The following is a 529,247-nucleotide window of genomic DNA, read 5'->3' as shown; positions in this document are numbered from 1 at the left end:
TTGTTTTCAAAATTATCTGGCGTAGTATGGACGTAGCCTCAGTCTGCACACCAGCCGATGTCTTTAACTTCAATTTACGCTTGCAGTTTACAATAAGAACTGGCTCTTGCTTGAATTAATATCTGCTATAATCACAAAGCTCCAGAATACTCCCTAGCATGCGCTCCTCTTGGCCCATGGACGGAAATCTGTCACAGGCAGGGCAAACTTTAAGGAGGATCTAATTAATTTGGCAGCAAAAATATGCTTTGCTTTGGATTCCTTCCCCGATTAGTAACCTATCATGTCCCTATGTGAATCTACGTCTGCACCATCATTCCTAATTGGCGATCTACAAGACTGAGAAGAGGTGGCAATAAAAGGTTCCAGAAATGTCATCACATCCTCTTGTTAGAAAAATTAGTTTCCTTGGTTTTAATCAGTCTTTAAAATGCAGCTTCATCATTTATGTGCTTGTTGCCTCCTTCCCTGCTGGCCCACTGCCGTCTAATCACATCCTTACCTTCACTCCTTTATTGGTTGATAACCAAAACTTAACAGTGGCCCTCAGTAGTTGCTCAGTGCACGGAGAAACCAGCAAGGTAACTTTTTTCAGGTTCACAGGCAACAGCTCACTTTCCATGCCATGACAGTGGATTGTCAAAATAATCTGATAGCAAGTCCCTCGGTCCCTTTGATCAATCTACAGAGTGTTTGGGGTGGTCTCTACTTTGAATGGCTCCAAGGGCCTCATCATGGTAGCAATTGTCATTTCAATCACTAGCCGACCAGTGAAAGAGCCCTGCTTATTTTATCCACTCCCAATCAGGCAGGGCTGGCTCATAGATGGCTACACTTCATGCAACATTATTCGGTTCATATTTTAGTAATTTTGTCTTGAAGATTGAACATTTACCCAAACATGTTAAATTACTTTGGAATAAAGGCTTGTTCTGGGAGGTAGATGATTAGTTCTATAGATCAGAATAGAAAGATAATGGGAAAATAGACAGGAAGGGATCCAAATTGTAGCAGAGACATCAAGTTCCACAACCGTGATGGCAATGCAGCTAGAGAGAGAAGACATTACACAGAGCACCTGAAGGCAGCCACTCCAGCCAGCGCTCCTGGCTGAGGTCCTTGCAGCATTCAAAATTGAGATCACCCCAAACCCTCCAGTGGGGAAGAAGGCAACAAGCACACAAATAATGAAGCTGGTTGAAATTGAAGAGACAAATGTACCCAAGAAGAGGATGTGAACAAAAATTTCTGAAATGTTATATTGCCATCTCTGCTTAGTCTTGTAGATCACCAGTTAGGGATGATAGTGCAGATGTACGTTCACATAGGGACATGATATGTTAGTAATTGGGGAAGGGATCCAAAGTAAAGGGCATTTTCACTGCCCTACTTAACGAGATCTTCCTTAAAGTTTGCCCTTCCTGTGACAGAATTATGTCAAGAGACCAAGAGTATCTTAGGGAGTATTCTGGAGTTATGTGAATATAGCAGATATTAATTCAAGCATGAACCAGTCTTCAGTTCTTATTGTAAATTGCAAACAGTAAATTGAAGTTAAAACACAGACTCTCCCACAGACTAAGAGATTGCATATGCATCAGTCAAAAGTTAAGAAAATGGTTTTTTTTTTGTTTTGTTTTAGTTAGAAGGGGTTCCTTTTTCCTTCTTTTTTTCCAAAAAAAAAGTTTTAATATTTTGTTTATTCTTATTATTATTGATATATTGTTTAGCTTTGTTAATCAGTTATTTGATAATTTAATTCTTATTGTACCTACTGACGTTGACTTGACTACTTTAATGTTTTTTGTTGATTTTCAATAATAATTAATTAAAAAGATTTTAAAATGAAAATGAAGAAAATGGGGTTGTGTTAATTACCCTGCAAAATCTAGGCAACTAGAGGTTTAAGTAATTTGTACCATTGTAAATAAGTTCAGGGAGACCCTCAGTTAGCAAAGGTATCTAAACATTCAGAGGTGTCTCCCACTGTAAATATGTAGCTCAAAGGAACTATTTCTCAACCCAAAGTATGAAAGGCAACAATTTCATTGTATTTGAATTACAGTGCCTTGAAAAAGTATTCAGCCTCCACACATCATTTTCGCATTTTACCGTCTCATTTTAGAAATTTAAAATATATTGAAGTTGGATTTTTGAGCTAATCTACAAAATACTGTGTATCATGTCCAATCAAAAGCAAGATTCCAAACTCTATCAACAATTTAGTAAATATTTAAAACCAAAATTGTGAGGCTCATAACGTATTCATCCCCTTTGAATTACTGCACTAACTTTTCTCAGGTGCAATACTGTATATTACCTTACCAACTCATCCAATTTGTTTTTGTTGAAGTTATAAGAATAAGTACCCCCTCTCTCTGTAAGGTCCAGCAGTATGGTAGATTTTCAACAGACCAAACCAAAGTGAAGACAAAAGAGAATTCAAGACAAGTCAGGGAAATGATAATAGAGAAAAGCAAATCTGGGGAAGGGTGCAAGACCATCTCAAAAGCACTGAATGAGCTCAGAGCAGCCCATGTGACAAAGTGGAGAAAAACAGAAACCACAGCCACACTGCCTGGGTCAGACCACCCCTCTGAACTTAATTGCTGGAGAAGAAAGGCACTTGTAATAGAGGCTGAGTGATTCTGAGTGAGCTGCAGAAGTCCATGGCTACAACTGGAGATAAAGTTCATGGAAGAGTGCCAAGGAAGAAGCCCTGGCTGAAAAAAGAATATTGTTGCCTATAAAGAATTTGCAAAGTATTACACAGAAAATACTGTAAAGACGTAGAAGAAGCTCTTGTGGTCAGATGAGACTAAACTGGAACTTTTTGGCCTCAACACTAAGTGGTGTGTGTAGCATAAATCTAATGCTGCGCATCAGCCTTGGCAGCAGCATCCCTACTGTAAATATCATGCAGTGGGGATGTTTTTCAACAGCAGGGTCAGGAGAACTGGTCAGGAATTATGGGAAGATAAATGCTGTTAAATACAGGGAGATCTGGATAAAAACCTGTGAGCCTCTTCCAGGAAGCTTAAATTGGGGAGGAAGTTCATCCTTCAAAGCTTACTGCCAGAGCAACCACTGTGTGTCTTCAATGAATAAAATTGATGTCCTTGAGTGGCAGTCAGAGTCCTGACCTTAACCTGATCCAACATCTCTGGCAAGACCTCAGGATTGCTATCTACCTCCACTCCCCAGCTAACATGGCACAGTCTGAGCAACTTTGCAAGGAAGAATGGGCAAATCTTTCTCTATCACATTATGCAAAGCTAAGAGACAAGAATACAAGACAACTGGCTGTAATAGCTGTGAGAGATTGTACTGAGCAAAGGTGATGAATACTTTTGAAATGGTGGCACTTCAGATTTAGAATTTTTTGTTTGTCATGCTTTACAATTTTTCCTGGTTTTGTGGGGTGGGGGTCTACTGTGAAAAAGTTGACCCATGTGATTCACAAATAAAATTCCTCAGTTAAATTGATCTAACCCCCTGCTTCTAATCGGGAAGGAGGTACAGAAGCCTTGATGCATGCATTAGCCATTCAAGAATAGCTTCTTCCCCCCGCCATCTGATTTCTAAATGGACGTTGAATTCACGAACACAACATCACTATTTGTTTTATTTCTGTTTTGGCACTACTTATTGTAATTTAACTATTCAATATACATATATATATATACTTATTGTAATTCAGTGTTTTTTATATTTATCATGTATTGCATTGTACTGCTGCCACAAAGTTAATAAATTTCAGGACACATGCGGGTGATATTAAACTTGATTATGATTCTGATCTCCAGTCCTAGCCAACATTTATTCCTCTATAAACATGTGAATAATTATTTGATTATGTTGCTGTTTCTGGGAACTTACTGTGTTCAAATTGGCAGCTGCATTCAACATTACAGTACTTGTCCCTCTGTAAAATATGTATAATTGGCTGGAAATTGCTATGGGATCTCCTGAAAGGGTCTGAAAAAGTGTTATATAAGAGCAAGATTTTTTAAACAGATCCAAATAACCAATTATATATATCAGGGTATGCTACATGAGCTACTTGGCTATAGCTAACATTACAGTTGATCCCAACCTTATCCCACCCTTCAAGCAACACACATCAAAGTTGCTGGTGAATGCAGCAGGCCTTACCCCACCCTGTTAAGGTTTATGTGGAATTGACAGGATTGAAAATCACAACTAATATTTCTCTTTTTAGTTTCAGACATGGAAGTAATTGTCACAACTCACTCATATCTGGACACATACCCAATGGAATGCAGTCCAGGAGTTGACGTAAGGATCTCCTTGCTTTTTTTTATCTCTCTTCTGGCAGATTTGTTGATTTATTAAGCATTAACAGACTCCTCTGCTTTTCCTATTGATTGTTTCAGAAAGCAGATACTATCAGTTTTAGTTAGTCTTTAACATCTGACCAGAAAGTTCTGTTTTTACAAGAAGATAAGCCACTTTCAATATTCCCTTGCTCAAAGAGAAAGGAATTGTGTCCCATCTTTCTACTGCAGAGTTATCAGTAATATTTCTCGCAACCTTCCAAAATCATTATTCTATCCTCCCCAAAATATTGTGCCAGGATAAAGTTTCAAGTACTTTGTGTGACCAGGAAAGTGAGTCAATGGAAAAAGAATTGAGTGAGATGTAGACTGTTGGCTCAGGGACCGCCCAGTTTACGCTGTTGCCCATGGTCACTATCCATTGTGTTTTGTTCAAATGACACATGTAAAACTTCAGCTGTACACCTTAGTCCTGCTGAACAGTTTAATAGAATTCCATCTTAGTATAAATGAACAGAAATCTGAGGCAGGGGGCAGCCTTTATGATGGAATCAGGATCAGAATTACTACTTATTGCCCCATTAAGTACTTACAAAGAACAATAGACTTCATGGCCTCAATCTGATTAGTAATCAGCAAGTCACTCATTGAGATTCATGTCAAGCTTTGTGCTTTCTACAAATAATCTAGTATGCAGAAGGAACACGCTGAAGCAATCGGCTTCAGTTTGGGCAGGTTAAACTAACTTCTGCCTCAAAAAGGCCATTTTGTTTGCATCAGAAAGGATGTGGCAGTATGACTGAGATATTTTGAATAACTGGCATTCAGTAACTGCCAAACACCATCACAGACTGATGTAATGAATGAAAGGCAGTTTAGCTCTCAGTGAGGTAAGCTTCCTGATCATGTGAGCCAATAAATGGGGCCGTTTTACTGTGAAAATCAGTAACCAATTGGGAGCACAGTCCTGTGATAACAGGGTGGAAATATCAAACTGATGGTATCTCATCCAAGATTACTTCAGTAAATGGTATAGACATCTTGGCATCATCTGTATTTAGGCCATCACAAATGACCCTGCTTTGTGAAAATGGCAACATATTTACGCTGTGTGATTACCAACTGATAACTGTTTTAGATTTACTTTGGAAAGACAGAGAAAGTTAGTCCTAGTGTGTGCTTATCAATACCATTTCCTCAATTCACATCAATAAAACTTCTCCCTCTCTTTTTGATACCCTTGGAAGACCGTGAACTCCAGTCATTCCTGTTCTGAAGACTACATACCATCCACGTGGGGCAGCACGGTTGTGTAGTGGTTAGGGCAATGTCTTACTGTGGCAACAATCGTCATTCGGGGTTCAAAGAGTTAGTATGCTCTTCCCGTCACTATATGGGTCTCCCCCCATATTCCAGAGATGAACGGGTTAGTGAGGGTTAGTAAGCTGCAGGCATGCCATATTGGTACCAGAAACATGGCGACACCTGCGGGCTGACCCCAGCACATCGAGTCAGTCCGTGTTGGTCGCCGACGCAAATGATGTGTTTCACTGTACGTGTCGATGTTTCAATTAACAATGTGACAAATTAAGCTAATCCTCTTGTTAACCTTCTATATAATATACACGGTGTGACACTATTTGAATGCTCTTAATTATCTTGGGATGACATGCGGTCATAAACAGCACTATAGAAATACATTGTTCTATTTCTTAAAAGTTAAACAGTTGAGGGAGGGGGCAGACTAGAAGGAACCTGTGAAGTCAATGGGAATAGTCATTGTCATAGTCATAGTCATAGTCATAATTTATTGATCCCGGGGGAAATTGGTTTTCGTTACAGTTGCACCATAAATAATTAAATAGTAATAAAACCATAAATAATTAAATAGTAATATGTAAATTATGCCAGGAAATGTCCAGGACCAGCCTATTGGCTCTGTGCTGTGAAGAGCTATAAGCTAAAAGGCAAGTTTGCCAAACGAGGCAGCAAAATATGGAGATTCCTCAGATTAATTTAATCTTTAAGGGGATGGATTATGAGCCTCACATTAAATAGACGTCCAAGCCAGAACATGAAAAAGTGGGAAACAAATATTAATCTAAATAAAAAATGAAGTAATTTATTTTACAACATACATCAAAGTTGCTGGTGAACGCAGCAGGCCAAGCAGCATCTATAGGAAGAGGTGCAGTCGACGTTTCTGACGAAGGGTCTCGGCCTGAAACGTCGACTGCGCCTCTTCCTATAGATGCTGCTTGGCCTGCTGCGTTCACCAGCAACTTTGATGTATGTTGCTTGAATTTCCAGCATCTGCAGAATTCCTGTTGTTTTAATTTATTTTACATATATTTTGTATAAATGTTTAAGTCTGACAGTCAACTTAACTATTATTGCCATAGAATAAATGTATTGACACTTCCTTTTCCAGATTGGTTACATTTCTCCACACTTTAAGGTCTTCCATAGCATTCTCTGCACTGTTAATCTCCCTTAAGAACACACTACCATTTGTAGAAGTTTCCAGGACCATGCCTATGCCATCAAACAGAACCAAGAGGTACAGAGAAGAGGTACACTAGGAGGCTATTACTTTTGGGTTACTGTGGTGTTGTCATTACAGATATTCAGGGATTTTGTGTATGTTGGTGATGACACCAACTAAATGTGGTGCCAAAGTTAGAGAAAAGCCATGATCTTATTGAATGCTGGAGCTTGAATAGCTTACACACACAAAATACTGGAGGAATTCAGCAGGACAGGCAGCATCTATGAAAAAGAATGCAGTTGACGATTCGGGCTGAGACCCTTCAGCAGAACTGGAGAAAAATAGATGAGGAGTGGAGTTAAAAGGTAGGGGAGGAGAGGGAGAAACACAAGGTGATCGGAGAAACCGGAAGGGGAATGGGGAATGGATGAAGTAAAGAGTTGGGAAGTTGATTGGTGAAAAAGATACAGGGCCGGAGAGGGAGGAATCTAATAGGAGAGGACAGAAGTCCGTGGAAGAAAGAAAAGAGGGAGGAGCACCAGAAGGAGACAATGGGCAGGCAAGGAGATAGGGTGAGAGAGGGAAATGGGAATGGGGAATGGTGAAGGAGAGGAGTGGGGAGGGCATTATTGGAAATTTGAGAAATCAATGTTCATGCCATCAGGTTGGAGGCTACCCAGATGGAATATAAGATGTTGTTCCTCCACCTGAGTGTGGTCTCATCACGACAGTAGAGGAGGCCATGTATTGACATATTAGAATGGGAATAGGAAGTAGAATTAAAATGGGTGGTCTCTGGGAGATGCCGCTTGTTCTGGCACACGAAGTGTAGGTGCCAGGTGAAGTGGTCTCCCAATCTACGACAGGTCTCACCGATATATACCAGGACCACACCAGGAGCACCGGACACTGAATGTGACCCCAACAGACACACGGGGCTCAATATTGAACCGAATGATTTTAGATGCTTTACTCTTCCTGCTTGTTTCTACACTGGCCAGTTGCACTGTGAGGTTTTCCACCTGTAATATGTACTTACTCTCCACAGATACTGCCTGATCTGCATTCTCTATTTAGTTTCAGGTCTCAGCAACACCTGCATCTTCTGTTTCACAGTTCTAGTCTGTTCCTTTATCTGTTTTCTCACTCTCCAGCCCTCCTCAATGAACAATCAAAGTTCAAAGTAAATTTATTATCAAAGTATATGTTGTATATGTCACCATATATAACCCTGAAAGTCAACCAGACATTTCCATAAACATTAGGATCACCTTAGCAATTCTGGCCTCACTCTATCAAGATATTCCATTTGTACTTCCTACCATTTAACACCCTCCCTGAAACTTAAAACTTTGTTTTCTAACTTCCCCAGTTCTGATGAAGAATATTCAACTTAGGTCGATCTCTCTGTTTCTCTTTGCGCAAATGCTGCCTGACCTACCAAGTTGGTATCCTTGGTGGACCATATGGACTTAAGGATGGTGTGGAAGGGAGGGGGCAATGATATAGATATGTATGCCATAAACACAAGAGATTCTGCAGTTGCTGGAAATCCAGAGCAACACCCACAAAATGCTGGAAGAACTCAACAAGTCAGACAGCATCTATGGAAATGAATAAACACTTGATGTTTCAGGCTGAGACCCTTCATCAGGATAGATACATACTCTATTTTCTTGGATAAAAACTACAGGAGCCCTAGTGATGATGATTTTCCCAACTCCCTGCCCCCATGCTTTAATTCAATCCCCTGCAGACTTTAATGCAAGAATATATCAGGTTATTTAGAATTGGGACCACAGATGAACTTCTCAATAAGAGAAGATGTAGGTGCACTCAACTCTTTAATGGATCTGCTGTTGCTTGTATTCCTCAGACAATGCACAGTCATGACAGCCTGATCTCCAAGCAACCATCCTGACACAGTGCTTAGGCTGAACAATGCAGGCATCTTTAATGCTGGAAATCATGGGATTAACTTTGCTCCTCTGGCAGTATGCAGAAAAGCAAAGAATGTGGTGGCAAGCTGCATTGTCACGGAAAAAAATTCATTTCAATTGATGAAATTTAGAGAGGCATTTTGACACTAAATAAAATCAAAGCATTTATTGTTAAACTACACCATAGATTTGTGGATAAAATTATGAAATCTGTGGCAGGCACAGGGGAGAGCCTCTGACTTGACTCAAACGTTACAGAGTCATACAACCCCTTGGCCCACTGCATCTATTCTGCCCTTGTTTTATCCATATTACAGTAATCCCATATCCCTTATTGCTTTGATCATCCAAGTACCTGTCAGTCAAAGTCAAAGTAAATTTGTTATCTAAGTACATCACCATATATTACCTCGAAATTCATTTTCTTGCAGGCATTCAAGAGACCTTTTAAAGGTTGTTACTGTTTACTGCCTCCATCATCTCCTTTGGCAGCTCATTCCACATACAATCCAGAATCAAATCTTTCAGTAAAAAATTATACCTCAGTTCGCCAGAAGCCCTAGAACTCCTCCATCTCTCTTTAAACCTATGTGCTCTAGTTTTAGACGGATCGACCATTGTAGACACACACTAGCTACTGTATCTACCCGAAGACTCTCATAATTTTATATATTTCTATCAGCCTCCTTCATTCCAAGGAAAAAAGGTCTAACTTATCCAATCTCTCCTGATACATCATCCCTCCATTCCAGGCAATACCCTTATGAATCTCTCCTACACACTCTCTAGCATAATCATGCCCTTTCTATAGTGTAGTTACCAGAAATACACGCAATACTCCAAGTACAGTATCTTGTACTACTGTAACATGATGTCAGTGCATTGGCCAGTGAAGGCAACAATACCATGTGCCTTCCTTATCACGCTGTCTACCTATATCCCCGTAGTTAGCCTTGTTCTTGTTAATATCCTCCTCGCCACCTCTTCAAGCAACTTAAATCAAGTTTGTGCGAGATGTGATTTTTGCATGCATGAACCCATGCTGACTCTCTCGAATCATTCCTTACCTTTCCAAATGCAAATCAGTCCTGTCTCTCAGAATCCCATGCAATATCTTTCCCAACGATGATTTAAGGCTCAGTGGCCTGTAGTACCCTGGCTAATTCCTGCTGTCCTTTAAATAAAAGCATAACATTAGCTGTCCTCCAGTTTTCTGGTACCTCACCTATGGCTAATGAAGATTTAAAAATCACTGTCAAGGCCCCAGCAATTTCTTCTCTTGAAGTCTTGTGGCATCCTAGGATACAGCTGCACAAGCACTCCACATTTATGTTTCACGACCTCAAACACCTCCTTTGTAAAACTGATTTGCTTCAGGATGTCAGTGGATTTATCCCCTGAACTTATTAGCTTCCATCTTCTTCTCAAAGTACTGAAGCATACTACTCGTTGGGGCATATTCTGGAGTTATGCAATATAGCTAATATTACTTTCAACATTTACCAGTCCTCAGATCTGAATGTGGACTGTAGATTGAATTTTAAATGCAGCTCAGAACAATGGTCTTGTATACACTGGAATTTAGAAGGATGAGAGGGGATCTGATTGAAACATATAAGATTATTAAGGGGTTGGACACGCTACAGGCAGGAAACAAGTTCCCGATGTTGGGGGAGTCCAGAACCAGAGGCCACAGTTTAAGAATAAGGGGTAGGCCATTTAGAACAGAGTTGAGGAAAAACTTTTTCACCCAGAGAGTTGTGGATCTGTGGAATGCTCTGCCTCAGAAGGCAGTGGAGGCCAATTCTCTGGATGCTTCAAAAAAGAGTTAGATAGAGCTCTTAAACATAGTGGAGTGAAGGGATATGGGGAGAAGGCAGGAACGGGGTACTGATTGTGGATGATCAGCCATGATCACAGTGAATGGCAGTGCTGGCTCGAAGGACCGAATGGCCTACTCCTGCACCTATTGTCAATTGTCTATTGTCTATAATAGCAGGTCACTTCTTCCAAAGAGCGTCTCTAGCATGATGCCTAGTTGTTGTGTGGAATAAAGACATTTGTATCACCAGTAAATCCTTATAGCTCGATATTGTTGTCCAAGGAAGACAGTCTAGTTTCCAGAATGCTTCAGAGTGACCCCTGTCCTTTATGATACTACAATACTTTCCCAACTAGGCGGAAAGAGAAATAAATATATTGGACTATCGAATCAATCCCACACATATGTAGATCTGCTCAGAGAAGGGTGACACAGGTTACAACAGGAAAACTATGGCGGCAATATTTTTGAAACAATGGGCCAACAGATCTTTGTTTATCAATGCAACAAGAGTAGCTGCCAACAATTGACTTTATTCATAATTCTAAAAAACATATACATACACAAAGGATAAATGAAAAAATGTACATTCATGGTTGCTACATTCAGTAGTGTAAACTCTTAACAATACACAAACAAAAGTAGCATCATTGACACTTACGCGGCAATACTACTTTCATTGCTTGAAGAGCTTCTCCACTCAGCTCTACTCCTCCACAGGTTGTAGCAGAAGGAGCCTAGATAGTGGTCCTTACAGAAAGAGCCTTAGCAATGGCTGCACCAAGCTTCAGTGCATCCCTCAGCAAATAATCCTGCAGCCCTTACAGGTATCTTGCTGTGGTGGAAGACCAACACGCTTTGTGCAGACCAAAGGGTGCCTTGGGTCTTGTTAACAGATCTGCTGATGAGGCGTTCTGTTGTATGGTTGGGACCATTTGCACAGGGAACAAAACCACAGAATCTATAGTGTCCCTGTCCCGCAGAGTCTGCAGTACATTCCGCACTGATTACTGACTGTTGGACTGTGGCCAAAGGTATTTACTTGGAAGAACTCTTCCACATGGGACAGGTAGTACAACAATGCCCAGCTGACTAGGGTGTTACACAGTAACGAGTCCAGGCCTAACTTCCACAACACCAGGGACAGGTAGAAACTCAGCACGTAGTGACAGTTGATACCCATATATTTCCTAATACAGCCACACCCAGTTATTGACAGAGAACACCATTTTCCTAGTTGTATTCTGGAGTTATATGAATATAGCAGATATTAATTCAAGCAAGAACTAGTCTTCAGCTCTTATTGTAAATTGCAAGCAATAAATTGAATTTAAAAGCACAGGCTGATCCACAAACTAAGGCTACGTCCACACTATGCCGGATCATTTTGAAAGCGCCGGTTTCGAGTAAAAACGACAGGCGTCCACACTAAGTATTTTTCAAAATAACTCTGTCCACATTAGATGGTTATTTGGGCGAATCTCCTCCACTGGGCATACGCATGACACACAGAAAACAAGCGAAGAGGAAACGGTATACTTGGTGCACGTTTGTCCAGTTACAGAGTAGAAAAACTTAAAAGGACTGGCTCTTGGCTCTCGCGCAGGAGGACTTAAAACTAAAAAAAAACAAATACTGGAGCGTATGGAGGCAACCAACAGGGAGTTCACGGACAGTATGACCCAGCTGACGACGAGCATTGAAAAACTGACTAACTCTGTTGCATTAATAAAGCACCTTGTTAAATGTATAAAATGCCTACATCAGTGTTATCTTGTATTTCCATACAATGTTACATTAGGCTGTTACACATCTATTGTCAGAGAAGTACTTGCATAAATAGGTAAACCACCTTCATACAAGCTAGGACAGAAAACAGGGCAAAGTGAGTATACTTATTTATTCAGTAAGCTATGGGTCAAAGTACTTGTTGAGTACATTTCTAACCCTTCTGGCTTCAGTCTCGTTGCCATCTGTTCTGAAATTGTTAGGTTATGTGGGGGGTTAGGTGGTTGCGTTCAAGAAAACAACGAAATTCTGCGCTGTGGCTATCTGTTCCAGCACGTCATGACAGCGTTTTTAAATAGTCAAAAAGCTCACTTTACAATCTAACTCTCACGCTGTTCACACCGACTGCGTGCTATAACAGCTTGCGCAGCTCCAAGCCGACGCTGAAAAAGCATTGTTGTTGTGGTGTTGTCAAGACAGTGATTTTAAATCTCTCCGGTTACCCCGTACACACTACAACGGATATTAGGCGTTTTCAGATTTGTTCACTCTGGAGATCGTTTCTGAAAATCTCCATTTTCGGGGGATGAAAACGCCGTTTCAGTGTGGACAGAAGGTCAGAACGAAGAGAGAAAGCTTCGTTTTCAAAATTATCCAGCGTAGTGTTGACATACTCTCAGAGGTCGCATATGCATCACCCAAACGTTAAAACAATGGGAATGTGGTAATTGCCCTGCATCAACTATGGGTTTAAGAAATTTGCACCTTTGAACATTGTGGACTTTGTGTAAACTCAGGGAAGTTTCCAATTAATTTGCCTCAGCAAAGATATTTGACATTCAGAGGTGTCTCCCACTGTAGATGTACAACTCAAAGGAAGTATTGTCAAACCAAAGTATTGAAGTGAGCGATGTCATTGTAACTAGGGAAACTGTACTGAATCACCTGCTGTTACCTTTGATCTTAGGGTATAAAAATGTGATGTACTTTTGGTCTTGTGAGACTTTACCATGTGTGTCTCCAGGAGAATGCCTGCTTGTTATAATGAAGACTTCTACATCAGCAGCTTCAGTGTCTCTCTGGTGACTTTATTCAGTCACAACATTTGGGGGCTCATCTGGGATTCGTTTGTGGTCCACTGTGTGGCCAGCGACTTAAGCTGTCTAAGGGGGTGAGAATTTTTAGGAGTAACACCCATGCTTAGATCTGTTCAGGTCAACAATGACGGGATCACAAAGCATCAAAGAACATGGCGAAGAGCTGAACTGGTAGATATAAAAGTGTGGTGTGTGTTTGTATAACCGACAAGCTATCAGATAGTTTGGTGAGACAGGGCCACCAATTCTGAACATAGAACATAGAATAGTACAGTACAGTACAGGCCCTTCGGCCCACGTTGTTGTGCCGACCCTCAAACCCTGCCTCATATATAACCTCCACCTTAAATTCCTCCATATACCTGTCTAGTAGTCTCTTAAATTTCACTAGTGTATCTGCCTCCACCACTGACTCAGGCAGGGTATTCCATGCATGAACCACTCTCTGAGTAAAAAATCTTACTCTAATATCACCTTTGAACTTCCCACCCCTTACCTTAAAGCCATGTCCCCTTGTATTGAGTAGTGGTGCCCTGGGGTAGAGGCGCTGGCTATCCACTCTACCTATTCCTCTTAATACCTTGTATACCTCTATCATGTCTCCTTTCATCCTCCTTCTCTCCAAAGAGTAAAGCCCTAGCTCCCTTAATCTCTGATCATAATGCATACTCTCTAAACCAGGCAGCATCCTGGTAAATCTCCTCTTTACCCTTTCCAATGCTTCCACATCCTTCCTATGGTGAGACGACCAGAACTGGACACAGTACTCCAAGTGTGGCCTAACCAGAGTTTTATAGAGCTGCATCATTACCTCGCGACTCTTAAACTCTATCCCTCAACTTATGAAAGCTAACACCCCATAAGCTTTCTTAACTACCCTATCCACCTGTGTGGCAACTTTCAGGGATCTGCGGACATGTACCTCGAGATCCCTCTGCTCCTCCACACTACCAAGTATCCTGCCATTCACTTTGTACTCTGACTTGGAGTTTGTCCTTCCGAAGTGTACCACCTCACACTTCTCCAGGTTGAACTCTATCTGCCACTTTTCAGCCCACTTCTGCAACTTATCAATGTCTCTCTGTAATCTTTGACAATCCTCTACACTATCTACAAAATCACCAACCTTTGTGTCATCTGCAAACTTGCCAACCCATCCTTCTACCCCCAGATCCAGGTCGTTAATAAAAATCACGGAGTAGGGCCATAGAGTCACTTTCGAGCCATTGACTGGAGTAGGGCCATAGTGTCACTTTAATTTCAATGTCCCAAGGTTAGGGATTAAGCACAGACAAGAACTGTTAAAGGTAATGCAGCTGCCTGTATATGTAGCAGCAACTGAAGTAAAGGCTCAGCAGAAAGGGGAGAGTAAGGAGCAGAAAGAGAATGAGTGTGAAGATCACAGGGCAAAGAGAGCAACAGGAGAACAAAATGACAGAAATTAAAAGTGTAGAGAAAAAAATTGAGGGATTTACCAATTTAGTAAAACCTTATGGAGATGTGAAGGGCCATTGCAGTCGGTTTAATGCTTTGAGGGACCGAGCAAAACAGCAACAACATATTGCTGATCGGAGATAGTCAGAGGGAGAGAAGATCATCTTCCCACAGATGGGTGACCAATTCATGGTGAGGGAGCTGCCTAAAAAAATGCAAGGTTCACTCCCAGGTGGATAGGTACTTCTGACAAATGACACCTGTGTTTGTGTGCAAACCCGGCAAGGCAGACAATGGAAACACTGGATTCGGGTTCAACTGTATGACTCACCTTCTAGTCACCCTCACAGGTAAAACAAGGGATCACGTCTACCTAGTAACAATGTTATTATGGAGATTCTAAGTGATGGACATCACCCTGCTGCTTCACATCTGACCACTCCTGGTGAAAACTGCATGCTAAGCGTAACGGTTAACTGCACTTTGTAACGAAGGCCGGTTCTGGGAGATAAATGATTCGTTGTAGAATAGAAAGATATAGGGGAAAATAGATGGGAAAGGATCTGAGTTACGGCAGAGACATCAAGTTCCACAACCTCGATGGCAAAGTGGACCAAGAAAGAGAGAAAAAATGCACATAGCATCTGAAGGGAACCACCCCAGCCTGAAATGGGAGTGAATACAAAAGAGCCAGGCCCTTTCAGTGTTCGGACCACTGATCAAAAGGACGGACCAGGAGTGGGTGCCACTGGGATAAGGAACTGGAGGCACACAAATAGAGACCACCCCAAACCCTCTTGCAGATTGATCAAAGGAACTGAGAGACTTATTGTCAGATTTTTCTGACAATCTTTTGTCACAGCATTGAATGTGAACTGTTACCATGCTAGTGCCCGCAGAATAACTGACAGCTACGGCTGAGTTTTAGCTATCAAATACTGATGGGGGGAAGATAAAGATGTGATTAAACTGTACTGGGCCAGCAGGGAAGGAAACAACAAGCACGCAAATGACAAAGCTGCATTTTAAAGTCAGTTGAAATTGAGAAGACAAAACTATCGAAGAAGAGGATGTGATCAAATTTCTGGAATGGTTTATTGCCATCTCTGTTTAGTCTTGTAGATAGGGATGATAGTGCAGATGGAGATGCACATAGGGTTTGACCTTCCTGAGACAGATTTCTGTCCAGGGGCCAAGAGGAGCATATATTCGGGAGTACTCTGGAGTTATATGCAGATATTAATTGAAGCAAGAACATCTTCAGTTCTTTTTGTAAATTACAAGCAGTAAATTGAAGTTAAAAGCACAGATTCTCCCGTAGACTCAGGCTACGTCCACACTGGACCGGATAAATCTGTAACCAAAGCTTTTTCTCTTCGTTTTGACCCTCCGTCCACACTGAAACGGCATTTTCCTCCCCCGAAAATGGAGCTTTTCAGAAACGCTCTCCAGAGTGAATAAATCTGAAAACGCCTAACAGCCGGTGTAGTGTGTACGGGGTAACCGGCTATTTTAAAAAACGCTGTCATGACGTGCCAGAACAGATGGTGGCGGCAGCGCGGCATTTCATTGTTTTCTTGAACACAACCTCCAACACCACAACAACAGTAGCGGACAGCTTCATGCATGTGTTGTTTACCTTATTGTCTACATTAATAGCTTGTTTGGAGTTAAACATAGCTATCTACCATGTACAGGCAGCATATCTATGTACAAAAGGGCGTTGTTTGTGCTCACAGTTGCTGTGCAATGGATCTGCACTACGTCAACGTCATTATCAACCGTACAAAGACCGGCAGTTTTGGAGACGACCCGGCCAAACCAAAGCGTGGTGGGAATGGAAATAGAATACCGCCTCCTCTTTGCTTGTTTTCTGTAGATGTGTCCTGCACATGCCCAGTAGGAGGAGATTCGCCCAAATACCCATTTTAATGTGGACGGAGGGATTTTCAAAAACGCCTGGTGTGGACGCCTATTGTTTTTACATGAAACCAGCGTTTTCAAAATTATCCGATCTAGTGTGGATGTAGCCTAAGAGATTGTGTATGCATCAGCCAAATGTTAAAACATTGGGGCCGTGTTAATTGCCATGCATCGACTATGGGTTTAAGGAAATTGCACCTTTGTAACATTGTAAACATAGTGTAAATTTAGGGAAGTTTGCAAATAGTTTGTCTCAGCAAAGATATTTGACATTCAGAGGTGTCTCCCACTGTAGATATACAATTCAAAGGAAGCATAGTCAAACCAAAGTTTTGAAGTAAGCGATGTCATTGTAACTAGTGAAATTGTACTGAATCACCTGCTGTTACCTTTGATCTTAGGGTATAAAAATGTGATGTACTTTGTGAGACTCTACCATGAGCATCACCAGGAGAATGACTGCTTAATATGATGAAGACTTGTACAGTTGAAGTCAGAAGTTTATATACATCTTAGCCAAATACATTTAAACTCAATTTTTCACAATTCCTGACATTTAATCCTAGAAAACATTCCCTGTGTTAGGTCAGTTAGGAACACTACTTTATTTTAAGAATGTGAAATGTCAGAGTATTAGTAGAGCGAATGATTTATTTCAGCTTTTATTTCTTTCATCACTTTCCCAGTGGGTCAGAAGTTTACATACTTTTTGTTAGTATTTGGTAGCATTGCCTTTAAATTGTTTAACTTGGGTCAAACGTTTTGGGTAGCCTTCCACAGGCTTCTCACAGTAAGTTGCTGGAATTTTGTTCCATTCCTCCAGACAGAACTGGTGTAACTGAGTCAGGTTTGTAGGCCTCCTTGCTCGCACACGCTTTTTCAGTTCTGCCCACAAATCTCCTATCGAATTGAGGTCAGGGCTTTGTGATGGCCACTCCGATACCTTGACTTTGTTGTCCTTAAGCAATTTTGCCACAACTTTGGAGGTATGCTTAGGGTCATTGTCCATTTGGAAGACCCATTTGCAACTGAGCTTTAACTTCCTGGCTGATGTCTTGAGATGTTGCTTCAATATATCTACATAATTTTCCTTCCTCATGATGCCATCTATTTTGTGAAGTGCACCAATCCCTCCTGCAGCAAAGCATCCTCACAACATGATGCTGTCACCCCCATGCTTCACGGTTGGGATGGTGTTCTTCGGCTTGCAAGTCTCACCCTTTTTCCTCCAAACATAATGATGGTTATTATGGCCAAACAGTTCAATTTTTGTTTCATCAGACCAGAGGACATTTCTCCAAAATGTAAGATCTTTGTCCCCATGTGCGCTTGCAAACTGTAGTCTGGCTTTTTTATGGCGGTTTTGGAGCAGTGGCTTCTTCCTTGCTGAGCAGCCTTTCAGGTTATGTCGATATAGGACTCATTTTACTGTGGATATAGGTACTTGTCTTCCTGCTTCCTCCAGCATCTTCACAAGGTACTTTGCTGTTGTTCTGGGATTGATTTGCACTTTTCGCGCCAAAGTACGTTCATCTCTAGGAGACAGAATGCGTCTCCTTCCTGAGCGGTATGACAGCTGCGTGGTCCCATGGTGTTTATACTTGCGTACTATTGTTTGTACAGATGAACGTTGTACCTTCAGGCGTTTGGAAATTACTCCCCAGGATGAAACAGACCTGACATCATTTTCTGACCTCAATCCAATAGAAAATTTGTGGGCAGAACTGAAAAAGCGTGTGCAAGCAAGGCGGCCTACAAACCTGACTCAGTTACACCAGTTCTGTCTGGAGGAATGGAACAAAATTCAGAAACTTACTATGAGAGGTTTGTGGAAGGCTATCCAAAATGTTTGACCAAAGTTAAACAATTTAAAGGCAATGCTACCAAATACTAACAAAGTGTATGCAAACTTCTGACCCACTGGGAAAGTGATGAAAGAAATAAAAAGCTGAAATAAATCATTCTCTCTACTATTATTCTGACATTTCACATTCTTAAAATAAAGTAGTGATCCTAACTGACCTAACACGGGGAACGTTTTCTAGAATTAAATGTCAGGAATTGTGAAAAACTGAGTTAAATGTATTTGGCTAAGGTGTATGTAAACTTCTGACTTTACTGTATATCACCAGCTTCAGTGGTCTCGGGTGACTTCATTCAATCACAACACAATCTGCTCCAGCCAATTCTTGTTACATGCCCTAGCATCTCTGTACCAGATCTCCAGCCCCTTCAGGTAGACAGACTTAACAGTGCATGTCATTTTACACAGTAAGATTCAGAGGGGCATAGATCAAAAACCAGTATCTTTTTCTGGGGTTGAAATGTCTAATACTGGAGGCATACATTCAAAGTGAGGGTGGGTAAGTTTAATGAAGGTATGCAGGGCAAGTTCATTACACAGAGGGTGGCTGGAATGGGTTGCCGGGGGTGGGAGTGGAGGCAAATACAGTAAAGGTGTATGTAAACAAACATGAAAAGAATGGAGGGATGTAGACACTGGGTAGGTAAAAGAGCCTAGGTGTTAGGTGTTTAATTACAATTGTGTGGGCATGTGGCCAAGTGGTTAAGGCATTGGACTAGCGACCTGAAGGTCGTGAGTTCGAGCCCCGGCCAAGGGAACGTGTTGTGTCTTTGAGCAAGCCACCTAATCACATATTGCTCTGTGACGATGCTGGTGCCAAGCTGTATGGGTTCTAATGCCCTTCCCTTGGACAACATCGGTCCTCGTGGAGAGGGGAGACTTGCAGCATGGGCAACTGCTGGTCTTCCATACAACCTTGCCCAGGCCTGCGCCCTGGAGAGTGAAGACTTTCCAGGCGCAGATCCACGGTCTTGCAAGACTAATGGATGCCTTTACTTAATTACAATTTAATTAGTTCAGTACAACATCATTACCTGAAGGGCCATGTACTGTGCTGTACAGTACTATTCAAAGTTCAAGGTTCAAAGTAAGTTAATTATCAAATTACATCCATGTCACCACATACAACCCTGAGATTCATTTTCTTGTGGGCAATCACAGTAAATACAGAAAACCTAATAGAATCAAATAAATGCCACACCCAACAGAGCGGACAGCAAGCAATGTGCAAAAAAACCCCTACAAACTGTAAAAGATGTAATAAACAATTGAACAAGTGAATAATAAATAAATAAACAAACAATAAATAAATGAACAGACAGGTAGATAGGTGAATAAATAAGCCAGCAAACAATAAATATCAAGAATGTGAGATGAAGGGACTTTGAAAGTGTTCAATGGGAACAGTTCAATGATGGGACAGGTGAGGTTATCCCCCTCTAGCTCACAATCCTGATGGTTGAGGGGTAATAACTGTTCTTGAATCTTGTGGTGTGGGCCCTGAGGTTCCTGTACCTTCTTTGTGATGGCAACAGCAAATAAAGAGTGTGTCCTGGGTGGTGGGGGTCCGTGATGATAGAGACTGGCTTCCTGTGACAGCACTCCATGTAGCTATGTTCAATGGTGGGGAGGGCTTTACCCATATTGGACTGGTCCATATCCACAGTTTTATAGGCTTTCCCATACAAGGACATTGGCATTCAATAGTTTATGCTCTATGTTTAATACATTCTTGGATTAGCCATCAGATGATTCAACATCTGTTAACATTCTATGTCCTGACCCAGCCTCTGAGCTGACAATGAAGCAGCAAACAAAAGATGATTCTGCCATGTTTCTGTATAGTTGCTGAAGTGCTGCCAATGCTTCAGGATGGCCTGGAGATTCTAAGAACAGTACTATCCCACAAAATCCTACCAAAGCAGTCCAGGAGGAAAATCATAGGAACATAAAAAGATATCTTTATTTCATTCCCTTTGAATACTTTTGGCTATTTTCCTCTGAAATTATGAACTGCAGAAAATTGGTCAACGTCCAGCTGAGAAGTGCAGCGTGTTTCCTGCTGCCGTGGGAAAACAATGTACGCGAGGATGGCTGTGTTGAATGACCAAAATCAGGACAGTGTAGGCGGTGAACTGCAAAGTGGGATGTCATGTGATGGAGCATGTCCAGTCAGACTTGGCAACCTTAAGCCTTTGGCAGATATGCAGCATGTTCTCACTGTCTTTTGTTTCTGTTAGTCCAAGACAGAATGTAGGAGGTTAGAGTTTCTGTGAGGGCTCTCCCAATTTGCTGTTTAAATTATTTCTTTCATTGTCATCTTCTCAAAATCGGCTGGAGATGGATAATAAATGAAACATAAATCCTATAAAATTAATATAAAAAATAAGGTGGGAAATCAGAACAGTCTCAAAAAATTCCAGTGAGAGTGCTTATGTTTCCTTGAATTATTGCTCAATAACACAGCATATATTAATCAACACAGAGGTTACACATGGAACCAAGTAAGTGTTATTATGTAGAATATTTGCTATCTTGAAAGATGTCAGAATAATTCCTGCCCTCTTTGGTGCTATACTATTGCAGCAAACACTTAAACTGTAATGACAAAGAGTGGCACATATTGTGCTTCACAAACTATTTGCGGACATCACATTACAGGTAACAAATATCAAAAGTATCTAACAAAGCCTTTGTCTGGATCCTGATTGCCTGACTCCCCCAAGCACAGAACACAAACTGTTCAAGTACACAAACCTTTAGTGAATAGTGTCCAATATGCTCACGCTGTGTGACGGAAGACTGATATTTGTTTTCTACAACAGACCAATAAAGTGCTTATTTTGTATAAATACTACTCTGAATAGAGTTTCCAAAATCCTATTGCCTGCATTCCCTGATGCATTATACTCAGAATAACACATTTAATTGGGTGAATAATTTATGTAGTGAGTGGATTGTAAATCGATCCAGCAACTAAAGATCCATCTATCTGTTACAAAATAACATTAAGGTCTTCCTCTTCCTGAAACAGTAGATGTGCTGCATTGAGCTATAAAAAGAAAATCCCATTTCTCATGGAAAACCTTGTGTTTATAGTGAGGGTGGACATTTCACATTCTTGTGTTTTTTGGCATAAGTAGGTTATTGTGGGTGGTTGGTCATTTTTCTTTCTATAACTTGGGGAGCTGGGTTAGAGCTGAGATTAGGAAGCACGATTTTGATTTTGTTTTATAAGAGTGATGATGACTTATTTAAAACCACTGTTCACACAGTTTGTTTTCTGAAGGTTATTTCATTCTGATTTTCTTCACCTAGCCTACTCTCTAGGAAGTCGCAGGATTTCACATATCAGCTGCCCTCTAAATCCTGTTGTCCTTGAGCAATGAAAGTCAACTTGGATTCCCACAGCCCACTGTGGTGCAATGACATTCACTTGAAATATGCACATCTGGGTTTTATAGGAGCTTAAGATAAGACAGGAACGCTGGCTCAATAGCTCCTGAGCACTATTTACTGAGACCATTTCACAGTAAGATATGCTAACTGCCTCGTTGGATGGAAATAAAATATATCTTGGTACTACTTGAAAACAGAAAATTCACTGGTTACTTTTCACCTAATACTCCAAACAAATGCTGCTTTGTGAAGCTCATTCTGTACAATCACCTATCACATGTGCACCTTCAAAAAATTCATGATTTTGAGAAGGCGCATATGTAACAAATGACTATACAGAATCACCCAACCACACCTTTTTATTCGGTCATCTTCCTCCTTCCTCCTCAGTCCTGAAGAAGGGTTTCAGCCCGAAACATCGACTTTTTATACATTTCCATGAATTGCTGCCTGAGCTGATGAGTTCCTCCAGCATTTTGTCTTCATTGCTTAGGACTTGCAGCATCTGCAGGAAACATCTTTGTTGTTCATTGTTTAATTGTCAGGCCAGTGAAATTGAACAGCAATGAATAGATTGAACAAGTTTAAGGTTGGAATTCAGGAGAACAAACACAAAAGTTCTATATGACAGTCTTCGGTTTTCCCTGTGTTTTATCCTTACAGAAGAAATAAGGTCTTAAAAATAACACAACTGAAGAACAGCTGAAATAAGATTTTAAAAATAGAGCATTCCTGATTATTTTTCACCTCTCAGAGTTGAAGCCTACATCCCTGTCATGAGAGGTGGAACTGGGTAAGGCTGGTCAACAGGGCTCTAGCGAACCTGTGTAGGCCAGGTACAATGGATTACAGAAACATTGATGTACTCCAACCATACCATTGATGGAGAATGGAGGTCATCAATGGCCTGTGCTCCATTGGGAGCTAAGGGCCCAAGAAGAAGAAGGGAAATAATCTATCTTTTCAACAATCTATCTAAATCTTTTGGGCATTTTTACTGTTCATCTGATGTAGCAATTTTAATGTTGTCCTCCCATCCCTGTTCTTCGCTGTTTCCTATAGCCTTGACTCTGACTGGGCTCCTTCATCTAAGTGAGTTTTTTGTCATGCGAGGACCTAAATGATGACTATCGAGAAGCTAACTCAGCCACATATGGAAAGTACCACACTATCCTCAAACACACAGCCAGTGTATCTCAATAGATACTATTCATCAGCAGATATTTTCTGGTCCCACCCTTTTCAACTTAATGCATGGTCACTGAAACCCCCCCCCCTCCCCCAGAATCAGGGCTTGGAAGCAGGTTTAACGGGGGTCCTTACATCAGCTGTTGTTACCAGGGGGCAGAGCGTGGTGAAGCTCCATACTAAAGATAAAAATGCTGAAGGGGATAAGATTTGCAAAGTTACTATGGTTACGGTTAGATAGGATGTAATTAATGGTTTTAATAGGAGTTATTTTTGTGTTATGGCAATGCTGGAAACCAAAGAGCTCAATGGTGCTTTTTTGTTATCAATGGGGTCAAGGATATTTGAAGGTTGGAATAGAGGTCCATTAACAATATTAGCTTAATCATGGGGGCAGCAGTTTGATGGGAATTAAATTGAAGGTGCAGCATATGGCTCTCATGGACAAGGACAGCGTAAAAGTGAGGAGTGACATCAATTAACTTTGGAAAGTATATCTAAAGAATGCCGAATATCCTCTTCCTTTCAGTCCAAACTGGCCAAATTTCAGGTGCAGCCAAGTTATTAATTTAACAATTTGCTTATATCCTCACCAAATAACACAATGACTTTGTGACTGACACTTGGAACTGATAAGGAGGCACTATCTACTTTGTGAAAGATGCTGATTAAAGCTTCTGGGCATTATCTGCAGGAACCAGGACATCTAAAAATAGGCACATTTCAAGCTGATAAAATTCCCCTTTTAATAAAAGGAGAGAGGACACCTATTTTTCTGCACAATTAATGGCCTGTTCATGAAATGGCATGAATGTGAGATTTCAGTGATAAGATCTGGGACCTGAATTCCACAGAGGCTCCGCTGATCTCCTGCTGTTACTCTGACAGAAGATCAGTGCACCCTGGGGGAACTTCATCTGTTCGTTAGCTGATTGCTAACTGGAGGAAACAGGGCAAATCACTTGTTTTTCATTAAAAATCTTCCAGAAGCTTTCAATAAATTGTATCTGCTTAAAAAGGATTTAATGGACATACTCAGCGTATATAGACCAGAACATGCTCACTACCTCAGCCTTACAGGAGAAAAATTCATTTTACAATACATAAAGAAACATAAAACAAATTATGTTTCTTTTCACTCTTTAGTAAAAGGTCTGTAATAAAATAAAGATTTGTTTGTTGTTGTTTTTGTCTCTGCTGTTGATCAGAATACACTTAACATTAAAATAATGTTCTTTGTTATTTGAGCTACTCTTGTTAAGGCTGATGGAAATGAAATATTGTATAGTAAGGTCTGAATATAAGTCAGCTCAGTGACAAGAAAAACCTACCCCATCAATCATGCCAAGTATGGTGTGGGAGATCCATCTGTCTTCCAGAGATCCAGCTATTCTATTGATACAAATCTCTTTTATGTCATCTAAAATAAATATTACTTTAACAATTGTGTTTGGGAATTTCAAATTCTATGAATGGATGATCACCTGATGAAATTGTGTCTTTGTCCTTTTTGTTTTGTGATACATTGAAAGGATTGTACAATTGTAGCTGGAATTCAATTGCTCCATACCTGAAGTAAAGCAAATCAGGGATTCTGGAAAGTAAACAGAAATATAAATTATAAAGAGTCAAAGCAAGGCCAGATTTTTGGTGGATGTTGTCTGTTGAGAAGTATCTTGTTGTTTTAGCATTAAAATGTTTTTACATAGACTGCTGTGATACAATACTAGACTAGTGACTTCAAGGTAATGAGTTCCAAAGTTCAAGGTAATAAATCTTGCCATTTACTGGTACCAAGAAATGGACCATGAAAATTTGCTAGCAAATTCCGAATGTTTTGCTGATGTCCTTTTGAAATCCAGCTTGCTAGTGAGCTCAGTTCAACAATGACACCATCTTCGGCTTCTCAATGTGCAGGCATTGGAGAGGGTTCAGAGAAGGTTCACAAGGATGATTCCGGGAATAAAAGGGTTATCATATGAGGAATGTTTGTAGGCTTTGGTCTGTACTTGCTGGAATTTAGATGGATGAGGCAGGGATTTCATTGAAACCTTTCGAATATTGAAAGGCCTAAACAGAGTAGACATGGAAAGGATGTTTCCTATGGTAGGGGAGTCTAGGACAAGAGGGCCCAGCCTCAGGATAGAGGGACGTCCATTCAAAACAGAGAGGCGCAGAAATTTCTTTAGCCAGAGGGTGACGAATTTGTGGAATTTATTACCACAGGCAGCTGTGGAGGCCAGGTCATTGGGTGTATTTAAGGCAGAGCTTGATAGGTTCTTGATAGGACATGGCATCAAAGGTTAGTGGGAGAAGGCCAAGCAGTGGGGCTGAAGAGGGAAAAAAAGGATCAGCCATGATTGAATGGTGGTGCTGACTCAATGGGCCAAATGGCCTAATTCTGCTTCTATGTCTTATGGTCGAATGACCTTATGGTCTTATGATGAGAAATGAATGCTATGCTGCAAGTGCCTCTTGTGCCATGTTCAAGAGGCAAAGAAGTGTACGGAGAAGGAATCTGGGGGTACTGAGAAGGGATTTATTCGGCCACTGATAAATTTCATTTACCCATATATTTTAATTCATAAAGAACACGAGGTAACTTTGTGGAACAATGTTCAAATCATAAAGATATCTAATGTAATTTCCCAAAGACAAAGCAGGGAATAAACCAACAATGTAAGTTAAAGTAAATGGTATACATCTTTCTTATATACATTACAATAACCGGAGTTGTAATTGTCTTTGATTACAAGTGGTCTACATGCTGGATCTTTATGTTTCTCCTTTTTGAAACATGAACTGCTTCATTTCCTTTCGAAGGGATTACATTGTGTATCATCTGATTGTTTCCTCAGATGGAGTGGTTGGCCACTCAGCCAGCTGGCTAGCTGCCTGCCAACCGATGATGTCAGCATCCTCCTGATCTTTCATGTTATACAATCCTAGCTCCTGGATCTTGAACCACAACTAATGATATCCCAGTGACATCAACCTGTCATCAAACTGAACTTCCGGCAAGACAAAGAAATCAAGCAAATTAAGAAGCGGTCCTGGTTTAAAGCAAAACGAGTTTGTTGGGTTTCATTAAACATACATTCAAGACAAGACTTGTTTAAGGTGCACATCTCTAGAAACACACACTCAGTGGCTGTTTTACTAGGTACCTCCTTTACCTAATAAAGTGGCTACTGCACGTGTATTCATGGTCTTCTCCTGATGCAGCCTATCAACTTCAAGGTTTGATGTGTTGTACATTTAGAGATGCGTTTTTGCCCACCACTGTTGTAACGTGTGTTAATTTGAGTTACTGTCACCTTCCTTTCTGTTTGAACCAGGCTGGCGATTCTCCTCTGACCTCTATTATTAACAAAGCACTTTCACCATAGAACTGCCGCTCGTTGGATTTTTTTTTGTTGCTTTTCACGTCATTTTCTGTAAACCCTAAAGACTTGTGTGTAAAATCCCAGGAGATCAGCATGCTCAAACCATCCCGTCTGGCTCCAACAATCACTCCACGGTCAAAGTCACTGAGTCATTTCTTCCCCTTGGTCTGAACAAGAACTGAACTTCTGGACCTCTTATTTGCATGGCTTTATGAGTTGCCGGCACCTGATTGGCTGATTAGATAGTTGCATTATCGAGCAGATATACAGATGGACCTAATAAAGAGGCCACTGAGTGATATATTCAAGAAATATAGCGATTAATGCGTTGGTTCTTGAAGAGCTCTCTGACCATTTTAAATCAAAAGAATGCATTATATTGACCATCTCAATAACCATTTCAATTATGGTTTTGTGAGCTCTGCTAAATATCATGGGAACCACACTGAGCCCTTGATTCACACACAGCAAACCAGGTAAGAATGGCAGATTTCCTTTCCTGAAGGGCATTATTGAATCAAACAGAGCTTTACGTCAAGCTGATGGCTTCATGACCACCATTAGCAAGATTAAGAGGACATGTTTCATTTCTAGATTGACTACATTTAAACTCCACAGCTGTAATGATGTGATTTAAACGAGGGCCTCTGAATTGCTAATCTGGTGGTTACCAGGGCAGTAAGATAACCACTGCAGGAAAATTCTGTAACAACATCATGGATGCGGTTATCAAAATGCTGCAAAATATCAATCTGTCCTGTGGATTAATGCAAATAAGAGTGATGATAGTTCCTGTTCTGTAGTTTGTTCCTGTAATACATAGCACTTATTTCTCTATGTGCTCTGAGAACAGCACAGAGAATGTTTTCATCAGATTTGAACAAACTATTTAGGCATTGTGTCATTTTGCATCTTATTGAACCAACCATGTAAACAATTTAATTTAAGCAGACTTTAGCAAATCACATCTCAGCCTGAATGTAGTGCCTAGGACGGGCTACATATCTTTCTGTGGATTTCACTGACTCACTTCAGACCACTATTTCAAAGGTTTCTCTCTGACTTAATCATTTTCTCATTTGCCATTAATGTTTTCCTAAGAGACTACTCCCCTTCTAGTCATTCATGATCTAGTCTATTTTGTCCTCTACCGCTGTGGCAGACTCTTCAGTTGAGTCTGCCATTTGTGATCCAATGCATGCAATTTTATTTTTTATATCTGAACCATTATACTACTTTACAGTCACAATTTGCATAAGATTCTCAGACTTGCTTTGGAATTGAATGCAGAAATATCATTTGTTTAAAAAGCTGTTAGTTTCCAAAGTCTTCATTTACTGTCAATTTACTTTAGTAAAGCTTGGGAGATGCTTAGTGGGATTCTGTTCTTTGAGGAAGATGGGATTCCCTCTTTCTGCCCACCTCATGGACATCGGTCTGCATGCTGCTTGCTGAGGTCCTTTAGCCATGTGAATTGTTTCCCCTGTGACACTGAATGCAGCCAGGAGACCCTTCTTTTTCAGAGAAGCTGATTGCCATTACTTGGCAATACAGAAGCCCAATTTTCTTCATTGCTGTCTATACTCTCAAACTAATTCAGTCAATGAATAGGTCAGGGACTGACAGCAACATCTGGGGTCATTTCAATGAGGTCTTAACAGGAGTTTAACTAAATTCTTGGGCCCTTATGCATGACGTGCTCAGTGACACCACAGAAGGATTGCTAACTGTTTTATATAGGATGGGGAATTGACTACTGTGTATGGTTGCCCCAGATCATTTTCCAAAAATATAAAGGTCAAGTCTTTCACTGATCCGGGCTACTCAACTCCAGGACAATAATCTAACAAAAGGGATGAATGGATTTTACAGAAATATCTCAGCATGGTCTTCCCAATGAGTGTTTCTAGGATCTTTCTAAGACAAAATGAGCCCTCCTGTAACAAACCTTTTCCCCTTCCATGTCTTGTCCACAACCACCCCAGTATTGTGTGTGTGTTGCCAGTATTTCTGAAATATTTTCTGAGCAATAAAAGCACTTGGCTTAATTAATCTTTCAGTCCTCTTAAGTAAAAGGAGAGACCAACTCATTGGTTTCATCTTTTGCAAATTAGCCTCAAGGGAAATGGCTGCAGTATTGTTTGACTTCAGTTAATAAATGGTTGCTTGCTTAAATACAAATGCTATCTGGGCAGTATGTTTGAGTGTAAATATAGTTCTAGGCCATCTTGTTTATATCAGGAAGGGCCGTGCCTCTTTATATGGTTATCATTGTTATTTGGTACCAGTTGAATCCAACCAGGAATTCCATTCTGTAAATTCACTCGTCTGTAAAATTTGCATATCAGTTCACCTCCAGGTACATCTCACCATGTTTGCTTAATCTTTTGTTAGAGAAACTGTTGTAGTACAGTTTTACTGGGCTCAAATAGCAGGTGTTTGGTTGGGTTTACAGAGAGTTCTTATCTCCGCACCCACAGGTTATCTCTCGGGCAAGCTGACATAAGACAGAGTGAACTATAAATGAGGATTTTTTTAATGTCAAAACTAAGTATTATTCATGATAAAACTATATAGAAGGGAAGAAACAGTGTGAAAGAAACTTCCATATTCATGGTCATTACATTCATTTTATAATGAAAAAGAAAAAAAACATAGCACCATGCCACTCATGCAACTCCCCGCAGAGGGTGAATAGTTCTTTTCATAGTTTTTTGCCCCTCTGTGAGCAGTAGCAGAAGGATCCGGATTTGATCCTTACCCATCAAGCTTCAATGTATCCCTCTGTAACTATTCCTGCAGTCTGCAGCATTCCCTTACCGACATCCCTCTGTGCTGGAAGACCAAGAAGTTTTGGGAGGAGAAAAGGGCTTCTTTCACCAAGTTGATGACCTTTCAGCAGCACTTGATGTCTGTCTCTATGCGCCCACGCCCAGGAACAGCCTATAGATCAGTGAGTTCTCTGCTATGCAGCTGCTGGGGTGAACCGGAACATGGAGCCTTGCATCCATCTCCACAACCTCTTTGTAAATCTACAGTCTGCAAAGAGCTGGGTGACTGTCTCTTCCCAGCTGTATCAGTCCTCGGGACAGTGTGTGTTGGGGTTGATTTGTCAGCTACACAGGAGGTCCACTTCCACTGCTGGGAATGAGGGCAATGCTGGACGTACTTTTGGCCCTGTTCTCTGGGGATTCATGCATCAAGCCCTTGCAGACTCACTCCATCTTTGATCCTAGACAAATCGGAAGATGTCCAAGGTGATTACCAAGGCAGAGAAGTGGGGACAGGCCACATCAAGTACAGCACCCCTGAGATCATATCACACCTGATAACAAAATTCTTTCCAGTTAATGACAGATAACATCATTTCAACAGACTCAGGTTTTGTTTTAACTTCTCCAGCCAATTCTTGCTACGCGTCTCACTCAGCCACTCCGTAGTAAGGCCCCCGGCACCTTCAGGTAATCGGATCTGACTGTGAAAGGCACCAGCTATCGGAGAACACAGTCTCACTCATCCTGCAGCTGACTTGGCCCCCAGTGCCAACTCAAAATGGTTGCAGATGCTGGTAGATCTATGATGGACCATGGACTGAGCAGAAGACAAGAAGTGTGCAGGTGACTTGTGGAAGTGGATCACACCACCACAACAGAAACGTTATCATGAGCAGGCCCATTTTGGCTTAACCAACCATTCAGTTCTGTTGAGCGAAATGACACAACACATCATAAAATTATCATTATTATCTTGTGAAAACTGCCCCTGGGTTAGTTGAGCTTCCTTTCTGATCAACTGCTATAAAGCAGAGGTTGTCTGAACAATCCCCTAGACGGCTGGCGCTCATAGTATCGAGGGAAAAAGAGGGAATGCATGGTAAACACTGGTTTTGTTTGCTGGAATCTATCATTTCCCATGTAAAAATAATCAAGCAAGTAACATCACAAGATTGGAGGAAGGATAAATAAGAGGACGGAGACGGGGCTGAAGAGGAGCACTTTGTGAACTTGGATCTGTAACTGTAGTTGAATTGTTGGAATTTCTACATGCTGAATTTGCAATGGATCCATGGGAGCACTGACTCTACTTGTACCACAGACATTTGGAAAGAACTGATATGCACGTTGCAATTGTGTAAATGTAAAGCGTTGCCGGTATACATTGAACACTGCGCTGATGAATACTGATAGCTTTAACTTTGATCACATTATTCCAGTTACAACTGTCACTATTAATTCTTCATCATTTTAAACTGTTATTATCAGTGCAAAACAATCACAGCTGTGATCTGAACAAGTTAAGTTTAGTTTCCAAATCAAGTCAGGACATATTTCGCCTGTGTAATGTTAATTAATTCAATCACAGGATGTGGGAATCACTGGCATTGCCCATCCCTACTTGCCCTAAGGGAGGCTCAAAGACTGAACTGCTGCATTCTTTGTGGTCAACTGTTTTACACAGTATTGTTAGGGAGATTGTTCCTAGATCTTCTCTGCGACCGACTGTGGTATCTCTCCATCTCAGGGGAATATCAGACTTGGAGGCGGTGATCTCTCCATGAGACTACTGCCTTGAAATAGAAATAGAAAAAGTCAGAAACACACAGATAATACCCTGGTAATGATGTTACTGCAAATTTGTAGGGTATTCCATATAATGGATTTTCTGTAGAAGCATTGTGTTCTGAAGGCAGTGTTTGGGTTACCGTTAAAGATAAGGAAAGCTTAGGAATGTTGTATCATCCAGTCAGGAGGGTGGAACTGGGAGGAGGTTATAGAAAATGCTGGGGGAGAGCATTTTGTGATGGATACTGAGGTGAAGTCTTTTTTGGCAGAAGGTGGAGAGAAACGGAGTTCAAGAGGACAGGCTGTAGGATTCAATCTGGTGGGGACATATGATCCGATGCAGCCCAAAGGGAATTTCTACCGGGAATCAGTGAATATGAGTTGGTGCAAAGAGTACAGCAGACACAAGGGCTTTTGGAAGATTTGAGCTCCACCTGTGCACATTTGTCTGTTAATTATAATGGAGCCTTTTGTTTTTTCCTCTCTTTCCTTCAATAACTCTTTGGTTAAGTTAACATTCATAAATATACTTTCTTTATAATTGTATGCAGTGTACAATCTGTTATTTCCTGTTGACAGGAATTTGCATAACACAATAAAGCACATAGTATTCACACAAATCGAGGTTTGGGTGGGTGAGACCTCACAAGTTTGGCAGGAACCAAGTCATATCTACCATAGACATATGGAGTCTGAGAAAGTTGGTTTCATTAACGCTGAGTCTGGTGGCTGTTAGCGAGGGGCTAACAAGTCACCCGGTAAAAAGGGGTTTCACGCAGAATTTTCCAGAATATTTTGCTTTTGTTTAATATTTTCAGCATCTGCTCTTTTTATTTTCATTGACTGCTAGCCTCGCTCTTCTCGAAAGTAGAGATATACTTGTCGTGTGTTTGAGCCATGGAGATGCATTTGGTGATGCTATGCATTAAAGCCACAGTGCAACAGTGCGGGAGAGAGTGAATGACTAAGGAGGTCAGCAGGGTGTTAGTCAAGAGCACTAGGCGGTCACAGCTGTGCTCCCTCGACATTGCCTGATTTGCAATCATCCTGGCAAAAGGAGAAACTTTCACCACACTTGACTCGTGCTTTCTGGTACAAAGCTTTGAGAAGTCAGGAAATGAGTCGCACATTAGCCTCGGATGTGCTTCAGGCAAATAATTCACAGGCAGTTGTGTAATCTGGGTTGTGGAGATGAGGAGATCTTTCCTCACATTCCTTTTTCTGTTATCCTTTGTAGATCCTTTCCCATTTCCTTTCTCCCACAGCTCTGCACCCTGCTGCTTTTTAGTGCAGAGGCCACAACTCAGTCTCTTATTCAGCCACAATGTTGCTCCCAACAACACTAATACAGCTTACTTTCTAATTTTTTGGCTTCAGCTCTACGCCAACCCAGAACTTGGCTTCTGCAACCCTGTTCTATTACATTCTTCAAGCAATAACGCAAATTTGGTTTCCAGATTCTTGGAATTTTATGGACACCAAACTGTTTCCAAACCAGACTGAACTTTAAGACTCAGCTGCTGTGTCTTTGTTCTGCTGCTCAGCTGCTTAAAGTTTAACATAACATAAATCAACTGACAGACTTTACCCCTCACTCTGTGCCCACATCCGCACAACTGGCTCTTCAGCTGGAGCCTCAGTCTGATCCCAAGAGAGATTTCTTCATTTTTGGTCTCTCCTGTATTTTTCAATTGCTCAGCATCTTATGCAGTCTTTACTACTGTTTTGTTCCATGAGGACAGCTCATAGAGTGCTCCTGGATTTCACAGTACTATGAATTATATCTTCACAAGTTTATGCTGCGATACTGTACCACACACTTCCTTCAACTCTCCCACAACACTCATCTCCGGAACAGGTTTATGTAAGGTCCATGCTACCTCCACCCTACCTGCATTGACCTTGTCATACCCTGGGACAGAGGCCATCAATTATTTTTTCACCATTAAATCAACATAAAGAGAATGGATGGATGGGATGGGGTTGATCCCAGGATCCTGATGAAGCTGAGGGAAGAAATCACAGCGGGTCTACCTGCATACAGGCAGAGACTAAAGAGCAAGGCTCCACTGATTAGGACAACAGAGTTGGTAGCGGGAGGTAAAGGAGTGGCTACGGGATAGCTTCAAGTAGGTGGACTGGGTTGTGTTCAAGGACTCATTTGTGGATCTGAAAGAATACGCCATGATTGTCATGGGATTTTTGTATTTGCATTGTTTGTTCTACTTTGCAGGTTGGTTGAATGCCCACTTGGTGTGATCTTTCACTGATTTGGTTATGGTTATTATTCTGTTATGGATTTATTGAGTATGCCTGCAAGAAAATGAATCTCAGGGATGTATATGGTGACAAATATGTACTTTGAAGATAAAGTGATTTTGAACTTTGAACATATATTTATAATAAGTATTGGTTTGTGTCAGAGAGCTGGAGAGCAGTCAGTGTTATCTTGATTATTAAAATAGGAGAAAGATCATATTCAAGTACTTAGGATTGGCTTTTGTTGAGACTTTAATGCTTATTAATCACTTCAAGAACACAATTAATTTCCTTATTAAGAACATAGTGCAGGGTAATAAAAAATGAAAATGTGTATGTTTGACTATTAATATAAGAACTAAATTTACAAATGATTACAAAAGTCAGCATTTGTGAATGGGAGACTGAATGGGTCATGGTAAGAGAAGTAATCAGAGTTTTCAAATGGGACAATTGTGTTTGATAAACTTCACGTAACTATTTAAGAAAGTAACAGATATGGCAGTGAAAGCAGTGGATATGGACTTTTAGAAGTCCTTTTGTAGTTACTAGTGAAGAGTAAAGTTGGGACTTGGAGGACAGAATCATACTAGACAATAAACTTTTTGGAAGAGAGGAAATGGAGAACAGCAATTAAGGGTACTTTCTCAACATGATTGAAAGGACTGAACGAAATATTTTGCTTTAGCCCTGGAGAATGTGAAATTAAAATCTGTAGCTAATTCCAAAATAGGAGGCAAAGTTATTTATTCAGATCAATACAAACCAGGGTCAATGACAAAATGGGCTGAAAATAAAGACTAACAATGGTGTGAAACATAGTAAATGACAAACGGATGGAGTTTGGGTGCAGTAGAAATACAAAGGCACCCCCTCTGGTTGTTAAGCTTCTTTAAAAATAGCTAACAAAAGTTAAGATTCAAGATTCAAGAATGTTTAATGCAATTTCCAGTACGCAAGTGTAAAGGAGAATGAAATGATTGTTACTCCGGATTTGATGCAGCAGAAAAAAACACAATAAGATAAAGAAGTCAATAATAAAAAAAACAAAATAAATGTGAATATATAAGACAGCTTATATACATAGGTTGATTGAATGCCCATGTAGTGACACTAGACACAGGAGTGTCTGTACATAAGGTGACTGACAAGAACTGATAAAGTAGTGGTGGGGGGGAGAGTGGGGTTGTGAAGAACTGCGTTAGAAGGTGGACATGCTGATCTGCCTCACTGTTTGGGGATGGTAACTGTTTTTGAGTCTGGTGGTCCTGGCGTAGGTGCTAAGTAGCCTCTTCCATGATGGGAGTGAGACTAACAGTCCATGAGCAGGGTGGGTTGGATCCTTCATGATGTTACTGTCTGTTTTCTGGTGCCTTTCTGTATATCGTCGTCGTCGTGGCTATCCCTCGAGGTTGAGGATGATGATCTTCATTCTGAAGAAGTGCCCCACAGAGCGAAGATGCCTGTGCGTGTATTTTTTTAACGTGTACTTGATGTTGCACTCCAAGAAGCACACAATACTTCACAAATCAGCCAACTGATTCCAATGGCATGGAAACCACGACGATTGGAGCTGATGGATTTGTTGCAGCTTTCATCCGCCTTCACAGTCATTGAGTTGGAAGTAACTTCATCCGCCTGTTCCACCATTGAGGTCTTGGTTGGATTGTTCTTTGTCAGGGACCTCACCCTCGACCTTACCGCCATGGATGACCCTACCAGGAGCATAGCTCCGGATGGCATTGCTCTCGAGATCACAGGACCACACAAGCCTCTCCACCACGACAAGGTGACAAGGTTTCTGTATATATGTCCTTGATGACAGGTAGGCTGGTGGCAGTGATGTATCGGGCAGCTTTGACTACCCAGTGTAGAGCCTTCTTGCGCATCTGGAGAAGGATGAGAGTATATTGCGTATGTACATAGTCCAGCTCCCTTCAGCCTCCCCAGAAAGTAGAGGCATTGTTGGGCTTTCCTGATTGTGTGGAATGTGTTCTGGGACCATGAGTGGTTCTGGGACATGTGCACTCCCAGGTGTTTGAAACTGCTCGCCGTTCTCACTGCTGTGCCACTGATGTAAAAAGAGGTGTGAGTGGTACGAGTTCTCCTGAGGTCGATAACCATCTCCCTTGTCTTGCTGATATTGAGGAGCAGGTCACTTGCTTGACACCAAGTCTCAAGCTATTCCGCCTTGACTCTGAGGCCATCTCATCATTGTTGGTGATGAGCCCCACCAGAGTTGTGTCATCGGCGAACTTGACAATGTGATTACTCTGGTGTCTGGTCATACAGGCACGTGTGAGCAGAGTGTACAGCAGTGGGCTCAGCACACCGACTATCTGAGGTCTGTTCATCAGTAAGTCCAACACCCAGTTTCACAGTGAGGTATTTAGACTGAGGATTAGAAGTTTGTTCACCAAAGTCTGAGGGACAAAAGTGTTGAATGCCCAAATGAACTCCAGAAACAGCATTCTGACATAAGTTTCCTTGTTTTCTAGTTGTGCCTGGGCCAGGTGGATGACATCCGTTGTGGGTGCATGGCATCTGTTGTAGAATGGTTCTGTTGCTAAGCATATTGGTGGAAGGCATAAAGCAAGTGGAGACACAACCTGGATGAGTGAAGTGTTGAAGATGTCCCTGAAGATATCAGTGAGCTGGTGTGCACACTCCTTGAGTGTTGTCTGGCTCGATTGATTATGGGGGTTGATCCTCTGCAGAGTCCTTCTCACGTCTGCTGCTGTTACACACAGTGGTTGCTCACCTGGGAATGGGTTAGTTTTTGCGGCCTGCAATGTGTTGCACACCTTGAAGTGTACATAAAAGCATAGTTAATAATGCCTTTGATCCCTGGCCACATATGCCAGGGTTTGTTTTATCAGACAGGTGTTCCTGAATTTTTTGTGCACAGGCAGTCTTTGCCTTCTTGATGGCTTGAACGTCTGCCAGTTAGTCCATTCAAAACAGTCCTGAAGCATAGGAGGTTGCTTCATTAGGCCATACAATGATGGTCCTCCTGTCTGGTTTCTCCATTTTTAGCAGCAGTTGGTATGCTGGGTTTAACATTATGGCGATGTGGTCAGAGAGGCCAAGATGATGGTGCATCTGTATAAATGTGGTCCAGTCTGTTTGTTCCCCTAGTAGCCATGGTGACGTGTTGGTGGAATTTGGGTAAAATGTCCTGCAAGTTAGCACGATACATGTTTTATAGAGGGCTAATGTTACTGTAAAGCTCTCTCAGTGCATCCTCGGCATTCATGCTCAGGGGATATAGACTGCAGTGATGAACATAGCAGTAAACTCCAGAAATATAAATAACAAAAGAAATGCTGATGCTTCATAAAACCTTATAGGATGTAACAAGTCAAAGAATCATGAGAATTATGGATTATCACATAGATAAAGAGGAGAAGATTATCTTTAATCACTACCAGTAGGCACAAGCAAGGGACAATTTACAGAAACCTATTAACCTATCCACCTGCAAGTAGAATCACAGAAGCACGCAGTAGAGATACAGACCTTTTTGACCTCACCTCATCCATGCCAACCATGATGCCTATCTACATTAATCCCATTTTCCCATAAGAAGCCTGCATCCCCTTACACTGTTCCTATCCAAATACCGTTTAAATGCTGTAATTGTATCTTCCTCCAGCATCTCTTCTGGCAGCTTATTTCAGATATTCACCTGGAAAAAACACCTACCGCTCAGGTCTCCATCTTTAACATTTGCCCTGGTAACCTGCTTCATTTTTCTGTTCACTGTCTATTGATTAGATTTATTTCAGTCCTGTGATATGATCGGATCATAATACAGCTTATTATCAAGAAATATGTTGTTTTGCAGCAGCAGCACAGTGCAATATATATAATATACTATAAATTATAATAAGGAATGTGTGTGTATATATATATATATATATATATAGTGTGTGTGTGTGTAATACAAAAAATAAGCAAAAAAGTGAGGTAGTGTTCATGAGTTCATTGTCCATTCAGAAATCTGATGGCAGGGAGGAAAAAGGAAAAAGCTGTTCCTATAACATTAAGTGTGTGTCTTCAGGCTCCTGTACCTCCTCTCTAATGGTAGTAATGAAAAGACGCATTCAGTACTCCAATCGGCTTTATAGTCTTGGAATACTGTGAGTACCATTGATGTTTTCTGCAAGTCAGATTCCAGTGGACAGCACAGCTCTATCATTGTTTCCCTGACAAAGAGAAGCCTGAAATACTATTGTTCTTGGATGCTCAGTCTTCAATTGCCCTGGCCTTTCCATGTGATTTTGTGGACTATGTTGGGTTTAAGCAGTTTACCTCTGATGACCCTGCTTTATACAAATAAACAGACAGCAGTCATTCAGTACCTGTGGTTAGAACAACTATGTTTAGGATATTCTGCAGTCAAGAATACAAGGGATTCGCATGGTTGGAGGATGAAAAAGTTAAAAATTTGAAACAAGATCTCAGTTGAGCTCAACCTACTTTACTCTCAATTTTGAAGGAGCTGGGACAAACAACAAGACATTTTGTGCTCCACTTTTACAGGATTTCTCCTTTTCATTAACATCACTCAGTTTTGTGGGAACAGGACTCAGCTGGCAGAAGAAACCAGAAAGGCTAAATACATTTCCATCACTGCTGGTGAAACGGGAGAAGTGTCTTTCCCCAATAGAACAAGGCACATCCTTTAAAACCCATGCCCCATGACCTCTACATTATCCTATCTAATCAGCATCGACCAGTCCTTACACATTTCATTGAACTACCTTCTTCAGCAGGGCTAGTTCCATTCCTGCAGCTCAGAGCAGAGTATCTCCACCTGGACATAAAAGAGAAGGTTATCATCTTTAGGGGAAATTGCACCACTCACTCACACCCCTCTTTACATTGGTGACACAGCTGTGGAAATGTAAGCAGTTCCAAATTTCTGAGAGTGCACATCTGGCATAACCTCCCAGAACACACTACACACAATCAAGAAAGCTCACCAATGCCTCCACTTTCTAAGGGGGCTGACTAGAGTTGGACTAAGCACATCAATACTCACGTCATTCTACGGTTCTGCACTAGAGAGGATCATAACAAGTTGCATCACTCCACTTCATTGAAATCTTCCCACAACTTTATGGACTCACTGTCAAGGGCCCTTCATTTCATGTTCTCGATATTGATTGCTTATTTATTTTTTAAAATTATTATTATGATTCTTTCTTTGGCATAGTTTGCGTCTTTTACACGCTGGTTGAACACCCAAATTGGTGTGGTCTTTCATTGATTGTATCATGGTTATTATTCTATTATGGATTAATTGAGTATGCCTGCAAGAAAATGAATACCAGGGTTGTATATGGTGACACATATGAACTTTGATAATAAATTAACTTTGAACTTTGCTGTGTAAACTGCACTACAGGTGGTCGAAACTGCCCAATGCATCACTGGCACCAGCCTACCCTCCACCAAGGACATATCTACAGAAAGGTGCCGGAAAAAGGACAGTAACCTCAGAACGATCTCCATGACCTTGCTCATGGGCTATTTGTCCCACTTCTTTGCCTAGCATCACTTTATGGACATACAGTCAATCTATGTATATAAGCTATCTTATATTTATATATATTGTGTTTTTTAAAATTATTGTTGCTTTACCTTTTTTTAATTTTTGTGCTGCATCGGATCCAGAGGAACAATTATTTCATTCCCCTTTATACTTGTGTATTGGAAATGATATTAAACAATCCTGAATCTTGAAGAAGTCGCACAAATTATTAAGATGTCAAGACAACAGCCATATACACTAGCATCCAACTGATCCTACGTGTCCATCTCCAGCACTATTTCCTGGTCTGCTATCAGCTGTGGCACCGTCACCTCCAGAAACATTAACGAATAGTCAAAAGGGAAGACTTGATGGGAGCGATCACAAAGCAGATGCTCATTGAATGAAAAAAAATCTCAAGAACCAAAGTAACGGGGAACAAGTTGCAGAGACAGAAGGAAATGAAAACTGCAAAGTACAACGACTGGTAAAGTAGAAATAAACTTTATGCAAGTGGCATAAACTTTCAGCAGCACGTTTTCTGGAGGGAGAAAACTGGACGATACTAAAACTGACCAAAACATGTGCACTCTGTGGAGCTAGGTGATGGTAAAGCACAAGGACATGTGGTCAGAGCCATGGGGGTCCTGGAGTTGGAGACCTGTCTATGTGTGTGGGTGGGTGGACATACTATGTTGGCGCCAGAATAGGTGGCAATAATTGCAAGCTGCCTACTCCCCTCCCCCCACCCCCGTACACCCTTAGTTGGTTGTTAATGTAAATGACACATTTCACTTTGTTTTGATGTACAGTACACAGGATAAATAAATGAATCTGAATCCCTGTATATCAATCTTTGCCTCTGCTATCTCCTCCCAGGTATCCTGTGACCATAAAGGACCCTACTCCCTCCCTATGTACTCCCTATGATAGCCCTATTCTAGTTCTGCCAAATCTTTCTCACACTTCCCATCATTGCTATCTCTAACTATCACAAAACATACCTGATGTTTGTCTGAACGCTCCTCTGGAACCAGTCCAATCCGACAGGTTCTGAGTCTGGTTTCTGGAAAGGGGAATCGCTCTAACAATCATTGAATGACACGAAGAGATCCAATTATCAATCCATGGTTGGATTCAGTCACTTGGAGGCAATTTTCAAAAGTAATTGGAAATTCAATGTTACTGTTATATTCACAGGAACTCTGTTTAGATCTAGAGTATTGGATATAAAAATATGTTGAAAAACAGAATGGGAAACAACATTCTATGAGAACAAAGAGAATGTTCACTGAAAGTCTATGCTTGACATACTTTCAGTACCTTAGACATGACATCATTACTCTGCATGTAAATGAATTAAAATAGCACAATCACCTTAAGCATGTACACTGTACAATTTCAAATCTCATGGTGTAATGTTGAAGTGTAATGTGTGTTAAAATACAGTACCACAGAATTTCTCTGTGGTAAAATAACTCCAGTATTTACTTCAATTTATTTGAATTCCGATACTGGATAAATTTAAATTAGACTTATATTTCAGGAGCAAAAAAAATTGTGGCATATCGTGGAATTTTTGAGACAAAATTTTAATTTAGTAATCTGACATTTTATCTGGCTCTATGTTTGAGGTAGCCTGTTGCTTTATACCATTCCTTCCGTTGTAATTGAAAAAATAATCTACGTTTCACATCACACCTTGGCATGATTCAGAATTATTGGACTGGGGGTATATGGAAACCTTTTGCAACACCAGCATATCAGTCAAAAACAGAGAAAGAAGTTAACACAGAAGCAATTTACAGGGCAGATATTGTACTGAGATTGACAGCATCTACAATATTATGCAATTATTTAAGATCTGTAATGAGTACTCATACAAAATAAAGTGAAAATATAAGAGTATTTACTTGATTGGAAAATCAAATTTAATAATTTGAAAGCGAACGGCAATTTATTTTCATCGCTTTTTACAAAGACTATCAAAATATCTCAGGACAAGTCCTTTCTTTTACAATGAGTTATTATCATTGGGAATGCTCTTTCTGAACAATTGGCGGATCTATATTAAATTGTATTAAAAAGTAGAATTGGGTATACATATGTGAAGGAAAAACCTGCACACTCTTGGGTAAACAGCAAGACTGTATCACCATTGGAGTGGCTTTTATAAAGCATTACGATGGACAGACCAGAACGTCGTCTCCGCGCCCCACTGCCCACGGGAGGACAGCAGTGAGGAGGAGTCTGTGACCCACCTCTTTGCACAGTCAGTTCGCAAAAAGGGTGTGGAGGAGGATGGACGGGCTAGTGTCACATTTCAACCCCAGCAGCTGCGTAACAGATGACTCTCTGATCTACGGGCTGTTCCAGGGGACGCACACGGAGACCAACATCCGGTGCTGCTGGCAGATCATCAACTCGGTGAAAGACGCTCTTTGGTCGGCCCGAAACTTGATGATCTACCAGCACATGGAGATGTCCGTGGCAGAATGCTGCAGACTGGCACATTCTCGGCTGCAGGAGTACGTGCTGAGGGACGCACTGAAACTCAGTGCAGCCACCGCAAGGGCTCAGTGGGGAAGGACCACGGTATAGGTTTCTTCACCCGCGGGAGTGGGAGGGGTCGGGTGGCGGGGAGTATACCCCTCAACAATGATGTGGTAAGGTGAACAACTGGAGTGCCATGTGAGTGGCCATAAGTATGGATATGTACTGACTATAATGGAAACGTATGTAAAGGATGGGAAATTATTGAATGGTTTATTGTATATAATTTTATTTTTGAATAAAGTATATTTTGAAATTTTAAAAAATTACGATGGACAGAATGGCCTTCTATTCCATACGAGGCAATGATCTCTCTCTCTCTCTCTCTCTCAAGGCTGTCAGAAGGTAGCACCGGAGTCCTGGATCTTCAGCAAGGTTTAATCGATGTGCTTTGTGGACTGGACTCTGTGGTTCACGTTATGATGTATTTCTGGTTTCTGATCACTCCTTTTTTTGTTACTATTTTGAGCAGTTTTGATTGGGGCAGATATGAACGACACAGCATTAGACTGAACTGAATACTCCTGGACTCTATGAATTTCTGCGTTGCTGTTTTATATTGTGTTTTTTGCTCTTTCTTTGCTGTTCGCACGATTTTTTTTTGCATGTAGTGGAGGTGGTTAATGCTTTTCTTTGAACCAGTTATATGGTTTTCTTTGTTTCAGGGCTGTCTGTGGGAAGCCAAATCTTAGGGTTGTATACTGCGTACATACCTTAATAATATATTTACTTTGTATCTTTGATCACGCAAAGACTGAAAATTCAGCAAGAACTACTTGACATCATTGATGGACCATATTCAGCCTAAAATGCTTTATTGAACTCTTGCGATATTTACCACAATCATTTCTGGTGGACTTCATACTCCATGTCTGCTCGTATTTCAATAACTGAGGACAAAGGGAAGATACAGAAGGCTCCTTGGTTTATTTCAAAATAGTGCTAAAAGATACCAGGAGTGTGATTCGGCATTCAAACCCGTTACTGGCCTAAAAAAACAGTATAAACTCCAGCCCAAAGATGTAATCTGAGATTGCCAAAATTTTCTCTGTATCCTAATGTTTTTTTGTTGCATGTAAGAACTTTGGCAGAGAGTTAAGAGTAACAAAAGCCATCCAGAGAATCTGTTTTCCTCATCAGATGCGGAGATTTTATCCAGAAATGCCTGAGAAAGAAAATATTGGTTTTTATTGATATATAAGAAAATAATAAACTGTTTACCATACTTAAAGTTTTAAAGCTTTATTTTTATTCTGTGCAGGTTATATTATATTATAGATTCATGAATATATCCATACTTCTCTCATGGTTTCTTTCTGACAAGTTAAATTCTCAGTCAGAATTAGGTTTATTATCCTGGCATGTGTCATGCAATTTGTTAACTTAGCAGCAGCTGTTCAATGCAATACATAATATAGAAGAATAAATAAATAAATTACAGTATATGTATATTGAGTAATTAAAAAATCATGGAAAAGCAGAAATAATCTATGTTAAAAAAGTGAGATTGTGTTCATGTCCATTTAGGAATTGGATGGCAGAGGGAAAGGAGCTGTTCCTGAATCATTGAGTGTGTGCCTTCAGGCTTCTGTACTTCCTACCTGATGGTAACAATGAGAAAAGAGCGTGCTCTGGGTGCTGGGGGTCCTTAATAATGGACGCTGCCTTCCTGAGATACCGCTCATTGAAGATTTCCTGGCTACTTTGTAGGCTGGTACCCAAGATGGAGCCAACTAAATTTACAACCCTCTGCAGCTTCTTTCGGACCTGTGCAGTAGCCCCTCCATACCAGGCAGCGATGCAGCCTGTCAGAATGCTCTCAACTGTACACCTATAGACGTTTTGGAGTGTTTCTGTTGACATACCAAAGCTCTTCAAACTCCTAATGAAGTATAGTTGCTGTCTTGTCTTCTTTATAGCTGCATTGATATGTTTGGACCAGGTTAGGTCCTCAGAGATCTTAACACCCAGGAATTCGAAACTGCTCACTCTCTCCACTTCTGATCCCTCTATAAAGATTAGTAGATGTTCCTTTGCCTTACCCTTCCTGAAGTTCACAATCAGCTCTCTTGTCTTACTGACGTTGAGTGCCAGGTTGTTGCTGCAACACCACTCCATTAGTTGGAATATCTCGCTCCTGTACATCCTCTCATCTCCACCTGAGATTTTACCAACAATGGTTGTATCATCAGCAAATTTATAGATGGCACTTGAGCTACGCCTAGCAACACAGTCATGGGTATAGCAGTGGCCTAAGCACAATTGTCTGAACTCATGTCAGATAGCCAAAAAATGAAAACATTTACTCTGGTGGATGGGTTGAATTTGATCCCACCTTTATATTTTATACTTTATTGTCGCCAAACAATTGATACTAGAGTATACAATCATCACAGCGATATTTGATTCTGCGCTTCACGCTACCTGGAGTACAAATCGATAGTAAATATTAAACATTTAAATTATAAATCATAAATAGAAAATAGAAAAGGGAAAGTAAGGTAGTGCAAAAAAACCGAGAGGCAGGTCCGGATATTTGGAGGGTACGGCCCAGATCCGGGTCAGGATCCGTTCAGCAGTCTTATCATAGTTGGAAAAAAGCTGTTTCCAAATCTGGCCGTACCTCTCAAGAAGTGAGACAATGTTGTGTAACCAGCTCTATTCGATTTTCTTTTAACAATGAAAGTTAGAAAGTTAACAACCCTTTTCTTCATTCCTTGCTGTTATATAGCTCTTTAGAGCTCTTAAGAATTCCACTAGCTTTTTGATGAATATTTCTTTCATTCAGAATGTTTCTTTCCATCAAGACAGATATCAGTAGATGTTCAAATATTACAGGATTCAAGCATCCAGGATTTGTGGAATAAGTTGAGGTAAACTATGAGTTCTTTTAGTTCTTCTATAACCTTATAGAAGAACGAAATGACCAACTCCTGCTTCACTTTCTTATGTCGTTAAATGTTTCTTGTAGCTTCTTTTCCTGTCAGTTTTGTATTTGTTGCAATTGCGTGGAATTTTACAATGATCTGTTTACCTCACAACTTAATCTCCCCTGGTGCATTGCTTGATCCCTGTACTGAACTACTCTTACTGGTATGTCTTGTTTTAATGGGCCTTGCAAACCAACAGCCTGATCAGTTGTGCTTATGGTTCATTACTTCAAGTGAAGGGAAAGTGTTTTAAGTAATGAAAACTTGGACTTAAAATTACTGGTATTATCAAACAGGCTGTCCTTTCCCTTTACTTCAAGCTGTTTCTCTGGTTAAAAAGAGCTCCTGAAAAGCCCCTAACAAAGACTTGGAGCACTAGCGCTGTGAATTTAAAAATACACTTTGTACAAAGGATTCAGTTACTTGACTAAGGAATGTCTGCAATGCTTTTGGAGCTGTTGTGCTTGAGTACACCAGGTTGTTTTGGTTGTGTGTCTTACAGCAACATACCAAGTTAGGGAGTAACTCCTACATCTTCACATTCTAGCTGCTGGCTATGAAACTGAAGTGTTGATTGAAAAGCAAAGTGTCTGCTAGTCATGTGTACATTCATTCACCTTTACAGCAGGATTTATTGTGGCTTGTCCTTCAGTTTCTGTTCTCTCTAGAAAATGCTGACTGTTTAGTTAGTCTGCAGAAACCTCAGCATTGTGCTGCCACAACAAGCAATGTCAAACTGAATTGAATACTCTGATGTATACTTACTCCTGTAACAAGCACTTCATAGCAATATGAAACAGGACCAACTCCTCACAATAAGGGAAATGGAGAACAACCTGGCCTGAGTGCTCACATACTCATCATGTGTATGTGAATGATATCATCATGAAAGATAACTTTGGTAGTAATTTTAATCCAAAATGAACAAGTCACTACTTATCTACTCAGTTCAAAAACCTCCAACCTCCCTCTCTATAACATTGCAGACTGCCACGCCTTCTCAGTTCAGCTGGTGCTGAAATCTTTGTCCATCTTTTGGTTACTCTTTCTCAAAACCATTTCCAACTCCATCAATCCTTTTAGCTGCACACCCTGGAATACTCTAAAGGAAATTGGAGATTGCTACCTCCCTCCTCTCTTTTAATAATCTATCTCTATCTTTAACACAACTGTAACCTTCGCCAGCATCCAGCTCATACATTTGGATATACATATACATTTCCTCTAATTTGCCTTGTGAAACTAATCCTGCATGCCTTCATTAAGGAAGTGCCATCACATAAATGCAAAAGCATAGAAGAGGCGTGAGGGGAAATCTTTGAATGTAGAGAGACCATTTACGTCCTGGAACGTAAGTAAGGGTGATGGAAATAGTGTTGGTTAGTGCTCAATCAAAGGGAATTGGACAGCCCTTCAATGGAAATACCTTTGCAGGATAAAGTGAAAGAGCAGGAGCCCAGGATGAAATGGAAAGCTCTGCAAGGAGCCACACTAGACTGAAGTAAACTGATTTGCAATCTTCATTCGCAAAAGGCAGCCAGAGTCCATGAAATTCCTTGCTTTTCTAGGCAATTCTCTCACGATTCTGTTAAGTGCCTTCAGTTATTTTTCCATTTTAATTGTGCTGCTTTTGAGATTTTGTGTTTATTTTCTTGTTCTGCTTTTTCCTTGTGCTTTGAGCAGTTCCACAATTCATTAGAATGCTTTGTCTTATATTCACTCAGTGACCACTTTATCAGATACACCTGATTAATGTAAATATCTAATCAACCAATCACACAGCAGCAACTCAATGCTTAAAAGCGTGGTGAAGAGATTCGGTTGTTGTTCAGACCAAACATCGGAATGGGGAAGAAATGTGATCAAAGTGACTTTGACTGTGGAATGATTGTTAGTGCTAGACAGAGTGGATTGAGTATCTGAGAAACTGATCTCCTTCCTGCAATTTTCACACACAACAGTCTCTATGGTACAAAAGACAAACAATAAAAAAACATCTAGTTCCCATCTAGTTCTATGGGAAAAAATACCTTGTTAATGAGAGAGGTCAGAGGAGAATGGCTAGACTGGTTCAAGCTGAATTGAGAGTGAGTTGCCTGGGACCCAAGGAAAACCTTAACAGCTACAGTAGCCATACTTTACACTCAGTGACCACTTTATTAGGTACAGGGGTGGAACTTGGTGTGGTTCAGTATTTCAGATAACCACATGTTACAACAGCAGTGTGCAGAAGAGCAACTCTGAATGCTCAGCACACAGAACCTTGCAGTGGTTGCTCGACAGCAGCAGAGACCACACCACGTTCCACGTTCCACTCTTGTACCTAATAAAGAGTCCACTGAGTGCAATGCATGACTACCGTAACTTACCATTTTTTTTACTGTTAACATGCTTTGTTCATTGACAAAATAGCTGACAAAGTTAGCCCCACCAGATATAATACACGACTCTCTTCAGTAAGTTTGGGAGAGTCATATGCTTTGTGACATGTAAACAACATGTTTGGGAGAATAAACACTAAAGTAATTCATTCAAATGGTAAATTTGGCATCTGATAGTCAAGAACACGTGAAATGCGTTTAATGAAGTATCTGTCAATGAAGGATAAGGGTTGCCATTTTGCAAAGAGTAGTACAAAATAACCTGCAGTGCTCTATTTAAATTTTCATTATGAAGAGTACATACTCCAGCAAATATTGAAAGCACATTCAGTGGTAGTGTGCTTGCACTGCTTAATGCAGTAATACTATTTTGTTTAATTTTTAAAAATATTTATGTCATCTCCATTCTTCTCCAGATCACATGCTACTCTGACTTAAGTGAGGTAGATTGTTGGATTTGATAGAAATAATACTCTGCATGACAGAAAAGAAAAGTATCAATAATACCTGATAATTGTGAAGAATTGTGTTTCATTACAGATGGCACAGTGTGCAGCAATTTGTCGATGTTCTTTCTTCTCCCTTCTGTTGGGAAGAAGATGTGAAAGTCTGAAAAGGGCTTCTATCCCAATGTTATAAGACTCTTGAATGGACCTTGTGTACGTTAAAGATAGAATCTTGACCTCAGGATTAACCTCATCGTGACCCTTGCACCTTACTCTCTACCTGCACACTCTCTGTAATTATAACATTATATTTTACATTCTGTTATTACTTTTCCCTTGTGCTACATTAAGTATGTTCTGAAACGACTTCTATGGATGGCATGCAAAACTAGGTTTTTCACTGTACCCTGGCTCCAAAGGTAGTCATAGCCGAAGGGTGGTAGTGGGGACAAGCTCCCACCGCTAAACAAATGCTCTTCATGGCGTGTGTCTCAGATAGCCTCTGACAACCAAGTCCAACTCCTGGCCTTCACGTGTGGCATAGTTCTTATGCCCGGCAGAGCTGTTCTCACTGACAGGAGAAGGGGCAAAGGCGGGCCACTGGCACCTTAAATCCAGTTGCTCCGATTGGGCTCCTTAACCACGGATGGTAGCTCATCCAGGAGAGGGAAAACTCCGATCCGTCAACTCATGGATACATCCTCTTATTTACCCCTTGATCATGACCCCACTAAGGAGCACCAGGCCATTGTCTCCCACACCATCACCAACTTTATCAGCTCAGGGGATCTCCCATCCACTGCTACAAACCTTATAGTTCCCACACCACGCACTTCCCATTTCTACCTCCTACCCAAGATCCACAAACCTGCCTGTCCTGGCCGACCTATTGTCTCAGCTTGCTCCTGCCCCACCGAACTCGTTTCTGCATACCTCGACACGGTTTTATCCCCCCTTGTTCAATCCCTTCCCACCTATATTCGTGACACTTCTCACGCTCTGAATCTTTGCAATGATTTTAAGTTCCCTGGCCCCCACCGCTTTACTTTCACCATGGATGTTCAGTCCCTATATACCTCCATCCCCCATCAGGAAGGTCTCAAAGCTCTGCACTTCTTTTTGGATTCCAGACCTAACCAGTCCCCCTCTACTACCACTCTCCTCCATCTAGCGGAATTTGTCCTTACTCTTAACAATTTCACCTTTGGCTCCTAGCTATGCCTGCCTTTTCGTTGGCTTTGTAGAATAATCCATGTTCCAAGCCTACACTGATATCTGTCCCCCTCTTTTCCTTTGCTACATCGACGACTGCATTGGCGCTGCTTCCTGCACGCATGCTGAGCTCATTGACTTTATTAACTTTGCCTCCTACTTTCACCCTGCCCTCAAGTTTTCCTGGTCCATTTCTGACACCTCCCTCCCCTTTCTTGATCTTTCTGTCTCTATCTCTGGAGACAGCTTATCTACAGATGTCTACTACAAGCCTATGGACTCTCACGGCTATCTAACTTCCCACCCTGTCTCTTGCAAAAATGCCATCCCCTTCTTGCAATTCCTCCGTCTCCGCCACATCTGCTCTCAGGATGAGGCTTTTAATTCCAAGATGTCTTCCTTTTTTTTAAAGAAAGAGGTTTCCCTTCCTCCACCATCAACTCTGTTCTCAAACGCATCTCTCCCATTTCACGCACATCTGCTCTCACCCCATCCTCCCGCCACCCCACTAGGAATAGGGTTCCCCTTGTCCTAACCTACCTCCAGGTCCAACATATAATTCTCTGTAACTTCCGCCACCTCCAACGGGATCGCACCACTAAGCACATCTTCCCCTGCCCCCCTCTGCTTTCTCCCTTGTCCATTCGTCCCCCCCAATCCCTCCCCACTGATCTCCCTCCTGGCACTTATCCTTGTAAGTGGAACAAGCGCTACACATGCCCTTACACTTCCTCCCTCACCACCATTCAGGGCCCCAGACAGTCCTTCCAGGTGAGGCGACACTTCACCTGTGAGTCGGCTGGGGTGATATACTGTGTCCGGTGCTCCCTATGCAGCCTTCTATATATTGGCGAGACCCGACGCAGACTGGGAGACCGTTTCGCTGAACACCTACACTCTGTCCGCCAGAGAAAGCAGGACCTCCCAGTGGCTATACATTTTAATTCCACATCCCATTCCCATTCTGACATTTCTATCCATGGCCTCCTCTACTGTAAAGATGAAGCCACACTCAGGTTGGAGGAACAGCACCTTATATTCCGTCTGGGTAGCCTCCAACCTGTTGGCATGAGTATTGACTTCTCTAACTTATGTTAATGCCCAACCTCCCCTTCAAATAAATTTTTTTTTTTATTTTTCCCCCCTTTCTTTCTCTCTCTCTCTTTTTTTCTCCCTCTGTCCCTCTCACTATAACTCCTTGCCTGCTCTCCACCTTCTGGGCTCCCCTCCCCCCTTCTCTTTCTCTCCAGGCTTCCCGTCCCATGATCCTCTCCCTTCTCTAGCTCTTGGCTCCATCCCTCCCCCTTCTGTCTTCTCCTATCATTTTGGATCTCCCCCTCCCCCTCCCACTTTCAAACCTCTCACTATCTCTTCCTTCAGTTAGTCCTGACGAAGGGTCCCGGCCTGAAACGTCGACTGTACCTCTTCCTATAGATGCTGCCTGGCCTGCTGCATTCACCAGCAATTTTTTTGTGTGTGTTGATTTCAAACCTCCGTTGCCTTGGGGCTATACCCACTCACGGGAGAGGCTTTGGGAGTAAACCCTGAGGAAAAATCCGGAGTTGGAGTTCCGAAGGCGGCTAACTGCTGTACCCAGCACCGGCACGGCAACTCCTGCGATGCTGCTGGCACCAAACTGTATCGACTTTCCTCGCTCCTTTGGACCTGTCATCAGCATGGGGGCGGGGGGGGGGGGGTCCCACTGCATGGGCAACAGACGGATCTCTATATCAACTCTGCCCTGGCTTGTGCCCTGGAGAGGCCACTCCAGTGACTACCAGAGGCACAGTACCCATGGTCAACCATGACCGACGGAGGCCATATCCAGTACGTTGCAATCATAAATCAATAACAATGTAAAATATTGAAAAAGGGGTCAAAGGACAGAGGTTACAGGGATATAAGGAAATAGAAAAGGAGAATGGGACTGATGATATTACTCATCAAGGAGACAGCATAAATCCAATGGGCTGAATAGCCACTTCCTGTATCATACTTAAAATGAATCAGAACACAGAACACTACAGCACAGTACAGGCCCTTCAGCCCACAATGTTGTGCTGACCCTTAAACCCCGCCTCCCATATAACCTCCCCACCTTAAATTCCTCCATTGCAATTTTTAAAAATCAGATTGCAATTTTTAAAATATGCTGAATGTGTACATCAAATCTCAAAAGTTCATCCATTAAAAGTTGCATAAATAATTTGACTGTTGTAAATTAGACAGTCATTTTATTGTAGGGTGGAGATATGTCTCTACCAAAGGAGGTGTAAGATGTTCCTTCCCTCTGCTAGCCTGCGGGTCACCCTTGGGCAAGGTGTAGACCCCCCCCCCCCAAACAGAGGTGATGACAAGCCATGGGAGCAGCTGGTGGGTGGTCATATGAGCAGCTGGTACATCTCACAAGTCCTAGTTATGCGACCGCTGATTCCGGGCAGACAGTCACCGAAGAGTATTGATAATGGCTGCCATCACCTGTCCTTAAGGACACTGCCCAGAAGAAGGCAGTGGCAGGCTGCTTCTGTATGAAAATTTGCCAAGAACTTTCATGGTCATAGAATGACCACAATCACATATCATATAACGCAGCACATATCATAAGAATGAGCATTTTCTGGGAACACCTTAAATTGTGTTCAGACATTTACCAGTTTTCGGAGATAGTATGGAAGAGGTCAAATGAAGTGTAGGCTTTCAGTTTTACTTGGCACTCATCCTCAGCACAATGTTCTCAATGAACCAAAGGCCATTAATCAAAACAACTAACTTATGAAATATGCTATACACAATATGATTAATTCAGATTTATGCATATTTCTGTACTGTAGTGACCGAATACTCCGGGGCATCTGATTTAAAGCATACATTACAGAGCCACCATTTACACGACATGCAAAAATCATACAGAAGTTGAACTGCAAATTGCTTGTGTTGCAATACTCTGCTCTAATCAAAAGCAAAATAGTGCTGTCACTTCCCCTCACATGAACATTTCCCCAGCCAAGAAAAAAACTGCTTGGGAAGAGCAGAACATAATGGGAGGATTGTGTTTCACAGGGTTTTGAGCTGGAGATGAATGAGGTCATGAACGACGACAATAGCACATTTTCTCAGTAACAGAGATCCAGCCTACTGGAAATCCAGTGACATGCAGGTGTATGTTGTAATAATACTGGTCAACTTTAAAACAAGAATGAAGTTCGGTTGAGTTATATATCACAGCACGAAAGATTCAAAATGTGCCAATCTGTTTCAAGTGCCAAAAGTAGCCTAAAGCAGTAAGGAAAGTTCAGGGTAAGGAAACATTCATTTAACAATCTCTGCTTAAGAGAAGCAACATTAAAAACTTTTCCACGCCTTAAGAGTACATTAGAACAACACTTGTGAATAAAAAGCAGCTTAAATAATAATCTTGTTATATCTTAATAATGTTTCTGCTTATGCGTTAAAGAGCTCCACAGGAACACTTCTAACACTTAAGCACATCTCAGCAGAATGGCATAGTTTGTAGTGCTGCCGCATCACAGCTCCAACAGCTCATGTTCAGACCTGACCTTCAGTACTGAATGTGCATGGAGTCTATCGATTCTCCCCGTGTCTGCGTGGGTTTTCACCCAGATCTCACAGATGTAGGGGGATAATAGGTTAATTGGTCCTTAGTGTGTTCATAAATAATGGAATAGAGTTATAGGATCTTACAGTATAGAAAGGGGCCCTTTGATCCATCTAGTCCATGCCACAACCATTTAATCTGCCAACTCCCATCTCCTGCACTGGGACTATAACACTCTACACCCCTTCCATCCATGTACCTATCCAAACTTGGCTTAAACGTTGAAATCGAGCTCATATGAACTACTTCTGCTGGCAGCTCACTCCACACTCTCACGACCCTCTGAGTGAAGAAGTTTCCCCTCATGTTCCCCTTGGACTTTCACCCCTTAACCCATGACGTCTGGTTGTAGTCCCACCCATCCTCCGTGGAAAAAGCCTGCTTGCATTTACCTAAACTATTCCCCTCATAATTCTGTAATCTGGAGAAAGGAGAGGAGGGCAATAGGGGTGATGGGAATACGCAGCAAAGAAAACCTAGATCAGAGTGGATGGCTGCTTGGGTGGTTGGTGTGGACTTGAAAGGCCCATTGTGTCTGTGTGGTTCTGAGTAATAATACAAGGATTTGGAAATATGGGTCTTAAATTACATTGACCCACAACCTGAGTTGTTCCAACAAATTAAGTGCTTATCATTCATCCAAGATAGACGAAAGTAAAAGATCTACCTTTGCACAGTGCTCTTCCCAGCCTCAGGGTATCTCTAATTGTTCTTGCATAAGCAGAGCATCTATAATTGTTTAAGAAGGAGAAATTACAGATATCTATCAGAGATTTATAATGAAGGACAAGACTTCATGGGAGTGATTGTCAGGATATGGAACCAGTAAGGAAATGGTATTAAAGGACAATAGAACCATATGTTATATTAAGCGGAGGATAAAGTTGACCATGAGAGGTGATCTTCACCCAGTGTCTTCCAGCCTACTGTTTTAGGTTGTTCGTTTCTTGAAATGAAATGAAATGAAATGAAAATGAAATGAAATACCTTAATAAATAAATAAATAAATAAATAAATAAAATCAAGTAACCAGCCAGTATAGGGAATGTCCAGCAGTACAAAAGCGTAACTCAGATACATGACAGCCATAAAACCAGTATTAAAGTAGCAAAATAACAATTTATGGATGATGCTTGATCGATTGGTTCAGGGCAATTAGCTATTTTTCAGTCTGGAAGTGCGGGCATAGAAAATCTTATAACGTCCGCCAGATGGAAGAAGTTCAAACAGATGATTGCATGGGGGTGTATTGTCCTTACAGATGCTGGTAGCTTTCCTTAGGCAACGAGAGCTGTAGGTGTCCTCCAGGGCTGGGAGTTGTGTCCCGATGATCTTCTGTGCGCTAGAGACGACCCGCTGAAGTGCTTTCCTATCAGCTGCTGTACAACTGAGATACCACACAGAGATGCAGTTTGTCAGAGATGAATAAAATTAAAGCTGGAACAGGTTAAGCTCACGACTCGAAGTGGGGAAAAACTAGGTGAGGACAGAAGGGAAGGTCAATGAGAGGGAAGAGTTAATGTCAAAAGGCATGACAAGCCAGGGCAAAAGGAGATGGCAAAGAGAACAAGCTGTCAGTTCAGTAGAGCTATGAGCTAGCAGCAGATTATCAATGACTGCTGCTCAGAACAAATGACAGCAGAGGCAATGACATGAAACCATTGACCTCAATATTGAGTCAGAAGGCTGTAAAATCCCTAATCGCATGGGTCCTTAAACTTCTACCCTTCTAAAGGCTTACTGTACTAATAAAAGGGTATAAACCAAGCCCAGATTAGAGACCATAAAGGAGGTCAGAGTCCGGGGTCAAGTATCAGCACTAGCCAGAGGCAAAGGCAAGTCCAGTTTATGGGGAAGATCAGAATGTTCGTACCTTAGGTGGAGGGAAGGGTTGAGTTGATAGATATTAGGTGGGAGTTGCTGAGGTAGGTAAACTCTATACCGTACTTAAATGGAAAGGCAGTTGCCTCCTGAATTTTCCCTCTCTTCGCCTTTATGTATATATGTTTCTACCAGTGTAGGAAGGTAAATCCTTAGGGTTAAATTTGAAATAGCTTTTTAATGTGAGGTGCACAGCTTCATTATAATAGTTAAATTATGTAAAAAAAAAGATAAGGTTTAATAGAGGGCATAAATGAAAAGAGGCACGGACAACAAAGGGATACATAGTTGCAGAAAGCAGAGGAGTAATTATGGAATTGCTTCAAGTCAATGAATTGGACACATTCAAGGACTCAGAGGACCTGAATGAATACACCATGGTTTTCAGGGACTTTATAAAGATAATTATGGACGTGTGTCCCCCCAAAATCATTGTGCCTTTCCCAATCAGAGGCCCTGGAAGAACCAAGAGATCTGCAGTCTGCCGAGGGCTGGACCAGTGGCATTCAGCTCTGGTGACCAAGGAAAGTACAAGTAGACAAGTTATGACCTCCAGAAGGACTTCTCACATACGAAGTAGCAATTCCAAACTGAACCTGAATCACAGAAGGATGCTCGACAGTTGTGACAGGGCTTCAGTGTTATCAACTCTTTATAAAGTAAATCCAAATGATGCATTTGACAACAACATTTCACTCCCAGTCGAGCTGAATGTCATTTATGTTCGCTTTGCTAAACAGCACACGGAGGCATCTTTATGAACTCCCACAGCACCTGATTTCATTCCTTGAGGCCAACATGAGAGCATCCTTCAAGAGGGTGAACCCAGTATAGTATATGGCTGAGTATTAAAGATCTGTGCTAATTGGGTCAAGTCAGGAACGTTCATATCATGACCTGGTTAATCCAAAAGGAGACCAATCCAGACACCATGCGCCAGACAAGAATGGCTGACTGTCTGGTGTGACAAGCTAAAAAAAAATTGAGTGGCTGGAATGTTTATTGACATCGTTAACCTCTTGCTTCAGTAGTCTGAGGCACCCTTCTGCTTCCAGCAGGTTTCAGTTATACCAGTGCCTGAGAAGAACGTAGTGACCTGGCTCAATGACCATCATCCAGTAGCACTTACATCCACTGTGATAAAATGTTTTGAGTGATTGGTTATGAAACGTATCAACTCCTGCCTGAGGACTGACTTGGATCTGCTCCAATTTGCCTCCCAGCTCAACAGGTCAACAGCAGATGCTGTTTCATTGGCTCTTCACAAGGCCCCGGAATATCTGGACAGTGAAAATACATTAATCGAGATGCTCTTCATTGACTGAAGCTCAGTATTCAACCCTATCACCCCTTCAAAACTGATCAATAGACTCCAAGACCTAGGTCTCTATACCTCCTTGTGCAACTGGATCCTCGATTGCCTCTCCTGCACACCCCAGCTAGTTTAGATTGGCAAGAACATCTCTGCCACAATGACCATCAGCACAGGAGCACCACAAGACAGTGTGCTTAGTCCCCTGCTCGACCTCACTGTGAAGGTAAGTACAGTTCCAATACCATGTCTAAGTTTGCTAATGACACCACTGATAATTGGCCGTATCAAAGGTGGTGATAAATCGGCACATAGGAGGAAGATTGAAAATCTGGTTGAATGGTGCCACAACAACAATCTCTCAACCAATAACAATAAAGTCAAAGAGCTGCTTATTAACTACAGGAGGAAAAACACAGATCCATGAGCCATATCCAATAGAAGATCAGAGGTGGAGAAATTCAGAAAGATGAATAAACTCTTCTCTGCCTTCCAGCTGAGTACAGGAAGCCTGAGAAGAGTTTATTCCTATACAACGGGAAAGCACTAGATCCTTTTCCAAATTTAGTAAGATTTACTTCCTTGGCATTATCATTTCAGAGGATGTGTCCTGGTCCCAACTCGCACATACCATTACAAAGAAGGCACAACAGCACCTCTACTTTCTTTGAAGTTTGCACTGATTTGACATATCATCTAAAACTTCGACGAACTTCTATAGATGCATAGTGGAGAGTATCCTGACTAGTTGCATCATTGTCGAGTATAGAAACATCAATGCCCATGAATGGAAAAGCCTTCAAAAAGTAGTAGATACAGCCCAGTCCATCACAAAAACAGCCCTCTACTCATCTACAAGGAGCGTTGCCACAAGCAAGCCACACTCTGACCATCAAGGAGCTCCCACCATCCAAGGCCATGCTCTCTTCTCACTGCTGCCATTGGGAAGGAGGCACAGCAGCCTATGGTCCCATACCACCAGGCTCAGCAACAATTATTACCTTCAACCATCGGCTCCTGAACTGGACTGCATAACTTCATTTACCTTAGCACCGCACTGATTTCACAACCTATGAAGTCACTTTCAAGGACTCTACAACTCATGTTCTCAGTATTATTCATTTCCTATTGATTATTATTGCTTCCTTAGGGTTTGTCATAGCCGGGGGAGGTAGTGGGGATAAGCTCCCTCCACTATTTAAATACTCAAATAGCCTCTGACAGCTAAGTCCGGCCTGGCCTCCACATATGGCTTAGCTACTAAGCCCAGTAGAACCATTTCTACTGACAGGAGAAGGGGCACAGGTGGGTTACTGGCACCTTAAGACCAGTCACTTTGGGTAGATGGGGCTTGAGAGTCATGGTTGGTAGCTCATCTACGAGAAGGAAAACTCTGATCTCAAACCTCTGCTGCCTTGTGGCTACATCCACTCCTGGGGAAGGCTTAGGAAGTAAACACCAAGGAAAAATCTTGAGCTGGAGTCCCTAATACAGTCCTACGTTGAGTTCAATGCTGACTGGCAACTGTATTGGCCTCTGCCAATCCTTTGAATTCACCAACTGTGTGATGAGACGGGGAGCCTGCGATGTGGGCAACAACTTGCTCTTCATATCGTACTGCCCTGGCTTGCACACTGTCGTGCGTATCACATAGACAACTAGGATTCAATGTCCATGGTCACTCCCAACAGAGGCCCCCAATGTTTTCTTTTTTGTGTTTGCACAGCTTTGTCTTCTTTTGCACGTTGGTTGTTTGTCATCATGTGTAGTTTTTCACTGGTTCTATTGCATTTCTTTGTTCCACTGTGCATGCCTGTAAGAAAATGAATCTCGGGATCATACGTGGTGACATATACATACCTTGAAAAAAATTTACTTTGAAATTTAAATGGATAAGTTGTCACCAAAGATTGTTTCAGTTATTTACACATCTTGCCTCCATTAAATCCGGAATTAATAGATTGTGATTAAAATCGAAACTTTTAACAAGCAAAACTAAAGGAAAACAAATTTTCCCTCCACTAACTTGATCTCGCTTCTCAGCGATATTGTCTGACATGGTGAGCACTTCCAACATTATTGGCTTTTATTAATCTATTTTGCAACAATCAATACTCCATCTTCAAGTTCCATAAACATTCATGTTTCCTAAATTCTGGACAGTTTTAGCTTCTGAACTCATTTTCTTAGGAAATGGTTATGGAGATAGAGAACAGGAAAAATTGACAATAAGTGACCAATGGTCTTTGTTCACAATCCAGCTGCTGGGATAGAAAACCATGTATCCAAGTTTGCCAGTGACATAAAAACAAGTGGAACTGTAATCGGTGTAAGCGAAAGAATGATTATAAACAGACACTGATACAGTAAATGAATAGGCAAAACTTTAGTAAATAGACTTCAAGTGAGAGATTAGTTATTGAGGAAAAACTGACCAGACCTGTGTATTTTCTAAACGATGAAAAGCTGGAAGCACTGAAATATAGTAAGACAGAAGCAGTAGTAGTCCACCTCTGCCATTCAGTACGATGTTGTTGGCCAGAAAATACTACAGTCTACAAATCAGTGAATTCGAATGAAACAGGGACAGTGGAAGCAGATAGGCCAATAGCTTTTGTTCTTGCCATGAGGGCTGCCATTTTATAAAAAGACTGTTTTTCTTTTTATGAGTTAGTTGCTTGGCTTGATCAGCGTTTTAAAGTCGATATCATGATGCCTCAAATAATCTGCTGAGCTAGGGATCATTTCTAAATAAGAAGTTATTTGTGAGGTGTTCTTTGGTTGGATACAACATGCTGTTTTTTGCCTGTTAGCGTCTGAATCCATTCTGTGTGATTCAAGCTGTTTGCTGATTGAGAACAAAGAGCCATAAATTACCAACAAAAAAAAATCTACTGAAGCTGGGAATCCAAGCAAAACACACAAAATGCTGGAGAAACTCAGCAGGCCAGGCAACATTTTCAGAAAAAAGTGCAATCAATGTTGAAGGCTCTCGGCCCGAAAATCGACTGTACTCTTTTCCCATAGATGCTGCCTGGCCTCCTGAGTTTTTCCAGCATTTTGTGTGTATGGTCATAAATTACCAATTGTCACTTGCTGTGAAGAGGGCAATAAATGGATTCTGGCCTGGAGCAGAGTTAATAAAAAGGTGTTAAAAGGTCAGACACATGACCTACAGCCAATGACACTGGAATGTAGCATTTGAACTGGTAAGGAATGAATATAAAAGCAGGGGCTTCAAGTTTACTGACGGCAGTAACTCTGTAGGAGAACCACTATCATGGGTGGGAGATGTCCCATAGACACATGGAGATTCGAAATGGGACTACAAGGAACATGTGGCCAGCAGCAGTAACCCCTGGTATTTAACTGGTATTATATTTTTTGTTCTTTGACTGTTCATGGAAGGTCAGGAAAACTTGGTTGGTGTGCACACAGGTATTTGGCTGTGTAAGTTTACGTGCACTGAGACAATAAAGGGTCTTGTCGGTACATTACAGATTCCCTCTGTGTCTCACTGATCATTATTACAAGGGATGATTCTTGTAACAATGTCACTACTACATCTCTTTCTCCCCATACCACTTGAAGCCCATATGTAGAGATCCATAGAGAGCTAAGAGATCATGTGTGTAGATCTTCAAATAAGCTTTGAAAGAGAACAAAAGGTTAATGGAATGCTGGTCTTTAGAATCTAAAGGTTGAGAATTGAATGGGGTGAAAGTAAAGCTACATATGCTGATAGACACTCATGGCATGGACGAATGGCCTCACTGGGTATTTTACCTCCCCGTTTCCACACTCGGCACAGATGCTGCTTCAGAGTCCCCAGGGGATTCGCAACACCCAATAAGTGGGCACTAACAATCCCAGTTTCTTGTCTCTTTTTTGAGGGGAAGGATGAGCATTAATTTTAAAGATGTAACCAAAACTTGCAAAATATAAACTGAGAAAGGAATTTCCTCAGTTGCTTTCAAACAATACAATTTTATGTCTTTAGAAATGGATGTTTGGAATGTTCTGTTCTATTAAATTCACTAAAGCAGCAAAGCACCAATATCTTTTATTTTACTTATTCATTTTAGGCACCTAGGCACTGCTGGCAAGCCAGCAATTATTGACAATTACTCCTGTCGAGTAGTAGAGAGCTGCTTTTTCTAACTGCTGTAGGATAGGGTGTTTCAGAATTTAGACTCAGCAAAGGGTATCAGATGTGTGTGAGTTGGAAGGGAACCTGAAGGTAATGGTACATCTATTGCTTTTGCCCTTCTTGTTGGCAAGAGCTGCAGCTTTTGGTGTTGTTGGGGTAGCTTTAGAGAGTAACCACAGTGCATTTTGTAGATGGTGCACACTGGAAACATGGTGAATTGCTGGTGGAGTGAGTTTTATGGTGGTGAATAGGGTATCAATCAAGCAGTTAACTTGTCCTGTATAAAGCTGCGTTAATTTGAGTTTTGGAACTACGTTCCCCTCAGCAAATGAAGAGTGTTCCAACAAATTCATGACTTGTGCATTGGAAATGGTCGAATGGCTTTGGAGGTAATTCACTCACCGCAGGATACAGAGCTTCTGACCTGACCCTTTAGCCATAATATCCAGCATGGCTGGCTTCTGTTCAATGGTAATCACCAGCATTTTCATGGTGGAATCTTGGCAATGGTAATACTATTGAATATCTTGATGAAAATCATCATTTTTGGTACCTTAATCTGCTTATGCATGAATATTATCTTCATTCTGTTGCATGTTGACACATGCTACATCGTTTGCTGAGGGGTTGTGACTACAACTGAGCAAGGTGCAATCATCAGAAACATCTCTACTTCCGACCCCAAGATTGAATGAAGGTCCATCAAATTTCAACCATTAAAATATAATAAATTCAAGGTACACAACACCATATACAGTCCTGAGATTCACTTTCTTGCAGGCTTGCACAGTAAATCCAAGAAATACAATACAATCAATGGAAGACTGCACCACAGCAGGACGGACAAACGAGTATGCAAAAAGGCAACAAATTATGCAAATACAAAATATTTTTAAAAAAGCAATAAATATCGACAGCATGAGATAAAGAGACCTTGAGAATGAGTCCATAGGTTGTGGAAACAGTTCAGTGATGGGGCAAGCGAAGTCAACAGCTCTGGTTCAAGAGCCTGATGGTTGGGTGAAGGGGTAATAACTATTCCTGGACCTGGTGGTGTAGGTCCTGAGGGCCCCGTACCTTCTTCCTCATGGCAGCAGCGAGAAGAGAGCATGGCCTGGGGGTGGGGTGGGGAGGTATGGGGGTCATCGATGATGGATGCTGCTTTCTTGTAACAGCACTCCATGTAGATGTGCTTAATGGTGAGGAAGACTTTACCTGTGAGGGATCAGACATATATAAATGGATATTTTAAAATATCAGCAATATTTTCTATATTGTGCTATCAGAAGCTTAATTCTGCACTGACATTTTATGAAGAAAATGCGTAAAATTTGGTTGTCATGTTCTGAATTTTTAATCTATGTTCGACAAAGGCAATACTATGAAAAAGAACAATTATTCTTTTGAGGAAGATAAATCCAACACCACTGTTTCCAGGCCACTGTCTTGCAAAACCAGAACCGACATATTCTCACTTGATAACCAAAACAAACCAGGGATGAATCAATACTTCACATTTCTCAGATCACGGACGTATGATGATCAGTCATCAATGATCAGTTAATCAGTTATCAAACCTCGCATTTTTACTTCTCAATTGAAAGGCACTTAAATGAAAACTTTTAATATCCATGTATTCAACATTACCTTCATCAGCATTAACTATTATCTCATTAAAAAATTCTATCAAACTAGTTAAGCACAACTTAATCTTAACAAACCCATGGTGGCCTGCCTTAATTAATCTATTTTTTTTCCATATGGCAATTAATCCTGTCCCAGATCAATGTTTCTAAAAGCTAACTTGCTGGCAGACATCCAAAATGATTTTAAAATCCACTAATTTTGAAAGATGTTCTTAATATTCTCTTTATGCCCTCAAAGCTTTATTTTTCATTGAAACTACCAGCTGACATGGTAACTACATATCTTGGGATTGTCATCTTTTCATTTGTTATCGTGTTATTTCACCACAGGCATTAGCTGTTTCATTTGATCTTTTGTCAAATGCTTTTAAATGCAGCCTTTACACTGCGTTGGCCCAAAGTCTAGTCCGGGAAAGCATGCATTTGTCTGGTTCTCCTACCTTGTATTTCAAGCTTCACATTTTTCTGATAATGATCATATCTAGATTTGCTTGTGTTGCTGCAATACCACCCCTATCCTGATTATCCGACTTATACTCCAGTTCTATGGCATACTATCTCTTAACTTCTAAGGTTGTGAGCAGAGGTCACTGATTTGTAGTGCTCCATGAGTACTGGTTAGAGCAGTAGCCACTGACCCTATGGTCAGCTTGCGCTGCACTTCTTGCCCATTTGACCTGTGGTTTGTTGGGTGGGGTCAGTACAATCCAAAGCTTGAGTTGCTCCAGGATCCATTCACTGCTCAAGAACTGTGATTCTCTCAAAGGCATAGTCAACACAACTGACAGCCATGATCACTAATGCACATCTCTGGCTGATAACACAATGGATAGCTGGACCCATCCATTTTCAGCGGTAACCCAATAACTTATCTCTCTTATATAACCCCCCACCTGCATAGGTGCCAGCACCATAAAGTCATAGAGCACTACAGCATAGATGCAGGATATTTGGCCCATCAAGTCCATGCCAAACAGTTATTTTGCCTAGTCCCATCAATCCACACATGGACTATAGCCTTTCACATCCCTCCTGTATACGTACCTATCCAAAGTTTTCTTAATTGTTGAAATCAAACCCGTATCTACCACTTCCTCAGCAGCCTGTTCCAGACTTGCACCACCCTCAGAGAAATTGTTCCCTCTCAGGTTGCCCTTAAATATTTCACCTTTAACCTTAACCTATGACCTCCAATTCTAGTTTCACCTGTTTACTTTAATGTTACTAAACTATTCAATCTTTCCCTATAACTCAGGTCCTCAAATCAGGTCCGCAACATCCTTATAAATTTTCTCCATAAAATTAACTCTATCTTAAGAATAAAATATTCAAGGCATTTCTGATACACAGCCAAACTTGCAACAGATTCCTTGCTGTAGTTATCGATATGAATGCTGCCTTGACAGTCTCAACTGAGAAGTGGCTTATGCTAAGCTGTTTTTAATCAGCTATGCAAATATACAATATATTTCATTCAACACATCCTATCCAACATGAGATGCCACCTCAGTGAGACTGCAGATACCTTTGCCCCTTTGCATTATATGAATGAGGTCCACTGTCTTTGCTACCTCAGCCATTTCTTCAAGGGCTTGCATGTCCCTGCAGTACACCCTATTATGTGGCTTTTGAAGTTTAGAGGCTTCCAGAACATCACTTGGAAGGCTTCCCAACTTTCTGATGCACATGGCTCACAGGCTTCACTCGTCCAGCATGCCTGTGACCACCTATTTCTTATCAAACCCACTTGTAACTTCAGTGTAACACAGTCACGGAGATGACAAAAACTTACACTACCAATTCCGTGGGCTTGTTTCCAGCCTGCCCCACAGAAGTGTTCCCCGAGTGAGACAGCTCCACAATCCTCACACCTTCTCCAATCTGCTGGCTATTCTGCACAGTCAATTAACATTAGGTCTAGTGTGTCCATTGGTGCCTGGATTTTCTCATTTCCTAGTCTGTAGACCGACTGGATTCATAAAGGTCTGGGAATTGTACCCGGATGCCGGAGTATTTATCCAGATGTTCACCAGCTGTTTCCTGGTAGCATGTGACAAACCTGAAAATCCCTGAAGCTGGATCTGTTCCTTTAAGGCTTTTGCTGTGTCCACATTAGACACATTATCTATAACATGCGGCACAAAACTCACCATTGTCACATGTGTATCCAGCCCTAGCATCAGCAACAATAATCACCTTCTTCATTTCACACATGGCTGTGCTTCTCTGTTCTGAGCCCTCCCCTGGGGCCTTGGTGATGTTATTTGTTCAGAGGAACATCTCTGTTTATTCCATCTGCGGGGTAAGTCACTGAGACCTCTCAAGCACACCAACACGTGCACCATGTCTATTGGCTGCCTATATGCATAACAACAGCGGAGGTTACTCAACCATCAGGTCCATGCTGGCTCCCAGAGATACCAGTAGTGCCAAACCCCCTCTCTTTACTTCCTTGTACCTTATTGTCTCTTGCAAATACCCATCAATGTCCCTTTGATTGTTTTCGCCATCGACCTCTACTAAGAGGTAACTTAGAGTAGCCAATGACCCTACCAGCAACATAATCACTGGCATGGTACTGTTCAGCATGCAGCAATACCACAAACTTGTTAGTGATTTAGTGTCCAATGGCTTCTTCCTGTTGCTACTCAGTTAGCAGGTAAAATGTATATAGCTACTAAACAAACATCCTTAATTTAAGGCAGTCAACAAACAACAGTGCCGATACAACTGAAACACCCCGGTTTCCTTGGCTGCGTAAGTCTATGGAAGACAACTTCCGGCCTGCCAAACTCGTGAGATTAAAGCGCACCTGATCCCACCCCAAACCTTGGTCTGTGTGGATGGGGTGTCATTTGCTACCCTGTTACAAATTAATGCCATGATATAACAGACAGTACACTGCATATGATTAACGGAATTATATTTATGGATTTTAACTGAAGGGTTAGATCTTAGATTATGAGGACACTCAGTCCTCATTTATTGTCTTTTAGAAATGCATGCATGCATTAAGAAACGATACAATGTTCCTCCAGAGTGATATCACAAAAAAAACAGGACAAACCAAAGACTAACACTGACAAGACCACATAATTATAACATATAGTTACAGCAGTGCAAAGCAATACAGTAATTTGATAAAGAGCAGACCATGGGCACGGTAAAAAAAATCTCAAAGCTGCATCGCGCCACCATCTTCTCCTCCTATAATAACAAAAAAGAGCCCATTCTAATTAAACAGCCAAATGTGCACAAGTTGGAGCTCATTTTGAACTTCTCTGTAACTCATGCACTGGGCCCTCAATCCACGTGAAAGCCCACACCACCTTCTGAACGTCATTCGCAATCCACCTCAATAAAGCGGGTCTCCCACCGATCATATACTACGACCTGTTCTCCCCAGCGTCTTATCTCTTCATCTACTCTCGAACAAAAGAAAAAACCTCAAGCCAAATCTTAGTGTCCCTCACCAAGAAAACCTTCCGCTAATTGGATGGCACACATTCCACATCATCCTTCATCTAGGGTGCATCACAACCTGGTATGGAAGTTGTCCTGTCCAAGACTGAAAGAAGCTGCAGAAGATCGTGAACATGGCGCAGCACATCACGTAAACCAACATTCTGTCCTTGGACTCACTTTACACAGCACGCTGTCAGAGCAGTGCTGTCAGGATAATCAAGGACACGACCCACCCAGCCAACACACTTTTCATCCCTCTTCCCTCCAGGAGAAGGCTCAGGAGCTTGAAAACTTGTACAGCCAGATTTGGGAACAGCTTCTTTCCATCTGTGATAAGACTGCTGAACGGATCCTGAACCGGATCTGGGCCATACCCTCCAAATATCTGGACCTGCTTCTTGGTCTTTTTAGCACTACCTTACTTTCCATTTTTCTATTTTCTATTTATGATTTATAATTTAAATTTTTAATATTTACTATTGATTTGTAATCCAGGGAGCAGGAAGCGCAAAATCAAGTATCGCTGTGATGATTGTACGTTCTAGTATCAATTGTTTGGCGACAATAAAGTATAAAGTATAAACAATAAACCCAAACACACTGAAAGCAGAACAGCGGCTCTTACAGAGCTGCTAAATGAAATACCTACAGCATTACCATAAAAATGTGAACCAGGGCATTACACACCAATGTACCAAAAATAATACACAGTATAAATAGCTCTTAAAATCTATTTAACTCACATTTACCTCAATAACACTCCTAGATACCACTGTTCTTCTATTGCTGGTCTTACTCTCATTCCCAAATTGCCATCTTTAGCTGCTCAAAATCCTAGGATTCGAGTTTCCCTCCTCTAACCACTCCACCCCTTCATCCCTCTATCTTCCTTTAAGGTGCACCTTAAAACCTCACACTCTTGATTATTTCACCCAACATTTGTGTTGGCACAGGAGAATGCTGATCTTGGAATCTGAAGCCAAAAAAAAAACCCAAGTTGCTGGAGGAACTAGTGGATCAGTGGAGGAAAAAGTCAATGTTGCAAGTCAGGACTCTTCATCTGGACTGAAAGTTAAAGACAAGATATCCAGTACAAGGTGGTAAGAGGGGACAGCTGGCAAGAGATAGATGGATCCAGCAGAGGAGAGGTGACAGGCAAATAGTGCCAAAAGCTGGGATGTAGCAAAGCTCTGCAGATGGCGAAAGCTGATAGGAAAGGAAGGTGGAGTGTGGAACCAAATCGGGGAGGCGAGGAGGGCAGATAGCAACAAAAATGCTGTGGGGTTTGTCATCAACAATTTTTATGATGTCCCTGTTAGGAACTTATTTTTACCATATTAAAGATACCATGTAAATGGACATTGTTGTAGCTGCTAGCTATTGCTGCTGTTGTTGTTAGGTAATAAAGGCTTAAAGACTTTGGAAAGTTGGAACCTCTTCTCCCCATGTGGCCACTTATCGTTAAATGACCACATCCTGTGTAATTCTGGCTGCAGTATTCCTAGATTCCTAATTACACTGCTTCAAACCACCCATATGCTTTGATAAACTCCTAATGCTGGGTCCAATATAGGCTGGCAGGTTGCTGTAAATAATTAATTAGGTTAAACCTTGGAAAACTAGGTTAAACCTACAGACATAAAGGTTTCTCAGCTGTTTTTGCTGCTTTAATGTCCATATTGCAAAATTCATCCTACTGTAAGGAATAACTTTAAATCTATACTACAAGAATAAGCATTCAGTCAAACTTACCTATAGTAATGCCAATGCTCCAGTTAAACCTTTTCTCACCCTTCCTGATCAAATCCCACTGTATCTTACTTCTTCCTTGCATTTACCTAACTTTCTCTTAAATACACCCTTGTTAGTGGCCTCAATAGTACGAGTTCAATATTTAACCACTCTCTCAGTTTCCTCTTAATTCCTTTTTAGAATGTATTTATATTTCTTTATGGCTCCAAATATTGGGAAGCATAAGACTATAAGACATAAGAGCAGAATTTCTGCATCTATGCAACCAATAATTTTAAAGACCTCTATTCCATCACACTTCGGCCCACTCTTCTTTAGTGGGAAGAGCACCAACCTATTTAGTCTCTCCTGAAAATTATAACCTTACAGTTGTGATATCATTCATGTATTTTTACTGCATATTCATCAGTGCCTCTACGTCCACTTTGTAACATAGAAGTCAGGCTATATGCACACTGCATAGTAAATAGCTTGGATTCCAGCAACTTACTGCTTAACTTTGACCTCAGAGTTCTATCCATGAGTGGAAAACTTTGGTATTTTTATGACCTACACTCTTTGTGGCTTCTCAAACAAGGCTGCTGTATTCAAAACCCAAAAGCAATCTTCTGCTCTGGGAAAAGGATTCTTTTAGTCCAGAGTAATTCCTTCAAAGATCTTTAGCAGCTGTTAAAGTGGAGGACTTACATCACTGTGACTGAATTTGAAGCCAATCACCATGAAAGGAAGTGTACCATAATATCCCAATCCTAAAACCAGACTTCTAAATGAAGGTCTCATGTTTGATTCTGTCTGTGGCCAAAAGCTTACATTTGTCTTATATGTGGTAAGTCCTGTTTGTCTACAGTCTCAGCAGAAATATTTTTATGTAAAATTGTTGTATGCTAGAAGTCATCCATATAAAAATCCTCTTGGGACAGCATAAAGATGATCTTAAAATAATTTTGTGATTGAAGTACCATATTTGGTCAAACTAATTTAACATCTCTGATAAAAATGACCTCACTATTGAATTTTTCTGACTAAGAAATCCTGAACTGAAACTGCAAATGTACAGTTCATATATTGGAACCTAACAGATTGTTGAGCCCATGATGATAGTCATTAAAATACATTGCCATATCAGTTACTGTGATTTAAAACTTTCTTGTCTTTCTCACACGTCAAAGTTGCTTGCCAATTACTCAGTCCAGTTCACAGACAGATATTTGGTAGAATTGTAAACACGAGGAATTCTGCAGATGCTGGAAATTCAAGCAACACACATCAAAGTTGCTGGTGAACGCAGCAGGCCAGGCAGCATCTCTAGGAAGAGGTAAAGTCGACGTTTCGGGCTGAGACCCTTCATCAGGACTAACTGAAAGAAGAGCTAGTAAGAGATATGAAAGTGGAAGGGGGAGGGATGGAGCCAAGAGCTGGACAGGTGATTGGCAAAAGGGATATGAGAGGATCATGGGACAGGAGGCCCAGGGAGAAAGAAAAGGGGGAGGGGGGGAAACCCAGACCCCTGTCCCTCTCAATATACCCCGTGCCCATCCTCTGGGTTTTCCCCCCTTCCTTTCTCCCTGGGCCTCCTCTCCCATGATCCTCTCATATCCCTTTTGCCAATCACCTGTCCAGCTCTTGGCTCCATCCCTCCTCTTCCTGTCTTCTCCTATCATTTCGGATCTCCCCCTTCCACTTTCATATCTCTTACTAGCTCTTCTTTCAGTTAGTCCTGACGAAGGGTCTCAGCCCGAAACGTCGACTGTACCTCTTCCTAGAGATGCTGCCTGGCCTGCTGCGTTCACCAGCAACCTTGATGTGTGTTGTTTGGTAGAATCGTGTTTTTCTGTGTACAGGCTGCTTTACTCATTTTTAAGGCTTCGGCACACGAGTCATTAAGGTATAAACCTCAGTACTACTAGTTTTTCCAACGATGCTGACAAGGGCAGTCAGATGCTCCGGCTTAACTTCCTCCTGACATTCTAGCTTTTTAATAAAGTGGTTTATTTCCTGGAGTTTATGGCACATATGTTGTTTGCTTGCGAGGGGCAGGGGTATCATTTCATATATTTGATAGGCATGCCCAGTTTTACGGGAGAAGGTGGGGTTCAATTCTTAGTGATGTAGAAGAGAATAGTCATCACTTCTTGAAATATAACAATGGGATGTGGCTTTATTCCTAGATGACAGCTGGTAATGTAATCACTACTTTGGCTGGGTGAATAGCAAAACATATGGATTCCAAAGCTGAATCCTGAGAGGAACTGCACACCTAACCTTCGACATTGTCCTTGAAAGCATGCAGAGGCGCGTTGGCAGGTTTACATCGACTCTTTGTTACTCAAAACCCACTATGAAAGAATGTGTTAAAGGTATATCTAAGAGCAACAAGCAAAACGTACAAACACCATTTATAATATTCCAATCAACAGTTGTTAATAAAATTATTTTATGGGCTCACAGTTACTGTAAGTCCTACAGACAATAACTTAAAGACATGACTGCGATAATTCAACTTCTTTATGGGCTTGGTGCCACAGTAACTTCAGTCTACCAGAAATCTGTGGTGATCTTCAAACATCAGAAACAGTTTATATTTTATCTTAAGTCACAAATCACTCTAGACCAATCAGTACTTCATTAATGCCACCAGTTTGGTTCAGCTGCTTTGGCTTCACACTCTTGACAAACCGCTTGAAGTACATTGTAGGAAAAGGGATCTGCTCAACTTACAGCATGAAACATCACGACAACATAATGCCTCAACTTCAACTGCTTCTTGTAAACAAATGTAAAACTGTTGCCCAACCAGTTTTTTTTTAAACAAAGTCTGCTCTGTTGTAATAAATCATGTCTGTGCCAATATCTGATAAAATACTTATGAAAAAGAAAAAGAATCCTTACTGTCTTTCCATTTACTGGTAATAACTCTAGTCCTTCTTTGCTGTGGTTGTTTTAAACAAGATTATACACTCATTATTGTCTGCAGTCATGTTCTGCATCACTGTTGCTGTGTCATTTCGAACTTTTCAGAAGCACATAGTGAATACAAACTAAAGTGAAACAAAAAAAAATTATAAAGTTTCTCCAGGTAAAAAACGGCTGAGGTACTGCATATTGCTTTAACCTACTGAAAACTGAAATTATATCTTAATTATATCTCCTAACTAAGGGAAGCTATTCAGAAAGATGCTTTAACAGAGAAAACCCAAATAAAATGTTGCATAACAACTGTGGATTCCATTGGTCAGGAAGAACCCATCTGGAAGTTTGCATGTTGTCTGGTCTTTCACTTAAAGGAAGAAAGTTATTGCCCATGAGAATACACAGGGTTGAGTAAGCAGGATGAGTTATGTGGAAAAACTTAATTCGTGCTGGTTTTCTTTGCTTAAGTAAAGATTTAAGGGGAACTTTCAAGATGGCTGGACTGATTTTAATTTGAAGCAGGAGTAAGTACAGGGTGGGGATTAGGGATCATTCCACACCCCTAATTTAGAGCATAGGTTTCAGGTGATATCAATTACTAGCCCTTGTTACTTCAAATCCAGAATGTCAATGCTAAAAAGTGGATGCAAAACTGACATGAGGGAGGGTAAGTGCGGGGAGGGGCAAAGGGAGCATACCTGTACCCACTGGCAAAGAAAACTGGAACAGTCTTATATAAAAGTTCAAAGTACATTTATCATCAAAGTTTGTATATTTTATACAACCTTGACATTTGACTCCTTACAGGCAGCCGCAGAACAAAGAAACCCAGTAGAACCCATTGAGAAAAGACCGTCAAACATCTAATGTGCAGGAAAAAAAATGAATCGTACAAACAATAATAAGAAAATCCTGAAATATGTTATGGCTCCTTCTGAGGAGCTATACAAACAAAGAACTGAACTTCAAATGGAACACAGTTTACTACTCTCGTCCTCGATTGTAAACCAATTAAAGAAAACAAGAAGTGATTTTTATGTTCACAGTGATAAAATTGGCAAGCTGCTGGCTAATCAATTGAAATCTAATTATGTTAAATCTCAAATCAATCAGATTTATAACCAAAATGATCGATTGATATTGGATCATGTGGGGATTAATCAAACCTTTTGTGATTTTTATTCTTCTTTATACCAATCAGAGTCTCCTCGAGATTCTAAATATATGAATGATTTTTTAGATAAGTTAGACTTCCCTCTGATTTCACAGGATATGTCTTCTTTATTAGATACTTCCATTACAATGGATGAGATTAAGAATGTTATTTTTTCTATGAATCTGGGGAAAGCTCCTGGCCCTGATGGGTTTACCGTTGAATTTTATAAATGTTTTGCTTCTTTATTGATTCCTTGGCTCTATAAGGTTTTTGAGGCTTCTTTGAAACTTGGTAAACTTCCGGAATCTTTTAATAGAGCATCAATTTCTTTAATACTAAAGAAGGATAAAGACCCTGCTCAATGTGCATCTTATAGACCAATATCTTTATTAAATGTTGATTCTAAAGTTTTTTCTAAGTTATTAGCAAATAGACTAGAAAAAGTACTTCCTTCTATTATTTCGGAAGACCAAACGGGTTTTATTAAAGGTCGTTACTCTTTTTATAATATTCGTACATTGTTAAATATCGTTTATACTCCCTCACAAAATGTTCCTGAGTGTGTTATTTCTTTAGATGCCGAGAAAGCTTTTGATAGAGTAGAATGGCCTTATTTATTTAAGGTGCTTGAAATGTTTAATTTTAGCTTGAAATTTATATCCTGGATTAAACTGTTATATTACTCCCCTGTAGCCTCGGTTCGTACTAACTCCTTAAACTCACCTTTTTTTCCTCTCTTTCGTGGTACTCGACAAGGCTGTCCTCTTAGTCCCCTATTATTTGATATTGCATTAGAACCTCTTGCAATTGCTATTCGAGAATCTTTAAATATTACTGGGATAACTCGGGGATTAAAGTCCCATAAATTATCACTCTATGCTGATGATTTACTTTTATATATTTCTAATCCTGAGAGATCCATTCCTGCTGTTTTAGAGTTATTAGCACAATTTGGTCTTTTCTCAGGTTATAAATTAAATCTTAGTAAGAGTGAACTTTTTCCGATTAATAAACATCTTCCCTTATATTATAAATTTCCATTTAAATTGATTAATAATTACTTTTCATATCTTGGGATTAAAATTACTTGTAAACATAAAGATTTATTTAAGACTAACTTTTTACCATTAATAGACCATATTACTCAACTTTCATCTAAATGGTTTCCCTTATATTTAACTTTGATTGGTCGTATTAATGCAGTTAAGATGTTTTTTTTGCCAAAATTTTTATATGTGTTTCAGGCATTACCAATTTTCGTTCCTAAATCTTTTTTTGATAAAGTTGACTCTAAAATTTCTTCATTTATTTGGCAGAACAAGAATCCGAGACTGGGTAAAATACATTTACAGAAAGCTAAGAGAGATGGAGGTTTAGCATTACCTAACTTTAGATTTTATTATTGGGCTATTAATATTCGACATATGAAATTTTGGTTACTTGACCGGGACATACTATTTATTCCTAAATGGGTAGCATTGGAATTACAATCTGTTCAGGGTTATACACTTGGTTCTATTTTAGGTTCCTCTCTTCCTTTTGATTCGAAACGTCTTAAGCAGGTCTCTAACCCGATAGTTAAATATGCTTTGCGCATTTGGTTTCAATTCAGAAAATTTTTTGATCTTAATCAATTCGGGTTAGCGATTCCTATTTTAGGTAACATATTTTTTCCTCCCTCTTTTACGGATCGCGCTTTTCAAACTTGGAAGACTAAGGGTATTTTACGGTTTTTGGATTTATTTTTAGATGGTTCCCTTATGTCTTTTGATCAATTATCTAATAAATATAACTTATCAAGAATACATTTTTTTAGATATTTACAAGTTAGAAATTTCCTAAGTACTATACTTACTTCCTTTCCAATGCTTCCTCCTATATATATTTTAGATTCGATAATTAACCTTAATCCATGTCAGAAAGGTGCATCGGCTATGATTTATAATATTATTATGAAACTTAGGAAAGCTCCATTTGATAAGATTAGGGTAGATTGGGAACAGGAATTGGGGCTTACCATTTCTGTGGATGATTGGGGGCAGATTTTACAATTAGTTAATACTTCCTCTATTTGTGCTAAACATTCCCTAATTCAATTTAAAGTGGTTCATAGAGCACATATGTCCAAAGATAAGTTAGCGCGTTTTTACTCGCATATTAATCCTTTCTGTGATAGATGTTCGGGGCAGATAGCCTCTTTAACTCATATGTTTTGGTCTTGCCCTACTTTGGAAACTTTTTGGAGAGATATTTTCAATATTATTTCTAAGGTATTAAATATAGATATCTCTCCTCACCCTATTACTGCTATCTTTGGACTACCTAAAATTTCTAGTAATCTTTCCCCTTCAGCCCGTAGAATGATTGCATTTCTTACTTTAATGGCGAAAAGATGTATTTTACAACATTGGAAAGAGCTTAATGCTCCAACTACCTTTTTTTGGTTTTCTCAGACGATTTTATGTTTGAATCTGGAGAAAATTAGAAGTAACCTTTATGATTCTTCATTTAAATTTGAACAGATTTGGGGACCTTTTATTCGATATTTTCATTTAATGTAATATTTACCCTTCTTGTTTTCTCTTCACTGTTTTAATGGAGGTCGGGATTGAGGACGTGATTTTAAGTTTAACTCTGTTTGGTTTCAAGTTAGCCCATTGCTTTGCTTTGCTTTTAGTTAGTTGCACGGTGGGTTTTTTTTTTGGGGTTTTTTTTTTCTTTTTTTCCATTGATATATATAAAATCTAGTATACTATTATGTTATCTTGGTTTCTTATGCTTAAATTACATTGTTTGTAGTATTTTCTTTTTGGTATTGTTATCTTTTGGAATTTTATTATACTTTAACATTGTATTAATGTTTATATGGCTTACCTTTTTTGTATACTTACTCAATAAAAAGATTTAAAAAGAAAGAATAATAAGAAAATCACATTCCGAACTGAATTTTTCGGAAGTGAGTCACGGACACAAAGACAGGCATCACTGCAGCTGATTCAGGAGCAGGACACAGCCTCTGTTCCGCACAGAGCCGAGTAAATGCCAGGGAGCAGCGAGCTGAACCAGCCCGTCCCTCGCCTCTGGCCCCGACACCCGTACCTTTTCAATCCGGCCTGGTGCATAAACCATCCAAACCTTGAGTCGTTCCTTGCTCTCGGACCTGGGCTGAATATGAATAAACTGTTAGCACTGGAAGTGGATTCTTGCACCAGGAGCCATAGTACAAAAGGCACACATAGCTTGATCATTCCATGAGAGCCATCACCAGCATTTAAGTTAGGTCTCCAGTTCTTTGTGATGGCAGACTTTTATGCGTCTTACTTTAGGAAGTGGAAATGATTGGTGTACAGTCATTCCTTGAGTAGGCTACAGAAGGTAGGTCAGTTAAAAATCACTCCCAAAATAGACCATTCTTCAATATCAAATCACACAACACTGATTTTCAATACTAGGGATACATGGTAAGAGTGATGAAGTAAGCAGATACCTTTGGGTGTCAATGAGGTAGCTAATTTTACAAGAAATTGTATGGGAGATTAGATTTGAAAATCATCTCCGATTGCTTGTAGAATGAGCCTCACAAGGCAGGGTGTAATAACCAGATGAAAACAAGGCCCGCTTTTAAAATACATGATATTTTAAAAGCTTAATAAACCAAAGTGATTTTATTTATGGTTTTCAAAGCAACCATCCTTATACCTGTTGCATTGTGTTAGTTCCAGAGTGTTGCAACTAATGAGCAACTTTCTACTGACAAACAACACCCAAACTTCACAGTCAGTACAAGGAACAGTTAGACTCTACCACTCAAAGCCAAATTCCAGAGATAAAGGAACAGATATTGATTTGCTTGTCACACATCAGCTTGTTGTTACTTTTTAAAGATCTATTTCATTGCATATTTTCCAGGCTATGGTAATTTTACATATAGTAAATGGACTATATTTATATCATAAGTGGTGAGATAAAAAAAGATGAGCTGTGATGAATTCATGAGTTAAAATATATTAAAGTTTCAAATATTACAGGCAGCACTAAAAATTACTTTTGGCTCCTCAGGCTCTTCATTCACAACCACAGAGGCTTAAGAGGTCTACATCATGGCACAAGTCCTGGGACACTTGGCAGGCATCCCTGCCACTAAAACTGGCCAACTTCCCAGCCTACGAAGGCAGTTCCCTCATTTCAACTTTATTGTCCCTGAAGAAGTTCTGTACTTCAGCCATAGCGGCTGAAACTGTAACACAGCTGGGATCTCCAACTCCCACAATGTCTCAGAAAGGACATAACTTCAGCCAGGTCAGTGCGCTCAGACCCAGATTAGCGACAGTCACTCTTTACGGAAGGACTGAGTTCATGCGACCACTCTCCTCGTATTGTACGTGGCCTATCAGCAGCATCAGCAGAGCTGTACCAAGAAAGATTTCTCACCGGTCGGCGGTGGTTATTTAAATAGAAAGCTTTGACAGCATTTGTCCATTGTACGTGGCCTATCAGTGGCTATAACCGGAGCACCAATCGTGAATTAGATAGCAGGGAGGGTTCGGGTATAAGAGGAGCGGTCATCAAATGAGCAGTCATCAACTGAGTGATCTGAGGCAGAGTGGTAGGGCTTTGGTGAGGTAAGTGGGTAAGTGGACTTCGTTTTTTTTCCTCTTTCCATTTTTGTTTAGCTGAATAAAGGGCATGTCTGTAGGGTTAGTACTTTGCTCTGGGTGTCAGAAATGGGAATCCTGGGAATCTTCTAGTCTCCCAGCTGGCCACATCTGCATCAGGTGCGCCGACATGCAGCTCCTGAGAGACCATGTTAGGGATCTGGAGGTGCAGCTCGATGACCTACAGCTTATAAGGGAAAGTGAGCAGGAGATAGCTAGGAGCTACAAGGAGTTAGTCACCCCTAGGCTGCAGGAGCTAGATAAGTGGGTGACTGTCAGGGAAGGGATGGTAAGAGCTCAGATAGTAGAGAGCACCCCTGTGGCCATCTCCCTCAGTAATCGTTATCTCATTTTGGATGCTGTTGAGGGAGGTGACCAGACAGAGGATCACCACGGCGATTGGGTCTCCAGCACTGAGCCTGGTTCCGTGGTGCAGAAGGGAGAGAAGATGATGAGGAATGTGGTGGTCATAGGGGATTCCATAGTCAGGGGAACAGACAGGAGGTTCTGTCAGCCTGATAGAGATACTTGCATGGTGTGTTGCCTCCCAGGTGCCAGGATACGGGATGGCTCGGATCAGGTGCAGAGTATTCTGAAGGGAGAGGGTGAACAGCCAGAAGTCTTAGTACACGTTGGTACCAATGACATTGGTAGAAAAAAGGAGGTGGTCCTGAAGAGAGAATTCAGGGAGTTGGGTAGGAAGCTGAAAAGCAGGACCTCCAGGGTAGTAATCTCAGGATTGCTATATGTCACGTGCTAACAAGCACAAGAATAGCATAATCAAGCATATTAATGCGTGGCTGAGAGACTGGTGTAGGGGACAGGGCTTCAGCTTCCTGGATCATTGGGGGAAAGTACAACCTGTACAAAAAGGACGGGTTACACCTGAACCCAAGAGGGTCCAATATCCTAGCAGGCAGGTTAAATAGAGCTGTTAGGGAGGGTTTAAACTAATTTGGCAAGGGGATGGGAACTGGAATGATAGGGCTGAGGAAGGGGAAAACACAAATAAATCAAAGATAGCGTGTAACAGAGATGAAAGAAAGGATAGGCAGGAGATAAGGCATTATTACAGCCAGTGGGATGAGTTACAGGGCAATAGAGGCATGGTGCAATTAAAACAGAAGGCAATACTAGACTGAAAGTGTTGTATTTGAATGCACACAGCATAAAAAATAAAATGGACAATCTTGAAATTCAGCTACAGATTTGCAAGTATGGCATTGTGGCCATCTCTGAAACTTGGCTAAAGGATGACTACCATTGGCAGTTGAATATCCAAGGATATACGGTGTATCGGAAAGACAGGTTAGTAAGCAGAGGGGGTGGTGTGGCCCTGAGTATAAGAAATAATATTAAATCATTAGAAAAGGATGACATAGGATTGGAAGGTGTAGAGCCTCTATGGGTTGAGTTAAGAAATGGTAAGGGTAAAAGGATCCTAATGGTAGTTGTATACAGGCCTCCAAACAGCAGCTGGGATGTGGATTACAAATTACAGCAAGAGATAGAAAAGGCGTGTCAGAAGGGCAATGTCATGATAATCATTGGGAATTTTAACAAAAGTGGATTGGGAAAACCAGGCCAGTACTGGACCTCAAGAGAGAAAATTTGTAGAATATCTAAGGGACGGCTTTTTAGAACAGCTTGTTGTTGAGCCCATTAGGGGATCGGCTGTGCTGGATTGGGTGTTGTGCAATGATCCAGAGGTGATAAGAGAGCTTATGGTTAAAGAACCCTTGGGGAATAGTGAACAGGAGAAAGTAAATTCCAATGTGTCGGTATTTCAGTGGAATAAAGGAAATTACAATGGCATGAGAAGGGAACTGGCCAAGGTTGGCTGGAAAGGGACACTAGTAGGAAGGACAGCAGAGCAGCAATGGCCGGAGTTTCTGTGAAAAATGAAGGAACTGCAAGACAGATATATTCCAAATAAAGAGAAATTTTTGAATGGAAGGAGGACACTACCATGGCTGACAAGTGAAGTCAGAGCCCAAGTAAAAGCAAAAGAGAGGGCATACAAGGAAGCCAAAGCTAGTGGGAAGATGGAGGATTGAGAAGCTTTTAAAAACTTGCAGCAGGAAACTAAGAAGGAAGGAAAAGGTGAATTATGAAAAGAAGGTGGCAACTAATATCAAAGAAGATACTAAAAGCTTTTTTTTAAGTATATGAAGGGTAAAAGAGTTGAGGGTAGATATAGGATCAATAGAAAATGATGCTGGAATGTAATGAGAGACACAGAGATGGCAGAGGAACTGAATGCGTATTGTGCATCGGTCTTCACAGTGGAAGACATCTGCAGTATACCGAACATTCAAGAGTGTCAGGGAAGTGAAGTATGTGCAGTGAAAATTATGACTGAGAAGGTGCTCAGGAAGCTTAATGGTCTGAGGGTGGATAAATCTCCTGGACCTGATGGAACCCACCCTCGGATTCTGAAGGAATTAGCTGGAGAGATTACAGAGGCATTAACAATGATCTTTCAAGAATCGATAGATTCTGGCATTGCACCGGATAACTGGAACATTGCAAATGTTACTCCGCTATTTAAGAAGGGTGGGAAGCAGCAGAAAGGAAACTATAGACCTGTTTGCCTGACATCAGTGGTTGGGAATTTGTTGGAATCGATTATTAGGGATGAGATTATGGAATACCTGGAGGCACATGACAAGTTAAACCACAGCCAGCATGGTTTCCTGAAAGTAAAATCTTGCCTGACTAACCTGCATTAGTAAGTATGCAGATGATACTAAGATAGGTGACATTGTGGATGAGGAGGTAGGTTTTCAAAGCTTGCACAGAGATTTAGGAAAGTTAGAAGAGTGGGCTGAAAGATGGCAGATGGAGTTTAATGCTGAAAAATGTGAGGTGCTACATTTTGGTAGGACTGATCAAAATAGGACATACATGGTAAACGGTAGGGCATTGAAGAATGCTGTAGAACAGAGGGATCTAGGAATAGCAACACACATCAAAGTTGCTGGTGAATGCAGCAGGCCAGGCAGCATCTGTAGGAAGAGGTGCAGTCGACGTTTCAGGCCGAGACCCTTCGTCAGGAAGAGTGAGTAAGGGATTTGAAAGTTGGAGGGGGAGGGGGAGATCCAAAATGATAGGAGAAGACAGGAGGGGGAGGGATAGAGCCAAGAGCTGGACAGGTGATAGGCAAAAGGGGATACGAGAGGATCATGGGACAGGAGGTCCGGGAAGAAAGACAAGGGGGGGGGGACCCAGAGGATGGGCAAGAGGTATATCCAGAGGGACAGAGGGAGAAAAAGGAGAGTGAGAGAAAGAATGTGTGCATAAAAATAAGTAACAGATGGGGTACGAGGGGGAGGTGGGGCCTTAGCGGAAGTTAGAGAAGTCGATGTTCATGCCATCAGGTTGGAGGCTACCCAGACGGAATATAAGGTGTTGTTCCTCCAACCTGAGTGTGGCTTCATCTTGACAGTAGAGGAGGCCGTGGATAGACATGTCAGAATGGGAATGGGATGTGGAATTAAAATGTGTGGCCACTGGGAGATCCTGCTTTCTCTGGCGGACAGAGCGTAGATGTTCCGCAAAGCGGTCTCCCAGTCTGCGTCGGGTCTCGCCAATATATAAAAGGCCACATCGGGAGCACCGGACGCAGTATATCACCCCAGTCGACTCACAGGTGAAGTGTTGCCTCACCTGGAAGGACTGTTTGGGGCCCTGAATGGTGGTAAGGTAGGAAGTGTAAGGGCATGTGTAGCACTTGTTCCGCTTACACGGATAAGTGCCAGGAGGGAGATCAGTGGGGAGGGATGGGGGGGACGAATGGACAAGGGAGTTACGTAGGGAGCGATCCCTGCGGAATACCGGGGGGGGGGGGGAGGGAAAGATGTGCTTAGTGGTGGGATCCCGTTGGAGGTGGTGGAAGTTACGGAGAATAATATGTTGGACCCGGAGGCTGGTGGGGTGGTAGGTGAGGACCAGGGGAACCTTATTCCTAGTGGGGTGGCGGGAGGATGGAGTGAGAGCAGATGTACGTGAAATGGGGGAGATGCGTTTAAGAGCAGGGTTGATAGTGGAGTTAGGGAAGCCCCTTTCTTTAAAAAAGGAAGACATCTCCCTCGTCCTAGAATGAAAAGCCTCATCCTGAGAGCAGATGCGGCAGAGACGGAGGAATTGCGAGAAGGGGATGGCGTTTTTGCAAGAGACAGGGTGAGAAGAGGAATAGTCCAGATCGCTGTGAGAGTCAGAAGGCTTATAGTAGACATCAGTGGATAAGCTGTCTCCAGAGACAGAGACAGAAAGATCTAGAAAGGGGAGGGAGGTGTCGGAAATGGACCAGGTAAACTTGAGGGCAGGGTGAAAGTCGGAGGCAAAGTTAATAAAGTCAACGAGTTCTGCATGCGTGCAGGAAGCAGCACCAATGCAGTCGTCGATGTAGCGAAGGAAAAGTGGGGGACAGATACCAGAATAGGCACGGAACATAGATTGTTCCACAAAGCCAACAAAAAGGCAGGTATAGCTAGGACCCATACGGGTGCCCATAGCTACACCTGTAGTTTGGAGGAAGTGGGAGGAGCCAAAGGAGAAATTATTAAGAGTAAGGACTAATTCTGCTAGAAGGAGCAGAGTGGTGGTAGAGGGGAACTGGTTAGGTCTGGAATCCAAAAAGAAGCGTAGAGCTTTGAGACCATCCTGATGGGGGATGGAAGTATATAAGGACTGGACATCCATGGTGAAAATAAAGCGGTGGGGGTCAGGGAACTTAAAATCATCGAAAAGTTTAAGAGTGTGAGAAGTGTCACGAACATAGATCGGAAGGGATTGAACAAGGGGTGATAAAACCGTGTCGAGGTATGCAGAAACGAGTTCGGTGGGGCAGAAGCAAGCTGAGACAATAGGTCGGCCAGGACAGGCAGGTTTGTGGATCTTGGGTAGGAGGTAGAAACGGGAAGTGCAGGGTGTGGGAACTATAAGGTTGGTAGCAGTGGATGGGAGATCCCCTGAGCAGATAAAGTCGGTGATGGTGTGGGAGACAATGGCCTGGTGCTCCTTAGTGGGGTCACGATCGAGGGGTAAATAAGAGGAGGTATCCGCGAGTTGTCGCTGTGCCTTGGCAAGGTAGAGGTCAGTACGCCAGACTACAACAGCACCCCCTTTATCAGCGGGTTTAATAATAAGGTTAGGATTAGTGCGGAGGGAGTGGAGAGCAGAGCGTTCCGAAGGAGTGAGGTTGGAATGGGGACAAAGTGCGGTGAAGTCGAGACGGTTGATGTCCCGTCGGCAATTAGCGATAAAGAGATCCAGAGCAGGCAGAAGACCAGAGCGGGGTGTCCATGAAGAAGAGGAGGGTTGAAGACGGGAGAAGGGGTCATCGGTGGGGGTGGAAGAGTCCTTGCCGAAGAAGTAGGCTCGGAGACGGAGACGGCGGAAGAAAAGTTCCGCATCATGGTGAACACGGAACTCACTGAGGTGTGGGCGAAGGGGGGCAAACGTGATCTAGGAATAATGGTGCATAGTTCCCTGAAGGCGGAATCTCACGTGGTAGGGTGGTGAAGAAAGCTTTTGGTATGCTGGCCTTTATTAATCAGAGCATTGAGTATAGGAGTTGGGATGTAATGTTGAAAATGTATAGGGCATTGGTAAGGCCAAATTTAGAGTACAAAGGAGGTTTACTAAAATGTTGCCTGGGTTTCATCTCCTAAGTTACAGAGAAAGGTTGAACAAGTTAGGTCTTTATTCTTTGGAGTGTAGAAGGTTGAGGGGGAACTTGATAGAGGTGTTTAAAATTATGAAGGGGATTGATAGAGTTGATGTGGATAGGCTTTTTCCATTGAGAGTGGGGAAGATTCAAACAAGAGGACATGAGTTGAGAGTTAAAGGGCAAAAGTTTAGGGGTAACATGAGGGGGAACTTCTTTACTCAGAGAGTGGTAGCTGTGTGGAACGAGCTTCCAGCAGAAGTGGCTGAGGCAGGTTTGATGTTGTCGTTTAAAGTTAAATTGGATAGATACATAGACAGGAAAGGAATGGAGGGTTATGGACTGAGTGCAGGTCGGTGGGACTAGGTGAGAGTAAGAGTTCAGCACAGACTAGAAGGGCCGAGGTGGCCTGTTTCCATGCTGTAATTGTTATATGGTTATATGGTTACATGGAATAAAGGGATCATATTCTGGCTGGTTGACGGTTACCAGTGGAGTTCCACAGGGGTCAGTGTTGGGACCTCTGCTTTTTATGATGTACGTCAATGATTTGGACTATGGGATTAATGGATTTGTGGCTTAATTTGTCGATGATACAAAGACAGGTGGAAGAGCTGGTAGTGTTGAGGAGACAGAGAGCCTGCAGCGAGACTTAGATAGCTTAGGGGAATGGGCAAAGAAGTGGCAAATGAGATACAATGTCGGAAAGTGTATGGTCATGTACTTTGGTGAAAGAAATAAATGGGCAGACTATTATTTAGATGGGGAGAGAATCCAAAATGCAGAGATGCAAAGGAACGTGAGAGTCCTTATGCAGGATACCCTATAGGTTAACCTCCAGGTTGAGTTGGTGGTGAAGAAGGTGAATGCAACGTTGACATTCATTTCTAGAGGCACATTATATAAGAGCAGGGATATGATGTTGAGGCTCTATAAGCCTCTTGTGAAACCATACTTGGAGTATTGTGTGCAGTTTTGGGCTCTTTATTTTAGAAAGGATATACCGACATTGGAGAGGGTTCAGAGAAGATTCACAAGAATGATTCCAGGAAAGAAAGGGTTACGATATGAGGAATGTCTGGCAGCTCTTGGGCTGTATTCCCTGGAGTTCAGGAGAATGAGGGGGGATCTCATAGAAATATTCCGAATGTTAAAAGGCCTGAACAGATTAGATATGGCAAAATTATTTCCCATGGTAGGGGAGTCTAGGACAAGAGGGCTAGATTTCAGGATTGAAGAACGTCCATTTGGACCAGAGATACGGAGAAATTACTTTAGTCGGTGAGTGGTAAATCTGTGGAACTAGTTGCCATGAGCAGCTGTGGAGGCCAAGTCATTGGGTGCATTTAAGGCAGAGATAGATAGGTTCTTGATTAGCCAGGGCATCAAAGAGTATGGGGAGAAGGTAGGGAAGTGGGGATGACTGAAAGAGTTGGATCAGCCCATGATTGAATGGCGGAGCAGACTCAATGGGCCGAATGGCCTACTTCTGCTCGTATATCTTATGGTCTTATGGTACGCTGACAGGAGGATGTTTCTGATATTCTGAGATTCATGTAATTATTGGACTGTACTTTATATTGATCTCCGTCAGTTTTTCAGTGTTTTCTTTCTTGTGGCTGATTGGCGGGTGGGTGATCTGTTAATTTTTTGTGTGTAAGTGGGGTGACTGGGGGTTTTGATACAACTGTCGCTGTTCTTTTCGGCGAGTGAGTGGGTCAGGAATTGTTATTATCGCATTTTTCCTGCGGGTGAGGGATCAGGGATTGTTATTATCACTTTTATTTCTGCAGGTGAGAGTGTCGGGGATTGTTATTGTTACAGTTTTTCTGCGGGGGAGGGATAAGGAATTGATGCCATAATTGCTGGTTTTATTCTGCAGGGAGAGGATGGGGGATTCTGGGGTCTCCGAGCTTTGTTTATTTTGTTTCTCGTGCCGTGGAGGGAATTTAAGTCTTTTTCTTTCATCAAGTCCCATGGTTTTTCTGTATTTCATGGTTATATGGAGAAGACAAATATCAGAGTTGTATTGTACTTGCATACTTTGACAATAAAATGAACCTTTGAATCTTTTAATTAGAATTACTGAGACCTTTTAAATCAAAGGGCCCCTGTTTCCATGATAGTGAAAATAATTATGCGTTCTTCCACCCGCCACACTGACACCAACGAAGGCAGAGGTGATGAGAATCTTTGACAGAGTGTAAATTGGCTTTTATTTTGGAATCCTTTGCATTAGATTCACCCCGCATGGAAACAAACGCCTTGAGCCTCCGAATTTGCACCATGCACCGGATATCCAATTACACCAACCACTCACCTCCACACTAACAGAAATTTACAGTGGCTGACACCTGCATGCCTTTAGAATGTTGGAGGATATCCACAAAGTTACAGTGAGCTTGTACAAATTCTACACGATGGAACGAGAGGTGAGGATTTGTCACTGGAGTTGAGGCAGTAGCTCTACTAACTGCATCAACAGACTGCTAACCATGCACTTCGATTCTTCTTCCTACGACCTCTGACATAATTTGAGGGAGCTGGACTTTATGCCTCTACAAAGCCATTGCAAGATCAGGAATATTCTACATTCACTTTTTTTCCTGTTCAAGCTGCAGCCACAAGTTAGCAAAAGAACAAGGATGTTCAGCTTTAATGCCTCCTTCCCCATCTGATGCAAGCTTGTCTCTGCATTACTAGATGCTAAAGATGCCAGTGGTGGGGCTCATGGTCCTACTGCCGCATAGCTGTCGCCACCTGGATTCAGTCCTGACCTCTGGTACAAGCTCTCCCTGTGACTGTGTGGCCTTCCTCCAGATGCTAAGGTTTTCTCCAACATTATGTGTAGGTGGTAGAACCTGGGGGAGCTGCGAGGAATGTGGGGAAATAAAACAGTGTTAGTGTAGGATTGTTTAAGTATGGGCTTAAATGCTAACTTGGACTCAGTGGCCAAACGATCTGTTTCAATGCTGTATGACAGTGATTCTAATACTATGATCTAGGATTTTATTTAACTTCAAACTCCAATTTATCTTGGTGGACAGGTTGGGCTCAGAGTCAGCCAGAGAAAGACTGAGATCATAACCCTTAACATAGAGCCTCCACCTCCCATTAAATCATGCGCCATCGACTTACCCCAGCACCGACAGATTCACTATCTGGCCCACATCATTTGGCAGGATGGTGGGACCAAGGATGGCATCCAGTGCAGACTCAAAGCTAGAAATGCCTTCAGATCAATGAGCAACACGTGGCGATCAACCAGATACAGGGTCCACACCAAGGTGAAGCTGTACCAGAGTCGTGCTCTGTCCACAATTCTGTATGGGTCAGAATGCTGGCACGTGACAGACAGCGACCTTGCCAAGCTGTTGTCTCCAGAAGATTCTCCATTTCCTGACAAAGAAAATCTCCAACCACGCTCTACTCTTTCCGTGTCATCAAGAGAACATGGCCACAATCATCGTGAGGATATGTTGGAGGTGGATTGGGCACGGGACAAGAAGAGAGGCCAACTCCATCATTAAGACAACACTTCATCGGACCACTGAAGGGCAGAGGAAACACAGGAGACCAAAGACAACTTGCGAAACCAAACACCAGCAACATAATGGGCAGTAGGAAAGTAAAACTCCAATTTGTCTACACATAAGAAATGTGCAATATTCTGTAAAAGCTAAAATCTGCAGGTTCTAGAGATTTGAAATCATGACAGAAGATACTCAATAGCAGATGAAACAGAGGGTGAACTGGTTGGGCCTGTACTCATTGAAGTATAGGCAAATGGACTCAGACGGCACGGAAACGGGCTCATGCTGTGTGGTATCTCTGACTGGGGGTCAGGGAAGAGAGTGGTGGGGGTGCCATAGTAGTATAGCAGTTAGCTTTGAAGTTATTACAACTCAGGGTGTTCTGGAGTTCAGAGTTCAATTTAGGCACTGTTCTGTAAAGGGTCTCTGCATGTCTTCCCTGTGGAATGCGTAGTGTACCAGGTAGATTCAATGGTCATTGTAAATTGTCCTGTGAATAGGTTAAGGTTAATCAGGGTTGATGGGGGTTGCTGGGGCGGCAAGGCATGAAGGGTCAGAAGGGCCTACTCTGTGCTGTATCGCTAAACAAATAAATAAATAAATGAGACACCCACACCCCTCTCTCTGAGGACGGAGAATCTTTGTAGTTTTCTAAGCCAGAGGGCCAATGGAGACATGGGAATTGAACATATTCAACGTGGAGTTTGACTGATAATTGAACTCCAAGGGACATAACGGGCATGGTGAGAGAGTGGCAGAATGATGTTGAGACCAAGAGTGGATTGGCCAAGAACTTAATTAATAGAGCAGGCTCAAGTGGTCAATTGCCCTAAAACTTCCACTGTCTCTGATATCTTTATGTTCTACTCGGGTAGCATCTGCAGGGAGAGAACCACAAATGTCATCAACTCAAAAGTTAACTCTGCTTCAAATCTGCCTGGCCTGCTCATTGTTATCAGCATTTTTCTGTTTTTGGTGCATTATATAACATAAGTTAATCTCCACAGCAGACAAATACAATATAGCATTAACAAATTAGAAATTATTTTAAAAAGAAGTTTACGCACTAAGTGTTTCAATCAGGATCAGTGTACGTGTGACTCACATCAGCAAGATATCAAAAAAAGACCAAATCAGAAGAGCCCAGACATGCACACCCTCTGGTAAATTACAGTCACTAATATCAATAGCAACAATGGCAGAAATGCTGAAAATGGCCACAGCATTCTCACTTTAGAGATAGACTGGTCAGGTCCTTATTCTTATGAGCTATCCAGCAATAAGATGGCCACCTATGGCCACATTTACTGACTATTGTGCTTATAAGAGAATGTGTGAATAATTGTCACATTGCAGAATGTCTAACACCTGTAAGAAAACATTGCACCCCAAAGAAATCAATATCTTCAAAAACATTTTTGAAGCCATTGATTCCTTTTTGAGGTGCAATGGTGGAAGATGGGCCAGAAGGGAGTGATTTTAATTTCAGAGTTGCTCAGTAATATTTGCCAATAAAATACTTAGCATACACAAAATAAATTTATTTTTCTTCCTTTATTCCAGATCAACGGGCAGCAAACTATTGAAACATTTCTCCTCAGGGAATTTTGCAGAACGTTCTGGATGTGACTCACTTTTATTACACTTAAACCCTTGTAGTGGTTTGCCACCAATCTATATTTAAATCGGAACAAAATGTCTTCTATGCAGAATGTGGTCACAACAAAATTTCATTGTAAGCATATTTGATGTGGCTATATGACATCAAACCATTCAGATAACAAGTGAAACAGAAATTAAAATTTATCTTGGTAAACATCAAAGTATTTTAACAGTCACCCAAAAGTGCCAATGAGAAAATACATAAATTATATTTCAACACCTTGCCTGTAACAGGATATTTATATACCACCAGTGTGCAAGTCAGGCATTGCACAGGAACTGAGGGTTTGATTTCTCTGAATATTCAAAATGTGCTTCAGAACATTATAACATATATGTTCAATTAGTAAGAGGATTCTCTATTTTATAGTTAATATAATGCACAATTATTTTCAATTAATTCCTTCTATTTGCTCTTGGAATGTGCGATACAAGATTGGTGGAGTTGTGGATAGCGTAGAAGACTGGCAAAGAATTCAGCAGGTTATAAATCAGTTACAGATATGGGCAGAGAAATGGCAGATGGAGTTTAACCCGAACAAATGTTAAGTGTTGCACCTTGGTAGGTCAAATGTAAAGAGACAGTGCACTGTTAAGAGCAGAGCAAGAGCAAGTGTTCATGAGCAGAGGGATCTAGGGGTCCAAGTTCATTGTTTCCCTGAAATTGCTAGACAGGTTCATAGGGTGGTTAAGAAAGCATATGGCATGTGTGCCTTTACTAGTGGAGGCACTGAATTAAAAAGTCAGGAAGTTATGTTGCAGCTTTATAAAATTCTAGTTAGGCCACATCTGGAGTATTGCCTGCAGTCTGGTTGCTCCACTATAAGAGGATGTTGAGGCTTTGGAAAAGGTGCAGGAGAGGTTTACCAGGATCCTGCCTGGATTAGAGGGCATGTGCTATAATGAGAGGTTGGACAAACTTGGGTTGTTTTCTCTGGTGTGGCAGAGGCTGAGGGGAGATCTGATGGAGATTTATAAGATTGTGAGAGGCATAGATGGAGTAGACAGACACTATCATTTTTCCCAGGGTTGAAATGTCTAATACCAAAGGGCATGCAATTAATGGGAAAGGGGGTAATTTCAAAGGAGATGTGAAGGGCAATTTCCTTTCTAAAAACACAGTGCGGTGGGTGCCTGGAATGTGCTGTCTGGAGTGGTGGTAGAGGCAGAAACATTAGAGACTGTAAAGAAAGTTGTTTAGATAGGCACATGAATACAAGGAAAATGGGGGGATATGGATATTGAGTAGGCAGATGGGATTAGTTGGGGTGGGTTGGCCATTTGTTAACTATTTTAATTGGACCAGCACCACATTGTGGGCCAAAAGACCTGTTCCTGTGTTGTATCATTCCATGTTCTAAGTGCTGGCATTGTTTTCCCTCTTTGTATACCCCATGGAATATGGAACTCTTGAGATGTGGGGATTTTGCTCTATTTGACCAATCGTTTCAATTTAGTTTTGATTGTAAAATAAAAATTCAATGGTTGAAATTACATAAGCCACCCTCCAATTCTCTTACCGACTCCAAACCAAATGGCAGCTGAAAGAGTGAAAGCTTCCACCATGTAAGTACATGTAAAGGTAAGCTCAGAGGGAACAATTTTAATTTTTGATGAAAGAGTAATCAAAGCCTGTTATACACATTGCCCAAGTGTGCTCTTTACTGGCCTGGTTACGAGATTGCAAGATCAGACAAATGTTTAATACACAATTTGATGGTGCCCTTTTAATTGTTCTCAACCATAAAATCATCTCCAATCTCACCAAGGAGGACAGGCAGGAATAAGTGGGAACTGCACTTAAATTAGTAAAATCTTGTTCAGTAGCACTGCCTACACAGACCATGAGCGTGAAATATGTGAAACATTTGATATCTCTGATACCTAAGTTTTCAAAGTCTTAATAAAAATAGCATTAGCAGGAACACAATCCTGTGTTAAGCCACTAATTAATACCACAGTAGGAAGCTAAATAGGTTAAACTTGGAGTATGCAAAAGCATGTATTTAAACCAGCTGGTTAATGAATAATAATTGATCTTGTCCTTTGTACTAGAAATACAAAGTAACTTTCGATTCAAGTACCATTCAAAATGCCAGAAGTTTTTTGCAAGTGGACAATTTGCAGCATCAATAATTGACAAAGAGGCTGACAAATAATTAGTAGATTGTTTTTCAGGCACTATATGTAAAGTTCATGAAATTCTGATGATGAAGTTGTCAAGTGATCCACTGAAGCAACAAAGTGAAACAAGATAGTGAAAAAAGGGGTTATTGTGGAGTTCAGGAAGTGGGCTGAAGAGTGGAAAATGGATTTCAATACAGTTAAGTGTGAGATGATGTGTTTTGGAAAGTCAAACCAGCATAGGTCTATACTTTCAATAGTAGGGCATTAAGGAGTGGAATGGAGCAGAGGGACTTCGGAGTATAAGGCGCACAGCTCCTTGAAAGTGGTGTCACAAGTAGTCAGGGTGGTGAAAAAGAGATTTGCATGCAAGTCTTCATCTGTCAGGATGTTAAGTATTGGTGCTGTGAATACAAGAGAAATTATGTTGCAATTGTACAAGTCGTTGATGAGTCTACCCCTGGAGTACTGTGTACAATTCTGGTTGCCCTGTTATAGAAAGGGTTTGGTTAAACTGGAAAGTGTGCACAAAAGATTGAGGATGTTGCCAGGACAGGAAACCGCTGTCTTCTTTATCACTACCTTCTATTTATAGCTACTGACACCATCCTTCCAACAGTTTAATGTACAACCTTGATGGTACATCTGATCCCAATGATCTTTGGACTATTTCAACACCAGTACTAATTTAAACAACTGTATCTCAATTCAGCTCATTAGTGGCTGGTTTCTCTCATTCCACACACTTTTCATTTGTGTCTTCTGATGAATGTTGGCTCCCCAGTTAACAATAGAGATAAAAAAATCCTGCATCAAATATCCTCTCTGCATCTCTGTAACTTCTCCAATCCTCTAACTCTCCAAAAATACTTCACTCCTTAAATTCTAGCCTTTGATTTCTGAAGATACACTGGTGACTGTCTTCAGAAGCCGAAATGCTAAGCTCTGTAACTCTCTCCATAATTTTTATTTCGCTCCTATATCTTAAGCACCCTCCTTTACTCTCTGTATACCCATGACTGTGTCGCCACCCACAGCTCCAATCTGCTAATTAAATTTGCTGACGATACTATATTGATTGGCCTAATCTCAAATAATAATGAGGCAGCCTGCAGAGAAGTCATCACCCTGACACAGTGGTGTCAAGAAAACAACCTCTCTCTCAATGTCGCAAAAACAAAGGAGCTGGTTGTGGACTACAGGAGGAATGGATATAGGTTAAACCCTATTGACATCAATAGATCTGGGGCTGAGAGGGTGAACAGCTTTAAGTTCCTTGGCATACACACCACTGAGGATCTCGTGGTCTATACATACTGGCTGTGTGGTGAAAAAGGCACAACAGCATCTCTTTCACCTCAGATGGCTGAAGGAGTTTGGTATAGGCCCCAAATCCTACGAAATTTCTACAGGGGCACAATTGAGAGCATCCTGACTGGCTGCATCACTGCCTGGTATGGGAACTGTACTTCCCTCAATCGCAGGACTCCGCAGAGAGTGGTGCAGACCGCTCAGCACATCTGTAGTTGTGAAATTCACACTATTCAGGACATTTACAAAGACAGGTGTGTAAAATGGACCCAAAGGATCATTGGGGTCCCGTGTCACCCCAACCACAAACAGTTCCAGCTGCTATCATCCAGGAAACGGTACCGCAGCATAAAAGCCAGGACGAACAGGCTCTGGGACATCTTATTCCACCAGGTCATCAGACTGATTAACTCATGCTGATACAATTGTATTTCTATGTTATATTGACTGTCCTGTTGTACATACTGTTCATTATAAATCACGATAAATTGCACATTTAGACAGTGCTGTAACATAAAGATTTTTACTCCTCATGTAAGGATGTAAGTAATAAAGTCAATTCAATTCAATTTGGTCCCATGTATCATAACTTCTATTGTCAATGATAACGATGATATTTTTAAAAATCACCTTTAACGTCATAAAACATTGGTGCCCATTTTTGTGTGAAGTGTTCTTGGAACAAATGTCTAGGAAAGCTTTGTGAGAGATTTCAGGAGTCACTGGAGAAAGATTAAAAACCAGAGAGATGTATGGGAGAGAATTCCATGCTTAAGGCCAAGGAGACTAAAGACAGAGCTGCTAAGCATGATTTAAGGATAAATGGGGATGGGCTACAGGAAGGAACTGGAGGAAGATCAAGTCCTAAGTTTGGAGGAGATTTCAATGATGGGTGAGGAAAGAACATGGAATGATTTATAAACAATTGGGGGTGGATGAGCAGAAATTTTTGCATTTTAGAATACAAGCAGCAGAGTGTTAACAACTTATTTATTGAAGAGCATGGGATGGAGGCAGTGACAGCACTGGGTTATACAGGTTAGGAGAAAACATCAACCTAAGTGAGAGATTCAGAGAGATGGACTAAGACAGGAGAACATTGGTGATCTTCTGCCCTGCTTCTATATGAGAGAGAGACACACTGTTTGTTTTTTTCACTTCAAAGTTTATATTGTCATTAACAAATTTAATATTTAGATAATACATTAAAATGTGAAACACATGAAGGTGTTTCACAAGTACATTACAAGATTTGGCAACAATTTTTGATTATTATTAAAACAAATGATCAACAAGGTTAAATATCAGGCTGTTGGAGGGATAGAATCAGGACTAAGAAATGGAGCTGATGAAGGCAATGGTTTAGCTGAAAGCAATTTCCATTCATCCTTTTCTGCATGTTAGACACGTGGCCTGACTGTGTGGAGGCAGTGAAGGCAGTCGAGAGAAATGGTGGAGGGCAAAAGCTTTATGTCACCTAGTGCTGGTTAGTGTTGAACAGGCATTAAAGTTAGTGAGCAACACCTCTTGTGAGCGTTGGAAGCAGGTAGGTGATGCTTGCTGCTGGGTCACAATATTGGGGTCAAAGTTTTATTCTAGGTCTTGAACATAAAACCAGCTGACATTCCATTGTAGTAACAAAGGAACACAGCAGGGTCATAGATCCTTTCAGTTATTAAACTAAGTGCCCTCTTAGTTAGGCATAAAGTGATCCTGTAGCAGTGTCAGGAGTAATAAAGAGGACTACTCCTATTCTCCTGGCTTCATTCTTCAATTCAAATATAGGAACAGTTTACTTCATGCCTATTTGCAACTTAACCACTACTTTTCCCTACATTTAAATACTTTTAAAGCAACTCACTGCTTCTGTAGCACTTTGGAGCATAAAAAATATAATATAGTAAGAACTACCTTTAAACTTCATGTTTGTGTTTTTCGAACAAAGCATCTGGGGTTTGGAAAATGGAAGCCTCTGGCTTAAGGTTTCAAAATTTGAAGATGTCTGAAGTTTGAAAACTAAAAATATATGATGCAAGGAAGGGAGTGGGAGGAAAAGAAACTAACCACGGTGCAGCCAAGGAGGAACTGAAGTAGAATCAGCCTATTATTTTGTAAAAAGTTGTGTAACAAGTCAAAATCTGACAAGCCACAGAAACTGCAATAGCCTGTTTCTAAAGGAACATGTAAAATGTGTTTTAAAAAAAAAGCTGGCATTGAACCCAGAGCACAGCCAAATGCTAAAGGTTAGCCAACAGCCTGCTGCTGCAATGTTTGTCCTTCAGTTCATGGAACACTGTCAATATCTTCTTTCAGTAATGTCGTGCTTGTTTGTGTTATGAAAAGTTTGTAACAAATTGTTCAATGTTAGTCTGGTTTTTCGGCTGCTAGACATATTACATTTTGAGACAATTTGCTGATGGGTTTCTGGAATGTTTATTCAAAATTTGGGACATTTACAGTTATGTTCTATTTTATACCTTATTTACATTTTACGATAGCAGAATGTTTTTTTATGCCGGGTGACAGATTTGTTTAGCAGAAAATTTAATACTTTTGCTATCATGACTTGTTATAAAGCTTAACAATCTATTCAACACCTTTAGATGAGGCCATATAAATGAATGTGATGCCATGAGAAATGGATCTCTCTGTGCGTGAATGAAGGGACTGCCCTTGTCATAACTTAGGTTGTTCCTCATGAACCGATAGCAGGAGGCCACTGTTTCACTGGCCTGTTCTCTAGCAGGCAAGGATTCTCTCAACTTTCCTTGCAAGGATAAACCTGGGATTTGGCAGTCTGCAAATATTTGCAGTCGGCTAAGAAGTGGGCCATAGAGAGGTGAGCGAAACATCTGATTTTAGGGTTTGCCATGCATCTGGATAGGATCTGCTGGATTTAAGACAGTGGGAAATTGGTGGTTATAAGATTATCAGAATAGGTTAGGCTTTTAGACGGGATCCTTGAAACTATCCAGTCATACTTGTTAAAACTTATATAGTTTTGGTTTCTGAAGTCTGTGCATAATTTTACAATAAATATAAAAACTTATTTAATCAGTACTAGAACTTAGTGAGTAAATTGTGTAGCAATTATTTATTCATTCAAAAAAGACATTCAGGAGGACCAACATACTGAAGATTGCCCATCCTTAACTGCCTCCTACTTCAGAGCACTGCTAATGGTTGGTGGATTTGAAATTACACAAAGGCTAGATATATTAATGAATTAGTTCTGAACTCATGTTTGCAGGAATCTTTCATCAAGAAAACATTTGATGAATGGTAAGCTTAGTCAGCTGTTAACTTTTCAAAATATTAGGGATGCTTCTGAATGCTTGACATTCACAAAAATAATAAAGAACATACAAAAACCATTAAAAATTAATGAAGCCATGAAAATTCCTCAATGTTTAATAAAAATATGTAAAGCACTTATTCGAAGTAATTAAGAATATTATTTGAATGAAATTCATGAAATGTGTCATTATTTAGTGTCATTAAAACCCATTTTAAAAAATAAATTGCCCAATCAATCACAAGCTACCTTTTGTTTAAGGTATTTGACAAGCCTTTCTGAACATTCTGCGTCATTTTTGGGGAACCACTAAAATACATTCTTGCACTCCTTGATCCCTCCCACTCCCCAACACAACCATTTATTTTTCATTTACATTCTGTCTCTTGGCAACGGTATTCATAGATTTGAAGTTCACTTGTACATTAACTATCTGCCAAGCCTAAACAATCACTATCTCAGCTCCTCTTACTTTTGAACATATTCAGCGTTGAATAGCTACATCAGCCTCTTTTTAAATATTGGACCCAGCTAGAAATTTTGCTCCTTTTTCCTTTGTAGCAAGTCCTCTCTACCTCATATCTGAGGTCAAACCCAGCTGTCTGTAACCTTGGCCTCCCACAGGCAGCAGAGCTTTCAATCTGGTCTCAACTCCTTCATCAGGGAATTCTACTTTCAACTTTGCTGAGTTAGTCAGCTACCAGTTGTGTCATATTCAGATGCAACTCTTTCAAATTCTTTAATGGTTAGCCTCTCATCTGTCACTGTCAAATTAAGTTCACTCAACATGCTATCGCTGAGAAAATCTTACTTACCTATTGTTATACAGACGATCAACAAATCAGATTTGAAATATTCAAAATATAGATCCTCACATTCAGATCCTCCATGTATGTGCCCGTCTCTAAGTCTATGACTTCTCCCCTCTGTAATCCTTCTACATTAGTCAAACCCTGGCACCGTGTACATCCTTTAGTCCTTTAACCTCACCCCTATTGACCGTGCTTTCAGCTGTCTAGGTCCTAAGCTCTAGAAATTCCAACTCCAAACTAATCTCACCACACTCTTCTCCTTTAAATTTACCTCTTACACCAAACTTTTGGTCCCCTTTGGCATTTTATCCATTTTGACTCCGGCAAAGAGACATTGACCATTCTTGTGATAAGGTATTTTCAAAGAAACATTGCAATAATGTCCTAAATACATCAAAAGAACAAAAGCCTTCTCAGAAATGCTGGTTGGGAGGGTATGCTCCATTTCATGTACTGGATTGAAACACTCTCAAAGTTAACTAGTTTGCACAGTACCAAGAGGAGCTTGCAATAAGTAATCTCTGTAGATTGCCAACAGAACTGCAATAGTTCATCACTGGATTAATGTAGATTTAGCAGGGAAATTTAAGTCTTCCACTGTGGTGAGCTGAGCCAAACTTCCTGCACCATTTATACCTTCGTACCACCTTTCTAAGTCACCCTCATCACCGCTCGGACTTGACTGAAAAATATTTGAGCTAATCTTTCATTCAAATTAATGCAAATTTCTTAATTTCCTGTTTGCCCTAGAATATGAAAGTAGATGCCATACTTAATTACACAATCAATTGGTAAACACAGTTCATGAATGAACACACAGTTATGTATTGTTCCACTATAGCACAATAAAATAGGAGAAAGTGGAGATCTCCTGGACCCATCAAACTTGATTCACCTTTCAAAATGATCACACTAATTTGTCGCAGGCCTCAACTCCTCTTCTGTGCCACTTCCCCATAGCCCTGAATTCCCCTTTCTTTCAAACACCCTTTCTAAACACCTCCAATGAGCTAATCGCTACAAAATTCCCTTGCAGAGAATTCAGATTTTCGCCAATCACTACTTAAAAAAAATCCCATTGTAAATCATCTCTCCAACAACCCTCCCCCCCATTTTAAATGTTCTTGCAATTATGTCTCCTACAGGAATGATACATGAAAGATTCATAACTCAAGAAAATTGATATATGCACAGAAACACAGAAAAAGAGTAAGAGGCTTATTAGACCATTAGACATAGAAACAAATTAGGCCATTCAGCCCATCGCGTCTGCTGTTATTTCATGATGGCTGATCATTTCCCTCTTAAGCCATTTTCATGCCTTCTCTCCATAACCTTTCACATCCTGACTAATCAAGAACACATATACCACCACCTTAAATGCACCCAGTGACCCCGCCTCCACAGCTACCAGAGGGTCGTAAATCTGTGGCAGTGAATTCCACAGATTTACCACCCTCTGTCTGAAGAATTTCCTCCTCATCTCTGTTCTAAATGGACGACCTTCTATTTTGAGGCTGTACCCTCTGGTCCTGGACTCCTCCACCAAAGGACACATTCTCTTCACTTCCACTCTATCCAAGCCGTTCAACATTTGACAGGTTTCAATGACATCCCCTCTCAGTCTTCTATATTCTAGCGAGTACAGACAGAGTCTTCAATTGCTGCTCATGTGATAACCCTTTCATTTCCCAGAATCATTCTTGTGAGCCTCCTCCAACCCGCTCCAATGTCAGCATATGGTTTCTTAAATAACGGGCTCAAAACTGCTCACAATACTCCAGCTGATGCCTCACCAGTGCCTTTAACCATCTCAGCATTCCATCTTTGCTTTTACATTCTCATCCTCTTGAAATGAATGCTAACATTGCATTGGCCTTCTACCGCCGATTTAACCTGCAAATGAACCATTAGGGAATCCTGCACAGGGACTCCCAAACCCCTTTGTATCTTGGATTTTTGAATTTTCTGCACCTTTAGAAAATAGTCTATAGTCTATGCTTTTATTCCTTCTGCGAAAGTGCATGACCTTACACTTCCCGACACTGTATTCCATCTGCCACCTCTCTGCCCATTCTCCTAATCTGTCTAATTATTATGTATTATCACAATTAGTTGCTGCAAGGAACAAATTGTTTTGATGCAATGTTAAAACTCCGGTAAGTTTCTTGTTAAGACATGCTTAAGTAACAATGCCATAGGCAACCTTAGCAGTGAATAGGCAGTGCCTGTGATGAAATATAACTGCTGGTTCATTTCTGCTCTGACTTTATCTGAAATGCACATAAACCTTTTTTCTGGTTTACATGTACAACTGATAAGATCAGCATCATTAAAATGTGCTGAAGCAAACTGTAAAATAATTTAGTCAAAATTTACACCTTGTACAGATTATACAAATCTTATAAAAATAACTGCAGCTAATTCAGAAATTGAAAATGAAATTCTACTTTTAATTATTTTGCAGAACCCAAGTGCAAAAAGGTACTGGAAAAATAATTCCCAACCCCATCAGCATTCACCCTCAACCTAACCTGTCACTTACTTTTGAAAAGCACTGACAACAGCACATCAGCCAGTGAGCTAAATGGAAGTGATGCAGGGTGCCTACCTGAACTCATGGCAGTCATCTGTACACCAAGCAACTCACTCGAAAACGAAGTCTGTTTTAAGACCAGAACCTGGCAAAAACTACTGTTAATTCTCCTTCTGTCCTCACGAGCAGGGGATACCACTTCATGATGGTTACCTTACACCAAATTGCAAATAGTTCAAGCAATTGGACTCGTCCCATATAAGCATAGTTTGAAAGCAGCAGCATAATTGATTTACATACTTCTTGCTGTAAGGTCATCAATTTTGAAGATTCTTTGAAGAATGCATCCAATTATTTCAGACTGCAAATTAAATAACCCAAAGAACATTTCACATTCAAATCAATTGCAAAGATTCAACAACACTATTGGAGTCAACTGAGTAGACAAGTCAACATCAACATTTTCCACTAAGCTAATTCACTTTTCATCTGAGGGCTATTTTTACATATAAGAGGCAAACTACCAGTACAGGAATGGTTCACTTACTTCATGTGTTAATACAGTGGCTTTCTGTGTTCACATACTTATATTTCCCAGATTCATCTTGGAAAGAATAGCTTCCCTTTCCCTACTGTGTGCACACCAATAATGCCAATCCTTCAATGTTCTGTGATTTTAAAAAAGATTGAAAGGCATCATAAGGAGTCCTCTTAACTCCATTACAAGTTCAACAGACACACTTTTTCCAAATTTCCCACATTTGCTCACTCTTCAAAGTCATGAGATGTGCAATTGCCTCTCAATATCATTTCCATTACTCTCACCCTGAGAATTAAAACTTCTCTTTGGTTGCAATGATGAAATCCAGAATGCATCTTGGAATTGAGCAGTCAGTTAACTGTACTATGAGTCCTAAGAGAACAGAAACCTTTGCAAACTAGCTGCAGTAAAGTGTCAAACAGAACGTTGTCAATGGAAGGAAAAGTAATAATTTCAGGCAGCCTGTTAAACCATATAAAGATCGCTGTTGCTAATACATGATGACAAAAGTTGTGCCAGGAATAATTCCACTAGACCGCAAAAACAAAGGTAAAACTTCTTTGGGCAGCTTCTAAACTCAGGGCTCTGTTCTTTGACTTTATATGAAAGCCTTGACTACTTCCCTATTCAAGCCCTTGATACAAAAAGCAAACAGACACCAGTTATGTTATTGAAGCCCCCACAGCATGTTTAATAAAGGCCTTTCTATTTTCTAGCACATCCTTCTCAAAAGCTCAGAAGAGCAGTCTTTTTGAGATCAGGTGTTCTTCCTCCCCATGAATTTACGATTTAATCTCATTCTCTTGCTGCTCATTCCCTCATTTTAGATCTTTAAACTACTATTTATTTATTTTAATAAATTACACTACACTTCTGTTACATCCTGTGACTAAAAATTTCACATTCTAATGACTATCTTTCCCCCATCGCACCCTCTAGTTCTTTGTGATAGTTCAAATTGTTTCCACGCTTTTAATGTTGACCACAGGAGGAAACAATCTAATATTATTTGAGCTGTTGCAACCTTCTGTACATCTCCATCAAATTAACCCAAAACTATCTGTTTCCTGGGAGAAAAGTCCTATTTTTAAAGTCTATTTTTATAACTGCAACTCCTCATTGAAAGTAATAATGTAGTGAGCACTTCACTACACGTTGTCCTTTTTTATCAGCAATTTGTATCATCAAATGCAGAATCTATTCATTGCCCAAGATGGCATACATATATTACAATAGTTCTTTATTCTGTATTTATTGCCTCCTGAAAGACAGGCACCAATTTTAACTATTGCATTGTAATCACATCTGCATGTGCTACATCTTCATCTTTTCCAGTTAATTTAAAATTGACAATTTGATGTGTAGTTCCTTTCCCAAGTTTAAAATGTGAAATCCACCATTTTATGCCTTTTTATACTGAATTACACTTGCTACCTCTCTTTCCACAGTGGCCCATATATACTTTACTGCAATCTTCTGCAGTTCTCTCCAAAATTTACCATATTTTTAGCATAATTTGCTTTCAGTTCTACAATAATTGGGTCCAGATCATCCATAGGCAGTTTTGTTAGTTTGTCAAAGGTAATAGTGCTGTTACTCTATCCACTCTTACCTCTTGTTGATTCTTTTAAAATCTTAAATAACTTTAGAGCTATTTCCCCAAACTATCACTAGCATTCCCAACTTAGATGATTTTATAATTCCATAAACAACTCTTGTAGAAACATCAGCAAAATAATTTAATTAGCATCTCCAAGTTCTTTCCTTTCCACTAAAAATCATGGCTCCATTATGCAAGTACTCTGGTTCAATCTTTGCCATCCATGCTTACAAATGCATCTATAAAAAGCTTTTATGATTGCTGTTATTTTAATCTATATTGACTTTTATTTGTAATCTTTATTTTGGTATGTTTTCCTGTATGATTGTATTAATTTAATTTTCATCTTCTAAATCATCAAATATTCCTCTTTTTAATTTCTGTCTTTTAGGAAGTTCAGATTTCAATAGTCATCCACTTTTGAAATGCATTCAATTTATGTTCTTTTCATTTTCTGTTTAAATGATTTTCAATTTGCTAATCTTCTTTCTGCTTAATCTAGGACAGTGCTCTCAATCCAGTTAAAAAGTATTTAATTTTGCAATCACATACTCATATGCTTGACTCCCTTTGAATAATCAGTTCTAGTATCCCATCTTAATAGATAACATTATCTGTTATTAATTTACTCCTCTCAATTTGCTTTAAAACCACATTATTTTGCATCAGTGTCATTGCATTATAGATATAATATTCTTGAAATTTGGGTACAAATTATCGTCTGGGTGGAGATAAGGTCGAGTGGATAACATGCAAATCGAATCTGATTTTATAATCTATAATCGCAAGTATAATTCCGTCTTTTATAAACTATTCATTTTTAATTAATCACCTTGAGGTTCTTTTCTGGAGATCACTTGTATTTATTTCATTATTTTTGTCTCGATTTTGAAATTGGCTAATTGAAACATTGTTTATTTATGGATTATTAATTATAAACATGAAATTATTAAAACCAATGAATCGGACCATACAGAGAGAGCCCAGTTTTGGAGCTGGAACTTGGGTAGAATATTTAAACTAGTACCTGTCTGTTGTCTTCTTTCTACAATATCCATGTAACTACATCTGTTTTTCAAATCACTTTCCACTAAAAATTACTCAATGGACCAACAGCCCTCCATTAATAATGAAGTAAAATTGACAATCCTTCACTGATTTACAAAATCCACTCAACAAAATGCTAGATGGCTTTTGAAAGCTTTATGCTACCCTCTACCCCACTGTGCAATGGTAACAGCTTTCCCAGCATCTCAAATTGTTTCTCATAATGCTAGTCATTCAACCCTGTTATCATCCTGACATGTTGGTTATACATATTGACATATCAAAAATGAGGCACCTGAAATCACAAACAGTGACTGGGTTATAGCCCAAATTATACTTCCTTTCAAAATTTTACTCCTGTACTTGACACCCTTTTGTACAAACACAGAATTTATTATGTCATGCTTTCTATCTTTTGCAAGAAAATAAGAACCCAGATACACATGCCTGTAAATTTCCACAAAGAATAGATGGTTCATACTAACTGCTTTGTTGATTGTTAACTTCTAATAATTACAGAACAAAGGTCTAATGTTCACTTCAAAGACACAAATAAATTAACTGTTACTGAGTTCTAGAGAAGTGATACTATTATTTTCATCCTGCTTTGGGTAGTTACACAACATTCTACAAATATTTAATGACCTTTGAATCATCTAGAAATTTTTCAGCAATAAACAGCATTGGGTCGCAAAAATCAAATGAGCTCTGGAAAAATGTACAAGAGGTTGAGAATCTGTTACCAAACAGGACAATGGTAACACACCCCAGTTTGCAATAAAACTAGCAGGCTAAGATTATGCACCTGGCCAAGAATGCACTGAAAAAATGTTGTGGAGACTACCAGGCAGGATGCCAGGTGAACAGCTCACAGAACAGATTAGCACAAGCATAGAAAAACTTTCCCTATCTGTCTCATGCTACAAGGTCAGATGCAGAAGAACAGATACAGATCATGAGATATACTCATTGCTCACCCAGTTCTAACTCAATGAATCAAAGCACTACGACAGGGTGAACTCATGAAACAAGAAAGTATGCCAAATTACTAATTATACCACAACTTAAGGAAATTGTGTCATTCATGTCTTGGCATTGGCTTAGATAAACTCCATTTCTGGTCTCACCACCTTTCATAACCTCCCACAGATTTCTGTCAATAAAGAAACTGTCATCAGTAAAGGTTTCCATTTAATAACCAGAGCATCACATGAAAAAAAAAACTGCTGCTTAAGGGAATAGGGCTGGTTTCTTTACCAGTATAGCCTATACGTGAGTGGCACACAGAGAATCAGGGAATGGAAGAAATCCATTAGATCATTGACTGTAAACTGACCTTTTTTTTTTAAAAGAAGAAATCCAGCTACTCCCAGTATTCCAGCCTCCCAGCAGAACCTTGTAAATAATTTCCTTTCTGTTTGTTATCCATTTCCCTCTTGAATGTTTCAACTGAGGATACATCCACGACCACTATTGCAGGTACATTCCAGATTGAACCACTTCCTTATGTTACTTTGGCTCCTTGCCTATTAGTTTCATCCAACATCTCTACTTCCTGACCCTTGTGCTGATGGGAACCAATTCTCTCTATCATTACGCCCTTCATAACTTCAAATACCTCTGTCAGACATCTGGAGAACAACCGCTGTCTCTACAGTTTGTCTACGTAATTATTATCCCTTATCCCTGAAATCATTGCTAAATCACAATTCCATGGATAGTTGAATGAGTGGATGATATCATGTAAAGGTTACATTTAATTTTAATTTTTTTATTGAGATGCAGTGCGGAATAGACCCTTCTGCAGCACTGCCCAAGTTAACCATAGCTTAATCTCTCTGGCCCTACATTCCTCCTTAGAACACCTGGAGAATAAAATATAAAGCTTAATCACGGGACAATTTACAGTGACCAATTAACCTATCAACTGATATGTCTTTGGACTATGGGGAGGAAAGCACAGCACCCAGAGGAAACCCATGCAGTCATGGGAGGAGGGTACCAACTCCTTACAGACAGCAATGGGAATTGAACTCGGGTTGCAGGTACTGTAAAGCATTGCACTACCATGCTGCCTCAAGGCAGGAAGGCTGAGAGGGGATTTTGAGGCACAGTCACCAAAGCCTTTACTTCCTCTTTGCAGTGAAGCAATATTGCAGCTATGGTTGAACCAGTATTTTATAAAGGTTCATCATGATTTCCTTAATCTTATACTCAATTTATCAAACCCAGGATGCCACGTGGTAATTTATAACTTCCCAGATTAGGGAAGCACGGTAGTGTAGCAGTGCCAGTGATCGGGGTTCAGTTTCTGCCGCTGTTTGTAAGGGAGTTTGTACTTTCTCCTCGGACCACGTGGGTTTCCTCCCACATTCCAAAGATGTACAGTTAGGGTTCATGGGTTGTGGGTATGCTATGTTGGCACTGGAAGTATGGCAACACTTGTGGGTTATCCCAGCACATCATTGAACTGTGTTGGTTATTGATGGAAATAATGCATTTTACTGCACATTTTGATGTACATACAGACATCCCACCTCTCCCAGAAGTTCTGGGAGTCTCCCGCATATTAATAGTGGCTCCCTGATGCTTGCAAATTATATACAATGTCACGGAAATCAATTTTCTTTTGAGAACAAGCGAGAGAAAGCAAGAGAGAGCGCGACAGTGACACGAGAGAGAGAGAGAGAGAGAGAGAGAGAGAGAGAGAGAGAAGAGAGAGAGAGCGCGAGAGAAGAGAGAGAGCGCGAGAGAAGAGAGAGAGCGACAGAGAGAGAGAGAGACAGCGCGCGAGAGAAAGTAAGCGAGAGCGCACCATGGGAGAGTGTTCCAAAAAAAGAAAATATAAAACGTACGTCACCGCAGACTACACTAAAGTGTACCCCTGCCTAATAGGGGTCAAAATAATGACAGTGTTGCTCGCTGCACTGTTTGCAACAGTGACTTTTCTATTGCTCGTGGTAGGTTAAGACTGTAAAGACATGTTGAGGTGAGTTTAACAGGTGTTAGTCATTCATTAGCATAGCCAACATTATTTAAACTAGCTGGCTAGCTGCTAAGGAGCTACTCTATTGAAGACATCCCACCTCTCCCGGAAGTTCCGGGAGTCTCCTGCAAATTGATGGTGCTACCTCCCTGAAATGAGTTTTTGCAGGGTGGGATGGCTGTACATGTGACAAATAAAGCTTATCCTTTCTCTTTAGATCTCTTAGTTACTGCACCTTTTTTTGAATTGTGTCTTCTTGTTTACCATTCCTCTTCTCATTCTCCCTACTAAGATGCATTGCTTCATATTTCTCAGCATTAAATCTTCATCTGTTTGCTGGCAACACATTTTACCAGTCTCCTTACACCACTATTGCTTCTACTATTTATCCTCCTCCTAGTTTTGTGTCTTGTAAAAATTTGGAGGTTATCCCTTATACACCCAAGTCATCTACACACATTATGATGACTTGAGACACACTTATCTTCACTTCAAAACAAAATTTCCATTGTTATTCTATGTTACTAATTGTCTGTCTAGGATGCTACACCTTTTAATTCCACTGACTTCAATCTTCAATGACAAATATGTACCTTTTTAGAAAGCTCTTTGGAACTCTATTTTTCTCATCATCTCTACCTTAATGTTCCTGCCATGCATAGTCACAAGCTGTAGCTAGTGACACAAGTCTAGTAATCAGTAAGGTCAGTGACACAATAAGAGCACCACAGTACTGTAGCAGTTAGTGCGATGCTATTACAGCTTGAGGTGTTGGAATTCGGAGTTCAATTCGGACGTGTGTGTCTCTCTGTTTTCCTCCGGGTGCTCCAGTTTCCTCCCACAGTCCAAAGACATACCAGTTAGCAGGTTAATTAGTCATTGCAAAAAATTGTCCCATGATTAAGCTTGGGTTAAATCAGTGGGTTGCTAGCTGGTGTGGCTCGAAAGGCTGGAAGGCCTGTTCAGCACTGTATCGTTAAAGGAAAAGGAAACAAAGAAAAGGCAGGGAAAGGAATACTCAGTTAAGCTGTAGTTACTTCAATGCTTGAGGTTTAACAGGGAAGGCAGACAAACCCAGAGCATGGATTGGCTGTTATAGACATAATAGAAACATGGCTGAGAGAAAGTCAAGACAGGCAGCTCAGTATTCCAGGACACAGCTGTGAGAGAAATGAAGAAAATGTGTAGACTTTATGATAAAGAATGATGGAATAGCAACATTTAGAGATGACATTCTTGGGAGAATCACCCAGTGAGGCCACATAGATAGAACTTAGAAACAAGAAGGGGAGGATCTCTCTAGGGGCTGTATTTATAGACCTCTCTCCCCACAGATCCTGCCTCCCACCCCTGCCAGTAAGTGAGAACTTGAGGAACAGGTGTGAAGAGAAATTGTATATAATTGTAAGAATAATTGGGTTGTATTAGTGAGGATTTAATTTCCACAGTATTGACTGGCCACCCAGAGTGTAAACGGCCTGGATGGGGTGCAATTTGTGAAATGTATTCAGGAAAGTTTCCAGAGTCAATATAAAGAAGGTCCTACATGAGAAGGTGCAACACTGGTCCTCTTCTTAGGGAACAAGGTAAGGCAAGTAACTGAAGTGGCAGTCAGGGAGCTCTTTGGCTCTAGTGACTTTAATTCTAATAGTTTTAAGATAGTGATGCAAAAGGACAGGTCCATAGGTTAGGGTTCTAAACTGGAGCAGGACTAATTCTGGGGAAATTAGACAAGATTAACCAGGTGGGCCTGTTTAAAAGGAAAGGAATGACTGGCAAGTGGGAGGCTTTTAAGAGTGCAACAGCAAGAGTCGAGGAAACACATGTTCCTGTTAGGGTGAAGGGTAAGCCTGGCAAGTTTGGAGAATCTTGGCTGACAAGACATATTGAAGCTCTGCTTAAGAAAAGGGAAGCATACAATGGGTTTAGGAGGTTGGGATTGAGCTATAAAAAAGATTAAGGAGGAAATCAAGAGAGCGAAGAGAGCATATGAGATGGATCTGGCAGTTAAGCTGAGGGAAAATCCCTAGTGGTTCTGTAGCTATATTAAGCAGCTACACTTTGAGGGTACTGTGTGCAGTTTTGGTCACCCTATTATAGGAATTACATGGTTAAACAGGAAAGCGTGCAGACAAGATTTGTGAGGGTGTTGCCAGGACTGAGTTCCAGGTTAGGTCTTTCTTCCTTTGACCAAAGGGGAACGAAGGGTGACTTGAGAGAAATGTTTAAAATTATGACAGGCATAGATTGGTGAACAGTAACAGTCTTTAACACACGGTAGAGGAGTCCAGAAATAGGGGGAATAGGTTTAGGGTGGGAGGGAAAAGATTTAAAAAGACCCTGAGGGGCCAATTTTCACTCAGAGCATGGTGAGTACATGGAACGAGCTGGCTGATGTGCTTGAGCCAGGCACAATAGTATCATTTAGTATCACTTGGACATCGGTGGAGCGCAAGTGGAACAGGTGAAAAAGCTTTAAGTTCCTCGGAGTCAATATCACAAATGACCTGACTTGGTCCAAACAAGCAGAGTCCACTGCCAAGAAGGCCCACCAGCACCTTTACTTCCTGAGGAAGCTAAGGAAATTTGGCCTGTCCCCTAAAACCCTCACTAATTTTTATAGATGCACCGTAGAAAGCATTCTTCTGGGGTGCATCACAACCTGGTATGGAAGTTGTCCTGTCAAAGACCGGAAGAAGCTGCAGAAGATCGCGAACACAGCCCAGCGCGTCATACAAACCAATGTTCCATCCATGGACTCACTTTACACCGCCCGCTGTCAGTGCAGTGCTGCCAGGATAATCAAGGACACGACCCACCCAGCCAACAGACTTTTCGTCCCTCTTCCCTCCGGGAGAAGGTTCAGGAGCTTGAAGACTCGTACGGCCAGATTTGGGAACAGCTTCTTTCCAACTGTGATAAGACTGCTGAACGGATCCTGACCCGGATCTGGGCCGTACCCTCCAAATATCCGGACCTGTCTCTCGTTTTTTTGGCACTACCTTACTTTCCCTTTTCTATTTATGATTTATAATTTAAATTTTTAATATTTACTATCCATTTGTACTCCAGGGAGCACGAAGAGCAGAATCAAATATCGCTCTGATGATTGTACACTCTAGTATCAATTGTTTGGCGACAATGAAGTATAAAGGTAAATAGAGAGGTGGGGCTTAGAGGGATATAGACCAAATGCAGAAAATTGGAACTAACTGGGTGGGCATGTGATCAGCATGGACTGATTACACAGAAGAGCCTTTTTCCATCTGTATTTCTCCAAGAATAATTTATAGTGTCCAATTAACCTACCAGAACATCTTTGGGATGTAGACAGAAAGTAGAATACACAAGGAAATGGTCATGGCCACAGCGAGAATGTGTACCAGAAGTCTGAATTGAATCATTTGGAGCTGAGGTAGCAATAACTCTTCCTGCATCACTGCGGATGCAGTCACTGTTCACCACACCAGAAGCCGATGGTACATACACCGAAATGAACAGTGAGGTTCAAATTCTGATCCTTCATATAAGCTTACAGCTGTTCAGAACAGGAATAAAACTGTTGCCTTAAAACTGGAAAATGATCGAGTGAACTGAATATGCTCAACATCTGTGTTACAAAATGTCTCATTTAGCGGTGATGGAAAAAATACAGCACTGTGGTAATCCCTGACTGTTTAGGATCCAAATAATTTCATGGAAAAGTAAATTTGTGAATGCATTGATTTAAATTAAAGTAAATATCCAAGACGGATTGACATTTCTTTGCTGAATTGTATTTATGTTTATCCTAAATGCACTCATGACAGATGTTTTTTTGGATCATTTCAGTTAGTGCACTGTTAAGTATTAAGTGTGGAAAGAACATCATTTTCAGGTTATCAACACCAAATAGCCATCACTTAAGACGTAATCCTGAATACTTCGTGGCAAACGCCAAAATATTCCCATATAACCACAGGAACAAAATCCTGACAAAGCCCTTGACTGAGCTCATTCAATGTTTCTGCTCCTTAGGAAAGCAAGACAGTTTTGAAATTCATGGTTTATATTGTAATTCACAGGCAGGGAATTAAGAGTGGTACCACTCTTGGTTTAAGCTGGCCAACAGTTAGGGGCAGGAAAACTGAGTGAAGCACATCATCTTAATTACTGATTAAATTTTTTTTCTCTCTGTGGGTCTGTGCATGTGAACCTCAAGTGGGGAAAAAAGTAGGCTGGAATGTGACGCTCCCCAACTTTCAGTGAACCATTTCTGACCAGGGTCAAGGCTAACGATGTACATTTATGAAGTATACTTACATAGTAAGACATCTGAAGACTTCTCAGGAGTGTATTCAGAATTTGGGATTAGTGGGTCATTTTCAAATTGGTAATCAGTAACAAGTTGGATGTCATAGGGATGAGTGCAGAGGCATGTGAGGTTATCCACTTTGGAAGGAAGAATGAATAGCAAATCTTTATCTAAACAAAGTAAAACTACAATATGTTGCAGTTTGAAAGGACCTGGGGAGGTCTTGTCTTTTAAACACAATAAACTGGCATACAATTTATAAGTAATTAGGCAGGTTAATGAAATGTTGGCCTTTATTGAAAAAGGTATGTTATTTTGATGCAATTTTGACGGAGTCGAGTGAGAATGCACTGGTTGATTGAGTTGTTGGCTGAAGAGGTTGCTCTATGAAGAAAGGTTGAACAGTTGGGCATATACTTATTGAAGTATTGAAAACTCAGATAATCATAATGAAACATAAAATTCTAATGGGATTAGAGAGAAGAATAAGATGGGGATACACAGAACCAGGAGAAACTTGGTTTCAGAATGCCCTCGGTTAACATTCATGTGAGGTGCTCGGATACACTTTGCTTACTTTAATTGTAGTTGGCAGTGGGCTTTGTCAATGACTATTGGCTGAATTTGATGATTATCCCTTCCCAGTGGGACTATATTCTCACCTGAGATCTATATGCACAGACTTACAGTAAAAGAAAATTATTAGATAACAATTCGGAGGAAGTGTCCCCACCACTTCTCCTGAATCACCCATTTAAGGTGTTTCTTCCATAAGATGGTTACGAATCATCACCTCTCTCTTCCAGCGGCTGTGGTGATGCACTGGTGACTGATATACAGTTATACTATGAGGGAAGCAGGAGAATACCACTAAGTGACAGAAACATGCATTTGGAACTACAAAGTTAAAATTAATGGAAAGAAAATGCTCACAGCTGGTTTTGGAGAGTAGCCTGAAATTTATGATTCTGTCCTCCAATTTTTCACCCATCAAAGTGCATGCACAGTAAATGGTGAAATGGGAAACCTCAACCGGTAAATCTCCAGATTCTGGAATGATTCCAAAGGATTGGATAATTGCAAATGTCACTCCACTCTTTAAGAAGGGAGGGAGGCATAAGTCTGGAAATTATAGGGGAGTTAGCCTGGCCCCAGTGGTTGGGAAGATGCTGGAGTCCAATTTAAGATTGAGGTTCCAGGGTATTTGAAGGCACTTAATAAAAAAAAGGCCGAAGTCAGTATGGTTTCTTTAAGGGGAAATCTGTTGGAATTTTTTTTGAGGAAATAACAACCAAGATAGTAGACAAAGGAGAGACAGCGGACATTGTTAACTTGGGATTTTCAGAAGGCCTTTGACAAGCTGTTGCATATGAGGCTGTTAAACAAGATAAGAGTCCGTGGTATTACAGGAAAGATACCAGCAGAGACAGAAGATTGACTGATGAGCAAAAAGTAGAATGGGAATAAAGGGAGCCTTTTCTGATTGGCTGATGGACAGCAGTGGTGTTCTCCAGGGGTTAATGTTGGATCTTCAAATTTTCATATTATATGTTAAAGACCTAGATGACAGAATCGATGGCCTCTTGGACGTTTGTGGACAATATAAAGATAGGTGGAGGGGCATGTGGTGTTGATAAAGTCTGAAGGAGGATTTGAACTGAATAGGAGAATGGGCAAAGAAGTGGCACATGGAATACAGTGTAAGGAAGTGTATGGTCATGCACTTTGGTAGAAGGAATAAAGGCATAGGCTATTTTGTAAATAGGGAGCGAATTCAAAAATTGGAGGTGCAAAGAGTCTTAGGAAACCTTGTGCAGGATTCCCTGAAGGTTAACTTGTAGATAGAGTCAGTAGTAAGGAAGGCAAATGCAATCACAAACCAGAGAAAATCTGCAGATGCTGGAATCCAAGCAACACACACAAAATGCTGGAGGAACTCAGCAGGCCAGGTAGCATCTACGGAAAAGAGTACAGTCGACATTTCGTGCCAAGGCATTTCAGCAGGACCACTGTCTCTTATCCGGGTTAGCAGCCTCATGTGCAACACCTTGTCAAAGGCCTTCTGAAAATCCAGGTTAACAACATCCACCATAGGTCAGAGTGCATTTGGAGTATTGTGAGCAGTTTTGGGCCCCATATCTAAACAAAGATGTGCTGAAATTAGAGAGGGTCTGGAGGTGACTCACAAGAATGATCTGGAGAAAGGGTTAATGTAGAAGGAGCACTTAATAGATGTGGGCCTATACTAGAGTTTAGAAGAATGATGTTATCACCAAGAAACCTACTGAATATATTAAGAGGCATTGATAGGGTGGATGTGCAGAGAATGTTTCCAATAGTGGGAGAGTTTAGGACCAGAGGGCATAGCCTCAGAATAGAAGGCTGTACTTTTCAAACAGAGATGAGCAGAAATTTCATTAGCCAGAGAGTGGAGAATCTGTGGGTATATTTAAAATGGAGGTTGACTGGCTCTTGATTATTAAGGATGGCAAAGGTTACAGGGAAAAGGCAGGAGGACAGGGTAAAGGGATAATAAATTTGCCATGATCAAAAGGCAGAGCAGACTTGATGGGCCAAATTCTGCTACTATACCTTGTAGTGTAAGTCTATACTATTCATAAATCATACAATATTTCTTCCCAAGCAGGAAAAACATACATTAAAATAAAACTTTGTAACTAATATCAATAATGACTGGTAGTTCTTATTTACATTTATACATTATCATTTCTCTGAACTGTCACAACACCTTTTGGATATTGAGCATAAAATTTAAAAAAATACTTTTTAAGCTACTGACAATGTTGTATTAGGATACATTATTTCTCACCTCTTTCTCCTTTCCAATTTCCTCTTTTTTTGTTTCCTCCCACAAATGTCAACATTTTGGCAGTCAGTGTGTCCATTGTCTTTCTCATCTGTTACGACATACATGGAAGCCTTTCCAGTCCAGTGGGTTCATGACTTTTTTTTTCCCTTACACACCCACCAACTCCTCTCTTATTCTTTTCCCACAAAGAGCAATTGTCAGTAGCTAATAACTATTCAGCTCATCCTTTGGGATATGGGAAGAGACGAGAGGACTCGTGGGTAAACCTACAGTCAAGAGATGTGTGAAGTCCACACCATCAGCAAGTCCAAGATCAACATCGAGCTCTGGGTCCCTGAAGCTATGAAGCAACACCGTTAACAGCTGAGCCTCTGTGCCATCTTTACATCACTAAGTAAACTCCTGACTTCCAGATGATCAGCTGGAGGCTGGTTGGACCACACAAAATTTACTCAGCAAAACAGGTCTACTTTCAACAAAAACTCAGGATAAACGTGCAATGAATTTGCCAACCAAATGCAAAGAATGAAAGATTGTTACATTCATATTATAAAATTGATTGAAGTCACTTACATAAGTTTAACCTCCAGGTGTGAAGGGTGATAGGTTCATCCAATATGGCATCTACATGAACAGGTAGAAGTTGCCATGATGTACACCACATCATTCTGTAAATCAGATACTTTGGATATTTTTCTAACTCCTCTTAGAACTCAAAGCAGAAGGGCCTAGAGAGAAAACAAATACTACAATTTCAGTGACTGCAGAGACTGGACAGCTATTTTACAAGGAACATATATGAATGACCAGTTAATACTTTTGAATTGGAAAGAGAAACAATTCCATTCTGTCACTAAAACTATAATAGATTTGAGAATAGAATGTTGGAAGATAATTGGCAAACTATTTACATTTAGGTGATGACAATATTATAAATGAATCTCAAAAACTGATGGAGATGTTGATTAAGTATTTTGCATCTTTGTTTATAAGGTAATATGCATAATAAGCAGCTACGACTGAAATGAGAGCCAGGACAACAAAATCGAACTAAGTAGTGCAGAACCAACAAAAAACAGCCTGACAAATCATTCAGATGAGATGGCTTAAAAAGCAGATTTTTTTTTTTTAAAAGGATGCATTGTGTAAACCCAAACTCTAATGCTCAAACTTTAATACTAATTCATGAACTGCTGCTCCAAACTGAAGAATTACACAATAGTTACATAGCTACTTAAGAATGATAGGAGAAGGAAAGCGAGGAATTAAAAATCAATTATGCATGACGTTTGTAGTAAAGAAATGACTGGAGTTCATAAGCACAGATGGAATAACAAAACCAAAAAATATTTCAAATTTTCAGATATTCAGTGAGCAAGGGGTGTTTTATAAGAGGTAGTATCTCTCTTTTAAATACTTTTTATTATGGTGATTAAAGTAACAGTCTGGGAATCATAATTGTTACTTATCAGGACGTTGAAACAGTTTTGTTTCATTGTGAAGATGCTCAAAATCTGAAATAACAACAGAATACCTTCATTTCCATGGAGAATTTAAAGGTAGTGTTAACTAAAATGACAGCAGATTGTTGACCCCATTAGGATATTAACCAAGTGCAGGTGTCAGGGAGAATAATGCACAGATGTTCAAAGTAGTTGTATTGTGTGTTCACTGCATTCATTAAAAAAAATTCAACTGATTTTATGGAAAGCCACATACCTATATGTGCTGATGCCCTGGTATTCTCAGTAATGTAGATAGAAAGAAGCATTAAATTAAAAGATATTTTAGAAAATTAAGTGAATGGATAAAGCCACGCTGCAAATGGATTTTGATGCTGCTATTTGTGCTTTAAAAAAGAATGGAGCTCTTTATATGCTAAAAAGCAGAAATAATGAAGGCCTTTGGTTACAGAACAATAAAATGTAACAGGCACACACAATAAAGACAAATAGTAATCTACCTTTAGCTTGGTGTTAAAGAGAGAGGAAGTTATGTTACTAACACATATTACCATGGAGTAGTGAGTAGTTCTTGGCAGAACACCTTACAAAGAGTATTTTTGGTCTTGGAGGGAATTCAGCATACATTTCAGCTAAATGGTACCTAAACTCAAAGGGCTGATTTATGGGGATACATTACACAACTATGAATTCTATTTTCTGGGATTTCAGGTACGAGTTACATGATCAAAGTTTTCACGGTATTAAGGAGAACAGATAGAAGTTGGTTAAGGAGACTGCGATTAAGGAACACATTTTAAAAATTGGAAACACGCTTTTTAGGAAATACGTTCACATGGAAAGAGTTGTAAAATTTTGGAACTCTTTTCTAGGAGTAGCAATTGATGCCAGATTAGCTGTTAAGTTTAGATCTGGAATACCTTCATGCTTGATATCTGAAGTAAAAAAGAACCCAAACAAGTTAGTGCTATTGAGTCACAAATCAGTCGTGCATGGAATAGTGGAACAGGAAACACCTATCTAACCTCTGAAGCTACTTTGATGTTCTATGCTCTAAATGAGGTCTAAATATTTTTTTGAATTCACAAAGATTACTGAAATGATGGAAGAGACAACAGATATTTAATTGATTTGGAAAATGAGTGCTGCTATTGTACTAAGGGACAGCTAATGTTACTTCTATATTTAATAAGGTTTTAAACAAATCCAGGAAACAATAGTTAGCTTAACGTTGGCAGGTGATTAAAAAAAATCACTTAATTCAACAATGGGATAGAGAACAATCCATACATCAAAAATATGAACACATTAGCATGGATCTTTATAAGGAAAGGTCATTTCATGATGAACTTTGATTTATTTGAACTAACAAAATATAGACAAGGTTAATATGCATCTATTAAGCATAGAATCTTAATAGATCTTTTCTAAAGTATTGAATAGTAGATCAAAGACTGAAGTCAGATGACATTGAAAGTAAACTTCTAATAAACTTTTTTTTTAATAGTAACTCACATTTGAAAAAGGGAAAAAGTGATGCTGGTACCACTGATCTTCACTAGTCATTTTCACTTGGCCCAGGGAATTCAAATTGTAGATTACATTATTGTAAGAGATAGTTAATAATGAAATAATCTGAAACAAAATGAAATACATTAAAATGTTTACAGAGTAAGTATATATAATACAAATAATTTATGTGTGTGATCTTGTTGAGTATGATAGGTCAGCCACTTGGACTTTTTTTTGTAAGGGCTAAATGAGGTAAAGGAGTCATCAATGGGTGCAGGTATGCAAGTCACTAAAAGCAACAACGTGCATTATTGAAGGTTATTAAAAAGTTCTGGGATTTATTAGTAGCATAGAAGTTAACATTCAACTTGAATACAATTTAACTTTAACTCTGATTTAATTCATGCCAGATTTGTACATACCCTTTTTGTCAAAACACAGTTCTGGTCTTCATAAGTCTAAAAAAACTACAGAAGGAAAAAAAAACCTAGAAGATGAAATCATAATTGAGAAGTAAAACTAAATAAGAGCTTGGAAGAAATTTCCTTAATGAAAGAATGTTGAGATGCAAGATAAGTCAGCACCAGAAGTGAACAAACTAAAAGTGCACAGATGCTGTTAAGTTGAAGCCAGATAAACACGAGGATAAAGACAAAGATGTGGAATGGGTTAATAGACGGGAGGTGCCTGACTGTACCATTTAATAACAATACAGCCTATGTAAATTCCATTTCCTGTTTATTAGTATTTGATCTAGCTATAAATCTTGAGCTGACTGTAAAACTATATTTATTTTCAGTTGATTGTATCTTTATAGGCCCTTTAAAGAACTGAGAATGACTCACATTCTGTTCACATTAAATGAGGCCTCTGGAAGTAAACACAACTTTCCTTAAGTTCTCCATAAAGGGCGAAGTATAGCTGAAGACACAGACGTTTTGTTTCAATTAAATTAGCCTGTTAAATAATAAACCTATACAACAACAAGTAAGTAATGATTAACATCAAGGTTAAATAAATTCACTTTTCAGATATTACATCCAGATAAACAACAGGTCAAACAACAGCTGTGGCAAACAAAAAATCTAAACCTAATCCCAAACCAAAACCTAACCTAACCCCTTCTGCGCATGATCAACATCTGGAATAAGGAGGACATAATAGTTTAATAATAATGCCCAATAACCTTACCTTTAATCTTCATTATTCTTCAAATACTGTTCAACTCCAGAGTGCAGACTGTTGTAAACCTCTTGACTAAAGGCAGCCAATAAACTCCACAAACTCCAACTTCCCTCTGCAGCTAAATCTCATCTTTGATTAAAGTGTGTTTACTTAATGAAACAATCTTAAAATTAGGTAAGAACATGCAATCACTTTAAACCTCATTGCTACTAATAACTGCGAAATTGTGGCAATGACATCATAAAAAGCAAGCCTGTTTTTAAAAAATTATCTTTTTAAATCATCTACATTAATTCAGTCAGAAAAAAAGATGCCACTCCAGAAAGTGATTATTACAGAGTTCTGACTCAGTTCAATTTGATATTTGTTCAACAGTGGAATTAACAGATAAATCATAAGTCCAAACAATTAAACACCACGATTTATTCCCCCCCGCCCCCCATGAAGCATAACGAATGCAATGTACTTTGTGTAAAAGAATCTCATTTCTACAAAAAAAAACCAGGAGAAATATTTTGTAGCCAGGTGGATAATTGGTGGGGGATTGAAATTGAATTATAGAATTTCGAACATACTGAGTTAATAAATGCTAATGGAATACAATAACTCTGGTATAAAAAGCACTATGGAGATGCTGTTCATGATAGGAGATATGGCCAGGGTTGACTTCCCCTCAATTGCTGTTAACAGAACAGAATTTGGATAATTGCCTTTGAAAATTTATGCATTTTTTTAAATTTACAGAATTTCTACAAGACTAAATCAATTGGATTTCTTTGCAAGACTGAGATAACAAAGGGCAAGTTCTCTTTTTCTGTGTTCTCCTTTCAATTGGCCCAAAAATCAGGACCCAATGATTTTATTAGTATTTAAGTAAGGTGCTTCAAATCACTCTGCCATCAGCTACTGTAAACACACCTCGTTTGAAATTTCCAAAGATTCTAAAATCTCCCAAATTGGCTCTCCGGCAAGTATCCTTTTAGAGAAAAAGGCCTACCTTGTGTACTTATTGTAGATGTCAATTTTTTTTATATATAAAACCTACACTTGATTAGTTTAAATGTCCCGTTTTTAAAAAAAAAATACCCTTAACTTATTCATCAAACTTTAAGTACCAAACCAAGGAAAGGGACTGTTATCTGCTACAGAGAAAACTTTTGCAATTCGGAGAAAATGCCGAAACATTACTCAAATGAAGAAAACTCAAAAGACAGACAGGCAGTTCTTGTGTGATACTACAAGACCTTTAGCTGCAAGAGTAATGCAAATAAGTGTCAGCTTTTTAAGTAGGCTTAAGAACACCAAGTGGCAAGAAAATCAGCTCAAAATTACAGATTTTATATGCTGTGTAGCCTAATTAGTTCATTGTAGTGTTTTCTGTAACTCCCAAGAATCTCAGATTTGCTTGAGGGTGAAGCGTACATTGAGCAGAAGATATTTATATCCTGATTTCCCAGCAGCTTTCATGGATTTGATTATTAAAAGTTTAGGGTCTAATGATGCGCATAAGATAGGCTATTGGTGACTGAGTGGCAGCACTTCACTGTTCCAAGTTCGGGTAATTAAGTGGCATCTGAAATGTCACAGTCAAATTGAAAACAATTGTTAACCATTTGCAAACAAAATGCTTTACTTGAAAAGAAACTGATCTGAGACCTTTGTTTGGTTTTCTAAGTATGCTCTTCGACATTCTGAAATCCATAAATCAGGCACATGACAATGTCCTCAAAATGCTTTTTCTTGTTTTTTTTTAAAAAAACACACAGAGCTTTGGCTCAGTGGTTACTATCGTTTACAAATAAAGGATTCCTCACGGTATGGTTGTTGACTTTCAGATGAAGTTCTTTCCCGTGGATGGCACTCAAAGAGAATGCAGGAGATAGGGTGGAAATTATAAATGGAGCTAGACATGGGCATATACGAGAAAGACTTCAGTGTCACATGAGAAAACATGTAGGACAATGATATGTTAATATGTTAGCTCCAATGGTCTAATCAAGAAACATTGAGAGATGATCACCTGGACTGAGGAGGGGGAGGTGGACCAGATTAGTTAACATTGATCAGGATTAATAAACACTGAAAAATCCAGACAGTACCAACCAGTACACTCTTGATGTTTAAAGTTGGATCTTTTCCTAAACTGTTCATTTCCCACTATCCTTGAACAGAAGAAAAAGTAAACTACTTGAGAGTATGAAAAGTTTGAATAAGAGAATGCCATTTACCAGATTGACATTTACTGTCTGCCCACAGGCTCTGCATATCTGATTTGCCCTGTGGCAAGTGAATAACTAGTTTAAAAGATAACAAGAGAAACTCTATAGAGAGAAATTATTATCAATTTACATTTAATGCTCCAAGTTCATCCAAGTATCCATTTATAGTTTCAAACAAAATGTTAAAGAACACAGTGTTCCTCCTAACTACTACTGTTATTTAGAAAACTGTGTTCCAAAATGATTACTCAAGTGGCTCTCAAGTCCTTGAAACCAACATACCTGGTTTCTGCCGTCACCTGCTAGCTTGTTCTCCTTCCCCTCCATCTTATTTCAGCTTCTGCCCCAGCCCCCTCCCCATCTTTTCAAGTACTGATGAAGGGTTTAGGCCTAAAACATTGCCTGTTTATTCTTCTCCATTGATATCTGACTCGCTGCGTTCCTCCAAACATTTTGTGTGTGTTTCTCAAGTTATTTGATCTCTTACACATCTGGAGAAGGATGCTTAAGTGAGAATACTGTTCTTGGACTACAATTCAGCAGTCAACACCATAATTACCTTCAGGCTCGACAAGAAGTTCAGAGACCTCAGCCTTCACTCTGCCTTGTGTAGTTGGATCCTAGACTTCCAGTCTGATGGCCAGCAGGAGGTAAGGGTGGGCTCCCTCACCTCTGCCCCTCAGGGCTGTGTACTAAGCCCCCTCCTTTACTCTCTGTATACCCATGACTGTGATGCCACCCACAGCTCCAATCTGCTAATTAAATTTGATGACACTACACTGATTGGCGCATTCTCAAATAATAATGAGGCAGCCAGCAGAGAAGTAGTCATCACCCTGACACAGTGGTGTCAAGAAAACAACCTCTCCCTCAATGTTGCAAAAACAAAGGACCTGGTTGTGAACTACAGGGGGAATGGAGACAGGCTAACCCCTATCAACATCAATGGATCTGAGGTCGCGAAGGTGAACAGATTTAAGTTCTCATATGGTCAGTACATACCAGCTGTGTGGTGAAAAAGGCAGAACAGCACCTTTCAGCTCAGACAGTTGAAGTTTGGTACAGGCCCCAAAATTCCAAGAGCTTTCTATAGGGGAACAATTGAGAGCACCCTGACTGGCTGCATCACTGCCTGGTATGGGAACTGTACTTCCCTCAACCACAGGACTCTGCAGAGTGCTGCATATAGCCTAACGCATCTACAGATGTGAACTTCCCACTATTCAGGACATTTACAAAGACAGGTGTATAAAAAGGGCCCGAAGGATCATAGGGCACTTGAGTTACCCCAACCACAAACTGTTCCAGCTGCTACCATCTGGGAAACGGTACTGCAGCATAAAAGCCAGGACCAACAGGCTCCAGGACAGCTTCTTCCACCAGGCCATCAGACTGATTAACTCATGCTGATGCAACTGTATTTCAAGTTATATTGACTACACTGTTGTACATATTATAAATTACTATAATTGCAATTAGACAGAGACGTAACGTAAAGATTTTTACTCATGTGTATGAAGGATGTAAGCAATAAAGTCAATTCAATTGGATGCAATGCCAAAAGTCTAAATATTTAATATTATAGTTATACAGCACAGAAACAGGCCCCTTGGCTTATGTCCATGCCAGACATCAAATACATATCTATGACGAAGTGCCTGCTGTTTGTCAAAAGCTCAAAAAAAGTCAGAATGAAATGTCAGATTTCATAAAATGGACTGGGTAGGAATGTCTGTGCAAAAAAACAACAATGAAGTCAATGCCACCAGCTCTTTTGCCAATTCTCCGGCCCATTTTCAGAATGGTCATAATAGATACTAGATAGAGCTTAAGAGAATTTTATAAAAAAGATGAAACATCTTAAAAGTAACAGAGTTTCAGTTCAGTTACAGCAAAGACTTGTGTCAATTAAATCAGAATATGAAAATAGGAAATGACCTGAATCTGCAGTGGAGAAACCACTGCAAACATTGACATGCTGCTGGAGAATCCTGTTCAAACTTGTGACAAGGATGTTTTTAACCCAGAAGAAACAAGATTTTCAATTAATTTTTAAACTCACTTTCTTTAATCACGTAACTCTGCATTTCTCAGCATTACAGAACTATAAACTGACATAAGGCATGATAATGACAATTCAATAAATAGACATTTCCCAAAATCATTCACTCTTGTAAGTCAGTCACGGGTCACAAAATGATATGGTTACCAATACACTGTTTCATTTTGTCCAATTTCCTTTTCAATACTTCACATTGTCTGTAAGCTATATTGTTTATGCCAAGGGTGTAAGTTACTGACAATGTTGCCTGCCATTAATGACCCACTGCTGAACTGAGTACCTTCTTAAGAGCCAACTAAGTTTATGAGTGAAATACAAAGACTAGACCTATCCAAAGATGTCAGATTTCTTCACTGAATGATATTAGAATGGTGGATTCCCTCCTCTGAGGGATATTAGTGAAGAGAATCCGTTTTGCAATAAGCCATATTCTTTGGTACCCATCATTGAGACTGCGTTTAAATGAATTACTTTATCTGAAATCCCACAAATGCAAGGGTAAGATTTGAAGCATTTGTGTCTCTGGATCAAAAGCTCCTTAAATTTGGTTGCTGATTCATTATACCACCATACCGCAAAATGGCTATATTTCTAGAATGACCTGAATTGACAGTGTCACACCTTACACCAGAAAAAGGCAATTTTAATTTGGAAAATGCTGAGGGAATAAAATGTAGCATTATATGTTGCATAATCATTGGACAATTTAGTGAAAAGTTAGTGAAAGTGCTGGATTGGGATCATGGTTAGAACAGTCTTTCTTCACAAACCCCATGTCTCAATGTCACTCCTGACCCCATAGGCCATAAGTGGCTCAGCCCTCAACATAGAAGCTAGAGCTGCTCTTCTTCAATCCATCAGGGCGCCTGAGCTGGTCTACACACGATCTTTACCGAAATCACTGATTATTCCCAACCTTCCTCAAACCCATCCCTCACTCCCATTCTTCTTATCAATACCATTGCCATTTATTTGCTTTCCTTCGTTCATCTGACCCTGGTCCTAATTTTTGAGGTGGAGCTCCTCCCCTCCCTCCATAAGAACCCTCATATCTGCCAACATCATTGCCTCAAGTTGACTCATTTTCCAGCAGGAAAGTCCACAGCTAAAACAGCTGAGGCAAAATCTGCAACAGAAATCTAATGCTCTAAGTTGGATGCAATAGAATTCAGGCCCAATGGGGTTTATCAGCAAAATATCAACATATATTAAATGCTGCCGTAAAGAAAAATATATACATAAATAGGTCAGAATATGAAATGCTGTCATTGAGCCCAAGGAAAAAAAAACTGAACTCCAGTGAATTAAAGTAATTAAAGATTCCCAATATGTAAAAACAAGATACTCTCAAAAGACCTTTGCAGGTGGAAAAAACTCAACATGTCTGCACTGGAAAACTCAAATGGAGAACAGAAGGGAGATGATTGTTGAAACTGTAACACTTCAAACAAAATAAAAATTCTACATGGGGATATGCATAAATAATGCCATTCCAAGCTACCTGATTTAGCAACAAATAATTCACTACACACCAATTGATTTCTTTTGTAAAAAGGTTATGAGAAAAATTCAGCATTTCCTGTTTTCTAATAATTTCACAGTATGTTCACAAGCCAAATTCAGACCAACATTCCAATCATTGTGTGACTGGATGACTGTACACCAGAGATTAGCTTAAACATTTGCAGTGCACACATACAGTAATTATTTCAAACATTGTTTCAAATTTCCAAAAATACCTTTAAAGTTCCCAATCTATGACACAAATGAACTGCGCATCTATACTCTGTGCTGTAATGCCATCTTGATAAATCATGAGTATATCTGTCTTGCCAATAATGCTCAATTTCATACTGTCGACATAGATAGTGTTCAAAACAGTCTGTTTCTGTGCTGTAAAGCATGTAATCACTCTGTCTGTTCTCTAGTTATATACTCAATTTATTCAGGAAAGAAAGAAGTCCACATCAAAACTTGTGCATGGTTCTTAAATAGGATATAATCAAATTACTGAATCTTCAAATATATAGTTTCAATTCATATTTATTGTGCTTCAATTTTTATTTAAAACTGATGGCATACTTACCATCTGCTAAGGTTAAATATAAGATCAGTACAGGAGGAGTACCATTAGTACATACAATATTTATTTACCAACACAAAGATAAGTTAATTATTCATCAGGTACTCCACAAATATTGTGGAACAGTATCATTAAAAAAAATACATATCGATCTATTCGGAACAAGCAATCCTCAAGAAGCAAGAAATCTCCATTAAAAGTAAAGGAAACAATTTGTGCAAAGATTTGTTTTGTCAACTTGGGTTTCTTTGACCATAAACATTCTTGAACCGGGGACATAGACAGAATAGGGAAGCAATGAAAGAGGAAGTGACAAGATAGATAAAACAGTTCTAAAAATAATTGGTACTCCCTGCCTGCGCATAACGTAGTACAAAAAAAAATTATATAGTCCAAGTTTGACAAAAAGGACAAACCTGTACTCATTGCAACTGTTGCTAAGGTGAATTTAAATTCTATCACACAGTTGTTAAGAGTAGCAAAACACATTTTTTTTTGTTTTTTTTAAACTTTCTTCTCCCCCCAATGTTTACATTTTAATGTACAGTATCATGCAATGGCACTTTTTTATATAAAACATTAAAACCTTACTGTAGTAGTCTGCCTGCAGTCAGTACACTAGGACTGCTTTTCTAGTTTCCCCTTCCCTCAGAAAACCTCATTCACAAACCAAATACAAAGATAAACAATGATTTGAAAACCTAATTTGCAATCCCTGTATTAAAGTTTATTATTTGTTTTAATTGTCCGTTGCTGCAATTCCACATACTCCCACCCTGTAATTCAATTGACAACTGCCACAATTTTACTGCAAAAAAGTAACGGAGTATTCTTTAAAAACCATTAGTGATCTTCATGGTTGTCTCTAATATAGCAGCTAATCACTGATAGGTTCCTTTTGAAGGGTCAACGATCATAAACAAGTTACTCAAGGTTAACAATTCCATTTTTGAAGTCAGGCTGATGGACTTGCAAGTCTTTTAATTGTGTCACACACATGCAAACTCCAGAAACAAGGCTTTGTTTGAAAATTGCTGGACCCATAATTCTTCTGCTACGAAGTTGAATCTTCCCTATTGTATTCCTTCAGTTCAGATTAGCTGCAGCACAATACAACAGAAACTATTTTATATTGACCCATGCAAGACTTTTCCTGCTTCACCTACAAAGCCATAACTAGGCCTCATCTCTCAGCCTCCATGGCAACATTAACCTTCTGTTCTGAGGTGGTTTGTTGGGACACTGCTGCTGGCCAGCCAGTATGTGGAGTGGGTGATGCTGGAGTCCACATGCCCTGCTGATTTGGAGGAGACATTGGCCAGCCTGAGTTGAAGTTTACAGGAGGAGGAGATGTTGCCATTGAGGCAATCGGACTGCTACTGTTGAAGCTTTCTGAAGCTTTCAGCCTTGAAAACATTGTAAGTGCATCTGGAAAATTAGGAGGTGTTGCAGGTGTATTAGCTGGAGTGCACATCTGTGAAAACACAAAACACAGAATCAACATACATCTCAATGAACTCAACTTTATCAGTATTGACTCACAACAATCTACCCAGACAAGGCTAAAATAATCACCCAAAACACTTCAAATTTTTGGTCACTGTATGCCCAAATTCAGTTGTGAAAAGTCCAAACAAGAACAGTTAGAAAGCAGCAGCAGGCAATTTGGCTTGTTGTGCAACTCATTAAGATTATGGGTAATGTTGAACCTCAAAAACTTTTCTGCATTCATCTCATATCCCTTATTGCTCCAGTTACATGGTCTCACCAAGACCTATTTCTGGAGGAAAGTGTAAAGGATATCAGGATAGAAAGGATGTTGTGTTGGAAACACTAGTACCAAAAATGAGTGGGTCACCTGAGGAAAGGTTGAACAGGCAAGGTTGAAGCTTAGAAAAGAGACAGCATACTGGAATTATACGTATCCTGAAGAACCTTGTCTCAAGATGGGTGTGCAGAAAATGCTTCTCCCCTTGTGGGACAATATAGAACTGGAGGTGCAAGGATGGTGTGCAGGAATGGCAGTTGGACACTTACTTAACAAAGAAGAGGAAATTTATGTTTTCTCATTTAAAACATTTAGAACATTTAAAAAGGTGAAAGTATAAACACTTTCAAAGGCAAAGGTAGATCTACTTGAGCAAGAGGGTGAAAGGTCACCACAGGAAACTAGGAATGAGGAGTGGAAGTTATCAAAAGATCGCACCTATGAACTACTCCTAGATCTAAACTTGTGTTTTACCAGTTGAGTACCCCTGATCTGAAATGATTCCGGCCAAAATTGTTTTGGATTTTGCAATATACTAGATGGACTGGGATCATCATCATTAACAGCTCTGAATTGAATTTATGTGCTAGGGGATAAGCAGTCTTTGTCTTGTACTTGTTCATCACACATATGTACTGATGCAGCTGTTCAGTGTGTTAAGATTTTCATCAGCGACGATCTTGGCAAATTCAATGAATTTCTCTGTTACTTCATGTTCAGCAGACTATCACCACAAATCATTAAAAAAATTAATGGTGCACCTTTTCTTATGTTTCTGCAACTAACCTGGTGAATCTTCACAATTACCTTCAATTTTCAGTTCATTTCAATAGATCTCCACTCTTTCAATACACGTTCATGATTTTTTTTCCCACTTTATGCAGCATTTTTCCATTTTCATTGACTTCTGTTCATTACATATGTGAGGTCACTTCTTAGAAATGTCTGTGGTGCTCAGAGACCTGCGCATCATCTAGGAACCCTCCCAGCGCCTTGTGGAACATTCCATATGTGACATGATGCCAGTACTCGAAAAAAAAAAATTGGATTTCGGAATTTCAGATAAGGGGTACTCAACCTATATATCTAAAACCCGTTCATCACTATTTTGAACATACTCAGTGACCAAGCTTCCACAGCCATCTTTAGCACAAATTTTGAAGGTTCACTCCTCTGGGTAGAAAGGTTTTGTTTTCCAATGCCGATCCCATATACTTGAGGCAACAACTAAGGGAATCCAGCCTTACATTTACCTCAAAATCAAGCTTCAATAAAAAAAAGTGTTTCACTGAAATCGCCTCCTCAATAACAGCCTCTCTCCTTCCTTTAAGTATATCTTGTTTTATGCAAGGAGACTGAACATTCCAGCTGTGGAGTCACAACAGCCTTGTATATCTGAAAGGGCTTTCTTTAATGTCATTCAAATCTTTTCAATCTCCTCACAGCTCACTCACCAGGTTTCGTGAATATGTTATACTTGTTTCTCCTTGTTCCATTGGAAATATAGATGGTGTACAATAGGAGGGGCCTAGAACCAATCTTTATGGCCAACTAGTCACAGCCTCCCAACATGAAATGAGGAATTTATTCCTATGTTTTCATGTCTCTTTTAACCAATTGTCAAGTGATGTCAGTATATTATTCAGAAACCCATTTTTGCCCAATTTTATTCTGCATTCATTCTATCAATTCTGTAAATCACAATCTCAAAAGTCTCAGATTTGTTAGTTAATTAACAAATCTTAAACTTTTGAGATTGTGATTTACAGTGTGATCTACTTAATAATAGTTTCAAGTTCATTCCCCTACTGCTGACACCAGGCCAAATATTTTGTAGCTCCCATTTTCCCTCTTCCAATATTAGGGAACCACTCTACCCCTTTTAAGAACATGTGAAAGATGACATCTAAATACCATCCATCACCTCTACACTAATGCTACACCAGAAATTAGTTAGACGTTATTTGTTATTGTTTAGAAAGAACAAACTGCCAAGGCCAAAACCAAAATGCCAGCTTAAATATAGATTAGTGAACAACAGCTAAAGAACTTTTGCTTAAACCAGAGGGGGAGAGCATGAGGCATGGTACATTTATTTTTGAGGGAGCAGAGGGGAGAAATGAGAGCATGGAATTGGAATATCCTCTTTACTGTATTGGATAGATTCAAGACTTGGTATGAATCTTGCCTGTATTTCACGTATTATTCTGCATCAAATACAAGAAATATCCCAAATTTGCAAAGAAGTCACAATTTCTGAGGAGTAGTCCCAAAAAACTTCCTGACAAGATGTCTACACTTTAAATATTAAGTAAAAATGACAATACAACTTTTACAAATGTATTTAGTTTCCAATTACAAAAGCCAAAATCTGACAAGGGAACTCAAGGCTGCATAAAAGCAAATGAGAGCACGTATAGTATCGTGAAAATTAATGGGAAGTTAGAGGATTGAGAAGCAACAGAAGGCAACTAAAAGAGGCACAAGGAGGCAAAAGATGAAATATGTAGGTAAGCTAGCCAATAATATAAAATATACCAAATGTTTTTCATATATAGGACCGTTGGAAGATGACCTGGAGAGGGAGCAATGGGGGACAAAGAAATGGCATACAAACTCAATAAGTAATTTGTGTCAGTTTTCACTGCAGATGATGCTAGCAGTATGCCAGAAATTTGAGAATGTCAGGGGTCAGAAGTGAGTTTAGTTGCTATTACTAAGGAGAAGGTGCTTGGGAAACTGAAATGTCTGAAGGTAGATAAGTCACCTGGACCAGAAGGACTATACCACAGGGTTCTGGGAGTGGTAGCTGGAGGTTCTGAAAGCATTAGTAAAGATCTTTCAAGAATCACTAGATTCTGGAGTGGTTCTGGAGGACTGCAAAATTGCAAATGTCACTCCACTCTTTAGGGGAGGGAGGCAGAAGAAAGGAAATTATAGGTCAGTTAGCCTGACTTCAGTGGTTGCAAAGATGCTGGAGTCTATTATTAAGGATGATATTTTGGGGTACTTGGAAGCACGTGATAAAATAGGCCAAAGTCAGCAGATTTAGTGAAGAGACTGGTAAGACCACACTTTCCGGTGGGCTACTGGTGACTAGTAGTGTTCCACAGGGATTGCTATTGGACTATTTCTCTTCACATTATATGTCAATGATTTGGATGACAAAATTAATAGCTTTGTGGCCAAATTTGCAGCAGATAGGCAGAAAGGCAGGTACTGTTGAGGAAGCAGGAAGCCTGCAGAGAATTTGGACAGATTGGAAGAGCGGACAAAGAAGTGGCAGATGGAATATAGGGTAGGGAAGTGCATGGTTCTGCACTTTGGTAAGTGGAATAAAGGCACAGGCTATTTTCCAAACGGAGAAAATTCAAAAAAAAAAATTGTTGGTGCAAAGGGTCTTGGGAATTCTTGTGCAACATTCTCTAATGGGTAACTTACAGGTTCCGAGAGGACTAGAATACAAGAGCAACGATATGATGCTGAGGCTTTATAAGGCATTGGTCAGAACACACATTGAGCATTGTGACACATATCAAAGTTGCTGGTGAACGCAGCAGGCCAGGCAGCATCTATAGGAAGAGGCGCAGTCGACGTTTCAGGCCGAGACCCTTCGTCAGGACTAACCTGACGAAGGGTCTCGGCCTGAAACGTCGACTGCGCCTCTTCCTATAGATGCTGCCTGGCCTGCTGCGTTCACCAGCAACTTTGATGTGTGTTGCTTGAATTTCCAGCATCTGCAGAATTCCTGTTGTTTGAGCATTGTGAGCAGTTTTGGTCCCCTAATCTGAGGAAAGACATCTTTGCCATAGAGGGAGTACAAAGAAGGTTCACCAGATTGATTCCTGGGATGGCAGGTCTTTCATATGAAGAAAGACTGGATGAACTGGGCTTGTACTCGTTGGAATTTAGAAGATTGAGGGGGGATCTGATTGAAACGTATAAGATCCTAAAGGGATTGGACAGGCTAGATGCGGGAAGATTGTTCCTGATGTTGGGGAGGTCTAGAACGAGGGGTCACAGTTTGAGGATAGAGGGGAAGCCTTTTAGGACCGAGGTTAGGAAAAACTTCTTCACACAGAGAGTGGTGAATCTGTGGAATTCTCTGCCACAGCAAACTGTTGAGGCCAGTTCATTAGCTATGTTTAAAAGGAAGTTAGATATGGCCCTTGTGGCTACAGGGGTCAGGGGGTATGGAGGGAAGGCTGGGTTCTGAGTTGGATGATCAGCCATGATCATAATAAATGGCGGTGCAGGCTCGAAGGGCCGAATGGCCTACTCCTGCACCTATTTTCTATGTTTCTATGTTTCTATGAAATAATGTGCTGGCATTGGAGAGAATCCAAAAGAGTTCACGAGAATGATTCCAGGAAAGAAAGGGTTAACATATTAGGAGCCTTTGAGGACTGTGGCCTGTACTCACTGGAGTTTAGATTGGGGGAGGGGGCAATCTCACTGAAACCTATATACAGTAGATGTTTCCTTTAGTGGGCAAGTCTAGGACCAGAGGGCACCACCTCAGAATAGGACGTCCATTTAAAACAATGATGAAGACAAATTTCTTTGGCCAGGCAGTAGTGAATCTATGGAATTCATTGCCAGATTACTGTGGAGGCCAAGTGATCGGGTAAAGTAGAGGATGATACTCTTGATTACTTAGGGTGTCAGAAATTACTGGGAGAATGGGGTTGAGAGAAATAATAAAGCAGTCATGATGGAATGGCAGGGCAGACTTGATGGATCAAATGGCCTACTTCAGCTCATATGTCTTATGATCAAAGATCCAAAACAGATTGTTTTATATGGATTTTCATTTTGAGGGATCATGAATAATCTAGTTCAGCTTCCTCCCTAGAAGCAAGTCTGGAATCAATCAATTCATTCCAAAAGGAAAAGAAATAAAGAGCATATGTTGGCTAAAGTGTGGGTTTTCTTTCTCCAGAACTCATGAGAGTCTCCAGTCACCCACAGTTATCCATTTCAGGTAATACTTGTGCCACTCAATGTAGTTTCCAAGATTATCTAAGTGTGTCCTAGCTATCGAAAACAACTCCAAACCAAAATTACTACTCCACAGGGTTCTCTTCAGCAATTATTCAACAATGGACAAGGCTACAAATTAATAGGTGCTCACTGATTATGTGGTGGCAGATGGGGAAGAGAAGTGCTGAGATAAGATGAGTTTTAAAAAAAACTGCTCTTGACAGCAAGGCAACATTTGGCGGGTATGGCATCTGTGTTCTAGTACAAGGGGATCACTGGGAACGAAGAGGAACATTCTCCAATGATAGGAGTAAAACCTAGTATAATTGAATACAGCTATGTTTTGTTTTTCCAGAGCCCTATCAACCCCAGATCATCACCAGTTTCTTAAAGCAATATTCTAGTCTCAAACAATATTAACGTCAAATACATTCCACTTGCTTAGGACCTTAACACCCACATAGCTCAACAGAACTAAGACAAAGTAAACAACTTAACTAGCACCGTACAGGTGCGGAATGCCTGTATATCCCTCTACAAATAATACTGTTGCAACTTCAGGTCTCAGAACACCTTCCAAACTTCACTCAAGACCAGCATTCTCAGTTACAATAAAATGGGCAAGGGCTCATTTGAGTGTTAGAAAATTTTCAGCTTGGTCCTCCCCTTCTGAAACCTGACTCTAGCAGGCAGCCTGTGGCAGGATGAATGTGGCAGATGTTGAATTACTTCAACACAAGTACACATATTCAGTATGCGCTAGTGGATGTGGAGGACTGGCTGGTGCAATGCAGGATTTTAAGAATTACACTTACCTGCAAGTACCCCAACAAAGTTTTGGTGGTAGTATGATATTGTCTTGATAGCAATGGCAGTTGCCCCCAGGATGAGGCCCAATTCCTTGCGTAAACAGAAGCTTGCACAGGGAATGATACCATCCCTTGTGTCCTGACATAGAAATTGTGTCAGGATTTCAAATGGTCAGATTTCAAGTGACAAAAACTTTTCAATAGCATTATTATTAGGCATTCGTTAGTCTTGTGAGACCATGGATTTGTGCCTTGGAAGGTTTTCAGGGCACAGGCCTGGGCAAGGTTGTATGGAAGACCGGCAGTTGCCTATGCTGCAAGTCTCCCCTCTCCATGCCACCGATGTTGTCCAAGGGAAGGGCACTAGGGCCAATACAGCTTGGCACCGGTGTCGTCGCAGAGCAATGTGTGGTTAAGTGCCTTGCTCAAGGACACAACATGCCGCCTCAGCTGAGGCTCAAACGAGTGACCTTCAGATCACTAGACCGACGCCTTAACCACTTGACCATGCGCCAACACAATAGCATAATACTGGACAATAAACAGCATCATGCAATTGATCTTTAAGGTGAATAAAATTTGCATTCTCAAAATTATTAGAATGATTAGAAACCCTGGATAGGGTGCATGACTTTCCTCAGAAGGGGAAATTTTTTTTAAACTTTATCCACCATTGGTCAACAGTACAGTTAACATTTGCTCCACATTCCTAAAAACTGAGAAGCAACACCAATTGTCCATTAAATTCATCTGTATGAATGATCTCTTGTAATACTAGGTGCTTAAAAACTGAGCCCAGATAAATGCGGGAAACTTCAAGAAATGAAAGAGCATTTACTACAGACAGCATGGCAGTATTGGGGGGGGGGGGAGATGGAGAGAGAGAAATGAACTTGTTTAAGATTGAAATGAATACAGAATACACCCTTGGCAAATTGCAATACAAGTGTTAATTCTCTTACCCTTGATAATTCTACTCCCCAATGAAACATCAGCTATGAAAATTTCTCCACATGCTATAAACATTTTTTTTTGCAATATAAGCTCTGCCTCAAAGAACTGCACCTGGGTTTTCTGATCATTAAAGACTTATTATGATCGTTCACAGGACCACACACACACTTCAGGTAATAAAGATGTGCCAAATATTATCAAAATAACTGCATTGTTTGTTTATCATTGACTCATTTTGTAGAGGTTCAATGGTATACAGTCTGTCCTCCTTACCCGTGAGGGATTAGTTCCGGGACCCCTCGCGGATACCAAAAAACGCGGATGCTCAAGTCCCTTATTCAACCTATCTCAATGCGGTGGACCTTAGGACCCAGCAGAACCCTAGACCTTATTTAACCTGTTTCAGTGCGGTGGACATTAGGACCCAGCAGCGGAGTTCTGAATCCACAGTGGTTCCGTTCACTGAAGTAATCACGATCACAATTGAAAATAAAGTGGAAATAATAAGGCGATCGGAAAGAGGTGAAACACCATCGGACATTGGAAAAGCATCAGGCTACAGTCGGTCAGCGATTGAAACAATTTTAAAGGATAAAGTGAGAAAAGCCCTGCCCCGATGAAAGCTACAATTATTACTAAGCAATGCAGTGGTTTAATTATTGGGTTTTGGGGTTTTGATCTTCCACATCAACTTGGCACGGATGGAGTGCGTGCTCGGGAGTGGTCTGTTCCTGTGTCCGGCGCTGAAAGATACCTTTCTTAAGTGTTTTATATGCATAGAAAGGTAAAATATATACTATATACTAAGACAAATGTTTGACTAACTGACTCTAAATAATACCGGATGTACCTGTCCCAACTTACTTAGTAAGACAACTTCAGTGTTTTTTTCGCTCCCGATCCACTATAACCTAAGCACATCCTCCCGCATACTTTAAATCATCTCTAGATTACTTACAATACCTAACACAATGTAAATGCAATGTAAAATAGTTGTTATACTGCATTGTTTAGGGAATAATGGTAAGGAAAAAAGTCTGTACATGCTAGAACAACAAGTTCTTTCCAGGTTTTCCAATTCAAATCAACTGTACAGTTGATTTCTAGGGCAGATAGTTGAACTAGATTAATTTAATCTGCACAAGAGTTACAATTATTACATCTTCAAAAGCTCTAGCAGAAATCCTACAAATGCCTCATAAATCTGAAATTAGTTTAATTTTGGTCTGTCTATTATGCATTGCTCAAGATATCTGAATGGCTGAATTTATCACAGTAAACTAAAACTTGATCAATAAACCTATTTTTATTGCCTCTGGATACAGATGGACTCTGGTTTCATGCAGCTAGAGATTAAATTCCTTCCAATTATACTGCTTTGAATTGTCAAAACATGCAGTAGTCCTTTAATGAGAACATAGTCCGTCACTACCAAAATTCAGGTGGTTGACATGATTTAACTTACAGGTTAAAATGAGTAGAGGCAAAAATATAATTAAGTCAAATGACACACATCCAAGAGTGCAATCACATTTAGAACTTCAGTGTGCCAATCATGATCTAATGTCCAAAAAATTTATAATTGGGGTAAAATGACCACCCACAATTCATGACTTAAAAATATTATCCAATTTTAAAACCAAAATCACCCGAGTAAAAGATGAAGAATAAATTGTTACAGTTCACAATGTTTTGTCTGAGATGATGATTATTACAAGCATTCTGGCTTCATGTATAATATAGATGAGCAACTGCATTGAACATTCAAACAAATTTGCAATCCTAACACATCTGTAACACTTTTGTTTGGTCTGAAAAATTCAAAACCATTTCCCACATCCAGCTCAAGTACAGTGCAGCATGTTCACCGCCAAATCTAACACCAGCCTAATAGGGCAAATCTAATCTCTTGTTGCTAAGGCAACAACTGGAAAACTGACTGCTATCTGGACATTGTACCTCTATTTACTTTATACAGAGAGTGTGATTTTAGTTTTACTAAGAGGTACTGATTAAAGCAGATACACAGTGATTGGTATTTTTTCTCTTTTTAATACCAACTTGGAACAGCTTTATAAAGTTTTATCGACATACAATACATATACTTCCTTCCCCTTTCTGACACAATGAAGACATTTGAAAATTTGATTCTGTTCTAGCTTTCAACATGCTTGGCATTCCTGCAAAAATCTGCATGGTTTCAGAACTGCCAGAATATCACGTTTTATAACCTTAGCAGTTTACAAAAGCTCTACCCTTAATATTATTGTTGAATTCGAGGTACAGTTTGGTGGAAATAAATTGTACTCCATCAATTTCTCCTAGTACCACTTGGAAAAAAACTGAATGAATACATTCTTACAACAGCCAACTTACATATACATTTCTCATCATCAACACTAAAGCCCCATGCTATGTGAGACACTTAAGATATAAGCTCAATAGAAAAGCCACATTGAAAGTGACTGTGGAAATTTAAATCTAAAATTTTACGGGGAACTACCACTGAATACCATTCCCAGATCATCTTACTGAACATCATGTGAAAAGAAAAATGTAGAAATCTTCAAAAAGTGTTAATATTTGCCTTGTTTCTCATGCTACAGATCAGCAACCAAATAAATGAAAACACTAATGTTAGAACCTAACAGCATTCTTTAAATTTCCAGGCTCACAGGCAAGTAGCTCAAGATGTACGATCACATCCAATTGCTTATATTGAATTAACTTTCTTAAAGGAATATTTAGTGAGAGAACTAGTGTAACTAGTTTTACAGCACTTGCCCACTCAATAATGAAGCATCAGCAAGAGGGGAGAAATTTGATTTCAAACAAACGATAATATCCAAGAACTAGGAAATTGGATGTTATAAACAAAAACCACCTATTTTAATTACATTTTCAACACTTCTATAAATTCAAACCACTTAGAAGACATCAACCACTTAAATAAGACACAGGAAAACACGTTTTTCCAATAACCAGCAATTATGAAATGATGTCTACTGATACTGTATCATTTAAGCTGAGAAAGGATGATATTTAACAGTGGAAAATAGTAATTGACAGAAGCCTCTCCCTTGCCATGAAACAATGACATTTGCTGAAAAATTACTTTGGTTGCTGGCAACACTTCAATATCATACCCAAAAGCCAAAATCAACGTGTTCATCTAGAAGGCAAGGACAAAATAATTCAAACAGGCATACAAATCATACAGCAACTACCAGCAAGAAAAAGGTAGCCCCGCACAGAAATTAACAATTGGAAGCTGCTTTATTCTATCCAGCCATAAGTCTCATGAAATTGGTACTCAGCATCAATCTGTAAAAGAGTTTGCAGATACTGCTGCAGGTTGGGTATATTATCAATTAAATTCATCTAAAAATTGTTATTGATGTATTAACAACACAAGGGTTCTTTTAAGGCTAAAGATTCTCTACCCAATTTATGTCACTCAACATTTCCAGCCATTAGAACAAAAGAATGGTGCAGCCTTATTTTGACAATTAGCAAATTAGGATTATTTTGAAAGATGTTCCAATTTTAATATATTCTCATGCTTTCTGAAGAATGATGGCAGGATCTTTAACAAAAGGTTACATTTAAAGTTTGATTAGCATGATAAATTGAAACAGATGAGTGTGTCTTCTTAAATGGCACCCAATAACTTTTCTAATGGCGAGTGACATGTCAAACAAACCGCTGAAGAGCTTTCTCTCCTAACATCTGGAACATAATTACAAATGGTCTGAATTCAATTTGGAAATTTGTTGTTCTGAATAATTAACTATATGAATAGCTGAATCAATAAAAGCACAGTCCTAGATGTAGACAGATTTTAAATGACAGGAAAATTTTAGACAGTTAAAGCAACCTTATGAAACAGTCACTGCGATATAACAATACTTTCAGGAATAAGGGCTCTGTTCCCGGAAACTGTCTATAAGCCAATTTCGCCCTAACTCAGGAAAAGTAGTCACATAACACGGACGTGCGATATGCACCAGCTGCTCACAAAACCATCCACCACCTACTCTTGTGACATCACGTGATCCTGAACGGAGAGTGAAGTAGGGGCTACACCTTGCCAAAAGGGTGACGTGCCGGCAAGTGGAGGGAAGCAACACCTTACACCTCCTTGGGAAGAGGCATATGTATGTCCACCCTACTACCTATAATGAATATTAATGAACACATCACTGTAGCTTGAAAAATGTTTTTAAAATGGGAGAATTTGTGCAGCAAAGGAAGGTCATTCATAACCAAGGAAACTCCTGTACTAATTTTTTGTATTTCACCAGGATTACTTGGCTTCCGTCTCATTATAACCTCAATCTAAATATACAAGGAAACCAAATTCTATAGCCAAGTTGAGGCATCAAGGTTTCCTATGGAAATTGGTATCAATGGAAAAATTCTTCAAGCTAGTTTCATTGTCAGCAGAACAATGTTGGAAGCCAAATATCATGCGCTTAGCATATTGATGCAAGTGTTACTAGGTTTGAGCATTTTTAGCCTGGTTTACAAATAATTTCCCCTCCATTGTTGTGCTGAGCGTGCAAAGTTTAAAGTAAATATATGTCATCATATACAACCCTGAGATTAATTTTCCTGTGGGCATGCTCAGCATATCTATAGAATAGTAGCTATAACAGGATCAATGAAAGATCAACCAGAGTGCAGAAGACAACAAACTGCAAATGTAAATATAAATAAATAGCAATAAACAGCGAGGACATGTGATAATGACATAAAGAGTCCTTGAAAATGGGATCGTTCATTGTGGAAAACATCTCAATAATGGGGCAAGTGAGTGCAGTTATCCCCTTTTAATAAAAAGGAGATGGTTGACGGTTAGTAACCGTTCTTGAACCTGGTGGTGCAAGTTCTGAGGCTCTGTACCTTCTACCTGATGGCAGCAGCAAGGAGAGAGTGTGGCCTAGTACTGTGGATTTCTAATGGTGATGCTACTTTCCCACAACAGCATTTCACATAAACATGCTGTGGCTAGAAGGGCTTTACCATAAATACTCAAAGTTTGTATTGATATGTTCAGTTCCAATCACAATTTCCTGGACAATTAAAACTCTGCTTGAACACAGAAAGACATAGATAACATTCAGAGAATGACTGATTAATAGTACAGTGGACTGATTAATTGGGGTAGCTGCTTATTTGGGAAAGCTGTTAAAGACCAAAAACTAATTGAGAAAATAGCCAGGATGCCCTTCATTTATTTGGGACACTATATTTGCGGCAAGAGACCGTTGCCCCATAGTTTCTAACTTGAGTCAGATGCATGCACTTGACTGGCTGTTAAGACACTACACTGTGCTTAGAATGATTTTCTTTTGAATCACGCCACTTGCACGTGCTTGTGTTCAGAAAGCAGTGATTTTTGTCACTGATAGTTAGCGAGAAATAAGCAGGACAATTCAGAATTGTTCTGCTCACTGCGGTTTCAAGCATTCAGGCATGGAGATGTCAGGTACAGCCAGGAAAGCAAATGAAACTATTTCACTACTTCAACAAGTTATGAACTACAAAAAGTCTGAAAGTGCTCCGGTTTCCTTCCACAATCCAAAGACCTACCAGGTAGGTTAACTGGTCATTGTAAATTGTCCTGTGATTAGGTTAGGGTAAATGAACAAACAAACAAAAGCCCAAAATATATATTGCCTTTTCCTGTGATTCAGATCTGCCATAACTTAACTACTCAAGGCATTGCTGAGCTAAAGAATAGAATGTGTGATGGATCAGGCGTTGGTGCAACTGACTTCCCACCAAGCTGCATTCAACAATCTGAGTTCAGGGTGCCCTGCAACTGTCCTGAGCCAAATATAGTTAGCTTTATGCAGCCATCTGGCATGGGACATTTACTTGCCAATTTGGATGGGAAATGGGTAAATGAATGAGTTATATCTTTTATTTGAATTAATTTGATGTTCTTTTAATTTAGATCACATAAATGAGTTTGTAACTCCAATAATTTTAATTTTTGAATATTGAAATATATTTCAGCTGTTTCCATAAGGTCTCTGATCATCACAATTTAGGAAGTGTTTAATTTTTTTAAACCTTCTATGACTGATGCAACTTTTAAAGATTGGGATAGACTGGGTATTAATGCTTTCAGGATCTATTTCTTGGAGGAAGTCTCTTTTCGTTTCAGCAGTTGACAACTAAATATAGTTTACCAAAAACCCATTTTTTTTCGATATTTACAAATTAAGAGACTTTTTGCGGTCTCAATTATACACATTTCCTAAAAGTCCTGATAAGAATTTATTAGATGTAAATTTTAATTTGAAACCCTTTCATAATGGATCAATATCTAATAGTTTATGGTATGTTGTTGGGAATGAGAAACGTTCCTTTAGACAAAATTTAAAATCTCTGGGAACAAGATTTACAGACTTCAATTTCTGAGGAAACTGAGAATGAAATTTTTAAATTGGTTAATACCTCATTGTTGTATGCCCGTCACTTCCTCCTATAATTTAAAGTGGTCCATATGACTAAAGACAAACTGTCTCGTTTTTATTTGGATATATCTCCCTATTGTGACAAATGTAACAATGGAGAGGCTTCATTAGTTCATATGTTCTGGACATGTCCGAGTCTTGAAAAATACTGGAAGGAAGTATTTCAAACTTTTTCTGTGCTTTTTAAAGTAAATTTTAAACCAAACCCTTTGACTGCCTTATTCAGTATTGTTGGAGGAAAAGATACTATCTTGGAGACACCTGATTTGCACATTTTGGCTTTTATTTCTCTTACAGCTAGGAGGGCATTGTTGCTTAGGTGGAAGGATGTTGCTCTGCCTACTCATGCTCAATGGTTAAGCGATGTTATGTCATGCTTAAATTTACAGAAGATTTGTTGTTCAATTTCTGAATCAAGACAAAACTTTTTAACATTGTGGGGACCTTTTCTGAATTACTTTCAAAATCTTTGATTTGTTATCAAGTACAGATGTTGGCTAATATGTTTTAGTATATGATAAGGATTTTTCTTTCCTTTTTCTTTCCCAAACAACCTTCTCGGTAGTGGGTTTAGATTTTTTTTTTGTATAATAATATTATTACTTTTCAATATTATGATTCAATTTAATTTACACAAATATGGGATAATTAAACTATTGTGATTCACATATATTGTATTTGAAATATGATATACATCTTGCTGTACTCTGTATTCTTTTTTGTAAGAAATCAATAAAAATATTGAAAAAAAGGAAGTGTTTAAGAAAAGTCTTTGACAATCAATCTGTTAAAAGTAGTAAAACAGTCGGTGGAGTAAGATCACAATATGCACCATTTGAGACTTTGTCTGTTTACAGACTTCTCCAGATCACAGAATGATTCCAATCATCAAGCAAAGTTCCTGGGAACCACACAATCACAGGTACAGCACTCAAGAAGAAACAGGAGTGGGAGTAGGCCAATCAGCTCAAGGATCTGTCTGCCATCATGCAATAAATTGGCTAATCCAATCTCAGCTATGTTTCTCCACGTTCTTGTTCTCTCCACATATCGCTCTACCACCCCATAGATCAAATATGTTACAATCACTACCTTTTATATACCGAATGACTTCACGTTCGTACCTCTTCAGCTTGAGAATCCTAAAGTCATAACCGTCAAAATAAATTCAGGCTCACTTCAATCTTAAAACAGGTAACCCCCTTATTCTGAAACTTTGTCCCTAGCACTGGATACTCAGCATTAGTGTCACCTTCAGAATCTTGTATGTCTCAGTAAGGTTTCTCATTCTTCTAAATTCCAAAGAGTATATGCCTAACCTTTCCCCATATATCATTGGTATCTCAGGAATCAACCCAGTGAACTTCTTTGCATTGCTTCCAGTGTAAACATATGATTAAATTGAGACAAAACTATATGAAACACTCAAGGTGGAATCTCATTCAGCACTCTTAAGTTGCATCAGAGCCCGTATATTCCAAGTCACCTATAATAGAGAGCAACATTCCACTAGTCTTCCTAATTACAGGCTTCCTAATTATATGCCAATCCTTTGTATTTCAATATACAAACGTAAATCCTTCTAAATTACAATGTTTTGATTTCTCATTTAATTTAGAAATCATAATTTACTTTTCTTATTCTTTTTTCCTTAGTGGGAAAACTTCATATTTTTTCACATTATATTCCACATGGAATATACTGTAAATACCAGCTAATACAACTAAGAGATCAAAGCTGGATATCCTATGGCAAGAACCTTACCTCCCTACACTCCAAAAACTTGACAGTGGTTACAAATTACAAGTCAGGAATGGCTAAATGAGTTGGCCCCAATAATACTTAAGAAGCAACAGCATGTGGATGAAAATGCTCAGTTGGAGGGCACAATATCTACCACAGAAAACAAACACCACTACTGTCATCAATGCTTAATGATTGCAGTGTGTTACATGCTCAAGGAGATCTGTTTTCTTGTGAGAATGACGTAATGGCCTTTTGGAGGTCACCTGATGTGATTTTCCTGCCAATGAGGTCACGTGATGACATGTGCCCCGTGACTATATAAGGGTCGACTCAGGTGACGCAATTGGGTTTTTGAGTTTGTAGATTTCCAGGTAGAACGTGTTGTGCCTCCGTTTCTGTTGCGTGTTTGTTTTCGTGACGCAGTTTCATTCTTAAAATGGAAGGTGCATTGTCTTACAAGATATTGTATTATTGGACTGGGAATTTGCGGCTGGAAGTGCCAATTTACTCAATTCCGACAGTTTTGAAGGAGAGTGAAGAATTCATCGAAGTGAAGGATCGAGAGAAGTCGGCATCGTTTGGCAGTTTAATAAAGAATCGACCTTATTAAGTCTTCGTTGGAGAGAACCTGCATCGAGATAACTCTTGCAAAAGGGCAATGAGTTCATGCAAAAAGGTGCTCTCTCTCTCTCTAAAGGAATTTATGGTCAGTCGATTTAAACGGTTTATTTTCAGCATCGGGAATCCTGTGGACAGAACCAGCAGTAAAGGTGCGTCTGTGAAGAAATCCTTCTCCAGAGAAGTCTCTCCCAATTGAATGTGCAAAACTGTTGGACTTTCGAAGTTATCACTTTAAGAACTGTATCTGACTGTATCGCTTTAAGAACTGTTTTCGCATTTAACGCTTTAAGAACCAGAGCCGAGGGTGGGGGGGGGGTGGAAAAGAGGAAGGAAGAAAAATTTTTAAAAAAAAGAACCAGAGCCAAGTGGAGTTGATGAACGGCTGCATACCTGTTAACCTCCGGTTAAAGTTTTCCTTTGTTTTCTTTTTCCTTATCGTTTATACCCGTTTAATAAATGTTTGGTTGTTTTTATATAACCTGTCTCGGTTAATATTCATTGTTGCCGGTTACATAACAAGTGTATTCAAGGTATTTTACAGCAACCAGCTGCTGAGTCTTCTAAAACCCACAATTTTCATTACCAATGATAAGGACAGCAGACAAGTGGCAATATTTTCCACGGTAAGTTCTCAACACCACATTCTATCCTTCTTTGTTCCTGGGTCAAAATGTTATAATTTCTTAACACAAAATACCAGTTAGCAAATTACCTCAACGATGCGTCATCAACGCAGCAAAACATTTAGTGGCTCTTTGCAAGATGAACTAAAATTTGACAGCCAGCTGATTAAAAGCACAACTATGTTCAAAAGTTATGCTCAAGAGCTGGGTTGCAAGAAGCTTCAAGGAAAATGATAAGTAGACTGGTACAGACAGAGGCCTTTAAAAGAAGGGAATTGAGAGTTTGAGATCTTGGCAGCTTTAAGCCAAAGATAACTAATGGTAGAATTATTCATTTAGGGATGATCACAAGGTCAGAATGAAGCAAAGAAGTTATCAAAGACTAGATCAGTTAAGATTACAAATACGAAGGTAGAACCTAAATGCTTCCAATGGAGATATTATGCATCATGCTTTTTTTTCCTCTCCAAATCAAAAATGCTCTTAGATAACTTTTTTTTTCAATAAAATGATGTATCTGGCACAGGACGTGGGGCAAGATGACCCTTTTATTTGCAATGTCAGAAACAAAGCAAAACAGTATCTTACCTAGATGTTGCAAATGTCTTTTCCTCCCCCCAATTATCTTGGTGGAAGCACACAGTTGTACTCCAGTTCCTAAAATACAATTCTAGACTTCCTCCTGTAGCAAATATACAAGATATCTGAATGCCGGGTAACAAATGAAGTCTCTTAAAAATAGAATTAGAATTTATCTTCTGCTACTTTCACAATAGACTGAACTTCATCTGCTGTATCTGCAATGAAAACAGTCAATTTACTGCGCTTCTTTCCAAATTCCACGTGGAATTTTTCTCAAGGATTGCCAGGAGGCCACATGCATTTCTGGTCTGAAGTAATCACATCAGTGTTTATTCCAGCATACCTTGGTGCTAGTCATGCACTTAGAATGATCCAGGCAAACAGGCAAAACTTCTAGCATAATGGCTTTCAGGTCCTCAACACACTGACTTCATGCTGATGACACAAATTAATCCACCAAGGTTCACATCTAAGACTAACTAAGAGATTGCACATGCTGGAACTGAAGCAAATACATCTGCTGGAACAACTCACCAGATCAACCAGATCATGGTCAAAACCCTGAATCAGGACTAGATTCTTCTGAAACACTGGTTAGAAACCTTAAACATTGTTAAGGAACCATATTTATGTTCACTTGGAAAAGCACAATCTGATACAGTCATCTACACTGCTGTTTGTCCAGGTTAGGGCATATGGGATTCAAGGTGCACTGGCAAACCAAGTCAAAAATTAGCTTGGTAATAGAAGACAGAGAGTAGTGGTGGGTGGGTCTTCTTTGACTGGAAGTCTGTAACCAAATGATACAACGTACGGATCAGTGCTGTGATCTTTGTTGTTATAAACATGAACATGATTTGGAACCAATCAGAAGGAGACTGATGAGCGAATTTGCTGGCAACACCAAAGCTGATTGTGATCATTGGATAGTCTACACAATCCAGACAAATATGAAGTAATTCACTTTGGGATACCAATAAGAACAGGACACATACAGCAAGCACAGGGACTTTGGGATGTAGCTACCCGAAAACCGGGATAAACATGAAAAGGGCAGTGATAAAGGCAAACATGAGGAAATCTGCAAATACGGGAAATTCAAGCAACACACATAGAAACATAGAAACATAGAAAATAGGTGCAGGAGTAGGCCATTCGGCCCTTCGAGCCTGCACCGCCATTTATTATGATCATGGCTGATCATCCAACTCAGAACCCAGCCTTCCCTCCATACCCCCTGACCCCTGTAGCCACAAGGGCCATATCTAACTTCCTTTTAAACATAGCTAATGAACAGTTCATCCAGTCTTTCTTCATATGAAAGACCTGCCATCCCAGGAATCAATCTGGTGAACCTTCTTTGTACTCCCTCTATGGCAAAGATGTCTTTCCTCAGATTAGGGGACCAAAACTGCACACAATACTCCAGGTGTGGTCTCACCAAGGCCTTGTACAACTGCAGTAGTACCTCCCTGCTCCTGTACTCGAATCCTCTCGCTATAAATGCCAGCATACCGTTCGCCTTTTTCACCGCCTGCTGTACCTGCATGCCCACTTTCAATGACTGGTGTATAATGACACCCAGGTCTCGTTGCACCTCCCCTTTTCCTAATCGGCCACCATTCAGATAATAATCTGTTTTCCTATTTTTGCCACCAAAGTGGATAACTTCACATTTATCCACATTAAATTGCATCTGCCATGAGTTTGCCCACTCACCCAACCTATCCAAGTCACCCTGCATCCTCTTAGCATCCTCCTCACTGCTAACACTGCCACCCAGCTTCGTGTCATCCGCAAACTTGGAGATGCTGCATTTAATTCCCTCATCCAAGTCATTAATATATATTGTAAACAACTGGGGTCCCAGCACTGAGCCTTGCGGTACCCCACTAGTCACCGCCTGCCATTCTGAAAAGGTCCCGTTTATTCCCACTCTTTGCTTCCTGTCTGCTAACCAATTCTCCACCCACACCAATACCTTACCCCCAATACCGTGTGCTTTAAGTTTGCACACTAATCTCCTATGTGGGACCTTGTCAAAAGCCTTTTGAAAATCCAAATATACCACATCCACTGGTTCTCCCCTATCCACTCTACTAGTTACATCCTCAAAAAATTCTATGAGATTCGTCAGACATGATTTTCCTTTCACAAATCCATGCTGACTTTGTCCGATCATTTCACCGCTTTCCAAATGTGCTGTTATCACATCCTTGATAACTGACTCCAGCAGTTTCCCCACCACCGACGTTAGGCTAACCGGCCTATAATTCCCCGGTTTCTCTCTCCCTCCTTTTTTAAAAAGTGGGGTTACATTAGCCACCCTCCAATCCTCATGAACTAGTCCAGAATCTAACGAGTTTTGAAAAATTATCACTAATGCATCCACTATTTCTTGGGCCACTTCCTTAAGCACTCTGGGATGCAGACCATCTGGCCCTGGGGATTTATCTGCCTTCAATCCCTTCAATTTACCTAACACCACTTCCCTACTAACATGTATTTCGCTCAGTTCCTCCATCTCACTGGACCCTCTGTCCCTTACTATTTCTGGAAGATTATTTATGTCCTCCTTAGTGAAGACAGAACCAAAGTAATTATTCAATTGGTCTGCCATGTCCTTGCTCCCCATAATCAATTCACCTGTTTCTGTTTGCAGGGGACCTACATTTGTCTTTATCAGTCTTTTCCTTTTTACATATCTATAAAAGCTTTTACAGTCCGTTTTTATGTTCTCTGCCAGTTTTCTCTCATAATCTTTTTTCCCCTTCCTAATTAAGCCCTTTGTCCTCCTCTGCTGAACTCTGAATTTCTCCCAGTCCTCAGGTGAGCCACTTTCTCTGGCTAATTTGTATGCTACTTCTTTGGAATTGATGCTATCCCTAATTTCTCTTGTCAGCCACGGGTGCACTACCTTCCTTGATTTATTCTTTTGCCAAACTGGGATGAACAATTGTTGTAGTTCATCCATGCAACCTTTAAATGCCTGCCATTGCATATCCACCGTCAATCCTTGAAGTGTCATTTGCCAGTCTATCTTAGCTAAAAGTTGCTGGTGAATGCAGCAGGCCAGGCAGCCTCTATAGGAAGAGGTACAGTCGACATTTAGGGCCGAGACCCTTCGTCAGGACTAACTGAAGGAAGAGCTAGTAAGAGATTTGAAAGTGGGAGGGGGAGGGGGAGAAGCAAAATGATAGGAGAAGACAGGAGGGGGAGGGATGGAGCCAAGAGCTGGACAGGTGATTTGCAAAGGGGATATGAGAGGATCATGGGACAGGAGGCCTAGGGAGAAAGAAAAGGGGGAGGGGGGAAACCCAGAGGATGGGCGAGGGGTATAGTGAGAGGGACAGAGGGAGAAAAAGAGTGAGAAAAAAAAAATGTATGTATATAAATAAATAACGGATGAGGTACAAGGGGGAGGTGGGAAATTAGCGGAAGTTTGAGAAGTCAATGTTCATGCCATCAGGTTGGAGGCTACCCAGACGGAATACAAGGTGTTGTTCCTCCAACATGACTGTGACTTCATCTTTACAGCAGAGGAGGCCGTGGATAGACATATCAGAATGGGAATGGGACGTGGAATTAAAATGTGTGGCCACTGGGAGATCCTCCTTTCTCTGGCAGACAGAGCATAGGTGTTCAGTGAAATGATCTCCCAGCCTGTGTCAGGTCTCGCCAATGTATAGAAGGCCACATCGGGAGCACCAGACACAGTATTATCACCCCAGCCAACTCACAGGTGAAGTGTCACCTCACCTGGAAGGACTGTCTGGGGCCCTGAATGGTGGTGAGGGAGGAACTGTAAGGGCATGTGTAGCACTTGTTCTGCTTACAAGGATAAGTGCCAGGAGGGAGATCGGTGGGGAGGGAAAGGCACTCAGCTTATTTCTCTTCATGCACTGAAACACCAAGTACAAGAGATGGAATGTTATGTTGCTGCTGGATGGATCATTGGACAGGCTGCACTTGAATTTTGGTCACAAACATAAAGATATGATATAATTAGAAAGACCGGAAAAGAGATTTAGCAGATTAAATAGACTGGATACATTCTCACTGAAATATAGAAGGAAAAGAATAACCTTACTAAGTTTACAAAATTTGGGGGGCATAGATAGCTTAATGTCTTTTTCTAGGGTAAGGGAGTTTATAACTGAACAGCATAGTTTTAAGGAAAATTGCAAGATATTTAAAGGAGAGTTGAGGCTGTTTACATGCTGTGGATGGTGGTTATATGCAGAGAGCAGTAGTAGAGGCAGATACAATTATGAAGTTTAAAAGGCATTTGGACAAATATTTAGAAATAGTAGAGGGGATACAGGCCTAATGCAGGCAAATGGGATTGGCATCAAGGAGCTGGACTGAATTGCTTATTTCCATGACAATAAACTTAGGAGGCACATCTACTGGTAAAAGGAAAAAATATCAGAACTTCCGAGGTAGTTTTACAGCCTTCAGTAAAATTTATTTCAACTCATTCTAGGATAGTTGTAAGGATGCTTATAAAGAAAAGCATTACTCAGAGGGACTGGGATTGTTTGGCATGCTATGTAGTCCACTGCTGTTTGGGCATGGCCTCTGTTATCGTCTTGGAAAGAATGAAGATGGTTTGTGCGATGCCCCATTTCAAGTAATTTCAGGACAAAGAATTCAAAGTGTTAAAATGGATATAATAATTTTAGTCAAATCGCAAAGAAGAGAAAATTGGAAATCCGAGCAACACACACACACAATGCTGGAGGAACTGAGCAGGCCAGGAAGCATCTATGGAAAAAAGTAGTCAACATTTAGGCCAAAACCCTTCAGCAGGACTGAGTTCTTTGAGTACTCTTATGTTTCTCTTCCTGCAAATCACATTCAAGGCACAAAATTGTCTTTGGGACCCTTGTATATATGGTCAGGTTATATGGACTGTCCATTACATTTGATTGATCAAGACTAGTCACAAACTCTGAATGCTGTTATTGGTCGCCTATCCTATTAACAGAATGGGAGGATTTTGCAGAGAACATTGGCAGTACTCCTCAAGTGAATTCAGATGAAAATTGCCTGAAATACAGAAGAGGGTGAGAAATCATTGTTGTTCAGTATACCATGAACTTAATGGCAGTTATCAGGTCTTGATTTTCATTTTCTATAGATTAACAGAGGGCCACACTGAAGCACTGAAAACAGTGATCAATTGCAGTTCATGGTGGCTGCTCCCAAAAGACAGGAAGTGAATTAGAGAGAATTAATATGGGTCTTGTTTAGTTTGTGTGGTATAGAAAGTGATCTATGTACTACAGAGAATTGCTTACTTTGTTCTGTGGGATGGGCTGTAGGTCATTGTACAGCAGAGGCAAGAGCAAGAGTCAGTCACCTATGACCAGGAGTTCAGCCTTCCAATGTATGCATACGTATACATATCGAAAAGGAGGAACTGAGTAAGTTTTAATGTTGGCTGCATGACAACCTTTCAAACAGATCCAGCACAAGAAAAGGAAAAACAGGTTATGCAATATTGTGCTCAAGTAAATGCCTTAGGGACAATGAGTGAACAAAAAGAAAAAAGCAACAAGGATGATGTGAGCTCGAAAGAGCAAGTTCTCCCACTCCACTTCCACACACTCTTAATGAATACTGTACTCATAACATATGTGAATGAATGTGGATTTTGCATTCTAAGCTCTTGCAACTATTGCTGTCTATTATCAATTGTCACTGTCAATGAAGGACAGGGCTGTGCTTGAAGTCAGAAATTAATGAACAACTATCATGAATTAACCTAATGCCAAATAAAACTTGTGGCTTTCAGACATGTGGCTGTGGAATTTCCAATTCTGCTTCTAAATAACCTACAAAACCATCAAATGTATTTTTTAAACTGTTTATAATGTTACAACCATTGTTTGTGGACCTTCTATTCTATACTTGCTATATAACCCAAGGGATAACTCTTCCCTCAACAATCTATTATTCTGGCAATATTTTCTTTAAGACACTATTTATCATACTGAATAAGTAACCCATGCTTTATTTTTGGTTTAAGTTATGAAGTACAGAAGAAAAAAAAAATGAATGCATCTACAAGCCTAACACATCTACTTGTGATTCTGGAGGTTATTCACCATCATATGTTGTCCTGTCTCTGTTATTCAGATATTCATTTCTGAGATACACGTATTACAAATTTGCACCCCTCCCCACCCTTTTCCTACATTGCCCCTTCCCTGCCAAATTTTCCATCCTGTTCTCCTTCCTATGTTCATCTTCAGCCTAAAGGAACATTTATGAAAAACAATCTTACTTAATTGAACCTTAGGTCAACAGAAGACTCAATCTCCACAAACAAAAACAATCACATGTTCATTCATAAAAATAGACTGGTGATTGAAATCAAATAGCACGTTGGATTAATTTTCCATAATCCACCATTCATTGCATAATCAATTTTTCTCACTCCAACATGCATTAATTTCTAGATCAAATAACATTCAGTGCACTATTTTGCATAAATCATTGTATTTTCTTCCAACTACTTTAGCACAACTGTTTTAAAATGTGAACCACCATGCCTGAATGGAACCCGATGTAGTCGCACCACATCCTGAATGAAATTTAACAACAAAAATGCAATGTTAGTTAACACTGTATATCCACAATGTACTATATTAGCCATTTCGATATTCAAGAGTAAAACAGATCCCTCAGCAGAACTGAACCCTATAGAATCATGCTCCTTGTACAGTAATCATTGCAACACCTTTTGAGAACAAAAACTGAAACTATATATAAAGAATTAATGGCAACCAATGACAACTGCTGACTGAAAATGCTCTTTTAAATCATGAAAATAATTTTTTCCAACCACACTAATTTTATTGTCTCCAAGCACCTCCCACCCCAGCCATTCTTAAACAAAGCCCCCATAAAAATTGATTACGTAGAATTGTTGCAATGATTTCAATGAGACACTGGTCTATTTTGCTTCATACTAATTCAAATGTAATTGCTTTCCTTGCACAATGTGCTTTCTGCCCATCAGTGTTGTTGGCATATTATTCCCCCAACTCCCAGAAATATTCAGCAGATTAAATTTGTATCTGGAGAGAGGAAATGGGCATCAGCAGACGCTGTATTTTACACTGAAATCAAGTTAAAAACATAAAGATATCTAATGTGCAAAGGACAAGTTACGCAAATAATAAAAAAGTACAGCCATTTCTACACATTTTACACAATGGACTTTTCCTTGAAAACTACTTCACTTTAACAAGTTTACCATATGGCAGATGAAACATGGAATAACATAAATCCAGTCAACATTTTGTGTGGAGTTAGGTGCTCTCAGCAAGGACCACAGTCAACTCAGTGGCCATGAGTAAAGATAATGCTTTTTAATATACATGAGCATTATGCAAGGTTAGTTTGTAGTGTGACTGTTCTTTCTCAGATAGCATTCAGTGTGCATTCAAGGTGCGTACACAGGGTTAACTACTTGATCAGAATATCAGAAGACTGTCATGTGTTTGATGAACTGCACACGAACAATCAATGTTTTCATAATATTAATGGGAAAAATGCACTATGCAGAATAAAAATTTTTGGAACAGTTACTATTACACACAAGTTATAAATTTGAATTGGCATTATAGTTCACATATTCAGTTTTATTCCTCAATTTCTGTATTTATTTTGGATGTCAGCTCAAGGAGAAAGGGACAACAGCCAAATTAAAGTTTAAAAAAAGACAAGAAAAAAATCCACAGGCTTTCTGCAATAATACACAACTTAAGAGAAAAATCAGTAAAGGAAAATTATTTCTGAACCTCCGTTACTCCAGTACATTGTTCAAACCCTTCTTACATGAGCAAAACATCAACAAAAATCTCAAAACATCTGGCTTTCTGTAAATAACACTACTTTGAATCTAGAAATGTCTTCATTGTTTATAGTAGCAGTTACTATCATGTGAGCTTGTCATTCCCCTTTAATTGTGATATATTCTGTCAATGAAAAGCAACTGTAAAATGCCGAGTTCTGCTTTATTCACTGAACTAAAATCTGAATGATGATCACATCACTCCTTTCATTTTGTCAGCATTGCAGTTAATCCATTAATGTCTCACTTCCAGCAATCTCAGCCTGGCCTGGCAGACAAGACAAGGTTGCTAGAGGTTTGGCTGGACTTGATGCAATTGAAACGACAACTCACATCTGGTTCTCGACTAAGCACAGATATCATTTCCAGACCTCTATTCATAGAAATCAAGGTTTTCAATGCAACAATTCAGTCATTTCTTAGTTCGTCTAGAGACATTTAAGTCATGGAGAATCTTGCAATTACTGCAAGCTTTTAAATTTGTTTCCCTTAACATTTCTTATTTAAGATTTTGAAATTGCATTGTACCAAAAGCATAACTACAAAAAAAGCATTAACGTTAATGCTTTTGACAATTATATATGTACCTGCTTTTATTATACAAAAATACAGCATTTCTATAAAGGAACACAAAATTCAATAACAGCACTTTATATAATGTTGAAAACGAACAGCTGAAATCACAAAGTCAATCAATGTTTCTTTTCATTCTAGGCTTCACAAGCCTAGAGAAACTTCACTATCAACATTGGCTGTTTCATAAGGAATCCATTTTATTTCAACTTCCTGTCAATGGAAAATGCCTATTTACATGGAGGACTGTGTTTGGGTGAACTGTGGCATGGGGGATGGGAGAAAAACCTACTGGCAGGAAATAAACAACACTCCGCGATCAGGAGGAAATCGAACTGAGCTGTTTCATCATTCATTTCCATCTTCTCACACTTTTACAAATTACTATAAATTCTTATTGGCAAACCATGTGGTTTCTCTCTGGCAAATTTACTACTGTTCTTTCAGATTGGCTTGGCTATTTTAATTCTTGCCTATTGAAAAGACGAACCGCCAAGGTATATTCTTGACATTCAAAATCTTCCAGGTTTCTCTTTCCACCATAAACGTATTCATAACTAAAATAAATAAAGAACTTTGAACTAACGTCAGTCTCAATACAACAAATAACGCCATAGGAAGTAGCTTGCCACATGTCTGCAGAAACGAATGTTTATGCTAACGTAGATGAGTTTAAAAATGGCTGCCAATACATAACCTTCCACTTTCTAAACAGTCTTCATCTCTAGATTTAAAGAACACCCTTCTAATTCGCCTTATGAACGTGTTTGATAGCATGCATAAAATTCAAAACAATTTATTCTACAACTAAAAAAATTAAATTTTTACAAATAGCGTAAAAATTAAGTGTATGCAAATTACATATTTGAAAACATTCGCACTAAAGTCTAACAAGTGACCATCGGCACATGATTAGACCAAACATACCATTGACCATTCACACGGTCCATGGCCCCTTTGGAAAAAAAATCGCGAGAAACGCGTCAACCACATGGAACGGTTAATTCAAAGGTATTAAAATATACATTTTGCACGTTGCAAAGTACGACACCTACAGAACATCCGAACAACAATATTTCTAAAAGGAATTCCAGGGCTGAACGTAGCGTGCGGAAACCATAACATTGCGATCACAACACACAGGATGACAAACTCTTCCACGCGTTTTTCATCGACCCCTTCTTAAGAGTATCAGAAAAAGGTTAGTTCCCCAAATTGAAAAGAAAGCGTATTTATTTCCACCTATTGATAAATAATATAAGGGAATGCGAGAAAAATAAACAAAAGGTGATCTTTAAAAAAAATGAGAATGTGAGGCTTCGGCTCTCGAAAACATTCCCACGCACCAACTGGCAGAGGGGATCGAGTGCGAGGTGGGATTAATGAAAGGTCGGACATGATGAGGCAGCAGCCGGGCGAGCCGGAGCCGCCGGGTTTGTGTTTATTTTCCTCTAGCGGCCTGATCCCAACATGGCGGCACCGGGGAGAGGGAGGGAGGGGAGCGGGCAGTGCCGGCCATCGTCCGAACCCGACCCTCGCCCACAGCCTAACCGACCAACACTTACCATCTGATGATGATGATTGTAGGGCACGTTGGCTTCTTGGAAGAAGGCGCTCAGGGCCGTCTTCGGGGAACCGGGGAGAGGGAGGGGGGAGGGGAAAGGAAAGGAAAGAAAAACGGTCAGCATCAACACACACACGCACAGAGTCGGAAATAATTCAGCAATCGAGGCCGGTTCTTCATCTCTTTACCTCGAACTGCCAGTGCGCTGCCTGCAGGAGCTGCTTCGCCTGATCCGCCGCACACCCTGCGGTCAGCACGAACTGATTTATCATCACTTGGTGTTTCAGCTCGTCCATATTAACGGACATGGTGGGAGCCAGCGACAGGGAGACGAAGTCCCTTCTGCTCTTCCCCCGCCTCACGCACTCTTGTAAATATTGCTAACCGACTGCGGAGACGGTCGGGGAGGGGGGGCGAGCCGGTAACTTTTCCTCGCCCGAGCCGCTGTGTGTTTGCCCTCCTGTTAATTATGTCGGTGGTTGTTTGTTTTTGCTCGCCAAGCTCTTACACTAACGTGCTCCGAGACACCAGCGGGTCCCAACACGAATACAAATATTTACGTAGCGTTCAGAGCCCGGGCCACGCCCCTCCCATGAATGGCAGGTGACGTCACAGCACGCCCGTCCATTGATTGACTGTTGACGCCACGGCGCCGGCGCTCGCGCTCCCAACGAATTCAGAGTGAGCGGGGGCGGGGGGTCAACAACGGCTGTACTTTCTTCCTCCCGGCGATCCTTGCCCGGGTTCGGCACGGGGATTATTTTCTCCCTTCGCCACCGCTTTCCTATCATTCACATTTAGAAATTATTATACTCAGGTGGCTTTCCCCTGGGGGAGAAGACGGCGCCTTTTCGAAGAGCCGGTTGAATGCTATGTTTTTGTTTTGAGGGGAAAACCAAGCGCCTTGGACGATGTTTCGCGACCACACTCGCCTCTGGTTGATTGATACGTTATGCAAATTACTCTGTGGGAAGGAGGGAAATGCCGAGGATTAAACCGACCGGCGTCCTACGACTCCCACAATACCACGCGGCCCTTGCGGCATTCCCTGTTTGCAATCGGATGACGTATATGATTGGCAGATCGAGGGAACCAATCCGGGTTTGAGCTGTTAGTATCTGACCTTATAAGGCAGCTTTAGCGTGCTGGGCTTTACCAACGAAGGTAAACACGGAGGCTGCACCAATGGCAGTGCGCCGGCGAGTTGACACGACACCGTGTTTTTATCACGTAGACACGTGATGCAATGCATGCGTTACTGTCTGGGGAGGATTGATGTTGACAGTTAGGGAGTGGTACTGTAACTACATGCACTGTTGTAATTGGACTGATTCTGTGCATGAGTCAACTTTCTCAAATTGATAAAATATCTTTTTTTTCTGTCAGAGAGCTCCCTTCATAACACGTGCTTAAAGCAAAATCTTCCGTTAGGAATTACCGCTTTTGTTCATACAGATTAGCTCATTGGTTTTACTCCTTGTCTCAGGAATTCAAACAGCTCAGCGTCCTCCGACTACTGACCTTTCTGCCTCATTTAGAAAATATATCATAGCTGCATTGGAATACGAAAGATACCTAAAGCATGCATAGGCATTTCTATCAAGTTTTTTAAATCCTTACGGGGAAAGTACGAGAAGGAGTTGGTGACTAGGCCTCTCAAACCTCTCTGACCAGTCATGAAAATAGGCTGGTCTATGCTAGCATCAACTCCTGTGCCTGATCCCATTAACCCTCACTTTTCATTTTTATGCAAAATATGTCTAATGTTCTGAACCTTGGTAACAGAGAATTACTGATTTTTTTCTCCATCTAGCTAGTCAAGCCCCCCTAAAGAGCTATGACTTGGACCTCAGTTAATATTCATCTTTTAATTTAATGTCTTTGATACGACAACTAGTTTTCCATCCATGCTAACACACTTCCTCCATTTCCGTAGATATTAATTTAAGCACCAGCCTCTTGTGCAGCATTTTGACAAATGTTTGGAAATCTAAACAGTCTAACTCTACAGGTTCCTCTCTAATCAACTCTTTTTGGCATGTACTCAAAAAATTCAAACAGTTTTGTCAAACTTGATTTACAATTTGTAAAACCATGTTAACAGGGTTTTATTATATTAATCTTTCCAAGATAACTATAAATACGAGATTCTGCAGATGCTGGAAAGCCAGAGCGACACATAAAGTGGTGAAGGAACTCATCAGGTCAGGCAGCACCAATGAGGAGAATAAACTGTTGATGTTGTGGGCTGAGACTTTGCATCACCTGCTGTGTTCCTCCAGCATTTTGTGTTGTTTCAAAATAATTATGTTTTTTTCCTTCTGTGATTCTCAAGTACATACTGTATATGTCACCATATACTACCCTGAGATTCATTTTCTAGCAGGCATTCACAGTAGAAAAAAGAAATACAATAGAATCAATGAAAAACTACACACAAAGACTGATAAAAACAACGTGCAAAAGAAGACAAACTGTACAAATACAAAAATAAATAATAATAAATAAATAAATAATACTGAGCACATGGGAAATAAAGTCCTTGAAAGTCTGTCCGTCAATTGTATAATCAGTTCAGAGTTGAAGTTATTCACACTGGTTCAGGAACCTGATGTTTGAAGGGTAATAACTGTTCCTGAAACTGGTGGTGTGTGACCTAAGGCTCCTGTACCTCCTTCCTGATGGCAGCAGTGAGAAGAGAGCATAGCTTGGATTATGGAGGTCCTTGACAATGAATAGAACTTTCCAGTGGCTGTGTTCTGTGTAGATCTGCTGAATGGCAGAGAATGGTACTCATCCTAAATCTAGCAAATTTTGAAAACTTTCAAACTTTGGGGTCCACTATCATTGCAGTTAGCTCCTTTACCATCCTTGGGCACAGATTATCACGTGCCAGTGGTTTTGGCCCAATGAGATTCTTTGATATTTTATCCCTCATAATTAGGATTTTTGCAAGTTTGAGCCCACCTGTTATCTAAGTGTGCTTGCAGGGTCATGTATGGTTGTTAGGACATATGCTGGAGTTGGGTATATAGCAAATATTAATTTCACCAGCAACCAATCTTCAGGCATGGACATGAATTGTAGATTGAATTTAAAATCCAGCCCTGAACAATATTTTTCCTGGAGCTGTGGACTGGAGTTGATTGCAAAACGTGATAGAGGTGTATAGGATGATGAGAGGCTTTGATCATGTGAATAGTCAGAGGCTTTTTCCCAGGGCTGAAATAGCTGCCACAAGAGGGCACAGGTTTAAGGTGCTTGGGAGTAGGTACAGAGGAGATGTCAGGGGTAAGTTTTTTTACACAGAGAGTGGTGAGTGCGTGGAATGGGCTGCTGGCAACGGTGGTGGAGGCGGATATGATAGGGTCTTTAAAGACTTTTGGATAGGTACATGGAGCTTAGACAAATAGAGGGCTATGGTAAGCCTAGTAATTTCTAAGGTGGGGACAAGTTCAGCACAACTGTGTGGGCCGAAGGGCCTGTATTGTGCCATAGGTTTTCTATGTTTCAAAACAGACAATGCTGATTAACATTCATTTTGGGTGTCTGGAGTGTGGGTGCAAAGAAGGAGGTGTGTGAAAACCATATGTAATTCAAAGGAAGCATTGTAGATACATTGGAATGACAGAATTGTTCTGCTGTTACCTTTGAACTTTAATATTAAAAAATGTCATGTGATATTGGGTCGAAAGGACTCCCCTCTAAGAGTTTCTCAATATGATGCCTGTTTCTCATTTTTGTTGAATAAAACACTTCCCTCTCCACTAGCTTCAGTGTCCCTCCTGTGACTTTGTTCATGTGACAACATTTGGGGGTTCGTCCAGGATACATTTATGACACATCGTTTGGCCAGTGATCTCAGCAGTTTAAGTGGGTGAGTATTTTTAAAATTAGCACTCACACTCAGGTCAGTGACCACAGGATCATGAAGTATCACAAAGATGGTGGACAGCTGAACTCATCAGTATAACAACAGTGTGGTGTCTGTGCACTTATGTAAGAGACTAGATATTTTGGTGTTAATTTGGTGAGACAGGGCCACCAGACGTGAAGGGTGGTTACTGACCATTTAGAACGCCAGTGGAGTATATGTACACTCATTCAGGGAACTGTACAGTTGCATTTGCAAGTGCGTTTATGTGTTTTAAGAATAAGTCTGTAACCTTGGAGTAACAATTTTTAATGCAAAGGAATACAACAGGGATTATGAGTTCAGACGCACAGAAGTGGCAGATTGCAGCATATATACTCTGGGGTTTTAAGTATGTAATGTTTAATTTTTATCCATCATTTATAGTTTGCATAGTGTGGGACATCCTGTACTTGGTGCCTTGTCCACTTCTTTATAGCTTTATCTCCAACTATGTTCAGGTATAGCTCATCCCACACAACAGCTCCCTTCTTCCCCAGTACTAATGCCAGTCTATCCATTTCTGAAACATCATGCTTTGAGGCACACATTTATTGTCACATTTTATTTAACCCTTACCAGTTGCATGTGGTTCAGAAATCATCAGCCTTGTGCCTCTGCTTTTCAATATTGCCCTGAGGTCCTCATAATCCCAGGGCAGATTTTTTTTCCTAGTCATACCCATGTTGTTGATGCCTATATTAACTGTGACAATTGGATCCTATCACTTCATCTCCAAGTTAGGAATGTATGTGCATTGAAGATGCAGGAACCTGATGGAGCACTGGCCTAAAATTGATTAATTTAATTTGAACCCAAGCCAGTGGAGGAAACCTCCTGCAGCTTGTGTGTTGCAAATCCAAAATGGAGAAAAAAAAACACAGGCTACATATACTATGAGGCATAGTCACATGATTTTCTTGGAAATAACTTGTAAAACAATCAATGTACAATTGCAACACACACACAAAATGCTGGAGGAACTCAGCAGGTCAGGCGGCAGCTATGGAAATAAATAAACAGTCAACGTTTCAGTCCGAGACCCTTCTTCAGGACTGAGAAATAACGAGAAGACGCCAGAATGAAAAGGTGGGAGGAGGGGATATTTATTTGACTAGCCCTCGCATATGCTTGTTTTAATTTTTTTTGAGTAATGTGCTGCTGAAAGTGTGAGTTCACAACATACGGAACCAGAACAAGCAGATAAAGCAACTTTTTATCTCGTTAACCAGTCAGATTAAAGATTACAAGCGCAGAAGAATAAGTCAGCCATTTTGACCCTCGAGCCCATTCTTGTAGTTGAACTCGAAGTGCCTCAACTCTGAAAGTCCATCAATCACAATTAACAATCACATGAATTGAAGTTTGTGCAAGAGAGATCTAAAACTCAACATCTTTCGTGTATAGCTCTGAAATAATTTTTAGGCCATCTTGTCTAGTCCAAGACTCCCAAACCAAAGAAGTGTAGGTTTTTCAAAAGCTTCTCTCCACCTACCTTATCATTTACCATTAGCATTTTGAAAATTTTGCTCAAATTACTACTTTACATATAAACACCTGGAGAACACAAGTCCAACTTGTGAAATATGTCCTCATAATTTAACACTTGTTGGCACCATTCTGTTAAATGTATGTGCATTTCCTTCAAGGTGACTATTTCCTTCATCAGCTATGTTGCCAAGATCTGCTGAAAGCAATCTCACTGCAGCTCTGTATGGCTGATGCATAAATTTTACCCCTTTGAATTCATCTTCCAAATAAAAAGAGCAACTTTAAAGAATTTTTAAAAATATTTCAAGTATTGCCAACTGAGGTTTTAATTGTCTATGTATTTGAACACTAAATCTCTTTGGGCTTCCAATGTTTCTAGTTTGGCTTTGTAAGCCTATTCATTGGCTAGTATAATTAAGGCACAGTTTGATAGATACTTGATTAGTCAGGGCATGAAGAGATATGGGGAGAAGGCAGGAGATTGGAGCTGATAGGAAAAATAGATCAGCCATGATGAAATGGCGACGTAGACTCGATGGACCAAATGGCCCAATTCTACTCTTTGTTCTTATGAATGGACAGGTATGCTTGATGGACTGAATGGTCAGCTTCTGCTTCTGATTCTCCTCTGATGAAGATCACATCAGACCGTGATGATGTTCGAAATGACTTATGTAATTTTTATCCATTACTGGGGTCAGCAACATGAACTGCTACACAAAGAGTTCAACTTTAAAGTGAGTTAGGGACTGGAATCAGCGATAAGTGCAAAGTGATGATGTTTTCTTCACTCATGTCAGTGTTTCAGCAAAAAGGAATCTGGGCTCAGCCATGACTGACAGCTGGGGAATGTTATCAAACAAAAACTAATTACAATATTCACAGAACACAGAACAGTACAGGCCCTTTTTGGCCCAGGATGTTGTGCCAATCTTTTAACCTACTCTGAGATCAATCTAACCTTTCCCTCCTACATAGCCTTGTATTTTTCTATCACATCGGTGCCAAGGAATTTCATAAATGACCCTAATGTGTCTGCCTTTAACACCACACCTAACAAAGTTTCCACACACCCACCACTTACTGAGTAAACAACTGACATCGCTCCCTATACTTTTTTCCAATCACCTTCAAGTTATGCCCCCTCATATTAGCCCTGGGAAAATGCACTCGATCTATGGCTCATCATCCTAGACACCTCTATTGAATCACCTCTCATCCTCCTTCACTTCAAAGAGAAAAGCCTTCGCTCATTCAAACTATCTTCATAAGACATACCAGGCAGTAAAAGGAAAGGAACGTTGCATCCAGAGTTTTTCCGGTTAGCAGACGATTTCCCTCCACGCCTCTCTGAGGTAGTGGGGAACCGCGTATGAGGCAAGTTACAGCAGTGGTTTGCCATTGCCTTCTGCCGGGTGAGTTTCCAAAGAGATCACCAATTCATAACCCAGCACGGATGGAAAGCGTGCAGGGGAGCCAGCTGGGTTTGAACTCGGGACCTGTCGTCCCAAAGTCTGACGCTGATGCCACTACGCCACCAGCCGGGTCAGTCCAGGCGGTATCTTGGTAAATCTGTGTCCTCTCTAAATGGGGAAGCACGGTAGCATAGTGGTCAGCACAAGGCTGTACAGTACAGACGACCCGGGTTCAATTCCCACCTCCGCCTGTAAGGAGTTTGTACATTCTCCCCATGACCTTGTGAGTTTCGTCCATGTGCTCTGGTTTCCTCCAACAGTCCAAAGACATACTGGATGGTAAGTTAATTGGTTATCGTAAATTGTCCTGTGATTAGGCTAGGATTAAATCAGGGATTACTGGGTGGTGCGACTCGAAGTGCTGGAAGGGCCTATTCTGCACTGCAGCTCAATAAATAAATAAATAATTTTGTTTTTGAAAGTGTGATTGACTTATGATTTGCCTCCATTTAAATTCCTCTGTGGCAATTTTGATATGTTAATGGTCTACTATAATTTTGTAATTTATTACATGTGCATATAGCAGATATTAACTCAAACCAGAATCAGGTTTCAGTTCTTATTGTAAATGTAAATAAGTTCAGGAAGTTTGCCATTTGGATTTTTTTTGTACGTTGTAAGAAGTAAATTGAAGTTACAAGCACAGGCTGCTCCACATGCTAAGGAACTGTATATGCATCAGCAATACATTAAGACAGTGGGATTGTGTAAATTGCCCTGGATCAATTTGGGGTTTCAGGAATTTGTGTAATTTCAGGGAAGCGTTCAGGTATTTGAACATTCAAAAGTTTCTCCCACTGTAGATATTCAATTCAAAGGAAGCATTGTCAACCGTTGAAGTACACAATGTCATTGTAGTTTAATAGTTCCATTTAATACCATAGAAATGAATGCAATATACATCCTGAAATTCTTGTTCTTCCCAGACATCCAAAAAACAAGAGGGCTCCAAAGAATGAGCGACTGTTAAAATGTTAGAATCCCAAAGCCCCCCTCCAACGCACAAGCAGCAGCACAACAACCCTCCCTCACCCCCACTCACTTCCACAAAAAAGCATCAGCACCCTCCACCCACAAACCAACAATAGCAAAGCCCCCAATAAAGACTGTGATCTGCAGTACAACAAAAACTAATTGTTCATCTGACAATTTGACATACTACAGGCACTCTTTCTCCCTAATAAAGGGAAAAAGAGGTGTTCTTTTTCACATACTGTGTCTGGTGCTCCCAGTGTGGCCTTCTATATGTTGGCCAGACCCGACGCAGACTGGGAGACTGTTTCGCTGAACACCTACGCTCTGTCCGCCAGAGAAAGCAGGATCTCCCAGTGGCCACACATTTTAATTCCACGTCCCATTCCCATTCTGATATGTCTATCCACAGCCTCCTCTACTGTAAAGATAAAGCCACACTCAGGTTGGAGGAACAACACCTTATATTCTGTCTGGGTAGCCTCCAACCGGATGGCATGAACATTGATTTCTCTAATTTCTTTTAATGCCCCTCCTCCCCTTCTTACCCTATCCCTTATTTATTTATTTATTTATCCCCCCCCCCTTCTTTTCTCTCCCTCTGTCCCTCTCACTACATCTTCCTCTGATGCTCCTCTCACCTTTCTTTCTCCCTAGGCCATGAGGATCCCTTCTCCAGCCTGGTATCCCTTTTGCCAATCAACTTTCCAGCTCATAGCTTCATCCCCCCCTCTCCTGTCTGCTCCATCTGAATGTTCAATTTAGCGCTGTGTTGCTCATTGACTGTAGGCTGCAGAATCAGTCTGCATTGAAATGCCACTGTCAAAATTGCGCAAAGTAGCGATAAAAAATAGGTGGAACCAGAAACCAGAAACACGTATAACATGAACTAAGAGTCCTCTAATAACTAGTCAATCCACAAACTGTGCCTATCAAACTTGGCCAAGACTCCTGCACCTTCCTGCGGCAGATGCAAGCGAGAGGGAGAGGGAGATCGGTCCAGTCAAGGGCAGCCAGATGGTACTGAACACCAGCTCGCTTTCAATCATTCTCTTTGATTCCACTCTTGCTTGGCAGTTTAATTGGTGGGTAAAGGAGCCAAACATGGGTTGTTCTCTGTAATTAGGCAGCATAATCCATTCTCAAACATGCCAAATTCTCTTGGTGACACCAAGCACCAGACTGCTCGGTCAGCCCAAGAACACATTATCAATTACAGGTTCCACTCGCACACAGATTTAGTAAAAGTATATTTAAAAGAAGAAGAAGTAGTTTCATGAACTGTCTGCAGGACGTCGCTGTTAGTTGCATTGGTCCCTGGCCCTATCATGAGCCATATGCTACCAATTTGAATATTTGAATACAATCTGGCACTCCTTATTCAGTCTTTCAGTTGATTTCCAAAACAGGTCCATAATTGGCTTTCAGTTTCATGAGCTTCACTTTTAACTCAGCATCTCTTGTTACAGAAATTATCAAATGTTTTCTGGATGTCCACATAAGTAACTTACATTACATTTCTCAGCCCACGGATTTAGTCATCTTCAAATAATTAAGTCAAATTTTTCAAAAAGGATACGTTGGCTCTTTTTGATCAGATGAATGATTCTATTGTATCCACACTTAAGGTCTCAGATAATTTTAATGCAATGTATGTTAGCAAATAGATTATACACTCAGGTAGATAAGAAGTCATGTCTCATTTTTGATATTACTAATAAGTTATGCTTTTTAAAAAATTGTTGAATTGCTATAATTATTGAATCCCTTACAATATTTACTCTGAGTCTATTCCTTTTCCATTCCAGTATCATGGTCAGTATTTCATTGCTCCAGGCAAAATTCTATCCTTGTCTTCACAGGAAATAAGTGCATCATATTGAACTATTAGTTTTATTAAAGATCAGCTTTATTTGTCACATCTACATCGAAATGCATCCTTTGTGTCACAAATGTGCTGGGAGCAGCACCAGCCTGCAATTGTTTCCATGCTTCTGGCACCAACATTGCATGCTCACAACTTACCCTAACCTGTATGTCTTTGGAATATTGGAGGAAACTGGGGCACCCGGAGGAAACCCATGCAGCCACGGGGAGAACGTACAAACTCCTCACAGAGAGCAGAGGAAATTGAACCCTGATTGCTGACAGCTGGCACTGTAAAGCGTCGTGCTAACCACTGTGCTACCAAGCCACTTTGTGTTCTGTCTACTAGATAGAGTGATTTTCTGTGACCTTTATCCCACATCTGACTCCATTCCAATGGATAGTAATCATTAGATAAACCAATGCCGTTCTAATCTGAAAACTCTCCACAAACTGTGGTTGATGCCTACAGCTCAATGCCCAGATTTTCCTTCCCCTCATTTGCATGTTGAAAATCTCCACCCTCGTTGCAAATAAATGACTGAGTCAGAAATATTCAAAGCAGAGACAGTTACTGCTTTCATGTTTGCTAAGGACAGCACTGCTTACAAATGGCCACAAAAAACAACCTGGACCTCTCCAGTAATTATTCCAGTAATACTTTTAGTCTTTTGTAAGACTGTCCTTATAGGCTTCTTTTATGAGATTAACAATACACGTGCATTAATGGTTGTAAATTAGAGTGGAATTTGATGTCATATAAGGTAAAAAAGGATAGCAACTACAGGAAAGTAAAATCTGATTAAGGCAAAACAAATAAAAAAGTGACACGTAGGTGAAATACCATATTTAAAAAATAGATACTTTTAGAGTTTCCAACATAAATTATTACCTGTAGGAACAAAACTTTAATTTATCCACACCTAATTGCATTACCATATCCATTTCATTGAAGACGTGATCAAATAAAGATTAGCCCTGAGCCACAATAGGAACAGTTTCTTATCATGGAAGATGTGATCCATTCTGGATGGAAGACTTAGAAAGACCAGAACTGGAGGCACATTGATATCTTGGAGATGGTTAAAAGTTATACCATGATCAGAAGGAGTCATGGCTCCATACACAAGAATTTTAAATCAAGGCATTGTTAAATTAAGGAACTAATAGGTCAGGGAACATATGGCTGGTTAATTAAAATGGTTTGGTAACAGTTAGAATGTATGCAACTGAGATTTGGATATAAAATTTCTGGGAGCAGTGAAGTCAAGGAGACTGATCAGATGGGTATGAAACAAAGAAGGCGTGTGAGCGCATCAGCAGAAAATGAGCCACGGCAGTTTTTTGTTCACTCAATACATAGTTATAACCAGGCTAAAATATTTTGGACTAACCCTTTATGGATAAAACTATGAACTTTGAAAGAATATTTTATAACCACCCTTAATAACTCAGCCATGTTTTCCTATCGGCAGCTGACAGGAGAATAGTTCAAAGTTCAAGTTTAATGTCAGAGAAATGTATACAATATACATCTGGAAATGCTTTTTTTTCGCAAATAGTTCAAAAGTTCCACTATCAAATATACAAAATTTGCATATATATTGAAAAGATGTCCGAAAACGTCCAGCAAGTCAACAGTGTCTGCGAATCGATTAAGGACATCAAACTAATTAATTTACTTTTTCAGTCTCCATATACTACTATCGCCTTGCTGAAAGCATTTTAATTCCATGATCATGTGATCTACCTAGCAACAAGCCAATTGTTCAAGCTCACTAACAATCGATGAGAAAATTACAGGATTGCATTAAAAAAGTCAAATAGGACACGCAGTTTAAAGTAAATCTACCGCCTATAAAAGCTTTATAGAGACAATAAACAGAACATTCCCTGAAGTCTCAACAAACAACACAGCGATTCACCGCCTCCACAACACTTGCGGCAGTGGAGGGAGGGTGACGGTGCATGCAGGGAAATATAGTCGTAATCATACAAATCAAGATAACAAACGAGTTACTTCAACATTCTGTGTCGGGCAACAAACTAAGACCAAAACTACACCTCCCAGAATGCATACGTGTGGCTACCACAACTTCCGGAAGGAAAAGTTTGCGACGGTTTTTTATGACCGAACGGAAAATGGTCAATTGTTGCTGTTTTCCTCCCTCCTCATGAAATATGCATTAGGTTAAGGGCACCCGGTGATTAACCGTTGGCCCTTCTATTGCCTTTGGTATTGGGTCAGTGGTTTTACTGCCTGAAGATCACGGTTGGGTTGGCGACGGACTGGGAGTTTTGATCGGAACCATTCGCTGTACCGCCAGGCTTCCAGGCCCTCACAGCTGCCTGCTGGTATCGCATTCTTCAGCCGCGGGAGCAACATGGGTTCGATGTTGAGTAGGAGAATCGCAGGGGTTGAAGATATAGATATTCAGGCCAACTCGGCTTACAGATACCCGCCGAAGTCTGGTAAGAGAGAGTGAATAGACCAGGGCTGCGTTCGGCCCTGGGTTACAATCCTCCCCATACCTGGGGGAGGATACCAGGTTTCAAATGGGAATCTATCCCGAAGAGACAATAGATGTATTTCACGTAACCTGGTTTACATGACATCTACGTGTATATTGTCAATTTCCACACTGAACACTGTTCGTGATTGGATTGTCATCCAGCTCTATTTTGTTCTTTGTCGGGAAGGGCTTTGCTAAAGTGGTATTGAATCCGGTGTATCTGGCAATAAGATAATATTTCTGTGACATTTCCTTTTCAATACATTTAAACAGGTCCATTTCAAACAATGCGATTTATATAATTCTCTAACTTTTTTTAAAAAAAGCACAGTTAATTATTCAAGTTGAATAATCTGCTAGACTATTGACAAGTTGAGTTTGAAAGCAAATGCTATTTTGTAATTTTTAAGTGAATTCATTGACATTGCAGGAGGCAATTGTGTTTCAGGTACACTTTTTTGACAAGTGAAAATCGAATAAATGCAGATGCTGGAAATTTGAAATACAGAAAATGTTAAGTTTTGTTTACTATTTCGGTATTGAAAGGATGACTAAATAGACGTTTTAATTTTTTTAAAGGGGCAAGTGGTGTTAATTTTAAAGTTAATAATTAAGTATTTTGTATAAATCATTTTATAGTAACATATTGGGGAATTACTGTATATTCACCCATAGTGCATCACTTTGGTAAACGTTATGATGACTGCTGTAAGAGATTATATTTTGATGAAGCAAGGCAAAATTAAAGCAAAATAACTGAATTTACGAGCATTTGATGTTGATCTTTTTAGAAATCACCATAGTAGAGGAAACCATTAAGACAGTATGAGTCTCCAGACATTAATCCAGTCAATCTATTCTTCACTCTCCCATATTCCTGAAAGTTTGTTTTCATCAATCACAAAAAAGTTATTTTCCAAATCTAAGATACTATCTGCTTCAGCCCATTGAAGTATTAATATATAGCTGACTCCTTCAGATTTGAATATTCCAATTGGCTACAGTTGCTGAAAAACTTTGACATCCTGTTATTTGTCAAATCTTGTTACAAAGAGATAGTATTGCTCTGGCACATCCTTTCCTCTGTTTGGTACCTTATCAACTCCTGCCACCATCATTTCATACACTTTCCTCCTGAAGTACTCTAATTCCAATGTCTTGGACATCATTTTTGTTCCTTTGTTAACAGCTGTACTATCAGTTGTTTCAGTCAGATGCGGTGACTGCGGAATGCTGTTGACTTTCAGCAACGAAGTGATGAGGTAAAGTCAGCAGTATGCATTGCATTTGATCTTTAAAAAGCGAGCCAATTTTGCTTAATTAATTTACTGTTCTCCCTTTGTGAGTCCCGGTGCTAAAGATGAGCGTTCTCATTTCTGAAGTTTATTTGACACATTGAATAATCATGGCCAATTGAAGTTCGGTGGTATTCTCCCTTTGTATCTAGTTGGCTTTCTTGGTTGGGAGTAGCCTGTCAAGCTGATGATATACCCCCAGAAGAAAAGTTTTTTTATGGGAATAATCCAAGGCATGATTTCCATGTTGCAAAAACTAGCAGAAGAAATGGATAATGGGTTGCTTAATGTGTTATTAAGTTGGAAAAAATAGTAATTTAGAAAAAATGATAAACAGAGACCCTGCAATGTAAAAGATCCCATTGCATTTTTCAAAGGCTGTATAGAAATTGTTGCATTTCGCATTTATGCTTCTTGCTGTGTGCAATTTGTATTTACTCTGGAACAGCAGCTGCACAGAAGAGCCATTTCAATATCTCTACATTGCTTTAGGCCGCCCTGTTTTGAGTAATGGTAAATAAATGGAAGAGTATCATCTTTGTGCAGATGAATAGAAGAATCAATATTGCTGTCTATTTGCAGGATATCTGCATTGTAGATTTGTGTATTCTCTACAAAATGATGCTAATGGAATTCAGATTTCATATTGTTTAATTGAGTATTTATGCAGTAATGGGACTTGCAAACCTTTCTCAGAGTTGCACTTAAATCTGATTTGTTTGATTCTGTAAAGAAAGCAACAAATTATAATGGAGTATCCAAACATTTAGTGATGAAGAATTGTGTCTGGGTGTGGAAATGATCACCAAGAGCTAGTAGTCAGTGAGAAAAGGAATCAATGAAACCATCATTTGGTTTTGTTCAGAACTGAAGAACAAAAATAAGGTTTGCGCTATACAGACAAAATGCTGGAAGAACTCAGCAGGCCAGGCAGCATCTATGGAAAAGAGTAAGCAGTTGATGTTTGGCGCCAAGACCCTTCATCGGACTGGAAAGAAAGAGGAGAAGTTGGAGGGAGGGGAGGAAGAAGTACAAGGTGGTAGGTGATAGGTGAAACTGGGAGGAGGGAAGGGGTGAAGTAAAGAGCTGGAAAGTTGATTGGTGAAAGAGGTGAAGGGCTGGAGAAGGGAAATCTGATAGGAGAGGGCAGAGAATCATGGGAGAAAGGGAAAGAGGAGGGGCACTGAAGGGAGGTGATGCGCAGATAGGGAGATGAGGTGAGAGAGGGAATCAGGAATTGTTTGCACTTAGGTTTTTGTTTGAAATGTGGCTGCTCGCCAGACACCACTCTTTTACTTCTGCCTTATGCTTGTAAGTTTTACTCCATCATCTATTGAAAAGCAAGAAAGTTAATAAATTTTGGAGCGCTCAGCAGGTCATTCTGCATCAGTGACCAGAGAAACATTAGAACTGAGAAGTTAGAAATAAAGTAAGTTGCAGGGAAGCTCTGGGTGGGGTGGAGAACAGGGAAAGTCAGGAAGGATGCAAGTGAGGAGAAACTGACAGCTGGCTGCTGGAGGATACTGAAAGATCACCTGTGATTAATAAGTTGTATGGAGGAGATTCAAATAAGGGGACACTAATGAAAATCTGAGGAGAGGGGAGAAAAAGAGACTGGAACTGTGAGATACGAACTTGAGGCAAATCAGTGCAAATGCTGAACTTCTGAAGTGAAGATGGTGTACACTGGAAATATTCAACACTTCTAGTAATATTTGTGCACAGTGAAACATGGGTAACATTGCATGATATTGACTTTTCATCAAGACTGACTAACTTGAGTCAAATTTGCTATGCAAAGTTGTAGAATTCATGTTAAGAACAAGGGGTTGTAGTGCACTCAGTTGACAGAAGGGTGCTGGACCATGAACTTGTTCAAGGCTTCGCTGGAGCAGCATTGGCAGAGGTCAGAGTGGGAGAAGGATGGAGAGTTAAGATGGCAAGTTCAGAATGAATGGAAGCATTTCTGCAAAGTGGTCACAAGATTTTTGTTTGGTTTTCAATTGCAGGGAAGATTGTATTATGAACAGCAAGATATAATGCATTCAGTTGGAAGAACTAACATTATTGCTGTTTCATTATTGGAGTAGTATTTTGGTCTGTGGGTAAAAGGGGAGGTGTTACATCTCTTGAAGTTGTATGCCATGAACTGGAAAATGTGTGGCGGTACAGATTGGAAGAGTGAACAATGAACAAACTTTGAAAATGTGGTTATTGGAGATATTGGTGATGATTAGATGATGTAATTGGTGTGGTTGAAGAGGCACATAAAGAGAACCCTATCCTTGATGGGGAAAGGAGGATGAAAGATCGGAGAAGGGAAATAGAACTGACTTGCTTCTGGCTTCATCAGCTGTGGTGGAGTAGAAAAGAGGTTGAGAAAAAATATAGTCTAGGAAGTAGTCATGTGGGAGATGTTGACAGGACAGATCTGATGTAGCTGAGGAATCTGGCAAGATTAATGGAATTATTATAGTAAACAAGTAGGAAATGTAGCCAAAATAGTTGTGGGACTACTGGTTGCATAAAGAATTCTAAGCTATGTTGATAATACTTACTTACACCATGCTTCCTATAAGACTTCCATTTCATTCTCTGAGCTTCTGAGATCCATTGAATTACGTAACATTTTTTAAGGCATACATATTCAACACTCATTGATCTTTCAATATTACCAAATATTTTCTAGTTGCTGCCACCCTGAATTTTGTGGGATCTTGTTGTGCATAACTTCAGCACTGATTTTCCTATGCTTTAACTGATTAGAAGTATATTGAACGGAACATAAATGTTGCTATGTAAGAGCATGCCTGTTTTTTGATGTCTCATTGTGTCCTTGGAACAGCCTGAGTACAATGCAGTCATTTTTGTTTCTTTTTTTTAAAAGGTTTGCATATTATTGATTGATTGCTGTTGAGAAGGTGATCATGGGTACACTTTAAAGTGTATGTGATGCATAACTGTTTGGCAGAAGTGGCAAGATTTTGATCTAGGGACAAGGGAATATGTCTTAAGTCAGGTTGGATTGTGACTTGAAGGAAACTTGGAAGAGAATGTATTTCTTGTTTTAATTGGGATTGCTGTGCTTCTACATAGTTCTGTCAGTGATGGAGATGGATTCTGATTAAATTGGTGGCTAGAGAACTAATAAAGTAGACTGTTCTGCTCTGGCTGTGAAATTTGAGGAACGTGAAGGCAAGGGAGAAGGTATACAAAAGGTTTGCTTGTGTGGTTTCAAGAATGAGGAATGTGTTACAAATTACGTCTGAAGAAGCTATCAAGATTTTCAGAACATGAAGCTAGGATTGTAATACATTGTGTGAAGATTATAAAATATTGAGCCTAAGAAACTGCTCAAATTGATGATAATTTAAAGTGATTAGCGAAGAACTAAAGACACACAAGAAATAATAATTTTGTGCAGCAAGCAATTAGCATCTGTAATACATCGTTTCTGAAGGATGATGGGAGCTAATTCAATTGTGGCTTTCAAAATGGAGCAGGATCAGTCCATGAAATAAAGAGATTAAGGGTAGAGGTTGGGAAGGTGAAATCAACTTCTGTTGTAGTACCCCAATATGGTCTCCAAGACTGATTGATTGCTTTCTTGCACTATTACCACTCTGTGATTCTCTGGTTTTGATATTCTTCAGGTTTGCTGCATTTAGACTTGGTCAGGGAAGTGCAGCGTGTTTCCTCACATAATTTGGGTTTTGTAGATGCTGAGAGGTAAGCTGAATATCCTTAAAGTGTTTAGATATGTCTGCCCCTTGTTAATTAATCCTTTACTTTCTGAAGTTAGGTGATAGCTTTCTAAAACCCACCTGGCTCAATATTTCAGAAAGTTTTCTGTTAAAAAATAGTTCTACGTCTGCCATAACACTGGTTCTGTTTTCTTCTGATGAATGTGCCATCCAGAATACTCTTTTACACTATAGGTTAGGGCAGGGGTTCCCAACCTTGGGTTCACAGACCTCTTGCGTGGTCCATGGCATAAAAAAGGTTGGAAACCACTGGGTTAAAGATTAATGGGATCTGGTCAGGATGTTCAACTTTTTTCCAAGGTGGTTTCAAGAACATCTTTTAACTTTCTTCTTTGTCAATCTGGCAATCTTCCCCTGAAGTTGCTACCATATTTCAGGAAGCACGGGAAAGTTCTCGAGCTAACGAAGAAAAGATTTGTAAGAATGGTCTAATGATGGAAGCTTTATCTTTGGCACTCGATTAGATGAAGTTGAGTGTTCTGCTTGGAACAAAAAATGTCATGAAGAGATTTGATATATATCAAAACTCAGTGTATGAGGAGAATTGGGCCTTTTGAAAAAGACTCGGTTGGGCATTTGAGGGATTTTTTTCTTTGGTCTTTGGGGCAAAGGATTGAATAAAATTTCTCTATGGGAATTAATGGACGAAATTGTTCTGATCTGACTACAATAGATCTGAAGTTCTAACCAGGTTTTTTTTACAGCTTTGTGTGGTTTAGTGTCAAATCTTGTTTAAAATTCCACTTGTGAAATGTCGTTAGACAGTTTTAATATCTTAAAAGTGCTACATAAATACATATTTTTGTGGCAATAGTGAAATGCCAGACATAATCTGTGGTCCCAGCATGAAAAATAAGTTGAAGGGCTAACCAATCCCTCTTCATTTTAAGATGTTGAATGCTGCCTTGGTCAATTGTACTGGAATCTTCCTTACCATGTTGAATTTTCTTTGATAATGGCTTAGTTAAAGACAGTATATATCTTTAATACAATCCTTTATTTTGAACTAATTTGAATCTTATTTGACTGGCTGGCCACTTGCATTTACTGAGTGTTTGTCTTTAGCTGGTAGCTTTACACCTATGACTGGCTAAGTACAGCTCCAACACCATATACAAGTTTCCTGATAACACCACTGTCATGGGCTGTATCAAAGGTGGTGATGAATCGGCGTACAGGAGGGAGATTGAAAATTTGACTGACTGGTTTAATAAAAGCAACCTCTCACTCAATGTCGATAAGACCAGGAGAGGGGAATCAGGTTCATGAGCCAATAATCATCGGAGAATCAGAGGTCAGTAACTTTAAATGGCTGGGTGTCACTATCTCAGAGGACCTGTCCTGGACCCATCATATGTATAATTGCAAAGAAAGCATGTCAGTGCCTCTACTGCCTCAGCAGTCTGCGGAGATTCGGCATGTCATCAAAAACCTTGGCAAGCTTCGATAGATGTATAGTGGAAAGTGTGCCGACTGACTGCTTCATGGCCTGGTAAATGGAACACCAATTCCTTTGAGTGGAAAATCCTACAACGATAGTGGATTCGGCTCAGTATGTCACGGGTCAAACCCACCCAACCATTGAACACATCAACGTGAAACGTTGCAGTAGAAGAGCAACGTATATCATCAAAGATCCTCACCACTTGGGCCATGCTCTTTTCTCACTGCTGCCATCAGGTAGAAGGTACAAGTGCCTCAGGACTCACGCCACAAGGTTCAAGAACAATTACTACCCCTCTTGAACAAAAGGGGATGACTACCATTCTATTTCTGGTGTTCCCACAAACTGGGGTCTCACTTTAATGCTCTTTTATCTTGTTATTTCTTGCTTGCTATTTATTGCTATTTACTTATACCTGCATTTGCATAGTTTGTTTTCCATTGATCCTGTTGCAGTTACTGTTCTATAGATTTGCCAGGTATGCACACAGAAAAAGAATCTCAGGGTTGTATATGGTGACATGTATGTACTCTGTTTGGACACTGCTATAATGAAGACTGGACAGTATATTTCTGAACTTGAGGGGAATCTGTTTGTGGTGGTATTCTCCAAGCACTTGCCAGGTTTTCCTTGCTTAGTAAAGATAAGTGTTTGGAAGATGAGTAATGGCAGTGTATTTTTAGATGGTATACGAGGGAACCACTGGTGTCCGTGTTTTAGGAAAGGAATCATTAGATCATAGATGAGGAACTAGACAAACAGGCCATCGGAAATAAATAATATATTTGCAATTCTTTGATATTTGCCTCGACTGAGGTTTAACCATTCATAAAAACCTAATATTTAGCTAACATTAGAAAGAATAAAGATTTGGGGATTATCTGTTGTGACTTTTAATGGAGTGAGATGAAAATTGAAATAATTTGTACAGGTGATCATAAGACAAAGGAGCAGAAGTCGGCCATTTGGCTCATCGGGCCTGCTCCGCCATTTTATCATGAGCTGATCCATTCTCCCATTTAGTCCCACTCCCCCGCCTTCTCACCAAAACCTTTGATGCCCTGGCTATGAAAATACCTATCAGTCTCTGCCTTAAATACACCCAATGACTTGGCCTCCACTGCTGCCCGTGGCAACAAATTCCATAGATTCACCACCCTCTGACTAAAAAAATTTCTTTGCATTTCTGTTCTGAATGGGCGCCCTTCAATCCTTAAGTCATGCCTTCTCATACTAGACTCCCCCATCATGGGAAATAACTTTGCCACATCTACTCTGTCCATGCCTTTCAACATTCGAAATGTTTCTATAAGGTCTCCCCTCATTCTTCAAAACTCCAAGGAATACAGTCCAAGAGCGGACAAGCGTTCCTCATATGTTAACCCTCTCATTCCCGGAATCATTCTAGTGAATCTTCTCTGTACCCTCTCCAACATCAGCACATCCTTTCTTAAATAAGGAGACCAAAACTGCCCACAGTAATCCAAGTGAGGTCTCACCAGCGCCTTATAGAGCCTCAACATCACATCCTTGCTCCTATACTCTATTCCTCTAGAAATCAATGCCAACATTGCATTCGCCTTCTTCACTACTGACTCAACCTGGAGGTTAACCTTAAAGGTATCCTGTACGAGGACTCCCAAGTCCCGTTGCATCTCAGAACTTTGAATTCTTTCCCCATTTAAATAATAGTCTGCCCGTTTATTACTTCTGCCAAAGCGCATAACCATACACTTTCCAACATTGTACTTCATTTGCCACTTCTCTGCCCATTCTTCCAATCTATTCAAGTCTCTCTGCAGACTGTCCGTTTCCTCAGCACTACCAGCCCCTCCACCTAATTTCGTATCGTCAGCAAACTTAGCCACAAAGCCATCTATTTCATAATCCAAATCGTTGATGTACAATGTAAAAAGAAGCGACCCCAACACGGATCCCTGTGGATCACCACTGGTAACCGGCAGCCAACCAGAATAGGATCCCTTTATTCCCACTCTCTGTTTCCTGCCAATCAGCCAATGCTCTATCCACGTATGTAACTTTCCCGTAATTCCATGGGCTCTTATCTTGTTAAGTAGCTGAAAATCCAAATATACAACATCCACTACATCTCCCTTGTCTAGCCTACTGGTAATTTCCTCAAAAAATTGTAATAGGCTTGTCAGGCAGGATTTTCCTTTAAGGAATCCATGCTGAGTTCTGCCCATCTTGTCATATGCCTCCAGGTACTCTGTAACCTCATCCTTGACAATCGACTCCAACAACTTCCCAACCACCGATGTCAAGCTAACAGGTCTATAATTTCCTTTTTGCTTCCTTGCCCCCTTGAATAGCAGAGTGACATTTGCAATGTATGTTCCAGTCCTCTGGAACCATGCCAGAATCTATCGACTTTTGAAAGATCATCGCTAATGCCTCCGCAATCTCCACAGCTACTTCCTTCAGAACACGTGGGTGCATTCCATCTGGTCCGGGAGAGTTATCTACCTTTAGACTATTCAGCTTCCTGAGTACTTTCTCTGTTGTAATTGTGACTACGCACACTTCTCTTCCCTGCCACCCTTGAGTGTCTGGTATACTGCTGTTGTCTTCCTCAGTGAAGACTGATGCAAAATACTCGTTCAGTTCCTCTGCCATCTCCTTATCTCCCATTACAATTTCTCCAGCATCATTTTCTATTTGTCCTATATCTACTGTCACGTGTCTTTTACTCTTTATATACTTGAAAAAGCTTTTAGTATCCTCTTTGATATTATTTGCTAACTTCCTTTCATAGTTAATCTTTTCCCTCTTAATGACGTTCTTAGTTTCCTTTTGTAAGGTTTTAAAAACTTCCCAATCCTCTCTCTTCTCACTAATTTTTGCTTCCTTGTATGCCCTCTCCTTTGCTTTAACTTTGGCTTTGACTTCTCTTGTCAACCACGGTTGCATCCTTTTTCCATTCAACAATTTCTTCTTTTTTGGAATATATCTGTCTTGCACCTTCCTCACTTCTCGCATAAACTCCAGCCACTGCTGCTCCGCTGTCTTTCCCGCCAGTGTCCCTTTCCAGTCAACTTTGGCCAGTTCCTCTGTCATGCCACTGTAATTTCCTTTACTCCACTGAAATATCAACAAATCTCGGCTTCTCTTTTTCAAATTTCACAGTGAACTCAATCATGTTATGATCACTGCCTCCTAAGGGTTCCTTCACCTAAATCTCTGTAATCACCCCCGGTTCATTACATAATACCCAATCCAGTACAGCCGATCCCCTAGTGGGCTCAACAACAAGCTGTTCGAAAAAGCCATCTCGCAGACATTCTACAAATTCTCTCTCTTGAGATCCAGTGCTGACCTGATTTTCCCAATCCACCCGCATGTTAAAATCCCCCACAATTATCGTAACACTGCCCTTCTGACAAGCCTTTCCTATTTCTGGTTGTAATTTGTAGTCCACATCCCTGCAGCTGTTTGGAGGCCTATAAATAACTGCCATCAGGGTCCTTTTACCCCTGCTATTTCTTAGCTCAACCCATAAAGATACTGCACCTTCTGATCCTATATCACCTCTTTCTAATGATTTAATATCAGTTCTTACCAATAAAGCCACGCCTCCCATTCTGCCTACCTTCCTATCCTTCCGATACACCACGTATCCTTGGACGTTCAGCTCCCAGAGACATGCATCCTTTAGCCACGTCTCAGTGATGGCCACTTTTCGTGATCCCCCACTTTTTGAACGTTCGATTTACGAAACCTCACTGTTACGAAAGACCTACATTAGTTACCTGTTTCACTAACAGAAGGTGTTTTCACTGTTATGAAAAAAGGCAGCACACGCCCTGAGCAGCCGCTCCTACCCCGGATCTGGAACTGCATTCTCGCCGGCGTTGCTTAAACATGTGCCTGTGAGCAGCCGTTTGCAAGATGAGTTCTAAGGTATCGGAAAAGCCTAAAAGAGCTCTTAAGGGTGTTACACTTAGCGTAAAACTAGACATAATTAAGCGTTTTGATTGTGGTGAACGAAGTAAGGACAAAGTGAGTTTGGCTTGTAGAAGTTGACAAAGATGATGTTGAAGAGGTTTTGGCATCCCATGACCAAGAACTGATAGATGAAGAGCTGATGCAATTGGAAGAGGAAAGGATAACATTTGAAACCGAATGCAGTAGCCAATGGATCAAAAGTGAAGTCGTCCAGGAACTGAACGTGAAGCAACTGCGTGAGATTTTCGCTGCAATGATAAAGTACGACTTTAATTTTGAAAGGGTATGTCGGTTTAGGGCATATTTGCAGGGTGGTTTGAGTGCTTACAAAGAACTGTATGATAGAAAAATGTGCGAGGCTAAGCAGTCAAGCAAGCCTTCCATATCATCCACAGCAGATGACAAACCTTGACCTTCGATATCGAGGCAGGCAGACATCAAAGAAGATGACCTGCCTGCTCTGATGGAAACAAACCACCCCAACCCCCGGGCCATGGAGAATGCAGCTGTAGCCGGGATGCACCCAGCACATCTTTAAGAAAAAAAGCTGAAATAAGCAAGCTAATTAATTAGGTGCAGCCCGGCACGTAAATGTCGGCCCAGATCAGAGGCGATTGCAGATTGCGTTGCCTCTGATCTGGGCAGACATTTACGTGCCAGGCGGCACCTAATTAATTAGCATGTTTATTTCGTTTTTTTTCTTAAAGATGTGCTGCGTTTATTCTGGCCACCGCTGTACCCCTGCATGCTTCGTGGATCGGTATCGGTCAGCGGCCTGGAGGGTGGGGGCCATTGCACCACCCCAACCTCTGACGACTCAGCCTAACATACCATCATCATTTTGCTCGGCACTGTCTTCCGGATTCCAGTAAGTGATACTACACTGTACGTACATTATTTCTACTTCATATAGGCTGTGTACTTCTATGCATTATTTGGTATGATTTGGCAACTTCATAGCTTAAAGGTTACTGGAGAGAGTGTTTCTGCTTAGAGCGCTTGTGTGAGATTTTCGCTGCAGAGAACAGTGCGGCAATGATTGTAGAGAAGTATTTCTATTTTATATACGCTGTGTATTTATCATATAATTCCTGCTTTTACTATATGTTACTGTTATTTCAGGTTTTATGTGTTATTTGGCATGATTTGGTAGGTTATTTTTGGGTCTGCGAACGTGCACAAATTTTTCCCATATAAATAAATGGTAATTGCTTCTTCGCTTTACGACATTCCGGCTTACGAACCGTTTCATAGGAACACTCTACCTTCGGATGGCGGGAGAAACCTGTACAATCATTTTCTAGTGTAATGATGTCTTCATGGTTCTTCAATCTTAATATAAATGTGTACACTGAAGTTTTCTCTTTCTCACTTCATGTAGAATGGGTAGAATTACCCAGCTCTATTAAAAGGTTACATAGAATGAGTTCAAAGCTGGTCTTTGCTGAATTATTAGTCTATATTCCATGAAAGCTCCTAATAGCCCTGCCATTAAATAGAGTCATTCTTATCCGAAGAGAGCATGTTGGTTATTTCCTCTGACAAATCTTTGTACTGGAGCTTTAATGACTTAGAATGAGCACCTCATTGGAATTTTTCAGATTTTAATTGCTGAAGTTTTTAAAGGTCAAAATATGCTCACCTAACCAATGCTTTGTGACTTGATGTAAAACTATCAAGAATGACTGGAAAGTCACCATGTCTGACTCAGAGATCCACACCATCTGGGGTTGTGCTGCTTCCATTGGGCAGGAGAAGCCTGAACATGCATACAGAACAGCTACTACTTCCCTTCAACCAATCAGCTCTTGGATGGCAATAGATTTTTAAAATTTTGGTTATGTTTTGTGTGAAAACATTGTGTATAATTAGATTAATTTGTTTTTCTTGTGAATGTTGCTTATATGGTGTGTGTGTGAGATATGCTGTAAGTAAGTTTTTCAATACACCTATTCATACATGTACGAAGTACATATTTGTCACTATATATAACCCTGAGATTCTTTTTCTTATGGGCATACATAGTAAATCCATAATATAATCAATGAAAAACTTGGGTGTTCAACCAGTGGCGAAAGTCAACAAATTGTGCAAATACAAAAATAAGTAAATAATAATAAACAATAAATATAGAGTGCATGAGGTGAAGAGTCCTTGAAAGTGGGTCCACAGGTTGTGGGAACGTTTCAATGATGGGTCAAGTGAATTAAGTGAAGTTATCTCCTCTGATTCAAGAGCCACGTTGAGGGGTAATAACTGCTTGAACCTAGTGATGTGAATCCTGAGGCCCCTGTACAACCTTTCCAATGACAGCAGTGAGAAGAGGGCATGTCCTCGGTGGTGGAAGTCCTTGATGATGGAGGCTGCTTTCCTCTGACAGCGCTTTGTGTAGATGGGCTGAGTGGTGGGAGGGCTTTACCTGTGAGGGACAGGGCTGTATCCACTACTTTTTGTAGGGTTTTCCATTCAGGGGTACTGGTGTTTCCATACCATGCAGTGATATAGCCAGTCACTTTTCATCTGTCGATGTTTGTCAAAGTTTTAGTTGTCTTTGCAAGCTCCTCAGGAGGTAGAGATGCTTTCTTTGTAATTGCCCCTACGTGCGGGGCCCAGGACATGTCCTACAAAATAATAACACTGAGGAATTTAAAGTTGCTCACCCTTTCACCCTCTCCACCTCTGATCCTCCAATAAGAACTGGTTCATGGACCTCTGATTTCCTCCTCCTGAAGTCAATAGTCAGCTCCTTGGTCTTGCTGACATTATGTAAGAGGTAGTTGTTATGGTACCACTCAGCCAGATTTTCAATCTCTCTCCTTTTCTACTGAATCATCACCACCTTTGATTTGACCTGTTACAGTGGGGTCATCAGTAAAATGGAATATGGCATTGGAGCTGTGTCTAGCCACACAATCATAAGTGTAAAGTGAGTAGAGCAGGGACGAAGCACACAACCTTTTCATGCACCTGTGCTGATGAAGATTGTGGAGGAGATGTTGTTACCAGTCTGAATTGACTGGGGTCTGCAAGAGAGGAAATTGATGATCCAATTGCACAAGGATGGATTGTGGCCAAGGTTTTGAAGCTTATTGATTAGTTTTGTGGAGATGGTGGTATTGAATGCTGAGCTACATTTGATAAGGAAAATCCTGATCTATGCAACACGCACAAATGCTCGACGACCTCAACAGCTCAGCCAGCATCTATGGAAAAGAGTAAACAGTCGACATTTCGGGCCTCATCAGGACTGGAGAAAAGAGTTGAGAAGTCAGAGTAAGAAGGTGGGCGAGGGGAAGAAGAAATACAAAGTAGTAGGTGGTGGATACTAATGAGACAGTACTCCAATGTGCCCATACAAAAAGATCTTTAATGAGAACATTAAATGAGAGGAAACTTAAATTCCTGGGCCATGTCATCAGAAAGGGAGAAATAGAATGCCTTACATTACAAGGCCGTATGCCTGGGAAACGCGGAGTTGCCACCATTTCAATTTCAATTCCACTTCCCACTCCCATTCTGAGATGTCAGTTCATGGCCTCCTGTACTGCCACAATGTAGCCACACTCAGTTTGGAGGAGCAACACCTTGTATTCTGTCTGGGTAGCCTCCAAACTGATGGCATGAACTTTGATTTCTCGAACTTCTAGTAATGCCCCCTATTCCCCATTCTCGTTTCCCTCTCCCTCTCTCACCTCATCTCCTTATACTGGCCCATCATCTCTCTCTGGTGCTCGTTCCCCTTCCCTTTCTTCCATGGTATTCTGTCCCCTCCTATTGGATTCCTCCTTCTACAGTCCTGTATCTCTTTCACAAATTGATATTCCAGCTCTTTCCTCTAGCTCTTTCCTTCACCCCTCCCTCTTTCCTGATTTGACCTATCACCTACTACCTTGTATTTCTTCCTCCTTCCCCCCCCCCCCCGCCGCCTTTCTCTGACTTCTCATCTTTTTTTCTCCAGTTCTGATGAAAGGCCTTGGCCCAAAACATCATCTGTTTATTCTTTTCCATAGATGCTGCCTGGCCTGCTGAGTTCCTTCAGCACTTTGTGTGTGTGTGTTGCTTGGATTTGCAGCATCTGCAGATTTTTCTCTTGTTCCTGATGTATGCATTGTTGCTGTCCAGGTGTTCCAGGGTTGAGTGAAGAGCCAATGAGATGGCAACTGCTGTGGACCTATCACTCCAGTGGCCAAACGAGAGTGGATCCAAGTCAATTCACAGGCAGGAGTTGATATATTTCATCACCAACCTCTAAAACATTTCATCTCTGTGGATGTAAGTGGCCAAAGCGAGAGGTTAAATAAAGGTCTCAGTAAACACTCCAGTCAATTGGTCAGCACAGGTCTTTAGTACTTTGGAAGGTACCCTGGCTGGGCTGTGTTGTTGCGTGAATGAAATCGCTGGAGAAAATCACCGGTAGATACAAAGCAGTTTCTTTATTTGACAAAACAAGGCGCAGCAGGCATCATACGAAGATGCTTTTGGTGGAAAGGTCTGCTGGCTCAATGTGGGGCTCGATATTTATGTGCTGAACACAAAAGACAATTCCATATCTACAAAGTATATACAATGCTTTCTTTTGAAACTGCATACAAACTTCACACCTTCTGATTCACATCCATCCCACAGGCGTCAGCATCGTCTGTGGACTGGGATTCACAGCTTTTAGGAATGCATTGTTCCACATTAAATCCACAATACATTTTCAAGGAATAAAAGGCGGCTAGCCAAAGCCATTTGCTAAATGTAAATGGCCTAAACCCAAAAATCACTCTAACAGGCTGTATGCTTTTCATGGGTCCACCATGTAGGGACGTACTCGTGTACAACTATTTTAATAAAGTATCTGACAACCATAGTGTATTCATTCAGATTCACAGATGACTTCTTGAACACTGCCTAGTCCACTGACTCAAAGCAATCCTATAGTCAGTCCTTTGCCTCCCACAACCACCCCTTTGTTGTCCTAATCTCTGGAGCTTTGATCTTCAGCCTCTGCCTGTATGCAGGTAGGGGAAGGACAGCCAAGTGACCAGATTTATTGAAATGCAGCCTAGGCATGGAATGGTAGGCATTCCTCATCTTAGTGTAACAGTGGTCTAGTGTGCTGGGACCTCTGGTGCTGTAGGTTATATGCTGATGGTAATTGGACAGGGTTTTCTTCAAACTAGCCTGGGTGAAGTCCCCGAATATGATTCGAAATGCATCTGGACTGACTTTTTCTTGTTTGGAGACTGCATCATACAGTATCTCAAGTGCTTGATTATAGACTACTGCTGGTGGTATGTAAACTACAGTCAGAATTATGGAGGAGAACTCCCTGAATAAGTAGAATGAACGGCATTTGACTGGAACACGAGTTTGACAAAACCGCCACATCAGATCACCATTGAGTGTCTATCGTGAAACACACACCTCCACCTTTTGCTTTTTCTAAATCAGCAGCTCGGTCTATCCTGTGAATCGAGAAGCCTTTGGGTCTGATTGCCATACCTGGTGTGCTGGGACTAAGCCAAGTCTCGTTTAAACATAGAACACAAAAATCTTTCATTGCGGCCTCTGCCATTGATCTTGCCGGCTCCAACACCTCAGGGCATATTCAAAACCCGGACTCCAGCGACGATCATGGACACCTTCAAAGTGATTGCGTAACCACCAACTGCGACTCCAGCCTTGAACTCCAGGCCGGGTCTTTATGTGCTGCTATTGTGACTCCCGTCTCCCCTTCCCCCACCAATACTCTGCAATTCCGTCTCCCTCAGATCCCACCGTCAACTCCTGGGCCCTCAGAGGCTCCATCTTCCTCTCACCCCAACCCTCCCCTCTCCACTGACACCTCCAGCCTCCCCCCTCCCCCCTCTGATCCCAGTTCTCATCCGTGCCGGGTCTTTACCATCCCCTCCGACCTTCAACTGTCGGAGGCAGAACACTGTGTCCTCAGTAAGAGCCTCACCTTTGTCCCCCTTCGCCCACACCTCAGTGAGTTCTGTGTTCACCATGATGTGGAACTCTTCTTTTGCTGTCTCCGTCTCCGAGCCTACTTCTTCGGCAAGGACTCTTCCACCCCCACCGATGACCCCTTCTCCCGTCTTCAACCCTCCTCTTCTTCATGGACACCCCGCTCTGGTCTTCTGCCTGCTCTGGATCTCTTTATCGCTAACTGCCGATGGGACATCAGCCGTCTCGACTTCACCGCACCTTGTTCCCATTCCAACCTCACTCCTTTGGAACGCTCTGCTCTCCACTCCCTCCACACTAATCCTAACCTTATTATTAAACCTGCCGATAAGGGGGGTGCTGTTGTAGTCTGATGTACTGACCTCTACCTTGCCGAGGCACAGCGACAACTCGCGGATACCTCCTCTTATTTACCCCTCGATTGAGACCCCACTAAGGAGCACCAGGCCATTGTCTCCCACACCATCACCGATTTTATCCACTCAGGGGATCTCCCATCCACTGCTACCAACCTTATAGTTCCCACACCTCGCACTTCCCGTTTCTACCTCCTACCCAAGATCCACAAACCTGCCTGCCCTGGCAGACCTATTGTCTCAGCTTGCTCCTGCCCCGCTGAACTCATTTCTGCATACCTCGACATGGTTTTATCCCCCCTTGTTCAATCCCTTCCTACCTATGTTCGTGACACTTCTCACACTCTTAAACTTTTTGATGATTTTAAGTTCCCTGGCCCCCACCGCTTTATTTTCACCATGGATGTCCAGTCCCTATATACTTCCATCCCCCATCAAGAAGGTTTCAAAGCTCTCCGCTTCTTTTTGGATTCCAGACCTAATCAGTTCCCCTCTACCACCACTCTGCTCCGTCTCGTGGAATTAGTCCTTACTCTTAATAATTTCTCCTTTGGGTCCTCCCACTTCCTCCAAACTAAAGGTGTAGCTATGGACACCCATATGGGTCCCAGTTATGTCTGCCTTTTTGTTGGCTTTGTGGAACAATCTATGTTCCAAACCTATTCTGGTATCTGTCCCCCACTTTTCCTTCGCTACATCGACGACTGCATTGGCGCTGCTTCCTGCACGCATGCTGAGCTCGTTGACTTTATTAACTTTGCCTCCTACTTTCACCCTGCCCTCAAGTTTACCTGGTCCATTTCTGACACCTCCCTCCCCTTTCTAGATCTTTCTGTCTCTGTCTCTGGAGACAGCTTATCCACTGATGTCTACTATAAGCCTTCTGACTCTCACAGCTATTTGGACTATTCCTCTTCTCACCCTGTCTCTTGCAAAAATGCCATCCCCTTCTTGCAATTCCTCTGTCTCCGCCGCATCTGCTCTCAGGATGAGGCTTTTCATTCCAGGACGAGGGAGATGTCCTCCTTTTTTAAAGAAAGGGGTTTCCCTTCCTCCACTATCAACTCTGCTCTAGGGTTCCCCTGGTCCTCACCTACCACCCCGCCAGCCTCCGGGTCCAACATATTATTCTCCGTAACTTCTGCCACCTCCAACGGGATCCCACCATTAAGCACATCTTTCCCTCCCCCCCACCCGCTTTCTGCAGGGATCACTCCCTACGCGACTCCCTTGTCCATTCGTCCCCCCCATCCCTCCCCACTGATCTCCCTCCTGGCACTTATCCTTGTAAGCGGAACAAGTGCTACACATGCCCTTACACTTCCTCCCTTACCACCATTCAGGGCCCCAGACAGTCCTTCCAGGTGAGGCGACACTTCACCTGTGGGTCGACTGGGGTGATATACTGCGTCCGGTGCTCCTGATGTGGCCTTCTATATATTGGCAAGACCTGACGCAGACTGAGAGACCGCTTTGCTGAACACCTACACTCTGTCCGCCAGAGAAAGCAGGATCTCCCAGTGGCCACACATTTTAATTCCACATCCCATTCCCATTCTGATATGTCTATCCACGGCCTCCTCTACGGTAAAGATGAAGCCACACCCAGGTTGGAGGAACAACACCTTGTGTTCTGTCTGGGTAGCCTCCAACCTGATGGCATGAACATCAACTTCTCTAACTTCCGCTAATGCCCCACCTCCCCCTCGTACCCCATCTGTTATTTATTTTTATACACACATTCTTTCTCTCACTCTCCTTTTTCTCCCTCTGTCCCTCTGACTATACCCCTTACCCATCCTCTGGGTTTTCACCCCCCCCCACTGTCTTTCTCCCCGGACCTCCTGTCCCATGATCCTCTCATACCCCCTTTGCCAATCACCTGTCCAGCTCTTGGCTCCATCCCTCCCCCTCCTGTCTTCTCTTATCATTTTGGATCTCCCCTTCCCCCTCCCACTTTCAAATCTCTTACTCACTCTTCCTTCAGTTAGTCCTGACGAAGGGTCTCGGCCTGAAACGTCGACTGTACCTCTTCCTAGAGATGCTGCCTGGCCTCCTGCATTCACCAGCAACTTTGATGTGTGTTGCAATCTTTCATTTCCCTCTGATACAGCAATCTTGACCTTAGGTCCTCAATTTGGTTTTCTAGCAACTGCACATTTGCTGTCAAGGTGCTGGGTAGAAGGGGTCTCATTGCTCTGTGTTTCTGCCTGGCTTGGAGTCTTCTCTCCCCCATCCCCAACCTCACTTTCAGCTCTGACAATTGAACCTTTGTTTACTTAGTGGTGTCTAACCTGCTTGCTTGCGAGTTAAGTTTGCTGAGTCCTTCATGAAGTCATGAAATCTGTAGATCTATAAGTCAATTTAAAAGTACATTGCTTAAAGGGAAATTATATGTTGCAGATTGCAGTGAGAGTAATTCAAAAGAGATAAGTTTAGAAGTATTGTACGTTCCCCGCAGAATGATGCCATGGTTCACTGGCACCATTTTGCTCTCACACTGTATTTGTGCATATGACAATTAACTAGACTTTGACTTTAACTTTCTTGTATGAGGAAGACGATGGGTGTTTTTCTTAGCAAGTGCCTCTAGATAGCAATCCAAAGTGAGAATTTCAAAATATTTATCCATTTAAGCTTGCGGAGTCTACTCATTGCATCTCCATTTCAATCTTTGCTTGTCGCAGGCTAAAGATTAGCACTACATGAGGCAGCGTGGTATTAGTTTGTGCATCACAAGGGAACTTTAAATTTTCAGGTTTGAATTTACAGTTTTCTGCTTAATTTTAATCTGTAGATTAGAAAGACAACATGGTTTGTGTTTTGCTGGGAATGGTATGATTGATCCATTGTTATTAAAAGTTGCAATAAATTGTCGGAATATGCAGCTATTAATCCACTGTAATGATATTCCATAATAAACTGAGGAGCTACTGATAGGAAAGCATGAAATGCATTTTCCTGAATGCTAAGTAGTTTATGCTTTCCTGGAATATGTGTTTAACTGACGAATTAACAGAAAATTGACTTGTAGGACTTTTTGTCACTTGTAATTCTGATTCTCCATGCCATAATGAATAAAATCTTGATACCTAATTTTTTTTGCGATGATACATAATAGCAATAATTTGTAATTTGTGCCTTTTTAACAAAAAATATGTTCCAATGCACTAAAGAATTTTTAATCACACATCAAGTCTGTCCAAAGGTGATATAATAAGGAAACACGAGAAAATCTGCAGATGCTGGAAATTCAAGCAACACACATCAAAGTTGCTGGTGAACACAGCAGGCCAGGCAGCATCTCTAGGAAGAGGTACAGTCGACGTTTTGGGCCTGACGAAGGGTCTCGGCCCGAAATGTCGACTGTACCTCTAGAGATGCTGCCTGGCCTGCTGCGTTCACCAGCAATTTTGATGTGATATAATAAGGTTGGATTATCAATAGTTTAGTCAACAAGATGGATTTGATGAAAGGTGTGAAAAGCTTGGTGGAGTTTTGTGACACTATCTCTTGGATCATACAAAAGGGGGCCATTGAGCTTAACCCCTCTGAAGGTGCAAAGGGCAGGCTTGCTGCACAAAATGTGGTGTAGCATGACGTTTGTACTGCATAGGCTGCAGTGCAAGGGAACAACGAGGGTTTGATAAAACATGGGATATGGATTTCTGATTTGATGCACACAGATTCAGACCTTGTTGATCAGTGTGTTGTCAGAAATTACAGATCAAAGGATGCTGGTGTAGGACAGGATAAGCATGCTGACATTTTGTTTCACTTTCCTCCCCCAAGGCTGTTCCACAACAATGTGACCAAAGGTTAGCGTCAGGAAGAAGAGCCAATCAAGAGAGTTTTGAATAATTATCTAGAGGTAACAGATAGATGTGGGTTTCAACTGCAGGCGAACCGTTTTGGAGGTTAAGTGAGGTGTATAAGAGATGGTGAGGAATTGGATTTGGAAATTAACCTGATCAGGGCTAGAAGGTGATAAGATTGCTCTTGAAGTATAGAGTTTGCAGTGGTGGCTGAATGATATTCCTAATATTGAGAAGAAAGAATATGTGATTTGTGTAAGACTATTTATTGGAAGAAAAGTTGGACAGCATTGAGGCAGGCAGTTGTTGAGAAATGGAGGTTGATTTGGGTGTTGATATTTTTAAGTGAATCTTACTCTATATCTGCAGACAGTGGCATTAGGGAGAGCTATGACTCGGTGAAAAAAAAGAAGGGTCTGAGGATAAGTTGTTGTGGAACAATCTTGGGGCAGGAAGGTAAACAAATAAGACTTAACTGACAATTGACTAACAGATTTGAATTGATCAAATGCAGTCAAAATGAGTGCGAGAACTAGAGTGATATAAATGTTTGATGTGATTATTTATCAAAGGCTGCAAAGAATAAGAATTGATATACCATGGTATCTATTCATCATATAGTTCTTCTGGTAATATCAAAATGGCTAGAGGCAAAGGAAAGGTAGACGTATAAATAGGCAGACACATTCAAATCCATCAATCTCAAGATATTGTGTGTAATATATCAACCCTCCCCTTACATTAACTTGGTCTATTTCTGACACCTTTTTTCCCTTTCTCGATCTCTCTTTTTCCATCACTGGAAACAACTGTTCACAGATACCGTTTATAAACCCACTGATTCCAACGGCTATCTTGATTATACCTCTTCCCACCCTGTCTCCTGTAGAAGTGCCATTCCCTTTTCTCATCTCCTTTGTTTCTGCCACATCTGTTCCCAGGATGAGGTATTCCTTTCCAGGACATCAGAGATACTCTCCTTCAAAGAATGGGAATTCTCTCCTCCACTATTGATGCTGCCCTCATCTGCATCTCCTCCATTTCCCAAATATCCACCCTCACCCCATCTTCCCGTCGCCTTGAAAGGGATAGAGTTCCTCTTGTCCTCAGCTACCACTGCATGAGCCTCCGCAACTCTTGCTATTTTCAATGGGACCCTTCCACCTTGGGGTAGGACTTAACACACCTTTACCTCCCCCCCCCCAACTATTGCAGGAATCACTCCCTCCTTGATTCCCTTGTTCATTTGTTCCTCTCCACTCATCTCCTTCCCGGCACATATCTCTGTAAGTGGCAGACATGCTACACCTGTCCATTCTCCTCTTCTCTCACATAAATTCAGAACTCATACAGTCCGTCCAGGTGAAGCAACACTTCACATGCAAATCTATTGGGGTCATCTACTGTATCTGATGCTCCTGTTGTGGTGTCCTCTACATTGGTGAGTCTCGAAGTAGATTAGGTGTCTGCTTTGTTGAGCACCTCAATTCCATCCGTAAAAAGAGGAATTTCCCATTGGCCAACCATTCCAATTGCTATCCTCATGCCTGTTCGGACATGTCAGTCCATGGCCTCCTCCACTGCCATGATGAGGCCACTCTGTTGGAAAAACAACACTTCACATTCTGTCTAGGTAGCCTCCAACCTGATGGCATGAACAACTTCTGTTTTTTTTCCCTCTCCTGCCCCTCCCCCTTCATTTCCCCACCCTGGCTTCTTACCTCTTCTCCTCACCTGCCTATCACCTTTGCACCTCCCCCAGTGCCCCTCTTCCTTCACATTCTCCCATGATACACTCTCCTCTACTATCAGATTCCTTGTTCACTATCCCTTTGCCCTTCGCCTTTTCCACTTATCACCTCCTAGCTTCTTACTTCATTCCTCCCCCCCCACTCACCTGATTTCACCCATCACCTTCAAGCTTGTTTCCTTGCACCCCCCCCCCCACCATCTTATTTTGGTTTCTTCCCCCTTCCTTTCCAATCCTGATGAATGGTCTTGGCCTAAAATGTAGACTATTTATTCATTTCAACAGATGCTGTCTGACTTGCTGATTTCCTCCAGCACTTTTTTGTGTGTGTAATTGTGGAATGTACTGGGTTGTCATTGGGCTTTCTCCTGTGTTCACACATTATGCCTTTTTGTCTTTGAAAATGGATAGTATTTCCATCTTTTTTGGTTTAAACCAAGCTGCTTTCAGTGTAGGCAAATTGACATTTGGGAATGTAATATTTTGAGCAAACAGAAATTTCTTTTCCGTTCAGAATCAGATTTATTATCATTGTCCTATATATTGTGAAATTTGTATTTCTTTGTGTGGGAGCAGTACAGTTGCTTTGAAATGCTAATAAACATAAAATCTGGGATTTAATGAGTGGTTTAAATCTTTCCACTAACAAGTTAGGAATGTTAGAGGTTTAATTATTACCATGGAAATTTTCATTAACTTGAAGAAACTTGAAGGAAACCAAACTGGTGGCAACTAGTTTAGAGGAAAAGGGAGGTGTTAAATTCTTTTAAACGTTATTTCTTAGCTTGTCCTTTCTATTTCAAACAAATCTCTGACCATTCACTGTGTTTAATTTGATATAAAATTGGACTGGGAAATTGGATGGAGAAACATGCTGGAGGTAATAATTTTACTTTTTTTAAAATAGTATTTTGGGACTAGAGTTAGCTTCTGTGGTACTTGAGGTGCTTAAAAAGGTTTGCCAGCCAAATCCCACAGGTGTTTTCCTATTGTAACCTTTTAAAACTCTTAATTTGGATTTTTCTTTTTGTGTTTTCTCCCTCTTCCTCACTGAAACAAGTATATTTTTGAGTTTTATTGAACTTGCATCCCACTCATTTCACTTTTTAAAAAATAAATGTTTTTTTCTTTGTTAAGTCTTTGTCTGCAGTAAGAGAGATTACATTGAACAACATTTTTAGCATATAAATAAATTCAGATTTCGTAATGTACACATTGTAAAATAACTTTCCCCATAGCTTATTGGATTATTGTATAATGATGGCACTCAAAGCATATAAGATCCCATAATCATTTGTTATTGTTTAAAGTCAGCTGTTTTGTCAGAGTGTAGCTTTGGATGAGGGTTGCACAAAAAGCTGGAGGTATTTAGCCCATCATGCGGCATCTGCAGTATGTAGGGAAATTACGGGTGACGTTGACTATCCACTGAGTTCCTCCAACTTTTTATATGTTGCTCCTGTTTCCAGAATCTATGGTCTCTCTTGTCTGATTCGCAGGGTGGAAGGAAGTGATGGTGATAGAATTTGGAAAATGACGTAACTGTCAGTCGGAAAGTGAAGTATATATCGTTTCTCAAGGTTTAATTTCTAGTTGGTTATTGTAAGCAAAATGCTGTTGATAAGCTTGAGTTTATCTAAAGTCTGTAGCCCACTTCCCAACCAGCAACAAGTCTTGTATGCTTACCCCACCACTGTGTTCATAACTCGCATTAGCTCCTGATCTGACATTCCATTAGTTTAAAATTCTCATCTTTTGTTTTCTAATGCCATTGCTTCCACATCCTCCTCCCTTCTGTGCACACACTACTCTGTACCGCACACATACTGCACCATTCTCTTTTAGTTCTTCAGCCTTGCAAGATAATTACAGTACTCCATGTTTGGTTTCCTGTGCACTCTTCATTTTAATCGTTACATCATTGGTGACTGTACTCTTCAACTGTCAACACTGAATTTTGTAATTATTGCCTGAAACCTTCTACCGCTCTCATTTTATAAAAATGTACTTAAGAATATATGTCTTGATTGAGCTCTTGCCATGTGTCCTAATATCAGCAAATGCCATTTGAAGTCCAATTTGGTTCATAAAGCTCCTGTGAAAAGGCTTCAAGTGTTATAACATATCAAAATCAAAGTGTATTCAGTAATTTAATGCCAATTTTCACCCTGCCTTCACTTTCATATGGTCCAGATTTGACTGTTCACTGTTGACATCGATTGACATCTCGGAATATGTTAGCAACTATTATCTATTATGAGCTGACCAATCCCCTCAGCTGTCTTAAATAAACTTTTCAACCTTCTTCTTGTAAGAACTCCATTTCATTATTTCACTTTCTCTATCATTTCTGCTCTTTCCAGCTCCTTGAAGAGATAATAGGATGTATTTGATTTTGAACAATTTGAATTTTCAGGGTTACATGGAATGAAGAGTTGTAAGATCAATAATGAAACTAATATTATTACAGTAACAGACTGCTTCATATCTACTAGTAGTTTTCTCCAGTGACTTCATTCTCGCAACATTAGGTTCATAGGTATGGTTTTGGGGACAGGAATGAGGGGGGAGTTGTAGGTTAGGGGCAGTAAATGAGGAGTCTGGGTAGAAGCCAGTGTTTGGAGTCCAGGTGGGACTGCTCTGTGGTCAAATGTCACCAATCCTGGAGGTCGGGTTGGCAGGTGCTGAGGAGACTAGAGATCCCCAAGTTGGTGTGTCCTTATCGGAGATCCATACAGGCGGAAATAATGAGGGCTGGTAACCGCCAAAGTCATCAGGATTGGAGGTCCATGCAAGTTGGAAATTGAGGCTTGAAGGTCAAACCTGTGAGTACTGAGTCAGTACTCAGATGTCGGCAAGTCCAGACCTCAAAGCAGAAGGTTGATGTCCAGAGCTTGGCGTGTCTGGAGTTAGAAAGCTGAAGGTTGAAGATCGAAGTCTGCAAGCTTGGAGGTAAATGCCCAAAGAAGACGTGAGAGCATGTGACTACTTCTTTCCCCCCCCCCCCCCCCCCCATATCACTGGGGTTGGTGGTCCATACTGTCTGGGAGTTGAGGCCCAAAAGTCAAATCCATGATTGGCAAGTACTGGGGTTTTGCCCCAGTTGTCAGTGATGTCTGAGAGTCTAGGGTCAAGGACTGGAGACCCGGAGGCAGCCTGTTCTGGGGTTGTTGGCATGCCTGTGTGTGTGAATGGGTGAGCTGACAAAAAAGGGGCTTGTTGTGCTGTTGTGGCCTTTATTGTGGTGTTGTGGCTGCTGCTTGTTTTGTTCTGCTCAACTTAGAGGGCATTTTATGTTAGCGGTAGCTTGTGCAGTAACACCAATGGCTAGCCCCCCAACTCATCCTTGGGTGTATTGGTTGTTAATGCAAATGCTGTATTTCACTGTACATGTCATACATCTGATTCAATGAATTGTGATTGAAGTACCAATTTATAGATCAGTGAGTGTGAAGTGAAAATTATTTACTGGAACTTGAACCCTACCAAACTAAAGTCAAATTTGCAATGAGCTATTTGTTATATAATGTACATCATGCTGTATAGTACCAGAGTTTTTAATACATTTGTGCTCTTGTTTAATATGCTACTCCACAAAAATACATTTTTGATAAACATGTTTTTAAGTGACTGAGATGGAATGAGCATGCCTTCTATAAATGATGGTATCTTTTCTTGAGTACACTGTTCAGATGGATATTGCAACTTCCAATGCAACTTTGCTTAAAAAGTCACACTGCAGGGAGGAGAATTTGAAATTCTAACGGCATTTACAAATTAATTTACAGTTGTTTCCTGGCAGTTTTTCAAACTTGTAGTAGTTCATTCATTGAATTGCAAGTTCTTTGGCAGAGTTTTACACTGAACCAATGAAGACCATAAAAATCCATTTGTGTTGAGCTTGAAACATTTCAAAAATCAAATGGGTGTTTAAAAATTTTACATCCAGAAGATTTGTTTAAGAACGTTGCATGAGATTGTTGCTGTCTACAGTTAAGTAAAATAATTAATATTCTACTTAAGTTGCAAGATGAACTTCAAAAGATCATGGCTGTGCTGCAGACAAGGCAAATAAAGTTGCAGGTCCATAAAACAGGCTTTTTATTCATAGTTGGAATTTGTAAGAGTCCGTAAGCTTTTGAAGAAGACGTGTAAGCTACTTAAAAGCTTTTTATACTCTTTTTAAAAATATTTTATCCCTGTTGTAGCTCTTATTGATAACTAGCTGCTGTTCTTCCTTGGTCATCAGCCATCACTTTTAATGAGAACAGGACAGGGATATGAGTAGAACGTGCTGATGGTCTAGGCATGAGGGTAGTTTCTTCCTGCTCACCTGCAGGCTGTGGATATATGATCTCAAAATTTGGCCTGTTTTGATCCCTGAACGGATTCAAGCAGCCTGTCAACTGTCCCCTTACAGGGCCAGGTTGACTCCCTGAGGTTAAGTAGGGCCTTGGTTATTGTTATTGTGAAGAGCAATTTGTATCTTCAGCTTTTAAATTTTTGTGAGTAGATGGTCTATGTAAATATCGTCAGTCCCCTGATTTTTGAAAGATGGAGTTGAGGATGTACTTGGTGGAATGCTGACATCACTGCATTGACTGGGTTGGTAGTCACAGCTTGAGTGTCTCCTTTGTCACACCTCTAATTGTAAAATATATGAACAGAGGCCTTAGTGTACAGCAATACCGCAGTCTTCCTTTGTGAAGCATTTTCTCTGACATGGTACATTGTTCAAAGCTGCAGTGGCCATGAGTAGTTCTAATACTGGCTCCTGAATCTTATCCCTCTGTTGTCACCTTCATTAAGTTATCACTCTTTAACTTGTTACCTCCATGACCACCTCCACCTTTCACTCAAGAATCCCAATCTTCAAATCCCATCGGTTTCCTTGATATTTCCACTTCCTAAACTCTCTCCCAATCCTTGAGTCTTCTCCTTCACCAAGTCGTATGTTGGCCAGAATTCTTATGATGGGTCAATTTGTCAGCACCAATAAAATGGCTGAATATGAGAGAAAAATAGGTAGTAGTAACACACCTTTATGTATGTCATTGGATTTGTGAGAAAAATGGGTTCACATTACAGAAACAACAGGAATTCTGCAGATGCTAGAAATTCAAGCAACACACATCAAAGTTGCTGGTGAACACAGCAGGCCAGGCAGTACTGATGAAGGGTCTCGGCCTGAAACGTTGACTGTACCTCTTCCTAGAGATGCTGCCTGGCCTGCTGCGTTCACCAGCAACTTTGATGCGTGTTGCTCACATTACAGAAAATCACTATATGAGCTGTTTTCGAGAATGCACCCCCTCTGTAATGCAGGAGTCATCTGTTTTAAGGAAAACTGGTGCTGTAATCCAGACAGAAATAATGATGGACTTGGTCATTGTCCCTGAATACCAATGTTAGTCCTTGAGTGGATGCAGAGAGATGATCTCACTGGTCCTTGTACCCACGAGTTAGATAGCTGGATTTGAATTGTGTTTTGGCCCCTAACCTCCAGCACTCATTCCCCACCTTTGCCTAAAAAGCCTTTGTGTACGGGTTGGGCCATAGGTATTCGTGGCTAGATTTATCATTCCACCATCTCCACAACCTCCTGCCACACGACCCCTTGGATTCCTGCCTGATTGGCTTTAAAAGAAGGTAAATCTGGAAGTAAACACAAAATAATTTGCAGATACTGTGATCAAAGCAACAATTTCAGTATGGAAGTGAGGCTTTTTCCTTTCATTAATGCTGACAAGTTGTTAATTTTTTTTAATAACCCTGACTTGGAGACGTTAAAAGATGCCGCCGGGATCCTGATCTAGGCCGACATCTACGTGCCGCGCGGCACCAAATTAATTAGCTTGTTTATTTTGGCTTTTTTCTAAAAGATGTGCTGGGTGCGTTCTGGTTACCGCTGCACCACTGCATTCTTCGCGGCAATGTATCGTTCTGCGGCCTGGAGGTTGGGGACCACTGGCTTAGATATCCCATTGGAGTTGATGGACATGAGGTGGAACTCCAGATTTGACCTGGCATGGACCTTAGTGAGGATTTTCTCACTATAATGTCTTGCCTTTGGTGACTCAGTAAGTCTTGACTTCTGCATTTGGCATTGTACGTGCCTAAGTCCACAAGTAACTGAGGTTACTCTCTATGCTGCAAGTTTCAGCTGCAAATGCAATGTCAGCATTCATTTTAAAAGGACTATATAAAAGTAAGGAAATAATGCTGAGACTTTTTAAGGCATTGGTCAGACCACTTTTGGGATTATTGTGGGCAGTTTTGGACCCCATATCTACAAAAGATTGTGTTGCTATTGGAGAGAGACCAGAGGAGGTTTATGTGAATGAGCACTAAAATAAAAGAGTTACTGTATGAGGAGCATTTGCTTGCTCTGGGCCTGTACACTCGTTGGAGTTTAGAAGAATGAGGGGGGAATCACAGTGAAAGGCCTTGAGAGGTTGAATATGGAGTGGATATTTCAAATATTGGGAATATCTGGTGTACCGTATAAGATCGATTATGAGAATGTGGCAGGTGCACCTGTGGCTGTTTAATAGTGCAGTGAATCAATGGAGCCGCCTTCATGCAGAGGGCTCTCCCTTTTTGTGTGGACCTTCATGCATGCATGTTTTCATCTTGGTGGGTGCAGTTTGTTGCTTCCTAGTGTGTACCGTTGATAATGTGACTTAGTAAAAATGTTTAATCATACCACTCCGTTGTGGTCCTTGCTCGGCACATACATAACGTATTGCGACAAGGATGAAAACAAGAATGGCCACCCGACTCTGAGCACCCAATCCATTTTGGGCGCGCCAACCCCTGGAACTTGGCTACAATGGAAGAAAACCTTTCTGGACTACATCGAGGTTTTAACACCAGCCGCAAAACTGCAGGAAGCAATGTAACTCAAGCTGCTTTGCATGTACTTGGGAGACCTTGGGCAGAAATACCTTGATGCTCTGTACCTATACAACAAACTTGAAATAACAGGCATGTTTGAGGTTTTGGACAATGTTTTCGGGATGTAGGACAGCGCCTTTATGGCATTCGTCAGGTTCTCACAGCCTCAGCAGATCCAGTGAGAGCATAGATAATTTTATTATAAAACTGATCCTGGTGGTGCAGGAATGCAAGTACGAAGATATTCCCCCTGAGCAAATTCAAAGAAGCGATGCTTATCCAAGAGTTGCTCGTTGGAGTCCAAGATGGAAGGACACAGGAGAGACTCCCGTCCAAAAAGCATGATTTGTTTTGGGACAAAATATGTTCCATAGCTCACCACTAGGAAGCAGTCAAGAGAGGCCTTACACAGATTCAGCCAGCCCCCATCCACACTGATTCGGGTAGTACTGTAACAAGAGCCCCCTCCTGAAAATATCAATGTTTGCCAGCAGCTACCGACCCAAACCCTACAGTCTCCTGGCAGATCGCGTAAGCCTCCATAGAGATGTCATTGCTGTGATGAAAGTCATACTGAATGGTCTGATTGCTAGCATCAAAAGACAGTCTGCTGGTTCTTTCAGAAGGTAGGACTCCTCGAGAGAGTGAGCTCAAGAAGGTTTGCTAAGCAGTGTGCCATGAGAAAGTGGCAGGATTCAACTATCAACTCTGCGCAAGGAAACAGAAGAAAGAAGTGGGCACTATTTTCCAAACCCATTACATTGGCCACTAAAACCAGCCTCCTTACTTGGTTACGTCACATTCGACATCCAGCCTGTGAAATTTGAGCTGGATACGGGGTCAGTTGTCACCATGGTATAAAAACTATCCTTGAGCCAGATTCCAAAATTATGACCAGCAAGCTCTGTTCCACAGCTATACTAGAGATAGTGTGGGAGTGTGTGGTTCACCGGGGGATCTATTTCACTTACCTATGCATGTGGTCAACGGAGGCCAAATGCCTAATATGCTGGGCAGAAATTGGGTTAAAAAAAATGCTGTCAATACAGTACTGCAACAACTGTGTTCTCTATTATAAAAGCACCAGTGTGTTTTCCATGCTGATGCTTAGGATAAATACTGTGGTTCAGCAGATTAGTTAAAGTTTAAAGAGAATGCCAGCTGAAATTTTACAAGCTCACCCACCACCATATGCAGTGAGTCCAAAGACAGAAGAACTTGACCAAGTGCAGAGAGCAGATGTGGTACAGGTGGCTTTCGCAAGTGCATGAATTAAAGGGCTTGTTGAGAAGTATCATTTTAGATACCTGACAACAGCTCCACATCACGAAGCATCAAAAGGGTTGGAAGACAAACAGTGCAAATGGTGAAACAATACCTTTCCAATGAAACACAGGGTGACTTGACAAAATTAAGCAGTTGCATTTTCCATTACTGACTTGTCCCAAATGAACTTGCAGGTGCATCACCTGCTGAGTGAATGTTTAAGTGCACCTTGCACACCTATTAGATCTATAGCCAGCCATCCAGGAACAAATTTGTGGCAAACAAGAGGCCATGAAACAAGAATAAGATATGCCTACCAGATCACGCAAATACTTGGTACCACAGACAAAGTCTTACATGCACATCTCACAAGAAGAAATCTAGCTACTGGCTGTCATCCAGCATAAGTAGCAGAACTTGAGCTGACGGATAGTCAAAGCTTGTGCAGCTGGATCCTGGACTTCCTGTCAGATTGCTGGCAGGTGGTAAGAGTGGGCTTCATCACCTCTACCCCTCTGACTCTCAATACAGGAGCCCATCAGGGCTGTATACTAAGTCCCCTCCTTTACTCCCTGTATACCCATGACTGTCACCACCCGCAGCTCTAATCTGCTAATTAAATTTGCCAACGACATTACATTGATTGGCCTTATCTCAAACAATAACGAGGTGGCCTACAGGGAGGAAGTCATCTCTCTGACGTAGTGGTGTCAAGAAAACAACCTCTCCCTCAATGTCACAAGAACAAAGGAACTGGTTGTGGATTACAGGAGCAATGGAGACGGGCACGGGCTAACCCCTATTGACATCAATGGATCTGCATTTGAGAAAGTAAACAGCTTTAAGTTCCTTGGCATCCACATCACTGAGGACTTCACGTGGTCTGTAAACACCAGCTGTGTGGTGAAAAAGGCACAATAGCACCTCTTTCACCTCAGACGGCTGAGGAACTATGGTATGGAGCCCCCCAAATCCCAAGAACTTTCCACAGGGGCACAATTGAGAGCATCCTGACTGGCTGCATCACTGTCTGGTATGGGAAGCGTACTTCCCTCAATAGCAGGACTCTGCAGAGAGTGGTGCGGACAGCCCAGCTCATCTGTAGTTGTGAGCTTCCCATGGTTCAGGACATTTACAAAGACAGATGTGTGAAAAGGGCCCGAAGGATCATCGGGGACCTGGGTCACCCCAACCACAATCTGTTCCAGCTGCTCCCATCCGGGAAACGGTACCACAGCATAAAACCCAAGACCAACAGGCTCTGGGACAGCTTCTTCCACCAGGCCATCAGACTGATTAACTCATGCTGATTTGAGTGTATTCTCTGTTACCTTGACTGTTCTATTTGTTATAAATTATTATAAATTACTATGATTGTACATTGCACATTTAGATGGAGACATAACCTAAAGATTTTTACTCCTGATGTATGTACAGGATGTAAGAAATAAAGACAATTCAATTCAATTCGAATTGTTTGGTGACATCTGGATTAGAAATGCCAGTGAACTGATGGGACCTGGATTAGTGTTCTCTGCTGATGAAGCCAGCATCCCAGCAGATGATCCCATGGATGCTTGCTTCATCAAGGGAAGAGGGAATTCACAGCTCACTGCCCTCAACATCATTTCACCAGGAAGACAGAGAGATTGAACCCACCCTCCCCCCCCCACCATGGTAGTCCACGAGGGTATGCCAGCTAGTTGACTGATACCAAGCAAGATAGACATTACATCATTTTAAAAAATTTATCTCACTGATTCTCTTCCTCTGTGGTTGCCATCCATGGTGGGGTGGGAGGAATGTAGCAAATCAGATTGATTACAAGAATGTGGCAGGTGTGTCTGCAGTCTTTTGGTGGGGCTGTGAATCAATTGGGTCTCTGAGTGTTGGGCTCTCTTTTTGTGCAGGCTTTCAAGTGTGCATGTTTCCAAGTTGGTTTGCTGTTTCCTCACTGTAAGTTGCCTAGCGTGTACCATTGCTAACATGACTCAGTAAAAACATTTAATCATACTGCTCTGCTGTACTACTTCCTCTGTGTATATGTAGCATCTAGGGTCAACAGGTACAGCTTTAGAATAGGCCGTTCAATTAGAACAGAGATGAGAGGAAGTTCTTTAACCAGAGGCTGGTGAATCTGTGGAATTCATTGCCACAGATGGCTGTGGATGCCAAGTCATTGGGTATACTTAAAGTGGAGGTTGACAGGTTCTCGATTAGTAAAGGCATGAAAGGTTAGGGGAAGAATGTAGTTGAGAGGGGTAATAAATCAGCTGTGAATAAATGGCAGAGCAGCCTTGGTGGGCTGAGTGGCTTAATTCTGCTCCTGTGTCTTATGGTCTTAATTTGAGTAATATTGAACTGAAATCGTTTGCTCTCTGATGACCCTTAAGATGTTTGAATGCCTGTTTGAAAACTGATGATGTTGCACAGAATTGCTTTGCTGTTGATTCCTGATTTCTCAGAATTTGTTTTCTGAAGTCTTCAATGTTCATTTGCATTAATATGGTCATAGTCTCCTGCTCTGTGCAACTGCAGTAACATTATTGTATAATTGAAGCGTAGATTAATTAAATTGATAAAGATATTTTTCACTGTAATATTGATATTCAATGCAACAGTATGTAATATTTCAAATGAGCGCACACCTTATCATTCTCGTATAAAAATGTCTCTTTCCCCACTGGCTACTGCTTTTAAGGAGCTGGGATTGTCCTGGAAATTCTTGGGGGATTGCTAGCAGCTATTGTGCTGACGTTTATGCAGATTTTAAATTTTCTAGCTAATTTTACTTCAACATTATCGAAACTTTATGGATTTTCTTTCACCTATGGTGTATCTTTCCCAGCTCTCTCATCCCACATTTTTGCCCTAAAAGGAAACAAAGGTTGTGCAAGCAAGTTAGAACCATTACTCCCTCTCATGGGTAATGATTTTTTTGGCAGACAGCAAACTCGTATCAGATTTGCACCATTAATTATATATATATTGTACTATCAGCTTGTCATGGATATCATGAGAGCCAGCATTACTCATTGCTAAGATGAATGGAAAAACTCAGTTGCTGTCATTTTAGTGACATTTGTGAAGAGATTTTCTACAGCCTGTGAACACTTGGCAGGTGTTGTTTTCTATTGGTTGATGTTTTCACATCTCTACCATGTTGGATTGACTTTATTTGTTATTTTCCTTGCAGTTTAACAATTAATTATCTGCTTGCAACACACACAAAATGCTGGAGGAACTCAGCAGGCCAGGCAGCATCTAGGAACAGAGTACAGTCAACATTTTGGACGTTTAGACCCAAAACGTTGACTGTACTCTTTTCCTAGATACTGCCTGGCCTGCTGAGTCCCACCAGCATTTTGTGTGTGTTACTCAGATTTCCAGCATCTGCAGATTTTCTCTTCTTTGTAATTGTCTTCTCGTGTTTTTATATGCATGGAACTATTTCCTAGTGGCCACAGTATGCATACGTAGTTGTTCAGTGTGGCCCCTAGTGGTTACTTTGGTATAATTCTGGCATTTAAAATGTATTCTGCTTTAGTTTTCTTCATTATAGAAGTACATAATTTCATACTGTCTCCCATTTTTCTCCACCTGTCACTTTTTTGCTACTACTTGAACTCCTGCCTATGTCTTTTTGCATGCTCTATTCTCCTCATAGAGAATAAGACATAAGAGCAGAATTAAGCCATTTGGCCCATCGAGTCTGATCCATCATTCAATCATAGCTGATTTATTATTCCTCTCAATCCCATTCTCCTGCCTTTTCCATGTAACCTTAGACACCCTTACTAATCAAGAACCTATCAACCTCTACTTTAAATGTACCAAATTTTTTGGACTCCACAGCTGTGTGGCAATGAATTACACATATTCACCACCCTCTGGCTAGAGAAATTCCACTTCATCTCTCTTCTAAAGAAATGTCCTTCTATTCTGAGATTGTGCCTTCTGGTCCTAGACTTTTCCATTATTAGAAGCATTCTCTCTATGTCCACTCTGAACAGACCTTTTGATATTCAGTATATAAAAGGTTTGAATTAAATTTCTTCTCTTTTATATCCTCGTACTCTCAAAATAAATGCTAACAATGCTTTTGCCTTCCTTACTATCAATTCGACCTGCAAGTTAACTGTTTAAGAACATAAGAACATAAGAAATAGGAGCAGGAGTAGGCTATCTGGCCCGTCGAGCCTGCTCTGCCATTCAATAAGACCATGGCTGATCTGACCATGGACTCATCTCCACCTACCTGCCTTTCCCCCATAACCCTTAATTCCTCTACCATGCAGAAACTATCCAACCTTATCTTAAATATATTTACTGAGGTAGCCTACGCTGATTCATTGGGCAGAGAATTCCACAGATTCACCACTCTCTGGGAAAAGCAGTCCCTCCTCATCTCCATCCTGAATTTACTCCCCTGAATCCTGAGGCTATGTCCCCTAGTCCTAGTCTCACTTATCAATGGAAACAAGTTTCCTGCCTCTATCTCATCTATCCCTTTCATAATTTTATATATTTTTATTAGATCTCCTCTCATCCTTCCGAATTCCACTGTCCCAAGCGACTCAATCTCTCATTATAGTCTAATCCCCTCATCTCAGGAATCAACCTGGTAAACCTCCTCTGCACCTCCTCCAAAGCCAGTATATCTTTCCTCAAGTAATGAGACCAAAACTGCATGCAGTACTTCAGGTGTGACCTCACCAGTACCCTATATAGTTGCAGCATAACCACCCTGCTCTTAAATTCAATCCCTTTAGCATTGGCCAACATTCTATAGTATTTGCCTTCTTGATGGCCTGCTGCACCTGTAAGCCAACCTTTTGCAATTCATGCAGAAGCACTCCCAAGTCTTTCTGCACATCGGCATGCTGCAATCTTTTACTATTTAAATAATAATCTGATCTTCCTCTCTTCCTTCCAAAGTGAATGACCTCACATTTATCAACCTTGTACTCCATCTGCCAGACTCTTGCCCACTCACTTAACCTATCTATATCCCAATGCAGACTCATTGTATCCTCTGCACAATCGCTTTTCCACTCAATTTAGTGTCATCAGCAAACTTAGGTACACCACACTCGGTCCTCTCTTCCAGATCGCTAATGTATAGTGTGAACAGTTGCAGGCCCAGCACTAACCCTTGTGACACACCGCTCACTGCTGATTGGCAACCAGAGAAACACCCATGTATCCCAACTCTCTGCTTTCTATTGGTTAACCAATCCTCTCCCCATGCTAATACATCATCCTCAACTCTTTGAATCCTTACCCTGTGGATAAGTCTTTTATGTGGCACCTTATTGAATGTCTTCTGGAAATCCAAGTAAATAACGTCCATCTGTTCCCCTCTATCCACTGTGCTTGTTATATCCTCAGGAAAAAAAACTCCAGTAAGTTTGTCAAACAGGACCTGTCTTTGCTGAATCCATGCTGCGTCTGCCTGATGGATCCATTTCTTTCCAGGTGCCTCACTATTTCTTCTTTAATAATGCTTCAAGCATTTTCCCAACTACAGATGTTAAACTAACTGGCCTATAGCTACCTGCCTTATGCCTACATCTTTTTTTGAACAGTGATGTGACATTCGCCTTTTTCCAATCTGCTGGGACCTGCCCAGAGTCCAAAGAATTTTGATAAATTATCACCAAGCCCTCAAATATAACTTCTACCATTTCTTTCAGTACCCTGGGATGCACTCCATCAGGGCCAGGGGACTTGTCTATCTTTAGTCCCACAAGTTTGCTCAGCACTATCTCTTTAGTGATAGCTATTGTATCGAGGTCCTCACCTCCCATCGTATTCCTATCATCTCTATTCAGCACGTTAATAGTGTCCTTCACTGTGCAGACCGACACAAGATAGTCATTCAAAGCCTCAGCCATTTCCTCATTACCCAATATCAATTCCCCCTTCTCGTCCTCCAAGGGACCAACGTTCACTTTGGCTACCATTTTCTGCTTTAAAAACTTTTACTGTCTGTTTTTATATTTTGTGCTGGTTTACTTTCATAATCTATCTTCCCTTTTTTATTGCTCGCTTAGTAGTTCTTGGTTGTTTTTTAAAGTTTTTCCCCAATCTTGCAGTTTCCCACTACCCTTGGTGACTTTGTACACACGAGATTTTAGTTTGATGCCTTCCTTTATTTCCTTAGTTATCCATGGCTGGCTCTCCCCACTCTTACTGTCCTTGCTTTTAACTGGACTATACTTTTGTGGAGTACCATGGAAAAATTTTTTTGAAAATCTTCCACTGTACCTCAACCATCCCACCATATGGCCTGTGTTCCCAGTCTACCTTACGCAACTCCTCCCTTATCCCATTGTAGTCTCCCTTCTTAGGCATAATGCACTGGTTTTAGATTGAGTTATTGCAATCTCTATTTGTATGAGAAACTGTGATCACTCTTTCCAAGAGTGCTAATTTTACTTGTCTCATTGCACAAGACCAGATCCAAGATAGCATGTTCCCTCTCCCGCTCCCACTTTCAAATCTCTTACTATCTCTTCTTTCAGTTGGTCCTGACGAAGGGTCTTGGCCCGAAATGTCGACTGTACTTCTTCCTATAGATGCTGCCTGGCCTGCTGCATTCCACCAGCATTTTGTGTGTGTTGATTGAATTTCCAGCATGTTAGCATGTTCCCTTGTAGGTTCAGGGAATCTTGCACTAGTAAAGTCCCTTTACACCTCTGATTTCTGTATTTGCTCCCTATCTAGAAAAAACAGTCTATGCTTCTACCAAAGTGCATGACATGTACTTCCCTATAATGCAGGGGTTGCCAACCTTTTTTGCACCGTGGACCAGTTTAATATTGACAATATTCTTGCGGACCAGCGGACGGTGGGGGGGGGGGGGCGTGTTAATCACGACTGGAATATAGGTGATAACTCAACTATAAGTCACTTATAAGTGGCTAATACACTCAATTGCGTTTCTAAAAGGGTTTATCTAACGAATTTAATATTAAACACACAGTGCATATTTTCCTCGCATGAATATAGTGATAAGTCAATTATAAGTCACTTATAAGTCAATAGCATCATAACATTTTTTGTAACGTTTGGATATTAAACACACAGCACATATTTTCCTCGTATGAACATATAAAATCATTGCGACACACCAATATCGCTGAATCAGTGGGAGCCCTGGGCTTGTTTCCCTGCAACAAGATGGTCCCATCGAGGGGTGATGGGAGACAGCGATACTCGAAGGGGTTTCCTTGTGTCCAGTCTATTCTGCAATTTAGTTTTCGTTGCATTCATTGCAGGAAACCCCGCTTCACAGAGATATGATGTTGGAAATGGGAGCAACGTTTTAAGTGCTTTCGTGGCTATCTCAGGATATTCAGCCTTGACTTTGATCCAGAATGCCGGCAGAGATGTTATGTCAAACATACTTTTCAGCCCATCGTCGTTTGCAAGCTCGAGGAGTTGATCATCTTCCCACGCTGACATGGATGATTCACCGAGGACATTCACAAATGGGTCAGGGACCCATTCCTTTGCACGCCTTGGGTCATTTGCGGTTGGGAAGTAACGCTTGAATTCTGTCAACAGCGAAGATAGGTGATTGCGCACCAGTTGTGAGAAGGCCGGTGCAGCCTCAGTCTCTCCCAAAATCCCAGCTAATGTTGGGAACATGTCAAATATGCCCCTGTCCACTCACCATCCCCACAGTTCCAGTTTGGCTTTGAAAGCAGGCACTTTATCAACCAGCTTGAAGAGAGTTGTCATTCTCCCCTGAAGTGACAATTTGAGTTCATTGAGCAGATAAGCACAGATAAGCGAGTTTTGCTATCCACTCCTCGTCACTGAAGTGTGCTGCTAGTGGTGACTTTTTTCCTGAAAGAAATCTCTGTAGCTGCTCTCTTAACTCAAAAATCCTGGCCAGGGCTCTCCCCCTTGATAGCTACCTGACTTTTTTTTTAAGATTATGAAGACACGCAGTCCTCTTTTATTGTCATTTAGTAATGCATGCATTAAGAAATGATACAATATATCCTCTGGTGTGATATCACAAAACACAGGACAGACCAAGACTGAAAAAGCTAACAACAGTGCAACGATACCATAACTTGATGAAGAACAGTCCATGGCACAGTAAAAAATTCAAAGTCTCTCAAATGTCCCACATTTCAGCTTGTCAAGCACGTTCTCCTTTGCAATAGTGATTGTACTCGCTTCTGCTCCCTGGCACTCTTGAATTTCAGGTATTCTGCTGGTGAAAACTGACAAAAAATACTTACTTATTTTGTCTGTTACTTCTTTGTTCACCAATACTACCTCTCCAGCATTAATTTTCAGTGATCAGATGTCCCCTCTCAGAAACATTTCGGGTATCTTCTTTTATATTATTGGCTAGTTTTCCTTTATATTTCTTCTTTTCTCTCTTTATGGCCTTTGTCATTGCTTCATATTGGTTTTTTAGAAGTTTCCTAATCCTCTAATTTCCCACTAGTTTTTCCTTAAAGCTTTGTGACATTAGCTCACTGAGATACTTAACAATTATTTGATGGAACAGAATGTTATAAATTGTGCATGTTGAGGGTATATGGTTTGATAATATGGATTATTATCCATTGTTATGGATGTACTTGGTTGACTTGAATAGTTTTAGATAATTATCATAATTGAATTATTCTACTGCCCTTGCAGTGTGTATATACAAAACTATGCAGCAAGTTAAACAACTTTTCAAAAATTACTCAGGATTTCTCAGCTTTCTTCAGGATTTTTAATGAGATCTTTTACTTACGAAAATATATTGCTGGTGCATGTCTTTCCCCTGCATGCTTTGAATCAAATCAAAAACTAACAAGGTAAACTAGCAGGAAATGATTTCAAAAACAGCCTACATACAAGAAGTAATGTTCAAACAAAATGATCTACACCTCTAGTGGCCAGAGCGGTTGTTTAGTGATGCAGCGAGGAATAGGCTCTTCCTGCCCTTCAGGCTGTACCACTCAGCAACCCCCAATTCAATCCTAACCTAATCATGGAACAATTTGCAATGACTCATTAACCTACTATCTGGTACATCTTTGGACTGCGGGAGGAAACCAGAGCACCCAGAGAAACCCATGCATTCCACGGGGAGGACATTCAAAACCCTTTACAGAGGACGCTGGTGTTGAACTCTACCCTGAGCTGTAATAGTGTCACACTAACTGCTATGCTACTGTGGTGCCTGTGAGTTTATATAAAATCAAAGAAAAAGAAAATGAAGCCTTAAATCAAAAGAGTTAAGAGCTCTCTAACTGATGCAACCAGCAAACTGATCACAACCTTGTCGTAGGGTTTGGAGGCTTGCATGCCTCAATGATCCAGAAAGCTCTGATGGCTTGTATTTTAGCTCTTGGTAGGATCGCCCATGCCAAACAGTCAAAGGGTAAAGGCCAGATTAAGAGTGGTCCACCAGTTCTCCAGGTTAGGGTTAACAACCCTGAATGGTCAAAAAAACAACTGTTACAGAAGCAGCAATGAAGAATCCTTCTGTATCTGTGTATGACAGTATGGACAGACAGAGGACCTTCATGGCTGCCCTAAATGCCAGTGGCGTAACTGGCAGTATGCAAATAACGGTTTTTGTTGTCAAGATGAACAACTCCAGCATTACACTACCAAATGGTGAAATTTTACTGCTTCAAAATTGGTTAGTTGTTCAGTTTGATTTAAGTTGAATGCATTCTTGAATCAATGTGATGTACACCAGTGCAATGCATATTCGTATACCATATTTTAATATTGCATTATGATATCTGAAATTGCACATAGCCTGAAAGATAGTGTCAGAATACCTTTAAAGTTTCCTGTTGATTAAATTTCTGTAGTTAGTCTTCCAAGATCTCTAATAAAGATTAAGTTTAATTATATCTGGTGTATATCTTGTGTTTAATATTAACAATTGTGTGAAATAAATTTGTTCTAATATGAGTTGACAATTCTACTGTTTATCATTGAAAAAGCTGTTTAACTTGATTACTATTTGATATTCCAGGGAATTATTTTGCAAGTCATTTCTTCATGGGTGGTGAGAAGTTTGATACGCCGCATCCTGAAGGTTACCTTTTCGGTGAGAACATGGATTTGAACTTTCTGGGAAATCGCCCTGTGCAGGTATCATATAATCAACAGTAGCTATTAAAATAACCTTGCATAGTATTTTAATCAGTGATTCAGCGTCTTTGAAAGGAATTATTGAATGATTTCCCTACTAGGTAGAAAGTAAGAAAAATCAAAACCTAGTTTCATAACTAAGATGATAGACACAGTTGTAACAGCCATTCAGCTAAGGTTGAATTCACAATAACAAAACATTTTGTGGTGATCATGGACAAAGTATGCTAAGGATAAGCTGTGGTGGGAGAAGGGTGAAGAAGACCAAAGGCATAATTGAAGAAACACACACAAAAAATGCTGGTGACCGCAGCAGGCTAGGCAGCATCTATAGGAAGAGGTACCGTCGACGTTTTGGGCCCAAACCCTTTGTTAGGACTCAACTCCTGACGAAGGGTCTTGGCCCAAAACATCGACTGTACCTCTTCCCATAGGTGCTGCCTGGCCTGCTGCGTTTACCAGCATTTTTTGTGTGTGTTGCTTGAATTTCCAGCAACAAATTTCCTCATGTTTGCATAATTGAAGAGATGTTTTGAGGCAACCCTTGAAGGGATAAGCAGCAAGACAGTAATCAGATGCTTTTTGAAAATGTAAGTATACATTGCCGTGAAAAAGTATTCAGTCTCCACAACTGTTTTCACATTTTACTGGCTCATTTTCTAAACTTAAAACACATTGAAGGTAATCTACAAAACATTGTTTATCATCTTAAATCAAAAGAAAAATTGCAAAACCTATCAACAATTTACAAAAAATTAAAAAAAACTAAATTGTGAGGCTGAAAAAGTGTTTATCCCCTTTTTTAATTACTGTACTAACTTTCCTCAGGTGCAATACTGTATATTACCTTATCAACTCACCCAGTTTGTTGATGTAGAAAATTGGAGGATCACCTGTTTTTAATAAGTTCTTACAAATAAATGTCCCCTCTCCCTGGAAGGCCCAGCAGTATTGTAGATATTCAACAGACCAAACCAAAATGAAGACAGAAGAGCCTTCAAGACAAGTCAGGGAAATGATATAGAGAAGCAGAAATCTGGGGAAGGGTACAAGAATATCTCAAAGGCACTGAACATATCTTGGAGCTCAGTGTAATCCATTGTGAAAAGGTGGAAAAAATGTGAAACCGTAGCCATGCTGCCTAGGTCAGGCTGTCCCTCTAAACTTAGTCGCTGGAAAAGAATGGCACTTGAAATAGAGGCTGCTGTGAAGTTGTTGGCTGCAACTGGAGATGAAGTTCATGACTCCACAATCTAAGGCCTTGCACAAAAAGGGTATTTATGGAAAAATGGCAAAGAGGAATCACTGGCTTAAGAGAAAGCATCTCCTTGCCCATAAAGACTTTGTAAAGTGTCACTTGGAAGATACTGTAAAGACGAGCAAGAAGGTTTTGTAGTGAAATGAGACTAAAATGGAACTTTCTGGCCTCCACGCTAAATGGTATGTGTGGCATAAACCTAATACTGCACATCAATCAGGTAACATCATCCCTACTCTGAAGTATGGTGGAGGTAGCATCATGATATGGGGATGCTTTTCAACAGTGGGGACAGGAAATCTGGTCAGGTTTGATGGGAAGATGAATTCTGCTAAATACAGAGAGATCCTGGATAAAACCTGCTTGTCTCTGCCAGAAAGCTTAAACTGGGGAAGAATTTTGTCTTTCAGTAGGTCAGTGACCCAAGGCACACTGCCAGAGAAACCATGGAGTGGCTCAAATGAAGAAAATTGATGTCCGTCCAGTAGAACCCTGATCTAAACCCGATCAAACATCTCTGGCAAGACCTCAAGATTACTGACCACTGCAGCTCCCCAACTAAATTGGCACAGCTTGAGCAATCTGTCATGAAGGAATGGTCAAATCTTGCTCCATCACCTAGTGCAAAGCTAATGGAGACTTATCCAAAGAATACTGGCTGTAATGGCTGTGAGAGGTGGTTCAACTCATGTGGCCAATTGTTATGGTTTGAGAGCTGACCCAGTGACATCATGCTGACACGGATTTCTATCTGGAACTTTGTAATTACAGTTACTTAATAGTCTCATAGGATTGTATAGACCAGAAGACCCCATTCAGCCAGCTGTGTTTAGAGTAAAATTAAACATTTCTAGCTCTGAAATTGGATATAATAAAGCAAAGGACAATATTATGTATTACGCTAGAGCTAGTAACAAATGCTTTGCATTCTAACATTGAGGCTTCAATTTCCACTTTGCTCTAGCAACAGTGGAAAGGTTACCGAATCTATTCAAACACTAAATGTGAATGACTCTGCTGTACTCAGTGGTACCAAATGTATGCACGATTCTACTTTCTCCAATAATGAATTGAATACGAATTCTATTTATTTCCTCTGCCTGGAAGATTACAGTGATATGCCTTGTTTGAGTCTTTCCCTATGTTTCTATCTGGTTGAATTTTCTTAGCGAAGTTGTGAGAAATTTGTTAACAGCTTCATTTTGGACAAATTCTTCGGTGTTTAAAAACTGATATTTTTAATTTCAGTAACTTCCTTTACAAAGTTCTGCTACTCAGCCGTTCATTGTGTCATGTTTGTTAGTTACCTAATTCATTTTGTTCAATTGCCCTGCTTTTTTTTACCATAGAAAATCAAAAAAAAACTTGTTTTGAAAGTTGCAGTGAATTTTGTTCTTAGTATCTTAAACAGTGCATTACAGATCTTCAGAACTTTAACATTTTAAAAACATATGCAGGTTACTTTGCCAATCTCCATAAATCTGTTTCTTCTGATTATTGACACTTGTCACTGGAAACTGTTTCCCCCTCTGTGCTCTGTTATTAAATTCAACCATTTTATGGTCCTCTGTTTAAAAATAAAATAGCCCCTTTAACCTTTCCACACAACTAAGACTTCTCATCCTCATTCAAGTAAAGCTCCTTCATGTCCCCTTAAAGTCTTTCCTTTTAGTAAGTGTTGCTGAGAAATGGGCACTGCATTCCTAAAGAAATCTTATCAAGAACTAGCTGCTATACTGGTGTTGTTCATTTATTATGCTAGCAATCAAGAGGTTTACATTTATTTCCATGTAGTTGAGAGTTATAACACTCCTGGTAAATAAAATCTAACAAATCTTAATATAGTGAATAATATAATTATAAGTAAAATCATGTAATTAAGATTGCCAATTACAAACATTGAAAATAAATCTACAAAAACTGCATTTAATATAGCTCTGTAAATAGAATGTGCAATTTACACGATGTATAAATTTATTTGATTTCAATGTTGAAATGCTTTAGAAAACACTTTCTTTCGAGTCTAGTGTATAAAATGTATAGATTATGTTTGCCTCCATCTCCAGAGCAACCGACTGATGGCTGATCATTGCGAGAGTATCAAATTTTGTGATTAGAGTCAACAGTTTTTAGTGAATGTCCTTGAACCTTGTTAGTGTTGGTAGCAAATCAAAATTGAGTAGGGAACTAGAGTTATCAAGTTAAACAGCACGAAAACAGGCCCCTCAACCTAACTCTTGCATGCAAACCAGGGTATCTGTCGGCTTTGCCTGCGTTTGGCTCAAATCCCTCCTTTCCTAGTCATGAACCTATTAAAATGTCTTTAAGGCACTAATATACTACCTCTATCACTTCCTCTGACAGTTTGTTCCATATATCTACCATCTTCTGTGAAGGGAAACCTGTCCCTCAGATCCCTTTAAAATTGAATTTTACCTTCTCATCTTAAACCTATACCCTCTAGTTTTAGACTCCCCTACTCGCGGGTAAAAAAAAACTGTAATGATCCGTCTTATCTAAAACTTGTCAAGATTTCATAAACCTTTAAGGCCACCCTTCAGACTCCTTTGGTCCAAGAAGAACAGTCATAACTGAAACTGCTTGAATTGAAATGGTGGGAATGAAGACATTTGCCCCAACAGTATTATCAATAATTATTTTAGTTTGGGTTACATGTGGTATAATTTTTAAGCTGATCATCTCATGCTGTTGCATAATATTGGTGGATCCAAATTTCTGAGTAGCATGTTTGGAGCTCCACTTAGTTCAAGGTCATGTGATAGCAGGTAGTGACAGAAGGTTAAAAAATTTAACAGGAAATTGTGCACCATCATCAATGTCTGTCATTTTGTAATAGATTTGCATTGTATGGTTTGTACAAGAAGCTTTGATAGATGTTTATTATTCATGGCTGACACTTTGTAAAGTTTTTGTAAAGTTTTAGTGCTAAAATTGATCTTTCACACACCCAACTGTTCGTAATTAAAGTAGTATTAAATGACATTTGGAAAAACAGCTTGCATCAGATCATGAAGTGATGTCACAATTTGGCCCAAGTTTTCATTTGAAATCTGTTCTGGCTTTGTGTTTAATATCCCTCTTTCCTTAACTGAGTAAATTTGAAGCAAACTCTCTCGTGGAACAATTGTGTGTCACGTGTATTTGAATATTAGTTTTCAAGCTGTAACATTTTCTTAAATGTATGATGTTTTAGTACAGGCTTTTAAGTCATCTGCTTTTAATAAGTGGAATTACTAGTAGCATTTAACAAAAATCTATAGACAGCACTCAAGAAGTACCGCATTAATTTATTATTGTACTTGAGGTCTTGCAACATTTGATCTATAGCTTTAATGGCTGCTTGGTGATCCATTATATATTCATCCCACACATCAAATTTAGAACATTTTGGATTTGTTTCCATTGCAGTTCCCTGACCCACATTGCATATTGGAGTCTCCAAATTTATCAAGTTTAAAGAGAATTTAAAAGTCTAATGTGCAGCCTTGCCCCTTTGTTAAGTGTTGAAGCAATGCCTGATGTTGCCAAGGCCAGGGCAATCATGTTTTGTGTTTGAACTTAAGTCAAAACTTTTAAAGAAATTTTCCGTGTTCCTCCAGAGGAATCTATCCCTGGGATCATTGCGAACAGCCTCTGCAATCTTAATCTAAACCATTTCTGCGGTTCTTTCTCTCAGATGTATTCATTTAATTGGTTTAAATAGTAGCTGGTCTCTCATAGAAATTCAATGCATATATTGTCACTTTCTCTTTCTGGTTCAAGTTGACCAGATATTTATTATCTCAAAAATAGTTCCATGAATATTAACGTGGGTTTTGCTAAACCTAATTTACATGTAAGATTTCAGATTTCTAGGTTATTTTTTAACTGAACTACAATTGCAAGAAAATATTTGTGAACCCTTTGCAACCTGGTTTTCTGCATTCATTACTCATAAAATGTTGTCTGGTCTTCATCTAAGTCACAATAATAGGCAAACACAAACAGAATCTGCCTAAACTAATAACATACAAACTATTGTACTTTTTTGTCAGTGTATACTGAGTATACCATTTAAACAATCACAGTCTAGGTTCAATAAAGTATGTGAACTCTGGGGTAATGCCTTCTGCAAAAGCTGTTCAGAGTCAGGTTTTCCAATCAATGAGATGAGATTGGAGGTGTTGGTTATAGAGGTGCCCTCCCTTATATTAAAAAAAAGACACACAAGGTGAGGCTACTGACAGAGCCTGCTCTTCTCAAGAAAGGTCTATTTATGTGCACCATGCCTTGATCAAAGCAACCTTCAGAGGACCTTAGAAGAATTGTAAAGGTGCATGAAGTGGGAAAAGGCTACAAAAGCATTTCTAAAGACCTGAGTGTTCATCAGTCCACAATAGGAGAAATTGTTTACAAATGGAGGAAATTCAGTACTGTTGCTACTCTCCCTGGGCGTGGACATCCTGCAAAGATCACTCCAAGAGCACAACATGCAATACTGAAGCACGTAAAAAGAAACCCAAGGGTGTCAGCAAAAAAACCTGCGGAAATCTCTAGAACTTGCTAAATTCTCTGTTCATGTGTCCACTGTAAGAAAAACACTGAACAAGAATGGTGTTCATGGAAGAACATCACGGAAGAAACCACTGCTCTCGGGGAAAAAAAGGACATTGCTGAACATCTTAAGTTTGCAAAAGACCACCTGGATGTTTCACAAAGCTTCTGGGGCAATGTTCTGTGGACAGATGAGACAAAAGTTGAATTTTTTGGCAGAAAAGCACACCGCAATGTTTGGAGGGAAAAGGACACTGCACGCCAACACCAAAACCTCATCCCAGTTGTAAAGCATGGTGGAAGGAGCATCATGGCTTGGGGCTGCTTTGCTACCTCAGGGCCTGGACAAGCTTGCATTTGTTGAGCATCACCTGAAGCTTTATAGAAGTTGCATGTTGCAACAAGACAATTATTTGAAACAGAAGAGTAAACCAATAACAAAATGATTTAAAAAGAAGAAAATTCATGTTTTGGAATGGCCAAGTCAGAGTCCAGACTTTTTCTTGTCACTGTATGTGCAGGACACACAGGCATCCTATTTTATATCTTTAGATTATCAAGTTTATTTGATCTACCTTGTGTTAGCGCCCCATATCTGTTTATAAAACCTCCGATTCATTATGCTTTGTAAACAACTATATCAGTTTTATTATTACCTTTACAGTACATCCTAAATAATTTCACTTCTAAGCATGAGATTTAATTTAAGTTTATGTCCTCCTTTAGTCACTTGCAATCATTACCTGCTGTTCGCTTGCTTCAGTTCTTAAGTTGGATCTTAAAATGTAACAAATCATGCAATGGCTCTATTACTGAGACTTATGTACAGCACCAGAGATTACTCTGCTGTCTGATAAGCAACCTTTCACAATCACTGCCTACTTTTAGTTGACAACTTCCTGACTGTTGAATCCTATTGGCTTTAGTTCTGGGAATAATCTCTCTATTATAGAACTTAGTCATATGCCTGTTGAATGCCCTTTAAACATCAACCACACCATGCCATTAGCTTCTTCTGTTATATTATTTGTTCTCAACGCTTTTTTTCGCTATTAACTGTTCGTAAATGCAGATCACTATCCAATTAGCCTTCTAATTGTTTATTTTTTCATGTCAGACCAAAATTGAAGACCCTTAAATAATTGCCTTGAGACATGCTACATTTGTGCATTGAAATCACTCTTTTTATTTCAATTTTAGTTTCCATATGTGACACCAGCTGCTCATGAGCCTGTGAAGACCTTGCGTAGTTTGGTTAATATTCGAAAAGACTCTCTTCGGTTGGTCAGGTAGGTACCTATACAAAAGATTAGAAAAAAATGTTGTAGTTTCTTATAGTTCCTATTTGTCAGTTTGTAACATATTTATTAATAATTCTGAATTGTAAAGCAACAGATTATTATGTAAATTTTATTTATTATGTGTTGGCGCGTGGCCAAGCGGTTAAGGCATCGGTCTAGTGATTTGCAGGTTGTTAGTTCGAGCCTCAGCTGAGGCAGCGTTTTGTGTCCTTGAGCAAGGCACTTAACCACACATTGCTCTTCAACGACATTGGTGCCAAGCTTTATCGGCCTTAATGCCCTTCCCTTGGATAGCATCCGTGGCATGGAGAGGGGAGACTTGCAGCATGGGCAACTGTCGGTCTTCCATACAACCTTGCCCAGGCCTGCGCCCTGGAAACCTTCCAAGGCGCAAATCCATGGTCTCACGAGACTAACGGATGCTTATAAAATTTTATTTCAAAAATTGCAATTTGTACTTTCCTCATTTGAATTATGCATCATTCCCCCAATCCACTCTTTATTAATCTTGTGCCTTTCCTTTACGTAAAGCAGTTAAGCATCCATACTCAACAACACAGACTTCTGCTGGTACACAAGACCAGTATAATTCACTTTTACAGATTTCAATTTTCTGAACCAATGCAGTTTGTTGTTTTTGATACTGACCTGAGGAAGCAGGAAGAAATGTTACCTGCATGAGCTCATTACACTGATGCTGTTGCTTGTTCTATAGGTAGTCTAAATATATTTTTATTTCATGGTTGAATGACAAAAGACAGAAAAGAATGAATATTGTTGCAATTACTAACAAATGTGATTATGAGGACCAGGATTTGGCCCTTCATCCTTGAGCCTGTTTGCCTTTCAGCATTTTATGTGTGTAAGTGTTTCCAAATCATATTGAAAAGCTTTTGATTGCTATCCTGTAACTGGATTCTCCCAGTAGTGGAAATTGTTACTCTTTGATGTTATCAGATCCCCTTTATGTCTTGACAACTTCAGTCATGGAAGCTGTAATGAACTTTCTAAAATACTGGCTAGCTGGAGTCCTTTTCTGAGGTCCACAATTCAGGAAAGATTTAAATGCTTTAGAATGGGTGTAGAAGAGATTTTAGTTAAATTATTCCAGGACTGTGCAGCCTTAAGACTGAAGAGGCAAGTGTTGTTCTCCTTAGAACCAAGATGTTTGCATGGTATTTGTGCATTTTAAACTCAAGAAAAGTATGGTCAGAATAGATGGGGAGATAGTCCCATTGGCACCAGAGTCAAGAACCAAGCAACACTGGGGATTAGCAAAAGAACAAAAAGTGACCTGGGAGATAACAATTGATAATGCAGTAAGTGGTTAGAATATGATATTTGTCAGAGTTAATAACTTAATTTTAACTAATCAAAATCAGGTTGAGCATCACTGGCATATGTCATGAAATGCATTGTTTTGCGCCAGCAGTACATTGCAATGCATAATTAAAAAAAACTAAATTACAATATGATTATTTATATCAAGAAGAGCACCAAAAAAAGTGAAAAAAATAGTGAGGTAGTGTATGTGGGTTCATTGACTATTCAGAAATCTCATACTGGAGGGGAAGGAGCTGTTCCTAGAATGTTGAGTGTGTGTCTTTAGGCTCCTTTACTGCCTCCTTGATGGTAGCCATGAGAAGAGGGCTGTTGTTCAGGATGCCGCCTTTTTGAAGCATTGTCCTTTGAAGGTGTCCTTCGCTGAGGAGGCTAGTGCCCATGATGGAGCTGGCTGAGTTTGCAACTTTCTGCAGCTTTTTCCAGTCCTGCACAGTAGTCCCTCCATAACAGATGGTACTGCAACCAATTAGAATGCTCTCTTCAGTACATCTGTAGAAATTTGCGAGTCTTTGGTGATATACCAAGTTTTCTCAAACTCCTAATGAAATATAGCCTCTGTTATGCCTTCTTTGTATTTGCATCAATATGTTGGGCCCAGGATAGGTCTTCAGAGATATTGCCAGCCAGAGTCTTGAAATTGCTTTCCCTTTCCACTGCTGATCCCTCGTGAGAACTGGTATGTGTTCCCTTGACTTCTTTTTCCTGAAGTCCACAATCATTTCCATGGTTTTATTGGTGTTGAGTGCTAGGTTGCTGTTGCAACACCACTCAACCAGCTAATCTCTCTCACTCCTGTATGCATTCTCATTGCCATCTGAAATACTGTCAACAATAGTTGTGTCATTGGCAAATTTATAGATGGCATTTGAGCTATGCCTAGCCACTCAATCATGGGTTTAGAGAGAGTAGAGGAGAGGATGAAGCGCACATCCTTGTCAGCGAGAAGCAGACGTTACTTCTGATTTTTTTTTACTGACTGTTGTCTCCTGGTGAGGAAGTTAAGGATCCAGTTGCAGAGGGAGGTACAGAGACCCAGGTTTTTGGAGCTTGTAGATTAGTATTGAGGGTATGATGCTGTTGAATGCTGAGTTGTAATCAATAAACAACAGCCTGACGTAGGTTTTGCTGTTGTTCGGGTGATCCCAGGCCGAGTGGAGAGCCAGCGAGATTTCATCTGCTGTAGACTTATTGTGACGATAGGCAAATTGCAGTGGGTCCAGGTCCTTGTTTAGGCAGATGTTGATTCTGGCCATGACCACCTGTCAAAGCGCTTCTTCACAATAGATGTGGGTGCCATTGGACAATAGTCATTGAAGCAGCTCATGCTGTACTACTTGGGCACTGGTAGGATTGTCACCCTTTTGAAACAGCTGGAAACCTTTGACTGTAGCAGTGAGAGATTGAAGATGTTCTTGAACACTCGCGCCAATTGGTTGGCGCAGGTTTGCAGTGCCTACCAGGTACACCGTCAGAGCATGACGCCTTGACAGAGTTCACCCTCTTGAAAAATGTTCTGTTGTTCCCTCTTTGCAAGCACGCTGGAGAGCATTTAGGAGTGAAGCATCACGGTCGTTCATGATGTTAGGTTTCACCTTATTGGATGTAATGGCCTGCAAACTCTGCCAAAGCTGCCGTGCATCTGATTCCGTCTCTAACTTCAGTTGGAATTGTTTTCTCACTCTTAAAATAACCTTCCGTAGGTTGTACCTGGACTTGTTGGTCTGGATCACCGGTCTTGAATGCTACAGTTCTAGCCCTCAGCAGACTATGAACCTCTTGGTTTATACATGGCTTTTGGTTTGGGTATATCCAGAATATATTCGAAGGCACACACTCATCCATACAGGTCTTGATGAAGTCGGTGACAACTGTGCTGTATTTATTAAGATTCTGATAACGAATCTCTAAATATTGTCCAGTCCACTGACTCAAAGCAGTCCTGGAAGAGCTGCTCCTCCTCCTTTGACTATACTTTCTTGGTTCTCACCAGTGGTGCTACGGTCTGTAGTCTCTACCTATAAGCCTGGAGTAGAAGTACAGCTGGATGATTGGGAGTTCTAAAGTGCATGCATGTGGTAAACGTTCTTGATGGTGGTGTAACAGTGGTCAAGTGTGTTGGCTCCTCTGGTTCCACAGGTGATCTGTTGGTGGTAGTTCAGAAACCTTTTTGAGCTGGTCTGATTCCTTTGGAACTCCCAAGTCCTTTTGCACCTCTGATTTTCGAATTTTCTCCCTGTTTAGAAAATAGTCAATGCCTTTATTCCTTCTACCAAAATGCACAACAATATACTTCCCAACACTATATTCCCTCTGCCACTGCTTTGCCCAATCTTTTAATCTGTCATAAGTCCTTCTGCAGCTTCCCTGCTTCCTCAACACTTGCTGCCCCTCCACCTACCTTGGTATCATCCGTAAACTTGGCCACAAAGGCATCAATTTCATCATTCAAATCATTTGACAGATAACATGAAAGCAAGTGGCCCTAACCCATCCCAGTGGAGCACCACTAATTACTGACAGCTAACCAGAAAAGGCCCTCTGTATTCCCATTTAGAGCTCAAAGTTTGAATTACAGGAAGAAGTAAAGTGAATCTCAGTTAGGAGTTTGTTCCCTGGAATCCACTGACAAATCCACTGAGCTGATTAAATTTTTGAAGTAATAGTAGGAAACTAATAGAGCTGATAGCAAATATTTCTGCTGGTTGAGGTGTATCCACTGAAGGGATATACCCAATTAAGCTAGAGCCAGCAATGATAGAGGGCTGATGTTAGTCTGACATTTACAAATAGCTCAATTAATTTTCAATTTAAGTTTGAATCTTATTTCAAAATTACATTTATCATGAAATAAATCCCAGCAATCTGACAAATTGGAGATGCGGTAGTTAGTGCCAATGACTCATAGCTTCAGGCTCCTGAGTGTGATTCCAACCTTGGGCACTGTCTGTATGTACTTTGAAGGTCCTCTCCATGATTGTGTGGAGCTCTGTCTGGGTGTGCCACTTTCCTCACACATCCAAGGGCAAACTGGTATCCCTTAGTTGGATGAAAATGGCAAGACGTATTAAAAACTGTTAATTACAATAAGAAATTGGAGTATCTCTGTATGCATTCTGTATCTTGGTAGCATCTTCCTTTGCAATTCCAACAGCATGCACTTCCTTGGTAAAATGGGCATAAAGATATAAAAACATCAAAGGGTGGATATATATAATTTAGTCACTGATCAGCTTTAATTATATTGAATGGTGAGATGTACCCAGGGGTTGTTATAGCTGGGGGTAGTAATGAGGACATACTCCCACTACCTATTAAAAGCTCCCAATAGCGTGCGCTTTAAATAGCCTCTGACAACCAAGTCCAACTCTTGGCCTTCACATGTGGCTTAGCTACTGAGCCTGATGGAACTGTTTCTACTGACAGGAGAAGGGGAAAAAGCGGCTTACTGGTGCCTTAAAACCAGTCACTTGGGCACATGGGGCTCGTCAGCCATGGTTGGCATTTCATCTAGGAGACGGAAAACTCTGATCTCAAACTTCCGCTGCCTTGCTGCTATACCCACTTGTGGGGAAGGCTTCGGGAGTAAACTCTGATGAGAAAAATCCAGAGCTGGAGTCCCGAAAGCAGTCCTACATTGAGTTCAAAGCTTTGGCAAAGAAACACGGGCCTAGGAAAACCTTACTACATCCCCTGGGTGAGTGAGTGAAGGCCTCTGTTGGTCAGAGTTGAACATGGATATCACGTCCTAGCTGTCTAGCTACCCAAGCCTGGGCAGTACAATATGGAGAGCAATCTGTTGCCTATGTAGCAAGCTCCCCCTCTTCACGCATTTGATGAATCCAAAGGTACGGCAGATACCAGTACAGTTCCTGCGATGCTGCTGGTACCAAACTGTATCAGTCTCTGCCATTCCTTTGGATTCATCAGATGCATAGAGAGGGGGAGTTTGCTACATAGGCAACAGCTTGCCCTCCATATTTTAGATAGATAGATGTATATACTTTATTGATCCCGAGGGAAATTGGGTTTCTTTACAGCCGCACCAACCAAGAATAGAGCTTAAATATAGCAATACAAAAACCACAAACAATCAAACAACAATACACAAACTATGCCAAATGGAAAATAAGTCCAGGACCAGCCTATTGGCTCAGGGTGTCTGACCTTCTACGGGAGGAGCTGCAAGTTCGATGGCCACAGGCAGGAACGACCTCCCGTGCCACCCAGTGTTGTATCTGGGTGGAATATGGCCAAAGTCCAACAGTAAAAAGTTCAATATCTGGTCTACAAACATGTTCCTCGATCGTAATATGACCCGGATTGCACCATCTGTTGTTAACCAGAACAGTAAGCACCCAACTCTTTTACGCTTACCGCTCTCAGTGCACTTCCGGTCAGCCCGAACGGTCTGGAAGCCGTCCATGGAAAAGTTTTGATCGGGTATGTCCTCATGCGGCCCCGTTCCAGTGAAACACATAACACTGCACTCCTGAAATGTTTCCTGATGCCTGGCTAGCTCCGTGAACTCGTCCATTTTATTACCCACCGAACTCCTCTTTTCCTAAGTCTCTGTTGTCTCGACCAGGTCCTCTTTCCTCGACTTTGTGATCCCCCTCTGCATCCTGTGTGTGATTTCCTCCAGATTTCAGCAGGGGTGTCCGCCGCTCTGCTCGCTAAACTGGCCGGCATAAGCTCAATTAGCTGGTCCCTGGAATACACATTGCAACCATGCTTCTGCCCCGCTAATGAAACGTGTACAACCATGCCCAGGCTTGTATATCTAGACAGCTAGGACATGATATCCATGGTCAAGTCTGACCAACGGAGGCCCTCACTCACTCACCCAGGGGATGTAGTAATGTTTTCCTAGGCCAAAGCTACTTTGACAGCAAAAGTCAATGACAAATACTTGAATATACAAAATATATTTCAAAATTGCTCTGTCCGCCAGAGAAAGCAGGATCTCCCAGTGGCCACACATTTTAATTCCACGTCCCATTCCCATTCTGATATGGCTATCCACGGCCTCCTCTGCTTCAAGATGAAGCCACACTCAGGTTGGAGGAACAACACCTTATATTCCGTCTGGGTAGCCTCCAACCTAATGGCATGAACATAGACTTCTCTAACTTCCGTTAATGCCCCACCTCCCCTTCGTACCCCGTCCCTTACGTACTCACTCACTCACTCACTCACTTACTCTCTCTCTTTTTTTTCTCCCTCTGTCCCTCTCACTATAACTCCTTGCCCATCCTCAGGGCTCCCCTCCCCTTTCTTTCTCCCTAGGCCTCCCGTCCCATGATCTTCTCCCTTCTCCAGCCTCGTATCCCTTTTACCAATCAACTTTCCAGCTCTTAGCTCCATCCCTCTCCTTCCTGTCTTCTCCTATCATTTTGGATCTCTCCCCCCCCCACTTTCAAATCTCTTACTATCTCTTCTTTCAGTTAGTCCTGACGAAGGGTCTCGGCCTGAAACATCGACTGTACCTCTTCCTATAGATGCTGCCTGGCATGCTGCGTTCACCGGCATTTTTTATGTGTGTTGCTTTGAAATTGGGTGCATCTCCAAGTTTAAAGAGCAAATATTGCAAGTGCATGGGTATATTTCCTTCCAGGCTGAATACCATTCTGACTTGGCAAAATAGTCACCTAGTTCCTTAATTTTCCATTGGTCAAACTTCTAAACTTTATTCAAATTTGCTGCTTTAGTACTTTCACCACAAAGTTGCAACATGGATAGTGATTGTTGTTGCACAAGCTATATAGACATTGATATATGTTATGGGCTATCAACACCCAGATCCTGTGTTTGAATAAAAATATTTATTTATTTACTCACAGGTACAAGGATGAAGCTGATGGTCCCCCTGAAGAAAATTCTAAGCCGAAAGTGCTATATAGCGTGGAATTTACCTTTGATGCTGATGCACGTGTTGCCATTACGATCTACTGCCAGGCAACAGAGGAGTTCCAGAGTGGTATGGCAATGTAAGTTAATATGACCTGTGTTTGATTATCATTTGATCATTTAATCTCACTGTATTGCAAATTTTGACATTCCACATGATTTGAATGTGGCAGTATATAGTACATCGTAGTCCTTTTATTAGATTAGATTATGAGAACACTCAGTCCTCTTTTATTGTCATTTAGAAATGCATACATGCATTAAGAGATGATACAATGTTTCTCCGGAGTGATATCACAGAAAACGGGACAGACCAAAGACTAACACTGACAGAACCACATAATTATAATATACAGTTACAGCAGTGCAAAGCAATACCATAATTTGATGAAGAACAGACCATGGGCACAGTAAAAAAAAAGTCTCAAAGTCCTGAGTTGATCGACTCCCGAGTCCCCGATAGCAGGCGGCAAAAGGGAGAAACTCCCTGCCATAAATCTCCAGGCACCGTCAACTTGCCTGTACCTCGGATGCAACCGACCAGAGCCGACACTGAGTCCATCTGTCCGAAAACTTCGAGTTTCCGACCAGCTTCTCCGATACAGCCTGCCAAGCGCCATCCTCTGCTGAGCGCGTTCGATCTCGCTCCAGCTGCTGAAACACGCAAAGCCGAGGATTTCGGGGCCTTTAGCTCCGGAGATTCCGATTACCACACAGTAGCAGTGGCAGCGAAGCGGGCATTTCAGAAGTTTTCCAGATGTTCCTCCATACTCTGATGTCTGTCTCCATCAAATCAGAATTGTGCACGGTCCCCTACTTGACAGATAACAAACATCATCACTGAAGTGGCTGCACGCGCTGCTGTCGCGCCGCCACCTTCTCCCCCCTCCTGTAAAGGAATTGAATTTTATATTCAATTCTTTACAGTACATTAAATAAGACTCCTAATGGTGTGTGTATATATATCAGTCTTCCCTCATTCCTGTGGTTCCCACAACCCTTATTTTTGCCTCTCCCGCCCTCACTACCTGTCCATCTCTTCCCTCTGGTTCTCCACATTGTTCCCTTTATTTGCTGTTCTCTCCAATCAGATTCTTCCTCCTTCAAAACTTCGCCTCTTCCACCTATCACTTCCTAACTTCTCATGTTTCTTTTCATGCTCGCTTCCCTCCCCCCCCCCCCCCAATCCACTTACCTTTACCTGCCAGCTTGTGTTGTGCCAGCTCTCTCCCTAACATTTTCTGGCTTCTGCCCTCTTTCTTTCCAGTCCTGATGCAGTGTCCTGGCCCAAAACAACATTGACTGTTCATTTCCCTCTATAAATGCTGCCTGAGCAGCTGAGTTCCTCTAGCATGTGTTGTGTGTTGCAGTAAAAATAATGACACTTCTTTTAGTACTTCAATTTCAATGCATTACTCCTCAGAGCACTGATAATAACGGCTACAGTAGTTGAATCGCATTCATGTTTGACTGATCTGCATCCTGACTGTCTCCAAGATGAAAATTGCTTTCCGTGTCTTTGTTTTCCCATTAAATCTACTCAGATTTTATATTGAAAACATGCAAGGGAGTAGAATTCTAATGATTCGTGACCCTCAAAAGAAATTCTTCCTCATTTCTTTACAAAATGGACAGCACCCTACTCTCATAAGCTAATCAATAAGCTTCAAGACCTTGGCCTCAATACCTCCTTGTGCAATTGGATCCTCTATATGCGAACAGAAAGTGGCGTTATTCGCAGATGAGGTTTTGGTCTATCTGAGTGAACCAGAAAAATCATTTATAGGATTGTTTACACTGTTGGATGACTCTGGGAAAATATCAGGTTATAAAATAAATGTAAAGAAAACGCAGGTTATGTCCCTAAATTATACACCATCCAAAAAATTGCAGGATACATACGATCTTAAGTGGGAAGCTAAATCATTAAAATATTTAGGAATAACCCTGCCGAAGGATCTTTCAACACTGTCACAGGTAAATTATGGGCCATTAATCTCAGAGATAAAAGCAGATATGCATAGATGGAATCTTATCCCCTTTTTAAGTTTAAATTCAAGGATAAATACTATAAAAATGAATATTCTTCCTCGGTTATTATATCTTTTCCGTACTTTACCAGTGGAGGTGGATGATAATCAATTCAGGGAATGGGACAAGTGGATTTCCTGCTTCATTTGGCAAGGAAGGAAACCTAGAATTCGATATAACTCCTTACAGTTAGGGAAGGAAAGAGGAGGTATGGTTCTTCCTTGCCTGAGAAATTATTTTTATGCCTCACAGATAACCCCTCTGTTATATTGGTGTAATAGGGAATATAAGGCTAGATGGAAGGAAATAGAATTTGGATTAGTTGACAGTTTTCCTCTTCAGGCCTCAATAGCTGACAAAGGATTGATGGCCCAGTTGGAAAAATTTAATAATGCTTGGATAAATCTTAGACTAAAAGTATGGCAGAAGGTGGTTAATTCATGTGGAATTAATAACATGCTAAAACTCTTTAGATGGTGTGCATATGATACCGAATTCCTTCCCAACAGAGGAGATAAAAGATTTGAGCTATGGATAAAGAAAGGTCTCACAACCTACCTCTCATTTATAGATAAAAGAGTATTACAAAGTTTCCAAATCCTGCAGGACAAACATGGCCTAGAACATAATGACTTTTTTAGGTACCTTCAAATACGAAACTATGTTAACCAGAGTTGGAGATATACAGACCTATCAACAGTAGAATTAGAATTTTTCAAGATTCTGAATTCGGCTTGCAGTTCAATACCTAGTAAATCAGTTCCTTGCCTATGTAATGCACTCTCCCATGCTAAAAATGTAAATACACTGTATATTAAAGAGAAGTGGGAGAAAGAAGCGGGGTTGGTACTTTCAGAGGAGGCTTGGGGGAAAATCTGCAGCTTTCAATGGTCCTCGACTAATTCTTTGACATGGAGAGAACATTGTTGGAAAAACATTATAAGATACTTCAAGACCCCATATCAGGAAAAATATAAAGATACAAATGTGATGTGTTGGAGAAGGTGCGGCTCCAAGGAGGCAAATCATTTTCATATTTTCTGGGATTGCCCTAAAAGTCTATTTTGGGAAGGTATTCATAGAACATTAGTTAAGGTACTTAGGTCCCAGATACCTCTGAACTTCGAGACACTCTATTTGGGGCATGTATTGTTCCTTGAACAGAAGGAAGATATAAAGTTGCTGCAGGCCCTCTTAGCGGCAAGTAAGAAATCAATCACTAGAAAATGGCTAAATCCAATACCACCTACATTAGAAGATTGGTACGAAATTATCTTGGAAATATTCAAAATGGAAAAGTTGACCTACTCCCTGAGAACTCGAAAAGAAACATTTTATCAAATCTGGAATAAATGGATTGAATATATAACCCCAATGCGAGCAGACTTCAGATGACTCTCCTAATGATTTGTACTGCTCTTCTCATCAACACAGTAATATTGCTAACGTAAGCACCCCTAGTCTAAATGTTTGTTGTTTTTTTTTAGAAAATAGAGAATTAACACAAGTAAAGGGAAAGATTTGGGAAAGGGATAAAAAAAAAATGAAAAAATTAAGTAAATAAGTACATAGGGGTTGGATAATTATGTCTGCGGGCAGGAACAAGCACGAACAAATTGGGATATAAACACCTACAATGGTTGGTATATAGGCTTGTATGCAACATTTTGGACCAGTGGAAATGGTCCAGAAGGGTTGTATGGAAACTATTACTACCATTTTTCTTAACAACTAATTTCATTACTTAGCCTAATAGGTTAGATTTACCACAGTACATAATTATCTATTTAAATGTTTATTTTGCTTTTATATCATCTCAATGTGTACTTAAGAATGTATAAATAATTGTAGTTTTATACATATAAAAAAATGGAAAAGGTTATATGTGTGAAAAAAGTACATGATAATTGTGAACTCCTTATCCAAATAAAAATAAAATTAAAAAAAAAAGGATCCTCTATATGCTCACTTGTAGTCCACAGTCAGTTGGGATTGGCAGCAACACCTCCTTCACGGTCTTCATCAGCACAGGTGCACCACAAGGCTGTCTACGCACTTTAAATGTGATTTTGTGGCTAACCATGGCTCCAATGCCATATTTAAGTTTGCTGGTGACACCATTGTCATAGGACAAATCAAAAGTAGTGATGAATCAGCTTATAGGAGGGAGATTGAAAACTTGGCTGAGTGGTGCCACAGTAACAATCTCTCACTCAATGTCAGCAAGACCAAGAAGTTGATCATTGTCTTCAGAAGGAGGAAATCAGAGGTCCCTGAGCCAGTCCTCATCTGAGGATCAGAGGTAGAGAGGGTCAGCAGCTTTAAATTCCTCAGTGTGATCGTTTAAGAGGATCTGTCCTGGGCCCAGCCCATAAGGGCAATTACAAAGAAAGCATGGCAGCATCTTGCATCGTTGGGAGTTTGCAAAGATTCAGCATGATATCCAGAACTTTGAAAAGTTCCATAACTGTGTAGTGGAGGGTATATACTGTCTAGCTACAATTCAGCCTGGTGTGGAAACACCAATGCCCTTTAATGGAAAACCTACAAAATGTAGTGATACAGCCCAGTCCATCACAGGTAAAGCCCTTCCCACCATTGGGCACATCTACATGAAATGCTGTTGCAGGAAAGCAGCATCCATCAGGAACCCCCGCCTCCCAGGTCATGCTGTCTTCTCACTGCTGCCATCAGGAAGAAGGTACAGGAGCCTCAGGACTTACACCACCAGGTTCAGTAAAAATTATTACCTCTCAACCATCAGGCGCTTGAACCAAAGGGGATAAATTCACTCACTTCAATTCACCTTTCAAATGTTAAACCATAGAAACTACAGCACAGAAACAGGCCTTTTGGCCCTTCTTGGCTGTGCCGAACCATTTTCTGCCTAGTCCCACTGACCTGCACACAGACCATATCCCTCCATACACCTCCCATCCATGTATCTGTCCAATTTATTCTTAAATGTTAAAAAAGAACCCGCGTTTACCACCTCGTCTGGCAGCTCATTCCATACTCCCACCACTCTCTGTGTGAAGAAGCCCCCCCAATGTTCCCTTTAAACTTTAACCCCCTCACCCTTAACCCATGTCCTCTGGTTTTTTTTCTCCCCTTGCCTCAGTGGATAAAGCCTGCTTGCATTCACTCTATCTATACCCATCATAATTTTATATACCTCTATCAAATCTCCCCTCATCCTTCTACGCTCCAGGGAATAAAGTCCTAACCTATTCAACCTTTCTCTGTAACTGAGTTTCTCAAGTCCCAGCAACATCCTTGTAAACCTTCTCTGCACTCTTTCAACCTTATTTATATCCTTCCTGTAATTTGGTGACCAAAACTGAACACAATACTCCAGATTCGGCCTCACCAATGCCTTCTACAACCTCATCATAACATTCCAGCTCTTATATTCAATACTTTGATTAATAAAGGCCAATATACCAGAAGCTCTCTTTATGACCCTATCTACCTGTGACGCCACTTTTAGGGAATTTTGTACCTGTATTCCCAGATCCCTCTGTTCCACTGCACTCCTCATTGCCTTACCATTAACCCTGTATGTTCTACCTTGGTTTGTCGTTCCAACGTGCAATACCTCACACTTGTCTGTATTAAACTCCATCTGCCATTTTTCAGCCCATTTTTCCAGCTGGTCCAAGTCCCTCTGCAGGCTCTGAAAACCTTCCTCACTGTCTACTACACCTCCAATCTTTATATCATCAGCAAATTTGCTGATCCAATTTACCACATTATCATCCAGATCATTGATATAGATGACAAATAACAATGGACCCAGCACTGATCCCTGTGGCACACCACTAGTCAGAGGCCTCCACTCGGAGAAGCAATTCTCTACTACCACTCTTTGGCTTCTTCCATTGAGCCAATGTCTAATCCAATTTACCACCTCTCCATGTATACCTAGCGACTGAATTTTCCTAACTAACCTCCCATGCGGGACCTTGTCAAAGGCCTTACTTAAGTCCATGCAGACGATATCCACAGCCTTCCCTTCATCCACTTTCCTGGTAACCTCCTTGAAAAACTCCAGTAGATTGGTCAAACATGACCTACCATGCACAAAGCCATGTTGACTCTCCCTAATAAGTCCCTGTCTATCCAAATGCTTGTGTACGGGGTCTTTCTTTTGTTACATTTAAAATGGCGACTTTGTTATGTTAATCTGGGGAATGCGGCTTTGTTGTGCTTTAACGCTGAAGAGAGTTTGCGCTAGCAGTTTGTTTTACTTTCAAGTAGATAACCGCCTTCTATTAGCCAATGGGTGCTTATGTATCGTTTTGTTTTCGGATACCATGCTGTATGATATGACTGTGGATGGAGTTTTGGTGGGGAGTCGGTGGAGAGACGGGGAGGACGGTGGAGAGACGGGGAGTCGGAGGAGAGACGGGGAGGACGGTGGAGAGACGGGGAGTCGGAAGAGAGACAGAGAGGGCGGTGGACGGGGTTTTGGCGGGGAGTCAGTGGAGAGACGAGGAGGACGGCTGACGTGCGGGGGTTTTTGACGGGGAGTCGGAGGAGAGATGAGGAGGACCGCAGATGTGCGGAGAGGCTCCGGTCGATCACTCCGGGTAGTCCCGAGCCGTGAGTCGACAGGATTCGGGTGGTCGTCAGGATTCGATTGAGCACCAATGGTAGCGCGCGAAGAACTTGGACTTTGATAAGTGTTGGCGCCTTTTTTTTCATTACTTTCCTCTCTGTATCAAATGTATATTAATGTCATAGAATTAGTAATATCTATAAAGTGTATTTGTTAAAATTTACTGGGTGTGCTGGCTGATGATTGATGTTTGGGATTGATTCGGGCTGCGACTGACCCTGAGGGAAGTGTGGAGGCAGGTGCTGGGCGGGATTTCCCCTAGACATACACGAGCCAATATAACGGAACGTTACAAGTGGGGGCTACCGTCCTGGATTTGGACTTTTCGGGAAAGTTGTACTTGTCGTTGTGGTAAGTGGTGTGAAGATGGATCGAGATAAGATTGTAAGTTGGTGTGAATTGGAGGAGGTACCGGTGAATCATGCGTGTGTGTTAAGTGGGGTCGATTATCGCATTTCGGCAGAGGTACTGGTCCGAGGGTTGAGTTTGATTAAAGGTATCGGGCAGGTAGAACTTGTAGCTAGAAGGGGTGGGAAAGAACTGGAGGCTAGCTGGATGTTGGTGCGGACGAGTGCCGACGTCATGACTTTAGAACTGCCAGCGACAGTCCACGCCCTGGGGGAGGCGGGGCCGTGGGGTCTCCACACCCTCCCCGAGGACGCAAGTGAGGAGGTGCCGGAGGAGGAGGAGCTAGATGAGGCCCCCGACTGGGTGCCCGTAGCAAGGGGTGGAGGTGTGGAGTGGGAAGGTTTGGCCAAGCCCCACCCCCATGGACTTGATGAGACTGCCGAGTTAACGGCTGCTATTACCTCCCTGGCGAGAAGGGTTGAGGGGCACCGTCCGAAGCTGAGAATTTTCTCGGGAGCCAGGCCCACCCCAGAAGGAGAGGATGACTATGATACCTGGGTTGAAGATACATCCCAATTGTTAGAGGTGTGGCCAGTTTCGGATGAGGAAAAGAGACAGCGATTGGTGGAAAGCTTAAGGGGTGGGGCGGCCCAGGTGATCCGCGATCTGAGAGCGGCACGCCCCTTGGCTTCCCTATCGGAGTGTTTGGACACTTCGGAGGAAGTGTTTGGACTGTCAGGGGATCCCTGGCGGCATTTAGCGGAGTTTCAACGGATGGGGCAGAGAAGAGGGGAAAAGCTCTCAGACTATGCGTTCAGGCTGGAAGGAAAGCTTACGGGGTTGCTGCGACGAGGGGTAGTGAGGGAGGACGAAGTGGCGGAGTTAAGGATGAGCCAGATATGTAGCGGTTCCTGGGAGGATGACAGGGTGGCTTGGAGTGTACGGTAGTCATTTAAGCGGAGCCCCCCTCCATCATTCAGACAGCTGATCTGAGAGGTAGGGCCGAGGAGTGTGCTTTGGGCCGACCAGGGGGCTCAGACCCTCAGGGACGGTCTTCAGCGGTTCAGGAGGTGGTAGCCGGGGTGAGACCAGAGAAATCCAAGGCGTCTCCGGGGGGCCGTATCGGGAGGAGAGAGGCGGCGAGTAGTGGGTGCTATAACTGTGGGAGAGAGGGGCATTTCCGCCGGGAATGTGAGTGGCCGGGGGCGTGCTACCGCTGTGGGGAAGCTGGCCACTTGCGGAAGGATTGTGAGAGACGAGATGCGCTGAGGGGGGAGGGCCCCCGGGCCACCAAGAAGGGAGAGGTGTCGAGAAACTTGGGAGAAGCTCAGTGAGGGAATGGACTGGAGTCTCGGGAGGAACATGTTCCCAGAAAACCACTATGGAACCCCAGAAAGAACAAGCCCAAATTCCTGATGGACTGGTGGGACCCTGTTCCAGCGTGTCCCTACGGATAGAGGGAATCTTTGCGAAAGCCATCCTTGACACCGGGTCGCAGGTTACCTTACTGTACCGGTTGTTCTACAACAAATATCTGAAACATTTGGCAGTAACTCCGTTTAACGCATTGGAGATTTGGGGCATAAGTGATGGCGATTACCCGTATGATGGATACCTGTCAGTGAGATTGGAATTTTCGGAGGGAGATGTGGGAGTATCGGAAGCCTTTGAGACGCTGGTGTTGGTTTGTCCGGACCCGGTGGAGACCGGTGGTGCTGCCCTGTTGGTGGGGACTAACTCCCCTCTGGTGCGACGGCTCTTGGGAGCCTGTAAGAAGAAGGGCGGGGAGAACTTTCTGGAGACCCTCTCGGTACACCCTGTGTTCGGAGCGGTGTACGAAGGAGTGAGTGACCTCCAGGGGCTGGATCCTGAGTGCAAACGAGGGACGGTGTGGTGCACTCAGGCGAGGCCTAAGGTGAAATGGCCAGGGGAGGTGGCATTAGTGATGGGGACCCCCAGATTCCCCGGATTACCGCCGGGCGAGGCCCTGCTAGTAGACGCCCCTGACGACCTGGAAAGGGAGTCCCGGTTCCCGGCTGGGGCGCTGGTGAGACCTGAATTGCAGAGGCCCTCAGCTGTACAGGCACGGCGGATGGGGGTGATGGTAAGGAATATAATGGAGAGGGAGATCACCTTTAAGCGCGGGATGCTCCTCGCGCACTTGTTCCCGGTGACGGTGATGTCCAGCGCCCCCGTGAAGCCCACTGGAGGGAAACTATTGGGAAACGGGGGGCGGCTGACCGAGGAGGCCTTTAATTTTGAAAACTCCCCTGTACCACCGGCGTATAAGAGCAGGCTGGTGGAGAAGATGCTGAAGTTAGGGGGTGTCTTTTCTCAGGACGAGTTTGATGTAGGATGTTCCAAGAGCACTCGGCACCATTTGGGTAACAAATGACACCCCGTTTAGGGAGAGGTCACGACGGTTGGCCCCAGCAGATGTGGAAGATGTGCGGCAGTTGAAAGATGCCGGGATTATTGCGGAGTCCCGAAGCCCCTATGCGTCCCCCATAGTGGTGGCAAGGAAGAAAAATGGGAAGGTACGATGTGCGTGGACTATAGGACCCTGAACCGCCGCACTGTTCCCGACCAATATACGGTCCCGAGGGTGGAAGATGCCTTGGCATGTCTGAGTGGTGCACAGTGGTTCAGTGTATTGGATTTGCGGAGTGGGTATTACCAGATTCCGATTAGCGAGACTGATAAGGAGAAGACAGCCTTTATCTGCCCCCTGGGGCTTTTCCAGTTTGAACGAATGCCCCAAGGCATCTCGGGGGGCCCCAGCCACCTTCCAGCGGCTCATGGAGCGGACAGTGGGGGAAATGAACCTGCTGGAGGTATTGGTGTACCTGGACGACCTGATAGTGTTTGGATTTACGTTGGAGGAACATGAGGAGCGGCTGCTGAAGGTGCTGAGTCGGCTGAAGGAGGAAGGATTAAAACTTTCCCTGGATAAATGTCAGTTCTGCAAAACGTCAGTCAGTTATGTCGGGCACATAATCTCGCAAAATGGAGTGGCCACCGATCCGGGTAAGATAGCCGCAGTCACCACCTGGCCGAGACCTCAGAAGGTGAGCGCCTTACGCTCGTTTTTGGGGTTTTGCGGATATGACCGGCGATTCGTGAAAGGATATGCGAAAATGAGTCATCCATTGAACCAGCTGCTGTGTGGCTATCCACCTGTGGGGAGCAGGAGGAAGGGAGACCAAGGGCCGGAGGTAGGAAGATACTTGAACCCGGGAGAGCCTTTTGGATTGAGGTGGGATGCTCAATGTGAGGAGGCGTTCCAATCTCTAAAAAGGGCGCTGACACAGGCCCCAGTGTTGGCATTTGCTGATCCCTGGAAGCCGTATGTTCTACACACTGATGCCAGTCACAACGGTCTGGGGGCTGTTCTGTACCAGGAACAGGGAAACGGATTGAGGCCGGTGGCGTTTGTCGTTCAGAGTTTGTTGCCATCTGAGAGAAACTATCCCACTCACAAGCTGGAGTTCTTGGCGTTGAAATGGGTGGTGGTGGACAAGTTGAGTGACTACCTATATGGGCCCCAGTTTGAGGTGAGAACTGATAACAACCCCCTCACTTATATCCTGACCTCGGCGAAGCTGGATGCTACTGGGCACCAGTGGTTAGCAGCCTTGTCTGCCTAGGATTTTAGCCTGAAGTACCACCCGGGGAGTCGGAACATCGATGCAGATGCCCTATCTCGTCGGGCACACGATGAGTCGGGCACGGCCGAGGAGTGGAAGAGCGTCCCCGCCCAGGGAGTAATCGCCATGTGTCAAGTTGGGAGCGATGGGGAAGTAGGAGCACAGATGGGAACGGATTGGGCAGTAGATCAACTGGGGGCTGACGATGACGCGCTACCCACTGTTTACTGTAATGTGACTGCTCTGAGGAACAGACAGCTGCCGGAGTTGAGTCCCCAGGAAGTGGAGGCGGCTCAGCATGATGACCCAAGCATTGGCACTATCTGGTACGCGGTTAGCCAGGGTGATATGGGGCAGGTGGAGAAGGCGAAACATGCCTCCGTTCCCCTACTACTGAAGGAGTGGCCCTGGTTGAAGCTGAAGAACCATGTCCTGTACCGGGTCACGTCGCCTCCGGACCACCCCCGGCGCTGGCAGCTGGTCATGCCTGAGAAGTATCGGAAGACTGTGCTCCAGGCTCTACATGATTCCGGGCACTTAGGGGTAGAGAAGACCTATGGACTAGTCAAGGACCGGTTTTACTGGCCCCGGATGATGCGGGAGGTGGAAGAATACTGTAAGACCTGTAGCCGTTGCGTCAGGAGGAAGACCTTGCCTGCAGAGTGCGGGACCCCTGGACCTGGTGTGTATGGATTTCCTGTCTATTGAGCCAGACATCAGCAATACCGCAAATGTCTTGGTCCTCACGGATCACTACACTAGATATGCGCAGGCTTTTCCTACTAAGGATCAGAAAGTGACTACAGTGGCGAAGGTGTTATGGGAGAAGTACTTTGTTCATTATGGCCTTCCCCGGCGGATCCACAGTGATCAGGGATGGGACTTCGAGAGCAGGCTTATACATGAATTGCTGGATATGCTTGGGGTTGAAAAGTCCAGAACCACCCTCTATCACCCGCAGGGTGATCCTCAGCCCGAGAGGTTTAACCGGACCCTGCTGGACATGCTCTGCACCTTGGAGATTGGACAGAAGTGTAAGTGGAGTCGGCACATTGTCCATTTGGTTCATTGTCACAATTGTACTCGCATTGATGCTACAGGGTACCCGCCTTACTATCTGATGTTTGGACGGGAAGCGAGGTTGCCCATTGATCTGTGTTTTGGGACTGAAGCGGGGGAGATACCTTCGAAGCCATGTCTGAAGTACGTGTCCGATATGAGGAGAGAGTTGAAAAGGGCGTACGAGTTGGCTGAGGCGGCAGCCACCAAGCAGAACCAGTGGAATAAAAGGAGGTATGATCAGAAGGTAAAGTTCGTCCGGCTATTGCCGGGAGACCGAGTCCTTATCCGGAATTTAGGACTACAGGGTAAGCACAAGTTGGCGGACTGTTGGGCAGCCAGCCCCTATGTGGTGGAGAGTCAGATGCCGAAGCTCCCGGTTTACCGGGTGAGACCTGAGGGCGAGCAGGGGCCTGTCAAGGTACTCCATCGGAACCACCTGTTGCCTCTGGGTCGAGAGGTGAAGATGGACCCAGAGCCCAAATGGGAGTTTACTCCTAGTACGAGGACTATGCGAGGGCGCGGGGTGAGGGAAGAGCCCGCTGCGAAGAAAACGGGGCCGGTCCCCACCTCGAGAAGGGATACGTCATCAGAAGATGATGAGTCGGATGTGTGGTACCTGTTTCCGTTCGCTGATTCCCCGGTGCCGAGAGAAGAGATGCCTGGCCCTTCCATCACTGAGTCAGGGGGACCGAGGGAGGGTGTTGCAGAGCTGCCTATATTCCAGCCGGGATTGGGGGAGGGTGTTGCAGAGCCGCCTGTATTCCAGCCGGGATTGGGGGAGGGTGTTGCAGAGCCGCCTGTATTACAGCCGGGATTGGGGGAGGGTGTTGCAGAGCCGCCTGTATTACAGCCGGGATTGGGGGAGGGTGTTGCAGAGCCGCCTGTATTCCAGCCAGGATTGGGGGAGGGTGTTGCAGAGCCGCCTGTATTCCAGCCGGGATTGGGGGAGGGTGTTGCAGAGCCGCCTGTATTACAGCCGGGATTGGGGGAGGGTGTTGCAGAGCCGCCTGTATTACAGCCGGGATTGGGGGAGGGTGTTGCAGAGCCGCCTGTATTCCAGCCGGGATTGGGGGAGGGTGTTGCAGAGCCGCCTGTATTACAGCTGGGATTGGGGGAGGAGAGGGTGTTGCAGAGCCGCCTGTATTACAGCCGGCATTGGGGGAGGGTGTTGCAGAGCCGCCTGTATTCCAGCCGGGATTGGGGGAGGAGAGGGTGTTGCAGAGCCGCCTGTATTACAGCCGGGATTGGGGGAGGGTGTTGCAGAGCCGCCTGTATTACAGCCGGGACTGGGGGAGGGTGTTGCAGAGCCGCCTGTATTACAGCCGGGATTGGGGGAGGGTGTTGCAGAGCCGCCTGTATTCCAGCTGGGATTGGGGGAGGGTGTTGCAGAGCCGCCTGTATTACAGCCGGGATTGGGGGAGGAGAGGATGTTGCAGAGCCGCCTGTATTCCAGCCGGGATTGGGGGAGGGTGTTGCAGAGCCGCCTGTATTCCAGCCGGGATTGGGGGAGGAGAGGGTGGGGGCAGAACCCGAGCCAGAGGGCTCACAGGGGCAGAGGGATCCCGGTGAGGGGGAAGGTCCGACAGATAGGCTGGGGGTGTCACCTGGGGTGTCTGAACAGGGAGAGTCCGCAGAGGAAGTACAGAGGCCTCAGAGGAGTAGGCATCCCCCGGAAAGACTAACTTATATAGCGCCGGGAGACCAGGGTGTGATCTCTACTGCCCTGCAAAGTTATGTCACTGCTTTATGCACCTGGGTTGGGTTTTGTGTTTTACAAGGAGCACTGGTGAACTCTGTTAACGTCACGAGGGCATGACTTTTTGTGGTGGGGGGAGAGTGTACGGGGTCTTTCTTTTGTTACATTTAAAATGGCAACTTTGTTATGTTAATCTGGGGAATGCGGCTTTGTTGTGCTTTAACGCTGAAGAGAGTTTGCGCTAGCAGTTTGTTTTACTTTCAAGTAGATAACCACCTTCTATTAGCCAATGGGTGGTTATGTATCGTTTTGTTTTCGGATACCATGCTGTATGATATGACTGTGGACCGAGTTTTGGCGGGGAGTCGGAGGAGAGACGGGGAGTTGGAGGAGAGACGAGGAGGACGGTGGACGGGGTTTTGGCGGGGAATCGGAGGAGAGATGGGGAGGACGGTGGATGGGGTTTTGGCGGGGAGTCGGAGGAGAGACGGGGAGGACGGTGGACGGGGTTTTGGCGGGGAGGACGGTGGAGAGACGGGGAGGACGGTGGACGGGGTTTTGGCGGGGAGGACGGTGGAGAGACGGGGAGGACGGCGGACGGGGTTTTTGATGGGGAGTTGGAGGAGAGACGAGGAGGACGGCGGACGGGGTTTTTGACGGGGAGTTGGAGGAGAGATGGGGAGTCAGAGGAGAGACGGGGAGGACGGTGGATGGGGTTTTGGCGGGGAGGACGGTGGAGAGACGGGGAGTCGGAGGAGAGACGAGTCGGTGGAGAGACGGGGAGGACGGCGGATGGGGTTTTTGACGGGGAGTCGGAGGAGAGACGGGGAGTCAGAGGAGAGACGGAGAGGACGGTGGAGAGACGGGGAGGACGGCGGACATGCGGGGGTTTTTGACGGGGAGTCGGAGGAGAGACGGGGAGTCAGAGGAGAGGGGGAGGACGGTGGAGAGACGGGGAGGACAGCAGATGTGCGGGGGTTTTTGACGGGGAGTCGGAGGAGAGACGGGGAGGACGGTGGACGGGGTTTTTGGCGGGGAGTCGGAGGAGAGACGAGGAGGACCGCGGACGTGCAGAGAGGCTCTGGTCGATCACTCAGGGTGGTCCCGAGCCGTGAGTCGACAGGATTCGGGTGGTCGTCAGGATTCGATTGAGCTCCAACGATAGCGCGCGAAGAACTTGGACTTTGATAAGTGTTGGCGCCTTTTTTTTCATTACTTTCCTCTCTGTATCAAATGTATATTAATGTCATAGAATTAGTAATATCTATAAAGTGTATTTGTTAAAATTTACTGGGTGTGCTGGCTGATGATTGATGTTTGTGAGTGATTCGGGCGGCGACTGACCCTGAGGAGTGTGGAGGCAGGTGCTGGGCGGGATTTCCCCTAGACATACACGAGCCAATATAACGGAATGTTACACTTGTAGGTTCTGTCTTTTAGTACTCCCTCCAATAACTTACCGACTATTGACGTTAAACTTCCTGGCCTATAACTTTCCGGATTACTTTTCGATCCTTTTTTAAACAACAGAACAACATGAGCCACTCTCCAATCCTCCGGCACCTCACCTGTAGACAGCGACATTTTAAATATTTCTGCCAGGGCCCCTGCAATTTCAACACTAGTCTCCTTCAAGGTCCGAGGGAACACCCTGTCAGGTCCCGGGGATTTATCCACTTTAATTTTCCTCAAGACAGCAAGGACCTCCTCCTTTTCGATCTGTACAGTTTCCATGATCTCACTACTTGTTTCCCTTAATTCCATAGACTTCATGCCAGTTACCTTAGTAAATACAGACGCAAAAAACCTATTTAAGATCTCCCCCATTTCCTTTGGTTCCGCACATAGCCGACCACTCTGATCTTCAAGAGGACCAATTTTATCCCTTACAATCCTTTTGCTCTTAATATACCTGTAAAAGCTCTTTGGATTATCCTTCAACTGATCCCACAACTGATGGACTAATTTTCAAGGACTCTTACTCTCGTTCTCAATATTTATTGCTTATTCATCTATTATTATTATTTCTTTGTATTTGCACAGTTTGTTGTCTTTTGTACACTGGTTGAATGCCAAATTAGTGCAGTCTTTCATTGATTCTATTATGGTCGTTATTCTATTACGTATTGAGTATGCCCTTCAAGCAAATGATTCTCAGTGTTGTATATGGTGATATTTATAAATTTTTATAATAAATTTACTTTAAATATTGCCTGCCAGTTCTTGATTCCTTAATTAGGATAGACATTCAGCATTTGTCTGATAAGTTTTCTCTCAGAATATGAAGCATAAAAATGCAGAAATCCAAAACAAAAGCAGAAAGTGGTTTAACTACTCGACACTAAAATTAAAAATAATTTTGATGTTTTTAATGTAATATGTGTAGGGACTCAAGTGTTTTTGATCAGTTATGAATTCCAAAGCTACTCCCATCATGTATGATGGTTTTGATGGCCACCGAGTCCATCAAAGCCATTTGCTCTGCTCAGCTGGTTGGTTGTGCTGGGATAGAGGTCTGCAGTGAACTGTGGGCTAGCTTCATATCAGAAGGCAGTGCTATGTATCACAATAGTAGTCTGTGTTGTGGATACCAAGGCAGTGGAAGACCTGGTTTCTGTTTTCTGCTGCACAGAATAATTATATAAATATGTTTTGAATCGTTTTACTGGCACTAGATGCGGTGGATTTTGAAGTGAAGTACGAAAAATTCAAACAAAAATTTGGCTTTAATTTTAGCATGATGTTAAAAAATAACTGAAAAGTGGTATAATTTGTTATGTTGATTTTTAATAATCTAATTCTTGAAATGTACATTAAGATTAGAAATAGTATATTCAATCTATGATGAAAGTAAATAGCACTGGATAGTCTGTTCTTTGTTGCATTTTAACTTTGAAGCATATAACATTAGGAAACTGTTCATATTTTAATAGGGATTTTCTTGATTTAACTCATCTTTTATTTATTTTGTGCTTTTGGTTAATTGATTCAGTATTTAGTTCAGAGTCTGCATGGTGTTAAGTCAGTGAAGTGAATGAGTAGGTGTTGATTGTTATAGTGCCATGAGTGCAAAAACAAAAGAAACAAGAGCAGGAATAGACCAACTGGTCAACCCCTTGGTCACAATTCAATGGCTGATCTAATCTGGATTTTGCCACCATTTTTGTCATTCTATGCCCCTTGCCAAACCTGTAGTTTGAATAACAGTCTCCACCCTATAACTTCAAAGATGTTGCCTCCATAATTGTATGGGGAAGTTAATTCTAAAGATTTGCAAACCTGTTGAGAGGAGAAACTCTCATCTCCTCCTCAAATGGGAAATACTAATTTTGAAGCTTTACCCTAAGGCGGGAGGAGGAGATAGCAGCATGCCACGCGCGCATAGCCCTCCAGTGAAAATGATATCATATCCATTAAATAGGGGCCGTGGACAATTCTGATTTGATGGAGATAGACGTGAAAGCACAGAGGAACATCTGGAGAAACTTCTGAAGTGCCAGTTCCCTGTCGTTATTACTGCGCGATCGAGAAATCTTCTGGAGGGAAGGCCCCAAAATCCCCGGCTTTGCTTGCTGCTGGCGACCGAGATTGAGGTCGAATCGTTCGGATAGAGATGGTGCTCAGTTCTTGGTGTCGGAGGGCTGATCGGAGGCTTGAAGTTTTCGGATGACTCAGAGTCGGACTGTGGTCAGGCATGGCTGGGAGAGTTTTCTTCCTTCTCCTGTCTGCGTGAGATGTGGGACATTTGAGAGACTTTGAACTTTTAACTGTGCCATGGGCTGTTCTTCATCAAGTCATGGTATTGTTGCACTGTTGTAACTATATGTTATAATTATGTGGTTTTGTTAGTTTTTTCAGTCTTGGTTTGTCCTGTGTTTTGTGATATCACACCGGAGGAAATATTGTATCATTTCTTAATGCATGCATTACTAAATGACAATAAAAGAGGACTGCGTGTCTTCATAATCTAAACACTGACAAGTGAGTGGACAGATTCTGTGTTAACTCCATCAACAAGTTAGTAGTATCATAGTGGGCCATATAGTGAGTACAAGGAGATAGTGAGGTCGTGACAACAACCGTTGTCTCAATGTCAGCTAAACAAAGGAGCTGATTCTGATGTCAAGAGGGTTGAGAGTTCCAAGTTCCTAGAAGTAAACATCACCAGCAGTCTGTCTTGGTACAACCATTTTGATGCCATGCCAAGAAAGCTCACCAGTGCCTTTACTTCAAGAGGCTAAAGGAATTTGTCATGTCCCTTTGGTTCTCACCAGTTTCTATCAATGTATCATAGAAAGCATCCTATCTGGATGCATCACAACTGGGTACGGCAACTGCTCTGCTGGTAATTGCAAGAAATTGGAGAGATTTGTGAACATAGCTCAGCATATCACAGAAACCCACTTTCCATTGATGGACTCTGTTATCACTACAGCCAACGTAATCAGATCTGACCCATCCCGGATATTCTTGCCTCCTTTCTCTTATCGGGCAGAAGATACAAAAGTCTTAAGACCTATACTATCAGGTTCAGGACAACTTCTGTCCTGCTGAGTTAAGACTATTGAATGGTCCCCTAGTATATTGGCTCTCAAACTTTTTCTGCTCATGGTTCACTTGTGACTTTCAGTTACCTCTGTGGCCCCCACCCTGATAGGTTCCAGTAGTTGCTAAAGTTTTTTTGGGTAACCGTACTAATTATATAGTCAATATTTATGTTTTATCAGCTTAAAGGTATTGTTATATGTTAAGCATAATGTTACTGGTGTGTATGAAAATTAGAACTATTTCAAAGCTACGAATAGGATACTTTTATTTGTAATATAAATTTAAAAGTTCGAAGTAAAATTTATTATCAGAGTACGTCACCACATACAACCTTGAGATTCTTTTTCTGTGGGCATACTTCGCAAATCTGTAGATCAGTAACTGTAAACAGGATCAATGGACAGCAAACTGTGCAAATGCAGATAAAGATAAATAATGAGCATGAAATAACAATGAAACATCTGTTAATATAACAGTCACTAAATAAGTGTAGTTTTTCCCTTTTGTTCAAGAGCCTGTTGGTTGAGGGGTAATAACTGTTCTTGAGCCTGGTGGTGTGAGTCCTGAGGCTCTTGTACCTTCTACCTGATGGCAGCAGTGAGGAAAGAGCATGCCCTGGGTGCTGAGGATCTTTATGATGAATGTTACTTTTCTGCAGCAACGTTTCATGTAGATGTGCTCAATGGTTGGGAGGGTTTTACCCATGATGTTCTAGGCCAAATCCACTACCTTTTGTGGGATTTTCCGCAAAGGCATTGGTGTTCCCGTACCAGGCTGTAATGCTGCCAGTCAGCACACTTTACACCATACACCTATAGAAGTTTGTCAAGGTTTTCGATGATGTGCTGAATCTCTGCAGACTCCTGAGGAAGTAGAAGTGCTGTCGTGCTTTCTTTGTAATAATATTTATATGATGGGCCCAGGTCGGGTTCTGTGAGATGGTGACACCCAGGAATTTAAAGTTACTAACCCTCTCCACCTCTGATCATTTGATGTTTACTGGCTCATTGACCTCTGGTTTCCCGCTCCTGATGTCTACAATCAATTCCTTGGTCTTATTGACATTAAGTGAGAGGTTGTTATTATTACACCACTCAGCCTAGTTTCAATCTCCGTCCTCTATGCTGATTCATCACCCCCTTTTATACAGCCAGTTATTACTTTGGGTAGTTAGTGAGATCCTGGTGAGTGATGTAAACCAGCAAATATCTGGTTGCAACTTCGTTAAGGACAATCAAAGATCACCTCTTTTTCACAACATGGTTATGAACCTTTGACAGCAGGTGAAGAACTTGACCAAAACAACATTCAGCCAGATAAGAGGTGGGAAGTCCAATTAAAAACAACTTTGTCTTCTCCCAGGACTGTGGAAGCTTGTTTTGAATAACGCTAGTTATCGATGTAACCCCCTCACCAGGCTTATCTGCAAACTCGGCTCATTAGCTGGCTCTGCTAACAGCCGTGGGACTCAGCGGTGAGGATGCCCCCTTTCATAAACAACATACACCTGGGGTCGGTATGATTTGGGTTCAACCAAGCAGGAATGTTGTGATGTTTTGATTAAAGAAACATCAATTTGAGTGAATGCTGTGTAAGTACTGCCCATACACAATTGTCGGTCGGCAAGAAGTAATAGATCATACACCGCATAAACTTACAAAGAAAATACGCTTGCAAATTTCAGCTTTATTGAACTGTTAGTAGGAAAAAGAAAAGAAAAAGAAGAGCCCATTACAGTTAACTCAGTTCAAATGTTGGAGCTCATCTTGGAGTTGTCTTTTTACTCAACGTGTTGGATCCATGGTTTGTGTGAAAGCACACTCCACATTCCGAACATTGCTTGAAATCCACCTTGAACAAATGTGCTCTTTCTCTAGAGCATTGGCCTTTCCTCCTTGGAGTAATTCATCTGCACAAAGCAATTCGTGCAAAGGGGATGCTCATTTCTACGGTATTCTCAGCCCAGAATCTTCTCCCAATTTTACCATCCTGATTGGCTGACACAACATTCCTAGATCATAGCCCCTTATCTTCAGCCAAAACCAAAACATTCTACCAGCAGGATACACTGCTTTTGCAGAAGCTGCTAAAATGAAATATCTACAGCATAGCAGTAGAAGTCTTAACCAGGGCATTACATCCAGAAATATTGCTTACTGTGATTGAATTTTGCTTAAGCTTGTATTTCACTCTGCAGCTTAATAAGACATTCTTGCAATGTGGTGTCAACATCATTCACATTCAGCACAAATGGTTCTACCACCCAATCTGGAATAGGCATCGCTATCAGGTCTCTGAACTGAAATTCCATCTCGGTGTGCAGTTGTTTCAAACGATCAAGATATACAATCAGGGCATCATCTTACAATTCTATTTTAAGAGTGGCCAGTAAAGGAAATTGCATAACTTGTGATGTTCAATATTGCTGCTAAAAAGTTTTTGACTTTTCCAAGGAAAAGTATAATAGCCTCTTTCCATAATAGGAGACTGCAATTTTCTTTGTAACTGTTCGCTTAATAAATTCAGCTTTTCAAATATGTCAGACTTAGCAGTGACAATTTGTTCTCCAAGCTGCTTATCACTTCGGAATGCTGAAATGCTATCCCAAACTGCAACAAAGCGATGAAGACAATTACCTTTTGATAATCATCAAACCTCTGTAGCCATTCAAAATAGTCTTCATTTTCCTCACAAAGTTGTCAAAAAAGACTGTCTTCAGGTGCTTTGATTTGATGATTATTACAGCAGTTATTATTACAGCAGCAAGCAAATGCTGATGGTGGGCGATGTAGTGTTTGCAAAAAATGTCAGGGCACAGCATTTTTAAAATGAGCAATAAATCCTCTGTATCTTCCTACCATCGAAGCAGCACCATCAGTTGCACAAGCCGTTATGTTTTCCAGAGGAATGTTGTTTTCCAAGAAATAGTTCTTGACTTCTTCAAAGAGAGTTTCACTTTTGGTATCTGATTTAAGCTTTGGGGCAAAAAGCATTTCTTTTCTGGTCTGGTCTGATCTTCCTTCCAAAACCTAACATATATCATCAGAAGGGCTTCATTATCCCAATTAATGTGTTTTCATCGATTTGCAGGGCAAATTTCTTAACTTGCAGTTGTGCGGCTAGTTGTTTTTCCGCATCATCTGACATTTCATCAATATGCCTTGATACTGATGAGTTGCTCAGGGGATGGCTTGAACTGTTTCATATGCGCTCTGATTCATAACAGTAGAAATTACAACAGAAAATGCAGACAGAATCAATTATTTGCCTGTATTATGTGGCTTGCCAGCTTTTGCAGTTGAGTTTGAAATCTCATAGGATACAAATAAACCTTTGTCTGTCTTAGCTGCTTTTTCACAAAACATTTGCTTTACTGTCAGCCTTGAATAAAAATTATCATGTAGTTTTATAAACTAATCCAGTGTCTTGTCTCATCTTGCCACAACACCTTCCACATCTTTACAGTACCTTCTAAATGACAAATTTTTGAGGGCAAGGATGTGTATTTTTTTTAAGCTAGTGCTTCTTCCTTCCCACTCTTCCATAAATACCCATATTGTGCAAGGCCTTAGAAATTGTGGAGCCATGAATTTCATCTCCATTTGCAGCCACCGACTCCTGCAGCTCATTCAGTGACTATTGGCATCAGAGTAGCTTCCCTTACAAGTGCCATTCCTCTCCAGCACCTAATTTTAGAGAGACAACCTGTGGCTGAAGTTTCATATTTTTTTCCACTTTTTTTTTACTTTGGATTGCACTGAGCTCTATGTTCAGTGCCTTTGAGGTGGTCTTGTATCCTTTCCCAGATTTATGCTTCTCTATTATCATTTCCCTGACTAGTCTTGAATGCTCCTTTGTCTTTATTTTGGTTTGGTCTGTTGAAAAGGTACCATACTTTTGAAACTTACAGAGAAGTGATTTATTTATTCTTAAGAATTCATTGAAAACATGTGGTCCTCCAATTTTCTACATCAACAGATTGGGTGAGTTGGTAAGGTAATATACAGTATTACACCTGAGGAAGGTTAGCGAATAACTACAAAGGGATGAATACTTTTTCAACCTCACAATTTTAGTTTTTAATTTTAAGTAAACTGTTGCCAGGTTTTGGAATTTTTCTTTTGATTTGACATAAAGCCCAACGTTTTGTTGAATAGCTCAAAAAATAGTACTTCAATATATTTTAAGTTTAGAAAATGAGACAGTATAATGTGAAAACAGTTGTGGGGGCTGAATACTTTTTTCAAGGTACTGTATATGCAAATTCTATGTGGCAATAAAGAACGTGTACTCACCAAGAGAAACATTGAACTTATTGTCAAAATGTGATAAGTATCAGGGATTTAATGGAAGTTGTAGTGGTAGATAGTGATACAGTGGTAGACTTCATGTGTTCTCACCTCTCTGCAGTTTAACCATTTCTGGCGATCCCACTGCAATAACTGCACCCTTCATGTCTTGTTTTTCAGTACACACTTGGATCAGTGGAAGGCAAACAGAATCAGTCTCCTGCTGCATACTCACTGATTTGCCTTGCTACAGACAGCCCCACCCAATTCTCAGTTTGCTTATGATACTCATAACCATTTTAGTTAGATTACCACAACATGGCTATGCCAGGTTTTTGATATTAATCCCTTTATGATGTGTTTTGATATGGAAAACCTGACAACTTCTGACAGTCCTTCATTTGGAATTAGATGTTAATAGGGAACCATCCACATGTAATTACCTACAACAAAGTAATCATCATTACTAGCTGGTGGAGCACATTACAGAGTATACTGCTGGGTCACGCTGGCCTGCTCACTGTGATTTGGGAGGGGTGAATGTGAAGTGGGATATATAGACACAGGATTTACGCCCGACGACATCTACTGCGTCCAGGACTTCGCAGGTTTCTTCGATGTCACTTTCCGGCAGGCTGCAGGGTGGCAGAAGCTGTATCAGCAGCTTCAGCTGAAGGGGACAGAGGCGCCGCTGTCGCTGCTGAAAGCACAGGCCCTCTTTGCAACGGCTACGCAACAGGAACGGACAATCACGGTGCACATGTTCAACCTGCACGTGCCAGTGGTAGATGTCCTTACATTCCTCGCTCGGTATGTGGAGAGCGTAGGAACACCAGCGGATGTGAAGGACGGACTGGGAATCTGGACCAGCAAACGGCAGGTCAAGGTGAAGCTGAGGTTGGATTCCAACGGTGGCGTCATCCACCCCCCCTACGTCTTCGCCATCGGAGGGAACTGAGGGTACACGGTGTACGCGGGGCCACCCAGGGTGTGCCGAAACTGCGGCAAGGCAGGGCACATCGCAGCCCAGTGCCGGATGGTGATGTGCAAGAACTGTAAAACCAAAGGCCACCTGACCAAAGACTGCACGCAGGCCAAGTCCTGCAACCTTTGCGGACAGGCTGGCCACCTGTACAGAGCCTGCCCGAGGCGTGGGGGCACCTACGCACAGGCGACCAGGGGAGGTGCTGGCCCTGAAAGGGCCCAGGCAGTTTCGGACGTACCTGCCAGCACTGCAGACGAGGCACCCGACAGGACGGACGATGAGACCAGGGAGGAAGGTGCAAGCACCCCAAGACCTGCCACCCCACTGCAGACCCTCCAGGACCAGGCAAACGACGAGCAGGAGTCCATGGAGGAGGGGAGAGCTGAGGTGGAAACGGAACGGAAGGTCGTGAAACGCAAAAAGACCCAAAAGGCGGCGGCCAAGCGACAGAAGGCAGAGCAACACAAGAAAAGGGCAGGGAACCACACAGCCTCTGGTACCCTGTCCTCTTCAGAGGAGGAGGGAGTTGGGGGAGACTGGCAGCCCCGGCGGAAGAAGCGGCTGGCAGAACAGGTGGAGAGGAGGAGAGAGGAGGGAGAAAGTCTGCTGGCCACCCCCCAAGTACAGGAGGCAGAGAGCAGCAGACACACAGAGCTCCGGAAATCCGGGAGCAGAGCCACGGCTGGCACCCAGCAGCCGGAAGGGGAAGCAGCCCAGCAAGTCAACAACCCTCTGGGCCCAGAACCAGAACAGCCACACCCGGAGGAGTACTACCAGCAGTACCTGAGCCCACAGGAGGTGGAAAACTTCACAAAGGCGGTGGGAATGAAGGCTCAGGATGGCAAGGGTGAGGACGGAGAGCAGCCAAAATAAAAGACTTACAATGATGGCAGACCTTAAATTGGCGTGCTTGAACGTGCGAAGTTTGAAGAGTACTGGCGATGCGTCAGCACGCTCCAGTACCTGGACACTGTAAAGACCGACGTGACCTTCCTCCAGGAGTGCGGACTACCACACCTCCGTAACTACCGGAGGTGGTCACGGTGGTGGAAAAAAGGTATGTCTGTGTGGTCGGGGGGCAACGATTGTCGCGCTTCCAGCCTGGGGATTCTGCTGCGGGGAGGCAACTTCTCAATCACCCAAGTTAAAGAGGTGGTTGCGGGGCGCCTCCTGGTAGCAGACGTCAAATACCGGGGCACTCCGCTCCGGCTGATCAGCGTGTACGCCTCCCCCGTGCGGAGCGAGCGGCTGGCCGTCTTCGAGCAGCTCCCACAGCTGCTGGTGACGTCCCAGCCGGTCGTTCTGGCCGGAGACTTCAACTGCACCATTGATGCGGCTGGAGGAATGGGCAGCGCTGACGGCAGGCTGGACAGTACCTCTAGACTCCTGAGGGAAACGGTGAAGACAGCCAAGCTGCGCGACGCCTTTGGCTCCCCCACAGGTGGAGCACAGCCACAAGCCACCTGGACACGATCGGACGGCTCAGCCCGCTCCCGGATCGACTTCCTCTTCCTGTCTGAGTCCCTCACGGTCAGGTCCACCGACGTCACACTGGTGTTCTTCTCTGACCACTGCCTTCTGAGAGCCACCTGTCGCTTACGGGAGGACCGGAAGGCAGGCAGGGGGACTTGGAAGCTGAACGTAAAGCTGCTGACCCCAGAGAACATCGAGGAACTAGAGAGGGAGTACACAGGTTGGAGAACCTTGAAAGCCTTCTTTGATTCCCCGGTTCACTGGTGGGAAGCCACCAAGGAGAACATTAAGAGGTTCTTCATCCGCAAGGGTATCCAGAAGGCAAGGCAGGAGCAGAGGGAACTGCGTAAACTCCAGACAGAGTTGCAGCAACTTCTCCTTCTGCAGTCGAAGGGGGTGGATGTCAGGGAGGAATTGCGAGAGGTGAAGGGCCGGCAAGCCCAGCACCTCGCCGCTGAATCCTCCAAGATCATCTTCTGATCAAGGGTCCGAACCGTGGAGCAGGATGAGACGTGCTCACGCTTCTTCTTCCAAAAGGTGCACAGGGGGACCTCTGTGATCCACAACCTTAAGGAAGAGGACGGCTCAGTCGCGTCCTCGCAGACCGACATACTGAGGACCTGCAAGTCCTTCTATGCTGGTCTGTACGACGAAAAGGCCACAGAATCCACAGCCTCCCGCAACTTCCTGTCGTCTATCACGCAGGTCTTAGACGACGGCAAGCGGGAGAGTCTGGACCAGCCACTGACCCTGGACGAGCTGACAGGCTCCATCCGTTCCTTTGGGTCGGGTAAGACTCCCGGAAGCGACGGCTTACCGGCTGAGTTGTACTCGGCTCTGTGGAACTGGATGGGCCCAGACCTGCTGGAAGTGTACAATGCTATGCTTCTGGCCGGCAGCATGTCAGAGTCCATGAGGAAGGGCATCATCACCCTCATCTACAAGCAGAAGGGGGAAAGGGAGGACACTAGAAATTGGAGACCCATCTCTCTCCTGAATGTGGACTACAAGATCCTGTCCAAGGCTATCGCCAACAGGGTCAAGTCTGCTCTGGGACAGGTGATCCACCCGGACCAAACCTGTGCTGTACCGGGCAGGAATATCTCAGACAGCCTCGCGCTGCTGAGGGACACCATCGCCTACGTGCAGGACAGGGGGGTGGACGCCTGCCTGCTCAGCTTGGACCAGGAGAAAGCCTTCGATAGGATATCGCACACGTACATGGCGGACGTTGCTCTCCAAAATGGGATTTGGGGAGGGAATCCGGAATTGGATTAGACTGCTCTACACAGACATCCGTAGTACAGTCCAGGTCAACGGGTGGGAAACAGACAGCTCCCCCATCAGGTCTGGAGTCAGGCAGGGCTGTCCCCTCTCCCCTGTCTTGTTTGTCTGCTGCATAGAACCCTTTGCGGAAGCCATCAGGAGGGATGAGGGCATAAGAGGGGTGACGCTGCCAGGCAGTGGAGGGACCCAAGTGAAAACCTCCCTGTACATGGACGACGTCACCGTCTTCGGCTCTGATCCGAGGTCAGTTCGCAGGTTGATTGGCACCTGCGAACAGTTCGAGCTAGCGTCGGGGGCCAGGGTCAACGGCACGAAGAGCAAAGCCATGCTCTTCGGCAACTGGCCTGACCGATCCAGCGTCCCCTTCACCATCAGGTCTGACCACGTGAAGGTGTTGGGGATCTGGTTCGGAGGAGCTGAGGCGTGCAGCAAGAACTGGCAGGAGCGGACTGCCAAGGTGAAACAGAAACTGGGACTGTGGGGAGGGCGCTCCCTGTCGATAACGGGCAAGAACCTGGTCATCAGGTGTGAGGTGCTCTCAGGGCTGGGCTGCTGTACTTGGCGCAGGTCTGGCCTGTCCCCCGCTCCTACAGCTCGGAAATCACCCGGGCTGTCTTCAGATTCGTCTGGGGATCCAAGATGGAGCGGGTGAGACGGACCGTCATGCACAAGTCCCTGGACAACAGGGGCAAGAACGTCCCCAATGTCGTCCTCACCCTGATGGCCAGCTTCGTATGTGGCTGCATCAGGTTGTGTGTAGAGCCCAGGTATGTGGGCACCAAGTACCACTATGTGCCCAGGTTCTACCTGTCGCCCTGGCTACGAAGGATGGGTCTGGCCCCACTCCCGCGCAACGCCCCAGTCAACTGGTCGTTGCCGGCATACCTGTCCTACGTAGCAAAGTTCTTCCAGGAGAACGCCTTTGACCACAGGGCCATCAGGCAGTAGTCGGCATGTAGTGTCCTGCAGGCACTGCAGGAGAAGGACGTGATGGACACAGTGGGGTGGTTCCCTGAGCAGACTGTCCAGTTCATCTGGCAAAATGCCTCATCGCCAGATCTCACCAACAGGCACCGAGACCTCGCCTGGCTGGCGGTGAGAGGGGCCCTCCCAGTCAGAGCCCTCCTGTACGCCCGGAACGTCGTCTCTGCACCCCACTGCCCACGGGAGGACTGCAGTGAGGAGGAGTCTGTGACCCACCTCTTTGCACACTGCCAGTTCGCAAAGAGGGTGTGGAGGAGGATGGACGGGCTAGTGTCACATTTCAACCCCAGCAGCTGCGTAACAGATGACTCTCTGATCTACGGGCTGTTCCAGGGGACGCACACGGAGACCAACATCCGGTGCTGCTGGCAGATCATCAACTCGGTGAAAGACGCTCTTTGGTCGGCCCGAAACTTGATGATCTACCAGCACATGGAGATGTCCGTGGCAGAATGCTGCCGACTGGCACATTCTCGGCTGCAGGAGTACGTGCTGAGGGACGCACTGAAACTCAGTGCAGCCACCGCAAGGGCTCAGTGGGGAAGGACCACAGTATAGGTTTCTCCACCCATGGGAGTGGGAGGGGTCGGTGGGTGGGGAGTATACCCCTCAACAATGATATGGTAAGCTGAACTACTGGAGTGCCACGTGGGTGGCTATAAATACGGATATGTACTGAGTATAATGGAAACGTATGTAAAGGATGAAAAGTTATTGAATGGTTTATTGTATATATTTATTTTTGAATAAAGTATATTTTGAAATAAAAAAAATAGACACAGACACATGCCTGTTTTGCTGCCTTATTTGCATAATCTAGCATATTTTCCCATTCATTTCCTTCAAGGTTCCAAGTAAATTACATATTCATTTTTTCGTATATATTTTAGTAATATTTCATTAAAGCGGTAATTTTATCTTCTGTGACCTCCAGTTTCTTGTTTATCTTTCTTGTGTCTCCTACCAAATCTAGCATGCCCCCTGGGGCCCATACAGCTCCCATTGAGAATCACTGCCCTGGGATAAGGTGGGCTCTTGACCTCTGGCTGTACCTTGTTATGGCCTTGCACTTTATTGTTTCTTGCACTGCACCTTGTAGCTGCAGATTTTTATTCTGCAGTCTGCTTTGTTTCACCTTGCACTACCTTAGTGCATTGTTGCAATGAAATGATTTGTATTGAAGATGTGCAAGGAAAGTTTTTAACTTTATCTCGGTGGAGTGAAAAATCTATTTAATATTCCACTAAGTGAAATACCTTCTGAGTATCAACCCTGTCAGTTTCTCTCAGAATACTGAATATTTCGATAAGTCATTTTATTCTGCTGAGTCCTAACATTTCTTCATACACCAGCTTCTTCCTTCCAAAAATAAATCCTGGTAAACCTCCTGTGTACTGTCTCCAATTCAACTATGTTCTTCTGTAAATATGGAAACTAAAATCAATATTCATTGCTTCATGTATGCTTTCAATATGATCTGTAAAGTTGCATCAAAGCTTTTCCTATATTCCATCCCCTTTTCAACAAAAAGCAACATTCAAATATTCAAAGTACATTTATCACCAACATATTTGTGCAGTATACAACCCTGAGATTTGTCTTCCCACAGATAGCAACGAACAAAGAAACACTTTGGAACCCATAATAAGAAAATATCAAACACCCAATGCGCAAAAAGAAGAATAAATTGTGTAAACTGCAAAAAACACAGTGTAAGACATCTAACCACAAAGTCATTGAAACAGTCTAGGCATGTTCAGTTTAGTTCTGTTCAGTTCAATGTGGTGCTGTGTCATTTGTTGACTGTCAGTCCGCTCTGTTCAAAATTGCACAATATAGGAATAAAAAATGAGTAACCAGAAACACACCACAACATGAACTACAGGGTTCTTTCCATAAACTGCATTGGTTGAACCTTGCCAAAGACTCCAGACTCCAGCAGCATGGAGCGAGCGGGAGAGAGAGAGACTGCTGAAATGCGGGCAGACGATTCATTCTATTCTCGTGCTCATTGATTTCAGTCTTGCTCAATGCTTTAATTGGCATGATAGGTGAGAAATAGAGTCGATCATGGGCCTGTGCCTCACCTCCAGGCTTCTTGACCTCTAGGCCTCACACTCCGCTCGAAACCTCACCGAACTCCCTCAGAGACAGCAAAGCACCTGATCACTCAGTCAGCCCGAAAGCACATGATCAAACTGTGAATCACAGGTTCCAGTAGTAGCAGAATCATATTTGAAAGAAGTAGTAGTAAAGGAAGTAGTTTAATGAACTCTGAAGGATGACATCTTTGGACACGTTGTTCACTGGTGCCGTCTTCTTCGACTACTTGCTTAATTGGTTATCGCACTTGCAAGGCAGTCCTTCAAGTTTCACGAATTAGGACCTCCAGATCCCTTTGTACTGGAATGTTTTGTAGTCTCAATGTATTTAAATTTTTTTTCCATTGTTTTGTCAAAGTTGATACCTTGCATTATTCCAGTGTACTCCATACGCCAACTTCTTGCCCACTCACATAACTTGCGTCAATCCTCATCTGCTGTTAGTGACCACCTCACAATTTGGTAGTCCACCAGTCTGTATCATCAGTACATATATGGCTACATTATACTCAATCTCTTTATCTGATACTTTAATATGTATTGTAAGCATTGATTAGGGCTGCTTAAGAGCAAATTTTACTTCAAACAACGTCTTGCATTGATTTCTCGTTTGAACAGCTATGAAAGTCCGGCATGTGCATATTCTCATCACTTACAGATTAAATAGCTGGAGGGAAGGTATTGTGGATCACAGGAGAGGAGGCCTTCTGCTTCAGCGTATCTCTGCTGGCTTAATGAACGAGTTATTCAGCTCTTTGAAGAATTTTGCTGTCAGCTGCTGATGTGTTTGTAGACGCCATCAGGATTACAGTTGTCAAAGCTGCAATCTGAATCCTTTTTGGGACAAACATTTTAACTTCAGTTCTTGAAATTACATCTCTACCTTGCTGACAGTCAACACTGGCACACCTCAAGGATGTATGCTTAGCCCACTGCTCTATTCTCTCAAATGCCATCTATAAATTTGTTGATGATACCATTATTATTGACAGAATTTTAGATGTTGATGAGAGAGTATACAGGAACGAGATATATCAGCTAGTTGAGTGGTGTCCAGATTGAATATAAAACACTAGCCCACAAAAGTCATGGAAAATGTCCAGGGACATTCAATCTCAGCTCAGTTCTAGTTCAATCTAGTACTGCGTCATTTGATATCTGTGGCTGCCTCGATTAAATTTGCACAAAGTAGCTACCAGAACTAGAACATCTCACAATGTGAATTACAGAGCCAAATCCACAACCGCTTTGATTAAACCTTGTCCGACAGCATCGAGGGAGAGAGAGATTATTTGAATGCAGGTACGTTCCTTCAGCAGCAGTGAGTGAGACAGTTACCCGTAGACACCTTCCTCTAGCAGCAGCAAACGAGGTTCTGGTAGATGGTGACGCTGAATTGCCAATCGCACTCCTCTCTAACCTTGATCATTTCAGTCATCTTGAGAAATGCATCGGTGAGAAGTGGAGTTGATCAAGGTCTCAAGGCCTTTTGGCCTTGAAGCCACACGCCATCCTTGGAGACAGCAAAGTTCCAGATTTACTCAATCAGCTCGAAAACACATGACCAAAATGTAGATCGCAGACTCCAACAATAATAGAAACCCTTTTGAAAGAAAAAGAAGATGAGAAACAAGTAGTTTTGTGACCCTTCTGGAGGATGGCGTCTTTGATTGCATTGTTCGCTGGCACCATCTTCTTCCTTATTAATTTACTAACAGGACTTCTTACATCTTCAAGTTCAGTGTAGATGATTGCAAAAGCATTGGCCTTTGCAGAAACTTGGCTGACCGGTGTTGACATCGTCTCTGTAGAGTTTCCTGCCCAGTTGTAGTCTTCACAACATGCTTCTCCAAGACTAAATCATACTTCTGTTTGTGCCTCTTCTGGGATCTTCTTGTGGCTTTACCATCACATCTCATTTAGTATTCAAGTTCTCTATTGGCCACTCAGCCAACGTTCTTGTCAAGATGTATTTACTCTTTCTTTCATGAGCTTCTGTAGTAATTAACTCACCTTCATGTCCCTATCCTTTCTTATCTTTTACTCCATAATAAAGATCATCCCTATATTTATGGATATCTCTTGATCATATTGTTTCTTGTGAGTCTTTACTAGCGTATGAATTGTGGTAACACTTTTCTCATCACCTTGTATCTCAATCTGCCCACATCCTCATCCCTGGTCCCAAACCCCTATTTTTCTTTGGGTAACTCACATGCCCAGTGTTCTTCTCCCACGCAGTGAATGTATCTATCTAGTTTTCCTATTCACTTTTCTGTTTTCTGCTTCCCCCCCACAAAAAAACTAGTTCCATTTGTCCTTTACCCCCTCCCATCTGCTCGAATAGCAAATATCCCCAATTCCACTCTGAAACAGGACCAGTTGTGTGGTTTTTCAGTTCTTCTGCTAGCGTGTCCTGACAAGTTGCATCTCCATCTGGTGTGGGAGCAGTTGAGCATCAGACCAGAAGTCCTTACAAAAAACTGTGAGAACAGCTGAGAGGATCATGGGTGTCTTCCTACCATCCATCATGGATATTTATCAGGAGTGCTACATATACAGGGCTCTTAGTATCATTAAGGATCCCACCATCCGTCCAACATCCTCTTTGACTTTCTACCATTAGGCAGGAGACCACGATGCATAAAAACAAGAATGGTCAAGATGAGAAGCAGTTTGCTCCCCCAGCCACATCATATTCAAAATGTCACTGGTTAATCTGTTCTGTGCCTTACAATATTTAATATTAATGCACTATAATTCATTATTTATGTGTGATTCATCTGTAGATTTTATCCTTGCCTTCATAAGTTATCGTGTGTTATATACGTTATGTGCACTACTGTGCTTTACACCCTGGTTCGAAGAACCTTTGTCTCGTTTCTATATACATTATATAGTTATACATGTATGTAGTTAAATGACAATAAACTTCACTTGACTTGAATCTTCTATGATAACCATTGCTGAATGTGGACATTAGTATTTTGATGTTCTTCTAATCTGCTTCCCACTCTCCAACCTCCATATTCTGGAGTTCATCCATAGCCTGTAGGCTATAACCCAAATCATAGCAAGTCTGCATCAATTGTGCTTGAATAACTTGTATTAGCTCCCTATTTAGTGGTCATGATCCTAAATTATTCTATTCCTGTTTTTCAGTTCCTTTTCAAAATCTTAGCAAATTTCAAAATGAAGGTTTTAGATTTGATATTTTAGTTACTGTGCATTGTTCTGCAGTGGCTCAGTTTGTGACATTCTCTTGTTCACTTGAAAAAAAAACCCTTGTTGAACTGCATATTTAAAAAAAATTGTCTATACATCACTATGGAAAGTTGAAAATACAGTCATCTTTAAAGCTACTAATGTGTAGGTCTGGGTACACTTAATCACTGCTGGTATTGGATATTCATAGTCATAGTCATACTTTATTGATCCCGGGGGAAATTGGTTTTCGTTACAGTTGCACCATAAATAATAAATAGTAATATATAAATTATGCCAGTAAATTATGAAATAAGTCCAGGACCAGCCTATTGGCTCAGGATGTCTTACTTTTATTGGATAGGAGAATGCATTTTTACATATCTTAATTCTTTTTGTTTCAGATATACATCAAGGCACCCATCCATGCAATCTGAGACCATCCATTACAAGAGAGGAGTGAGCCAGCACTTCTCTCTACCTTCGTTTAAAATAGACTTCTCTGAGTGGAAGGAAGATGAGGTATAAATTCATTTATTTTCTTCTGTCATCAAATTCTTACTTTGCTTTTCTCCTGCAGTTTCCTTCTGAAGACAATAAGTCATTCTGGTGAAAGGTAAATTAGGGAAAAGTATTGGGAGTAAAGATGAGGGAGAGCAGGTATATGGCATCAGCTTGTGGAAAGATTGATATGGAAAGAAGGTTGAGTTGGAGACCAGAAGAGGTTTTGAGGGAAGCATCTGGGAATATACAGGTGCTGCTCAGCAGGTGGCATTTCTGCTGGTCATGGAATTTCACTGCATATGAGAGAAAGTAGCAGTATATTTTCTGTTTGGAGTGTGACTACAAAGTTGATTGATAGGGAGGAATGAGAAAAGACATAAATTGCTTCTCGTGAAAACAGTGTGGGCAACTTTTTGAATATTGACATCATTTTGTCTTGGCCCATGCTCAAAAGTCCTGGTAAGTAAAGGAACGTAGATAACCGATCAAGTAACTAAATAGATTTGAGGAGAGTCAAGACACCAGATGGATTCCAGGAATCTTGACAGATTCGTTAGGTTTCAGAGAAGCTGCATACTGCTTCAGATTCGGTTCAGAAAACAAAGGTAACTCCTAGTTGCTTGATCAGCCATCTTCTAATGCCAAAGAAAATTTAAAAACGCAGATCCTGGAAATCTGACCAAACCATACCTGAAATGTTAATATACTCCATCTTGATGCTGTATGACCTGTGGAGCATTTCTACCATTTTCTGTTTTAGTTTCAGATGTCCTTAGTACTTCTGCATTTACCTTTAATACAAAATAATATGTTTTTAACCAAGATTCTGACTATCCATTCTGTTTTCTCGGCTATCTATACCTCTTCTTTATCCATCCATCCATTTGGCCATCTTCCAGCTGGCCATGGACAATTAACAATGACCAATTAACCTACCTACAAATTTTGGATGGTGGGTGGAAACCAGACCACCCGGCGAAAACACACAAATTCCATGGGAAAGAAGTGCCAACACTCCTTACAGAGTGGCGCCAGAAGTGAACTCCAAAGTCTGGAACATTCTGAGTTGTAATAACGTCGCTGTAACTGCTACGCTACCATGGCACCCAGCTACGTTACTGTGGTGCCCACAGTGCTGAATCATACACTAGACCCTTCCCACCCTCATCCTGAACTTCTGTCATCCTCTGAGTTGCCTGTTTTTTTTCCTGAAATCTCATTCCTTGGTCTCTTCACTTATCCATTTTCCAACTCTGATGCTTTCCAAATTACTTGGTTGACAAATTGTTTCTGAAAATCTGCACCTTGTGTTTTAATTCCATGTTTGAATTTCTGTTAACGGACTGACTGTTTACAAAAGGAAATTACTATTATATTTTGTGATTGTAATTATTGCCTGCAGGCAGGGAATCAAGTAACATGTCTGTGGTGATAACACCAAACACTAAATCTTCACTAGAGTCTTAATCCCTGCACTTCCATTGTATCTGGAAACCTCTAACCTACATCCAGTCTTTGGCCTGCGTCTCAAGCTTAAAATATTATTAGCAGACATGATAATTTTTTGTTTTGGCTTGAAATTCTGATCATAACTTGTCTCCATGCCTAAATGATCTGCTTTACATCTGCAACATAACTCAAGTTCTTTCCTGGCCCCTTGGCCCAGATGTGTAACCTTCACATCGGCTATTTCCATATTCTCTTTGAGGCTTTCTCTTCTCCCGCCTTTGTAAATGTGGACTAGTTTGCCACCTGTTACTGTACTCTTGGCAAGCAACACCACCCTTTAACTTGCATTAGAGTCCCAATGTCACATTTAAAAATATCATCTTTCCTTCTGTTTAAATTATTTCGTATCTTCTAATCTCTTTGACTTTTACAACCATCCTCTCTCCCAATTTGAACTGAATAAATCTGTTCCTCCATTTCTCCTTCTGTCACTTATTTTCCTCCTCTGCTCAAAGTCAATTAAATTCAGCAAACATGCTGAAATGTCCGGAAATGTTATTCTAGATCAGGATATTTTATAAATGTCTATTGTTAAAATAGATAGTTGAGTGATTCAGGGCACAGAAGTGGAGTCAAATGGTTGGAAATAGCGATATGGGATTAGATTGATAGGACACCAGTTTGTGATCTCTTGGCAGAAAAAAAAGCAATTGGAAGTTAAAGGAGTGCTTATTTTCCCCCTGAAGAGTAATAACTTGGGTATCAATCTAATGGTTTGGTTTTGGATAGAGTTTATGGTGTTGTTCATAATACCAAGCTCAAATGTTAAATGCAACTTCCACCTTAAGTTGGAATGGGATAGTGCTGCAAAACAGTTTGCAATTAAGTACAAATGCAACCTTCTGTAGATTCTAGAAACCTGAAGTAACGTATGCTTCAAATATTCAGCAGGTTAATCAGCAGCTTTGTAAACAGAAACAGCATTAATACTTTTTTTCAATGGACTTCAGCTGGGATTGAAGCAAAGTTATACACTCATGTTTTCTGTCAGCGTAGATATTGAAATACGCCATCCGAATGCTGTAGAATGATGCCAATCATGGGAAGTTATTACTGTTAGAATTGTCGTGCATCACATGAAACCCCTGTCATGATGAAGGCAAAATGTGTAGCTTCATTTTTCATTTTCCAAAACCAAGCTTTTGTATTACTTGAGAGAACAGCCTGGTGAAATGCCAGAAGATGAGGTGAGGTAATTAGCTGCCAGTTTGTAGGAAGGGATGGGAAGTGCAATTGGATGGATTGGGACATGCACAAATAGAGTGGCGTGGCATTGCATGGTTAGGATGATGTAATGGAATTACATGGAGGTGGTGAAAACCTGCAGGTTTATATATATATTATCAGAGTTTGTTTTACTGTGAAATGGAGGGGCCAAGGATGTATGCAGCTGCTTCATTTGCAACCTCCAGATCTACCGTTAGTGAAGATTGTTGTTCTGTGGGTGCTTAGTTACCAATGTCCCATGTCGTTGTGATCTAAGTTCACCTATAGTGCTCTGAAAGGATGGGGGTTGCATGGGACTGATGATGTCTTGTGCAGCCCTGATGTGGAAATTGTTGTTTGCAAGTGACTCACAGCAGGATTTGCCTGGTTGAATTTTCTGAGTGATACAATACCAATTGGATATGTTCATAATCATGTTTCACTTCAAGAAGAAAATATCATTTTCAATTTCTTCATGCTTAAAAATGATTGTGCAGTTATACTTCCATGTAATACAAGGGGAAAGAAAGGAGGGAGACAAGGAAAGAACGAAAATAATACCTCAAAGATTGCTGAATGGAGTTTAACTTAGTCAGATCTTACTGATGTCTTAGCAAACTGCCAGCTCGTGCGGTATTTATGTTGGTCGATATATTTGACCTCCTATTCTGTCAGTGGACTTATCATCTGGGGCACTATCAATAACTTTTGAGGACCTGGATACTTTGTATATGTAGCACTTCAGCTTTATGATAACCATAGCTAATGTGGGCACCATGGTCGGGTAGCAGTTAGTGTGACGCCATTAAGCCTCAGGGTTTCGGAATTCAGAATTCAGTTCCAACGTCATCTGTAAGGAGTTCGAATTGAGAGAGAAGATGGCTGTGAAACTTTTTTTTTTCTCAGGCTGCTCCAGTTTGTCCCACAACTCAAAGACTTACCAGTTAATAAGTTAATTGGTCATCTTAAATTGTCCTGTGATGAGGCTAGAATTAAATTGGTGGGTTGCTGGCGATGTGGCTTGACAGGCCTATTCTGTGCTGTATCTCTTAATAATAAGGTTTTCAGTCTGCCTCTTGATCAGCAATTGGTGATCTGAGTTTGAAAATGATAAGTTTTGATTTGAGCATTTGTCTTTGTTGAGTTTATTTGTGTTAATTAATAGTAATTTAAGCCAGATTTAAAAAAAAATTAATTTTTCAAATATATTTTTAGCCCTGGTTTAAACAATATCAACTGTTTTTAAATCCAGTTATTATAGGCAATGACAAAAAAAAACTGATGCAGGGATAGTTCTGGAGCTTCAGATGTGTTACTTGAAGAAGGGTCTTGGCCCGAAACACCGACTGTTTATTCACTTCCATAGACACTGCCCGAACTACTGAGTTCCTCCAGCATTTTGTGTGTGTTGCTTTGGATTTTCAGCATCTGAGGATTTCTGATGTTTAAGATGTGTTACCTGGACAAGATAGTTGCAGAGACAAGCATTGAGGATTTTGATGGCCACGAGAGGACATGCAGCCACAGAACTCATTCATGGAGGCAGATGGAATACCATCCAATACATCTGTGGCAAAGGAGATGATACAGGATAAAAGAGAAGAGGAAACAGAAAATCGATCCAAAGAAGATGTAAATGGCAATAGCAAAATTGTTTCCAATAGTTGTCAGAACTAATGGTTACTGTAATTATGCTATCAAACTGATGAGGTCAGCAGGCTATGAAGTGCCATATCAAAAGGTAATACTTTCTTGAGCTTTGTTGAGTTTTATTAAGCCTACTTGGAAGGTCGTGCATTCATCAAAGTGAGAGTAGGGCAGGTTTTAAGTGGAAAAGTGATCAAACTGGGATGTCATTTGTGTAGGCTACGTAATGATTGCATGATTTGTGTTTAATAAAACCGCTATAATCTATTTGGCAATTGTGTTGTTACGTTACTGTCACTGAGATTGGTCTCTGCTGACCATGGATTGTATGATTGAAGAATCTATTTTAAAAGTAATCATACAGATTCACATTGTTTATAGTTTTAAAAGTTCCCATAGTGAGCAAGTTTATGGTTTCTGAATTTGCTTGTTATCTGAATTCCTTCAAAAAATACTATATGTTCTGTTCTTTCCAAAACTGAAATGAAAGCTTGGAGATTTCAAATCACTTGAATCATTAATTAATATTGAATGATAAAATATTTCTGGGTTTTACAGTATGCTTCATCATACAGTAAGTTAATGCCATTCAATCAGGAAATAGTTTGTATGAATGCCAACATTACAGTATGCTTAACAGCCCTTTTGAGGCCATTATGTACTGGCTGGCTAAATATGCCTAGCCATTTATGGGACACCACTGAGATTACAGCAATTGTTTGAGGAAGCATCAGTGACTACTAATGTTTCATCTCAAATTAGTTTATAAATTGCATCATGATGTAAATATGATTCACTTAAATGTGACTGACAAGCCAAATTAGATATGCTGGATATTAAATGTTTTTATCTGATGAATTGACCAAAGTAGGACAATTTTTGTATGTTGCCAGGCAGGCTGAGAAATATTTTCCTTTTTGCAGTATGAAAATGTGATTTGGTTTCCCTAAAGAGAACTTTATTGGATCTTCTTCAAGTATTTTTGAAAACGTTTTTCACTTTGCTAATATTTGCATTTCAAAAGCAGTCACTCCCAGACCTCTTTTCCCATGTGTCATGGTTTATATTATTAAGTGCCATTAAGAAGAAAGCATGGCAGCACCTCTACTTTCTTAGAAATTTGCGAAGATTTGGCATATCATCTAAAACTTTGACAAACTTCTATAGGTGTGTGGTGGAGAGTGGAGAGGTGACTGGTTGCATCATAGTCTGGTATGGAAAACCAATGCCGTTGTATGGGAAGGCCTACAAAAACTAGTGGATATGGCCCAACCGTCATCAGGTAAAGCCCTCTCACCACTGAGCATATCTACATGGAGTGCTATTACAGGTGTGACGAGAATACACATAAAATTAAGATGTTTGCTGGCCTGGGTTAGCATCAGTGACATCAGCAAGTGGTCTGCCACCTGTCCTCAGGGGAAGGAGAGATAAGGAACAATGGAGCAGCGTCTGGAGATGTGTAATGAAGGGACGGGGGAGAGAGAGCTGTCTGGAGCGGCTCCCCCCTTTGAACCTTGAACTGTTTGAAGTGATGGACAGGCGATACCCCAGCAGGGGGATAAAAAGGGACGGGTTCGCTAAGGCAAGACACACGCCACCCGAGGTAACGAGACCCTGGAAGCGGTACGCTTCTCACGGGTCGGTGGGAAGTATCAGACAACGGCCAGGGTGGAAAGGTACGATCAGCGGGAACCCAGTGTGTGTCCGCCCTTGCCTGGGTGCCGGGTTCACTGCAGAGGATCGACCACATCTGGAGGAGGGGTCACAGTCAGTGACCTCAGGTGACATCACCAAGGACCCACCCAAAAGCTGCTTGTGAGCCATCTCGCCGGTCTGTGAGTGAAGCCGTGTCTGAATGATCAGTTGTTCCTGTTCCCTGTCTCTCTCCCCCCACGTTGTCCATCGCCATGGCAACGATTACTGTGAACTGAACTAATAAACTGGACTGAACTTTGAGTCACTTTGAAATTTGGTCATTTACCCCTAGACAACGATAGAGCTTGATTGATGCTGTTATCTTAATTCTGTGCACATGTGTGTTTATCATTGCTGAACTGTTGCATTTATTATCCTTTCGATTACTGTGTTGCTTGTTTCTTTAATAAAACTTTCTTAGTTCTAGTACTCCAGACTCCAACTGAGTGATCCATTTCTGCTGGTTTGGCAACCCAGTTATGGGGTACGTAACACAGGAAAGCAGCATCCATCATCATGGGCCCCCACCATCCAGGCCATGTTCCCTTCTTGCTGTTGTCATCAGGAAGAAAGTGCAGGAGCCTCAATACCTGCACCATCAGTTTCAGGAACAGTTATTACCCTTCAACTATCAGGTTCTTGAACCAAAGGGAGATAACTTCACTGCCCCATCACTGAACTGATCCACAACCTAAGGACTCACTTTCCAGGGCTATTTATCTCATGTTATCGTTATCCATCTATCCAGTCATCCATCATTTGTAATTACCTAGTTTTCTGCATTATTTACTCATAAAATGTGGTCTGATCTCTATCTAAATCACAATAACAGAGAAACACAAATCTGCCTAAACAAATAACACAGACAATTGTATTTCTTCTCATCAATACTAAGTACACTGTTTAAGCGATCACAGTCTAGGTTCAAAAAAGTATGTGAAACTCTGGAATAATGCCTTCTACAAAAGCTATTTGGAGCCAGGAGTTCCAGTCAATGAGATGAGATTGGAGATGTGGGATGTAGAGGTGCCCTACCTGATTTAAAAGAAAGACACTCAAAGTCAGATTACTGACAGAACCTAGTCTTCTCAACAAAAATCTGTTTATATATGCCATGCCTCGATTTAAGCAACTTTCAGAAGACCTTAGAAGAAGAGTTGTAGAGATGCACAAAACTGGAAAGTCCACAGAAGTGTTTCTAAAGACCTGAGTGTTCACCAGTTAACAGTAAGTGAAATTATCTGGAAATTCTTGGTGATTTATATGGTGGATATGGTGGAAATATGGTGGAAATTCAGTACTGTTGCTACTCTCCCTAGGGGTGGGCATCTTGCAAAGATCAGTCTAAGAGCACAACATGCAATGCTGAAGAAAGTTAGAAAGAACCCAAGGGTAACAGCAAAGGACCTGCAGAAATCTCTAGAACTTGCTAAAGTCTCTGTTCATGTGTCCGCTATAAGAAAAACATTGAACAAGAATGGTGTTCATGGAAGGACACCACGGACAAAACCACTACTCTCCAAAAAAAAATTACCCAGGTCTCAAGTTTGCAAAAGACCATCTGGATGTCCCACAACACTTCTGGGACAATGTTCTGTGGACAGATGAGACAAAAGTTGAACTTTTTGGCAGAAATGCACACCGCTTTGTTTGGAAGAATAAAAGCACTGCACACCAACACCAAAACCTCGTCCCAACTGTGAAGCATGGTTGAAGGGGCATCATAGTTTGGGGTTGCTTTGCTGCCTCAGGGTCTGGAGAACTTGCAATTGTTGAGGGAATAATGAATTCAAAATAGTTTCAAGACATTCTACAGGAGAATATCAGGGTAGCGGTCTATCACCTGAAGCTTAATAGAAGTTGGATGATGCAACAAGACAATGATCCGAAACAAGAGTAAATCAACTGCAGAATGGTTTAAAAAGAAGAAAATTCTTATTTTGGAATGGCCAAGTCAGAGTCCAGACCTTAACCCAGTTGAGATGCTGTGGCATGACCTGAAGAAGGCTGTTCATGCAAGGTATCCCAGAAATATTGATGAACTGAAACAGTTTTGTGTGGAGGAATGGTCTAAAATTTCTCCTGGCCGTTGTGCAAGTCTGATCAGCTACAGAAAATGTTTGGTGGAGGGTATTGCTGCTAAAGGATGTTCTACCAATTATTAAATAAAAGGGTTCACAGACTTTTCCAGCCTGGACTGTGAATGATGAAACAATGTGTTCAATAAAGACATGAAATATGCAATTGTTTCTGTGTTAGTTTAGGCTGATTGTGTTTGTCTATTGTTGTGACTTAGATGAAGATCAGACCACATTTCATGAGTAATTAATGCAGAAAACCAGGTAATTGCAAAGGGTTCACTAACTTTTTCTTGAAACTGTATCTATCTATCTTTTTTCTTTGTTTTTCTCTTTGTATATGTACAGTTTGTTGTCTTTTGCACAGTCATTGTCCACCCTGTTAGTTGGGTCTTTCATTGATTCTGTAATGGTTATTGGATTTGTTGAGTATGCCTGCAACAAAACAAATCTCTGGGTTGTATATGGTGACATATATATACTTCGATAATAAACTTACTTTGAACTTTGAGCTTTAATACTCGGGGAATCTTGTTTGACAAAATAATCTGAAGCTGTTGTTACCCATTTGAAAATCTTATTTATGTTCCTTCATGTTGTCCCTTCACTATCAGCAGAAGAGTTTTCGTTGTTAAACATACAAACATTGACATGTCAATGCTTATAAAAGCAATAAACTTGATTTTTTTTCATTTCTTCATTAAAACAGTTAGGAATTTCCAACAGATTTTTATTTCAGGGCAGAAGTTGTTGGTCTTAAAACTGCTTAGTTTAACATAAGTAATATAAATGTGAATTTTGTGTCCTGTAACTGGATTGCTAAAGCATATGGATACCAAAATGGGATAATATGATCTTCTAGAATGAAAGTGATTGGTTAAAAAATTTAATTAGATGAGATTTGCAACTGTCTTTCCCTTGTTAGTTTATCAAGGTTGAATGTTGTCTGTAGTTCAGATGATATATTGTTCTGCTGAAATAAAAAGAAAGCAAGCAGATGCAAGCAATAATAAAAAAGCTTAATGGAATGGTAACTCAGAGTGAAGCTAAAGTTCCAGCTAATTTTGGTCAGACCACATTGTGTTCTGTTTCGGAAACATAAGAAGTATGGCTGGGGAAGTCCGGAACAAGAGAGATTAATTAAAGAAAATATATGTAATTCCATCCCAGCCTGCTTCCTATAGGAGCTTTATTCAATCCATCTTGTTTTTATACCTTTGCTTTCTTTCCCTTCCAGAACCACAATGAGAATTCATTGATCATCTAAGATACTCACCAAGTAATAGCAGTACGTTTAGATCAATGTTCAAAGTAAACTTATAATCAAAGTACATGTATGTCACCATATGCAACCCTGTGATTAATTTCCTTGCAGGCGTACTCAATAAATCCATAATAAAATAATAGCCATAATAGAATCAATGAAAGGCCACACCAACCTGGGCATTCACCAATGTGCCAAAGCAGCAAGTCGTACAAATACAAAATAAAGAAATAATAATAATAAATAAATAAGCAATAAATATCGAGAACATGAGATGAAGAGATGTAAGGATGTTGGAGGATTAAATGAGATACAGAGGTGTTGCTGGTATTTGATAGTGGTTGTTGTGATTGTGAATTTGGACTTGATGGTGTTTGTAGCATCAGCAGTAAGGGTTCTCCATGTGAATTCTCCTGTATGGATGATGATAAAGCCTTGAAGATAAGTGGAAATCTGGATTGCTCTCTTCTTCATTTGATAAAGCTCTTTGTAGCAAAATACAGCATTTTATGTCATGTAGCCTGACTTAATGATATACTTCATAACCATCTTCTGTGAAGATGACTGTTGTATTTTTAGATAGCAGAAGGTGACTTATGGAAGTCTTTTCATGCTGAGTAACACTTCAGTAACTTCTTGTTCCTTTCATGACTTCTGTTGCTGGAGGTCTGACAGGTTTGTGTATGTAATCTGACGAAAGAATTCCAATAACTCCTCCATTCTGGTTACCTCATCAAACCCAGCCTTATCTGTTGACTAATAGAGTTCTCAAGTTCATAAGACCACACAAATTCCACCAGGATTTTTTCTATACCCCACTTGTTATATCGGATATACTTTCTCGGGGCTCTCACGTAGGCTATGGCGTTCTGAACTTCATACCTCTGACATATTTTGAAAATATCATTACTTTTAAAATACATGCTTCATTACATGCTGCAGTCTGTAAAACCTTATTGTTATTGGTCAAAATATCTTAATTAGCTTGACAACAGCCAGATAATGTCTTGTGGTGTCCAGGAAAATCAATAATGAGCTTTGATGTCCAGGTTATTCCTTATGTAATATTGTTCAATGAGGGAGGAGTGAAATTATATGATACTAGTATTCAAATTTACCTTGTCTTATATTCTCTGAATGGTAGGCTGACAGAAGTTTAAGCTAACAATCACTCTCATTTACTTAGAGGAAAAGAGCAAAGCGATCTCTGGCTGACTTGAGTAGTTTTGCATCACATGCAATGAGTGTACTTAGGACACCTCATTTATGTTCAATGCCTTTAGGAGAGTAGCCACTTCCTGCGATGCTTCTTCAATCACTTGGGGAAATTTCTTTACTGGCACAAGATTGTATTTTGTGGAAGAAGAATATTATGCAAGTTTGCACATACCTTGAAACACTCATAGCATTTGTGGTTGGCCTTGAACATACTGGCACTTGAAGAGCCATTATCTTTCTCAGATTCGCTCATGACTTTTATTTTTTCTGGATCATCATCAAACTCTGGCACATACTATTGATTCTGAACTTCTGAATTCCAAAACATGCTCATGCGAAATATTTAACTATGCTAGTAATTGTAGTATTTTATATAGTATATCACAAGTGCTAGAAATTATTAAATGGAAGTGGATTATCAATAATACTAGGATTAATTACAATCATTAGGATAGCATTTTGTTTGAATGAAAGTCCATCTGCATTGTACAAAAGTCTGGTCAAAAAGAGTGAACAGTGACCAGTGCATTTCATAGAACATATTTCCAAGTTACTTTCTAAAAAGTAAGTTCTAATAAGAAGTTTAAAAATGAATCTTACCATTTACCTATTTAGATCACTAAATAGCAGGTGATGAATATTTGTATTTTTTATCATTTTACAGTGCCTTTTGACCTTCCATTGTCTCTCCCAAATTTCAGCATCTAGGAAATAACTTTTTCCCATTAACATTGTGAAATTTATTGATACTTATTGCAAATAATTATCCATGAAACTTTTCTATGAGAAGAAGAATTCATCACATGTTCTCTTGATGTGTTCTACTATTTGATTAGTTTGTGACTGATGTACGGGGGGGTGGGGGGACATGTACACTTTGACTACTTTTGGCTACTGCTGATCAATATGCCTTGGGGTTCTTAGCCCAGAAGTCTGTTGACTTGTCTGAAAATTTCTGTTAATATACTATCATGCTCTTTTGGAGAAAAATACTTTGCTGACTACTAAATTATGCCTCATTGCCCCTTGGTGTAATAAAAATAGAAAACATTAGAAATACTTAGCAGATCAGGCAGCATCTGTGGGGAGAGAAACTGAATTAAGACCTCAAATCATTATCCTTTTTATTAGAATTGGAAAATTCTATGAAAATAACTTTTATAAGTGAGGTAAAATTAACTTTTAAAGAGCAGAAAAATGGAGAAGGAGAGGGGAATGAAAAGAGATGTGCTGCAGGGTGGAAGGCATGACACACATAACAAGAGGCTGACTGCAAGACAAAAAGGGATGGTAATGATACAACAAAGGTAGTGACGATGTGCGATCTGGAAAAACAGAATCATCAGCTGAAATAGTTGAACTGTTTGTGTTAAATGTAGTAGGATGCTATTTGTCTCTTGAAAATATCAACTGTCGTTCCTCAAGATTACATGAAGTTTACTGGAGCAGTGGAGACATGGAAAGGGAGTGAAGTGGGATGCAGGATAAAAGTGTTAGACGAGTGGAAACTTGGAATCAAATCAAATCAAGCTTAATTATCATTCAACCATACATGGATACAGCTGAAAGAAAGTGTTCCCCTGTGGCCAAAGTGCAAAACATACACAACACATTCAAAATAGCAAGGAAAAAAGCATAGTCACACAAAAATCACGTATGTAGTCCAAGACCCTGAGCAACGTGTCTCGCAAATTGATGGTACAGTTCCTTGCAATCCAGCCTCTCATTCCATTGATTGAACACCAGAGGGCAGCAGTGATGGGAGAGGCCAGTCCCCAACCGAGCACGGATACCACCTCTGGCATCTTCTCACCTGGACTGCAGCACCAGGCAAGCCAGCAGCTTTAGGCCTAGTCCTTGCTACTACTGAGGCTTTGCAGCTCTGTCTGTCTCTTCATCAAACAATGGAAGAAGTCCCTGCAGCATCTTACATTATTAAAGTCCAACAGGGTCTTGCGATCACAAGAGAAACGTCCAAAACAATTACCCACAGTTACACTGCACACCCCCTTAGCATGAACAGTGAACAATTTCTCCTTTGTATTTATATTTAATGATGCACATCAGTCTTTCTAAAAATCACAAGAATTGGTCACATTCACTTTGGAATGTTTTTCTGTTCAATTAGATAATGGTTGATATGCATTTCATTTTCATTTAGCTGCTGCTAATCAATATCCCCTGAAGCCTTTGTCCTTCCCCAGAAATTTAATGCTTCATCCAGAAAATTCCTCCTTAATTATTCAAGTTATTTTGCAGAAGAAATTTCCACTAACCAAGCCATTTTAGATATAATCATGATTATTGAGAAAGGATTAATTAAATGCATAGAAAAATGTGAATGACAAACTTACAGTAGCTTGGAACTAGAGACTTACAATTATACATTGTTCTCTATGTTTGAGTTTGTGGCATAAATCTTCTGAAATTACTTAGGTTCAGGAAAAATCCCATAATATGGAAAAGCAGCAAATATTTTAATCTTTAAACCAAAAAAAGGGAGAAAACTGGGAAGAAACAGTTCATTTAACAGTAATTACTGGGGAGGTGTTGAAGTATGTAATAGAGAAATGATAGCAACAAATAACATTTGCAGTATGTATCTGGCGAGGTAGATGAGGAGCTGGAATTGAAATACAGTGGATTCCAGTTCATTGGGCTATCTGGTAATGGGGACAGCCACTTATTTGGGATAACTCTTAAAGAACAATAACTAATTGAGAAAATAGCTGAGATTCCCTTCATTTATTTGGCACATTATGCAGCTTAACTTGGACAGGAGGCTATTGCTGAACAGTTGCTAACTAGTGTCAGTAGCATGCACTTGTGTGGCTGTTAGACGCTACATCATGCTTGGAGCAAATAGTTTTTAAATTGCATATGTTTTGTATTAAAAAAGCAGTGATTTTTGTCATTGATAGTTGGTGAGAACTGAGCAGTATGACAATTCAGAATGGTTTCAAACATTCAGGCTTGGAGATGTCAAAACAACTGGGAGTGAAAATGAACAATTTCGCAACTTAAGTTAGGATCTATGAAGAATTTGAAGGTATTGACAATAATCTTGAATGTTGCAATGAAGATAAAGACTTGGAGGATGCAGTGGTCAAAAGTATTGTATGAAGGTAGTCCATTGGCTGTGCTGATTTTTTTCATTTACTGTCAATCAAAATTACACATCAGTATACACTGAATGAATTCCTCCATCGATAACTATTAGAAACCAGTACGCAGTTTAATAGTACTGTAATAGTATTGGTAGTGTTCTTATTGTTCTGTAATTCATTTAAATACATAATTTGTTACTCATTTAAAAAGCAATTTGTCTTTTTTATACATTTTCAACTATTTCCATCAAAGTTCAGTTATTTAAATGGAAACATACGCAAGTATGTTTACATACATACATAGAAACAAAAACACAAATACTGGGGTGCTGAACAATGGCAGCAAGTGCTCTGGACTGATGAGTCAAAAATTGATATTTTTGGCTCAAGTCGGAGGCATTTTGGCTGTAGAAGGGCTGGAGAGTGTGACATGGGTGACTGTGCAGCCAACAGTGAAGCATGACGGAGATCCCCTGCAGGTTTGAGTCTGCACTTCTGAAAATGGAGTTGGTGATCTGATCATAATTAATGGAATTTCCACTGCTGAGAAGTACAAGCAGATTCTCGTCGATCATACAGTACCAACAGGGTGGCATCTGATTGGTTCCAGCTTTATTCTGTAGCAGGTCAACGACCCCAAAAACACAACCAAGGTCATAAACAACTATCTGCATCAAAAAGAAGAACATGAAGTTCTGTATCAGATGGTATGGCTTCCACACAGTTCTGTTCTCAACATTATCGAGGCTGTCTGGGGTTACCTGGAGAAACAGAAACAAGTGAGACAGCCAAAGTCTACAGAAGAACTGTGACAAGTTCTCTAAGATGCTTGGAATGACCTACTAACTCATCTTATAAAACTGCACAGGATATTCTGCAGGGAACGCTCATGGAGTGAGGTCGTCTCTGGCTTCACTCCATTCCCGTTATCCTTTTTAACCTATGATCTCCTTGATCTAGTTAATTTTATTCACACCAGAAGATTTATTCTATATTACTGATTCATTGATTTTACTGAATTCTTCGTAAATTGCAACTCTGGAGTTTAAAGAAATGAGTACGAGATCCAAAGCCAAAGACGGGACGGCTCCGATGGGAACAGAGGAAAAAAGAAAGGTGATTCCAAACAAACCAAGTCAACTTACGAGGTTATAATGAAGTGTCTGGAGGAAAAGCTCGAGGAACATCGGCAAAAATTATCCGGAAGTTTATCTGCTCAACTTGAACAACATCGCCAAAGTCTTAATGAAGACTTAAAATCAATCACGGAATCTTTGAAATCTCTGGATTGTGAAGTTCAAAAATATGGAGATAAAATTCCTGAACTGGATACTAAGTCTCAGAAGACGGATTCAAAAGTTGAGAACTTAGAAAAGAATTTAGCTTCGACTACTAAGCAACTGCAACATCTTAAATCCAAAGTTATCGATCTTGAAAATCGATCGAGAAGACAAAACTTACGCTTAATTGGCTTACCCGAGGATGTTGAGACTGGAGACCCTGCAGTATTCTTTGCTCAACTTTTAAAGGATACGTTCAGTTCAGTTTTTCCCAATGACCCTCCATTACTTGATCGTGCCCATCGTATACCGTGGATAAAGTCAGCATCGGCTGTATCCAAACCGAGACCAGTTATTCTTCGTTTCCATTATGTCAATGTTAAAGAACAGCTTCTCCAGACTGCTCGTCGACAAGGGATGATCAAGTATCACCAGCATTCCTTCAGGATAGTTCAAGATTATAGTCCCAAAGTGATGAAGGAGCTACTGACTTTTAAACCTCTAATGTCGGAATGTTATCAAAAAAATCTTAAACCGGCACTTTTGTATCCTGCTCGCCTCAGAATTTCTTTTTCTGATGCATCTCGTCGTGTCTTCCATTCCATGACTGACGCTCGAAGCTTTTTGGATGACAACTACCCATCTGACACAGATACCCTTCTTTAATTAATGCCCGGTGCTTTCTGCACCAGCTTTTTTTTTCTGGTGTTTTTCTTAAAACAAACCTTCTACCACCGTACGATGAAGGTTTTTTATAAGCTCAAAACTTGTGTTTTGTGCTTACTACTATAGTTATTACTCTATAACCTATATAGAATACTTATTTCTTGTGAATAACATCATTTTCCTTTAGTTAATTCTTTCTTTAACTTTTTGTTTTTCGTTATTATTACTAATGATTTGATCTGACGATCATTTTTAGTTGTATGTTTTTTATTTTTGGTTTCCGTATAATTAAAATGGCGATCTGTCTTTCATTTTGCATAATCTCTTTTGTTCTTTTTGGGACGCCATATTCCTATGTTTCTTCTCCCCATGATCCCTTTTTCTTTCTGGAAGCGATATTTTACTTATTTATAATTAACTAATCATACGTATTGATACTAACTTTTTTATTTATTTTTATATTTTAGTAATTATACTATGTAGATTATTTTTTTTGTGTTTATTTTTTAACTATATTAGTTTTCGGGGAATCATCTATATAACATATATCTTTGGAGTTGCCTCCTGCAGAAATGGGGTTAGAGTTAGTATTAGTTAGTGCTTTCTTCAGCCTTCTCTGGTTTAGTTCGGGGGTCTTGGGGTTGGTGGGTGGGGTAGTCTCTTTCTTTTTTAATTTTTTCTATTGGGCTGATTTAGAACTACAAAGATGTCCGCAGTGTCGAGATTTCCAGTTCCTCTCTGATCATGTATTCCTCTTCCGATTTCATGAGTTTACATTATGGTTAACCCTTTACTTACCAAAGGGTTAACCTCAAATTATGGTTCACATTATTAATTTTGTCTCTTGGAATACAAATGGTTTAAACCATCCAATTAAACGGAAAAAGATTTTCAAAGTATTCCAAAGACTGAATGCTCATATTATTTTTGCTGAAGAAACTCATGTAAGGAAGGAGGATAATCAATGCTTCTTTAAGCTTTGGAAAAAATAACAATACCATTCAAATGCTCAAGCCAAAATTAAGGGCGTTTCAATTTTTATAGATCCCTCAATTACATTTATTCATCAAGACATTATCTCAGATCCTAATGGCAGATTTTTGTTAATCATTGGGGTACTTTTTAATAAAAAGGTTGCTATGGTTAATGTTTACGCTCCGAATGTGGGTTATCCTGAATTTTTTAAACACCTATTCACTTCCTTTCCTAACTTAAACGAGTATATGCTGATAATGGGCGGTGATTTTAACTTATGTTTGAATACCATGTTGGACAGATCCATAGGTAGTCCGGCTTTACCGAATAAGTCAGCTACTCATATTAACTCTTTTATGTTTGATTCTGGGATTTCAGAAATTTGGAGATTTCTACATCCAAACGACAAAGAATTCTCTTTTTTTTCACATGTTCATCGTTCTTATTCCCGAACTGACTATTTTTTTATTGACTCTCGATTAATCCCATCTGTAGTTGATTGTAATTACGACATTATCACCATTTCAGATCATGCTCCAATGAAACTTTCTATCAAGTTAATGGATACTTCTTCTACTAATAGGCAATGGCGATTTAACCCTATTTTACTTCAAGACTCGGACTTTGTCAAGTTTATAAAGGATCAGATTGATTTCTTCTTTTCAACTAATACTATGGAAGAAGTTTCCAATGGAACTGTTTGGGACGCTTTTAAAGCTTATATCTGTGGTCGGATTATTTCCTATTCGGCTGGTTTGAAAAGACGTGTTAACAATGAAATACTTTTGTTGGTTGATAAAATTAAAGAAATCGATAAAAAGTATGCTATTTCTCCCAGTAAGGAACTATACAAACACAGAGTTGAACTTCAATTGGAACATAGCTTATTATTAACATCCTCGGTGGAAAATCAATTAATGAGAACTAGAAGTGGTTTTTATATTCATAGTGATAAATCGGGTAAATTATTAGCTAATCAATTGAAATTTGATTTGGTTAAACGTCAAATTACTAAGATTCGTAAATACGATGATACCTTCACAGTTGATCATGTTGGGATAAACAAAACCTTGCAAGAATTTTATACCCCTCTATATCATGTGGATTTTCCTCATGATTCCAATTTCATGCATGATGTTTTAGGTAAGTTGAATTTCCCGAAATTATCACCCGAAGATTGTTTATCATTAGAAACTCCCATTACAGAGGAAGAAATAATAACCGCAATCTCATCATTGAATTCTGGTAAAGCACCCGGTCCAGACGGGTTTACAGTGGAATTTAAAAAATTTTTTTCCTCCATTCTCTCTCCAAGGTTGTCTAGAATATTCAAAGAAGCAATCAGTTTAGGTAAGTTACCACAATCGTTTTACAAAGCCACTATTTCCTTAATCCTTAAAAAGAATAAAGATCCTACTGATTGCGCATCATACAGACCGATATCTCTTTTGAATGTAGATTCAAAAATTTTTTCAAAAATTCTAGCAACCAGGTTAGAGAAGGTATTACCTCAAATTATATCTATGGATCAAACCGGATTTATTAAAAATCGTTATTCATCCTTTAATATTAGGAGGTTAATGAATATTGTTTATACTCCCTCACTATCTCACTAGATGCTGAGAAAGCCTTTGACAGAGTCAAATGGCCTTATTTAGTTAATGTTCTTGAGAAATTTAATCTTAGTCTGACATTTATATCTTGGATTAAATTGTTATATTACTCCCCGGTAGCCTCGGTTTGTACTAATAATCATAGATCTCCTTTTTTTCGTCTTTTTCGTGGTACTAGGCAAGGATGTCCTCTTAGTTCTTTACTTTTCAATATCGCCCTTCAACCTTTAGCAATTGCTATCCATGACTCGCCCAATATTTTTGGTATTACCCGTGGAAACGAAACACATAAATTATCACTATATGCAGATGATTTGTTGTTATACATCTCCAATCCAGAGAAGTCAATTCCTGCTATTCTAGGGTTGTTGGCTCAATTTAGTAACTTTTCTGGTTACAAATTAAATCTTAATAAGAGTGAATTATTCCCCCTAAATAAGCAGGTACCTATTTATGGACGTTTACCATTTAAATTGGTTACTGATTCATTTATATATTTAGGGATAACAATTACGAAAAAGTATAAAGATTTATTTAAAGCTAATTTTTTTCCTTTACTTGATCAGATTAAACTTTTGTTTACCAAATGGTCGCCAATCTCTTTGTCTTTGATTGGTCGGATTAATGCTATTAAGATGATAATTTTGCCCAAATTTTTATATGTATTTCAATCGGTTCCAATTTTTATCCCAAAATCTTTTTTCGATAACGTAGACTCAAAAATTTCCTCATATATATGGTAGAATAAAAATCCTAGGTTAGGTAAAAGGTATTTACAGAAACCTAAAAAGGAGGGGGGGCTTGCCCTCCCGAATTTTAGATTCTATTACTGGGCAATTAATATTCGATATTTAAAATTTTGGTTACGAGATTGGGATGTATCTTTAAATCCACAGTGGGTAAATCTTGAATATAATTCATTACAAGCGTTTTCCTTGGGTTCGGTTTTAGGAACTTCGCTTCCTTTTACTTCTTCCAAATTGTATAAACAAATGAATAATCCAATAGTTGAGCATACTTTACGTATATGGTTTCAATTTCGAAGATTTTTTGGGTTTAATCAATTTATTTTAGCAAGTCCTATTATATCTAATTTCCTTTTTCAACCTTCCACTATGGATCAAGCTTACTTTGATTGGAAAACCAAAGGTATAATACTTTCTCGTGATTTATTTTTGGATAATTGTTTCATGTCTTTTGATCAACTTTCTTATAAATATAACTTACCCAGATCTCACTTTTTTAGATATCTATAGATTAGAAACTTTTTAATTACTGTTTCTCCTAATTTTCCACACCCATATCCAATGGACACTTTGGAAAAAATTTTAGATTTAAATCTCTCTCAGAAAAGTGTTGTAGCAATTATATATAATATAATTATGAATTTATGTCCTGATGTTTCCAATAAAATTAAAGCTGACTGGGAAAGTGAACTTAACATTATTATACTGATTGAAAAATGGGAAAAAATTCTTCAGTTGGTTAATTCATCCTCTGTATGCGCTAAACATGTGTTGATACAGTTTAAAGTAGTGCACTGGGCTCATATGTCCAAAGATAAACTATCTCGTTATTATTCTTATATTAATCCTATATGTGATAGATGTCATTCCGAGATAGCTTCTTTAACTCACTTGTTTTGGTCATGTCCTTTGTTGGAAAAATGTTGGAAAGACATTTTTGACATTATTTCAACGGTTTTGAATATAGACTTACAACCTCATCCAATTACTGCTATCTTTGGATTACCAATGATAGATTCAAATTATCTAACCTCTTCAGCACGTAGGATGATTGCATTTCTTACTCTAATGGCTAGAAGATCAATTTTGTTGAATTGGAAAGAGATTAACCCTCCTACGGTATTTCACTGGTTTTCACAAACTATGGTATGTTTGAATTTGGAAAAAATTAGAAGTGCGGTTTATGACCCTTCCATTAAGTTTGAAAAAACTTGGAGGCCATTCATTCAACATTTTCATTTGATGTAATTTGACCATTTCCAAACTTGTTTTATTTCTCTGTACTGTTGGTTGAGAGGAATGGAGTCGTCGACACTAAGGTTTTCTTCTTTCCCATTTTCAAGTTGTTAGTATTGCCCAAGTCTTTTAGTTTAGTTGACTAACTCTGTTTAGTTTAGTTTTTTTTGGGGATGGGGTTTGTTTTTTTTTTCTTTTTCTGTTTTTCATGATTTTTCTTCAGTTTTTTTTTTGCTTTGTATTATTCATTATTATTCTGCACGATTGGGAGCTTTGTTAATTTCTACTATTTGGTTTTACAATTACTCATTTTAAATGTAACAATGTATCTCCTACTACTTGTATTTTTGCTTTGTTATGTTTTCATTCTGAAATTAATAAAAAGATTGAAAAAGAAAGAATAAAACTGCACAACAATGTACCTAAGAAAGTTGATGCAGTTTTAAACGCAAAGGGTGGTCACACCAAATATTGATTTGATTTAGTTTTTTTTTACTGTTTACTCTTCTTTACAGCAATTTTTTTGATATTTAGAATCTTTTCGTTTCATCATTTTTGAAAACCTCTTTGCTTCACAAAAGTAGACGGATTACTTTTCATTACTTTTATGTTGATATACTAATTCCTAGCTCTAGACCTAGACCTAGGAGTCTAGCTGTTTATGAGCCATGTTAATATAGTGTATCTGTTTGGTTTTGATACAGAAGTTCATAGGAGAGTAAGCTGTGAGGAAAGACACATTCTACGAAGTAATATTGCTAATTTTAGAATAAATAAGAAGATAGTAGATGGAGCACGTTGGTGACAGATGTATTTGATTGGATGATCAGTAAAGCAGAATGATACTTAAATGTTTGAATTTCTGCCCTCTTCCTTTCCATTCCTGATGAAGGGTCTTAGCCTGAAATGTCAACTATATATTTCCTTCTGTAGATACTGCCTGATTTGCTGCGTTTTTCCGACATTTTGTCTTGTTTCGCTCAAGATTCAAGCATCAGCAGAATCTCTTGTGTTTCTTAAATGATGCTAGATTTTTATCTGATTGTACAGGAAACAAAGTTAACATGTGGGTAGTCCATGGCCGCCTCCACTGCTGTGATGAGGCCAATCTTTCTAATTCTAATTCTATGTTTAGAAGAGTAAGAGTTGATTTGAATGAAACAAAAAATTCTGAGGACACCTGATAGGCCAGGTGCTATGTGGTGTGAGAGTCCAGAACTACACTACATAATATCAGGGTAAAGGATTGCCTATTTAAGAATGGGTTGAAGTTGAACTACTTCTTCAAGAAATGGGAATGGTGAAAATAGTTAAATGTAGTCATATTTGAGATACAGTTTTAGTTAGTGGCCTTTACTGGACGTTTTAGGGAAAGTGGAGTTCAAGCCAAAGGTCAGAACAGTCATAATCTTTCAGAATGATGGAGCAGACATTACAGGCTTTGTGGTCTAATTTACATACTTGTAAGTTATTCATTGCAGAGTTCAATCTATGTGGTATTTCATTGTTTCAGATTTTATTTTGTTGCTTGTGTGAAGAAATACTGCTGTAGGGTGGAAATTAATAAATTTGCTGTTGTAGATAGTGTAGAGGATTGTCAAAGATTGCAGAGAGACATTGATAGGATGCAGGAGTGGGCTGAGAAGTGGCAGATGGAGTTCAACCTGGAGAAGTGTGAGGTGGTACACTTTGAAAGGACAAACTCCAAGGCAGAGTACAAAGTAAATGGCAGGATACTTGGTAGTATGGAGGAGCAGAGGGATCTCGAGGTACATGTCCACAGATCCCTGAAAGTTGCCTCACAGGTGGATAGGGTAGTTAAGAAAGCTTATGGGGTGTTAGCTTTCATAAGTCCAGGGATAGAGTTTAAGAGTCGCGATGTAATGATGCATCTCTATAAAACTCTGGTTAGGCCACACTTGGAGTACTGTGTCCAGTTCTGGTCACCTCACTATAGGAAGGATGTGGAAGCATTGGAAAGGGTACAGAGGAGATTTACCAGGATGCTGCCTGGTTTAGAAAGTATGCATTATGATCAGAGATTAAGGGAGCTAGGGCTTTACTCTTTGGAGAGAAGGAGGATGAGAGGAGACATGATAGAGGTGTACAAGATAATAAGAGGAATAGATAGAGTGGATAGCCAGCGCCTCTTCCCCAGGGCACTACTGCTCAATACAAGAGGACATGGCTTTAAGGTAAGGGGTGGGAAGTTCAAGGGGGATATTAGAGGAAGGTTTTTTACTCAGAGAGTGGTTGATGCGTGGAATGCACTGCCTGAGTTAGTGGTGGAGGCAGATACACTAGTGAAGTTTAAGAGACTACTAGACAGGTATATGGAGGAATTTAAGGTGGGGGCTTATATGGGAGGCAGGGTTTGAGGGTCGACACAACATTGTGGGCGGAAGGGCCTGTACTGTCCTGCACTGTTCTATGTTCTATGTTCTAAACTAATTCTACGTTTGGATTCTCAAAAATTTTGAATTGCATCTTTGCTTGAATGCCGTAGTGAAAACTGTGAAGAGGAGTAGCTGCTATATTGGCAACAGCTTGCTCTCCATATCGTACTGCCCTGGCTTGCATATCACATAGACAGCTAGGACGCAGTGTCCATGGTCGACCCTGACCAGTGGAGAGCCTCAAGGCTTAGTTGTTTAAAAGGCTTTACCAGAAATTAGCTGAACTTGTAATAAATATCTCTGAGAGTTTTCAAACCATTTACACAGTCTTCTGAAGAATAGATTTTAATTGCCATGTTTTTTTTGTTGTAAGCCAGACAGATCAATAGAAGTTAAATTTTAAAGGTACCTTGTGTCTGCACTCGTTTTTTTAAACAATAATGAATTGGGTCCTGAATTAATTGTAGCAACCATGCCGACCTTGTTAACCATGCTGGAGACTAGACATTGAATACTTGCTAATTATTGCTGAGCAAAAGCACCAGATTTAAATTTGCTTGCATCCTAATTAGCTCTGATGATGAATTCTCTCTAACAGAAGAAAATAATCAATAATAAATTTTAGTTATATTTGCATTGGCCTGTTGTCGTAATTATAGAGGTGTCCCCTGCTTTTCGAACGTTCGATTTACGAAACTTCGCTGTACGATAAAAGGCAGCGCGCGCCCCGAGCAGCCGCTTCTCCCCGGATTCGGAACGACATTCTAGCCAGCATTGTTTAAACACGTGCCTGTGAGCAGCCGTTTGCAAGATGAGTTCTAAGGTATCGGAAAAGCCTAAAAGAGCTCTTAAGGGTGTTACACTTAGCGTAAAGCTAGACATAATTAAGTGTTTTGATCGTGGTGAACAAAGTAAGGACAAAGTGAGTTTGGCTTGTGGAAGTTGACGAAGATGACGTTGAGGGAGTTTTGGCATCCCATGACCAAGAACTGATAGATGAAGAGCTGATGCAATTGCAAGAGGAAAGGATAACAATTGAAACCGAATGCAGTAGCGAACGGACCGAAAGTGAAGTCGTCCAGGAACTGAACGAGAAGCAATTGCGTGAGATTTTCGCTGCAATGATAAAGTACAACTTTAATTTTGAAAGGGTACATCGGTTTAGGGCATATTTGCAAGGTGGTTTGAGTGCTTACAAAGAACTGTATGATAGACAAATGCGCGAGGCTGAGCAGTCAAGCAAGCCTTCCATGTCAGCCACAACAGACGACGAATCTCGACCTTTGACATCGAGGCAGGCAGACATAGAAGAAGATGACCTGCCTGCCCTGATGGAAACAAACCACCCCAACTCCTGGGCCGCGGAGAATGCAGCGGTAGCTGGGACGCACCCAGCACATCTTTAAGAAAAAAAGTGGAATTAAGCAAGCTAATTAATTAGGTGTCAGACGGCACCTAATTAATTAGCTTGTTTATTTCGGCTTTTTTTCTTAAAGATGTGCTGGGTGCGTCCCGGCTACCGCTGGACTCCTGCATGCTTCGCAGATCGGTATCAGTTCGCTGCCCGGCAGTTGGGGGACACTGCACCACCCCAACCTCCGACGACTCTGCCTAACACCATCATCAGTGTGCTGGGCGCTGTCTTTCTGATTCCAGTAAGTGATACTACACTGTACATACATTATTTCTACTTTATGTCAGCTGTATTTTTATGTGTTATTTGGTATGATTTGGCAGCTTCATAGCTTAAAGGTTACTGGAGAGAGTGTTTCTGCCGAGAGCGCTGGCGTGAGATTTTCGCTATGGAGAACAGTGCAGGCAATGATTGTAGAGAAGTATTTCTATTTTATATAGGCTGTGCATTTATCATATCATTCCTGCTTTTACTGTATGTTACTGTTATTTTAGGTTTTATGTGTTATTTGCCATGGTTCCACACGGTAGGCTTATTCAGAAAGTTAGAAGGCATGGGATCCAGGGAAGTTTGGCCAGGTGGATTCAGAATTGGCTTGCCCGCAAAAGGCAGAGGGTGGTGATGGAGGGAGTACATTCAGATTGAAAACTGTGACTAGTGGTGTCCCACAAGGATCTGTTCTGGGAATTCTACTTTTCGTGATTTTTATTAACGACCTGGATGTGGGGGTAAGAGGCTGGGTTGGCAAGTTTTCAGACGACACAAAGGTTGGTGGTGTTGTAGATAGTGTAGAGGATTGTCAAAGATTGCAGAGAGACATTGGTAGGATGCAGAAGTGGGCTGAGAAGTGGCAGATGGAGTTCAACCTGGAGAAGTGAGAGGTGGTACACTTTGAAAGGACAAACTCCAAGGCAGAGTACAAAGTAAATGGCAGGATACTTGGTAGTGTGGAGGAGCAGAGGGATCTGGGGGTACATGTCCACAGATCCCTGAAAGTTGCCTCACAGGTGGATAGGGTAGTTAAGAAAGCTTATGGGCTGTTAGCTTTCATAAGTCGAGGGATAGAGTTTAAGAGTCGCGATGTAATGATGCAGCTCAATAAAACTCTGGTTAGGCCACACTTGGAGCACTGTGTCCAGTTCTGGTCACCTCATTATAGGAAGGATGTGGAAGCATTGGAAAGGGTACAGAGGAGATTTACCAGGATGCTGCCTGGTTTAGAAAGTATGCATTATGATCAGAGATTAAGGGAGCTAGGGCTTTACTCTTTGGAGAAAAGGAGGATGAGAGGAGACATGATAGAGGTGTACAAGATAATAAAAGGAATAGATAGAGTGGATAGCCAGCGCCTCTTCCCCAGGGCACCACTGCTCAATACAAGAGGACATGGCTTTAAGGTAAGGGGTGGGAAGTTCAAGGGGGATAATAGAGGAAGGTTTTTTACTCAGAGTGGTTGGTGCGTGGAATGCACTGCCTGAGTCAGTGGTGGAGGCAGATACACTAGTGAAGTTTAAGAGACTACTAGACAGTTATATGGAGGAATTTAAGGTGGGGGCTTATATGGGAGGCAGGGTTTGAGGGTCGGCACAACATTGTGGGCAGCAGGGCCTGTACTGTGCTGTACTGTTCTATGTTCTATGAGTTGGTAGGTTATTTTTGGGTCTGCGAACGCTCACAAATTTTTCCCATATAAATAAATGGTAATTGCTTCTTCGTTTATGGCATTCCAGCTTACGATCCATTTCATAGGAACGCTGTACCTTTGGATAGTGAGGGAAACCTGTACTCAGCATTTTTGTGTAGAACATAGAACAATACAACACAGGAACAATGTAAAATTACTGTTAACATAGAATTAGGAGCAGTAACTATTTCTGGAGATTTTTATTTTCATTAATAACAATTGATAAAGATTTCATAGTTACTGGGTTTCCATTAGACTTCCAGTCAATTTGGATTGCCACACTTCTGCTCCAACTGAATGAATTATGTACTGCATTATGATTTTTAAGAATAGTTGAACAAATCTATCATATTTCATCTTTCCAAATACAAACGTTTCAGATTATACATGGGCATTACTAAGACGGTTGCAGGTTTAGATAGTTGAATCTTATTTCTTTATTGTGTACAGAGTAATTTGTTTTTTTTTAATTAAGTACATTTGTGAACAGTAGCCAGTTCAGAAATGCTGATCAAGTCAACTAGTTCCCAAAGAGAACTCTGATAGGCCAATCAGGTGGTTCACTGCTGCTCAGCGATAGAACACAAAAAAATCATATATACAATTCAGAAATATTAAAGAATAGAAATACTGGAGTTATGATGATCATGATGAAGTCTGCTGGAGAGAGACATTTATACACATGCTGTCCTCCATAATTCAAAGAGATTGAAGGATAAGGTTGCAGGGTGACAAAACGTGGCAGGAGCACTTGTTTTAACAGAGTATCCCGCATCTCAGAAGTACCTCACAGATTGCAATTTCAGTAACATGACTTCAAACAGATCTAATTGCTTGGCTGTTAAATTCAACGTTTTTAGCAAGGTTGTTGAATAATTTAGATTTTACATTTGAATGTGTAATGGAGAGTCTATTGACTCATCATGGCCTAGTATGGAAACACCGATGGTTTTGAACAGAAAATCTTACAAAAGGTAGTGAATTCAGTCCAGTACATCATAGGTAAAGCCCTCCCAACCGTTGAGCAGATCTGTATGAAAGTAGCATCCATTATCAGAGAATACCTACCCAGGTCATGCTCTCTTCTTGCTGCTCCCATCAGGTAGAAGGTACAAGAGCCTCAGGACTCACACCACCAGATTCAAGAATAGTTTTTACTTCTCAACCATCAGGCTCTTGAATAAAAGGGGATAACTATACTCACTTGCTCCATCATTAAAATCTTCCTACAACTAATGATCTCACTTTAAGGACTCTTTATCTCATTATCTCATGTTCTCGTTATTTATTGCTATTTGTTTATATTTGTATTTGCACAGTTTGTTGTCTTATGCTCTCTGGTCGATCTTTCGTTAATCCTGTTGTAATTACTATTCTATAGTTACTATTATGCCCTCAGGAAAGATGAATCTCAGGGTTGTATATGGTGACATATATACTTTGATAATAAAATTTCCTTTGAATTTTGAATACAGTTGAGGTTAGCAATCAAGTTGTAAGAAATAATTTCAGTCATAACTAATCTTCTAGTCAATTCCAACATATTTAATCCACTGTTTGAATAAATCAAATTCCCTTCATCACCAGTTACTGAAAAATCAGAAATTGCTGATCAAAATAATTTCCTTCCTTTCCTCTGTCTTGAGCCATAAAAACACTCCCAACCTATATTCATGACTTGCTTCCCATTTACAAGCCAATTAGTATTCTCCATGCATCAATGGGACAAGTACATCTGAAGAAGACACAGTGGAGTAGCTTTTAGACTTGCTGCATTACAGCTCCAGTGACTTGGGTTCAACATTAAGATGTCTCTCTGCTGTTTGTACATTCTTCCTGTAGCCAAAGATACTGATTAGTAGAAATTGACCCTAGCGTATAGTTGGAGTGCCAAAGCCTGTATTCGTACTGTATGAATCCATCACTGTGCTCTGCAAACTTTGCTACTCTGAGATTTCTGTGTCACTTATGAAAATAAGCTCCTGCAAGTTACTTGTGCAACAGTATCTGGCACCTTACCTTTTCCTCGTTATTTGTCACAATAACTGTTGAATCATTCCATCAGCTCAGTTTTTGGTACCCTTATTAAAGCTAAGCCTGGTTTGTTCCAGTAATTTTCCCTGTTTTAGGGCATATTTAACTGTGGCTAACCATCCATCATCACAATTTGACTGATTGTCTCTTGCTTTCCTGATCCATACAGCTAACTACCAAGTCTACTCAAATCTCCAGGGTTACTCTGATGCCTTTTCTTTATAACTACTATATTATTACTGACTATGTAGCCTTTTCTTTATTGTAGCCAGCAGTAATAATATATGTAAGGAATTCATGGATTACTGGGTAAATAGTTGCAGTGTTGCTCCTGCATCTGTAGCATCCACCCTCTTTTGTCTAACATAAACACTTTTTTTCCTATGTCCTTGTTCTCTTTTTAATGCCTTTTTTTAAATCTCTGTGATCTTTTCTTTCTTCCCTGTTCTCATTAATTTGGCTGAATATGATGCATACAAAGATGCTGTCTTCTCTCCTTCTAACCTCTTTTTCAAACCACAATCTCTTTCCAAAACCCTGACCGTTCTGTTAACTAAAGTATGTGACCTGCCAAAGAGTCTCACAAGTGTCTCTTTATCATGCAACACTCTGTCTTAATCATTCTAATAAGAGTAATGCATTTTCAGAGCTGGCCAAACTTAGCAGCAGCATTTTCATTGTTATTGTTTGTAGCCTGATTTCTCTGCAACCTTTGTCATGGTTGTAGGTGCAGACTGCAGTCTCTGTGGAATCTAGCTTCCGTTGGGCATGAAGGAGTTCAATTAAGCAGGACAAGAGATACATCTTGGTATCCACTTAAAAAATAAATCAAATTAATCAGTTAAATAATCATGCAATTATTAACTGAAAGTATGAAGGTAAGCTGAGAAAAAGGGGTGGGTAGATCAGTCAGGGTAACAAAGTAATAGTAAGCATATCGAAAAGTAGAGCTAGGTTTCTTGTACCACAGATATGAACTGAGATACAGTTCCAGCAATTCGTGCAACATGTGATAACTTTAAGACACTTTGCGCATCCTTGGTGAAAGTGATATGGTTTTAATTGAGAGCGAGAAATAGAAAAGTGAGTTTGGTATACATGGTTTAACACAATCAGGTAATAAAATCTGGTGAACTGCAAAGCAATGGAAGTGTATGAACAATGAAAGCAAGAACTGAGATGTGGCATTTAACATTTTTGGATAAAAATGTCAAGAAAATGTTGGGAAGGGGAAATTGAAAGTGGTAGCCGTGCTATTTACATTCTTTGGAAAGAGAGGGTGCCCTTGAAAGGTGAAGTAAAGAGTCTATTTGTTTGGAGTTGAGAAGCAAGGAGGGACTTCTGCTACTTAATAAGAAGATAGAGGGAAAAATCTGTGGGGAAATTACATATATGTGCACAAGTTGTGATGTTGGATGATGCTCATTAGTTGGACCAATATTATAGTAAAAGTCAAAGGAAGGATTTTCTTGAATTTTGTTGATGAGAACTTCCCTCATCACTATTTCCGATCCACAGAGGAGGGAGACATCATTGGATTTGTTTTCGAGCAATGAGGTCCGCAAGTGGACTGTATTGTTGTTGTGCATCTGGCTGCAACCTTGCCATTCCTTCAGCATCTTTGTCTGTTCTTCACGGGGTGGAGTTGCTAGCTTGACACTCAGCTCAGCACAGATGGAAAGTGTGCTCTGAGTGGGCTGGATTCAAACCCTTTGACCACTCGCCTCGAAGTTCTGTGCAGATGCCACCACACTACTCGCCAGTTAATTGGACTATATGCCAGTGGGAAAACACATGGGGAACAGGAATCAGTGTATCAGGAAATTTAGATTAATAATGGAGAGTGGCAAGGAGTATTAGAGACAAAACTTCTAATTGGAAGGAGGAGTAACATCAGTAGGAATATGTAGGATCAGTTATTAATATGTACAATAAAACTGATAAACCAGTATCTGATTGTTTGAAAATCCCCGTGGTTTGACATCTGGCTCACCAGGTGTTGGTTCCTGTGCTCCATTCAATACTCTTACTGCCCATGATTCTTGCACTCCCTTTCAGTGCACTGGGGCTTGATATCACATCAACGTTATATCATGTAATGATAATTATACTATTTGGCTACTTTCATTTATTGCACTTAGATATATTTATTCTACCTCATTTAATATTTGGCCTCTGAGTGTATGTTCGTGGTCTTCATCGGCTGTTGTCCATCCATTTCAAAGTTCAATGTGTTGTGCATTCAGAGATGCTGTTCTGCACATCATTGTTTTAACGTATGGTTCATGGAAGAAACCACTGCTCTCCACAAAAAACAACCATTGCTGCATGTCTCAAGTTTGCAAAAGACCACCTGGATGTTCCACAACACTTCTGGGACAATGTTCTGTGGACAGATGAGGAAAAAGTTGAACCTTTTGGCAAAAATGCACACCACTATGCCTGGAGGAAAAAGGGCACTGCACACCAACACCAAAACCTCATCCTAACTGTGAAGCATGGTGGAAGGAACATCATAGTTTGGGGCTGTTTTGCTGCCTCAGGTCCTGGACAGCTTGCATTTATTGAGGAATTCATCACCTGAAGCTTAATAGAAGTTGGATGTTGCAACAAGTCAATTATTCAAAATATAACAGTAAATCAAATACAGAATGGTTTAAAAAAGAAGAAAATTCATGTTTTGGAAGTACCAAGTCAGAGTCCAGGCATTAACCCAATTGGACCTGAAGAAGGCTGTCCATACAAGGTATCCCAGAAATATTGATGAATTGAAACCGTTTTGTATAGAGAAATGGTCAGAAATTTCTTTGTGCAAGTCTGATCAGCAGCTACAGGAAACATTTGTTACAGGTTATTGCCATTAAAGGAGGTTTACCAGTTATTAAATGCAAGGGTTTACATACTTTTTCCAGCCTGGACTGTGAATGATTAAACAGTGTGTTCAATAAAGACATGAAAAGTACAATTGTTTGTCTGTTATTAGTTTAGACAGGTTGTGTAGGTCTATTATTGTGACCTAGATGAAGATCAGATCACATTTTATGAGTAATTAATGCAGAAAACCAGGTAACTGTAAAGGGTCCGCAAAATGTCCTTGCAACTATACTCATACCGTGTTGAAAGCTTTCCTGAAGTCCACACTCAGTATATTCATTTGTTTTCATTTGGAAATTCTCTTGTACCTGAGTAAAATGCTTGAACTCTTCTCCAGATATATAAGCACAAAAATCAAGATTGGAAAAATTCAACATTAAGAGCTCGTGGCTTTTGGACGAAGTATTAAACATCTCAGGAAGATGTTAAAGATCTCAAGCGGATAGGAAGGCTCTAATCTGCCCAATACATCACCAGCACCAACCTACCCGTTGTCAAGGACACTTTTACAAAGGTGCCAGAAAAGGGCCAGTAACATAATGAATGATCCCCCCCACCCTACTCACGGAGGCTAATCAACACTTCCATCCACTAACCCACCCATCCACTCCCCAACCACCACTAATTTATTATTTCCTGTCAGTCACCTTATAGAGTCATAGAACACTACAGCACTTTGGCCCACTTAGTCTGTGCTGAACCATTTATCTGCCTAGTCCCATAGACCTGCACCCAGACCATAGCTCTCTATAGGCCTCCCAAACATGTACTTATCCAATTTTCTCTTAAATGTTGAAATTGATCCCTGATCCACCACTTGCACTGGCATTTAATTCCACAGTCTCACCACCTTCTGAGTGAATAAGTTCCCGCTCATGTAAAATTTAAACATTTCAACTTTCCGTCTTAACTCATGACCTCTAGCTGTAGTCTTGCCCAACCTCAGTGGAAAAAGATTACTTGCACTTACTGTATCTATACCTTTTAATTTTGTATATCTTTATCAAATCTCCCCTCTATTCCCTGGAGCATAGAAGATTAAGTCCTGAACTACTCAACCATGCCCTTTCACTCAGGTCCCTGAGTCCTAGCAACATCCTTGTAAATTCTCTCTGCATTCTTTCAAACTTATTCACATCTTTCCTGTAGATAGGTGACCAAAACTCTACGCAAAAAGCCAAATTAGGCCAAGTACACCTTTGCCAGAAAGCAACCTATCCCAATCTACAGTTGCCAGATCCTTTCTGATACCATCAAAATTGGCCTTTCTCCACTTTAGAATCTCAACCTGAGGGCCAGATCTATCCTTTTCCATAATTACCTTGAAATTAATGGCATTGTGATTACTAGATGCGGTGTCCCCTAACAAACTTCTGCCACGTGCCCTGTCTCATTCCCTAAATGGAGATCTAGTATCACACTCTCTCTAGTTGGGACTTCTGTACTGATTAAGTAAACATTACTGAACACAGTTGACAAACTTCCCATCCAGTCCTTTTATAGTATGGGAATTATAGTCAATTCACAACTTTGTTTCTTTTATCAGTCTGTGATCTTTCTACAAATCTGCTCCTCTAAATCTCGTGGACTGTTGAATGGTCTATAATATAACCCCATTAATGTGCTCATACTTTTCTTACTCCTCAGTTGTACCCATAAAGCCTCATTATATGACCTCTCCAGTCTGCCTAGACTGAGCACTGCTGTGACATTTTCTCTGACTAGTAATGCCATCCCTCCCACGCTGTCACATCTAAAACAATGGAATGCCAGAACATTGAGCTACCAGTCCTGCCCCTCTTGCAACCAAGTCGCACTAATGACTACAATGCCACAATTTAGTTGCTATTTCATGCCCTAAGCACAACTGCCTATCCTGCAATACTCCTTGCATTGAAATAAATGCAGCTTAGAACATCAGTCCCAGCATGCTCAACCTTTTGATTCCTAACCTTGTATGAAGGCTTAACAACATTTTTTTTCTACAACCACTCCACTCTGTTCTGGTGCTCTGGTTCCTAGATGTGTACAGATAATCCTGTGCCTAGCAACACTTTATGGACGTACAATCAATCTATGCATATAAGCTATCTTGTGTATTTATTTTTATTGTTTTTAATTATTATTATTATTGTGTTCTTTATCTTTTGTGGATTTTTCTGTGCTACATCAGATCTGGAGTAACAATTACAGGAAATTATGTTAACGATGTTAAACGATCTTAACAAATTTTAACAATCTTGTTTTTATTTGTTGATGAGGATGGGTAGAAAAATATCCAATTGCACTGTTTCAAAGAGAATCCTTTTAGTGATCACCAGTTCCCTGACCCATATCCTTAATTAGTAGTAGTGAAATGAGCAAATTATCTGGTCATTGTTACCACCCTGTTGTTTCCTTCTGTGCAACTGCTTCTTGCTTTTACTTCAACAAATGACTACACATTAAGTATTTGCTTGTCTGTAAAATGCTCTTGGATATCCTAACAATGACATATATAGTAATTTTTATTTTTAGATTAGATTATGAGGACACTCAGTCCTCGTTTATTGTCATTTAGAAATGCATGCATTAAGAAATGATACAATATTCCTCAAGAGTGATATCACAAAAAAAAGGACAAACCAAAGACTAACACTTTTTCATTTCCGTAGTAATTTTATCCTTAATGTGAGACAATACTTATATTATTTGGCTCGGTCTTATTGAACCCTGCTGCTTTGTTCTATTTCACTTTTCCTACTTTATCTAAAACTTACTTTGGCTCTTATTCTCAAATTTGGATTCATCTCATCAATAACCTTTCTTTGCCATTAATGTCCACTCGCTGACAATTTCCTTCAGCTTCATAGTATGAATTCACAAAGAACTCATTTTCGATTGGCTTTTAATCTGTTGTTAATGGGCACTAAAGCTACTTGTTTCTTTAAAAGCGTATACATTTAAAGGGAAATATTAGGAAAGTATAAAAATGGTTCAGTTTTGCTCTTTGGTCCTTTCTTCCTCGACACAGCCCTGCCAACTTGTAGCATAATTTTCTAAAACGTGTCACATTGTACTGCTGTTTTGGTTTAAATGTTAGAATTGTATAGAATCTATACAATTACAAATTAAGTAGATAAAACGTCAAAATTTTAACATAAAATTTTAATGATTGCAACTAGAGAAAAGCAAAATATTCCCCAATTCCTTGCTAATTTCTAGTAAGGAAACATCAGTCACCCACCATCTCCAGAGCAAATATTAACAGACATTTTGATTTCAATTAATAGGATACTGCAACATTACAATTTTTCAATGTAATGTCAAAAATGGACAATACTTTGAAAAGAAATTTAGAAATTTTAATGTATTTAATACTTTTTCTTCTCTGTGGTGTTTTCCTCAAAAATATAGAAATATAAAAACTTCATTTAATTGTCTTAGATACTCTATTCGTAGCACATTGACTGTTATTTTAAATTTATAAAGTGATTATTTCTTTTCAATGTTTTGATAATTGTTCTTTACTTTTATTCTTCAGTTAAACTTTGATCTTGAGAAAGGAGTGTTTCCTCTAGTTATTCGGGCTGTGGTAGATGAAGTGGATGGTAAGTAGTATGATATAATATACTACAATCTCAAATGGGGCGGTGAATTCCTAATGTCATCTTCTTTAAAATTTATAACTGGCATTCATGCAATTATCCTGCAATATGTTAAACTGTGTATCATTTTTAGAGGCATTGGGAGAGAAGCGATCAGTAATATCAGGTCCAGTTAACAACAGCTTTTATTTCAGATGTTGCTTGTTATCTTTGGCATATTTCTGTTACTAAGGTAACTGTGATAACAATGCTTTGAGCATGCACATTCGCTCTTGCAGTCAGATAGTATGCTGCTATATTTAAAATGTTTCCCCAAATCTTCTGGGCAGGGCAAAAATCTCAAACCTGGCAACGAAGGTGCTTTCCTTCACAGAGATGTGATACTTTGTATATTAAGAATATACTGCCCAGTGCTTGACCACAGAACCTATCATTCAGTTCAGGTGCAACATCAGAGACAATAAACGAATTATTTAAATGAATTCTGTAACCTTGCCACCCCATCAGTTTTGACATCTATATTCTGTTGACACCCAGGAAATATCCAATGCAAGTGAAAACAGATGTATGAAGTGAATTTATATACAAATGTAATTGCTAGGATTTACTGATGCAATAGGTTAGCTTCATGACGTGGAGCCGGTTGGCAGCACACACACTTCTGAGTTAAAAGGTTGTGGGTCAAGGTCCCATCCAGGAGTTCAGAGTTCAGATGTCCAGACAAACACATGGGCATTCCTAAAATGCTGCTTGAACTGAGGTGTTTCTTATGTATTAGATGCTGTACGAAGACCTTTCTGTTCTTGCTGAAGCACATAATAGTCGTATCTTGGTCAATATTTATCCCTTGATCAGTGTTCCTAAATTAATCAGAGAACTTAGTCGTCATTATTATTATTATTGCTATTTCAGGAAGGTTTATATGCAAAAATTGAGTACTCTGTTTTATACATTATAGCAATGACTGTACTCACCAATCCAATTGGAGTCTAATGTTGGCAAAGTCATTATTCACATGATAGCCTGTCATTTTCCTTATCAAAATGCACAAAGAAATTAGGTGTACTTAATATATTCCAACTAGCACTTATGGTTGACTTCAATGGAAGTTGAAAATAATTAGAACATTTTACCAGGTTTATGCAGTTACTGTTTTGTATAAGACATGATATAAAAGCAAGTCTTGTTCTTCAAATTTCAAAGTCAAATAAAATTTATTATCAGAATACATGTCACCACATACAGCCCTAAGATTCTTTTTCCTATGGGCATACTTAGCAAATGTACAGAACAGTAACTGTAAGCAGGATCAGTGAAAGAACAAGAGCATAGAAGACAACAAACTATGCAAATATAAATAAATAGTAATAAATAATGAGAGCATGGGATAATAAGAGTCCTTAAAGTGAGATCATTGGTTGTGGGAACACCAGAAATAGAATGAGTGTCGTTATCCTCCTTTGTTCAAGAGCCTGTTAGTTGAAGGGTAGTAACTGTTCTTGTTCCTGGTGGTGCGAGTCATGAGGCATTTGTACCTTTTACCTGATGGCAGCAGTGAGAAAAGATCATGGCCTGGGTGGTGAGGATCTTTGATGATGGATGCTGCTTTTCTACAACAACATTTCATGTAGATGTGCTCAGTGCTTGGGAGGGCTTTTCCCGTGATGTACTGGGCCAAATCCACTATCTTTTGTAGGATTTTCCGCTCAAAGGCATTGGTGTTCCCATACCAGGCTGTAATGCAGCCAGTCATGTCATCAAAACCCTTGACAAACTTCTATAGATGAGTGGTAATATGATTTTAAGCTTAAATGTTAAGTATTTAAAGAGCTGACATAACAAGTCTTCAGTTTCATACAGATAATTAAGCTGTAACATAATAGAATTTTCAGCAAATTAAAATTCAGCAACGTTAATATTGCTTCTATTTGATGTAATAGCTATGATTTGCTATGGTTTGGTTATGACATTTTACTCTGCTGCATATTACAGCATTGTCTTTTTTTTAAATGTCTTAATTTTTAAAATTCTTTTAAATTTCAAGACCACCCTTGGAGAATGAGATCCATTGTATTTGTGAGACAGCAGAGCGGATTGTTTGGGGCATATGTATGTGTTGGTGGGCCAAAACATTATGAGTGAACTTGATTGAATATAAACTGCTCGAAATAAACCCTGCCTAATATAGAATACTGTGGTAAAATGGAAAGCTGAACATGTGCTCTGAGTGCAGCTGTTTTTTTTTGTGTTGAATGTTTACTAGTGTAAGAGCAGTAGCAGATCTTAAGTACTTTTACAACTGCTATCCCTTCCTTCATTCCCTGAATAAAAAATTGTCCTCTTGGTCATTATGAATAGAATCAGATAATACTGGAAACACTCATCCTGTCAGAAAGAGAAAAAAACATAACACCTTTGCCAGAGTTTTAATGACAATGTTGATGTTCTTGCACAGGCTTTGGTGACTGCTTCATTCGTTAACTCTGCACATTCAAGTCAGTGAATACAATCTTAGCATCAGTGATATGGTCTGAATAGAGATCAGGCATTTCAATGCAAACCAGAGAAGTTACCTCCTTTTTGTCTCTGTAACTTAGCTGTCTGCAGGATTGAGCTGCAGGAGTGTACACATTTCCATACCAGCCAATTTAGTTTTTATTTTGTGGGTGATGTTGAGCTAAACATGAGAAATGAAGTGTAGAAATGTTGGCAAACCTAGGGCAAATCAGTTTAACTTGCATTCTTTGGTAGTTGAGCCTACAGAGTCCATTTATTATTTTAATTCGGTCACCAAGCACACAGCAGAGGAAGTATCCCAGGCTAATACTCAGTAATTCAAGAAGGTCTATATATGTTAAATCCGTCAAATTAAGTTTAAGATGCATGTTTCTAAAGTCTTTTCAGAATTTTTATTTGTGTCTTTTTACTTAAATCTATATCTCCCTGGTCTTTGAACTATCTATTGATGGGATCAGCTTCTGTCTGTTTACACTACTAAAACCAGGCATGAAGTTGTATACTTCTATGAAATTGCCCCTCAGTTTTCTTTACGCCAAGCGAAAAGTTCCGGCATCTCCAATCTACCTTTTCAATGTAAGTCTCTCACTCCTGGCATTAATCAAGCAATTCATTTGCAGGCTGTCTGTGGCTATCATCCTTCCTAAAATCTGGTAACAGAATCGAATGCGCTACTCCAGTTGAGGCCTAATCAATGTTTTATTAAGGTTCAACCCACCACTTCCCAGCATTGTTATCCTTGCTCTATTTATGAAGCTTGGATTCCCATATGGTGTATATTTGTACTCCCTGTATGTCCTATTATCTTCAAAGATGAATTTGCATCTTTCTGTTCATTCACTTCAGAATTTTTTTATTTGATTGGTACAATATACTCTGATTTTTTTTCTCTTTGCGAAAAGAGACAAACTTCGGGTTAAATGTTTACTGTTGTGCTGCTTTTGTATTTTGCTACTATTCCAGCTTACTATTTTCCACAACTTTCAAATTTTGTTTAAGCTATAAATTTGAAATGTTATGCCACAAACCCATGTCCAGTTCCCTTATGTTTTAAATAAAGTAGTTTGTGCCTTCAAGGAAGAAGATGAATAAGGAAGTTGGCAGGAAGGCAAAGGTTTGAAAGCAAAAGTGGACATGTAGGGGGAGGTTTGATGAATGAATCTATCATTGTCCATTAAACAACAGCTATTAATATGACAATCATGTATATTGTATTCTCTGTACATCCCAGGAATTGGGTGATTTTTGCTTTTACATTTGTGATTGGATTAGCATGGATTTCATTAATTCTTTCTGAAATGTTAAATTTTTAGAAATAAATTCAATTCTTTAGAAATAAAATATCTTGCTGAAACTTTCTTGTTGTAACGTCATAAAACAAAATAAACCTAATTTGAATTTCTAACGCAGAATACTCTGGCCATGCACATATTCTTTTGGCTGCAATGGAAAAAGTAAGTAACAATTATGTATAACTTTTGAGATTATTGTTATTATCCTGAGGTAATCTTTTGGCTTAGGAGGTGATGTGATTTCCAGATATAATTCAAGCAATGTTAATTTCATGAAATCTGGAGCTATATAGGTGTGTGGCCTGAACCATTAGCTGTCATTGAAAAGCTTCTACTCTGTAGTAAATTCCTCATTATTAGTTTACATTTTCATTATTTAATTTTGAATGTACTGTTACCATGCACAGGAAAAACATCACATTTGTTGCAATATAGTACAAAAGAGAAACAGATTTATGTAAATTGGAAAGTACTGAATTTATTTTAGTGCAATAATATTGTTTAATTTGATTATAAAAAAATGAGTTCCTGGAGCTATTACAGGAACAATCAAAATATTGAACTTGAAATACACAATACAACTATTATTCAATGGTGACAATATTGATATAAGAAACTAATTTTGATTAGAAATATAATAAATTACAACTGATTACTTATTTATAGAAGCAATTTACATATTTCATAAAATGCACAAAAATATAAATGAATTTATAAACTGGTACTAAAAGTAGTGCCAGAGCATCACGTTTGTAACTTCGTGCCTGAGGCCTTTACAGAAAAGCATGAGCAAAATGCAACTGTGAAAAGTGAATTTGTTAAGTAAAATTGGGTTGCTTTATTTAAATAATTTGTCTTGGAGCTGAAGAACTAGATTGCTGCCGCAACAAAGCACACATTTTAATAATGGCAGTTATATTAGTTTCTTGCATGTTGGAAAAAGGTGCACTTTTTAAGCTTCTGAAGTTACCAAACTCTGTTTTGCAAGGCTGTTTCAGAAAAGAACCATGCCGCTACGCCAACATGGTTGCTTTTGATGAAACCACCAGCTTCAAATGAAATTACAGCAGAATAGTTTTGACAGTCATTCATTTAAATATGCTTTACATTTGCAAATAATTTAATAGAAAGTGAAGAGATATAGAATGTTTTAAAATCTTTTTCTGTAGTCAAGGACACAGTTAAGGAATTTGCAGATAGATATGTATATGATGTTGAACAGAGAGAGATTTTAGACAGGCTCTTTATTAGTTTAATGGACCTTGTAAAAGTTTAATTATTTACTCTGGTGTACGTATTACAAAGACAAAGTAGGCAGTGATAGCTCAAATCTTATGAGCAAGTCTGAACTTGTGATGGTTTTAGATTTATGGTTATGCTTGCTGTTCACGTCACTGAGTGGTTGTTCATTTAAGAATTAGTATTAAGGGCCAGCTGGTGGCGCAACGACATCAGCGCCGGACCTGGGAGCGGAGGTTCCTGGGTTCGAAACTAGTCGGGTCCGCCCCTGAGCACGCTTTCCATCTGTGCCGGGTTGAGTGTCGAGACTGCAACTCGACCTCGTAGAACAAAGGGAAGATACTGAGAAAATGTCTGTGTGAGGAGTGATGCACCACACAATCTCTCTCTCGCTCTGCACCTTGGAAAAAGCCACGAAAAATCCATCATCACGGACGCACGCACCGACACGCACACGCACAGACTCGCACGCATGCAGGCACACGCTAAAAAAAAAAGAATTAGTATTAAATATTCAGGTGGGGTATCCAGATATTGCTTTTCTATATTCATCTACAAGAGTACGCTTCGTCAGCTTGAATGTTGTTTTTCTACACGATGAATGATTCAAACTCCTGAATAAAATGCTGCACAAAATCTGAAAATAATTAAAGACAATTTCAGAATAATTTGTGCCTACAGTGAACACTTACATTTCCACTGCTATGTGCAGTGCTTTTGCTTGACAAAAAAAACATTACTTTGCATTCTTCGGCTGTAAAGGTGACAAAATTGTTGTAACGTGAACAATGTTATCAGAAAGATGCAACTGGTAGATATAAAGTAGTCGTTTATTCAACAAAATGAGACAATCTGTGAAGGAAGAGGATCTTTAGAACCAATATTACATGACATTTTATATGCTGAAGACCAAAGGACAACTCTATATTTATAATGTATCTACAATACTTCCTTTAAATTACATTAGCTTTCACACTTCCTCCTTTGTACCCACAGTTCAGTTGCCCAAAATAAATTTTAATCAACATTGTCTGGCTTTTCAATTAACTGTTATTCACAGTTCTAGGAACCTGTCGTCCAGAGCTGCGTTTTAAATTTAATCTACAGTCCATGTTCAGGTCTAAAGGTTGGTTTCTGAAGTTAATATTTTGCTATGCACCCCAAGTCCAGAATATACCCCAACGAAGTCATAGTTTGGTGATAACAGCTAGATATCTCTTATGTGGCAGGTTTTGTTAAATTAAGAATGCCATTTCACAATTTATTTTTGCCTTTATAAGTGAGAGGTTTGTCTGGAAGCACTAATACTAAATTTGAAGGTAATTTCAAAAGACATGGTGGAAAAAATACTTGAGCAGACAGAAGTTTCTGAAAATTTCCATTAGGAATAATGTTTTGTATAAAATTTGAAATGGACTCTGCCAAGCAATAAATTTGAAGTTGGAACTTTGAAGTGAAAATATTCAGAAAGACCATGTGTGTAATTTTCTTTTTCTTTTCCATCCATGTGTTCAAATTACATTGAAGTATTGCTTTAAATTCAGATCTATTTAATCATTTTCCTTGGGGACAATTATTCCAGTCTTACTCTGTGCTTCCAATGCAATTCAAACTGAGTGTTGATTTAATGTATTTCTTTTTATTAAGATTTGAAAACCATCTATCCAAGTTTTGAAAAAAATGTTTGGAAAAATAATATATTATAGACATGAATGTCACTAATATAACCCCATTTTCTTTCCATCTCCCAAGTCCCCTCAAGCACGTGTTGAGAATAGTGTAGAGGCCAAAGAAATGGAGGTTCAGAATGAGTGAGGCAAAGAATTAAAGAGATAGTTAATTGGAAGCTGAAGGTCACTAGTTGAATTTCATTTCACTCTCTTTCTCAAACTTTTTTTCTGCCTTAAGCCTCTGACACTATTTCAGGGAAGGTCAAAATAACCATGAGCAACAACATCTTTCCTTCTGTCCAAGTATATCCAGCCTCTTCAGTTTGTGATGGAATTGACCTGTTCGTTATGTCATTAACTCAGTTTTTCTCTCTTCATATGCTGCCTGATCTGACGACAATTTCTAGCAATTTATTTTAGTTTTCTAGCAACTCCTATACTGTTTACCACAATTGCAGCGTTGTTTTCTCTCCTTTCTCTTGCCTATCTATTTATACTTCCTTCAAACAAATCACCTGCAAATAACAGCCTTCAACAATCCTCATCAGCCAGCACCAACACCATCTGTAACGTTCAGTCTCTTGTGGCTTCCTCCATATCACAGGCATCCCTCTTGTTTTCTCCACTTACCCGGATCTAAAGATATTGTTAACCTGAAACATTTAACACTCTTTCTGTCTGGAGGCTTCCAGAACGATTCAGTATTTTTGGCATTTTCCAGTTTTTATTTGATTTCCATTATCTTGAATGCTTATTTCCCACATCTCAACTTTTCTTTAAAACAATGGAATGTATTCAGCTTGCAATTAGATGCTTAACCTACAGTTTTCTTCCCCCCAATTATATTTTGTGTAATTATTTAATTGTTTAGAAAAGAACTAAAGACATGTAAAATGTAAATTTTTTTACCTCGAAAGTTCTATGAAACATCTGGTTTGTAAACTTATTGCACTTGAAACTTTGGCCTCTTACATTAATCTTCTGGGATTTCTCTGTAAACACCAGCCAATTTTAAAAAGACTATGAATTGTACTTTGTCACTAGTACTGATTGATTTGTGAGGCGTGGTATGTGTTCTGTTCCACTATTCTGATTTTAAAAAATGTTATCTTGGGGCATTTCTTTAAATAAATTTACTCTTACAAAAAGGTGTCAGATTTGGTGATATTTTTCTGTTATAAGAACCTAGTGACTGCTTAGTGATTAGTCAGCACAGGAAGTGTGCAGGTACTGAAAAAAGGAAAGGTTTCACTCACACAATACAGGTTCTAAATGGTATACAATAATAATGAAAGGCAAAATTGAGAATGTATAAAATAGCCAGTGACTCATCCACTGAATCAACATGATCTGATTTGAAATACCATGTGGTGCAAAGATTAACTGCTTTATTTAGAGCTTTGAATAATTCTCTCTTAAATAAATATTTACGGCTGAATACGTGGTTATCAAAAATAGTAGTATTGTGATTCTATTACTGAATGCGTAATCTAAAAACCTGAACTGACACACAGGTTCAAATCCTGCTATAGTAGCTGAGAAATTTAAATCTAATTCAATAAATATATTTTTAAAAAAACTTATCAGTAATGTTGGTTATAAATTTTTTACATTACATTATAAAACTGCCATTCCTTAGTTTGTCTGACAGACATCTGATTCTAAATAACAAAAATGAGATTAACCTATTTCATAAATTACCTAGTAAGCTATTAAATTATATGAAATAACCAAGTCAGAATGTTACAGGAAAATATCTGGTTGTTCACAATTGGATTTGGACATGACAAAGGCATGACCCCATCTATTTTAAAATCTGTCTTGTGAAAATCAGATTATTTGAGTCTCAATTTGCCACAATTGTTCCTCAAGCTGAACAAACAAGAACCCATTGTAGAAATATTCAGTGACGGTTCTTCATTGTAGCATTCTATATCACTGGCAGAGCAAAACCTTCTACAGCAGCAGTACACTGTATATTGGCAAATTTGCCTTGGAAATTTTCAACATTGGGTCCGGATGCCATGAAATTATAATGCATTTGGTCAAATGGGAGCAAAGAATACTCCTCCTATCATTGATCATTCTCTCTTTAGGTAATACATTAGTACTCCTACATGACCAACATTTAGGAGAGCCACTGAGCATCAAGGGAACAAGATGAAGTCTTCAGCACACATGACAAAGAGTTAACCATCAGTTTTGATTACTGCCAGTCACTCAGCAACGGCCGCAACAGTACTTAGCATGGCTTCTGCATACCATAGTCATACTGTGTCAAACATTATTAGGGCTTAATGAATCATTTTCCCTTCACAGTGTCAGAAATAAGAATGTTGATGATGAAGTATTGAATTCCATAATTAAATGGGTTGAACCTGCATTCTCAAAGACATGCATAACATTTGGACGTGGTTGATAAATTTCAAATAACATTTGTGTCATACAACTACCTTGGAAAGAACTGTTCCAGCAAGATGGTTTAATCATCTTTTATCATTTGTTATAAGTGAGTCAAAATCCATCCCCAATATCACCACAAGGACTGCATTGATTCAGAAAGGTGACTCACTCCACCTTATCATGGGCAATTAAGGGATGGGCATTGCGAGGAAGAATTCATGCCAATGATATCCCTGTCCGTCGACTGAATAAATAATGTAAATGTACAGCTTTCATTTATTACAAAGTAGATTAAGTTAAGCACTGGAGGGTTGTGGATGTTGAATGTGGAAATAGCAAATGAAATTCACTCCATAGGACTACCAGGTATCTCCAAGAAGTTAACTTGAACAGTACTGGGGACAAACTGCTCTCAAACTGCTGTTCTTAAAAAAAACTATTCTTCCTCCCAAAAAACAAGGAGGGAAAGGAGAACTAATTTTAGAATAGGTAACTCCAGAGCTTGTTAGATGATCTTATTTTGAAGGATATTTTACGCAAAAAGAAAGGTATTTGTCAATACAGTATACTGTGCACAAACTTCTTTAAAAGTAAATTCTAGTCATTGTCTTCCTAGAAATGCACATCTTATATATGCCGCCAGGATGTTTTGTTTTCAGCAAAGCCTTTTTTTTTTCTCTTGAGTGAACTGAGGCTCTATCTCTGGTATGATGGATATTAAAACAATAACATTATTTGAAAAATGCAATCTATGATACATCCTGTGTTCTAGCCAAAATCAGCAAAGTAAATAAATCGGTCATCTATGCCATTTACTGATTATGGATTTGGGTACTACATTTTAATTGTGTAACAACAGCATTTATATACCTCAGTAGATTTGAAGGAAACATGATATCCACATTATATGAATGGCAATATGTAGTCGAGCTTTTTTTCCCCTCTATAATAAGCTCCTGGTAACAGTAAGCATTTAGTCAGAATTAGCATTGGCATATGTTGTGAAATTTGTAGTTTTGTGGCAGCAGTAGTTTGCAATACGTAAAACTAAACTACAATAAGAAGAGTGTGTTTTAAATAAATAGTGCAAAAAGAGAGGGGCAAAGTAGTGAGATAATGTTTCCTATTCATGATTCTTCTTCTCACCCTGTCTCTTGCATTCCTCTTCTCACCCTGCCTCTTGCATTCCTCTTCTCACCCTGTCTCTTGCAAAAACGCCATCCTCTTCTTGCAATTCCTCCGTCTCCGCCGCATCTGCTCTCAGGATGAGGCTTTTCATTCTAGGACGAGGGAGATGTCTTCCTTTTTTAAAGAAAGGGACTTCCCTTCCTCCACTATCAACTCTGCTCTTAAACGCACCTCCCCCATTTCACGTACATCTGCTCTCACTCCATCCTCCCGCCACCCCACTAGGAATAGGGTTCCCCAGGTCCTCACCTACCACCCCACCAGCCTCCGGGTCCAACATATTATTCTCCGTAACTTCCACCACCTCCAACGGGATCCCACCACTAAGCACATCTTTCCCTCCCCCCCCCCCGCATTCCGCAGGGATCGCTCCCTACGCAACTCCCTTATCCATTCGTCCCCCCCATCCCTCCCCACTGATCTCCCTCCTGGCACTTATCCGTGTAAGCGGAACAAGTGCTACACATGCCCTTACACTTCCTCCCTTACCACCATTCAGGGCCCCAAACAGTCCTTCCAGGTGAGGCAACACTTCACCTGTGAGTCAGCTGGGGTGATATACTGCGTCCGGTGCTCCCGATGTGGCCTTTTATATATTGGCGAAACCCGACGCAGACTGGGAGACCGCTTTGCTGAACATCTACGCTCTGTCCGCCAGAGAAAGCAGGATCTCCCAGTGGCCACACGTTTTAATTCCACATCCCATTCCCATTCTGACATGTCTATCCACGGCCTCCTCTACTGTAAAGATGAAGCCACACTCAGGCTGGAGGAACAACACCTTATATTCCGTCTGGGTAGCCTCCAACCTGATGGCATGAACATCGACTTCTCTAACTTCCGCTAATGCCCCACCTCCCCCTCATACCCCATCTGTTACTTATTTTTATACACACATTCTTTCTCTCACTCTCCTTTTTCTCCCTCTGTCCCTCTGAATATACCCCTTGCCCATCCTCTGGGTCCCCCCCCCCCCCCGTCTTTCTTCTGGGACCTCCTGTCCCATGATCCTCTCGTATCCCTTTTGCCTATCACCTGTCCAGCTCTTGGCTCCATCCCTCCCCCTCCTGTCTTCTCCTATCATTTTGGATCTCCCCCTCCCCCTCCAACTTTCAAATCCCTTACTCGCTCTTCCTTCAGTTAGTCCTGACGAAGGGTCTTGGCCTGAAACGTCGCCTGCACCTCTTCCTAGAGATGCTGCCTGGCCTGCTGCGTTCACCAGCAACTTTTATGTGTGTTGCTTGAATTTCCAGTATCTGCAGAATTCCTGTTGTTTTAGTGAGATAATGTTCATGGGTTCATTGTCTATTCAGAGATCTGATGGTGGAGGGGTAAAGATTTTTCTTAGATTGTTGAGTATGTGTCTTCAGACTCCTCTACCACCTCCTTGATGATGGCAATGAGTAAATGAACAACTTATTGTCCCATCCCTTCCCCTAAGATGGTTGCACGCTCATATGCAGCGTAGTCTGTGGGGCCAAGTAAAGGTGTTATTGTCTTTTTTTAAAGTATTTTTTATGATTGTAAGACCCTGCTGGACATTAAACACTGCAGGTCTATTCCATTGGCTAAAGTTGTTCATATGCAGAGGAACTGAAGGAGCTGGACATGGTGTGGAACATGCTGCTGCCTGCAACAGAGGAGTCCATGCAAGAAGGCGATGTGCAGTCATCTTTGTCACTTTTCTTGAGGTCTCAAGACCTTGTTGGACATTGGTAATGTGGAATGCTGCAAGTCCGATTCACTGTTTTATTGGTGAACAGCTGGTGTGGTCGGCAGGGGATCTCTCACCTGTTTACAGCCACCCAAAGAGAGGTGCCGGAGTTGGTGTGCTCCACCGGAGTGCCAGAGTCGGTGTGGTGCAGCATCCGTGCTGGAGTCAGTGCTGCTTCTAACGTTCACTCAGCAGAAGACAAGATGTATTGTATTCGAGTGTAGACTGCTGCAGGATTCATGGACTCAGGGACATGGACTAATTTTTTTTTGTGTGACTGTATTTTACTACTCTCATCTACATGCTCTGTGTGCTTTGTGCTATGTATGACTGTTGGTACTGTATTTTACACCTTGGCCCTGGAGTAACTTTGTTTTGTTTGACTGTATTCATGCTTATTTTTGTATATGTTGAATGACAATTAAACTTGAATTTGAACTTGGACTTGAGAAGAGGCCATGTTCTGAGTGATGTGGGTCCTTAGTGATGGATGCTGCCTTTTGAAGGTGTCTTTGACACTGGGGAGACTACAGGTCTTAATGTAGCTTACTGAGTTTACAATTTTTTGCATTTTTTTTCTGATTCTTTGCAGTGGCCCTCTCTCTTCCCCCCTGTACCAGATGGTGATGCAACCAGTTAGAATGCTGTCCATGGTACATCTGTAGAAATGTATGGGTGTCTTTGGTGACATTCCAATTCTCCTCAAACTTTCAATGAAAAATAGCAGCTGTCTTTGTAATTGTATCAATATGTTGGGCCCAGGTTAGATCCTCAGAGATGTAGACACCTTGAAGCTGCTCACCCTTTCCATCGCTGATCCCTCAATGAGGACTATTGTGTGTTCCTTCGCCTTCCCCTTCCTAACATCCACAATCAGTTCCTTGGGCTTGTTGTCATTGAGTGCAAGTTTATTGCTGTGAAACCACTCAACCAACTGATCTATCTTGGTCCTGTACACCTCCTTGTCACCATCAGAAATTCTGCCAACAATAGTTTTGACATCAGCAAATTTATAGATGGCATTTGAACTGTGCATACCCACATAATTGTGGGTGTAGGGAGTAGGAAGAGTAAAGCAGTGTGAACCCCTGAGATGCACAAGAGTGTATTGCTATATTTACGCTCTATTCTTGTTTGGTGCAGCTGTAATGAAAGCAAATTTCCCTCGGGATTAATGAAGTATATCTACCTATCTATCTTACTGTCAACAAGATGATGTTATTTCCAATTTGCACAGACTGTGGTCTCTTGGTGAGGAAGTCAAGGATCCAGTTGCAAAGGGAGGTGCAGAGAACCAGGTTTAGGAGCTTGTTGATTAGAAGTAAGGGTGTGATTGTGTCGAAAGCTGACCTGTGGTCAATAAGCAGCAGCCTAACATGGGTAGTACTATTGTCCAGATGACCTAGGGCCTAGTGGGGAGCCAGTGAGATCACATCCACTGTATGCCTATTGTGGCAATGGGTAAATTGCAGTGAGTTCAGTTCGTTGTTTAGGCAGGAGTTGATTCTGGCCATGATGAACCTCTCAAAGTACTTCATCACCAGGGGTGCAGTGCTAGCCAGAGGGCTCCGGAGCGTGTCCGGCACCTCTTTAAGAAAAAAGCCGAAATAAACAAGCTAATTAATTAGGTGCTGCCCAGGGTGATTTGAGTATCTCAGAAACTGCTGATCTCCTGGGATTTTTACACACAACAGACTCTGAAGTTTACAAAAAAAGGTGCCAAAAACAAAAAAAGTCCAGCGAGTGGATTTAACAAGATATTTTCGCTCACAGACAGCCACTCGTTGGATGTTTTCTTTTATTTTTAGCACCATTCTTTTTAAACTCCAGAGTCTGTTATGTGTAACAAAAAAAAATATCCCAGGAGATCAGCAGTTTCTGAGATACTCAAATCTCCCTGGGCGGCACCTAATTAATTAGCTTGTTTATTTTGGCTTTTTTCTTAAAGAGGTGCGGGACATGCTCCGGCTAGCACTGCACCCTTGTTCATCACAGTAGATGTGGGTATCAGTGGGCAGTGGTCATTGAGGCAACTCATCCTGCTCTTGGACACTGTCACCTTTTTGAAGCAGGTGGGAACCTCCAACTGCAGCAATGAGAGATTGAAAATGTCCTTGATCACTCCCGCCAGTTGGTTGGCACAAGTTTTCAGAGCCCTACCAGATACACCATCAGTCTGATGCCCTGCAAAAGTTCACCTTCTTAAAACATGTTCTGACGTTGGCCTCCAAGAGGGAGATCACAAGGTCACCACATACTGCAGGGATTTGCACGGGTGTAGTTTTATTCCCCCTTTTAAAATGGGCATAAAAGGTGCGGAGTTCATCTGGGAGTAAAGCATCACAGCCATTTATGATGTTAGGTTTTGGTTTGTAGGAAGTAATAGCCTGCAAACCCTGCCAGAACTGATGTGCATCTGATTCCATCTCAAACCTCAGTCGGAATTGTTTTTTTGTCTTAAAATAGCCTTCCGTACGTTGTACCTGGACTACGTGTATAGTTCTAGATCACTGGTGTTGAATGCTACAGCAGACCAGCAGTCTCCTGGTTCATCTACGGCTTTTGCTTTGGTCATGATATCTCTTGACTCAAGAAGATATTTAGCAACATCGCCCATGAATTTTATTAAAAGCTACTATCAAAAACTGTTTTGATGAAAGTCTATTTTACTGCCGTTATGTTTTTGAAGAATGTGTATCATATTACAGAAACCATTACCTGATTAGAGAATAACCAAGTGCTATACATATCTGTGCTGAGTTCCTACTGAATATGAATATTTCATCTCTGTGGATTCACAGTACTCACTGTTCGTTGATATGATTTGAGAGAACAGTTTACCTCAATGATTTAGTTCCGTCAGTAAGAATAACTGTATTAAATGTATCCAAAACTATCCTATTGTTCTTTATATCAAGAATTTTATTAACTAGTATTCAATTAGGAATTCTTCAAGCTTGTAGTTGACTTCTTCATTTATCTTGCAGCATGTTGATGGAAGCTTTTCTGTGAAGCCCTTAAAACAAAAGCAGATTGTAAGTACTTTAAGCTTATGTATATCAGTATAGTGGTAAACAAGTTTATTCATTTATGCAGGAATTTTGTTCTAGGTTTGCAGTGGCCCAGTTCATTCACCTCCTTGCCCGTCTCAGTATTTACCTGGGCATTGTTGAGAGGAAAGTTGTTCTCATGATAACACCTTGTTATAGCTCAATGTTCAGTTCTCTGCTGTTGTCCTAATGAGATCCAAAGCCTAATTTTGGCTTGGCTGCAAAGCGCCAGAATGAAATTCCTTGTCATCATTCTTGTGTTCAACTGAGGTGTTGTACCACTAAAGCATGAATAACTCTGTGAAGCAACACAAATAAAAGTTGCTGGTGAACGCAGCAGGCCAGGCAGCATCTCTAGGAAGAGGTGCAGTCGACGTATCAGGCTGAGACCCTTCGTCAGGACTAACTGAAGGAAGAGTGAGTAAGGGATTTGAAAGTTGGAGGGGGAGGGGGAGATCCAAAGTGATAGGAGAAGACAGGAGGGGGAGGGATGGAGCCAAGAGCTGGACAGGTGATAGGCAAAAGGGATACGAGAGGATCATGGGACAGGAGGTCCCAGAAGAAAAACGGGGGGGAGGGGACCCAGAGGATGGGCAAGGGGTATATTCAGAGGGACAGAGGGAGAAAAAGGAGAGTGAGAGAAAGAATGTGTGTATAAAAATAAGTAACAGATGGGGTACGAGGGGGAGGTGGGGCATTAGCGGAAGTTAGAGAAGTCAGTGTTCATGCCATCAGGTTGGAGGCTACCCAGGCGGAATATAAGGTGTTGTTCCTCCAACCTGAGTGTGGCTTCATCTTTACAGTAGAGGAGGCCGTGGATAGACATGTCAGAATGGGAATGGGATGTGGAATTAAAATGTGTGGCCACTGGGAGATCCTGCTTTCTCTGGCGGACAGAGCGTAGGTGTTCAGCAAAGCGGTCTCCCAGTCTGCGTCGGGTCTCGCCAATATATAAAAGGCCACATCGGGAGCACCGGACGCAGTATATCACCCCAGCCGACTCACAGGTGAAGTGTTGCCTCACCTGGAAGGACTGTCTGGGGCCCTGAATGGTGGTAAGGGAGGAAGTGTGAGGGCATGTATAGCACTTGTTCCGCTTACACGGATAAGTGCCAGGAGGGAGATCAGTGGGGAGGGATGGGGGGGACGAATGGACAAGGGAGTTGCGTAGGGAGCGATCCCTGTGGAAAGCAGAGGGGGGGGCGAGGGAAAGATGTGCTTAGTGGTGGGATCCCGTTGGAGGTGGCGGAAGTTATGGAGAATAATATGTTGGACCCGGAGGCTGGTGGGGTGGTAGGTGAGGACCAGCTGATCTCCCTCCTGGCACTTACCCGTGTAAGCGGAACAAGTGCTAAACATGCCCTTACACTTCCTCGCTTACCACCATTCAGGGCTCCAAACAGTCCTTCCAGGTGAGGCAACACTTCACCTGTGAGTCGGCTGGGGTGATATACTGCGTCCGGTGCTCCCGATGTGGCCTTTTATATATTGGTGAGACCCGACACAGACTGGGACACCTACGCTCTGTCCACCAGAGAAAGCAGGATCTCCCAGTGGCCACACATTTTAATTCCACATCCCATTCCCATTCTGACATGTCTATCCACGGCCTCCTCTACTGTAAAGATGAAGCCACACTCAGGTTGGAGGAACAACACCTTATATTCCGTCTGGGTAGCCTCCAACCTGATGGCATGAACATCGACTTCTCTAACTTCCGCTAATGCCCCACCTCCCCCTCGTACCCCATCTGTTACTTATTTTTATACACACATTCTTTCTCTCACTCTCCTTTTTCTCCCTCTGTCCCTCTGAATATACCCCTTGCCCATCCTCTGGGTCCCCCCCCCCCGTCTTTCTTCTGGGACCTCCTGTCCCATGATCGTCTCGTATCCCTTTTGCCTATCACCTGTCCAGCTCTTGGCTCCATCCCTCCCCCTCCTGTCTTCTCCTATCACTTTGGATCTCCCCCTCCCCCTCCAACTTTCAAATCCCTTACTCACTCTTCCTTCAGTTAGTCCTGACGAAGGGTCTCGGTCTGAAACGTCGACTGCACCTCTTCCTAGAGATGCTGCCTGGCCTGCTGCGTTCACCGGCAACTTTTATGTGTGTTGCTTGAATTTCCAGCATCTGCAGAATTCCTGTTGTTTGTGTTTTTAAAATAACTCTGTGAATATGTGTTCATTATTTTTCTAAACACAGTCCATTCATAAAGCACCATTAATCCATTGCAAGTACATTTTCATCAGAATTAGTCTTGTAAGCTAATGATGAATCATTTAGTGTGAATTTATGTGAAGTTAGGTTACTGTATTGAACTGTATTAGTATCTCTATATTACATTTTTGATTAGCCTATGCATCCAATTTACTGAAGTAGGATGCAATTATTAGATTATGATTTAAAAAAAATTCCCACTTACTGGACTGACTTGACCATAATCTTGAGGTATGTTGACGAATAAAAAAGCAAATTGGTTGACTTTTTTTTTATCTCCTTTTGAATCATGGTATTAAATAATATCTAATCGACTTAATTTTCTGTTGTAAAATCTAATTGTTATGAAAACTGCATTTATTTTTTAAAGTTGGTGACTTAATTCATAAAAGTATTATTATTTCCTCTTTGGAAAAAATACCACATAGTACTTGGATTTGGGTTTTATTTGAGGTTAAACAGATGATATCATGACCTCAAATGTATCAGAAAATTTTACTAGGTAGATGCTTTTAAGTTACTTATTATTTTAAAGAACACTGTTCACCAGCATTGTGATATATTATCTCTTTATGTTAAACTCTAATTTCTTTTAAAATAAATGATAATAAATATTTTAATTTCATTTTGAATTGTAGGAATAAAATGGCTGCTTTCAAAAACAAACTAAATTACAATTCAAGGCATGTTGTTTTGCTCTTTTAAGGGTTAAGCTGCTTAAACAATCAATAATTTCAATTTAAAAATAAATCAAGATGCTCAGTCAATAGATAAAACATTTTATTATGTGACTTGACGGTGGAGGTGATGACAGAAACTATTTCTAGTTCAAGTACGAGTTGAGAAATGCTGCCACTATTGCCATTTATTTGCATGGATGGGTGGTGACCTCTGTTACAAACTAACACACACAAAATGCTGGAGGAATTCAGCAGATCAGGCAGCACCTACGGAGATGAATAAGCAGACAACGGTTCAAGCCGAGACCCTTCTGTTGCAAACTAGTGGGTTGGGGGGGGGGGGAGAAAAGTGAATTGAAATTGCATTTTTATTCCTTGTATTTTTTATTTAGAGAATTTGAATGTACAAGATGCACAAGATTTTTTATCAGCTTTTATGGAATATTCTCACACACAATTGTGTGTTACACCCTTAATTGGTTTCTGAAAACCTTACTTCTGTAGTTGGAATGCATGGTATTGTACTAAGTATGAATAAGAAACATGAACTCCACGTGAAACTTTGGCCCATAAGTTGCGGAAAGAGGGAAAACCTGGACAATATCAAATTTTTAATTACAGGTTTGTGTGTATAATTGCTTACTCCAAATAGCTAAATGCTGAAATGCACGTTTGAAAAATGTTTTCCCAAGTGGGAATGTGCTGTGTAACTTTAAGCACTTTGAATTGCACTTGTAGTTCAATTAAGTAAGGAAAATGCATCGTCAATTATGGTTTATTACAAGGTATAATATTAAAAATAAGTAACATGGAGCCGAGTTCACTTCACTTTCCCTATCAAAATGTTCATGGTATGGAAACTAAGATTAAACTTCCAATTCTTTGTCAAAATTATGTATTATAAGATATAAGCATTACTGAAGTCAGGGGACTAAAATATGATTGGTTGCATTACTGGAGAATGTTACAATAATAGGGTAGTATCTTGGGAGATCTTTACGTACAAGAATTTGAATTTAAACTTGGAGATTTTGGCAATAAAGAAAGCATGGGGATAGAATTCATCCAGTAGAGGTGTGGAGTTCTAATTTAAGGAGTTGGGTGCTGAAGGGCTTGGGAACATTGAGACTGAAGGACATGGTTTTCCTGAAGCACCTCAAGAAATTCATCTTGAGCTGGTGCACAATGTAGAATCTGCAACTAATTTAGTTCACATGACTATCTGCATAAGGATTCCCAAATATCTATAGTTCTAACTAATCTCTTCTTTTCCTCATTATTTTGCATAAATTTGAAGAATGCAACATGTGGAATATCAAAAATACTGTGAAGATGTAATTTGACCACTCTAAATGATCCCTTTCTAAATGAAGACATCTTCCTCGTGAAGAAGATCTTCCATTATTGCAACCAAATTAACTTTTGTCAGTAGAATCACTATAATAGAGAACTGTGACACCTTGTATACAATTATATTTGGCGTCCCTCATCAATGCTGTCAGCAGTGTCCTTAGAAAAATGCGAGTGCTGATGATGCTGGAGCTGGAGCCATGAAAAATGAAACTAACTTGAATCTAACTTTTTAAAATCCACAACCTGTGGGGAAAATCTAGGGAACTGCTTGTTGTTGAGCAAACTTACAACATTTTCAACTCGTATGGATTCTGAAATAAATACACTGTTCATTCTGAAATATATATAGGATCCACTGGAATCAAGCTACAAGCTGAGGAATAATTTCATTACAGTATCAATGCAAATTTTAAAAGTGCGTAGTGGTTTTAAGTACATCAAAATAACTGAAATAGCTAATTCTAATGATTACATCTTTTTCTCACTGCACTTAATTGGCTGTATTTTCAGCAGCAAGAGTGTGCAGAGATTGTTCTTAATCTGCATTGAGAATATAAACAAATATATTTTTATAGTTTTAAATCCTTTTTTATTAATAGTACAGAAGAATTCAAATTATTAGTTTCAGGCAGCATGTGGTAATTCTACAGTATTATGTTAGAATCGTTTACAATGCAAGTCACTACAAACACCTGAATTTTCAATAGTTACTGATGCTTTACTAAGTTAGGACATAGTAAAAGAATGCTATAAACATTAAATAATTTAAACAGTTTGTTAACTTTTAAATTAAACTGCAGGTCAGTTTACATTAAGCCAGACAGGCTCATGTTTTACTCATTTGCTCATTGTTTATTTGCTTTCAAAACAAGATCAGCTCCATCTTTTAAACACTTGAAAACTTGAAGTTAGGTGGCTGTTTAGATAAAGCAGATTTTTGCAGAAAGATTTCAGCTGTAACAGGATTTGAACAAGATTTCTCAGAATTCTGGAGAAATATTAAGTACCAAGTCCTGAATGGCAAATTGTAGTGTGACTGTTTTATCCTGCCCACTTTAAACCCTGGCCCTTCCATCACTCTGGATGTGTCCAAGATTTATGAAGCATTATGAAGGGAGAAGAAAAGGTAGTCCCTCCTACCTGTACACCTGATTTTGACTGAAATATGTTGCAGCTCTATTTATCTTTACAGTGTTCTTCAATGCCCAGTTTGAAAACTTCATTTGTGTCTGCTGACTTTAATAAGTGGCCCAACTCTCATTTTAAATGTGAGGTTTAAAGTTGCCAGGGCATGGTAAGGATCCAAAGACAAGTACTGAGTGCTTCCCACAGACAATGATGTACAGTTGAGAAAATTAAAATTGTTTGTGCTGTGAATTCTAGTTGCTCATATTTTATAAATCAATATATGCTAATGAGATGAATGCCAAGAACTTCTGCGTATCAGTTGATAATTTTTAGGTTGCTCTGACTTTTCAATACTGGAAATGAATAACTTGCTTCTATTCTGTGTTCAACTTACTATATTGTATCATACTCTGTGTGGTAAAATGCTCTTAAGGCATGTGTAACTTTTCACCAAAGTCTTTTGATAATTTTCCTGGGGACATAGCACTGGAAAGTAACTTCTAAGCAATGTAAATTTCAGAAATTAGTTCTTCAATGAATTAAAGTCTCAGGTTGTAATATGGTGCTAGTTCTGATTACCATGCAAGGAATTGCACAGAGAAAATTTGTGTGGGCCTGTTAATATGAACTTTATTGAAATTCTCAGCAGGATACTGAGCACACTGATCATAAAAGTGTTTTTACTATAAAAACAGAAGCATGGTGTGATTCTGCCACCTGCTGTGAATACTTGTAAGCACTTCTGCATTTGAAAAACCAAGTGAAAGTCCAGTCAGTACCAAGCCAATAATTCAGAATGACCAACGCTACGTTACAAGGCTTAAACTACTATCAACAGTGCCTTAAAACAAAATCTAATACTGTATCTCTGGAACAAAATATGCCTCATTGTTGAGGTGAATGTTGTTTTTATTCCATAGAAATTTTCTGGAACAAAGTTCTTGTTATGCTCAGCCAGCTGGGCAGCATCTTTTTACCTAGAATAAACGTGGAAGTCTACTGTGTCCATGCTGGTACTCAACAGGGCAATTCCATTCAATTCTACTTCCCCCTCACCTAATTTCCCTATCAACCTGCACCTTAATCTCTTTCACATGCCCACTTACCTATACGAAAAGAGCAGTTAATAGGAGTTAATGTTGAAAATTAACACGATCTTACTGAATTATGAAGCAGGCCCTTTCCTGTTTCTCATGTTAATATGAAAGGGAAGACTTTGAAAGGAAAGAGGCAATCTTTATGATATTGCTGAAGTTGAAATCTAGTTATCAAAGACAATGTTGAGATTATAAATCATCAAAATGCTAAATAAGGAATTGCAGTTCAATCTTGAAAAAGGTGTCAAACACTTGTGTTGCTAGAATGAATTGAAAGTATGGCAGAGAAGATTACTTCATGACCGATGACTGGGGATAGCAATTCTACACAGAATTAAATAAGTTGGGAAACTGATCACCTGATACATACATCCCAATTAGAAGTGAATAATTGATATTACTTTGTAAAGGAGCAAGGACACCTAACTATCAACAGTTCTGAGCCAAACTTGTGTCTAAAAGTCCCCTTTAAACTCAGACTGTACTTCCAAATAAGCAAATTTTGAAAAGTAACTGCAAAACCTCACCTTTTCAAAAATATGAAAGAATTGCAGAATTTGGATCTTTTGATTAACTGAAAACTGCAGAAATGTCTCAGCATTTTTACTGTTTTACTTGCTTATATTGCTGTCTTTACTGACTCCTGTTCATGCTTGCTGCTGCCATTATCTCTCCCCCACTCACACCCCTGCTTTTGCTTTCCCTGCCACCCTCTTGCATTCTTGCACCATAGAACGCTACAGCACAAAGGCCATTTGGCCCATTTAGTCTGTACTAAATAGGTTTTCTGCCTAATCCATTCTATCAAGCATGGACCACAGCCTCCCATACCCGTCTCATTCACGTACCTTTCTAAACTTCTCTTAAATGTTGCATTTGAACTCTCATCCACCACTTCTGCTGGCAATTCATTTCACATTTGCATCACCCTCCGAGTGACAAAGTTCCCTCTCGGGTTCTCATTAAATATTTCACCTTTCACCCTATACATATGACTTAGTTCTAGTCTCACACAACTTCAGGGAAAAAAGCCTGCATGCATTTACGCCATCTATAATCTTAATTTTGTATACCTCTCTCTATAAGACCTCCCTTCATTCTCCTGTGCTCTAGGGAATAAAGTTCTAACCTCTTCTACATCTCCATTTCACTTAGATCCTCAAGTCCAGCAACATCCTTGTAAATTTTCTCTGCATTATTTCAAGCTTGTTGATATTTATTTTTTTAATTTGTTTGTTGAGATTCAGTGTGGAATAGGCCCATATGGCCCTTCAAGCTGCTCCACCAGCAACCCCCGATTTAGCCCTAGCCTAATCATGGGACAATTTACGATGACTGATTAACCTACCAACATCTTTTGGACTGTGGGAGGAAACCTGAGCACCCAAAGGAGACCATACAAACTCCTCAGTGGTCACACTATGAACATAGGCCTTCACATGCAGATTTCTGCAAGCTGGGCCTAGTGATTCCCTGCTCCTTCCTAGGATGACCTGAATGTAGCCTTCTCCAGCACTGCTTTCAGAAATCAGTGATCAAATGGAAAATTGGTATTTAAAATTTCGGGCACTGCTAGAAGTCTGAAAAATGCTTATTGCAGGTGTTATAACTGCACTTTTAATGTGTCCTAATCCAACGTTGCTACTAAACAACAGGTACTTTTTTTATATAATGCTTTTAAAATATCAAACAGTCCCTAAGTTCTTTACAAACACAAACACAAAACATATACCATGGGCGAATGTACAAACTCTTCACAGGCAGTAGCGGAAATCTTTCCTGTACATGGGTGACCGGAACTGCACACAATACTCCTAATTGGGCCTCACAGCATCTTATGCAACTTCAACATAATAGTCCAAATCCTGTACTCATTGAGGAAGGACAATGTGCTGAAAGCTCTCTTTATGACCCCATCTATCTTTGACACCACTTTTGAGGAATTATGGATCAATGGGAGTCAACCTTTAGGTATTAATCTCATATTAGAATATAGTTGCTTCAGGCCTCAAATTTTAGAACTTCCTTGCTGAATCCACCTGCATCTTCTTTTCCTCCTCACTTAAGATACATTGTAAAACCTACATTTTTTCAAGCTATTGGTATTTTTTTTGGGGCTGTTTGATATTTTAAAGGCTTTATACAAATAACAGTTGTTTAGCAGCAACATTGGCTTAGGACACATTATAACACCTGTAGTAAGCCCTAGCGTTTTTCAGAGTTTTAGCAGTGCCCATCGTTATAAATACCATTTGATCACTGATTTTTGAAAGCAATGCTGCAGAAGGCTACATTCAGCTCATACTAGGAAGGAGCAGGAAATCACTTGGCCCAGCTTCCAGAAATCTGCATGTGAAGGTGTGTGTTCAAGGTGTAAACTCAATACCTGGCATTAAATAGGCCAGATTTGACTGCTGATCATTGTGTGATTCTGTATCATACGTTATTTAATATTGTTCCTGAGGGATGCCTTTGGGGCCCTTAATTTACTCAATGATGCTGGATAAGGGCAAGCTAATGTTACAGGATGCAACTTTGACACTTAGTGAGACGAGAAAAATGACTGCTTTCTGTTGATGCACTGAGTTAACTTATGATGTCTTTTTCCACATGCATTGTTTTTAACACTTACCTGTTTGATTATTGGATTCATCTCTGTTGATTACAACACTTATTCGATCTTAGTCTCATGGGAATTAATTAATGGAGTTGACTTTTAAAATTCTACATGTTTAGTAGAATTGAAAGAACTGAGTTAAAATTCCATCAACAAACTCATGGAATATTTTAGTTATGGTATATGTTGTTCATGTTTCTGATTTTATTCCAAGTACATTTATATTTGTCTCTCTTGCAGGTTGACCGAGTCAGCTATTTATTACAAGAAATATATGGTATTGAAAACAAGAATAACCAAGAAACAAAGGTACCGTTTTCCTTGTCGTCAACAGATGACATTGCTCTGGATTTTATAATTATGCTTTGCTGTGTATTTTTTTTAATTATAAAATTATATGCACTTATTTTGTTTCAACTGATTTTTATTTAAAATTTAAGAATATGCACAATAGTCATGTTAATTTTGAAATAAATTGTTACATTTTCCATGTAAAGTATAGAAAGTATTTTCTTAAGTTTAAATCATATTAGTGCAGAAGAAGAAAAAAATATTTTAAGTATTAAACTTGCTGATTCATAGGTTTAGTTCTGGCAAAACATTCTTTTTTGTTTTAATATATGCAATCAAGAAGAATTCAGAGAATGATTTTATGCAGCAGAAAATACTTGGATACATGACAAAATATTTAGCTGTAAATCACTAAGAAAGTAATGATTTGCATTGATTTATAATTTTTTTTTTTAAAAACAGCCTTCGGATGATGAGAATAGCGACAACAGCAATGAATGTGTTGTGTGCTTGTCTGATCTACGAGACACTTTAATCCTTCCTTGTAGACATCTGTGCTTATGCAGCACCTGTGCAGACACATTACGTTACCAGGCTAATAACTGTCCTATCTGCAGGCTACGTAAGTATTGGAGCATCCTATCAGTCAGAAAGTGTATTTATAATTGAGCATAGGAATTGGTGAAGGACAGTGTTCAAGATCTTCAAAGAGCATTAGCATGCATACTCCTACTTTTTTTTTTAAATGTAGGTATTTTTGAAGCTAAATAAGAATCTTTTATACAAATTAGTGTTTAAAAGAAAATTTTTACATTGCTATCTAGTGTAAATGAGATAATGTTTATATCTCCCCATTCTGTCTGGTTAAATAGTCTTATTGGTTGTTTTCATGAATAAATTTAGATAGAGCATTATTAAGTTACAATGACAATAGAACATGGAATAGTGTAGCACAGTATCCAGCCCTAACAGCAGTTGTGCTGAACTAACCCGTCTAATAGTTAAAGTAATTCATTCTCTGCACGTAATCCATGTCCTTCCATTCTCTGCATATTTAGTACAATATTGTGAAAACTGTATATAGCATCCACAAAAGGTGGGGGTCTTTGTTTCATGATAAACTCTTCATGGTGTTTGGATGTAGCAGTCTTGGTCCCCCGAAATGGAGCATCTCAAGTCAAATTCAATTTCAAGTTTAGTTATCATTCAATCATACACGAATACCCCTGAATACAGCCAAATGAAACAGCATACACCTGGGACCAAGGTGCAAAACACAGTACCCACAGTCATACTGAGCACAAGGCGCTCATAGCACATATAAGATAGCAATAAACATATAGTCACACAAAAAAAATTATAGCCCAGGACCCTGAGTGACATATCCTGTAGATTGATGGAACATGAATGTTGCCGGCAAGAACAAGCCCTCAGCAATCCGCATACAAATGTACGCATGCAATCCAGCGTGTCTTTTACTAAGTGAACACTGGAGGGCAGCATTGACAGGAGGGGGCCTGCCAATGTAGCACTGATGCCACACCACACCGCCTACAGCGTCTCCCCTCCTAGCGGCTGCAACAGGCGATACTGCAGCACAAGGCCTGGTCCTCACCACAACCGAGGCCACACAGCTCCCCTGCCAATAAACCAGTGAACTAGACTTGCAGAGTACTACATTACCAATGTCCAACAGGACCTTGCAATCACATGAGAAGTGTCACTGTTAGACTGTACACCACTTTTGTTCAGTAACTCCGACATCTTTCTGTAGCAGGCACCAAATCCAGCTCCTCCTCTAACAAGCAACTCGCTGATGAGGTAGACCTGCAATGTCCAGCAGTGTCTGATGATTAAGTGCTGACCTTTCTACTTACCAAAAGAGTTCTCCTCTGTGATTCTGACCGCAGTTTATATACCACCAAAGGCCAATGTTAAGCAAGCACTAGATTGTAGCAATTAGCAAACAAGAAACAGCCTACCCCGATGCCTTTCAAATCATTGTTGATGACTTCAGTCAGGCTTGTTCACCTAATTATCATCAACAGATCACCTGCAGCACAAGGGGTCCCAACACACTCGACCACTATTATGCTGCAATTAGGAATGCCTACTATTCCATCTTTAGAACTCATCAGAGGACCTGAACAGCTATACCACGGTTGTCACGGTCTTTATAAAAACAGTTGTCGACAAGTGTGTCCTCACAAAGTCATTCAGAGTCACCAAGAGGTCCACAATCTGCTGAAGGCCTATCAGTGGCATTCAGGTCTGGAGACCAAGTAAAATACAAGAGGTCCAGATACGACCTCTGGAGATATACATCACATGTAAAGTGGCAATTCTGGACCGAACTTGAATCACTGAAGGATGCTCAATGGCTGTGGCAGGGCTGGAATGCTGTCACCTCCTATAAAATGAAACCAAGTGGCATAGGTGAAAACAAGGTTTCACCCTCAGATGAGCTCACTGCCTTTTATGCTCACTTTGACCATCAAACGTGGAGGCACCTTCACGAAATCACACAGACCCTGACGACTCTGATTTCAGTCTCTGAAGCTGATGTGAGAACATCCTTCAGGAAGGTGAACACAGACACAGCATCCAGCCCAGACTGGCAACTGATCGAGAACTGAAGACTTGTGCTGATCAACTGGCTGGAGTGTTTATTGATATCTTTAACCTCTCGTTTCAGCACTCTGAGGTACCCACCTGCTTCAAGCAGACTTCAATTATACTGGTGCCCAAGAAGAACGTGGTAACCTGTCTCAGTGACTATCATCCAGTAGCACTTACATCGATTGTGATGAAGTTCCTTGAGAAATTGGTGATAAAACATATCAACTCTTGCCTGAAGAGCAACTTGGATCTGCTCCAATTTGCCTACCATCACAACAGGTCAATAGCAGATGCCATTTCATTTGCTCTTCACACAGCCCTGCAACATCTGGACAGTGAAGATGTTCATTGACTACAGCTAAGCATTCAGTACTATCGTCCCCTGAAAGCTAATCAGTAAGCTTCAAGACCTTGGTCTCAATACCTCCTTGTGCAACTGGATCTTTGTTTTCCTCACTTGCAGACCCCGGTCAGTTCATATTGGCAAAAACATCTCCACAATCACCATCAGTACAGATGCACTACAAGGCTGTGTGCTTAGCCCCCTACTCTACTCACTTTATACTTATGACTGTGAGACTAAGCACAGATCCAATGCCATACTTAAGTTTGCTGATAGCACCACTATTGTTGGCCAAATTAAAGGTGGTGATTCTGGATATAGAAGGGAGATTAAAAATCTGGCTGAGTAGTGTCGCAACAACAACCTCTCACTCAGTGTCAGCAAGACCAAGGAGCTGATTATTGACCACAGGAAGAAGAAACCAGAAGTACATGAGTCTTCATTGGGGAATTAGAGATGGAGAGGGTCAGCATCTTTAAATTCCACTGTGTTCTCATTTCAGAGGATCTGTTCTGAGTCCAGCACATACAGTGAAGCTGGAAAAGGCTACAAAAGCATTTCTAAAGACCTGAGTGTGCATCAGTCCACAGTAAGAGAAATTGTCCACAAATGGGGAAACTCAGCTACTCTCCCTAGGAGTGGGCATCTTGCAAAGATCACACCAGGTGCAATGTTGAGGTAGGTGAAAAAGAACCCAGGGGTAACAGCAAAAGACCTGCAGAGGTCTCCAGAACTTGCTAATGTCTCTGTTCATGTGTCCACTATAAGAAAAACACTGAACCAAGAACAGTGTTCATGGAAGGAGACCACAGAGGAAACTACTGCTGTCCAAGAAAAACACTGCTGTGTGTCTCAAATTTGCAAAACAACACCTGGATGTTCTACAATACTTCTGGGACAATATTCTGTGGACAGATGAGACAAAAGCGGAACGTTTTGGCAGAAATGTGCACTCCTATGTTTGGAGGAAAAGGTGCACTCCACACCAACACTAAAACCTCAACCCAACTGTGAAGCATGGTGGAAGGAGCATCACAGTTTGGGGCTGCTTTGCTTCCTCAGGGCCTGGACAGCTTGTAATTGTTGAGGGAACAGTGAACTCAAAATTGTATCAAGACATTTTACAGGAGAATGTCAGGGTAGCGGTCTGTCACCTGAGACTTAATAGAAGTTGGATGATGCAACAGACCATCAACAACAGAATGGTTTAAAAAGAAGAAAATTCATGTTTTGGAATGGCTGAATCGAAGTCCTGACCTTAATCCTATAGAAATGTTGTGGAAGGACCTGAAGCAAGCTCATGCAAGGAAGCCCACCAACATCCCACAGCTGGAACAGTTTTGTAAGGAGGAATGGCCTAAAATTCCTCCAAGCCGATGTGCAGGACTGATCAACAGTTACTGAAAATGTTTGGTTGAAGTTATTGCTTTACTGGGGGTCATACCAGTTACTGAAAGCAAAGTTTCGCATACTTTTTCCAACAAATACATGTAATATTGGATCATTTTTCTCAATAATTAAATGAACAAGTATAATGTTTTTTGTGTTATTTATTTAATTGGGTTCTCTTTATCTAGTTTTAGGACTTCCGTGAAGATCTGATCACATTTTAGGTCATATTTATGCAGAAATAGAGAAAATTCTACAAGGTTCACAGGCTTTCTAGCACCACTGTAAGTGCCATTATAAAGAAAGCTTGGCAACATGTCTGCTTTCTTAGAAGTTTCCGAAGATTCGACATATCATTTAAACCTTTTACAAACTCCTATCGATGTGCGGTGAAGAGTATATTGGCTGGTTGTGTGACAGTCTGGTATGGAAACACCAATGCCCTTGAATGGAAAAGTCTTCAAAAAATACGGATACATCCCAGTCCATCACTGGTAAAACCTTCCAACTATTGAGCACATCTACATGGAATATTGTCGTAGGAAATCAGAGACCCTACTATCAGTTCTTTCTGATGCCATCAAGAAGGAAGTACAGGCGCCTCAGGACCCATAACATCATGTTCTTGAACAGTTATTATCCCTCAACCATCAGGTTCTTGAACTAGTGGGGATTACTTAACTCAATTTCACTCACCCCAACACTGAACTATCCCACAACCTATGGACTCGTTTTCAAGGTCTCTTCGTTTCATATTCTCGTTAATTGTATGTTTGTATCTATTTGTATTATTATTTTGCTTGTTTCTTTTTACTGTGAATTTCCACAAGAACATACTCTTGCATTGTGATCCCGTAAGAACATAAGAAACAAGAGCAGGAATAGGTCATGTGATCCTTGGGCTTTGCCACCACTAAACAATCGTGTTAGGTCTTCCACTCAACACCACTTTTCTGTTTTATCAATCTCTGTTTTTGAATACAATTAATCTTTTGAGGTTCCATAGCCATGCAGAAAGAGAATTCTGACGACTACTCCCCCTCTTCCCCCTGATTGCATTGATTTCCTCTCATCTTCATCTGTAGTGACCTCCTGCTTAAATTGAAGTGCTTAATGTCATAGTCTTGTATAGCAAGGAAATGAGCACTGAAGCTGCCAAAGTGCAACACTACCAAGATTCCATTTACACTCTACTCCCATTTTTTCCACACATTCCCATCGACTTCCCTTGATTACCATCCACCAACAGGCTATTGACAATTTGTTACAGCCAATGAACCACCAACCAGCACCTCACTGGGACGTGGGAGGAAGACTGAGCACATGGAGGTTACGTACAGAGTCACGGGAGATTATGGAAAGTCCGCACAGAAAACAAGACAGGACTGAACCAAGGTGCTGTTGCTATGAGGCAAATGCTCCATCAGTTTTTTGATCTCCTTTGAGTAGACACAGAAGTTAAGTGTTGTATATATTCTCTGCCGGGCAGAGATGGCTGTGTAGTACACTTGCAATGACAAGGTGGCATACAGACATGAGATAGATCAGCTGGTTGAGTGGTGTCACAACAGCAACCTTGCACTCAACGTCACTAAGACCAAGGGATTGGTTGTGAACTTCAGGAAGGGGAAGTCGAGGGAATGCACGTTAATTCTCACCGAGGGATTAGCAGTTGAAAGGGTGAGCTGTTTCAAGTTCCTGGGTGTAAGCGTCTCTGAAAATCTATCCTGGGCCCAACATGTCGATGCAATTACCGAGAAGGCAAAAGGACAGCTATATTTCATTAGGAGTTTAAGGAGACTTGGTATGTCACCAAAGATGCTTGAAAATGTCTACAGATATTCTGTGGAGGGTACTCTAACTGGTTGCATCACGGTTTGGTATGGAGGGGCCACTGTACAGAATTACAAAAAGCTGTGGCAAGTTGCAGCAACTTTCGTGTGTGCAGCTAGCTCCATCATGGGCACTAGCCACTTTAGCATCAGGGACAACTTCAAAAGGCAATGCCTCAAAGAGGCAGCATCCATCATTAAGGACCTCCATCACCCATGGCATGCCCCTTCTCACTGCTGTCACTAATGTAATTTGTTTAAATGTTGTTGTTGAGTGCTGTTGAGTCGTTGTTGACTCATGGCAACCCTATGGATGTGTACTTGTTTGTAGGGTTTTCGTAGCAAGATACGGAAGTATCTTGCCAGGCATTTCTTCTGTGCAGTTACTACTGCGGCTGCCCAGTTTGGGAACCGGCCATTGGGAACTCAGGACCATCCGCCTCGAAGTCCAGTGCTGATGCCACTATACCACCAGACACACACACACACACACACACACACACACACACACACACGCACACAAAACACACAACTTGTTGCATCATCCAATTTCTATTAAGCTTCAGGTGATGGACTGCTACCTTGACATTCTCCTGTAAAAATGTCTTGATACAATTTTGAATTCATTGTACACTCAATGATTGCAAACTTTCCAGGTCCTGAGGCAGCAAAGTAGCCCCAAAACATGATGCTCCTTTCACCAGGCTTCACAGTTGGGTTGAGATTTTGGTGTTGGTGTGGAGTGCCCCTTTTCATCCAAACATAGCAATGTACATTTCTGCCAAAAAGTTTCACTTTTGTCTCAGCTGTCCACAGAATATTGTCCCAGAAGCATTGTGAAACATCCAGGTGGTGTTTTGCAAACTTGAGACATACAGCAATTTTTTTTTTGTAGAACACTGATTTCCTCTGTGGTGTCCTTCCATGATCACCATTCTTGTTCAGTGTTTTTCTTATTGCGTACACACGAGCAGAGATTTTAGCAAGTTCTAGAGATTTCTGCAGGTCTTTTGCTGTTACCCTTGGGTTCTTTTTCACCTTCTTCGACATTGCACATCATGCTTTTGGAGCGACCTTTGCAGGACACCCACTCCTAGGGAGAGAATTTCCTCCATTTGTCGACAATTTCTCTTACTGTGGAGTGATGGACACTCAGGTATTTAGAAATGCTTTTGTAGCCTTTTGCAGCTTCATGCATCTCTACAGTTCTTTTTCTAAGGTCCTCTTAAAGTTGTTTTGATCAAGGCATGGTGCACATAAACAGATCTTTCTAATATATAGTATATATATTTACCTAATAGAAGAAAATTGACAATATACCTTTGCTCTATGTACACATGTGATTTATTAGAAGTTCAATATTTATGAAAACCCTTTCTGTTCCCAGCATTTCGAGCATTGTTGCAGATCCGAGCTGTGAGAAAGAAACCTGGGGCTTTATCACCAGTATCATTTAGTCCTGTTTTGGCACAAACTATGGATCATGATGATCATTCGGTAAGCCTGTTAGATTGTTGGCTTGTTATTTTATATTTGGCACTAAAATAACTTTTTAAAATACTAAGAATGCTTTTTGATATCCATTTAGTAGATGCATTTTTGGACATTACCTTTTATTATGAACCTCAGCTAAGTGAACTTGTTGAGAAAGGTAATTGAAAGAGATCTATTTGTTTCCATGCATTCCATCTCATGGGCAGAGTTTGCATGGATGTGATTTCTGCTCAATTGGGAGATCTCTCCAATGGATTATTCAAGCAGCATCCTGAGCCACTCATATTCACAGACTCAAACATTTAAGACCATGCCCTAGGCTTCTGTCACCATCCTTGGGTTGCTTCTGACCCACTGACAGTTTGGACATAGTAGAACATGTAGAATAGAATGGGTAAAAGATTAGACATTCTCCAATGCTTGAATGTATCTTCTGAATCACCAAAGTTTTTCCATCAGCTCAAACATTGGACTGCTAAAACAACTAAAACATTGAAGAAGCATAGCAGGATCCAAATCAAAACGACTTGCTGATTGGTTACATCCCATTTTAAGTATTAATTTCTTGATGGGTTACATCCCATTTTAAGTATTAATTTCTTCCTCTAATGATGGGGCTGTAGTTGTATTATGTGCCTATTACAAAGTGTATTGCAGTAGCTTGCTCAAGCTTTACCGACAGCATTTCCCATTCCCATAGCCTTTCCTTTTAATTTATTCAATTTTAGGATGTGGCCATTGCTGACAATATCAGCATTTATCACCCATCTCTGATAACCTTGTGAAAGCTGTGGTGAGCAGCTGCCTTGAATCCCAGCAGCTCTTTTGGTGAGGTATTCCATGGTGCTGTTGGGGCTGTGGTTGGGGTTTTCCAGAATTTGGATGGAAAGACCTTCACCCCCCCCCCACAAAAACTAGGAAAATATGTAGCATATTCTTAATAGATCTACTTCAGCATTCTTCAGTGTGATTATGATAAAATCCCGGAATTTTCTGCCTAACGGTAATAAATAACTAATCAATACAAAAGCAATATATATTCAAGAAGACACCATGCTACCGACTTATTGACGACAATTTTGCAATAATGCCACAAATTATCAGCTATGATTGAACAAAAAAATTATAGCCTTTAATTTAGCAACAAATTAGGTGCAAAGTAAGTTATGCTCTTCAATTTGTACATTTTTAAACCTACGAAAAACAAGTTGTAAAATAAATGCTTTGTCAAATCTGTGTACATTGAAGGTCAGTGTACTTTCAGGATCAGCAAATGCTGACTTAAACATTTAGCTTACTGCCACTGAGTGCAAGCTGTAACGACATATAATCAACTTATAGAAACAGGAATTTCCAAAGACTATTTGTTAATGTGAGCAGTGGACTGACTTGTGTTCATCTGTTCTGTTGTTGTGCTTTTCTCCCAATAAATAAATATTGTGGACTGATACAGGTTCACAATTCACTCTGACTTCTGTCACACTTCAGGAGGAGCCTTCAGCTGCCCCTAAACTCGTAATTTCCTTTACCTAAATCCCTCTATCTTTGCACTTCATTTTTACTTAAAGTTGTAATAAATTCATCTTTCAAATGTTATAATTTTTCATCCTTTAGCACAATTAGGTCTTGTATGCTTAGAGAAACGTCTTCTGAGTTGATTAACTATTCGTAAATTTCAGCACTGAATCATCTACTTAATGCATGGGTTAGCTTTATTATCTGTAAAATTTACTTCTTAGATAGCTTAAAAAAGTTTAAATACCAATATTTTGATTAAATTTAATATTTAATTTCTGCTGACTCCTTGTCAGATTGCTTGAATTAAAACTTTAGGGTCAGCCCAATTAGATAAGTTAGAATATAGCAATGTTTTTGTTTGCCCTTATGATTATGATGATGAGGACACGCAGTCCCCTTTTATTGTCATTTAGTAATGCATGCATTAAGAAATGATAAAATGTTTTTCCAGAATGATATCACGAAAACACATGACAAACTGACTTAAAAACTAAGAAAAACCGCATAATTATAACATATAGTTACAACAGTGCAAAGCAATACCGTAATTTGATAAGAACAAACCATGGCACAGTAAAAGACTCAAAGTCTCTCGAAAGTCCCATCATCTTATGCAGACAGTAAACCTCCAGCACCGCCAACTTGCCTGTGCAGCATCCTGGAATCATCCGACCACAGTCTGACTCCGAGTCCATCCGAAAAACTCCGAGCCTCCGACCCACTTCTTCGACACCGAGCACCATCTCTGCCAAGCTCTTTGATCCCGACCCTTTCTCCCTATGTTTGCCCTTTCTCCCTATGTTGTTATTTTAAAAGGTTGTTCAGAGTAACTCTTTGCTAACGTAGTTTTTCTGTATCTCTAGACATCTGACCATGTTCCCCCTGGATTTGAACCAGTTTCCCTATTGGAGGCTTTGAATGGACTACGGTCAGTTTCTCCATCTATCCCTTCTGCTCCTTTGTATGAAGAAATAAACTATTCTGGAATTGGAGATGGTTTGTCTCCATCTAGCAGACAGCTATCAACAATTGACAGGATGGTAGATAACTGCCCCCAAAAGCCCAAACTGAGCAAATCCTCGGAAAGGTAAGTGTTCAACAATCCTCATCTATTTTCTTGTTAAACCAGATACCAAGTTCTTTAAGTAACAGTGAAAATGGATTGATGTTTCATGTGTGTATACATTTTAACATTTCAACATTTGAATCTTTTGTTGGAAGTAGTTAATGCCGTGGCCAAATGGCTAATATTTTGTGAAGTAAGTTGAATTGACTAAAGGTGATGGGTAAATTGGAATGTTTTCTAAGATAATGGGGAAAATCCGTCATTCATTTGATTGTCGCCTCTCTTGGAATTTCGCCAAGAATTCAAAAGGGTGTTACGTATGCAGTACCAGGGTAAGAGATATCTCAGAGTCATGTGATGTGGAAACAGTTTTTTTTTGGTTCAGCAAGTCTGCACCAAACAGCAACCAAGCTTTTAATTTAATTATTTTTTTCTCCCATTTTCGCATCAATTCCTCAGCACCCCCCCCGCCCCCAAGATTCTACCGCACACCAGAGATAATTTACAGTGGACAATTAACCATCGCACCTTCATGGCTTTGGGAGGTGGGAGCAAGCCAGATCATCCAGAGGATGCTCTCACTCTCACTGAAAGAATGTGCCTTCTCCAGTCTCCGCACAGGTGGCACCTAGGGTCATAATTGAACCTGGGTTGCTGGAACTACGATATAGCAACTGCTTCATTCAGTGCTGTGTCATCTGCACTATAAGTTAGAAGTAATCCTTAATTTGGGCCCAAAACAACAGTGGAATAACAAAGTTTTAAAAGAACAGAATGAAGAGAAGGCAATGAAACACCTGCACACATGTTTGTGTTGTCTCTCACATTAATGCGAATAGAAAGTTGACAAAAGGAAAATTTAAAAATCATATATGCTTCTCAAGAGGGAACATATAAATAGTGGGTCTAGGCAAAGTGGTTAGACTGAGGAATCTTTAGAATTCTCCTCCCTAGAGGATTGTTGATGTTTAAATTTTGTTGAGTGTATTTAAAACAAATGTGTGGTTATGAAAATTGAAAAGGTACAGCTGAAGTTGCAGATTGACCTTGGTTTTATTGAATGATCTTTCCCTGTTTCCATGTTCATATGAAATAGAAATGGGTGAATGGAAACGGGTAAAGATTATAAATTGACTCAAGTTGAAATATTTTTACTGAAGACAGTCTAAAGGTTATAAATCTTTAAAATACCAAATTGAGAATTGCAGTTATTCTAGAAATGTTGACTGTGGTGAGAAAAGGGCAAGTAAAAACTAATTCATGACTTATGACTTTGGGTTGTATTTCTAGACAAAATGAAGTGTTTTTTCCCTGAAGGAAGCTGGTTATTTGCCTTTTTAATGAAATGTGTATTGTGAATCTAGCTGTGCCATCCAAATCTCATGGCAGCTGAATAGGTACTTTTTAAAAGAGAGGGTAAAATCTTGTTCAGGATCCATGATTGAACAAATGGTGTACTAGGGGAAAAAGTGCAACCGAGAAAAGATAATTTTCAAATTAAAAAGCAGGACCTCATATATATCTGAATCAAAATAGCTCAGTTCTGTAGTCATTTTTAGTACTTCCATATTTGTGTAAGGAAACATTGCGGAGAGATAATACAAGACTCCATACGGTAAGATCCTGACACACTATAGAAGTTTATGCACATGGATCTGTGTTGATCTAGTTAACATTTTCTATATTAACATTGTACATTTGATTGCAAAGAGGTCTAATTTTAAAATGTACCATCATTTAGCAGTCTGCGATCTCCATCTTCTCCCATACAAGAGGAAGATGAGGAAAAGCTTTCTGAAGATTCTGATGTTCTGTTACAAAAGAATGGACCACAGCTCCAGTGTGGATCAAGCTCCCAAGAGGTAAGTTTCGGAGGGAAACTGTTGGAACTGATTCACAGAAAAATCAGTTCCTTGATGTAAAACAAAAAGCTATTTAGCTGAGTAATTTTGATAATAATTTCAGGGGATTTAAAAAAAGAAAAATTGTGATTACTTTTATGAATTAATTAATTAATTAATTTGCACATTTTAACTCTCCAGTTACTTGCAGATTACAACCAGAACAAGAAGCATTTGGTGGATACACTTGTCATGTACGATATGCAAATGAATGACCATTATAAATAAACAATAACCAGAAATGTTTTTTTATTGCATCTCAGTGAATAAAAGGAGCCTGAAACAAACTTTAATGTTTTCAAGTTAAAATTATTTTGTTTTATTAAAATTCAAGGTTCTGTGGATTTTTAGAATTCTGGTGAGCAATTGATGTTTGCCATTAATTATACCATCTGTACAGCAGCTTATAGAAACTAGAGATCATTTACAGCATGGTAACATTTACAGGAACATGAAAATATATCCACATCAGGATTGTGTGTGTCTTAAAGGTGGTATTTTCTCAAGTGTCTGTTGTCTTTGTGCATTTAGGCAGCAGAAGTCGAGCATTGCTAGGCATAGACTAAAAACTCCTGTACAGTATGCTCCAGTGCATCATATAGAAGTATACAGATGTGTGATGTGATGCTGATCAAGTCAGTTGTTCACCTTCAGTGATTTTGAACTTCCTGAATAATTGTTGGTCTTGCACTCCTCTATGCAAGTGGAGAATAGTGTTTCACAATCCTGAATTGTACTTTATAAATGGGAGGAAAGCTTTGGGGAATCAGGAGGCAAGTCACTCACGAGTGTACCTCACCTTTGATTTCCTCTTGGAACCATGGTACTTTTTTTTGGGGAAAAATAACTGCAGACAGTGGCAAAAAAACAAAATGTTTGATCTGTTTGTCAGGTCAGCAGGACAGAAGAACGAAGCACATTTAACATTTCAAGTCAAAGCTTTTAACCTAAACTGGAAAAGTGAGCAATGTATGTTTCAATTTGCAGAGAAAGGGAGGGCGAGATGAACTAAAGACATTGGGTAGTAACCAAGATTATCTGGGTGACACAATACTATTGATGCCGTCTAATTGACCATAATAAATTCTTGTTGATTGGCCTGAACAGTTTGGAGAAGTATCTTGCTGAGCATATTCAGCATTCTTCGTTATTTTACATTTCTAGCAATAGCTGTATATGTGTTTCACATCTCTACCGTTGTTTTTATTCTCACTACTGTTCCCATCTATCCTAATGTATCTGTCTGCTGTAAAGAACGTAGATTCTTTGCTATCCATTACACAGTATTTGTATCCTTGGATAATCTTTGTTTTCTCTGCAACCTATAACACACTTGCTTTCTCACTTTTCCAGTTGTGATATTGCCCTAAAACGTTTATTTTGTTCCTTTCTGCATAGATGCTGCCTGACCTTCTGGATTTTTTTTTGTTGTTGCTTGTCCAGTTAAGCTTTTGGTTAATGTTAACCTCCAGGACATTGGTGAAAGTTTGTCGGGCACAAATGTTTCCTCACACTTGACAACTCAATTCCAAACATTGTCTAGGTCTTGATGCTGGTGGTCATGGACAGCTTCATTATCCGAGGTACCATAAATGGAAATTAACTGCACTTACTCCAGAGTTCTGTCCCATAGCCTAGGCCATGGATGATCTTCCAACTCAATCTTATGTTTTGTAAACTCATGCCAGAGGAGAGTTTTCTGATGATTCCCACTGATATCAATGCTGTGTTTATTGATGCAACACTGTATTGATGTTAAGGGAAATTAGGATTACTTCTCATTTATATTTCAGTTCTTTCATCTATGTTTAGATCCAGACTGTACTGAAGTCTGGAGCCAAATCAACACTGGAGAACTACAAACTAAACCTAGGTGAGCAAATTATAGGTAAGTATATGTTGAGAGAAGACTGATCAACATTAGTTAGCGAGACTGGATTCCGTTTGTGGATAGGATGTATTGGGAAAATTTTGCATTTCGTCAGGGTGATGCAGGTATAAGAAAATAGCGTGACTTAATGTTTTCTGAGATAACGTGAAGATTTGTTGTCCATTTGACAGTTACTTCTCACTTGGAATTTGACTATTTTGTCTACATTGTGGCCTAGTCCATCTTTTTGATGCAGTCAGTGAATAAATATGATAACTTCATGTCTTTCATATGTTTGATGCAGGATCTCTTACTGATTTTTTTTCCCACTTGAATTCCATGTGTTCAGTTGCTTTCAGCTTTACAACTTGAGGTTGAGTGTTAAAGCCTAACCATTACTCACACCTAAATTCAGGACCTAGTTTATCTTCATAAGGAAATTAAGTTCCCAGACTTGTGGCCTCAAGCACCTAGTGGGACAAAATGATAGGTACATGAACACGGAACTATTTACAGTTTCCCCTGTGAGTTCATACTATGCTCAATTGAACATATTGTATATCTCTGTAGCTTAATACTACTTGTTAGACTTGCTTGAGTGAAAAGTTAACAGTTGTAGGAATGACATCATTGCAATAATTCATGAATGCTGGTTACTTTGTGGAGAAGAGAGACTGTGGTATCTGAGCTTAACTGAGTCTTGATGATCTGCTGAAGTCCTGTTGAAGGACCTCGGCCCGAAACATGGACTGTTTATTCCCATCCATAGTTGCTGCCTAATCTGCTGAGCTCCTCCAGCATATTCTGTGTATGACTCTAGATTTCCAGCGTCTGCAGTACCTCTTGTGTCTATGATTTACTGAATTTAATTTGGTTCGGTATTTGTACATGTTGTATCCAAATATGTGTTTTCCGGTGTAAAAGGTGATTGTAATTTTAAAACTGCATTGTATTTATAAGTATGGAAGTGGTGTATGGTTTATGGGCTGTAACTGCAGACTCCTTGCTCAGTCACAAAGTAGTAGCAATAAATGCTTCTTCAGTTTTTGTTATTAGAAAATTTTCAAGAATCAAAGTAAATGACAAATTCCATTAAAAAATCAGAATATAGTTCATAAAGGAGTGATTAAAAAACTCTGCAGCATGCTCATTCAGATGGATGAGCATGGAAGTATAGTATACTGTTCATACTTTAACTGACTTTATGACAACCAACTTGGCACTTTGCTTCGCAGATTGAGACAACTGAAGAATCTCCGGAAATGCACACGCACAGTCCAGGTGAGATCATACAAGCACTTATTGGTACTGTACAGGAGGAGGCCAGTCAACTCACTGCCTTTGAAGGGACTAGAAAATTTGTCTCTTTTCCAGTGACACTACAAAATATAAATATTTTTCCCCACTTCCTTTTCCAGAAACACTTTCCAGATCATCAAAACTCATCGCATTTTCTTTAGAAAGCATACTATTGCAAGATCTTTTACCTTAAATCTGACTGTTCCAATGGTCAGCCTTTTTTATGAATAGAAACAGTTTTTAATTTATTGTAACCTGTCCAGTCCTTTGCTTTAAGGAGGACTTGATAAGTTTCTGTAGACTCGACCCATAACTGGTGTCTCATGTTCTTGATACCATTCCATCATATTTCTTTTGCGCATTCAAGTCTTTCATATAGTTTGTAAACTGCGGCATCCTGAATTGCCCACAATATTCAGGCTGGCTTAAAAGTGTTTTATAAAGGTTTAGTACATTTAATTGTTTTTTTTTAGTTCTGTGTCCTAATTAATAAAGTCAAAGCTCGCATATTTTATTTCAAACTTCTCACTGTGCCTTCCCATCTTCTAATATTTTTTAATATATGTATCCCAGTTGATCTTGCTGTATATTCACACCGAACAATTAATATCTGTTCACACTAAATGATAGCATCATACAGACTAATTGATATCTGTCCAAATGGTACAATTTTAAAAAAATCTATAAGAACATTATTAATAGGACAGGTTAGTGGGCCCCTTGAATCTACTCTGCCACCCAGTAAGATGTTACTGATCTTTTGCCTCAATATCTTTTCTTTGTACGAGCCCTTAAATCTCCAGAAGTCTATCTCTAATTATTATATTCAATGACTGATCCTCCCCATCCTTCTGTGGTAAAGAATTTGAATGATTTACTATCATCTTGATACAAAAAATTTCTTCTTGCCCCAGGACTGACTGGTCAGCATATTAGTTTGAAACAATGAACCTGAATTCTAGATACTCCTTGTGGGGTAAATATCAGTAGTGCTTCTCCCCTTTGAAGTATATAAAAAAAATTACAGGACTTCACTGATGTCTTCGCTCAGTCTTGTAAACTTGATTAAATTTGGCCCAATCTATTTAATCTCTTGTCCTTGGGGGGGGGGGGTGGATCCATGGAATCTTTGTGCTTTTTCTATCTTAAGTATATCTTTGCCCAGGTAGGGGGACCAGACCTGTATACTGTTTTGCAGGTAAGGTCTCACAAGTGCTCTACAGAACTACAGGAGGAGGAAGTTTTTAGTTTTGTACTGAAATGCTTTGGCAGTGAAATTCAGACTGTAATTTATCTTCCATTTTGCTTTGGGTACCTGCATTTTAATGTGTGTAATGATGCATACACAAACTTCCCAGGTCACAATGAGTAACACAGATCTTAATCTGACACCTTTAGTTTTGTACCTAAGTGGAAAACTTCATATGTTTCCAGGTTTTTCCCTCTGCCTCATCTTCACCCTTTCAATTAACTTGTCTATATTTCTTTGAAGCCTCTGTGCTTCCTCCTCGCAATTCATACTGCCACTCAACTTAATACCATCAAGTGAACTTCAATAATTCTAAGATAATTAAACTTGGTCTTTTCATCTAGATTTTCATCCTTGATATGGATCATTAACCACATTCAATCACATTGATGCATGCACCCAGTCATCCATGCACACTTTCTCAAACAGTCAAATGTACCTTTGAGTATAGTACAACAAGTTAAGTAAAAGTAAGGCCTAGAACTTGTGTCTTGGTGGAACCTGCTTTGCAGGAAAGTACTTAGCCTTGTCACTTTACTCAGTGGGAGAAAGTTTGTGTTAGACACAATACAGTTACAGCAATTTGCATTGATATACTGTTTGAAACTAGCTTAAATCACTAAGCATTGCTACATTCACATTATTAAAGATTTCTGTATAGAATTTCTTAATTTCTTTGTAATTGTGTTGAATATCGAAGTAGACACTATTGCATGGATCAAATGAGTTCATGTGAAAACCATTGACCATTGGAATTCCTGTGGTGATCCATGACAAGAATTTGAAACAACCTAGTTAACAGATCTCCACAACATAAACTATTTATTTATTTTTTATTAAATTACTTTAATTTTGTGCCAGGTTGAGAAAACAGCACCAAGGAAGTTGGAATATGCCTTTAAATGAGCAAAAATCTAGTTAAAAACCCCTTCAGTACAGTAAATTGAATCTGAGATACCACTTTATGTAACTATGAGTATTAATTTCTCAAAGCAACCAAAATTCACGAATGGCATCAAATTGTATTGAGTCAACTATGACAACTCCAGTATGCAAAAGTACTTTCCTCTGGTTTAGTGCTGCAATGTGCAAGAAATAAGTATACACAAATATGTTTAAAAGTTTTCAGATAAAGAATTTTTGCATATAAAACACTCGTGCATCCGGCTTAAAAGTTACAAAGACAATAATTAAATAAAATTCATTATTTTTGTAAAAAGAACCAAGGAAGGACAATGGAGCTTAAAAGATGAAAATACATGAGGCTTTAAAAGTGAGAGACCCAAAGTCAAAATCATTCCTGAATATTTGAAATTGGTTTTCATTGTAACTGTTTAGATCTAGGTGGTTTCAGTGTAGTTCCTATCTATTTTCTTACAGTTGACAGACCTCGCTCTGAGGAAATTATACAAGATAGCAGCAGTGAATACGGTAGCCATGCTAAAGAAGATGGTGACACTCCTCTTGCAATTTCCCTGCCTGGTACTTGCACATAATCTTTCTTATAATAACCATTTATATTGTATGTATTTGGGATTGGGGTGTTGGATAATTTAATGGAACTGAATAAAGGTGCATCTACAATTGTGTAAGCTTGTGGAAAGAAGGTAATAAAGCTTAAGTGAATGGATTTTTGGCCTTTTACCCAGGAAATAATATATGATTTATTTTAAAAGTTGTATTACAGTCAAAATAATCAAATTTCATTATATGTGGTTGAAGATATTCATAAGAAAGGTAATAAGGCTGTACAAGGCCCCCTCTATTTTGTTCCCTTGCCATTAACAGTTCCAGATGAACTATAGAATCGAGAAGTCTTAAGTACTGATTCCTAGTCCATAATGATATCACTGCAGCTACAATCAGTCTCTAGTTTAAAAAGAGGAATACCAGTCAAGACCGTTCTGTTTTTCCATTCAACCCTATGGTACGTTGTTCTGTGATAAAATACCGTATTAACACATGGCCGAGGTATAATGGGTAACATCTCTCTGCTCTCATACACCTAAAATATTCACTACTTTTGAGAAGAGTGGTTGGAAAATTGTAACTATGCAGTGTCACCTTCAAATGCAGTGGTTAGTTTGCATTCTGTGGTCGGACTTTATACTGATAAATTTGATCACATGGAGGTGGGCGGGGTAAGGGCTGCCCATTAACAACACTTAAAAAAGACAATGCCCTTGATTTAGTTAACTATTTTGTGAGTGTTTTAGATATTCAAAATATTCCAAAGCCATTACAATTTGTTGAACTTTTAAACTTTAAACTTTCAAGTCAAAACATTTTTATTTATAAATCAGAAATTAATTAAGCAAAAAAATTCTCCAGCCTGAGTGCTGGGGATCGACAAAGTCTCCATAATCTGAAAAGTCCATTGCCGTGGTCACCACCTGTCATTAATTGGGTTTTCCACATTCCCACGTTCATGAAAGTGCAGCCTTGGCCATTGAAAAGTCAGTGGAGGCCCTCTGTTGGTCAGGTCAACCATGGATGTTGCATTCTAGCTGTCCAAGCCAGGGCAGTATGATACGGAGAATAAGTTGTTGCTCAAGTAACAGAGACCCCCTCTCCATGCAGCTGATGAGACCAAAGGAATGGCAGAGACCGATACAGTCTGACGCCAGTGGCGTCGCAGGAGTTTGCCAGTCAATGTTGAACTAAACGTAGGACTGCCTTAGGGACTCCAGTGCCAGATTTTTCCTCGGGGTTTATTCCTGAAGTTTTTCCCACGAGTAGGTATAGCCGCAAGGTAGCCGCTTGAGATCAGAGTTTTCCTTCTAGATGAGCTGCCAGCCACAGCTGATGAGCCCCATTTGCCTATGGGGCAACTCAATAAGTTAGTAGAAATGCAGTGATATGAGGAAGACCAAAAGACCTTAACCCACTGAAGTCATTAATCTGTTTTGTTTAAGGACAATACCAACCACAATAAAACATTGTGTAATTATTTGAATGTCAATCTAAAGATCTGTAATGGCATATTCTTTTTCACCTAAAATGCAATCTTTCTATCTTGATTTAATGTTGCTGACCTGTCTACCAGAAGATGCTAAATCAACATAATTTTATGATCATTTAGTTCTCTGTACTGTTTCAGTCCTGAAGTTTAATAATTGTCTGAGATGGGTTTAAAGTATTACTTAAAGGAACATAATTGGATGGTTGTTGGGTCATGGGATACCCTATCAAAAATAGTGCTGGAAACTTCATCCAGAATTGCTTCTCAAAGGAGAATAGGCAATTATATAGTTTAAAATAATGTTGAAGAGTATGAAGAAAGCTGTGAGAATGTACTAAATAAATGGCACATTGAGAGTTTTCACCTTTGCAAAATTGTGGGATTCAGTGCTCTTTAAACACCCTGACAAACAAGGAAGTATTTTCTTCAGTCTACTTGCATATTTTCATATTTCTTTTGACAGGACATTTGAAATGGGTCTGGAATTGACTTATGACGGGTTGAGCAAAAGTTCTGGTCAGGGATTTAATAAATAACAGACCGGAATTCCTCATTCAGTTGTGAAATACCTTTGCTTGAGGTTGAGATGTTACAGCAACTTTAATGTAACAACTGACATTAAGTTGCCACCTTGTTCTGTGCACATCTTTATGCTGCGAGCTGAATCCATATACACACAACAGCCTTGAGGCTCAATCTGCTCATAATCTGAGGAGACACAACAGCTGGGGCTTGATTAGGTCTCCCTCTGCCTCTGTAGTCCATCCACTGATGTATGCTGGCCCTTTTTCTTGACTGCTGTCGTGGCTGAACGGTCTTTCGTTTAAGGTAAAGTTCTGCTAGCCATTGACAATTGAATTTGCAGCATCCTCTCTGACCAGGCTAACTTTGCACACTTCCTTCCCTTCTGGCCTAAGCAAACAGACCTGCTACTCTCCATTGTTCTGTGTGGTATCCGAGTGAGCTGTTGGCACAATTTAAAAATATTACTAAGTAGTGATTTTGAATTACATTCCAAATAGCAAATGCACTGCCAGTGGTGTTACATTATTTTGGGATTTCACTTTAGTAGGATCTCAGGTGGGGATATAGTTTCAATGGGATTACGGTCTCAAAAGGATTACATTTTACATCACAGTGAAAACACACTTCAAACCTCATGTCTCTTGTTGAAATAGGTTGACTGCACATTGCTGAGAAATGTAATTTGTAAACAATAAAATTGACCAGATCATTTGCAGAATTTCTACTTCTAGTCGCTTTGTAAGTTAGCTAAGTTAAAGTATTCCTCCTCATGGTTTTCATTTTGTTAGCTTTTATATGTCCAACTATTACCATTTTCAGAAGTTCCTGCTTCCTGCTCCATACTAGATTTTTAAAGCCTTGCTGATTACTGTAATGCAAATATGATTATGTGGATGATCAAAAAAACAGGAAGTCAGAAGAAATAATGTGGTTACATAAAACCAGAAGACAGGGCAGCAGAATTAGGTTATTCGGCCATCATATCTCCTCTGCCATTCTAACATGGCTGATCTATTAGCCTTCTCAAGTCCATTCTCCTGCCTTCTCCCTTTACCCTTTAAAGCTCTGACTAATCAAGAACCTATCAAAATCCGCTTTAAATATACTCAATAATTTGGCCTCCATAGCCATCTGTGGCAGTAACTTCCACAAATTCATTACCCTTTGGCTAAAGAAGTTCCTCCTCATCTCTGTTCTAAATGGACATCCCTCTATTCTGAGGCTGTGCTCTCTGGTCCTAGAATCACCCGCCACAGGAAGCATCCACTCTATTCAGAGCTTTCAGTGTTCGATAGGTTTCAATGAGATCCCTCCTCATTCTAATAAATGCCAGTGAATACAGGCCCAGAGCCATCAAGTGCTCCTCATAAATTAACCCTTTCATTCTTGGAATCATTCTATCCATGTTAGTATCTTTCTTGTAGCTGTTATCTTGTTAGGCAGCCTCATGTGTGGCACCTTGTCAAAGGCCTTATGAAAATCCAAGTGAAAAACACCTATTGACTCTCCTTTGTCTATCCTGCCTGTTATTTCCTCAAAGAATTCCAACAGATTTGTCAGACAAGATATTTCCTTATGGAAACCATGCTGACATTGGCCTATTTTTTCATGTGTCTGAGTATCCCAAAACCTCATCCTCAATTATGGACTCCAATATCTTTCCAACCACAGAACTCAGGTAAGCTGGCCTATAATTTTCTTTCTCCTACCTCCCTCCCTTCTTAAAGAGTGCAGTGATATTTGCAATTTTCCAGTCCTCCAGAACCATTTCAGAATCATTCCACAATCTCTTCAGCTACCTCTTTCAGAACCCTGAGCTGTGATTCCTCTGGTACAGGTGACTTATGTATCGTAAGACCTTTCAGCTTCCCAAGCACCTTCTCCGTAAGAATAGCAACTGCACTCACTTCTGCCTTCTGACACTCTGGAATTTCTGGCATACTGCTAGTGTCTTGCCTCCATTAATACCTCTCCAGTATCATTTTCCAGTGGTTCTATATCCACTCTTGCCTCTCTTTTACTCTATATATGTGAAAAACTTTTGTGTTCTTCTTTTATATTATTGGTTAGTTTACCATCATATTTCATTTTCTCTCCTTATGGCTTTTCTAGTTCCCTTCTGTTAGTTTTTAAAAGGTTACCAATCCTCTAACTTCCCACTAATGTTTGTTCTAAGGATTTGATTTTGTTTTATATCAACAGTGCTACTCCACATCCTGTCCTACCTGCCTGTTATTTTGATAATATGTGTATCCTTGAATGTTGAGCTCCCAAGTATGATCTTCTTTCAGCCGTGTCTCAGTGATGTCCACATCATATTGGCCAATCTCCTACTACACTGCAGGATCAGCTACCATATTCCATATACTGCGTGCATTTAAATATAAAACCTACCGTCCTATTCATCACCCTTTTCGATTTTGCCCCCATGTTCCACTTCAACTCATCTCACTGACTACAATTTTGCCCTATCATCTGCCTGTCTTTCCTCCCAGTCTCATTACAAACTGCATCTACTTGTATACCAACTGTTGATCTTCAGCTCTATCATTCCAGTTCCCCCTCCCAAATTAGTTGAAACCCAGATCTAGCAAATCTGGCTGATGTTTATATATATATATAATATAAATAAAATACACAATTATCTGCCTACCAACCATTGAAGAAAAAGCTGCAGGCATTTCCTTAAATGAAAGCAACACTGATGTCGGGCATGCACAAGTAAATGTAGATAGCAGCCCCAAACTAGTTCGCTTTTTAAAATATTTGAAATTGTTATCTCTGATAATAGGTTTTCCAGGGTGCAAGATTGCTATAAATTTCAAACTGTATTTCAATCTCAGTTTGTGGTGAGCTTATTCATTTATTTGTTATGTGGCATTTTATACAAGCCCTTTTGAAAATTTAGATAAATGATTGCTATTGTCTTGCTTGTCTTTTTAAAAAGTTCCTCCATCTACTTCCATCTTGGTTGTGTAGTTTACCACATGGATGTAAGGCTCAGATTTGTTTTTAATGAGCTAAAAATGGCAATTAAAAGAAAAATTAAAGACAACACAGACTTCCCTCTAACTGGTTTGAAAGGTCCTTTATAGTGAAGCATATTCCCTGTGCTAATTTGAACAGTTGTTTCTCAGAACAGCCAAGTCACTGGCAAATTGACCCTTGATTTGAAGAAATAAAGATCACCTTTTTAAACATAATACAGGGGTACGTGATTATTTTGCATGAATTTTATTATTGTTATGCACTGTGAATTCTGAATGCCAGATTAGCATAGCAAATAAGACAATCTCTTAATTTTCAAGTATAATCTTTACTAATAATGTATTTAATTCAGATTTCTTAGTACCTAAAAAAAGATGTGTATCTGCATGGCTGTTAACCATTAGGTTGGAAACTAGTGATGGAAAGTCTATTCCCTTTATTAGCTGTAAACATTCAAAAACTTAAGCAGAATATGTTCTAACATGTTTTAAAAAATGACAATTTTATACTCCATTAATAAGAGGATTCATTTGTGTTCTATTTTTCTGTGTTCTTTGTAGACTTCATTACCTATCTAATATATCCTTACCTTTTCTATCTATAATTTTGCTGATTTGGGCAGCTCTGGGTCCTGATTCCTGCTCAAATGGCATAGAAGAGTAATTCTGGTATGTTAACACTCTTTACTGTTGAATCTCTTTGATTTTTGACTATGTCAACTGTTGTGTTTTCTTCATGTGCATGAAAATTGGCAAGACAAATATTCAGGAAGTTGCTCTCTTCCGCATTCTCCCCCCCCCCCCCCACCAAGTACTTAATGATCTGACAACCTCCTGCAAATTTTTAATTATTTTAGTTTCTCTGTCTCTCTTCTGCCCTTCTCAAATGCATCTCTTCAATAAATCCCACCTCCTCATCTTTTGGTTCTCTTTTCATCTCCACACCAAATCACATAGATATCCTTGCTGCGCGATGCTTTTGAAAACCATGCTGTCTTTTCATTGCCCGCATTTTTAAGTGTTGGCTTTTCCAAAATGCAGCTTTCTTCATCTGCTGTAGTCGCTCATTCCTTCAGGCAAAGCCTTTCAATACCTGTAAGCAGGATGAGGTTGCATTTTTCAAATCACTTCATGGCTTTGCTGTTCACTTGGACTACATACATTTCCTCTTTCCCTCATAGAACCATTAGCTGAAAAAGTGGCTTTAGTCCCATTCCATTGCAGTCTTCATATAACTCCTTTGGCTGATACTTGCACTTGGAAATGCAGCTGTTGTGCTGGATTATGCACCTTGGTGGTCAAACATGGTTTCCAGTCTTATGTTCAGCTACTTTTTGCCCACTTTCTTAAAAATGTGTATCAAGTTTTCCAATACTTTTCTCCACTTGACTGCTTACTTAAAAGCAATTCTTTACCACTACTTTTTCATGTTAATTGGATCCTTTTAATCTAGAATTAAACTTCAGACCTACATCGTAACCATCAATAAACGAAGTTACACCTACTTCTACAATATCACTGCGAATTCCACTACATCTTACTGACACGGAAACACTTTGCGTTTTTGACAGCTTTATCCTCTAACTTTAATTGTCTGTCCATACTTGAAGCCCTTTTTAAAATGTCATCTATTGCATTCATGACTTGCTGTACTTATTGACCCCTATGGACCCCCACTACAACCACCCTAAATGGCTGCTCCTCCTGCACTTCCTCCTCTTCCTCCCCCCCATCACCTTTTCTCCTCCCCTCCTCCCTTCCCCTTCTACTCCCCCTTCTCTACCCTCCCCTTCTCCCCTCCCCCTCCCACTCCCCCTCCCCCTCATCTTCCCCTTCCTCCTCTTCCCCACCGTCTTCCTCTTCCTGTACGGTCCTCCTCCTCTCACTCTCCCCTCCGCCCCACCTCTTCTCACTCTCCCCTCCGCCCCACCTCCTCTCACCTCCCCCTCCGCCCCACCTCCTCTCACCTCCCCCTCCGCCCCACTTCCTCTCACCTCCCCCTCCGCCCCACCTCCTCTCACCCTCCCCTCCCCCTCCTTTTTCCCTCCCCTCCCCTCCTTTTTCCCTCCCCCCTCCTTTTCCCCTCCCCCCCCTTTCCCCCTCCCCTCCTCCCCTTTTCTCCTTCCCACACACACCATTCCCATCCTCCTTAAAGGTCCCTGCAATATGTTCTATATTAAGGAGATATTCATGTTAGCACAATATTAACAGCTGCAGATATTTTAATTTTTAGCTGGTGCCTTATTCTAAGGTCTTAGAATGTCTGAAAGGTATTCTGTGTATGCTGCACTTCTTGAACTTAATTGCCATAAAGTGTGCCAGAATCGTCTTAAATGCTCTGCGAGTTGAAATTGCACTTCCATTGAATTTAAAAAGCAGATCCATTGAAGTTTGAAAAATAGTTCTTGTGAATTATTTTATCTGCATATATTGTAAAAATAAAGGAGATGGAATCAATAAGTTTCACCTTAAAAAGGCTATGCTAGACATTAACCACTTTTTAAAATTGCTCATTGAGCTTACAGCGTTCCTTCTCAAAAGTCATATTGAACTTTATTTGTGAGTCATACACTTAAGAACAGTAATAATAATTCAATGTCTGCACTGATAGCTATTCAAAATGGGAGGAATAAGAGCTCTTCATGTGGTTTTCAGTACTCCACAATTAAGGAATGCCAAGATTAGCCAAGGCTTGTTAAGAAACTCTTACTGGTCATACATAGATATCAGACAGACAAGATATGTAAACGTGATTGAACTCTGCAGGTCAGGCAGCATCTGTGGAAATAAATATAACAGTTGACATTTTGGGCCAAGACCCTTCATCAAGGCTGGAAAGAAAGGGGAAAGAAGCTAGAATAAGAAGGTGGGGGAGGGGAAGGAGTACAACCTAGCCAGGTGAGTTGGGAGGGGGAATGAAGTAAGAAGCTGGGAGGTGATAGGTGGAAAGAGTAAAGGGCTGGAGAAGAAGGAATCTGATAGGAGAGTGGGCCATGGGAGTAAGGGAAGGAAGAGGGGCACTGAGGAGAGGTGATAAGTAGGTGAGTGGATGAGAGGGAGTGGGGGGGGGTAAGAATGGGGAATTGGAGAAGAGGGAACAGGAAGGAGAAAAAATTACTGCAAGGTGGAGAAATCGATGTTCATGTCATCAGATTGGAGACTACCCAGACTAAAAATGAGGTTTTGCTCGTCCTGCCTGAGAGTGGCATCATTGTGGCAGTAGAGGAGGCCATGAATGAACATGTTGAATGGGATGATTGGAATTAAAATGTTTGACCCGCGGGGAATTTTGCTTTTTGCATATCGAGCAAAGGTGCTCAGCAAAGTGGTCCCTCAGTTCACTTCTGGTCTTACCAGTCTAGGGGAGGCCACATTGTGAGTTCCAGACAGAGTAGATGGCCTCAACAGATTCGCAGCTGATGTGTTGCCTCACCTGGAAGGACTATTTGGGGCTCTGAATGGAGGTGAGGAAGGTGGTGAATGGGCAGATGCAGCACTCTTCTGCTTGCAGTGATAAGTGCAAGAAGGGAGAATAATGGGGAGGAATGAAAGGGAATCACAGAGGGAGTGATCCCTGTGGACAGCGGAGAGTTGAGGGGAGATAAAGATGTGTTTGGTGGTAGGGTCCCATTGAAGATGGTGGAAATTGTGGAGAAAAAGGTGCTAGATGTGGAGGCTCCTGGGCTGGTAGGTGAGGACAAGAGGAACTCTATCCCTGTTAACGCATTAGGAAGGTGGAGTGAGGGTGGATGTTTGGGAATTGGAGGAGTTGCAAGTGAGGGCAGCATCAATGGTGGAGGAAGGGAAACCCTGTTATTTGAAAAAGAAGGGCATCTCTGATGTCCAGGGAAGGAAAGCCTCATCCATATGCTTTTGATCTCCTTACACCTTTCAATTACCTGGCCCTGATCACCTCATTTTCATCATGGAAGGTCTTCAAGCTCTCTTCTTTCTCAACAACAGACCCGACCAGTCCCCCTCCAACACTGTCCTCCTCCATCTGGCAGAACTTGTCCTCACACATAGCAGGTTCTCTTTTGGCTCCTCCCACTTCCTCCAAGTTTAAGGTGTAGCTATGGGCACTCACATTGGCTGCAGCTACACCTGCCTTTTTGTTCACTACGTGGAATAGTTCATGTTCCAATCCTTCCCTGGTAGTGTTGCCCAACTCTTCTAGCGCTATACTGAGACTACATTGGTGGTGCTTCATGCACCCATCCTGAACTTGTAAATTTCATCAATTTTGCCTCCAACTTCCACCTTGTCCTTAAGTTCATTTGGTCCACTTCTCCCCCCTTTATTGATCTCTTTGTCTCCATCTCTGGAGACAAACTGACTGCCAATATCTTTTATAAACCTACCGTCCACAACTATCTTGACTATACCTCTTCTCACCCTGAATTCTGTAAAAATGTCATTCCCTTTTCTCACTTCCTTCATCTCTGCTGTACTTGCTCCTTCTTTCCATTCCAGGACACCAGAGATGTCCTCCTTCAACGAATGGGGTTTCCCTTCTTTCACCATTGATGCTGCCTTCACCTATGTCTCCTCTATTTCCTGAACATCTGCCCTCACCTCATCTTCCCTCCACCTTAACAGGGATAGAGTTCCTCTTGCTCTCACCTACATACCACTGCATGAGCCTCTGCACCTAGCACATCATTCTCCACATCATGCGTCATTTTCAATGGCACCCAACCACCAAACACACCTTTTCCTCACCCCCAATTTCTACTTTATGTTGGGATCGCTCTATCTATAATTCCCTTGTCCATTCTTCCCTCCCCTCTAATCTCCTTCCTGGCACTTATCCCTGCAAGTGGAAGAAGTTCTACACCTGCCCATTCATTTCCTTCCAGGTGAAGCAACACTTCACCTGCAAATCTGTTGGGGTCATCTACTTTATCTGATGCTCCCAGTGCGGCCTTCTGTACATTGGTGAGACCTGATGTAAATTGAGGGACTGCTTTGTCGAGCACCTCAACTACACCTGCAAAAAGCAGGATTTCCCATTTTCTGCCCATTTTAATTTGTTCTGTAATTTATCCCCCACATTTCCCTCCTTTAATTTTCCCACTCTGGCCCCCTTCTTAACCTCTTCTCTTCACCTACCTATCACCTCCACCTGGTGCCCCACCTCCTTCCTTTTTCCCATGATCCACTCTCCTCTCCTGTCAGATTCCTACTTCTCCAGCTCTTCATTTTTCTACCTATCACCTTGCAGCTTCTTACTTCATCTCCCCTCCCTCACCTACCTGGCTTCAGCTATCACCTTCTGGCTTATACTCCTTCCCCTCCCTCTACCTTCATATTCATGCTTCCTCCCCCTTCCTTTCAGTTCTGATGAAGGGTCTCAGCTCAAAATGTCGACTGTATTTTCATTTCCATAGATGCTGCCTGACCTCCTGAGTTCCTCCAGCACTTTGTGTGTGTTGCTCAAGATTTCCAGCATCTGCAGAATATCTTGTGTTTAAGTAAATGTGATTCTGTCCATGGTCAAAGTATTTGTGGAAAATTATAATATAATTTAATTGATTTACTTAGGATTCCATTATGAGTTTCCAGGAAATCAGGAAACTGCCGTTTATTTGTAAATCAGTCAATGAAAGGGAACTGCAAAACTGGATGTGCAATGCTTATTAGTAAATGAGGGAGTAGGGTAGGCGGCTTATGGGGTTGGAAGTTGATTGGTTCTGGGAGTGAGGTTGATGGTGATTCAGGTACAAATCAACTGGCTCCAGGTTTTATTTTTGTGACCTGCGCTGCAGTAGCAGTGTTTATAGAAATGGAATCTCAAGGAAGATACATTACTTCATTATAGTCTATCTTGGGAATTCAGACATTAATCAAAATTATTGCAAGAGATGGGTGTCCAGATGCAGATGAACTGGAACATATTTCCTTATGATAGAAAAAGCTGCAAATAATCAGCAGGTCTGGTCAAAACAGTGTGAAGAAAAACAGATGTGCTCTTAGCATTTTCTGATTTCATTTTAGATATCTAGCATCTTCAATTTTATTTTCATCCCTTCATGATAGTATTATAAGTCCTCAAGAATGTGGCTGGCAGATTTCTGTCATAAAAGGAAAATTAAGGTCCATATCCAATATTGCTTAGACATTTATGGAAAATAATATTAAAAATAGATGTTTTGTTTTAATCACAGTTATTATAGATTAACTTGCGCTCTAACCTGTGACTGCAATGTCCATTTAGCTAGACGTAGGAGTGTCACTTGTGCCAGGCGACTGTCCACCATACTGCAAGATCCATAAGTGCTTTTGCATTTATAACTCAATGCAAGAGAGTCAGAGAGTGCTTTCACAGCTGTAGCTCCTCAGTGAACTGATGCTGACAGAGTAGATGCCTGACATGGGAGGTCGATTGCTGCCTGTGTAATTGTGTCCAATCTAGGGGAACAGTGCTCATTATGGGTGCAGTGTAATTCTGTCATACATGTTTAATTGTATCCAATACAGACAAGATAGTTGATGCGTATGTAACTGCCTCATATAAAAATACCTGCTTGTCACTGTTTAAGTGCACAGCACATGGGAAGGCTGCTGGTTTCTTCGCAGGGGTGAGGCATGTTGACAAACTGGATCCAGAGTTAGCCTGGTGATAGGAAGGTAACGGTGGATGGGTGTTTTTTCTGACTGGAAGAGTGCAACAAAATGCAGCGATTGGTGCCTGGATGAAAATGTAAACAGTCTTATTACCAAGTTTGCAGGTGACACAAAAATTGGAGGAGTATAATATAAGGAAAAAATTGTGTAACAGTACAGTGGGGTATAAATCAGTTGGAAATTTGGACAGATGAAATCTAATCCAGATAATACATTTTAGGAAGTCAAGTTCTGTTGGACATACAGATTAAATGTCAAGGGCCTTAGGAACATTGATGTACAAAGGTGGATGTGGATAGTGAAGCATTTAGTACACTTGCCTTCACTGGCCAAGGCATTGTGCTGCATCTTATCAGTTAAACTGCATCTGGAGTATTCTATATAGCTTTGGTTGTCAGACTGAAAGAAGGATGTGGTAGCAAATGAGAGAATCATCATCATCATCATCATCAGGTGCTGTGCCCAGTTTGAGCTTTGACTGCCATGGCTCACACACTCCTGTTTCAGGTCAAGTGGATCAATTCATTGGTATTCATTTCCAGTTCTCTGGCTGCTGTCTCCATCATCATTTGCCTTTGTCTTCCTCTTGCTTTCTTCCCTTCAATCTTTCCCATAATTACCATGCATTCTAACTCCTCTTTCCTAATCACATGTCCAGTGAAGTTATGTTTCCTTTTTATGATCTCATACATTATTTCTCTTTTTGCGTTTGCTCTGTTCATGACATCCTCGTTTGATACTTGTTTCGTCCATGATATTCTTTGCATCCTCCTCAAAAACCACTTTTCTGCTGCTTCAGTTCGTTTCCTCATGTTATTAAATATTGTCCAACATTCTGAGCCATATAACATAACTGAATAAACGTAACATTTCAGTACTCTGAGATGGGTTATCGTGCCTAGTTTAGTATTGGTCAGTATACTCTTCATACTCGTAAAGGTGTCTTTTGCCATCCCAATTCTTCTTTTGATGTCCATGTCGCACCTGCCATCTGATGTCACCCAGCTTCCTAAGTAGCGAAAGTTCTGTACTTGTTTTATGTCTTCCCCGTTTATTCTCAGCCTGCAGATAGGATTCTCCTTTTTGGATATCACCATACATTTCTGTCTTTGTGCAATTGATAGATAGACCCATTTTTGCACTAAATGAGAGAATGCAGAAGAGAGTCACCAGGATGTGGCCTGAAATGGAGGGTTTTACTTATAAAGAGAAATCAGAAAGGCAAGGTTTATTTCACTGAAGCAATGGAGGCTGAGAGGTGACCTTGTAGAGGTATATGAAATTGAGGGTCATTGATAGGATAGATAGGACCTTTTCTTAAAAACGGGGGGGGGGGGGAGGTCTATAGCTAGGGGGCACAGGTTTATGGTGGGAGAACTTTAACAAAGATCTGACACACGGGAAGGTGGATATCTGAATAAAAAATGCCAGAGGAGGTGGATCAGGCAGATACGATTACAATCTTTAAATGATACTTGGACATGTACTCGGATAGGAAATGCATAGGCATATGTGACTAATATTGGCAAAGGGAATTATAGAAACATAGAAAACCAACAGCACAATACAGGCCCTTCGGCCCACTAAGCTGTGCCAAACATATCCTTACTGAGAAATTACGCAGGATTACCCATAGCCCTCTTATTTTTCTGAGCTCCATATACTTGTCCAGGAGTCTCTTAAAAGACCCCATCATATCTGCCTCCACCACCATCACCGGCAGCCCATTCCACACGCTGACCACTCTCTGCGGAAATAAAAACTAACTCCTGATATCTCCTCTGTACCTACTTCCAAGCACCTTAAAACTGTGCCCTCACATGCTTGCCATTTCCACCCTGGGAAAAAGCCAATGACTATCCACACCATCAAAGACTTTCATCATCTTATACACCTCTATCAGGTCACCTCTCATCCTCTGTTGCTCCAAGGAAAAAAGGCCTGCGTTTACTCAACCTATTCTCGTAAGGCATGCTCCCCAATCCAGGCAACATTCTTGTAAATCTCCTCTGCACCCTTTCTTTGGTTTCCATATCCTTCCTATAGTGAGGCGACCAGAACTGAGCACAGTACTCCAAGTGGGGTCTGACCTGGATCCTATATAGCTACAACATTATCTCTCTGCTCCTAAACTCAATCCCACGATTGATGGAGACCAATGCACCATATGCTTTCTTAACCACAGAGTCAACCTGCGCAGCAGTCTTGAGTGTCCTATGGACTCAGACCCCAAGATCCCTCTGATATTCCACACTGCTACGAGTCTTACTATTAATACCATATTCTGTCATCATATTTGACCTACCAGAATGAACCACCTCACACATATCTGGGTTGACTCCACCTGCCACTTCTCAGCCCATTTTTGCATCCTACCAATGTCCCCCTGTAACCTCTGACAGCCCTCTACACTATCCACAACACCTCCAACCTTTGTGTCATCAGCAGTCAGCGTTAACGTGGTGGACAAAAAGGGCTCATTTATGTGTTATATTATTCTATGACAGGCCACAGTTCTCTGACATAGATGTGTTATTAACGTCTGCGTAAATATATCACACTATAAGATATATTATACAAGATATATTAATGCTACAAGATTCAAATAACACTTTAATAATAATATCCCATATGAAGAGGGCTTGTACCCCAAGATGTTAGGCCCACAGTTGCCTATGAAACTGCAATACAGAAGGACCAGTTGTAGTATTGAAAGAACTAACTGTAGTGACCTGTCAAGAAGACAAAATTAAGTGAAGACAATGAGCTTTTTGAATTCTAGATATGTGACATGCTATTCTGTATATTTACTTACTTTCAAATGATTTATGGTTCGAGTGGCATTTTTGATGGATGATTCTAACAGTTTATACCACTGTTCCCTCTAAGCTGCATGGGTGCGTGGCCACACGGTAACTGAGATGCTCCCGTGCGCATAGCCTTTGTTGCTGTGCATCTGGAATTTTCTTTATACAATGTTAATATACTTGTGAAATACTCTAATTTATTATATACCTTGTTTATGAATATAATCTATACATTTTCTAAATAATAAATGTACCACAACCTTTAAAACATCTTAGAATTTCAATATATTTATATTGTCAGTGTTTCAAGTTACAACACTGTTATAAATTGTAACAATAAACACAGAATGGAAGCTCATTGTTAATAAACCACCAGCCTGCTGAACACTGACGCCGTCCAGTCAAAACATTTTGTTTTTGTCATTGTGCCAGTCAGATGTTTTGCCTGACATTGTTTACTTGTGTTGCCAGTTGTGTTTGCTTGATGTGTATATTACAAAATAGTTCATTTAAAATGCTGCATAGTTTTCAGGCCGTGTAAAAATTTCCTGCTCAGAGCAATGGTTGGTCTATGCAGCTGTAAAAAAAAATGAGAGGGAAAGTTGATTTATACTTCTAATTCTTGGGTTCTGATGTTCGTGAGAATATTGAAGAGCCTTGCATCCTGAATCTTTATAATTGATTTTGAGATAACTTCACAGTTCTGAGATCCTTATCTGATGATAATTTGTTTTGTTTGTGATCTCAATATAGTCATGTCCATTGCTGCTTTGAACCAATGAAAGTTGGCGACAAAATCTGTAGAGAGTTCAGTCAGTTCTAGTAAATACTTTGAATTGCATTAAATCAATCCGATTTATACTGTATTGATCAATCATTGCTTTTAAAGCAAAAAATGGCATGTAGGAATAATCCACATAATAATTGCATCAATCAAATATGACCAGTGATCAGTGTTATTATTAATTACTTGTTAGCTGACTTCTGTATTCAGAATTTAAGTTAACAAATGGGAAATTCTGCAAATACTGAAAGCTAAGTTTCAGTTAGTGAATTTTTTGAGAACTGAGATTTCTATAATTTTTTATTGTATGTGAATTAAGATTGTTAATCAGGAAACTGCAATTACATTGTGAAAAGATGTATCTTGTAGATTGGTACTTACAGTAATGTCTGATAGAGCAATATTTGAGGATTCATTGAAGCAGTTACTGCATTTACAGTATATAATTCCAAATGGCATATGATATTTTGCTTTCTAGCTAAAAACTTGTATGTAAGCAGTTATTTAATTTTGACTCCTCATCTTTATGTTAAGTTGCAGTTGTTTTCCGTTTCCTCTCTAAAATTTGCAAATATTGTGATTACTGAGTATGATTTGCAGTGTCGTGCCAGTGCTCAATTGAAATGAGAATGCTCCACTCCCGTAATTGCTATGCCTGTATTTAAAATGTGCATCAATCATGATATACCCAAACAACATTAGTTGACATTTTAAAATTCTGATGTATTAATGGATAATAATATAGATTATAGATTGAGAATACTCAGTCCTCTTTTATTGTCATTTAAAAATGCATACATGCATTAAGAAATGATACAATGTTTCTCCAGAGTGATATCACAGTAAACAAGACAGACCAAAGACTGACAAAACCACATAATTATAATATATAGTTACAGCAGTGCAAAGCAATACCATAATTTGATAAAGAGCAGACCATGGGCACGGTAAAAGAAAAGTTCTCAAAGTCCCGATTCGATGGACTCCGGAGTCCCCAATAGCAGGTGGCAAAAGGGAGAAACTCCCTGCCATAATCCTCCAGGCACCATCAACTTGCCGATACCTTGGAAGCAGCTGACCACAGCCGACACTGAGACCATCCATCTGAAAACTCCGAGCTTCCGAGCAGTCTCTCCGATACAGCCTCCCGAGCGCCTTCGACCTCTCCCCGGCTGCTGAAACACGCAAAGCCGAGGATTTTGGGGCCTTCAGCTCCGGAGATTCCGGTTACCACACGGTAGCAGCGGTAGCAAAGCAGTCATTTCAGAAGTTTTCTAGATGTTCCGCTGTGCTCTCACGACTGTCTCCATCAAATCAGGATTGTGCACGGTCCCCTACTTGACAAATAACAGATATTCATCACCAAAGTGGTTGCGCGCGCTGCCGTCGTGCCGCCATCTTCTCCCCCCTCCCGGGAGGATTAGTTTCAACCGCTTTGCTACTTTATCCTCTATTTTGAGGTAATATTCTTCAGTAAATCAAATTTTGCTAAAGCGTAGAGAATAAATGGCAGGGACCTTAGGTGAGTTGATGCACAGAGGGACTTTAGAGTGCAAGTCCATAGCACTCCAAAGTATCAACGTAGGTGAATAGGGCCTAATGAAGGAAAAGGGGGTTAGCATTGATAGGCATCACAGTTGACATGGACATGGTGGGCTGAAAGGCCTCCTTTCTGTGTTGTAACTTTGAGACATCCTTAATTTTCTCTCATTCACTCATATTACAGGAGATGGTGCCTGTGGGGTTTCACAGTCTTGCTCAATTACTGTTACCTTTAACAGCTATCAGCAAAAGACTGTCATCAGGTATTTGGTCAAGAAATTATGTACCATCATTGAGTGATATATTTTTGTAATTGCTCATAACTTGAGCAACTTCATATCTGCCCCACTCTCACTCAAGAATCTAGGGCTGCTGAACAAATTTTAAAAAAATAATAAAGATTTAAAATTATAATTCTGAATAATTGGCATTTTAGTAGCATTATATTCATGCTTTTGAATAGTCCAGTGGAAGTACTCTGACTCTAAAACTTCAAATGGCATAATGTAATATTGTTAACGTGTTCAAATACCTCTGTTGGTTTGCCCCTATCCCTGTAATGTCCTTCAACGTGAGATCATTGCTTTCCCTTATTCCTAGCTGCTTCCACTTCTGGGTTTCCTTTGCCAATAGCAGATCAAGGATGAATCCTGGCAGTGTTGTAAATTTAGACTAAATCCAATTTCCAGCAATTTTTTTTGTGCAGCCAATTACTCAGAGTAGCACTGCATTGAGCCACAGGCTAGCACGTGGCATGTGGATCAGACTGAATCCAGCTTTTTAGTCTTGTGGTCTGATCCTGACTTTGGACCTTCACTGCATATCCTCCTACCTCTGCACATGAGTCTATCTTTCCCAACTGCTCTTCGCTCTTCTCTTTCTTTTTTCCCACCTCTTCTCCATTGCTTCCATCACTTTGTGTTCCTGCTTTCTCCCCTCTCCAACTTCATTCTGCTATTCTTCCTCTTCCTCCATTTCCTTTTCTAGAGTTAGGTTCTAATAGAGTTGGTAAGGGCTTCTGAAGAAACTTTTGAGTAGGCAGGAGTTGGAGGCAATGTGGTAAATTTGATGTGTGTAGAAAGTATTTCACAAGGTTTTTTTTAAAGCTCTGATTTTTGTTTTCTATTGGGAGCACAATCAGATATTAATTTGTCATTAATTGAGCATACTACGTAAATTTACTGACAGCCCTACCATAAACATAGTTCAATACTTATTGAATATTAGTTTGTAAAATTAGTTAAATGTTCTCATTTCTTGGATTCTTTAGAATCAGAATCAGGTTTATTATCACTGTCATATGATGTGATATTTGTTGATTTGTGGCAGCAGTCTAGTGCAAAGACAAAATTGCTATCAATAATAAAAACGAATACATAGTGCACAAGTAAGAAGAATAACAAGGTCGTGTTTTTTAACTGATCAGAAATCTGACAATGGAGGGGAAGGAGCCATTTCTGGATGGTTAGGTGTATGTCTTCAGGTTTCTGTACCTCCTCCCAGATTGTAGTAACAAGAAGAGGGTGTGTTCTGATTGTTACAGGCCCTTAATGATGGATGATGCATTCAGTGAGTGAGGGCTGTGTCCATAATGGAGCTGGTTGAATCTACAACTCTGTGCAAACTCTTGCTGTGTCGTGCATTGGATCTTCCGTACCAGGCTGTGATACAACCATTCAGAATGTTCTTCACAATACATCTACTGTATGGAAATTTGCAAGAGTCTTTGGTGACAAAACAAATTTCCTCAAACTCCTGGCGAAGTAGAACTGCTGGTTTGCCCTCTTTGTGATCGTATCAATGTGTTGGCCCCAGGAGAGGTTCTCCGAGATGTTGAGACCCAGGAACTTAAAGGTGCTCACTCTTTCCTCAATGAGCACTGGTGTGAGTTCTCCTGACTTCACCTTCCTGAAGTCCACAATCAAATCTCTGATCTTGCGGATGATGAACGCAAAGCCATTGTTGAGCCCCATTTAATCAGCTGATTTGTCTCAACTTCTAAACTTCAGTGTCACCATCTGAGATTGTTTATCTGTAGTTCACATTAAACCTGCTTTTAAATGCATTAACCTGAAGATGAGGAAGCATTTGAGCTATGGGTATAAACTACATGGCATAATCTTACAATCAGTCAGTATGCCTCAGCATCATTGGGATTGTGTTTAAATCGTTCGTTTCGATAATGTTTCTTGAGGATATTTCCTTGTGTGAATTTAATGATTAAAACATGAAGTTTTACTTTTAGGGATGCTAGATGTTAGAAATGAAAGCAAAGATTGGTGGCTTGGGTTGGCTTGTTTGCCGAGCCTGGAGGTTAGGTCACAAACGCATTTCGTCACCAAAGTGACATAATCACTATGCAACTGAGTATTGTTTTTGCCGAGTGCTTGTGTTTATATTGGTCTGACTCATTCTGATTGGTTGTCTGTCATGCTGGCTGCTAGTCTTTGCTGGATCCCAGCCAACCAGGTATCTGAGTGATCTCTGCTGGCCTGTATCCCTGTCTATTCATCGTTGTGAGAGTGATTCCTCTGTGGCTCACCCCCTGGCCCCGATCCTGTAGATGAATAGGGTCGTAAATTGCGTCCAGTTCAATATGCTTGTTATGGAGTTTTCCGTTGAGAACCAAGCTTCTAAAAATACTCTTGATGTCTTGTTTTGCGCTACTGCCAGGAGTTTTGTTGTTTCCCAGATGAATTTGTGTCCTTCTTGGTCTTCATGTTCTGAGATGTGTGACAGAGGATCTTGACTTATGGCTATCTGATGGAATTTCACGGATAGCTTTCTCCCCATCTGTCCTACATAGTATCTGGGGCAGTTTAAACATTGGAATTGGTGTATTCTCCACGTGCGCTGTTGGATCCTTGAGTCTCAAGACGAGCATTCTGATGGTTGTATTGGGTTTGTGTGCTACTATTATTCTGTCTGGTTGGAGCAGTCTTGCCCTCATTTTGAAAATATTCCTGATGTATGGTAGGGTTAACTGCTTTCTTGTCTACTCAGTAGGAGTTAAAAGGTTGTCTCTCCAGATGAGACACCTTCTGATGAAGGCTATCCAAAAAACTTTGAAATGACGGCAAGACTGCTCCATCCACATGGAATAATGGTAGCACACAAACCTAACATTACCATCAGAACGCTCATCCCAAGATGCAAGTATCCAACAGTCCAATGGAGAAAACAAACGTAATGTACCAAATCCAATGTGGAGACTGCCCCAAATACTATGTATAGGACAGACGGGGAGAAAACTAGCCACAAGACTGCATGAACATCAGCTAGCCATAAGAAGACATGATCCTCTGTCACATCTCAATACATGAAGACCAAGAGGATACAAGTTCATCTGGGAAGCTACAAAAATCCTGGCAGGAGCACAAAATAAGAAATCAAGAGAATTCTTCGAACTTGCTTCTCAATGGAAGACTCTATGAACAACCACATTGAACTGGACATAATTTACGAACCTATGCGTCTGTGGAATCGGGGTTGAGGCGTAAGCCGCAGACACCTGAGGGACCAATGCTTACAATGACCAATAACCAGGGATACGGGCCGGTGAAGATCACTCAGCCAGCCGGTTGTCCGGGACCTAGTGGAGATTAGCGGTCAATGTGACAGCCAACCAATCAGAACAATGAATCAAACAAATATAAACATAAGTATTTGGCAGAAACAACACTCATTTGTACACTGATGATGTCAACTTGACTGGTGACGAAATGTTTGCGACCTAACCTCCAGGCTTAGTGAACAACTCTACAAACATGCTAGATGTTAATGTGAAGGGACATTGCTTTCAAGAAAACATGCAGAGGATAGCAGCATGTCATGCCTTCCTCACCCCAGATACAAAATATATCTAAGTGACCCACTGGATCACTGAATGTGAAACGGTCTCTTGACTGAACTATATCCATTTGAAATGTGAGATGTTTTATTGTTATGTATTTTTCTGCAGGAACTTCGGACTCTACCGAGAGCCTGAAAAGCCAGAGCACCAACAGTTCATCTCAGCCTCTTCTTGCTGCCTCTAGTTCTGTTCTTATAGAGGACGAGAGCCAGGTTCGTTGAGCATTCGACTTAGTAACAGGATGACCAATTGCATGTGCCATGTAAGATCTGCTGTCCCTGTATCAGTTTTGTCTTCATGACACACTTAGCTGTCTTACTTTATAATAGTTCGCCATTTTTTTATGGTGTCCTAATTTATCATTTGCACCATGTATTTTTAACATCCATGTGACCTAAACTTGTTTTCCTCTTTTGCACTTTCCATAACTGGCAGTTTGACTAACCTATTCCTCACAGTGGTCAGACTATTAATTTGTAATGGTTCATGTTCTGTAATACGTAATACAATATCATAAACCACAATTGCTGATTAGGTACATTCATATTTTACTCCAAATAATTGCATAGAAAACCAAGGCAGCTCATTGCTCTTGCTCAGATTTTCATATTTAAGGAAGTACAATTAAAACTTTTTGCAATTAAATTTCTCACTTAAAGTGCAGCGCTGAAGAACAACATGTAAAGCATTTACTTATTGCTTCATTTAATATAGATTGAATCAATTTTGGATTTTTCCATTATAATAAATAACCATTGATAATGCATGATTTGAAAAAATTACATCTTTCTTTCTCCTAAAAAAAGTATCCTTTGTCCTAAAGTTTGTACTTTGGACGGTATGCTATCGCCTGTGCAGAATGTTTTATTCCTTGTATAGGTACCTTTTTAAAAACTTTTTATCTTTCCAAATACTGAAATATTAGAGTTTACTCTCAAGTGAGGTGAACTGTCTTAGTGTGATTAATTCTGGACACTGAACAATATTATAGAATGAGGTAGAATAGAAGATCATCACTGCAGGCCATTGGAAGTGTGTACAGCAGATTATTTTCCACTACCACCTAAAATAAGGCTCTTTCTCAAGTAATATACTTTCTTCTGACCACCTTAACCTTTAAGTACGTTAAAGTTGTTGAATATAATCTGTAGTAGAATTTTAATGTATAGTCTGTGATATCTTGTAATCTGTCTATCTTTGTGGTGTCTACCTCATTAACTCATACATTGGAACATCTGTCTGAAGGAAATATAACCCACAATTTTCCAGTGTAGTAAACCTTAACTGTCACAGGGGATAGGTTCCAGAAAAGGATGCAAATCTCAAAAACCATTTCATAAGAAAGTCAACGCTGCTTTGTACTTTTATTGTGGCCATAGCGACAGGAGGCTTGTGTAGAAATTGATCAGCTGGCTCATTACAATTTCATATCAGACTGAAAAGGGTAATGGAAGCACAGGGAATCTCAACAGCAAGGTATCTGACACAGAAATAATCCAAGGATTGCAATTAAAGAAAAAGTGATGAAAAGTTGTTCCACCGGAGTTTAAGCACACCCTCGTCTGATCCACAGAGAGCTTGGGAGTTGCTGAAAGAAGCTTTTATTACCTTAGGCAGTCCCTCAAAAAGTACTAAAAGTTCTAATTAAAATATGATCCAAGTATAAATGACGCAGTTAGTAGTTATCAGGATATTCATTGTAATTGGTGAATATTCTAGTATTTAAGAAGTGGGTGCTAGAGTGCATAATTCCTAGTACATTATAATACAGCTCAGATGGAACAATGCGAAATATGTCTGGTCAGCTCCTTTTAACCAAATTGGAGAAAATAGATATAAGATATTAGATATTGTTGATGGTGGATACGGCTTCAACTAGTTTTACTGTGATGCTCTGGCTTTATAGCAGCCTGACCTGGAATGCTGCACCATTGGGTTTCAACTATAAATTTACAAAATGAAGTAAATTAACACTAAAGAGGCAAAGTACATTTATTATCAAAGAGTATATGCAGTACACAAGCCTGTCTTCCCCACTGTCAGCCATGAAACCAAGAAAACCATGGAACTTGATCAAAGATAAACATCAATCCACCCCCCCATACACAAAAAAGTGTAAATGGCAACAAAAAAAATCGAGTGAAAAACACAGATTATAAAACACAAAATTGACATAGTCCAGGCATATTCAGTTCAGCTCAGTGTTTGTTAACTGTAGGCTGCCCCAATTAAAAATTGTATATTAACTTCAGACTGCTTTTGACCTATTTGCTTAAACTTTTCATTATGTTTGCATACAATTTGCTGATGTTTTATGCTGGTACTGCTGAATGTTGGATTGGTTCCTAAGGTACTTTCATTTTGATTGTCGAGTTTTAATCTAATCTCGCCAAAAGTTACTCTTTTGCATCCCATTCTGTTCCATTTTCATTGCTGTTCACTTGGTTTTCCATCGTATTTTTACACATAATATCGATGTAGAAGTAAATGATAAAAATATGCAGGTAAATTAGAGCACAGATAAAGACATACTTTAAATGGTTTAATATAATTCTTTATCCAGTATGCACTTCAGATTAAATATGCTGTTTCTAACAATGCTCATGATCTCTTTTCAACTCCATTCAGCTCTTTTTAAAAAAAAAAGTAGTAAATGATTAAGGTTTATATATGCCAAGCAAGATGTGTGATGAAACCTTTTGCCGTATTCAAGTTCTTCTTTAAAATTTGAATTTTGGTCTCATCAAGACTGTGGAGGCGAGGTTAATACAGCATATTCATTCAGCTCCATCTGCTGACATTGTATCCTTATTCTGTGCCTTGTACCCGATCTTATGATGAAAGTCACTGTAATAAAATCTTGTCATTTGATCTGGTAATAATGATTCAGCAAAATCTTGAATTTCAAACTGTTTTGGAGGAAAATAGTAATTTTCTATATACTGTAGTATAAATAAATGCTTAGTTAAATGTATTGTGAAATGGCATGGAAAGCATACATGAACAGCATAGGGTGGGTTATCTTGCAGAATCATATTGATGTAATTTTGTCCATTGTAGATTTTTAATATCTAGTCACTCGTTTCCATAGCGCTTCATTGCTGCATTTACTACAGAATGGATCTAGTGCATAATTTTAAAAGATTGAAGAAATTCACTGTAATTTCATATGTGATTTTACATTTGTTTGTAGGATACTGTATTGTAATAAAATGTTGCAACACTCAAGGTTTTTGATTTTTTACTCTGCATCAAGAAATAAATGCTGTTCTCGTTAAAATGGTACACTTTTACACAGAGTACTTCTGTAGTTAGTAAAAAAATTAAGGTCTTTTTAATCAAGGTAGTACACAATATGATCAAATAATAGCTAGGATAGTGTATAAAAGTCCTTTTTGCTAATAAAAACATAACAGGATAATATTACTGATTAAATGTTTAAACTAATTTACTCTGATTTCCCTAGTCTAATTTCACAGCCATGTAATGTTTTAATCTACAGTAGGAGATTCAGTTGCATTTGTGATACGTATTGGAATTGCACAATTAAAAGTTAAGCCACATAAACCAAAGTTTTAAATGTAATAATTTTTAAGTATGAAACTGAACTGCTTTGTGATGTCACATTATGTTGCTGTGATATCGGCACGTTTATTCTGACATAATCAGAGATAGCTTCACAATAGAATGTGAGATGCCAAATATTAACACCTACTTTTATTATACATGGAAGAGAAGATTTTCCCTCAATTAATTTTCAAATTAAATCCCAAGTGTATTTTTGGTTTATACACCACAGTCCATAATTAAGCACTGGCCAAGTATCTGATACTGTCTCTCGTAACATCCTGCTGCTGATCACTCATAAATGAACAGGGAAAAGTAAGCTGAAAAGGAAAAGAAGGTAAGCTTATGCTTCATTGTTTTGTACAGTTTAATAATTTGCTTTTTATATCTTGGCACGCTTCTGCCATGAATACATTGTGTAGAATTGCTGAGGGTTATTTCACAGAATTAAAGTTGCTGCTCTTACAGCTGTTATAAACTACCTTTAAGCATATATAGACGATTCCACATTGTTTCAAGAATAATGCAGACTGAAGCTTTCCATAGCTCTATCGTGATATAAAACATTATTGCGTTTCTAAGTGGAGACTTGTATGTTGAAACACATTCTGTGCTGATCGATGCTTAATGTAGGTAGCTGGTAAGCAATCAGGACAAAGTTCGCTGTGTGCTTTGTTTTAAATGCCTTGCCAAAGCTACATTGGCTGATACTTCAGTACAGTGTGTAGTGACTGTGTTGTTCTTGTGCTAGGAAAGGAAACTTTAATTGGGCTTATTTACAGCTCTCATTAAAAGTGGAAGGTTTAATTTTCAATATTCATTGGTTTGGGTTATGATAGTATCCACATCCAATATAAGGTATGTAAATGTATCTCTAAATACATACTGTTAAATGTGTTCAGTAGTTATACCAGGAAATAATTTTTAAGAGAAGACCCTATTGAGGAAAATAATACTCTGCAGAAGAGTGTATTGCCTCATATTATTAATATGTTTTACGTGCTTGATGGAAACGAGACATTGAATCGATGGTTCCAAAACCTTCCGCCCCTGGAAGTTTTACCTCATGACTGAATTTGTTGTCAACTAATAGAGATAAACATTGGTCATTGGTCAATGCCTCCATCATAGTTGTAGCTTGCACCTTCCAGGTGGCAAAGAGTGAACTTACTAGACTTTTGAGTTGAATGATACTTTTGTATTTAGTCTCAACAGCACAAGGATATTGCGATTGATTTGCAATTTTAAAGGAAGGGCTGAATTGCAGAGAATATAACTTGGTGTATTCTTTGTACATCAGACTTCCAGTTTCAGCAAAATTCATATTTTGCTTCAGGTTGTATTTTACAGCATTTATTTTTGCTAGATTTTTCTTTTGTAATATAATAAGGCTGCATGATGGTGACCTCATAATGGCTGATTATTGAATAATGAGTGAAATGATTAAAACCATTGGAGTTATTGAAGGCAAATGAGAAAATCTGCAGATGCCGGAAAGCTGGGTTTTGGCCTGAAGCATTGACTGTACTCTTTTCCATAGATGCTGCCCTAATAAATAACTAATTGTCTTAAGAATGAAGAGAACTTATTTTGGTTCAAATGATCTGGAATTAACATATTTATGAGCACTTCAATAAAGTGCATTGAATACAAATTGAAACAAAATTTGGATATTTGTGCTGGGAAACAATGGGTTTCTATTTAAGTTCAACTAGAGAAGCTGGAGTTGTTAAGACCATAAGGCATAGGAGCAGAATTAGGCCATTTGGCCCATCGAGTCTGCTCTGCCATTCAATCATGGCTGATACTTTTTTTTTTCTCCTCAATCCCATTTCCTGGCCTACTCCCTATCACCTTTGATGCCATGTCCAATCAGGAACCTATCAATCTCTGCCTTAGACACACCCAATGACCTGGCCTCCACAGCTGCTTGTGGCACCAAATTCTACAAATTCACCACCCTCTGGCTAAAGAAATTTCTCTGCATCTCTGATTTGAATGGATGCCTGTTATCCTGAGGCTGTGCCCTCTTGTCCTAGACTCTCCCACCTTGGGATGATGCTGCCTCCCTGAAGCAGAAAATGTGGAGATATTTAATAAAGATGTGTGCAATTGCAGTGACTTGATAGAATATAGAAGAGAAGCTCTTTCTACTGTCAGGAGGTTAGTAACTAGTGGTCACAGATATAAATGAGACGGAGGAGCTAAGATTTATTTTTCACAGCAATGATCTGGAATATACACCAATATGGTCACTGAAAATAAATTCAATGGTAACTTGACAAAAGGAATTAGATAAGTACTTAAAAAAGAGCAGAAGAGTGGTACTAATTAGTAAGCACTTTCAACGTGACCATTAGAGTTGTAGAGAAAATACAGCATGGATACAGGCCCTTTGACCCAATGAGCCTATGCTTACCATGATGCCCTACCCCACTAGTCCCAATTTCCCTTGATCTGCTCACGTCCCTCAAATCTCTGCTCCTCCATGCATTTATCTGAATTCTACTTAAGTGATACTATTGTACCTGCCTCATCCACTACCTCTGGCAGGACAATCCATATATTCACTGTCCTCTACATGGAAAATGTCCCTCAGGTCCCTTTTAGTCTTTTCCCCTCTCATTCTAAACCAATTCCCTCCCCCTTCTTGCTTTGGACTCCCCCACCAGCTGTCCTATCCATGTCTCTCATAATATTAAACATTTCTGTAAGGTTGATCCTCATCCTTTTTTGCTTAACCTGGCCAATTTCTCCCTATAGCTCTCTTGCCCTGACAAATTCATTGTAAATCCTCTCTGTCCCCTTTTCAGTTCAACTAATTTTCCTATAACCGTGTGACCAAATCTGTAAAAGTACTCTAAAGACAGCTGCAACGTAATGCCACAGTTCCTATACTCTGTGCCCTGATTGATGAAGGCTGGTGTGTTAAATGCCTTTTTTGTCACACTCTCTATCAATGAAGCTGCTTTCAACAATCTATGCACCTGCAATATGCTCCTAAGTCCCTCTGTTCCATTACACTCCTTCGTGCCCAACCGTTCATAATATAAGTCTTATGATGGTTTGACTTTCCAAAATTTGTAATCTGTTTCAAATCTACTTGCCACTCCTCAGCCCATTCCCCAACTGACCAAGATCCCACTGTATCTAGGATAACCTTCTTCACTGTCAAAAACAGCTCTTAATTTTGTCATCTGCAAAGTTACTGATCAAGCCTCACCACAAGTCACCGGCCTCCATTTCAAGAAACAACTACCACCCTGTTTCCTATCTCCAAGCAGTTTTGAATTCAACTCAATTAGCTGTCCCTGGGGATTCTATGGGACCTAATCCAGACCAGACTATCATATGGCCCTTGGAAAAAGTCTTTATTAAAGTCCAAGTAGACAAGACCTTCTGCCCTACTCTCATCTACGTTTTTTGTTACCTCTATATAAAAAAAAACTTTAAAAGGTTCATCAAGCTTGACTTTCCGTGCAGAAAGCCATGCTGACTCGTAATCAAACTTTGTCTATGCAAATGCTGGTAGATTCTTTCCCTCAGAATTCCCTCCAGTAACTTGCCTACAACTACTATCGGATTGACAGCCAGCAGTTCACTGGCTTGTCCTTGCTGCCCTTCTTAAACAATGGAATAATAGTAACTACCTTTTGGGCTTTGGGAGCTTCACCAGTGGCTAATGATGACTCAAATATCTTTTCAAAGGCCTCTGCAATTTCTTCTTTAGCCTCTCACAAATTCAGAGGATGTACACTGTCAGGCCCTGGGGATTTATGTACCTTAATGTGGTGTAAGGATTCAAGTAACTCCTTCCTGGAGATATGAATGTCCTCTGATGTGTCCCTTAGCTTTTGAGCAGCCATGATTTTCTCCTCTGCAAACAACAAAGAGAAATAGTTATTAAAAATCCATGTAGCTCAAAGCATAAGCAGCTATGTGACCTGACCTCTAAGTGCACTCTCTTCTTAGCCATTCTTTTAATAGAACTATAAAACTTCTTGGGATTTTCCTTAATTTTACCTGCCAGATCCATCTCATACCCTCTCTTTGCCCTCCTGATTTCCCTCTCAAGAGTAATCAATCTTTATAGTCATCATGGGATTCACTCGATCCTGAGCTCCTAAACCCACTTCCTTTTTCTTGATCAAAACCTCTCCCTCTCTCTCTAATCAGCCAGGATTCTTTAAACTTGCCACATTTACTCTTTACCCTGACAGGATCACACTGCTTTGGACTCTTACTATCACACTCTTAAATGCCTCCCACTGCTATTATTTCTTTTCCTGTAAACAAGCTCATCCAATTGACCTCTCAGATCCTGCCTAATTCCCCCTTCCCCCATTAGTCCTGTTCCATTTTAGGACTCTAACCTTCGGAGTTGTCCTATCATTTTCCATTACTAGAATAAAACTAGTGTGTTCCTTGACTGCCACTTAGCAAAGCATTTGATAAGGTACCCCATGCAAGGCTTATTGAGAAAGTAAGGAGGCATGGGATCCAAAGGGACATTGCTTTGTGGATCCAGAATTGGCTTGCCCACAGAAAGCAAAGAGTGGTTGTAGAAGGGTCACATTCTGCATGGAAGCTGGTGACCAATGGTGTGCCTCAGTGATCTGTTCTGGGACCCCTACTCTGTGATTTTTATAAATGACATGGATGAGGAAATGGAGGGATGGGCTAGTAAATTTGCTGATGACACAAAGGCTGGGGATGTTGTGGATAGTGTGGAGGGCTGTCAGAGGTTACAACAGGACATTGATAGGATGCAAAAATGGTCTGAGAAGTGACAGATGAAGCTTAACCCAGATAAGTGTGAGGTGGTTCATTTTGGTAGGTCAAATATGATGGCAGAATACAGCATTAATGGTTAGACTCTTGGCAACGAGGAGGATCAGAGGGATCTTGGGGTCCGAGTCCATAGGACACTCAAAGCTGCTGCGCAGGTTGACTGTGTGGTTAAGAAAGCATACGGTGCATTGGCCTTCATCAATTGTGGGATTGCGTTTAAGAGCTGAGAGGTAATGTTGCAGCTATATAGGACCCTGGTCAGACCCCACTTGGAGTACTGTGCTCAATTCTGGTTGCCTCACTACAGGAAGGACGTGGAAACCATAGAAAGGGTGCAGAGGAGATTTACAAGGATGTTGCCTGGATTGGGAACCATCCCTTATGAGAATAGGTTGAGTGAACTCGGCCTTTTCTCCTTGGAGCGATGGAGGATGCGAGGTGACCTGATAGAGGTGTTCAAGATAATGAGAGACATTGATCGTGTGGATAGTCAGAGGCTTTTCTCCAGAGCTGAAATGGCTAATATGAGAGGGTATAGTTTTAAGGTTCTTGGAAGTAGGTATAGAGGAGATGTTAGGGGTAAGTTTTTTTACACAGGGAGTGGTGAGTGCGTGGAATGGGGTGGCGGTGGTGGAGGCGGAAACGATAGGGTCTTTTAAGAGACTCCTGGATGGATACATGGAGCTTAGAAAAATACAGGGCTATGGGTAAAGCCTAGGTAGTTCTAAGGTAAGGAGATGTTCAGCACAGCTTTGTGGGCCGAAGGGCCTGTATTGTGCTGTAGGATTTCTATGTTTCAACTTCAGTTACTTGCCCTATCTTGCTACTAGGAGGTCTAGTATTGCAATGGTCCCCAACCACCGGGCCGCAAAGCATGTGCTACTGGGCTGCAAGGAAACGATATGATTTGGTGATATGAGTCGGCTGCACCTTTCCCCATTTCCTGTCACACCCACTGTTGAACTTGAACGCACGCGAGGTCATTATGCACGCGTCATCCATATCAGTGCGGGAAGAAGATCAACTCCTCAAGCTTGCAAATGACGATGGGCTGAAAAGTGTGTTTGACATAACGTCTCTGCCGGTATTGTGGATCAAAGTCAAGGCTGAATATCCTGAGATAGCCACGAAAGCACTGAAAACATTGCTTCCATTTCCAACATCGTATCTCTGCGAAGCGGGGTTTTCTGCAATGAATGCAACGAAAACTAAATTGCGGAATAGACTGGACATAAGGAACCCCCTTCGAGTATTGCTGTCTCCCATCACCCCTCGATGGGACCGTCTTGTTGTAGGGAAACAAGCCTAGGGCTCCCACTGATTCAGCGATATTGGTGTGTTGCAATGATTTTATATGTTCATACGGGGAGAATATGTGCTGTGTGTTTAATATCCAAACGTTACTTAAAATGTTATGATGCTATTGCTAGTGACTTATAATTGACTTATCACTATATTCATGGGAGGAAAATATGCACTGTGTGTTTAATATTAAATTTGTTAGTTAAACCCTTTTAGAAACAAAATTGAGTGTATTAGCCACTTATAAGTGACTTATAGTTGATTTATCACCTATATTCCGGTCGTGATTAACACCCCCCCCCCGCCCCCCCCATGGTTGCCAACTGTCCCATATTAGCCAGGACATCCCGTATATTGGGCTAAATTGGTTTGTCCCATATGGGACTGCCCTTGTCCCGTATTTCCCCCATTAAGGTAGAGCATTCCTATGAAATCTTCCGTGCCAAAATGGCGTAAAGCGCAGAAGCAAAAACCATTAATTTATGTGGGAAAAAATTTTGAGCGTTCCCAGACCCAAAAAATAACCTACCAAATCATACCAATAAAACCTAAAATAACACTAACATATAGTAAAAGCAGGAATGATATGATAAATACACAGCCTATATAAAGTAGAAATAATGTATCTACAGTGTAGTTTCACTGAGCAGAATCACCAAAACCGATTTGTAGAGAAAAAAATTGGCACATACATGCATGCACACACAGGTGCCCGCGCAAGGCTTCATAGTCATGGTAGGCTTTCTCAGGGTAAACAGAAGTGTCCTGTATTTGACTGCTTCTTTTGTCCATTGGCAACCCTACCCCCCATCCCTGGGCTGGCTGGTCTGCAAGAATATTGCCAATATTAAACTGGTCCATGATTCAAAAAAGGTTGGGGACCCCTGTAGTATTGCACCTACATGATTAGTGCCCTCTGTATATACACGCAAGACATTTTCCTGGACACATTTTACAAATTTCACCCTATCTAGGCCCTTAACACTTGGTGGCCCAATCAATGCAAAAGAAATTAAAATACAAACGTATTATTCGTACCAGTTTGAGCAATTTCTTTCCACGTTTGCTTTTCAAGTTCCCATTTTGTATTCGTGAGAGTGGAGGGCAGTCCATAATACAGCCCTACTCAAGTAACCCTCACCCCACCCCCATTTCTAAATTGTATTCAGGTAGCCTCACAGGACAGTCCCCCAAGAACATTATCTCTACATACTGCTGTGACATTGTATAGTATTGTATAAGACAAAGACCCAGTCAACATCAATTTGTAGGTTTCTGCACCAAAACTTGCTGTGCTTCTGACGAAGCTGTTCTAGAGATGCAAGGTGAACAGTCACCGGAGAGATACTGAAGCTCGTGTATACAGAAGTGTTTTATTCATCATAATGAGACACTCTTGGAGGAAGAGGCCTGTTCAACCCAATATCATACGATATTTTATATGCTAAAGATCAAAGGTAACAGGGCAATTCTAGAGTAACAGTGCTTCCTTTGAATTACATACATTTTTTTCTCACATCCTCCTTTGCCCCCACATTCCAGGCACCCAAAATCAGCATTGTCTGGTTTTCAACCAACTGGTGTCCACATCTCCAGGAAAACTATGGTTCAGGGCTGCATTTTAAATTTAATCTACAATCTATGTTCATGTCTGAAGAATGATTGCTGTTGAACTTCATGCTCATATACCCTAACTCCAGAATACATCCTAACGGTCCCTTCTCTTGGCCCTCCTGGACAAAAATAAATTTGTTCCATGAAAGGCTAAACTTTAAGGATGAGTTGATCAAGTTGGGCATCAAAAATGGCCTGTACTTAGGGACCACTTACTAATTGCCAATCATGTGCACTACCTACACTATCATCCCCGGTAGCTGCCTACAAGACTCTAGGCAGAGATTGTTCCAGAAATGTGACCAAGTCTTCAAAATGCAGCTTTGTCATTTGTATACTTGTTGCCTCCTTCCCTACTGATTGATTGCAGTTCAATCACATTCTTTATCTTCACCCCTTCATGTATCAGAGCACAGGCAACAGTTCACACTCCATGTCATGAGAAAAGATGGTCAGAATCTTGACAGCTAGTCTCTCAGACCCAACCCTCTCATTGATGTACAGGAGGGGTTGGGGTTGGGGTGGTCTCTCTTTGGATGACTGTAAGGACCTCAGCCTGGTGGCACTCCCTTCTGGACTGTCCAGTCGATCACTGCACAAAGGCAGAAAGGGCCCAGCTGCGTGTAATTTATTTTCTTTCTCGGTCCGCCACACTATCGAAATTGTGGAACCTGATGTCTGCTGTAACTGGGATCCCTTCCCATATATTTTTCCCAAATGTTTTTCTTTCCTGAGCAATACAACTAATCATCTGCCTTCAGCAACTTGCCTCCATTAGAGAGTACAGTTACTGTTACACTTCAACATGCTATTCACAGCTAGTTGTTGTGCTGTTTCAGCATCCTCTGCCTTTGTGTTTGCTACGGGTCTACATCCATCAGGTGTGGTCATAGAGTCACAGAACAGCACAGCACAGAAACAGGCCCTTTGGCCCATCTAGTCCATGCCAAAACCATTTAAATTGCCTACTCCCATCGACCTACACCAGGATCATAGCCCTCCATATCCCTCCAATCCACGTACCTATCCAATCTTCTCGAAATCGAGCTTGCATGGGCCACTTCTGCTGGTTGCTCATTCCACACTTTCACAACCCTCTAAGTGAAGAAGTTCCCTTAAACTTTTTACCTTTCACACTTAAGACATGACCTCTGGTTGTAGTCCCACCCAACCTCAGTGGAAAAAGCCTACTTGCATTTACCCTGTCTATACCTCTTATAATTTTGTACACCCCTTTCAAATCTCCTCTCAATCTTCTACATTTTAAAGCAGGGGTCCCCAACCTTTTTTGCATTGCGGACCGGTTTAACATTGACAATATCCTTGCGGACCGGCCGACCCGGGGGCGGGGGGTGTAGGGTTGCCAATGGACAAGAGTAGCAGTCAAATACGTTGTGTTTACCCAGAGAAAGACTATAATGATCATGAAGCCTTGTGCGGGCACCAGTGCGCATGCGTAACCTGCCGATTTTTTTTCTGCAAATCATTTTTGGCAATTCTGTTCGGGGGCGGGGGGGGGGTGATGTTAATCATGACCGGAATATAGGTGATAGGTGGATATACACTCAATTTCATTTCTAAAAGTGTTTATCTAACGAATTTAATATTAAAGACAGCGCATATTTTGCTCGCATGAATATAGTGATAAGTCAATTATCGGGAGGACAGGGGAGCTTGAAGTAAGTGTTGAACGAACTTCCAGTAGAAGTGGCAGAAGCAGGTTCGATATTATCATTTAAAGTTAAATTGGATAGGTAATATGGACAGGAAAGGAATGGAGGGTTATGGGCTGAGTGCAGGTTGGTGGGACTAGGTGAGAGTAGCGTTCGGCACGGACTAGAAGGGCCGATATGGCCTGTTTCCATGCTGTAATTGTTATATGGTTATATAAGTAAGTCAATAGCATCATAACATTTTAAGAAACGTTTGGAAACACACAGCACATATTTTCCCGGTATGAACATATAAAGTCAGTGCAACACACCAATATCGCTGAATCAGTGGGAGCCCTGGGCTTGTTTCCCTGCAACAAGACAGTCCTATCGAGGGGTGATGGGAGACAGCAATACTCGAAGGGAGTTCCTTATGTCCAGTCTATTCCACAATTTAATTTTCGTTGCGTTCATTGCAGAAAACTCGGCTCCGCAGAAAAATGTTGGAAATGGAAGCAACGTTTTCAGTGCTTTGGTGGCTATCTCAGGATATTTAGTCTTGACTTTGATCCAGAATGCCGGCAGAGATGTTATGTCAAACATACTTTTCAGCCCGCCATCATTTGCAAGCTCGAGGAGTTGATCTCCTTCCCGCGCTGACATGGATGATGCGCAGGTAATAACCTCGCATGCGTAATGGCTCAACAGTGGGCGTGACAGGGAATGAGGAAAGGTGCAGCTGAGTCATATCGCCAAATCATATCGTTTCCTCGCGGCCAGGTAGCACATGCTTTACGGCCTGGTACCAGTCCGCGGCCCGGTGGTTGGGGACCACTGTTCTAAAGAATACAATCCTAACCTATTCAATCTTTCCATAGAGTTCAGGCCCTTTAGACCCAGCAGCATCTTTGTAAATTCTCTCTGCACTCTTTCAGTCTTGTTTACATCTTTCCTTTAAGTAGGTGACCAAAACTGTACACAATACCCCAAATTAGGCCTCACCAATGTCTTGTGCAACTTCGACATAACATAACATCCCATCTCCTGTACTCAATACATTGATTTATGAAGGCCAATGTGCCAAAAGTTTTCTTTACTTCCCTATCTATTTGTGACACCCCTTTTAACGAATTATGGACCTGTATTCTCAGTTCCCTTTGTTTTATCACACTCCTCAGTGGCCTACTATTCATTGTGTAAGACCTATCCTGGTTGGTCCTGCCAAAATACAAAACCTTGCATTTGTCTACATTAAATTCCATCTGCCATTTTTTCAGCGGATCCAGATGGCTCTGCAAGCTATGATAGCCTTCCTCATTGTCCACTACACCCTCAATTTTGGTGTCCTCCGTAAATTTGCTGATCCAGTTAACCATATTATCATCCATATATCCTTGATGGACCCAGCACTAATCCCCGCGACACACCACTAGTCACAAGCCTCCAGTCAGGGAGGCAACCCTCTACTACCACTCTCTGGCTTCTCCCACAAAGCCAATGTTAATCCAATTTACTATCTCTTCCTGAATGCTGAGCCATTGGACCTTTTTGACCAGCCTCCCTTGTGGGATCTTGTCAAATGCACTGATAAAGTCCATGTATACGCCATCCACTACATTGCCTTCATCAACGTTCCTGGTAGCTTTCTCAAAAATCTCAATAAGATTGGTTAGACATGACCTACCATGCACAAAGCCATGCTGACTATCCTTAATCAGGCCATGTCTATCCAAATACTTATATATCCAGTCCCTTAGAATACCTTCCAATAACTTTCCCACAACTCACCAGCCTATAATTTCCTGGTTTCTGTTTTTTTTAAACAGCGGAACAACATTAGCTATCCTGGTACCTCTCCTGTCACTAAGGATGGTCAGGTTTGATGCAGCCGGCTGGTGGCCGTCACTTGGGTTCTCTGCAATGACACTGTTACCAGGTACCACACATAAAAGTTGCTTGAAATTCTAGCATCTGCAGATTTCCTTGTGTTTGCGTTACCAAGTACTCTTGATTTCTTGCTCTGTCTATGATGGCAACAAGAATATGGGTCATATGGTTTAACCTGAGTCCCATGTTTCCACTGGCTGCCTCGCAAGGAATGTACACCAACACAGGCATCATTCATCCAGAGCACCACCTGTGGTTCTATCCACCTGGGAGCGAAACTTGCCTTTTCAGCCAGCTCCCTTACCAGGACTTGGTGACCTGGCTGAAGGAGGACTATCTTTCTCCCTCTGGCTCTCTCTGATCTGCAATGTGTCGCTGCTGTTTTGTGTTACCCTGTTTACAGTGGTCCTTCACATCTTCATGTCAACTTACAAAATGGGCAGTTGTAGTTTTTTTCCTGTACACTCGTAATTTCTGTTGCTTCTTGTTCTTCTGCTGCCTTCTTCACACTGATGTCTGCTCCTTATTATCCCCTTTCTGGTTATCCTTTACTTAAATCACTGCTACCTCCTCAGGCAGCTGCACTACTTTTAACATCTCCTGACTGTGCTTGGACCCAACCCTTGGGACCACCTGACATGACTCCCACACACCACCATTTATCCTTGCTGTTTGCGTCTGCTGTCTCTCTGTGTGGGCCATGTTAGCTGTTTTACAGGTCACACATGTTTGCTGTCTCATCTTAGACTGTAAGCTATAGGAGCAGAATTAGGATGTTTGGCCCATTGAGTCTGCTGTGCCATTTCATCATGGCTGATCCAATTTTCCTCTCAGATCTAATCTTCTGCCTTCCTCCCATTTCCTGTCATGCCCTAATCAATCAAGAATCTATTAACTTCTGCCTTAAATATACATAAAGGTGGCCTCCACAGCTGCCTGTGGCAAAGAATTCCACAGATTCACCACTCTCTGGCTAAAGAAATTCTTTCTTATCTCTGTTCTAGAAGGACACCCCTCCATTCTGAGACTGTGTCCTCTAGTCTTGAACTCTCCCACCATAGGAAACATCCTCTTCACATCCACTCTGTCAAGGCCTTTCACCATTTGATAAGTTTCAATGAGGTCGCCCCTCATTCTTCTGAATTCTAGTGAGTATAGGCCCAAAGCTATCAAAAGCTCTTCATATGACAAGCCATTCAATCCTGGAATCATTTTTGTGAACCTCCTTTGAACCTTCTCCAGTGTCAAGGGGCCAAAAACTGCTCACAATACTCCAAGAGAGGCCTTGCCAGTGCTTTATGAAGTCTCAACATTACAACCTTGCTTTTGTATTCTAGTCCTCTTGTAATTAATGCTAACATTGCATTTGCCTTCCTCGCCACATACTCAACCTGCAACTTAACATTTAGGACATCATGCACAAGCATTCCCAAGTCCCTTTGCACCTTTTTTTTTGTATGTTCTCTCCACTTAGAAAATAGTTAACTGTTTCATTTCTTCTACCGAAGTGCATGACTGTACACTACCCAACACTATTCCATCTGCCACTTCTTTACCCATTCTCTTAATCGATCCAATTCGTTCTGTAGCCTCTCTACTTCCTCAAAACTACCAACCTCTCCAACTACGTATCTTCATATCGTCTGCAGACTTTGCAAAAATCCATCAATTACATAATCAAATCATTTACATATAATATAAAAAGAATCGGCCCGAGCTCAGCTGGTGTGGAACACCACTCATCACCAGTAGCCAACCAGAAAAAGACTCCTTTTATTCCCACTTTTTGCCTCCTGCCAGTCAGCCACTGCTTTACCCTTGTTAGAATCTTTCCTGTAATACCATGGACAGGTAGCTTGTTAAGCAGCCTCACGTGTGGCACCTTGTCAAAGTCCTTCTGAAAATCCAAGTACATAACATCAATTGATCCTCCTTTGTCTATCCTTTTCCTGAGACTATGATAGCACTTGTCTTACTCAGTGTGTCTATCCCCAGGATGGTACCTTCATTGTTTGGGCACACACAAAAATCTACAGGAAGTTGAATTCCCACAATCTCAAGTAACTGGGCTGACTTCTCTCTGCCCTCACTATTTCACCTCCTACACTGGTAACATAAATCACCTTTCCAGTCATGGGCCAGGGTAGATCTGTTATCGATACTGATGACCCCGTATCCACTTAACATTTCACATTCCTGGCCCCTTAATAAACCTCTTGTGTACATCTATGGATGACCACCACTGGCAACAGAGGCTACAGTCAGCCGTTTGTCTGACCACACCAGCTCTATAATCTGGTCAGCAGTCAAATCGCAAAGAGAGGACACCGCTGTGGATTCTGCCTACTTTGGTGAGTGATTTGAACACTTTGCTCTCTTTTCAGGACACCGTCTCCAATCCTGGCCCAGAAGGCACAGCTGTAACAAATCTTTACCTTCCTATGTCTATTCCTGCAGTTCTGTGCTATGTGCCCCAGCTGGTGGCACACAAAGCAAGTTCTGTGTGACATCACAGCAGCTACATTCGCTACAGCTGCCTTACAACATCTCTTCCCCCTCTCTGGTCTATTTCACTGGCCCATGATACTATCGCAGAGTAGGTCCATCCCATCTCTACCCCCAAATCTAAAAGTTGCTGATGGGCTGGCTCAGCATTTTCAGGAAGACTAGGTCGTCCCTCCCTGGGTTATCTGACCCTGAATACTCCTCATACGCTTGATATGCCTATTCCATGGCAGGCTCATCAGCTCTGAACCACTGACATTATTTTTTTGACACACACACAGAATGTAACCACCCTTTGCAACTGGTGGCCCTGTCTTACCAAATTAGCAAATGTCTAGTCTCTTACATAAGCACACAAGCACACACACACACCACACTACTTTTATATCTACTGGTTCAGCTCTCTGCTGTATTCATAATACTTTGTGATCCTGTGGTCACTGACCTGAACCGAACCTAGTGCGAGGGCTAGTTTTGAAAATACTCACCCACTTAGACTGCCGAGACCCCTGGCTACACGATGGGTCACAAATGTATCCTGGATGAACCCCCAAATGTTGTAGCGTGAATAAAGTCACAGGAGAGACACTGAAGCTCGTGGGTATAGAAGTGTTTTATTTAACAAAATGAGACACTTCTGGAGGAAGAGGCCCGTTCAACCCAATATCACACGATCAAAGGTAACAGCAGGGCAATTCTATAGTTAAAATGCTTCCTTTGAATTACATATGGTGTTCACACACCACCTTCTTTGCACCCACACTCCAAACACCCAAAATGAATGTTAACCAGCATTGCCTGGTTTTCAGTCAACTGGTGTCCACTGCCCCAGGAAATCTATTATTCAGGGTTGCATTTTTAATTTAATCCACAATCCATATTCATGTCAAAAGAATGGCTGCTGTTGAACTTAATATTTATAATATGCCATAACTCTACAGTCCATGTTGTCCAGGTACAGTAAATCCTGTTCACTAAAAGGATGATAAATCCATTTCTGACCTCATGTTTGTCCACTTTCTGCTATCAGTTACAAATGATAAGTGTGTGGGAATAAACTGTTCATTGATGTTCAGTTGGGTAACCACTAAAACTCTTCACAATCTTGAATAAAAATAGAAAGGAGCTGAATATCAGACGCAAGATGAACTGAACTACTTTGATATTGTAGCTGCTTTTCATCAAATGTATCAGTGAGTCCTTTTAAAAGTTGGGTCAATAGGAACCTAAAGATGGTGATATTGTGCACAAAGGAAGATGGAATGGAGGTCAATCACCCTGATGATCAGTGCAAGAAAAATAATAGTGCATTGCCGTTGTTTGGTGGGTAACCAGCTTCTCAATTCATTCACCACGCGTTTCCAACAGCAAACAGCACACATCTGGAGGGGAATGAAACTCTCTACTTGCCATAGATGAACAGTTATAATAACATTTAGTTTTTATCGAAAGCTTGCTTGGTATATACCCCATTTACTATTTCTACTGTAGCAGGAAGTAGCCACATGAGTAACTAATGTTTCACTGTAGCAATAGCTGTAAAACTTACAAAACCTCCCGCAGTTTAGAATCTGAGCATCTATCTGCCCTGAGCTGTTCCGAAGTTGTGAATGAGGATTGAGTTTGGGTCAGGTTGCTTTGAGCCATGCCTTGCTGATGAGGTTCAGTAGTTTATTCAGGTCAGAATTATTTGAAGTGTTATTGTGTGTGTGTTTTGTTGCAATGGATCAGTATTTTCCCACTTTGCCACCTTGGATAAGGTAGAGCAGGGAAAAGTTTCATTAGTCATTGAGTGGAGGTCTGGTTTGGATTGGCATTGGCTGGGTCAGATTTGAATTTTATACCTTAGCAGACATCTACTGGAAAGGCTATTTCATTAGCTCATCCCAAATCTGAAATCTCTGTCGCCGAGAAGAACTGGACTGCAGGTTTTTAGTAGGTTCCCCTCTAAGCTGTGGACTATTCTGTCTTAGAAGTATATCATCAAACTTTCTTTGGTCAAAATGCTTAACAACTCAAATGCTCTGTGAGAATACATTGACCAGAACTACAGCAGTTCAAAAAGTAGCACAACAGTACTTCTTCAGGATCGACTGGTGATGGAAAAGAAATACTGGCTTTTCCTGTGATATCCACGTCCATTGATCCTAATTTTACACTACTTATTTTTGCATTATTTACAAGAACAGTTACTATCCCTCCACTATCAGGCTCTTGGGCTAAAGGGGATAACTACACTCATTCTATTTCTGGTGTTCCCACAAACAATGTTCTCACTTTAAGGACTCTTTATCTTGTTGTTTCATGCTCTCTCATTTCATTGTTGTTGTTCAGTTATTAAGTTGAGTCTGACTCTTCATGACCTCATTGACCATAGGGTCCATAGGGTTTTCATGGCAAGATATGGAAGTAGATTGCCAGGCCATGCTTCCACGCAGATATTGTTGCTGTCCAGGTTGGGACCCAGCTGGGTTTGAACTCAGGACCATCTGCCTTGAAGTCCAGTGCTGATACCACTACACCACCAGCCAGCCCAAATACTCATTACTTATTGCTGTTTATTTGTATTTGCATTTGCACAGTTTGCTGTTCATTGATCCTGTTTACAGTTACTTTTCTATAGATTTGCTAAGTATGCCCGCAGGAAAAAGAATCTCAGGGTTGTATGTGGTGACATGCATGTACTCTGACAATAAATTTTACTTTGGAACTTATTTAAATGAACTATCTAATACATGTATGTACAGTGTGTATGTGTATATATATATAGTTACGTACCCCGTAACTGGGTTGCCAAACCAGCAGAAATGGATCACTCAGTTGGAGTCTGGAGTACTAGAACTAAGAAAGTTTTATTAAAGAAATAAGCAACACAGTAATCGAAAGGATAATAAATGCAACAGTTCAGCAATGATAACCACACATGTGCACAGAATTAAGATAACAGCATCAATCAAGCTCTATCGTTGTCTAGGGGTAAATGACCAAATTTCAAAGTGACTCAAAGTTCAGTTCGCAGTAATCGTTGCCATGGCGATGGACAACGTGGGGGGAGAGAGAGATAGAACAGGAACAACTCATCATTCAGACATGGCTTCACTCACAGACCGGCGAGATGGCTCACGAGCAACTTTTTGGGCGGGTCCTTGGTGATGTCACCTGAGGTCACCGACTGTGACCCCTCCTCCAGATGCGGTCGATCCTCTGCAGTGAACCCGGCACCCAGGCAAGGGCGGACACACACCGGGTTCCCGCTGATCGTACCTTTCCACCCTGGCCGTTGTCTGATACTTCTCACCCACTCGTGAGAGGCGCACCACTTCCAGGGTCTCGTTACCTCGGGTGGCGTGTGTGTGTCCTTAGCGAACCTGTCCCTTTTTATCCCCCTGCTGGGGCATCGCCTGTCCATCACTTCAAACAGTTCAAGGTTCAAAGGGGGAGCCGCTCCAGACAGCTCTCTCTCCCCCGTCCCTTCATTACACATCTCCAGACGCTGCTCCATTGTTCCTTATCTCTCCTTCCCCTGAGGGCAGGTGGCAGACCAACTGCTGATGTCACTGATGCTAACCCAGGCCAGCAAACATCTTAATTTTATGTGTATTCCCGTCACTATATATATATATATATATATATATATATACACACACACATATATATATATACACACTGTAATTCACAAGTATACTGTATTTACTGTAATTCACAAGTTTTTTCTTCTCTATTATTATATATTGTTACATTGTACTGCTGCGGCAAAGTCCACAAGTTTCATAGCATGTGCTGGTGATATTAAACCTGATTCTGATTCTGATTCTGATTCTGAACAGAAAGTTTCTTTCTGTGCTCTGAGGTTCTCAGTGTAAGCTTTAACAAAGCATTTACAAAGTGAACAGTGAAGTTTCCCATCTTGTATTTCCTCAATCACATTGAGCTTTTTCCTATCAATTGAAATATTGTTTGTTCTTACTCTTTTTGATATTTCAAAACCTGCTGGTTACACCAGTATTGTCCTGCAATTGCCCACAGCTCGTAGTTTCTAAACAGGCTGGTTAAACAGCTGAAAATTACAAAGATCTGGATACAGAATTTGGGAAATGTTACGCACATTTCCTTTGAGAGGTATTGTCTTATTCCATTACTTATTCCATTATCTTATTGCATTACTTATTTTTTAAAATAATGACTGTTTAAAGTATATTGAAGTGCAAGTTTGTTTCCTTAAATTATTAAAAAATAAGAGATCCACCTCCATGAGAACATGTAAGAAACATGTCTTTTACGAAAATATCAGTCTATTCCCTACCACAATTTTAAGTATCAAAAGCATAAATTAAGACTTTATCATTTATGAACACAGGAGAAAGTTGTTCATTTGCAATTGCAGGTATTATTTTCTGAGTTCTTTAATGTTTTCTGTAGAATCTTTATTTTGTTGTATCATATTTTAATTTCCTTCTCCTGTTCAGTTTTATTTTTAAAAAATCTGAAAGTTCAAATTTTATAGTTGGAATTGATAGGAAAAAAATCTTACACACAAATCAAATTCAGGAATCTTGTACACAATCTCCGTCTTTCCCCATCTGTTCAAACATTAAAAAGATGTGGAGCTTCTGCATTAATGTTACCAAGTTAAAGGTGCACGGTCTTGTCTAGGCACAGCAGCTTACATCAGTTTAAATCTACCTTTTAAATTTACTCCTCATCTTTTTTCTCCAGTCCTGATGAAGGGTTTTGGCCCCAAACGTCAAAATATACCCTTTTCCATAGATGCTGCCTAGCCTGCTGAGTTCCTCTAGCATTCTGTGCATGTTGATTGGTTTTTACTGGTTTTCCCCACCATCCTGTCACAAGGTGGCGATCTTTATCCAGATAATAAAAGTTGAGCTGCCTTGATACAATTTGCAACACCCAGTCAAAGATACAAGTATGTTGGCTTTTTTGTGCATCATTCCATAAAAGAGATCACAGTGTGGTAAGTGAGGTTTTTTAAAAAATGACTAACAGGAAGGGAAATACATCCAAAAGAAAGAATGTTGAAAGAAGAAGTGAGAAATTTTAAAATGGAAAAAAAAAGCGACATTAATGAGGGCACAAAGTTCAGCTGGTTTCAGAAAGCAAGGAAAGCATATGTTGTAGTGATACTGATTTGTTCAGCATCAATTGAAATAGTTTATTGTTTAAAGCTATCAGAAAAAAAGGAAATAAATCAAAAAGAATTTATCTTGGAATGTAAACTAAGCAGAAATACTGACTATTGATGGATTTAGAATCTGGTTTAATATCACTGGCATATATCTGAAATTTGTTTTGTGACAGCAGTATACAGGTGGCCCCCCCCTTTCTGAACGTTCGCTTTACGACACTTCGCTTTTAAGAAAGACCAACATTAGTACCTGTTTTCACTGACCAAAAGAGGATTTTTGCTTTTATGAAAAAAAATGCCTGCTTTAAACGTGTGTTTATCCCAAGAAAGGCTACCATGACCGTGATGCCTTGTGCAGGCAGGTGTGTGCACATGCGTGTACGTGCTTGTGTATGTGTGTACGCGCCAATTTTTTTTTCTAGAAATCGATTTTGGTGCTCTCTTCCTGATTCTTGTAAATGAAACTACACTGTACATACAATATTTCTACTTTATATAGGCTGTGTATTTATCATATTATTCTTGCTTTCACTATATGTTTGTGTTATTTTACGTATTATGTGTTATTTGGTATGATTTGGTAGGTTACTTTTTGGGTCTGGGAGCGCTCAAAAATTTTTCCCATATAAATCAATGGTAATTGCTTCTTCACTTTACGTCATTTTGGCTTACAAACGGTTTCATAGGAACGCTTTACCTTCGGATAGTGGGGGAAACCTGTATTGCAATACATAATAATTAAAAAAACATACATTACAATAAGAAATATACATTTAAAAATAAACTAAATAAGTTGAGCAAAAAAAGTAGTGAGGTAGTGTACGTGAGTTCATTGTCCATTCAGAAATCTGATGGCAGAGCGGAAGAAGCTGTTCCTAAAGCGTGTGTGTGTTTTCAGGCTCCTGATCCTCCTCTTTAATGATAGCGATTAGAAGTGGAACTGTCCTGGGTGATGGATGGTTTTGGTGGACATTCTATAGCTGTTAGTAGATTATAAGCAGAATGTGATACCAACATTCCAAAAAGGTAGGAAGTCTGCGAGGGGAGGGGTAACTACAGTTATACTTGAATCCCAATGACTGTCTGGTAAAGTTGAACATAATGTGAATGCTATTAAGCAAGTGAGATGTGAGATGAAAGATTCTGTGTATGTGACCAAGTTGTCTTTAAGGAAGTGATTCACAAAAATGGATTGTAGTAGGAAGTACAGGAAAGGCAAATGCAGGGGATTGAACTAATTTGCAGATGTAGATTCAAAGGCCATTGCTTCAAACTGGAAATAACTAAATGGGTGTTTTTCACCCAAAGAGAAAGTAACTCCTAGAACAGAATCAACAGAGTAAGGTACCCGGAAATCAGTTTACAACCAACTGCATTACATGATGCATGGGCTTCACGGTTATTGTTTGTACTGACCCAGCTAACTTTCAGGCTTTGGACTGCTTGGATTTGTTGTCTTTACAGTATCTTCCTTAAGAAAATGAACACAATAAAATTGTGAAATTGCCATTATAATTGGTGGACCCAAGCCCTAAGGTAAACCTCTTAGCAGTGGCATACTTCAAAGTTTATTTATAAGATTTTTAGAATTTTGTGGCGTTTATATATTATTTATTTATTGAGATATAACAGGGAATAGGTCCTGCTGACCCTTCGAGCCACATCACCCAGCAATCCCCCGATTTAATTGTAGCCTAATCACGGGACAATTCAGAATGACCAATTAATCCACCAACTGGTACGCCTTCGGACTGTGGGATGAAACTCACGTGGTCACAGGGAGAACATGCAAACTGCCTACAGACAGTGGTGGGAAATGAACCAGGGTCACTGGTACTGTAAAATGAAGTGCTAACCACTGCTACCGTGCTGCCCAAAACCAAAAAAGAATTTTTAATCTAAATATCACGTTTATGAGTTCAAATTACAATATAGCAATCTGCAAATCTAATCAAAATACTGAAATTTTTATAATGTTGGAAATAACAGGTTAAGCAGAGGCTTCAGATGGTAATAACATTTCCAGTTGACTATTTTTCATCACAACAGATCAATTAATATATAAACCATATAACCATATAACTATTACAGCGCGGAAACAGGCCATCTCGGCCCTTCTAGTCCGTGCCGAACTCTTACTCTCACCTAGTCCCACCGACCTGCACTCAGCCCATAACCCTCCATTCCTTTCCTGTCCATATAGCTGTCCAATTTAACCTTAAACGACAACATTGAACCTGCCTCATCCACTTCTGCTGGAGGTTAAAGGTTAAAAAGTTAAACAAACGAGAAAGGACAATTCTGGTGTCTAAACTGTCCACTGCAATAAAACTTTGATAGTCCAACACCCTTGGGATTCTGGAAGTACCAGATTAACAGATTGTCCAGACAAGTGAATGTTACACATATTAATACCCACACACACTTGTATGCTAGACAGTAGTAACAATATTTTACACACTGAGTGGGGAATATGCAAGCACTCCAGCCCCAACATTGGTTGCAAGTCTACCAACATTTTAGACTCCTCGGGTTCTAGACCCCAACCCTGGCCCCAGCCACAAGTTGAACACTCAGCTGTTGCTGCACACTCTGTGTTTGCATACTGCATCCCTGGCTCACATTCCAGACAAACTGAGTAACCACGTTGCTGAAGCAGCAAGACTTCTGACAATCAGATGACAAATTATCAGAATTTGACTAATATTCATTCCCAGGTCTGCTGAGTGTTACCAACAATTTTATTTCAAATTTACAGATCTGCAATTATACTTTAATTTGCTTTTTTATTCATCTGTGCTGCAGGGCTGGGGATGTGGCTAATTCTATCAAAAAGATAAACATATTCCACCTTCCTCCCACAAAAGTAATCTTTTCAAAATATTCACCAGTGCAAATTCTTGTTAGAGGCGTTAGGACCCTGTGCTGATTTTCATTGTGTGTAATGAGCTTCAGGTTTTATTGTCTGTCCAGTGAAGCTTGCTGGATAAAACGTAAGTATCAATTACAAGAAACAGATATAAAGTCAATTGAAACTTCCACTTCAAATGGCTCCAGGGTGAATTGAGTCTAAGGTGTTTGAGTGAACTGGTATTCTACAGGACCAGAAAGGCATTGTTGACCTCATATTGTGATTTATTTTTCTCCTTCTTCACAGATGGTGGAATTAAAAATGCAGATATAAAATTTCAAGCTCAGAGCCTTTTTATTAAATATTCTGACTCGGTAGTGATTTTTCTTCAGTGGTTGACCACATTTTAATCAAACTTTGACAGTAGATGAATATTATTGATTGAATCTAGATGTGTGGTCAGCTCACAACAAGAAAGTTACCAACCGAGGAAGGTGATACCTCAGCTGACTGTCATTACAAAGGTAAAATCAACGCAAAAGAAATTACTAAAGCATTCAAACAAAACTCCAACATTTAAACATAAACTGGCCTCTTACTTGTACGTGGTTGCACTTGAAGAGAGTACGATAGTTTGCATGATTGCATCAACGTTATTTCTTGGTGTCATAGACCAAGGTCATTGTGTTTAACTTATCATGCAAAGAGCACCATAGGTATTGGTATCAATGAGCAGAGCCTAGATAATCCAATAGAAGAAAATAAATCCACTTTACCACTTTATCAGCAGCAAAAGCTACTTAAAACCCATTTATCAAATATAAATATTATAAATTCAGAAACATAACATGATTTTTTTGAACGATTACATTTAAAACTACTCCACATACTGCAAGTGCAAACAGTTTAGGTCCGAAGGCGATATGGTTTAATTCGATGACCAAAGTTTCTTTAGGAGCAGCCATTGAGAGGATGGAATTTTAGTTAGAGGAATCTTCATTTGATGAACCCTATTCCCACCTTGATTCTGCTTTAAAATCTAGTAAGGGTTTTCTACACTGTCACAGGAAGATAGGTGGTGTACTCCATCATGTTAGCATATCTTGTACTATTGTTGGTCTGTCCATTTCTCCTGCAGATTCTGATTTGTATGATGCACTGTAATTTAGGACATTTATCTGTCCGAAAAATATCACAGCAAGAAAGATTCTGATCTTTTGAAACTTCCAGCAGGAGATTTGATTGTCTTGATTGACAGTCAAGCACGACTGAACCTTGATAAATTTCTTTCTTCTTGTACCAGGCACAGAAATCAGCTAACAAGTCATAGGCATAGTTCACCAGGCAATACCTTATAACTAAATTTCTTCTGGCACCTTGCTATACCCAAACAAAGTTCGTATCTAAAACATGTTAGTATTTCTGGCAAGTATTTCAAAAAATTGAGAGACAGGTTATTAAGGTAAAGCCATACTTATCAGTTCTTTGGTTAAGCTTGATGTGCACAGTTCTCCTAAGGTCATGGTAACCTCTCTTATTATGAGGGAGTGAGAAGCTGTGTCCTTTTGGCTTAAACCTGTGAGTTCTCAACATGTTCCATTATTATGCCATTCTGACCTAGGCTCCTACAGGTGGTGTACTTTATTCGCTTGTCACTAAGAAGCCTAGTAATAAATCTCACCAGTCTAAATACACTGACATTTATTTCTGTCTGATACTACACCAGTAGCAGATGTTATATTGCTGCTGTACTTCCCTTGTTCTCGGGCTACATTCACTAAAGCAACTTGATACCTTTTTCTGTTCAGTCACCTGTCTATGACAACTGATACTTTGCTAGTTCATGTCAGATATCATGATAACTTTAAATTCCCTTGGCAGTAGCTGTGACTTTGCTGTGCAGTTGATTAACATGAAGACCTTTGCAGAGACTTTAACCTAATTGAAGGAATTTGTATAATTTAAAAAATGTAAGTAATTTATACCAACCAAACACAATAACATTAGTACTTATATAATATTTTTAAACATTTATTAATGTTACCTATAGCATATAAATAACATTTTCATTTTTCAAGTTTCATATGCAAACACAAACTATAACCCTTTAAGAGGTAATACAATAATTTTAAGATGAACAGTGATTTTCTTTTGGAGAAGAGTGTAAAATTTTGATTCTTCATTTAACATCCCTGAAAACGATTTTCTTGTTCATTGTAATGACTCGAACTGCAAAGCTGTTTAATACTTAATTGTCATAAATAATATATTAAATTTCAATGTGCAAGGGCATTTAATGTGTTTTATACAGAAAAAAATGGAAATGCAAAGTTGATTTAAGCAATAGAATAAAATTTTAAAAAAACAATATTTAATTAGAGGAATGGACTATTTGCAACAAATTTGTGCAAGTAGCAATTGGGCCAATAATCGCTGTGTGTGTAGATTTGGATTTTGTTAGATAGAGGAAATTAAAGTTATTGAAAATGAGCAAGGAGTAGGGGAATGGGGGCTGACCACTGTTAAAGAAAGACATATCTATGAATAGTACTTCTCAACCTTGAAGCCTCAAAGTGTTTTCCAGTCAATAAAGTAGGTAAATCAGTACAAATAGTTGTGATAATAGCCAGGTCATGAGTTTCTATGAGGCTTATTGATGAAATGAACATTATCCATGATTACTTTTCTGCTTTTATTTTAAATAGAGATGAGAGATTTTTATATCGAGGACCTCGGTTTAACATTGCTTTTGAAAGGGAGTTTTTCCAACAGTTCCATGACAAGTAGCGGAGGAAGAGATCATTGCTTTCGTTAATATTTGAATCAAAGGAGATGTAAATTATGAGGAAAGCTTCAGTCAATTACTTTAGTAGGGTATTGTTTCATCAGAGTCTGCAGTGATACAGTACATTACTTCTATCCATCATTAAGCTAAGGGTGATTCACAAATGATTCACTGGACTAGTTAGAACTACTTAAGCTTCAATAAACATTCTGATTTTAATTCAACACACACAAAGTGATGAAGGAACTCGGCAAGTCAGGCAGCAACTATGGAGCGAAATAAACAATTGATGTTTCAGTGGTCCTCCAACATTTTATGCGAGTTGCTCAAGATTTCCAGCATCTGTAGAAACTCTTCTGTTCTCTTTTTAGTTTAAAAGCTTTACCTCTGTTTATTCGCAGTGTGATTCTTACTCTTAGTTCTTGCTACCCGAATAATCAATCATACCACAGAATTAACCATGAAAATCAAGTTCAAAGTTTTAAAAAGGATCTTAAAGTGCCTTTAAATTGTAAATGGATATACAATTTGAATCAAGTCAAGTAAACAAAACCACAAAATAATCAATACATATTTTAAACTTGAGATATTTATCTAAAGCATAGGATGGACATTTAAAACACTGCAGTTTTGGTAATGCTTAAAATATTTTTTTCTCCAAAATGTCTAAGAAAACTGGCTGACTGACAACTTTGGTCTTCAGCCTATCACAGAAAGGGCATTCTCTCCTTTTCTGCTAACACTTAAAAATCTCTTTTTCAGTTCTGATGAGGGTTCCCATGTTCTCTTTCTTTCTCCTTTTCAGCATTTACAATTTTCGTTCATCTTCTAAAATGTTGTCTTGAGTAATATTTTGCCGAGCTTGTAAAGCAAAACCGCTTGAAACTTGGTAGTGGGGTACTGACGACTGACATGTTAATGTTTTATCTTGGTCATGGTAATTTTAACAGCAGTAATAGCTGTTGGGGTAATGGTGAATGGAAAAGAGAAGCTATCAGCTGTGGGAAACCTAGTCGCTCTTGACTCGTCCCTAGACACATGGTGGGGAAGGAGGGGTACATGGGCAAAGCACACTGAAATTTTCCTCGTAGATTGGTAACTCCTCCAGCCCCAATTCGCTCTTTTTTTCTTAACTGCTGGATAAGCAACAACATCTTCCCACTTAAGTTTACAATCTCTTCAACGTGTTTCAAGTAGCTTTGGACAAGCGGCCATCAGCTTCCAGGCGTCTTGAGGTTTGCTAATAACCTGAATTATTTTAATTAGCCACCTACCAGAATTCCGGCAGGTCAAACTTTGTGTCAAATTTTCTGATGGAAAACAGTACAGGTTATATCCACAAGATGGCACTCTAGGCAGTTGTGTGAGTGTACTCTGTTACGAAAACACGCGTAAAAATGAAGAAAAAACAAGACTTTGTCAAGACCTTTTCCACAATATTGTAAACATTCCGTAGAACCCTTGACTATGACAATATTCCAGCCGTGATTAATTTGAAAAATTATTTGAAATGTAACACACAGATTAACTTGACATTGAAATGTCTAAATAATGAAAAACAGAATTATTAACGATCGCTTTTTATTTGTTTTGACAAGTTAGTGCCTGAATGAAATGCTTGCTTGCAAACACATCCATTTGAATGTATGTGACAGCAGTGATATAAACTCATTTTCCGTTTACTCTCCCAAAGGAAGAAAAGAATTGCAAAATCTGTTTGCCTGCTGAATCTGCCCCTCGAGCCTGTAGTTTTGCCTGTTTTAAAGATTAGACTTCCCTTAATGGAATTTTAGAATCTCCAACCAAGCTCAGAACACCTGCATCTTATGAAATACTAAACAATGTTAAAGGAATGCTTGAAATTATAAAAACTAACTTGAATAAACAGAAGTCCAATTAAGATGTAAGTTTATAATAAGTTTAGTATTTTGACATTGTAGCAATTGCCATAGCATTGCACGTCGTCAGCGTCTTGGGAAAGATGCCCGTGACGAGATCTCGAGTTAAATGGTAAAGTAACTGGCTGCACCTTGTTAATCAACGTTTCCCTTTTCTAACAAGTAATCTGCACTGTAGTCCTTGTGCCATCTGCTTTCGGCTGGATTATACACTTGCAGTGTTTGTTTCATCCTGCTACAGGTCTCACGCCACCGTTAATTTTCGGCTGTGTACCGCGAGCTGAAAATTATGTCAGGAGTTCCCCGGCGTCTGATTCACGCTATGAAAGTATCAAACCGTTATCTGTTAAATCCACATCATTAATACTTTCCCGGTTGTATCTTCACAAATGCGAGCCAGCAAAAAAGCGGGCTTGTATTTCAAATTCAGAGCCCCTCGTATGTACATTTTAATAGAAAACAGCCTCACAGTTGAGAAGGGTTGTGGAGGTTATAACGAATAAATAAGCATAACTTGATGAAAGTATATGTGAGGTATGTTCTAGGTGAGTTCATCTGCTAATATTAACTTGGGGTTTCATCATTTGATTTCAAGTGTAGGTAGTGATTTTGGGATGATTTCGGCTGGTTGCACAGACAGGATGCCAGAGATAGTTTACTGGTGCAAAGAGGAATGTCTGAATTGGTAGAGAAGCCAAGGGCGGATCGTGTGACAATTGCAGAGCCTGTGGAGGAGAGCTTCATTTGGAATGCCATGCTGTTCGGCGAGGCTGGCAGATGGCGGAATGGTGCAGTTTGGAGACGCTCCCTGCGTTGTCCGGCGGTTTACCGTTCAGCCTGGCGTCATTGGGAGTAATGAAAGGTGAAACCTGGAGACGGGCGGCCAATCATCTGCTCGCGATCTGTTTAAAGGCGTATAAAGTGCCCGTGCAGCCGTGTGAAAGAGAGGTGACACTCCACCGACCCTGGTTTTTATAGCCCGCAAACTGCGCGAATGTAAGCCCGTTTGATCAAACTCGAGAAGGCAGTTTTATCTGCGACAACGAATTTGATGCCAACTGCGCGCCAGGCATAAAACTTACTTATTAATTTAAGCCTATAGATCTCCAGTTAGGGGAGTTTTTTTTTACCAGCTATTCCAGGATTTGAGAATTTTGCTAAACTATCGCCAGGTGAGTCAGGGGTTCTTGTTCTAAACGCAACAAGGTATCCGAAAAATAAGCACTTATTCCGGAACACAAACTTTAGCATGCTCTGTCAGTGCCTCTGCTAAATATTTGAGCATATGTTAAAGGAAGAACTTAAGGAGCATCGTGTATAACGCCATGAAATGTTAATTATTTTGACATAGTGGTTATTTTCTTACTCGCGATGTGTGGATGGCAGGAAAGTCTGTTGTCTTTAAGTTATCGAATAGAAGTAATAAGGTGAATTTGCCGTAAAGTTTAACAGATTGTATTATTGACAGTTTTCATCATCATTTTTACGGACATTTACAATTCAGAGTTTTTTTCACGTCCTCCTATCAGTTACTAAACCTTGGTAATTCTTTTCTTTTCAGTTCTAACGAGGGAGTGGGTGAAATCACTCTCTCTAGTTCAGAAGCTGACTACGGACAATGCCTGTTCTGACCACGCCAGAAATCGCCACCAAGTTTAAGGAGAACTGGATGATGCTGCACCCCGAGGACCAGGAGAACGTGAACGGGGCCGTGAACCTGGACGACAGCCTGACGAGTCTGCAGTGGCTGCAGGACTTCTCCATCCTTAGTGCGAATCTGGAGAAGCCCTCTATCGCCCACCATCACTACAAGCAACAGTTCCCGGGCTCGGACGGTCCCGCTTCCCCAACAGCCGGGGACACGGCCGCTACCGGGATGCCATTCAGTCTGGGCAAACCCACCTCGGCGCCCACCGGCACCAAAACCCTCATCCAGTCGCAGGCTCCTACCCAGAGCCCGATGGAGGACATAGACTACAAGACCAACCCACACGTGAAACCCCCTTATTCCTATGCCACCCTCATTTGCATGGCGATGCAGGCGAGCAAAAAGAGTAAGATCACCTTGTCCGCCATCTACAACTGGATCACTGAAAACTTCTGCTATTACCGGCACGCCGACCCCAGCTGGCAGGTGAGGTCATCTCTAAATGGGTTCAGATCAAACAATACTGAGCTTGCATTAAACTTCAGATAATGGATTCTGCTTGGCATAGGATCCTTTTATGCTTAGATTAATAACCGTGTAGTACAAGCCGTGCTTTTGATAAGATCTATAATAGCCTGTGTGTAAAGATTCCAGGGTTTTAACCCTGTATTTATGTGCGTTGACAGCCAGGTCAACAGGTGTAGTATGAATTTGCATCTGTGGACGGTCTCAGATCCGGACTAGCGCTTCACCGTCCATTCAGGTCCATCTCCACACGTGATTAAACTCGCCTGTTGACTCGGAGAACTCTTTCATTTCCGAAATTACAAAGATCACCCTGTCGAGTAGTAAAAAAACCTGGAAGAAAGATCAGGGGAGTGATGGAAAACACCTTGGATGCGTTGCCACATTAGCCAAGTGGATACATTGTGTCATTTATGGCACGAGTTCCGTTTTCTACGCTGTTAGAAATTGTTAAAGATCAAGGGCAGATTCTTTTCCCCCAAAAATTGTTCGCGGGATATTTAATGGAGAAAATTATTTAGTCTCGTGCTGTTGGTGTTTCCTTGACTAGTTTTCGTGCTGCTTGATTACAAAGAATTGTAACAGTAAACTCGGCAGCCCGCCCTCCGGGAAAGTCAGGAGAAAACTCTTTGCATGCAACCCCATGGTATCATGGCATTTGTGTACTGTTAGTTGTTTGGTCCATTGACAGGACCACGTCACTTTAGTTCTATCTATGGTCTGAGTAAACTATGAGCATATATTCTGCTATATTTCACTGATTAAAATGTAGGCAATAAGATAAAGGAGCAGAATTAGGCCATTTGGCCCGTCGAATGTCCCGCCCGTCATTCGATCAGGGCTGATTTATTTTCCCTCTCAATCCCATTCTCTTGCCTTCTCCTCGTAACTTTCGGCGCCCTTACTAATCAAGAACCTATGAACCTCCGCTTTAAATATACCCAGTGGTTTGTCCTCCACAGCGTCTGGGCAATGATTTCCACCACCCTCTGGCTAAAGAAATTCAGGCTTAGTTGTATTCCTTAAATGAGTGAGAAACTGACAAACTCCTGTAACTACTTGAGAACTAGGATCGCTGGTTACCAATTAGATTGATGGGAAGTATCTTTGAAGGTGACGTTATTGGTCTAATGTGTTCAGTACTAAATCCATTTGAGAATTTCAGAAGTCTCCTTTACTGAGATGTAGTTCCAATGAGAATAATGGCATAGGTACAACATGGCAGAGTTATTACATTGAATTATTCTATTTATCCAACCTTTTATACCCTTGCAATTTTTCTCTTCATGCATTAAATAAAAATTTTTAAATTCCTTTTGAACCTGCCTGAACCTTTTTTGGCAATGAATTTTAGATCTTAACAGTTAAGTGATTTTGTTTTCCTAATGTCACCTGCTACCAGATGCCTTAAGTCTGTGCATTCTGATTACCAATTTGCTGCCATTTAAAACTTTATTCTATACTTAGTTGGTAAATGATGATTACAGTTGATTGTAGATGCAGGTATCAGTTTACCCCGACCTTCTCTAGCATGAGGAGAACTGTTGAGCTATCTTCATCTCAGTCTCTTCTAGTAATTTTTTAAACTACATTTTCTGCACAATATTGCCATAAGAGGTTTGTTGTCCAGAATGGGCTGTGATATTCCAACTGGGACCAAAGCTGTGTTTGTACTTGCTGTTGCACTTTGAAGATCTTGTTTGTGAAACAATAGATCTTCAAGCCAATCCAACAGCAACCTTACCTTCAGTTAGTTGTACACAAACACAGTGACTCACTTTTCTTCCTGCAAAAGTGTGCTGATCAGTTTGTATTACCTGTCCCTAATCTTCTAACTAAAATGAATCTCCTTACACATATTTGTTAAGGTCATAGGCAGGTGAGTATCCATTTTCCCAGTGTGATTAAATGCTCATTTTATTTCATCTGTAAATTTTGAATTTATATATAACAGGTCTAGTTCTCATATGTAGAGATCATAAAAACACATTGAGATTGATCCCTGCAGGATTCCAATGCATTCTTCCCTTCAGCCTGGGAAACAAATGTAAAACATTCTCTCTTCCTCTGTCCCTTAACTCATTTCATTTCAGAGCACCTCAGGCCTTTTGTTCCTTGGGCATCCATTTGGGTTTCATCAAATGCCTTTTGAAAGTTGATATTCAAAGTTCAAAGTAAATTTATCATCAAAGTACACTTAGGTCATCATATACAACCCTGAAATTCATTTTCCTGTGGGCATACTCAGCAAATATATAGAATAGTAACCATAACAGGATCAATGAAAGATCAACTGGAGTGCAGAAGACAACAAAATGTGCAAATGCAAATATAAATAAATAGCAATAAGTAAGGAGAACATGAGATAACGAGATAAAGAGCCCTTGAAAGTGGCTCATTGGTGTGGGAACATATCATTGATGGGGCAAGTGAAGTTGGGTGTAGTTATCCTCTTTTATTCAAGAGCCTGATAGTAGGGGGAGTAACTGTTCTTGAACCTGGCGGCGTGAGTCCTGAGGTTCTTGCACCTTTTTCCTGATGGCAGCAGCAAGAAGAGAGCTGTTATCGCTGTTATCAACCACATCACCATCATCTCTGCGTTACTTTGTGGAAGTGGTGAATATAATAATGGGACTGGATGAACAAAAATGGAAGAGGCCCGCATAAAGTGCAGACAGAGGGGCGGACAATTTGAGCTGAGTGGCTGTGCACACAACCCTTGTGGCTTGTTCTTTCTTCTTTTTCACATTAAAATTGCTATTGCTCAAATTAATGCTTTGTTCATGCAGCCAGTGTTAAGTTTGCTGTATGATCCCTTTCTATATACATTTTGCAGACCTTCAGATTGCTAGGATTGAGTCCCCCACCCACTTGTTAAATTGGTGATGTAGTTTGTAAGTTATTAATTCTAATCAAGGACTGGATGGACCATAGCCCATATGGCACCAGACCAGTGATCCACTTGCACAGCACAGTAATGGTGTTTCCCATTTGAAGAAAACCATGTGATGTGACTAATATCAACTCAATTAGTAAAATATTTGGGAGTTAAAAACAAATACAAATAGTGATGAAAACTGTAGGTTAATCACATTATTCCAGCACTTGTGTGTATTAACTTTTCATAATTTATCTCTTCCATTCTTAATTATATTTTCAAACACCCTCCAGTTATACAATGGTAATTGAGACTATGATCTGTAGGAAGATGCTCCTTTCACACAGAGGCACTCTGCTCATTCTTAGAAGAAAGTTGCAGTTGGTTTTAAAGGTTCCACAATCAGAGGCTGTTTGAGGTTGAGGATAAACATGAAATATTCATGCACATAGTTACCACATTTGTTTCTCCCTACTAAGTAGAACATTCCTCTTGTCCATCTGAATTTTCCCATGGCATTTCAGATTTGTACAAGTAAAAGTTGGACAACCTACACCCATTCATTCACCAGCATCGCTCTTTAGCTGACCAGTTAAAAAATGCTCTTCCAAAGATTAATTACTAAGCTTCTGATAATAATCCAGATCAGCAAACTCCAGTTAGGGGAAAAGTAAAAACTCAAAATGGTAAGGTTTATGGCTAAATAAGTATTGACTTGCACTTGAAGATGTTCGAAGCAAGACTTGCTTTTTGTTACTAAATGCAGCAGTTTGAATTTGACGGTAAATTATGTAGCATTTTTGGCACAGTATTTTAATTCTACCTAATTAAGAGGCCCTTTTTACCAAGGGCTAATTACTATGAAGTCATGAAATGAAAACAGGAAATGGTGGAAACTATCAGCATCTTCTGTTTTTATTTCGGATATCCTGCATCTGCAGTTTTTAATAAAATAATATTTGCTCTAAAGATATGTTTGGAGTTTACCATTTGACCTCTCCTGTTTTGCCAGGATTTTCACTGTATTAAATTTGTTTATCAGTCTGTAATTTGTGTTGATCCTCAATCATCATATTCTATTGCTTGCACGAAGAATGCCACAGTTTTCTGGAAGGTTATAGTGTTCAGAAGATCCGTGTGTGTGTGTGTGTGTGTGTGTGTGTGTGTGTGTGTGTGTGTGTGTGTGTGTGAGAGAGAGTATAACCTTATGTTTCTGAATTCTTGGCAATATCAAAACAGAGAATTCAAATCCACAACTTTGACAACATTCCCAATGAGGGAGCTTGCAACAATATGCGGTAGCTTGGGGAAGCAGTGTAATCATCTGATTATATCTATAACCGGTGATCCCAGGGATGCAGATGAGATTTTGTATTCTTGCTTTGGTGCTCCTCTGCAATGGCTGATTGAATTAGTGGGTAGTATTCATGACAAAAATGGATTAATCCACCTCTGAAGGAAACAGCGACACACAAACATGCTTTATCATTGTTGAATAGATAACCAATATGCTTTTATTGTAAGGAAGAGGGTACTACTGAGGAAAGGAAGGAGCCTATTTAGAGTTTAGATTTGCAGTAACGCAGAAGGTGTCTCAAAGGCTAAATAAAGCACACCGTTATTTCATTGTAATGCCATTAACAGGTACTGTAGGCCTTCTGGGCAGTTTTAAGTTCATATAATTTAATTTTGTTTGCCTTTTCCCCATTGTAACTGTCTAGCTCCATGAATGAGGTTCATAGTTAAGCAGTAGCAATCTAAACAGGGAACGATTTATTTCTAGCTGGAATAACCTGTGATTCAGTTCAGGCTGATTAAAAATGAAAACTGTTTATCTGAGTTAAACTGTAACATCCATACTTCTGCAAGGTGGTGGTGGTGACACACCGATTATGTTGGGCTAAGAATCTGGATATCTAGACTAACAAGCCAGAGATGTGATTTCAAATCCCACAATCGGAGCTGTGGGATTCAAAATCAGTTAATAATACTTCCAAAGAAGTCTAGACACTATGACAGAATGCAATCAGAATTCTATGTTTAAAAAAAAAGTCCTTCAGGTACTCTGACCTATATGAAAATCCAAGCCTACCAATCCAGACTTAAATGCCCTTAGGAATATCCTAGTAGGTCTAGTAATGATCAGTACTATTTTGAAACATTAATGGAATACAACTGGACAGGTTATCCGACAAAATTCAACCTTGCAAATTCCCTATCACAAACCTGTGCAAATTGGAAGAGCTATCAGAAAACTAATCACGCAACAATCTTTCTGAATTGTGCTCATGGAATCATACCTTATGTTCCATGTGCTTACAATCCCAAGGTAAAATCTGTCCCACCAGCAGGACAGAAATACCAGAGGTGGCTTTGTTTAGGGAGGAGAGAATAGTCCAGGGAATTCTTAACCTTCAGCTCAAATGAAGTCTTGGGACACCAGGTCAAAGGGGAACGAGGACACCTCCTCCTACAGTCCAATCTCAGTGCTCTTCCATAACGAACAACATTTGGAAGTAACACAGAAAGAATTAACCCCCTTGACACCACCTTTACTGATCTAGCTGTGACAGATGCGTCTGTCCATAAGGTGGAAGTAGATTGGTGGGCAGTTCAGGAGAGCCTCCATCATGTTGTGTGGCATTGTGTTCATGCTAAGTGAGATGGACACCACAAATTTGAAGGGAAAATGGACCTTCTGATGTGGACCATCAGGAGCAGCAGAAAGGTGCTTCACTACAATCTGTAACCTTCTTGTCTGTTATTACCGTCATTACTATCACACGGGGGTGCGTGGTGGGGGGTGCGATTGTGGTTCAATGAAGAGAGCAGCGTGGAATGCCAGAGGAAGTGTACTATATGTCTGACGTGCTCTCGTGGAGACATGGATCCACCCAGCAGGGAAACAGGCCATTCAGCGTAGCTGGTCCATGCTAATAAAGGTTCCCATTTAAATTGAGTCCTGTTTGGCCCCTATCCTTCCAAACCTTTACTCTCCCTGTCCCTGTCCAAGAGTTGCCAATCCACCTGTCTCAATCACTTCCTCCGGCAGCTTGTTCCATATGCGGATCATTCTCTGGGTGGAAAAGACTGCTCCTTGGGTCCCTATTGAATCCTCCCCCCCACCCCCGCCGCTGACCACACCCTGAACCAACCGATGGCCTCGTGTTGGTGACTCTCCAACCCTGGAACAAAGTCTGAGTGCATCTACCCTCAAAGGTGACGAGGAGAACTGGGTTGAGAGGGAGAAGAGGTCGGCCATGGAAGAGGGTGGAGCGGACTGGATGGGCTGCCTGGCCTGATTGTGCTCCCTTGTCTTAGGTTTTGATATATAAATGAGGTGACATGCTGTTGAAATTGCAACACAGGACTACACACACTCTGCCATATAATAGACGCAGTTAAGAGATGCGGTCCTATCATATCTTGATGTTGGTGGTAATGGATAATTAGTCAGTCAGCAGGGATCCAAAAATTTCCATTTAAGGGCACTGAATATTGCAGGGTCAGGACCAGGCAATATCTAGACTTCAGTGCTGAAAAACAGGACTCCAAAATTAGAATTACCATGTTTCTTGGCCTGAAAACTGATATGAAAGCTGGCCAGAAATGTCCAATCTGACCCATCTCAACAGTCAATTCTCAATCATCAACCAAGTGATGGAAGATATACGTGGTGTTGTTATCAAGTGCTGTTCAGGTCACTAATTACCTGCTTGCTTATGCTCAGTTTGGGTTTCACCAGAATCACTTGCCTTGGATATCAAGTCAGCACTTGCCTGAGTGTGGCATCAAGGAACCTTAGCAACACTGAAATGTAATGGAAAACGAGGGGAAACACTCTGATGGCCAGAGTCATATCTTGCTGCAGGAAAGAATAGTGGCTATTGTTGTTGTCTGCAAATTATCTTAGCTCCAAGGCATCACTTCAGGACCCCTCAGGATAATAACTTTGGCTACCATCTTCAATCCCCTCCCTTCCATTAAAAGAACAGAAAAAGGGACATTAACTGATGATTGCACAGTACTGAATTCCAGTCACAACTCCTCAGTAAATAAAGCACTGTATGCCTACATGTAGTAAGGCTTGAGTAATATTCATGTAATATCTGCACTATATAGATGTCAGAAAATGATCAGCTTCCACAGCTATCCTTGACATGCTGTCACAGAGTTCACTATTATCAGTATCCTGGGGCTCACCTGTTTTCCAATTTATATTGTATGTTTATAACACAAAATACAACAGGAGAATGAATCTAAAACAGATGTTTTTTTTATCCTGTTGTGAAAAGAATGTATAATCATATGAAGCAACACACATAAAAGTTGCTGGTGAACGCAGCAGGCCAGGCAGCATCTCCAGGAAGAGGTACAGTTGACGTTTCAGGCTGAGACCCTTCGTCAGGACTAACTGAAGGAAGAGCTAGTAAGAGATTTGAAAGTGGGAGGGGGAGGGGGAGATCCAAAATGATAGGAGAAGACAGGAGGGGGAGGGATGGAGCCGAGAACTGGACTGTTGATTGGCAAAAGGGATATGAGAGGATCATGGGACAGGAGGCCTAGGGAGAAAGATTGAGGGGAGGGGGGAGGGGGGAACCCAGAAGATGGGCAAGGGGTATAGAGAGAGGGACAGAGGGAGAAAAAGGAGAGAGCGAAAAAGAATGTGTGGATATAAATAAATAACGGATGGGGTACGAGGGGGAGGTGGGGCATTAGCGGAAGTTTGAGAAGTTGATGTTCATGCCATCAGGTTGGAGGCTACCCAGTCGGAATATAAGGTGTTGTTCCTCCAACTTGAGTGTGGCTTCATCTTTACAGTAGAGGAGGCCGTGGATAGACATATCAGAATGGGAATGGGACGTGGAATTAAAATGTGTGGCCACTGGGAGCTCCTGCTTTCTCTGGCGGACAGAGCGTAGGTGTTCAGCGAAACTATCTCCCAGTCTGCGTCGAGTCTCGCCAATATATAGAAGGCCACATCGGTAGCACCGGACGCAGTATATCACCCCAGCTGACTCACAGGTGAAGTGTCGCCTCACCTGGAAGGACTGTCTGGGGCCCTGAATGGTGGTAAGCGAGGAAGTGTAAGGGCATGTGTAGCACTTGTTCCGCTTACAAGGATAAGTGCCAGGAGGGAGATCAGTGGAGAGGGATGGGGGGGATGAATGGACAAGGGAGTCGCGTAGGGAGCGATCCCTGCGGAAAGAAGAGAGAGGGTGGGAGGGAAAGATGTGCTTAGTGGTGGGATCCCGTTTGAGGTGGCGGAAGTTACGGAGAATTATATGTTGGACCCAGAGGCTGGTGGGGTGGTAGGTGAGGACAAGGGGAACCCTATTCCTAGTGGGGTGGCGGGAGGATGGAGTGAGAGCAGTTGTGCGTGAAATGGGGGAGATGCGTTTGTGAGCAGAGTTGATGGTGGAGGAAGGGAAGCCCCTTTCGTTAAAAAAAGAGGACATCTCTTTTTAACTTGAAATGAAAAGCCTCATTCTGTGAGCAGATGCGGCGGAGATGGAGGAATTGTGAGAAGGGGATGGCATTTTTGCAAGAGACAGGGTGAGAAGAGGAATAGTCCAGATAGCTGTGAGAGTCCGTAGGCTTATAGTAGACACCAGTAGAAAAACTGTCTCCAGAGATAGAGACAGAAAGATCTAAAAAGGGGAAGGAGGTGTCGGAAATGGACCATGTAAACTCGAGGGCAGGGTGAAAGTTGGAGGCAAAATTAATGAAATCAACGAGCTGAGCATGCGTGCAGGAAGCAACGCCAACGCAGTCGACGACATAGTGAAGGATAATTGGGGTCAGATACCAGATTAGGTTTGGAAGATGGATTGTTCCACAAAGCCAACAAAAAGGCAGGCATAGCTGGGACCCATACGGGTGCCCATGGCTACACCTTTAGTTTGGAGGAAGTGAGAGGAGCCAAAGGAGAAATTATTAAGAGTAAGGACTAATTCCGCTAGATGGAGCAGAGTGGTGGTAGAGGGGAACTGATTAGGTCTGGAGTCCAAAAAGAAGTGGAGAGCTTTGAGACCTTCCTGATGGAGGATGGAAGTATATAGGGACTGGACATCCATGGTGAAAATATAGCGGTGGGAGCCAGGGAACTTAAAATCATATGAAAATGATTTGCACTGTAATTGCATTAGAATATTAAAAATAATCACCATTTAATTATATATAGTGTTTAGCTCATGAAGTTACTCTGAGGTCTGTGCACCCACCAACATAATTCATACAATGTCATTGCTCAGTTGTGTAAATACAAAATCACACCTGTGCTCCTGTATTCCCACTTCGATTCACTCAAGGAAAAGCAAAGGATGGTGTTCATAGATCGACTAATGTTGAGATGGTTATATAATGACAATGGAGGTGGTAGGCCAAGAACCAAATTTAGGTTTTTTAAAAGAAAATTTACGTCTGATATAAAATACTGCAAATGAAAGATTTCTGACTGTGAGCGACCTGTTTGGAAGCCACTGTTAGGATTAGTAAATGTGAGGTATTATAAATTGAATATCTTTACACAGAATGTCTCTATATTTCACAAGCCTGAATTACAAGGACACTTATGAATGATGCTCAATTCACTACTTCCAAAAACTGTCCCCCCGCCCCCCCCCCCGACCATCTTCTATTAGCAATTCCACACAGGCTGGCCTTACTCAAAATTTACTTACTGACGCACTCAGGGAATACCTGCAACTGTTGGATTCTATATTTCCTCAAGTAAAAACCAGTACAGTATAGGCTTAATTTCCAGTTGCAAGGCCTACGATATCATTGAAGAGGAACAGACTGTGCTTAGTGGATGAAGACAATAGACACAAACACATTCATTTTCAATCTGAAGCAGTTTTAACTTGGTGATGATCTATCTCTTAGAGTGAGTGAATGGTGGTGGTTCAATAATATGAAGAGGATGATGAAATATATTAAACATACCATCAAAATTACCATTAAAATTGAACAAAAAGTTTTAAAATTAGGGACTAAGCTTTTAAATAAAGTCTTTAAGTTGTAAGTCTGAAATATTAATCATTGAATTTGCATGAGTAAAATATTAAGATCAAAACTTAAATGTATTTTCAAGTTCATTCTTAAATGATTAAAAATTATATTTGTTCTACCATGATCTGTGTTTTCTCTATGGAATCAGTGCACAACAAGATTGTTAAATCAAAGGGAACTTCGTTTATTGTCCCAGTTTACTAAGTCTGTGATAACTCACTGTAGAAATGAGATAATATTTAGAGTTGAATGGTCTTGATTTAGCTCTGGAGCACATTCTTTCTCTGATACAGTTTTAATATATAATTGTTATCAAGTTTATGGTAACAGGATATGGCACAGAATTCAACATCCTGCAGAAAAATTGTGACAATAAAAAGTTTAGCATGCACATTTTTCTTTTGAGTGCGTGCTGACATCTCAGTTTTTTCACTCTTATCTTTATTTCAGTTTATCAGAACCTCTTCCTGTACTACCCCACAGTTAAAATCTATCCCTCTAAATGCTATGTTAAGAGTTAAAATACTGTTCTAGTAAAAATTGTGCTTGAAGCAAAATTATAACCCAATTGTGACATTTCAAAAAGGATCTAAATTAGTTTTGAAGACTTGGCCTAGTTGACGACAGTCGATAGTCTCTGTGTTATATTATGTGAATTGCTTCGGGGAGGGGGTAAAGTTTGTCTCTTGGAATTTAATTTATTGTCAAAGAAAAGTTTCCGAGAGCTTCTTGCTAGTAGTCTTCACAGTGTGAAAAATTTGCACCCAGGAAAGTACTTCTATTAAGAGGAGAACATCTGCAGATGCTGGAAGTCCGGAGCAACACACACAAAATACTGGAGGAACTCAGCAGATCAGGCAGCATCTATGAAAATAAATAAACAGTCAATGTTTCAGACTGAGACCCTTCTTCAGGACTGAGAAGGAAGGGGGAAGACACCAAAATGAAAAGCTGAGGGCAGGGGAAGGAGGCTAGCTGGAAGGTGAAAGGTGGAGCCAGGTGGGTGGGAAAGATCAAAGGCTAGGGAAGAAAGAATCTGATAGGAGAGAAGAGTGGACCATCAAATTTGCATGGCTTTTTGGATCATATAGTCCTTGCTGCCAAAATGTTCTCCTTTCTTTATTTTGCATTCTCATTAATTTATCTTTCCATTCCCGTTTTGTCCATATGTTTATCACCTTTTAAATATTCTTCTCCATATCATCTTAATTTTTCTTTTTGTTAGGTAATCACATAATCTCAACATTCTCCAGGAAGTAAAGAAAAACATATTAACTTTCTTTTGTGTTTATTTTTACTTTGTGGGGTAATGGAGTAAATTGCCAGTCCATTTCAATTCGCTCTCTCCAAGTGAAAGCATCTTCTTTCTGTTCACCTTTGATAATTGTAGTCTTTTGTGGAGAAAATTATGAAGAAAACCTTTTCAGTCTGCTTTCCCTTTCATAATTTCATAAAACAGATTTGGGCAACATTTTTGTAATGAAAAGATGCTAGAATTTAGGAGCAGACCACCTACGGAGGTGGTAGGACAGGAAAAAGAATGGCATATTTTATAAATAATTGAAATTGTCTCTATTTGCAAACTGAATAGTGGATTTCAGAATCTTGGTACAGTTGTTTTTGAGCAATAGGCTGGTTTGATGATTTTACCCTGCCTGAAATGTTATACTGTTTCTTATGATGTACCATATATTTCCTTGTCCTCAACAAAGATTGCATCAAGCCTACCGACATGGGTAAACTTGGAGAAAGTATGTGATTCTGAAATGCTCTGACATAGCTTTGGCATTAGAATATTCCTCAGTGTTGGATGATGCTTTACCAAGTGATGTTAAGAAGCTGCTGAGGGGAATCTATACATGTTTAAAGAAAAAATAATGCTTGACATCAAGTACATTGCTTTTCAATTTTTCCGAGAAATAAATCATTTTAGAAAGGTGCAGGTGGAGAAAAAAGGAAAATGGAATGATCCAGATTTCATGTTGGACTGTGGCCGAGGGAGATGAGAGAGCTGTATGGTTCTCACATTTCCCTCGGTTGTAGCAAATAGAATGGCATACTTACAGGGAAAGCTTAGTGTCCTAAGGCTGAAGCTGTGCTGTTGTAATAAGGTTAAGTGTTGAGAATTGCAATATCACGGAACAGGCTTTCAGCCTTTGTGCCTTCTCTGGCAAAAAATGGACTTCATTTTTCCACTACTTCCTCACCCTTGATCCATAGCCTTGAAGGTTAGAATGATAAGTTACAGGAAATGGATCAAAAGTTGGAACCAAGAGAGTTGCATTCAGCTTCATTCACTTGAAGGGTTCAAACCCTGAGAGTGTTAGAGGAAAGGACAAAAAAACATGATAATAGTTATCAAGGTCTCCAAACAAAAATATACATTACTGAGTTATATTGGCTACTAAAGTTGAAAGGTTCAAGATTCAAAGTAGATTTATTACCAAAGTACATATATGAGGGGTGATTGATAAGTTTGTGGCCTAAGGTAGAAGGAGTCAATTTTAGAAAACCTTGCACATTTATTTTTCAACATAATCCCCTCCTACATGTACACACTTAGTCCAGCGGTCGTGAAGCATACAGATCCCTTCTTTGTAGAAGTGGTCCACAGCAGGGGCAATTGATAAGTTCACAGCCTAAGGTAGAAAGAGATGAGTTATTAACTTCAAACTTTCTGCATAATCACTCAAAGAGTTGAACTGCACGTGCATGTAACAAGAGCGTCTTGGACCTCCACGTGGTCCACAGCAGGGGTGATTGATAAGTTTGTGGCCTTAGGTAGAAGAAGATGAGTTATACAGCTCTTGTTACATGCATGTGCAGTTCAACTCTGAGTGATAATGCAGAAAGTTTGAAGTTAATAAATCATCTCCTTCTACCTTAGGTCATGAACTTATCAATTGCCCCTGCTGTGGACCACTTTTTGGAGGTCCAAGACGCCGACTTCTACAAAGAAGGGATCTGTATGCTCCATGACCGCTGGACTAAGTGCGTAAATGTAGGAAAAATAAATGTGCTGGGTTTTCTAAAATTGACTCCTTCTACCTTAGGCCACGAACTAAACAATCACCCCTCGTACATCACTGCTGAGATTTTTTACTTGTGGGCATCTTCAGGTAAATCCAAGAACCAGCATAGAATCAGTGGAAGACCGCACCCAACAAGGTGGACAGAAGAGAACAGAACGGAGAAGGTTATCCAGCGCAGTATTTAATATTGAATTAGATTGAATGCAAGTAGAAGAAACTAAAAATTAGTACAAGGTAGTTTTAGAAATGACTAAGAACACACCAAACCAAGATTTAAGTATACCTGGAGTGAATTGGAGACTTAGCAGGTTACTTCTAACCCTCCATATTGGTTTTGGTTCATTTGAGTTGAATACATGCCAAATGAACTCAATACTTCCAAATGAGGATGGCAGCTGGGTCTGGCAAACCTGTCCCAGAAAGCAGCTTGGGCTGTTTAAATATTAAAATGTGACCAGTTCAGTCAGACTTGATCTCCATTTTAACTCTTCTTGTACTGTTTCTGCAGGAAACTAGAAATTAAAGAGAATTGGGGACTGGTATGTCCAACTTTATTTCATTTACCTACATCCCTGCCCATCATGCTAACACCCAAATTCAAGATCTCTTATCTAGTTTCCCTTCACTGCCTCACTCACTCCCTGGCCTTTCTTTTCTCTTGGTCTTCCCCCGAATGCCTCCTGCACCTTTTGAAGACTTTCCAGTTTCCATTAACAACCCTTCCAAGAAACTCTTCCAAGTCCGTCCGAGCAGTAACCACCCTACAACCTTTACAAACTCTCCCTCTTTCGCGGAAATCTTGTGCCAAAGACTCACCTCACCCGACAACTGGGAAGTAGGAGCAAAAATCCATCTTTGTTCTGCAATTAAATTAAAGAGAACCAATTCTCATGAGTTTGAACAATGCCTATTAAACTTCTGGCTCAAAGACACTGGAATTATTCTGGAGTAAGACACAGAATGCTGGAGGAACTCAACAAATCAGGCAGCGTCTGTTGGGTGAAAATGGAATTGACATTTTGGGCTGAGACTGGAAGGGAAGGAGGAAGGGGGAAGAAGCCAGAATAAGAAGGTGGGAGGAGGGGACCGAGTATAAGCTAGAATGTGATAGGTGAAACCAGGCGAGAGGGAAGGCATGGAAAAGGTAAAGGGCTGAAGGAGAAGGGATCTAACAGGAGAGAAAGTGGGCCATAGGAGGAGGGACACAAGAGGGAGTTGATAGACAGGTAAGGAGAAGGGAAAGGGGTAAGAGGGGAGCCAGAATGAGGAATGGGAAAAGAGAGAAGGGGGAGGGGGGAGAAATTACTGAAAGTTAGAGAAATCAATGTTCATTTTGTCTTTGGAGGCTACGCAGATGGGCTATGGTGTGTTACTCCTCCAACCTGAGGGTGGCCTGATGGTGGCAGTAAAGGAGTCCAGTAAATGGGAATTATTTCACATTTGGAATAATTGTGGGATTGTTCCACATTCGTGTGTGACGGAAGAACCAACGTTCCTGCAGGAACTTCATCTGGCTAAGCCGAATGGATGAGGAATGTTTCAATGTTCCTGCTTTGGAGCCATCAGGCCAGAGGCAAGAACTATGGAGAAATTGGAGATGTGTGAGACGTGAGTTCAAATATAAATAGACAAGTGGAAATTTAAATTTGGTTAATTAAACAATCAGTAATGGTGAACTACCTGCTTCATAAAATCCGTTCAGATTCATTATATTCTTTTACTCAGTCTCGCCGTAAATCCTGGCCCTGCTATGTAGGGTGTTATATACTAGGCTGCCCTGTGAAATAGTCAAGCAAACCCAATGTATTGGCAAGTTGGAATTCTCTATATTACCAGCTCCACTCCACCATGCTCCACCCTCTACCTCTATTTGACTAACAGGAGTTCTTCTTCCAAATTCATCAGCAAATGCAACTGTTCCTTACTCTTCCGACCACCAGTGAGAGCAATGGTCTGATCTCAATCACTATCTTGCAACCCTGCCCCCTCATGACCAGATTTTAAGTAATGTGCTGGCTAGAATCCGTGAGTGGGATGTATGAGTGAGAGAGTTTGCCCAATTGCCTCCACCCAACAGATGGCTCAAGCAAAATTACATCAGTGACCAAACTTTCATGAGCAGTCTCAAGTGGAGACAACTGGGCATTGCACACTTCATACCACCCCGTTGAGACCGAGGTACAATCACAGCTGAATTTTAATGTGATGGTCCACAACGAAACTGGCTACCTTTTCACTGCCTTTATACCAATTCTGTATACAATTTTCTTTGTGAGACAGGGGGTTACTGCAAAGGAACTCGTGCTTAGCCAAAGTGCCCTAGTAATTAGGGAGAGGTGGCTGAGTGGGAATCTAAATATGAGTAAACACATAATGCCATATAACAGTCACCGTTGGACAAGTTAACAGTTAAACGGTCTAAATTCTGAAGTTTTACGGACGTGTTCTTTAATATTTTTAGTAAAATGTTGAAGTGAGAAGTTATATTTAACTGTTGTAAACTGTGCAGAATATGCTAGCAATAGCAAGTTAAGTGAAGACAGGCATGAAATACATCTGAGAGAGGAAGAACAAAAGGATGTGGAAACCGGCCCTTCAGTCCATTGGGTCCAAACCAGTCATCAACCACCTTTTTTATACTACTCCGCTATAGATCTTATTTAGTTCTCTTACCGCTCCCCCACCACCACATTCTCAGTAGCTCCCCTAGATCCTACCTGTACTATAAGGATAATTTACTGTGGCCAATTGCACCTACCAATCTTTGGGATATGGAAGGAAAAGTGGAGCACTTGAAGAAACCCCTGAAGACACAGAGAGAACGTGTAAACTCTGAAGAGATAATATCAGAGATTAAGGTTGAATCTGTGTCTTCAGTGTTGTGGGGCAGCGGCTCTACTAGCTAGGTCACTATGCAACTCTTAATGGCGGTATGACATCACGAGCGTTCTGTTTTAATTGCATTAAAGGGTAGTGTTGTATTCTGTTGACTCTGTTTTGTTTATGATCCTGATACCCAAACTATAACCAGAGATATGTTTTGTCTGCATACTGCTACACAAAAAAGATGGAGAACCTCAGCAGCATTTAAGATGGGGGGCGGGGTGAAGAAAAGGACAGTTGATATTTTCAAATGTTGACTGTCCCATTGAGTTCCTTCAGCATCTTGTGTCTGGCTCCATATACCAGTGTCTGCAGTCTCTTGTGTCTCCATTTGTCTGCATATTATAACTTCTGCATTTGCTTCACTTTTTAAGGTTTGTAAGATTATTTCCCTTCAAAATTAATGCAACCAGGCCACAACTGTGTTAGTGCATCTGAATGAGAAAAATAGATCAATAGGTGTGATTTTTCTGAGGAACAATTCCCTTGGGAATGACCTAAAATCTACAAGAGGTTCCACAAAAGATTTGTAGACTCCTTGGTAATCTCACCGAAGCATTCAAAATACTTACAAGGCTCGACAAGTGTGATGAACTATACATGGCCTCCTCTACTGCCATGATGAGGCTAAACTCAGGTTGGAGGAGCAATACCTCATATACCGTCTAGGTAGTCTCCAGCCCCTTGGTATGAACATAGAATTCTCCAACTTCCGATAATTCCCTCCCCCTCCCTTCCCCTATCTCTATTTCACTCTGCCCCCTCCCCCAGCTGCCTATCACCTCCCTCATGGTTCCGCCTCCTTCTACTACCCGTTGTGTTTTCCCCTATTCCTTCTTCACCTTTCCTGCCTATCATCTCCCTGCTTCCCCTCCCTTTCCCCTTACTGGTTTTTCACCTGGGACCTACCAGCCTTCTCCTTCTCACCCATCCCCCACCTTCTTTATAGGACCTCTGCCCCTTCCCTCTTCAGTCCTGACGAAGGGTTCCGGCCTGAAACGTTGACTGATCGTTTCCACGGATACTGCCCGACCTGCTGAGTTCCTCCAGCATGTTGTGAGTGTTGTGATGAACTAATGATTCCTATAGCCAAGGTAATGAGAAACAGGCATCACAGACTCATATTAAGGGGTTGGCCATTCAGCATAGATGATAAAAAAAAATGTCTTCACCCAGAGAGTGTCAAAGTCTCTACCCGAGAAGGGGCATCAAGGTTCAATTGCTGAGTTTATTCATGCCAGAGGTTGACAGTTTTTTTTAATATTATGGGAATTGAGGAATATGGGGTTAGTGCAGGTAAATGGAACTGGGGTAAAAGATCAGCTGTGACCTACTGCTGTTTCTCTTTCTCACGCTTTACACAGAGTAACTGTCCATCCCTCAGTGGGCTTCTGCTGGTGTCCCAGAGGAGAACATACCAGGCTCCAATCTCAGTAAAGATAACTGCTCTTCTCAAGGCATTTAAGTAATCTCAATTGGTTTGAGATCAACTGGATATCTGATGCATTTATCTTTTATTATGATTAATGACTTCACCAGCACGGAATTAGCAAAGTAAACATACTCAGAAATCTTGAGAATAGTTTCGAGGTAGTACCATCACTATTTCAGGTCCATGTACCAGGGAACGGAACAAACAAAGTATAACTAGTTCTGGGCTCATGCATCATCCCTGCAGCCATTAATTCCCTTAATGGAAAAATATTTGTCAATATCTGCCATAACCCAAGTTCACTGACTTGCATTGATGTTGTGTCACCAATATTTAATTTAAGAATTCTTATCCTTGTTTTTAAATCTTTCCAGCCCTCCCCATCTCTCTGAATTCTTCCTTTATGCCTTAGTGTTAAATATTATATTGGCATTTTATGAGGTTAAGAGCATTATACAAATATAATTTTATATATAAAAAGCGGCAGATGCTACACATCTGAGATAAAAAAACAAAAGATATTTTATATGTTAGATCACACCTGTGGAGGGAGAAATAGAATTTTTTCAGGTTGATGACCTTTCTTCAGAAGAAACTTGAGAAGGTAAATCATCCAACTTAATTATAATGGACACATCTATCCAAGCAGATGAGCTCCTTTTCAAGCATCCAGGGAGCAAGCATGAAGTGAGACAGAAACATGGAAGAATGGGGAGGAACAATTTCTAGTTATGGTCTTTGAAATGTTTCCATGACATCCTTATTGCCCATGATTTTAAAATTAATCCAGTTGTGGAGAGAAAAGATGCAAAGTTTTACTGATGGAAGCTTTCTTTGATGAATCAGTTCTCAGAAACTATTGAGTTGAGACTGGTAAGCATCAAACTTGAGATTCTATTGATCAATAGACATAAAATTACATGATTATAATCTGAGCTATCATTTCTTGTGAAGAACAGAAATGTGTTGCATTATAAATTTCAAAAATAACAAAATTCACAACATTTATCAGTGATAATAAACCTGATTTTGATTCTGATGCAGTTTTCCAGAGCAAATTTGGAGGCTTGTGGTCCATGCATACCGATGGAGAAGAGTCAGTGTTTCTGTTATAGTAGAACAAGGAATTAATCCTTCAGCCAAAAGTAACAGTGTATCACATGGAGTGTGGGACCTTGCAGCGAGTAAATCAGTTCTGGTATTTGTCAAAGTGATAACAAAATGGGTTTCTTTGACTCTGAAGTCCTTGGGGAAATCCTGGGGATGTAAAAATATGAAAAAGAATAATTCTTTCCTTTTATACCTCAGGCAATCCCTAAGGAAAAGGTTAACTTTAATTCCCCCTTGGTATATGCTAAAATGTGTAAGACAAAATGAAAGTTTGTACAACAAAGTGGTGTCAGTCTAGAATGTGGAAATATTTTGAGAAAGTACAGAGGAACTGACCCATGGCCACGTTTTGAGAATTTAGTGTGAGTACCACTCTGGAACCTTGAGTGTAGGCTCGGCGAAAAACATGTTTGTCAAGGAAAGTATTGGAACAAAGATTTGTGAAGAGTGTTAAAAACCTTCCCTTAGGTTTAGGCAAAGACATCAAGAGTAAGTGAGTGAGTGTGTGAGAGAGAGAGAGAGCTGAGGGATGGACATGCTGGAGAAATTGTCAGATACTTACATTTCCCTCTGGCAGTATATTGTGTGATATGACTTAGTAACTGGTACTATTTTGTACCTTTTTCTACATTATTAACCATTTTTTCTTTCTTTCTGTATTTAATCATTTATGAAACTCTTATAGACTTTAACATGTGAACGGTGTCTCCTTTGTTTGTGGATTCCTCTTGCTGCTGAGTCAAAAAGGAATAAGCAAGAAGTTTTAAAATATTTTCATTACAGCCTTAACAGCCAATGGAGTGTAATCATTTTGAGATCTTTGAGAACTATCAGCCACAATGTATAAAGCAAGAACCATAAACTCGCTTGTACTCAGAACAGGTTTCTGTATATTAAGCAATGAATGAAATCTTTAATATTGCTCAAAGATGACATATCATGCACCCTTATCAAATAGTGCAAGAAGCACCATGAGAGAGACTTGGCTGAGAAATCACACCACCCATTCATAGGATACGTAAAATGAACGCACTTGGTGGATGTTGATGGCTAAGGTGGTATGTCAAGGGGAGAGCAGAAAAGAGGGGATATTTGCAACTGTCCCAACAACAGTGAAACACATTCCAGTTGTCACAACTGTAAAATGTCAGAACTTGGTTCTAAAAAGGGTGGTGTCCGTCATTAAGACCTGCATCACCCAGGGCATGTGCTCTTCTCACTGTTACCATCAGGAAGGAGGTACAGAAGCCTAAAGGCTCACACTCAGTGATTCAGGAACAGCTTCTTCCCCTCTGCCATCACTATTGATTTTATTTCTGTTTTGCACTACTTATTTAGGTTAACTATTTAATATATATTTTTATCTATATTATGTATCGCATTGTACTGTTGCCACAAATTTAACAAATTTCATGACATAGGCCAGGAATATTAAACCTGGTTCTGATTCTTAAAAACAAAATGATGAAATCATGCTTTCATACCTTTTTACATAGTTTGATATATTGGTGCTTGAAAGTGAAGAAGGCTAAATTGTTGGCATAAATTTGACAGGTTAACACCAAGGGGATCTGTAAACAAACATTGTCAATTATAAACAAACGGAAGAGAAAAGTGACGAGAAAATAATTGGGTAATTAGGTGTGGAGAGGTTAGATAAGAAGATAGTAACAGATGAGCTTTTAGAGATGAAGCCTATCTGACCGCTCCACTCAGTAGGTTACAGCTCATTGTGAGGACAGGGGCAGAGGGAGAGATCAGATGAGTGTGTATTTTCATCTCCAATGTTTTGCAAATCTTTGTGCTGCAATGCATGAGCATGGAAACCTGAAATACACGGGTGTATGTAATGCAGCTTCCTGGTATAAGGAGCTGGTGGCTCGTCATCAGTTCATTTTAGTAAGTCCAGTAGGTCAGATGGGTGTTGGTTGAAGGGTTGGAACTGATGTGTCAATTAGTCCACCGTATTGTGATTTGTAAGTAAGATTGAGGTATGTAGTTATGATGAAAGTGGGAGGATAACTGCAAGAATAGGCACTGACAAGTATTTGTGCTATAGCACACTTCAGAAAAAAATCAAAGAAGTGTTACCTTAATGGAAAGCCAAAGCAATGAATCGATGAATGTAGGGTTTGTCTGTCAGTAGACAAAAAGGATAAAATAACCATCTACATTTAGTTTTTTTTATAAATAGGGACATAAAGTACAAAAGTAAAGGAGAAAAGTTCAATATATACAAAACACAGCTACTTCCCACCGCTTTGGAAATCTTATAATGAATCTATAGAGTTTATACAGACAAGATGGGAGAAGGAAGTCCTTGTTTCCATTGTTTCCATTGGAGGAAAAAGGGCTAAGATTTTCTTTCATTCTGATACCATGAGGAATTTTGATAAAGGAAGATTAAATGGGAATTATAAACAATTGCTGACAAACAACTAGTACAAGATTGCAAAACAAGACTAGGAAAGTTCTTTTACACAGATTAAGAACAGAGGATTTGTTGAGGCCAAGATATTTTAAAATAGGAAAATAAATCAATCTTGAAGCACAGATAGGTAGGTACAGGGACAGGGGATGACAATAGTACAGGAGGGAAGCTATCATGTAAAAATGATGACCCAGTTGAACTCATTATTGGTCTAAATGTCTCTAGTTCATTCACTTTGGGTGGAATATTTAAGATAAATTGATTCCTACAAAATTCTATTTAGAGATGTAACACAGTGGCAGGCTCTTCCGGCCCACTGAGCCCCCACTGCCCAATTACATCCATGTTATCAGATAGTCTACTAACCTGTACACCTTTGAAATGTGGGAGGAAACCGATACAGTCACGGGGAGAACATACAAGCTCCTTACAGTGGAATCAACCCAGGTCTATAGCACTGTAATAATGTTATGTTGACCACTACACTACCACACTACCACATCATATTAGGCAGTAAAATGTAAAATAAAGTACTGCTTCCAGTGTTAATGTATTATGTAAATGCGTCTTAGACATTGCTTCTTAAGCCCATTTTAAATGTAGTACAGGTTGACCTTCACTAATCCGACTACCTATAATCTGGTTCCTTCGATAATCCGGCACTGATTATGCGTAATGTGATCTTTCTGTAATTCGGCATTTTCACTAATCCAGCATTCCTCAGGTCCCAATGGTGCTGGATTAGTGAAGGTTGACCTGTACTAGTATTCTTTCATACTGAAGCTCTTAATATTTGTTAGGTTAATGTCTTATATTTTTATCTTTTTTATTTTCAGAATTCTATTCGTCACAATCTCTCGTTAAATAAATGTTTCATGAAAGTGCCAAGACAGAAGGATGAGCCTGGAAAAGGAGGTTTCTGGCAGATTGACCCACAGTATGCTGATATGTTTGTTAATGGTGTATTTAAAAGGAGACGGATGCCTGCTACTCATTTTAGCACCCTTAGACAAAACAAACTGCCCCCTGTATCTGCAAGTGAAGTGTCGCTAAATCCGTCAACTCAGTCCTTTCAGCCTTATTCCGGGCCTGACCACGCATCCACTCGATACGTGGAAAATACTCATGGTAATCCAGTTTTCAGCTCCTCTGACAACCAGCGGACTACAAGCAAACGCAAACAAGCCTTGCCAAAACGAACGATGAAGATAGCCAGAACTTCCAAATCCCCTTTGCTAGCTCACGATGAAAGAGAATCGGAATCCCTCAAGGGAGACTTTGACTGGGCGTCGGTCTTTGATGATGTGTTCAACGCGAATGGGAGTAACTTTGAGGACCTTGATATCAACGCTGCATTGAACTCACTAGGGACAGAGTTGGACCTTACTGTCCAAGGAAGACACATTAGCCCACAGTCTAAATGGTGCTCCGTAGGCATGGACCAAGTGCTTGCAGAAACCAACAGCCAAACTTCACAGTTTGAAGATTTTACTTTTTTCTCTGATCCTCAAAGACATCCATGGGAGGAGATGAAAGAGGAGTTTCAAGTGACCCCTATGAATATAGATCAAGGCTTCAACTTCTATGAAGGATTCTTCAATGAAATACATCAATGGGAAACAGGAGATACCTTTCTGTGACCAGACTAATACTTTCCCCAAACGATCAATCTTCAACCATTTGCTACATTAGCATTAATGCCTTGATTATCGGATATGTACAGCTTATGTGAAGTTCCTTTATACTGTTGAAAAATGACCCGTTTGTTGTTTTTTATCATTTATAATTTTTACACTGGAATACCATTTAACAGAGATTTCTGTCATGGTTAAGAGAAAACAGCCTGAAATTCTTAATAGTTTTAAGATCATACCCTCTGATTACATACGTATTGTACTATTACAGGTGCACCATGCTGCAATATAATGAAGGGATGTGTTGTCAAAGCTATTTGTCATTTCAGATTCTTTATCTTTTTTCAAAACCGAAAATTGCTCAATTGCACTTGACACTTTGGAAGACCATGTTGCTGAAGTTAAAATATTAAGCCAATAGTCAAGTCAAGCATGCAAAAATCAAATGGAACTGTGGTGACACTACTGCATACAGTTAATTAGGAGGTAACTAATTATTTTGTGAAATGGTTCTTGGAGAGTTTTACTACTATTCTTGCTAGTTGAATCAATAATTGTACATCAAACAATATTGCACTTAAAAACTTTGTTCATAAAAAAGATGATCTCAATGGATTGCATTTAAACTGATTTTAATTTCTAGAAATATGCTGTTGCAGATTTTGCCATATGGACTTGAATTACAAATACAGGGCTAAACTTGAGGTCATTTCAAGTTAATTTTCTACTTTCTCTTGACTTGACTATTGAATGAATGTTAGGTTTTGGTTCTATGACTTCGCAGAATCATCATACTGTACTTACAGGATGCAAGGCACAGGTCTGACCATATATTTTTCCACACAGAACTTATTTACTCAGATGTACTAGTGTTATAAATGTAGTTTTGTGGAATTGATTTGGTGACTAACATGAGCGAAAACCCTCAAGTGGAAAGGACATAGGTAAGATTTGTTGCATTTATATTTGGAACTGCCCTCAATCATGACAAACATGAGGTGGAAGTGATTGACACCGGAAAGGGCAGTTGTACGTGTACAGAGAAGCAAGCATTTTGAGCTGGATCTTACATAAACATGTAATCAAGTGATCATGATTCTATGCAGAACTCCTTTCCTCGTTGTGTTGGAACTGCTGCCTTAACAATGAAGTTACAGAGGGTTTCCATCTTGTGATTTTTGCAAAGAGCTGCTATGTATTTTGGAAGATGAAGTGAACCACGTCCACTAAACTGTGTAACTATGCCAATCTCTTTAGTTCATGAATGCAGACTAGAGAAAAACTCATCGATTTTTGAGCTGAATGGATAGGTAGTCACTGTTAGATGCTTGTTTTGTAACAAGAAAAGAGTGTTTGCTTGGGTCACTCTGTTAACTGACCAATGGAGCAAATCACGCATGTGTGCAATCTCCCATTTTCTATTCTGGTTCAATGCTGTTTGCCTCACTGCAATAAAAATTGTGGGGTTTAAAGTACAAATTCTGGAGTTTTTTTTGTAATTGATGCTTCTCCTATTTCTTGGTTATTTGCAAGTGCTATTTATTAATATTTCTAATCATTTGGCCTTGTAAATTGAACAAATAAGGTGGATGAACTTTAACAGTGAAAAGAACTAGGTGTCAGGTGGAAATTTAAAACTATTTGGAAATTAAATAGAATGCCTTTTAATGGGGCCAATGTTAGTGGCAGAGTACCGCACTGAAATACTAGCAGACATATCAAATGATCAAAAGGATTTTCGGTTCTTAGATGCACTTGTAAAAAATATGGCTTTGTGTAATTAATTAGATCACTGATAAGAGTGAAATTTCTCATTGGAAAGATCAAGAATGTGATTCGAGTACTGTTGGAACTGTTTAATGCAAAGTGTCGATGATTGGATTTTTGAAATGGTCGTATATCACACAGTGGACAAATAATTTAATCTGTCCACCCTTTGTGATGGAAAGATTATTGCAACACCTCAATAACAACTAGGTGATACCTGGAGCATTCAATAATACACAGTTCCTTGGACATCAGTCAAATTTAAGAATATTCACCATAAATGGGATCTGTTATCTGCACAAAATGCTGGAAAGTACAGGAGCAATTCCGTGTGATTTTATCTTAAATCATTTCAGCAATATCTAAGTTTGGCTTGACATTTTGAAGAACGAGCAAATGTGCTTATTTGATAATTCAGTATTGAGCGTGTTCTCATAGATGACAGAGAACCAGGTTAGATCTATCTCATGTCTTAAATAATGCAACAACTTTGAGGTCTTGTACTGACATCATCTGAAATACTCTGTGTCATCTTGAAAACTGGCTGGAAGCATGAGTTGAATTTGAGATTCTTACTAAAATTTGAATAGTGTTAGTTTCACTCACTCACAATTAAATAAGATGTCAATCTCTTCTAAGCAAAATTTTAACAAATACTGCATGTCAAGAGAATTTATGAATTGTGCATTTTTTCACTTGTTCAGACACTTTGGGCAAATGAATTACACAAAAATATGTACAAACTTCCCTTTTGGAGGGAAGCCTTTCAAATGAATGAGAAATGAGGGTTTTTAGAGTACATGTGCAACCAGGCAAATGAAATTCAATACCTAGCCACATGCATGATATCAAAGCTAGAACTTTTCTTATAAGTACACCTGGTATCTACAAGACGTGGCATTTTACACTGAAGCATCTGGAGGGCAAGGTTTAGAGTTTTTTTTCATACTTTGGGAAGTAACCAAGTTTAAAAATTGCCCATCAATTTCCAAGGCTTTGTCACTTACTATTCTCTTTATCAGTTTCAGCACATGATAAGTTAATTGGAAAAAGAACGTCCCTTGTTATTAATATTTGCAGTAAGTTCTTGATTGATGAAAGCTATAAACTATATGAAAACCTGAACTCAAAAATATACCTCAATGGAAATCACTTGTGTTCAATCCTGGAGCTCTCCAATGTCCTGCAAAATGTTGTGTGGATTCAGATTGAATTAGCGAGCCACCTGATGTAAAATGTACTGACAGATAAAGGTCTGATAATTTCTCATTAATGACTCTTTTAAAATGTGAAAATATTAGGTTTAATGTGAAGACTCTAAATGGCACTGATCCGAATTACATGCCAAATACAGAATAGAAAGCAATTAGTTAGAAAACGTAAAATCAATTTATCGTTAGAACTGGGAAAATATTATTTTATTTGGCAGCAGAAATTATTTTGCATGTATTGCTTGGTTAGTGATTTAATTAAGATGTTACAGGGAGGATGAGATTGGTCTGGTAGGTAGTAGTAATCAAAAGTAATAGGAAGCTGAAATTCTATTTGGTTATTCAACTAATTACCATATTTTCTCAGCTCAATAAACTGTTGGGTCTGCCTTTGAGTTTTATTCAATTTTGACAACATTGGACATTTTCTGATATTAATTAAATGAAGTCTCCCAGCAGAGTCTGCATGGATATGCTGCAGAGATTTAACTGGAGGAAATACTTCTCCTAGCCCGTGGACATTGATCTTCATACATACAGGTTTTGGATTTGGTCCTCCTTGATTCATTTTACCTGAGTCAAGTTGTTGAACCCCAGGAAGTGCTGTCTCCATTAATTTAAAAAAAGAGAAATCATAGAGATGGAAGCACATTGCCTCCTCAAAGGACCTCACTGGGCCACTGAGTCATTGAGCTCTTTCAAAATTTGATTGGCAGGGACAGGCATGATTTTATTGAATCACAGAAGAGGCTTAAAGGGCCAAATGGTCTTATCCAGTTACACTTCCTTGTGATTATATTCTTGTTTCCTGGTCCTAATTTCTCTCTGGATGGTGGCCTTAGAAGTGCCAATCAAAAAGGCTCTCCTCTCCAAAGGGCATAAATTCAGTCTATCCTGGCAACTGAACCCCACTTAGATTCAGTGAGAAATACAAGCCCCAATCTAATGGATGTGGGTGTTTGCAGTGTGCTCTGAGTAGAAATAATTATTCTATATAATGTAGTATGAGTTAAGAATTGGTACCTTTAAAGATTTTGCATCATCTGCCTTGAATGTATGGATATTCAGAAAGGATAACCAAAAGTGCATTAACTCTGTGAAATAATTTTAAATGCGTTTTTTTTATTTCACTCATTCCAAATATATTCCACAGATAAATGGTCAAAAAATCCAGAAACTTGAATATAACATATTTTCCCAGTGCGCTTTGATAAATAGGCAATGCCATAAAATATTATTTTTGTGTTTGATTTAATTTAAGAAATATTTAAATAAATTTGTTTCAAATATTCTTAGCCGGCCAGCCTAGTGCTGAAACTGAGATTGCACATGATTGTTACCCCACATATGGGGTGTTGCTGTGTCAATAGGCATTCTCATTAGCTCGGGACAATGGAACCTGAGTCACCGCAAGATAACCTCAGGCCTTATCATTCTCTGGGCACACGCAAATCCAGCATTTCGGTCTCATTAAGAGGCGAATGTATGCAGTCTCTTTTAGTAAAGTCCAGACCTTCTTTACTGAAAGTAAAGAAAAACTTCTTCAGATATCAAGACCACTTTCCAAGTCAGGACCAAACCCCTTAGACGAGCCCTGAGAGTATAAAGTGAACGTGCTCTGCTGCAGTCTGGAGCACCTTGTATCACTCAATACACAACTATTTATCTAACATCAGGTCCTGCATGTGATGCAGGCTCCCAGCATTGAATTTATGCACTCCTTATGGTTTGTAAAGGTGCATGTTGCTTGATCTAATATTCTGTATGATTTCCACTAAACTTTTCCACTCTGGCCTCTGAACTCTTCTCACCTGCCTAACACCTTCCCCTGGTGCACCCTCCTCCTTCCCTTTCTCCCATGGTTCTCTGTCCCCTCCTATCAGATTCCATCTTCTCCAGCCCTTTGCCTTTTCCACCTATCACCTCCCAGATTCTTCATCTTCCCTCCCTACTCATCTGGCTTCGCCTATCACCTTCCAGCTTGTACTCCTTCCCCTCTCCCCACTTCTAATTCTGCCATCTTCCCCCTTCCTTCCCAGTCCTGATGAAAGATCTCGGCACAGAACGGCGACTGTTTAATGATTTCCAGAGATGCTGTCTGACCAGCTGAGTACCTCCAGCATTTTGTGTGTGCTGCTAAAGATGAACTCTAAAGTAACATAGCAGCTCTCCCTAATTTCTGCTTACGTCGACATGATATCACCAGACACATTTTTACTTCCATTTTTGTCATTTCAGAGGCCATTCCTTTCATAATTCACTAGTTCATTCATTCAGCTCTACCAACAACTTCCCTTCTCATTGCATCCTCCCAGTAACTGCAGAAGATGTACCTCTTGTGCTTTTGCCATCTTCTCACCATCTGAGAACTCAAGTGAAGGAGGAAAAGCTTGTACTTCCAGTCCCTACTGGGGAGACACAAGATGCAGATCAGAAGTCTGCTTCACAGAACAAGTTGCTTCAGTCCATCACAGTGGCATTAAATGTTTAATTACCTGCTGCTTTAATTCTCCCTACCTCTCCTACACTGTCTTTGCCTCTCACACCAGCCAATGAAGCTCAGTGCAGGTTCAAGGAACAGTATCAGATCTTCTAGCAGGACGCATTAGAGCCTTCAATATTGAATTCAACAATTTCTAATAACTAACCTTTCTAGTTCTGATGAAGGGTCAATAACCTGTTAACATTAATTCAGCTTCTCTCTCTGCACGGATGCGGCCTGGCTTATGAAGTATTTAAAGCAATCTCCTTTATTCCAGATTTCTAACAACTCCAGTCTTCTGCATCTCACTACTACAACATAGGGTTTTGTTTCCATTCGATTCTCATTTATCTTCAAGCAAATCGGTTATGATTAACACACCTTCCTCATCGTATCCCAGCCAGCACCACCATTATCTACAGTACCTCACTGAGTCACCCTGGCTGTCCCTCCTGTTACAGACATTCCCTTTGCTTTCTCATTCTTCCCTTTTTTCTGCAACTTAAAATATGATTGATTTCTAACTCTTCTCAGTTCTGATGAAAGATTTGGGTTCTGACATGTTTCTTTCTGAATTGATGCTGCTTAATCTGCTGAATATTTTCAGCACTTATATTTTTTTTAAAAATTGTCAAATATGTTAATGTGCTTTCTAAGGACACCAATTGATCTCTCACAAAGAAAGAGGCCTCTTGTTCTTTGGGTAATACAATATTAGAGGAACAGTTGTTAATTAGAGCAGGAGACACAGGCAGAATTCATAATTTAAAGTAACATATTCAAGACATGTTCGATTTTGTATTAATTTATATCACATTGCCAAGATGTATTTGTGAAGGAGAGAAATGGAGTTGGTTGAGGTGTGAGTTCCCCTGGAGTTTTCATGAGCAAGTGGGAGATAAAAAGCTTAGGAATGGTATACTCACCAGGGAAACCAAGTACTAAATTTCATTGATTTCATAACATCTCTGGCTCAGAAACTGGGAAAGAAATAGTGGATAATTTGTTCAGGGTGTGATATTTCTGTTGCAAGTGCTGTATACCAATATTCAGCAAAAACAATGGAATTATATTTCACAAATCCGGGGCTCAAGGATGAAAGAAGCAACAACTTGTGCTTGAGTAGGGCTACAAAAATACTACAGACCCATCTCTTCTTGACCTTAGTTTCAATATTTCATTTGGAATACAGAAGAACTGTTTTTATTACTTTAGTCAGAAAAAGAACAAAAGAATTGCCATCAATAAAGGAAAATATTCAATGTACTGTAGTATAAAAACAAATGGAAAATGTGAAAATATATCTTCATAGAATAACTAATCCAGGGCAGCTAATGCATCAAAATCCTACAGAGCACTGGTAAAAAAAAATCATCTGGAATGTGAGCAATGTCTTTAAAATACTAATTAACCTCTGCATTCCGAGCTTTCTTTTGTTTTTATTGATGATTTCATTTACGGTCAAAGGTTCAAAGCAAGTTTATTATCAGAGTATGTATATGTCACCTTTTAGGACCGTAAAACTTACTTTTTTTTTGCAGGCAGTCACAATAGGAACAAGGAAATACAATAGAATCAATGAAAAAGTACACGCAGACGAGAAAGGAAAGAAAAAACAAAAATATTAGCCCTATGTCACTTTAAGAAATGATTCCCTGAAAATTTTTGCCAACTTTCAAAGGTTTCAAAGGTACAATTTAATGTCAGAGAAATATATACAATATACATCCTGAAATGCTTTTTCTTCGCAACCATCCACGAGTGCCCCAAAGAATGAATGACAGTCAAATGTTAGAACCCCAAAGATTCCCCCCAGCTGCCCCCCGCGCATAAATGGCAATAAGCAACAAATCCCCCTCCCCTCAATGGCAAAAAAAAGCATCAGCACCCACCACCGAGCACTCAAGCGTGTAGCAAAAGCAACAACAAAGACACAGACTTGCAATCCGTTCTCTCAACTTTACCGACAATTGTAAACAACCTTAACCTCCTAAATATCTCTGTTTCTTACATCGATTTACAGAGTTACTAAATTTTCATGGCTTAGAGATTTTCAAATTGCTAAGGTTCATAACCCATGCTGCATAAAGGTTAGCACAATGCTCGTACAGCTTGGGCTGTTGGAATTTGGAATTCAGCTCCAGCTTTCTCTTTTAGAAAGTTTGTATGTTTTTCCCAAGTGTGCGTGGATTTGCTCCAGATCGCCACATACAACCCTGAGGTTCACTTTCCTGTGGGCACACTCAGCAAATCTATAAAATAGTAACTGTAACAGGATCAATGAAAGATCAACCAGAATGCAGAAGACAACAAACTGTGCAAATGCAAATGTAAATAAAGAGCAATAAATAATGAGAACATGAGATAATAAAATAAAGAGTCCTTAAAATGAGATTATTTGTTGTGGGAACATGACAATGGATTGGCAAGTGAGCGTAGTTATCCCCTTTTGTTCAAGAGGGGTAGTAACTGTTCTTGAACCTGATGGTGCAAGTCCTGTGGCACTTGTACCCTCTACCTGATGGCAGCAGTGAGAAAAGAGCATGGCCTGGGTGGTGGCAATCTCTGAGGATGGATGCTGCTTTCTTATGACAGAGTTTCATGTAGATGCGCTCAATGGTTGGGAAGGTTTTACCCGTGATGTACCGGACCAAATCCACTACCTTTTGTAGGATTTTCCGTTGATAAGTATTGGTGTTTACTTCACCTACCTTGTGAAGCTCAGTAGGTTTCTGTACATTCCATTGATCTCATAGCTGAAGAAGTCCAGTCTCTCTGGCCTTTCCTCATAGGATAAACTCCTATCCACACAATGACCTGCTGAACACCTGTGCACTGTCTAATGCAAGTATATCCTTCCTCATGTAGGGAGACTATGATATTCCAGGTACAGTCTAACCAGGACCCTACATGATTAGCAATATCAAATTTCCACACTGATACACAAGTTCTCTTTTATATAGGACAACATGCTGTTTGCCTTCCCACTTTGTGTACCTTTTTATTAATTTTCAATAATTTTGCAGGTCTGTTTGAAGAACAACACCTTTCAATCTTACATTGTTTGCCATTTTTACCGTTACCACCAAAGTGGATATTATCATGTTTTTACTGCATTATGCTGTGTATGTTTGTGGCTTTAGCTGTTAGAAGGCCGTCCACATTAAGGCTTTATGTGTTGTATATTCAGAGATGCTCTTCACACACCACTGCTGTAACACGTGGTTATTTGAGTTACTGTCACCTTCCTGTCAGCTTGAACCAGTCTGACCATTCTCCTCTGACCTTGCTCATTAGCAAGGCATTTTCACCCACAGAACTCCCTGGATGTTTTTTTTTGTTTTTTGCACCATTCTCTGTACACGCTAGAGACTGTTGTGTGTGAAGATCCCAGGAGAAAAGCACTTTCTGAGCCTCTCAACCCCCTCCTATCTGGCGCCAACAATAATTCACGGTTAAAGTCACTGATCACATTTTTTTCTCCATTCTGATGTTTGGTTTGAACAACAACTAAACCTCTTGACCATGTCTGCATGCTTGTATGCACTGAGTTCCTGCCACATGATTACATACTAGCATTAATGAGCAGGAGTACCTAATAACGTGGCCACTGAGTGCTTATTCCATTTACCAGACCATTGCCCATTTACTTGTCCTGCCTTAGTCCTTTAAATTGCCCCTTGTCACAATTATGTTGTCACCCAACTTCGTATCATCAGCTCATTTGGATAAAATTCTTTGGGTCGAGGCCCTTCATCTATATCAATGACTATGTGGTGAGGTAGAGCTCAAATACTATCTATAACCTTGCTCATGATGCAGCCATTGTTGGTAGAATCTTAGATGAAGATGAGAATCCGTACAGGAGTGAGATATACCAGCTAGTGGAGTGGTGTTGCAGCAACAACCTGGTACTCAACGTCAGTAAGATGAAAGAGCAGATTGTGGACTTCAGGAAGGGTAAGACGAGGGAACACATACCAATCCTCATAGAGGGATCAGAAGTGGGGAGAGTGAGCAGTTTCAAGTTCCTGGGTGTCAAGATTTCTGAGGATCTAACCTGGTCCCGACATATCGATGCAGCTATAAAGAAGGCAAGACAGTGGCTATATGTCATTAGGAGTTTGAAGAGATATGGTTTGTCACCTAAAACACTTGAAAACTTCTAGAGATGTACTGTGGAGAGCATTCTGACAGGCTACATCACTGCCTGGTATTGGGGAGGGGGGTGCTACTGCACAAGACCGAAAGAAGCTATAGGAAGTTGTGAAAGCTCCATCTTGGGTACTAGCCTCTGTAGTATCCAAGATGCCTTTTCTCACTGTTACCATCAGGTAGGAGGTACAGAAGCCTGAAGGCACACATTCAGTGATTCAGAAACAGCTTCTTCCCCTCTGCCATATGATTCTTAAATGGGCATTGAACCCATGAACACCACTTCTTAAAAAATATATATTATTTGTTTTTGCACTATATACATATATATACTTACTGTAATTGATTAGCTTATTTATTTTTTTCTTTCCATATTATCATATATTGCATTAAACGGCTGCTGCTAAGTTAACAAATTTCATGACACATGCCGGTGATAATAAACCTGATTCTGCATCTAGACCTCATCAGTCCATGTGAAGGCCTCGACTTGAAATGCTGTCCTGCATATACTGTCTGATCTACTGAATTTGTTCGGTGCGTTGTATGTTGCACCTGATTTCAGCATCTGTAGATAACTTCTCGGTGCCTTCTTCCAAATCAATGTTATGGGTTGTGAACCACTGCGGCAACAGTACAGATCGCTGGAGCAGCTCTTCAGTTGCAGCCTTCAACTCAAATTGCCTATTCATTCACATTCTGCTTTTTTCAAAAAAATATTGTAACTAATCCTTAATTGATACATTGAAAACATGAGAAGTAGAGAAAAGTGAGGATTGGAGATGGACCATGTAACTAGTTATTCAATGTAAGAACAAGTTTAGTTGGTTGGAGGAGGTTAAGGGTAGAAATGGAGGGTTGTGGTCTCCCTGGTGAGTGGTGTAGTGAGAAGCAGGATACCCGTAACTTCTCCTCCCATAAGTCTGGGTCTTTATTTGGTTTCTCACCTGTGCCAGGAGGTCTCATGGTTTTGAGATGGATGCTGGTATTGTGATGCACAAGGCGAAGACGTTGCATAAGCAGCAGGATGAGTCATCGTTATTTGTATGTTCCACCAAAAGGAAATCATTTAAGCAGGAAGAGGTTTTTACTCGGACTGCTAATCCTCATTTCCAGATGTTTCAAGACAACAAACGTTGTTACCTCCCCAGCATGTGCTCATGTATACTTTGCCTCTCCCCCACTCGCTCGGTGTCAGAGCCATCAGACGCCAGCCTTTGACGATTGCCCCGTAAAACCTCTCTGCTTTGCTAGTTCTCTGTCCTGGTCACTAATCTCCTCAAAATGAACCATTTTGACTGTAGCACAAAACAAATTCAGCAGGTTGGGCAATGCTTGTGGGAGTAAAGAAATTACCAAAGTTTCAGGCTAAGATCCCTCATCAGGATTTCTTTCCCTCCGTAGATGCTACCTGACCAACTGACTTCCTCCAACAGTTTGTGTTGTTGCTCCAAGCAGACTCTCGCGTCTCCATTTTGGCCACAGGTGCACTTCTGTCCTTTTCATTGTTGGCAGATCATTCAGAGGGATGAGAGGAAGATATCCACGAAGAGCCAAATCAGTGAGCTCACTTCATCGATCAGTGGCCAAATATCAGAGAGAGAGAGAGAGACCGCAGGCACTTCCATTATAGCATACAATCATCAGGCAATTTACACATGAATTATTTCTTTGAGTTCAATCAATGCAGCACCTTCTAGCACTTGATTCTTTCTACACACCAGCACTACAAAAATCACATTGTGTTCAGAGTTTAGTATTTAGTATTATTTGTCTTTAAATTATGGTGGAACTTACATTGATGAATGTTTAACATTTACAAATGCGTTTTGATTAATCATTAAACTATATAAATTATAGTTTACTATCTTCCTCCACAGTGCAGAATATGGAACAAAGTTTTTAGCACAGCATTATATAACTGCTTTGTTCTGATTGGGTATTTGTTTGAAGAAATTGTGATGTTATAATGGAGAACAAAATAAATATATGCATTTTAGCCAGGATGAGCTTAGTTAGTCATTACTTGAGTAAGTGTGTTAATGAAAATAGTATGAACAGAACAGATAGATTACAGACATAACAGTGCATTCCTGAAACAGGGAGATGAATTGTTATCACTCGACTGAGTTTCTACCAGTAAGTGAAATATTAATTGACTCGTGCCAACATACAGGCCAAGAAAACGTAATTAGCTTGAACCAACATCAATTCATTTTTAGTTTATGTCAAACCAAAAATACTGGAGAATTTGTTGCTATTTTTGCTCTAGGTGCATCCTGAAAGTGTAAATATGAAAGTGTATTCTGGTTTTCCAGGAGTTTCAATTTTTATTTTAAATTTCATATTTCCATCGTATATACTACTCTCTTGATTGTAATTCCCAGGTATATATTAAATATAGAAAGAAAACATTGCTGGGTTAGAATTGACTTAAATGTAACATTTTTGAATGGATACAAAGGGAATATCTGAACGTAGCAATTTCCCGTCTGTATCACGGGATGTCTAATGAGAAAATACACACAGTGGCATCATCAACGGAGTCACCTCTAACCCCACATTTGGAATTCAGTTCATCTGAATTGAGATCATACAATGCTTTCAGCTGGTCGCTTACAAAAGATTTCAACAAGTAGAAAAAATTATGCACCAGATTTATTCTCTGGTATTCAACATGCTAGAATGTTATTGTGAAAAATGACTATAATTAAGCACTTGAAAAAGATAGCTCTTTTTGAGTTTATTCAGATCTGCAATAAGTGAAGGTGTTTAGTAAACAAGGTAGTTATTGTACTTTATGGCAAACAGCCAAATCCTACTATGGTTCTTTTCAGAACTGTATCCCTCAGTAGTGACCAAGAATTCAAAAATTTGGAAAAAGTGACATTCAGAATTACTTTCAATACTTGGGACTTCTAGGGTGACACTGAAAAGAATCAAATTGGGGTTTGGCCATTTGCCGTACAATACAGTAGTTATCTTGTTTACTGAATATCTTCACTTATTTCAAATCTAAATAAATTTAAACTGAGGAATCTTTTTTAAGCATTCAATTGCTGTGTACATACATCTATTGATGCTTCTGGACACATCTTCAGTGATGTTCCTGGAATCATCGGGTGTTTTGGGTTTTTCAACATCATAGAACCTCCTCCAGGTGACCCAGCCGGGGCTGATCAGACCCCAGCTTGTGTCCAGATGGCTAGCTACTTATGACTCCATGGCTCCCCTCTTTTGAGCCACAGCCATCTTGAGGCCCTCTCTGCCACATCGGTGGTACTGCGGATGGCTCTCCTCTTCCTCTCTCCCTCGATGCCCAAAATGCTGAAGGCTCTAACTAAAGAATGGGCTACGAATCCCCTACAACCAACCTCCACTGGGAGACACTCGTCTCACAAAGACATTTGATCACTGTGCCAAAAATAACTGAGATACAAACTGCTAAAGTCAACAATCTGATGATATTCCTGTTACTGAAGTGTAATGTGTAAAAAAAACCCTGAAATTTCCTAAGAACGTGGAGTCTACTGTTACATATCTTATTTTGAATTTGAATATATTAATAGTAAGAGATAAAATTTATCAACTTAGTCCTTTGAAATCCAAAATTAATCAAAAGATATCAAATATGAAATCCAAAATTAATCAAGGGATATCAAATAGTACTTGCTTTCATAAATTATAATTGGAACTTAAATATTAAAAACCAGGCAATTTAGACCTAACATGTCTTTTGCTTCAACTGATTAAAAAGCTAATTTGAAGAAGTATGACCACATTAATTGGCAGTCTTTAGACCAGCATTATGGTCTCTGTAGAAGTGCTGCATTATCAACATATATTATAACAACAGGGTGAATTTTGTCTGTGTAGGTAAAAAGACAATGTAATGCTGATAGACCTGAGGGGAAAAAGGTTCTGTCAGAAACACACTAACAGGTCATTCAGAAGCAGAATGCGAAAAGGAGGGGGGGCGGGGGAGCGGGAAGTGATTAATGTTTAAGCGCAATTCTTCACTTCCACTGTTCCTTCTGTGGAGTTACATAAAATGCTGCCCAGGACTTGAATGTTACAGGTTATATTATTTGTGACCAAAACTCTAAAAGGAAGACTCTGGGTTATATTTCAACTATTTCCCTTGAGATTCATCAATGCAATTTATCTGCACGAAAACCAACTGCTAGAATGGAGTTTCCGTTTATTTATTCAGCAGGGTATGGAATGACAAGGGAGGAGGTTTCCTCTGTGCACAGTATGTGGCAAATTCATAAACCTATTCTTGACAAATGTAAAGATTGTATATGCGAGTTTTTCTGCTTTTCTCTATGAGAGAAAATCAACTCCTAAAATTTAAAAAACTTACTAAATTTACCAAATCAATAATATGAATTACTACATTCAGCAGTATGATAATTCATTGTTAAACAGGAAACTTTGAAGTCACATAAATTCTTGATTAGAACTAACTGACCATCTGTGCCTGAAGGGTATAATAACTGTATTGTTGCACTTTTATTTTGGTTTTACAGCTTTTTGTTTAAAATTTAGTCCATTTGATTTTAATATTAGTTCTTTACTTTCTTTTCTGCTTTGGTATCTCTAAGTTTAATGTGGACTAACTGAGGATGGATGAAGTTTTAATTGCTGTCTGATCAAGGCAGATTATTGCAGCGATGGTTTTGAAAATCATTATTTGGCTTTGTTGACCAAAATGCCTCATTTGCATCTTGTGGCTAGTTGCCCACAGAAGTTGTGGTAAAGACACAATTAATGAGCTTCTAAAAAGGGATCTTGGGACCATAACCTGTCTAACTTCATGCATAGTTTTACTGTCTTTTGAAGGAAGCACCCAAGCTAGTTAAAAATAGTCATCTATTACCAAGTAACTGCTATTGATCGTTTTGGTTTGTTTTGTAGAATAATGGAACCATATACCCTGGGAGTAATCCATTTCTACCTTCCTGCTGCTCTTTGAGTGATCTATTATACTCTATTTCCTGCACTTCTCCCATTGACCAGCATGTCTTCTCTGCCCATGCAACTGGTCACATGTTTCACTATGCCTGCACCAAACCTCTCTACCATGGACCAATTGGACATGAATACATAGTTGCATGGTTCAACCCTCCAGTTAAAGTTGGAGAGTATCAGTCAGGATTTGTCTTTCGAAGAAAGATCCATCCTTGGCTGCCTCCAATTTTGCATCAGCATAGTTCTCCTTCACAATATCACCTCAAGAATCCCATCTTGAACTAATAATTTGTTCCCTTAAGCCCTGTGTTGTTATCAGACTACTTGTTTGCCTTCTACTGTGGATACCTAGGTATTTCCACCAATAAAAAAAATTTGGAAAGCCAAAGTCATTGAGCTGGAACTTGTTTACAGTTAAGCCAACAATTCCATTGGGCACATTTGACCTTTTACGATGCCGTGGTCTTACCACTGATCTGACAGATCCAATACAATTTGTACATGGCCCCTCAGCTTTACACTAGCTACACTGTGGTCCATTCTACTAAATAGCTTGCATCTTTCATTAAAGAGATATGAGAAGTTAGATAGATTGCTCTTACTTATTTTAACTTATGTTAATGTATTTAATGTGCATTAATTGCACCTTGGATAGTTACAATATTAACAGCAAGTATGTGTGGAAGATGCAGGTGTGGATGTGTTGAGCCGTCACAACAAGGAGTTGTTCATTCTATTATCCTTCATCCCTGACACAAAGTTCATTCCCAGGTGCCGATCCCATTCCTCTCCTCGGCGCCCGCCTAAGATCAAAAAAGGTTGCTCACAGTCTTGGTGTCTCTGACATTAGCTCAGCCATGTATCCATAGGCCGATCTACTTCCTCTTCATTTGTCTATGCTTTGCCTCAGCTTGTCATGGAGTCATACAGCAGTGAGAGAGGCTCTTCAGCCCATCAGTTCTGTGCTGACATTTCAGCATTCACATTAATCCTATACTAATCTCATTTAATCTCCCCCAGCAAGTTAGGCAGCATCTATGGAAGGAAATGATCAGTTGAGATTTTGGACTGAGACACTTCTTTGGGACTTGAAAAGAAGGGCGAAGCAAAAATAAGAAGCTGGGGGGAGGGGAAGGAATACAAGCTGGCAGATGATAGGTGAATCCAGGTAAGGAGGAAGGTGGGTGGATGGGGGTGGGGTGGGTATGATGTAAGAAGCTAGGAGGTGATAGTTGAGAGGACTAAAGAAGAAAGAGTCTATTAGAAGATGACAATAGACAGTGGAATAAAGGGAAGGAGGTTGGGAACCAGAGGAAGATGATGAGCAGGTAGTGAGGGGCGAGGAAGGGAAAGAGAAAGAGTGAGAGGCCTACTGGAATGAGGAAATCAAAAGGGGGGGGGAATAAAGGGGAATGATTACTGGAAGTTATAGAGATCAATGTTGATGCTGTCAGCTGGGGATGACCAAGATGGAATATGAGGTGTTGCTGCTCCAGCCTGTGCCAGGTCTCATTGTGGTAGCAGAGGAGGTCTTGGATAGATGTGTCAATGTGGAAATGGGAAGTGGAATAGAAGTGTGTGGCTACCAGGAGATCCTTGCTGTTGCGGCAGACAGAGCGAAGGTGCTCGACGATGCAGTCCCTCAATCTGTGTTGGGTCTTTCCAGTGTAGGGGAGACTGCACTAGGACACCAGATCCAATAAATGACTCTGATAGGCTCACAGGTGAAGCATCGCCTCACCTGGAAGGATTGATTTGAGACCTGAATCAGGTGAGGGAGGAGATACAGGGGCAGGTGTCTGAGGAAGGACATGTGGTTATGGTGACCACCTCCCGTCACCCCACTTGGAATAGGGATCCCCCGGTCCTCACCTATCACCCCACCAGCCTCCGGGTCCAACATATTATTCTCCGTAACTTCCGCCACCTCCAACAGGATCCCACCACTAAGCACATCTTTCCCTCCCACCACCCGATTTCCGCAGGGATCGCTCCCTACGCGACTCCCTTGTCCATTCGTCCCTCCCATCCCTCCCCACTGATCTCCCTCCTGGCACTTATCCTTGTTGGCCCCAGACAGTCCTTCCAGGTGAGGCGACACTTCACCTGTGAGTCGGCTGGGGTGATATACTGCATCCGGTGCTCCCGATACGGCCTTCTATATATTGGTGAGACCCGACGCAGACTAGGAGGTCATTTTGCTGAACACCTACGCTCTGTCCGCCAGAGAAAGCAGGATCCCCTGGTGGCTGCACATTTTAATTCCACATCCCATTCCCATTCTGATATGTCTATCCATGGCCTCCTCTACTGTAAAGATGAAGCCACACTCAGGTTGGAGGAACAACACCTTATATTCCATCTGGGTAGCCTCCAACCTGATGGCATGAGTATTGACTTCTCTAACTTCCGCTAATGCCCCACCTTCCCCTCGTACCCCATCCGTTATTTATTTTTATACACACATTCTTTCTCTCTCTCTCCTTTTTCTCCCTCTGTCCCTCTGACTATACCCCTTGCCCATCCTCTGGGTTTTTTTCCACCCTCTCCCCTTTCCTTCTCCCTGGGCCTCCTGTCCCATGATCCTCTCATATCCCTTTTGCCAATCACCTGTCCAGCTCTTGACTCCATCCCTCCCCCTCCTGTCTTCTCCTATCATTTTGGATCTCCCCCTCCCCCTCCCACTTTCAAATCTCTTACTAACTCTTCCTTCAGTTAGTCCTGACGAAGGGTCTTGGCCTGAAACGTCGACTGTACCTCTTCCTAGAGATGCTTCCTGGCCTGCTGCGTTCACCAGCAACTTTGATGTGTGTTGCTGTTCATATAGGTCAGATCATTACACAGTGCATTGTGATAGAACAGAATGCAGAATAAAGTGCAAATTGCTACAGAGAAAGTGCAGTGCAGTTAGATAATAAGGTGCAAGATCATAGTGAGGTAGATTATGAGGTCAAGAGTCCATCTTTTTACTAGGGAACCATTCAATAGTCTTATAACAGTGAGGTAGAAGCTGAAGCCTTGTGGTACATGCTTTCAGGCTTTTGTATTTTCTGTCCAGTGGGAGAGGGAGAAAGAGGGAATGTCCGGGGAGGATGGTATATTTGGTTATGCTGGCTGCCTTGCTGAGGCAGTGAGAAGTATCTACAGACTATATGGAGAGGAAGCTGGTGTCTATGATATGTTGAATGAATGGTTCCTTGTGGTGACAGGCAGGGCAAATGCCATCACAACAAACTGTGATACATCCAGATAGGATGCTTTCTTTCAGTTAGTCCTGATGACGGGTCTCGGCCCGAAACGTCGACTGTACCTCTTCCTAGAGATGCTGCCTGGCCTGCTGCGTTCACCAGCAACTTTGATGTGTGTTGCTTGAATTTCCAGCATCTGCAGATTTCCTCGAGGATACTTTCTATAGTGCATTAATAAAAATTTGTAAGGTTTGAGAGGGACATGCCAAATTTATTTATCATCGTGAGGAAATAGAGGCTCTAGTGAGTTTTCTTGGCTGTGGCATCAACGTTGGAGGACCAGACAGCCTGTGAGTAATGTTCACACCTAGAACCTTTGACCAAACTTCTAGTGAACTCTCATACAGATTGGTGTCAAACATTGTTGATGCTGCTCCAATACAAAAGGTATAATATGAAAATATATATTTTTGTTGTAAGTATCCAATTTTCCTTACTGTAGTAATCCACGTCCACTTTTTCCTGTAAGTGCATAACAGCCCAATGAGTGAAATTAACTCCTGTCATCAGAACTCTTTAGTTCTTTTACAATCTACAATAAATCTGTCTTCTCTGGTTAGAACCATTAGAAGGTGCTTCCGTTTACCTATTTTTGTTTAGTATATGTATGCATTTGTCAACATGGTTATAAGGTCTAGGGTACACAGCACTAATGATGCAGAGAAAATGATTTCATTATTTACAATCTGCACAAATTAAACAGTCCCTAAATTGATTTTGTCCCTGTTCAAACCACTTTATTAAGGAAGAATACTGACGGAACTCATCGATTTTTTTGTTTGCACAACTGACCGTTATCCCTAAGTAATGCTCACTGGGTGAGTGATGAATTTGAGAAAATGTGAATGAGATGTAGGAAGAGAAATTCAGGAGTTCTGAAAATTATATGGAGGTAGAGAACATGAGATGTGGTTCATATGGTTTAATTAAAATTTTTCTTTTTGCCATTTTGCTGGTTTTCATCTCTTTTTAGATTCAAGTTCAAGTTTATTGTCATTCAACCACACACACACATATACAACTAAATGAAACAACGCTCCTCAGAGATCAAGGTGTAAAACACAGAACATATATTACATGCAGCACATAAAATATCACCAGATAAAAAATATTCTATAGTTGTATAAGTTGACGTAAAATGCATATACAGCACTATTACTGGTGGGCGCTGTCATAAATAATGTGTGCTGGGTGGTAGTAGAGTGTTCAGAAGTCTCACAGCCTAGGGGAGGAAGCTATTACCCAGCCTAACAGTCCTTGTTTAATATATTGTCCAAAATGTTCAAAGAAACCATTATTTACTTGATATTGAATCAATATATAAATTTAAAATAAGTTTTTTTCATTTACTTTTTTTTCTATTCAATATTGCTTTAGTGGAACACATATTTCATGATTTCAGTGACAATAGTTTATATTAAACCATTGAATACAAATAAAATCAAGGTTTGGCTTCAGAATAGACTCTGCCACAATGACATATATAGTAACTTATTTTCAAGAGATGCCTGTCATTGATGTATGCTAATCAATCAGCAATTTCTCCTCTTTAATCTTCATCGGGTACAGCTTATTGATTAGGTTAGAATTTATTAAGGTTAGTGTCAAAGAGGTAAACCAGAGCCGATTTTCGGAAATGGCGGTAAGGATCTGGAGCTCAGGGAGACTAGGGATGTATTGAGCTCCTGCTTGCTGTGCAAGAAATAAGTAGTCATCATAATTAACTGATAAATAACCTTGCAACAAATCCATTTTACTGAGGAATATTTATTAAAAGGATGCAACGTTTTGTAAGAGGTTTTCATTTGTTCATATAAATTCTGATTACTTTCTGATATTACAGCTCAATTAACATAAACTTGCATTTTATTGATTCTATGTATTTTGCAGATTCAACTCTTTTCAAAATATTTTACAGATAATAAATAATATTTGGAAGTGTGATCACTGTTGTAATGTAGGAACTGGATTAGCCAATTTGTGCACAGCAAGTACATACAAACAACATAATTTCTTTTTGTGATATTAACGATGGAATAAATATTAAGAAGCTAAATTTTGTTGCTGGTTTAAAATATTGAAGGTAGTTGCTCTGTTGAAATGGAAGAGATGATGTTTGTTCCAAAACAGTATGAACCTTAAACAAGACACACAAAGTGCTGGAGGAGCTCAGCAGGTCAGGCAGCATCTATTGAAATGAATAAACAGTCGAAGCTTTGGGCTGAGACCCTTCTTCAAGAGTGGAAAGGAAGGGGGAGAAGCCCAGAATAAAAATGTGGGGGGAGGGGAAGAGGCCAGCTGGACGGTGACTGATGAAGCCAGGTAGGTGGGAAAGGTAAAGAATGGAGAAGGAGGAATTTGCTGGGAAGGAGAGTGAGCTGTAGGAGAAAGGGAAGGAGGAGGGGACACAGGGGGAAATGATAAGCAGGTGAGAAGAGGTAAAATGCCAGAGTGCAGAATAGAGGGAGAGGAGAGGTGGAAGGAATTATCATTTTTTTCAACCAGTAGGAGAAATTGATATTCCTGCCATCAGGATGGAGGCTACCCAGATGGAATATAAGGTGTTACTCCTCCACCCTGAGGGTAGCCTCAACTTGGCACAAGAGAAGGCCATGGAATGACGGGAATTAAGATATTTGGCCACTGGGAAGTTCCACTTGTGGTGGATGGTGTGGAGGTGCTTGACAAAATGGTCCCCCAATTTACCTGTTAAGCAGTACCCCAATGTAAAGGCGGCTGCATCGGGAGCACTGGACACAATAGGCAACCCTAACTGATTCACAGGGTGAAGTGTTGCCTCACCTGGAAGGACTGTTTGGGATCCTGAATGAAGGTGAAGGAGGAAGTGAATGGGGTAGGTGTAGCACTTAGACCACTTGCAAGGATAAGTGCCGGGAGGGAGATTAGTGGGAAAGGACGAATGGATAAGGGAATTACGGAGGGAGTGATCCCTACGGAATGGGGGTAGGGTGGGTGGGGAAGGTAAAGATATGTTCAGTGATAAAACAAATATTTGTGAAAAGACTGATTACTGTTAAAAATTATTGGCAAAAATGATTGATAAAACCTTTTAAGAACTGTAGTTCTGGATAGATATAATTCTTACTCAGAAGGAGAGGATCTTGTTTCAAAGTTTGCTGGCGGATCTCCATTACCTTGCTTAAGTGTTACTTGATTATCTACATGTCTGGCAAGCTCTTGTTTCATGAGCTGCAGCAACTCTCTGCTCATCTGACATCCACAGGCTCTCCTGTTGATGGAGGGGTTACTGATGCGTGCAAGGGTGAGACCTGTGGTGAGTTCTTTTCTTCTGGAGCCAGCTTACATTAAGATTGTAAAACATCATTTATGATCAACTAATATGGCTCGAATGAGGAGATGGAATCAAGAAGCTCCTAGACTGAAAGGGTGAGTTGCACATTAGGCAGTGTGTTTTCTGATTGCCACTGAATTAGTGGAGAACGTTATTATGAGGAGGGAACAGAGCCACTCGCAATCATGAAATAGGTAAAACAGCATCAAGTTAACTTGGATTATTGAGAAAATAAATCAAGCTCTTTGTCATGTGACCTGTAGTAGATCTTAAGCACCCTGTTAATAATTTTGGAACAGTTGGTCAGAAGCTGACCTTGGAATAACAAGGTACTATAGAATACGTAACAGGGACAGCCGATTTTACAAATGGAAGAGATTCATGTAAAATAGTCTGTCTATTCAGCAGGAAGCATTTTCTATTATACCCTAACCCGTGTTTCTTCCCACATCTAAGATAACCATTACACCACACCTAGCAGAAGTTCATTTAACATTGAATCATATTCATAGAATATTATAAGTGATGATTTAATATTCTGCTTATGAATTCTCAGTTCAGATTTTTTAGCTTGCTGAATAGTGAGTTTTTGACCACATTTAAATCATACAGATGATACAGAGAGAATTATTAGATAAATAACAGTCTACCAAGTATCTAACTGACATTGACTGGAATATGAAACTTTAATGTTTTTATCAGTTTACATTGAGCAAACCTAAAAATCTTGTACAACTAATAAAAAAGTAGATCTTGTGTGGTCAAAAGCAGAGATACACTCAGTGGCTACTTTATTAGATACTTCATGTACTGAGTGTTGGTTCATCGTCTTCTGCTGCTGTAGCCCATCCATGTCAAGGTTCAACATGTTGTGCATTCAGAGATGCTCTTCTGCACACCACCATTGGTAATTTGAGTTACTGTTGCCTTTCTGTCAGCTGTAACTAGTCTGGACATTTTGCTCTGACCTATCTCATTAACAAGGTGTTTTCATCCACAAAACTGCCACTCACAGGATGTTTTTCATTTCTCACACCATCCTCTGTCAACTTCAGAGACTGTTGTGTGTGAAAATCCCAGGGGATTAGTAGCTTCTGGGATGCACAGACCCTCCTCTTCTGGCACTAACAATCATTCATCATTCCACAGTCAAAGTCACTTGGATTAATTTCTTCCTCATTCTGATGTTTGGTCTGAATGACAACTGAATCTCTTGACCATGTCTGCATGCTTTTATATATTAAGTTGCTGCCACATGATTGGCTGATAAGATATTTACATTAATGAACGGGTGTACAGGTGTACCTGATAAAGTGGCCACTGAATGTATTTAAGACTTTATACTGGAACTTATAAAGTTGCAAGGAGTTTACACTATTTAAATAACTAATCTGAAGCTATAAAAGTAGCTTCCAACAGTAATGAAACTGGAAATGTTATTAAATTAAAGGTTAACGAAAGTCGATTAAAAAAAACATGAAAGCCATGTTTGCTTCATATAAATTAAATTTGAAATATGTTGTTTTCTGTATTGAAACATACTACTTCAAACTGTTTGTTTACTAATATGGATTTTTGCCCTAATTTATCTGAATGATGTATGTCTACATTATGTGTACATCTTTATATCTTGGTAAAATAGATGAACCAATAATGTGACATTTTAACAGTGTTCTGAAAATTTTTATTGAAAATATTAGAACATTCATCTGACTTTACTGTGCCTGCCATTTAATGCCCCACCTAAATGGATTTTCTGCTTAAAGGCTGACCATTTGTTTCAAAATTGCTTGTCATTAGCCACTGAACAGTGTGAAGGCGTTGAACAAAGCGAGAATTCCTGAATTTCCACTCAGATGAGTTTGAATTCCAGCACTCCCTCAGTCCAATCTATTCCAATTGGGAAGGCCAATTTCCACAGATATCCCAGCAGAGTCTTCTAATTTTGCCCAATGAATTCAAGTTTGAGTGTTCATTGGTTTTAGTGGGAGAAATGGCCTTTGGGAAGAGTGACTAATAATCCTGAACGGTTGGGTGCTCAATGGATAATATGATCCTGTGCAAAGAATGTCCTTTGAGTGCATTAGGTGCCATTTGCTAATAACTTGAGCAGTAATATATGGACTTGTATCCGCAGGCATATCAGAGAAAGAGCATCTTTGTTGGATTAATATGGACTCAGTCAGATCACTCCTTGTAGGCTAACAAAACTAGAAGAAGGTATGTAAAAGCACCAAAATGCATAAAATTGCATCAACGACTAAGGCTACGTCCACACTTCGCCAGATAATTTTGAAAACGCCGGTTTTGAGTAAAAACGACAGGTGTCCACACTAAACATTTTTCAAAATGTCACTGTCCACATTAGACGGATATTTGAGTGAATCTCCTCCTACTGGGCATGCGCAGGACACACAGAAAACAAGCGAAGAGGAAACGGTATACTTGGTGTGCGTTTCTCCAGTTACAGAGTAGAAAAACTTAAAAGGAATTGCTCTTGGTTCTCGGGCAGGAGGACTTAAAACTAAAAAAAAACAAATACTGGAGCGTATGGAGGCAACCAACAGGGAGTTCACGGATAGTATGACCCAGCTGACAACGAACATTGAAAAACTGACTAGCTCTGTTGCATTAATAAAGCACCTTGTTAAATGTATAAAACATGTCTGCATCAGTGTTATCTTGTATTTCCATACAATGTTACATTAGGCTGTTACACACCTATTGTCAGAGAAGTACTTGCATAAATAGATAAACCACCTTGGTCCTTGGTTCTTGGTTCTTGGTTCTTGGTTCTTGATCCTCCAAAATATTCCACATGGAATTTAAACTGGAGGTGGCGGAGGGTGTTTTCTGTCCTTACCTTCATACAAGCAAGGACAGAAAACAGGGCAAAGTGAGTATACTTATTTATTCAGTAAGCTATGGGTCAAGGTATTTGGTGAGTACATTTCTAACTCTTCTGGCTTCAGTCTTGTTGCCGTCTGTTCTGAAATTGTTAGGTTCTGCGAAGCGCAGAATCAAATATCGCTGTGATGATTGTACGCCCTAGTATCAATTGTTTGGCGACAATAAAGTAATAATAATAATAATAAGAAGAAAACAATGAAATGCCGCACTGCCACCATCTGTTGTGGCATGTCATGACAGCGGTTTTAAAAAGCTCCTTTTAGCATGTCCACACTGCAATCGATATTAGGCGTTTTCAGATTTATTCACTCTGGAGACTGTTTCTGAAAATCTCCGTTTTTGGGGATGAAAATGTCGTTTTAGTGTGGACAGAGGGTCAAAACGAAGTGAAAAAGCTTCGTTTTCAAAATTATCTGGTGTAGTGTGGACGTAGCCTGAAAGAAATAATCCAGCACCAACTTGTAAACAGTTCCTGATCTGTATGTGTTGTGTGCAAGAATCCTATGTACTGCTGGAAGTACTTTTAGCATTTCAGCTGTGTGGAGATTCAAACTACAGCAGGGACATCAATTCAAAGAGCTGACAGAACCACCAGTGCATCTCCTGCTAGAAGTACATGCCTATTGCCGACTGTTGTTATGTCACAGAATGCAGTTCTTGTCAATAATCTTTCTGTGGTAGGGAAATGTCAGGCTGTGTGGAGAGGTATATAACCGGAGTGAATAAGGCAAGGCACGTATCAGGTCAACGTTTTGATGTGACACCACGACAATGCTGCATTTCTCAATGTGCAGCCTACTGTTTGACAATTGAACAGCAATTGGACAGACCATCAGAGGAACTCTTTTATATACTGAATTAAGCAGCACTGTGGCATAACTGGTAGAACATCTGCCTCACAGTTCCAGGACCCTGGGTCAATCTTAACATTAGGTGTTGTCTGTATGGAATTTGTCCATTCTCTGACTGCACTGGTTTCCTCTGATTCCTCAGTTTCATGACATCAAGAGCATGTGGATTGGCCACTATAAATTGTCGGTAGTGTGTAGATGAGTGTAGAGTCTGGGAGCAGTGGATGGGAATGTAGAAAGAATATCATGGGATCATTGTATGATGGTGGAGTGGACCTGATGGGTCGAAGGTGTTATTCCATGAAAAGCAAAGAACAATAGCCAGTTCGTCTAGCACCTCCCATTTTGTATCCCCTGTCACTGTTTTATAGCATAGTTGAATGGACAGATGAGATTAATTTCACATTGTGACCAGCTGCTAGCAATAAACTGAAGCATAATTCAATTAATCTATGGTTAGATTATGAGAACACTCAATCTGAACCATACGTCTCAAAAATGGAGTATTTCTAGCTTATTAATCTTTGCAATATTATAATCCTTTGTGTGTATTTTGTTTTCAAATTCATTTCTTGGCTGATGAAAAAAGCCTGGAGAAATCAGGAAAGCCAATAATATGCAACATGGATAAAGTTCAAAACTGAGACAAGTTGGGAGAGTCAAGGATTGATCCCAATCAATAATATGGCCTGTTCCAATGGAAAACATGTTATTCAGCAACACATCCAGCTGCTATTCCCATCTATCATGGCTTCTTCCTCCTCTACTCGATAATCAGATCTTTGTTTTTGCTGACGTTGAGGTAGAGGTTGTATTTGTGGAACCACTCAGCCAGATTTTCAGTCTCCCTCCTATATGCTGATTCATCACCACCTTCGATTTGTCCAGCAACAACAATACTGTACTGGAGCTATACTTAGCCATACAATCACAGATATAAAGTGAGTAGAGCAGGAGGCCAAGCCGGCTGCCTTGTGATGCATCTGAGCTGATGGTGTGTGGAGGAGATGTTGCCTGTCCATACTAACTGGGGTCTGCCAGTAAGGAAGCAGAGGATCCAGTTGCACAGGGAGGTGTCAAGGCCCATGCCTTGGAGCTTAGTGATGAGCTTCAAGGGGATGTTAGTGTTGAATGCTGAGCCGTAGTCAGTGAAGAACATCCTGACATATACATCTTCACTGACATCCCGGACCCTGGCACCCGGGAGGCAACAAACCATGCGGGTGTCCTTCTCACGTCCACAAAATCTCCTGTCTGCTCCCCTGACTATAGAGTCTCCAATGACGACAGCTCTCCTCTTCTCCGTCCCACCCTTCTGCACCACAGGGTCAGACTCAGTGCCGGAGGCCCTGCCACCGTGGCTCACACCTGGTCGGCCGTCCCCACCCAACAGTATCCAGGATGGTAAACTTATTATTCAGGGGAATGGCTACACGGGTGCTCTGCACTACCTGTCTGCTCACCTTCGCTTTCCCCCCTCTGACTGTCACCCAATGACCTGCTTCCGACAGCCTAGGTGTGACTACCTCCTTGTAGCTCTCATCTATGACTGCCTCATTCTCCCTTATGAGTTGAAGGTCATCCAGCTGCTGCTCCAGATTCCTTACACGGTCTTCCAGATCACCCAGCCGTATGCATTTCTGGCAGATGTGACTCTGCGGGAGAGGGGCGTTCCCCCAAGACTGCCACATCTCACATGAGAGGCATATCACCGTCTCAGGAGGCATTGCAAAAACTAACTGCGAGCTAGCTTGTCCTCCACCTCTTCTCGTCAAAGCCTCAAAGCTCCACTCCTTCACTGGCCCACTCACACACTGGCCGCTTTGCTTGAGCTATCCCTCTATTTATCTGTTTGAGCTTTTCAAAATGTTTGGTCACCTGACCTTGATTGTCCAATCAGCTGCTTTCTGCTGAGTCTGAGCTATTCAAATCTTGATTGTCTAATCAACGGCTTTCTGCTGATCTGTTCAAATCTTGATTGACTTGATTGCACAAACCAACTGCCAAAACTGCTAGAATCTCTCGAGTCAAAGCCTCAAAGCTCCACTCCATACTGTTTTACTAGTTGGTTCAATGACTGAAAGGTTGAAGGCAAGTAGCTATTCTTGAATCTGGTTGCATGGGATTCAGAATTCCATACCTCCTGCCTGATGGTCGTTGTGAAAAGATGGCTTGGCACAGGTGGTGGGGATCCTTAATGTAGATGTCCCCTTCTTGGGGCAGTGCAAGATTTTCTTCTTCCCAATGGTGGAGATTGATGGTAAGACCAACAAAATGGGAATAATGTAGGATTACTGCAAGTGGATAGTCAATGTGGACTCAATAGGCTGGAATCTATTTCTGTGCTGTATCTCTCTAAGAAAACACTTTCTTCTGATGAGATGACCACCAGTGAGTTCCTGAGATTGGCAGAGATACATGTTCCATTCATCTCCGCTATGTCCTTAAGCGTCAGGGGTATTTCAATATATTGCCATGCTTCTCCAACAGTTCTGGCTCTACCTGTGTATTCTCCGCACACTTTCCTTCAAAATGGGAGGACAGGCAAAGAGCGATCAGCAGGAATGTGTGATCTTCCTAGATGCAAGTCATAAAGCACATGGACTATCAGGAAGGTGTCGTAATTTAGAGATGTCCTGTGTTCGCAGAAAAGTTGCCACTTTTGTGCACGGAGAAGTTTGGATGTCTGGAAGTTCTGATTGAGTAATTTTTGGAGAGATGAGTTGGGGAGAGACTTAGTGCTAGCAGGAGGTCATCATGTTTAGCGGTGAGGCTGACAGAAGACAGAGTGCCCTTATGAATGGCAGTGAAAAATATGAAGCAGGTGTGAAGGGTCAGGAGGAGCAAGGAGAAAACAGGTGCATTGCAAGAGATGCATAAAGGAGGATATGTGCTGCTCTTTCCTGACCTCCTGAGGCTATTAATTTTTTTTGGCTCTGATTCTTTGGCACCAGGATCCAGCACTCACATCCACAGCCACCTCAGGCTATGACTTCAAAGTGGCAGAACCAGATTTTCTTTTCATCCTGTCAAGAATTAAACATCTCTGCTGGTTCTCACAGCAGATGCCTTTATTTCTGTAGAAGCTTTGAGGAAACTGATTTCTTTGCTTTCCTTAACAGGCATTAGAACATCTTGCATCACTAGTTAGATTTTACTGTACTGTCTATCACTGGAAATTGTTGTGTGTCAGGTATTGATGTTTGTTTGGAAACTAGAAGTATTTTAATAACTACATCTTGCATTCCGATTCCTCACTCAAAATCAACACCAGAGTATTATCCAAACAGGCCAAACATGTTCAATCTTCCTTATGACTGTATGATTGTCCTAACTGAAAAAAAACTGATACCACTTGTGTGGCATTAGTTGTAGGAAATTTTGATTCATTTGTCATCGAACTTCTACGAGTTCTGTATGTCCTGATCAGCTCCACACAGCACCACAGTATGATGTTCAGAACTGCAAAAAGCTGGAGACTTGCAAATTCTACACTCACTGACACCACAGAGGCAATTCATAGTGGCTACTTAGCTAAACACTGCAGATCTTGAGATGAGAGGAAACTAGAGCACCAGAGGAAATCCATGCAGTCGTAAGTATTATGTGCAAACTTCACCGAGAATGCCAGAGATCCATGTAGAACCTGAATTGCTGGAGCTGTGCCATTTTGCCCTTTGTCATCAGCATGCGACATCACCTCCAACCTACTGCTGTAATTCATCCAGCTTCACCAAGTGTTTCATCCACTTTATAGCTGTACATTTTCATCCCAAATCCTTCCCTTTTCTGATTTCTTCCAGGTTCTTTACCTGAACTGTAGGATCTGCAGTCTTCAGAGGATAGAGTCCCCTCTGGAGGATTTGCGCTGAAACAGTGCTAACACAGAGAGAGTTGGAGAGGCAGGCCGGGAGTAGGTACAGCCATTCCATCCCCTTCTCAGACTCTGATGAACAATACACATGTTTAGAGCTCAGGGCGATCCTCTTTCATCATGCGGTATTTCAAGGAAATGCTTCCTTATCTGGAAACTCTTGCTTGGGACAGAAACTTTGAAGACTGCAAAATAAGACCTTTGATGTCAGCCAAACCGTTCTGAAATCACTAAACATGCACAGAATTGTTAACAATGCCCAGAATGAAAAGATTGACTTGCATTTAGCAGTAAAGATAATGAATGATCATTCAAATATGAGGGGTGCAAAATCTTTTCTGTTGCTGATTACATCTTTTCTTTTGTGTGTTTAAGAGAGCATTGAGTACCACAGTGTTAACAGATCAGCACCAATTTGCTTTTTTTGGGTCTGCCTCCTTTGAGTACAATTAACAACCATTCATTTCTCTGGGGGTAATGCCCTCACTGAGACACTGGAGTGGAATTCATCCCACAAGAGTCTGCAATTGCCAGAAACATTATTTTGGAATTGTAAGTGTCTTATAAAACACAAACACACACTATTAACTCAAGCCTCTTGTGCTTCATCTTAATGTGAGAAGTCTTATCATGCTCCTAAGGTTAATGTTGCACAGTTCAGGGCGGAGGAATTCTATCGTCCTGGCCTGCATTAAATCAAGCAAATTATCACATTATCTCTCTCACTTTCCTTTGTGGAAAGACACTGAGCTGTTTAGCTTCTGCGTTTGCCAAACATTTTAAGGCATTTTACTGGTTGAGCTGTGGAAGTCTTGGGGATGTGGAAAATGCAATAACAATGCAAGTTCTTCCTCCAACGAGACAATTGATGGTTTTAGAAAAAGAAACAATACTGGGAAGACCCATTATCTGAAACAACCAAAGTAGAGAGTTACAGCAATAGAGCACAGCAACTGGCCCTTAGGACTAACTTATCCCTACTGACTAAGATATCTGCCAAAGCTAAACCCTTTAATGCATCCTATGTTCCCAGCCTCCTATGTTCCAGTGAAAATAATCCCAGACCATCTAGCCTCTCCTTATAACTAAAGCCCTTCAGTCTTGGAAAGGTCGGGATCTCCTAGGGGCCACCCATTTTAATTCCACTTCCCACTTCCATTCTGACATGTCAGTCCGTGATCTCCTCTACTGACGCGATGAGGCCACACTCAGGTTGGAGGAGCAACACCTTATATTCTGCCTGGGTAGCCTCCAACCTGATGATATGAACATCAATTTCTTGAACTTCTGGTAATGCCCCTCACCCCCTCACCATTCCCCATGTCCATTTTCCCTCTCTCACCTTATCTCCTTACCTGCCCATGACCTCCCTCTGGTTCTCCTCCCCCTTTTCCTTCTTCCATGGCCTTCTGTCCTCTCCTATCAGATTCCCCCTTCTCCAGCCCTGTATCTCTCTCACAAATCAACTTCCCAGTTCTTTATTTCATCCCTCCCCTCTCCTCCTGGTTTCACCTATCATCTTGTGTTTCTTCAAACTCTCCCTCCACCTTCCTTCCCTGACCCCTCATCTTCTTTTCCTCCTGTCCTGATGAAGGGTCTCAGCCCGAAATGTCAACTGTCATCTTTTCCATAGATACTGCCTGGCCTTCTGAGTTCCTCCAGCATTTTGTGTGTGTTGCTTGGATTTCCAGTATCTGTAGATTTTCTCTTGTTTTTGACATATTCTTTGAGGGCTTGGATATCAATAAAATAAAAGTTACTTGACATGCCAAGCAGTGACACGCTTTAAGGAGAAAAAATGCATTTGTGTTGATTCACAGGATTTTACAACTGCAACATAAATAGCTTATCTATTTGCAGCAGGGGGCCTTGTTCTCTGAAGTTCTAAGGCTTGTAGTTGGGGAACAGAATGTTCCCCAGACAAGATCTTCAGGGCAGAGGGCCAGAGGTCCAAGATTGCTAGGTTTCTGCCAGTTTAATGTCCATCTAGTATTGCGAAGGCTATGATGCTGGTTTGCAAAGTGTTCTGCTTGTGCATTTAACACAGATGGAACCACTCTTAAGTGAGACAGGTGGGTGATAGCAATTCCTGACCTCTCGAGTGGAAATGTGTGTTGGAAGAATGTCGGTTTGCAGTTGTTCCCAGCCAAAATTTTGACGGATGCCTGCAAAGCAGTTTTAATTAGATTTTGCTCTCAAGCACTTCGTGGGTTCAGAGCAGACCACAAGAATCATTGTCCTGACAATGCCACGAGTCTAAGGGATTTCAGGTACTTACAATCTTGGCCTGGGGGATAGGGATTGGGTGGCTAAAGAATATTGGGAAAGGGTGTAGTGAGGGTTGGAGGGAGTGGTAGTCAAGTTGAAGGTCAAACTGTTGTGAATCCATGTGGGTGATACTTAGGGTCATAGAAAGAGACAGCAAACTCCTGAGCCCACCAGGTCCATACCAACCTTCAGCATCTGTTTACATTAGTCTTGCAGTAATGCCTTTTTATTCTCATATCCTCACTGGGGCCTAGCTGAAATGCAAGGACATTTAGTAAATGCAGCCTTGCTCAAATTGCAATGTAACATCTGTTGCAGGCCATTAGAGTGCTCCGCATGCAATTCACATAAAAGGTGCAAAATTGAATTTTATATATATTTGGCTTCAAATCACGATTAACGCAATGGCATGAACACATTGCTTGATGCTGAACTATTTAAAATTACTTCGTTTGAAAGCCAAACGTATAGATTAAGATTTTTTTTCAAACCTGCTTTGAAACCAACTCGGGGAGTGAATGAAGAGGGAATAGTGGTCATGTTGCATTAGAGGCATAACTCTACTGGTGCTGATGTAATGAACGTAATATCAAACATCTGGAGCAAGATGACACAAAACAATCCACAGCTATGAAGTCCGTTTTAGTCTGCATATGTCATGTGTTATTGTGGGCTTTATTCAATTTTGACTGGAACAAAAATGAATCAAACTCTGGGCAGCTTGCTGTCATCACCTCTCAAAGGGTGGCCATTCAAAGTGTATCCACTGGGGAACAACTTGATACCTTGAGCTAAGAATTAAAAGGAAACCGCTGAGCTGATTATGATATCACTCAAAGGGAATATCTTCTTAATCCTGCTGACAATTAAATCGTTTGATTATCCATTGGTATTCACTTTGCAGTTTGTTTATGTCTGAAGGTTTATCTGCATTTTCCATTTCTAATATGAATGCTCTTAAGAATGCTATATTACACGATAAATTCTTTGATTTATGTGAATGTTTTCTTGTTTGTTTTATTAATGTCTCCATAATCTTAGTCACCACCACCTACATGAAAAAATGTACAAAATGAAATTCTGGTTATGCACACAAAATGCTAGAGGAAGTCAGCAGGCCAGGCAGCATCTGTGGAAAAGAGTAAACATTCGATGTCTCAGGACAAGACTCTTATCAGGACTGGAAAGAAGAGATAAGAAGTCAGAGTAAGAAGGTGGGAGGAGGAGAGGAAGAAGTACAAGGTGGTAGGTGATGGATGAAACTGGGAGAAAGGGGGGGCGAAGTAAAGAGCTGGGTAGTCAACTGGCGAAAGAGATACAGGAATGGAGGAGAGGGAATCTGATAGGAGAGGACAGAAGACCATGGAAGAAAGGGAAGGGGGAGGAGACCAGAAGGAAGTGATGGGCAGGTAAGGAGATAAGGTGAGCGAGGGAAGTGGGAATGGGGATGGTGAAGGGGGGGTGGGGTTGTGAATTACCGTAAGTTTGAGAAGCTGATGTTCATGCTGTCAGGTTGAAGGCTACCCTGACAAAATATAAGGTATTACCCCTCCAGCCTGAGTGTGGCCTTATCATGGCAGTAGAGGAGGCCATGGACTGACATATTGGAATGGGAATGGGAAGTAGAATTGAAATGAGTGGTCACCACCTTTTCCTGGCAGACGAAACACAGGTACTCAGCAAAGCAGTCTTCCCAATCTGTGCCAGGACTCACCGATGTACGTGAAGCCACACTGGGGGCACTGGATACAGTAGATGACCCCACCAGACTCATAGGTGAAGTGTCACTTCACCTGGAAGGATTGTTTGGGACCTTGAATGGTAGTGATGTTGGAAGTGTACGGGCAGGTGCAGCACTTGTTTTGCTTACAAGGGTAAGTGCCAGGAGGGAGATCAGTGGGGAGGGATGAATGGACAAGGAAGTTGTGTAGGGAGCGATCCTTGTGGAAAGCAGAAAGTCGGGGATCCCACTGGAGATGTCAGAAATTATGGAGAATTATTTGCTGGTTGTGGAGGCTAATGGGATGGAAGGTGAGGACAAGAGGAACCCTATTCCTGGTGGGGTGATGGCAGACATGTGAAATGGAAGAGATGTGGGTGATGGCAGTGTTGGTGGTGGAGGAAGGAAATCCCCTTTTTTGAAAGAAAGAGAGCATCTCATTAGACACCATCTCTACATCCACCAGAAAAAGCAAGGTCTCCTGGTGGCCACCCATTTCAATACTACCTCCTATTCCGACATGTCAGTCCATGGCCTACTCTACTGTGCGATGAGGACTCACTCAGGTTGGAGGAGAAACCCCTTATATTCCATCTGAGTAGCCTCCTACCCAAGGGCATGAACATTGATTTCTGGAACTTCTGGTAATTGTGCCCCTCTTCTCCTTCACCATCCCCATTTCCATTTCCTCCACTCACCTAATCTCCTCACCTGCCCATCACCTCTCTCTGGCGCTCCTCTCTCTTCCCTTTCTTCCATGGCCTTCTGTCCTCTTCTATCAGATTCCCCCTTCTCCAGCCCTTTATCTTTTACCAATTGACTTCCTAGCTCTTTACGTCACCCCTCCCCCTCTCCCGGTTTTACCTATGACCTACTACCTTATACTTCTTCTTCTCCTCTCCTTACCTTCTTACTCTGACTTCTAATTTCATTTTTCCAGTCTTGAGGAAGGCTCTCAGCCTGAAACGTCAACTGCTTACTCTTCCATAGACGCTGTCTGGCCTGTTGAATTCCTCTAGCATTTTGTGTGCATTACTTTGATTTCCAGCATCTGCAGATTTTCTCTTGTTTTAAAGTCAAATTCTTGCATGTTTGTTGCATAAAATTTCAATACTTCTCTAACTCCTCAGTGTTTGTGCTAAACTCTTTACACTGTGTGTGAGTGTATATGAGAGTGTGTTAAGGGATAGAATGAAACAGCTGTGTATGAGAGATAGTGGGTTTATATGAGAGCATTTTTGAGAGAAAAACAGTTAAGAATGTGTGTGTGTATGAGTGAGTGGAGTGTGTATGTGAGTTTGTGCGTAAGAGCATGCTGGTTAGTTAAGAGTGAGTGAATGTGTATTTAATAAAGCAGGTCAGTTGAACATAAATGTAAGTGAGTGTGTGTGTTTATAAAAAAACATCATGGATGGGTGTCTGGATGTGTGAAAATGTGTATTTCTAAGAGCAAGAAGGTTGGGTCTGTGTGTATGAGTGTCTGTATGTTATAGAGAACGCGACAGTTGAGTGTGTATACTGTATGTGTGTGTGTGGAAGAGAGTGAGACAGTTGAGTGTGTATGTGTGTTTATAGCTATGTGGATGTGGTGAGTTAGTTGGTAGGAGGGATATGTGATTGGATTGGATTCCCGAGTAGATCAGGTGCACTGGACATGCCTAAACTTGCTGCGAGTATCAAGCCTTCGTGTTCTTTTGAAGGACTAATATAAAACCAGCAAAAGAGTGAAAAATACTGGGATCAGTGAACACAAAGCCAGTGTAATTATTTTGGCTGCAAGCCCAGACTGAGGCAGTCACCGGCTTCGTGCCTTGTGCAGTTGTAGTTGACCAGTCTCCTCCCCGCCCCCAAGAAGCTGAAAGATATAAGTGGAACAAAGCAGTTTGAGGCATCTAGTGGTAAATAATTAATGTTTTATTGGTAAAATTAGACCTCCACTGGCACTATCTGCATAGAGATTAGACAACCAGAGCGAATCTATGATGAAAGACATGGGACTGTTCTGACAGTAGTTCAGCAGTTCCAAGTTGGAGCTAACTTCATTTCATTCTTGACAAAGCAATAGATCTCTCTACATTCTTAAAATGCTCATTATTTATTCAGTTCTTGATACCAGATCTGCAAGACTATTTTAATGTCTATTTTCATCCGTGTGTGTGTGTCTACATATGTGAGTTTTGGGGGTGCTTAGTTGCTGGGGCATAGGAATTGGATTATCGCTGATTATTAGTGAAGTTATTAGACAGAGCTCTTTGATACCTTGTGTAGGGTAGGAAAGACAGTATCTCATCCAGCACCATTCAGGACATTATAGTCTGGACCAGGGATTCCCAACCTAGGGTCCACAGACCCCTCAGTTAATGGTAGGAGTCCGTGGCATAAAAAAGTTTGGAACCTCTGGTACAGACTGGATATGTGAATTTGAATACTACAAAAGAAAATCAGCCAAAAGTAACATTTAGGTAGTTCTGTTTTAATGCCAATGTTTCAAGTAGGTTTTCTGAGTTTTGAAGAGTAGTTTTCCAGCATTAGATCAGAATCCTGACCATTCTATTCAACCGTGGCTAACCATCTCAGGCTAGGCATGACATCAGCAGCAGCAATGCGAGGTCACGTCAGCCTGACAAAGAATTTGAATGAAATGCAGTAATGCACCTCCTACTTCACTGTGCCTAGATGAGATGTCTGTTATGCACTTACTCAACATGGGGCAACTTGCCAAAGGACTGGAGATTTAAAAAAAAAGGTCTCATATTCAGGTGAATTTATGCTGTGAATATCCAGGTCTTTTCAAGGGCCATGTCTTCAAATCCCTAGGATTCAGTTCTTGTGGATTCAATCCTTTCTTTCCAAATATGCCCTAAAATAGTGCACTGAAGTCTTCAATGCAGAAAGTTGATTGCACATATTTTAAACAGTCTGGACTTACTACCTACTGAGGTTCCCTGTGCTTTTCCAGTAACCTCCAACATTATTGAGAGAATAGGTTGAATGCTATGTGAGCAGGTTGCTTCACAGATTGAGGAAACACAAGCTGATTCTAGATTCATTTGGAGGATAATGTTTACATGATCAACTCTCATGAAAGAGCAAGTAAGCTTATTGAATATCAAACCAGTGTTGTCACAGAACCTTGCAAACATTGTCCATTCATCGCTATCAGCAGCAAGGCAACTCTATATCTAACCTGTACAACGATGCAGGTCCAAAATCATAACATTGTCTTTCTCCATTTCTACTTCTAAAGTACTTGGCCATAAGCAATTGATAATAACGTGTGCCTTATTTCATAATATGCAGCAGTTTTTACTTCAGGATTCAGCAAACACAATAAAGTGCAAAATTTGGCTCTCGTCTGGGGTTAGTATATGGGTCAGAGGCCTCCGCTGGTCAGAGTTGACCATGGATATTGCAGATACGCAGGCCTGGGCAGTATGATATGGAGAGCAAGTTGTTGCTCATGTAGCAAGCTCCCCTCTCTACACATCTGATGAACCCAAAGGAGCAGCAGAGACTGATACAGTTTGGTACCAGCAGCGTCACAGGGGTTGCCTGTCAGCATTAAACTCAATGTAGGACTGCATTAGGCACTCAGGCCCCAGTTTTTTTCCCTCAGGGCTTACTCCTGAAGCCTTCCCCATGAGTGGGTTCAGCCGCAAGGTGGTGGAGGTTTGAGATCAGAGTTTTCCTTCTCCTAGATGAGCTGACAACCACGGCTGATGAGCTCCATCTGCCCAAAGTGACTGGTTTTAAGGTGCTAGTAACCCGCCTTTCCTCCTATTCCTCTCACTAGACAGAGTTCCACTGTATTTGAGTCGCACACCGTTGGGAGCATTTAATTGGTAGTGGGAACTCGTCCTCATTACCATCCCTGGCTCTAACAACCTTAAGGAACCAAAATTTGGCAAAATAAGACACACATATTGATATTTTGATTATAATCCTGATCACCATAAGATATCAGGTAAGTATGATTAAAATATAGATGGGTTTCACTAAAAGATTTTGACTCTTGATCAGCAGGATCTAAGCATTGTTATACTTATGGTAATTTTATAAGTGAAGAATTCATAAACAGGCTGTCATTTCATAGATTTATAGCCCAGAAGGTGGCTATTTGGTGCATTGTTCCTGTGGCAACCCTTGGAAAGAGCTATTCCATTATTTCCAATACTCCACTTTCTCTGCCATCCCTGCAAAGCTTTCCAACGTTTGTTTGAAAGTTAGTATTGAATCCGCCTCCACAAACCTTTCAAATATTCCTCTCTAGATCATAACAGTTCACTGCTTTAAAAAAAAAATCCTTTCTTTTGCACTCTTTTTTTCAATGTTCTCTCATCTTCTGTCATGCTTTCAGAAACAGGGCAGTACTCCCCTTTTCTTCAGGGCGTCTGCCAGGGAGCTAAATCCTGTTGCGGTCTGAACTAGATCAAATCTAGAGTGAAGCAGATACAAGAGCTGATGACTAAATTCCAACTGCAAATGTCTTCTTAAAGGAAAGGATTTTCTAATGTCTTGCTGTGATTGTATAACTATGGCAGTTTGCAGATTATTTATTTAAAATAACAAATTAAGTAACACACATCAAAGTTGCTGGTGAACGCAGCAGGCCAGGCAGCATCTCTAGGAAGAGGTACAGTCGACGTTTCAGGCCGAGACCCTTCGTCAGGACTAACTGAAAGAAGAGCTAGTAAGAGATTTGAGAGGGGGAGGGGGAGATCCGAAATGATAGGAGAAGACAGGAGAGGGAGGGATGGAGCCAGGACCTGGACAGGTGATTGGCAAAAGGGATATGAGAGGATCATGGGACAGAGGTTTTGCTACTTACACATCAAAGTCTTTACTAAGCATTTTGTCAGGATGTAAAACAGACAACGGTATATTAAAAACTTAAGGAATTCTGCAGATGCTGGAAGTCCAAAGCAGCACACACAAAATGCTGGAGGAACTCAACGGCTCAGGCAGCATCTGTGGAAGTGAATAAACAGTCGATGTTTCAGGCTGAGACCCTTCTTCAGGACTATCAACCCCAGATGAAGGGTTTTGACCCAAAGTGGCAACTGTCCATCTCTCTCTGCAAACACTGCTTAATCCACTGAGTTGCTTCAGCTGCTTATTTGCTCCAGCTTTCAGAACCTGCAGTTTCCTGTGCCTCCTGTCAACAACAGATTGATGTTTTTATTGGCACAGATTTGTATTGCCCTCTATCCGTCTGCTGCAGCTTCTGAGCTGTTGTCCTTTATACAGGAGCCTTATCAGTGATAACAGGTCAAAAGCAAAACACTACTCAAGCTGGATAAAAGTGGACCAGAAAATCAATAGGTTGTCCTGCATCAGTGGAGGACAAAATAGTTAACGTATCTTTAGGTTCTGATAATATTTAATTTTTGAATATGGAGGTTGTTGGAGGCCCATTTTCATTACAGTGTCCACTGTAAATAGACCGCAACTGAGGGAGACTTAACTGATCTTGTTTCCATGTTTCCTAGCCTCGCTGGTCAACTCAAATGGCCCCTCCAGTCTCCATTATACAAAGATAGCTCTGAAGACAATTGTGATTTAACCTGGGGCTCTGATGACCCGAACTGTTCAATTTCATGCTAGGTAATTCATATCCGCACAGATAACAGGGGAATTCTTTTCAGAGTGTGGAGACATCAGTGGTCAGGACAGCATCTCAAAATGGATTCTTGAACAGAATAGCTTCTTGGTCATTTCAGAAAGCAAGTAAATGGCAACCTCAGTTATTTACACTTCATATTAGTGACCCGGAGGAGGGAGAGTGGAGTGTAAGGTATTCAGGTTTTCCAATGAAATGAAAACAGGTGGTAGGGCATGTTGTAGTAACGATATTAGGGTTGGACTGTGCGATTGAATGAAAACTTGGCAAATGGAGCTTAATGTGGGAAAGTGGGATGTCATGCACTTCAACAGGAGGAAACGAAAGGCAGACTCTGCAGTGGAATCCAGTGGAATGTACTTGAATCACTAAAGGTAAGCAGGCAGAAAGCCGGTTGGTGGCGCAGTGACATCAGCGCCGGACTCCGGAGCGAAGGTTCCCGAGTTCGAACCAGGTTGGGCCGCTCCTGGGCACGCTTTCCATCCGTGCTGGGTTGAGTGTCGAGCTCGCAACTCGGACTCGTTAAAAACAAAGACTGCGTTGTGAGAAGGACGTGGGGGACCACTCACAGAATCTTTCCTCCAAGACAACCACTTGAAAAAGTGGTCGCCAAGGCTCTGGCAGAGTGTGGCACACACCAAAAAAGCAGGCAGATGTGGCATGTTAGGAAGGTAAATGGTATATTGGTCTTAACTGCAAGAGGCATGGAGTTTTGAAGTAGGGAACTATTGCAATTGTACAGTGTGCTGGTGAGGTCACATCTAAAGTACCGTGCACAGATTTAGTCCCCTATTTAAGAGAATATATACTGCCATTGGAGGCAGTCCCTGAATGGTTCACCAAACTGATTGCTGGGAGGAGGGGCTATCATATCACAAGCATCTAGAGAAGTTACATACATTAGACACACTTTGCAGTTTACAGGGATGAAGGGTGATCTTATTGAAGCATATCCTTAGAGAGCAGGACAGGGTAGATACCTAAACAACATACACACAATGCTGAAGGAACTCAGCAGGCCAGGCTGCCTCTATCAAAGTGAATAGACAGTCGATGTTTCCGGCTGAGACTCTTCTTCAGGACTGGGGAGGAAGGAGGAAGACACCAGAAGTTGGTGGATACCCAGATGTTTCTATTAATGGGAGGATCTTGAACAGAGAAACATAGTTGCAAGATTATATGCCAGTCATTTAAAACTGAATGGTGTAGGAACTTATTCATGCAGATAGTGGTGAGGCTCTGGAATTCTCTTCTCCAGAGAGTTCTGGAGGCTGAATCATTGGGAGTACTTGGGGAGGAAACAGATAAATGATTCAAAGATCAGGAATCTGAGGGGCATGGAAAACTAGTGAAGTCAAGAAGTTGAGAACAACCAAGATCATATTGAATGGAGGAGTAGACTTGAAGAGCTGCATGGCCTATGCCAGCACCTCTTTCCATATGTCCTCAAATTGGTGGATCTGAAATCAATAAGAGCTGGGATAAGCCAGGAAGGATCATTTTTCCTGAAGGAATTTAATGAAAAATTGTTTGATTTAACAGCAATCCAGTAGTTTCATTCTTGACCACAGTACAGTATTTATTTTTAAAATATCTGAATTTACTTAATTACTTGAATTGACATTTCCTGGTGGCTCTGCTGGGATCGAATTCATGTCTTTGTTCAGATCTGTGCATGTTAGTACAGAGGTTTAAATAATTCCAAACCTCTATCAGATTAGATTAGATTATGAGGACACTCAGTCCTCGTTCATTATCATTTAGAAATGCATGCATTAAAAAAATGATACAATGTTCCTCCAGAAAGATATCACAGAAACACAGGACAAACCAAGACTAAAACTGACAAAACCACATAATTATAACATATAGTTACAACAGTGCAAAGCAATACCGTAATTTGATAAAGAGCAGACCATGGGCACGGTAAAAAAAAGTCTCAAGTCCCGATAGCCCCATCATTTCACGCAGACAGTGGAAAGGAGAAACTCTCCCTGCCATGAACTCCAAGCGCTGCAAAATTGCCAATGCATTGGAAGCACCCGACCACAGCCGACTCTGAGTCCGTCTGAAAACTTCGACCAGCCCTCCGACACCGAGCACCGAGCACCATCTCTGCTGAGCACTTTGACCCCGCCCTGGCCGCCAAGCAACAAGCAAAGCCAAGGAATCGGGGCCTTCCCCTCCGGAGATTCTGGATCACACAGTAGATGAGACTTAAGCAACATTCCTCAGCACAAGGTAAAAAATATACATGATTTGTTGATGTCAATGACTTTCTGATGATTAATTTTGGGACTTGGACTTCATCAGCAAGTTTAGTAATCATTGGCAATCTCCAGCTACTCTACAGAAGGGGTTAGTGGGCAATCTCCACTTGCCCTACAGAAAATGATAGTGGGCAATCTCCTCCTGCCCGTACAGAAGGTGATGATGGACAATAATCCACCTGCCCTATGAAGGTGACGGTGGGTTTCTTCTTGAACATTGTCAAATTACTGAGGGTTTTCCCTCAGTTCTGTGTTCAGGGAGTTCCAGGACTCAGAACAAATGAAGGCCCATTACATACAGTATTTCTAGGTCAGCGTGGTGTATAACTTGAAAGTTAATCCGGGGTTACTGATTCTCCCATGCATCCACTGCTATTGCCCATCTTGGTGTTAGAATCATAGAACAGGTAGATGCGGTCAGAGTAATTGAATGCAGGTGAATGCCTTTTTCTCCCCTCAGACTCTGGACAGATAACAAACTAAAGACTTCAGAAATTTCTATTTTTTTTTAACGATCATCACACATTTAGTATTTTTCATTTTATCTGTGCTCATATAAAATCTTTGCATTGTATAGGTTTTTTGTTAAAATCATTGCATTTTCTTGAACTATAACAGGAAGACTTGCTGATGGCTGATTCCTATTGAGACACCCCTGGAGTTCTTGATGACAGGAACAACTTTTAAGAGCAGGTGGTCTGTTTGGGAAATGAATGTGGTAGGAAGTTTGCTGATCTGGGAATGTTTGTATAAAGAAGTACCAAGTAAAAGGCTGAATTGCATCATGCCATAAAATCTTTTAGTCCCTTTCACTTTACACATTTAAATGTCAAATGTATTCAGGAGGAAGCTGATTCAGAGTTTCTGAATAAGCAGGAACTGTGGCAATCAGGTGCTAAAGACCAGCAGTCTTGTTCATTGCTACCTACAGGAGAAATGGCCATCATTTGAGAGAATTATTAAATGATCTTTCAGAAAACAATTAGTTCAAATGAACAAGATGAACTGAAATTTTATTTCCCAAAATAGAATTATTCTCTGCTGTCATACACATCTAACTGAATAACATTTCCATAAGTAACTCACTTAATTACTAACTAAATTAATCAATTAATAAACAGGCAGACAAACAAGCAAGTAAATAAATAGAAAGAAAGGGACTTCTTCTGCTGGGATTGCTCTGCTGGGAGCTGGCATAGACTCGATGGGTGAAATGACCTTCTATTCTGCGCTAAGTAACTCACAAAAAAGGCATCAATGATTTGCCCCCACCCCACTTTAGCATATTGTAGAGTGATTCATAAGGCCAGAAGATATAGGAGCAGAATTAGGCCATTTGGCCTAATTCAGTCTGGTCCACCTTTTCATTATGGCTGATCCTTTTATCCTCTCAGCCCAATCTCCAGGCTCCACCCCATATCCCTTCATGCCCTGACTAATCAAGAATCTGTTAACATCCACCTTAAATACACCAAATTACTTGGCCTCCATATTCCACAGGTTCACCACTCTCTGGCTGAAGAAATTACTCCTTATCTCTGTTCAAAGTGGACATCCCTCTATTCTGAGGCTGTGTCCTCTGGTCTTAGGTTCCCCCACCACAGGAAATATCCTCTCCTCATCCACTCCATGCAGAGATTACCCCTCATTCTTATGAATTCTAGTGAATACAGGCCAAGAGCCATCAAACACTCCTCATGTGATAAACCTTTCAATCCTGGAATAATTTTCATGAACCTCCTTTGATTCCTGTGCGATTCAGTCACCCACCACATCCACTGCTCCAATTAGTCCTGTGCTGCCCACCACAATCACTAGCTTCTTGCTTGCTATTCACCTCACAATACCTGGATGTCACTCAGTTGGGCAAACCACTGTGTGGGATGTGCTGAACTACAAATGAAATAACATTGTCTACCAAACCGCTCACCTTCACAGAAACCCTTTCTGCTGTTGCATGGTGGTGCTACAAGAGAGTTCTTCATCCTCACTCACTTCCCAGTGACAGTGGGGAGCAACAGTTGTGACTCTTCAAGTTCTCTGTTGGAATATTATAGGTCCTCTTTCAGTCTAACACTCTGAGTGCACAATGTTACAAGGCTGTGCTTATAAGATTTTGTACAAGTTGACATGTTTTTGGGACATTAACTCAATATGTTTAACATATCAGGTGAAATATAATTTTTAAGCAATGCATCAAAAATAAAGAGGTTTGTTTAAAAAAAAAGCATTTATTCTGGGCACTTCTCTGCAACAGTAACTGCATATCACACCATACAAAGAGCCCTATGATAAAAACAAATATTCTACTTGGATTGAGTGTTATTCATTCCCTTGATATTTGAGCGGTTATCTGGTCTGGATAGGTAGTCACCAATACAACTTTTCATTTGAACTAAGAATGGCATTATTTATCTTTCCTATTTTTTAAACTATTCCCTTTCAACAAACTCACATTTCACTGCTCTTTAATTGATGTAGTTCCATAGATAAACAAGAGCAATCATGGTCATAGTCGATGATCACCCATGTCATATGACATTGGCACAATGATGATAGATTCCATAGAGACAGTTGCCCTCCAGTACTTTCCTACAAGCTGGTTTACTCCTATATGACTGAGCTGGGGAATGTAACATTCTGCTGTCTGTGAGGTGCTGCAATCATCTGTTTGAAGCAGCTGATCCAGCAGCAGAAGCAAGGCTGCCACTGGGATTAAGAGCATTAACAAGCCTGAGGCCTTTTAGCCATCACTGGGCTGTGTGAGGGGGCATCAGCCATGGTGGGGACAAGAGGCCAAGTGTATCTTTTCCTCTTGCGCTTAAAGGCAAGCACCTCTGTGTCTTGGCCACAAGTTTTCCCTGGGCAAGTTTTATTGCATACCTTGCTGTCATTGATAAATTTGCAAAAATTTGTGGCTGGGCCTGTATTGAAGATATTTAGTGCTGCTGTCAAACTAAAACAGAAATACAGGATCTCAGGCAGGGAAACTCCATTTTATGATGCAGTCTTTGTGAATGGTCCCTGATAGAACAGTACAGAATGAATGGATGACAGCTGCTCTGATAGAACTATTGCTGTGTTGAAAGAACATCACTGTTATCTGTACCAAGCACACTCTGGCTGAAGTCTGAGGAAATCACTTTTCAAATCCCGGACAGCGTGTACATTTTCAGAAAACACTAACTGCTGTCAAAGCTCCTTGTCTCAAGGTTATTAATGTTTTCCTGTAAGGTCCTTAAGTGCTCCTGTGCAACCACTGATTGCAAACTCCCGGGAAGCCAATGAAGAGGTGAAAGAATTGACCCTAATGCTTTAGCATGAACATGACACCACAACCTGGTGGACCATTTCTAATGTCCTCTACATAACTCTACACGTTCAGGAGATTTGGAGTCTGCCCTCTGGTTTACAGGCTACGGAGGCATACTGAGACAGACATAACTGTGCTGGAAGATCATCAGCTTGGTAACATAGACAAAAGAGCACTAGAGCACAGTACAGGCTCTTCAGGCCACAATGTTATAATGACCTTTTCACCTACTCTAAGGTTATTTTAAACCTTCCCTCATACATAGCCCTCCATTTTTCTATCATCCGAGTGCCCATCTAAGAGTATCTAATGTACCTGCCTGCACCGCTGCCCCTGGTAAGACTTTCCACGCACCTATCACTCTTTGTGTAAAAAACTTACCTCTAACATCCCTACATCCCACCATACTTTCCTTTAATCACTTTAAAATTATGCCTCTCACGTTAGCCTTTTCTGCTCTGGGAAAAAATCTGGCACATTCCAGACTGCAGTATAGTCTGAGGGACACACTGAAACTCAAAGCACCACCACGAGGATTTTAGAGGGAAGGACTGTAACCTAAGGTCCTGTTACCACAGAGCACTGAGGGGCTGGATCTGATGTAATATCCTCTTTAGCATTTGATTGGAGTACGTTCAAAGAAACCATGTGAGTGACACTGGTGCTTTGTAAATGAAATGTATTGCTTTGATGACAAAATGAATGTAAAGAGAGACTTCTTGATTCATTTGTATTTTCTGTATCTATTTTTATGAATAAAATTTTTTTGAAGTAAAGTCTTAAAGAATTCAAACGTAACTTTTGGAACATGGACAAAAGTGGTGTGTTGAAATTGATCTTTACAATGCTATGTTTTTCATACATTCTGATTCAGTTCTAATACAGATTGATTACATTGCGATTGATTCCCCACTCCAATCACAACATATAGATAAGGATTTACGCACAATTCTCAGCTGACATCCCAAAGACAAGTGACTCACTGAGATGTGACAGGTTAAACTTGGTGCAGTTACAAGGTACAAGGTATACTTATTATCAAAGAAAGTATGCAGCATATATCTCTGAGATTCATCTTCTCCCGATAGCCACGAAACAAAAAAAACATGGAAGCTGTTCAAAGAAAAGCATCAACCCACCCCTCCCACAGGCAAAAAGATACAAAGCGTGAAATGGCAGCAAGCACATCAAGCACTTCCCCCACAAGTTAAAAACAAATCACACAAATGGCAAGAAGAGCATCAACAACCCTTCCTCAAGCAAAAAATATATCACACAAATAGCAACAAGAACATCAGCCCCCCCCCCCACATACAAAAAATACAAGTCGCAGCAGCCCCATTCAAATTATTGGAATTAGTGGGCTGTAAGGAGAAAGATATAATTAAGTTTGTTAAACATTCTTCCTTTTGCTTTTGTGTGAGTGTGTTTGCTTGTGTGCACATGCACATACACATAGATTTTTAACATACATTCCTGTTTAAGGAATGCCATATTTTTGATATTACTTTTACTAATTAAAACAGGGGTTCCCAACCTTTTTTATGATATGGACCCCTACCATTATCCAGGTTGGGAACCCCTGACTTAAAGCATCCCTGATGGTTTGATATCACAGAGTGCTTAAGCATAATGGAGGCTATTTGGCCTGTGGATTCCATATCAGCTCCATGTAAAAGCAAAGCAATAAAGTTCACTTCACCATTCTCTCCCCATAGACTCACAAATTCCTCTCTTATCCAATTCCACTTTGAATTCTACAATCAAATCAGTCTCTATTTATGTCCCAGCCAGTATATTCCAGATCTGAACCACTGAATACATAAAAAGACCTAATCTTATGTTGCTCTTGGAATAGATATGATCCCATTCCCAATACGAGCATGTGGATACAAGAGAACCAGGGCTGGGAACTAAATACACAAGGGTATTTGATACTATGAAAGGATAGGCAGAAAGGGAAAAGAGGAGAGGCTTTGTTGATAAAAGGTAAGATCACTGCAGTGGTGAGAAACTACATAAAGATACTGAAGATGTAGAACAAGCTGTAAAGAATTGTAAGGGTAAGAAGTCACTGATAGGATGAGGATGTAGATCCCTTGATGGTAGCTATACTAAAGACAGATTATAAACCAGGAACTAATGGGGGCTTGTGTGAGGAGCATCAATAATAATCATTGGTGTTAATCATCATGTAGATTGGACAAATGAAATTGGCAAGGGTAGACCTGAGGACAAAGCATACTCAGAATAACTCACTGAAGAATGAGCTAGGGAGTATGCTGTTTTAAATGAATAGAATTAATTAATGATGTCAGAGCAAGGATCCCCTTATTCTGTAGTGATCACCTTATGCTGAAAGAAGTGATCATACATTGATAGAATTTCAGGGTGAGAAACATCTGGAACTGTGTCCTAATAAAGACAGTTAGAACACTATGAAGACAACATTGGCTAAAATGCACTGAGGAAATAGATTAAAATCTGAGGGTAGATCAGTAATTGTAAACATTTAAAGTGGTATTTCATGAATCTCAACAGAGTTATATTCCAGTGCAGAAGAAAATCTGTTTGACAACAATGCACCATCTCTAGCTGACTAAGGAAGTTAAGGGCAGAATCAAATTGAAAGAAAATGCGTGCAAAGATGAGTAGGAATTGCTTTTAGATACTAGCAAAGAGTGACTAAAATATATATACAAAGAAAGAAGATATGATAAGGGAATATGAAATTAAATACTGTATAAAACAGTAAGAGCTTTTGCAGGTAAATCTAATGGAAGAGGGCAACAAATTCCCTGGACCTGATGTCCTGCATCTTAGGATCTCTATAAAAATGGCTATGAGAGATAGTGGAATTTGGTTGTAATCTTTTAATTTTTAAATTTCATTTGATTTAATTTAGAGATCCAGGCCCTTCTAGTACAATAAGCTGCACTGCCCAGCAACTCCCCTCTTTAACCCTAGCCTACTCACAGGATAATTTACATCACCAATTAACCCATTAACCAGTACATCTTTGGAATGTGGGAGGAAAGTGGAGCACCCGGAGGAAACCCACGCACTCACGGGAAGGATGTACAAACTCCTTACGAACAGCATCGGGACTGAACACCAAACTCCAAAGGCCCAAGCTGTAATCACACTGTTCTTACCTCTACGTTACTGTGGCACCCCTCTCAAACTCTCTGGATTTTCGAGACATTCCAGGATTGGAGCACCTTCAAGAAAGAACCGAGAGGAAAAACACAAAGTTTACCCCAGTTGGTCTAACAGCTGCTGTTGAAACTTCTAGAATCCATTATTAAAGAGGTAATAGTGGGACTTTAAGAAAATCACAAGAGGATCATCTCCACATAAAATTATTTCTCATAGGCTTTTCATGGCATCTATTTCAGCAGGAGAGCATTCAGTTAACTAGGAGCACAGCTGGACTGGTACTGGTGTGAGAAAGTTGAATATATTTCAAAGGCACAAGTACATGTATGCATAAGTGCAGTACAAAACTTGCTTGCAGCAGCACTGCAGGCACATAGCATCATATAAGTGGCATTCACACGAAAAAAAACATAAATTATGCATCATTTTTAAAAGCAAGAACACAATTAGAACAAAAAAAAAGCAGGTGCATTTTAGTGTGAAGTGATTAAAGTGGTTACAGTGTTGCTAAACTAGTGATTAGGGTTGTGTTGGTTGGTTTAAGCTCCAACTGGTTGAAGGGAAGTAACTGCCCATTTGTGTGTGTGTGTGTGTGTGTGTGTGTGTGTGTCCCACCTGTTCACCAATGAACAGTCATTGAAAGAAAGGATGAAGAACATGGGTAACCAAAGAGGCAGAAATAAATTACAAACATTACTATGCCCAGTTTGAAAGTGCACAAAGCTAAACTAATTTTGGCAGCCAAGTCGCGTCAGCGCCAAAAAATACAACTGTTCAAACAGTCCTTTCTTTGTAAAATAGACACTGTGCTGCTTACAGACCCCACTAGGCCTACAGTCGCGAATGCCTATTGTTTGCAAGTCTTGCTTGGTATTTAAATCCAGGAAAGGCTTTTATTATGCTCTAGGAAATTTGACAACCTGCCTTTAAAAGGGCAGTTTTCATATTCCTTTACTACAGAAGGCTGTTTTGTTGAATTGTTGAATTCCCCATAGCTCACTGCCAAGAAATAACTCAACCAACAGAAAGGAGGGGAGGCAAGCTCTCACCCATGACAAATTCTGAGATAATTGAATGCTGAGTTTAAATCCATATAGTAAAAATGCCGGAACTTTTTCTAGAATGCTCTCAGCTGAGACTTGCTGCACCCTTAGCCCAAGTTGGTATATTTGCTTGTCTTCAACTTCTCATTTCTCCTATCTGAATTATCAGATCAAAGATACTCATGATCTAAACTTATTGCATGAAGCTTTTTGGAGAGACGGCTGGTTGAAAGGGAGGTTGGGATGATTAAACCTTTAATCTGCACTGTGAAATCATTTCATTCACCTTACTGGTACACTTTTTCAGTTATGTTATAGTTGGCACTGCTTACAGAAACAATAGGGTCTCAACGTTAACTCCTTCTGTCTCAGGACCGAGTTACTCAGATCCTGTTTGAACATATATTTATAGATCTTGAAATTGTTTCAGTTTGTTAGTGTGACATCTATGTAAGAAATGGATAACAGTACTAGTGAGACTGAATGAATCATTCACATGAATAACAGATCCAAGCTGAAAGAACTGGTGTAATTTTCCTTGAAGTTAGAGTACTGGATAATGTAAAACAAAGGGATGGAGATACCACTTTAGATGCTTATAAATGACCTGGATGAAAATGTAGATTGGTGAGTTAGTAAATTTATGGATGATACCAAGATTGGTGGAGTTGTGGATAGCGTAGAAGACTGGCAAAGAATACTGCATGATATAGATCAGTTACAGATATGGACAGGGAAATGGGAGATGGAGTTTAATCCAAATAACTGTGAGGTGTTGCTCCTTGGTAGGGCAAGTGCAAGGAGACAGTCCACTGTCAAGGGCAAAATCCTTAATAGTGTTGCTCAGCACTTGGATGGCTTCTGTTTTATTTGCATTGTAAAATTTTCTTTGATGTAAATTTTATTAATAGAGATTAAAATGGATTTATTACCAAGAAATTGTATTTTAGTGAGCTTATGGCTTTGCTTTTGTCTGGAATGTTAGGAAACTGAAGGATAACCCTATAGTTTATGAGATTATGAGGATTGGGGGGAGAGTCAGAAACTTTTTTCTAGGGCAGGGGTGTCTAGAACTGTGGGGCACAGATGTAAGATGAGAGAGGAGAATTTAAAAGAGATTGGGGGTGGTGGATGTCGTGGTAACGGGAAGTAAATTTTTTGCATAGAGAGTGATGAATATCTGGATTGAGCTGCCAGAAGAGGTGGTGGAGGAAGATTCAAATACAATGATTAAAAGGCATTTAGATGTGTGCTTGGTGAAGAAAGGTGTCAAGGAGTACAGGCCTAATGCAGGCGAATGGGATTGGAGTAGATAGATATTACGTTTGATATGGACAAGGTGGGCCAGGAGAGCCCTGTTTTGAGCAGTTTGCTTCTGTGATTCTAGGATTCTAGATGGAGAGATTCAATAGTCTTTGCACAATAGATGAGCAATGCCAAAAGTCCATAAACAAAAGTGAAAGGAACAGCATAAGCTGATGTAGGCTGAGATCAGAGTCCACAAGATCTCATTGTTTACAGGATAAAAAATGTTTTCAGTCAAGTACAGATTGAATTGGATGCTTTAAGAAAGGTCCACCTTGTTCTGTAAAGGAAGTCAACAAACACTGAGGAGCCTGTGCAGCAGGTGTGGATGTACTGATGTCAGGCCAAAATAGTGCACAAGACACTCTGAAAACAATCATGTTCAAGTTTTTAGCATTGGAAACCTCCAGAAAGAAGAACGAGATGTGACTTTGAAATGGACAGCAAACAGGGAAGATCTGGTATCTATAATGGGTCAGGATAGGAGCAGGGATGTCAGATGCTGTGAAAACAAAGGCTTAAAGATGGTGAACTGAAAAGGGAAGTGGATGGTCCACATGTCAATAAGATGAGAGCTGAATCTCTGGCCCGTATTCCTGTTCTGCTTTCTATCCACACTCACTAATCTATTCATCTTATTTAGTTTTTGAGCTAAGATTCCAAACCTTCACAATTCACTAATGGAAGAAGTATTTTTGATTCGCTACCACATGACAGAACTTTTACCCTGAGATGATGATGGACTCTCCCCTTAGCTGAAGCACCCTGTCGGCACTTACCAAGCAAAGCCCTTAAAATATCTCCCAAAAGGATCATGTCTCATTTATGTAACCTTCAGAGAATTCAGACCCATTCTACTGATCGTTTCATTTGGATTCAAACTAGTGAATCTTTGTTATACTGTCTGAAATTCAAGAATATCCTTCCTTCAGAAAGAAGATGGATACTCTTCATGATACTCCAGGCATGGTCTCATTGAAGTACTTTGCAATTACTTTGTTAATCTTCCAATATATCCATTTGCAATAAAGGCCATTTGACTTCCTAATTATCTGTTGTGCCTTTGGGTTTATTCTCTCTGATACCTCCACAAGTCTCTCTGAACACTTCCAGTAAATCCTCAGCAGGTTTGCAAGCATCAGAGTAACCTAATCTAGAGAGATGAGTTTCGTAATTATAAAATGCTAACAAGGCTTCTTTCCTAATATATTTATATTAAATGCTAGCCTTATGGGTAATGTTAGGCTGGGAAAAGTCAAAAGCTGAAGGGAAGGAGGAGGCAGCAGCTAATTGCTTTTTAAAGATTACCTATGTGCCTAGAGGAGTGGGTGTACTTCTCTATGGTCATTCTGGTTTGATCTCCCCCATCTCTCCTGAATGTCATTTGGATACCCCCACATCAATGCCTCTTTCCTCTCAGTTACCAGGGACCGTCTCCATTAGTCCTTAATGTGTGTCAGAGTGAATTCTGCCTCATGTTCAGCCTGAACACTGTAAAATCTCAGCAGGGTATTAAAAAATAAATTAGTTTTAATCTAAGTGTAAAATCGATTTACTTATATTGCTAACCTATCATTTTCAGCAGTAGCTGGGGCCAAGGGCAAGTTCAATGTTGCAACGTGTGCAATTTCATTATGATAGAAGCTTATCACTTCTGTGGGAAACTAACTGCATAAGACAGTTAACCATTTAATTTTTAATTAAAATAGAGGTGTGCAGCATTCATCCAATTTACACCAATATGCTTAGTTCACTGGTCTCCATGCCTTCCTGGAAAGTAATACATTCTCAGAGTTCTCCCAATCTGCCCCAGGAACCTGGCTTGAAGATTGACGGAAATCCTGGAGAAATAATTGACAGCCAAACTTATAGTTAGGCAAAAAAATCCCCACTTTTATTCATGAAGTAATATTTCAGAAGAAAATTCCAACAGCTTTGTAGAGACTGGAGTAAATTAAATGCAAAAGAAAAGTAGGAACAGATGCTGTATAAAAATGACTTGAGGGATATCAGAAAAAGTGTTAAAGAAAATTACAGATTTTGAGGAGGTTTTAAAATGTGGAGTGAGGTAGAGAGATGAAAGAATGCAAGTTGGTCAGTTCATGTGTCACCAATGATTAAGTGAATGGAAATGGAAAGTTCAAAGTTCAAAGTAAAACTTATTATCAGAATACATACATGTCACCACATAAAACCCTGAGATTCTTTTTCCTGTGGGCCTACTTAGCACACCTATAGAACAGTAACTGTAAACAGGATCAATGAGCAACAAACTGTGTAAATGCAGATATAAACAAGTAGCAATAAATTGTGAGAGCATGAATGAAATGAAATGAAAGGGTATGAAATAACTAGATAAAAGGTCCTTAAAGAGAGTCCATCACTTTAATTATCTGGAGGTCAGAGTCATACTCCAGGAGCATTAACTGGCCAGAGTAAGGTGAGGTGTGGGGATATCATATTAAAGTGGATGAATTTTAAGAACTCAACAGGAATACATTTCTGTCAGGAAACAGAATGCAACAGGAATACATTTCTGTCAGCATTTAATTTCCAATTTCCATTTTGCTCTTCTGAAAACAGATTCCTGTTTAGGGAAAAGACAGTGGGGTTGTGTATTTGCCCATTATCACTCCTTGATTCTTTCCTACCAGCCCGTTTGTTACAATATTATTCAGAAGTTTTGTTAATATGCCTGAGCATGAAGACTCTACCAAAGAGTGTTTAACTTCTATGCTTTCTCTTCAGTATGAACTACTGAGAATATGGTTATCGACCTATGGTTGTGGACAAGTAACTGGAAAAAGGAAGTGGCAGCAGAAGCACAAATAACGTAAGGAGCAGGGTGAATATTATGATATCTTGTCTGTGTCAAGCAAGCCACTTGACAGCAATTCCCTGTCAGCTGATGGTGGAGGATGTGTATGAAAAACCACTTTCAATTAAACAATAGTAGTTATCCACCCAGCTCCGTCCATCTGTTAGAATCATCCTGTCTTTGCCTTATCTTTTTCCTCCTTCTTCTCTTGTGCTCTACCTCCTCTTCTCATTGCTCCCAAGCCTGACCATCTACCATTATTTTTGTTGGTATTGGCTAGTCTTAGATGTGGAGCCTACAGCAAGCCACCATAACCTCTCAGCCCTTACACCTGCCTCTTCTCTTCTTGGACTCATCACCTCTGCCTCCCCTTCTTTCTCCAGCCCAAAGGTGATGTTCAGTAAAACCCTGCACCTCCCGTCCTATAATGTCTACACCACTCTCTTTCTTTAGGTGAAGGTCACGGAGAATTTCCAAGACAAGTGGCAGTGCGATTGAAGCCTTGGCAAAGTGCCTTAGGAAACCCCCTCTTGTGAATCAAAAGTCCAAATTCAGTGCAGTGCATGAACAGTGAACACTGTGGGTGGTAGCAAGCAGAGCAAGAAACCCTCATTAACTACCCCTTTACTCCTGCTCAGCTGTCTAAAGTTAATTGCAGATCTGGGCAATAAAATAGCCTGCAGTCTCTGGACTGTGTGAGGCCTGAGCCATTTCCATGACAAGGCCTTGTTTAAATAGTCGATTGGAGGAAAAACCTGTCTGAGCACACAAGAAGTGAAATTAATCCCTATTGTGTTGAAGGGGGTAAAAATTGAGGAGGTGGAAGCCAAACCCTGAAGTGAGGGTGAGAGATGTTGAGATGGGGTTGTGAGAGGCATGGAGCAGCCAGCAGCAGTTGGGTGATTATTTTTGTTGGGCTAGAATGAAAATTTGTTCATTTGAACCTTGGGCTCCAATAAAATCAGCACAACGCGTTCGTTCTGAGTGTCCAGGAGCTTCCTCCAGTGGTTCCTTTGGAAGTGCTGAAAATCTTGGCAGGTCAGGCAGCTTAGTGTTGGTGGAGAGGAAAACAGAGCCAATCCTTCAGACTGATAACCTTCTATTATCTGTGAAAATCAATGAAAGGTGTTCATTCCAAAACATTAATTCTATATTCCAGCTGCACAAATGCTGCTTGGCCCTAAAGTTGAAAGTTGGGGTTATTGTCGTACACACAGGTGCAATGATAATCTTGCTTGCAGTAGCATCGTGGGCACCTAACATCAGAGATACAACATTCACAACAAAAGCATAAATAAGATGAAAATTATACACGAAGTAACACAATTCAAACAAAACACATCCACCGAAGTGGTTAAAATGGTCGTAGTGTGGCTAATTACTGAAGTAGTATTGTACAAAGTCCACCACCCTCTGTGGTTTCTTATGATCTGCTGCATATTTTCAGCATTGTGAGGTTTAATTCTGATTTTGCTTTTGCTTTCCTTTACTGACCAGGTTGATGCACAATTCAGCAACAATGGGCAGAGTTTGAAACTGAAACAATTGCACTGAAGTTCCACGGTGTTCTATCGAATACGAGTTTAAGTGTTCTATGAGGTAGTGGCCTGTTGCAGACAGGATCAATGCTTAGCCAGTTTAAGATCCCTTTGCTGGAGGTCAAAGGGCTATCGTCTGGGTTTAACTTTCATCTGCTGCCATCCGGCTTTTCAACGCAGAAGTGAAACGCATCCTGTTAAGTGACATTCTCTTCAGTTCAGTCTGTGGTAAGATAAATCATCCAATATCAATATCGGACTGAGTGTAAGACACAGTTTATTAAGTCGTTTTTGATTGATTTTTCTTGTGGAAAACATACTAGTTATTCTCTTTAATCTCCCGTGGCGTGTATTTGCTCCGCAGGCAGCATTTGATTCAGCAAACCTTTCAGCTCAGTGTGCTAATGTGTGCAGAGTTTAATTAAAGATTACCTCATACTAGACAGCATACCAGATAACATCAGAAAAATGCTCTTTCTTGGCTTCACACTGACTCATTACCAACCGGATTTTCTGGAATGGTCAGGCCCTGTAAGCTCAGGAGCTAGAGCAGTAAGGATGTCATTGGTTATTACTTTATTACCAGCACACACCAGTAGAAAAACTGTACGAGATAGAAGGGGAGTTTGGCTGTTGCACAACAGTTGAAAGACCATTGCAAAGCCACAACATGGCTTTGTTGTGGGACTAGGACTGAAAGAAAGGAGCACTTTAAATATACTCAGCAGGTCTCCATATCACTTGCTGCAGTAAAAGGGACAACATATTCCCATTGGCAAGCTGGGGCCTACGTTTTCTCAGACAGTGTTCTTAACATCATTCATTTTAGAAGATTAATTGAGAAGATCTTCTAAATTTAGCATTTGTACAGGTAAAATGTACCATTGTACTTTGTTAAAAATACTAATCTTAACAGCAAATGAACTGAAAATCTTCTTTCTGTAAATATTCCCCTTAAGAGTTGAACTGATCAACTATCAGTGCTGCCTCCTTTGATCAAATTTGATGTAACTATCATGAATGAAGAAGGATTCATAAAGCGGGTCCACGTGATTAAAAAAGGATCTCTTTCATGGAAGGTAAAGTGACTATAGTGCTCTGAGGCTTGATATCTGGTCTTTGATTCAATGGTGAGAGTGTCCTCCCAGTTGTAGCATGCCAACCTGCAACACTTGAGTCCTCTGCTCTCATGGACTTATAGATTTTGAATGCCTATCTGTTATGACTCAGATGCTCACAAGTGTCGAATATAGAGACTTGTTTAATCAGTTCTACAGCAATAACTGGTGTTTTAATCATGTTATACTAACACATTACAGTTGGATTTAGCTCAAAGCTGATTGACGATAATGACTTTAAAAGGAGTATCAACTCTGTTATCTTCTAAAATTTTGTAATTACATTATCACTGTAAAGCTTATTCCAACCAACTATAGAACCAATACAGAGTATGTTTTCATTATGTTGATTGATTATTCAACCTCATGCAATCTTATTTTCAATTTTTTTCCTTTGATTTTCACTTTGCCTATTTTAATTGATTGAGTGCATGCATGTGTGTTGAATTTTTACAGAATTCCATTGTCCATCATTGTCAAATGCACAACTGGCTTGAATTTGTATGCATTGAACAAAAGAAATAATACCTTTTGATGTTTTCAGTTAATAGTCTCATTTCTTAAAAAAATTTAGAATGAACTTCTGTAATTTAAGTCACTGAACAATTGAACTATTATAAATTCTATGTTACTCCTTTCTTAATTTATTGGAAAATCATTGGCAGGATAGTCCTCCAAATTTAGCATCCAAATACTTTGGCTGTTTTGGTATTAAGTCCACAAGGCAAAAAAGTGCAATAGGTTCAATTTTATGTCAGAGAATTGTATACAATATACATACTGAAATTCCTTTTCTTCACAAACATCCATGAAAACAGAGGAGTGCTCCAAAGAATAAATGACAGTTAAATGTTAGAATCCCGAAGCCCCTCCAGCTCCTCCTCCCTCGCATAAGCAGCAGAAAAGCAATGACCCCCCCACCAGCAAAAAAACATCTGCACCCTCCACCGAGCACTCAAGAGTGCAGCAAAGCATCAATAAAGACACAGACTTGCAGTACCCCAAAGACTACTCATTCATCTGGTAATTCAACCTACCACAGGACTGCACGTGATTCTGGGTCTGTGCTTATACGTTTCATAGAGCACTGGGGTGATGTAAATAACTCTGGTTAGGAAAGGAGAACCAAAAGTATTTACGGCACCTTCTTATGATCGATAACCAATAATCCCTGCAGGAAAATGAGTGTCAGTTGACATAATTTCTTATGTATCTAATGCTGGTATAAGCTTGTGAATAATTTGTCAAAACCAAAGAAGCACAATATTAATTCAAGGGAAGCATGAATAATAGAACCTTAATGAGTAAATCAAAGGAATAACAATGACTATAAGAGGTCATAGTCAAATGTGATCAGCTTTTGCAAATGAAACAATTTATTGCAGGCTCATTCATGTTCAAGTGCAGTTTACTTGCCATATAATGGACTAGGTGGAGACCTATTGTGTTTCTGTTAATGCTAAATAATAAATTAACATCTCTACAAGTTTGACGAAATATTTCCATTTGTTGCAATCTTACAACGCGTCAATGCTTTTGGCTCTTAGTTCAATATCTTCATAATTTTTCCTCTCTTTATTTCTTTATCACCACTTTTCTTTACTGCATCATAGCTTGGTATGGAATCACCAATGCCTTTGAATGGAAAATCCTACAAAAGGTTGTGGATTAGGCCCAGTGCATCACAGGTAAAGCTCTCCCCACCATTGAGCACATTTACATGAAATACTGTTGTAGGAAATCGGCACCCATCATCAGAGATCTCTACCATCAGGTAGAAGATACAAGAGCCTCAGGACTTGTACTACCTGTATGAAGAATAGTTACTTCCCCACAACTATCAGACTCTTTAATAAAATGGGTTAACTACACCCACTTGCCCATCCCTGAGATACTCCTACAACCAATGATCTCATGTCAAGGACTCTTTAACTCATTATCTCATGATCTCATTATTTAACACTATTTATTTATATTTGTATAGTTTGTCATTTTCTGAAATCTGGTTGCACTTTCATTCACCCTATTATAGTTTCCATTCTATAGATTTGCTGAGAATGTCCGCAGGAAGATGAATCTCATGGTTGTATGTGGTGACAAATATGTACTTTGATAATAAAATTTACTTTGAATGTTGAGCTTTGAACTTTTCTTTAAAAGATCTAGATTGAATCTCTGCGCTTTGTACTATTGACCATTAGAAATTTTATTCTGTGCAGGCTAGATTTGAAAACTCACCAACAGATGTGCAATATCAACCCAGTAGACATCCAACTCCAATAGAGAGGAGAAAGGAATGTTAGGAAGCTAAAATACAAAAGGGAAGGTGTTCACTGAGGTAGCAAAAGGTGGAAGTCTTCCGATGGACTTGTAGATATGCCTGTTTAGCGTCTCAGTGGGTTACCAACTGCCTGTTCCATGCAGTCTTCCATAATACAATGTGAACGAGGATGTGATAAATTGCTTCATTTGAAAACCTCGTCTCATTTGAGTATAACCATTATTATTCCTCTGATTCAGTCATTAGAGGTTCTTATTATTCATGTTTCACATGAATTAATGCTGTGCCCATTTAGTTTTGACAAACGATAACTTAATGCATTTCATTGGACCAATGACATTTCTAATTGAAACAAAATTAGGGGAAAGACAATCACTTTGAAAACAATATAATTGAGTCAATGAGTCTGAAAAAAAATCTGTCTGATATTCTCATTGTCATTTGCAGTACACATGGTTGTGTGGTTTAAATGACTCATAAATACAGATTTAATTTATATGGGGAATAATGGATGTTTGGTAGTGGATTACAATACTTTAATCTAATTGAGAGATTCGGATAATGTCATAAGCATTACAGAACGTGGCAGAGTGATCTCCCAGACTTACGTTATTTATGTTTTAGATGATGGCTCAGTGGGAAAAGCAGCTGCTTAGCACAGCAACATACAGATCAGAAAGTCTCCGGTATGACTCTTATTATGTATGTGATCAACTGGTTACCGTCTGCTAGGAGAGGAGTAACAATGAAACAATCGCCTCCTTTACATGTCGGTGAAAATTCATTGGTATCACGGGAGCAGAGGATGATCGAAACTTGTAAAACTGTGCCATAACAATATGCCAGTCTTGCATTAAAAGAACATTAGTGATGCTCTTATTTCATTTTTTGCACTATTTTTAACTTAACTATTTAATACACGTATATACTTACTGTAATTTTATTTATTTATTTCTATATTTATCATGTATTGCATTGCACTGCTGCTGCTACGTTTACGGCATATGCTGGTGATATTAAACCTGATTCTGATATTTTTTTTAACCAACAGCTGCCTCATGATATGGCCAGAGATAATTCTTAATATTTTTGGTACATGGTTGCCAGTATAATTCATGTCAAAACCTACTTGGCAAAATGTCCATTGAAACATTATACTTTTAAAAGTTACCCTGTACTATAAAAGTGGGACAAAGCTAATTTACAAATAGGAGGTGACTTCTAAAGAAGGCATACAGGATACCTTCTTTAGTAAATGGGGCACTGAATGTAAGAACTGGGAGGTTATAGTGCAAATATTAGTTAGGCCACATCTGGAGTAATGTGCTGGTTGCCATATGTTAGGAAAGCCGTGATTGTTCTGGAGAGGGTGCATCCTGAACAATAGCAAAATCTACATCAGGCTGCTGTTTCTTGATTACAGTTCAGCATTCAACACAATCATATCCACTGGACTAATGAACAAGCCTCAAAACCTGGGCCTCTGTACTTCCTTGTGCAACTGGATCCTTGACTTCCTCACCATGAGACCACAGTCAGTGAGGATCAGAATTAACATCTCCTCTTCGCTAACAAGGTTATAATTAACACTGTGTGCTTAGCCCACTGCTCTACTGTCTCTACATTCATGAATGTGTGGCTAGGCACAGCTCAAACAGCATTAATAAATTTGCCAATGACACAACTATTGTCATAATTTCAGATAGTGGCGTGGAGGCATACAGGAGCAAGGTAGTGGTGTCGCAATAACGATCTTGCACTCAACGTCAGTAAGACCAAGGAAGTGATTGTGGACTTCATGAAACAAGAATCCAAGGGAATGCACACCAGTCCTCATCACAGAATCAGCAGTTTCAAGTTCCTGGGTTTCAACATCTCTAAAGTTCTGTCCTGGGCCCAACATATTGATGCAATTACAAGGAAGGCACACCAGCGGCTATAATTCATTAGGAGTTTAAGAAGACTTGGTATGTCACCAAAGACTCTCGCAAATTTCTATAGATGGTCGCCACTGTAGTGCAGCAGTTAGCACGATGCTATAAACGCTCAGGGTGTCAGATTTCAGAGTTCAATCCCAACATTCTCAGATGGAGAGCCAGTGAGACTGCATCCACTGTAGACCTATTGTGGCAATAGGCAAATTGCTGCGGGTCCAGGTCCTTGCTTAAGCAGCAGTTGACCAACCTCTTAAAGGACTTCATCACAGTAGATGTGAGTGCATCTGGGTAATAGTCATTGAGGCAGCTCTCCATGCATTGAAACAGGCCTTTCAACTGACTGAATCTGTGTCAACCACCCACTTACTCCAATCCTAGATTAATCCTGTTGATACCACCCCATATATTCATCAACTCCCCCAAGACTCTACCATGCACCTACACACCAGGGGCAATTGATCAACCTGCACGTCTTTCAGATGTGGGAGAAATCTGGAGCACACAGAGAAATCCCATTAGCAGTGTGAGGCAGAGGCTCTACTATTTGTGCCAGAGTCATACACAATGTGTGTCATACCAGACTCATAGACAATTCAGATCAAGCCAGACCATGAAGGAGACATTTAAAATTTGATTGTTTTTATTTCCAAGCAATTCCATTGCACAGTGTATAAAGATGTTACGCACAAGAACATCAAGAGTATGGTCTATATTCATCACAAGCCAGTTTCTAGCCATCAAGAGTACCTTTTGTCATGGAAACTATCTGAAGCCAAACTGGATTGCAGCTTTTCCTGCTCTTATAAAACTATTGAATGGACCTCTTTATGATAAACTGGACCGTTGATCTCACAATCTTGTGTGCTACTGTCTGCCTTCACTGCTCTTTCATGATAACTGTTACATTTGATTCTGTATTCTGCTATTGTTTCTCCCTTGTATTACCTCGATGTACTGATATGGTGAAATGATCTGTATGCATGGCATGCAAACAAAGTTTGTCACTATACCTTGCTACGTGTGATATTAATAAACCAGTTACCATTAACCATATCAATGGTTCAATGACTCATTAGTTCAGTGGTTCCATTTGATATCAGGGAATGTATACAGTAGACAACCTGAAATTCGTACTCTTCACAGACATCCATGAAACAGAAGAAAACTCAAAACAATGAATGAATGAAAGAAGCACTAAAGCTGTATATTTGTATCTTCACTGAAAGGTGCAATCTTCATTGCATCACCTGATTCTGTCTCTCTGTCTCCTGCTGTAACCCTCATTCAGACTAAACTAAACTCCATACTTGAATAGTTCAATATTCTCCTCACGTTCTGGCAAAATCAGGCCCGCCCAGTGCCAATCAAAGCTTGGCTACGTAAGTCCTAATTTGCATTGTGACGAGAATACACATAAAATTAAGATGTTTGCTGGCCTGGGCTAGCATCAGTGGCATCAGCAAGTGGTCTGCCACCTGCCCTCAGGGGAAGGAGAGATAAGGAACAATGGAGCAGCGTCTGGAGATGTGTAATGAAGGGACGGGGGAGAGAGAGCTGTCTGGAGCGGCTCCCCCTTTGAACCCTGAACTGTTTGAAGTGGTGGACAGGCGATACCCCAGCAGGGGGATAAAAAGGGACAGGTTCGCTAAGGCAGGACACGCCACCCGAGGTAACGAGACCCTGGAAGCGGTGCGCCTCTCACGAGTGGGTGAGAAGTACCAGACAACGGCCAGGGTGGAAAGGTACGATCAGCGGGAACCCGGTGTGTGTCCGCCCTTGCCTGGGTGCCGGGTTCACTGCAGAGGATCGACCGCATCTGGAGGAGGGGTCACAGTCGGTGACCTCAGGTGACATCAACAAGGACCCGCCCAAAAGTTGCTTGTGAGCCATATCGCCGGTCTGTGAGTGAAGCCGTTCTGAATGATCAGTTGTTCTTGTTCTCTCTCTCTCTCCCCGCACGTTGTCCATCGCCATGGCAACGATTACTGCGAACTGAACTACTAAACTGGACTGAACTTTGAGTCACTTTGAAATTTGGTCATTTACCCCTAGACAACGATAGAGCTTGATTAATGCTGTTATCTTAATTCTGTGCACATGTGTGGTTATCATTGCTGAACTGTTGCATTTATTATCCTTTCGATTACTGTGTTGCTTGTTTCTTTAATAAAACTTTCTTAGTTCTAGTACTCCAGACTCCAACTGAGTGATCCATTTCTGCTGGTTTGGCAACCCAGTTACGGGGTACGTAACAGCATTAAGTCTACTGACCTTGGTTGAAGATCAAAAGAAAAATCATAGCTACTGGAAATCTGAAATAAAAACAGAAAATGCTAGAAAAACTCAACAGGTCATGCAGCATCTATATAGAGAGAGAAACAATTAATGTTTTGAATCTCAGACCTTCGCAGGGTTAGTCCACAAGATTCCCCACAAAATTTTGAGGCTGAATTTGGAGGTCCAGACTCAGAAAAGTAAATGGATTTGGCACATTTTGGAGTAAGGTAGCATTTTATGCCTATAAAAACACCTGAACAGACATCAACTCCCTTGTCTCTATATGAACACAGCAAAATATTCTTGTAAATTTGTAGATGAAGACAGTAGTGACCACGGAATTTTGAAACTGCCATGGTGACAGTGATGAATCAGTATATTTACTTCAAAGTTCAAAAGTTCTTAAAACTAAAAGGATTCACAAAATAGTTGCCATTTGCTATTTGTTTCATTAAATACTGAAAAGCCTTTTAGTACTTGGATGTAAAAATTCTCTAATAGAATTTGGAGCAGTTTTAATTAGCAAATGTTACATGCACTCATGGTAATCAGAAAAAAACTACAGGCAGATCTCAACTAAGTGCTTATTTAAAAAAAAACTCCGGTTTTGGATAACAAAATCTTTGTAAGATACAGACATGAAAAGTCTAAAAGGTCTATGAACATTTGTTTGGGTGAGATCTTACTACTGGAGTGTAATGACCAGGCCTGCAGTAGAGATGAAGAAAAGGTTAATAGAATAAAAATGGTTTGCATTGGTCGATAAGTTGCTGCTTCCTATTGGAACTGGAGCATTCTTGCAAAAAAACGAAGATAGTTGAGGTCTCTGAGCACTGATCTCTCTGAATGTCTTCAGCGTTGCCTAGGTAATGCTGCAGATTGTCGTTGGATGCAAATTACACAAAGTCAGAAATGCAGTCTACATTAATGGGGGAAAAGAAAGAAAACAGCTCAAAAGGGCAGAACTACACAATGTCAGATGTTATATAATCTCCCAGTTGTCATTACACTTAACAAAACAAGGGTTTAGGTCAAAATTACTCAGGGGAAGATTTTGGTTGGATAATATTGGATTAAACAAATCTTCAGCTCTTTCTATGAAAGACTGATATCAAAACCAGAAGTTTATATAAAAGAGGAATATTTGTCAGATTATTATATAACACACATTCTAAAATGTTTAGGGTTTTTTCAAATGGTTAAATTCCAAACTTAACATTTCTGTTAAAGTACAGAATGAAATAATTGTATTTTAATGAGCACATTGAATGCAGAATATTTGGCACAAACAAATTTGACCTTCTTAATGATTTTTGTATTATTTTAAATAGCAAACTATGCAAGTTCCAACAAATCGCACACCAGATAACACAAATGTATCTTTATATCTTATTATTTATATGAATATCATGATTTTAAAAAAAATTTGAAATAAAAATCTGGGACATGCCCACTTCTTATCACTACCATTGGGGAGGAGTTACAGGGTCCCAAAGACCCACTGGTAAAAACATTGGAACAGCTTCTCCCCCTCCTCCACCGGAACTATCTTGCTATTCCTTTTTCTTGCACTATATATTTATTTTGTAACTTGTAATAACTCATGACTTTGTACTGTACTGCAGCTTCAAAACAACAAATTTCACATCAAATAAGTTCGTGATAATAATGCTGTTTCTGAATCTTTCAATTTATTTATTGAGATACAACACAGAACAGGCCCTTCTGACCCTTCGAGGCACACCGCCCAGCAATCCCCAGATTTAATCTGAGACTGATTAACAATGACCAATTAACCTACCAAGTGGTAGGTCTTTGGAATGTGGGAGGAAACCCATGGGGTCACAGGGGAGAACGTACAAACTCCTTACGGGCTGCGGCAGGAATTGAACACAGGTCTCCTGTACTGTAAAGCGTCGTGCTAACCACTAGACTACTGTGCCATCCCTGAAGCCTTCTGAACTGGGAGAGGTAGATTGCAACTAACTTGTACTGTTTCCAGTGATCCTTTCCTTGAGAAAGCTTTGAATAAATTTTTTTATGCTGTGTGAGGATTTTGACAATAGGTCTCTTTGATTATTTAAATAAATGTTAAAAGCTGCATGGTTTTAGTGAGTGCCAGAGCTATTGTGTGGATCATGTCCAACAATGATTCAAATGTTCATATCAGTAGATCTTCGCTTGTTCAAGACATCATTGTAGTTGTGCTTTGGTGAAAGCTGCTATTTCAGTGCCTTGATTATAAATGGTGACAAAGTGCTACCATTGATTCAGTCTGTTTAATTTGTATGAAAAACATCTCATGTAGGGCAACATGGATCATTCTGATTTGACACCCAAACAAAATAATGAAAAGGCAGCCAAACCTGTATAAAGATCCTGTTGCCAAGTCTGGAGTTATAAGGAGAGACCGGATAGGCGGAGGCTTTACTCCCAGGGGCCCAGGAGATTGAGAGTTGATTGTATAAAGGTTTATAAAATCATGAGAGGCATAGATAAAGTGAATGTGCACACTCTTCTTTCCAGTGTTGGAGAGTCTAATGCTTGTAGATTTAAAGTGAGAGGGAAAGCTTTAAAGGAACCTGAGGGGTAAATTTTTCACACAGTGATGGTGTGTGTGGACTGAGATGCCAGTGGAAGTAGTAGAGATGGACATAGCTACAATGTTTAAAGAAATTGGTTCAAGTGTGTGGATAGGCAAGGTTTAGAGTGATATAGGCTTAATGCAGGCAAATGGGGCTAGCTCAAGAAGATACCATACTCTATGTTGGTCATACTCTATGACTCTATCTCAAGAAATATATTATTAATTTCAAGCCCTTATTTTGGTAAACCTTTTTTTCAAGATCTATGTTAGCTCTTTTCCCTGACGCTCCTATTTTTTGTTGCTGTTTTGTGCAATTTTGATCAGAGCAGGTTAGTACTGTGACCTGCAGATAGTGAGAGACACAGCACTGGATTGAAATGAAATGAACTGAACTGAACGTGCTTGGACTCTTTCGATGTCCCTGTGATTTGGTGCTCTGTATTCTGTGTTTCTTGCTCACTTTTTTCTCGTCGCTTGTGTGATTAGGAGATTAGTTCTTTTTTTGCGCATTGTGGGTTTGATGTTTTTTCTATAAATGGGTTACATGGTTTTTCCTTGTTTTGTGGCTATATGTGAGGAAGAAGAATCTCAGGGTTATATACTGTATCGACTGACAAAAAATGTACTTCGGATCTTGAATCTTTGAGTCTCACCTTTCCCACTGTTGCAAAGTATTCTACTACACAATGGTTCAGAGATTGAGCCAATAACCTTCTACCAGCTCATCATCTTGGTTGCTCAGTGAATGATTTTCAGAACAGCTGGAAAGTTAGCAATATCCCTGACAATTTCTCCCCTTAATTACAATGCAGAAATACAACTATTTGATGTTTCTTTTGGCCAATTGATTGGAAAAATATTTAGAATAATAACAGTGAATTCATGACACTACTAAATGAACAATCAAAGTTATTGTAACAGTAATCTGACAAAGTTTTAGGAAACCTACCTAAATATTTTGTTTAATTTAGGTTATATCTTTAAATGAAACACTCCAGGCAATGAGACCACTTTTGAGTATATGTAGCAATAATATTCTGATGCTCTTTTTCTCAAAGAAGAGTATTGTTTGTTAACATCATTGTGTGTATTCCACCAATGAAACCCTAACATGTTTTTTTTAAAGTGTTGATATATTATCTAATGCCACTGCCCTCTTGCTCCTTGTTCCCTGAACCAAATTAAGCACTGAACTCCACAATCAGTCCAAGTGCAACACAGAGCTGTGGGCTTAGCTCCATACTCTACTCACTTTATACTTATGACTGTGTAGCTAATTACAGTTCCAATGTTATATTTAAGTTTGCTGATGACATCTCTATTGATGGCCAAATCAATGGTGATGATGAATCAGCATATTTGAGGGAGATTGAAAATTTGGTTGAGTGGTGCCTTGACAATAACCTCTCACTCAACGTCAGCAAAACCTAAGAGCTGATTATCAACTGTAGGAGGAGGTTGGAGGTTGATGAGTCAGTCCTCATTATGGGATGGAGATGGAGAGGCTCAGCACCTTTAATTACTTGGTGTTGACGTATTGGAGGATCTGTCCTTGGACCAGCACATAAGAGTGATCACAAAGAAGGCACGGCAATGTCTCAACTTTCTTAGAAGTTTGTGTAAATTTGGCAAGTCACAAAAAACATTGACAAGCTTCTATAGATGCACAGTGGAGTGTATGCTAACTGATTGCATCACAATCTGGTATGGAAATACCAAAACTCAGAAACAGAAAAGGCTATAGAAAATGGTGGATACAGTTAAAAAACTCGCAGATTATTTAGTACTTTTCCACACTGGAAAAGATCTTTGTGGAGTGAGTTTTGCACCGGTTAATATACAAGAATTTAAAGAACTCAGATTTTGCACGCAGCACAAGAAGTAAAAATTTCTTTACCCAGAGGCATGTGCTGTGCAAAGTATAAAAACAAGTTATAGTGTGTGTTATCATGTACACATGTAGTATAGAACTTGCTTTGATCACCATGCCTTGTGTAAAAGGTACAGGTATAGATTGGTTGCAACGTTCCCCTTTGAAATTGAGATCCCATTAAAGTCTACGGACGTAAAATTTGGAGGAAGTACACCCCTGCTAAATTATTTGACTGGGAATGGATTGATGCACCTTGTGTTTTTATCAATGTCTTTCTTTGGCTATTTTAAGAGGAATTGTCCGTTCGATTGCAATCAATTTACAAATGTGTTAAAAAAGTAAACAGAAGAAATTGAAGTGAGCACATTAAGCATTTAGATTGTGACACCAACAGATATAATTTTCACTGTATTATGCTTTCAAGAAACAATTTTTTGTTTGTTACCTGTACTCTATTCTCTGAAAAAAAATCATCCCATTAAAGTTATAATAAAAATGTCAGATGGATGATCCGCAGTGCCAGGTTGCCACTCACGTGGCTCAGGTTAAAATTTTTCATTGTATTTGGCATGCCAGTGTACTGAATATACATTGTTCAATTTGGCATGTTATTATAATATTTTAATGTTTGCCTTTTTTGACTGTACATCAGATAATCAGTCTGTCTTATACACTAGTACACTATACATATATATTCAAGTTCCTTAATGCACCTGCACACCAGCTTACCTTAATGTAACTGAATGCTGTCTTATTCACATGCCTTAATGTAATAATATACCAGTTTATCTCCATGTATTTGGTATACCAATTTGCCTAATTGTAATTATATGCCAGCATACTGTATTCAGCTAGTCTTTATGTCACAGTATACCAGTATGATCAATTTATCTTGTTTTTTTGTTTATACCAGGAGACACTAGACAGTTATTCCTTTGTAATTTTATTCCAGTGCAAGCAGTTTGCCTGGTTATAATTATCCAGTATACTGTGTTTGCCCTGTTACAGATAAATAGATACTTTATTGATCCCAAAGGAAATTACAGTGTCACAGTAGCATTACAATTGCACGGATATACAAATATACAAGTATTAGAAGAGAAGTAAGAAAGAATAAAAAATAAGTTACCTCAAACAGTCTAACATGAGGGGGGGGTCATTACTTCTCTGGCTATAGGTTGACTCATTATAGAGCCTAATGGCTGAGGGTAAGAATGACCTCACAAAGCACTCTTTGGAGCAGTGTAGTTGTCTTAGTCTATTACTAAAGGAGCTCCTCTGTTCAACCAAAGTGGCATGCAGAGGGTGAGAAACATTGACCAGAATTGCCAGGATTTCCATAGGGTCCTTTGTTCTACCACTTTCTCCAGTGTGTCCAGTTTGACTCCTATAACAGAGCCAGACTTTCTCATCTGTTATTGAGCCTGTTGGCATTGCCCGTGTTGATGCCACTGCCCCAGCACACCACCGCATAGAAGATTGTACTGGCAACAACAGACTGGTCGAACATGTAAAGGAAATGCCTGAGGTGGAGGATAAATGCGTGGCTGAGGGATTGGAGCAGGGGGCAGGGGCAGGGATTCAAGTTTTTGGATCATTGGGACCTCTTTTGGCGCAGGCGTGACCTGTACAAAAAGGACGGGTTACACTTGAATCCTAGGGGGACCAATATCCTGGCAGGGAGATTAGCGGGGGCTACTGAGGTGACTTTAAACTAGAATGGTTGGGGGGTGGGAATCAAATTAAAGAGGCTAGGCGAGAGGAGGTTAGTTCACAACAGAGGGATGGGAACCAGTGCAGAGAGACAGAGGGGTGTAAAGTGGGGGTAGATGCAAAAAGTACAAAGGAGAAAAGTAAAAGTGGCAGGCCGACAAATCCAGGGCAAGCGTTAAAAAGGGCCACTTTTCAACATAATTGTATAAGGGCTATGAGAGTTGTAAAAGAGCGCCTGAAGGCTTTATGTGTCAATGCAAGGAGCATTCGTAATAAGGTGGATGAATTGAAAGTGCAGATTGTTATTAATGATTATGATATAGTTGGGATTACAGAGACATGGCTCCAGGGTGACCAGGGATGGGAGCTCAACATTCAGGGATATTCAATATTCAGGAGGGATAGACATGAAGGAAGGGGAGGCGGGGTGGCGTTGCTGGTTAAAGAAGAGATTAACGCAATAGAAAGGAAGGACATAAGCCGGGAAGATGTGGAATCGATATGGGTAGAGCTACGTAACACTAAGGGGCAGAAGACGCTGGTGGGAGTTGTGTACAGGCCACCTAACAGTAGTAGTGAGGTCGGAGATGGTATTAAACAGGAAATTAGAAATGTGTGCAATAAAGGAACAGCAGTTATAATGGGTGACTTCAATCTACGTGTAGACTGGGTGAACCAAATTGGTAAAGGTGCTGAGGAAGAGGATTTCTTGGAATGTATGCGGGATGGTTTTTTGAACCAACATGTCGAGGAACCAACTAGAGAGCAGGCTATTCTGGACTGGGTTTTGAGCAATGAGGAAGGGTTAATTAGCAATCTTGTCGTGAGAGGCCCCTTGGGTAAGAGTGACCATAATATGGTGGAATTCTTCATTAAGATGGAGAGTGACATAGTTAATTCAGAAACAAAGGTTCTGAACTTAAAGAGGGGTAACTTTGAAGGTATGAGACGTGAATTAGCTAAGATAGACTGGCAAATGACACTTAAAGGATTGACGGTGGATATGCAATGGCAAGCATTTAAAGGTTGCATGGATGAACTACAACAATTGTTCATCCCAGTTTGGCAAAAGAATAAATCAAGGAAGGTAGTGCACCCGTGGCTGACAAGAGAAATTAGGGATAGCATCAATTCCAAAGAAGAAGCATACAAATTAGCCAGAGAAAGTGGCTCACCTGAGGACTGGGAGAAATTCAGATTTCAGCAGAGGAGGACAAAGGGCTTAATTAGGAAGGGGAAAAAAGATTATGAGAGAAAACTGGCAGGGAACATAAAAACGGACTGTAAAAGCTTTTATAGATATGTAAAAAGGAAAAGACTGGTAAAGACAAATGTAGGTCCCCTGCAGACAGAAACAGGTGAATTGATTATGGGGAGCAAGGACATGGCAGACCAATTGAATAATTACTTTGGTTCTGTCTTCACTAAGGAGGACATAAATAATCTTCCAGAAATAGTAAGGGACAGAGGGTCCAGTGAGATGGAGGAACTGAGCGAAATACATGTTAGTAGGGAAGTGGTGTTAGGTAAATTGAAGGGATTAAAGGCAGATAAATCCCCAGGGCCAGATGGTCTGCATCCTAGAGTGCTTAAGGAAGTAGCCCAAGAAATAGTGGATGCATTAGTGATAATTTTTCAAAACTCGTTAGATTCTGGACTAGTTCCTGAGGATTGGAGGGTGGCTAATGTAACCCCACTTTTTAAAAAAGGAGAGAGAGAGAAACCGGGGAATTATAGACCGGTTAGCCTAACGTCGGTGGTGGGGAAACTGCTGGAGTCAGTTATCAAGGATGTGATAACAGCACATTTGGAAAGCGGTGAAATGATCGGACAAAGTCAGCATGGATTTGTGAAAGGAAAATCATGTCTGACGAATCTCATAGAATTTTTTGAGGATGTAACTAGTAGAGTGGATAGGGGAGAACCAGTGGATGTGGTATATTTGGATTTTCAAAAGGCTTTTGACAAGGTCCCACACAGGAGATTAGTGTGCAAACTTAAAGCACACGGTATTGGGGGTAAGGTATTGGTGTGGGTGGAGAATTGGTTAGCAGACAGGAAGCAAAGAGTGGGAATAAACGGGACCTTTTCAGAATGGCAGGCGGTGACTAGTGGGGTACCGCAAGGCTCAGTGCTGGGACCCCAGTTGTTTACAATATATATTAATGACTTGGATGAGGGAATTAAATGCAGCATCTCCAAGTTTGCGGATGACACGAAGCTGGGTGGCAGTGTTAGCAGTGAGGAGGATGCTAAGAGGATGCAGGGTGACTTGGATAGGTTGGGTGAGTGGGCAAACTCATGGCAGATGCAATTTAATGTGGATAAATGTGAAGTTATCCACTTTGGTGGCAAAAATAGGAAAACAGATTATTATCTGAATGGTGGCCGATTAGGAAAAGGGGAGGTGCAACGAGACCTGGGTGTCATTATACACCAGTCATTGAAAGTGGGCATGCAGGTACAGCAGGCGGTGAAAAAGGCGAATGGTATGCTGGCATTTATAGCGAGAGGATTCGAGTACAGGAGCAGGGAGGTACTACTGCAGTTGTACAAGGCCTTGGTGAGACCACACCTGGAGTATTGTGTGCAGTTTTGGTCCCCTAATCTGAGGAAAGACATCTTTGCCATAGAGGGAGTACAAAGAAGGTTCACCAGATTGATTCCTGGGATGGCAGGACTTTCATATGAAGAAAGACTGGATGAATTGGGCTTGTACTCGTTGGAATTTAGAAGATTGAGGGGGGATCTGATTGAAACGTATAAGATCCTAAAGGGATTGGACAGGCTAGATGCAGGAAGATTGTTCCCGATGTTGGGGAAGTCCAGAACGAGGGGTCACAGTTTGAGGATAGAGGGGAAGCCTTTTAGGACCGAGATTAGGAAAAACTTCTTCAGACAGAGAGTGGTGAATCTGTGGAATTCTCTGCCACAGGAAACTGTTGAGGCCAGTTCATTGGCTATACTTAAAAGGGAGTTAGATATGGCCCTTGTGGCTACGGGGGTCAGGGGGTATGGAGGGAAGGCTGGGGCGGGGTTCTGAGTTGGATGATCAGCCATGATCATAATAAATGGCGGTGCAGGCTCGAAGGGCCGAATGGCCTACTCCTGCACCTATTTTCTATGTTTCTATGTTTCTATATTCCAAAGGGCCTCAGTTTCCTCTGGAAGTAGAGGCCACTCTGGCCCTTCTTGTACACAGTCTCTGTGTTGGTGCTCCACTCAAGTCTGTCATCTGGGTGCACCCCCAGATACCTGTAGGTCCTCACCACATCCATGTCCTCACTATCAATAGTAATAAGGAGTAGTGTAGGCTTAGTCTTCCTAAGGTCCATCACCATCTCCTTTGTCTTACTAAAGTAGAGAAGCAGATGTTTCTGCTTGCACCATTTAACAAAGTCCTCCACTAGGGCCCTGTATTCATCCTCCCATCCTCCCTTGTACACCGAACTATTGCTAAGCCATCAAAGAATTTCAGCAAATGACATGACTCAGTGTTGTATCTAAAGTCCAAGGTATACATTGTAAGCAGGAGGGAAGACAATACAGTCCTCAATGGGGCACTGGTGCTGCTTATAGCCATGTCTGACACACAGCTCTGAAGCCACACAAACTGTGGTCTGCCAGTCAGGTAGTCCATTATTCAGGATACATTGGAAGTATAATTGTGTACTACTAGACATACACTCAGTAGCCACTTTATTAAGTACCTTCTGTAGCTCATAAAGTGGCCACTGAGTGTATGTTCATAGTCTTCTATTGCTGCACCCATCCGCTTCAAAGTTCGACTTGTTGTGCCTCCAGAGATGTTGCTCTGCATACCACTGTTCTAACGTATGGTTATTTGAGTTACTGACCCCTTCAAGTCAGCTTGAACCAGTCTAGCCATTCCCCTTCGCCCTTTCTCATTAAGGTATTTTTGATTACAGATCTACCACTTATTGGAATTTTTTGTCGTTTTTCATATCATTCTCTATAAACCTTGGAGACTGTTGTGTGTGAAAATCCCAAGAGATCAACAGTTTCTGAGATACTGAAACAACCTCATCTGGCACCAACTAGTCAAAATCAAATAGATGACATTTCTTTCCCTTTCTGATGTTTGGTCTGAACAACAATTGACCTCTTGACCCTATCTGTATGCTTCTATGCATTGAGTTGCTGTCACATGATTTGGCTGATTAGATATTTGCATTAATGAGCAGGTACACAGGTGTACCTAATAAAGTGGCCACTTAATGTAGTTTGCTTTATTATAAATAATTTGGCCCATCAAGAATTTTAGAGTCTTGGAAATAGTTCTTGGGATTATTGACATTTTTGTTCCAACTGTTTACTTAGATCATTGAATAAAGTATGTAGTTACAGTAAGGTACATTGTGTATATTACCATACAATTAAAAGAAATTTCATTGGAAGATGTAAGCTGCTGAATAGGAAATCCAAAGGTCATACTGATCACCTTCATTATCCACCTTTATTTTACTTACCTTAAGCTTTCCATAGTTTTGTCTGGACTTTGATGTCTTTTTTTTGTGATCTCTTCCAGCATCTAACTACCAGGTCAATAGGTTTCAGGATATGTTGTGAATAAAACTCTTTACTGAGTTAGGACTAATGGTGTCGTACTGTACTGCTGCCCAATAGCTCTAGAGATCTTGGTTCGATCTTGACCTCAGTTGGCAACCATGTAGAATTTACAGATTCACTCTAGGACCACATGGATTTCTGCAAGTCATCCAGTTTCCTCTCATATTCCAGCAATGTGCTGTTGTATTAATTGTCTACTGTGAATTACTCTTGGAGAACTTGTGGGGATTTGATGTTCTTGTGAGAGAGAATAGTTTGCAAGGAAGTAAGTGGGCAAACAAAAGTGTTACAAATGCTCTAAAATCTGCAATAGTCTTGATGGGCCAAATGGTAAATATTGAGAAATATAGGAAATAATTTCAATCGAAACATTGCAACAGATAAAGTGCAAGGAACTTCACTGAAGAGAAGTCAGGAAACATAAGTCAGCAGAAGAGAAGGTAAAATCAGAAGCAAATATCTTGTGGTGTAATTTCTTCCCGTCCTCTCTTCCATTTCCAAATAATATCTTTGTGCTGATTCTAGGCCAATGCCCCTGACGGAAGCGTCACAGGAGAACACGAAACATTGGGAGCAGTGGGTTAGCTGCCGTGGGTTGTGTGTCCAGAGAGCTGCGCCTTGGGGCTGACCCTCTGGGTGCAAAGCTTGGAAAAAGTGATGCAACAGACTTCATTTTTCTTTTTTTTATATTCTTTTTATTTTTTTTATTACTAACAAAAAAACAAAAAAAAAGCACATCTACAAAAACCACGACCTTAACAAAATCTAATTAAATATTGAGCAGCAAAAGGGAGAAAAATATAAAGACAAAAGTAAACATACAGAGCAGAGGTGCACCGCACCAAAAAACCTCAGTCCTCCTCCCGTGAGAAAGTCCAATAGAGGGCCGCATATCCTTTCAAAGATGTCCCCTCTGTCCTCATTACATAGTCTCAGTCTCTCCAAATGTAAAGTATTTGCCAGTGCTCTCAGCCACAGATCGTACGTAGGCACAGAGTTCATTTTCCATATTTGCAGGATTAACTTCTTAGCAATCACCATGCCAAACAATGCAGCCTTTTTTTCATACTTATTGGCTGAAGATAGAGAGCTTGTTGCTCCAAGGATGGCTATGAGCGGGTCTGCTTCCCGCCGCTTCCCAAAAGCCTCAGAGAAACAGTGAAAAATACTTTAACAGTATGCATAAAGCTTACAACATGACCAGAATGAATGTGACAAGTTACTGTTCACAGATTTACATCTATTACAAACTGGTGAAACATCAGGGTAGAAACTGTAAACACGAGGAAATATGCAGATGCTGGAATTTCAAGCAACGCACCTAAAAGTTGCTGGTGAACGCAGCAGGCCAGGCAGCATCTCTAGGAAGAGGTACAATCGATGTTTCGAGCCAAGACCCTTTGTCAGGACTAACTGAAAGAAGAGCTAGTAAGAGATTTAAAAGTGGGAGGGGGAGGGGGAGATCCGAAATGATAGGAGAAGACAGGAGGGGAAGGGATGGAGCCAAGAGCTGGACAGTTGATTGGCAAAAGGGATATGAGAGGATCATGGGACAGGAGGCCTAGGGAGAAGGAAAAAGGGAGGGGGGAAGCCCAGAAGATGGGCAAGGGGTATAGTGACAGGGACAGAGGGAGAAAAAGGAGAGAGAGAAAAAGAATGTGTGTATATATATATATATATATATATATATATATATATATATATATATATATATATATATATATATATATATATAAAAATAATGGATGGGGTATGAGGGGATGAGGGGGAGGTGGGGCATTAGCAGAAGTTTGAGAAGTCAATGTTCATGCCATCAGGTTGGAGGCTACCCAGTCGGAATATAAGGTGTTGTTCCTCCAACCTGAGTATGGCTTCATCTTTACAGTAGAGGAGGCCGTGGATGGACATGTCAGAATGGGAATAGGACGTGGAATTAAAATGTGTGGCCACTGGGAGAAATTGTGCAACTTTTCTTTGGAATAATGAAGTCAATGTAGCAACAGACTTTTAACATCGTAAATCAGTGAGTTGTTCGTTACGTCTTCCCTCTCGCTGTGAAACGGGGACATCTCTTTTTCCCTTATTAGGGAGAGGGAGAGCCTGTGGTATGTCAAATTACCAGGTGAATGAATAGTCTTTGGGCCACTGCAAGCCTGTGCCTTTAATGGGAGACTGCTCGGTGGAGGGTGCCAATGCTTTTTTGCTGGTGGGGGTGGGGGTCGTTACTTTGCTGCTGCTTGTGTGTGGGTGGGAGGAACTGGGGGTGGCTTTGGGGTTTAAACACTTAACTGTCATTCATTCTTTGGGGCACTCCTCTGTTTTCATGGATGTTTGCAAAGAGAAAGAATTTGAAGATATATATTGTATACATTTCTCTGACATTAAATGTACCTGTTGAAGCCTATTATTGTTTTAATTAAACTCAGTGATGTTATCAGTTTTTTGCATTGCAACCCGATGACAATATCAGATTACTCCCAGCTGACTCAGTTTGGTGTCCTGTTAGTTCAGTACCCATGCTTTCGACTTGATACTGTCTCCTACATGAGCCGATGGTTCACCCACTGCTGATGTGGCCCTGAGATTGAAATATATAAGCTAAACTCTCAACTGAATTTACTTACTGGAAGAACAAACTGTACCATTAGTTATTTTTGTTCTAAACGGTGACACCTCCTGCAGAAATTACACAGAGGACCAGTGATTCATCAGAACTAGAAATGAGAGAAAAGAAAATTAACATACTGATTTAAGAACAAAATCGTTCAGTCAAAATATAGCAAACATTTGCAATGAATTTGCAGCTTAAGCAATAGAGTCAGAAATCTTAGAGTGATTTAAATTGCTCAAGTAGTTACATTCTACTAAAAAAGGCACGGGATGCTTATCGGGTGAAAAATTATTGAAGTAGAACATGAGAAGCAGGAGCAGGAATAGCTCATATGAGCTTACTCTGTCATTCAATATGACCTTTACTGCCTAATCCTCATTGCTTGTGATTCCTGGATCCTATAGGAATCTATCTCATCTTTGATTTTAATGGTTCAGTAATCACAGCTCCAGGATAGAGAATCCTAAAGGTCCACGGTCCTCTGAAAGGAAAAATTTCCCTTCGTCTTGCTCTTAGATGTCCTATCTGAGGGAGTGTCCTTGATTCCCTCACAAGAGGAGATGTCCTCATACCCTTTTGAGGACATCTCCTGTTGAGGACACTTTGAGGACATCTCGTTCACTCAGAAATTATGTTATTGGATTTTTTGCATGTGTTATTACTTGCCTGGACCTTTTTATAATTCTTCTATGCTAGCTATGTGATATTGACTCCTTTTTGCATTGCTATAAATCTCTCCCTTCACCTTAGCTTTGTGTTGTCTTTTATTCACTTACCATAGTTACCTACAGCATAGTGGCACACAGCTCCAGTGATCCGGGTTCAATCTTGGCATTGAGTGTGATCTGTGTGGAGTTTGTGCATTATCCCTGTGATGACATATGCTTCCCTTGCCTGCTCTGGTTACCTTTGACAATGCAAGGCTGTTCTGGTAAGTTAGTTGTCATTCAGGATTTGTCCTCAGTGTAGATAACTGGCAGAGAATTAGAGAAGAGTTGGTGGGAAATAAAGTGAGGTAATGAAACTGGTAGGATTTCTCTGATTAACAGTATGGATTCTGTGGGTTGATTGACCACTTTTCTGTCAAAATGAAATATAAATCTCCTGAAAGGATTGTTAGGAGTGTTTTCTTCTTTTGGAATGTATAATTTTTATTTGAATAGCTTCCTCAATTTTAAAAGTTCTGATGTATTGGGTGTGGTCAATTAATTTCGCTTCCCTTTGAGGCTTGTTTAACTAAATTTAACAACTTAGTTTGAGATTCTTTCTTGGCTCTAAAATTACTTTGTCCTATTGTGGGCACTATTACAATATGTTCCCTTAATATCAGATTGTTAACCAATTCTGGCTTACTATTATCACCAAATTTACTAAAGGTTGTTCTAATGTTGAACCTACAACATTCTGTTCCAGTGAATTATCTTGAATACATTCCACAAATTTATTGCTTTTATGACATATGCCTTCTAATCTTCATGAAAACTTCAAATTTCTGTTATAACTACATAGTTTTGCAGATCTCAGATATGCACTGCACTTTACATCCCATCACACACAGCAAAGCTTAAATGAAAAAGTGTCTCAACACCTCTCTATGGGACTTGAGTCCATTACTATTAAATAGCTCCAACCATGGGAATAGAGATGGCAACCTACTGGGCTTCTTCTCTTTCAGCTACAAGCTGGTGATTGCTAATTGACCAACCCATAAGTCTTCATTGTCATCTTTATAGAAATTGCTTTTTTTAAATGCCTTGGATAAGACTACTGTCAATAATATCTACCCTCTTTTCTGAATGACATTGTTCTTTCCAAAAACCATGAAGACTTGCTACAGTCCTAATGAGGAGTCTTGGCCTAAACCGTTGACTGCTTATTCCCCTGAATAGATGCTGCCTAGCCTGCTGAGTTCCTCCAGCATTTTGTGTTGCTCTGGATTTCCAGCATCTGCAGAATCTCTGTGTGTTTAAGCCATGCTATTTGGCATTCAATCTTTTCACAGTGTGGCTAGCACTCTGAAGAACCTGCTATGTTACACTGTACTTTTATGTTGCATCTGAATTTAGACTTTGAATTTATTTTATTCCTCATTTCTGCAAGTATTATTTGGGTAACAGACCCAACATTTTGTTGTGTTAGTTGACCCAATTTTTGCTAGTCCTTTAAAACCGTAAGGCCATAAAATATAGAGCAGGATTAAGCTATTTGGCTCATTATCTGTCTGACATTCAATCATGACTGATTTTTTTTTACTAGTCAGGAAACTATTAATTGCTGCATTAAATACACCAAATGACCTGCCTTCCACAGATCTCTGTGGTAATGAATTCCACAGATCTGTGTAGTAATAAATTCCACAGATCCGTCACCCTCCGGCTGAAGAAAAGTCTTCTCATCTTAGTTTTTAAAAGTATGTCCCTTTATTCTGAAAATGAGCCCTTTGATCCTCTTCTTCTTCTTCTTAAGCCCATCCCCCAACTAGGGCATAGTCAGCCGAAAGCAGCTCGCCAGAGTTCTCTGCCCTGGGCAAATCTTTGAAGTTGTCCTAGGTGTAGCCCACCATCATATTAAGATCCTTCCTCTCCAAGAGATGAGATCTTTAGCTTCTGTTGGCATTTCTGTGGCTCAGGGTTCTTATGGGTTGCTAACCCTATGCCCATACCTCTTTCTTTTGCAGCTGGTCTTGGGACTGTCCACAGCGGAGTTTTGGTTTCTCTGCTCTCCTACTAATGGAACGGTCTTTTCCATATCCACTTTATCCAGGCCTTTCAGTATTCAGTAGGTTTCAATGAGATTCCAACTCCCCCATCCTTTGAACTCCATCAGGTACAGGTCAAGAAGTTATTAAACACTCGTCACGTGTTAAACCTCACAATTTTTCTCACATTTTGATCTTACAGTGTGATTTTCCCTCTCTTGAATCTCCAACTAATTTCAATCTCCCTCCAGTGCCCAATTTTATTTTCTTTTCTTCAAAGATTTGGGGCGCACAAAGAAGAAGACACCCTGATTTGCTCTCCTCATTCACGTCAGCATTTTACCCTCGGAGTATTCTGCTTGTTTCTACTCGAGAATTTCTATTTATTATCCCATGGACCAAGATCTCATATTTCAAAGCCCTTTGTGTTCATGTCATGCTATCCTAAGCTCTGACATGGAGAAAGAATCAAGACATGCAGGAAACAAATATATGGTTGAATTATCAGTGGTAAAACTATTTTCCGTAACTATAGAGACACAAGAGACTGCAGATGCTGGAATATGAAACAACACACAAAGGGCAAAAGAAACTTAACTGGTCAGGCAGCATCTATGGAGGAAAGTAGACCGACTATATTCCAGATGAGCAACATTCATCTGGACTAATCTCCCACTACTTCTATAAGACTATAGGAGCAGAATTAGAATATTCAGCCCAAGATATATTCTTGTTTAATCAGGTCATGAAGGGCTATGGGGAGAAGACAGGAGATTGGGGCTGAGTGGGAAAATGGATCAGCCATGATGAAATGGCAGAGCAGACTTGATGGGCCAAATGGCCTAATTCTGCTCCTATATCTTATAGACATCTTAATTTCTGCCTTAAATGCTCCAAATATCTAAGTCTCCACCACCCACTACTGCAACAAATTCCACAGATTTACTACACTGAAGAAATTCCTCCTCATTTTCAATTTTAAAGGGTTCCTTTATTCTAAGACTGCAGTACTTGATATAGTTAATGTACGGCGTGAGCAGCCTGAATAGTGTGCAAACAAAAGTTTTTACCTGTAACTCGGTATAAGTGACAAAAATAAACCAATACCAGTACTAGATGTAGATCAATGGGAGATTTTATTCTATACCTTGGGAACTTCTGCTATGTAAACAGCTACTGTTTCCAGTAGCCTTAATATCTCCTGCAAGGATTTTTGGTGTATTGGCCAAGAAACTCTTGGGATGATTTTGTCTGTAATGTGCTCAACAAGATTAGTGACACTGAAGAATGGAACAGGATTTCTTTGCTTTAGAAAGCCTTAAGCTCATTTTGTAAGCATAATTTTGAAATAGTTCGCAGAAAGAAACGATGGATACTACACAGGAAGTTAATTTTTTTTAACAAGACTGTTTTTTTCCCTCGCTATTTTGAATGTGCTGTGTGTGTTTTGCACCATGGCCCCAGGAGAACATTGTTACGTTAGGCTGAATTTATGTACGGTTGAATGATACCTTAACTTGAATTTGAATTTGAATGAATAAACTGAAAAGGATGAAGTTAAACTTTGGGAGGCCTTTGAAGCCAAGGAGAATGGGCAATAGTCAAGTACTTTTTATGAAAGAATTTGCAATGTGTCAGAGGTGACCTGGCAGGGGCGGCGCTAAGGTGGTGCTAGCTGGTGCTATAGCCCCAGCAGAAATCACCATAGCACCACCAAAAAATTAACTGAAATTTGTCCACTCTACACTTCTGCTTATTCATTCGTTGTCAATGTCTTGCTGTTGCTGTCCTCAGATCAGTTAAGCTGATCTAAGATCACTTAAGGTGGTGATGTCACTCACTCTCACTCATGCGAGAGATTGATAGTACATCCAGGCGCAGATCCATGGTCTCGCGAGACTAATGGATGCCACACACACACACACACACACACACACACACACACACACACACACACACATTGTGCTTTTAAAAGCTAGCGTGGGCCTGGCACGTACATTATTTTGTCCGGCATGAAAAATGGATCGAGTTTTAGTGAGTAAATGACCTCATCCAGAGGAATCAGTGGTGTCTCAGCCTGAGCCTGTCTTAATTGAAGGTGACATGCAGAAAGAAGCAAGTGGGGATGAGGGCAACTGCAGTTCATCGAAGGAGTGTGAAAGCGAAGTAGAGGAATAAGAAATGGAGCGGGATTCGGAAGAGAACGTGGATGAAGCTGCTCTTAGTGCGAGTGGGAATACTGTTTGGGATGTTAGCCAGCAGCCTGAGGAAGGACCCCATCGGCCAACATTGAAAAAGTACCCTTTGCTGCTCGCAACAGTTTGGCAATCAGCAAAGGAGTTTTATTCGTGGCTGGTTTGACCTGTACTCCTGGCTGGAATATTCGATCACGAAAGATACTACGTTCTGCTTTGCATGCAGGCATTTCCTGTGTGGAGGACATGGGTTCCATTCTGAGTCTACCTTCACTGTCACCGGTTACCACAACTGGCGGAAAGCTACAACAGCTTTCAAAACCCACCATGTAAGTGCAGCTCATAAGTTTGCTATGGAGACATGTGTCGAATTCAGATTGAGAAAACAAGACGGTTCAAGGTTGGGAAATATGCTTGACAAAGGACATGCAAAAATTGTCCAAGAAAATCATGAGTATATGAGAGCAGTGGTTGAGTCTCTACGCTATACTGCGTGCCAAGGTATTGCCCAGCGAGGACGCTGGGAGGATGATGGATCTGGCAATAGGGGAAACTTTGTTGAATTGCTCAGTGTAATTGGACAGTTTGATAAGTCTGTAGCTAAAAGAAAAATAGAGAACAATCCTGGAAATGCAAAAACAAACAAACAAACAAACAGACATCCATCACGATATCCAAAATGAAATTATGGGTATCATGGCAGATATGGTCAGACGTCAAATAAGTGTAGAATTCAAGGAGGCTGGAAATTTCGCCATCATGGTGGATGAAAGTAAAGACTTGAGTAAAAAGGAGCAAATATCAGTGGTGGTGCGGTATTTGAATAACCAAACAGTGCTTGAAGAATTCTTGCACTTCACTCCAGCAGTATGGTTGGACGCAGAGTCACTTCTTAAAAGCATTGAACAGACACTCGCCCAGTGTGTTATTGATAAGAACGCGTGTATAGGTCAGTGTTATGACGGGGCGGCAGTGATACCCGAGTGCAATAACGGGGTACAAGAGAGGTTCAGGAAAGAGGTGCCGCAGGTATTATATATACACTGCCATGCTCACAGACTTAACCTTGTTTTAGTGGATGTTGTGAGCAGTGTACAACAAGCGGGCGGGTGAGTTTTTTGAAACTGTGTAGCTGCTTTACAACTTCTTTTCAAACTCTGATGCCCACGATCTTTTCATGACGCAACAGAGAGAACTGGAATCAACTGCACAGCATGTGGAGTTGAAGAAATTGTCAGATACATGCTGGGCATTGCAGTATACAGTTTTTTGGGCTATAAGGAAATAAGCTACACTACAGGATATTATGGGTCAACCAAATGCACGGAAGTCAGAGCTGTAAATGGATTGATTGACAAGCAGTTTGCTTTACTTCTCACTCTGTTTGAGGACTTATTCCTAGTCACCAAGTTCATGTCAGACCAGCTACAATCTCCCAGTTTGGAGCTTTCATCCGCTGTGGACTTGGCTCAGTCTATTATCGATGCACTCTCAGCAAAACGGGCAGAGGAATCATGGAGTGAAATTCAGGCAAGAGCACGGGACCTGTACGTCAAGGCCGGTATACAGAGCAGACCACATCAAAGGAGACAGGCCCAGCCACCTCGCTGCCAATATGATTTTGTTGTTGAGGCCCAAACTGAACGCACACCTGTCACATCCTCTGATAACCTTCGCAAGCAATGTTTCTATCCGGTTATAGACAGACTTCTGACTGAAATGAAAAGACGGTTCTTAACTGAGACTGGGGGTGTTCTGACTGGAGTCTCAGCATTGAGTCCCAAACACAAGTTCTTCCTAGACAAGAATTGTCTTTGGCCAATGGCCCAATACTATGGAGTGACTGAAGTGAACCTGACTGCAGAGCTACATCAGGTTTGGAGTCTGCTGGAAACACACCAAAAGCAAGGACAGACAGGGAATGACACAGTGGAATTTCTAGCTCTAATGAGACCCTACCGCGATGCATTTATAGATTTACACAAACTAATCTGCATATCACTGACTCTACCTGTGATATCTGCCTCATGCAAACGGAGTTTCTCTTGCCTCTGATGCCTCAAAAGCGACCGAAGGAACAGCAATGACGATGCTCGGAACAGCAACTTGGCCCCGTTGGCCATAAACAGCCGGAGGACCAAAGCACTTGACATCCAGAAAATCATTAGTGCTTTCGCCCCCAATCACAACAACAGATGGACTGTGCTTCTCTGAAAACATCAATGGAGAGAGCAGTTTTTTCAGATTTGGGCCAAAACTAATGCTGATTATTATTATCATTTTGTGGTGGATACCCCATAGTCCTTATGTTTCCTGCAAATCCTAAAATATTATATTTACTGCTATTAAGCCTACTGGTTTTGCTTAAACTTCTAAGTGGTGATTCTGTTGATTTTTGTTTTAAATTCAGTAGCCGAATTAATTGAGGTATTGCATGGTCAGAGTACGATTTGTCCAACTCCTAGTAAAGCCTTGCATCTGTTGTTTGCCTTATTTGACTTTAATAACGGTGTATCGTTTGGCATTGTCTGTCTATGTAAAGCGAATAGCAGTGGACATTGTGGGTTAGTGTTGTGTTTTTCAGTTGAAAAGCACTCATTTGACGCTGATTGCTGGATTTATGCGTGATTCACGTTCTGTGCTGTGGGTGGGATGCTCTGTTGGTTTGTTTGTTTATGCTCTGTGTAGCCCGGGTTGTCTCCAATGCTGTTGACACTGTCACAGTTCACTTCTATATTATATCTACCAATCGCTGTTGCTTGTCAATCAACAGAGGCATTTATAGTAGGCACATAATGCTTGAAACTGACTTTTGAAAGCCACATGTCTGGCCTTGCGAATACATATTACCATACAGTACATCCCTCAGCACCATCACTGAATAATTCAGCCCCACTATAGCACCAGCAAGAAAAAATCTCTGGCGCCACCACTGTGACCTGGAGATAACAACAAAGAAAACTTTCAGATCAGGTACACCAGAATAGGCCCAATATGGAACTCTTATTTTGATTCAACAACCTATCTTAAATACAGAGTCAGGGAGACCACCTCAGCCCAGACAAACCTAGCTGTATTTGGGTGTCTTGAATATTTGTTCCGTTATGTAGTTAATTTAATTCCAATTAGGAGCAAACTTGTACTCTGCTTTTATCAGAACAAAGAAGGCATTTCACCTGACTGGACGGCATCAAAACGCAGAAACTAAATGTAGAAACAGCTGAGTCATTGCGTCCTCCTTGCAATGATCAATAAACTCAATGTGTCCTTTTAAAAGTCAAAACAATTCTATGCCCATACTGTACTGATAGATGTACACAGAAACTGCAATTAAACTTTAGCTTTGCAGCAGATCCCAGCTACAGTTTGAAGCAGCAGAGTTCCAGATTACACTGGCTACTCAGGTAGCATTGATTCAATGTTCAAAGTGTTCCATGTCATAGCGTACTTTCAATAATTTCTGGTTTTCAGCACACGGGGTGCTCGTCAGGATTGGACTCCTCCAGCACTTACTTGTTTTGACATGTAGTAAACATTCCGATTGAATTGCTTCATGCTACATGGATTTTAAAGTTATTGATGTAAATTAGTTTCTTCTTTTAATGATTGAACAAGTATATTAACATAGTTAATCTACTAAAAACCTCTAAGAGACAAATTCCTAATCATTATTAACCTTTTAAGATGAGTTTCAGGAAGTAAACTAGAACCCAGAAGAGATGCAACACAGAGCGTCATAGGAAGTCATTCCTGCCTGTGGCCATCAAACTTTACAACTCCTCCCTTGGAGGGTCAGACACCCTGAGCCAATAGGCTGGTCCTGGATTTATTTCATAATTTACTGGCATAATTTACATATTACTATTTAACTATTTATTACTATTTTCTATTACTATTTATTATTTCTATGACTATCACTATTTACTAATAGTAATATTACTATTACTATTTCTATTACTATTTATTATTTATGGTGCAACTGTAACGAAAACCAACTTCCCCCGGGGTCAATAAAGTATGACTATGACTATGACTATATACCTGCTGGTATTTAAGTTATCTATGCACTTTTTATTCCTTATCCACACTTTAACATTTAACTTTATTATTTATTTAATTCTATTTTGTGTATAATTTTTGAATGTTATTGTTTTTTGCTGCATGTTACACCCTGACTAATACACCACAACAAATTCCTAACACATATGTATGCATATGTTGAATGAAGTTGATCCTTGGATTATAAATATCAATGAGTTGATGAATTCTCTGTAGGGTTTGGATACATAGCTTTTGATGGCACTGAACAGCCATACTGACACGTTACATTGCATTATTGGTTTCCTGGTATCATTATGAATATCCTGCTAGGATTGTCAAAGCTGTTAACTAACTTTAATTAAAGAAAACAATATTTGTTGAGATTAGTTTCTCAGTATGGAAGAAGTGTGGCATTATGTTCTTAGTTATATGATTGAAGTGATGTAACCAATTCATAGTCATAGTCATAGTCATACTTTATTGATCCTGGGGGAAATTGGTTTTCGTTACAATTGCACCATAAATAATAAATAGTAATAGAACCACAAATAGTTAAATAGTAATATGTAAATTATGCCAGTAAATTATGAAATAAGTCCAGGACCAGCCTATCGGCTCAGGGTGTCTGACCCTCCAAGGGAGGAGTTGTAAAGTTTGATGGCCACAGGCAGGAATGACTTCCTATGACGCTCTGTGTTGCATCTCGGTGGAATGAGTCTCTGGCTGAATGTACTCCTGTGCCCAACCAGTACATTATGTAGTGGATGGGAGACATTGTCCAAGATGGCATGCAACTTAGACAGCATCCTCTTTTCAGACACCACCGTCAGAGAGTCCAGTTCCATCCCTACAACATCACTGGCCTTACAAATGAGTTTGTTGATTCTGTTGGTGTCTGATACCCTCAGCCTGCTGCCCCAGCACACAACAGCAAACATGATAGCACTGGTCACCACAGATTCGTAGAAAATCCTCAGCATCGTCCGGCAGATGTTAAAGGACCTCAGTCTCCTCAGGAAATAGAGACGGCTCTAACCCTTCTTGTAGACGGCCTCAGTGTTCTTAGACCAGTCCAGTTTATTGTCAATTCGTATCCCCAGGTATTTGTAATCCTCCACCATGTCCACACTGACCCCCTGGATGGAAACAGGGGTCACCAGTACCTTAGCTCTCCTCAGGTCTACCACCAGCTCCTTAGACTTTTTCACATTAAGCTGCAGATAATTCTGCTCACACCATGTGACAAAGTTTCCTACCGTAGCCCTGTACTCAACCTCATCTCCCTTGCTGATGCATCCAACTATGGCAGAGTCATCTGAAAACTTCTGAAGATGACAAGACTCTGTGCAGTAGTTGAAGTCCGAGGTGTAAACGGTGAAGAGAAAGGGAGACAAGACAGTCCCCTGTGGATCTCCAGTGCTGCTGATCACTCTGTCGGACACACAGTGTTGCAAGCACACGTACTGTGGTCTGCCAGTCAGGTAATCAAGAATCCATGATACCAGGGAAGCATCCACCTGCATCGCTGTCAGCTTCTCCCCCAGCAGAGCAGGGCGGATGGTGTTGAACGCACTGGAGAAGTCAAAAAACATGACCCTCACAGTGCTAGCTGGCTTGTCCAGGTGGGCATAGACACGGTTCAGTAGGTAGACAATGGCATCCTCAACTCCTCGTCGGGGCTTGTAGGCAAACTGGAGGGGATCTAAGTGTGGCCTGACCATAGGCCGGAGCAGCTCCAGAACACGTCTCTCCAGGGTCTTCATGCTGTGGGAGGTCAAAGCCACCGGTCTGAAGTCATTGAGGCTGCTGGGGCGCGGCGTCTTCGGCACAGGGACGAGGCAGGACATCTTCCACAGCACAGGAACCCTCTGGAGCCTCAGGCTCATGTTGAATACATGGCGAAGTACTCCACATAGCTGAGGGGCACAGGCTTTGAGCACCCTGGTACTGAATTCGTGTCTTTAGCTTACAGGCCACTGAAACAGAAAGTGAAATCACATACTTCAACTCAAAAACATTATGTGTCTAACAAGAGAAGATCTTCAGATGCTTGAAATCCAAGCAACCCACAAACACAAAATGCTGGAGGAACTCAGCAGGCCAGGCAGCATCTGTGGAAAAGAGTACAGTCGACATTTCAGGCAGGATTTGGCTATTTTACGTCTCTACAAGGTTACACAGGCAGAAGCCAAGAAGACATCTGAAGCATTTTGAAGAGAATCCAATTTATGACTCTAAGGAATAGTTGCATTTACCAAATGATCCCTGGGATACGTAGCTAACTTTTCATTTATATGTTGTTCCTGGATTTTTTAGAAATACTATCCCAGTAGTTGAGCAATGTTATCAGCCGTTATTCATCACATTATTGTGCATGAAAGAGTGAGACACAAAACTAGTGGCAGGCAACAAAGATCAAATAGTGCAGCAACTGGAATTCTGAAATAAAAGTAATTAGAAAGCTACTGAGCTTATCAGGCCACTGTGGAAAAAGGAAGCGGAATTACAGCTTCAGGCGGATTTTTATATTTTATTTCCTGAAGGAGCCACTTGGCCCACCGAGTCTATGCTAGTTCTCAGAGCTCAATCCTCACACCCATTTCTCTACTTATCACCCAATGCTGCACCACTCTGTTCTTATCAGAAGAGTCACAGCAAAGTACAGCACATAAATAGACCCCTTATCCTATCTTGCCCATGCCGAAACCATTTAGACTGGCTACTCCCATCGATCTGTACCGAGACCATAGCCTCCATATCCCTACTATCCATGTACCTATCCAAACTTTTCCTAAACATTGAAATCGAGCTCGCATGCACCATTTGTGCTGGAAGCTCATTCCGCACTCTCATGACCTTCTGAGTGAAGAAGATTCCCCTCATATTCCCCTTAAACTTCTCACCTTTCACCCTTAACCCATGACCTCTGTAGGAAAAGCTTGCTTGCATTTACCCTATCTATATCCCTCATAATATTGTATACCTATTTCAAATCTCCTTTCAATGTTCTGCATTCTAAAGAATACGGTCCTAACCTATTAAATCTTTCCTTATATCTCAGGTCTTCAAGACCTGACAGCATCCTTGTAAATTTTCTCTGTATGCTTTCAACATTATTTACATTTTTCCTGTAGGTAGGTGACCAAAGCTGCACACAATACTCCAGATTAGGCCTCACCAATGTCTTGCACATTACACATTTGGACAGAGATGTAATGTAAAGATTTTTACTCCTCTTGTACAAACGTTTGTAAATGAAGGATGTAAGTAATAAAGTCAATTCAATCCAATTATACATTTTCAACACAACATCCCATCTCCTGTGCTCAATACATTGATCTATGAAGGCCAATGTGCCAAAAGCTTTCTTGAGACCCTATCTAGCTGTGATGCCACTTTCAACAAATTATGGATCTGTATTCCCAGATCCACACGTTCTACCACACTCTTCAGTGTCCTGCCATTCACTGTGTAAGACTTACCCTGGTTGATCCTACTGAAGTGCAAAACCTCACACTTGTCTGCATTAAATTCCATCTGCCATTTGTCAGCCCATTTTTCCAGCTGATGCAGATCCTTCATCAAGTCATGATCATCTTCCTCACTGTCCACTACACTCCCAATCTTGGTATCATCTGCAAATTTGCTGATCCAGTTAACCACATTATCATCCAGATCATTAATATAGATGACAAACAACAAAGGACCCAGCAGCACACCACTAGTCACAGGTCTCCAGTCAGAGAGACAACCCTCTTCTACCATTTTCTGGCTTCTCCCACAAAGCCAATGTTTAATCCAATTTACTATCTTATCCTGAATGCCCAGAAACTGAACCTTCTTGACCAGCATCCCATGCGGGACCTTGTCAAATGCCTTGCTAAAGTCCATGTAGAATACATGCACTGCCTTGCCTTCATCCACTTGTTTGGTAACTTCCTTGAAAACTCTATAAGATTGGTTAGACATGACCTGCCATGCACAAAGCTATGCTGACTATCCTTAATCAGTCCATGTCTATCCAAATACTTAATGCCCTGTCCCTTAGAATATTTTCCAATAACTTTTCCACAACTGATGTCAGACTCACCAGCCTATAACTTCCAGGCTTATAATTAGAGTCTTTTTTAAACAGTGGACCAACATTGGCTATCTCTGCCAGGGCCACGACAATTTCCGCACTTGTCTCCCAAAGGGTCCAAGGGAACACCTTGTCAGACCCTGGGGATTTATCCACCATGATTTGCCTCAGGGTAGCAAACACCTCCTCCTCTGTAATTTGTACAGGGTCCATGAAGTTGATGTCACCTTGTCTCACTTCTGTAGACTGTGTCCATCTCCTGAGTAGATACAGATGCAAAGAATTCATTTAAGATCTCCCCCCCCCCATCTGTTTTGACTCCACACATGGATTACCATTCTGGTCTTCCAGAGGTCTAATTTTGTCCCTTGCAATCCTTTTGCTCTTAACATATCTGTAGAATCCTTTAGGTTTCTCCTTCACCATGTCTGCTAAGGCAGCCTCATGCCTTCTTTTAGCCCTCCTGATTTCTGATTTGAAAACACTTGAAGAATGATCAGCACCATTATGTGAGCCTGTGTAGGTGACAGTGCACCCAGCAATTAGCCGTAATTTCCATCAGCTAGTTGCAGTGTAGGACAATTCATAACACATGTCCAGTTAAATCAGCATTTTTGTTCAGTGGGATTGAAAGTCTAAAACAGGAACTGAAACTCAGCTGACTAAGCAGAATCAATTGAATATTTCTCCACCCTCGGCTTTTAGTGGTAAATAGATCACCTGTCATCATATTGAAGCAGCAGACCAGAAACGTATGGTTTCACACCCGCATCGAGTTAGCTGATTACATTCAAGTGACTTCAAATTGCCCTAAATCCCAGAAAGCAGAAAGTAAGCTTTTAAATACTGGGTCAGCTTAGACAGTAGAGATCTCACCTCCAAGTCACTGTACATGTCCTATCAGTGAGCTATTGCTGAAATGTACGTGTAACAGACCGTGCATGCAGAAACCTACTTGCATTATAGATTCCTTTTTTTTTGAAAAAAGAAAATCCTGGCTATTCAATGGAGTTAATTGACCATGGCTATGGAGGAAAGGTAATTTATTTATTTATTTTTATTGCCATACAGTGCAGAATAGGCCCTTCTGGCCCTTTGAGCCATGCCACCCAGCAATCTCTCGATTTAATCCTAGCTTAATCACGGGACAACTTACAATGACCGGTTAACCAGTATGCCTTTTTGGACTGTGAGAGGAAGCCTCATGCAGTCACAGGGAGAATGTACAAGCTCCTTAAAGGCAGTATTGGGAATTGAACCCTGGTTATCTGTACTGTAAAACATTGTGATAACCACTATGCTACTATGCTGCCATGAGAAAATATTTATATATTGGTCTGAAAACAAAGAATACTGCTAACTGCATGTTGCTAATTCTGTGATTTCTTTCATTTGCTGCCCTTCTTTGCCAGACTCAATGGTCTTATGAAATTTGTGTAAGAACAAATTTGGAGATTAGTTTGATGGCTGAAAGCCATGCCAATACTTACCATCCAGGCTCATACATAAAGATTAACAATACTATTGAGATTCTCCTTTCATGTGCATCCAACAGTATCACATTTCTTTCTGGTGATGGGTACATTCCAATACTTGCCCGCCATTTATGTGAACTTTTCCAACACGTCTGAAGCAACCTTGAGATAACAGCAATGCAAGTTTGCAGGGCAGAAACAGCACAAGGTAGGTACAGATGGGAGCATCTTATTTTCACTTAAAAAGATATTTTAAATCCAAAGCATGGGAAATAATCTCATTGCAGAATAGTATATCGGATACTGGATGTCTATTGCACTTCAAAAGGGATAACACCCCAGCTTGAGTTTGCAAATAATTTGAAGCCTTTCAAAAATTCTCTTGTGAAACATGTTCCATTTCTACTTTAATGCATTTCCAGAAACAGATTATATCATTACATATCACTGCAATTTTATTATCAAATACAAGTTTCTGATTAGCCTACTGTCACATTCCATACATTTCAATGAGTCTAATCCCCTTTTCAAAATCTATGTTCTTGAATTTTCATCAATGTGTCACTGCTTATTGAAATCAAAGCCCTCTATATTCTCTGGCGTCTCACAAATCCCCACCACTGTTGGCAAAAATGCAGTGCAGAACCTTCACTCAATGATCAGTTGCACATTCTTTTTGTCCACATTCGCTGATCAGAGACATGCATTGATCAGGTGTGTTGAGATCAGCATCCATGTTGTTTAAAGGACAAACAACTATAACCAGGCATTCCCATGGAGTCTGAGATATCTGTTTTCTTTCAAGTGGGTTTTTATTACAGGTTCCTTCCAGTTGTCTCTACTTCTGAGTTCCTCTGAACTCCTCTGCAAGTGTGCATGCGCCAGTCGTGCATGCAGCCTGTTACAGCCGTTCCGACTAGTTTTCTTACTTCTTTCTTCTTACTTTTTTAACTTAAGTTATTGTATTTTTTTTCACCTAACACGTTGAAGCTGCACCCTCTCTAACATGCTGGTGGAGAGAGTTTTATTTGGGTTTTTAGCGCTGGAAATAGTTACATTCTGACATGTCTCATTAGCGGGGCAGCAATATGGTCGCATTGTTTATTCCAGGGACCAGCTGATTGCGCTTATGCCAGCCGGTTTGGCGAACAGAGTGGCGAACACCCCTGCTGAAATCTGGAGGAAAACACACAGAGGATGCAGATGGGGATCACAAAGGTGAGGGAAGAGGACCGGGTCGAGACAACAGAGACTTATGGAGAAGAGGAGTTATAAGCTGTGTCTTCCCTCTCTCATTATGGGCAATGTGAGATCACTGGGGAATAAAATGGATGAGTTGACGGCGCTAGCCAGGAGCAGAGAACATTTCGGGAGTGCAGTGTTATGTGTTTTACTGAAACGGGGCTGCACGAGGACATACCCGATCAAAACTTTTCCATGGATGGCTTCCAAACCATTCGGGCTGACCGGAAGTGCACTGATAGCGGTAAGCGTAAAGGAGTTGGGGGCTTGCTGTTATGGCTAACAACAGATGGTGCGATCCTGGTCATATTACGATTGAGGAACGTGTTTGTAGACCAGATATTGAACTTTTTGTTGTTGGACTCCGGCCATATTCCACCCAGATACAACACTGGGCGTCACGGGAGGTTGTTCCTGCCTGTGGCCATCGAACCTTGCAGCTCCTCCCGTGGAGGGTCAGACACCTTGAGCCAATAGGCTGGTCCTGGACTTATTTCCATCTGGCATAGTTTGCATATTGTTGTTTGATTGTTTATGGTTTTTGTATTGCTTTATTTATGCTCTAATCTTGGTTGGTGCGGCTGTAATGAAACCCAATTTCCCTCGGGATCAATAAAGTATATCTATCTATCTATCTACCAAATCCAGCCACCACCTAAGATCTCACCACTCTGAGATCTCACTTAAACACTTTCTCTCCAACCACATTCCAGCCATTACATGCCCTTAACCACTCCCTGACCAACCCTCTTAGTCCATTCCTCAAAGGACACTCATGTCCACATTGTGTTCCTTATAGTTCCCTTCCTGACCTTCTCATTAACCTACACTCTGAGCCGCATTCCTAATTACCTTTCACAGCAAATATTTCTCGTCTCCAAATATTTTTTTTATCTATTTTAGTAATTTAGTGATACGGCTCAGCAATCCAATTAACTCTAACCTTATCACAGGACAATTTACTATGGCCAAATAACCTACCAGGTATGTCTTTGGACTGTGGGAGGAAACTAGAATGCCTGAAGAAAACCCAGGCATTCCACAGGGAAGGTGTATAGAGACTCCTTACAGAACCACACCGGAACTGAACTCCAAACCCTGGAACACCCTGAGCTGTAAGAGTATCATGCGAATGGCTATGCTACCATGGCACCCATAATAACATCTCTCTATAGTTGGAACCTACCGCCTTCCCCTCCAGCATCCTTCACCCATCATTTTCCCTCCGACTTTTCTCCCAGCTAGTAGAGCGACTGCCTCACCACCCCAACAACCCTGTTATGCTCTGAATGCGGGTGCTGTACGCGTGGAGTTTTACCATTCCACCTGTCTCCGCTTGGGTTTTGTGTGGATGATCCAAATTCCTCCCATGTCAAAAAGATGTGTGGATTGGTAGATTAATATGGCCACTGTAAATTGCCTGTAGTGTGTAGATAAGTGGTAGCTGTTGGGGGGAACTGGAGGGACTGTGAAGAGATTTACATGGGATTGGTATTAATGGGTGAAATGATGGTTGTGTATACTTGGTGGGCTGTCTCTATGACTATATGGTCCAAAGCCCTCTGATTCTGTTCCCCATCCCTCACTCACTTCACCTAACAAAATGCAGTTCCACTTTCCACTATAGTAAGGCTCTTGGATAAATGCCCTTTGTGCAAGGTTTGGTTTGGAAAGCTGTCTCACTGTGCACAACTGCCACAGAAGGCCTCTGCACAAAACAGGTGCACCTATTGTGGAATTTCCCCTACTGTGTAAGATTTGCCTCTTTAGTTCTTAACCTGGCATGACCTCACCATACTTGTCAGATTTTTATAAGGATTTCACCCTGGCTTCTCTTGTTAATAGCTCACAACCCTGCCAGCTCCCTGAGAACCCTTGAGAGCTTACTCTCCTATTCAAGGAAATCTTGGGTTGCTCTTTCAAATTTGAATTGCTCTTTGTCAGAAAAGGCTGAACAACAAATAGCATCTTGACTCACTGTGGTGTCCAATTCCACGTGACTCAATGAAGATGGAACTACAGTATCTGGAACACTCATCACACTAACAGCTTACAACTGACTGGCTATGGAGAGGGGTGTTGCTCAGATGGTACCAATGTTTGCATGTTGTCATGGGGGGAATATGAAAATAAATAATCAATAGATTAAATATTTAAACCGGAACAGAGGCATGCAGTTTGGAGAATTAACTGGATATGAAACAAAGTTATACATACAAAATTTTAGCATTATATATTGTTACGAAGATGAGTGAGACAGTTATTAGTCTAGGTAGAAAAACTATAAACCTGGCTGCATGGTGTGAAAAGGGACTTGGGAGTCCTTGTGCAGAATTCCCTAAAGATTAATTTGCAGGTTTATCTGTGGTGAGGAAGGCAAATGCGATGTTAGCATTCATTTCAAGAGGACTAGAATATAAAAGTAGGGATGTAATGTTAAAACTTTATAAAGCACTGGTGAGGCCTCACTTGGAGTATTGCGAGTAGGTTTGGGCTCCTTATCTTAGAAAAGATGTACTGAAACTGGAGAGAGTTCAAAGGAGATTCATGAAAATGATTCCAGGATTGAATGGCTCGTCATATGACGAGGATTTGATCACTGGGCCTTTATTCACTAGAATTCAGAAGAATGAGGGGTGACCTCATTGAAACGTATCGAATGGTGAAAGGCTTTGGTAGAGTAGATGTGGAGAGGATGTTTCCTATGGTGGGAGAAACTAAGACCAGAGGACACAGCTTTAGAATAGAGGGGCATCCTGTTAGAATGGAAATAAGGCGGAATTTCTTTAGCCAGAGAGTGTTGAATCTGTGGAATTCTTTGCTACAGACAGTTATGAAGGTCAAGTCTTTATGTATATTTAAAGCAGAGGTTGATAGATTCTTGATTGGTCTGGGCATGAAGGGATAGGGGGAGAAGTCAGGAGACTGGGGTTGAGAGGAAAATTAGATCAACCCCATGATGAAATGGCAGAGCAGACGCAATGGGTCAAATAGCCTAATTCTGGTCCTATATTTTATGGTTTTATAATATTCTTTGTGAGTAAAGCAATGGAAGTGTTCATTGGTGGTATGACCCTGGGGTTACCCTGATAGATGCAACAACTATTGAGCAACAGTCCCGATGAAGGGTCTCGGCCCAAAATGTTGACCATTTATTGTCTCCATCGATGCTGCTGAGTTCCTCCAGTATTTTGTGTGAGGTACTCTGGATTTCCAGTTTCTGCAGAATCCTTTGTGGTTAAGATGTAGCCATTTGGATTTATACTGATTGTTCCACTCTCATCTTAACTCTGTCTATTTAACATCAGTGTTCTCTATGCGCCAGTTTCCACATGTGTCCTGATGTCACAGAGCCTTAGTATAAATTTCCTCCATCCAAGACCTTTATCTTCTGTCCACTGTTAACCATCACCCCCCAGTTTCCAGTCTGCCCAGCAACTCGAATATTTTATCAGTCCTTGATCTATTCCCCTAACCTCACTCTTCTCTTTGATCTCCATTTAACATTTTCCACTATAGTTTTCCCAACAATAATCTTTCTGCGCATTATTTTCCTCCTCTGCAGAGATGAACATTGTGGAGACTATGGATATTGTAGAGTGGCTTGTGCATGAATACTCATTGGTGATCCTGAACTGTCTGCTCAAACACACACAGTTCCGTAGATTTCATGTGTCACGTGCAAAATATTTCCTGTCTGAAATATTCTCCTCTAACACCTTTGCAGTGATTGCAGGGTCAGGAAGGACGGCTTTAATTATACATGAGATGGATGGAGTACATCAGTTGAAGGTGATTGTCAGGCAGATATATTGGAAATAGAGGACATGCAGTGACATGGGGAACAGAAAGTAGTCCCAGTCTGAGGTACGATGAATATATGGGAATTGTAACTCTTGCTTGGTTTATTCTGCACCAGCTGTGCATTAGGCACCAATGTTTTGAAGCCTTTCAGTGTTCAGGCTGTGACCAGTTCCTCTCTCTTAAAGGTTTCCCCATTGATTCCTAACTCCTTGCACTGGCCCTTTAGGAAGCTGTTGCTGGTTTATTTCATGTGGCCGAGCATCACATTCACCGAGGTCCACTAGAGATACAAACCCTAGAGATAAAATACGGCCATTCCCATGCCTCCCACTTGCTTCTATGTTTTCCCACAATTCTATGGGACACTTTGGGTTGGCTTACGGTTAATGGCACCAAACAAGTGCACGGTTGCTGCTGTTTTAACAGCACATGAACGCTACTTCTGCAGGTACATGATCTAATCCATCTGCCGCTCAGGTTCTTGTTCCCATGTCAACCCATCTAATCATCTGCAATGTGCCCCATATCCCTCACCATCTGCCATACGACCTCCCAATTCCAGCTTGCTATCCCCTTCCCTAAATATCATGCCTGAAACCCTCACTGCTCCATGGCCTAGCCCCCTCCTATTGAGTGGCTGCCAGACCTCCCTCTCAATCTTCCCAAAACCCAATCACCTTTCTCACCCAACCCCCAGCAGGAGATTATACTCTCACCCAGTGACCTTTACTTGACCTAGAGGTCAAGTGCAACTTCCCTAGACATGCATCCACTCTTCTATGGGTTCTTCTTATTGTGCACCCCTCTCCACACTAAATCCCCTTTAACCCTGTGTCCCAAATCCAGCCTTGGATCTGGATTCAGTTGATTTCCTTGATCAGGATGCCTGAAGGATTGTTTTGTGAGCATGACGTCCTCTGAGTGCTGCCCTACCACTCGAGTGTGGTGCAGTAATGAACCAGGCAGCATTTGTTAATCTGCTGCATCACACTATTAGCACAATCCAGCAAGCTTGGTTCAATTTCTGGGCACACAGAATATGACTGTGAATTAAAGGGACTTTTCAGTGCACTGGCCAATAAGAACCCCTCATCTCATATCAAAGATCAGATTTTCTTGTCATTATCTCTTCCTCAGATCATGCAAAGTGGTCAGTATGTTTCCTACATTCTGCTTTGAGATGCACTTCAAAAGCACTTATCTGGGTGTGAAGTACATGGGGATGTTTTGAGGCTGTGAAAATCTCACAAAGTGGACAGGATCAGAATGAGAATCTGGATTAGTACCAGTGGTATATGTCGTGAAATTTGTTGTCTGAGAGTGAAGCCTCACTGCCATTCGTGATGTTAAGTTTCCTTTTGTAGGAAGTACTGCCCTGCCAGAGCTGACATGCATCCAATTCCTTCTCTAAAACTTCAAACAGAATTGTTTCTTCACCGGGATCTCACCTGGTCCCTGAACTCCCCCATCCTGATCAAAAAGGCACAATAGCGCCTTTATTTCTTGCGGAGCATCAAGAAAGCTCACCTCTGTCCCAGGATACTGACGGACTTTTATCGCTGTACCATTGAGAGCATATTCACCAACTGCATCTCAGTGTGGTATGACAATTGTCCCGTATTGGACCGCAAAGCACTCCAGCATGTGGTGAAAATTGCCCAGCAGATTATTGGCACCCAATTGCCCACCATTGAGAACATCTACCATAGACGCTGCCTGGGCAGGGTGAAAAGCATTATCAAGGATGTATCTCACCCTAACCATGGACTTCTTATTCTCCTCCCATCCGGCAGGCGCTACAGGAGCCTCCGCTCCCGCACCAGCAGGCACAGGAAGAGTTTCTCCCCTGAGGCTGTGACCCTGCTGAACCTCTCATCACAGTGCTAAGCAGTATTGTACCAATATTGGAATGTCTCAGTACTTCTATAATTGTATGCTGTAGCACTTACTTTTTATTCGCAGTTATTTTGTAAATAATACTATTCTTTTGCACTTTTGGTCAGATGCTAATTGCATTTCATTGGCTTTGTATCTGTACTCAGCACAATGGCAATAAAGTTGAATCTAATCTAACAGCCCTCCATAGGTTACACCTGGACTCTTGTATAGTTCTGGATCACCAATCTTGAATGTCACAGATCTTTTCCGTAAGACCATAAGACATTGGAGCAGAATTAGGCTATTTGACCCATTGAATCTGCTCTGCCATTCCATCATGGCTGATCCTGGATTCCATTCAACCCCATACACCTGCCTTCTGGCCATATCCTTTGATGCCCTGACTGATCAGGAAACTATCAACTTCCGCCTTATATCTACCCACAGACTTGTCATCCACTGCAACCTGTGTCAGAGCATTCCATAGAATCACCATTCTCTGGCTAAAAAAATTCCTCCTTACCTCTGTTCTGAAAGGTCGCCCCTCAATTTTGAGTCTGTGCCCTCTAGCTCTGGATACCCCACCAGAGAGAACATCCTCTCCACATCCACCCTGTCTAGTCCTTTCAACATTCAGTACGTTACAATGAGGTCCTTCCCGCATTCTTCCAAATTCCAGTGAGCACAGGCCTAAAGCTGCCAAACACTCCTCATATGTCCTCAAATCATCTGGTTCATCCGTGGCTTTTGGTTTGGGTATGTCTGGTATGTTTTCAAAGGCACACACTCATCCATAAACTTCTTGATAAAGTCAGTGACAGCTGTGACGTTTTCCTTCAGATTCGAAGATCAATCCTGAAAATGGTCCAGTCCACCAACTCAAAACAGTCCTGTAGGCACTCTTCTGCCTCCCTTAACCACACCTTCACAGTCCTCACCACTGTGTAATGGTCCTCAGTCTCTGCCTGTATGCCAGGAGTAGAAGTACAGCCAGATGATCTGACTTTCCTAAGTGTGGGCGTGGGATGGCATAGGATGGCATAGTAAGCGTTCTTGGTGGTGGTATGATAGTTATCAAGTGTGTTGGCTTCTCTGGTTTCACAAATAATATGTTGGCGGTAGTTGGTCACGTGTTGGTGCATGGCCAAGTGGTTAAGCAGCCGGTCTAGTGATTTAAAGGTTGCTAGTTCGAGCCTCAGCTGAGGCAGCGTGTTGTGTCCTTGAGCAAGGCACTTAACCACACATTGCTCTGCGATGACACCGGTGTCAACCTGTATCGGCCCTAGTGCCCTTCCCTTGGACAACATCGGTGGCGTGGAGAGGGGAGACTTGCAGCCTGGACAACTGCTGGTCTTCCATACAACCCTGCACCCTGGAAACCTTCCAAGGAGGAAATCCATGGTCTCACAAGACTAACAGATGCCTATATAAGTTGGTCAGAGATGTCTTCAAGCTGTCCTGGTTGAAATCCCCTGCACTGATAGGGAAAGCACCAGGGTACACTGCTGTGTAAATGCTGATTTTGGTGCTTTATTCTTCCAGTACCTAGCTGACATTGACCTGAGGTTGTTGGAAAGTGTACCACTATCAGGATGGTGGTGGAAAACACCACCAGCAAATAAAATGAACAACATTTAACTGGTAGATGTTTTAAGTCAGGTGAGTAGGTTTGAGCCAGACCGCCACATCTCTGCACCACAATGAGTTAATTATAGTACAAATTCCACCTTTAAAAGACTGAGCTGTCCTGTCTCTCTGCAAAAAGGTAAAGCCATCAATTTGCAACGCTGTGTGTGAAATGACAGGAGTGAGACATGTTTCCATGAATCAAAGTACGCAGCAGTCCCTGATTTCCCTCTAGTATTGAAATCTTACTCTGATGTCCTCAATGTTATTTTCCAGAGATTATAGATTCACCAGCCGGATGGTCGGGAGTTGGGGGCCGAAGCACTTTGTGCCTCAATTGTACCTGTAGACTCGTGCACCTTCCCTGCTTCTCTTTTCTTAAGGGGGAATTGTATTTGCAACCCAAGACTGCAGTCTGGGATCTGCCAGATTTGAGTATTGATAGCTTTTTTAAACATCTGAAAATGATGTTGCTTGCTGAAGTACCCATGATAGTGAACGTGGATTTCAGCTGTGGTAGTCCTAAGCGGTAACATTTGATGATTTCCACCTGAGCTGCACTCAGAGAATCGACATTTATTGGCTCCATCTTATCCCATTAATTAATGAAGAAATACTGGGGGGAGTTGGACATCTGTGGAAACATTTACAAATACTTGCTCCCATCAGAAGAGACACTCTGAAAGGTAAACTGTAATTTTATTAACAATTAACATCTGAAGCTGTGTTAATTAATATATTCTGACTGGGCACCTTATTAAATATCCTAACTGGGGCACTATTCCATCTATAATTCTCCACTGCACCTTCACAAACCATGGAGTGGGGTTTAACTCAGCGAAATCTGATAAGGAAGTGATCCTGATTAGTAAATAAACAACTAGAAATAACAAATTTCCTGCTTTTCCACAAGGCAGATATCCTTGTGTCATGGTCCGGATCGGGGTCCCTCTAAACTTACCTTGTTTATGTTACTATCCGGACCATTAATTCCCTGTTTTCCCGTGTCCCTCGGCTTTGGTGATTAGAAGCAATTAACCCTCGGCTGAACCGATAGTTTATAGTCTCCGGCTTTCAGCCGTTTGGCGCAGGAGCATCTGCAAAGTCATCTCAGGTACGGTGTGCCGATGTCATCTGGCTGGAGCAAGCCTAGTCTCTGCCGAAGCGAGTGCCAGTAATTCGCCTTTCCTCACCGGAGCAACCCTGTCCAGTTACCTCGACAAAGCGAGCCTGCAAAGTTTTCTCACCAAGGTTTGTCTGTCAGTTAACCCACCGGAGGGAATCAAGAACCGCTGTCTACTGTTCCCGGGCCGAGTCGAGAGCTTGTCACTACTTGGAGGCTCCAAGTCAAGTCCTGGCCCTGGCGGCATTCAAGTACCAAGTCAAGTCCTGGCCCTGGTGGCATTCAAGTACCAAATCAAGTCCTGGCCCTGGCGGCTTCCCAGTTCCGAGTCAAGTCCTGGCCCTGGCGGTCTGTGATTCCTGTCCTACCCCCCTGTCTGAATCCCTTCTCTGCCCCTCTCGCCTCTAGCCCTCATCTGCAGCCCTCACCTGCACTTCGGTCTAGTTCTATCGCCAGAGCTAGATAGGTACTGTCTGGTGTGTTTTCGTGTTGGTCTTGTCCTCTCCTTGCCTCCGTGGGGTAAGTCTGGCTGTCTTGCCATTGCCCCGCGGAGAATCATGTCTTGTCTCGTCTTGTCCTCGCCTCCGTGGGGTAAGTCAGGCCATCTTGCTGTTGCCCCGTGGGGGTTCATGAGTCCTGGCCCTATGTCCTGTACCCAAGGAGGGGTCCCGGCTCTCTGCTCTGTGTGTGAGTCCCGGCCCTATGTCCTGTACCCAAGGAGGGGTCCCGACTCTGTGTTCTGTGTATGTGTCTATGGTTCCATGCACCTGCTCTTCCGAGACCGAGGCTCTGTTTTCCATGTTCCTCCTCTTCCTAGCCCATGTCATTTCCATGCCTGGTTCTGGGTTCTGAGCCTGAGGCAAGACCCAGGTACTGGGTCCTTGCCCAGTCTCGGGCTCAGAGTCCATACCCTAGCCTCTTCAGGCCTCTTCTAGTTTTGGGATCCGATTCCGAGTCCAAGCCCAGACCCTTGGTCCCAGCCTAGTCGTAGTCGTGAGTCCTTGTCCAGTTGGCTACTCCTGCTCCTGCCTTGCTCTCCTGGTATCGAACAATAAACTAAATCTAAGTAACCTCACAAGATGTGTCTTGCATTTGGGTCCACCCTTGCTGCCAATGTCTCTGTCATTGTGACAGAACGCTCTCACCAAACATGGACCCAGCAGACACAAACTGTTTTTCCAAACTCTTGACAGCCTGAAAGTCAAGGTGTTGTTGTTCTGTTTTGCCCGCTGGCCAAATCCCCCCCACCCACCCGGGTCATCGATAATACAGGCAAATCTGTTGGTTGCCTGGAGGGTCCCATTGGGAGGGGGGTACTGTCATGGTCCGGATCGGGGTCCCTTTAAATTTACCTTGTTTATGTTACGATCCCGACTGTTGATTCCCTGTTTTCCCGTGTCCCTCGGCTTTGGTGACGAGAGGCATTTAACGCTTGGCTGAACCAGTAGTTTATAGTCTCCGGCTTTCAGCCATTTGGCGCAGGAGCGTCTGCAAAGTCATCTAAGGTACGGTGTGCCGATGTCATCTGGCTGGAGCAAGCCTAGTCTCTGCCGAAGCGAGTGCCGGTAATTCACCTTTCCTCACCGGAGCAACCCTGCCCAGTTACCTCGCCGAAGCGAGCCTGCAAAGTTTCCTCACCAAGGTGGGTCCGTCAGTTAACCCGCCGGAGGGAATCAAGAACCGCTGTCTACTGTTCCCGGGCTGAGTCGAGAGCTTGCCACTATCCGGAGGCTCCAAGTCAAGTCCCGGCTCCGGGGACATTCAAGTACCAAGTCAAGTCCTGGCCCTGGCGGCTTCCCAGTTCCGAGTCAAGTCCTGATTCCTGTCCTACCCCTCTGTCTGAATCCCTTCTCTGCTCCTCTCGCCTCTAACCCTCATCTGCAGCCCTTGCCTGCACTTCGGTCTAGTTCTATTGCCAGAGCTAGATAGGTACTGTCTGGTGTGCTTTCATGATGGTCTTGTCCTCTCCTTGCCTCTGTGGGGTAAGTCTGGCTGTCTTGCCATTGCCTCGCGGGGGGGTCATGTCTTGTCTCGTCTTGTCCTCGCCTCCGTGGTGTAAGTCAGGCCGTCTTGCCGTTGCCCCGCTGGGGGTCATGAGTCCCGGCCTATGTCCTGTACCCAAGGAGGGGTCCCGGCTCTCTGTTCTGTGTGTGAGTCCCGGCCCTATGTCCTGTACCCAAGGAGGGGTCCCGACTCTGTGTTCTGTGTATGTGTCTATGGTTCCATGTACCTGCTCTCCCGAGACCGAGGCTCTGTGTTCCCATGTTCCTCCTCTCCCTAGCCCATGTCATGTCCATGCCTGGTTCTGGGGTCCGAGCCCGAGGCAAGACCCAGGTACTGGGTCCTTGCCCAGTCTCGGGCTCGGAGTCCATACCGTAGCCTCTTCATGTCTCCTCTAGTTCTGGGAGCCGATTCTGAGTCCAAGCCCAGACCCTTGGTCCCAGCCTAGTCGTAGTCGTGAGCCCTTGTCCAGTTTGCTACTCCTGCTCCTGCCTTGCTCTCCTGGTATCGAACAATAAACTAAATCTAAGTAACCTCACAAGATGTGTCTTGCATTTGGGTCCACCCTTGCTCCCAATGCCCCCGCCATTGTGACACCTTGACTCCAAATTCCCTTCATTCTCACTTGAACACAAAGTCTTTATAAAAACAAGAAATTCTGCAGATACTGGAAATCCAGAGCAACACTCACAAACTGTTGGAAGACCTCAAAAGGCAAGGTAGCGTTTAAGGAGAGGGAAAAAAACAGGTATTGTTTTGAGCTCAGACTCCTCATCGTGAATGGAAAGGAAGGGGAAAGAAGCCCGAATAAGAAAGTAGGAGGAAGGGAGGGAGTACAAGGTGTCAGGTGATAGGTGAAACCAGGTGAAAGGGAAGGTGGGTGGGGTAGGGGAATGAAGTAAGAAGCTGGGTGATAGGTGGAAAAGGTAAAAGGCTGAAGAAGAAGGAAACTGATAGAAGAGAAGACTATGGAGAAAGGGAAGGAAGAGGGGTACTGGAGGAAGGTGATGGATAGATGTGAAGGCAAGGGGTAAGAAGAGACCCAGACTGGGGAATGGCCGAAGAGAGAAGGGGAGTGGGGAGAAATTACTGAAATTACAGAAATCGTTGTTTATGCCATCAGGTTGGAGGCTACCCCAAAGGAAAATGAAGTATTACTACTCTTACCTGAGAGTGGCCCCATCATGACAGTGGAGGAGACCATGGACCAGCACATCGGAATGGGAGTGGGAATGGGAAGTCGAAATGAAATGGCTGGCCACCAGGAAACCCCACCATTTCTGACAGCTAGAGCGGAGTGTCTTGTCCTCAAATATCAGCTGTTTATTCTTCTCCATTGATGTTGCCTGACCTGCTGAGTTCCCCCAGCATTTCGCGTGCATTGCAAAAAGTCCTTATGTTTCATAATACACTTCCTCCCAAATGTGCAGTTCCTGTGGCCCCTCAGCTCCTTCCAGTGCTCCAATCTGGGGTGAAGAAGTCTACTGCTTAACATGCAAATTCTCACTGTTTTTGCATATTAGTGTCATTCCAATGCATGCTTCCCAATTTGAACAAAACCTTATTGCTAAATTGTTCCTTTGTAAAGAATTTATTCTTGCAAAACATCCATTGCCATCCTTCTTGACGAAGTATTTAAAGTTCAATAGGTAATTCTTTAACAGCCCCTTCTTCATAATCAAGTTTTTGTTTATACCACACAAAGTCTCTACTATGAATGCATTGTTTCTGGAGTCTCCCTTTGCTCATGGTTGATTCAGTCTGATTGCTGTTTTGTTTTTACTGTGTGAAATGAATCCTCAGCTCACAGTTCACACATGGTGATCAGTAAGGTCAATGGAACCGGGGCAAAATAATACTTCAGAATCAGCAATTCATCCAGCGTTTTGATGATTAATGGCACCCAGATCTTGTGTTAACAATGGGAGACTTATCCCTAGAAAAAAAGACCGTGGTTTGTTTTGATGTGCTAATTCAGCTCATTCAGAGAAAAAAACCCACAATTTTTGCCTCATTTTAAGGGAAGATTTTTTTAATAGCGTAAAGTTCAACATGCAATTAAAGGAGAGAGTGCAATAATTGTAGAGCTGAATGACCTTAGAAATAGCATCAACAGAGGAATAACTCGCATATATTCAATCATAGTAAACAATATACTCATATCTTGCAATGAAGCAGAACTCACCATACGTAATTAACACTGGAAGGTTTAACTGTGTACAATAAAGTTCTTGTCAGGAAACTCCATTCTGGCTATGGATTTGTTGCAGGGTACAATGTTCTCTGAAATAGTAGGAGAAAATTGACTAGCAGGCTTGTTCTAAAACTCTTCACAATTACTACAATTTGTAGATTCATAGAACATAGAACATAGAAAACCTGCAGCACAATACAGGCCCTTCGGCCCACAAAGCTGTGCCGAACATGTCCTTACCTTACCTTCCTGTGTATCAAAAGATGTTCTTTATTTAGAATGTTTATTCTAAAGGTCAACTCCTTTTTATTACGCTGCAGGATCATTAAGAAAGATATACCGTAAATCTCTTTCCAATTCAATTACAACTGGATTTGCAACCAGTAACAACGAAGTGGAGTTTATGGCAGTGTACCCATTTTGTGTAGGGTGGAGGTAATAACAACCAATTAGGACAGGGCAAGGATCTTTGACAGCCAGCTAGCATGAAACAAAGGCAACGGCAACCTAATACAACACGGCAGGACCATTGACAGCAAGATAGCACAAGATAAGAGCATTGGCAGCCTATGGCACTCCAAATGCAAAATCATCTGCTGGACGTGCTATTTGAAGTCAGCACGTACAATACAATCAATATGCTATGATTCAGACAACTGATTCGTATAACAGACATCACAGCCCAATTTTCAGATTTTGAGTAGCTGAATTATTTAAAGCCCAACCCTAATTTGCTTGGAGCAAGAGTTCCATACTTCAGTTTAAAATCATAGTCTCTGAAATTTATTTTGATCTTAGAAATAAATACAGCCGTGCTTATCTCAATGAGTTCATGCTCTATCTCACTTAATGGACAGCAATCTCTCTGCTCCTAACATCTTTCACAATGATTGCTGTGTTTTATATATTAGCCTTTAATGAAATATTTATGTTCCAGATCTATTTTAAGAGACGGTTCTGTATATAGCCTGAAGGTCCAGCTATCTTGAGACTCAGCCTTTTTGTGCGTCTGAAAACCTGGTGTAATGAGAATGCCAAATTTAAAAATCTAAGCAATGGGACCTAAATAAAAAAAATGTGATCCCATGGAATCCAAATGGTTAAAGGTTTCTTACAAATGCTCTGCATTCATCACCACCAGGCCTTTCTCAATGGCCACAAAAGATATAGCTACTGAATAAAAATGTTTTAGATGTCTATGTGTGTAAATAACGTTTAAGCTCTGCATCTTTGGTCCTAGCATTTAAGTTATTAAATTGTTTTGAAATCAGAACCTCAATGTCTTGGTGGTAGAGGACCTATTCTCTTTTTTCCCTCCACTTTGGTACAAAGGGAATTATGTAATATAAAATAAAACAGAAAATAATGGAAATATTCAGGCTGTATCAGATCGAGTAGAGCTAATGTTTCCAGTCACTGGCCTTGCTGCATTCACCTCCTCCCTCTCCTTCATTCAAGGCCCCAGAAAGACCTTTCAGGTGAGGCAACACTTCACCGGTGAATCTGCTGGGGTCGTCTATTGCGCCTGCTCCTCCCAATGTGTCCTCCTCTACATTGGTGAGACCCATTGTAAATCGTGGGACCGTTTTGTTGAGCACCTCTGCTCCATCCGCCAAAAGCAGAACTTCCCAGTGGCCCAACATTTTAATTATGATTCCCTTTCCCATTCTGACATGTTGGTCCATGGCCTCCTCTTGGGCCACGATAAGACCTTCAGGGTGGAGGAGCAACACCTTATATTCCATCTGGGTAACCTCCAACCTGATGGCACGAATATCGATTTCTCCTTCTGGTCAAAATGTTTCCCACCCCCTCCCCTCTTCTTCTATTCCCCAGTCGGCCTCCAAGCTCTTCTCACCCGCCTATCACCGCCTTACCTTTTTCCTACAGTCCACGCTCCTCTCCTATCAGATTCCTTCTTCTCCAGACATGTATCTCTCCAACCCACCTGATTTCACCTATCACCTTCTTGCTATCCTCTTTCCCCTCCCCTGCCTTTTTATTCTGGCATCTTCCTTCTTTCTTTTCAGTTCTGAAGGAAGGTCTTGGCCGGAAATCGGAAATGTTGACTGTTTATTCATTTCCATAGCTGCTGCTGAACTCCCCTCTGCTTCTTCCATTAATTAACTTAAATCTATATCCTCCAGTTATTGACCATACCGGACGCACAGGGACAAACCACTTACGAGTTTTAGTGATTTAATGCTGAGAAACAAAATGTTAATAGAAATGGGAGCTGATTTGGTGCCTTTAGCAAATGTGTGCTTATACTCTTGAAGCATCTATCACTTAAGGAAGCTTTGCATCTTCTCTTTCTTCCTACTTACTGCTTTAATGCCACTACATCTCCAAGTTGCTTGCCTTTCTTGCTTGAAAATAAGGCTATCTAAGACCTTAAGACATAGGAACAGAATTAAGCCATTTGGTCCATTGAGTCTGCATCACCATCATGGCTGAATTAATACCCCTCTTAACATCATTCTCCTGCTAGCTACTGGTAATCTATGATACTCTGACTAATCAAGAACCTGTCAAATTCTGCTTTAGTTATACTCAACGACTGGCCTCCACAGCCATTCATGACAATGAATTCCACAGATTCACCATTCCCTAGCTAAATAAATTCTTCCTCATCTCTGTCCTCAGTGAATGCCCTTCTATTCTGAGGCTGTGCCTATGGTACTTGACTCACCCAATATAGGAAACATCCTCTCACCATCCACCCCATCTAAGCCTTTCAATATTCGAAAGGTTTCAGTGAGATCCCATCTTGTTCTTCTAAACTGCAGCAAGTGGAGGCTCAGAACCATCAGATGCAGCTCACAAGTAAACCCTTTTCCTTCCCAGAATCATTCTCGTGAACCTCCTCTGGACATTCTCCAACGCAAGCACATCTTTTCTTAGTTAAGGGGCCCAAAACTGCTCACACTACTCCAAGTGCAGTCTGACCAATCCCTTAAAAAGCCCCAACATTGATCTTATAATCTCGTCCTCTCGAAATGAATGCGAGCATTGCATATACCTTCCTCACCAAGGACTCAACCTGCAAGTTAACTTTAGGGAATCCAGCACAAAGACTCCCAACTCCCTATACAATTCAGATTTTTTTATTTTCTCCATTTAGAAAATAGCTTATGCCTTTACTCCTTCTATAAAGTTCATGACCATACAGTTCCTTACACTATATTCCACCTACAACCTCTTTATCAGAAACAACATCAGGTTTATTATCACTGACATATGTTGTGAAATTTGTTTTGTGGCAACGGTACAATGCAAGACAAAGTAAACACGAGGAATTCTGCGGATGCTGGAAATTCAAGCAACACACATCAAAGTTGCTGGTGAACGCAGCAGGCCAGGCAGCATCTCTAGGAGGAGACACAGTCGACGTTTTGGGCCGAGACCCTTCGTCAGGACGAACTGAAGGAAGAGCTAGTAAGAGATTTGAAAGTGGGAGGGGGAGGGGGAGATCCAAAATGATAGGAGAAGACAGGAGGGGGAGGGATGGAGCCAAGAGCTGGACAGGTGATTGGCAAAAGGGATATGGGAGGATAATAAGACAGGAGGCCTAGGGAGAAGGAAAAGGGGGAGGGGGGGAAAAACCCAAAGGATGGGCAAGGGGTATAGTCAGAGGGACAGAGGGAGAAAAAGGAGAGAGAGAGAAAGAATGTGTGTATATAAATAAATAATGGATGGGGTACGAGGGGGAGGTGGGGCATTAGCGGAAGTTAGAGAAGTCGATGTTCATGCCATCAGGTTGGAGGCTACTCAGACGGAATATAAGGTGTTGTTCCTCCAACCTGAGTGTGGCTTCATCTTTATAGTAGAGGAGGCCGTGGATAGACATATCAGAATGGGAATGGGATATGGAATTAAAATGTGTGGCCACTGGGAGATCCTGCTTTCTCTGGTGGACAGAGCATAGGTGTTCAGCAAAACAATCTCCCACTCTGCGTCGGGTCTCGCCAATATATAGAAGGCCACATCGGGAGCACTGGACATAATATACCACCCCAGCCGACTCACAGGTGAAGTGTTGCCTCACCTGGAAGGACTGTTTGGGGCCCTGAATGGTGGTAAGGGAGGAAGTGTAAGGGCACGTGTAGCACTTGTTCAGCTTACAAGGATAAGTGCCAGGAGGAGATCAGCGGGGAGGGATGGGGGGGACGAATGGACAAGGGAGTCGCGTAGGGAGCGATCCCTGCGGAAAGCAGAGAGGGGGGGAGGGAAAGATGTGCTTAGTAGTGGATCCCGTTGGAAGTGGCGGAAGTTACGGGGCATAATATGTTGGACCCGGAGGCTGGTGGGGTGGTAGGTGAGGACCAGGGGAACCCTATTCCTGGTGGGGTGACGGGAGGATGGAGTGGGAGCAGATGTGCGTGAAATGGGGGAGATGCGTTTGAGAGCAGAGTTGATGGTGGAGGAAGGGAAGCCCCTTTCTTTAAAAAAGGAGGCTATCTCCCTCGTCCTAGAGTGAAAAGCCTCACTCTGAGAGCAGATGCAGCGAAGACGGAGGAATTGTGAGAAGGGGATGGCATTTTTGCAAGAGACAGGGTGAGAAGAGGAATAGTCCGGATAGATGTGAGAGTCAGTAGATTCCATTTCCGACACCTCCCTCCCCTTTCTAGACCATTTCCGACACCTCCCTCCCCTTTCTAGACCATTTCCGAAACCTCCCCCCCCTTTCTAGACCTTACTGCCTCTATCTCTGGAGCCAGCTTATCTACTGATGTCTACTATAAGCCTACGGACTCTCACAGCTATCTGGACTATTCCTCTTCTCACCCTGTCTCTTGCAAAAATGCCATCTCCTTCTTGCAATTCCTCCATCTCCGCCGCATCTGCTCTCAGGATGAGGCTTTTCATTCCAGGACGAGTGAGATGTCCTCCTTTTTTAAAGAAAGGGGCTTCCCTTCCTCCACCATCAACTCTGCTCTCAAATGCATCTCCCCCATTTCACACACATCTGCTCTCACTGCATCCTCCCGCCACCCCACTAGGAATAGGGTTCCCCTGGTCCTCACCTACCACCCCACCAGCCTCCGGGTCCAACATATTATTCTCCATAACTTCTGCCACCTCTAACGGGATCCCACCACTAAGCATATCTTTCCCTCCCTCCCTCTCTCTGCTTTCCGCAGGGATTGCTCCCTACGCGACTCCCTTGTCCATTCGTCCCCCCCATCCCTCCCCACTGATCTCTCTCCTGGCACTTATCCTTGTAAGCGGAACAAGTGCTACACGTGCCCTTACACTTCCTCGCTTACCACCATTCAGGGCCCCAGATAGTCCTTCCAGGTGAGGCGACACTTCACCTGTGAGTCAGCTGGGGTGATATACTGTGTCCGGTGCTCCTGATGTGGCCTTCTATATATTGGCGAGACCTGACGCAGACTGGGAGATCATTTTGCTGAACACCTACGCTCTGTCCGCCAGAGAAAGCAGGATCTCCCAGTGGCCACACATTTTAATTCCATATCCCATTCCCATTCTGATATGTCTATCTACGGCCTCCTCTACTGTAAAGATGAAGCCACACTCAGGTTGGAGGAACAACACCTTATATTCCGTCTGGGTAGCCTCCAACCTGATGGCATGAACATTGACTTCTCTAACTTCCACTAATGCCCCACCTCCCCCTCGTACCCCATCCATTATTTATTTATATACACACATTCTTTCTCTCTCTCTCCTTTTTCTCCCTCTGTCCCTCTGACTATACCCCTTGCCCATCCACTGGGTTTTTCCCCCCCTCCCCCTTTTCCTTCTCCCTGGGCCTCCTGTCCCATGATCCTCTCATATCCCTTTTGCCAATCACCTGTCCAGCTCTTGGCTCCATCCCTCCTCCTCCTGTCTTCTCCTATCATTTTGGATCTCCCCCTCCCCCTCCCACTTTCAAATCTCTTCCTTCAGTTAGTCCTGACGAAGGGTCTCGGCCCGAAACTTCAACTGTACCTCTTCCTAGAGATGCTGCCTGGCCTGCTGCGTTCACCAGCAACTTTAATGCAAGACAAAGAATTACTTTGTTACAAAATGAATAAATAGTGAAAAATATGAATATGTAGTTGTGTTTACGGGTTCCTAGGTGATGCAGAAATCTAATTTTGGAAAGGAAGAGGCTGTTTTAAAAATGTTGAGTGAGGGTCTCCCCTCCTAATAATAGGAGTTCAAAGAGGTCATGTCCAGGGTGGATTCTGCCTTCTTGAGCCCACTGCCTCTTGAAGGTGTCATTGATGTCTGGGAGGGCTGAGTTTACAACCTTCTGCAGCCTCTTACAATCCTGTGCTTCGGAGCTCCCATACCAGGAAATGATGCAACCAGTTCGAATATTCTCCACAGTACATTTGTAGAAGCTTGCAAGCGTCCTTGGTGACATATCAGATCACCTCAACCCCCTAATGAAGCAGAGCCACGGATATGCTTCAACATCACTGTTGAGTTTAAATCTGGAACTCCTGACCAAACACTCGGGGAATAAGAAGGTGGTTCATCACTTTCTCTAGAGCCAATCAGGATGGACAATAGAAGCTAAGTGATACCCAGCTGCTTAACTTCGAACATGCAGAGAAAAACTGCCAGATGTTTCCTCACATACCTACAAGAGAGAGGGGAACAGTAGGATAGCGTGAACTGGCAAAGGCCGCATTTCCACCCCTCCCCCCAACATAAAGCTATATGTTGACATGTCAGAACACATATTCCTTGAGTGGCACAGGGTATTGAATCGGTTGATGGGTGACAGGGCTGGCACAGGGTTCAGCCTATAAACTTGGTGGCGGAGAATTACTACCAGAAGCTTTAAATTACCCTTTGTGGTAGGCAAGTGGCAAAACAATCAAAAGGGAGCTGGACAGATGAATAAGCCTCAAGGCCACAGGGAAATAAGAAGAGGGGGAACAGGACTGTTGAGGTTTCTCTCTTGGGTGCTAGTATAGATTTGAGGGACTAAATAGCCTCAATTTACATTGACTCAAATAAGCGATGAGGCTCCCACAGAACTCAGTTGATGAGGCCTATGCGCAATACACCCAGGCAATCTGGCCAACCGATGTGTCTCTGGGCAAGTCTGCAGAAGAGGGAGCTCAGTGTTAGGGTAGATTGGGAGACAGCCTTAGGTACATCAAGTGCCCGAGGCTCTATAATGACATGTGCAGTGGCGAGAATGACCTGATGAGTAATGTATTCTCCCCTCTGGGACTCTGCTGTGCTTTTCTGCCAAGACTGAAAGAAGAGACCCTATTAGTGAAAATAATGGCCAGTGCTGAATATTTGGACGAATGATATTTATGGAATATGACTTCAACAGGAAGACATGAGATTACATAATTATTGGTGAGCATCAGTGGTGGGGGAAGAGAGCTGATGTGCAGAAATGCTTGCCATGTTGGTCAATTAATTGCACAGATTTAATTAGTTAATCCGATCAGGAAAAATGAGATAGAGCAAAAAAAAAACAAGGTGTCAGAGGAACTCAGGCAGTGTCTATGGAGGGAAATGCTAATTTGGCGCTTCAGATTGTGACCCTTCATCTGGACTGAAAAATAGAGAGAGGGTGACCAGTATAAAAAGGTGGAGAGGAAACGTGGAGCAAGAGCTAGGAAGTGATAGGTGAATTGAGGTGATACAGGAAAGGAGAGTGAAAATAGTGACAGAAGATGGGATGTGATGACTGGAGGTGACAAGAGCTGAAGGTACTGGAACCCAGTAGAAGAGGAAGGTAGGGAGTGGGGAGGGCAGATGGGAACAGAGGCACCTGGTAGAAGAAGTGTATGGGTGATGGGCAGATGGAGAAGGTGGAGGAGGGGATAAAAGCAGGGTATGGGGAGAAGGTAGGAAGAACTGAGTAGATCAGGAGAGTGGAAGAATGGATAGGGGGAGAGCAGTTTATCTGAAGCTAGAGAATTCAATGTTCATACTGCCGGGTTGTTCACTACCCAGGTGGAATATGAGATGCTGCTCCTCAACTTTAACATCCAAACAAAGTGTCTCAACCTGAAATATCAACTATGTATTTTCATTCTCAGATGCAGCCTGACTTTTTGAGTTCCTCTAACATCCTCCTGTTTGCTCTGGATTTCGGCATTTGCAGTTTCTTCTGTCTCCAGTGTGAGAATAGACTGGTTTACGCCCACATTCCAAAGTACAACTCTTCACTCAGGCCTCTTAACCATGTCCTTGCACTTTGCTCCCAATACTGAGGACTGTGTGGAGGGATTGCACTGTCGGGCACTGGTGGAAGCCCCACTCTACCAAACTTTCCTGAACTTAGCGTGACACTATTACAGCTTGGGATGTTGGAGTTCAGAGTTCAATTCTGACGCTATCTGTACATCCTCCCCATGGAGTGTGTGGGCTCTGGGAGCTTTGGTTTCCTCCCACAGTCCAAGGTGTTTTGGTGAGTAGGTTAATTGATCATTGTAAACTGTCCCGTCACTTGTTGAGGGTTAAATTTGGCGTTGCTGGCCAGTGCGTATAGAAGGTCTGGAAGGGCCTATTCTGTCTGTATCTCTAAGTAATAAGTAAGTAAAACCATTGCACTGAATAGAATATAGAACATAGTACAACAGAAGAACAGGCCCTTCAGCCCACAATGCCTATGCCCACCACAATGCCAAATTTAGCAATCTATCTGCCTGCAGTTGATCCATATCCCTCCACTCCATGTACATTCATTAATTAATCCATTCATTCATAAATTAAAAGTTTATTAAATGCCACTATCAAATTTGCTTTCACCACAACCCTGGCAACATTTTCCAGGCACCTATCACTCTTTTTGTAAAAAATTAACCCTGCAAACCTCTGCTAAACTTTAATCTATTCCCTTTTCTCAGTTTATTTAGATTAGCTTAGATCAGATTCAACTTTATTGTTATTGTGCCGAGTACAGATACAAAGTCAGTGAAATGCATTTAGCATCTGACCAGACATGCAAAGAATAGTGTTATTTACAAAATAACAGCAAATTTTAAAAAAGTGCTACAGCACACAAATATAAAAGTACTGAGACAGTACATTACAGATGCAATACTGCTTAGTGCTGTGATGAGAGGTTCAGCAGTGTCACAGCCTCAGGGAAGAAGCTTTTCCTGTGCCTGCTGTTGCGGGAGCGGAGGCTTCTTCTTTTATTTCCTTCTGCCACTGCTGCCAGGACACAACATTCCACTCCAGGTCATCATTCTTTAAAGAGCAGGATTTTCCTGCCTCACTTGAATCTCCTTCATTTCCCGTACATTCACACTCACCCCTTCTTAACCCCACCTTAACAGTGATAGAGTTCATCTTGTCCTTGCCTACCACCACATCAGCCTTCGCATCCAACAAATTATCCTCCGCAACTTCTGCTATCTCCAAAGGGATCCTACCACTAAACATATCTTTTCCTACCCCCCCCCACTCTGCTTTCCACAAGGATTACTCCCTCAGCGATTCCCTTGTCCGTTCGTCCCTCCCGACACTTATCCCTGCAGGCGGCCCAAGTGCTACACCTGCCCATATACCTCCTCCCTCACCTTCATTCAGGGCACCTGGCAGTCCTTCCAGGTGAGGCAACACTTCACCTGCAAATCTGCTGGGGTCGCCTATTGTGCCTGATGCTCCTGATACATTGGTGAGTCTTGTCATAAATTGGGGGACCACTTCGTCCAGCACCTACACACCATCCACCAGAAGCGGGACTTCCCGGTGGCCAAGCATTTTAATTCCCATTCCCATTCCCATTCCCTTTCTGACGTGTTGGTCCATGGCATCCTCTTGTGCCAAGATGAGGCCACCCTCAGAGGTGGAGGAGCAACACCTTGTATTCTGTCTGGGTAGCCTCTAACTTGATGGCATAACTATTGAATTCTCCTTCCGGTAAACAAATTTACCCTTCCACCTTCTTCTGTTCCCTACTCTGACCTTTTAACTCTTCCTACCTGCCCATGGCTGCCGCCTAGGTCTACTCCTCTTTCCCTTTCTCCTATAGTCCACTCTCCTCTCCTATCAGATTCTTTCTTCTCCAGCCCTCGACCTTTCCTACCCACCGGGCTTCACCTATCACCTTTCAGCTAGCCTCCTTCCCCTCCCCCACCTTTTTATTCTGGTGTCTTCCCTCTTCCTCCTCAGTCCTGAAGAAGGACCTGGACCTGAAATGCCGACTATCTATTCATTTCCATAGATGCTACCTGACCTGCTGAGTTCCTCCAGCGTTTGGTATGTGTTGTTTTAAATCTACAAGCAAGACCAGCTCCTTCTGCTTATCCTCAGTCATACCTTGCTCATGTCACCAACAGGACATTTCCTGCCTTCAGCACCAAAGTTGTAGAACTGTGTGTTCCTGCATCTTCCAGGATGACATTCAGCAAAATGTCACTCAGGTGAGGGGCTGTCTTTGACGCCCGCTCTTCACAACCTCATTTCCAGGTCCTGCTCCAAACTCCAGAATGTATCTAAAGTTAGGTTTCTATCTCAATGGAATATCTTTCCTACAGTTCTGTAAAGCACAGTATATCATCACATCCAAAACAGGACCGAGAAACATGAAAATAACATGCCAATATAGTAGCTAGGTTTTAAAAGCCACTGGTGTAAGAATTGCTCTCAGTATTAGTATTTTCTTTGTGCATTCAGAATCAAGCTCTTGTTCTCAACTGAGAGTTAACATGCAGTCCATTATGCTTCTTCAACTTATTGTGATTTGGCTGATTTAATATTTAGCCAGTAAGTGGAATATCGTTCTGATCTCTGAAGGCAGAGTGTTTCTAGATGCTGCAGAGATGAGTGAGTTCCTTTGTGCAAAATGCATTTCCATCATTCCCCACTGAGTATTCCATTCAAAGGGCAAATTTGATTACAGCACTAAAATATTTATTGAAAACTATACTGATCGCTCTTTAGTTGTAAATGACCAGGAGCATTTAACTGGCTTACAGTCGGAAGACGTCAGTGTTTTATTTTCAAGGATGCTTGGTTGCTGTAAGGATATATAAGATTTTTGGTTTACCACAGAGCTGATTAGGATGCACAGATTTCTAAATGAATAGTACGATAAAGATTTGTGTGTTGATTGAAAATGATCATGAAGGCAAATACTTCAGCTGTAACTGCCACGATCACTGGCAGATGTGAGATCAGACAAAGTTCCCAAACTGAGAATGGAAATATGATTGGAAAGACTTGAGTTCATGTCCCTTGGAGGCAGGGTTGCAAATACATAGGATGTAAACTAAAATTATTTCTGCACACAGGAAGTTGCAATGCTTGTCACTTGATGCTATGTGCCTATGATGCTACTGCAAGTAAACCTTACATTCCACCTGTGCATACTTATACCTGTGTCGATCATGTTGACACACACAAAATCAGGTCGGAAGGCAGAGATCCCCAATCACAGGAGGAGGAGGCAAAGGCATCTGGCATCCACTCCAGCTATTTGCATTACAGTGTCCTCCTTCATAACCTGGAAACAACAGAGTGTTTGGTGTGCTTCCCTGTGTCATTCATGTTGTGACTTTATGCCATGTTCTTTTCTCCAGTGTTGCCAAGGTCATGACACTACTAAAAGAGGTGTGTAAAGTAAATTCAGAAATACCACTGGAAGCAGCTACAATGTTTTGTATTCACTGGATATTTGCACACCACAAAAAGGAGTTAGATCAAAGAAGTGGTCAATTCCCATTATTTGGATTAAGAACCGCCAACAATAAAATAGGTGGTTATACAACTAATGTCAGTTTTTACTTTAAGTATACTTTATACTTTATACTTTATTGTCGCCAAACAACTAGAACGTACAATGATCACAGCAATATTTGATTCTGCGCTTCCTGCTCCCTGGATTACAAATGGATAGTAAATATTAAAAATTTAAATTATAAATCATAAATAGAAAATAGAAAAATGGAAAGTAAGGTAGTGCAAAAAAACCGAGAGGCAGGTCCGGATATTTGGAGGGTATGGCCCAGATCCGGGATAGGATTCGTTCAGCAGTCTTATCACAGTTGGAAAGAAGCTGTTCCCAAATCTGGCCATATGAGTCTTCAAGCTCCTGAGCCTTCTCCCGAAGGGAAGAGGGACGAAAAGTGTGTTGGCTGGGTGGGTCGTGTCCTTGATTATCTTGGCAGCACTGCTCCGACAGCGTGAGGTGTAAAGTGAGTCCACGGACGGAAGATTGGTTTGTGTGATGTGCTGCGCCGTGTTCACTATCTTTTGCAGCTTCTTCCGGTCTTGGACAGGACAACTTCCATACCAGGTTTTCATACACCCTAGAAGAATGCTTTCTACGGTCATCTATAAAAATGAGTGAGGGTTTTAGGGGACAGGCCAAATTTCTTTAGTTTTCTCCGGAAGTAAAGGCGCTGGTGGGCCTTCTTGGCAGTGGACTCTGCTTGGTTGGACCAAGTCAGATCATTTGTGATATTGACCCTGGGGAACTTAAAGCTTTTGACCTGTTCCACTTGTGCACCACCGATGTAAATTGGGTCATGCGGTCTGCTACTCCTTCTGTAGTCAACAACCAATTCCTCCGTCTTGCTGACGTTGAAGGATAGGTTATTGTCTTCGCACCATGCAACCAGGTTCTTAATTTCCTCTCAGTACTCAAACTCATCATTACCTGAGATACGGCTACAATTGTTGTGTCATCAGCAAACTTATATATTGAGTTTGATGGAAACTTGGCTACACAATCATGGGTGTACAGTGAGTACAGCAGGGGGCTGAGTACACACCCTTGTGGGGTACCAGTGCTCAGAGTGATTGTAGAGGAGAGCTTGTCCCCTATTTTTACAGCCTGGGTCCTGTCTGTGAGGAAGTTGAAGACCCAGCTGCAGATCTGGGTGCTAAGGCCCAGGTTCCGGAGCTTAGGAATCAGTTTATTTGGAATGATGGTATGAAAGGCAGAGCTGCAGTCAATGAAAAGGAGCCTTACGTATGCGTCTTTATTCTCCAGGTGTTCTAAAGAGGAATGTACGGCCAGACAGGTGGCATCTGCCATTGACCTGTTGCTCTGGTAGGCGAATTGCAAAGCATCGAGGTTGACCGGTAGGCTGTGGTTGATGTGTGCCATAACCAATCGCTCGAAGCACTTCATAGTAATTGATGTCAGAGCCACAGGTCGATAGTCATTCAGGCTTGCCACCTTGCTCCTCTTCTGCACTGGGATTATATTTACCTTCTTAAAACACGAGGGGATCTTAGACTGAAGCAAAGAGCAGCTGAAGATGTCAGCAGACACTCCAGCTAGCTCGCTTGCACAGGCCCAGAGAACCCGTCCCAGGACGCCATCTGGGCCCGACACCTTCCTTGGATTTATCTTCAGGAACGCCCTTCTAATGTCCTCCTCGGTGACGATGAATCTTGATGCCACCAGGTCCAGTTCATCCGGAGGGAGCGGGACGCTCCTCTTCTGTTCAAATCTTGTGTAGAATGCGTTAAGTTCGTCAGGAAGAGAAGCACTACAGTTATTGATATTCGCAGCCTTTTCTTTGCGCCCAGTGATCTCATTTAGACCCTGCCATAGTCTACTGACATCCCTCTGGTTAGCCTGGGCTTCCAATTATTAAGTGTAATTACAAACCTACAATTTCCCACTTTAGCCTGGGTGGGTTTTGCTCTGAAAGAATCTCAAAGAAGAGAAGATTGCTCCTGGTTGTTTAAGGTAATAGGGATAAGCATTATATTCTGATGCAAAATTTAGCTGTATTATCTTCAATGAAAGTAATCATTTTACACTGGGTCAACATACATTCACTATTGTATTGCGGCGTAACAGGCATTTGATGATTGATGATCACCATTGTATTGAATATATAGAACAATACTGAAGTTCTGCTTCCTCAATCTCATGAGTAATAATTGCATCACACTGTCGATGACATCCCTTTGATTACAAAGATGACCTCCTCCTACAAGGGTGGCAGCTGACTGGAGCAGGGTTATACTGGGGTACATAAGACAGGATTCAGAAACACTTGAACAATTCTTCCTCACTGCTATAATAACCTGCCCACACTTTTCACAGCAGTTGCTCTGGTTTCATTAATTATGGACAATTTCCATTGCTTAGAAGCAAAGGGAAAAATTCAAAGTTGAGTTTATTGTGATATGCACAGGTGTTCTTGCAGCAACACCTCAGGCATACAGCATCAGATACATGACACGCACAAGAAAAGCATAAATTAAATATAAATTATCGACATCTTTAAAAAAAGAACATAATAAGAACAAAGAAAGTTAATTTTAGTGCAAAGTGATCACAACTGCTAAAATGTAATGATTACACTCATGCCAATTGGTTCAATAACCAAATGGTTGAAGGGAAGCAGCTTTTCTTGAACCTGTTGGTGTGGGATTTCAGGTTTCTGTACCGCCAGCCCGATGGCAGCTGCAAGAATACCATATGGCCTGGATTGTGGTGATCTTTGGTGATGGATGTTGCGTTTTTGAGGTAGCGCCTCATGTAGATACTATTGGTGATGGGGAGGGATGTGTCTGAGATATTTTGGCTGAGACCTCTACACTCCCTAGCTTTTAGAAAGTTCTCTCTCAGGATAAGATCCTGTGTATACAAAAATAGATAGGTAGAAAGATAGATAGATATACTTTATTGATCCCGAGGGAAATTGGGTTTCGTTACAGCCGCACCAACCAAGAACAGAGCATAAATATAGCAATACAACAACCACAAACAATCAAACAACAATATGCAAATTATGCCAGATGGAAATAAGTCCAGGACCAGCCTATTGGCTCAGGGTGTCTGACTCTCCACGGGAGGAGCAAATGACTGGGCAGTGACAGTGATGGTCTTAAGTTATGTGGCACCCTACAAACATTGCTGTTTTCTTAAGAACCGAGATCATCAGAATATTTATCCACGCCAACTAGGGACCTTCATTCTTTCAAATTGTCAACAAATGAAGCTCAAGCTTAGGTTGTACCTGTGAGCTCCCAGCTGAAGTGCTGACGGGTGAGATAGAGTTTCAGGCCTGGAGATCTTTTTGGGCTTTATTGCTTTCCGAAGGGGCCGTGGCATTTTCTATGAGTTTCTTGTAGCTATCAAGGAAATCTAAACTACTTCTAGATATTTTGACATTTAAGGAATGCTGACAATGTATTCACAATTATTGAGAGACTACTACCTTCTGTGTCAATCACTGTATCAGGGAAAAATGACAGCTGGATTTCTACATTGCTTCAGAATTGTTATTAGCAGTGCTTTTGAGTTGACAGATTTGCATGTAAATCGTAGAGATGTGAGAAGCGTGACATTCCTGCAGAGTAGGAGGTTAATTCGAGTTCATCTTTATTCCTTCAGTTTAAAAACTAATCATCAGGAGGTATCTCTGTGTGACAACCCTAGGTCAGGCTAGCATTCTGTAATAAACGCTTGCTACAAATTCGACTGACAATCGTTCACTGTTTCCCCTTTGAGACAGCATTGTTTTCTTGGCCTGAATTTAAAAACTGCAGTTGGTTACATTTACTTAGCATATTAACATAAAATATTCTGCCTCTTCTTAAAATATTTGTGCTTCATGGAATTAAAATACAGAACTAATGGTCTGGAAGTTAAAAAGTTGAGGCCCAGGAGATAAGACGGCTGCTGCTTCATAATGAGCTACCTGCACCTCAAATACCCCAGACATACAACTGAGTTAAAATCAAGCCATTGCCACTATTAGCTTGCAAATGAAAATTAGATATAAATACAATTCATTCCAAACCAGCTTATCCCAAGAAAGTCGCCCTGTTAAGGGTATAAATGACTGATTTTACATCACACATGGTTAGAAAATGAACTTTATGTTGGACTTCTGCTGACGTTTATATCACACTTTTATAGAAGATGGACTTTATGTGGATTGCAGACGTCTGAAATTTTGCAATGAGTGCTTCAGTGCATGAGTATGCTGACAACTCAGTGTACAAAAAATGCCAGCAGTTTCTTAAGTACCACACAGTTTAAATGAAAAATGCAGCAGCCACGCAAATCTCCTGTTCCCTGTCACCATGGCTACGTGACGTGGAAGTTAAATCAGTCAGATTAGAAACTGTCAGATGAAATGGTGAATAGTCCATTCCAAATTTACTTCTACAGTCCTGACGACGAATTGCCCCCATTCAGTGGTATTACAACTATCTGCCCACAACTCCGTCACCAGTTTTCAATTGTTTATAATATACATATTAATTAACATCATTTGCACCATTTCCAACAAAATATTTCAAGAAATGTAATAAATGAGAGCAAGACGCAATATGTTAACCTGTGGTTCATTTATATTATTTCCTTGTTTTTTGTGCATATATATACTTAAGTCATTGCTGCTTTTATCCATATTAGCTGCTCATTGCTTTCATGGGAACTAAATCTAACTACATAGGATGTATCATTATTTAATGTTTTTCAACTGTGATTTTATTAAATTACTACTTTCTAGGCCAGACTATTTTCACCCCGAGTGTGGTTTGGACTGTGGACAGCAGAAGTGTGCTTATTGAAGGAGAATTATTTCAGCGCCTTTCTTGCCTGGACCACAGGGGCTTGTCCATGAGCCAAAGCAGTTCAATGGCTGACTGTCAAACAGCCAATCACAGGTTTAAAACTCAGTGCCACTTTCTGGATCAACAGCAAAACATGAAATAAGCAAAGTGGTTCGTTTTATGTAGCAGGAAACCCACAATAGTTTCAAAAAAGTGCAAAACCAAATGGAGCATAAAATGGACATTTAATCAAAGTCCACCATTTTCCCATAAGAAGAGGTCAACGTCACCAGAAAAGTTGACTTCCCAAGCAAATATTGGAAATATTAGAATTGGAAAAAAAAAATGCAACTCAGTTCAGTGACCACTCTCTTTCAACAGGGAAGTCTGGGTGGACTAGAGTAGCACCTTTGAACTTTAGAGTCCTGGAGTGATAGAATTATACAGCATAGACACAAGATTTTTGGTCCATGCTGACCAAGTTCTGAGCACCTCATTCACCATAAGCCTCATACAAGTCTTCAAACTTGATTTAAAATGGCTTCTGACTGAAGCTATCATACAATCTCAATGCAATGAATGAGAGGAATCAAAATGAGCTTATTACTAATTTACCTGTGGTTTATGATTACATTCATTTAGGACATCATTTTGAAATGATGTTAGAGCAGGGAGTATTCAATAAATTTTAGAAAGTAAATATAAGATCTGAAGAGAGGCATTATTAAGATAGACCTATGGTGACTGAGGTGCTCAGAACTTGGTCAGCGTGGATAAGTTAGACCGAAGAGCTTATTTCTATGCTGTATAATTCTATCACTCCAGGACTCTAATGCTCATAACTATGGGAATCAGTCTAAGGTGCTACTCTAGTTCACCTAGTCTCCCCTGTTGAAAAAGAGTGGTCACTAAAATGGGTTCCATAATTTCATTTTGTTTTTCAATTGTGTTTCAATTTGTTTCCAATTTTGCCTGAAGAGTGAACATGCACTATTCTGCAAATTGAGAGCAAAGTAATATTCCTGTTGCTTGTATACTTTAGTAGTTTGCATAGCAGAAAGTGAGTGTGACATCAATCCTCATATGTGGATTTGTTTCTGGAGAAACATAATGAAAAATATGCAAAAGGAAGGAGTAAGAAGAGGAAGAGTGGAGATTGTGGTGGGAGTTAACAGTGTTTTATTCCTGTGCCACTCAGTTAGCCAGTCCCACATGGGAGGAGTTCACAAACTGTACAAGCAGGTTTGTCAATAAAGTTCAGCTGAATATCCTGCATGCAGGCAGCTTGGTGTGCTCTGCACTATCCCTCAATAACGAACACAACAGAAGTGATGATGAGAGGTGCCCTTCTGGCTATAGAGCCATGAAGAGATAGGTTACCTTGTGATCCCAGGGAGGAGAAAGCCAAGTTAAATCAGCGCTACTTAAAGAATGAAGAAACCTGTGTGCGTATGAAGCAACATCGAGCTGGAAAGCACCAAGGCACAGATATATGAAGTGGTGACCATCTCCAACAAATAAGAGACTAATCACTTACATTTCATGCTCAAAAATATGATGATCACCTAGTGCCCTCTTGCCAACTTGGGATTCTCCATTTTGTAGAAACTTAAATGAACTAGTTGCATAATTGCAGTACTACAAGAGCAGCCCAGAAGCTGGGTATTTGATAACCCAGCACACAGTTCTGGGCTTGCTAGGCTTGCTGGACTTTTCAACCTCTGGAGAGTGGAGCTTCAATGAGTGATAGTCTTTCTCATCTCAAGAGTGAAGAACTGCTATTGTCCCTCTGGGTATCATTTCAGTTCTCTGAGAAAGAGCTGGGAAGGTGGATGTTCAGAGAAGATGTCTGACATGCTGGCATGTCTGGAGGGAAGGTTTGTTAGTCCCAGTGCTGGATGTTTGGGAGGGGCACAGTGGGTGGTCAGAACATGTTGGGTGAAGGTCATAGAGTTCTTGAGGTATGCAGCATGAACACAGATCTTTTGGCCCATCAAGTCTACACTGACCATCTGCTGTTCATTTTACACTAATCCTAACCATTTTATTCTCCCACATTCTGATCAATTCCCTCCCACTCCACTCCACCCGCTAGACTCTATCATTTAACTACCATCCACTAGGCTGCCATTTGTCCTACTAATCCACACATTTTTAAGAAACCCGAGGACCCTGGGGAAATTGACACTGTCACAGGGAGAACATACTATATGTGCATAGACAGAACAGAAGGTCAAAATTGACGTTGGGTCACTGGAACTGTGTTGAGTATGGTTGGGCAGTGGGACAGAGTGGTTTCTGGAAGGAGTAGGGAAACAGGGCCATTATCAGGGTAGCATATATTATTTTCTATGGGCGACGCTCAGTTAAGTTTCCAGAATTACATTAAACCTTGAAAAAGTCATGGCTAGTAGAGTGAAAACTATTTTCGAACCTTTTCACACTGAATAAACAGTGCATTACTAGGTCATCACCATTCTAGGTAATATAGAGAGTAATGGGTGTTAGAGCATAATTCAATATCAGAACACTACACAGACTTACAACCCATAGATATTAATATCTGTAGAGCCAGGAAAATCACCTTTTGTAAATTTGGAGTACTGGAACCATGTTTGTTTATACAAGAACATTGATTGATATCTGTATAATGTTTATTTAATATTAAATAATAAATAAGACACAATTATGCATTTTGGAATGGATTTTGTAAAGAAGTTGTAGCTTTTTGTATTATTTGATATTATTTCTCCAAGGATCTCAGAGCTACAGACAATGCAATCCAATGATACAAAGAATTAATAGATTTAATCCGCAGGATTATTTTAATTGAAGAATGCTGTATGCTTACTGCAGTGAGTGAAGGTCACCTGATCCTTCAATTGACCGGTGACCGATAATAGAGAATGAGGCTAACCTTTCTAAACCATAACACTCATCCCTACAAGTTGGGACTTGTGCCACCAAATACTCTCAAGTAAACTTTCAAATGGAGCTGCATTCCACTTGGCATTTCTGTAGTTTTCTTATTGTTGCTTCCAGCCATTGTTCCTGCAGCTTCCAAAGCTTCAGCATGTAAATTGTTCTCTTATATCTTTGCATGGGGTCTGGGCTACATTTATTTGTTAACAGGCCGAGTTGGAAAGTTCATTTCTTTGGCAGAATGCTGAAACAGCTCCAACTGGGATCCAATATTAGCCACACACTGAAAAATTTGACCAAGGCCCTATTTTGTTTTGCTTCAGGGAGCGCACTAAATGAAAACAATAATGTGTGCATAACAGGACAAGTTCTTTATTTCAACAATAACTGAAACACAAATATGCTGGGCCTGTTTAAACAAGGATTTTGAGCAAATACTGCTTACTATTATATCCTCAATGCACTTCAAAGACAGTTTGAATTAAACTGTTGATTTTCTGTACTTTTTCAATTACACACTGAAGAAGCCTTGGATTCGAAAAAAAGTATAACTAAATTAAAATGAGAAAATAGTGAAGTTATACAACAATTCATTCACAATTCAGAAACAAAAAGAAGGGTACTAATATATTATAGGAGATATTTTATCTGGGTTGACGTATTCAGAGAAAAGATTATTATAATAACTCACAAAAATTTGGGATTAGAAAAGGACATCACGTAGAATCCTAAATTCAGGAATACCTAGGAGAAGAATTTCACCTGTTCTTTTCCTAGTCATCTGTTGTATATTCCACACCACTGCCTACTCTCTTCAGATGGGATTTCTTCAGACGTTCTTCAGAGAATGATTATGGCCGTAAGCAAAAGCCTTGATTAAATTGCTGATGCCTTTATTTTAACAATGGTCTACTTCTGGAGTAATGCTTGGACAAAAGCTTAGTGGCCAGACCTTTGCACTTCTGAAGAAATGTGGCAAGGCTTTCTCTGGCACAGCACAGTTAAAAGTACTGTTCAGCATTGGACTAAAATTGGCTTACCTCAGTTAATGAGACTTCTAATGCATTTTGCATAATCCTTTGTATTATCTAAGATGGAAATATAAAGTCGTAATGTTAGGTAGTTTGATATTTCATTAGCTATCAAACTAAGGGCCTATCAGTTCCTCGGGGATATGTTCATAATCACAAGCCATTATTTTGTTGAAGGAGTAGGCAGTATCTTGGGTGTCTAGGTCTCTATTTACCCTTCAACTATCCCAGGTTTATTGGTCATTATCACAATGCTGCTTGTGGGAGCTTGCTCTCTGCATACTAGATGTATGTTTCCTATATTTCAACAGTTACAATGCTTTAGAAGTACATCAGTAAGACCAAGGAATTGATTATGTACTTCAAGAAGGGGAAGTCAAGGGAACACCCATCAAAGCTCATCGAGGGATCAACAGTGGAAAAGGTGAGGAGTTTCAAGTTTCAGGTTCTGAGGATCTATCCCGGGCCTAACATATTGATGCAATTACAAAGATGGTATGATAGCGGCTTTATTTTATTAGGAGTTTGTCACCAAGGACTCTTTAGGTTCCTGTACCTCCTATTTGATGGTAGCAAGGAGAAAAGGACATGTCCTGAGTGATGGTGGTCCTTAATGATGGATGGTGCCTTTTGAAGCATCGCCTTTTAATGATGTCTTTGATGATGGCCCATGATGCTAGTGCCCATGATGGAGCTGGCAGAGTTTACAATTTTCTGCAGTGTTTTCTGATCCAGTGCAGTAGCCCCTCCATACCAGATGGCGATGCAACCAGTTAGAATGACTCCCATGATACATCTGTACAAATTAGTGAGAGTTTTGTCTATATCCTTGCATCATCAATTCTCATTGATTCTGTTCAGGATAGATTATTTGAAGTAGAGTCAATGCGTGATGCATGAGAAATCTATACTGCCTTATTTTAAAAAGAATAAGTATGTGTTCACTGATTCCATAATTCTCTGGGAAGTGTTTTATGATGTTATGTTTCTCCAACTTCTTAAGGAGCAAGTTCACTTTCAATGCACAAAACCACTTGTTTCCATTAGTTAGAGGTAGTAAACATATTGACAGTAGGTTAAATTACAGTGGTGTAAACACTGTAAGTTTCGATAAATGTCAAATGTTTAAATACATAATTGTACATTAATTGTACTCTTTCTGTACTCCAACAGTGGCTATAACATTCTCATTGTCTCCCTGGAATTCCCCAGGAAGTTCTCATGCAGCTTTCTGGAAGTAGGCTTTAAAAATCCATAAACCCAGTCTTCCTTGATCTCCAAATGTGAGTGCTGCTTCTGGAAACCATATGTAGCCTGGGGAAAAGTACACACTCAGGACAACAAAGACTTTTTCGGGTTTAAATTCCTTTACCTGTTTTAGATGTTTAAGTGCCAGAAGAGGGTCGCGAAACAAAATGAACGAATTTACAACCAGTTCTTGCCATTACAATCTCAGTTTAACTTTCGATCCACACCCTTGTGCATGGACAGAATTGCGTATGCAGTATAAAAAATACCAGAACTAATACAGTACTAATACGGTAGTGGCAATCCTGAAGGAACACAATACAAACAACATTAGAATCCCACACACCCTGCATCTTATACATAACAGCAAAAAATGTAAGTGAATACATCTCATCTAAGACGTACACGTGCTGAACTTCCGAACAGAGACTAAACATTCACGTTAGGCGGTAACATGCACAATCAGTCCCGATACAATAAAGTTAGACAAAAGGTACACTTTGGCACAACTTTTACAAGGTATTGCCTGGTAGTTAAATTACAGGAACACTGACATACTTGGATGGTGAAGAACTTCGTATAAGCCACGCTACCCAGCGTCGATTCCTTCACTTGTGGAAATCTAAACCACCCACATGTAAAACATGTCAAGTTACAGATATTCTCAATCTGCCAATAAGCATCAACAAATTCACATGGATATTGTCAACTAATGCTCACCTTTCCTCACCATGCCCAGCACACTCTGGGAGGAACCCAATTCCGACGCCCTACCACATCTTCAGCAGAAAGCAAAATGGTCTCCCCACTATCCCGCGCATGCGTAATGATATCACCATCTCCCTTAAAGGCACAGGCAACTATTCTGCATTACCCGGATGGATGCCTAAGTACACTTTAACGATACTGAATAAGATCTGACGGTCACCCGGTTACGCACAAGAAAATCATTTGTCATTTAATTGAGAGCTAACTGCACAATGAATTTTTTTATGAAGTTCAAGATCTATTATCCTATGGCCTTTTCCTTCAAGTGCATCAGGAGGTGACTTATGTTGATGAGGATGTATTGGAGATAGTGGGAAGAATAGGGTTGCAATTGGATCTGCCTCTGCCACTTCTTCTGGCAGTTCAGTCCACTTCTCTCTGTTTAAAAACAATTCTATCTCATCATCATCATTATATGTTGTGTTGTACTGATGTGGGCATCCATGACCATGGTTGTTCTTCACAAGTTTTTCTGGGCAGTGTCTTTACAAGGTGGGTGGCCTAAGCCATTATCAATGCTCTTCAGGGATTGTCTGCCTGGTGTCAGTGGTCGCATGACCAGGATATGTGATATGCACCAGCTGCTCATAGGACCCGTCATGGGATTTTGATCGGCAGGGGCTAAGCAGAGGGAAGTAGCACCTTACACCTCCATTGGTAGATACATATCTCCACCCCAACACCCATCTATCATAACTCCTTTAAATTTCTCCTCTCCCAAATTAAATTTATGCTCTCTGCTTTAATCTCTATCACCCAAGGGGGAAAAGTTCTGACTAATTACCCTTATATACCTCTTATAATTTATAATCCTGTATAAAGACAAACCTTAGTCTCTTATATTCCAGTTAGAATATGGCTTATTGAATCTCTCCTTACAAGTAAATCTCTCTATGCCAGGCAACATCCTGAAGAATTCAGTATTCTTTATAAACCTTCCTGTAGTGAGACAACCAGAGCTGTGCACAATGCACCAAATGCGGCCTAACCTATGATTTGTATAGCTGCAACATGACATGTGCCCCCATAAACAGGCACCCTTTTTAAGACACCCTACTCTTGCGTCAGGTCCTCTCCCTGAAAATGGAAGCAACAACAAAGAGGATGAGTCAAGGAATGCCACTGTTCTGGAGAGGGCAAGTACAAACAAAAGGGTCCATTTCCACGCATTAGCCTAGCGCATGCATCCGATAAGCATAATGTCAACACTGCCAGACAGGGTAATGAGAATCACATGGCTATTGGGGGGGTGGGAGGGGGAAGGAAGAAATTACTTGTGCCAGACTCCCTTTGTCACACTGGAAAATGGAAGAGATGCAGGTGAGGGCAGTATCAATGGTGGAGGAAGGGAAACCCCATTCTTTGAAGAAGGAGGACATCTCTGATGTCCTTGAAAAGAAAGCCTCATCCAGGGAACAGATACACAGAGATGAAAGAACTGAGAAAAGGGAGTGTCATTTTTACAGGAGACAGGGAGGGAAGAGGTATCGTCAAGATAGTCATGGGAATCAGTGGATTTATAACAGATATGTAAGAGACTTTTAAGAGACTCCTGGATAGGTACATGGAGCTTAATAAAATAGAGGGCTATGGGTAACCCTAGGTAATTTCTATGGTAAGGACATGTTCGGCACAGCTTTGTGGGCCAAAGGGCCTGTATTGTGCTGTAGGTTTTCTATGTTTCTATATTAGTGGACAGTTTGTCTCCGGTGATGAAGACAGTTAGATTGAGAAAGGGAGGAGAGGTTTTAGAAAAGGACCAAGTGAATTTAAGGGCAGGGTAGAAGTTGGTGGCAAAGTTAATGAAATGGATGAACTCAGCATGGGTGCTTGAAGCAGCACCAATGCTGTCATCAACGTAGTGCAGTAAGGGCTGTGGAGCATTACCAGGGAAGGCATGGAATATTGATTATCCATGTAGTCATTGAAAAGGTAAGCATAGCTGGGGCCCATCCAGGTGCCCATGGCTACACTTTGAGTTTGGAGAAAGTGGGAACTGAAAGAGAAGTTGTTGTAGGCAAGGCCCAGTTCCGCCAGATGGAGAAGGTTGTTGGTAGAAGGATACTAAATGGGTCTTTAAGTCAAGGAAGAAGCAGAAAGCTTTACGGCCTTTTTGATGGGGAATAGAAGTGTATAGGGATCTTGGGTGGGAAGTAGAAACAAGCAGTGTGGGGTAAGGAACTATGAGTTCAGTGGCTGTAGATGGAGATCTCTAGAGTTGATGAGGTTGATGATGGTGTTGGAGGCCATTTTGGTATTGATGCCCTTCCTTGTGGACTCCGACATGCTGACAGCTAGAAGCATAGCATTGTACACCTCTAGCAGTTCTGGGCCCATCCAGTCTCAGTACATCTCAGCTGGTAAGACATCATTTCCAATAGTTTTTTTTATTGAGTTAAAGGAACCAATGGAGCCAGTCAACTCCTCCAGGGTCAGAGGCTGCTCTCCCGCTTGCTGTCATCTACCACCTCGTGACAGACGATGGGAGGCTCGTGGTATCTGTGGCCTTTTTGTCATACAGACTGGCATGGAAGAATCAGCAGATCCTCAATATGTTCGTCTGTGAGGACGCTATTGAGCCATCCGCCTCCTTAAGGCTGTGGATCACAAAGCTCCCCCTGTGAACCTTTTGGAAGAAGAAACGTGAGCACATCTCATTCTGTTGCACGGTGTGGACCCTACAGGAAGTCGCATAAATATCTACCTGAGAGTGACTCACCTGACTGGAATGCCAGCCTCAGTCTGGGTCCAGCTCATGTACGTCTCCTTTAGGGCACAGGCAGATCAGCGATCCATTAAATTGCAGTCCACTTGGGTGAAAACCATCTAACTGTGCCAATGACTGCATCTATGGATGTTCAGACTCCCTCTACGTTAACATATCAGGTTGCAGACTTGTACAATTTGCATAAAGTTCTCATTTTCCAATTACATTACTGCATTGTGAGCCAAATGTCATCTATAAAATTAACCAAGATTTTGCTCTGGGTAATCTCGGGATTACTGCCTGTGCCACGCGACAGTGAGAGTAGGAATGCGATGAGGTGGAGGATAAATGCGTGGCTGAGGGATTGGAGCAGGGGGCAGGGATTCAAGTTTTTGGATCATTGGGACCTCTTTTGGCGCAGGCGTGACCTGTACAAAAAGGACGGGTTACACTTGAATCCTAGGGGGACCAATATCCTGGCAGGGAGATTAGCAGGGGCTACTGAGGTGACTTTAAACTAGAATGGTTGGGGGGTGGGAATCAAATTAAAGAGGCTAGGCGTGAGGAGGTTAGTTCACAACAGGGGGATGGGAACCAGTGCAGAGAGACAGAGGGGTGTAAAGTGAGGGT

General features: G+C 40.8%; 3 protein-coding genes and 2 long non-coding RNA genes across 14 annotated transcripts; 3 read left to right on the top strand and 2 right to left on the bottom strand.

The window, feature by feature from the left end:
- Window positions 1-42,297: 42,297 nt before the first annotated feature.
- Window positions 42,298-113,608, bottom strand: LOC134351341 (uncharacterized). Its single transcript, XR_010019130.1, has 3 exons — window positions 112,213-113,608; window positions 109,808-109,962; window positions 42,298-42,645 (listed from the first exon to the last, which is right to left on the bottom strand). It is a non-coding gene; the product is annotated as an uncharacterized LOC134351341 (long non-coding RNA).
- Window positions 113,609-117,224: 3,616 nt separating this feature from the next.
- LOC134351911 (UBA-like domain-containing protein 1) lies at window positions 117,225-149,202 on the bottom strand. Its single transcript, XM_063058824.1, has 3 exons — window positions 148,525-149,202; window positions 148,338-148,397; window positions 117,225-121,232 (listed from the first exon to the last, which is right to left on the bottom strand). The coding sequence occupies exons 1-3, from the start codon at window positions 148,642-148,644 to the stop codon at window positions 120,942-120,944; spliced, it is 471 nt and encodes a 156-aa protein (XP_062914894.1). The 5' UTR covers window positions 148,645-149,202; the 3' UTR covers window positions 117,225-120,941.
- Window positions 149,203-160,141: 10,939 nt separating this feature from the next.
- Window positions 160,142-348,927, top strand: LOC134351908 (E3 ubiquitin-protein ligase MGRN1-like). Of its 10 annotated transcripts, XM_063058807.1 has the most exons (18): window positions 160,142-160,525; window positions 201,087-201,205; window positions 208,218-208,306; window positions 215,503-215,649; window positions 248,251-248,368; window positions 282,519-282,585; window positions 286,510-286,553; window positions 297,593-297,640; window positions 306,988-307,056; window positions 307,501-307,660; window positions 314,609-314,718; window positions 317,097-317,320; window positions 319,041-319,161; window positions 320,994-321,073; window positions 322,306-322,351; window positions 324,999-325,100; window positions 330,716-330,761; window positions 345,814-345,949. In XM_063058807.1, exons 1-17 carry the CDS (start codon window positions 160,438-160,440, stop codon window positions 330,746-330,748), a joined length of 1,665 nt encoding a protein of 554 aa, XP_062914877.1. In that variant the 5' UTR covers window positions 160,142-160,437; the 3' UTR covers window positions 330,749-330,761; window positions 345,814-345,949. The 10 variants fall into 10 exon arrangements, with proteins under 10 accessions (XP_062914877.1, XP_062914879.1, XP_062914881.1 ...); XM_063058809.1 differs by lacking the exon at window positions 330,716-330,761 and having other exon boundaries at window positions 160,143-160,525; window positions 345,814-348,927; XM_063058811.1 differs by lacking the exon at window positions 320,994-321,073 and having other exon boundaries at window positions 160,143-160,525.
- Window positions 348,928-376,601: 27,674 nt separating this feature from the next.
- Window positions 376,602-401,724, top strand: foxj1b (forkhead box J1b). Its single transcript, XM_063057412.1, has 3 exons — window positions 376,602-376,872; window positions 377,262-377,834; window positions 399,490-401,724. Exons 2-3 carry the CDS (start codon window positions 377,319-377,321, stop codon window positions 400,291-400,293), a joined length of 1,320 nt encoding a protein of 439 aa, XP_062913482.1. The 5' UTR covers window positions 376,602-376,872; window positions 377,262-377,318; the 3' UTR covers window positions 400,294-401,724.
- Window positions 401,725-454,272: 52,548 nt separating this feature from the next.
- LOC134351339 (uncharacterized) lies at window positions 454,273-459,377 on the top strand. Its single transcript, XR_010019128.1, has 3 exons — window positions 454,273-454,354; window positions 455,086-455,205; window positions 459,228-459,377. It is a non-coding gene; the product is annotated as an uncharacterized LOC134351339 (long non-coding RNA).
- The last annotated feature ends 69,870 nt before the right edge of the window (window positions 459,378-529,247 follow it).

This window comes from Mobula hypostoma, chromosome 9 (assembly GCF_963921235.1).
Source record: "Mobula hypostoma chromosome 9, sMobHyp1.1, whole genome shotgun sequence".
Classification (NCBI taxonomy): Eukaryota; Metazoa; Chordata; class Chondrichthyes; order Myliobatiformes; family Myliobatidae; genus Mobula; species Mobula hypostoma.
Note: the sequence above shows the minus strand (reverse complement) of the source record. Positions and strands in the feature narration are given on the sequence as shown.

Bases quoted from the DNA above. Each gene is read 5' to 3' on its own strand.
- LOC134351911 (XM_063058824.1), bottom strand. From the start codon at position 148,644: ATGTCCGTTAATATGGACGAGCTGAAACACCAAGTGATGATAAATCAG. The intron at 148,398-148,524 runs GTAAAGAGATGA...GGTTCCCCGAAG, and splicing joins CAGCGCACTGGCAGTTCGAG to ACGGCCCTGAGCGCCTTCTT. The intron at 121,233-148,337 runs GTAAGTGTTGGT...GTGTTTTCACAG, and splicing joins ACAATCATCATCATCAGATG to ATGTGCACTCCAGCTAATAC.
- LOC134351908 (XM_063058806.1), top strand. From the start codon at position 160,438: ATGGGTTCGATGTTGAGTAGGAGAATCGCAGGGGTTGAAGATATAGAT. The intron at 201,206-208,217 runs GTATCATATAAT...TTTCAATTTTAG, and splicing joins TGGGAAATCGCCCTGTGCAG to TTTCCATATGTGACACCAGC. The intron at 325,101-345,813 runs GTACTTGCACAT...ATTTTTCTGCAG, and splicing joins TCTTGCAATTTCCCTGCCTG to GAACTTCGGACTCTACCGAG.
- foxj1b (XM_063057412.1), top strand. From the start codon at position 377,319: ATGCCTGTTCTGACCACGCCAGAAATCGCCACCAAGTTTAAGGAGAAC. The intron at 377,835-399,489 runs GTGAGGTCATCT...TTTTATTTTCAG, and splicing joins ACGCCGACCCCAGCTGGCAG to AATTCTATTCGTCACAATCT.